Source organism: Callithrix jacchus, chromosome 1 (assembly GCF_049354715.1).
Source record: "Callithrix jacchus isolate 240 chromosome 1, calJac240_pri, whole genome shotgun sequence".
NCBI classification, from domain to species: domain Eukaryota; kingdom Metazoa; phylum Chordata; class Mammalia; order Primates; family Cebidae; genus Callithrix; species Callithrix jacchus.
In genome coordinates, this window is record NC_133502.1 from 193,089,965 (window position 1) to 193,625,736 (window position 535,772).

Consider the following 535,772-nt stretch of genomic DNA (forward strand, 5'->3'; position numbering starts at 1 on the left):
CCTAGATTGTTGTGGTGACATTTCAGGACAAAGGACTTCTGCTCAGGCAACACAGGGATGGGGTAAGGGAGATATCATCCCACAGGAAGTGGGAGCCATCTGAGAAGTTCTTCAAGACAATACCAGCCAAATATTAGGAGATATTGGCATTCTAGCTGAGGCAGAATGTTCCAGGTTGGCACCATCTTGTCTGAGTGTCCACCATCCTGTCTGTCAGCAACCCAACAGGCTGGATAGGCTACAGGTGCTCCTAAGATCCTATTCCACAAACCACAGAAGGCTGAAAACACCTCTAGCATAGAGCGTTCTGGGGAGGCTAGGAGCCATGGTTCATCAATGTAATTACAACCTTTTGGGAGGCCAAGGCAAGAAAAACGCTTGAGTCCAGGAGTTTGAGTTCAGCCTTGGCAACAATGAGACCCAGTCTCTAAAAAGAATAAAATTTAAAAAATAGCCAGGTGTGTTGGTGCATAGCTGCCTGCTTGGGGCCTGAGGCACTGGAATGCAATACTCAGGACACAGTGGCTCCGCTGATTAACACAAGTGGGGATTTGCTACTGAGGTCCTGTAGGGCCCTCCCAGCCTTCCAGAGGCGCCTCGGCTAAGGGACTGCCACTGGCGTCTGAGCCCGAGTCCCCCACGGAAGGGCTGCAGGCTGGCCCCGCCCCGGAAGCTGCTTGCTCCCTTGCAGAACGAGGTAGCTGCAGGCTCAAAACAGCCAGTGTGTGTTCCCCAATTCGCAGAACTCTCTCAAAAGGCTGCAGTCTCTTGCCAACCTGTGAAGGTGGCTAACTGCCACCCATTGTAAGAGACAGGTCGACTGCCCCAGGCCGCTCTGCCAGACCCGTGTCTTTATCTAAAGACCTGAAGCTGCAGCCCCCACATCATGGTGCCGTAGGGCCTGGGTGGGGTTCATGTACTGGGGTGAGGAATCAACAAGGGTGTCTGCTGCAGTGGAAAGAGGGAGGGCTGCAGACTTTCAGGCGTGCCCCTTAGCCTCCCCCAGGCGACCTAGGCTAGTCACTTAGCTGGCCATCTGACCTCGTTCTGTGCAGGAGTCACAGTCACAGGGCTTCCCCAGATCCCGGTGGGCTCCGGTCATTTCCTTGCGAGTTCGGGACAGGGTGGGCAGGGTGAAATATTTGAGTGTGTGGCGGCGGGTGGGGCCGCGCGCCGAAGAGGACGCCTAGGGGTGGGGGCGGGGGCGGGCCCTGCGCTCCGCGCCAGCGAATTGGGCGGGCACAGAGCTCAGAGCTGAGGCAGCGGCGGCGGCAGCAGGTGGGTTGCGGCGGATCCTACCGAGACGGAGATGGGGTCAAGCCCAAGAGCAGGGGAAGGGGCGGGTGTTCGGGGACGGGGGCGCCGCGAAACTGGCTCCGGCAGCAGCGGCGTGTCTGGCATGGGGAGGTGCGCGGGCCCAGGGCTCCCCTGCATTCCACCCGGCGCGCGAATACCCCAGCCTGGCCGTGGCGGGGAGCGGGGGCGGGGGTGTGGGGTGGCCCGCTGTCTGCGGCCAGGTGGCTGCCTGGGCCACGCCCTCCCGGACGCAGAGCGGCAGCTCCTGTTCTGGGTCCGGCTCCACTCTGGGGAAGCCTCGGGATTCATCTGGCTCTGGGACCCCACCACTGATCCCTTCCCAGCTTCTCACTTCCTCGAGCTGCTCCTTCCCCACCCTCAGGACTGCTCATCAGGTGAGCAGGTGGGGCCCCACCAGGCCTCCTCTGCTGCCTGGGATGCAGACAGGGCCTCCAGGCTTCCTATGACTCCCTGCCCACAGGCCCTGTCCTGTCCTATTCCAGCCCTCCAGCAGGCCCCCGGTGCGGGTGTCCAGGTCCCAGGTCCAGGTCCCCAGAGCCGGGATGGAGAGAGGACTGGGGTGGACGGACCAGAAGGGATGGAAGTCTGGCCAGGCCACGGCCGGGCATCCTGTCATTCCCCTCTGGTCCTAGCAGGTTCCAGTAGCTAGCTCGGTGCTCTTCTCAGCCACCTGCCATGGCCCGGGGGCTGCCCAGCATTGCCAGCCTGGCACGCTTATGCCAGAAGCTGAACCGCCTGAAGCCACTGGAAGACTCCACCATGGACACATCACTGCGGCGCTGCCTGTCCACGCTGGACCTGACTCTTCTGGGCGTGGGTGGCATGGTGGGCTCGGGCCTCTACGTGCTCACAGGCACCGTGGCCAAGGACATGGCTGGCCCTGCTGTGCTCTTGTCCTTCGGTGTGGCTGCTGTGGCTTCCCTGCTGGCGGCTCTATGCTATGCAGAATTCGGGGCACGTGTGCCACGCACAGGCTCTGCCTACCTGTTCACCTACGTATCCATGGGCGAGCTATGGGCCTTCCTCATCGGCTGGAATGTGCTCCTTGAATACATCATTGGTGGCGCCGCAGTGGCCCGCGCCTGGAGTGGCTACCTAGATGCTATGTTCAGCCACAGAATCCGAAACTTCACTGAGGCCCACGTGGGTTCCTGGGAGATGCCCCTCCTGGCCCAGTACCCGGACTTCCTGGCTGCTGGCATCATCCTCCTGGCCTCTGCCTTTGTCTCCTGTGGAGCCCGCGTCTCCTCCTGGCTCAACCACACCTTCTCAACCATCAGCCTGCTTGTCATTCTCTTCATTATCATCCTGGGCTTCATCCTGGCCCAGCCCCACAACTGGAGTGCTGAGGAAGGCGGCTTTGCCCCCTTTGGCTTCTCCGGCGTCATGGCCGGCACTGCCTCCTGCTTCTATGCTTTTGTGGGCTTCGATGTCATTGCCGCCTCCAGCGAAGAGGCCCAGAACCCACGGCGGTCTGTGCCGGTGGCCATTGCCATCTCGCTTGCCCTAGCAGCTGGTGCCTACATCCTTGTCTCCACCGTGCTAACCCTCATGGTGCCCTGGCACAGCCTGGACCCTGACTCAGCACTCGCAGATGCCTTCTACCGGCGGGGCTACAGGTGGGCTGGCTTCATTGTGGCAGCTGGCTCCATCTGTGGTAAGGGACCCTTCCTGGGCAGGGTGGCAGGGAAAAGATTAGGGGGCCCCTGTCCTGAGACTCTTGGAGAATCCACCTTCACCTGCAGCTGTTTAACCAGTTGCATAATGGGGCAAGGAAAGTGCTATTTATTAGAAACTCTTCCCTTCAAAAGTTTCTTCAGAAACTTTTTGGAAGAGACCTCCCCACAGATGGTCCATGGTATATTAATTTTGGGCATATCCTTATAGATTATTTCCTGGGCAGAGGGACTCAGCCCTCATTAGATGCTCCAGTGGGCCTTCGACTTAACCCAGACGTCCTGTTTCTGGGCAGAGCGCTGACAATCTATTACCCCTACACACACTCATACTCACTCTGAGAGCCCAGACAAGCTCACGCCCATGTTCCCAAGGAGCTGCCATGCACTGGCCCCCAGCAGAGGCCCCTGGTGGGCTTCTCCACCACGCTGACCCTCCCCACTCTCTGCTACAGCTATGAACACCGTCCTGCTCAGCCTCCTCTTCTCTCTGCCACGCATTGTCTATGCCATGGCCGTCGATGGGCTCTTCTTCCAGGTGTTTGCCCGTGTGCACCCCCGGACACAGGTGCCTGTGGCGGGCACCCTGGTGTTTGGGCTCCTCACAGCCTTCCTGGCACTGCTGCTGGACCTGGAGTCACTGGTTCAGTTCCTGTCCATTGGCACACTCCTGGCCTACACCTTCGTGGCCACCAGCATCATTGTGCTGCGCTACCAGAAGTCTTTCCCGCCCAACTCCCCAGGCCCAGCCAGCCCTGGCCCCCTGACCAAGCAGCACAGCTCCTTCTCAGACCACCTACAGCTGGTGGGCGCTACACAGGACTCCATCCCTGAGCCAGGGGAGCTGCAGCCAGCCCTGAGGCCCTACCTGGGCTTCTTGGATGGGTACAGCCCTGGAGCAGTGGTGACTTGGGCGCTTGGTGTCATGTTGGCCTCAGTCATCACCTTAGGCTGCGTGCTCGTCTTCGGGAACTCAGCCCTGCACCTCCCGCACTGGGGTTATATCCTGCTGCTCCTGGCCACCAGTTTTGTGCTTCTGCTCAGCCTCCTGGTCCTGGGGGCTCACCAGCAACAGTATCGGGAAGACTTGTTTCAGGTACCTCCACCAGCCAACACCTGCTTGAGCTTGGCCCCGGCAGCTCCCTCCCCTTCCCCTACTGCCATCCCAGAATGAAAAAGGCTCACAGGCCTGGGAGGACGGCATACCCATCTCGCTCCCCTTTCTGCATGGTGAGTGAGCACATGTCTCCCAAATCTCCAGAGAGGGAGAAAGGCTCTGTGGATTCCTGGGCAAGTGGGTCCTGGGCTGGCGGATCTTTCCTGCAGCCCGGCCCAGCCCTGCCCTGCCCCTGCCTCCTCAGATCCCCATGGTGCCCCTGGTTCCAGCCCTGAGCATCCTCCTCAACATCTGCCTCATGCTGAAGCTGAGCTATCTGACCTGGGTGCGCTTCTCCATCTGGCTGCTGATGGGTGAGTGGGAGCCAGGCCGGTACTGGGTCAGAAGGAGGGCAAGGAGGACAGGAAGGGCTGGAACCTGCACCTCAGGCTCATTCCCTACCTCCTGCCCTGTGCAGGACTCGCAGTGTATTTTGGCTACGGCATCTGGCACAGCAAGGAGAACCAGCGGGATCCACCTGGGACAAACGCCACAAGCTACATGGTATTCCCCAGGGGCAGCCTGGAGGAGACGGTTCAGGCTGTGCAGCCCCCCAGCCAGGCACCAGCCCAGGAGCTTGGCCATATGGAGTAGCTGGTTGGTCCACGCTTGCCCTGTCCTCCCCCATCTGATCGGGAGGCCATAGGGGCCCAACAAGCCAGGGGACCCCTTCTGTTGTGGGTGACCTGGGTTTGCAGGCTTGCCCAGGCTGGGAAGTTCTCAGGACCTTAGGACCTTCGTCCAGGGACTGAACTTCAGGCCTTCAGAAGTGAGCCTTGGCTGGCACTGCTACCGTGGACTCTGCCCAGAGCCTTCTTGTTTATGATCAACTCCAGCTACCTGAACAGGTGTGGTGGGGTGGATGGGAAGGCCCACAGCCCCAGGGATCCATAATAATAATTGCTTGACCAGCCATGTGGCCTACTGGCATATCTACTGTGGCATTCTTTGTGGCACTGAGTCTTCACCTGCTCCAGGGAACCAGGCGATTGTCTCCAATCCACATCAAAGCTGCCAAGGCTCTGCAAAGAATAGGTGCCAGTCCTGGGAGCACCCTGAGTCAGGGACACAGGTGGGCCTGGATCCAGGTGCCCAGCTAAGAGGGGAGCCATACACACTGGGCAAGAAGGGTTCCATGCCAGGCATGGGGTCAGGCTCCTCACATCTGCTGGGTGGCGGATCTAGGGAGCAGAGCTTGGGCCCCAAGGAGGCTGCCTGAAAAGGGGAGCAGGATTCAGAGCGTGGCATGTGCCTGAGGCCTCTCTGGGGGATGTAGAGGCACACCCACAGGGACACCCTCACCCCTGCAGGCACTACCCTGGGGTGCACACCTGTGTACAGACTGAGGTGACAACTGTTTCTGAGCTTGGCCCCAGGCTGCAGCTCTCCTGCTATCTTTACCCACTCTTCAGGGGCTTTGAGGAGTGTGGCCCTCATGCTCCTACATGGGTGCACAAGTGTCTGGGCCTGCTCCAACTACCTTCTAGCACACCTAGAAGCTGCAGGGCCTCAGTCTTCAGGGGTGTGGTCCCCAGGTCCACCCTGCACTGCCCCTCTTGTCTCCCCATGGCTGTGCCGTGTCTACCATAGATGCCCCCCAACTTCCCAGTCCTGCCTGTAAGGACTGCACAGGAAGAGGGTAGCTTTGCTGGCTTTACTCCGCGACTTTCTCCAGCCATGATGTCAGCTTTCTCTGGGCCCCAAGGAGAATCAGGTACATGTGACCCAACTTGGATAACCAGGCCTCAGGGGCCATCCTCTCCTACCCTAGCCCTTCAGAGCCCACCTCCCCACAGACATGACTTGGATTGAGAGGCAGCAGGGACCTCATGCATTTTACTAAGGCTCCGGGTGGCAGATGATTCCAGATGTCAGCATAGCCCCAGCCCAACCCCAGCCCTCCACAGCATGTCCTGATCACCAGGTACCCACAATTGAAAGCAGCCCCTTGGCTCCCTGGGGCTTGAAATTCCCTGCCCCACCCTGGGACAAGAGGGGAAGACTTGTCTCCTGCAACCCTGCCCTCCCATCAGGATCATTCCAGATGCAAAACCTGGCCAGCCTGAGGGAGACCTGGGTGTACTGTTTGGAACCATTTTTTCCAGTCACTCCACCCAGCCTTGGATCAGAGTCAGGGCCTCCCTCAAGCAGCTATCCAGACAGCTTCCTAGGTATGACTTGGACTGAAGTGAATTTCAGATGTACAGCCTGCCACCTCCAGGGCTCTCAGGAAGCCTGGAGAAAAGCTTCTAAGGGGTTGGGCTTGGGGGTCACTGAGGAGGGATATAGAAGGTCCTGAAGGACACAGTGATCGCCAACTCAGCCCTGCCACCCTCCGTTCCCTGTCCCAGCCTTCCATAGCCAGAGGGCTACCACTGGAAAGCAGCCGCTCCTCCAAGCTGAGCAGGTGTGGGCCAAGACACATGCTACACCATCGCCTGGGGGATAGAGCTGTGGATTATCTGCCTAATCCACCCCATTCCCTAGCTAAGGACCCACCTCTAGCATCACAGCACCAGACAAGCTGAGACAGTCCCCGTACCCCATCACTCGTCTTTCTACCTTGCCCTTTTGGCTCCAGCTGCACAGCCACATGCAGGACAGATGGTAGGGTGGGGGTCTCTACCTATGATGGGGTACAGGTGGGGGAGGAGGGCCAGGGACCAGGCAGCAGGAAGGTCTGTGCCGACAGCTGGTGAGCAAACCTCTGCTAGGAACACTGGGGACAGAGCCTGGAAGAGAGACCTCTAGGCCCAGATGTAGCAAGAGCCCCTGCCATATGCAGTTGGAGCCCTACAGTACGGGTGCCTGCTGGGCTCTCCCAGTCTCCATGGGCCAGGTTCTGTTGTCATCCCTACACAAAGCTGGCTCTGTGACTCCCCGAGGCAGCACCCTGCCAAGGCGGAAGTCAGGGGAGGGACTGTCTGCTGGGGTTCAAGGGTGGACTTCTCCCCCAACCCCCACATGCTGGGGCTTCATCCTTGAGATCCCCAGGCAGGGCCCCACCCTTCCCAAACCCCAACTCTCAACCAGCAGGGAACAGCTATAGGCCTCTGGAATGAGCTGGCAAGTGGGCATCAGAATTTGGACAGGGCCGCCCTGGTGTCTGTGTCTGACTCCTAGCAGCAGTGGCTGTGGGTGCAGATGCCGAGCTCTGGCCAAGGCACTTGGGCAGTTGGGCTCGGGATGCAAGGGTCAGCTCGCTCCACACAGAGTTGGTGGTTGCCTTCGGGGCCTTGGCCTGCAGATGAGGACAGCAGGTCAGGGATCCAGCCACATCTTCCTAAGTGTGGCAGAACCCAGCATCCAAGCAGAGTGACCCCAGCTCACCTCCTCATACTTTGTCCTCCAGTAGAAATGGGCTTCTCTGTCCACGTACAGCAGCAGCAGGTCACAGAAGAAGGTGACCTGGGAGAGGCAGGGTCAACCCGTGTTCTAGCCCCCCAGCCTGCCCTCCTGCCACCTCCCGCCACCTCCCCAGCCTGCACCCTGAGACTCAGTGGAAAGGCACAGGAGGCTCCAGCATGCATCGGGCACACCCTGGTCAGTGGCACTCACTGCAGCCTGCGGGCGCCCAAGGTACTCGCACTCACCACGCCCAGCCAAGCTGCCCCGGTGCCCAGTGTGACGGCCGTGGGGATGAGCCCGAACTTCCCTGCCTGAGAGAAATCTGAGCTGAACCTCTCAGCCCATGACTGTTGGCCTCATGCCTCCTCCAGCCTGTCTGCCAGCCCCTTCCTACCCCAGCCCTGACCCCTACCTGTGCCTACCTGCCCGGTGACGAGAATGTCGAAGCGGATTCCGTAGAGCTTGAGCAGGCTGCGGGCCTCCACACCTGGTTGCTCCCACCAGTGAGTGGCTGTCCTGGGGGCAGGAGAGATGGCTCTGGTGGCCTGCTTTGCCCACCCACAGGTGGAGCTGGCCCTGCCAAGTTTCTGTCTACTTGTCCATTGACTCCATAAACCCCCAGCCCAAGCCTGAGTCCTAGGTCTCAGCCCTTTGTAATTGGTGAGAAAACATAAAAAAAACAAACCAAGACCTGTCCCTCAGAAGTTCTGAGGGGACAGGGAGACAGAAGAGTCCCTAAACAGACCCAGCAGTAGGCAAAGGGAAGGGGTAGGCTCAGGGCCAAGGGATTTCAGAGATGGGAACTCACTCTTCCCTGGGTACCAGGGTAGGCTTCCTGGAGGGGACATGAGGCTGGCCCTGGAGGAACATGCACGCAGGTGGTTTGCCAGCACAGAGGTCAGGGAAACAGATGTGGGTGGGGGCCAGGTCCACATGGTTCCAAGGGCTGGTCAGGGAGGCCAGACCAGACAGGGTGCAGTGAGCTATGTTGAGGGGCATCATTCCAGGCCTGGTGGCCGTGTGTGCCTGCCTGCATGACAAGGTGACGCTGTGGCGGAAGGATCCTGTAGATCTGCTTAGGAGACTCAAAGACATGATAACAAATGCAATTTAAGATCCTTGAGGCCAGGTGGAGTGCCTCACGCCTATAATCCCAGCACTTTGGGAGGCCAAAGCGGGTGGGTCACCTGAGGTCAGGAGTTCAAGACCAGCCTGGCAAACATGGTGAAACCCTATCTCTACTAGAAATATAAAAATTAGCTGGGTATGGTGGCATGTGCCTGTAATCCCAGCTACTCGAGAGGCTAAGGCAGGAAAATCACTTGAACCCAGGAGGCAGAGGTTGCAGTGAGCCGAGATCGAGCCACTGCACTCCAGCCTGGGTGTCAAAAGTGTAACTTCCCCTCAAAAAATAAAAAGGTCAGATGTGATGGCTCATGCCTATAATCCCAGTACTTTGGGAGCCAAGGCCAGTGGGTCACCAGAAGTTCAAGACCAGTGTGGCCAACATGGAGAAACCCCATCTCTACTAAAAATACAAAAATTAGCTGGGCCTGGCGGCATGCACCTATAATCTCAGCTACTCCGGAGGCTGAGGCTGAAGAATAGCTTGAACCCTGGAGGTAGAGGCTGGAGTGAGCTGAGATCGCGCCATTGCACTCCAGACTGGGCAACAAGAGCAAAAACTTCATCTCAAAAACAAAACAAAAAAGACCCTTGAGCGCATCCTAGATTGGGAAGCATAAAGGTTTAGGGTCACTGTTGTCACAGCTGGGGAGTATTAAGTATGAGATTTATTCTGCCAGCCAAGAGCAGTGGGTCATACCTGTAATCTCAGCACTTTGAGAGGCTGAGGTGGGAAGATCGCTTCAGGCCAGGCATTCAAGACCAGCCTGGTCCACATAGTGAGACCTCCATCTCTATATTATTTCTTATGAATTAAAAAAGACTTACTCTACTAAAGGTCAGTTGCCTGCTTGCTTGCTTTCTTTTTTTGTGTCTCACTGTCATCCTGACTGGAGCACAGTGGCATGCTCAGGGCTCACTGTAGCCTCAGTCTTCCTGGCTTAAGCGATCCTCCCACCTCACCCTCCTGAGTAGTTGGGACCATAGGTGTCTGCCATCATGCTCAGCTAATTTTTTTTCTTTTTCTTTTTTTTTGTTTTCAGCTAATTTTTAAAAGTATTTTTTGTAGACATGGGGTCTCCCTGTCTTGCCCAGGTTGGTCTCAAACTCCTGGGCTCAGGTGATCCTCCTCCCTCAGCCTCCCAAAGTGTTGGGATTACAAACATGAGCCACTGCACCCAAAGATCAATTTCTTTAGCAAAACAATAAGACAGTGGTTACATGGGGCAGGTCCCTGTTCTGATGACAATGTTGAAAGGATGAGAGTCTGAATGTCTGCCACCTACTTTCAAAAGTTCTATTTGAAATCTATCTAAATATATCCAGTTCACTCTAGACAGGGAGAGAGAAAGAATGACCAGATGGTAAAATAAAGAACTGGTAAACCCAGATGAAAGTATATGGGTGTTCATGGTACTAATCTTTAAGCTTGTCTAGAGTTTTTTGAAAATTTTTAGGTAAAAGCTGAAGGGAGGCTGGGCACAGTGGCTCACATCTGTAATCCCAGCACTTTGGGAGGCTGAGGTTGGTGGATCACCTGAGGTCAGGGGCTTAAGACAGGCCAACATCATGAAACCCGATCTCTACCAAAATAAAAAATTTAGCTGGGAGTGGTGGCAGGCACCCGTAATTCCAGCTACTCAGGAGGCTGAGGCAGGAGAATCAGTTGAACCCAGGAAGCAGAGGTTGCAATGAGCTGAGATAGGGCCACTGCACTTCAGCCTGGGTGACAGAATGAGATTCTGTCTAAAAACAAAACAAAACAAAACCTGAAGGGGAAAGTAAAAATGAAAGACCCCGTGGAGAGGAGATGCTAGAGGCAGGGAGGGGTGTGGGGTGGAGAAAGAACTGGCAATGAGGAGCCGAGCTGGGCAGGGGCCTGGGACAGATGGGGTGGAGGGCTCAGGACTTGGGGGAGCAGGATGGAGCCTGTGCTGGAGGATGTGGGGTTGAGAATGGCTCTCTCCTGCTCCTGGGACCCCCCTGCACACGCAGTGGAATATCCAAAGGGCTGGGCCTAGGTGTGGTCTGTCCTGGCCACCACAGGGAGAGGGGATGCTGGCCAAGGCACAGCAGCTGCGCACTGGGAGGAGTGGGGCCGCACCTGAAGTTGTAGCTTCTCTCCTGCAGCTGGAAGGAGTAGTGAGGCCGACAGCTGGAGTCGCCGGTGTCCAGGTCACAATCCCAGTGAACCCGGATGCCCACAGAGCCACCCTGCACACAGCACATAGCAGTTCCACCGGTGGGTGGGCCGGGGACCCTCTCCCAGAGCCCTCCAGGAACCTGGTCCCCAACTTGGGACCCACCAGTGATGCCAGGTCCTCGAAGGTCCCTCCAGCCTCGGCCACGAGGTCCCCAATGCGGAACACAGGACAGTAGGGGCTGAATCGTGGTTCGTATCGGCAGCGCTTAAAATAGGTGGGGTCCCAGGTCTCCAAGGCATTGGACCTGGGAGGGGTGGGGGAGGTCAGAAGAGGTAGGGGACAAGGAGGATCTTGGGCCAGATGAGACCCACTCTGCTTACTTGGAGAAGTTGAACTTGCTGAACGTGACGGTGTTTTTGATGAACAGTGTGAAGTTCTGGGCCTGGGCCAGCAGGGGCCTCCTGCAGGTAGAGGGAAGGTGAGGCCCTCCGCCAGGCCTGGGACCCTGCGCAGGTGGGGCTGGGGGATTGTGGGGACACTTACGAGGGCACAGCGGCACTCTCCACTGGGCACCAACTCCAGATTTCACAGGTCCTGTGGGTCCCATTGAAAACCACACACTGGCCTGTTTTTATGCCTTGAAAACACAAGATGAACTCCAGACCCTTAAATCTCCACAGGGATGGGGAGGGTGTCAGCCAGGGGGTTGTTGGCAGAATGAGAGATGCAGGGACAGAGGCAAGCGGGGCCTGCACTCAGGAGCCACCCAGGATCCCAGCCCGGCCCCCACCCTGGCAGGGCACTGGAAGACCGAGCCCACAGTTACCGTGGCTGTGTGTGCCTCTCTCCCCTTCAGGGCAGTCCTCGTCGGCCCAGCAGTTAGCCAGTGGGACGGAAGGGTGCTGAGGTGGGCGAGACAGCAGTCACTGATGGCACAGGGGATGTCTCCCCTCCACAACCCAGTCTCGAAGGCAGGGAAGTTCAAGATGGGAAGGACAGGCCCCCTTCCCACCTTAGACCTCCCCACCACCTGGCTGCCAGAGTACCCTGAGTGTGGGGCCACACAGGAAAGCTGGAGGGTGCAAATAAAAGGAGGTGGTCAGCTGGGCGCGGTGGCTCACACCTGTAATCCCAGCGCTTTGGGAGGCCAAGGCAGGCGGATCACTAGGTCAAGAGTTCAAGAGCAGCCTGACCACTTGGTGAAACCCCATCTCTACTAAAAATACAAAAATTAGCCAGGCGTGGTGGTATGTGCCTATAATCTCAGCTACTCAGAGGCTGAGACAAGAGAATTGCTTGAACTCGGGAGACAGAGGTTGCACTGAGCTGAGATCATGCCATTGCACTCCAGCCTGGGCAACAGAGCCAGACTCTGTCTCAAAAAAGGAGGTGGTCATAGGAGGGAGCAGAGCAACACCCTGGCCAGAGGAGGGTAGAGTGCTGTATTTCAAAGACAAAGGGAGACCCCTTTCCTCCTTTTCAAAAACATTTATTTTTATTTTTTTTGTTTTTGTTTTCTTCTTTTATGTTGGCTTCTTCTTTTTTTTTTTACTTTTTAAAAAAATTTTTTTAAAGACGGGGTTTCACCATGTTGGTCAGGCTGGTCTTGAACTCCCGACCTCAGGTGATCCACCCACCTTGGCCTCCCAAAGTGCTAGGATTACAGGCGTGAGCCACCGCGCCCGGCCCAAAACATTTATTTTTAGTGATAAGGTCTCACTCTGTTGCCCAGGCTGGAGTGCAGTGGTATGATCATAGCTCACTGCAGCCTCATCCTCTTGGGCTTAAGCAATCCTCTCACCTCAGCTTTCCCAGTAGCTGGGACTACAGATGCATACCACTGTGGCTCTGGCTGATTTTTTACAATTTCTTTTGTAGAGATAGAGTCTCTGCTGTGTTGACCAGGCTGGTTTTAAACTCCTGGCCTCAAGCAATCCTTCAGTCTTGGCCTCTCAGAGTGCTGGGATTACAGGCATGAGACAACACACCCTGCCCCTTCCCTCCTGACAGTTCTGTCCTTGATGGACGTGGAAGTGATTCTTCCAGGTCTAGCTCCTCTCATCCAATTTGGACAACTGAGCAGGGAAGGTGAAGATACCTTGGGAGGGCAAGTTCTTGATGGCTGGCATGGGGGCATGGCTGACAAAGATCAAGACCCTAGAGTCACAGGGGCTTGGGTATTGAAGCAGGACCCCACGCCCTTGCTAAGGCGCCACAGGCTACTCCTTCCTGCTTGCTCTTCTGTAACTCAGAGGCACAGAACTCTGTGGGGCTCTGGCAGAAGGGGAGGATGGGTGAGCTTTCTGGGCTCCCAGACTCAGAGAGGAAGGCATCCTTGAGCATTAGGCACTCTCCCAGGCACAGTCCTACCCCAGCTGAGGATGGACACTGCTGCCCAGGGCACTCAGCTCAGGGGCAGCAGAAGGAATACAGCACCAGAGGTTCAAGAAAGGCTGAGGGCCTCTGAGAAGCCAGAATGAAGCGGTGGGACTTTCTGAAAGACAGAACCATTGTGATTGGGTGGAGGGCTGAGTGGAGCCACATACTCTGCTTCTTTGTCCCTACCTACGTCCTGTGTCTGCTCCTTCTCTCCACCCCAGCTGGGCCACCACCTCCTCCAACTGGACCTCACAGTGACCACCAGTGGAGCCCCCTCGTCTCTCCCTGCCCTCATCCACCTCCCCACAGCAGTCCAAATGGTGCACCCCAATGTTCAGGGGATTGAGCACTCCTCCTCTGAGCCCATGCGTGGCTCCCTTCTGCTCCTCTAATCAAGTTTAGCTCCTGCCAGGCATGGTGGCTCACGCCTGTAATCCTGGCACTTTGAGAGGCCAAGGTGGGAGGACTGCCTGAGTCCAGGAGTTTGTCACCAGCCTGGACAACAAAGCAAGACTTCATCACTACAGAAAAAAAAAAAAAGTTTAATAATCAGCCGGGTATTATGGTGCCCACCTGTAATCCCAGCTACTCAGGAAACTGAGGTGGAAAAGTTGCTTGAGCCCAGGATGTCAAGGCTGCAGTGAGCTATGATCACACCACTGCATTCTAGCCTGGGCAACAGAGCAAGACCCTGTCTCAAAAAAAAGTCTAGCTCCTTAGTGGGGCTTACAGGGACCCCTGAGATCCTGAACTACCTTTTCCCCCTCTAGTCCAAATCTCCACTTCAGCTCCACTGTGTGGCAGGTAGTGCTAAAGGTGCCTCACCTCACACAGCTCGGGGCCTTTGCCCACCAAGTTCCCTCTTGCCTGCATGTCCTGCTCCAGCCAAATCTACCGGTTTACCAGCCAAATCCACCTTCTCACCCTTTAAGATTCCGCTCAGCCGGCAATAGTGGCTCACACCTGTAATCCCAGCATTTTGGGAGGCCAAGGTGGGCAGCTCACCTGAGGTCAGGAGTTCAAGGCCATCCTGGCCAACATGGTGAAACCCTATCTCTACTAAAAATACAAAAATTAGCTGGGCGTGGTGACATGCACCTGTAATTCCAGCTACTCCAGAGGCTGAGGCAGGAGAATAGCTTGAACCCAGGAGGTGGAGGTTGCAGTGAGCCAAGATCGGGCCCCTGCACTCCAGCCTGGGTGACAAGAGTGAAATCTCTGTCTCAAACAAACAAAAAGATTCTGCTCAAGTGCAGCCCTGGGTCTCCTAGCTAAAGCCTGTGTCCCATCATAGGACCTGCCACTTTGGCTACGCTGTCCATACACGTGGCCCTTGAGATATGGGAGACGGAGATGGAGTTTTGTGAATTCAGCACAGCTAGCCCCCTGGCCCAGTGGGGAGGCTCAGCGGTGTCTGCTGACAGAGGTGACACTGTAAAGAGCACAGTGCATGTGTGGGAGAGATCAGGTGCCAGGATCCTGAAAGGAGCTGGCAGAACTCTGGTCTTCTGGGGAAGCCAGTTTGTCAGATCTGATTAATGATGGCCCAGCCCTGGTGTTTCAAGGGAAGAGTCAGAAATGTGGTTACAAACAAAGAGGAATTGCACAGGTTCTGAAAAACACAGACCCATGGGTCTAGCCAAATTTCAGAACAGTCTACAAACTGAACACTAAACAGACACCTGAGCATTAAGAAAGGGAAGGACATCATGTGGGTTCACCAAAAGTAAGCACATCCTTTGTGCACATTTCCAACAACGGACATGGGACATCTCCAGCACCTGTGCTAGGACCAACCACCAGGGCTCAGGGGACAGGTGTCTGCACAATGACCCTCCAGCCCAGCAAGCAGGGAACTGTTGGACTTGCTTAAAGATAGATGTCACCATGGAGGTAGATTTTCAGGACTGTGTCCTGAATCCCAACAGTTCAAACAAAATCCACAGATGGAGAGGAGAATGAGTGTGCTTTGTGACAGATGCAGGATTCCAGAAACATTTCCAGGCAAGGGGAAAAGGTGAGATGTCAGGAGGAGAATGAGCATTTCTGGATCAGAAATTAAGAAGAACAAGGTGGGGGACTCTGGCTTGACCATGGTTGATGTAGAAACTATCCAGAGGTCATAAGCAACTCTGAATTCAGCATGAGCAAGAGTGTGTTGTGTTGGCCCACAAAGATGCAAGCTGTCTCAGGACACGTTAATAGAGGCTGGGCACAGAGAAGGGGAGGTGATATTCCACCTTGGCTCTTCCTACTAGAGCCTCCTTGAGCATGCGCCCAGCTCTGGGTGTCACACTAACAACTTGGAGAGTACCCAGAGGCAGGACCAGGATGGGGAAGGCCTGGACACCTTACGGGAACTGCTGCTGCCCAGAGCTCGGAGTCCTGTCACCTACAGGCTGGGAGGCCTTGAGGAAGTGAGTCAAATTCACTAAGCCTCAGTCTCTGAAATGGGGATCACAGGAATTCCTACCAGGCAGGGGATATGTGAAGACTGAACGAAATGATTCACACAAAGATATAGCCCAGCGCCTTGGGGACACCAAGCACATGCTGAGCCTTCAGCTACCTGGGAGGGAGAAACGGGAACACGGGTGGCCACCTGGGGCCGGCGGAGGAACAAGGGCCCACTGGGAGGGTCCTGGGCAAACTCACCTCTGGGCATCTGCCCTGAACTTGGGCTGGCGTCACAAGGAAATTAGTCACCAAGAAGAACATGTTTTCTCCCTAGGAGGCAAGTCTCACGGTTGGCCTGGCCGGGCTCGCATTGACTGGAAAGGCCAGAAGCCAGCAGCCTGGTTTATGAGGGAAGGAATCTTGGCCTTGTCAAGTCATTAACGCTGTCCCCCCACAAGGCAGATTGAAGCAGAGATGGGAGGCTGGCAGGGGTGGCCATTTCTGAGACCAGGAAGCCTCATGCCTGTGTCCATCTCTCAAGACAAGTATCGTTCTCATTTGCTCAACCAAAATTTATGTGTGTGTGTGTATGTGTGTGTGAGAGAGCATGTGTGTGAGTGTGTATGTGTGTCTTTGTGTGAGAGAGCGTGTGTGTGCATGTGTGTGTGAGTGTGTGTGTGTATTTAGAGACAAGGTTTCACTTAGTCACCCAGTCTGGAGTGCAGTGGTATGATCAGTGCTCACTGCAACCTCTAACTCCTGGGCTCAAGGAGGAAGGCACCCTTGATCCTCCTGCCTCAGCCTCCCATGTAGCTTGGACTACAGGCTCCAGCCACCACTCCCGGCTTCAACCAGAATATTCCAACAGCCTCCTGCTTCTAATACTGAAGATCCAGGGGAGAATTGGGCCCAACACCTGCCCAGGATGGAGCGGAGGTGAGTCTCCATCTAACACACAGCAGCAGTGGCATAGCAGGGACCAGGAGAGAAGACAGAAAGCTCTGCCTGTGGTTAATGGGTAGACAAAGACATTGGAAAGAAAGGCTGACTCTCCAGCACTGCTTGGAGAGACTGTGAATTTGGGGAATGCATGCTCAGGAAGGGAAGGCGAGGGCTGGACAGAGGTTGGGGGGAATGGCAGCCATTAGGATTGGGAGGAATGCGTGGATGCTGTCATGGGTGGGTCTAGGGGGGCTCCTTAGGGTAGAAGCAGGGGCTTGCAGACTCTGATGATGCCCAGCATGAAAGCTCAGCCTGGCTGCTGCGTGGTGTGCACCAAGCAGTAGGGAGTGGGCAAGAGGGGCATCTAAGAGTCCTCTAGGAGGCCATAGACTCATGCAGGCATGGCATGGGCAGCAGTGAAATATGTTAGAAGGGACAGGAAGAGGTTGAGGCACTAGTGGATGTCATAGCCCTTGTGACTAGTGGATGTCACAGAGGCCATGCCAGGAGAGGGAAACAATTGGTCTTTGGACATGTGGGTGTGCACCTGGAAGACAGCTGTGCTCTGGGCAGGTGGTCACTGGGGCTACATCCTGGACATCAGAAGAGCAGGGGTGGAAGTTGAGGCTGTGGATGAGCTGGGTGGAAGGAGGAGGGAAACGCAGCCAAGAGGAGCAGAAGAGGAGCACCTGACCAGGGTGCCCCAGGTGAGGGAGCAGGGTTGCAGGAAGTTCCAGGCTCCAGCCCCCACCACACCCCTCCCACACCACTCTCAAGCTCAAGCCATTAGTCCCAGACACTCCTTTCTTTTCTGTTGGCAGCCTTCGGAAATGCAGTTTCTCTGGCCTGGCTTCTTGACCGGATTCTTTTTCCACCCAGAAACCTCCTATACATCCCCAAAAGTCCTGTCCAGGAGCTACTCCTCTGTGAAGCCCTTCCTGAGACCGCCCCCGTACCGCACCCCCCAGCCATCTCTAGCATGGCATCACATGCTTCTCTCTCGCACACACTGGCTGTATGGCAGGGGTCCAAGCTCTCAGTGGGCAAAGGACTTGCACCCCTGTCAGCAGCACCAGGGCCCCCACCTGAGGCGGCTTCACGAAGTCAGCCACATCCCACAGCCGGTTTCCAAGCTCCTTGATCTGAGTCACGGAAACCCCTTTGAGTTTGGTGATGATGGAAACCTGAGGGTCCAGGTCCCGCTCCTGGTAGCCTTTTTTGGTGAGGAGAGCCCACCTGGAGAGAAGAAGATGGGCAGTGTGGTGTGTCCCCATCGTGTAGTGACAGGGGCAGAGCTGGGCCCCACATGCTCAGTTCTCTCCCCACACCCTACAGGCTCCCAGCCCAGCATCGAGGGCCCCACCTCATCTCTGGCCTCACTTCCCACCGCAGACCCCCTGAATAAGACAGAAGCTCCAGCCATGCACCAGAGAGCCAGTGCCCTCAATCACCTTCACCAGCCAGCACCATCCCCAGCCTCAGCCTCACTAGATCCAGCTCCTCTGACCCGAGCTACAGCTGGTGGTCTCTCTGGGGGCCAAGTACTCCAGCTCTCACAGATGCTAAGGACGATGTCCTGTGCCCCCTGGGTGGGGTTCTGGGGAGGGACTGGGAAGGAGACAGGTGGGCACACAGGACAAACTCACAGCTTGTTCTTGTTCTCCTGTCTTGTATCACCTACCTCCCACCCCATCCCAATCTGGCCCCCTCCACTCCAGCCCCTAAAGAGCCCAACCCTCAACTTCAACCCAGCAGGACCAAGCCTCACCCCTATCTCTTCCCCTGCCCCTTCAGCCTGGCCAAAGCTCTTCTCTCTTACCCCACCACATAGATCACGATCCCAAGCTGCAGCAGCCTCTGCAAGGTGCCCACTCGCCAGTTCCTGGTCATCACATACTTCTCCGTCTTATAATCCAGAAGCCCCCAGCCTACCGTGGCCCCTGGGGAGCCCATGCTGCCAGCTCCTGCTAGCTGCAGGCACATGAGTCAGCATGGCAGCTGCAGAGACAGCTGAACAGGAGGCAAAGCAGGGCCCGAGCCAGGCCAAGCAGCTGCTGTTAAAGGGACACTTCCACTAGAGCAGGATCCCAGCCCTCAGCCCTCAGCCCCTAACTCCGGCTGCCCTGCACCTCCCGCCCTCCCTACATTCCTTTTACTGGGCCCTGGCACACCGAAAACAGCAGCTCTGTCCCTGTCTTCTGTCCTCTAGCAAGGACAGCTGTTATCAGTGCTGTGAGAGGGCCACTTGAGGGGCAGCAGCAGAGGGGCTGGGAGAGTGTTGCAGAAAGCTTCAGGAAGAAGTGACCTCTGAGCTGACACTTGCAGATTTCTGAAGTTCAAAAGCAGACAAAGATGGGGGTGAAGGTTCTTGGTGCAGGGAGCTGCATATGCAAAGACCAGAGCATGCAAGAGAACTGAGAGCCACAGAATCAGAGGGTGACTCGGCTCTGAGCAGTTCTTCAGGCCCTACTGAAGAGCTGTCCCCACCACCTTCCCCAGTGCAGTGAGGAAAACACAAGTCCTGGAGTTAGATGTGTTTCCCAGTCGGTGAAAGTGGGGCGATGCTGGAACCCCCTAGGGAAGCAGGGAGGATAAACGCCCACAAGGCGCCCAACCCAGTGCATGGCCCATGGCGCGTGCAGTTCATCCGCTCAGGCAAGAAGCCTCAGCACAGTCCGGCCGCTGTTTCTAGGGCAACCAACAACACGGGGTTGCCCGGGCGACCGCCGCGGAGGGAGGGCGTCGCTATTGGCCGTGGTGGACGCCAGTCGATGGACGCCACATTCGATTGGTCATCGGAGCTTTAGACTCCGCCCACATCCCTGGCCGCGCTCTGAGTGTAACGCCCAGCGGTCCCCTCAGTGTTTTCGACTGAGAAAGGGGCGTAACCATGAAGGGTTCCTGCGAGAGATCTGGGGAGAATGAAGAGCAGGAGGAAGAATCGACGGCGCCCTGTGGAGTCTTGCAGGGGGTCCCCGAGGCCGAGCAGGGTCTCGAGGCCGATTCAGACTCCAACCTGGAGACAGAAGGTGCTAGGGGCAAGGATTAGGCCCGTCTCCTCCCCTTGGGGTCTTCTCCCTCAGGGATTAGGGGAGGCGGGCTGGGGCTGAGGAGGCAGGAGACGCGGTCCAGCAGGACACGTACCCCTCTGCGGAGCGCCTCCAGCCCCCTGCCCTCCCCTCAGCGCTTCTGGCAGTATCAGGAACTTTACCATGAGAAGGAGGTTAAAATGCAAACCCTCCCAAAAAAATAAATAAAACAAAAGAAAGAAAAGAAAAATAAATAAATAAAATAAAATAAAAAAGAAAATGCAAAATCCTGCCAGACTGTGCACCAAGGGCTGTCCCGCCCTGAAATGCAATCAGAGCAGAGTTTTCCCAGACTGCAGGAAAAACTAAGCCAATGGATGTATAGAAATTAGAATTATTTCCAGTTTTTCCCGGGGAAAATGTTCACAAAACATATTTGGCATCAGACAGGCAGAGGCCTGACTCTGGCAGGTTTAGCTACCACTAGCTGTGGGACTTTATGTATTTATTTATTAGAGCCATGGTCTTGCTCTGTCACCCAGGCTTCAGTGCAGTGGCAGGATCATAGCTCGCAGCAGTCTTGAACTCTGCACTCTAATGAGCCTCCTTCCTCAGCCTCCTGAATCACCGAGACTACAGGAGGCCACCACATCTGACTAATTTAAATAATTTTTTATCTGGCTATGTTGCCTAGGTCATCCAGCTTTCTTTCGTTTTGTTTTGTTTTCTTTTCTTTTTTTTTTTTTTTTTTGAGACAGTGCTTGGTGCTTGTTGCCCAGGCTGCAGTGCAATGGCACCATCTCGGCTCACCACAACATCTGCCTCCTGGGTTTAAGTGATCCTCCTGCCTCAGCCTCCCAAGCAGTGGGATTACAGGCATATGCCACCAGGCTTGGCTAATTTTGTATTTTTTAGTAGAGACGGGGGTTTATCCATGTTAGTCAGGCTGATCTCAAACTCCCAACCTCAAGTGATCCCCCTGCCTCAGCCTCCCAAAGTGCTGTGATTACAGACGTGAGCCACCGCACCCTGTCAGCTTTCTTTCATAGCTGTATGACTTTAAGGAAAAGATTTGTGTTGCTTGAGCCTTGATGTCCTCATCTGTCATAGGGGGGCAGTGGTCCAAAGGAGCACAGAAAGCAGTGCCATTAGAGGCCAGGTAGTGACACAGGGCAGAGGAGGAGGCAGGTGGCTGTACCCATGCAGGAGTTCACATTTGTCCCCCTGACTCCTACCAGGCACCCATGGGCTTGGAGAACTGGTCGGGGACACCCTCTGCCTGAGGTCTTAACAGGTCCATAGGGTTGTGCTCATCTCCTGCTCTCTGTGCCAAGGGAGCACTTGAGAGCTGAGCCTCCAGCACCATGGCCTGGGCTCCAGGTACCAGTGGAGGGACACTAGGTCCAGGCTTCCAGGGAGAGGCCCCAGGAGACAGCAGCCATGGGAGTGCTCCTGAGTCTGTCCCACACTCCCCAGCTTCTGCCTGTGCCAGAAATGTCCCATCCCCCACATCTGGGAGACAGATGGTATTGAGGCTGTGACAGGTGGCGTTAAGGGTTGGAAAGCCTGCAGGCTCCTAACCTGCTGGGGGCTCAGGGAGAACTGGGGGTGGGGAGGAGACCTGGGTGGAGCCTAAAAGGAGAAGCAAGTGTTCCTTAAGCAGGTGGGAAGGGGAGGGCTTTCCAGGTGGAGGATGCAGAATGAGCTGAGCCCTGGAGCATGAGCCAGGATAGTGGCCAGTGTGTTTGCTCTGTCTGTCCGAGGGCGCCTGGGCTCTGGCTTCCTCACTGAGCTTCAATCTATCAGTCAAGTGGCTGGACCTTCGAGACAATGGGCTCTGTGGGGCGGGTGCAGAGGCCCTGGCAGGTGCCCTGAACAAAAGCAGCAGCATCCGTGGTAGGTGCTGGGCCTGGGGCAGGTGGGCAAGTGTGAGTGCTTCGTTTCCTCAGGGATGAGCCTCTACCCCTGAAAGTTGGGCCCTGTCACCTGGGGCCTGCTGGTGTTGCTGGTGGATAGAGGAGGGGTCTCATCACAGGAGGGGCATGAAGGGTGGAGCTAGACCCTCTGCTGTGCAGACAATGCCGGATACAAATCCATTCCTCACTCACCCCACCCCACCCCACCACTCTCCTTTGAGGGCTGGTACCCATTCCCCTGACCTGCCATGCACATGGTAGACTCCCAGTGCTTGAATGCAGGGTGGAGAGTCCTGCAACAGAAAGAGTTGGGGGCTGGGAAGTTCAAGAAAGGGGTGGGCAAGGTGAGAGTTCAGTGGAGTTCCTGCTCCCCACACAGCCACCTTGGCCCACTCCCCTTCCACTCCAGCCACACAGAACTCTTCATCCCTTCCACAAATACCTCATTGCCCACTGCTGTATGTGCTGGGCACTGACTTAGCCACCGGGGATCCACCTTGAACAAAACCAAGTTCCTGACCTCAAGGAGCACATGCCAACAACAACATTCTCAGTCATTATTGGTGCTGCAAAAGAAACAAGCAGTGCATGCTTCTAGAGAAGAACAGCGACCCCCTGCTTTAAAGAGGTGGCTGGGGAGGTCTCTGTGAGGTGACATTTAAGCTGAAATGTGCAGAGTGGGAAACAGACAGCCATGGCAAGATCAGAGGGAGAGCATTTCAAGCAGAGGAATAGTGAGCACGTGGGCCTGTTTCCCAGACTGGCAGACAGCAGTGTGACTAGGCTAGGGAGTCAGGAAAGCATGGCCAGGCTGCGGGTGGAGAGGGCAAAGGGGTCTGCAGGACTGTAGGTCATGGCAAAAAGGGGGTAGGTTTTATTCTAAGTGAGATAGCAGACATGGTTGGGATTCCTTCATCTCATCACTCTCTCTCATGCCCCTGAGCGTTTGCTTTGCCAGGAATATGCACTTCTACCTGCCTCTCCTCAAATGGTTCAATAATAGTAACAATCGCCTGGGACCCTGGGTTAGGCATGCAGATCCTGGCCCTGGACCTGCTGGTAGGGGAATGCCCGTGAATCTGCATTTTGTTGGATGTCCCTGGAGAACTGTCTTTTCTGCAATGCTTCAGAAGCACTGCTCTGTCTCAAGCAACTTATAGGGAGTGGGGTGGCACCAGCCTTGACCTTTAAGAATTGACTGGCCCTACAGTGTAACTGCCAGAGAACCAGTTTGCCTTCTAAAAAAAAAATTACTACTGGGGCTGGGTGCAGTGGCTCACACTTACAATCCTAGCACTTTGGGAGGCCTAAGGTCAGGAGTTCAAGACCAGCTTGGCCAACATGGTAAAACCTGTCTCTACTAAAAATACAAAAATTAGCTGGGTGAGGTGGCACACACCTGTAATCCCAGCTAGTTGGGAGGCTGAGGCAGGGGAATTGTTTGGACCTGGGAGGCGGAGGTTGCAGTGAGCTGAGATCGGGCCATTGCACTCCAGCCCGGGCAACAGAGCAAGATTCCGTCTCAAAAATAAATAAATAAATAATAAAAATAAAATTACTACTGAGAGTCAACAAAATTAAAAGACAGGCTTATTTCAGACTTTGACAAACAGTATAGATATCTATCTGGACCTGCAGAGTCAAATGGCAAGTGCCAGAGAAGCAGCCAGGATGGAGAGCCTGGAAGCTAAGGTGCTGTGAAGGCTTCACAGACACATGTACATGAGGAAGGTAGGTGGGGTCTGGAAATAGACAGGCCCAGCAAGGCCATTTTTTTTCTCCAAATGGAGGTCTGTGGATGGGTCCAGCTCCCTTGAGAGGTGAAGGAGCTTGGGTCTCTGCCTCCCCACTTGATTCATGGCAATGGTAGCACCTACGGCACAGGATGGCTGCAAGCGTCACACAGAACAAGCATTGGCAGTTGCAGGGGTATGTAGAAGAAAGAATCTTCCCACCCTCGAGCTGTCCAGCAAAAATAGGGCCTCCGCACAAAGTGGGGGATTACTGACGACGCTCCCAGCCCTAGAAGTATTTGAGGAAAGAGAAAAGAGCATGTAATTTAGTACCTATATTATCAAATACAGTGCTGGGCAGAGTCTAGTTCTCAGGTAGAGAGGGGGCAATGTCCTGGAGTCCTTGCTTCTGTGCAGGGAGCTCTCCATGGTGCTACACAAGTGTCTGTAGCCACGGGTGCCAGTCCAGCAGTCTAGAGGAGCCTCTGGTTAGTCCATCCATTTTTCTTCTGTGCATTTCCTCAAACCAGCCTTCCTAGACCTATGCTACGTGCTGGGATCATGGAGAGAGGTCAACTTCAGATCTTCAAGGAACTCTCAGACTGGTAGGAAAGACTGACTAGGCAAAGAGAGTTCTAATGGCCGAGCCTTGGAAGGACATGGGCTCGAGGACATCCAGTAAGCTCAGCCAGGCAGGCAAGGCTTCCTGATGCTATGAACCCAGATTAGAAGGATAAGGAGGCTCACGCTTGTAATCTCAGCACTTAGGGAGGCCAAGGCACGAGGATCACTTGAGCTATGGAGTTTGAGACCAGCCTGGGTAATGTAGTAAGATGACCTTGTCTCTACTAAAAATAAAAACAACCACAACAACAAAACAATTGCTGGGCACAGTGGCACATACCTATAGTCCTAGCTACTCAGGAGGCTGAAGCAGGTGGATCACTTGAGCCCAGGAGGTCAAGGCTGCAGTGAGCTATGATTACACCACTGCACTCCAGCCTGGGTGACACAATGAGATCCTGTCTCAAAAAAAAGGGAGGATGAGGAGATGTGAGCCAGGTGGAGAAGGGGCTTTCAATTGGAAGACAGCCTGAGGACATGCCAGTGCTGGTTCTTTTGCAAACTGGAAAAAGGTCAGGACCAGGCACGGTGGCTCATGCCTGTAATCCCAGCACTTTGGGAGGCCAAGGCAAGTGGATCTCCTGAGGTCAGGAGTTTGAGACCAGCCTGGCCAAGCTGGTGAAACCTGTCTCTACTAAAAATACAAAAATTAACTAGGTGTGGTGGTGGGCACCTGTAATCCTAGCTACTCAGGAGGCTGAGGCAGGAGATTCACTTGAACCCAGGAGACAGAGGCTTCAGTGAGCCAAGATCATGTCACTGCACTCCAGTGTGGGCAACCGAGCAAGACTGTCTCAAAAAAAAAAAGTCAGACTGGCTAAGTGCTGACAGAGAACGGAGAGTGGGATGGGTGGGTGTTGTTATGCTCGTTTTACTTTCTCAATATCCCTCAGGGTTTCTTCTCCACACTGCCTACCTTCCTTTCTCTATTTTGTTTATTTTTTTGAGACAGGGTCTCACTATTTCCTTTTAATTTTTTGTTTGTTTGTTTGCAATGCCCATACTATCAACTATGCAACTGGATCAGAATTTTTAATTTTTATGAGTACATAATAGGTATATATACTTACGGAGTACATAAGATTTTTTTTTTTTTTTTTTTTTGAGACAGAGTTTGACTTGTTACCCAGGCTGGAGTGCAATGGTGCGATCTAGGCTCACCGCAATCTCCGCCTCCTGTGTTCAAGCAATTCTCCTGCCTCAGCCTCCCGAGTAGCTGGGACTAGAGGCATGTGCCACCATGCCCAGCTAATTTTTGTATTTTTAGTAGAGACGGGGTTTCACCATGTTGACCATGATGGTCTCAATCTCTTGACCTTGTGATCCACCCGCCTCGGCCTCCCAAAGTGCTGGGATTATAGGCGTGAGCCACCGCGCCCGGCGAGGATATTCTGATACAAGAATATAGGGTGTAATAATCACATCGGGGTAAATAGGGTAACCATCACCTCAAGCATTCATCACTTGTGTTATGAATATTCCATTTGTACTCCCTCAGTTATTCTAAAATGTACAATAGGCCGGGTGCGGTGGCTCATGCCTGTAATCCCAGCACTTTGGGAAGCCGAAGCAGGCGGGTCACCTGAGGTCAGGAGTTTAGACCAGCCTGGCCAACATGGTGAAACCCTGTTCTCTATTAAAAAGGCAAAAATTAGCCTGGTGTGGTGGCAGCCCCAGAGGCTGAAAATGGAGGTGCAGCTGGGGCTGGGGTCTGAGAAGTGAAAGAGAAATGGGACTGACTCTGGAGACAAAGTGGCCCAGGGCGGTGCTGAGTCCTGGAGTTTGGGAACAACAGGAGGTGGAGAGGCCTTGGACAGAAGCTAGGTGATTTTTTGAAATAGACATTGTCATGGTGATAGGCATGAGGTGTCAGCTGGGGAAGAACACATGGGAGCCCCTGCAGAGCTCAGAGGGCCAGGGAGCGGCAGCTGGTGTCCACCAGGACAGGGACGCTGTAGGCGTGTTTGCTGCATGATCCCTCTGAACTGTGTCATCTCCACCTTTTACACGTTGACCTGCCCGGGATTCCTGGGGTGTGAGTGGAGGGCTGGAACGAGAGACCCAACCTGGTGGCTGCAGTGGCAGCTCCAGTGGGCTGTGGCCTCTGCACAGCTGCTAGGAAGCTTGCATAACGCAGGTGTCTGTTGTCTTTGTTGCAGCAACAACCGCATCTCTGCGATGGGAGCCCTGAGCCTGGGCCTGGGCCTCCAGGTCAACCAGACGCTGAGGGTTCTGGTAGTGAGTGCTAGCCTGATGGCTGAGACCCCAGCATAGACCTGCCCTGTACCAACCCACACAGATGCCTGCAGCATGACCCCCACCCAGGGGCAGCCAGCAGGTGCACACAGGCTCCCTCTCTTGCCACTCACCCTGCATCTGAGGCCTGGCCCTCCTCCTCTCCCCTTCCTTCCCTCCCAGCCTCTCCCCTACACCTTCTTGCTGCCATTCCTCCTCTGCAGGCTGGGGTGCTGCTCTGCTGAAGGTGGCTGGGCACCCATTTTGTCTCCCTCATCTTCTTCCCTGCCTTTCCCTGGCCTTGCTGGGACCCTGGCCCCACCCAGTGTTTTGCTGGTCACTGCTTAGGCTGAACTGAGGCCTGGTGCACCCAGCTGGGGTTCCTTACCCCGGGTTTGCAGATGGGGAGGGAGTGCTGAGCAGAACAGGGAGCAGAAGATAGACAGGGAAGGGAGCCAGGCGAGGCGGGAGCAGGTCCCCAGGGGACCACTGTGCCCACATCAGGTACATGCTAAGGGACAGTATCGCCAGCTGGGTATAGACATCCAGCTCTGCCATCCCTCAGCTCCCCACACCAGCCTTCCCTGGGCTTCTTCTATAGCTCTCCTACTCTGCTCCCTGCCCCACAGAAACCCGGACCTCACTGAAACAGACCTGTGTTTCCAGCCGCCTGGTAGACATTCCCCTAAATGTCCCAAAGTCACGTGGGAATGTGAGAGTCCAACCTGAATGCATCACCCCCCTCTAAGGGCTGGCTCCTGGTTTTGGGGACCCTTTTCCCCAAGTCACTAGCTGGGGCCCGGAGCTTGCCCAACCCTCCCTTTCCCACACCCTCACTCCCATCTGCTGCAGGAGCTCACCCTGCTGGCTCCTCCCTCTTCTCACTTCCCCTCAGCTTCTGTGAACTTGCAGGATTCCTGGCTGCAGTCCTTCCTTCCCACCTGCTACCCAGTGACCTTTCTAAACCAGAAACATGCCCTGCCTTAAAACTGTCAGAGTTTTATCCCCTCTGGATACACTCAAGCTTTGAGTGCATCACCCACAGCATGTCATGGGGTATCTGGGCTCTGCCAGCTCCTCTCTTCCCAAATTCAGTGCTCTCACCCCAAGCTTGGAGTGTACACACACACACACACACACACACACACACAGTACTGTTTTTCACCCCCTCCTTTGCTCCTCTGCTGTTCTTGCTGAAGTGTCCAGCTCCGCCCACCTCACTTGGGGAGCTCAGCTTCGGGATTTCCTCCCCTCCCAGCCTTTCCCTCCCAGGGGAGCTGGAGCACACTCCTCACTGCGATGATCATACTGCATTTCATGCTTCCCTTTTCTTCCCTCTCCCCAGCAGGTAAGCTCTTGAAGGTATGGTGTCTTGTGTGTCTGTATCTGTCAGCAGCCTCTCCCTTCTTCCGCTCTCCCCTGGCCCAGCAGCCTCACCAGGACATTCATTCTGTCTGACAGAGACACCTTCTGACCTGAAACAGTGGGGCCATAGTAGCTGTGTCCTCAGAGATGAGGAGCCCTTCCTTCCCTTTCACGTTGCTCTCCAGCTTCCCCGGATTCGGCTTCTCACAGCTTTGTGTGTGTTTCTCAGGTGTCTGGAATTTCATGCTAAGTGAAGGCTGCTTTGGTCTCCTCAGTTCTGTCCTGGACAATCAGCCTCTACGCTGGAACTGCTGGATTTCTCTGTAAAAGCATTTTATAAACCTCATTTCTGATCCTCCCAACAGCCCTGTGAGGTACTGTAATCTCCATTTTACTTTTCTTTTTTTTTTTTGAGACGGAGTCTTACTCTGTCGTTTAGGCTGGAGTGCAATGGCCCGACGATCTCCACTCACTGCAACCTCCATCTCCCAGGTTCAAGCGATTCTCCTGCTTGAGTAGCTCCTGATTGGTTGAAATTACAGGTGCCTGCTAGTATGCCCAGATAATTTTCACATTTTTAGTAGAAACGGGGTTTCTCCATGTTGGTCAGGCTGGTCTCAAACTCCCGACCTCAGGTGATCCACCCGCCTCAGCCTCCCAAAGTGCCAGGATTACAAGCATAAGCCACCGTGCCCAGCAAACTTTGGTTTGAGTTGGGGTCTCACTATTTTTTTTTTTAAAAGATGGGGTTTCACCATGATGGCCAGGCTGGTCTTGAACTCCAGGTGATCCACTCACTTTGGCCTTCCAAAGTGCTAGGATTACAGGCGTGAGCCACCGCGCCCGGCAGGGTCTCACTCTTGCACCCAGCTGCAGTGCAGTGGTGTGATCATAGCTCAGTGCAGTCTCAAATGCCTTGGCTCAAGTGGTCCTCCTGCCTAAGCTCCTGAAGTAGCTGGAAGTACAGGTACCAGTCACCATACCTGGCTACATTTTTTTTTTAGAGATGGGGTCTTGCTACATTGCTTAGACTGGTACGTTGGGGAGGGCATGGCAGAAGGCGGAAGGGGAGTTCTTTGAGGCCATCGATGATATGGCAGCTCTGGATAAGGATTATGAAGGCGGGGGCGTGGATTCCGTAGAAGCTGAGGCTGAATAAGGCAAACAGTGAGGGGAGAGTGCGACAGGCAACCATCCCTTTGTATTCCCCATCAGAAGGAGAGCTAATTACCTATTAAAATGTCTGCATTGCGATATTGTTTTTCTCCTGTGTTGCACTTTGACGGATTCCTCCTCCAAATAACCTTCCTTTTCCAAGTGCATTTCTACGGGAATAATTAAAGATCTGCTTTCTTGCACAAATTATTAAGCATGTCGGTATGTTTACTCCCCTAATGGAGTCTTCAAACCACCTGACTGAGGGAATTAGGAAAAAACGCTTAATTTTACCTTTTTGTCTTTTCAGACGGAGTCTCACTCTGTCGCCCAGGCTGGAGTGCAGTGACGTGATCTAGGCTCACTGCAGACTCTGCCTCCCGGGTCCAAGCGATTCTCCTGCCTCAGCCTCCGGAGTGGCTGGAACTACAGGCGCATGCCACCACACCCAATTATTACTATTATTATTATTATTATTGTATTTTTAGCAGAGACGGGGTTTCACCATGTTGGCCAGGATGGTCTCGATTTCCTGACCTCGTGATGCGCCTGCCTCAGCATCCCAAAAGTCTGAGATTAACAAGCGTAAGGCACAGCGCCTGGCCTATTATTTTACATTTAAACCTTCTGAAGTCCTTAAATGGAGTGGCTATTTTCACTGAGTCTTAGGGGAAGAGGTGAGGGCTCAGGTTAGGCAGCCCGCCGGATCATGTGTCCAAGGACTCCGCAGGCTGAGCACTGCAGTTCCTGACGCTACCTTTCCACCCGCATCCTCAGCTTCTTCCCGACTCCGTCACGCCCCCAAAGTGGCTACAATGAAACCTCCTGCCCAGCGCACGTCCCCAGTGTAGTCTGGGGCATTCCTCGCCCTCCCTCAAGTCCCCCGGTACTCGGCAGTGAGTGCAGGCTCTGGTTTCTGTCAGGTTCTCTTGGGCAAGCGTCCCAGGCCCCGTTTTCTTTCTTCAGTCAAGTCTTTCCGAGGCGAGCTGTCGCCCCCGCGGCTTTCGAGGTTCCCAGGGCACCGCCGCCATCCGCTCCCAGGCCGACCCGTACACTGGGGTCGCTCCATCGTGCCGGGGTGTTTACAGAGAAGAGTGAGCCCTGAACGGACGAAAGAGGAGCCCACGTGTGTGACAACACTGGTAGTCTGGGAACGGAGACGACGCAGGCGCGACTAGAACTCGCACGCTCGCACCGCTTCCGAATCCAACTCAATAGGACTTCGCCCCGCCCCGCCCCGCCCTAAGGGCGGAGCACCGCCGACTTTCCAGTCTCTATGGTACCAACTTCCGGCGCGCGCCACCCCTCGCGAGACTTCGGCGGCGCAGCAATGGACAGATCGTGAGTGCTGCTGACGGGAGTCTAGAGAACCGGCTGGGACTGGGTGGGGCGAGAACAAGCCGGGAGCCGGGGTAGACTCCACGGGCCAGAACCCCCCTGGGGAGGAGCGGCGGCTGAAGGCGCGAGGCTCCTCTGGATCCCCAGACAGCCACTCGCGACTTAACTCCCGCCTCTTCCCTAGATGCCGCGTCACTGCTCCGCCGCCGGCTGCTGCACACGGGACACGCGCGAGACGCGCAGCCGCGGCATCTCCTTCCACAGGTCGGCGCGCGTGCGCGGGCTGACGTGCGCATGCGCTGGTTGCTGCGCGCCTCGTTGGGCCGCAACTGTGTAGACGCTTCGCGCCTTTCTCGGGTCCTGAGGAACCTTGAACCTGTGGGTGGGAAGTGAAGCGGGATGGTCCCAGTGGGACCAAGTGCTGTCGGGAAGGGGAGAACGGGAAGTCTAGCCTCGGACCTGCCCCGCTCTGACTCTTACCTGCCAGATGACGCTGAGCAAACTGCTTTTCTTCTCTAGGCCTCCATTGCTTCGTCTGTGCCCGGGCGGGTGGTGCTTACCCGGCGGGGTCGCAGGGAGGTCTCGTGGCGGTGCGTGTTGGGTCTGCTTTTCCCCAGCGGGGAGCTTGGGCAGCATGAGCCCAGGGCTGCGGACAGTCTACTGCTCATGGGTTTGTGGCTCCACAGACTTCCCAAGAAGGACAACCCGAGGCGAGGCTTGTGGCTGGCCAACTGCCAGCGGCTGGACCCCAGCGGCCAGGGCCTGTGGGACCCAGCATCCGAGTACATCTACTTCTGCTCCAAACACTTTGAGGAGAACTGCTTTGAGCTGGTGGGAATCAGGTGGGCCTCCCTGCCAGCCAACATTGGGGTAGGATGTGGAGCTTCAGGCGGATTGGGGCAGCTGCAGGTCCTGGAAGTCCCTTGAGCAGCCTGCCAGGCAGGCCGACCTGCTTCCAAGGGGTCTGTATCCTCTTCCGAGCTCTGTACAATGAAACCCTCCCCCAGGATCACTGCCAGTGACACAAGGGAAAAACATGAGCCTTTCCAGAGAGTGTTCTTCAGAGCCCCAGTCCTGCCAGCGAGTCCACAAATCAAAGAATTCTTTTTGGCAGGTCAGCCCAGCTCTGCTTGTGCAGGCTTTCCACACACCTCGACTTTGAGGAGTACTGCAGGGAAGCGATTGGTGTAGCTCTAACTTGGCATCCCTGAGACTTACTGTTTGCACGATGCTTTCCAGCCTCCCACGGCGCTAGTGCTGGGGAAGCTGTTCCAGGGTGCCGGGGGTACATTGGCTCGGGGAGGCAGCACTTGCTCTCCAGCTCATCTGGGCTGCTTTTCCCCACAGCGGGTATCACAGGCTAAAGGAGGGAGCAGTCCCCACCATATTCGAGTCTTTCTCCAAGTTGCGCCGGACATCCAAGACCAAGGGGCACAGTTACCCATCTGGTCCCACTGAAGTCACCCGGCTCAGGCGATGCAGGAAGCGGTATGTGGTACTGGTGGGGAAAGCCCCACTCCCACCCCTAGGCCAAGGGACTGGGCTCTGGGTCATCTGCCAGCAGTCTAGCCGGACAGGGTTCTTGCTGCACAGAACCTGTGGATCAGGTTTGGGTGTTGGGGGGTTAGGTGGGCTGGTGGAGTGGGGTCTGGCAGGCCCTCAGCCTAGCCCATCAGCCTCTCTCTTCCCCCTTACCAGCTGCTCCGAGGGCCGAGGGCCCACAACTCCATTTTCTCCACCTCCACCTGCTGATGTCACCTGCTTTCCTGTGGAAGAGGCCTCAGCACCTGCCACTTTGCCAGCCTCCCCAGCTGGGAGGCTGGAGCCTGGCCTTAGCAGCCCCTTTTCAGACCTTCTGGGCCCCCTGGGTGCCCAGGCAGATGAAGCAGGCTGCAGTGCCCAGCCTTCACCAGAGCCACAGCCCTCCCCTCTCGAGCCACGGCCAGTCTCCCCCTCAGCCTACATGCTGCGCCTGCCGCCACCCGCCGGAGCCTACATCCAGAATGAACACAGCTACCAGGTGGGCAGCGCCTTGCTCTGGAAGCGGCGAGCTGAGGCAGCTCTTGATGCCCTCGACAAGGCCCAGCGCCAGCTGCAGGCCTGCAAGCGACGGGAGCAGCGGCTGCGGCTGAGACTGACCAAGCTGCAGCAGGAGCGGGCACGGGAGAAGCGGGCACAGGCAGATGCCCGCCAGACTCTGAAGGAGCATGTACAGGACTTTGCCATGCAGCTGAGCAACAGCATAGCCTGAGGGAGGGGCCACTGGACTGACCGAGGGGCTGCCTAGCAAGGGTGCAGCCTCCTTCTCCCTCAGAATCCACCATAACCACCAGGTGCCATAATAAAGTGGATTCTAGAAGGAGGCCCTGCTGTCTGGCTCAGCTGGGGGCTGGAGCCCCTCTGGGTACTAAGCTTGCTGCCCCCAGACAGTGGCTGCAGCTCCCAGAGGGCTCACTCTCAGCTCTGCTCTCAGAAGAGCTCAGTCCAAGCTCTTCGCCAGGGAGAGCAGAAAGCCTGGCTTTCACCCCTCAGAGCTTCTGGTAGACCGGTAGCAGCCAGCCATTGCAGCTCCATGCCCCACAGTTTTCTGAAGGGGCAGGATGTTGTGAGTAGGGGGCAGGATGTTGTGAGTAGGGGCCAGGAAAGCAGTTCAAGGCACCCCTTCCACAGGATCTGAAACAGCCCCAATTTAAGTCAGCCAGCCCCTTTGAGAACACTCCTAAAACCCAGTCTGGATTCAGTTCTCAAACAGGTGCATGACAGGCTTGTCCACAGACTTCATCTGCCTGGTGGGTAAACAGGGCAACCCCCTCGCTGCTCCCTTCACTGCTGTCTCTATTTGAAAAACGGGGCCGGGCGCGGTGGCTCACGCCTATAATCCAGCACTTTGGGAGGCCGAGGCGGGTGGATCACGAGGTCAAGAGATCGAGACCATCCTGGTCAACATGGTGAAACCCCGTCTCTACTAAAAATATAAAAGTTAGCTGGGCATGGTGGTGCGCACCTGTAGTCCCAGCTACTTGGGAAGCTGAGGCAGGAGAATTGCTTGAACCCAGAAGGCGGAGGTTGCAGTGAGCCGAGATTGTGCCATTGCACTCCAGTCTGGGTAACAACAGGGAAACTCCATCTCAAAAAAAAAAAGAAAAAAAAAACGGACAATGACAATGATCAGCCTCCTGGGGCACGCCAGCAAGTAGTGAAGACCCAAGTGACATTTCTAGTCCCTGGAAGTCTGGGAAGAGGTGGCTAGAACTTGTAGACAAGCACTTGGGTCCTGGCCTCAGCATCCTTTTCCTTCAACTCCCAGAAACCTGGAAGGCCTTGTCACAGCTGATTCTCAAACAGCTCCATGCGTGGGATGATTCTCACTGCAAGTTTGGCCTTTCCCTGCCAAGGAACACAACTGAATTCATTTTAGTCCCAGAAACTGCCAAAAAATTTTTGTAAAATTTGCTTTTTAGGACCCTTCACATGTAATTTCATTTATTCACATCATGTCTAGAAAAGACAATTGAGGGTTCAGTGACAAGGTCAGCGTAGAGCAGGGTTTGCAGACTAGTTCAAGGAGGCTTCTGGGCTGGCCCCTCCAGAAGGGGTTTGGAGGAAGCTGCCCTGTAGGAGTGGCAAGAGACATCTTGTGGAAATGGTAGGTGGTTCTGTGACCCCACTGAGTGACTCACACCTGGCCCCCTTGGCTGGCTGCCCTGGTCTGCACTCTACTTCCATGTGTTGACATAATCCCCCCCACCACCAGCCATAGCCCTGGGCTTCTGTGTCCTCACAACAGGGCCTTTTGGCTCAGCCTCTGCCCCTGCCCCTGCTCCTGCTCTCCCTTGTTTCCCAGCTCATCTTGGACCAGGCCACTTCCTAGCCTGTGGGCTGCCTATGGATTTCTCCTGTTAGCTAAGCAACTTGCCACTCAGGGCCCCCCATACATGTGCACACAGCCACAGGCAAAGGAGGAAAATGAACTCTAAAGCCAGAAAAGAGCAGGTCACTTCCCCAAGGTGAGCTATGGCTTCATGGCAGCCATGACCAAAAAAGGGGTCCTGGAATCCTGTTCCCAGTAAGGGAACACTGGTTCCCCAGCATCAGAGTGGATTCACATGTGGTCCTCACTAGGGCAAGAGGGCAGCCCACCTACCACAGCAGCCAAGAGCACAGTACAGAGGCAAGACAGGGCAGGAGCCCACTCCAGGATTCCCCCGGGAGGGGCCAGCTTGGAGGCCTCCACAGCTCTTCTCTCCAGTGTGACCGGGTCACCCCAGGTTGAGAAAGGAGTTGACAGCATAGCTAGAAACAGGTAAGACCAACTAACCTACATCTGGAGGTCTGCCAAGCCATGGGCCACAGAGCCAGTCCTTGGCTGCAGGCAGGCTGAGGGGCTGAGGCCAGCAATGGTGGCCAGGCCAGCAAAGTGTATGTGGTGGGTAGCACTGCTGTGGCTTTAATCAAGGCTTATCTATGACAGAATACTCAGTGAGGGACACAGGGGACTTTGCTGGCTTCTTCCTGGCCCAGCCCTGAGCCCTGACATGCACACAGTGGGGCTGGGATCCTTCAGTCCCTGTGAAAATCAGGCCCAGCCAACCTGGGAGCTGACCTCAGAGCCCTTCACTCCAAGATTCACCTCAAGTCATGTGAGACCTACATATAATCCCCACTCAAGTTCCAATGGGAGGAAGAGCCCCTTACATGGATCTCAGTGAGGGTGGACAGGGCAGGAGTAGCCCAGACAGATTCCCTGGTGTAGGGGCAATTCTGCCAGGCCTCCTTCTGCATGTTGGAAGGGCCTTAGTGACAGGCCCCAGTGCTTGGGTCTACAATACACCCAAGCTTCGGACGCCAGGCCGAGCTCCACAGGGTGGGAAGCCCATCCCTCCCCACTTCTGGTTGGTGTCCCCATCACTGAGCCGTGACCGTGCACCCACACTACACCAGGAGAGGGTGCCAGCAGGGGACGGGGTCTGCTTCATCATCCGCTCCCTGTGGAACCTGTGTCCTCGGTAAATTGAGGCATCTGGGGCCACACATCCCCTCAGCTCTCTTTGGAGGCTCTGGGTGCCCTTGGCCTGGCAGGTGCACCCACTCTGCCATAGGCACGTGTGTGGCCAGTACAGTCTTCTTAGTGGGCAGGGCAGGCAGGCATGGCAATTCGTCACACTGGGTAGGCGCCACAGGGTCTCAGATGTCGGCGCCCAGCTCCGCACACTGCTTGTCAGAGATGTGGGAGGCCAAGGAGTCTATGATATCCAGCAGCAGCTGCTGGCTCAGCAACCGCAGCGTGGGCAGCTTGGAGACCTGCAAGGCAACCAGGCCAGAAGGAGATGGTACCAGATCCACATAAGGGCCAGGGTGGGCAGCAGAGCCTTCTATGGCCCACCCTGCTCAGGGCTCAGGCTGGTCCCGAGGATGGGGCTAAGTGCAGCCAGTTGGGAGCTACTCGTATTTCGCTCACTCCCAGGGCCCACAACTGCAGGAGACCACAGAGCCTGGGCACGCCTCCCTGCCCAGGCATGGTCACTACCAAGAGGAAGCAAGTCCTGAAGGGGAGGCCAGAGCCCCGACCTTGGTGAACTGGTGCACGATGATGTGCAGGCAATGCCGCTTCATGTCCAGTGCCTGGGTTTTGTCAGCCGCCTCCAGGATCTGCAACGACAGGGACCTTGAGGTGCTGCCCCTTTCACCCCCGCTCACTAGCAGCTGCAGCCATGGGCACAGGGCTGGGAGGCTACCTGCAGCACATTCTGCACTGTCACGTTCATCTCTAGGTTTTGCTTGCAGTACGCTTGCAGCCGGTTGTTGTAGAAGCCGTAATAGTAGGGGGCCGCAAACAGGTAGCTGGGGCCTGGTTAAGGAGCTGACCAAAGGAAGCTGGTCCACCCACACCCTCCCAGGGAAGGACAGGGAGGCGCACAGCTGGAGTCCCAAGCTCACTAGAGGCCACGCTCCAATCCAGCCCAGACGACAGCAGGCTCTCTAAATGGATTCTGAATTACTTAGTGGATCAAAGGTCTCATTCAAGATCCAAAGAAAACCGCAAATCCCCTCCCTAGAAAGATACTGTCTGCACATCTGCAGCACTGTTCCATGACCTTGAAGGCCTAACAGGCATCCTGACCCCCCATGTTCAGACCCCTACTGAAGTGACATAAGACTAGTAGCACCACATCTGTGCTCAACTGTCACACAAAGCAATAACCCACCCCATCCTCTGGGCAATTGTGAGGGTCAGGAACCCACTGGTTCCTCCTGGCTGCAAACCCCTCCCTGCCAGCTGCCACCTGCTTCAGAGAGCACCAGGCCCCGCCCCAGGCACCAGCAAATCCTCTGGAGGGAGGTGCTGAGGCACCCAGGGGGCCTCAAAGCTGCCCAAGGCAGGTGCTGGGACCTGTCAGTGGGGATCTGGGAGTTCCCTGGGGCATGAGGATGCAGCGAGTCCTCAGGTGGCATGTTGACCTCTCCATAGTAGATGTAGCGCAGCATGGACTCGAAGGCCTGCCTGCTGGGCACCATCTCCCCGATGGAGATGTTCACCTGCCCATCCTCGGGCATGAAGGACCGGAACATGGCTTCAAAGTAGCTGCAGACAGCAAGTGGAAGACATCCGGCTCTCAGCGAAATGAAGACACCATTCAGGCCCACCCTCCCCTCCTATCCAGCCCTACCCACCTGGAGCGGGCGGCCAGGATGGCCTTATGGGCCGGCCGTGGGTGCCCATCCAGCAACAATGTGATGTCACAGAACTCTGCACCTGCCCCCTCTAGGTATGCCTTCATGTCCTGGATGAGAGACGTGCCTGGGGGTGGGAGGGACCCTGAGCAGGTACAGCCTGGGATTCTGGTCTTGAGGCCCCACAGCACTACCTTCCTGCACATCTGCCCATGTTGCTTCCCTAAACAAAACTTCATGCAGGCAGGAGGCTTCACTCTGGCCCTGAGGCACCATCAGCCACATTCTGTCCTCCCTTGGCACCCTGGCCGACTCGAGCACCCCACACACAGTCCTCCTCCCAGCATCTCATCTTCCACCCAGCCTGCTGTGCCCCCTTGCTGCCCTCATGATCAATCCCCCTCCAGGCCCACCGCATGGCTTCTGTTGTCTGCAGATGTCACCAAGAGCCAGCAACTGGGGTCAGCACAGGCCCCAGGGAGAGCTGGGGGAATGAAGGGGCCTGTGACATTACAAGCAAAAAGTCCAGAGATTGATCATTGTGACTGGGCCATCAGACCTGACATCCCGAAAGAGGTGCCCCATATCCACCCCCAGAAATCAGCTCAGGAAATTCCAGCTCACCAGGACACAGCCCACTGTGGCAAGCCCCATGGGTCAGGGGCTTCTGCCTCTATCTGTTTCTGCCCTATACCCAGGAGAGCACTCTGGGGTCCCATGGCACCCACCCCAAGGGCCTGGCAGGTGCTACGGCTCCCAAGTCTCCTGCCACAGATGAACACCATCACTCCCAGCCCCCAGGGAAGGGGAATGGGGCTTCCTACCAATGTCCACCGGCTGGTCCGAGGGAGTACGAGGAGGCGGCTGCTGCTTCCGCCGCACAATCTCCACAATCAGTGGGGAGGAGAGGCGCTCGAACTCCTTCATCATGATCACCTGGTTGAAGTGGGACTCCTTCACCACGAAGTTCAGACAGTGCTCCTGGGCAGACAGGCACAGGCAGGCAGGTGGGGTCAAGCCAGGGCTTCAGGCAGGGTGAGGGACTCACAGTGGTAGGCAGGGAGGGGGCCTAGACCTGAGCACACCCCACCCAGCCCTGGTCGCGCTGACCTCACCCCACACCTTGAGTTGGCTCAGCTGCAGCCGGGCGGCACTCTCGCACACGACCAGCACGTTCTGCAGGTCCACGGAGGCCTCGATGTACTGGCGGCACAGCTGCTCCAGGCGGCACAGCTGGAAGCTCAGCGCCAATTTGTACACATCCATGATGAGCAGCACATCCTCCACGTGGCCTGCGCTCCAGAGCCCCCAAGTCTCAGGGAGCCAGGAAGGGGAGGGTGGGGCCCAGGGCCCAGGGCTCCCCCCATGAAAGAATGTGGGTTGGGGCCACCAGGTGGGAACAAGGTCTCAGGGGCCTCAGATGGCAACCAGCTGCAGTGATCATGAGTGATGAGGGTGCCACTCATCACCGCAGCCTCCGAGCTTCAGGCCCCATCAGTAAGGCAGGGTTAGCAGCACCCACCTCCTGGCTCTGCTGCCCACACCCCAACCCATACCAATCCTGCTCCACCCCCACCCAGACGGACCTTTCCGTGGGTATTTGATCTTGTCGGTGTAGAGGAATTGCATGAGCACCTCAAAGGGCCGGGCCTCGGCCTCCCGGATGGCCACGTGCAGCAGGGGCGGCCGGGCCCCACCCGAAGCCATGTTGGGGGCCTCCCTGGGAACTGGGGTGGCCTCCTGCTCCAGCTTCTGTGGGGAGAAGGGAGCTCAAGGGCACCCCAGTGGACAACAGGCATGGCTGTCAGGTGAAGACAGGGCAGGTGAGCACCTCACCTGGGCCAACCACTCCCGTGCCTGCGTGATCTTCCTGCGAAGCCAGCGGCTCCGCGCTGTGACAATGGCTACATGGCCCTGCACGCACTCCTCCTTCTGCACAAAGAATGATGCATGGGCAGAAGGCAGGGGACCCTCACCCCAGAGAACAGAGACCCAGCTGACCAGGGTCGGCACCACTGGGCCAGCAGCTGTTTTTCTGAGGGCTGAAGTTCCCACTGCCTGGGCACAGCAGGCGGAGCAGGGCACGAGGACAGGCACCCACCTCACCCAGCACGAACTCCACGTCGCAGAACTGACGGCTCTCCCACAGCCGCCCATAGTCCTCGTGCAGCGTGCATTTAGGATAACAGGAGAACTGCAGGAGGGGCCCAGTGAGGCCAGATGTTGAGGTCGGCAGAGTGGCCTCAGTATAGCCACGCAGGCTGACCCTGAGGTCCCTACCTGGCCCATGCTGACCCTCAGGGCACAGGAGGCAGATGCACCTTAAGGAGAGAAAGCAGCCGCCACCCCACCCTGAAGCGATGGCCTGGGTTCAGCCTGGGCACCTGCAACTGTCCATGGCCCCATAGCAGGTAAGGGGCTCCCCCACCAGTCCCACCTTCTGTTAGGCCCCAGTAGAGTTCTGCTGCCTCCACTCTGCCTGGACCCGTGTCCGCATGCTGGCCCCCACCAGCACACCCCAGTCTCCTCCAGGAAGCCGCCCTGACCTCACTGTGGCTGTGAGTCCCTGCCCTGACCACTTGCTCCTCCAGGCCTGGGAAGGGACTGTCAACACAAGCCACTGTCAGCCCTGGGCCAGGCTGTGATGCCTGTGAGGCTCCAGTGCTGAGCCCAGCTTGGCCCAGCTCCCTCCACTGCCTCTGCCATGAGCCCCAGCACCACTCACCTGCCCCACTCTGCACAGAGGCTGCCCACTTTAGTGCCACCTCAGCCTGCCCTCAGCCCAGACGGCTCCTCCCAAGGCTTCCATCCTGCCAGGTATGGCTCTGGCAACAGTCTGGGTAAGTCCCGCCCGCCCCCCGCCACTTGGCCTGTTTTCCATCATGGGGACCTGTCCACCCAGCTGGCCCTGCAGGCCCACAGGCCCCACACCTGGAACCTGTACATCTCCCCGCTGCGGATATTGTTGTCCACCGTGCCCCCGAAGATGTACATGGCATCCGAGATGACAGCAGCTGCATGGAAGAGCCTCCCACTGGGTAGCTGGGGGACAACAAGACAAGGTAGGATGGGGGGCGGAGCCTCCACAGTGGAGTTGGTGCAGCCAGGTAAGGGCAAGGATATGGTACTTCATGGCCATGAAGGGCCAGGCGGCAGGATTCCCAAGGGAGGAGGGCCCTGGGTACAGCTACAGACACAGGTGGGAGCTGGTGCCCATGCAGGCGAGTGGGGTATTATGGGCCATGAAGACCCTCAGAGTGGGCAGGGCACTCAGGCCAGTGTGTGTCACTGACCCCAGAAAGCTGCAACCTGGACAGCTGGGCGAGGGCTCCCAGCCCTGCACCTCCTTTGTGGCGTGACCCCAAGCAAGTATTTCTCTGGGCCTCAGTCTCCCCATGTGTGAGACGGGCTGATCACAGGACCTGCTTCAGCGGGTGATGAAGGCTTAATGAAGGTCCCGGCCTGTACCTCCGAGGCGGGCTGGGTGGTCTGCTTGGCTGAGGTGGTGCCAAAGTCCAGGCCGAACACGTCTCGGGACTTCTTGAAGCCACTCCGCTCCTCAGAGGTCAGGGTGGGCACCTCCTCGGAAGCACAGGCTCGCTCGGGCACTTCAGCCCCACCAACCTGAAGAGGAAAGGCACTCGGGCATGAGACTAGTCGGCAAGAGTCAGGTAGGTGCCCAGAGACCCCCACCATCCTGGCCTCGATGGCGCAGACCTTTCCTGGCCAGGGTGGGCTTCCCGGGAAAGGTCTGCAGCACAGCAGCCCCATGCAGCTATGGTGGGGTGTGGGCGTTAACCCCCTGCAGACTGTGGGGCGAAGCCGTGGCTAGAGGCTGGGGCAGGTGTCCAGGGCTGAGACCCAGGTGTCCTGGCCTGGCTCCTCGTAGCTGTCTGGAACCCCGGGGGGCCCCAAGGCTGTGAGGAGCTGGGGAGAGGGTGGGAGCAGGGTAGGAGCCACTGGTGTCCAGCCAGCAGTCAGGACCCCCTTGGGAACCGTCACCTCGCTGTCAGAGCTGGGCTGGACAACCTCCCAGGTCTGGAAGTCCACATCATAGCAGTGCAGCTCGTTGGGCAGGGTGTTGTCGGCTGCACCCCCAAACACATAGAGGTGGCGGTCAAAGGCCACCATGGTATGCCCGTAGCGCCGCTGAGGGGGTGGTGGGGAGCCCCGGAGCAGGTGTTCAGTTGGAATGCGTGTCCACCTGGGAGTACACAACAATGAACCAGTGCTGGGCCAGGAGCTCTGATTCACCCTCTGAGTCTCCCCACCACCCTTACTGGGAGGTCCCCCTGCAGCCCCTACAGTGACTAGCCCAGGTCCAGAGGGAGGGCCTAGATACCTGAGCTGAGCACCCCTCACCCCATCCAGCACTGGCACCAGCCCTGCCTGGCTCCATGTAGCCCACCTTGGGGTCCTGCCAGAGTTCCCCCTCCCCCCATGAGCAGGCAGCAGTGACGGGCAGGAGGGTGGCATCTGACCCGCCAGACAGTCCTGCTCTCTGGGGAGTGAAGTTGTGCAGAGACCATCGCAGGTCACTGCCTTCACGCTGCCCCGTCAGACCATCCCCGAAGCTGAGTCCCTATCCTGGGAACTGCCTGCACCCCATATCCTGATGCTGCTACAGCACCTTTTACCTTCCAGGATTCCCAGCACCTCCCACAAGTCCTTTCTTTTGCTATGTTAGCTGAAGACTTCAAAACAGGTCCTGGCCTGGCAAGGCCATCAGGCTTCATGCTGAACCCCAGGCCCCTGATAGGCTCCCTCATCCTGGGGTGCCCTGCCCTTCCTCCCACACACCCCTGGCCTCCAGGGAAGCTCCAAGTCCCTTCCCAAGCCCCCTGCACCTGCAATTCACACTCCTTGCGTCCTCTCCTCCAGCCCCATTGCAGGGGTCAAGGGCTGGCCGGCAACCAGGGGCAGCACGGGCCACAGCTCTCAGGGCTTGCAGGCCCCTCTGGGCTTCTGTCATCATTTGAGATCTATGCGGGCCGCTTTGTTACTGGTGGCACTGACTAAGACATTCACAGGGAAAGGGACGTCCTTCACATTCAGAGGAAAGCCTAGCCAGGGGCCTCCTCACCAGGCCCTATCTTGCTAAGCTGTAGCCATATCCTGGGGGCCTGCCAGGAGCCCCACATATCCCTGCTCTGGGCTGTAACCTCCTGTTGTTTGCAGAGCTCAAAAGGACAGTTACTGTGGCCACCAGGTGCCAGGGGCATCCTTCATATTCAGAAGGATCCGGGGACACTGACCATCCTCCCCCAGCCCCACTGGCCAGAGGACTCACGTCTTGTCCTTGAATTCAAACTGGAAGAGGTTGTTGGTTATCTTGGCTCCGCTTTGCCCAGAGAACACAAACATCTTGTCCCGGCACACGGCCACAGGGAAGTTGCAGCAAGACGGGGGAATCTCACCACTCTGGGCCACCTGCAGCGGGAGAGGACAGCTCAGCCCAGGCCTCACAGGTCCCGCTCACATCTCACCACACACAAGACTGCCGAGAGGGCACTGCTTTTATTCTTGAAACTTCCGCAGATGAAGGTTCACAGATTCATTTGTTTTGGAACAGCTCATAGCCACCTCAAGGGGCCCAGCTGTGAACAACTGAGGCTACAGTCATCAGGGTTAAATCATCAGGGGCTAAACTCATGTTTTTCATGCCCAGAAGACTGAAAAAAAAAATTATGAATAAATAAATAAATTCCATGTTTCTAAAGGGGAAAGCAAGCTCAGGGGGAGCTCCAGGGTGCAGGACACTGGATAGCAGGCTGCCCTTGCTGCACTGAAATAAAGGGTGGATTAAAGCAAAATCACATCCTTTACATGTGGCACTCTGCCCATCCAAAGCCTTGAGTCACTGTGCAGCCACAGTGAGGAACTGGCCGTGAAGGCCTGCAGGTCGCCAGTAAGGAGAGTGAGGCTCAGGTCAAGGTTGGGCTTTGCAAGGGGAAGAAAGCAGCCTCAACCCCCAGCCTGACTCCCGATGCCCCCTACCTCCCTCCACCTGCACCCTCGCTCCCCAGGTCCCTCACCTCCTCCCAGCAGGTGAGCTCTCGGTCCTGGAGGCCAATTGTCCACATGTCATTCAACCTGCATTAGGACAGACGAGTGAGGACCCCTTGGGTTTAGCTGTCAGGGTGGGTCCAGCCCTGCCTGGAAGGGATGGCTACAGGGAGGAGCCCTACCCCCATACAGGATAGGACACTTGTGTGGCCATGAGGCAGGAACTCCTGTGTGGGGTGGCAAACACTGCCTCAAATCCCTGCCATGCCGGGCCCCTGCCCAGGCCAGACAGAGCAAGTACTCTCATGCCTGACATAGGGGCAGTGTGGCAGGGCCAGCTCCTCACTCGATGTCCCTCCTGGGTGGGAGAGGACACAGATATCGCAGACACCGCCACCACTGCCACTGTACCGTTAGGAGTTTCTGTGATGCTGAAGCTTTGGGAAACAACCACATGCTACTTTTGTAATCAGAAAAAGAGAGCAAAGCCAACTTTCTAAAATAAGGAGGAAAAGGCCTTTAGCCTGGGCAAGTACCAGGGCTGGGCCTGAGCCTGGGCACCACCCACCCACCCACTGACTTAGCCCCCAAGGGCAATTCCTGGCTGAGGACCCTCACCTGACAAACTCAGGTAGCCACAGGGATCCACCCAGTGGCCCTCACCTCCATCTGCCCATCCTCCTCTTCCCCCATCCCCCTCCCGAGAAATCCCCAGACAGAATGGCACTCAAAACCCACCAGGCAGAGCTCTCCCAGCCTTAGCCCTCAAATGCCAGGACGGCCTACTACGGGTCTCCAAGCAGGTGGAGGTGGGGTGCACAGGCTGGACCACCACTCACCTGGCGTTGCCATCATAACCAGCAAATATCCACAGCTTGTCACTATACACCGTGGCCCCATGGGCTGACCTAGCAACTGGCAACCTGAAACGCAAGGGAAGAGGGGAGGGAGTGAGACTGCCCAGCACAGATCTGAGCCTCCCAGCACGAGGCCAGCGCAGGGGCCACAGCATGGCCACATCTGCCCGACACTGGGGCTTCAGGGCCTCCACAAAGCACCGGGAATAAGCAACAGCAGCAGGCAGCTACAGAGGCACAGAACCTTCTCCTCCGTGCCACCAAAATACAAAGGAGGTGCTTGAAGAGCCGGACCCCAGAAATGCTATCAGCAGTACATTGAGTCTTTTTTTTTTTTAATTTTTTTGTGACAGGGTCTTGCTCCATCTCCCAGGTTGGAGTGCAGTGGGGCATTCATAGTTCACTGCAGCCTTGAACTCCTGGGCTCAAGTGATCCTCCCACCTCGGCTTCCCAAAGTGCTAGGACTACAACCGTGCACCACCACACAACCCATTTGGGTCTCTTCTGAAAGGAGGGAATCTAAGGGCTGGGAGCAGACCGTGTATAGCTGCCCCCAGGGGATCCCACCAACCCCCAAGCTCCCTGCTACTGCATGCCTTCAGGGCCCTCATCTGGGAGGCAAAATGGGGCAGATCCCAGGTCTACTGCCACCCAGGACCCAGCCTGTCCCAAATGTTTCTGCAGTTTCTCACCGTCCTTCAATTTTCCACTCAGTCCACTGGCCAGTTGCAAACTTGTATTCAAAGAGGTCATTTTTATTCTTCAAGTTAGAATTGGAATAAATGTCCCCAGTGTAGCCCCCTGGGTAAAGAAAGTAAGGAACCATCAAACCCAAAGGCAGGATTTAAGGTCTCAAACACTGGGAGATGGAGCAGAATCTGGCCCCACTGAAAATTCATAAGACAGGATTCCCTCCACAAGCTCCAGAAACACCTACTGCCTGCCTGCCTCTGTGCTGGGCTCTGGGGACACAGAGATGAGCAGGACACTATTTCCAGCCATAGCCCCGTCACACAGAAAGACACCCAGCCCTGTGAGCTCAGGGCCGTTAGGGCAAGGGGCCCCAGATCCAGCACAGAATTCAGAAGACTGGCAGACAAAGCCAAGGGTGGACAGAGTCCCTGCTGTGCACAGCATGAGCACAAAAGGTCCAGGCTTGCAGAAGGGGAGGGTATCGGTGGGCCTCGGGGCGACACAGCCGCTGGGAGGCAAGAGGGTACTTACCAAAGACAAACATGCTGCTCCCGTATACGACAGCCGAGTGGTGGTAACGGGGGGCCGGTGGGGTCCCAGTGGTAAATGCCCTGAAGTGGGCACAGGGATGGTGAGGGTCGGGGGGGTCACCCATGAGGCATGAGGTCCACACCCTGTGCTGCCTTTCTTTCTTTCTTTTTTTTATTTTTTTGAGACAGTCTCGCTCTCTTGCCCAGGCTGGAGTGCAGTCACATGATCTCAGCGACCTCCGCCTCCCAAGTTCAATTGACTGTCCCAACTCAGCCTCCTGAGTAGCTGGGATTACAGGCACCCACCACCTTGCCTGGCTACTTTTTTTGTATTTCTGTAGAGGTGGGGTTTCACTATGTTGGCCAGGCTGATCTTGAACTTCTGACCTCAGGTGATCCACCCATCTCAGCCTCCCAAGGTGCTGGGATTACAGGTGTGAACTACCTCGCCTGGCTACCTTTCATTTTCGTATTTTTAAGGTGATACCTGCCTCATTATAGAAACTTTTTTTAAAAAAATCACCAATAAGGAAAAAACAAAATAGGCAATAAAACTCATGCAAATTCCCATTATAAGAAAACCTCTGGCATCACCCTGAGGTCTTCCCTGAACACCTCCGGTGCATATTTATGTTTCCATGGAATTTTTTTTTTTTTTTTTTTTTTTTTAATAAAGACGGGGTTTCACCATGCTGGTCAGGCTGGTCTTGAATTCCCGACCTCAGGTGATCCGCCTGCCTTGGCCTCCAAAGTGCTTGGATTACAGGTGTGAGCCACCATGCCTGGCCTCCATGGAATTTTTTAAAATGGAATCAAGTGGTAGATATTTTGTGAACTGCTTATTCAACTCACAGAATGTGACCAGGTCCTTACGCTACTCTAGGACCATCCACATTCCTGCTCTCAGCAGCAGCGTGGCATCCGACAGCACAGGGTCCATCAATTTCATTTAATACCTATCTAACCATCGTCTATCTACCTATCTACCTACCTATCATTTCACCTATCACCTATCTATCTATATGATCTATCTACCTATCCATCATCTACCTACCTATCATCTATCAATCTATCTATCAACTACTGTCTATCATCTACCTATCTATCTATCATCTATTTTTCTTTCTTTCTTTCACCTATCTATCTATCTTTGTTACCTGGGCTGGCCTTGAACTCCTAGCCTCAAGGGAGCTTCCCTCCTCAGCTTCTCAAAGCACTGGGATTACAGGCATGAGCCACTGCGCCTTGCCTTTACATATTATGTACTGAATCCATTTACACTACTTACCTGTGGCTACTCCTTTTCTGAGTTTTATACTTAAGCAATTTTTGACAAATAATTGTGAAGCCTTCAGAATGATTTTTAAAATTAATTTGTAACTATTAGCCATGTTACAAAATCAAGTGTGAGAGAAATGACATAGCAATTTCTGTACCCATACTAGCGCCAGCCTTGGGGCAGAGGTGGGCAGCCCAGAAGGGTGCCACCCTGTGTGCCCAGCTTGGCAGCTGAAGGTGATAGGCAGTCACTTGATCTCCTCAGCCCTGACGGGGTGGCTCTGGGTGTGGCATCCCTGAGGCTGTTGCTTATCTCCTCCTGGAAGCTTCTTTCTAGATTCCCAAGATGAGTGAGACTCTGCTAGCAACTGGGACCCAGCACCGTGCCACTGTGTTCTAGGAGGAAAGGCCCTAGAGTACGGGGCCACCTACCTGCACCAGGAGCAGTCTTTCACATCGAACCGCAGGAGGTCATTGAGCATGGTCTTCCTGAAAGGCAGCCAGAAAGAGGGTGGCATTAGTCAGGTCTGCTCTGCAGGGACCCCCGAGATGGGAACTGCATGTAGCCAGAGTGGAGTAAGGGGCTGTTTTGGGCTGTATCACTAACCCAGCCAGGCAACCAGCTGATGCCCAAGAACAAGAGTGCTGACCACAAAGGAGGCTCCCCAACTGATGTGGGCACCAGGGCTGCCACACAGGCAACCACCAGCTTTGGTCAGAACCAAAGCGTGAACGTGGCCACCTGGAGCCCAAACAGCAGCTGATGTGAGGGCATGAAATGGCCGAAAGGCCAGAGTCACCCTCACCCCAGCTTCCAGAACCCCTATTCACACATCCCAATCCCCTTCCTCTGCGGCTGCACCCCACAATGCAAGTGCTTGCCCATGCCTCAGGGGAGGCCCTTTGCATCTCTCTGATCTTCCTGTCACTTCTTTAAAAAAAATTTTTTTAAAGGCTGGGCATGGTGGCTCATGCCTATAATCCCAGCACTTTGGGAGGCCAAAGTAGGCAGATTACCTGAGGTCAGGAGTTCAAGACCAGCCTGACCAACATGGTGAAACCCCGTCTCTACTAAAAATACAAAAATTAGCTGGGTGTGATGGCACACGCCTGTAATCCCAGCTACTCAGGAGGCTGAGGCAGAAGAATTGCTTGAGCCCGGGAGAGAGAGGTTGCAGTGAGCCAAGATCATGCCACTGCACTCCAGCCTGGCAGACAGAGTGAGACTCTGTCTCAAAAAAAAAAAAAAAAAAGAGGGAGAGAGAGAGAGACAATGGGCTGGGCTAGGTGGCTGACACCTGTAATCCCAGCACTACTTTGGGAGGCCAAGGAGGGTGGATTTCTTGAGGTCAGGAGGCCTGGCCAACATGGTGAAACCCCATCTCTACCAAAAATACAAAAATTAGCTGGGCATGGTGACAGGCACCTATAATCCCAGCAACTCAGGAGGCTGAAGCAGGAGAATTGCTTGGGCCTGCGAGATGAAGTTTTGCTTTACTGCCCAGGCTGGTTTTGAATGCCTGACCTCAAGCAATCTTCCCACTTCAGCCTCCCAAAGTGCTGGGATTACAGGTTTGAGCCACCGAACCTGGCCCCTGCCACTCTTTATCGCAAAAGCCAATGTAATAATCATGTTAAAGATTACCATGTAATAATCATGGTAAAGATACAATTAAATAGAAAAACAAATCCACTGGTCATTGCACCACCTAACATGACCAGCTGGCATGTTACTACCCAGCTCTTGGGAAGAAGGGCAAACTGACAGGAGCCCAGGGCCCCTCACGCCCAGCCTATGCTGGGTGCCCCTTCACCGTCTCAGTCTGCACCAGTGGGTGTGCTCCCACCTCCATTTCACAGATGGCGACAAAGCCTAGTAGTTCAAAGGCTGTGTCGGAGGCAATGCAGCCAGGAAGCCAGGAGCCCCTGACTATGATATTTCCCCTCCCTCCCTCACTTGCCCCACGTGCCACAGCAGGCCATCTTTCTTTGTACTAAGACAGTCTTTACAAAGTGAGACAAATTTGTATCCTATTTCTTTGTCACATTCCAGCAAAAATGTTTCTGCTTATTGCTACACAGTTGTCACAGAAACTACCTGCTCAGGACACTCTTGAGGATGAAGGTCCCCCATTTCCCACTTACTGCCATGCACTGGACACTAAAGCCTTTTCTGGTTTGGAAGGTTCTCATTAAGGCTCCAGTAAACGCCTGTGGTTAGATGCCTCTTCTTTATTTCATTTCTTCATTTGACAAACATTTATTAAGTTTTCTAGATGCCAGGATACAGTGGTAAAAGGAGCACAGGCCCTGCCTTGACTGAAGAGATGGATAATAACCAACATCTGTATGCCTCAGGAACAAATGAAGATGGTAAGAGGCATGAAGGGGAGGCAACAGTCTCCAGTGGTCCAGATGGCCAAGGAAGGCCTCAGTCACAAGAAGCATCAGAGGAGAGGCAGGAAGGTGAGGGAAGAGAACGGGTAGTGCATAGGCCTGAGCAGGGGGGCACTTCGTACAAACCAAACATAACAAGGCAGCCTGTGCAGCCCCAGTGCAGTGAGAGACTGAGGGCAGAGGAGCAGCAGACTCTCATGAGGTTGGGCTTTTACTCAGAGAGGCAGGGAGGCATCACAGGAGGATGAGCCAAGGAGGGACATGCTCTGACTTGCACTTGTAAATGGGTCCCACTGGCTACAACTGGGGAAAGAGAGTGGGAGGAGGACAGGTTTGAAGCCAGGGCCATGCCCAGGGAGGCTCTTCTGCGCAGTGTGTGGACCCTGGTGGGGTCCTGACTACCCCACCATCTTCAAGCCAGCCCCCCAGGGAGGCCTACAGAGGACCAAGGCTGCAGAACCAGTAAGAGGCCAGCCCTTCCAGGGCTTCACTGCAGGTCCTGAGAAGCAGGGCTAGGACACATGGGCACAACTGGTCATGTGCAAATACCCCACCCTCTGCATAAGGAAACCAGCCACAACTTAACTGGAGACAGTTCATGTGAAACGAGGTGTGCCCACCAATAAAACATCAGGTTGTTGCCTGATGTTTGCAGCAATGTGGGAAAACCTTCACAAAAAAATGAAAACTTCATGAAATAGATAAAACTGCGTCCTCCTTACCAGATGAGGCCCAGGGAAAGAAAAGTGCCTCGCAGGGCTGGCCACAAAGAGGGTTGTGTTTCTTTCAAGGCTGCATCTACTCAGAACAAGAGGGACATTTCCACATATTGAGCATGTGCCACCCACTGGAAGCTGTGCTGAGGACCATGAGGGCAGGATCTCATTTAATCCTCACCACCAGGGAGGTGAGTGCAAGGAACCTCACAGATGGGGAAACTGAGGCTTAGAGGCACTAGCTAACATCTGAAAGGACAGTAATGGAGCTGGACAGGCCCAGTCCCTGACCACAGTACTTATCCCTACCTGGTCCAAACACTGATGCTCAGACTCACTCACCCATTGTCTCCACCAAATACATAAATGGCATCTTTATAGGCCACCACTGTGTGCTTGCTGCGCCTGGAAAGAAAGGAGTGCAGGGAGGTGAGGACAGGACCCTCCTGTTGGGGCACCCAAGGAATGGGACTAAGCAGGAAAGCTGCCACCGAAGTTAGATATCATCTCTCAACGGCTAAGATCCATAACTGCTAAGATAACACCAATCATCCTGCAAGTGAGGACCCCTGACACGGCTCCAGGACTCTCTGGACTCCTCACCCCAGCTCAGAGCACCTGGCACCCCAGCCCAATGTCCACAAACACAACTTAGTTCTAGTACCCTGCCCCGGGTCATCCATCGGGCTCTGGAACTCCCCCAGAACCCTCTCCCCTGCCCTGAACAGAGTCCTATACAACACCACCCCCCGTTACCAGAAACCACCCCAGAACACTACGCCCCGGCCCCACCCATGGACCACGCCCTAGGACCCTTGCAGGTCGCCCCTCCTGCCCTCAGGACCCACTGAAGCCCACCGTACCGAGCACCCACGAATTCGTCGCAGGGCGGGAGGCGCCGCCAGCGATGCACTGTTTCGAAGGGCCCGAAGTTGAGCGTCAGGTACTCCACACTGTCCGAGCAGCTGTGGTCGAAGTCCACGCTCGGGGCTACCTTAGACCGCGCACCGCCTGCCAGGCCCCCAGCCCCGATCTGGCCCCCAGTGCTGCCCGGTCCAGCCATCCCGGGTCCACGCCGGATCCGCCGCGCTGTCTGCAGAACTCGCGGCCACCGCCCCGGGCCGCCTAGAGGAACCACATTTCCCGGCGAGCCCTGCGCTGTCGGCGCGGCACTTCCGACCAGCGCTGCACTTGCGGCCTTTCGCTCTTCCCGGCAACCCTAGAGCTGGCCAAGAGACCGCCGGCGAGTGCAGGGTTGGGTTGCTGCGTGGCAAGCGTGGGACTTTCTGGGGACTGGCGCTGGGCTGCCCCTTCTAGTGAATGTGGTGTCCCGTCCCCAACGCCTCGTAACTGCTCTTCCCCGGTGCCTCCCAGGCCCACACCAAACGAAGACCCGCGGTGGGCTCGCAGTTCCCGGCATGCCCTGTGTCTGGGCGTGACTCTGGCCTGGATTGTTCGCCGCTGTTAGGATCTCACATGCAGGGTTCCGGGCTCGCAGCGGCCTCTGCAGGCGGCTCAATGCTCCCTTTCCTGCTAGCGCCCCCAGCCCTGACCCCCCGCATTTCCCCTCATTCCTTGGCGTTCTTATTGACTAGGAGGCAACGCGGCGAGGAGCCTCTGGATTCTCATTCCTACTTAGCAGGGCCTCAGCTGCTTCACCTCCAACATGGGAATTGAGAATGCTCCAGCTATGAAAGGCATGGGGTCTGTCTCAGGACACAGCTCCCAGAGCCGTAAGTGGTTAAATGCCCCAAAGTGTCAAGAATGAGCCACCTCTGAAGGAGCATTTACTATCTCAAGACTTTTGGGCGTGTTGTCCCTTCTACCTGTAGTACCCTTCCTTCAAAATTCAGAGCCAAAAGCAAAAAAACCTTCCCTGATCGCAGAGGGGGAGAGAGATGTGGGAGGGCAGGGGGCACAGAATCAGTTGCTACCTTCTCTGGGTGTTCACAGGCCAAATTTCCTTGGTGTGGCACCTAGTAGTGTGTGATTGTGCCTGTTTCCCTGTGGTCTGGCCCTATACCTGTTGGCCCAATTACGCTGGGAGTCATACACATCTGCAAATGTGTGCGTTTTAATTTTACAGTAATGTCTAACATGTTGTCGGGTCCTTCAGGGGACCAGTCCCAAAAGAAGGAGAAGAGACAGGGCCTGTCCTGCCTCTGGGGCCCGCTGTCAGTGGCAGCAGAGGCCTTGAGGGTTGAACATCTTCTGGAGGCTGCAGAGGCCTCCCTGGAGGGGAGTCAGGTGGCTGGAGGCAAGCACTGGGAGGGCTCAGGTTCTGACCTGGGGGATCCTGGGACTGGAGATTGGCACCTGCCCCCAAGGCTTGGCCTCTGCCCCTGGTGCCCCCGCCCCTGTGCCTGCCCAAGTCTACTGCATGTAAGCTCAGGATCCTTTCCCTGTAAGCCAAGACATGTCACCAGTCCTGCAAGAATGAGGGGAAGAGAGGTCAGGACAGAAGAAAGCCTCTCCACTCTGGGCACCCAGAGCAGCTGGCCCTTGAGGACAGCAGGGGGTCTGTTCTGTGCCAGACCCTGGTGCCCAGCAGGGAGATGTACTTGGATAGATGGAGATAGACCATTGGGTGGAGGGTCTGGGCTGAGATGGGAAAGGCTCAGAATGGTCAACATGAAGGACACGTACTTGCTGTGCAGCACAAACAGCCTTCACGAAGGCAAGAGAGAGAAACAGAAGGCCACGGAGAGAGCATGTCATTTATCATGTCCCCTTCTGGTCCTCCATTGTTTCCAGCTTGAAGCCTGCCCCTGTCTCGTAGCCCCCCCAGTGGCCTCCAGGCTGTCCCCAGTCCCTCCCAGAGGGTGAATCTCATTGGCACCACACCAGGATGAGGGAACTGGCTGGTGCTGAGTGACCCCTAGAACCACCCCAACATCTCTATGAAGGGTATATCCAGGGCATCACTAGCTGTGTTTCCCATCTAGTTTCTATTGGGCTCAGCACAACCACGTCCAGTTAGATGTCCCAGGCCTGGTGATCACCCATGCATTGGGCCCTGACCCCTCCCCACACCACTGGCCCTGCCGGGGGATACACACCCCATCCCTTCCATCCACTGTAAGCACATAACCAGCCTACTCCCAAACCATAATCCTCCCTATAGTCCTGGAAGCCTCAGGTGATGCAAACCAACAGTGAGGGGAAAAGCCCTGGAAGGCTGTGGGGGTAGCTGGCAGTCATGGGCAGCTTAGCCAGTCCTCCAGGGAACTACTCCCCGGTCCAGGCCTCCCACACCCACACTCACTCCACTTCCCGCTTCCGGATGGCACGGCCTGAAGCCAGCACCTCAGCAACCTTGGACACGATAGGATCGTAGTTCATGCTGGCCACGGCAATCACCTCGTCGCCTCTGCAGGGAGAGGATGGCCAAGCCTGAGGACTGCCAGGCAGTAGCCCCTTTTTGAAAACCCTGATGCACTGCTGTCCATCTGGGGCCCAGGGAAGGACCTAGCCCAGGGCAACAGGAAATGCACCCAGCCCTCCCTGCTTTGCACGTTGCGGCTTGACCATGCACAAGCTTCAGGCTTTCCTAGGGAAGCTCCAGCAGTCTTCAGCGGGGCTCAGGGCTGGGCTGTTTTTCTGGGATTTTGCCTGGGATGAATTCCCCTTCCCGACTGAGCTCCCGCTGCTTCGCGCCCACACTGCATCCTGATGCTCTCACTTAGTGTAAAAAGCCACAAACTTCAGCTCCTCCAGATCCCCCTGGATGATGACGTCGTCGAAGCTTTCTCCATAGCCTGTGGGCCGGGCAGGTGGGTGGCACCCGCGTGAGCCGGGGAAGGGAAGGAGACTTCACAGGATCCCCTCCTAACCCCACCCAGGCCCTGCTCCATACATCCTTTTAGGTAGTTCCTAGCCTCACCCCTAGCGAATTCTTATTGGCCTCTCCTTAGTGCGGTCATAGCTCTGCCCCTAGGTTTCCAGCCCCGCCCCATATCCAAGCTCCGCCCCTAATACACTCGGTCCCGACCCCATCCGAGGCCACGGGGTTACCCGTGTAGCGCAGACTCTTGCCAAACATGGCGGTCCAGAGGTAGGGCACGGTGCTGATCTCCGCCTCCTGCGCCAGCATGTTCTGAGCTGCCACGCGCCCTGCGGGACCCAGGGCTGTGAAAACCCCGACTCTCGCCCTTACCACTCCCACAATACCTGCTCCTGATGCTGTGAGGACCCCTGAAACGTGTGGCTCCTCCTCCTGGTCTCCCCAGAGGTCAAGAGACATCATTGCTCAGCCCGCTGCCCACTTGCACCTGCAGCTGACTGGTGCAGGGGAACACCTGACTGAAAGCTAGGCACTTGATTGATTCCCTAGAGAATCTGAATAAAGTGCCCTGCCTCTGGAAGGTCTGTTTCTTGGGGTTGGGGGACTACTCCACCATTTCAGCTGTGCACTTGGCTGATAAGTAGCCTTGGTTACTTACAGCCTAGCAACAACTTTAGACTTTGTACTTGGACAGAAATTGGTACCAGGAGTGGGGTTTCAAGCTGCAAACCCTCAGGTGTACAGGCAGAGGGAAGGGGAGGTGGGCATAGAGAAGTCCCTTGTCCCAGGCTGCAAGTCTGGCAGTCCTCTCTCTGAGGACGTGGGGCAGCTAATGTCATGGCATCTGCAGCTTAGGGTCCCAGACCAGGTGTGCACCATGGGCAAGGCTTGGGGGACTTAGTGGACAGCAAACATGAGGAGGGGAAAGCTATTCTTCAGAAAGCACAGTGTCTCCACTGAGCCCAGGTTTCTGGGCTTAGATGCCACTTTGGGGACCTACATGAAGCAACTGAGTTCACGGAGACAGTTGAGTGGCCCAAGGGAAACAGAGGCATGAGGTATGAAGATGACCCATTCAACCCCTCCCTCCCTCCCCAGGTTGATTAGGAATTCGGCAGAATATATGTCCTTGAGGACAAAAAGGGAGAGACTAGCAGAAGGAAAACTGAAGTTGAGAAGCTGTGGCTGGCTCAATGGGGTGCCATTCTGTGTGCTGACTGGATCGCCAGGATGAGGTTGGCCAGAGAACCCACATCAGAGCTTTGTTGCCTAACACAGTGTCCAGGACCCAAGGTCAGCAACTGAGGCATGGGCATGGGGACACTGAGATCCTGAGACTCCCCCACACCCCTCCACGTACTTCGGGACTGGCCATACCCTGAGCATGAGCCATCTGCCAGTGTGGAATGTTCACTTTCCGGTTGTTCCTCCAGGCAAGGGGGAAGGTGACGGCATCACCAGCTGCGAACACGCCTGGGACATTGGTCTGCATCATCTGTAGAGAGAGGGCCCAGGGCTCCAAGGGTGCAACAGGGGCCCTGACCTGAACCTCCTGACACACCCAGCCAAGACCAGGCCCTCCCCACCCAGCGCCATCTGCCCCACCTTGTTGACAGGGATGAAGCCTCGGGAATCCAGACTGATGCCGCTCTGCTTCAGGAAGCCCGTGGCAGGCACCGCACCTGACCAGACAGAGGCCTGTGTCCGCTCCCCAGTCCTTCCCTTCTGCATAGTCACTCTCCACACCCCACACCCTGCATGTGGTGTGCCAGCCCCAGACTGATCATCCAGGGGCCGCCCACCTGTGGCCTTCATGCACCCCGGCCCACTACCTGGGCTTCCACAGACCCCAGTGCCTCCCACAAGACCTCAGGTATTGCATCCTCCCAGAAGTGTTCCACGATGCCCTTAAGTGGGGGGTGGGGCAGCATGCCATACCTCCTCAGCCCCTGCTGGTGTTACCTCCCAGCTCAGCCCCTCCCCAGATTGGCACCTCAGCTGGAGCAGGAGCCAATTCAAGGCTTGTCTGTCAACTCTCGAAGGGCATGGAGAGGAGTGTTACTGGGCTGCAGGCACTGGGAGCATCCTCTATGCAAGGCCTGGGCTGAGCCCAGAACACACCTTCCCCAACAGCTCCGTGAAGTGGGGGCGGTTGGGGTCCCCATTTGACAGATGTGGTGGAAACTGAGGTTCTGGGAGGGGAAGGGACTAATGCAAGGTCACATGTGAGCATGTGCAGACGACTGTGCTGGTTCATGCCTGCCTGCCCACACAGCCACTCACCAATGCCCACCACGCAAACATCAGCCCGCACGACCTTGCTGCTCTTCAACACAACCTCCTTCAGCTGTGGGGAGTTGGTGGGTGAACAGGTGGGCCCAGCTCCCAGGCTAGGAGACAGAGGACAGAAAGCGGCAGGGAGAAGGGAGAAGGGCCCACCTTTCCCTCCTGGGCCCGCAACTCCGACACCTCCGTCTGCATGTAGAATTTCACCCGGTTGTTCTCAAACATCTGTCAGGCAAATGGGCAGGTGGGCGGTGAATGAGAGCCCAGCTAGAGGCCAGGCTGGGCCCCAGGGCTCTGAGGCGCTGGGTACTGGGGTGGACTCACCTTCATGAGGGCACGACCTACGCGCTCCCCCAGGAACCTCCTGAAGGGCGTCTCCTCCAGCTCCACCACAGATACAGAGTGGGCCTTCTCCGTCAGGTAAGCGGCCACCTCCATCCCTGGTGGTGGGCAGGGGGTGGCAGGCTGGTACCCTGCACCTCCCTGGGCCAGAACTTCCCTGGAACTGTCCATGATGACCTGACCACCACCATCCACACCGCCCACTACCTCTCACCCAGAAAGCCAGCTCCTACGACGACCACATTGCGGCCTCGGGCCAGCCTCACCACGCGATTGGCATCCTCTGGCGTCCGGATGGTAAACACATTCTCCACCTCTTTGCCTTTGCAGCTCAGAGTCTTGGGGCTGAGACATGGCAGCATCAGCGAAGGCCTCCTGGCAGCCCCAGCCCCATCCAGGCCAGTGGCCTGCCCAGTATCCAGTGAAGGGGAAGAGGGAGACCCTCCTACCTGCTCCCTGGTGCCAGCAGTAGCTTGCTATACTCCAGCTTGAAGCCATCCTTGAACACCACCTTCTTGTTTCTCACGTCCACTGTGACCACCTGCAACCCCCGCCAGGCAGAGCATAAGCTTGGGCATGGGCCTGGACCTTGCTGCCCGCTCCCGGGTCCTGTCGTACACCCAGAGCCCAGCCACAGCTTCTGAGAAGCCCCCACTGGAGCAGATCCTGCCACCTGGGCTTTGTTCTTTAAGCTCCAGCCACCACCTTCTCTTCAAACCCTCCTTGCCCTCCCAAGTCCCACCAGGCTCTCCTATCCAGCCTTGATCGTTCATTTCCACACACCCTGGGGCTCTGTGTGTGCCCACGACCCACTGAGAAGCAGCACATTGCTGTTTCCCAAGGCTGGGGCACCTCCCAGGTGCCTGGGCAGTAAGGCCAGGAAGAGCACCGAGCCTCCACCCAAGGGGCCCACACAACCTCAGGGTTCCTGCCTTCCCTCCCTGGGGCCTGTTTCCTAACCCCATACCTGAGCCTCGGTGAGCACCTCGATGCCATAGGCTCGGAAAAACTCCTTGGGCCTCAGGGCCAGCTGCTCAGGCTGTGTGTCCAGGGACTGCAGGAGACAGACAACTTGAGAGGAGCCAGTTTACAGCAGAAGACCCTGGTGCCCAGGGAAGGTGGGGCCAGCCCCAGCCACAGGGGCTGCAGGACAGAACTCAGCAAACCCAGATCTGGCCAGGCACAATGACTCATGCCTGTAATCCCAACACTTTGGGAGTCCCTGGCAGGAGGATCGCTTGAGCCCAGGAGTTCAAGGCCAGCCTGGGCAATGTGACAAAACCTCCTCTCTGCAAAGCATACGAAATATTAGCCAGGCATGGTGGTGCACACCTGTAGTCTCAGCTACCCGGGTGGCTGAGGTGGGAGGATCGTTTGAGCCTGGGAGGTGGAGGGTGACGCTGCAGTGAGCTGTGAGACAGGCACTGTACTGCAGCCTGGGTGACAGAGCAAGATCCTGTCTCAAAAAAAGAAAAGCCAGGACCGGTGGCTCACACCTATAATTCTAGCACTTTGGGAGGCTGAGGCAGGTGGATTGCCTGAACTCAGGAGTTCAAGACCAGTCTGGGCAACATGGCAAAACCCCATCTCTACTAAAAATACAAAACATTAGCCAGGTGTGGTGGTGCACACCTGTAATCCCAGCTACTCTAGAGGCTGAAGCATGAAAATCGTTTGAACCCAGAAGGTGGAAGTTGCAGTGAGCTGAGATAGAGCCACTGCACTCTAGCCCGTGACAGAGCAAGACCCTGTCTCAAAAAACAACAATGAAAAAAAAACTTAGATTTTTGGGGGGCACCATGCACAGGCCTAGCATAAGCAGAGAGGGAAGCTGGCCAGGCCCCCATGGGGTGACGAGCAAGGCTCAAAGTGGGCTTGACTGAGAGGGATAGGGTCCCTACATACCCCACCCCCTACCTTGCTGAGCTTGGGACGGTCATAGGGAAGATGCCGGTCTAGCGTGCACAGGACGATCCGGTCGGAGAATCCCTCCTGCCGCAGTGTCTCTGCACACACCAGGCCAGCTGCACCTGAGGGGAGGGGCCCATGGGTCAGGGACCATGTCTCTCCAGCCCCATCTCCCACCCTGCTCCTCATAACTCCACTACCAACCTGCACCCACAATGAGCACGTTGGTGCTACCACTGTACCCAGCACTTGGAGAGATACACTTGGCCATCACCTTGGTCCTTCGCTGCAGCTGCAGGGCCTGTGGGTGGCAGGAGGGTGGAGAGTCATTGCCATCCTCCACAGGCTGTCATCCTGGCAGCAAGTCCTGGAGTCCAGCCCAGCCTCATCCCCTCACTTTGCTCCACTGATACGTGCCAAGCTCCTCCCACCACAGGGCCTTTGCATGTGGTATTCTCTGGGCCAAGATGCCCTCCCCGCTCCCTCCTTCTACCTGAGGCCCGAGCCACCCCCTCACCTGCTTGCTGGCCCGGACGTACACCTTCTCCTTCTCAATCTTCACCTGCAAGGGCTGCATTGCTCAGGACCAGCCCTGAACTCTACACCCCAGATTCCCACCCCACCGCACTCCTGGCCCCACCTGGAACTTGTGCAGACTGTCCAGGCCGGGGAAGTCCTCCAGGTCCCCAGTGCTGATGTTGAAGCAGGCGCCATGCCAAGGGCAGCGCACCCGACCACGGGACAGAACTCCTGGGAAGAGGAGGTGCTAGGCTGGGGCCACCAGCAGGGGTTGCTTCCCAAGGACTCTAGTGCCCCGGCAACTCCCCGCAGCCCAGGAGGCTTCTCTGATAGAGGAAAATCCTGGGGCCTGGAAGGTCCCCTTCATGCCTCCCACCTGACAGCTCACCTTTCACCAGGGGTGCTCCGTAGTGTGGACACTTGTGGCCCAGGGCGTGGAACTCCCCATTGTCCTTCACCAGCAACACCTTCCCCCAGCCCAGCTCCACTTCCCGCATCCTGGGAAACCGCAGCACTGAGGACAGGTCAGACCCCAGGCACAACCTCCCAGTGTTGAGCCTTCTGGGGAGCAGCCCCAGACTGGTAGAGGCCGCAGAGGCAGTGACCAGGAGCCTTCAGGCCAGCCCCTGCCCCCGGGCTATGGCCTATACCTCACCCTCCCACTTTCGGATCCCCGATCCCATGCCCAGGCAGGCCCGGAACCCACTGGCCATTCTCGAGGTCCTTGACGTGGCAGACAGCAGCCTCCACGCAGTCCTGAGGGCTGGGGTAGGGGTGAGGGGTGGGCAGGCGCTCCTCCGTGTGGAAGTGTCGGGCCGTGCCGTTGCCCTGGTAGGCCCGGGGGCTGCCCTTCCCACTGGCCGACAGCTCCTCCTTGCCTCGCTCCTTCTCAGGCAGCACCACCTCAATCTTGAGCTCCACTGTGGGCAGGGCAGCGCCTTGAGTCCCCCAGTTCAGCCTACTTCCTCCCCCATCCCACAAGCCGGATGCAGAGTCCAGTTCCTCAGGGTACCGTGAGGCTCAGCTCTGCCTGGCAACCTCCCCAGAATGCGCTCTGCACCACCAGCAAAGAGCATTAAACCTGGCATAAAGCAGAGGAGGGGCATGGACGGGTGGGGGTGCACCCGGTTCTGCATGAATTCTTTTCTGCATGTCTCTTTTTTATTTATTTATTTATCATTATTATTTTGAGACGGAGTTTCGCTCTTGTTACCCAGGCTGGAGTGCAATGGCGCGATCTCGATTCACCGCAACCTCCACCTCCTGGGTTCAGGCAATTCTCCTGCCTCAGCCTCCCAAGTAGCTGAGATTACAGGCACGCGCCACCATGCCCAGCTAATTTTTTGTATTTTAGTAGAGACGGGGTTTCACCATGTTGACCAGGATGGTCTTGATCTCTTGACCTCGTGATCCACCCGCCTTGGCCTCCCAAAGTGCTGGGATTACAGGCTTGAGCCACTGCGCCTGGCCTGTTTATTTATGTTTTATTTTTTACTTTTTTCTTTTGCTGTTGCCCAACTCCTGTTGATTTGCATATTTTTATTTTTTTTTTTTTGAGACAGGGTCTTGGTCTGTCACCCAGCTGTAGTGCAGTCAAGCAATCTCAGCTCACTGCAGCCTCTGCCTCCTGAGTTCAAGCGCTTCTCCCACCTCAGCCTCCCCAGTAGCTGGGACTACAGGTGAATGCCACCACACCAGGCTAATTTTTGTATTTTTTGGTAGAGATGGGGTTTCAACATTTTGGCCGGGCAGCTCTCAAACTCCTGACCTCAAGTGATCTGCCCACCTTAGTTTCCCAAAGTGCTGGGATTACAGGCATGAGCCACCACACCTGGCTTCCTTTTTCAGTTACAGTATTAGTGAAGGGGGGCACAGAGCTAAATTCCTCCAACCCTGCGACTCTCCTGGCTGCAGAAATCTCTGCAGCAGAAAGAACCCTGAGGCCCGAAAGTCCTGTGTCTTCCAGTGGACAATGACGATGTCCCTGACAGCTCAGAGACATATTTAGGGTATGACTCATGTGCATACAGGGATTCAAAAGTAGCAGCAGCTCATTTCCCAGCTAGTAAATCTGGATGACAGGAAGTCAAGGGTTCATTGTCTATTCTTACAACTTTCTCATAAATTTAAATATTTTTTCAAAAATTAAAAAAACTGTACACAGCATAATAATTTCAACTTCTTCTTTTTTTTTTTTTTTTGGACAGAGTTTCACTCTTGTTGCCCAGGCTGAAGTCCAATGGCACCATCTCAGCTCAGTGCAACCTGTGCCTCCCGGGTTCAAGCTATTCTCCTGCCTCAGCCTCCCAGGTAGCTGGGATTACAGGCGTGTGCCACCATGCCCAGCTTATTTTGCATTGTTAGTAGAAATGGGGTTTCTCCATGTTGGTCAGCCTGGTCTTGAACTTCCAACCTCAGGTAATCTATCCACCTCAGCCTCCCAAAGTGCTGGGATTACAAGCGTGAGCCACCACACCCTGCCCAATTTCAACTTAAAATAGCTCTTCTCACCAATTTGAGAATCCTTCATCACTGACCAGGTGCTGGGTTTTCAGTGTCCTCGTGTGCCCTGGGGGTGAACCCACATGGGAATGCATGTGGATGGCACAGAGGGGGCACAAACCCCCTACAGTCTCCATACAGAGGCCCCCACCCCAGCATATCCTCGGGGCCAGCTGTAGCAGGGAGTGAGCCAGAGATTGCCATTTTCTTTGTACTTTTCTACATTCTCCAAATTCCCTATGATGTGCCTGGGATATTTTTCTAATTAGAAGAGAACAATAAACAGAATTTTTAGCAGCAATAATCTGGCCCCCCCAGGCTGCTGCTGTAGGGAGGATGCTGAGTGGTGGACGCTAAGCCCCTGGCACAGCATGGGCCCAACGCCGGAGCAGGAGGTACCTCTCTCACCTCCCAAGGCATCAGCGCCTCCGAGCTTCACCTCTCATCCCCACCACCTCATTCAGACCTGACACTCCAGAAACCAAGAACCCAGAGAGGCTGCTGAGCTGCACCTCCAGCCCTTTACCTGAGCTGTCCCCTGGGCTGGGACGCCATCCTTCCCATCTACCCAGACAAAGCTTAGGAGTTGCCTCTCCTGGCTGCCCGGCCCCTGCATATCCCTCATCTCATGTTCTGCTAATCCCCACCCTGGCCAGGCCCCCTCCCCAACCCCAAGTCCCAGCCCCCACCTCAGGCCCAGGCATAGCAGGGGACAGGGGCAAAGGTCAGTTCCTTAACTCCAGCCCAGCAAGGAGGGGGCAGAGCACATAACCACACTGAGCCAGTCACATCGGGTCGGGGGTTATGGGTGGGGTTTTTCATTCCATTTGCTATACTTTATGTAATGGTGTTAGAATGTTTTTGGAAGAATTAAAAAGAGAAATACTGTGGACTTAGCTGACACCAGCCCTGGAAGCTGTGGGAGCTCGTGAATAGCCTGGCAGGGGGGCCAGATAATGCCAAGCCAGGCCACTCTCATCCTCCACCTCCTCCCAGAAGGCTCTAAGCCTGCTCACTGATACAGTCTAATGGAAGCCATTAAGTCAGGGGCCCTTTGGAAAGGTGGATGGGAGGGGCATCTCTGCTCACCCACAAAATGGGATCAGCCCCAGCTCCATGACTTCCGGCTGCCTATAGACCTGCCTGAGCCCCTTTGGACCTCAAGATGCCTTTATTATAAAATGGAGAGAAGGCCAGGTGCGGTGGTTCATGCCTGTAACCCCAACACTTTGGGAGGCCAAGGCAGAAGGATCACTTGAGCCCAGGAGTTCAAGACCAGTCTGGGCAACATGGCAAAACCCCATCTCTACTAAAAATACAAAAATTAGCTGGTCATGGTGGCATGGGCTTGTAATCCCAACTACTTAGGAGGCTGAGGCAGGAGAATCGCTTGAATCCGGGAGGCAGAGGTTGCAGTGAGCTGAGATCGTGCCACTGCACTCCAGCCTGAGTGAAAGAGTGACTCTGCCTCAAAAAAAAAAAAAAAAAAAAAAAAAAAAAAAAAAAAAAAACATTGCCAGTCATGGTAGTGCAGGCCTGTAGTCCCTGTTACCCAGGAGGCTGCGGTGGGAGCATCACTTGAGCCCAAGAGTTCCAGGCTGCTGTGAGCTATGATTGGGCAACTTAACTCTAGCCTGGGCAACAGAATGAGACCTCATCTCAAAAAACAAAAATAAACAGAGAGAAGAGCAAATGCCTACCTCGTTGGTGATAGTGAATGCTGAAGGAAATCATGTATGTAACCCAGAGTAGAAGCTCAATAGATGGAGTTGGGCGGCGGTGTTTTACCAGCTAGCTCTGAGCCTAGCAGCCATGATGAGGGTAGAAAGCCTTTAGGGGGCAGCTGTGGCCTAATAAAAGCCTGCTTAGGCCGGGCGCGGTGGCTCAAGCCTATAATCCCAGCACTTTGGGAGGCCGAGGTAGGTGGATCACGAGGTCAAGAGATGGAGACCATCCTGGTCAATGAGGTGAAACCCCGTCTCTACTAAAAATACAAAAATTCGCTGGGCATGGTGGTGTGTGCCTGTAATCCCAGCTACTCAGGAAGCTGAGGCAGGATAATTGCTTGAACTCAGGAGGCGGAGGTTGCAGTGAGCCGAGATCGCTCCATTGCATTCCAGTCTGGGTAACAACAGCGAAACTCCATCTCAAAAAAAAAAAAAAAAGGCCACTTAACAGATGCTAAGAGAGCTGTACTTCCTCCTAGCTCTGAGCTAGGTGAAGGACTGGCCTGATACCTTCCTATCCTTGTGTTTTTTTGTTTTTGTTTTTGTTTTTGGAGATGCAGTCTCGCTCTCTTGCCTAGGCTGGAGTGCAGTGGTGCAATCTCAGCTCACTGCAACCTCTGCCTCCTGGGTTCAAGCGATTCTCCCACCTCAGTCTCCTGAGTAGCTGGGATTACAGGCATCAGCCACCATGCCCAGCTAATTTTTTGTATTTTAGTAGAGACAAGGTTTCACTGTGTTGCCCACGCTGGTCTCGAACTCCTGACCTCACGATCCACCTGCCTTGGCCTCCCAAAGTTCTGGGATTACAGGCGTGAGCCACTGTGCCCAGACGATATCTTCTCATCAAGAACTCAGACAGAACATGTAGGAGCACAGAGGGAGCCCAGGAAGCAGGTACTGATCCACACAGAGCCACAGAACTGAGTGGAGCAAGATAGAAAGTGAAGGATTTGCACAGAGGTCTTCTGCTTGCTCTGGTCTCTCTGGCTCCTTATGACCTCAGCTGAACCCTCACTCCCCAAACACTGTTACTCCCGCATCTGGAAATTTCCTGAGTCTCACACCTGACCTGCCCAGCATGGGCACCTGAGCCCTGAGCCTCTGGTTCCAGCCCCGAAGGGAGTCCTGGCGGCACAGAGCCCAGCTCAGGGAACAAGGAATAAATATTCCACAAGTGCTTCTCGTGTGCAGGCCCCATGCTAGGCACAACAGCTCCACTTTACAATGAGGACGCAGAGGCTCAGAGAGGTGAGATTACCTGCCCAAGGCCACACAGCCGGGAAACAACAAGGCTGGATTTGCCTAAGGTCTTAGCATTACCTTTGGTGAGAGTGGCCACCCCCTACACTGGCAGCCCTGGGGCCATGGGTCCCAGGCAGGCCAGCCCTTTGGGGTCCTTTAAAAGAACCTGCAGGTGGCATCTTCTGCCAGAGCCTCCTGCCAGCCCAGCAGTGCCACAGATGCCTGGTATGAGGCCAGCTGGCATCATCATCCCACCCACTTCTAAGGGGAGACAATGGACGTCATCTGTCCAAGGCACATTTTGAGGCAGGGAGGGATCCATCCCAGGCCTGGGTGTCCACAGCACAGGAGCCAGGGGAGGAAAAGTGGCTTCCTAGAGCAGGGGCAGGTGGGTCCCTCTGCCTGGTGGGTCATCACAGCTCTCCTCCCTCCCCCAAGTTCTTCCTTAGACCCAGGAAAAGGAGAAAAGGCTCACAAGTTCCAAGGTAACGGAGCCAATGGGTATCAGGTAAGGGGAGCTGGGGTGAGCTGGCCAGGGCGGCCTGGTGGGGTGAGTGGAGCACTGGCTGGGCTCTTGAGGTCTCGCTAAACCTCAGTTTCTCCATCTGTGACAAAGCTGCACACTCCTGCCTCCCTGGGTGTTGTGAGGAGAGAAGAGGGAAAGTCGGGGGCCAGAGGGAGAGCTCCACAGACACAAGTCTTCAGTGGGGAACAGACCCAGGCCTCCCCGACGCCCCAGGACACTCCCACTTCTGGCTGGAGCTGCACAGGCTAGGTTGGGTGGCAATTTCCTGTACAAATGGGGAAGTGTGCGCAGAAAGGCCAAGAAAGCAGCCTGAGAACGCACGGTGGGGTCAGAGGAGAGGGAGCGGGCCGGTATCTGTCCACTACACTCTCACAGTAACTCTGAGAGGGCAGGGTGGCCAGCCCTTCTCTTTTGCAGAGAGAAAAACTGAGGCTCAGAGAGGTAAACTGCATGCCCCAGGTCACAGAGTGTCTGAGGGTGTCCGCAGATCCCCCCTTCCCTGGCCCTGAGGGCATATCCCCTTCCCCAACCCTGCAACAGGAGGAACCCTGCCTTTCCTTTTCCAAGAAGGGTCCTGCTGTTATTTCCACCACCACCACTCAAAGCCCAAGGAAAAAGGGGCACCCACTGGAGCGGGGGCCAGCCGGGGGAACTGCTCCAGGCCCCCTACCCCCTCCTGGCCACAGCGTATTAACATTCCGAGCAGGCTCCTGCCTAGCCTGACCTACTTCAGAGGCCTGCCGAGCACAGGGGGGCGGGGGGGGGGGGAGGAGGGAGGAGAAGGCAGGGAGGGAGGAGGAAGGACAGAGGTAAGAAGACAGGAGGTACCTGGTTTGGGCTTGGAGAAGCAGCCGCCCATGGCGAGTGGCCTGAGGATGGCTGGCAGGCAGGAGCACAGATGGGGAGTTGTCGGAGGCCTAGGGCGCCCCCCATGGGGCTGGACCCCCTGCAGGCCTTAGAGACGCTGGAGCCGCCATCCTGCTGGAGCTGCTCTAGGACCTGCAGGGGAAACTGGGGCCGTCAGGACTGGGGTGTGCGTGCGGGCAGAGGTAGATGGAGAGAGACTGTGGGAGCTTCGGAAACAGTCTTACATTTGAGCTGGGAACCGTGGCGTGTAGGGGAGTCTGGTCCCAGAGCAGGGGGCCCTGAAGGGCACCTCCCCTTTGGAGCCATCCAAGCTCAGCTCCCTCACTCCCCCAGTGGAGTTCCTCTGCCCCAACCTCGGCCACCCTCAGTCAAGCCCCAAAGCTGCCTTGCCCAGGAAATCCTCCCTGATTCCTGCTACCTCCTCATGCCCTCCCTTCCCCTTTCCAAATCCCACAGCCTGGGAGTTCTGGGATCCTCCGTTCTCCCGGGAGAGTGAACGTGCCTAGGCTCCAGTAGTGGGTCACCTTGGGCAAGCTGAAGCCCTCCTCGTCCTTGGTCTTCTCCCTCCTACAATGGGGGTGACATCAGACTCCCCCTGGTCCGGCCCCACCTTGGCTAGCACTCTGGACACCCACCTCCTCACAGGGCAGCCACTGCTCCGTGTTCCAGGCACAGCAGTGGACTGAGGCTGCCAAGCCTTGGAAGGCAGGGCAGGGAGGGCAGGGGTCCAGGAGGTGGCCCAGCCTCCATCCTCCTCCCAGCTCAAGCTGTGGCCAGGAGGGGCTGGGGGGCGGTGTGGGGCTGGGCTAGTCCACTGGTCCCCAGGGAAACCCAGCTTGGTGGTGAACAGAAGTGGGCGGCCAGCCCAGGCCTGATGGGGTTAGAGGAAAGGGAAGCCAGGCACACAGCCCTGCCATGCCGGTGCCCAGCAGCCAAACCTCCCCCTACCCCTGACTCCAGCCCAGGTCTGTTGTGCTGAGGTCATGCCCAACAGCAGATGGGGAAAAGCAAGGGGCCAAGGTCTCATCAAGGTCAAGCAGCACGTAGGGGTATCCATGTGGCCTCCTACCCTCCCCACTTTAGTCAGTTTTAAGATGGGCAGGGGCCCAGAAAGCCCCCCATATCACCCTAAGGCCCGGTAAGGTGCCCTGGGGGAGGAAGCACCTGCACAGCAGGGAGATCACTATAGTCCAGGTGCCTTCCAGGCCACAGGGTGGGCCTTCCAGAAGATGCAGCCTACAGGTGGACTTTGGAAGGCCCAGGGCACAGGCATAACTCCCTTGTTTACAAATGACCTCCCCACAGTCCATCCCACTGCCATCCTCCTGTTTCCCCTGGAAGTTCTTCCTGAAGTCTCACTTGAGGTGGGACTGAGGCCCCCTGGTCTGGCCCAGATCCCAGGAAAGGCCATGGGTGGGTGCCTGAGAGCGAGGGGTGGAAACAAAAGGACAGGTTGGAGAGGGACCATTGTTCCTGTCGGCCCTAAAGGTGCCCATTACAGGGGAGGAGGCGGTGGCTCCATAATCACTGGGGTGTGCCCTGGCTCTTTCCCCCACTTGTCAGGAAGGTCTATAAAACTCAGTTGCCACCAGCCCCACCTGCCCCCTCTCTGGGCACTAGGTGGCCCCTCCCCAGGTCCTGGATTCACCCCTGGTTCAGCCCTGCCCACTCCCTTCCTGCCTGACCTCAGTCCTCAGCTGCTAAGCCACAGATCCCAGTAAAGGTCAGACCTGGTCGTGCCACTGGGGACCTGCCCAGGCTGTGAATCCCCCAGGGCCTAGACCAGGAAGGAGACTAGGTGGGGCCCCTGTGCTTTCAGCCTACTGTGTGCTAGATCAGCTTGAAGCCTGGTCACCGCACTCAAAGGCAAAGGTCCTTGCCGGGGCAGGGCAGGAGGGCCCTCGGGTTTGTGCCAAGTGTCAGAGTGCATGCTGTTCCTTGCCCACGAGCTGCCCACTGCAGAAAAGTTCCAGCAGAGTGCAGTGCTAATCACCCAGTAGGAGTCTGTGTCTGTCCTAGGGACCCTGGGACCTCTGAATCGGGACTGGATTACCCCCACCTCACAGAGTGGCCTCTGCTCTCCTCCACCCTACCAGGGCTCCTGGTGCCCTGGGGCCAAGGCTGGGAAGGGTCCTCTTCCGACTCCTCCACCTCTTGCCCACCCACCCCCACTGCTTCATCCCAAGGGCTTCTGCCCAGATCGGGCTCCCAGTAGTTTCCAGGCGTCCTAGGGATGGCATCTGATCCCAGTCCCGCCTTAGAGTGTGGGGGCTCCGCGCTCTCCCCTCCCCCCAGAGCTCAGGCGCAAGCCTCTGTCCACTCTCCCCGCCTTTGCACGTGCAGTTTCCTCTCTCTGGGAAGCCGGTCCCAGCAGCCAGCTCTGTCCCAGTGCCCCCGCCAGACCTTGCAGCTGGGGAAGGAGGATTGGCACACAGTGGGGCCCCGCGGCAAGCCGGGAAGGGGCCGTTGTGGGACGAGAGAAGGACACGGGGCGCTCTGGCCCCCAGCCAGTGTCTCTGGCCCCAGTTGCCGACCCCAGCCTCTAACGCGCCGGCCCCGGGTCCGAGACCCGCGAGCGCAAGCGCTGGCCCGCGGCGCCCGCCGGGGCGAAGGAGCAGGGGCGGTGGGCGGGGACCGGGGTCCCGGGGGCCAGGGTCCCCGGGGCGGGCGCTCACCTGGGCTCGGCGTGGGCCTGGGCTCGGGAAACGCTCGGGACCGCGGGCGCGGGGGGGTGGCGGGGAGGCGCGGGCGGGGCGGGGCTGGCGCTGCGGCTGCACTGCGGCCGGGGAGCCCGCGGAGCCCAGCACCGCCCCGCGGGGCCGGAGCAGGTGTCGGGCGTCTGGGGAACAGGGGGCAGGCCAGGGCCCTTGACGTCCGGACGGGAGTCACCGGGCGTGGGGAGGCAGCCGGGGGCCGCTCTAGCCTGGGGAGCCCGGGGCCCGGGTCTGGGTCTCCGGGGATCCTCGCGACCTCCTAGTGATGCCCAGCTGGAGCGAGCGCAGGGTACGGTTCTTTTTTCCTTTCCTTTCTTTCCTGAGTCTCGGAACCATCTGTGAGCGGAGTGAGGAACTTGAATCAGTCGGAGTAACCTCCGCAAGAAGGAAAACCCCAATCAAACCTTGCTGCCCATAGCTCCCTTCACTGGTTGGGGGGTTCAGGTTCCCCAGTCTCCTAGGTTCCTCCTGGCGCTCTCTCCACACATACCGGGGTCTGTTTTCAATTATATTTTATTACATTTTCTTTTTCTCACCTGTCATTTACCAGGAGAACTCCTGGGATCTCCAGAAATCACAGTGCACCCTGGTGTTGTGCCTCCTCCTTCAGGAAGCCCTCCCTGACCAGTCTCCCTGTATTAGAGCTGATTATTCTGGCTGCTAACACTGGGGTGTTTCATTGTCCTTAATGTGTTGATCTCTGCGTTGCAGACCTTGTCCCTCCAGCAGGCTGGAGCACAGAGGCTATGTAGGTCCCTCCCCTGTCTGGGACTTGCTCTCCCCTCCGGTAAGGAGGACAATAATGACAGCAGTAATAGTTCCCTATGCCAGGCCCAGCCGGCCTTCTCAGGCCATCCTCTGGGACTATTTGTGCCCCACTGCACACAGGGGGCAAATTCAAGCCCCCCCTCCCACCACCCTCCTCCAATTTTACAGATAGGAAAGGCAGCCCAGGGAGTCCTAGTCTTGCTTAGGGTCAGGAGCAGGCCCTGCATGGGCCACACTGGGGGCAGGTGGTGTGGTACCCAGGCCCGGAGGGCACAAGTGGCTCAATTCAGGTTAAGTCCTCTTAGCTCATGTGTCGTTTCCACAGCAGGACCGTTGCCACCACCACAGGAGGGTCCCATCGCAGGGCAGATGGCAGTGTTTGGGCCTGGTGCCCTCTGTCTCCAACCAGCCTGCCTGGAGATTTCATACACGTGGTGATCTTACTGCCCCAGCCCCCACCCCACCCTCAGAATCTCCTCCAGCCAGGAAGACCGTGTGTTCCATAATAACTATGGCTGTGATTTTACATGCATTTACTTCCTTATTCATCACAATAGCCGAGGAGGAAGGTTCTCTTTGTACCATCTCCATTTCACAAATAGAGAAACTGAGGTTCAGTGAGGTTAGGGACTCTCCAGGCCCACACAACTGCTAAGTGGCAGAGCAGCCCTGGGCAGGCTGTTCTACCGGGTGGAGGGGTGGAAGCAGGAGGGGAGAGGGGCCTTCCAGGCTCATGCAAAGCCACAGGACCTTCAGTGCACAATTCAATTCAAGTCTGTGACTGCGCCAATCAATGAGTGGACCCCTCTGCTCCAGCCTCCCCAGGACACAGTGGGTAACTGAAGTGCTCGCCCAGACTGCTGCCAGGACAGCACCACAGGCACAGAGCCAGGCACAGGGGTGCTTGCAAATGGGGTCAGGGCTACTAAGTTTGGGGTGTCAGAGATAAAGCTGGGGAAACAGGTCAGTGTGGGGGCCGTGAGGAGGCCAGCAACCTGGGGAGATACCCTGACACAAGGTAAGTGCAGGCCTGACCTGGGGCAAGTCCCTCCTTAGTCCCAGGCTCTGTGCTTGAGGTTCCTGCTGCCCCATGTTGGGGCAGAAATCAGAAGATCTTCATGGAACAAAAGCTAAAACCAAGGGCAGCCTAGAAGTGCTGCCTCTCAAAGGGCCCTCAGGCTTAGGGGATACTCATGTGGACCAGGGGCCCCAGGAAGACCCAGGAGGTCTCTGAGCCCTGGGCAACCTGAGGTCCTGATCTTGCCCCAAGGATGGTCCTGGAAAGACAATAATATTCCAGCAACCTTAACAATACCAAATAGAGCACATGGCTGTGGTGAGATGACCTAGAGCAGTTGGGAGGTCCTCCAAGCCCATCGGACACTCCAAAGGCAGGAGAAGATAGCCAAGGTTAGAGAAGCAGTGAGTGTGGGGAGGATAATTCCACAGCCTGGGAGAGAGGTGGATCCCTAGGCACCCCCAGCCCTGGAACACCCCATCACCCAGCAAGCTTGTGCCTCTTCTCCTTACGTCCACCCTCTACTGTCAGGTTCTCCCTGTTCCCCACTCCCCTCACCCTAGGGTCTCCAAGCAGGGGGTGCAGGTATTCAGGTAAGAAAGTGGCCAGGCATGGCGGCTCACGTCTTAATTCTTAACACTCTGGGGGCTGAAGCAGGAGGATCTCTGCCTGGGCAACATGGCAAAACTGTCTCTACAAAAAACAAACAAAACAACACATTGGCTTGGTGTGGTGGTGCAAGCCTGCAGTCCCAGCCACTTGGGAGGCTGAGGTGGGATGATGCCTTGGCCCCGGCAATCAAGGCTGCAGTGAGCCATGATTCTGCCACTACATACCTGTAATCTCAGCATTTTGGGAGACCAAGGTGGGCAGATTACTTGAGGTCAGGGGTTTGAGACCAGCCTGGCCAACATGGTGAAACCCCATCTCGACTAAAAATACAAAAATTAGCTGGGTGTGGTGGCGCGCACCTGTAATCACAGCTGCTCAGGAGGCTGAGGCAGGAGACTCGCTTGAACCTGGGAGGCAGAGATTGCAGTGAGCAGAGATTGCGCCCCTTCACTCCAGTCTGGATGGCAGAGCGAGACTCTTTCTCCAAAAATAAAAATAAAATAAGAACTGAGCCAGCTTCAGTATCTAACATTGTGATTGACACTGTCGCCCCCTGGAGGCCCATCTGAGAATCAGCAGGATTCTCCTTGAGTCTCCAGGTTCGGAAGACAGAGACCAAGACTAGGGGCCTTTTCCCTGAAGGCTGAGGTGGATTTTCAGATGCAGAGACCTCGACTCAATTAACTGATCCCCAGGAAATGCTGAAGGACTGATACAGCATAGCCAACCTGAGCCAAGGGCAGCTGTGTGGAGGGGCAAGCTGATGCAGTGGTGCCCGCAGCTGCACAGTGATTCTTTCACATGGAAGCATAGGTTGGGGAATTCCCCAGGTTGAAGAACCAGGGCCCAAACCCATCCCCACTCCTGTCCCTGCCTCTCTGCCTTGCCCTGGCCACTGCAGCCCAGCCTCTCCTCAGCCTAAGTCTGTCTATGCAGGCCTGATTACTGTATGCCCAGCACCCACTGGATTCTCTAGGGTTCTCTAGATTCTTAAGTCTATGTCTAAATCCAGCTCCAGCCCATTGACCTATTCAGTTCAGACTAGACCCACCTCAAGTGGCTGGCTCTGCAGCCCACACTGTACTGTCCCCAGCCGCTGGGATAGCCAGTCCTAATCCCTGTTCTCATGGAGGGAGGTGGCAGGAGCTGAGGGCAGATGCCCGTAGGAGTTCATAGGAGAGGAAAAGGGCATTCACCCAGAGGAAACAGTGGGCAAGCAGGTAAGAGGTAAATTCTGGAGAACTCAGAATATGTTAGTCCAGTACAGTGTGGCACAAAGTTCTGGGCAGGGGCCTGGCATGGAGATTGGCTGGTTTGGAGGAACCAGGGGAGCTGGGTAAGGAGTCTTCATCACATGTGTCTTGTTTTGTTTTGCTTTTGAGATGGGGTTTCTCTCTGTCACCCAGGCTAGAGTTCAGAAGTTTACAGCTTACTGCAGCCTTGAACTCCTAGGCTCAAAAGATTCTCCTGCCTCCTCCTCCCACACAGATGAGACATCAGGCATACACCACTGTGCCAGTTCCATGCGTCTTCAGAAAAGAAACCTAGGAATGGCTTTGGACTGGAAGGAGGCAAGAGGTCGGGGGAAGATGTCAGAGGACTCCTAGGTGAGGGCTGGGCAAGAGCAAGCCCACAGGGCTGCAGGGTGGCTCTGTCCCTGCGGCCCCTAATTAGATCCCTGAGGAATTCCTATCATCAATTTGGCAACAAGCCAGGAGCATGGCTCGCACCTGTACTTTGGGAGGCCAAGGAAGGAGGATCACTGGAGCCTGGGAGTTTGAGACCAGCCAGGGCAACACGGCAAAACCCCATCTCTAAACACACACACACACACAATTGGCAATAATCTTCACACTCCCAGTGACTAATGGGCTAGTATAAGCTGACTCAGGCTGGCCGTGGTGGCTCATGCCTGTAATCCCAGCACTTTGGGAGGCCAACCCGGCTCATCACCTAAGGTCAGGAGTTCGAGACTAGGCTGGCCAATGTGGTGAAACCCAGCCTGTAATCCCAGCTACTTGGGAGGCTGAGGCAGGAGAATTGCTTGAACCTAGAAGGTGGACGCTGCAGTGAGCTGAGATCACACCACTGCACTGCAGTCTGGGTGACAGAGCAAGACTCTGTCTCAAAAAAAGAAAAAAAAAAAGCTGTCTCAGCCAGAGTGGAATATTGTTCTGTCATGAAAAGGTTTTTTATTACAAATGTCCTATTGTTTTTAATTATAAACAGTGTTTTGTAATTGTGTTAAAATACATTGTTTTTTTTTAATATAGGGTCCTGCCCTGTGGCCCAGGCTGGAGTATGGTGGCATGATGACAACTGATCATGGCAGCCTCCACCTCTTGGGTTCAGGTGATCCTCCCACCTTGGCCTCCTGAATAGCTGGGACTACAGGCATTCGCCACCATGCCCAGCTAATTTTTGTATTTTCTTGATAGAGACAGGGTTTCAACCATGTTGCCCAGGCTGGTTTTGAACTCCTGAGCTCAAGCAATCCATCTGCCTCAGCCTCCCAAAGTGCTGGGATTACAACCATAAGCCACCGTGCTGGGCCTAAATATTTTAAATATTTTCTTTTTTTTTTTTCTTTTGAGACAGGATCTCACTCTGTCGCCCAGGCTGGAGTGCAGTGGTGTGATTATGGCTCACTGCAACCTTCACCTCCTGCTCCCATCTTATCCTCTCAAGTACCTGGGACTACAGGAGTGTGCCACCATGGCCAGCTAATTTTTAAAAATTTTTTTATAGAGAAAGGGTTTCATCATGTTGCCCAGCTTGGTCTTGAACTCCTGGACTCAAGCAATCCGCCCATCTCAGCCTCCCAAATTGCTGGGATTACAGGAGTGAGGCACCATGCTCAGTCCTAACTATTTTCTTATACATCACTAGTGAAAGTATGAACTGAGAAAATCCCCACAGAGAATAATTTGACACCAGCTCTCAAAATTGCAAATGCCCAGAGTTTTTGACCTAGAAATCACTTGGGAACACGTTTTAACATATCTGACCAGCTGAGATTGGAAAGGACCTAAATGTCCATCAATAGGAGACTAAATGAGTGACAGTACATCTGTCTCATGGAATACTATACAGTGGTGAAAAGGAACAAAGACACTCAATATGCTGATTCATAACAATCTCCAAAATGGTCTGGGGGGACAAGGCAAGGCATAAGACAGTAAGTAATCTATGCTACCTTTGTGTAAAGAAAAAAATTGAAAAAAAGTTTACAGATGTATCTGCTTGTATGTTATGGAATAACTCTGGAAAGATAAATAACAAACTGGAAACAGGGCAACTTGGGAACGTTAATGTACAGAGTGGAGATAAATCTTTCATTATATAACTGTCTTTTCGAGACAGGATCTTATTCTGTCTCCCAGGCTGGAGTTCAATAGTGCCATCTTGGCGCACTGCAGCCTCAACTCCCAGGTTCTTTTTTTTTTCCAAGACATAGTCTCAGTCTGTCGCCCAGGCTGGAATGCAGTGGCATGATCTTGGCTCACTGCAAGCAACCTCTGCCTCCTGGGTTCAAGTAATTCTCTGCCTCAGCATCCCAAGTAGCTAACAGACACCTACCACCACACCTGGCTAATTTTATTTTTTATTTTTAGTAGAGATGGGGTTTCACCATCTTGGCCAGGTTGGTCTTGAACTCCTGACCTCATGATCCACCTGCTTTGGCCTCTCAAAGTGTTGAGATTACAGGCGTGAGCCACGGTGCCAAGGCTTTTTTCCTTTTTGAGACAGTTCCACTCTTGTCGCCCAGGCTGGAGTGCAATGGTGCAATCCTGGCTTACTACAACTTCCACCTCCCAGGTTCAAGCGATTCTCCTGCCTCAGCCTCCCAAGTAGCTGGGGTTACAGGCACCCACCACCACACACAGCTAATTTTTGTAATTTTAGTAGAGACAGGGTCACACCATGTTGGGCAAGCTGGTCTCGAACTCCTAACCTCAGGTGATTTGCCCACCTCGGCCTCCCAAAGTGCTGGGATTACAGGCATGAGCCACTGCACCTGGCCAAGTCTTGCTTTGTTGCCCAGGCTGGAGAGCAATGGCAGGATCTCGGCTCACTGCAACCTCTGTCTCCTGGTTCAAGTGATTATCCTGCCTTAGCCTCCTGAGTAGCTGGGATTACAGGCATGTGCCACCAGGCCCAGCTAATTTTTGTATTTTTAGTAGAGATGGGTTTCACCATGATTAGCCAGGCTGGTCTCAAACTCCTGACCTAATGTAATTCTGGCCTCCCAAGTGCTAGATTTACAGGTGTGAGCCACTGCAGCCAGCCGCCAACCCCCAGGTTCAAGCCATCCTCCCACTTCAGCATGTGGTACTACATGTACATGGTGGCATACAGGTATACCACCACACCCGGCTAATTATTATTATTTTTTTTTTGTAGAGGTTTTGAGACTGGTTTTGAACCCCTGGCTGGGCTCAAGTGATTCTCCAGTCTCAGCCTCTCCAATTGCTGAGGGTTACAGGTGTGAGCCACCCCTGCCTACAGCTCTTTTGAATGCTGTATCCTATAGATGTTTTTTTCCTTCAACCTAGAAGACAAAGCATAATTCCCTAAATTCTTAGAGTTGTCTTGGTGAGCTCAGGTGGTCTGCAAACCGCTATTTCCAGAGGGTTGGCATGGGGCCCTGCGTCGTCCTCCTCACAGTCCTGTCCAGGCCCCTCCTCCTCTCGGCTCCCACCGTCTAGGGAGTTACTGGTTACCTGCTTTCTCCCTCCCGAACTTGAGTGTTGGGCATCTCGCTGCGCATCTCAAGGGCTCTCCCCTTGCTAGTCTTCTCTTCCTCAGACCCCTGAGCCTGAAAGTGCGTTCCCCAGAGCTTTCCTTGGCGGGTGGGCGGGGCTGTCCTCACGGGGCCCCTACCCCGGCCACCCCATAGAGGAGTCCCTCCTCCACCCGACCGTTTCCATTTTAACGAGGGCAGAGCTCAGTGATCCTGCGCCTCCCTCTGGGGACTCAGGGACACAGGTTACTTAGGGCCGAAGCCCAGGAAGCCCTGAGAGGGCAAATGCGACGGCCCGGAGGAGCCATCCGGAGAAGGGCGGTGCTGCCGGCCGTTCGGCCCCATGCCCCGCCTTCCGCACCAGGCCACCCAACTCCACCACACGCCACCCTCCGCCCCGCAGCTGCCCCGGCCCACAGCCCCCAGTCTCTGCAGCCGCTGAATGCGCCCCCGCCATCCGTGGACGCCAGAAGCCATGGGCATTGGAGAAAGTCGGGGAAAGGTCAAGCTCTTCCTTGGGATCCGAGAGCGAGGACAGAGCTCTCGGAAGCACCGGGGGACCCCAGAGTTCGGCCGCCCCTCATACCTACCCTGCGCGAGGTTCGCCACCCTCTACCCCGACCCATCCCAAGCCGGGGTCCTCCCTGCCCTTCACCCCCTCCCATCTTCCTGGATTGGGCGCTGGAGATCCCCCACCTCGGCTGCCGTGGATGGGGAACGAAGGTGCAGCTCGATCTGGGGACGCAGGGCCAAGATTAAGGGTCTGGAGGACGCGGAGCTGGCCAGGATCCGGGGTGCAGGCCATGCGGCCACGCCGGAGTCAGCGCTGCAGCGGAGGTCCGAGCCCACCTTCAGGGTACAGGAGCGTGGCGGTCTGCGCGCGGTGCCCCCGATGGCGCCCGGTTCTGTCCCCCCACCAGTAAGGGCGCGCGAGGAAGGATGGGGAGAGCGCCGGACAGGAAGCCCAGACTGAGCGCGGAGGGCTGGGATCCACACGCGGTGGCCGCTGGCCCGCTCCGGGGCAGACTCCAGCTCTGCTCTCACATCATGAGGTAGATTGGCTACACAGCTCCTTGTCGGAGGGCTTCCGGGAGCCAGAGCCGCACAGAATGAAGGGGTTCAACTGGTAGTGGTTCCCACACTTCGTTGCATATTAAGCCCCCTGAAGACCTTAAACTCCAGTGCCCAGTCCTATGAAATCAGACCCCGGGTCTCCACTGTGAAGCGCCCGTGGAGAGCCAGTGATGCCTAGGGTCAGGGTCTCTCAGTTCTTTTTTTAGGGACAGGGTCTCACTGTCACCCAGGCTGGAGTCCAGTGGTGTGATCACGGCTCATTGCAGTCTCGACCTTCAGGGTTCAAGTGATCCTCCAGCCTCAGCCTTCCAAGTAGCTGGGAGCACAGATGGGTACCACTACACGTGGCTTTTTTTGAGAGGAGGTCTTGCCATGTTTCCCAGGCTGGTCTCGAACATCTGGGCTCAAGTGACCCTCCAGCTTCAGGCCTTCCAAAGTGCTGAGATTACAGGCGGGAACCACTATCCCTGGCCCCATCCAGCTCCTTCTGCCTCGATTACCAGTATTTTCCCTCCTCCAGGAAGCTAGGGAGGCTTCCTAAACTGGCCTGGGCTCCACAGCACCCCTCATCCTCAGAGCTCTGGTCAGGACATATGCTGCCTGAGCTTACCAGTGCAGGGAAGGGACCTCACTGCACTTCCACTCTGCTTGCTACCAGTCCTGCTTGCTGCCCTTGAAGAACCAGTGTGTCCACTAGGACTGCAAGAACAAGGTCCAGCCATAATAGTGCGCTGGGAAGTCATCAATTTGGCCAGAGAAGACACCCCCAGAATGACCAGCCTGGAGGTGTCAAGTTTTCGTTGCAGGGTAAGGTTTCAAAACTGGCTGGGACAGCTGTACTGTTAACCCAAGCAGGGAAGCAGGCGGAGGGGTAGCCCTGACTGGGTCCCATGTTGAAATTTCCCTCACCTCAAAGGAAGCCAGTCCAGCATTGCTGGCCAAGATATACCTTTTCAAACTGAAGTTATTTTTTAGTTATCTATTAAAAATTGAAATGCTGGCTCGGCACCGTGGCTCACACCCGTAATCCCAGCACTCTGGGAGGCCGAGGCCAGGAGTTCAAGAGCAGCCTGGTCAACATGGTGAAATCCCCATCTACTAAAAAATACAAAAAGTAGCTAGGCGTGGTGGCATACACTTGTCCCAGCTACTGGGGAGGCTGAGGCAGGATAATCATTTGAGCTTGGGAGGCAGAGGTTGCAGTGAGCTGAGAATATGCCACTTAACTCCAGCTTGGGCAACAACCCCTCTCCAAAAGAAAAATTGAGATGCTGTCTCAATAGGGGTCACTATGTTGACCAGGCTGGAGTGCAGTGGCTATTCACAGGCACAATCATAACTCACTGCAGTTTGGAACTCTTAGGCTCAAGCGATCCTCCAGCCTCAGCTCCCGAGTAGCTGGGACTACAGGAATGCACCACTACACCAGGCTCTAAAGGTATTTTTCAAAGATGTCTCTGGAGTATTGTTTCTTCCAGAACGATGTGACAGTTTTGGTATTTCAAGACAGACTTCTCTCAAATTCAGGAGAAACCTGAAAGTAGGAGCCAGGGACATTTTAGTATCATAGTTCTATATAAATATATATCCTGGGCCAGGCACAGAGGCTCATGCCTGTAATCCCAGCTACTGGGAGGCCAAGGTGGGAGGATCACTTGAGCCCAGGAGTTGGAAGCTGCAGTGAGCTATCATCTTAGATTTTCAAAATTTGTATTTATTTATTTAGAGATGGAGTCTCACTCACTGTCACCCAGGCTGCAGTGCAGTGGCACAATCTCAGCTCACTTCAACCTCTGCCTCCCAGGTTCAAGTAATTCTCCTGCCTCAGCCTCCTAAGTGATTATAAGCGCCCACCACCATGCAGGTTAATTTTTGTATTTTTAGTAGAGACAGGATTTCACCATCTTGGCCAGGCTGGTCTTGAACTACTGACTTCATGATCCACCTGCTTTGACCTCCCAAAGTGCTGGTAGAGTCTTCTGAGATGGAGTCTCACTCTTGATACCCAGGTTGGAGTGCAATGGTGTGATCTCTGTTCACTGCGACCTCTGCTTCCCAAGTTTGAGATCTTCCCACCTTGCCCCAACCCCCACCCACAGTAGCTGGGACTACAGGCATGCACCACCACACTTGGCTAATTTTTACCTTTTTTTGTAGAGACAAGATTTCACCATGTTGGCCAGGCTGGTCCTGAACTCCAGACCTGCCCACCTTGTCCTCCCCCAAAGTGCTGTGATTACAGGCATAAGCTACCATGCCTGGCCATAATTCTTAAAAATGGCTTCCTGAGGTTTTACAAGAAAATATGCATCTCTCAATACACAAATAAGCGTGGGAATAGAGTACAGGTGAAGTCAACAATAAAATGTGCTGAGCTGGGAGGAGAGACAGGGCCCTGGCTGAGGGGGTGTCAGTGGGTCTCCCGACACCTCAAGCCAGTCCATTTGGAGGTCTCCCAAAGGTGATCAGGAAGACCACGTACAAACAAGAGGAGTTAAGAAAGCTGCAAAGACATCATGCCCTGACCTGTGATGAGGCTGCTCACTTCCCATGACTGCTCCTTGAAACCATTCAACCCTGGATAGCTCATGCTGAAGAAGTATTTAATAGAAGCCTCAGATATGGGTGTCTAGAAGAAAAAACATCCAAGTTCTCTGTGGTGGTGCAACCCGTGACAACTATTGCTTCATGCTCAGACCACCAAGCACTAGGCTCCCATACAGCGCCTACTCTGCACACCCTCTGAGAGTTGGATTCTTTCTCTTTTGGAGGGAGACCCGAAGTGCTCCCCTTTGGGGGCCGAAGTGTTAGAATGGGCAGATGCCAAGACTTCATTTGAGCTCTTGGTCACCAGCAGCACAAAGGGGTCTCTGAGGAGCATCAGATTTCACCACTGCTGAACTGCTGAGGAGGTTGGTGGGGGCTGACTGAGGAGACACTGAAACACCAAAGCTGCCGCCACCACCGGCTGATGCAAGTTTTATTGAGACAATATACAAACAGGCCATGGAAACAAGGGTTTTGATGCTGGGACCAGTAACGTAAAACGGAATACAAAAATAAAAAGGCACTAATCTGTTAAGAAAAGACACTCAATGTATTCTAAGAATATAAGTCATTTAATACTGTTAATTTTATAGCACAAAATAAAACAAGCTATGATCCCCAAAAATAATTTTAAAAGCTTACACAGAAAATATTATTGCCTGAAGTTTATGATCTTTAAGTTACAGGTCAAAAGAGTTTTATGTTGTTGATGTTGTTTTAAAACACACAGTGAAGACTGTCTAAGAAGCAAGGCCACTGTTTCTCCTGCAGGGACAACGATCCTCTCAGAGACCTGTCCTTCTACTCCTTTAGAAAATAAAACCAGCCCAGTGTCCACACCGACAGCAGTTACAAGGGGCATAGTTCTCCAGTCCCAAAGGGTGGAGTTGAGGCAGAGCTCAGTGGTGTCCACAGAAAGCATTAGTCTTAGGTACTGTGTTAAAACAATTGAGATTTCATTCATGTTTAAGAGGTTAATAACCATAATATTAAATGATTAAATTATAAACACCTGGCACAAAACCACATCATCCCTTTTCAGAAATAAAATGTTCATATTCCTCTGAGCAAACATAACAAGAGCAGTGGCCATCGCCTCAGGCCCGCCTTGTCTGTAAACAGCTGTAAAGGAAAGCTAGCACAGTGCCAAGGACATGTAAGCTCCCAGGGGGGCACAGCTGTCCTTCCCTTTCAGTTTGCCAAACACAAGCACAGAAGGTGTCTAGTCTGGGTGACCAAAGTCCTCAAATGGCAGCCGGTCAACGCATCCTCTTCCTTGTTAACCATGTCGTTAGGTGGTTCCGCACAGCATAGACACGGCTAACTCCTGCACTGCAGGTCCTTCCCAGGATACCCAAGTTTTTAACCAGTCAATGCCCTCTAGTATGTAATTTGTTTCCTTCCCAGGTGAAAAACCATAGTGAGTTAATTTAACATCCAAATATTTCTTTAAACATGGTAGAGCAGAGCAAGTAGCCATTATAAACACCTACCTTCTGGGTCAGATTTGCACTGCTCTATGGAGTACAACAGTCATCCCAGACCAGTGGGGAACCCAGGTGTGAAGCTGAGGCAGGGGTGCTGCTTTCATATGTTTAGTGTGAAAAAGAGAATATCCCTGTCTGATTAAAAAAACTGGTAAGGTTGTAAGTCAAAAAGTTTACTACTTTTGGCACATATCTGGAGTTCAGAACTCAAGGCGCATCTTATTTTGAGCTCTGAATCTCCTGGTAGCCCTGGATGCCATTTTCATGGGCCGAAGTAATGAGCTGATTAATTCGAAAACCACAGGTATACCCTAGGTATATTTGATTCTGAAGTGTGCCACACAAGGTGGGTAGGGGTACTGGTCAGTAGACAGGGCTGAAAGGAAACCTTCTTTTCCAAAATGGCCAGACGTCTTGTGCTCGGAGTCATCTGCTGTCATTCAAAGGTGTCAAGCCCTTCAGGTAAATCTGGTTGAAAAGGCCTAAGGATCTGTGCCCTCCTTGAACAGGGCACACATTCCTCCTTCTGCTAAACTTCACTCAGGGTTCAACATGGGCAAAGATGAACCAGGTCACTGCCAAAAGGCAAACACTGTTTCTAGGCAGAGCTTGGGGACTCTGTGATGTCTGCCATTTGTGAGTGCTATGTCAGGCCCGAATCCAAAATAAGCCAACCTGACACACCCGATCAGAAGCAGCAACTGCTGCAGAACATGCAGAAAAGGAGGTGGCCACCGTTCTCACTGGCTAGGAAGAGCTGATTTCCAAGTCTTTTCGAGGAAAACCACAGACGGGAAGCCATGGTGATAGTTTTCCCAACTGACCATTAATTCTCTTAACACTCTCAAGATTCATTAATATGGCAGTTATCTGCCTGACAGAATAATTATTTAAAGAAAAATTGAGAAATGGTTGTTTTGCTGGTTCTGTCTCCAGAATGCACTGCTTTAAATCTCAAAACCTAGGAACCTCCACAGACAGGGCCACAGTCACAGCAGATACTCAGTAAGTGACAGTCATTAAGCTGTTGCTACATTTCTAGGTCTGCTGTGTTTACTATGAACTGAGGTTTGTCTTTACCAGGGTGCAGAAGGGAGAGCAAACTGAACTGCACAGGGGTCCCAGAATTCTAGTCTGTTATGTGCAGCACATGACAGATGAACCACACATGTATACCAACTGACTTGTATGAACAGGCCTCTTTTAGCTGACAGGGAAATGCTTTAACATCAATACACTGATACGTAGTTAATAGTAAACTGGTTAATGGTCTCCCTGGTCACTAAAACATTCAGACATCAAACAGATTAACCATTTCCAGAGCTTGCATTTCCTTTGCTTGGGAGCACCACAGACACTTGGACTATGAGACCAGTATCAGCAGCACCAACTTTCTCTGGAAGCCTGGAGAGACTGGGCCTGGTCACGGAGGTCTGGGCTTCAGTGAGTGGAAATTAATGATTCATTAGTGAGTCCAATGATTCTATGAACAACTCCATTTTTTAAAGAAATTTAAGTCTTAACCTTAAAGGGGTACATTCACTGAAAAGCTGGAGAGAAAACTGGCCAAGTGCCCTTCAACCTACTGCTCTTACCACTGGCAAACAAGGTAAGCAAAGGTTTCACTAAAGTACTCCCCAACTCTGATGCTTTTGAGAACAAAGTAAACTAAGGGCTGTGCACACAGCCTGCACACCACAAATGCATTATTTTGTGTGTTGTCTGCTGCATGGCAAAACAAGGTGCTACTGGCAACCAAGACAATAAAGGCCTCTGCTTCAAGGTTGTTCTTTTCAGATTCCTTTAGTTACAGCAGCTTCAGTTTAGAAGCTCAGAGGCATGTGTCATTCCTTGCACCATCATAAAAACGCAACCTGCTACTTAACCTGTTTAGAACACACAAGTCTAGGCTGGGCATGGTGGCTCAGGCCTATAATCTCAGCACTTTGGGAGGCTGAGGTCGGGGGGATCACCTGAGGTCAGGAGTTTGAGTTCGAGACCAGTCTGGCCAACATGATGACACCCCATCTCTACTAAAAACACAAAAATTAGCTGGGCATGGTGTGCACACCTGTAATCCCAGCTATTTGGGAGGCTGAGGCAGAAGAATTACTTGAATCTGAGTGGCAGAGGTTGCAGTGAGCTGAGATCGCACCACTGCACTCTAACCAGGGCAACAGAGCAAGACTCTGTCTCAAAAAAAACACACAAACAAAAAAACCACACACACACAAGTCTAATTAATTAGTCTTCCAAAACCAAACCAAACCAAAATGAAATAAAAAGCCAAATTTTGGAGTTTTAGGACAGAATTCTCTCTTCCTTACTAAGGTACACTTCCTGTTGTCCAAAGAAAAGCAAGATGGCAGCAGAGCCACTGCTTTGTGAAACAGCAAACATGCAGTATCTCGCCACGGCCTCAAGCTTTCTCTGATGAATATGACAGAATCAGTCCCATGTACAAACAGGCAGCGATGAGAAGGAAGACCCTTTCCTCGTCAACTTCTCTCCACTTGTGTGCTTCCATCAGTATTTCCAGTTTATGATCCAAAAGAACCCTAAAATCAGCTACTCTTTGACAATACAACTATGATACAAACGTCAGGAGGCAGCCGCTGTGTGCATTGCAAATTTGTGTGCGACTGTCAGTCTGCAGAAAGCTGGACTTCAGCAATGCAGTGTGACTTGCCTATGAGAGAGAATGCTTTCCCACTTCAAAGGAGACTAGGACAGGCAGAACAACAAAGCAGCAGGAAACAGGGCAATGGCAATCACTCATTTTCATCTGGGTTTTGAGGGTCAAAGATTTTGACGTGCGTAAAGGGGAAAAGACCTTTGCGCCCATTCACCTCGCCTTCCCACTGGCCATTTATATTCATCCTTGTGACTTTCACAATGTCACCAACCTGTATGGATGAAGAAAACAAAGTTAGCATTTCTCTGCAACAAGAAAAAGACAGTTTACATTAAATCACAAACACTACCCTATCCAAAGGTCCCATATATTATCTAGACATAGGATCTCACTCTGTTAACCATGCTGGAGCGTAGTGGTGAGATCACTGTTCAATGTAACCTCTAACTCCTGGGCTCAAGTGATCCTTCCACCTCCACCTCTTTGAGTAGCTGTGACTACAGGCATGCACTACCATGCACATTCATTTTTAATTTTTTTTTTTATAGATGGGATCTGTTGCCCAGGCTGGAGTGCAGTGGCACGATCACAGCTCATTGTAACCTCCAACTCCTGGGCTCAAGTGATCCTCCCGCTTCAGCCTCCTAAAGTGCTGGGATTACAGGTGTGAGCCACCATGCCAAGTCTATTTTTTTGTTTTGAGACAAAGTCTTATTCTGTTGCCCAGGCTGGAGTGCAGTGGTACAAAATTGGCTCACTGTAACCTCTGCCTGCTGGGTTCAAGTGATTCTCCTGCCTCAGCCCACCGAGTAGCTGGGTCATAAGCACGAGCCACCACATCCGGCTAATTTTTGTATTTTTAGTTGAGATGGGGTTTCACCATGTTGGTCCGGCTGGTCTTGAACTCCTCACCGGAGGACATCTGTCTGCCTCAGCTTCCCAAAGTGCTGAGATTACAGGCGTGAGCCACCGCACGCAGGCCCGGTCTATTTTTAAGGATCAATCTCTTTTTTCTTCAACACGTAGGGTTAAAAATCAGAAAGTCCCAAAAACTAAAAGTGTTACCAGTGAGCCCAATGCACTTCTCAGCTGGTAAGAATGCAAGTTAAGAGAAAAAGCTTTTGGGCTAGGCATGGTGACTCATGCCTGTAATCACAGCACTGCACTGTGGGAGGCTGAGGCAGGAGGATCACTTGAGGCTAGGAGTTTGAGACCAGCCTGGGCAACATGGTGAAACCTCATCTCTTCTAAAAAATAGAAAAATTAGCCAAGTGTGGTGGTACATGACTAGTCTCAGCTACTCAGGAGGCTGAAATGAAAGGATGGCTTGAGTCCAGGAGGCTGAGGCTACAGTGAGCCGAGATCGTGCCACTGCACTCCAGCCTGGGCAACCGAGCCAGACTCTGTCTCCAAAACACACACACACACACACACACAGACATACAGAAAAGCTTTTGAGCACAAAGGAGATCACACACACACACACACACACACACACACACACACAGAGAAAAGCTTTTGAGCACAAAGGAGCCCCTCCCCAACCAACACTCTATTTTGACCACTAACCCCAACAGGATAGAAATGAGCACATGATTCTGAGAATAGTTAAAGTCAAACCACACAAAAATATGTATTTTAAAAAAGACCTTCAGGTGGTAGCCCTTGTAGACAGGGTGTTACTCTGTTCAGAGCACTAATCTGGGGTTCTGTATTGTGTACTTAGGTCCATAAAAACACAACTTGAATATCAGACTCACTTAAAATCTAAGCCACAAGGAAATAAGCTTTTGTCTGCTTAAACACATATAGAGCCAGGCATAGTGGTACGTGCCTATAGTTCCAGGTACTTGGCAGGCTGAGGTGGGGGAACTGCTTGAGCCCAGGAGTTTGAGACCAGCCTGCACAACACAGCAAGACTGCATCTCAAATAAAATAAAAACAGGCACAAGGTGGCACAAGCCAGTGGTCCATATATGAACTTTGGAGCATGGCAGGACTGAAGCAATGTCCTGGTTCTACCACTTTTAGAAACTGCATGACTGTAGCAAACTCCTCAAGTTCTCCAAGTCTCAGTTTCCTTCCAACTCTGAAAGGTTCTTGCAGTAATTAAATGATTGTTACTGAGTAGAGATTCCTAAGTAGAACCCATCCCCCAACCCCATGCCCCCTCTATTGGTCATACCCTTTGGATGCACAAAGGGAAGAGTTGGAACTAGCGCTGAGAAGCACAGCACTGTACATATCAGTGGGTTTTTAACCTCGTTACCAACAAGGATCCTCCCCAAACCAATGAGGAACGGGCTGAAAATGGGGTCTAATAAATTCCCGTAAGGATACTAAGCAACCGAGGAAGATGGAGATGAGCTAGGGATTGAAAGCTGCCAAGAACACTCACACTTCATGCCTTCCAATTAACTTGTGAGTCTGGGGGTCTTTAACAGGATACTTTCCACATGATCCTACCTAATTAAATAAAATTTACTGAACATCTATGACATGCAAAATGGGCAGGTCAGTTCCTATTTTCAAAAATTTCTGGCTTTTGGCCGGGCGCAGTGGCTCATGCCTGCAATTCCACCATTTTGGGAGGCCAAGGTGGGCAAATCATGAGGTCAAAGATTGAGACCAGCCTGGCCAACATGGTGAAACCCTGTCTCTACTAAAAATAGAAATATTAGCTGGGTATGGTGACGCACGCTTACAGTCCCAGCTACTCAGGAGGTTGAGGTAGGCGAAATCACCTGAACCCGGGAGGCAAAGATTGCAATGAGCTGAGATCATGCCATTGCAGTCCAGTCTGGCAACAGAGCAAGACCTCGTCTCAAAAAATGACTGGGCTCAGTGGCTCACACCTGTAATCCCGCACTTTGGAAGGCTGAGGCACATGGATCACCTGAGGTCAGGAGTTCAAGAGCAGCATGAGCAGCATGGCCAACATGGGGAAACCCCATCTCTATTAAAAAATTCAAAAATCAGCCATGTATGGCAGCAGATGCCTGTAATTCCAGATACTCAGGAGGCTGAGGCAGGAGAATCGCTTGAACCCAGGAGGTAGAGATTGCAGTGAGCCCAGATCATGCCACTGCACTTGGTGTAGCTGGGCACAGTGGCTCACACCTGTAATCCCAGCACTTTGAGAGGCCAAGGTGGGAGGAAAACTTGGGGCCAGATGTTCAAGACGAGCCTGAGTGACACAGTGAGACCCCCAGTTCTATTTAAAAAAACTAAAGAAAACGGCCAGGTGCAGTGGCTGACGCCTATAATCCCAGCACTTTGGGAGGCAGAGGCAAGTGGATCACCTGAGATTGGAAGTTCAAGACCAGCCTGACCAACATGGAGAAACCCTGTGTCTACTAAAAATACAAAAGCAGCTAGGCGTGGTGGCACATGCCTGTAATCCCAGCTACTTGAGAGGCTGAGGCAGGAGAACTGCTTGAACCCAGGAGGCAGAGGTTGCAGTGAGCCAAGATTGTGCCATTGTACTCCAGCCTGGGCAACAAGAGTGAAACACCATCTCAAAAGAGAGAGAGAAAAAACATAAAAGCAGCAAGTGGCAGAAAAACACTATTAAATCAATGCTGCAGAGCACAGGATCAAGGAACTACTGCTTAGACAGAGGGAACCTGGACCAGCAGAAGTGGGTCAACGAGCAGCCTAGGAAGAGAGGATGGCTGAGAGACTGCTGGTGGCCCCTTGATTGTTAGTGCCTCATTGTGGCCTTGCAGGAGTTTCTACACACTAAAACACCATCATCATTCCTCATGCTGTTTTCTCTTTCAACACAGAAGAGACATCCTGGCTGTTATGCGGCCTGCTGCCCAGTTACAGGCCTGGCTGTGGACCAGCTTCTTCCATGGCTCTACTCAACAGTGCTTGTGCTGAGATCCTAAAATGGTTGGTAGCCTGGCAGCCACCTTGCTGTTCCTCTCATCACTCCCTACTCTGGTGTGGTGCTTTCCTCTGGGTTCATGGTACATGGATCCAGCTCAAAGAAGTACTCACTTTGGAGAGCAGATCGCCCCCCACCCCGCCCCGGCCACCCCATGCTCTACACATTCAGGAATGAACTATAGAAATTATCTATTTCAGAGAAATTAGCTCTCTGAAAGTATAGTCCTAGAAGGCAGATCAATCCTGATGTGGGTAGCCATTAACTTGGTTCAAGAAGCAAACTACACCTAGACGATGTGGTTGACCTTATCAACAGATCAAGAGGAGGTACATACCTAATATATCATCTTTATTAATTTTCACCCTATGCAACAGGGCAATCCTAATCATTATTAACTGTCAAAATACTATCTTTGTGCCTGGCCGCACTTAGCACCTGGGGAGTGGACATATTAACTCTAAAACACATATGCCAGGGATACTAGTCAGCCCTTTTATGTCTACCAAGAGTTAAATGGCAAGAGGGTACCTCCTGCTGCTGGCAATAGTTTTCTACAGCCCTACTTGTCCAGAATGTTGTCCAGGAAATGACTCTACTGTCTGACATCTGGCCCTTGGTTCAAAGATCAGGCAAGGCACTGGAAAGCCCAAGCACTGGTCTTCACAGCAGTTTTTTGGTTCCATTATCAGGCTCCACTTCCTGAACTGATATTCTGAGATTGTATGTTTTTAGGTTACATAAAAGTAAGATCAGGAGTACACCTGGTAACACTGGAATCAGAAGTTCTAACTGGAGTGACATGAATGGGTCTCAGTGATCAAAGAACATCCTGCAGAGTTGTATGCAAATGCATGAATATATGCTGTTTTTCTGAAGACTGTACAGCTTTCACTGGATTTTCAAAGGAGCTTATAGCCCTCAAAAGATCTAAAACAAAATAAAGCCCATGTCCTATAATCACCAGACAGGTTTCATCCTGCTCTCTGTGGCTTTTATTCCTCTAGTCATTCAATGAATATTGAACATCTATGTGTAGGCCCTGGAGGGATACAACAGAGGGCACAAAGCAGACAAACACCCCTGGCCCGCATGGAGCTGCATGGGTCCATCGCCTGTTTCACCGCCTGCCCCTGTGCTCTGTGGGCCTGCACCTGAATCAAAGCAGCCAGAGAGGTAGAGGCTTTAGAGGGCTAGGCTCCCTGTCTGTGTGCGCTGGGTAGCAGTCAAGTAATCTCATGCACTCAAACCCACAACTGAATGCTATCCAATAGGGTTTTAATACTGAAGATTTAGTCTCTTCCTTAAAATTACCACTATCCTTCAGAGTAATAACTTAACTCAAGAGGACTGTTTACTGGTTAACACTTCTGGTTAAAATAGGGATTTTATTTGGGAAAGGTAGGGGGACAGAGCTAAAGGTATCACAGGCCAGTATGGTGTGATGCAAGAGTATGTGGACTTTTAGAAAAGTCATGATCCAATCATATATATAGAAAACTCCACAGATTCCACAAGAAAAGATACAAACAAATTCAGCAAAGTCGCAGGGTACAAGATGGTACCAGTTGTGTCTTATATATTGATAATGAATAATTAAGAAAGCAATTCCAGGTGGGGCACGGTGGCTCATACCTGTAATCCTAGCACTTTAAGAGGCCAAGAGTTCAAGACCACCCTGGGCAACATCATAAAACCCCAATCCTACTAAAATACAAAACAAAGTTAGCTGGGCATGGTAGTGGACACCTGCAGTCCCAGTTACTCGGGTGGCTGAGGCACAAGTATTGTATCACTGCACTCCAGCCTGGACAACAGAACAGGACTCTGTCTCCCCCCCATCCCCCAAATAAGTGATTCAATTTACAATAGCATCTAAAATAAAAATACCAGATAATAAATTATCCATAGTGAAAGGCCTGCATACCAAAAATTAAAGAGCTAAATAAATGCAAAAACATTTGTGTTAATGGACAGAAAGAGACTTACTATCATTAAGACATTAATACTGGCTAGGTGCGGTGGCTAACACCTGTAATTCCAGCACTTTGGGAGGCCAAGACAGGAGGATCACCTAACCCCAGGAGTTTGAGACCAGTCTGGGCAACACAGTGAGACCCTACCCCATTAAAAAAAAAAAAAAAAAAAAAAAGCTAATACTAACCAAAGTGATCTACAAATTCAACACAATCCCTACCAAATTCTCAAATTCTTTTTTTTTTTTTTTGGAGATGGAGTCTTGCTCTGGCCTAGGTTGGAATGCAGTGGCGCAATCTCAGCTCACCTCAACCTCCAGCTTTCAAGTTCAAGTGATTCTCCTGCCTCAGCCTCCCAAGCAGCTGGGACTACAGGCGCCCGCCACCATGCCTGGCTATTTTTTTTTCTTTTAATTTTTAGTAGAGACAGGATTTCACTATGTTGGCCAGGCTACTGTCAAACTCCTGACCTCGTGATCTGCCCTCCATGGCCTCCTTAAGTGCTGGGATTACAGGCATGAGCCACCATACCCAACCTATCCCTATCAAGACTTTTTTTTTTTTTTTGAGATGGAGTCTCGCACTGTAGCCCAGGCTGGAGTGTAGTGGCGTGATCTCGGTTCACTGCAACCTCCACCTCCAGGGTCCCAGTTCAAGCAGTTCTCTTACCTCAGCCTCCCAAGTAGCTGGGATTACAGGCATGAGCCACCATGTCCAGCTAATTTTTGTATTTTTTAGTAGAGACAGAGTTTCACTATGTTGACCAGTCTGGTCTTGAACTCCTGACCTTGTGATCCGCCAGCCTCAGCCTCCCAAAGTGCTGGGATTACAGGCGGGAGCCACCTCACTCAGCCTCCCTATCAAAATTCTAATAGTCTTTTTTGCAGAAATGGGAAAATCAATCCTCAAATTCACATAAAACTGCAAGAAACCTGGAACAGCCAAAACAATCTTGAAAAGCAACAAACTTGGAGGACTTATACTTCCTTGACTTCACAATTACTACACAAAGCTACAGTAATCAACAGTGTGGTACTGGCATATGGAGAGACATACAGAACAATGGGAAGAGAACTGAGAGTTCGAAAATAAACCCACACATTTATGATCAAGTGGTGTTTTTTTTTTTTTTTTTTTTGGTGGGAGTCTCACTATGTAGCCCAGGCTGATCTTGAACTCTCGGACTCAAACAATCTTCCATCTCAGTCTCCAGAGTATCTGGGATTACAGGTGTGCTCCACCACAACCAGCTTGGCCAACTGATTTTTGACCAAGGGGCTAAGTCCATTCACTGGGGAAGAATAACCTTGCTAATAAACAGTGCTGGAATAACTGCACCGATTTTCTTTTTTCTTTTTGAGACTGAGTTTCGCTCTTGTTTACCCAGGCTGGAGTGCAATGGCGCGATCTCGGCTCACCGCAACCTCTGCCTCCTGGGTTCAGGCAATTCTCCTGCCTCAGCCTCCTGAGTAGCTGGGATTACAGGCACACGCCACAGTGCCCAGCTAATTTTTTGTATTTTTAGTAGAGATGGGGTTTCACCATGCTGACCAGGATGGTCTCAATCTCTTGACCTGATGATCCACCCGCCTCGGCCTCCCAAAGTGCTGGGATTACAGGCGTGAGCCACCGCGCCCCCGGCCCAACAGACTCTGAACCCTTACCTCACACTATAAACAAACATTCATTTGAAATGGATCAACAACGTAAATATAATAACAGGCCAGGCACAGTGGCTCACGCCTATAATCCCAGCACTTTGGAAGGCCAAGGCATGTGGATCGCCTGAGCGTAGGAGTTCAAGACCAGCCTAGCCAACATGGTGAAACCCTGTCTCTACTAAAAATACAAAAAATTAGCTGGGCGTGATGGTGGGTACCTGTAATCCCAGCTACTTGGGAGGCTGAGGCAGAAGAATTGCTTGAACCCGAGAGGCAGAGGTTGCAGTGAGTCGAGATCATGCATGCCACTGTACTCCAGCCTGGGCACCAGTGAGACTCCATCTCAAAAATAAAAAAATTAGCCAGGCATGGTGGAGGCGCCTTTAATCCCAACTACTTGGGAGGCTGAGGCAGAAAAATCGCTTGAACCCAAGAGGCAGAGGTTGCGGTGAGCCAAGATCGTGCCACTGCACTCCAGCCTAGACAACAGAGTGAGACTCTATCTCAAAATAAATAAATAAATAAAAAATAAAAAATAAAATACAAACAAAAATGCCCAAACAACCCAATTAAAAATTGGACAAAGGACTTGAAAACACATTTCTCCAAAGATGTGCCAACAGCCAATATGAAAAGATGCTCAACATCAGTCACTAGGAACATGCAAATCAAAACCACAATGAGATACGACTTCACACCTACTAGGATGGCTATACACACACACAAAAAAAAGGAAAACAACAGGTGATGGTGAGGAGGTGGAGAAATGCTTTTTTGTTGGGGAAGAAGAGAACCCTTATACACTGCTGGTTGGAATGGAATATGGTACAGCTGCTATGGAAAACAGTTTGACACTTCCTCAAAAAGCTAAACACAGGCCAAGCGCTGTGGCTCAGGCCTGTAATCCCAGCACTTTGGGAGGCCAAGGTGGGTGGATCAGTTGAGGTCAGGAGTTCTAGATTAGCCTGGCTAACACGGTAAAACCCCATATCCACTAAAAAAAATACAAAAAATTAGGTGTGGTGGCACATGCCTGTAATCCCAGCTATTCTGGAGGCTGACGCAGGAGAATTGCTCGAACCCAGGAGGTGGAGGTTGCAGTGAGCCGAGATTGTGCCACTGCATTGCAGCCTGGGAAACAGAGCAAGAATCTGTCTCAAAAAAACAGGCCGGGCGCGGTGGCTCACGCCTATAATCCCAGCACTTTGAGAGGCCGAGGCAGGTGGATCACGAGGTCAAGAGATCGAGACCATCCTGGTCAACAAGGTGAAACCCCATCTTTACTAAAAATACAAAAAATTAGCTGGGCATGGTGGTGCACGCCTGTAGTCCCAGCTACTCGGGAGGCTGAGGCAGGAGAATTGCTTGAACGCAGAAGGCGGAGGTTGCGGTGAGCCGAGATTGTGCCATTGCACTCCAGTCTGGGTAACAACATCGAAATTCCGTCTCAAAAAAAAAAGAACAACAACCCCAGAATTACCCATGTGACACAGAAATCCACTCCAAGATATATACCCAACATAAATGAAAGCAGGGACTCAAACACTTGTGTGTCAGTGTCCACTGCAGCATTATTCATGATAGCCAAAAGAAAAAAACGAAAACAACTTGAGTATCCACCAAGAGATAAATAAATAGATTACCAAAATGTGATATATACACAAAAATGGAATATTATTCAATCCAAAAGGAATGAAGTCTTTAATTTCCTATAAAATGGGGTTCTATGTTGCCCAGGCTGTCTCAAATGCCTTGCATCAATTGATCTTCCCACCTGGGCCTCTCAAAGCACAGGGCAATTACAGGTGTGAGCCACCCATGCTGGGACAAGGAATGAAGTTTTGATACATGCTACAACCTTGATGAATTCTAAAAACATTGTACCAAATGAAATAATTCAGACCCAAAGGACAAATATTGCATGACTTTACTTTTATCAGGTACCTAGTAGTAAATTCATAGACTGAAGTAGATTGTTGGCAAATTACATAAACCTCAAGCTCTTACTGTGGGAGCAGTCATGAGAACAAACTCCTCTCTCTGTGAATCCTTAGCTGACGGTTCTTCTCACTCAACAGCTATCACAAAAAACTAAGGTCAGCATAATGACCAGGATGGGGCAGGCCCTGCCTGAATCACACCAGGACCCCAATTCCATGGCATTCTCACCTAATTTACATTAGGAAAGAGGAAAATAAACGTTTTAACAATATTTTTTTCTGGGCCGGCACGGTGGCTCACACCTGTAATGCCAGCACTCTGAGAGGCAGAGGGAGGTGAATCACAAGGTCAGGAGTTTAAGACTGGCCTGGCCAATATGGTGAACCCCCATCCCCACGCTGGGACATTTTAGTCTCTACTAAAAAAACAAAAATTAGCCAGGCATGGTAGCAGGTGCCTGCAATCCCAGCTACTCAAGAGGCTGAGGTAGAGAACTGCTTGAACCCAGGAGGCAGAGGCTGCTGCAGTGAGCCAAGATCACACCACTGCACCCTAGCCTGGGTGAGAGCAAGACTCCATCTCAAAAAAAAAAAAAAAAAAAAAAAAAAGAACTATATATTCTGATTAGCAACCCAATGAGAATACGATATATTAAATAAATATTTAAAAATACAAGAATCTTCTCAAATTCTAAAGGACTTTCTGAAGATTCATACTTTTGCAAGGTAGTGTAATCAAGGAAAAAAAACTTTTGGTACTTAAGAAACAGAGTAAAGCTGAGATGCTGAGAAGGACAACCGAAACAATGTCAAAAACAGAAGGATGGAGGAGGATCCCAGTAAGTCCTGATGAAAGGCCCAAGAAGGTGACTGGAAATGATTGCTCGGGCACCAGACATCCACAAACCACCATGGCATGGGGTAGAACACACCTGAGATTCTTGCTTAAGGTGAATGCTAGCTTAGCTTGTGGGCATCTCCGAGAAGCCTTGGTAAGAAGGCTTCACATTGCTAGCATGTGACGTGAGGTGAGGGACAGCAGCCCCCATTACACTGGGAGGCTATAAGCTTGCATGGACCCCCCAGGGCTGAGTCAGATGCTTCATGATGAACACATACAGGACCAACAGCACTGCAGACCACCCAGTCAGAGGAATTCATGATGATCCCTGAGAGATTACAAAGTACAATCAGTATTACTGAAATGTAAATTTACCTTGCAGACTACTTCATCTCAGTAAGTAGAAGCAGCAATTAAGAAAATGCTAATACAGCCAGGCACAGTGGCTCACACCTCTAATCCCAGCACTTTGGGAGGCTGAGGTCGAGGTGGGCGTATCACAAGGTCAGGAGTTAAAGACCAGCCTTACCAACATGGTGAAACCCAGTCTCTACTAAAAATACAAAAAAATTAGCTGGGCATGGTGGCGATTCTCCTGCCTCTGCCTCCTGAGTAGCTGGGATTATAGGCCAATTCAAAAGACAAAGAGACCAAATATAATCCAACGACTACAGGTTTCGAAATGGGGCAAACACAACCCAAGAAGAAATTCTAACAACGCAATCACAGATGATGCAGAGCAAGCACAGGAACAAAGAGCGAGGATGTTGAGGATGCTGGTGAGCTCAAAGAACTCTGAGCATCACCAAGAAAAAAATGCCAAAAAAAAAGCACCAAAGATGAAAGGGTGCTCTTATGCAGAAAATGACAGGTTTGTAAGAGTTGACCAAACACACTGGCAAGCAGGAATAAGAGTCCAAGACTATCTCCACTGCCCTTATGTGTTTAAAAAAGAAAAAGAAAAGAAAAGAAAAAGAGTCTAAGACTAGTCTCCTGTCATAGAGAAATACAAAATAGGACACTGGAAGACTTAGGAAGGGTCAAGCCTCTCAGTTTTTCTCAAAACAAAGACGGCAAATTCCATAAAATGTAAAACATTGAGCTTGAAATGAAACCCAGACAAAATTCTGGATGCAATTAGCTAACAGATGGTTTGTGAGAATTTAGAATGGGATGTAGAGCATCTGGAAGCAGCATGAGCCCACCAAGAACAAGTCACGCCAGATCAATCTCACTGTCTTTTTATAGATATGAGAGGCAGACCTGGAGAGACCACATAGAAGGACTTTAGTACAAAGATCTGGTTGGTGCTTTTACAAAGCCTGCACTTAGGAAACTGAAGAGGATAATGAATATGCTAGATGACATAATCAGGATTTTAAAAGATTCAGAGGCTAGGCGCAGTGGCTCATGCCTATAATCTCAGCACTTTGGGAGGCCGAGGCAGGCGGATCGCCTGAGGTCAGGAGTTCGAGAGCAGCCTGTCCAATATGGTGAAACCCTGTCTCTACTAAAAATACTAAAATTAGCCAGGTGTAGTGGCAGGTGCCTGTAATCCCAGTTACTCGGGAGGCTGAGACAGTGGAATCCCTTGAACCCAGGAGGCAGAGGCTGCAGTGAACCGAGATCACATCATTGCACTCCAGCTTGGGCAACAAGAGTGAGACTTTGTCTCCAAAAAAAAAAAAAAGATTCAGAGATGCACACAGATGGTATGACAAGACCAATAAAACCGATTTTAAAGCAACAAAGATATAGTGGTAAAAGGATCAATGCAACAACAAGAGCTAACGATCCTAATACCCAGATACATAGAGACTTAGACTCAATGAGACAGAAAATTAATAAGGATATCAAGGACTTGAACTCAGATCCAGAACAAGTAAACTTAATAAATATTTATAGAGCTCTCCACTTTAAATACACAAAATATACATTCTTGTCAATACCACATCCCACCTACTCATAGGTTTAAATGAAACACTGATTGGCCATTATTAATACCCATCTTTTTTAGAATAAAGCATTTCCATTCTCTCTCCTTCCTCTCCTTCACTCCTTTTTTTTCTTTCCTTCTCTCAAAAAAAGAAAAAAAAAGAAATCAACTTGTAGACTTCTAGATCCAGGTCAGCAATGTCTCTCGTTGCTTGATTTCCTTCCTTCCCTTCTCTCCCTCCCTCCCTCCTTCCCTCCCTTCCTGCCTTCCTCCCTTCCAAAAAAAAAAAAAAAACCAAACCAACAACAACAAAACTCAACAGGGACAACTGTGGGGCCACGCACTTAAGTTCACATGCTGGGGCTAGGCAAACACAGGAAGAGGACAGGCTGTGGCTTATTTCTCCCTAGTGGAGAGCCAGAACACAAGACTTGTCACCTACCAAAGCCATACAACATGACACACCACCTCGTGAAACTGTTACGTTCTAGACGTTACACAAGGAAAGACATCTTTGTTTTGTTCACTACTCTCTCCTAAGTTCCTAGCCCGTCACATAATAGGCACTCAATAAACTTCTGTTGAAGTGAATTTTTTGGAGGCATCCAAGTCGAGACTGGAGGGCTATGGAATTAGACTTCAAAGAGGGCTAAAAGCATTGGGAAGATAAGATTAGACTAAATGACCTAAGGTATCAATACAACCTGTCTTTCTGCTCGATGTATATCAATTCTATTCCAATCACTTTAAGTCTCACTTGTAGCCTGACAAACTTTTTCTTCCACACAATCTGTTCCACTGAATTCAATTCCCACAGATCCCCAGCTCATGTCACCACTTGCTTTCTTATAACATAACATGGGGGAAATGCACGGAAGAGGCTGCAGTTAGACACTTAAATACAAATTTTCATACACCAAATATTCATAGGTGTGTATACCCAGGGTTAAGCACAATTCTAAAGATGCTAAGATAATTCTTCCCTTTCTTTTTAGTCAGAAAAGCATAGTGGAATGCAAATGAATGAGAATATTAAACCAGAGTCAAGCACTTATTCTAAATTTAAAAAACTAATAAATAAAAAGAAATTGCCTGCAAATCTGACCTTCTGTTAGCTGTGAGAAACTGGCCGTTTCATGTCTCAAATGAAGGCAATGCAAGAAAATTGTTAATCTCCTCAGCATAGCCCGTTGTGACAGGGCAACAGTCCACTGCCCTGTCTTCTGCCACTTTTGCCCTTTGCCCAGCATGCTCACCATCTACAGCTACTCAATGACTTAGTCTCATCACACAAGCTGAATTCACCTTACAGATACAAGTGTTCCCCTTCAAATCAAATCTCAGGATCAATTCTCTTCTTGCAGAAAAGTTAGCAAGAGAAGAAAATGGCTAAACACATACCGGTTTTAAAACATCTCTTTACTTGCAGGAATACTCTTTTGAAAATCATGTTTTTTTTAAAAAACTTGTAAAATAATTTAAGGAATAAAGTCACCTAAGCCATCATCGTTATCTGTAATACTATCTAGGGGAATAACGAAGCTTCAATTATTGGCACATTTTGTCCTACTTGTCTCACTGTTTCTCATTTTAATTTTAATACTTTTCTTAGTAACCTAATTGCAAAATTCCCAAGGGTTATTTTTAACAAGATCAGACAGGCACCACTGTCCTAATAATAGTTTTAGAGGATAACAATCATAAAAATATTTACCCCAGCTACTCAGGAGGCTGAGCCACAAGAATCACTTGAACCCATGAAGCAGAGGTTGCAGTGAGCAGAGATTGTGCCACTGCACTCCAGCCTGAGCAACAGACTCAGTTTCAAAAACAAAACAAAAAATTTACTTATGCTATAGCCTAAAGTCTTATTTAAATATACAGAAAACGAAATACCATTCAATGGAATTTGGTAAAGGTCTATTTCTCAGGTCCTATTTATAGTCTCTCAGTCAAGCACCAAACAAAGCCTTTGCTGAAGCTCAGCAAGCTAGGTTAGTGTCGTGAGGCTCAAGTGTGGAAAACCCCCTGCGGGGGAGGGGGCTCTGAGAGATTAGAACCTGTGTAATGGCCAAGTATGTAGGTTACCTTAAAATACATAATCATTAACCAGGCTTCCTTCCTCCTACTCCTGGCCTCTCTTAGGCACCTACCTACCCACCCACTCACCAAGCTCTAAGTGATCCCTCTACAATACCCGGTGTTCCTCCCTACAACCTCCCAGTACTCGCTCCAATGAAACATACACACCCACACAAGATACAGCTTCCTAAAACACACATCTAGAGCCAGAGATAAACAGGTGGGTACCTGAAATTCTGACTGGGAACCTTGACCTTCAAGGTTCTCAACAATCAGCAGCCAAACACACACGAGTCACACCCACTCTGACTCCTAGCTCCCCAATCCTATGCTATGACAGATGTGAAAATGCCTCAAAAAGCTGAAAACACAATGCATGCTACAGCGTATTAACAGCCTGGAGCACCCTGTGTCATTCTAAAGTCCTGGAGTGCAGACCAGGCCACAGGCATGCATCTGTGCTTAGGCAGGTCTGTGTGGGAGTGAGAAAGCTAAAAGGCTTGGCCAGGCACTGTGGCTCACTAATCCCATCACTTTGGGAAGCTGAGGCGGGCAGATCACTGGAGGCGAGAAGTTTGAGACCAGCCTGGCCAACACAGTGAAACCACCCTGTCTCTACTAAAAGTACAAAAATTAGCTGGGTGTGGTGGTGGACACCTGTAATCCCAACTACTCGGGAGGCTAAGGCAAGAGAATCACTTGAGCCCAGGAGGTGGAGGTTGCAGTGGGCCGAGATCATGCCAACCGCACTCCAGCTTGGGCAACAGAATGAGACTCCATCTGAAGGAAAGAAAAGACAGAAAGGAAGAAAATACAGAAAAAAGGCTGGAAGGCCTGCTCAGCCAGCATTTCTATCTGTGGAGGTGTCCTCCTCAGACCCAGGGCCTCAGTCCCTGACCCCAACCACAGCCTCAGATGCTCCTTTTCTTACAGCCAAGATGAGAGGGAGACAAAAATCAAACACTAAAACAAACCTTCAGGTGTAGTTCATTAAGATACTAGTCTGGTCCAAAGAAAAATTGAAGGCTGGGCACAGTGGCTCACAGCTGTAATCCCAGCACTTTAAGAGCCCGAGGCGGGTAGTCCACCTGAGGTTGGGAGTTCAAATTACCAGCCTGACCAACATGAAGAAACCCTGTCTCTACTAAAAATACAAAAAATTATCTGGGCACAGGAGCGCATGCCTGTAATCCCAGCTACTCCAGAGGCTAAGGCAGGAGAATCACTTGAACCCAAGAGGTGGAGGTTGCGGTGAGCCAAGATGACACTATTGCACTCCAGCAAAACTCCATCTCAAAACTTGGAAAAAAAAAAAGGAATAATTGAGGACAACCTATGAAAAAATACTCATGAGCCAATTCTTTTATCTGTGGGCAGGCTATTTGGTCATCAGGTTTTTGTGTTTTTTTTTTTTTTTTTGAGATGGGAGTTTCGCTCTTGTTACCCAGGCTCGAGTGCAGTGGCGTGATCTTGGCTCACCGCACCCTCCGCTTCCTGGGTTCAGGCAATTCTCCTGCCTCAGCCTCCTGAGTAGCTGGGATTACAGGCACGCGCCACCATGCCCAGCTAGTTTTTTGTATTTTTAGTAGAGACGGGGTTTCACCTGTTGACCAGGATGGTCTCGATCTCTAGACCTCGTGATCCACCAGCCTCAGCCTCCCAAAGTGCTGGGATTATAGGCATGAGCCACTGCACCCGGCCAGTTGTTTTTTTCTTTTTAAGCAACTGGCTCCCTTACTTGATCCTTCTGAAATGCACTGAGGGTTTCTCTCAACATTCCTCTCCACTTTTTTTTGAGATAGGGTCTCACTTTGTTGCTCACACAATCTTGGCTAACTGAAACCTGACTCCCGGGTTCAAGCGATTATCCCACCTCGGTCTCCTGATTAGCTGGGGCTACAGGTGCATGCCACCACATCTAGCTAATTTTTATATTTTTTGGTAAAGATGGGAGTTTCATCATGTTGGCCAGGCTTGTCTTGAACTCCTGACCTCCAGTCATCCACTGGCCTCGGCCTCCCTAAGGGATGGAACTACCGGCATGAGCCACCAGTCCCGGCTAAGAAAGAGTTTTTTTAAAAAGTTGGTTAATGTTTAGTTAGAAGAAAATGACTTGGCTGGGTGTGGTGGCTCACGCCTGTAATACCAGCGCTTTGGGAGGCCGAGGCAGGTGGATCACTTGAGGTCAGGAGATCAAGACCAGACTGACCAACACGGTGAAACCCCATCTCTACTAAAAATACAAAATAAAATTAGCCGGGTGTGGTAGTGCACACCTGTAATCCCAGCTACTCAGGAAGCTGAGGCAGGAGAGCTGATTGAACCCAGGAGGCAGAGGGTACAGTGAGCTGAGATCACATCACTGCACTCCCGCCTGGGCAACAGAGTGAGACTCCGTCTCAAAAAAAAAAAGAAAAGGAGGCCGAGGTGGGTGGATCATGAGGTCAAGAGATCGAGACCATCCTGGTCAACAAGGTGAAACCCCGTCTCTACTAAAAATACAAAAATTAGCTGGGCATGGTGGTGCGCACCTGTTATCCCAGCTACTCGGGAGGCTGAGGAAGGAGAATTGCTTGAACCCAGGAGGTGGAGGTTGCGGTGAACTGAGATCATGCCATTGCACTCCAGTCTGGGTAACAAGAGCGAAACTCCGTCTCAAAAAGAAAGAAAGAAAGAAAAGAAAAGGAAGAAAATGACTTGGTTGGCCAAGTGCAGTGGCCGGCCCCTGAAATCCCAGCACTCTGGGAAGCTGAGGTGGGTGGATTACCTGAGATCAGGAGTTTGAGACCAGCCTGGCCAACATGATGAAATCCTGTCTCTACTCAGAATAGAAAAATTCACCAGGCATGGTGGCAGGTGCCTGTAATCACAGCTACTCGGGATGCTGAAGCAGGAATATCACTTGAACCCAGGAGACAGAGGTTGCAGTGAGCGCTTCATCTAGCCTTGGTGACAGAGTAAGACTCCATCACAAAAAAAAAAAAGTCAGTCCTCTACCTAGCTCAAGAGAAATTCTAAGACATTTACTCATATTTCCCAACTGATTCCAATGTTAGAAATACAGAACTGGCCAGGCATGGTAGCTCACCTGTAATCCCAGCACTTTGGGAGGCCGAGGCAGGTAAATCACAAAGTCAGGAGTTCGAGACCAACCTGTCCAACATAGTGAAACCCTATCTCTACTAAAAGTATAAAACTTAACCAGGCATGGTGGCACGAACCTGTTGTCCCAGCTACTTGGAAGGCTAAGGGAGAAAAACTGCTTGAACCTGGGAGGCAGAGGTTGCAGTGAGTCGAGATCACGCCACTGCACTCCAGCCTGGGTGACAAAGCGAGACTCTGTCTCAGAAAAAAAAAGAAAGAAATACAGAACCATACAAGTGACTATCTGTGTATCATGGGTCTTCCTTAATTATTATCTTTCCTTACTGGAAAAAAACCCAACTATTATGAAAACTAAATCTATTAGGCTTTGGGAACAAAAACACAGCAAGCAGCCTGAATTTGGGAGAAACAAGGAAGAGGAAAGAACAAAACAGGCTTTGAAACACTAACAGTGGGCCAGGCATGGTGGCTCACATCTGTAATCCCAGCACTTTGGGAGGCTGAGGTAGGAGGATTACTTGAGGCCAGGACCTCCAGATCAGCCTGGACGACATAGCAAGACCTCATCTCTATAAAAAAAATTTAGGCTGGATGCAGTGGCTCATTCCTATAATTAAGGTCAAGAGATGGAGACCATCCTGGCCAACATGGTGAAACCCTGTCTCTACTAAAAATAGAAAAATTAGCCAGGTGTGGTGGCAGATGCCTATAATCCCAGCTACTTGGGAAGCTGAGGCAGAAGAATTGCTTGAACCCAGGAGGCAGAGATTGCGGTGAGCCAAGATTGCACCACTGCACTCCAACCTGGGCAACAGAGTGAGACTCCATGTCCAAAACAAAACAAAACAAAAAATTTAAAAATGAAATGCTAGTTGGGTGCAGTGGCTCACGCCTGTAATCCCAGCACTTTGGGAGGCTGAGGTGGGTGGATCACCTGAGGTCAGGAGTTCGAGACCAGCCTGACCAATACGGTGAAACCCCATCTTAAAATAAATAGATAGATAAATAAATATGAAATTCTGACAGTGTACATCTTCCAAAATCATACAGTGCTCTAATTCCATGAATATAAGCTTAAATGAGCAGACACTAAAACTAAAAATGAAAACCAAGTGTCAAAGGAAACAAAAAGCTAGTCCGAACAGACTTTACCTCTAATGCCAAGGCAGTCTTGTCATAAGCACAGGGTACTCTTTTCTGGATTGCTTTCGCAAAGACAGGTCCATTCTGAGTGGATGGCAAAGGGGTGATTGCTGCCCCAGGAGAACCGGAAACTGCAGGTAGAGGAGTTGTGGTCTGAGGTTGGGCGTACGCATGAGCAGGTTCTGGGATCCCATAACTGTTGGAATTCCTATTTCCATGCTTTCCGTGTGGTGAGGATCTCACAAGCTTTTCGACATAAGGGACAGGAATCATCCCAACCCGGCCATCCTTGTTCCGGGCACTCCACCATTGTTCTTCAGGCTTCTCTATTATCACTAAGATCTCACCCTTTTTAAAGGGCAAGTCTTCTGCATCATTTCCAGGAAAATCATACAGAGTCCGTACATATTCCAGGTTTTCCTCTGCTGTAGGCAGGCTGGGTGCTGAGACAGATCCCATTGGTGGGCTTGGATACCTTGAGAGAGAAAGAAAATTAAGTTAAGCCAGTGGCTGTCAAACTTAATAAACCACTGTCCTCTACAATTTTTTTTTTTTTTGAGACGGATTTTTGCTCTTGTTGCCCAGGCTGGAGTGCAATGGTGCAATCGTAGCTCACTACAACCCCGCCTCCTATGTTCAAGTGATTCTCCTGCCTCAGCCTCCCGAGTAGATGCAATTACAGGTACCCGCCACCACGCCCAGCTAATTTTTTTTTTGTATTTTTAGTAGTGATACCATGTTGGCCAGGCTGGTCTCAAACTCCAGACCTCAAGTGATCCACCCACCTTAGCCTCCCAAAGTGCTGGGATTACAGGTGTGAGCCACTATGCTCAGTCTCTCTTTTCTTTTTAGACAGAATCTTGCTCTGTCACCCAGTCTGGAGTACAGTGGTGCAATCTCAGCTCACTGCCTCTGCCTCCTGGGTTGAAGTGATTCTTCTGCCCCATCCTCCCAAGTAGCTGAGATTACAGATGTGCAACACTATACCCAGATAAATTTTGTATTTTTAGTAGAGATAGGTTTTTGCCATGTTGGCCAAGTTGGTCTCAAATTCCTGGCCTGATCTGATCCACCAGCCTTAGCTTCCCATAATGCTGGGATTACAGGTGTGAGCCACCACTTCTGGCCTTATTTTCCTTTCTATATTCTTAGTAGTTAAGAAAGTTGTCATGTTGTAATTTTTGTAGCCTGCACTGTCCCAAAAGTTATTATCCTGAGTATGTCTTTTCAAATTACAAGTACACAAACATACACACACTTCATCTCTGTTTTACAGAAACCTTTTGTTTATATAGATACCTTGTTTAAATTTTTAAAATCTTGAGCAAGTTCAGAAGCTGCCTTCCTTTGGACCCTTGTTACAACCCACCACACACTCTTCCTCCCACTCTTAATCTATGCCTTACATCCTGCACACTTCCCTGGACACCCAGAAAATGACAAAGGCCTCCGTCTCTGACCCCTTGAAAAAAAAGGAACAAAAAAGGGCTTGCCACACTAAAAACAGTAATGAAACCACCAGATGTGGTGGCTCAGACTTTAATTCCAGCACTTTTGGAGGCCATGGAAGGCCAGATCACTTGGAGACCCACCTGTCCAAAGTAGCAAAACTCTGTCTCTACTAAAGACAAAAAATTAGTGGAGCATGGTGGTGCACACCTGTGGTCCCAGATACTCAAGAGGCTGAGCAAGAGCATTACTTGAGCCCAGGAGTTAGAAGCTGCAGTGAGCTATGACTGCACTGGGCAACAGAGCAAGACTGTCTCAAAAATAAATAATAAATAATATTAATAATAATAATAAATGAATAGAAAGAGTAGTAGGAGCAGGAATAACAATAAAGAGCTCATACTGGGCCGGGCACAGTGGCTCACACCAATAATCCCAGCACTTTAGGAGGCTGAGGAGTGCAGATCATGAGGTCAAGAGATTGAGACCATCTTGGCCAATATGGTGAAACCCCATCTCTATTACAAATACAAAAATTAGCCAGGCATGGTGGCGTGAGCCTGTAATCCCAGCTAGCAGGGAGGCTGGGGCAGGAGAATCACTTGAACCCAGGAGGTGGAAGCTACGACAAGCCAAGATTGTGCCACTGTACTCCAGCCTGGCAACAGAGCAAGACTCCATCCCAAAAATAAGTAAGTAAGTAAATAAACAAACTAATAAATCAGAGCTCATACTCATTATCTACAGTAGGCAAGGTTTACAGTCTTTGAAGAGATTATTTAATACGTCTACCCTGTGAGATAGTGGTTTTGTTTTGTTGAGACCCCGTTTTGCAAATGAGACCAAAGAGAGCGAGACTCCGTTTATATTTTTTAAAAGTAGCCGAGCCCGTTCATTTATGTATTGTCTATGACTGTTTTTCGCTACAAGGACATAGTTGATAGTTGGACAGAGACCCTGTGGCAAAGCTGAAAATATTTACAATTTGACCCTTCATTCAACAGTTTGCTGATCCCTGGTCTAAATTCCTGAGTTAGGGAGGCAAAGTGTGCTTTTCAACTTCTTTGCTTCTCTGGTGAGGGGTATGCGTCTGTACAAATTTGATAAAGACAGTTTCTACTTCCCTCTACTACTATACTGCTATAGTGACCTTGGGGCTCATTTTCTGTGTTAGTATCTGCAGAAATAATTCATAAATTTGATACCAAATCAAGCTCACCAGTCATACCCTGACATAAATTCCAAGTCCTCTGTCCATATTCTCAAACTAATTTATTCATCAAATGCCCCTGAAAATTAAACATCAGTTCCACTGAAGAGACAAATACATGTTGCTGCATGTCCAATATCTTAGCCTTTCCATTAGAACCCACTGTCTAAAGAAATATGAAGCATAGTCATCAGAAAAATTTATTGCTTCTCAATTATTTCAGTTTGTTCTTTGAGCAAGATTGAAAATAGCACACTCCCCACAACTTCCCTTTAAAACAGAAAGGGTTTTGTCCGGGCGTGGTGGCTCACGCCTGTAATCCAAGCACTTTGGAGGCCAAGGCAGGCGGATCACCTGAGGTCGGAAGTTCAAGACCAGCCTGACCAACACGGTGAAACCCTGTCTTTAAAAATAAATAAATAAATAAATAATAAAAATAAAACAGAAAGGGTTTTTCAAGCCCATCCAAACACTCTTGACCCATGCTTCTCACTTTTTGCCTACTGTCCACTGCACACTTTGAGCAGCAAAGCCCCCGACAACTAATTGATAACTGACTTTTCTTATCTGATGATAATGAAAATCTCTCTGCTCTTTTGGTTAAAAGCATTCTCAGTTTCATATATAAACCATATACAAAACATCTTTAAATCAAGTTTTAATATGTTCTAAGCTTAAAATCTTCTTATGTACACTGAAGAAACCAATAATCAACTTCTGGAAAAAGAAAGTTTCAAAGGTGCTGGTAACACATGTATTTTTGTTTTGGAGATGGGATCTCGCTCTGTTGCCCAGGCTGGAGTGCAAAGGCACAATCACGGCTCATCGCAGCTTCAACCTCCCAGGGTCAAGCAATCCTTCCACTTCAACTTCCTGCAAAGCTGGGACTACAGGTGCATGCCGCCACATCCAGTTAATTTTTGTAGAAACAGGGGCTTGCCATGTTGTCCAGGCTAGTCTTGAACTCCTGAGCTCAAGTGATCTTCTCACCTCGGCCTCCCAAACTCCTGGGATTATAGGCTAGGCCAATGTGCCTGGCCAATTTTTTTTTTTTTTTTTTAAAGGAATAATAGTTTTGTTTTGTTTTTGAGACAGCATCTTGCTCTGTGGCCCAGGCTGGAGTACAGTGGTATAGTCATGGATCACTACAGCCTTGACCTCCCAGGCTCAAATTATCCTCCCACCTTAGCCTCCTATGTAGCTGGGACTACAGGCGCAAGCCACCATGCCCAGCTACTCTTTAATTTTTTGTAGAGATGGGGGTTTATGTTGCCCAAGCTTGTCGAACTCCTGGGCTCAAGCAATCCTCCTACCTCAGTCCCCCCAGTAAATGGGACTATAGGTGCATGCCACCACGCCCAGCTTACATATACTTTTCTTTTCTTTTTGAGAAAGAGTCTCACTCTATCACACAGGCTGGAGTGCAGTGACATGATTTCGACTCACTGCAATCTCCACCACCCAGGTTCAAGCAATTCTTGTGCCTAAGCCTCCCCAGTAACTGGGATTGCAGGGGCCCGCCACCACCTGGCTAATTTTGTATATTTTAATAGAGATGGGATTTCTCATGTTGGCCAGATTGGTCTCAAACTCCTGACCTCCAGTGATCCACCTGCCTCAGCCTCCCAAAGGATTGGGATTACAGGCACAAGGAACCATGCCCAGCCTTATTCTTTTTTTGAGATGGTGTCTCACTTTATCACCCAGATTGGAGTGCAGTGGCCCAATATCAGCTCACTGCAATCTTCACCTCCCAGGTCCAAACAATTCTACCTCAGCCTCCCAAGCAGCTGAGATTACAGAAGCCCACCACCACACCCGGCTTTTTTTTTTTTTTTTTTTGTATTTTTAGTAGAAAGAAACTGGGTTTTAGGATGTTGGCCAGGCTGGTCTTGTACTCCTGACCTCGAGTGATCCACTGTGCCCAGCCACCTTACTCTTTTCTTTCTTTTTGAGAGAAGTCTCGCTCTGTAGCATAGGCCGGAGTGCAGTGGTGCAATCTCAGCTCACTGCAACCGTCTCCTTCCAGGTTCGAGCAATTCCCCTGCCTCATTCTCCTGAGGAGGTGGGATTACAGGCACACACCATCATGCCCAGCTAATTTTTTTTTGTATTTTTAGTAGAGACAGGGTTTCACCATGTTGAGATAGGCTAGTCTTGAACTCCTGACCTCGTGATCCACCCACCTTGGCCTCCCAAAGTGCTACAATTACAGGTGTGAGCCACTGTGTCCAGCCCACCTTACTCTTTTCTATGTAGGAAATAATTTGCAGTTAAAAAAAAAAAAAAAAAACACCAGTAGAAAAATCAATTCCAACTGGGCGTAGTGGCTCATGCCTGTAATCCCAGCACTTTGGGAGGCAGAGGCAGGCGGATCACCTGAGGTCAGGAGTTCGAGACCAGCCTGATCCAATGTGGTGAAACCCCATCTCTACTAAAAATACAAAAATTAAGCCAGGGGTGGTGGTAGGGGCCTATAATCTCAGCTACTAGGGAGGCTGAAGAAGGAGAACTGCTTGAACCCAGGAGGCAGAGGTTGCAGTGAGCCAAGATTGTGCCACTGCACTCCAGCCTGGGCAACAGAGCAAGACTCTGTTTAAAAAAAAAAAAAAAAAAATCTGTCTCTCCTTTCACAGCTTCCCTTCCTCTACTTATTCCTGTTCTGTCTGTTCATTCTGGGTGATCCTGTCTAAGCTAAGATTCCCAAATCTATGTGTATTCAGCCCTAACCTCTCTTCACAATAACAAACCCATCAGATTGGTAAATATACCTGGCTTCCAGCAGGTACCTCAAAGAAAGATTCTTACTGTGGAAAAGAATCACCCCTCCACCCTAATCTCTTTTTCTTCTCTCAAAGGCATCACTCAATCCTCTCTGAAGTCATGATACCTCTTCCCTCACCTACTATGTGCCACTTTACATTTCTATGGCATTTGATCTTGGCTCAGCTTCTCAGGGTCCCTCTCTAGTTAACAGCCCTTAATTAGTCCTTCAGATCTCTCCCCACCCAGAGCAGTTTCTCAAAAGTAAAACTAATCAGTTCTCCTTTAAAATTTGACAGTTCTCTTTTTAAAAACTTTAGATGGCTCCTACTGTTCAACTCATTACAAGGCACAGGGGGGTCCTTTATAAATTAGCTTTATCTTTCCTTCCTAGCTTCCTGCCCATCATTCAAATTATAACTATGTCTTTACCAGCAGGCACTGCCACCACCTCTTCTACCTCGTATACTTGTTCTTATCCTTCAAGAATCAGTTGAAGAGCATCTCCTCTTTCAAGCCTTTCCCACCCCTTAGTTGATCACTCTTGGTTGTAAGCTGTCATGGCCTTCTATTTTAATTTTTTCAACAGACCAAGTTTCTCAAAGACAAAAAAAAACAAAAACATGGTTTACTTCCATTAGGTACCTAGAGTTTAACAGTGAGCTTTGGTATACAGCAGGCCTCCATGTATCAAAGAACTTTCCCTTTCCTATTTCCCTCATTTTTTGTTTAGGAAAGCACAAAAGCTCAAGCATTTGAATTGCCTAACTCTGGTTTAATTCTGTCACACTGTTGGTGTGTGTGACACCAACTGTGTGCCTTTGAAGCCTCTTCTCACCCTCTTCCACTGCTCTTCCCACATTCATTCCAGGTGAGTTATGTGCCCAGTGGCCCCACCTAACTTGTTATGATTTTAGCTCAGACTCAGTCAGCACAGGTTAATCTGAACTCCCAACTAATAGGCTGTGCTCCCTTTTACTTATTTGAAAGAATTAAAATGTTTTTGGGTTTTTTTTTCCTGAGACGAGAGCTCTGTTGCCCAGACTAGAGTGCAGGAGAGTGATCTCAACTCACGGCACATCTGCCTCCCAGGTTCAAGTGATTCTCCTGCCGCAACCTCCCAAGTAGCTAGGACTACAGGCACCACACCTGGTTAATTTTTGCATTTTTAGACATGGGGTTTCGCCACGTTGTCCAGGCTGGTCTCCTAACCATGCTCAGCCCAGAATTAAAATATTTTAGTCTTAAAGACCCTTAGAAATAATCTAGTCTAGGCCGGTGGCTCAAGCCTCTAATCACAGCACTCTGGGAGGCTGAGGCGGGTGGATCACGAGGTCAAGAGATTGAGACCATCCTGGTCAACAGGCTGAAACCCCGTCTCTACTAAAAATACAAAAAAGTAGCTGGGCATGGTGGCAGGTGCCTGTAATCCCAGCTACTCAGGAGGCTGAGGTAGAATTGCCTGAACCCAGGAGGCGGAGGTTGAGGTGAGCCTAGATCGCGCCACTGCACTCCAGCCTGGGTAACAAGAGCGAAACTCCGTCTCAAAAAAAAAAAAAAAAAAAAGAAATAATATAGTCTACCCAGGCGTGATTGTAATCCTAGCACTTTGGAAGGCCAAGGCAGGCGGATTACGACATCAGAAGTTTGAGATCAACCTAGCCAACATGGTGAAACCCCATCTCTACTAAAAATACAAAATTAGCTGGGTGTGGTGGCAGACGCCCATAATCCCAGCTACTAGGGAGGATGAGGCAGGGCAATTGCTTGAACCTGGGAGGCGGAGGTTGCAGTAAGCAGAGATCATGCCACTGTACTCCAGCCTGGGTGGCAAAGCAAGACTCAGTCTTGAGAGGAAAAAAAAAAAGATATAATCTAGTCTAATCATTCAGATCAAAAGGAAAAATTTAGGTCACAATTCTGTGGATTTGAGTCTTAAGAAAAAAGCCACAAATCGAATGGCTACAGTACTTTCCATGAGAACACAACTCTTAACTGGATAAGATTCCATTTTCAGCATAATGACAATGTTCCTATTTTTTTTTTTTTTTTTAAAAGAGATGGAGTCTCGCTCCCCGTATTCCGAATTATTTTGCTGCCTTAGCCTCCCAAGTAGCTGGGACTACAGGTGCATGCTGCCATGCCTGGCTAATTTTTTGTATTTTAGTAGAGATGGGGTTTCACGGTATTGCCCAGGCTGGTCTCAAACTTCTGAGCTCAGGCAATCTGTCCACCTCCGTCTCCCAAGGTCCTAGGATTACAGGCATGAGCCACCATGCCTGGCTGTGTTCCTGTATTTTATCTCAATCAAATTCACATGACTTTAACTACTGGTCAGGAGAAATGCAAAGGGGTTTATTCACAGTTCTCAATTCTATGCTGATTAAAATTATTGACAATCCTTCCCCCGTATTCCGAATTACAAAAGTCTGGATTTGAGTTCCTAAATATTTAGAACAGGGGATGTAAGGAGGAGACACAACTATGCGACTGGTTTCCTCCTGTCCCTTCAGGACTTGGCTTCCACTTCACAGGTGTGTGAGGCTCCTCTTCTGGGCTCTCAGGTTAGACTAAGCATGTTTTCTTGGTTCTTCCACAGCTACTTTATCAAGCATGGAAATTAAATATATACATACATACATACATTCATTCATTCATTCATTTTTTGAGACAAGGTCTGCCTCTCTCACTTAGGCTGGAGTGCAATGGCAAGATCACAGTTCACTGCAGCCTCACCCTCCTATACTCAAGCAATCCTTCCACTTTAGCCTCCCAAGTAGCTCGGACTTAAAGGTGCACAACACCATGCTTGGCTAACTTTTTAATTCTTTGTAAGGAGAGGGTCTCACTATGTTGCCAGGGCTGGTCTCGAGCTCCTGGGCTCTAGCGATCCTCATACCTTAACCTCCCATAGTGCCAGGATTACAGGCATGAGCCACTGAGCACAGCTGACCTTTAAAATGTTTTTTTAGTAACCAGTAAGCGCCTCAGAAGGATGACAGGGCTGTCTGATTCAATGTTGGTTCCATAATACCAGGTACATTCGATGCTTAAAGTCTGTTGAGCAAAACACATAATTTTCTTGAAGGGCCAACTTCCCTTAGTTTTTATTGGTAAAATTTTATTTCTTTTCTTTTTTTTTTTTGAGACAGAATCTTGCTCTGTTGCCCAAGCTAGAGTGCAGGGGTACAACAGCTCACCACAACCTCCGCCTCCCGGGTTCAAATGATTCTCCTGTCTCCATGGTGTGAACCACCATGCCCAGGTAATTTTTGTATTTTGAGTAGAGATGCAGCCTCACTATGTTTGCCAGGCTGGTCTCGAACTCCTGATCTTGTGAACTGCCCACCTCGGCCTCCCAAATTGCTGGGATTACAGACATGTGCCACCACACCTGGCCAATTTTATTTCTTCTAATTTTTCTTCGTAGCCTGAATTCATCTACATAAGCTAGAAATAGAAAATGTCAAACAAAGCAAGCTATCTTCTGAAGCATTGTTATTAAAGTGAAAATGGCCCCTATTAAATAAAAAACACTAGAGCTAGGCTAGTGTTACATGGTTCACACCTGTAATCCCAGCACTTTGGGAAGCCCAGGCATGTGGATCACCAGAGGTCAGGAGTTCAAAACCAGCCTGTAATCCCAGCACTTTGGGAGGCTGAGGCTGAGGTCAAGAGATCGAGACCATCCTGGTCAACATGGTGAAACCCCGTCTCTACTAAAAATACAAAAAATTAGCTGGGCATGGTGGCGCGTGTGTGTAATCCCAGCTACTCAGGAGGCTGAGGCAGGAGAATTGCCTGAATCCAGGAGGCGGGGGTTGCAGTGAGCCGAGATCGTGCCATTGCACTCCAGCCTGGGTAAGAAGAGCGAAACTCCATCTCAAAAAAAAAATAATGAATTAAAATTAAAATTAAAAAAAAGAGAGAAAAAAGAAATACTACAAATATAAAAAGCAGTTAAAGATAAAAACACAAAAGACAAATAGTTAGAAATATATCAAATCATCCCTTATTCCCCTTCCCATCATCCCCACCCATCAGCAAATCAATTTTATCTCCAAAACAGGCATCTCCAAGTCACAGCTCCACTGTCACTATTAGTCACCATCATTTTGTACCTAGATTACAGTAATAGCCCCAGGTCACTTCCCTGTCTCAAATTCCTTCCATGGAGCCCACAGCACTTCAAATAAAAATCAAATTCCTGACCACGATCTTTATCTCCAACTCATTTTATATGTTCCCCTTTCTCCTTTAAGAAACACACTCCCAAGACAATGGTCTTTCTCACCTCAGAACTAGCTCATAAGCTTTTCCCTAAATAAGGAAGGCTCTTCCCCTCCTCTCAGGTCAAGTCTTGCCTAGGCTGGGTTCTTCTCTACCCTCTTACTTTCATGCTTTCTCTGAACACACCACCCCAGGTAGGTCCCTCCTGTTATATTCCTTCAGTCTTGGTTTATTTCCTGCACAGCATTCATTAATCTTACTCTATTTTTCTACTTTTCAGTCTATCTCCTCCACTAAAGTATGAGCTCCATAGGGAGAAAATGTCTGTCACACATCTTTCCCCGTACCTTCACTGGGGTTATAATTCTCTTATAAGCACTCGAATAAAAATATAAAATTAAATGCCCTTTTCAGCCTTAGCCCACCTGCACCCAGGTTAAAAAAAAAAAAAATTCCCATAAAAAGGATCAGACTAATAATGCAAGCCACCAGTCCTTAAATTTCGAGGACAATATTGTTACAAACTTTAACTATGCAAGATAAACCAAAATATTAGCCAAGAGGCATGAAACTCTGGCTTTAAAAGCTCAGTTTTGATGCCTAAAAAGCCACTAAATTTATCTTGCCTGAGATGTGAAGAAGCATTATACTGAGTTTTCTGTTTGGCCAAGGCGCTAGTAGCCACTAGCTTTCTATAAAAGACTAATGACATGTCAAATCTAAGCCATGAAAACCAGGCTTGGGAGTGGCAATTCAAAGATTCATTTTAACAAAGTAAATCCATTAAGGTTCTAACTCAACCAGCATGGTGATCTCCTTCATAGATACATAGGAAAATGAAAAACTAAATTAAAGCAATAGACCTGAGGCAGAGAGCACAGGAAGAAGAAACAAAGCTGAACGTGAGGAGGAGGGTCAGGATAAGGCCCTATTATCTGTGAGGGGACTGGAACAACAGGAAGGATTTCAACAGATGGAGAGGGAGGTGTAGTTAAGGCAGTCAATGAAGAACCAACAGCTGGAGCAAAGGTACAAAGGTACGAGAAAGGAAGGATCACTACCAGGGAATAGTGAGCAGGCCAGTAGTAAAAGAAGGAGAAGGGTAGACAAAGAATTACATGCTTGTTATCTAAGAAGACACACTCATGAATGGAAAATCTAGAGGTGATTCTGCGGATAGAGAGAAGCAGCATACTCCTTTTCCTCCCTCTAGAAGGAGATTCAAGCCATTAACTCACGTTTTTTTGGGGTTTGCTTTTTTTTTTTGAGACAGAGTCTCACTCTGTTCTCCCCGCCACGGGGCTGGAGTGCAGTGGCAATCTCGGCTTACTGCAGCACCCCAGGTTCAAGCAATTCTCCTGCCTCAGCCTCCAGAGTAGCTCAGATTACACCACGATGCTCAGCTCATTTTTTGTATTTTTAGTAAAGACAGGTTTTCACCATGTTAGACAGGCTGGTCTTGAACTCCTGACCTTGTTATCCGCCTGTCTCGGCCTCCCAAAGTGCTGGGATTGCAGGTGAGAGCCACGGCACCCGACTATTCACTCATTTTTTTCCAAACAGCCATACTAGTACTCATCACCTCAATGTAAGCACATGCATGGCTTAATGAATGTCTGGTATTAATTATATAATTCACTCTCACAAATGAGAGAAATAATTTATTCCATATTACAAATCTCACTACAGTGGGTTCTAAGATTCTCTTCAACTCCTTACATTGGAATATTGTGCTCAAAGTTGACTGCAACTACCAGCATCTGCCAGGAACTGCAGGTTTCACCAATCAGATTCTTGGTGTCCTGGTCTTTGTTACAGTATTTGATTTATAATCACTTTCTACCAAAGTCAATTTAGTTCAGTAGTAAATCTTATAGTCATTATACTGTCATAGCTTTCTTTTTTCTCTCTACCCCCTATGCAAACAGTTGGTGTCCTTAATTACAATAGCTTTTAATGTTTAAAGGTTAGAGTAATACCCTGTCGACAAATCCATAAAGCCATAAACATCTAACCCTAGAAAAACTGTATCAACACCCCTTCCTTTTAAAATAGATGTTTAAGAAATGAACTGGCCAGTTTGTTACTTTAAAAATTCTAGGCAACTTTTCAACTCAAATTTGGCATAATTTAAATAAAAGAAACATCTGATAATTAAAGTGTTACAGAGTAAAAACAATAAAAACAAATCTCTCCTAAAATACTTAAGGCAAATTAAAGCAACTAATCAATTAAAATGATGCATTTCACTTGAAAAAGAGAATGCTTGGTCACTTTGCGTTAATTTAAAATACACTAAGTCATTAGACTTAACACAAAAAGCCTGTCTAAAATTGAACTAGGATACAACTAAGTGTCATTCAAAAATTTTCCTTAATAACATTCTAGCCTAATTCCACCTTGGAAATTAACTAGACTGATCTCTGGCCTACTAATGGTCATTGGGGAGAAAATATGAAATAAATTTTCCAAAAAAGTATCTTCGCTGAAGCCAATGCACCTTCTCTCATCTTTGTAACTAACGTACTATAAAAGTGGTGGTGTCTGGCCTGCTTCAAATTTGACACCACAGCAACAATATACAGTTGATATTTCGGTTAGAGGTTTTTTTGTTTCTAAATACTAAAGTATTTTCATTTTGTCGACTGTTCCAAAGACTGCAGTCCTGGAGTTCTTGACCTGGAGTTCAGGGATCTGGGGGGAGTACAAGAACCTGGGATGGTGTGCACACTTGTGTGTATGTGCATTTGGCGGGGGTGGGGGGTAGGGGGTTGAGTGCTGGGCTATCTTCAGATTCGCAAAGAAGTCTATGGCTTAAAAACGGTTTTATGGCCGGGCGCGGTGGCTCACGCCTGTAATCCTGGCTTTCGGAGACCAAGGCGGGCGGATCACGAGGTGCGGAGATCGAGACCATTCTGGCTAACACGGTGAAACCCCGTCTCTACCAAAAACACAAAAAAATGAGCCGGGCGTGGTGGCAAGTGCCTGTAGTCCCAGCTACTCCGGAGGCCGAGGCAGGAGAATCGCTTGAACCCGGGAGGCGGAGGCTGCAGTGAGCTGAGATCGTGCCACTACACTGCAGCCTTGGCGACGGAGCGGGACTCCGTCTCAAAAAAAAAAACTGAGTTTTTAGAAAGACCAACAAATCACCGCATCAGTATTACAGCCAGAGAAAGTAACGAAAGGCAAAAAGCGTGCATTTTACCTATGCAACCATGTTAAACATTTAAAATGCATCCTCTTCACACTGAAAAACAGCCTTGTGAGGAGAAAAAAAAACAAAAAACGCATCCTCCTACCCAGTGACCCAGATCCTGATACTAGCCTTCCGTTCGGAAGGCCTTCTGAAAAATAATCTGGTTCAGAATAGGGGAATAGGGGTTCAAGCGCGCCCCAACCCCCTACACAAACACTCTTCGACCGACTCGGTTCTCGACCTTCCTCCGTGGTCGGGGCGGGCGCTCGCGTACCTGGGCGCGGGCTCGATGAGCGTGGTGGTGTCCAGGTAGTGGATCTTGTAAAACTCCAGCAGGGCCGGCAAATGGTCAAACTCCTGGTCCCCGATCTTAAAACGGCGGTTGGGCAGCGAGTTGATGATGTAGTGGGAGACCCGCGAGTTCTCGGACACCGACAACACATAGTCCCCAGGGCAGGTGGAAGAGTCGCGGACGAGGAACATACCGTGACGCTGGCCCTGGAGCCGGGTCTGCGCCTCCTGGCGAGACACCGGCCCCATGTACCAGGCAGAGCGGTCCGAGGAGTCGAACCTGGCGGAGGACATAGTGCCGGGCCAGGGGCTCTGCGGCGGTCCGGGCGGCGGCTGTTCTCGCCTGCTCTGCACGCCTTAGCCCGGCAGACGGCTTTGGGGCCGAGGAAGGGCGGCCTCTCGCACACCTGGAGGCTCGCTCAGAGGGCTGGGCCAGCACTTTCCTCTCGGCTCCGGGCCCGCAACATCCTCCGCCGCCGCCCGCCTGCTCCAAGGCCGCCTCACGGAGAGAGCCGCCAGGGAATGCAGGGCAGAGCCGGGGATTTGGGCTAGGCAAAGCCGAGCCGCAGCGGAGGCCACCGCGGGGTTCTAAGGCTGCTCGGGGTCCCAAGGGTGCCTCCACTGACTCCCGGCCCTGGAAAGCGCTGGCGCCGGAGCTCCACGGGTCTTCACCGACCCCCGCCGTTACACGAGGCACCGAACTAGAAAGAGCGTCGCGCCTCGGGGATGGTTTTGCCCAACTCGTTCCCTATAGCCACAGCAACAAAATGGCGGACGCGGGAGAAGCGACAGCCACCTCCCCCTACGCTCAGTGCTCTCCGTCTGCGCACGCGCGGGGCCTCGGCTCCCGGCAGCCGCCGGGGCCCTCCCAGTGACGTTACGTGGCGCAGCCAATCAGGAGCACGGTCGCGAAGATCTGGGTGGGCGCTGCTCCCGCCCGCTCCCGCGTTCCGGGAGGAGGCTAAAGAGGCGGCGGCGGTAGGCACTCCCTTCCTGGGCCGCGGCGCGCCGCCGGGGGCGCTGGTGCTGCCGGGTCTCCCCGCGCTGGCAGGAAAACAGCTGGAGCCGAGAGGGAGCGGCGTTTCGAAAACCTGCTTCTGGGAACAAAGCGTAACGTGCAGGCCGAATCGCGGGTCAGGGAGGCGTGGCACTGAGGCGACCTGGCGAGCCAAGGGGCCTGCGGGAGCTCAAGAACTGACAGGTCCAGATGGGCCGAGGTGGCCCAGGAAGGGGATGACCCCAGGGGCAGATGTGACGACCAGATAGGTGACTGATTGAATGACGCAGGCCCCAGGTGTCCTGATAGGCTAAGGGAACCCTACTGGCTACGTGACCCGCTAAATGGAGAGAGAAAGGAGAGAGAGAAGATGAGGGTTACATTTACTCAATTAAGTGGTCAAGGAAGTCCACAATTGGGAAACCTGGCCATCATGGGCTCTGAACTACTGAAAGTAATCTCGGGCGTGGCCCCAAGGCTTCGCCTGCTCCGAATTATGCCTGCTTCTCTCTATTAATCCCTATTTCGTTTTTTGTTGTTGTTTGAGACGGAGTCTTTCTGTTGCTAGGCTGGAGTGCAGTGGCTTAATCTCGGCTCACTGCAACCGCCGCCTCCCGGGTTCAAGCGATTCTCCTGCCTCAGCCTCCGGAGTAGCTGGGACTACAGGCGCATGCCACCACACCCAGCTAATTTTTGTATTTTTAATAGAGACGGGGTTTCACCATGTTGGCCAGGCTGGTCTCAAGCTAATGACCTCAAGTGATTCGCCTACCTCGGCCTCCCAAAGTGCCGGGATTACAGGCGTGAGCCACCCTGCCTGGCCATCCCTATTTGTTAATCCCTATTTCCCTCTTGCTTACCCACTTCCAGCCGTCCTCTCCTAGCCTATTTTCCCTCACTGGAGCCTCATTCCCCGGTAGAATGTAAATTTTTTTGTTTTTTGGTGTTTTTTTTTTTTTTTTGAAACGGAGTCTCACTCTGTCGCCCAGAGTGGAGTGCAGTGGCAGGATCTTAGCTCACTGCAACCTCTGCTTCCCGAGTGGCTGGGATTACAGGCACACCCCATCACACCCTGCTAATTTTTTGTATTTTTAGTAGAGACGGAGTCTTACCATGTTGGCCAGGCTGGTCTCGAACTCCTGACTTCTAGTGATCTGCCCACCTTGGCCTCCCAAAGTGCTGGGATTACAGGCACGAGCCACCATACCCAGCTTTTTTTTTTCTTTCTTTCTTTTTTTAAGTTCTGGGATACATGTGTAGAACATGCAGGTTTGTTGCATAGGTATACATGTGCCATGGTGGTTTGTAAATTTTAAGAGGGCAGCGATTTTGTATGTCTTGTTCACCTTTGTCTTGTCTGCCTTGCACGATGTCTGGCCCTGAGTTGATGGTCAAATGTTTCTTGAATGAATGACTATTGAGAAAAATCACCAGGCTACTGCTTTTAAATTACTGGCAAGCATGGCCAAAAAGGGAGAAGCAGACAAGCAGCAAAACATACTTATACTTAGTTCCCTCTGCCAGTGGAATTTCATTTTTGCCGTCTGCACCACCCAGGCTGAACAGATGGGAAATTGCAGGGTGAAAGATGATGTCCATCCTAGGGTAAGCTAAAGGGGAAATGCCAAGGTCTGGTGCCTTTTTCCACCCAGCATAAGCAGGTTTTCATCCTCCCCAAAGATGCTTTCATGGCATATTAGGCTCAAGTGCAATTTGAATAGCATAGAATTTGAAGCTGACTGCTTCAGTTTGAATCCTGGCTCAGTAAGTTCACTGGGTGACACTGGGCCAATTACTTCATCATTTATCTGCCTCACCTCCTCTATAAAATGGTGATAATAATAGCTTTTTTTTTTAGTCTCTGTCACCCAGGCTGAAGTGCAATGGCATGATCTCAACTCACTGCAACCTCCACCTCCTGGGTTGAAGCAATTCTTCTGCCTCAACCTCCTGAGTAGCTGGAATTACAGGCGTCCGCCACCACACCCAGCTAATTTCTGTATTTTTAGTAGAGATGGGGTTTCACCATATTGGTCAGGCTGATCTTGAACTCCCGACCTCAGGTAATCCGCTCGCCTAGACCTCCCAAAGTGTCATTTTTTTTTTATTAGTAGAGATGAGGTCTTGGGATGTTGCCTAGGCTTTACCCAGCCTTCTTACTTTTTCTTTGTCTTTTGTTTTTGTTTTGAGACAGGGTCTCATTCTGTCAAACAGACTAGAGTGCAGTGGTGGAATCTTGGCTTACTGCAACCTCTGCCTCCTGGGCTCAAGCAGTCCTCCCACCTCAGCCTCGCAAGTAGCTGTAACTACAAGTGTGTACCATGCCTGGCTAATTTTTTTTTTTTTTTTTTTTTTTGAGACAAAGTCTCAGCCAGACTGGAGTACAGTGGCGCCATCTCGGCTCACTGCAACTTCCACCTCCCAGGCTCAAGCAATTCTCTTGCCTCAGCCTCCAGAGTAGCTGGGAATACAAGGCATGTGCCACCACATGTATTTTGTATTTTTAGTAGAGACGGGGTTTCACCATGTTGGCTAGGATGGTCTCCATCTCTTGACCTTGTGATCTGCCCACCTTGGCCTCCCAAAGAGCTGGGATTACAGGCATGAGCCACCGTGCCTGGCCCTAATTTTTAAATTTTTTGTAGAGTCGAGGTCTCACTGTATTTCCCAGGCTGGTCTGGAACTCCTGGGCTTGAGCGACCCTTCCGCCTTGGCCTCCCATAGTGCTGGGATTACAGGTGTGAGCCACCTACCCAGCTGCTCAGCCTTCTTGATCTAGCTTCTACCCTTGCTTTGACTGAATTAGGCTTTTTGGGTTTTGTTTTTAGAGACAGTTCTCTGTGTTGCTGAGTCTGATCTCAAATTCCTAGGCTCAAGCATTCTTCCTGCCACAACCTCCAACATAGCTGGGATTACAGATGTGAGCCACAGCAATCCACTCTCTGCACTCTAAGTGTAGAAGCTCCTTCACCTCTCTATAGCTTTTCCTTTAGTAGACTAATAATCATTGTGAAGCATTTAGGGGTCACATCTCTGGTGACTCCAAACACATACTCTAAAAGCAGAACAAAAACTGACTATATTCTCTGATTACTATGTGTACACTGTGGTCAAAGCCTAAGTTAATTTTTATCACATTCTATTGTAATTGCTTATAAATATCTTTCTCATCCCAATCTGAGCATCTTGCGAGCAGGCTGTATATTATTTTTTCTTTTTTTTTTTTTTTGAGACGGAGTTTCGCTATTGTTACCCAGGCTGGAGTGCAATGGCACGATCTCAGCTCACCGCAACCTCCGCCTCCTAGGTTCGGGCAATTCTCCTGCCTCAGCCTCCCGAGTAGCTGGGATTACAGGCGCGTGCCACCATGCCCAGCTAATTTTTTGTATTTTTAGTAGAGACGGGGTTTCACCATGTTGACCAGGATGGTCTCGATCTCTTGACCTCGTGATCCACCCGCCTCGGCCTCCCAAAGTGCTGGGATTACAGGCTTGAGCCACCGCGCCCGGCCCTGTATATTATTTTTTCTATTCCCAGTACCTAGCACAGTGCCCAGCACATAATACATACTTAATATATGGTTTTTGAATGTTGATGGATAAAGATGGGAGGAAGCCAGAGAAAAATGAAAATTCAACATTGGCTTCTGGCTCACTTCCTTTTCAGCAGCCCGCTCTGCCTCTTCAGGGTGTGCTGTCTCTGTATATAAACTATCTGCTCTTGGCCAGGTACAGTGGCTCACACCTGTAATCCCAGCACTTTGGGAGGCTGAAGCAGGGGGATCCTTTGAGGCCAGGAGTTAGAAATCAGCCTGGCCAACATGGGAAAACCCCATCTCTATAAAAAAAATGTAAAAACATTTTAAAGTTAACCTCTGGCCAGGTGCAATGTCTCACACCTGTAATCCCAGCACTTTGGGAGGCTGAGGCAGGCAGATCACGAGGTCAGGAAATTTGAGACCGTCCCGACCAACATAGTGAAACTCCGTCTCTACTAAAAATACAAAAATTAGCTGGGCATGGTGGTGCGTGCCTGTAATCCCAGCTATTCATGAGGCTGAGGCAGGGGAATTGCCTGAACCTGGGAGGCGGAGGTTGCAGTAAGCCAAGATTGCACCACTGCACTCCAGCCTGGTGACAGAGTGAGACTCCGTCTCACAAAAATAAAATAAAATAATAAATAAATAAACTCTCTGCACTGTATTTTCCTTCAATAAATTCTCTTTTTAGAAAAAGAAAAAGGAGGCCAGGCACAGTGGCTCACATCTGTAATCCCAGCACTTTGCAAGGCTGAGGTGGGCAGATCACTTGAAATTATAGGAGTTGGGGCCAGGCTCAGTGGCTCAAGCCTGTAATCCCAGCACTTTGGGAGGCCGAGGCAGGTGGATCACAAGGTCAAGAGATCGAGACCATCCTGATCAACATGGTGAAACCCCGTCTCTACTAATACAAAAAATTAGCTGGGCATGGTGGCGCGTGCCTGTAATCCCAGCTACTCAGGAGGCTGAGGCAAGAGAATTGCCTTGCGGTGAGCCGAGATCGCGCCGTTGCACTCCAGCCTGGGTAACAAGAGCAAAACTCTGTCTCAAAAAAACAAAAAAAAGAAATTAGGAGTTGGAAACCAGCTTGGCCAACATGGTGAAACCCCATCTCTACTAAAAATAGAAAACTTAGCTGGGTGTGGTAGTGGGAGTCTGTAATCCCAGCTGCTTGGGAGGCGGAGACAGGAGAATCACTTGAGCCTGGGAGGTGGAGGTTGCAGTGAGCAGAGATCACACCATTGCACTCCAGCCTGGGTTAACAGAGTGAGACTCTATCTCAAAGAAAAAAAAAAAAAAAATTGAAAATTTAGTTTAGTGAAAGTAAGGAGATTGTGTAATTGTTTTCTAGTATTAACGTAATAAATGTATGTATTTTGAGAGAGAGTTTTGCTTTGTCACCCTGGTTGGAGTACAGTGGTACAAAATCAGCTCACTATAATTTCTGCCTCCTAGGCTCAAGTGGTCTTCCCACCTGAGCCTCCCAAGTAGCTGGAATGGGACTGCAGGGGCACGCCACCACACCCAGCCAATTTTTTTCTATTTTTTGTAGCATAGGATTTTGCCGTGTTGCCCAGGCTGGTCTTGAACTCCTGGGCTCAAACCATCTGCCTGCCTCAGCCTCCCAAAGTGATAGGATTATAGATGTGAGCCACTGCACCACGCCATAAATGTATTTAAAAGGGGGGAGTATTTTGTTTTGTTTTCTGAGACAGAGTCTCATTCTGTCACCCAGGCTGGAGTGCAGTGGCACAATCTCAGCTCACTGCAACCTCTGCCTCCTGGGTTCAATCGATTCTTGTCCCTCAGCCTCCCAAGTAGCTGGGACTACAGGTGCTCACCACCACAACTGGCCAATTTTTTTTTTTTTTTTTTTTGTATTTTTAGTAAAGGCAGAGTTTCACCAGTTGGCCAGGCTGATCTTGAACTCCTGACCTCAAATGATCGGTCGACGTTGGCCTCCCAAAGTGCTGGGATTACAGGCATGAGCCACTGCACCTGGCCTGTTTTTTTCTGTTTTTTTTTTTTTTTTTTTGAGACAGAGTCTTGCTCTGTCACCCAGGCTGGGGTGCAGTGGTGCTATCTCAGCTCACTGCAACCTCTACCTCCCGGGTTCAAGCAATTCTCCTGCCTTAGCCTCCTGAGTAGCTGAGACTACAGGTGCACACTACCATGCCCAGCTAATTTTTGTTATTTTAGTAGAGATGGAATTTTGCCATGTTGACAAGGCTGATCTCAAACTCCAGAGCTCAGGTGATCCACCTGCCTCAGCCTCCCAAAGTGCTGGGATTACAGGTATGAGTCACTGCACCTGGCCTAAAATATATATTTTGGTTTTTTTTCTTTTTTCCTTGATTCTTTTTTTTTTTTGAGACGGAGTTTCGCTGTTGTTACCCAGACTGGAGTGCAATGGCATGATCTCGGCTCACCGCAACCTCCGCCTCCTGGGTTCAAGCAATTCTCTTGCCTCAGCCTCCAGAGTAGCTGGGACTACAGGCGCGCACCACCATGCCCAGCTAATTTTTGTATTTTTAGTAGAGATGGGATTTCACCTTGTTGACCAGGATGGTCTCGATCTCTTGACCTCATGTCCACCCGCCTCAGCCTCCCAACGTGCTGGGATTACAGGCGTGAGCCACAGTGCCTTGCTTTTTTTTTTTTTTTTTTTTTTCATTGAGACGGAGTTCCACTCTTGTTACCCAGGCTGGAGTGCAATGGCGCGATCTCGGCTCACCGCAACCTCCGCCTCCTGGGTTCAGGCAATTCTCCTACCTCAGCCTCCTGAGTAGCTGGGATTACAGGCACGCGCCACCATGCCCAGCTAATTTTTTGTATTTTTAGTAGAGACGGGTTTCACCATGTTGACCAGGATGATCTCGATCTCTTGACCTGGTGATCCACCTGCCTCGGCCTCCCAAAGTGCTGGGATTACAGGCGTGAGCCATCGTGCCTGGCCTTTTTTTCCTTGATTCTGTATCACAGAACTAAAATATATATATTTCAAACTAAGGTTTATTAGCTCCATATCTCCCTCTCATACTCTTCCATTTGAATTAAACTTTGCCTTTCAATTTCCTCTTTTCTATCAATAGCAACACTTGTCCTAATTTACAGGCTCAAAATCTGAGTTGTCTTTTGCTTAACTGAGGAACTCAATAATGCCTAGTTTATATAGTACTTTCCAGTTCACCAAAGTAATAATTCATTGTTTTACTTAAATTCAAACAAAGTCTAATGAAGTTCCTCTTTTGATCCAGAGACTAAATGACTTGCTTCAAGTTTTATAATTTGCAAGAGGCCGTTCTGGAACTCTTAGGCCAATTCTGTTGATAGGAAGTCAGAATCCCCTATTTCACTTGAGAGGGCTACCTGTTATTTAGTCCATTTTCTTTGTTTTGCAAATAGGAAAACTGAGGCCCTCCAAAGTATATTATAGTGCCAGAAAGGAGTATCAATTCAAAGATAAAGTGGTTGGCTTCATCCCCCAACTTGGATTTCAGATACCAGCATCATTCTGCTAACAAAGTTCCAGGCTCCCATATTCCTTTTAAGGGGCTGGGCGTGGTGGCTCACGCCTATAATCCCAGCACTTTGGGAGGCTGAGGCAGGTGGATCACCTGAGGTTGGGAGTTCAAGACCAGCCTGACCAACATGGAGAAACCCCATCTCTACTAAAAATACAAAATTAATTGGAGGTGGTGGCACATGCCTGTAATCCCAGCTACTCGGGAGGCTGAGGCAGGAGAATCGCGTGAACCAGGGAGGCGGAGGTTGTGGTAAGCCAAGATGGCGCCATTGCACTCCAGCCTGAGCAACAAGAGCGAAACTTCATTTCAAAATAGGCCAGGCACAGTGTCTCACGCCTGTAATCCCAGCACTTGGGAGGGCAAGGCAGGCGGATCATGAGGTCAGGAGTTCGAGACCAGCCTGGCCAATATAGTGAAACCCCATCTCTACTAAAAATACAAAAAATTAGTCGGGCATGGTGGCATGTGTCTGTAGTCCCAGTTACTCAGGAGGCTGAGGCAGAAGAATCGCTTGAACCCAAGAGGTGGAGGTTGCAGTTAGCCGGGATCATGCCACTGCATTCCGGCCTGGGCAACAGAGCAAGACTCCCTCTCAGAAAAAAAATTTCTTTGAAGGATGGACCAAAAATTAGCCAGGCATGGTGGCATGCACTTATAGTCCTAACTAAGCTAAGAGAATCACTTGAGACCATTAGTTGAAGGCCACTATGAGCTATGATTGCACCACTGCACTACAGCCTGTTTGAGAGAGTCAGGCCCTATCTTTTTTTTTTTAAAGATGGGGTTTCACCATGATGGCCAGGCTGGTCTTGAACTCATGACCTTAGGTGATCCACCCACCTCGGCCTCCCAAAGTGCTAGGATTACAGGCATGAACCACCTAGGATTACAGGCGTGATCGCCCTACCGGGCCCTATCTTTTAAAAATAAATAAATGAATTTTTAAAAAATAACCAAAATGGGCCTGGCACGGTGGCTCACACCTGTAATCCCAGACTTTGGGAGGCCAAGGCGGGCGGATCACTTGAGGTCAGGAGTTAAAGACCAGCCTGGCCAACATAGTGAAACCCCATCTCTACTAAAAATACTAAAATTAGCCAGGCATGGTGGCACTTGCCTGTAGTACCAGTTACTCAGGAGGCTGAGATAGGAGAATTGCTTGAACCTGGGAGTGGAGGTTGCAGTGAGCCCAGATTGTGCCGCTGCACTCCAGCCTGGGCGACAGAGCAAGACTTTGTCTCAAAAAAAAAAAAAAAAAAGAACCAAAATATCTCTCATTTTGCTTCTAAATACTCCAGAGGGGAATAAGGTGTGGGTTAGGTAAAAGTAAAACAAGAATGGCCATGTGTTGTTAATTGTTTAAACCAGGTGACGTAATGTGAAGGTAGGGTTAATTATATTATTCTATAATACTTTTTTTTTTTTGAGATGGAGTCTCACTCTTGTTGCCCAGACTGGAGTGTAGTGGTGCAGTCTCGGCTCACTGCAACCTCCTCCTCCCAGGTTCAAATGATTCTCCTGCCTCAGCCTCCCAAGTAGCTGAGATTACAGGCATGCACCACCATGCCCAGCTGATTTTTGTATTTTTAGTAGAAATGGTGTTTCACCATGTTGGCCAAGATGCCCATCTTGGCCTCCCAAAGTGCTGGGATTACAGGCATGAGCCACTGCTCCTGGCCTATTCTATTGTTCATATATATAGATTTGGAATTTGTCATAATAAAATTTTTGTAAAAAATCCTTTCCTTTATTTTTCCTTAGCACAGTTGAGACGAGCATAAAAGAAACCTTTCAGGCTGGGCATGGTGGCTCACGCCTGTAATCCTAGCACTTTGGGAAGCCAAGGTAGGTGAATCACTTGACCCCAGGTGTTCACGTTCCAGTTACCCAGAAGGCTGAGGTGGGAGGATCACATGAGCCCAAGAGTTTGAGGCTGCAGTAAGCCTTGATCATGCCACTGCACCTCAGCCTAGGCAATGAAACGAGACCCTGTCAAAAAAACATTTCAAAAAAAGTTCCTAAATGCTGAGATAACAAAACGGAAATGAGTAGAGAAACAAGGAAAACATTAAAAAAGCTGTAACATACATTTTTGTGATTCTTCCTTAGCTTGCATACTCCCAGGGTTTCTAGGTGGTATTATACTTAAACTGTTATCTTCTAAAATAATTGCAATCGCCAGGCCAGATGCTGTGGCTCATGCCTGTAATCCCAGCACTTTGGGAGGCCAAGGCAGGCAGATCAGCTGAGGTCAGGAGTTCATCACCAGCCTAGCCAACATGGTGAAACCTTGTCTGTACTAAAGACCAGGCATGGTGACACATGCCTGTAGTCCCAGCTACTGGGGAATCTAAGGCAGGAGAATTGCTTGAGCCTAGGAGGTGGAGGTTGCAGTGAACTGAGATCACACCATTGCACTCCAACCTGGGTAACAGAGTAAGACTCCATATCAAAAAATAATAATAATAATTACAGTTGTCAGGTATGGTGGTTCATGTCTGTAAACACAACACTTTGGAAGTCTGAGACAGGAGTGCTTGAGCCTAGGAGGTTGAAGCTGCAGTGGGCCCGGATCACACCACTGTATTCCAGCCTGGGTGACACAGCAAGACTGTGTCTCTTAAAAAAGAAAAGATAGACCGGGCGCAGTGGCTCACGCCTATAATCCCAGCACTTTGGGAAGCCAGGGCGGTCAGATCACAAGGTCAGGAGATCAGGATCATCCTGGCTAACACGGTAAAACCTCGTCTCTACTAAAAATACAAAAAATTAGCCAGGTGTGATGGCATGCACCTGTAGTCCCAGATACTCGGGAGGCTAACACAGAAGAATCGCTTGAACCCAGGAGGCAGAAGTTGTGAGCTGAGATCGTGCCATTGCACTCCAGCCTGTGCAACAAGAGCAAAATGCCATCTCAGAAAAAAAAAAAGAAAAGATAATTGACAGAGTGCAGTGGCTTATGCCTATAATCCTAGCACTTTGCGAGGCTGAGGCGGATCGACTGCCTGAGCTAAGGAATTCGAGACCAGCCTGGGCCACATAGTGAAACCCCATCTCTACCAAAGTACAAAAACTTAACTAGGCATAATGGCTGTGCCTCTAGTCTCAGCTAGTCAGGAGGCTGAAGCAGGGAATTGCTAGAACCCAGGATGTGGAGGTTGCAGTAAGCCGAGATTGCGCCACTGCACTCCAGCCTGGGTAACAGAACGAGACTCCATCTCTTTAAAAAAAAAAAAAAGATAATTACAATTTAGACTCAAAATGACAAATCTTTTTGAGCAATTTGTCTGGATCCTTTACTTCCTAGCCCTGAAACTGCACAGAGCCCACAACTTTGGGACCTGCTATTGGCTCTTTGTTCTTCCTGTCTGGGCAGCTCAACCCCTTGGGTGATGGTCAGGGCCTGGCAGTCTCCCTAGATTGCTGCCTTACTGAAGGCACCAGAACAAGCTTTTGTCCCATCTTCCTGCCCTCCTCGTTTCCAGCAATGATGCTAAGGGTAGAAGAGGTGTGAAAATATAGATACCCAATTACATGATGTATTTACTGCAGTGACTTGATAAGATCAGCAGTCCTCAGATGCTCTCTATGTAAGGATTGGTTAATCTCTTCCATTTGTACAGCATTTACTAAGCTAATTAATTGAGTTCTTTGCCTCCTATCCAAGAAATTTTCTCTTGTTAGTTCTCAGCCACTATTCCATGTTTTACATATATTTCTAAATTTATTTCCCTAAAAGAAAAAAGCTCATTGATGATTTTCTTTTTTTTTCTTCTACTACTTTGCTACTCTAATACTTAGAAAATAATGTTCATGGTCAGGCACAGTGGCTCACGCCTGTAATCCTGTCACTTTGGGAGGCCAAGGTAGGTGGATCACCTGAGGTCAGGAGTTTGAGACCAGCCTGGCCAACGTGGCGAGAGACTCCATCTCTACTGAAAATAACAAAAATTATCTGGGCATGGTAGCACACACCTGTAATCCCAGTTACTCAGGAGGCTGAGACCAAAGAATCACTTGAACCTTGGAGGCAGAAGTTGCAGTGAGCTGAGATCATACCACCGCACTCCCACCTGGGAGACAGGGCAAGATGCCATCCCAAGAAAAAAAAGAAAAGAAAATAATGTTCATGGCCAGGTGCAGTCACTCAGTCCTATAATCCAAGCACCTTGAGAGGGCAAGGAGGGTAAATTGCTTGAGCTCAGGAGTTCAAGACTAGTCTGGGCAACATGGTAAAACCCTGTGTCCACCAAAAATACAAAGATTATCTGGGTATGGTGGCATGGCTGTTGTACCAGCTACTCAGGAGGCTGAGGTGGGAGGATGGCTTGAGTCTGGAAGGTGAAGGTTGCTGTGAGCCAAGATGGCACCACTACACTCCCGCCTGGGTGACAGAGCCAGACCCTGTCTCAAGAAGCAGAATGTTGGGCTGGGTGCAGTGGCTCACACCTGTAATCTCAGCACTTTGGGGGGCCAAAGTGGGTGGATCACCTCAGGTCAGAAGTTCAAGACCAGCCTGGCCAGTACGGTGAAACCCCGTCTTTATTAAAAATATGAAAATTTTCTTGGCATGGTGGTGGATGCCTGTATTCCGAGCTACTTGGGAGGCTGAGGCAGGAGAATCACTTGAACCTGGGAGGCAGAGGTTGCAACGAGCCGAGATTGTGCCAGTGTGCTCCAGCCTGGACAACAAAAATGAAACTCCATCTCTATTTTCTTTTTTTTTTTTTAATTAAAAAATTTTTTTTAAGGACGGGGTTTCACCATGTTGGTCAGGCTGTTCTCGAACTCCCGACCTCAGGTGATACACCCGCCTTGGCCTCCAAAGTGCTTGGATTACAGGTGTGAGCCACCATGCCCGGCCCCGTCTCAAAAAATAATAAGAATAATGTTCATGTTCTTGTTATAATATCAGTTTAATATTCACTTCCTTCATAGGGTGATATCCCTGAACTAGGCTAAGCTGGCATACCTGGAAACTGTTGACTCCCATAGAAAGCACCAGCCTACTTCTTTGTCCAAGTGTTTTAAAGTGTGGTCATACACTCCTCTTGCCATTTTCTCATGTACTTTTGTTTTGTTATCTCTTTGATATGTCCACTTTCTTGTCACTTAGCTACTTCTGAGCTGAAAGGCAAATTCTTTTCTTGTCCCTGGATTTCAGAACCCTTTGGAGTGTCATTTGTAAAGATCTGAGCAGGATGATAGGATGATCCTTTCACTAGGGGACACTGATTCCCTCTCACCTTATCTCAGAGAAACTAGTTCTATTTTTGTTTGTTGGTTTGTTTGTTTTGTTTTTGAGACAGAGTCTTGCTCTGTCACCAGGCTGGAGTGCAGTGGCGCCATCTCAGCTCACTGCAACTTTCAGCTCACTGCAACCTCCGACTCCTGGGTTCAAGCAATTCTCCTGCCTCAGCCTCCTGAGTAGCTGGGATTACAGGCATGCACCACCATGCCCAGCTAATTTTTGTATTTTTAGTAAAGACAGGGTTTCACCATGTTGGCCAGGATAGTCTCAATCTCCTGACCTCGTGATCCACCCGCCTTGGCCTCCCAAAGTGCTTGGATTACAGGCAGGAGCCACCATATCCAGCTCAGGAAACCAGTTCTATGGAACTTTTTGTGCCAATGGTTAGCAAACTTTTACTATAAAGGGCCAGATAGTAAACATGTTAAGTTTTGTGGACCAAGAAGCAAATCAAAGAAATTTATGCAAGTCCATGTATAACAAGAAAAATGTTTTGCTGCAAAGTTTTTATCAATTAAAGTACAAGAGCATTTGAGTATAGATTTTTTTGTAAGAGAAAAATGAGAAGAATGAGATTCATTTGTTTGCAGTAACATTCTGCTTAATTGGGGTTCAAAGTTAGTTTGCATTATTTAATGCTGAACTTTTTTTATTTTTTTGAGACAGGGTCTGTCTCTGGTTGCCCTGGAGTGCAGTAGTAAGATCTTGGCTCACTGTAGCCATGCCCTTCTGGGCTCAGGTGTTTCTCATTCAACAGTGTGAGGGGAGAGCATAAGAAAAATGGTTGTTTTTGTTTTGTTTGTTTTTGAGACAGGATTTGGCTCTGTCACCCAGGCTGGTGTGAAATGGCAATGGCACAATCTCAGCTCACTGCAGCCTCAATCTCCTGTGCTCAAGCGATTGTCCCACCTCAGTCTCCCAAGTTAACTGGGGACCACAAACGTGCGCCACCATGCCAGGCTAATTTTTAATTTTTTTGTAGAGACAAGGTCTTACTATGTTACCCAGGCTGTCTCAAACTCCTGGACTCAAGCAGTCTGCCCACCTCGGCCTTCCAGAATGCTGGGATTACAGGCATGAGACACTGTGTCTGCCCCTAAATGCTGAGCTATTAATATTGATCTATAATGAAATTTTACATACTTCATCTTTGAAAATGTCTTTTCCTTCTCTCTTTTTTTTAATTGTAAAATATATATTTTTTTTCTTTTTTTGAGATGGGGTTTTATCATGTTGGCCAGGCTGGTCTCAAACTCCTGACCTCAGGTGATCCAGCCACCTCGGCCTCCCAGAGTGCTGGGATTACAGGCCTGAGCCACCATGCACAGCTGAAAATGTCTTTTCTTTATTTGTATAGTGATGAGTAAAAAAACAAACTTAAAAAAAAGGAAAATGTCTCTCACCTAGATGAAACTGGTAACTGGCAATACTGATTCCATATAAAATCATGAACATATGATTTTAGTTGAGTATATTCATTGTTGGAAGGCATTTATAGAATTCTATTAGATTCTTCTCTTGCCTGTTATTGCAGAGTAATCACCTTCAATTGAAGGTTAGGTAGAAGCTACTCAATCATGCAATCAAATGGGTTTTGAAATATGGGAACTTCCATTGCATTTGGCATCAAGATCTAAAAATTGCTTCTGCAAGTGTAGTTTGAGCTGAGAGTATGTCTCTGCTGCAAATTTGTGTAGGAATGGAGATCGTGTGTCCTGTTTTACCTTTTGACAGCAGGAGAAGTATTTAAAGCAGTTAAGACTGGGTACAATGGCTCATGCTTGTACTCCGAGTACTTTCAGAGTCCAAGGCAGGAGGATTATTTGAGCCAGGGGTTCAAGACCAACTTGGGCAACATAGCAAGATCCTGTCTTAACAAAAAAAATTAAAAATTGTTCGGGCATGATAGCTAATGCCTGTAATCCCAGCACATTGAGAGGCCAAGGGAGGTGGATCACTTGAGATCAGGAGTTCAATAACAGCCTGACCAACATGGTGAAACCCTGTCTCTACTAAAAGTACAAAAATTATCCAGCCATGGTGGCACATGCCTGTGATCCCAGCTACTCAAGAGGCTGAGGCACAAGAATCACTTGAACCTGGGAGGCAGAGGTTGCGATGAGCCAAGATCGTGCCACTGTACTCCAGTCTGGGTGACAGAGTGAGACTTGGTCTCAACAACAAAAAAAAACCCACAAATTTAAAAATTAGTCTAGCATGATTCTATGTGCCTGTGATCATAGCTACTTGGGAGAATGAGGTTGGAGGATTGCTTGAGCCCAGGAGTTCAATGCTGCAGTGAACTATGATTCTGCCAGCGCACTCTGGCCTGGGTGGCAGAATGACACCTATCTCAAAACAAAACAAAGCAGCTTAACGTTACTTGTATTCTTTTTTTCGTGTGTGTGTGTGTGTGTGCGCGCGCGTGTGTGTGTGTGTTTTGAGACGGAGTCGCTCTTGTTACCCAGGCTGAAGTGCAATGGCGCGATCTTGGCTCACTGCAACCTCCGCCTCCTGGGTTCAGGCAATTCTCCTGCCTCAGCCTCCTGAGTAGCTGGGATTACAGGCATGCGCCACTATGCCCAGCTAATTTTTTGTATTTTTAGTAGAGACGGGGTTTCATCATGTTGACCAGGATGGTCTTGAACTCTTGACCTCGTGATCCACCTGCCTCGGCCTCCCAGCAGGCAGGTCTTAAAATCCTGGCTTCAAGTGATCCGCCTACCTCAGCCTCTCAAAGTGCTGGGAATACAGGCGTGAGCCACCACGCCTGACCTTAACATTACTTGTGATTTAAAACAATGTTAATTATCAGTGACTTTGCTACAGTATATATTTAGTGTATAAGCACTTTTTTTGTCATATAGTTTTAGGTTCAATTCATTAAGAAACATTATCAAGTCTGTAGCAAAAGCTAATCTCCAAAGCTGTTAATTATTCAGTAATAATGGTTTTAAATGATTTTTCTTTTTGAGACTGAGTTTTTCTTTTTTTTTTTTTTTTTGCCCAAGCTGGAGTACAGTGGCATGCATGATCTCAGCTCACTGCAACCTCTGCCTCCCAGGTTCAAGTGATTCCCTGCCTCAACCTCCCAAGTAGCTGGGATTACTGGCATGTACCATCACGCCTGGCTAATTTTGTATTTTTGCTAGAGATGGGTTTCACCATGTTGGCCAGGCTGGTCTCGAACTCCTAACTTCAAGTCATCCGCCCACCTTTGCCTCCCAAAGTGCTGGGATTATAGGCATGAGCCACTTCACCCAGCCTAGAATGACTTTTATCTGTTTTGAAAAATTTCAGTGTTGGCCCAGAGCTTAAAAAAAATTAATAAAACCTAATCATTGTTAAGTCATTGAAATAATGTATGGTAGGACAAGTCAGGATATTTAGCTTCTATTTCTGACAAAAATTTATGTTTTGTGATGGTTAAAGATTAGAGCAAATGAGGTTCACTGTTAACACTTCTAGTTCAATACCACATGGTAGATTGAAATATTTTGGGGGGCCAGGCTTGGTGGCTCACACCTGTAATACCAGCATTTTGGGAGGCCAAGGCAGGCAGATCACCTGAGGTCAGGAGTTTGAGACCAGCATGGTGAAACCCCAGTCTCTACTAAAAATACAAAAATTAGCTGGGCATGGGGTGGCCAGAGCCTATAATCCCAGCTACTCGGGAGGCTGAGGCAGGAGAATCACTTGAACCTAGGAGACACAGGTTACAGTGAACTGAGATTACGCCACTGCATGCCAGCCTGGGCAACAGAGTGAGACTCTATCTCAAAAAGTATATGTATGTATATATATATATTTTTTTTCATGGATTAGTTTCAGATGAATAATGTAATAAATAACTACAGGCTGTAAACACCTTATATTTTCTAGAGCTTTATAAATTTGCTCAACTAAGCCTTTTTCTGCTTCATACATTATTATCACCATCACTTGTTATACATCTTAGCAGATTTCACTTTGGGTTGTACTGAATTATTGTTTTCTCAACTTAAAAAGAATACATATGGCCAGGTGTGGTGGCTCATGCCTGTAATAACAGCACTTTGGGAGGATGAGGCAGGTGGATAATTTGAGGTCGAGTTCAAGACCAGCGTGGCCAACATGGTGAAACCTGTCTCTAATAAGAATATAAAAATTAGCTGGACATGGTGATGCATGCCTGTATTCCCAGCTACTCAGGAGGCTGAGGCAGGAGAATCACAGGAGAATCGCAACTCCGTGACGTGGAGGTTGCAGTGAGCCAAGATTGCACCATTGCACTCAATCCTGGCGACAGTGCGAGACTCCGTCTCTAAAAATAAGTGAGTAAATAAATAAAAGTAAATTATGTGGTATAGAAACAACATGTGACTTTGGAAATACTGTTGAGTTATAATTCCAACTTGCAGTGCACTGAGCAGCAGCACAAAGGGATGAAAGTGCCAGGTACGTCTCTGCCATAACTACTAAACTCTGCCATTGTAGTGGGAAAGCCAGCACACACTATGTGACTTTGTCCCAATAGATTTAGGTATAGCTTTATTCCAGTAAATATTTATGGGCCCTGAAATTTGAATTTCACCTAATCTTCATGTGATTTTTTTCCCCAGCCATTTTAAGGTGTAAAACCCACTCTTGGCCGGGCACGGTGGCTCACGCTTGTAATCCTAACACTTTGGGAGGCCAAGGTGGGTGGATCATCTGAGATCGGGAGTTTAATACCAGCCTGACCAACATGGAGAAACCCTATCTCTACTAAAAATATAAAATTAGCTGGGTGTGAGTGGCACATGCCTGTAAATTCCAGCTACTCAGGAGACTGAGGCAGGAGAATCACTTGTACCCAGGAGATGAGATATGGTGAGCTGAGATTGTGCTATTGCACTCCAGCCTGGGCAATAAAGAGTGAAACTCCATCTCTCTCACACACGCATGCATGCATGCATGCACACACAAACACTCTTTGCCCACAAGCCGTACAGATAGAGTTGATGGGAAAGATTTGGCCCATGGGCCATTGTTTGCCAACTTTAGGTAAAAAATCTGTACTGAATGTGTGCCTTTTGTGTTGCTCCCAGTGTGACCCAGGACTTTTTTAGGATCATTACCACAACTTCTAATAGATGTCTTCTAATAGATGTCTTCCCCCAAAAAAGGCCCCTTATTATAACCACACAACCCTATAAATTCAGTATTGGTTTATATCTTACTTCATCTCTGTGTCTGGCCCAATTCTCTAGTTCATAGTATTCATTTCCAGATAGCCTGGTACGTTATCCCAGGCACATCCCACAGCACTGTCAACATCTGTGCCAGATGGAGCTCCCTCATCTAGTTACAGTATTGCAACCAGAAGGGTGACTTGAGCCATCAGAGTTAGGTTCTAGAACACAAAGCAAAGGCCAAATACTACCTGCACCCACAACACAAAAACTGCCTCTCTGATCTGTTTCATCTGAGACTGAAGCTTAAAATACTGATTCTCATTGTTGGCTGAATATTTGATCACCTGCATAGCATTAAAAACAACAAAAAGCCCAGTCCTGATCCCGGAAGACTCATTTATTTATTTGACCTAGAAAGAGACCTGAGTACTATGTATTTTTTAAAAAGTAATGCATTAATATGGTTCAAATATAAAATGATACAAATGGTATTTATTGAGAAGTCCTGCTCCCATCCCATCCAACTCAGAGGACCCTGTAGTTAACCACTTTCATTCATCTCTTGCATATCACACAAATGTTTATGTAAGTAAGAATATTTTTATTTTCCCCCTTTCTGACACATACCCACTTTTCTGCTTCTTGTTTTTTCAAAATCTAACAATATATCCTGGAATGATTTCCACATCAGCATTTAGATAGTGTCCTTATTGTTTGTTTTTATATTTGCATACTATTCCATTGTAAAGATATGCAATGGTTTATTTAACCAGTCTCCATACTTAGATATTTATTTCCAAACTCTTTTTACAAACAATGCCATAATGTATAACTTTGTACATATATTGTTCAATACAGGTATTTCTGTAGGATGAGCTCCCCAAAGTAGAATTAAATGATAGATTAAATGATAAATGTGCATCTATAGCTGTGATCAAATTGCCCTCCATAAAGCTTACAGAATTTTGTACTATTACAGCAATATAGGAGAATATCTGTTTACTTAAACCTTCAACAATGTGTGTCAGAATGGGCTGAGCTTATGCAGCAGTGGCTTAACACAACAAAGGTTTATTTCTGACACAGGGCAGAGCCTCTATGCAGAGGCTCAGATCCAGGTTGGTGGAGGTCCACCATCCTGAGGCTACACCAAATGGAACACTTTACCTTCTCCCTCAGTAGTCGAATTGGGAAACAGAACTGGGGCGTCCCCATAGTTTAATAGCACCAGCTATTAAATCCTTCAGCCCAGAGGAAAACATGTTAATATCTCTCACATCTTATGGGCCAGAATGAGTCATATGCTAAGCCTAAATTCCAGGGGAGCAAGAAACTGTATAGTCCATATTCTCAGAAGGAGAGGAGAACTGGATATTAATAAAATTAAATGTCCAACTTTTAGATTCTTGCCAATCTGTTAGGTAAAAAAATGTTCAAAGTTTTATTTTCCATTTATCTTATTGGGAGTGAGGTCAAGCATCTTTTCATATGTTCAAGGGCTATCAGCATTTTTTAAAACTTCTAGCCAGCGGCCAGGCGCGGTGGCTCAAGCCTGTAATCCCAGCACTTTGGGAGGCCGAGGCGGGTGGATCACGAGGTCAAGAGGTTGAGACCATCCTGGTCAACATGGTGAAACCTCGTCTCTACTAAAAACACAAAAAATTAACTGGGCATGGTGACGCATGCCTGTAATCCCAGCTGCTCAGGAGGCTGAGGCAGGAGAATTGCCTGAACCCAGGAGGCAGAGGTTGCGGTGAGCCAAGATCGTGCCATTGCACTCCAGCCTGCGTAACAAGAGCGAAACTCCATCTCAAAAAAAAAAACAAAAAAAACTTCTAGCCAATTCTAATGTGCAACCAGGATTGCACCTCCTAGGGCTTTCCTACTCAGTTTAGATTTTCTGAGAGAAACATCTTTTCTCTCCATGATCAGTAGGACCACAGTGACTGACCAAGTGAGAATTCATCCTATAGCTGAGACTACCTTTTATGTAATAGCAACAGTGTGTCTCATTCTAAAATGCCTTTCAGTCAATAACCATAGCATTCATGTTATATAACCTATGTACCATAATGGATGGCCAGATGGTCATTCAGTAATAGAGCCAGAACTAGAAGTTTTTCACTAAAACAACCAAGAGTCCGTGCTTACTAACAGTATAACATCAATGCCTGTCATCATCATCTCTATTTGAAGGAGGAGTATTTCATAATTGATCTTCACTTAACTATTTCTTTTGTTAATTGAAATGGGGGTCTCACTCCATCACCCAGGCTGGAGTGCAATCACTGCAACCTCCAGCTCCCAGGCTCAAGAGATCCACCTCAGTCTCCCAAGTAGCTGTGATCACAGTCAATCTGATAGGGTAAAATCTTGTAAGGCTGTAAGCAGTGTATGGACTGAAGACCTTAATCCTAAATCCACTTCTCCTAACACAAGACTTTAACCTCAAGAACTAGTATAAAATCATAAACATAATTTTTCCCACTCAGGTCTCTGTTTCCACATTTTTATCTCCTACCTATCATGGAGCAGTTTCTTGGGACATATTTTCTTCTAAAATTGAAGATTTTGTTTTTGTTTAAACTCCTAGGTCACCTAAGTTATTCCCACTAAATTCTGGTGCTAATCCTATTCAGAAAGTAGTCATGACTGAAGTCAGGGCCTAACCCTCCTGGAATGAGGCAATCAGATCAGTCTATACTTGCAACTCAAGAGTGACTCAATGGTCTTACAAGAGTTTACTCACCATGGATTCATGATGTGATCATCTTTTTTTTTTGACGTAGTCTCACTCTGTTGCCCAGGCTGGAGTACAGTGGCGAGATCCTGGGTCACTGCAACCTCCACCCCCTGAGTTCAAGTGATTTTCCTGCCTCAGTCTCCTGAGTAGCTGTGATTACAGGTGCCTGTTATCACGCCTAATTTTTGTATTTTTTTTAGTAGAAATGGGGGTTTCACCATGTTGGCCAGACTGGTTTTGAACTCCTCACAGGTGATTCACCTGCTTTGACCTCCCAAAATGCTGGATTCAGGCGTGAGCCACGGCACCTGGCCCGATGTAATCATCTTAATCATCTTTTTTTTTTTGAGACGGAGCCTTGTTCTGTCACCCAATCTGGAGTGCAGTGGTGCAATCCCAGCTCCCTGCAACCTCCACCTCCCGGGTTCAAGCGATTCTCTTGCCTCAGCCTCCCAAGTAGCCGGGATTACAGGCATGTGCCACCACACCTGGCTAATTTTGTATCTTTAGTAGAGACAGGGTTTCTCCATGTTGGTCAGGCTGGTCTCGAACTCCCAACCTCAGGTGATCCACCCACCTTGGACTCCCAGAGTGCTGGGATTACAGGCTCATCTTAACTAACAAGCTGTATTAGCATGCTCTGGCTGCAATATCAGAAATCCCTATTCAAAATAATTTGAGCCAGGTGTAAGGGCATTTATTATTTTTCATAACATGAACTCTGTAGCAGGCAGCTCAAGATGCAGGATGTCGAGGCCCTGCATCTGCTTCTGTGTGAGTTTCTTGGTTCTAATTTCTTTCAGGTTTTGGCTTTATCCCTGGCTGGTTATTCCATGCCTCACATCCAGTTACGCCAGTGCCAAGTGGGAGAAGGACAGTCATTTCCCTGTGTCCATATTTCAGAGACAGGCTCTCACTATGTTGCCCAGATTGGAGTGCAGTGGCATGATCGTTCACTGCAGTCTCAACCTCCTGGGTCCAGTAATCATCCTGCCTCAACCACCCAAGTAGCTGAGACCACAGTTATGTACCACCACGCCTGGCCTTGTGTCCTCTTTTATTTTTTCTTTTTTGCAGAGATGAGGTCTCTCACTATGTTGCTCAGGTTGGCCTCAAATTCCTGGCCTCAAATGATATTCCCACCTTGGCCTCTCAAAGTGCTGGGGTCACAGATATAAGCCATTAAAGTCAATCCTTGTTTCCCCTTATTTCCCTTTTTTTTCTTTTGAGACAGAGTCTTGCTCTGTCGCCAGGCTGGAGTGCAGTGTCGTGACCATGGCCCACTGCAACCTCCGCCTCCCAAGTTGAAGCAATTCTCCTGCCTCAGCCTCCCGAGTAGCTGGGATTACAGGTGCCTGCCACCATGCTCAGCTAATTTTTTGTAGTTTTAGTAGAGTGGAGTTTCACCATGTTTGTCAGGATGGTCTCGATCTCTTGGCCTTGTGATCTGCCCGCCTTGGCCTCCCAAATTGCTGGGATTACAGGTGTGAGCCACCACGCCTGGCCCCTTCTGTCCCTCTTTAAGAGCAAAGAGCATTTCCTCCAGAAATCTGAGAGCTCTCCCTTCACATCTCATCCCATCAGGGCACACACCCATTCCTAAAGCAAAGACCAACAAGAATGGGACCACCTGTGCTTGACTCAAGAGCATACAAGACTATGGCTTTCAGCTGGGTGCACTGGCTCATGCCTGTAATCCCAGCACTTTGGTAGGCAGAGGCAGGTGGATCACCTCAGGTCAGGAGTTTGAGACCAGCCTGACTAATATGATGAAACCCAATCTCTACTAAAAATACAAAAATTAGCCTGGCGCGGTGGCTCAAGCCTGTAATCCCAGCACTTTGGGAGGCTGAGGCGGGTGGATCATGAGGTCAAGAAATCGAGACCATCCTGGTCAACATGGTGAAACCCCGTCTCTACTAAAAATACAAAAAATTAGCTGGGCATGGTGGCACAAGCCTGTAATCCTAGCTACTCGGGAGGCTGAGGCAGGAGAATTGCCTGAACCCAGGAGGCGGAGATTGCGGTGAGCCGAGATCGCGCCATTGCCCTCCAGCCTGGGTAACAAGAGTGAAACTCCATCTCAAAAAAAAAAAATAATAATACGAAAATTAGCCAGGCATGGTGGTGTGCACCTGTAGTCCCAGGTACTCTGGAGGCTAAGACAGGAGAATTGTTTGGACCCGGGAGGCAAAGGTTGCAGGGACCCAATCATGTCACTGCACTCCAGTCTAGGTGACAGAGCAAGAGAAGGTCTCAAAGAAAAAAAATGATTGTGGTTTTGCCTTCAAACAGAAGGAAACATTTCTTTGTTTAATCAGACACATGGGGACTAAAAGTCCTCCTTGCTGGATTTCTGGAAAAGAAGACTTTGGTAAGATCCTGAGATAATGAACATTTAAGTGACAAATAAGCTGAACACACCTGTCTTAAGCATCTCCCGGGAGCTAGACTTGGGGATGCAAAGGTGAATATGATATAGTCCTGTCTGGCGGTACTTAGTCTAGTGGAGGAATAAGCACTATTTGATCTGGTTTTAACTTGGCTCCTCAAATAGCCTTCCTACAGAAGGAGAATGAGTTTTTTTCCCCCTCTCACTTGCTCCCTCCCCACCCCCTCTTCTCTCTCTTACCATCCATTCAACAAAAGCTTCTTAAATACCTACTCTGTGCCAAGCACGATACTCTGGGCTCCCATCAGAAAATTTGCATTCCAGTCAGTTATCTTTCTTATTGTAAGTGAGTAATAATGGTCTTCTGATTTTAAGATTTATTGTGATTTTGGTTAGTATCTACAAGACACTAACCACCTCTGGTCCTGTGAACCCAGGGCCACACTCAGGGTCATCAATGGAGACTGTGTTACGTGCTGCCTAAGCTGGCCATCTGGCTTCCCTAAATAACACCATAATAGGGGCCAACAGAAGTGGGGTTTTGTTTGTTTGTTTTTGGGACAGGGTCTTACTCTGTCACCCATGCTGGAGTGCAGTGGTATGATCTTGGCTCACTGCAACCTACAGCTCCCAGGCTCAAGCAATCCTCCTGCCTCAGCCTCCTGAGTAGCTGGGATTACAGATGCCTGCTACCATGTCCAGCTAATTTTTGTATTTTTGGTACAGAAGGGGTCTGACCATGTTGGCCAGGCTGGTCTCAAACTCCTGACCTCAAGTGATTCACCTACCTTGGCTTCCCAAAGTGCTGGGTTATAGGCATGAGCCACTGCACCTGGCCCCAACAGAAGTTTTTTGTTTGTTTGAGACAGAGTCTTGCTCTGTCACCCAGGCTGGAGTACAGTGGTGTGATCTTGGCTCACTGCAACCTCCACTTCCTGGGTTCAAGCAATTCTCCTGCCTCAGCCTCCTGAGTAGCTGGGACTACAGGTGTGCGCCACCATGCCCAGCTAATTTTTGTATTTTTAGTAGAGATGGGGTTTAACCATGTCAGCCAGGATGGTCTCCATCTCTTGACCTCATGATCTGCCTGCCTTGGCCTTCCAAAGTGCTGGGATTACAGGCGTGAGCCAGCCACTATGACTGGCATTTTTTTTTTCTTTTTTTTGAGGCTGTAGTGTAGTGACACAGTATCGGCTCACTGCAACCTTTGCCTCCTGGGTTCAAGCAATTCTCTGCCTCAGCCTCCCAAGTAGCTGGGATTACAGGTGCCTGCCATCATGCCCCACTGATTTTTGTATTTTTAGTAGAGATGGGATTTTACTATATTGGCCAAGCTGGTCTCCAACTCCTGACCTCAAATGATCCACCCACCTCGGCCTCCCAAAGTGCTGGGATTACAGATATGAGCCACCTTATTCGGCCACCAACAGAAATTTTAAGTGGTGGAATGACATGATCAGTATTAGCCTATCTTGGAGAAGGGAAACTTGAAACAAACCATATTTAAAAAAAGAAAAAAGCCAGGCGCAGTGGCTCACGCCTGTAATCCCAGCACTTTGGGAGGCCGAGGCGGGTCGATCACGAGGTCAAGAGATCGAGACCATCCTGGTCAACATGGTGAAACCCCATCTCTACTAAAAATACAAAAAATTAGCTGGGCATCATGGCGCGTACCTGTAATCCCAGCTACTTAGGAGGCTGAGGCAGGAGAATTGCCTGTTCCCAGGAGGCGGAGGTTGTGGTGAGCCGAGATCATGCCATTGCACTCCAGCCTGGGTAACAAGTGGGAAACTATGTCTCAAAAAAAGAAAAAAAGAAGCCAATCACCCACAATAGAACTTGGTCTCTCAGTGTTGCCCAAGCTAGTCTTGAACTCCTGGGCTCAAGTGATCCTCCTACCTCGGCCTCCCAAAGTGCTAGAATTACAGCCATGAGCTACCATGCTGGGTTTTTTGTTTGTTTGTTTTGGTTTTTTTTGGAATGAGGTCTCACTCTGTCACCCAGGCATGTAGTGGCATGATTATAAAAGCTCACTGCAACCGCAACCTCCTGGGTTCAAGCAGTCCTCCTGCCTCAGCCTCCCAAGTAGCTGAGACTACAGGTGCAGACCACACGCCCAGCTAATTATTTTTATTCTTGTTTTTTGTGTGTGTATGTGGAGACACTGAAGCTGTATTGCTCAGGCTAATTTCAAACTCCTGGGCTCAAGTGATCTTCCTGCCTTGGCCTCCCAAGGTACTGGGATTTATAGACATGAGCCACTGCACCCATCTATTTTGATTTAATTTTTTTTTTTTTTTTGAGACGGCGTCTTGCTCTGTCACCAAGGCTGGAGTACAGTGGTGTTATCTCGGCTCACTGCAACCTCCACCTCTTGGGTTCAAGCAATTCTTCTGTCTCAGCTGCCCGAGTAGCTGGGATTATAGGCGTGTACCCCCATGCCCTGCTAAATTTTGTATTTTTATTAGAGACACGGTTTCACCACATTGGCCAGGCTGGGTGTCCCAAAGTGCTGGGATTATAGGTGTGAGCCACTGCACTCGGCCTTGATTTAATTTCTTTTTTTTTCTTTTTTGTTTTTTTTTTGACACAGAGTCTCACTCTGTTGCCAGGCTGGAGTGCAGTGGTGAGATCTCAGCTCACTGCAGCCTCTGCCTCCCAGGTTCAAGCAATTCTCCTGCCTCAGCCTCCCCAGCAGCTAGGGCTACAGTCACGCCCAGCTAATTTTTAAAAAAAGAAAAGAAAAAACGACTGTGGTTTTGCCTTCAAGCAGAAGGAAAATTTTTTTGGGTAATCAGACACATGTGGACTAAAACTCCACCTTGCTGGATTTCAGAAAAAGAAGCCCTTTCACTATGTTGGCCAGGGGTTTCATTGGTCAGGATGGTTTTAATCTCCTCACCTTGTGATCCACCGGTCTCGGCCTCCCAAAGTGCTGGGATTACAAGCATGAGCCATGGCGCCTGACCTTCAATTTAATTTCTAAATGACCTAGAGGTGCTCTTGGTCTCCAAGGTTTGTATCTTACCTTAGTGCATGCTGTGCTTCCTTCAGCGATTTCAGGGGCGGGGCAAACAGTTTCTTTTCCTGTTTATAAATGGCTTGCCTCACTCTCTTGTTTTTAGTCTGTGGTCAAGTCCTGGCTGGGTGCAGTGGCTCGCACCTGTAATCCCAGCACTTTGAAAGGTGGAGGTGGGGCTGGGCACAGTAGCTCATGTCTGTAATCCCAGCACTTTGGGAGGCCGAGGTGGGAGGATCACAGGACAGGAGTTCAAGACTAGCCTAGCCAACATGGTAAAACTCCGTCTCTACTAAAAATGCAAAAATTTGCCTGGCATGGTTGGTGGGCACCTATAGTCCCAGCTACTCGGGAGGCTAAGGCAGGAGAATTGCTTGAACCCAGAAGGTGGAGGTTGTAGTGTGAGATTGCACCACTGCACTCCAACCTGGGTGACAGAGTGAGTTTCTGTCTCAAAAATAATAATAATAATAATAAGCTGGAGGTGGGAGGATGGTTTGAGCCTAAGAGTTCAAGATCAGCTTGCACAACATAGCAAGACCTTGTCTCCAAAAAAAAAAAAATTGAGTAGGGCATAGTGGCATGTGCTTGTGGTCCCAGCTACTCGGGAGACTGAGGTGGGAGGATCGCTTATGCCTGGGAAGTCAAGGATGCAGTGAGCTTTGATTACACCACTGCAATCCAGCATAGAAAACTAAGCAAGTATCAGTCTCACCAAAAAACAAACAAAAAAGTCAAGTCCTATCTAGATTTGGGGACATTCTTTTGGGAATATTCAAAGCACTTAAATGCAAAGATAAATGTCAAGTCAGCTTTACTTTTTCTCTGATTTGAGCCCTGGATCTGGTACCTAGACTTCTGCCTTGTGACCATAGTGAAGGAACCAGACCTTTGCCCTACGCCTTAGGCCAGAGCTCTGACTTCTAACTTGCCTTTCTTGGCTTTACTGGCCAGCCCAGGGACAGAAGTCTTGATCTTTTTAAATTTAGTTTTGGCTGGGCACAGTAGTTCATGCCTGTAATCCCAGCACTTTGGGAGGCTGAGGTGGGTGGATCACCTGAGGTCAGGAGTTCGAGACCAGCTTGGCCAACATGGTGAAAACCTGTCTCTACTAATAATACAAAAATTAGTTGGGCATGGTGGTGTATCCCTGTATTCCCAGCTACTCGGGAGGCTGAGGCAGGAGAATCACTTAAAGCTACCAGGGAGGCAGAAATTGCACTGAGGCGCTATCGTGCCATTGCACTCCAGCAGGGATGACAAAAATGAAACTCCATTAATTTTTTTTTTTTTAATTAATTTTCTAGGAGGTGTTGTGGGGCAGGTCTTGCTATGTTACCATGCTGGCCTCAGACTCCTGGCCTCAAGTGATCTCGCTTTAGCTTCCCAAGTTGCTGGGATTATAGGTGCAAGACATAGTGCCTGGTTCCATAGGCCTGCTCTTGAACTTCGGCTGTATGGTGGGGTCCTCTACTACCTACTGCCAAGCAGGTGCAAAGCTGAATGGTGACTCCAGGCCTAGAAACTCTACTACTCTCTTTCTTTCTCTTTTTGAGATGGAGTCTCGCTCTGTCGCCCAGGCTAGAATACAGTGGCACGATCTTGACTCACTGCAACATCCAGTTCTCGGGTTCAAGGGATTCTTCCTGCCTCAGTCTCCTGCATAGCTGGGACTACAGGTGCGCGCCACCACCCCGGCTAATTTTTGTATTTTTAGTAGAGACGGGGTTTCACCATATTCACCATTTCACCTCCACCATATTGGTCAGGCTGGTCTTGAACTCCTGACCTCATGATCCACTTGCCTCAGCCTCCCAAAGTGCTGTGATTACAGATTTGAGCCACCACACCCGGCCTAGAGATTGGGTCTTAACAGAGGTAATCACTGAAAATAAGGTCTTTGGGGTGGGCCTTATTTCAGTATAACTGGTGTTCTTAAAATGATGTGAAGATATAGGGAGAAGACTGCCCTTTACAAGCTAGGGAGAGACCCAGAACAGATCTTTCCCTCACCACTCTCAGAAGGAACCAACACTTGGTTTCTCTAGAACTGTGAGAAAATAAATTTCTAGACTGGGCGCAGTGGTTCATACCTGTAATCCCAGCAGTTTGGGAGGCCCAGATGGGCTGATCACTTGAGCTCAGGAATTTCAGAGCAGCCTGGCCAACCCCATCTCTACAAAAAATAGAAAAATCAGTTGGGATGGAGAAATCCCATCTCTACTCAAAATATAAAAAATTAGCCAGGCATGGTGGTGCATGCCTGTAATCCCATCTACTTGGGAGGCTGAAGGAGAAGGGCTTGAACTTGGGAGGTCGAGGTTGCAGTGAGCCAAGATCACACCACTACACTCCAGCCTGGGTGACTGAGTGAGACTCTGTTTCAAAAAAAAAAAAAGAAAAATCAGCTGGGTGTGGTGGCACATACTTATAACCTCAGTTACTTAGGGGTCTGAGGCGGATATATATATACCCAAGTGCAGTGGCTCATGCCTGTAATCCCAGTAATTTGTGAGGCTGAGACAGGCGTATCACCTGAAATTAGGAGTTCGAGACCAGCCTGGCCAACATGGTGAAACTCCATCTCTACTACAAATACAAAAAGCTAGGCGTGGTGGTGCCTACCCCTAGTTCCAGTGGCTCTGGAGGCTCAGGCACAAAAATCGCTTGAACCCGGGAGGCAGAGGTGGCAGTGAGCTGAGATTGAGCCACTGCACTCCAGCCTGGGTGACAGATCAAGACTCTGGCTCAAAAATAAAACAAAACAAACAACAAAAAGTATACAGGAGGATGTACATAGGTTATATGCAAGTACTTCACCATGGTTACATTTAATATTAATTTTCTTTTCTTTTTTTTTTTTTTTGAGACAGAGTTTTGCTCTTGTCACCCAGGCTGGAGTGCAATGGTACAATCCCGGCTCACTTCAACCTCCACCTCCTGGGTTCAAGTGATTCTCCTGCTTCAGCCTCCCAACTAGCTAGAATTATAGGTGCCCACTACCATGGCCAGATAATTTTTGTATTTCATTTTTTATTTTTTTTGAGATGGAGTCTTGCTCTGTTGCCCAGGCTGGAATGCAGTGGCACAACCTCGGGTCACTGCAACCTCCTCCTTCGGGGTTCAAGCAATTCTCCTGCCTCACCCTCCCGAGTAGCTGGGATTACAGGTGCCTGCTACAACGCCCGGCTAATTTTTGTATTTTTAGTAGAGACAGAGTTTCACCATGTTGGCCAGACTGGTCTTGAACACCTGACCTCTGGTGAACCACCTGCCTCGGCCTTCCAAAATGCTGGGAGCCACCATGCCCAGCCCATATTTTTATTTTCATTTTTAATTTATATTTGTATTTTTATTTATTTATTTTTAAGACGGGGTTTCACCATGTTGGTCAGCCTGGTCTTGAACTCCCGACCTCAGGTGATCCACCCTCATTGGCCTCCAAAGTGTTTGGATTACAGGCGTGAGCTACCATGCCAGGCCATTTTGATTTTGATTTTATTTATTTTTTTGAGATGGAGTTTTACTCTTTCGCCCAGGTTGGAGTGAAGTGGGGCGATCTCGGCTCACTGCAGTCTCTGCCACTGAGTTCAAGCCATTCTCCTGCCTCAGCCCCTGGAGTAGCTGGGATTACAGGCACCCACCACCATGCCCAGCTAATTTTTGTATTTTTACTAGAGACAGGGTTTTGCCATGTTTACTAAGTTGGTCTCAAACTTCTGACCGTAGGTGATCCATGATCCCCCGACCTAGGCCTCCCCACTAGCATTACAGGCATGAGTCACTGCACCCAGGTTCACTTTTGTATTTTTTTGTGTGTGTAATTTTTGTATTTTTTAATAGAGATGGGGTTTTACCATGTTGGCCAGGCTGGTCTTGAACTCCTGAACTCAGATGATCTGCCCGCCTCGGCCTCCCAAAGTGCTGGGATTACAGGAGGCCACTGTGCCTGGCCTGTTTTCTTTTTTTTTTTTTGAGATGGAGTTTCACTCTTGTTGTCCAGGCTGGAGTGCAATGGCATGATCCTGGCTCAGTACAACCTCCACCTCCTGGGTTCAGAGATTCTCCAGCCTCAGCCTCCCAAGTAGCTGGGATTACAGGCATGCACAACCATGCCCGGCTAAGTTTTGTATTTTTAAGACAAAAATTTCACCATGTTGGTCAGACTGGTCTTGAACTCCTGACCTCAGGTGATCCACCTGCCTCAGCCTCCCAACGTACTGGGATTACAGGCGTGAGCCACCATGCTCAGACCCTGGCTGCTTTTATGCAACAATGGCAGAGCTGAGCAGTAGCAACAGACATGGTTTGGCCTGTAAGCCTAAAACACTAACTCTGGCCCTTGATAGAAATTTGCTGAGCCCTGGTCTAGACAGTGCTGCAGAGCAGGTGGGGAGCTAGGAGACAGACTGGAAAACTGATGAGAGGGTTTCAGAATGGAAGGTGGTTCATAAAATTTGAAGGAATATGGTTATTTGTTGAGTTGAAGGCCTGGAGGAAAAGTGCTTTCTGAAACAGACTTCTAACTAAAGACCTCATCCCATCCCCACATAATGAGCACTTTTTTTTTTTTGAGATGGAGTTTCGCTCTTGTTACCCAGGCTGGAGTGCAATGGCACAATCTCGGCTCACCGAAACCTCTGCCTCCTGGGTTCAGGCAATTCTCCTGCCTCAGCCTCCCGAGTAGCTGGGACTACAGGCTGCGCCACCACGCCCAGCTGATTTTTGTAATTTTAGTAGAGACGGGGTCTCACCATGTTGACCAGGATGGTCTCGATCTCTTGACCTTGTGATCCACTTGCCTCGGCCTCCCAAAGTGCTGGGATTATAGGTGTGAGCCACTGCACCCGGCCAATGAGCACTTTTAATGGCTAGCTCAATTTTTTTTTTGAGATGGAATTTTGCTCTGTTGCCCAGGCTGGAGTACATGGTGCAATCTCGGCTCACTGCAACCTCCACCTCCGGGGTTCAAGTTATTCTCGTGCCTCAGTCTCCTGAATAGCTGGGACTACAGGTGCATGCCACTATTCCCGGCTAATTTTTATATTTTTAATAGAGAGGGGGTTTCACCATGTTGGCCAGGCTGGTCTTGAACTTAGCTCATCATTTTATTATTTTTTAGAGACAGGGTCACACTCTGTTGCCCAGGCTGGAGTGCAGTGGCATGATCATAACTCACTGCAGCCTCGAATTCCTGAGCTTAAGCAATTCTCCCACCTTAGCCTCCAAAGTACCTGTGACTAGAGGCCCAAGTATTTTTTTTTTTTTTTTTTTTTGAGACGGAGTTTCGCTCTTGTTACCCAGGCTGGAGTGCAATGGCACGATCTCGGCTCACTGCAACCTCCGCCTCCTGGGCTCAGGCAATTCTCCTGCCTCAGCCTCCTGAGTAGCTGGGATTATAGGCACGCGCCACCATGCCCAGCTAATTTTTTGTATTTTTAGTAGAGACGGGGTTTCACCATGTTGACCAGGTTGGTCTCGATCTCTTGACCTCGTGATCCACCCGCCTTGGCCTCCCAAAGTGCTGGGATCATAGGCGTGAGCCACCGCGCCCGGCCGAGGCCCAAGTATTTAAAAAAAATTTCTGGCCGGGCGCAATGGCTCACGCCTGTAATCCCATCACTTTGGGAGGCCGAGGCAGGTGGATCACGAGGTCAAGAGATTGAGACCATCCCGGTCAACATGGTGAAACCCCATCTCTACTAAAAATACAAAAAATTAGCTGGGCATGGTGGTGTGTGCCTGTAATCCCAGCTACTCAGGAGGCTGAGGCAGGAGAATTGCCTGAATCCAGGAGGTGGAGATTGCAGTGAGCTGAGATCGTGCCATTGCACTCCAGCCTGGGTAACAAGAGCGAAACTCCGTCTCAAAAAAAAAAAAAAAAAAAAAAAATTTTGTAGAGATGAAGTCTCACTATGTTGTTCAGACTGGTCTTAAACTCCTGGCCTCAAGTGATTCTCCCGCCTCGGCTTCCCAAAGCACTGATATTATTGGCGTGAGCCACCATGCCCTGACCCCAGCTCATCATTTTGTACACAAGACATCAGATTCATCAGAGCTAAAGATGCTCAATAGCATTTTAACTTTAAATATTCTGTAGAAAAGGCCTATGTGGGCAAAGTATAAGATTATTAAATTGATGTAGTGTACAATTAAAATTACATATTCACAAAAAGAGGATAGAGAAATTTAAATGCACTGACATTTTTATTTCTTGCAACCTGAGTTAAATCCAGATTTTCTTTCCTACAGAATGCAAAAAAGATATCCACAAGGCAATTCCACTAAGTTACAAATTAGATGTTAGAAAACTTCCTTGAAGGAGAGTGCACTATTTTTTGTTAGTAGCACACTTAACACATAATCAACCTTAAGTTAGAAATACTTTTTTTTTTTTTTTTTGAAGGCACAGTTTGTTTCCAGCTCAACTGTGGAAATCAAAATCTGTCTTACAGACCCGATCTGGCAAGAAGGATGAATTAACTGGTTTCGTCTGCAGTACCAAATTCCATCCAGTCATCCCAGCCCTAGCACCTTTGCTTGTCTCCATATGTATCTAGTCTAGAGCGTAGCATTTTTTTGTTGATCCCAATCATCATGTGAAAAGATTCTGGAGCTGTCTTATGTCTTCATTCTCTATGAAAATGCAAGTAACTCATTTATAACGTAGCATCAGCAACCAGGCCTTCCTGGGCATGGCAGTGGGGAAGAGGTGGCAGAAAGGACCAGGTGGCAGTCCTGTAGCTTAGGGGCAGTCCCTCAGCACAGGCCATAGAACAAGAGGGTCTGAATAAGAACAGGACAAAATGCCCCTAAAATGTCAGAGGAAGACAAATTTCCAAAAAAGTGAAGGCAGTTCTCCTTCCATATACTTGGGGTGAAAAAAAAAAAAAACAGAGAACGGGGGGTGACTGGCTTCATCAGTCCAGCAAGATAGGGAAGGTGCATAAAATAAGATGTTATTATGCTTCAAGTCAGTTGAATCACTCATTTCATTATGCAAGTGGAAGACTGCTGAGAATGTCTGGCAGTGGCCTTTACGTGTATCTATTTTAAATAATTAGCTTAGGTCTGAGGTATAATGACTAATCTCCACGAGTCTGCCTGATGGTGATAAAGAGAAACAGTTACGACATACATGGAAGGTGTTGGAGGAAAGAACCGGAAACAATTACAATAAGTGGAACTGCACAAAAGCCTTTTGCTCTGCTTCCTGGATTCATGCTTTTGAGCAGCCTTTTTGCTGAAAGCCTCATGAAATAGTTTTGAGTTAAGTATTATGTTTAAAATTTCCCTCTTACCAGTTATTGAGAGAATAATAATGCCGAGCTCATCTAGTAAACAAACGTCTAGTTTGATAAGCACCAAGCCTTCACACCCTGGGAGGGTTAATGACATGGATCAGAATCCCTGAGGTGGCTGGAATGTGACCGGTTTGTAGCACATAAAGCTCTGCTTGCCTATAGAGGTTGTGGATATTTTTAGGAAGGTCATGCATTATGGAATGGAAACTTTATTTATTTACTTATTTGAGATGGAGTCTCACTCCATCGCCCAGGCTGGAGTACAGTGGCATGATCTTGGCTCACAGATTCAAGCAGTTCTCCTGCCACCATGCCTGGCTAATTTTTGTATTTTTAGTAGAGACAGGGTTTCACCATCTTGGCCAGGCTGGTCCTGAACTCCTGATCCACCCACTTTGGCCTCCCAAAGTGCTGGGATTACAGGTGTGAGCCAGCACACCTGGCCTGGGATGAAAACTTTTATAAACACATTGCTACGTAGAAATGAATGTGCTGTTGCAGCACTTACAGAGCTCTCCTTTGCTTTGAGGCACCACTGTTTACAGGCTGCAGACTGTAAAGTACTGGGAAATGGCACAGGTCACATGGGCCAGTACCATGTTTTAAGGTCAAAGGCACTGTTATTTTTAACAGTGACCTATCTCATTATTAAAATCAGTCGCTTTCACCATCTTCAAAGTATTTTGTTTTTTAAAAAGACAAGGGCCTGTGGCTCCAACTATTTTGTTAGATGTACTAACAAAGAAATTAATTTTAATTGATGTTTCTAAATGATTCCTTTTGTAAAACGATAGGAGAAAATGAACTGGGCCAGTTAAAATGGTATCTGGGCCTTTTCCCCCCTTAGCCAAATCCTTCTATACAAAGTCAGCATCATTTGTAGAGTTCCAGTCCTAAAACTGGGTGGCAGAGAAATAAGTGATGATTCAAGTTACCTTGCAAAAAGTGCAGAAGAGTGGGTGGGAGTGCTGGAGACCCCAGGTACTAAATAAACATTTTGTCCTACTGAGGCCTGCCTAATGGTGATTCTCAGAGGGGTGGAGGAAGACTACTGCACAGCCACATCTGTGTGACACTCCATTCCCACATACTCTTTTGGGTGCCCCTGCCGGTCACAGCCTGGCAGCCTCGAGCCAGTGGAAGACCTGTTCCCAATCACAGGAGAGTTCCAGATGAGAGCACATGGGGAAGAGGGGCTCAGCCAATTCCCTGCACATTTCTAGGAGTCACAGTGAGTAGCACTGGTCTCTACTAACACGCATGCCAAGGATTGGAGGCTGGAGGGAAGTGGGGACATCTGCCAACGAGAGCAAAGAACATAACACACTCCATTTCCCATTCTAATACTGATCCTTTCCAGGAGATGAAAGAATAAGACGTGTTTGGACAGAGTGTGTGTGTGTGTGTATGACTGTATGTGTACATGTGTGTGAATGACGACTCCTAAACAAAGGTGTGGGAAGGACCTTCCTCTACCAAATGACTGGCTCACGTGCCCCCTTAACACTCTGACTCATAGTAAGGCTTAGGAATAAGAAATAGAGGCTCGTGGCTGTAAGACTGAAATTCCATCTGCATCTTTCCATACGCTCATTAAAGTGAGAAATGCAACTCTTCTTATTCCCATCTGGTAATCAAATACCCAAGATATGCAGGGCCAGGCTATTGTGCTCAGACTGAAACTCTAAGCATTTTGCTGGAAGAAATTGTCGAGGTGTTAACCCTAGGAAAATGTGGAACAAACACTTCCTTATAACCGCAAAATGTCTTAAGATCTACTCTAACATTTGCAAACACACATTAATTTACATACTAAAACAGTAAATGAAATTTCTTGGAAGTTCAAAAAAAGATCTTTCAAATCTTTTTCATCACAACAGTGGAAATCCATCTGTCTTCAGAGTTGTCGAACTTTTCTTTCTGTACTTTTTATGTTGACATCTAACTTGTCCACTTTGGTTGTCAGCCGGTCAAGAATGTCATCTTGCTCCTCAATTTCCGTCTGGATCCCCAGGGCTATGTCCTTCAGACGGCCCAATCCCATGGACAGCTCATCTGTTGGGGAAGGAAATGATACGCAGGCCTGAGCAAACACAGTCTCAGCACATGCAAATGCTTCCTGATGGTGTGGGTAAGGAGGAGAGACATGCCGAGGAATCTGTCGCCTGGTGGGACTGCACTTACTGCAGAGATGAGTCTTGACTTAACTGATTATATCAGGGTAAATAGAAAAGCCTTTTTCCCAGGTTTGTGACTGTGTGTTTGTGCACGCTGGGGTAGGGAGACATGCCCAGGGCTGCTTTCTGCCTTTTTTCTAAGAACAGCAGCCAGGAAAGAGCCAGAGGGGAGGGAGAAGTGGTGGTGCTTTGTAAGCCTTCTTATTTGCAAGATGAAATATAAAACACTAAGCGAAAAAAGGTCAGGATAAACAAATGCCTAGCATTGGCACCACACATCTAAGTGAAATGAGTTTTTTTTAAAAAGGTAGTCTTCAGGCTGTATGCGGTAGCTCACACCTGTAATCCTCACACTTTCGGAGGCCCCAGTGGGTGGACTACTTGACATCGAGAGTTCAAGACCAGCCTGGCCAACAATGGTGAAACCTTGTCTTTATTAAAAAATACAAAAATTAGCTGTGTGTGGTAGTACATGCCTGTATTCCCAGCTACCCAGGAGGCTGAGGCAGGAGAATCACTTGAACTTGGGAGGAGAAAGTTGCAAGTGAGCTGAAATCAACGCACTGCTCTCCAGCCTAGACAACAGAGCAAGAGTCCATTTAAAAAATAAAATAAAAAGATAGGCCAGGTGCGGTGGCTCACGCCTGTAATTCCAGCACTTTGGAAGGCCGAGGCAGGCAGATCACTTGAGATCAGGAGTTTGAGACCAGCCTGGCCAACATGGTGAAACCTCATCTCTACTAAAAATACAAAAATTATCTGGGTATGATGGTGCATGCCAGTAATCCCAGCTACTTGGGAGGGTGAGGCATGAGAATTGCTTGAACCTGGGAGGTAGAGCCTTCAGTGAGCTGAGATTGGGCCACTGCACTCCAGCCTGGGCAACAGAGTGAAACTCTATCTCAAAAAGAAATAAAAAAATAAAAAGATAATCTTCAGGTCAGGCACAGTGGCTCATGCCTGTAATCCCAGTATTCTGGGAGGCTGAGGTGGGAGGATTGCTTGAGCCCAGGAGTTGGAGACTGGCCTAAGCAACAATAAAAAAGAAAAGAAAGAGAAAAACAGTATAATTTAAAAATTGAAAGAAAAAAAAAAAAAGATAGTCTTCAGCTCTTTGCTTCTGGAGCTTACTGAAACTCATGGCCTCATGCTCCATGGAGTAGAGCCTGTGGTTGCCTCAGACCTCAGGAGGAAGCTCACTGGCAGCCAGGGCAGCAAAGGATAAGCAAACAGTGAGGCTAAGATAAAATGTGTGATAATGTAAAGCAACCAGGCAAGGGCACTGGAGTCAAGAGCCTGCCTGAGTTCCAGAAATAGCAGGGAGGGTGTGTTAAGATGGGAAGAGTGTGAGCAAAAGCAACACCCCCTGCCCCACCAGAGTGGCTGGCCTGACCTGTGTCAGCAGGGCTGGAGGGCCAAGCTCTGAACCAGCCACCCGCCCTTCTGCCCTGGCCTACCTCCTACTCTAGACTTCGTCCTGCCAGGACCTGCCCAGCTGCAAGTCCATAGTGCCAATTGTGCACCCTTAGACCCCTAGTGGCGGGCAGTACTTAGCTTTTTGTCCTGTCTCCTGGAATTCAGTATCCTTCATCAATGTCCCTTCTCCCACTTCCTGCCAGCAGGCACCAACCATACCACCTGCTCTAACCACTCCCTTTCTCCTGGTGAAGGACAAAGGGCTTTCAAGCCTCTCTGGGTTTCTCTGGAGTAGTCAGATCTGGGTAGACACACCTTCTACCTCGGAGAAGTCTTTGGCTCTGGAGAACAGAGTCCAGGAAACAGAAGGAGGCGGCGGCTGTCTGGGGCTTCCCAGAGAGTGAGCAGGAGCAAGCCTGTGCGTAGACACTCCATGTGCATCTTCATGAGTTTCAGTTTTGCCTCCCACTAGATATCTTTACAGCAGTGGGCGGGGGGTGGGGGTGGGGGTGGGAATCTTATTATTTCTCCTCTTCACTTTGCCAGCTCCAAACAGGGGCTGGGAGACTAACAGGGTGACCCAGGTAACCATGGGGGAGATTTCTGTTAATGGAGCAGCGGTAAGAGGAGGCAGCAAGTCTGAGACACTACCTAGAACAAAGACACGGAACTGCCCACAAGCCAGTACCTACTTAAATTACTGACTTCTCCAATAAATAATCACTGGCCAGGTCCGATGGCTCATGCCTACAGTCCCAGCACTTTGGGAGGCCGAGGCGGGACTGAGGTCGGGATTTTGAGACCAGCCTGACCAACCCGGAGAAACCCTGTCTCTACTAAAAATACAAAATGAGCTGGGCGTGGTGGCATATGCCTGTAATCCCAGCTACTCGGGAGGCTGAGGCAGGAAAATCACTTGAACCCAGGAGGTAGAGGTTGCTGTGAGCTAGATTCTGCCATTGCACTCCAGCCTGGGCAACAAGAGCAAAACTCCATCTCAAAAAACGAAACAAAACACCAGCAACAACAAAACAAAAAATAATCACTAAGTGCTTGCCTGCTGGGCCCCAGGTACAAAGTAGTGACAAAATGGAAACACTCCCATGCTGCCTGGAATCTGCAGTCTGGTTGGGAAGACAGCAGGCAAACCAGCAGATACACAATCACAAATGACCAGGGCAGCCCCCTAGAAACACAAGGGCCCCAAGAGATGGGGAGAGGACGCCACACTAATGCAAGACTGACAGGAGAAGGAGCCAGCCTGCAGAGTCGGAGGAGGCCACTCCAGGCAGATAAGGGTCACGAGGCAGAAAGAACTCATATCAGAAATCTCACATGAGCTTGCAGGTGATGAGGGCAGAAGGTACTAGGGCAGGCAGAGAGAGCCTGGACTGCATGGTGAGTGTGTGTGGGTTCCATGAGAGAGTTCTGGAAGAATATACCCCCTCACTCCCTTTTAATTTTTTTTTTGAGACCAAGTTTCACTCTTGTTGTCCAGGCCAGAGTGCAATGGTGCAATCTCAGCTCACTGCAACCTCCACCTCCCAGGCTCTAGCGATTCTCCCGCCTCAGCCTCCCGAGTAGCTGGGATTACAGGCACCTGTCACCACATCCGGCTAATGTCTATCTTTTTAGTAGAGATGGGGTTTCACATGTTGATCAGGCTGATCTTGAACTCCTGACCTCAGGCAATCCACTCGCCTAGGCCTCCCAAAGTGCTGGGATTACAAGCATGAGCTACCGCGCCCAGCCCCCTGCACTCGCTTCTGTTTTGAAACATCATGCTGGAGGCTGTGTCACCAAAGTGCCAATTGCAACACTAGTGCTAACTTTTACCATGCCAGGCACTTTCTGGCTCAGGTAATTGTCCCATTGTTCTCAGAGGCATCCCGTTTCACAGAAGAGGAAAACAGGGCTCTGAGTGGCCAATGGGAAAAATGGAGTGAGCGGTCATGTCCAGGCTACACTCGATGGCCTCTCAGGGACTCCTGGGTCCCTGGGTGCTATCATGAAAGAGAGGTAAGGACGGCTCAGTTGGGCTGGAAGTAGGAAATGGTGAGAAGTGGACAGATTCCAGAGACAGTGAAGTGGCAAAATGGACCTGGCTTAGTGTGGGATGTGATGTGTGGTGAGGGAGCTGAAGCTATAGGCTCCTGATGCAGGGGCTGTGCTTGGTGAGAGCTGCCTGAAGGACAGTGGCTTACAGAAGCTGGTGTGGTGCTCAGTCTTACCTAGGTTGCTGTCGATCTTCTGGTGATAGGCTCGAAGGTGTGGGTTCTTCGGGTAAGCATCAGTATTCACAGCAGAACCAGCCCCTCTAGGGATAGGGTCTAAGTTTAGAAGCAAACACCATGAGAGCAGTTACTTGACATTTCTTCAAATGCTGTTTCATATACCCAAAACAATTTCATCTGAAAAATGGGTGGAAGGAACGAGGGGGTTGGTTCTGAGGCCATCCAGACGGATGACGGAGGAGCACGGGGCAGGCTCATGGGTCAGAAGGAGAGACGCTTCCACAGGGCAAGGGAGGGTTACTGCTTTCCCTTAGTCCTTGGGAGATCAAAGACCCTCAACCTAAGGGTCACCTACTCAGACACTGGTGCACAAGCTCAGGAAAGAGAGTCACACAAGTGATGATATACCAGTGGAACTGCAATAACACAAAACTACATAGGCTGTGGACAAGGTCTAAAAATACTAATTGTTACGTTATAGAAATGGAAGTATGGGTAATTTTGTTTTTTTCTAAATTTCTACGCTATCTTTTCACTTGAAACAAGCAAAAAAGAAATGTTAACCCACACTTGCCCCGAGAAATCTTCCTTGAACTTCATTTTCTTCTTTACTAAAATTATCTTTCTCAGCTTGAATGAACTTTAGTTTCTAAATGCACACAGAAAAGCCCTATCATCCCAGTTATCTCTTTTGGGGAAATGTCACTTTCTAGACTTTGCATATTTCCTCCAGCATCAACCAACTGAAACCATTCTGCAAACTGTGTCAATTTTTTTTTTCAGTCTTTCAGGTTAATATATACCACACAAATGAAAACTCTCTTTAATTCCTTAAAATTGTGTCTTGGGTGAAGTGTCCTACAGCACTTCTCCAGGGTATGATGAGGCGGGTTTTCCCAGCCCTTGCCTTTCAATTTACACTCACTTCCTCCACTTGCATTTCCAGACTGAACTGTGCTGATGATGTCAGTCTCTCCTGCTCCCAGCTCTTCCTCCATCTGATCTCTCCTCAGCTGCATCAACCACAACCATGGTAGGTTCCAGAGTTTTCAAGGTGTGTTGTTTTCTTGAAGGCAGCAAAGTAAACCTTTGGTTTCCAACACCAATTTCAATGTACCTGGCTTTTGGGGGGCCTTTGGAGGAGGCCCCAGGAGTCTTAAATTCCTTTTCAGATAAGGAATGTTTCTGGGCTTATCACTTGATACAAGTGGGATAATTCAATCAACACTCACTGTCTTGCACATCTTGTTCATGTGGCTGCTGCTCCTCCTGCCTGGGCTGAAGGCTGTATTAGTCCCTCACTGATGTTGTGACAAATGACCACAAACTTGTCTTTCGGTTCTGGAGGTTGGAAGTCCAACATGGGTCACACTGGGCTGAGTCAGGGTGTCCTCAGGGTTGCACTCCTTCTGGGGCTCTTGGGAAGAATCTAATTCCTTGCCTTTTGCAGTTTCACTTACCTTCGTACCTTGGTAAGTGGCCCCTGTCTCCATCTTTAAGACCAGCAGCATCTTCAGATCTCTGACTCGGCCTCTCTCTCTTCTGTTTCCCTTTTCACTTAAAAATGACCTTTGTGATGACAATGGACCCAACTGGACAAAACAGGATAATCTTCCCATCTTGTTGATTAGCAGTTATAACTCCATCTGCAACTGTAATTCCCCCTTTGCCATATAATCTAACACACTCATGAGATTGGGGATTAGGACGTGGACAACTTTTGGGGCGACCATTATTCTATTTACCAAAGGGGTTTTTCTGTAGTCGGCTTTTTACTGCTGGAACAGCTGGAACAACTCAGAGCAACACAAGGCAGGAACCGATGGTGGGCAGGCTCATTTTCTTTTTTATTTTTTGAGATGGAGTTTCACTCTTGTTGCCCAGGCTGGAGTCCAATGGCGCAATCTTGGCTCACTGCAACCTCCGCCTCCCAGGTACAAGTGATTCTCCTGTCTCAGCCTCCCAGGTAGCTTGGATTACATGCATGTGCCATCATGCCCAGTTAATTTTTTTTGTATTTAGTAGAGATGGGATTTTATCATGTTAGTCAGGCTAGTTGTGAACTCCTGACCTCAGGTGATCCATCTGCCTCGGCCTCCCAAAGTGCTGGGATTACAGGCATGTGCTACCTCCCAAGGCTGGGCAGGCTCATTTTCAATCAAATGCAGGCCCCCACTTCCTTATTTTCCCCTCTATGGAGGGAGTGAAGGAGGGAGGTGCCCCACCATAACGCACACCCCCAGGTCCCCGAGAGCATGCTGGGTCCCTAAGGCCGTTCGGCTAGCATGGGTGATGCCAGCAGCTGGGGCCCCAGCCCACCTCCCCAGAGAGGTTGCCACTGCCTCCCAAGGACCAACACCAAACCTAGAGGTCTCCCCCAAGAATTCAAAAGTGGGTGTGCACACAGATCTCCACTCACCTGTATCATCCAGCTTTCTAAGGTTTGGGTGACTGGCCTGGTACTTTGCCTCCTGTTCTTTACTTGCACTTATGGCTTCTTTCAATCTTTGGATAAAAGTTTACAAAGAAAACTTTTAAAAAAGGAAAAGCCCCTATGACAGTGTTACCAATCTTTTCACATAATGCCTATGTGCTACAAATCAAATGCTTCCTCTGTGCCACACTCCTTCTGACCAAAGTAAGGATTTCAACAGCTTCTCCCAGGAGCACAGTTGGTTGTGCAGTAAGCTTATGAATATCCCTGACTTAGATAACACCTGCCTCAGAAGTGTGGCAACTAAGGTATGTGTGGTGTCTCATGCCTGTAATCCCAGCCCTTTGGGAAACTGAGGTGGGAGAATTACCTGAGCTCATGAGTGTGAGACCTGGGCAACACAGTGAGACATTGCAGCATCAAGTAGCACTGAGTTAGGTGGCCCCCCCTCTCAGAGAAACCAGGATTCCTAGGACCAGGCAGATGAAAAGCACATGAAACAACCAAACGGGTACTTTAGACCATGGTCAGCAAACAGTGAATGACCTGCCGACCTCTGTTTTTTATTATTTCCCAGTTCTTTTTTTTTTTCCTGGCCCACCTCTTGTTTTTGTATTATTTCCCAGTTTTTTTTTTCCTTTTTTGAGATGGAGTCTTGCTTTGTTGCCCAGGCTGGAGTGCAGTGGCATGATCTTGGCTCACTGCAACCTCTGCCTCTCGTTCAAGTGATTCTCCTGCCTTAGCCTCCCAAATAGCTGGGATTACAGGTGCGTACCACCATGTCCGGCTAATTTCTGTATTTTTAGTAGAGACAGGGTTTCACCATCGTGGCCAGGCTGGTCTTGAACTCCTGATCTCAAGTGATCCACCCAACTTGGACTCTCAAAGTGTTGGGATTACAGGCATGAGCCACTGCACCCAGTCTCAAGTTATTTTTATTGTGGTAAAATACACATAACAAAATTTCACCTGTTTTTATATAACCATGAGCAAATAAGGGCCTTACAGATGACCATCTGAACCTCAGATGATGAATTTTGAATTTTAAGGGTTTCATTCTTCTCAAGAGTGCACTTATATTACCAAAACACTGTACTCAACTATTACTGTTTTTGTTGTTGTTTGAGATAGGGAGTACAGCAGCGCAAAAACTGAAGTCTCTAACTCCTAGGCTCAAGTGATCCTCCCATCTCAGCCTCCCAGGTAGCTGAGACCAAGCACTTACCACCCTGCCTGGTGAATTTTTTTTTTTTGAGACAGTCCCGCTCTGTTACCTAGGCTGGAGTGCAGTGGCGTGATCTTGGCTTACTGCAGCCTCCACTTCCCATGTTCAAGCAATTCTCCTGCCTCAGCCTCCCAGGTAGCTGGAATTACAGGTACCCGCCACCATGCCCAGCTAATTTTTGTATTTTTAGTAGAGACGAGGTTTCACCATGTTGGCCAGGCTGGTCTCAAACTCCTGACCTCAGGTGATCCGCCCACCTCAGCCTCCCAAAGTGCTGGGATTACAGGTTTGTGTCACCACACCAGGGCAATTAAAAAATTTTTTTATTTTTGAGACAGTCTTGCTCTGTCACCCAGGGTGGAGTGCAGTGGCATGATCTCGACTTACTACAACCCTCCACCTCCTGGGTTCAAGCTATTCTTCTGCCTCAGCCTCCTGAGTAGCTGGGATTACAGATGCATGCCACCATGCCCAGCGAATGTTTTATATTTTTAGCACAGATGGCGTTTTACCATATTGGTCAAGCTAATCTTGAACTCCTGACCTCAAGTGAGCCACCTGACTTGGCCTTCCAAAGTGCTGGGATTACAGGTGTGAGCCACTGTGCCGGGTCTAATTTTTAAAAACTTTTTGTAGAAATGGGTCTTGGCCGGGCGTGGTGGCTCAAGCCTGTAATCCCAGCACTTTGGGAGGCCGAGGCAGGTGGATCACGAGGTCAAGAGATCGAGACCATCCTGGTCAACATGGTGAAACCCCGTCTCCACTAAAAATACAAAAAATTAGCTGGGCATGGTGGCGTGTGCCTGTAATCCCAGCTACTCAGGAGGCTGAGGCAGGAGAATTGCCTGAACCCAGGAGGCAGAGGGTGCGGTGAGCCGAGATCGCGCCATTGCACTCCAGCCTGGGTAACAAGAGCGAAACTCCGTCTTAAAAAAAAAAAAAAAAAAAAAAAAAAGTAATGGGTCTCACCAGGTTGCCCAGGCTGGACTTAAACTCCTTGAAATGAAGTGATCCTCCTGCCTCAGCCTCAAAAAGTGCTGGGATTACAGACATGAGCCACTGTGTCCAGCCTATTATTGTTTTTATATTTTGAATTTGTCACCAAAAAGTTGTGAAAATATGTTTTTTTCTCATCATGTAAGTCCCTATAAAATATCTTTGATTTTGCTCCATGGCCTAGTTTCCTAACACTGGCTATAGAAAGGGACACCTCTTGCAACTCAAAGTCATTTAGACTGTGCCTGATGCCCTAATTTTTCTATTTTTAGTAAAGATGGGGTTTCACCATGTTGGCAGGATGGTTTCGATCTCATCCTGCTGAGCCCTCCAAGGTGTGGCAGGTGCCTCCAGCTAGGAGCTGTGCCTCTCCAATAGCCTGCTCTTCTCCATCTCAACAGCAGCCTGACCACTTCACCAGCCAAGCTGGGAACCATGGTTACTTGCAATTTTAGCCCTCGCACAGTGCTACTCCCAGCAATCCAGGCAAAACAAACAGCCCCCCTCCTTTTTTTTTTTTTAAAGATGGAGTTTTGCTCTTGTTGCCCAGGCTGGAGGGCAGTGGCATGATCTCGGCTGACTGCAACCTCCACCTCCCAGGTTCAAGCGATTCTCCTACTTCAGCCTCCTGAGTAGTTGGGATTACAGGTATGCACCACCACACCCAGCTAATTTTGTATTTTTAGTAGAGATGGGGTTTCTCCATGTTGGTCAGGCTGGTCTTGAACTCCTGACCTCAAGTGATCTGCCTGCCTCAGCCTCCCAAAGTGCTGTGATTACAGGCGTGAGCCACCATGCCTGGCAACAAATACCCTCTTGATATCCCACCCTCCAGGTATCCCAGAAACCCAGTTTCTCCTTCTGCGTTTTTTTTTTGAGACAGAGTCTTATTCTGTCATCAGGCTGGAGTGCAGTGGCGCGATCTCAGCTCACCGAAACCTCCACCTCTCGAGTTCAAGTGACTCTCCTGCCTCAGCCTCACAAGTAGCTGGGAATACAGGCACACGCCACTACACCCAGCTAATTTTTTGTATTTTTAGTAGAGATGGGGTTTCACCACGTTGGCCAGGATGGTTTCCATCACTTGACCTCGTGATCTGCCCGCCCTGGCCTCTCAAAGTGCTGGTATTACAGGAGTGAGCCACTGCACCCGGCCAAGAAAGCCAATTTCTAGGGACAGCGAGAGAAATGATAAGAAAGTAGAGAAGGGTGGAGTGGCTCATGCCTGTAATTCCAGCACTTTGGGAGGCTGAGGCAGGTGGATTATCTGAGGTCAGGAGTTTGAGACCAGCCTGACAAACATGGCGAAGGCCTGTCTCCACTGAAAATACAAAATTAGCCAGGCCTGGTGGCACACACCTGTAATCCCAGCTACCTGGAAGGCTGAGGCAGGAGAATCGCTTGAACCCGGGAGGCGGAGGTTGCAGTGAGCTGAGATCGTGCCACTGCATTCCAGCCTGGGCAACAAGAGTAAAGCTCCATCTCCAAAAAAAAAAAGACAGAAGTTTAAGAAGGTGGTTCCTGGTCAGAAACCAAGTCTTACATAAGTTAGAGAATTTCAAATTAGGGGTAGTTAAATCTGTGACAGGAACACATGAGCTTTAAGTGGAAATGAGAACAAGCAGCGTGGAAAGCTGTCAGCAAGGACAAATAGGGCTTCCCAAGAGATAAAACTTCAGAGAAGGCCAGACAGTTTGTGTGATAATGGTGTACACAGGAAATGCATGACTAAATACAAGTTTGATTAGGAGAAACTTACTTTAAAAGCTTTTAAGTGGGCCAGGCACAACGGCTCACACCTGCAATCCCAGCACTTTGGGAGGCTGAGGTGGGAGGATCAGTTGAGCCCAGGAGTTCAAGACCAGCCTGGGCGACATAATGAGACCTTGTTTCCACAAAATATATGAAAATTAGCTGTGCCCGGTAGCGACGCCTATAGGCCCAGCTACTTGGGAGGCAGAGGTGGGAGGATTGCTTGAGCCTGGGAGATGGAGGATAATGAGGAGAGATTGCACCACTGCACTCTAGCTTGGATGACAGAGCGAGACTCCATCTCCAAACAAAATAAAACAAAACACTTCTATGTTTGTAGAGACAGGATCTTACTATGTTGCCCAGGCTGGTCTTGAACTCCTGGCCCCAAGTAATAATCTCACCTTGGCCTTCTAAAATATAGGGATAACAGGTGTGGGCCACCACGCCTGGCCCTGCTAGGCCCTTGAAATGGCCAACAACTTCCTTCATCCCAGCTTCCCCTGTACTTTAACTGACTTGTCTGCACCAACCCCCTCCTTCAACTGGCGGTTTCCCTCAAAATCTTCACCCTCTGCAAAAGGTCAGGTCCTCTGTGCTGCCTTCCTCTGTTCCCAGGACCAATCTCCCTTTCCTCTGGGCCCTAACTGCAACCCTGTGGACTGTCTGCCTCCCCCACATCTTCTAACAGACAGACTGCATTCCTGCAGCTACTACCCCCATAGAACCGCAGAATGTGGGTGAAAGTTTTGCTTTCTTGAATTTACTGAGATGGCAAGAATGCTACAAGTGATTGGGGCTTATCTAGGGGCAGAAGGCCAGGCAGGGTAGATGACTTTGGGGGACCTTGAAGCCCACCTCACTGAAATAACTATGGCTGCCTCACTGATGGGAAGTCTCTGTTGGGAAGTCCTTGAGTTTCCAAGAAGCTTTAAAAAAACAAAACTGCCCTTGGAGCCACAGGACTTGCATGGCTTTTATAGCTATGTTCAGAGATGCAGGGGCCTCCAAGAGCCCCAGAAGCAGCCTTTGTGAAGAGGCATGCAAGATGTGAAAGGGTGCTAGACACAAACTTGCCAGCTTCCCACTTCTCCAAGGGCTTACTTCTGAGTCTGTACGTGGAGGATATGTAAGTCCAAAACAAATGAACATCCTACCTTCTCTTACAGCAATTAAATGTGGCCAAAGATTAGGATATAAAATACTTTCTGATGTGAATATTGAAAAAAACAAACTACTACAATTGGAGGGAAATGACAAATATTTAAAATTATGGTTGAATTGGAAAACCCAGAATGGTGATTGTGGCTGAGCCAAAAAAACAAACCAACTCTTATAACCTTAGCTAGTGCCTCCCAAGGGCACTCGCTGAGGCCTGCAGGTTCCCAGCCAACTCTGCAGGTACTTCCTGCAGGTTCCTCTCCCTAAGTCTTTTTGTTTGTTTGTTTGTTTGTTTTGAGACAGGATCTCACTCTGTCACTCAAGCTGGAGTACACTGGTGTAATCATGGCTCACTGCAGCTTCAATCTCCCTGGGTTCAGGTGATGCTCCCACCTATGCAAAAGGTCAGGTCCACCTCAGCCTCCTGAGTAGCTGGGACCACAGGCATGTACCACCATGTTTGGCTAATTTTTGTGTGTGATTTTTTTTTTTTTTTTGAGACAGAGTCTCACTGTTACCCATGCTGAGGTGCAGTGGTGCAATCTCTGCTCACTCCAACCTCTGCCTCCCAGGCTTAAGGGATTCTCCTGCCTCAGCCTCCTAAGTAGCTGAGACTACAGGCAAGTGCCATAGCGCCTGGCTAATTTTTGCATTTTTAGTAGAGAGGGGGTTTTACCATGTTGGCCAGGCTGATCTCAAATGCCTGACCTCAAATGATCCACCCGCCTTGGCCTTCCAAAGTGCTGGGATTATAGGCATGAGCCACCATGCCCAGCCTTACTTTTGTGTTTTTTGTAGAGATGGGGTTTTGTCATGTTGCTCAGCTGGGCTCAAGTGATCCTCCTGCCTCAATCTCCCAAACTGCTGGGATTACAGGCATGAGCCACCATGCCTGACCCTCTCCCTAAGTCTTGATGGCTTCACCTGCCTGTTCTTCCTGCTATCACCACCAGCTTTGTTACCTACACTGGTTTCTCCCAAGCCCCACTCTGAGCTTGAAGTAATTATCTAATTTCCTCCCTACCACACCCTACATCTTGATCTGGGCGGTGGCCACACTAGTGTACACAGGTTCACATTCACTGGCTCTCCACTTAACATGCATGCATTTTTACTGTACCTTAGTGATGCATTAAAAAAAAAAATGCTCTGCAGTTAGGTGTGGTGGCTCATCCCTGTAATCCTAGCACTTTGAGAGGTCAAGGTGGGAGGACTGCTTGAGGCCAGGAGTTCAAGACCAACATTGCAAGACCTCATCTCTTAAAAAAGAAATAAAATTATAGAATTCAAACAGAGAGGCTGGGCACGGTGCCTCATGCCCATAATCCCAGCACTTTGGGAGGCTGATTATCTGAGGTCAGAAGTTCGAGACCAGCCTGGCCAACATGGAGAAACCCCGTCTCTACTAAAAATGCAAAAATTAGCCAGGCATGGTGGTGCATGCCTGTAATCCCAGCTACTTGGGAGGCTGAGGCAGGAGAGTTGCTTGAACACAGGAAGCGAAGATTTCAGTGAACCAAGACGGTGCCACTATACTCTAGCATGGGCAACAGAGTCAGACTCTGTCTCAAAAAAAAAAAAAAAAAAAAAAGTCTGGGCCTGGTGCCTCATGCCTGTAATCCCAGCAGTTTAGGAGGCCAAGGCGGGTAGATCACCTGAAGTCAGGAGTTCGAGACCAGCCTGGCCAACATGGTGAAACCCCATCTCTACTAAAAATACAAAAACTAGCTGGGCATGGTAGTGGGCACCTGTAATCCCAGCTACCTGCAAGGCTGAGGCAGGAGAAAAGGTTAAACCTGAGAGGCAGAATTTGCAGTAGGTGGAGACTGCAGTGAGCCGAGATCGCGCCATTGCACCCTAGCCTGGCAAGAGGAGTGAAACTCCATCTCAAAAATAAATAAATAAATCAAATGTGGGGGTGGGGTTAGGGAACCTCAGTAATCACATAATAGCAAACATTTTTTTCTGGGTTAAATGGAAGAAAAAGGCTACCAAACCAAAAGATTACAACTATGAAAATACTGAATAAGGAGAAAAATTAAATTTTCTGTTTTTGTGTTGTGGTAGGTATAGTATAGACTATAATATGGTCATATTGTTTTTATAATAAAAAGTCACAATCATCTGAAATACCAATGGTAGTAATCTATTTTAGCAGCAACTCCATTTCTTTATCCATGAACAAGTAACACTTAAGTCTGCCAAAATTTCATGTATGTTTTTATTACATTTTGAGCCAAAACTTGAGGAAAGCAATTTCTAACTTTTTTAATTATTTAGTTTTAAATTTTTTTTTTTTTTTAAGACAGAGTTTCGCTGTTGTTACCCAGACAATGCAGCCTCCACCTCGTGGGTTCAAGCAATTCTCCTGCCTCAGCCTCCCGAGTAGCTGGGACTACAGGCGCACACCACCATGCCCAGCTAATTTTTGTATTTTTAGTAGAGACGGGGTTTCACCATGTTGACCAGGATGGTCTCGATCTCTTGACCTCATGATCCACCCGCCTCGGCCTCCCAAAGTGCTGGGATTATAGGCGTGAGCCACTGTGCCCGGCCTAATTTTTTTTTTTTTAAGACGGAGTCTTGCTCTGTTGCCCAGGCTGGAGTGCAGTGGCATGATCTTGGCTTACTGCAACCTCTGCCTCCTGGGTTCAAGCAATTCTCCTGCCTCAGCCTCCCAAGCAGCTGGGACTACAGGCGCACGCCACCACAACCAGCTAATTTTTTGTATTTTTAGTATAGACAGGGTTTCCCCATATTGGCCAGACTGGTCTCAAACTCCTGACCTCATGATCCACCCACTTTGGCTCCCAAAGTGCTGGGATTACAGGCGTAAGCCATCACATCTGGCCTTTTTTTTTTTTTTGACAGGGAGACTATCACTGAGGCTGTAGTGCGATGGCACCATTGTAGCTCACTCCAGTCTCTAACACCTGGGCTAAAGCGATCCTTCTACCTCAGTCTCCCCTGTAGCTAGGACTATGGGCCCGTGACTTTTTTTTTTTTTTGAGACAGGGTCTCCGTCTGTAGCCCAGGTTGGAGTGCAGTGGCACCATCACGGCCCACTGCAGCCTTGACCCCCAGTCCTCAAGAGAGCCTCTTACCTTAGCCTCCTAAGTAGCTGGGATTACTGGTGTCCACCACAATGCTTGGATACTTTTTGTAAAGACAGGGGTCCCACTATATTGCCCAGGCTGGTCTTGAACTCCTAGGCTTAAGTGATACACCCACCTTGGCTTCCCAAAGTGCTGGAGTGACAGGCATGAGCCACTGGACTTCTTTTTTTTTTTTTTTTTGGGACAGAGTCTCACTTTGTCACCCAGGCTGGAGTGCAGTGGCACAATCTTGGCTTACTGCAACCTCTGCCTCCTGGGTTCAAGCAATTCTCCTCTCTCAGCCTGCTTAGTAGCTGTGATTGCAGGCGTGCACCACCATGCCCACCTAATTTTTTCTATTTTAGTAGAGATGGCGTTTCACCATGTTGGTCAACTCCTGACCTTGCGATCCGCCCCACTTGTCCTCCCAAAGTGCTGGGATTATAGATGTGAGCCACCGCACCCAGCCCCTAAAGACTTTTTAAAGCAAAAATTATGTAAAGTGAGTCACTTTGTACTGATTATGCTCTCTGAGGTGAACACCCTCTCTTTCAGAGTAGTGGGGTCACAATTATTGGAGAAGCAACTGACAGACTAGATGTCAAACAAATGAATATAGGAACAGGGAAGAATAGCTCCTGGTTTCACAATGTTTGAGGACAAATCCCCCGATGAGTAACTTAAAGGGCTGCTAAATCTGTTTATGGCACGGATGTGTGAAAGTCTTGGTCATTTACACTACACCCCACTTCTGCTCCCTTATACCCAGATGGTAGAAGACACACTCACCTGCTGTTGGGCTGGGAAATGAGGGTGCCATTATGTTCAACTGAGGTCTCTGCTGGTTTGGATTTGAAGTAATTGACAAATCCCCCAAACACACTCTTAATGTTATTGATGTGTTTCTGGCTGATCTTCAAATCTTGGTCCATCTTGTCCACCATCTTCTCTGTGCGCTCCAGGACTCCTCGCTGACGGGCAAGCTCCTGAGGAAACCGAGAGGCAGTGGCATTATAGCTTTGTGACCTCTCCCCCAGGGCAGTCAAGGAATACATGCAGCAGCCACTTCATAAACTCTCAGTGGGCACATCTGGAGGTGGGTGATCTCGTCTGTGAGGGGACACGACCGTTTCCAACAAGTTCCTCTGCCTCTCCCTCCCTGCCCTACCTCTGCTTGCTTTCCTCATTTGTTCGTGACACCCTTTTCCTGAGAGGTTGGCTCATGGTGCCATGTTAAGATGGATGGCAGAAGCCAGGTGTAGTGGCTTACATCTGTAATTCCAGCACTTTGGGAGGCCGAGGCAGGCATATAACAAGGTCAGGAGTTCAAGACCAGCCCGGCCAACATGGTGAAACCCCGTCTCTACTAAAAATACAAAAATTAGCAGGGCATGGTGGTAGGTTCCTGTAATCCCAGCTACTCAGGAGGCTGAGGCAGGAGAATTGCTTCAACCCGAGAGGTGAAGGTTGCAGTGAGCCGGGATCACACCATTGCACTTCAGCCTGGGTGTCAGAGCAAGACTCTCAGAAGCAAAACAAAACAAAACATGGAAGGCAGTGTACCTGTGAGGGTCAGAGTCCAGGGCCTGAACTGCAACCAGACTCTCTCTAGCCCCTAAACTCGGGGAACCCTCATAGGCTTGGGCCTGGCACTGACCCCTGGACTCTGGTTCTTACATTCTTTAGAAAGTTCCCACTTTAGGAGTTCCCACTGGGCCACCTGAACCTCCTGGCCATGGTCAAATCCTCAAATTCGATTTCAGGTACCAGTGTCTTCTCTGGGCCCTATTAGTGTCTGACTCCAGTCCACCCACAGTTCCAGCTTTAAAACCTGTTATCATGGGTGACCCTGTCCCAAGGCCTTTGCACGTACCACTGTCTCTGCCTGTAATCTCTGCCAGATAACTTGTATAGCTCAGCCTCTCATCCCTCATCCAACTAGGGTCTCCACTCAAAGGCCACTCTCTCAGAGAAGCCTTCCCAGACATCTTCCCTAAAGGAGAACTCCTTCCAACCACCACCCCTCCTCTCCACCTTTTTTTTTTTTTGAGATGGAGTCTTGCTCTGTCACCCAAGCTCAGAGGTTCTCACTGCAACCTCCACATCCTGTGTTCAAGAGATTCTCCTACCTCAGTCTCCTAAGTAGCTGAGATTCCAGGCGCCTGCTACCACACCCAGCTAGTTTTTTATATTTTTAGTAGAGATGGGGTTTCATCATGTTGGCCAGGCTAGTTTCGAACTCCTGACCTCAGGCAATCCACCCAACTCAGCCTCCCAAAGTGCTGGGATTCCAGGTGTGAGCCACCGCACCCAGCCTCTCTTTTCTTTATGGCATATGAGCTTCATGAGGCAGGGACTTGCTCTGTTCACTGCTGAGTCTCTGCAAATCTGCCCAGTGGTTCTCGTTGTGAAAATATACTCACCACAACATCAACACTACCACTTTCCTTTATTCATGACAAACTTGCTTCAGTCCCTAGTTCAGGACTGATCTACAGCTGTGGCCCATCTGTGAGCTGTCTTTCCAGCCAGAAGGCTCTCGAGCTTCATTTCTCCTGCTCTCCCCTCAGCTGCCTTCCTCTAAATCTGCTATCCATGCATCACCCTGTGGCTTAGCAATTACACTATGCAATTGTTTTTTAGAGATATTCTCTCTTGATACCTAAAAACAAAGTCAAAAAAATTTTAAAGATACATCCTGGAAATCCGAAGAGCAAAATGCAACTATAAATAAATGGTCGTGGCTTCCTTAGAGTCCTTAAGGAATCGATGTGTAACCCGAGTCCTTTGTTTAGTGGGTGAAATTTAAAAACATAATGTATAGGCAAAAAGCTAAAACACTGGTTGAATTTACTATTAAACTCTGTTTAACTTTTGCTGGAAATAAACTTCGAACTGCCAAATTTTATAGTTTCCAACATTTGTTTTTCACTAGTTGACAAGACATATCTAAACAAACCATGAGGCTTTTTTAAGTAAAAAGAAAAATGTTTTCTGGACTGTGTCACTCAATATGTCAAGCAAATCTTGCAAGGGCTAGTTTTCAAAAGAAAAAAGAGCGGCTGGACGCGGTGGCTCACGCCTGTAATCCCAGCACTTTGGGAGGCCGAGGCGGGTGGATCACTAGGTCAGGAGATCGAGACCATCCTGGTCAACATGGTGAAACCCCATCTCTACTAAAAATACAAAAAATTAGCTGGGCATGGTGGCGCGTGCCTGTAATCCTAGCTACTCAGGAGGCTGAGGCAGGAGAATTGCCTGTTCCCAGGAGGAAGAGTTTGCGGTGAGCCAAGATCATGCCATTGCACTCCAGCCTGGGTAAAAAGAGTGAAATTCTGTCTCAAAAAAAAAAAAAAAAAAAAAGGGCTGATAATGTATCTGGCGTTTCTGCTTCTTCCATCACCTCGTTTATCATCTTCATGTCCATACTGTGGTCTTTTCTGGAATAAGGCAGGGCTATACATTAGGATTAAAGGGATTTTCTTCAGCATCTATATGTTTTTCTGACAGTCCAGTTCCAGCTTGCTTTGCAGGCTGCAGAAGATGGAAGAATCTGTAGCTGGAAAGACATTCAGAGCAGCCAAGCTGGGGACTGGGGGCTGAAGGCATGGCCAAGGCTCTGCAGCAGTCACATTAGGAGGGGGTCATCAGTTTCCCTGATGGCAGGACCAACCCATGACCACTCACCCTCCCACCCTGACCTTCTCATCTCAATTCGGAGAGCTACCTTCCCCAGTATGGACTTATTTTCTCCTATTCACAAGTGACATGTTCTCTCAAACTCTCAGAGTCTGTGCTACCGTTAGGGAAACCAGACAGCTGATTCAGATGCTTAGCTAGAAGCAGAGAAATATGTGAGGGTGGCTTGTCTTACATGTGAGGCTGAAAGGCCAGGGGAGTGCTGCTCTGGCCTCTGGAAGTTTCTGTTTGCTGGAAGCTAGTGTTCACTGGAGGTCATGAGGCCAGCAAGGGAGGAGCTGTTTCTTCTGCTAAAATCCACCCCCAGAAGGCAGAGGAAATGACCAGACTCAATGTACTTGTGACCTAGTTCCAACCAATGAGGAAGAAGAGCTGGACAGAGCAAACACCAAAATACTAGGGAAGAGAACACTGACAGTCTGTAAGCACAAGCCAGGCAGGCGCTTGTGCCCCAGCTATCACCAAGACAGGCCTCAACTGCTCTGAGTCCTGAGGCATGCTCATACCTGCCCTCTGTGGAGCCATGGTGCATCCTCTCCATCTGCCTCTAGTCCCTGAAGGGACTTGAGTGCTATGAGGGGAGTGAGCTCCGCAGGTACCCTTGGCGTAGTAAAGGACGCACATGGAAAGTGCTTCCTTGTTTCAGTGATTACTAAGCATTACAGGTAATGCCCTTCTTACTTCTTACTCCCCTTAGCCCCAACAAGAGTTCTCTAAAGTTAAACTGGAAAAAAAAGATGGTGGGAGAAAGGGTCTGGTTGGGCTGGTGGTACATGCCAAGAGATGAGAGAGACAGTGAGCTTCTCAACTCTTTGGCGTGTGGCTTTTTGTCAAGTACAGGGATCTCCAATAGAGCAGGGGGAAGACAGACAAAGACCCTGTGAGGGCATCTACTGCCTGAAGTATGGGTCATGTCATGGGCACTGTGAGGGCCTGAAGGCGTCAGGGCTTCCTTGCTGGCAGAGTGCTTCTTGAAAACACACACACACAGTGACAGGTGTTGCGAGATCTCTGCCCCCAGGTGCTGAGCACCTGCTCTCTGCCTAGCATCCTTCCAGGTGCTAGGGATTCAAGGGTCCACAATCCTGTTGGTGTTTACAGTCTGACAAGAGGGCAAGATGAGTGAGGTTCAAACTGAGTTTTTCATTTGTTGACAACATTGCGGTGCTGGGAGTTCAAGAAAGGCAGATGGGTCCTTGCTTCACTGAGCTTACAGTCTTGTGGAGGAGGCAGAAAATAAGGCGATTGTGCACGCACGTGCACGCGCGCGCACACACACACACACACAGTCATCCGCTCCCAGAATACTCTTTGCCCAGCTTAAGGTGGGGGTCAGGGAGGTTCCCTGCTGAGGTTGGAGAAGAGACTGAGAAGTTAGGCAGTCAAAAACTTGGGGGTCCTGTCCATTTGGACTTAAATTTTCTTTTATTTTCTTTTCTTTTAGCAGCTTGAAGGAAGGATGGACTTAGTTTTCTTAAAAACAAACCACAACAAAGAGTTGGGATGGGGCAAGGGCACCAGGCAGAGGATGCAGCTTGTGTAGGGGCAGAGGAACTGTGTGGGGAGTGGGCAGGGCTATCCACAGGACTCGGCAGGGAACACCCACAGGATGTCACTAAGGCCTTCAAAAGGCAGCAGTGACTACCAGATCCCAACTGCAATTCTCAGCCAACACATCTAGAAATTTGAAATTTATATCTGTTCTGTCTCTCCCTTCCCAAAGGAGTGTGCACAGGCACAAGCCCTGGCAGGGACACATGAACACCCAAGACACATGCTCAAACTCTGGGCTCTGTCTGACTGTGGCAGCCAGAGTATGGGGTCAGAGGCAACGGGGTCTTAGGGTGCAGAAAAAACCACCAAGGGCAAAGGCAGTAGAGCTGGTGCCCCTCACTGCCTGTGTGCAGGCTGACCTGGGGCTGAGTAAAAGGCCAGCTCAGCAGGTCTGGGATGTCCATACACTCCACATTCCAAAGAAAGCTCTGGTCCTAGCCCGGTTCCTTGTTTTTGGAATATCCTGCCTGATAAGACTGTCCTTGTTTACGTGAGACTAAGCTTAGGCCCGGCTAACAAAGTGATATATGATGGTGGCCTTAGGCTTCACATTATTAGCTTGACCTCTAGAGAGGGTTGGAGACTATACTCAGTCATGCCTATGTGACAGACTCCAATAAAAACTCTGGACACCCAAGGTTAAGTGAGGGTTGGCAATACTCTGTATGTGTTGTCACACACTGCTTGGAGAAATAAGTGTCCACATGACTCCATGGGGAGAGGACAACTGGAAGCTTGTGCCTGGATTCCCCTGGATGCTGCCCTATGCACTTTTTTCATTTGATGGTTTTAATTTGCATCCTTTCATTGTAAGGAACCATCACCATTAAGTATAACAGTTCTACACGGGCAGGCGCAGTGGCTCACGCCTGTAATCCCAGCACTTTGGGAGGGTGAGGCAGGTGGATCACGAGATCAAGAGATTGAGACCATCCTGGTCAACATGGTGAAACCCCGTCGCTACTAAAAATACAAAAAATTAGCTGCGCATGGTGGCGTGTGCCTGTAATCCCAGCTACTCAGGAGGCTGAGGCAGGAGAAGTGCCTGTTCCCAGGAGGTGGAGGTTGCGGTGAGCCGAGATTGCGCCGTTGCACTCCAGCCTGGGTAACAAGAACGAAACTCTGTCTCAAAAAAAAACAAAAAAAAAAAAACCAGTTCTATGCATCCTTCCAGTGAATCGCTGAAGTTAAGAGTGGTCTTGGGAATCCCAAACACCTCCCTACAACACTTCCCACTCTGAGAACAACACCTCAGAGGCAGAAAGCCATATAGCAGACAGCTGCTCAGCTTCTCACACTGTGTTTCCTGGTCAGCAAAGCAAGGCCCCTTGGGACAATGTGGCGGCCATGAGTGGATGTGCCCAGGAAGGAGTAGCAGACAAAGCCACACGCTCAAACAACCAGCCCATCCTCAGAAGGTGCTCTATTACAACCAACAAGCCAGAAAGTTGGCCTGGGATCAATGGTCTAATTCTTTTTTTTTTTTTGAGACAAGGTCTCACTTTGTTACCCAGGCTGGAATACAGTGGCACGATCTCAGCTTACTGCAGCCTTGACCTCCCGGTTCAAGAGATCCTCCCACCTCAGCCTCCTGAGTAGCTGGAACTACAGGCGTGCACCACCATGCCCAGCTAATTTTTGTATTTTTTGTAGAGCCAGGGTTTTACCACATTGCCCAGGCTGATCTCAAACTTCTGGGTTCAAGGGATACACCTGCCTTGGCCTCCCCAAGTGCTAGGATTACAAGCATGAGCTACTGTGCCTGGCCATCAGTGGTCTAATTCAATCATTGATAGTATACTAAAAATTAATTAAAAATAAATCCAGAACAGACTTAGTGGTAAAGATGTGGTTCAATGCCATTTCTCTACCAGACTCCCACCTGCAAGACACAGCCTGACACGCACAGGGATGCATTTCCTGGTCACAGGACAGGCACTGCAATCGAGGCACACAGCTCAACGCATTCTTTCCATCCCACTCTCTCCTCCCATTTCAGGCAATCTTCTGTTCCCTCCCTCCTCCCTTTCCTTCCCTAGGTCACTTATTCATTTGGTAACTATTTTAGGAGCTCCAATTATGCTTAAGGACATTGTGCTGAGAAGCGTGGGGGTAGAAAATTGAGCAGGAGATGGGCAAGAGACTGCTCCTCTTCCACTGCTGACATTTACAAATTTGAGAAATTACTTAATCTAGCAGCTGCCTGTCCCCATCCGTCAGCTTTTGCTAAGAACTCCAGCTGCACCAGCATCACCACAGACTGCCTTAGAGGAGTGGCTCTGGTCCATAGGGCCCCTCATTTGGAGTGGGCTGCTCCAAGACCAGCATCCCTGAGAATGAGGATACCACATTGTGGCAATGTGTTTACTTTCAGTTCCCGGGACCTTGATGGCCTCTGCTCCTGGGATAGGAGGGGTGTCCTCCTCTCTCCCACCTCTGAACTGAATGCCCAGTGTGGGTGTGTTGTAAGCTGGAAGGACAGAGATGGGTGGGCCCCTGCATGAGATGGTGTAGAGGATGTGCTGGCGGTGGCTGCTGAGTGCATCATGTTTGAGCGCTGCCAAATTCTGCCCCTTTCCATTGACGTTACTGTGCCAGCCATTCAACCCGAGTCTACTGTTTCTTGCTGGACTCCCCGGAATTGAGCTCTCAGGCCCCAGAAAACTTCAATGGAGTAAATTCAGCTATAAGAGGGGAAGTGGAGGGTCCAGGGCAGGTGGGTCTCCTCCACTGGAGTGGTGAAAGAATGTAAGAATGTACAAAAACCGTATCCAAGTAGGATGCAAATAGACTCAACAAAAGATGTAAACAACCTCAATGCCTCCGTTCAACGAAGTGAGTTGAACCTGTGTTTTGATTCAGCAGTTTAGAAACACATTTCGTATAGGAACTAGATTTGGACATTCCAGACCTCTTTCCAGCATATACCCACATTCTCTTATAAATAGAAGTGAGCATATACTCACTTCTATTTATGCAGCCAGTCCCCTAGTTCCTATCATTAGGGGACTGGCTGCATAAATAGAAGTCATTTGTTCAAAGGAATACAACACAGCCATTAAGAAAGCCAGCTCATTACATATTAGTGTGGAACAACCTCCATCCAATTAAGCACATGCAGACCAGAATGTATAGAACACTTAAAAAAAAAAAAACCCTGACTTTATCCACAACGTTATCTGCCGAAGACACTGAAGGAGGGAAGGTGACTGGCTGCCTTAGGGGTAGAGGGAAGACAGTGAGGAAAGTGGGGAAAGACTACCCCATTTTGTATTTTTTGAAGTTTAAACCATGTGATTAGAACATCTCTTCATAACAATCAAACCTTAGGAAAATAAAAGGAGAAATCATGCTCACCAAATAGAGAAAGAGATGAGTGGCTTACAGGTCTCCCTGTAGTTCTATAAAGCACCTACCAGGTCAGCCTGGTGGGACCTGCCCTGCTCAGACTACTTCTCCTCTGTTCTTTTGTGGTCATAGCCTGTGGCCTGAGCCTTTGTTAGAAACAAACCTTGCCAGGTTTCACAGTAGGAGAAGGGCAGTTCTCTTCGCTAGAGGTGACTTAACTAAGTCATTTTCCTGCCAAGCTGGGACCGAATTATGATCTTCCAAACCTAATACTATTTGTAAAGTCCTCATCTTTGACATAAATCTGTCCTGTGTTGGCATGTTTCACAGTGCTGGGTACCCAGGAGGCCCCCGTCTAAGTGGGGTGGTTAGCAGAGTACACTGGAATCTGCTGCAAACCACTTTGTGCACTGAGGGCTGGAAGAGCTCATACTCTCCTGTCCGCATCCCAACACCAAAGAGAATGAAAGAGTGATTAGAGAGATTCAAAGACAGCCTGGAGGCCAGACAGCTTGGAGGCCTGTAATCCAGCACTGGGAGGCGGAGGTACACAGATTATTTGAGTTTAAGAGTTCGAGACTAGCCTGGGCAACATGGCAAACCTCCTCTCAATCAAAAATACCAAAAATTAGTTAAGTATGGTGGCGTGCACCTGTGGTCCCAGCTACTTGGGAGGCTGAGGCAGGAGGATCACTTGAACTTGGAGACAGAGGCTGCAGTGAAACAATATCGCACCACTGCACTCTACCCTGGGTAACAGAGTGGGACCCCATCTCAAAAAACCTCCCCCAAATCAAAAGACAAAAAACCACCAGGTGGGGTGGGGATGCAGGTCATTCCTGACTCCCAGGGCCTCTCATAACTGAGAACTGATCCAATCCTGGAGAATTCCAACGGGTCGTCTCAATGACAAGCACCTGTCACCTGCCCAGTCACGACCACACTGTACCTCTCACAGCAATGCCTGGCTTGGCCAAGCCTGATATGCCTGAGGTGCCATTCTGCCTCTGCTCTCACAGTCCTCACTGCATAGAAAGACCTTTAGGGGTAGCATGGGGCATGGCACCACAATCTATATCAAACAACTCTCACCTATTATGTTTTTGCCTCTCCTGAGTTATGTGACCAGAAATTTCCCTCTGAACTCCAAGGGCTTCTAAGCTACCTCCTCTACCACCTATCCTTTAACACACCCAGTTCATCACTTGCCTCCTCTGCACCCAGGAGCTCTGCTGCTGGGTCAGTGTGTTTGTATATTCACCCATATTCCCTAAGAACATCCCTCATTCTCACTCCTCTTGTGTAAACCTTAGCCATAAAAGCTAGATTCAAGTTCATCCTCCGCCACGATGCCCTACTTTGAATCATTCTGATTTCCTAGTTCATTCGTTCTTGGTTTACAAAGATGTCTCCTCAAATAGTTCTTAGTTGACTTGCTTGGGCTTGTGATCCTTAGTCATATGACCCATTCACCAAGACCCTAAAATCTCAGGCAACCCTCCAAAATCTAAGTCAGGACTTCCCATTTAAAATGGAACATAGAAATCCAGTAGGTATAAGATTTAAGAACTCCAAGCAAAATCTCCTCAACAAGGTTAGGACCAGGTGCGGTGGCTCACGTCTGTAATCCCAGCACTTTGGGAAGCTGAGATGGGTGAATGGATCACCTGAGGTCAGGAGTTTGAAACCAGCCTGGCTAACATGGCGAAACCCCATCTCTACTAAAAATACAAAAATTAGCCAGGCATGGTGGCAGGTACCTGTCATCCCAGCTACTCGGGAGGTTGAGGCAGGAGAATAGCTTGAACCAGGGAGGTGGAGGTTGCAGCGAGCCAAGATCATGACACTGCACTTCAGCCTGGGCAACAGAGTGAGACTTTGTCTTAAAAAAAAAAAAAAAAAAGGGCCAGGCACAGTGGCTCATGCCTGTAATCCCAACACTTTGGGAGGCCAAGGCGGATGAATCACCTGAGGTCAGGAGTTCAAGACCAGCCTGGCCAACATGGTTAAACCCCATCTCTACTAAAAATACAAAAAATTAGCTGGGTATCGTGGCAGACCCCAGCTACTCGGGAGGCTGAGGCAGGAGAATCACTTGAACCTGGCAGGCAGAGGTTGCAGCGCACTGAGATCATGCCACTGCACTCCAACCTGGGCAACAAGAGTGAAACTCCATCTCAAAAAAAAAAAAAAACAAACAAACCAAAAAACCAACAATGGTTAAACAGTAAACACAGGGCGGTGAATCAATGAGGGATACATTAACAGAGAGAGGTGGGAAAGGGAAGTAACCCAAGAAAAGAGCAAGGGAAAATGATAGGGTCTCGCTCGGTCACCCAAGCTGGAGTGCAGTGGCATGAACATGGCTCACTGCAGGCCTGACATCCTGTGCTCAAGCAATCCTATGCTTCAGCCTCCTGAGTAGCTGCAACCACAGACGGGTACCTTCATGCCTGGCCAATTTTTAAATTTTGTAGAGATGGAGTTTCGTTTGCTGGTCTTGAACCCCTGGACTCGAATGATCTGCCTACCTCAGCCTCACAAATTGTTGGGATTGCAGAAGTGCAACCGTGCCTGGCTTACTACATATTTTTAAACCTTTTTTTTTCCTTTGCCCAAACAAAACTGTTTCATTAGTAGGCTGAAGAGAGAATGTGGTGTGTAAATAAAGAATAATTTTCGGCTCACGCCTATAATCTCAGCATTTTGGGAGGCTGAGGCAGGCGGATCACATGAGGTCAGGAGTTCGAGGCCAGCCTGTTCAACATGGAGAAACCCCACTTCCACCAAATATACAAAAAAATTTAGCCAGGTGTGGTGATGCCTGCCTGTAGTCCCAGCTACTTGGGAGGCTGAGGTAGAAGAATTGTTTGAATCCGAGAGGCGGAGGTTGCAGTGAGCTGACATCGCACCACTGCACTCCAGCCTGGGTGATAGACGGAGACACTATCTCAAAAGGAAAAAAAAAAAAAAAAAAGAATAATTGTCATTGAAGGTACTACTCTCTGAAATCTAAAGCTGAAAAGAACTGATTAAGATGAGTTGCAGCAATAGACTCTTAACCCACACACCATGTGACTAGTATTTGGGACGTAAAGGTAAGGCCATGGACTCAACCAAATTCAGGTTTTGGCCAACTCCACAGCTGTCTGGGTAAACGGGACTTCAATACCTCTACTGGTTAGGTGAAGATGTGGTCAGTGATGCGCGAAGAACTTGTGGACCACTTGCCTCGATTCTTCAAGGTATCACCTGACACTTGCAGGCATAGAGTCCTCTCTTACTGGCTCACTCCCGGAGGAACGGCCACAAACCTCGTACAGGACTTTTGCCCAGGAAATAATGTCGAAGAAATGGACTCTCCATTTCCATTACCGAGGCCCTGCTGTTCAGAATTTTTACTCACCTGGGCAGAAAATAATCTGGAGTTTACCTGTGAACTAGGCGTAAGAAAAAAAATCAACCGAGTAGATTAATAGCTAAGGAAGATTTCTGGGGTAAACTGCCCTCTTCAATTACTCCAGATGCACATTCCTTTACATAGTTAACAGATTGTTACACGCCGTTGAGTCACTAAGGTGCAAGAATCTATGCCAGGCAACTCGAGAATTCTCAAAAGATCGTGAGCAAAACATTTCTCATCTCCGTCTGACAACGCAGAGACCAGAGTGTCCACACCAGCCCTGCCCCAGGCTCACCTCGGAAGAGGCGACCCCAACCTTCTCGGACTCGTACATGAGGGTCAGGGACCTGCTGGTGCTGGCGGCCGTGGCCTCAGCCCTGCGCAGCACCTCCTGCCTCAGGTACTGTTGCCTGTCCGCGGACTCGTCGGGCTCGTCGGGGAGGTCCCGGGCGTCCCTCCACGGGGCTGGCCGGGCGCCTTCGTCCTCCCCGTCATCATCGAACGGATTGTAGCTTTTAGGGTAGGCCGACATGGTGCCGACGCGGCTCACCGTCTGGGAAGGAGAAGGAGCAGCGTCGCCACCGTCGTCCAGGGCGTAGCCCCGCCCGCCGACCCGCAGTCGCCGCGCGAACTCCTTCCGCGCTTAGCGCGCAGATGGCCCCGCCCTCGGAGCCGACCATCTCGCAGGTCGGCTGGGGGGACCCACGTCCGGCGCGTGCAACCGCAGCCTACTGCCCATCCCCTCTCTCCCCTGCAGCGGTGGGCCCGCCCCGCAGCCACGCCCTACATAGTGTCGGCAACTGAGAGGTCACGTGGCGGGAAAGCCGGATGCCGCTGCGCCTGCGCCCTGAGGTCGGGTGCTCGCGGGCCGGGAGCTGGGAGCCGGCGGGCAGCGCCGCGGCGCGTGAGGTGATGGCGGCGGCCGCGGCCCGGGGAGGCGGCGGCGGCGGCGGCTCCGGCTCCAGCGCCTCGCGAGGTTTCTATTTCAACACGGTCCTGTCCCTGGCCCGCTCCTTGGCGGTGCAGAGACCAGCATCGTTGGAGAAGGTAACGTCGGCGGGCTCGGCCGCGGACTGACAGGAGGGGCCGCGGCGGCGAAGCGGGGAGGCGGGATGAGGGTCTACGGGAGGCCGAGACGGGAATCGCGGGCAGTGTGTGCGGGAGGGGGCGCCTGAGGGTTTGGATCTGGCAGCGGAAGGAGACTCCAGAGGGAGGGGCTGGTAAAAAGGTAAGGGTCGTGGGGGAGGGGTCGGCGGGGCCTTCGCCGCCGCTGCGGGTGGGTGGTCGTGGGCGAGCGGGGGACGTGAGCTGCTGGCCCACCGAGCATCTTGTGACATCGCGGGGGTGGAGGCTGGGTCGCAGACATCAGTGAGGAGCAGTGGGATGAGCAGAGGACCAGGGGTCAAGACGTGGGGCTCCGCCCCGGATTTCACCTGTTTTTTATTACGCGAGCTTGGGAAGATGCCTTTCTTGTAAAATGGGGATGCTTTTACTTGCTTTACCGGCTTCACCTGATTGTGGTGGCCAGGAGACGAAACACTGCTGAAAGTTATTTCTGACTGTAAACCAATTGCGTAGTGTTATTCTACGAGGCTGGGGGCGTTAGATTGGGTAAAAGATTGTGGGTTGGCAGAAGGGACAGTGGCAGGGAAGGGAGAGTGAACTGTCAGTGGGCAGAGAAGTGAACTCGGGATTGCTTCAGAAGAGAAAGGTGAAGTCGTGACAGAGCAAACCTCATCTTGGGAGAAAGGTGAAAGGCAACTCAATGGTGTGCCTTGAGATCTGGAAAGAGCACAGATTTTAGTCAGATTTAAATTTGTTCTCTGCACTGGCACTTACCGTATCCTCTTAGGCAAATTACTTTTTACTCTTAGAGCCTCTGTATCCTTTCCTGTAAAAAGAGGTTGCTCTTGAGAATTAAATGAGTTCTAGCATAAAGCGTCTTGCATAGGGCTAGGCACACAGTGGGTGAGCAGTAAATGTCAGCTTTCTTCACTCACCAGTGTGCGGTGAGATTCAGCACAGTGTTTAGCCCTGAAGGGATGGAATTACTTTCCCACTCAACTTTTTGGCAGAAAGAAGGAGGATGTTTTCCGAAAAGATACAAAGACAGTGGTGACTGGAGACCAGCCTGCTGCATTTGGGAATAGTTTTGTGGCTCTCTGCTGATGCGTGAAGCTGAAAGGCTGTTTTAGGCACTTTTGGCAGAGTGACCTGGTCCTTGGCTTTGTTGGTTCTCAAACCTGATTTTATCACACACTTTCAGGGTAAGCGGGTCCTGGCAGATTGGTGCTAACCTGACTTCTAGCTTAAGAGGGAGTACAATGCAATGGAAAGGACAGGGATTTGGAAAATAGGACCTCTTAATTTAAATCCTGTATCACTTGCTTGCACTAGGGTGACTCTAGACAGGTCAGTTCCCTTCTCTGATACTTTGCTATCATCTCCTGTCAAAAACAGGATAGTACTTCATAGTATTGTGAAGATCAACAAAAAGGCACATGGGTACCTAAAGTATGATCACCATTATCATTAGATAGCCTGACTAATGGAGCATAGTGCTGTTTATTAACTCAAACTCATGCTAGCTAGTCAGCACATTCTCTTCTTCGGAGAGCCAACAAGTATATCTTAGGTCTGATAGTTGGATTCTGGGAGAAGAGAATGTAGAGAATTGGATGGTCTTTAAGAAGCTGGTCCTGCAGCTCCAGCAGTGGTAGCACCCTTTCCACTCAGTTACTCTGAAAAGGGCACCTTGAGCTTAATTTGCCTTCTTTAGCCATGATCACTAGTCATGAGAACATTCTGTAATTGCAACATTCTTAGCTTTGTATCTTGTAATACCTGCTTCAGTTTTGAAGATTATATATATATATTTATATATTTTTTTCTTTGATGGAGTCTCGTTCTGTCTCCCTAGCTGGAGTGCAGTGGTGTGATCTCAGCTCACTGCAGCCTCCGCCTCCTGGGTTCAAGCGATTCTCCTGCCTCAGCCTCCCAAGTAGCAGGGACTACAGGTATGCGTCACCATGCCCGGCTAATTTTTTTTGTACTTTTAGTAGAGACCAGGTTTCAGCATGTTGGTCAGGCTGCTCTCGAACTCCTGACCTCATGATTCACCTGCCTCGGCCTCCCAAAGTGCTGGGATTACAGGCACGAGCCACCAAAAAATTATATTTTATGGCCAAGTGCGGTGGCTCGTGCCTGTAATCCCAGCACTTTGGGAGGCCGAGGCAGGTGAATCATGAGGTCAGGAGTTCGAGAGCAGCCTGACCAACATGCTGAAACCTGGTCTCTACTAAAAGTACAAAAAAAATTAGCCGGGCATGGTGACGCATACCTGTAGTCCCTGCTACTTGGGAGGCTGAGGCAGGAGAATCGCTTGAACCCAGGAGGCGGAGGCTGCAGTGAGCTGAGAGAGCGAGACTGTGTCTCAAACAAAACAAAACAAAAATTAACCAGGTGTGGTGGCGCTTGCCTGTAATCTCAGCTGCTTGGGAGGCTGAGGCAGGAGAATTGCTCTAACCAGAGAGGCAGAGGTTGCAGTGAGCTGAGATTGTGCCATTGCACTCCAGCCTGGGCAATAAGAGTGAAACTCCATCTAAAAAAAAAAAAATTGTATTTTACAGGGAACACAGCCACAGCTGCAGGTTGGCAGCTCCCTAATGCCACTTACTTTGGGAAATACTTCAGTCTCATGGACAACATTTATCAGTCACTTTTTTTTTTTTTTTTTTTTTTTTTTGAGACAGAGTCTCACTCTGTTGCCCAGGCTGGAGTGCAGTGGCCAGATCTCAGCTCACTGCAATGTCTGCCTCCCGGGTTCAAGCTATTCTTCTGCCTTAGCCTCCCAAGTAGCTGGGACTACAGGCACATGCCACCACATCTGGCTAATTTTTTAGTATTTTTAGTAAAGACAGGGTTTCACTATATTGGCCAGGCTAGTCTTGAACTCCTGACCTCAAGTGATCCGCCCATATTGGTCTCCCAAAGTTCTGGGATTACAGGCATGAGTTGCTGTACCTGGTCATTACCAATTACTTCTGTGGAGAAGAGGGAATAGAGCAGCTCTGGGTCTACTAGAGCCTCTTTATGTTGGGCACTTGAATGCTTCCCTCAATTCTGTAACTATGATAAAGATGGTTCACTATGCCTAGATCCTTTTTACAAACCGTATGATTTATGTCGAATACTTGATTTCCTTCTGGGAATCTGATTACTAGACTAATGTAGGGTACTGAGTCTCTAATGGACTTTCCTGGTCACAAACTTTGCATACATGCATTGCATTTTTGCTGCTGTAGCAAGGAGCAAACTTGATGTATATCCTCACAGGAGGGTGAGGACATAAGGAAACCTGTGCGTGGGTTCCTACAGGCAGCCCTGACATGATTTTAGTGATGCTTGAGGTCTTTTCCCATTGCTGATATCCATTCACTGTAAAAAAACTTTGCCATGAGTACAAAATATATGTGAGTAGTCTGGGGGACCCCTGAAACAACTTATTTCATAGAGGAGGCTTCTGTAAGTGGCTGACCCCATTAAATATATGTGAAATCCTCTTGTCCTCATCTAAGATCTTGAGACTTGATTATGCTAGGGATCGTTGTTAATATGTAGTCCTATATTATGTGTCTTACTACATTCCTCTATTTTAAAGCAATTAACAAAAAGCCTTTAGCATTCCCAAGGAAAAGTTTCTTGTTCTTAGGAGTAAAGGAATTTTAGAGTATGCACCTGAGATAATAAAGATGGAGACTTATGTGGGGAGGTAAGTGTTTAAAATTCAATCCCTCCCCCTTCTCTTTTCCCCCTTGCCCTTCTTTTCTTTGCTTCTATTCTATTTTTTTTCTCTTCTTTCTTCCTGAGAAGTCAGAGGACTGCTCGGAACTTGATCTAGTTGGGGTCGATCTGGGGAAGGCTAAGTTTGCAGAACCAGACCTCACATCTCAGCTCAGACATTGTTAACTCAGGCAGCCCTGACATATTTTTAGTGACACTTGAAGTACATTAATGACACAACCTTCCCTACCTTTGTCTCTCTACATGCCACAGTTACTTCCTCAAGTCACTCACTCTAATCCCAGTCTGTGAAACCAAGCCTATTACTGTGGACTTTACTTTTAAAAAAAATTACCTTTGGCCGGGCATGGTGGCTCACACCTGTAATCCCAGAACTTTGGGAGGCTGAGGCGGGCTGATTGCTTGAGGTCAGGAGTTCGAGACCAGCCTGGCCAACATGATGAAACCCCGTCTCTTCTAAAAATACAAAAACTAGCCAGGCATGATAGCGGGCACCTGTAATGCCAGTTACTTGGGAGGCTGAGGCCAGATAATCGTTTGAACCTAGGAGGCAGAGGTTGCAGTGGGCTGAGATCTCACCAGTGCACTCTGGCTTGGGCGACGAAGCAAGACTTTGTCTCAAAAAAAAAAAAAAAAAATTTTACTTTTAGAAAACATTTATTGAGATTCTACTGTTTATTGGCACGCGCTAGGCCCGGTAAATCAGAAGTAGTGCTGATTTGGTGGTTCAGTTAAACAGCAGCAATTCAGCCTTGCTATGAGTCTCTCATCTACTCTTTTTTTTTTTCTCTCTTTCCTTTAATAATCCAATGAAATCCCATCTACTTTCTTTTCTTTTTTTTTTAATAGAGTGGGAGTCTCACCATCTTGCCCAAGCTGGTCTTAAACTCCAGGGCTTAAGGTGTCCTCTTGTCTTGGCCTCCCAAAGTGCTGGGATTATAGGTGTGAACTACCTCAGCTGACCAAGATTCCATCTACTCTCATATTTCAGGTCTGGTGGCTAGATTCCTGCTATGTTCATGTAGCCAAAGCCAAGACCCTTGAGCATATGTTCTCTGATCCCTGTCTGAGCTTTAAGGTTTACCTGCTAGGCTGTGCTTTGGACTGGGGCACCACCCCCAGGATTGAAGCCCACCTCAGAGGACACTCTCTCTGTGAAGCCCTTTGAACCAAGTCCTACCCAATCCTCAGCCCTCTCCCTTTGGGAGGAAGATAAGAAGAAAAAAATAGGCAAGAAAGAAAGTGAGCCTTTTCAACATTGGGATCTCCATATACAGTTGGCTTCCATACTCCTCCTTCCTGATTTCTATCTGCCCGCTAATCTTGTTCTGCTTTCGTGCTTCTCACCTGTTTTCAGAATGTTGCTGAGCCACCCCTACCAAGCTTCTTCCTGGCTCTGCCTGGTTAATCTTTCTCTGTGTCAGGGAAATTCAGTGGCCTATTTCTGTCTCTTCTCTACAGGCCTTTGTTAAACCAGTGGATCCTCGGTCCTGGGATACCGAGAGTCATGGGCAGAACTGCAAAGTAGACAGCATTCCTTGTCCTCCTAGTCCTCTCCCTACCCTCAGGAGGCTTTGATTAGAGCCCTTCTTCCATGTCCTAAATGTTCTCTTTGCTTTCTTCAGTTAGAATGCCAGAGTCCTGAGGTGTCTTAGCTAGCAATTGATCTGATTTTTTAAAGAAAATAGAGACGGGGTCTCACCATTTTGCCCAGGCTTGTCTCAAATTTCCAGGCTTGGCCTCCCAAAGTGCTGCGATTATATGTGTGAGCTACTGCGCCCAGCCTGATCTGATGTTTAAATGGCACTGTGGCATTAGGGACAGGCTGAACCCTCTCAGGTGGACATATGTGCTCCGTAGGATGAGTGAATTCTAATCTGTAGTTGGAAGAATATGTGGCTTGATGCTTAGGGTAGTGGGCTTTCTGGAGTTCATCATTATACAGTCTGTCCTTTACAGTGGTCCGCCATGGAATAAACATCATAGTGTTGGCATTTTTCAGCATCAGGAAGCCGAGAATTTCCCATCCTCTTTTTCTTTCCTTTGTGAGGCTATGTTAAGAGCCATCCGTAGAGTGAGAGGAGAGGGCATGAGGGTCGGCGGAGGGTATACATGTTGCCAGAATCGTTATTTTTAAGTCAACTCCAAAATATTTTAAGAAGAAATTGGAAGAAGAAAAAATCTTTACCTGTAACCATGCCATGTTAACTGTTACTTTGCTAGGCTGCCATAGCAAAGTATCACAGACTGGCTTAAACAACACAGATTTATTTCCTCCTAATTCTGGAAGCTAGAAATTCAAGATGGATGTGTCAGTAATGTTGATTTCTTCCGAGGCCACTTTCTCCCTCTGTCTTCATGTAGCCTTCCCTCAGCCCTCCTGCGTCACCAGCTGTTTGCCTCCCCTGGGGGCAGAAGTGTTCTATTTCTCTCTCCTTACTGCAGATTCTCTTTTCTGCTGTCTGCGTTTGCAGTTTGGACTCATTGGAGATGTGGTTGCGTCTCATCTTTGTCACCAGCAGCTATTCCCATCACTGACATCAGTTGCTGAAATTTTTGTATTTTTTTCTTCCTGATTGTTTATTTATGTTTTTATTTTTTATTTTGCTTCTGTCGTATATGCTGGCATGCTGGAAAAAAGCTTGGCCTTTCATGAACGTGCCAAGTCAGCCAGAACACTACTTTCATTTGTGTGGTAAACTGACAAATAGATATAGGGTTGAGGCAGAAATCCTCAGGTCTCACTTGCATTTGTTTATTGAGTCCTGAAAGGCTCTGTCTCTGCTGCAGAAGCCGTTCTCTTTTCCTGAATGTTTTTCTGTGTTTAGAGCTGGTTTGGAAGGCTGGATTCAGGATAACCAAGGTGGCTGGGCACAGTGGCTCATGCCTGTAATCCCAGTACTTTGAAAGGCCGAGGCAGGCAGATCACCTGACATCAGGAGTTCGAGACCAGCCTGGGCAACATGGAACAATACTATTTCTACTAAAAATACAAATATTAGTGGGGCATGGTGACGTGCACCATGGGATTACAAATCCTTGCTACTCAGGAGGCTAAGGTAGGAGAATCGCTTGAACCTAGGAGGTGGAGGTTGCAGTGAGCTGAGATTGCACCACTGTACTCCAGCCTGGATGACAAAGAAAGATTCCATCTCAAAGACAAAAAAAAAAAAAGATAACTAAGGCTACTATTACGAAAGCAAAAGATGGCACCATCCATTCATATGATAAATCTTTGGGGGTTTGCTGTGTTGCAGGCACTGTGCTAGGCCATGACATTAAAGATGGATAAATAGACATTTAAAAAAAAATGGAGGTAGGGTCTCACTGTGTTTCCCAAGCTGATCTCTAACTCTAGGGCTCAAGCCATCTGCCCACTTCGGCCTCCGAAAGTGCTGGGATTATAGGCATGAGCCACCATGCTGGCCTACACATTTTTAAAAATTAAAATTACATTTTTTTGGAGACAGTTTCACTTTGTCACTCAGGCTGGAGAGCAGTGTCATGATTATAACTTACTACCGCCTTGAATTCCTGGTTCTGGGGATCCTCCTGCCTCAGCCTTCCAAGTAGTTGGGACTACAGGCGTGCACATTGTACCTGGCTAATGAAAATTTTTTTTTTCTTTTTTTGGAGATAGGGTCTTTACCTAGACTTATCTCAAACTGTGGGCTAAAGTGATCCACTCACCCCAGCCTCTCATAGTGCTGAGATTATAGGCATGAATTACTGTACCCAGCCAAAATTTAAGAAACTTTTAATGAGTATTTACAGTCTCAGGGACCTATGGGGACTGCTTCAGTGTGTGCCACCACACTCTGCTGATTTTTTGTATTTTAGTAGAGATGGGGTTTTACCATATTGCCCAGTCTGGTCTTGAACTCCTGGCCTCAAGTGATCCGCCCGCCTCAGCTTCCCAAAGTGCTGGTGTTAAAAGGTAAGCCAACGTGCCTGGCCTGAATGTTTAGATTTTTGTTGTCTTCCTTTAGGGAACGTTGGCCTTTGTTCTGGTAGGCAGTTGCTTGTGGTTTAATTTGATCCTTCTGAGGCTAGGTTTTTCAAAAGTGCTTTGTTGAGATATAATTCACCTACCATAAAATTTACTTATTTAAAATGTACCATTCATTATTTTTAGTGTATTCACAGAGTTGCCAATCCATCACCATGATCAATTTTAGATCATTTTCATTGCCATCAAAAGAAACCTTGCTGTTACCCTCCAGCCCTACCAGCCCCATCCTTAGGCAACCACTAATTTACTTTCTGTCTTGATAGATTTGCTTATTCTGAACATTTTATAGAAATAGAATTATATAAGATGTGGTTCTTTGTGACTGGATTCTTTTACTTAGCATATTTTTAAGTTTCATCCATGTTGTAGCATGTATCATTACTTCATTTCTATTACTGAATAATATTTGATTGTATGCATATAGCACATTTTATGCATTCATTTGTAGGTGGATGTTTTGATTGTTTCTACGTTTTGACTATTATGAATAATGCTGCTATGGAAATTCATGTACAAGTGTTTCTGTAGACATATTTTTATTTCTCTTGGGTCTTTAACTGGATGTGGAATTGCTGGACCATACAATAATTCTAGGTTTAATCTTTAAAGGAACTCCAGACTGTTTTCCAAAGTTACTACATCATTTACGTTCCCACCAACAGTGTACAGAGGGTCGGTTTTCTTTTACATTGTCACCAACACTCTGTATTGTCTGTCTTTTCAATTACAGCTTTCCTAGTGGGTATGAAGTGGGTCTTATTGTTCTGTTGATTTGCATTTCCCTGATGGTTAATGATGTTAATTAAAGCCAGCCTATTCTATCCTAGAATAACCACTCTTTTTGGCTATTTGTAGATCTCCTTTGTAGATACATCTATTCAGATCCTTTGCCCATTTTTAAATTGTAGTATTTGTCTTTTTATTAAGTTGTAATAGTTCTTTACATATTTTAGATACAAGTTTCTTCATAGGATATATATGATTTGCAAATATTTTCTCCCATTCTGTGGGCTTTTTCACTTTATTCATGGTGTTCTTTGAAACACAAATGTTTTAAATTTTGATGATGTCCATTTTGTCATTTTTGTTTTCTTTTGTCCCTTGTGCTTTTGGTGTTGTATCTAAGAAACCATTGTCTAATTCCAAGGTCACAAAGACACTTACGTTTTTTTATTAGCAGTTTTATAGTTTAGCTCTTACATTTGAGTTTTTGATCCATTGTAAGTTTTTATGTGATATGAGATGGGGGTCCAGTTTCATTCTTTTGCATGTGAATATCCAGTTGTCTTAGCACTATTTCTTGGAAAGACTATTCTTTTTTCCATTGAGTGGTCCTGGAACCCTTGTCAAAAATCAGTTGACCATAAATGTGAGGGTTTATTTGAGGTATATGTCTTTCCTGATGCTGGCTACTATACTTTCTTGATTACTTTAGCTTTGTGGCAAGTTTTGAAATTGGGAAGAATGTGTCCTCCAACTTTGTTCTTCCTTTTCAAGATCGTTTTTACTATTCTGGGTCCCTTGAATTTCCATGGGAATTTTAGGGTCAGCTTGTTATTTTCTGCAAAGCACTCGTCTAGGATTGTTATAAGGATGGTGTTGAAACCGGAGGTCAGTTTAGGCTGTATTGCTGTATTGTCCTCTTTTTTTTTTTTTTTTTTTTTTGACGTGGAGTCTTGCTCTGTCACCCAGGCTGGAGTGCAGGGGCATAATCTCAGCCTACTACAACCTCCTGGGTTCAAGCAATTCTGCCTCAGCCTCCCAGTTAGGCGCGACTACAGGCGTGCACAGCCATGCCCAGCTAATTTTTGTATTTTTAGTAGAGACATGGTTTTGCCACGCTGGCCAGGCTGGTCTCGAACTCCTGACTTCAAGTGATCCACTCACCTTTGCCCCTGGCAAAGTGCAGGGATTACAGGCATGAGCCACTGTGCTTGGTCTGTATGGCCATCTAAACAATAGTAACTGTTTTGATCTATGAACATGGGATGTCTTTCCATTTATTTAGATTTTCTTTATTTTCAGCAATATTGTAATGTTTCTTAGTTTTGCACTTCTTTTGTTTTTATTCCTAAGTATTTTGTTCTTTTTGATGCTATTTTAAATGAAATGGTTCTCCTTCTTTTTTTTTTTGAGACAGGGTCTCACTATCACTCAGGCTGGAGAGCAATGGTATGCAGTGGTATTATCATAGCTCACTATAGTCTGGACCTTCCAGGCTTAAGCAATCCTCCCACCTTAGTCTCTGAAGTAGCTGGGACTGTAGGCACAAACCACCATGCCTGATTAATTTTTGTAGTTTTTTTTTTTTTTTTTTTTTTTTTTTTTAGAAACTGGGTTTCACTGTGTACCCCAGGCTGGTCTTGGGTTTCACCATGTACCCTAGGCTGGTCTTGAACTCCTGAGCTCAAGTGATCCACCTGCCTTAGCCTCCCAAAGTGTTGAGATTACAGGCATGAGCCACTGCACCAGCCTCCTGGCTAATTTCTGAAATTTTTCATAGAGACAAGAGTCTCCCTATGTTACCCAGGCTGATGTCAAACTCCTGGGCTCAAGCAATCCTCCTTCCTTGGCCTCCCAAAGTACTGGGATTACAGTTGTTTTTCTTTTTAAATTTTTATTTATTCATTTTTCTTCAACTTTTAGGTTTAGGGGGTACATGTGCAGGATGTGCAGGTTTGTTATACATGTGCCATGGTGTTTTGCTGCACAGGTCATCTCATCACCTGTCTATTAAGCCCAGCATCCATTAGCTATTCCTGTTTTTCCTGTTTTTTTTTTTTTTTTGAGATGGAGTTTCGCTCTTGTTACCCAGGCTGGAGTGCAATGGCGTGATCTTGGCTCACTGCAACCTCCGCCTCCTGGGTTCAGGCAATTCTCCTGCCTCAGCCTCCTGAGTAGCTGGGATTACAGGCACGCGCCACCATGCCCAGCTAATTTTTTGTATTTTTGGTAGAGACGGGGTTTCACCATGTTGACCAGGGTGGTCTCGATCTCTTGACCTCGTGATCCACCCGCCTCGGCCTCCCAAAGTGCAGGGATTACAGGCGTGAGCCACCGCGCCTGGCCCCGTTTTTTTGGTTTTTTTTAATGGAGTCTTGCTCTGTTGCCCAGGCTGGAGTGCAGTGGTGTGATCATAGTTCACTGCAACCCCTGCCTCCTGGGTTCAAGCGATTTTCCTGCCTCAGCCTCCTGAGAGGCTGGGACTATGGGCGCCTGCCATCACTCCCAGCTATTTTTTTTTGTATTTTTAGTAGCAATGGGGTTTCAGCATGTTGGTCAGGCTGGTCTCAAACTCCTGACCTTGTGATCCACCCACCTTGACCTCTCAAAGTGCTAAGATTACAGGCATGAACCACCACACCTGGCCCCCCTGCCTTTTTTTTTTTTTTTTTGAGCCTGCACTGTTGTCCATTGCAGTGGGGCAGTCTCAATTCACTGCAGCTTCTGCCTCCCAAGTTCAAGGAATTCTCCTGCCTCAGCCTCCTGAGTAGTTGGGACTATATAGACACAGACCATCACGCCTGGCTAATTTTTGTATTTTCAATAGAGATGGGGTTTCACCATATTGACCAGGCTCATCTTGAACTCCTGACCTCAAGTGATCTGCCCGCTTTGGCATCCCAAAGTGCTGGGATTACAGGCATGAGCCACCACCTGACCAGCTATTCTTCCTGATACTCCCCCTCCCTAACCTCACAGTCCCTAGTAGGTGTTTTTCCCCCACCACATGTTCATGTGTTCTCATCATTCAGCTCCCACTTATAAGTGAGAATGTGCAGTATTTGGTTTTCTGTTCCTGTGTTTTTGTTTTTTTTATAATTGAGATAACGTTTATATAACATAAAATTAACTGTGGAATAGTTTTCTTAATTTGTTCATTGATGCTTTATAGAAATACAATTGATAGTCATAACTTAATCTTGTATCCTGTAACCTTGTTGAAATTGTTTATTAGAAGGTCATGAATCCATCTGCAAATGACCAAAGAGCATCTTTTTAATTTTTTATTAAGACAGGATCCTGCTCTGTTGCCCAGGCTGGAGTGCAGTGGCACTTTCATAGCTTACTGCACCCTCTAACTCCTAGGCTCAAGCAGTCCTCCCACCTCAGGTACCCAAGCAGCTGGGATTACAGGCAGTCACCACTGCACCCAGCTCAAAAGAGCATCTCTAATGAAACTCTAACCCAGGGTGCTTGTAGGAGCAGATGCTGTTCCACTTATATCTGTAGGTCCATGTGTGTCATGTCACAATCACCTTTGTTCATCATGATAGCTCTGAGTCACTTTGTAAGTATCATCTTAATTTCAGTATTTTTTTGTCTGAGCAGACAGTACATTTGAAAAAGATAATTAAAAATGATTTTAACAGAAAAATATACCATTAATACTTAAATCTTAGCCTTTAGTTCTCAGGGAATTTTGTTTCTCTGGAAAGACTGTTCCCAGAGGTTTTAAATAACAAAAAGTAGTACTGTTTTAAATTATTTAATTATCCAACTTTTATAATGCTATTATTGTAGCTTTATTTTGACCTAAATAACTTACAAATACCTTCTGTTATGGTTCTCATCTGTAATTTTCTGCCCAGTCATCCAGACTTACAAAGAATCTTATTTTCTCCTTGGTTTAGTATTTCCTTACCTTGGCAGTCAAAATTTATATCTTCTAGATATGTTTCTTTTAATAGCCTTGGGTAACAGTATTGCCAAGAGTTCTTACCAAAGTCTAAGTCAGTCATATCTGTTGTTTCCCTGTGATCCACTGATTTATTGACCTTTTGAAAGTGGTGGGTAGAGCCCCTCTGGATCCTTTTTGTGAATGGGAATAACCCTGGCCATCGGGGTCAGATTTTGAGTTTAATAACTTTTCCCTACCCCCGAGACGAAGTCTTGCTTTGTCGCCCAGGCTGGAGTGCAGTGGTGCGATCTCAGCTCACTGCAACCTCTACCTCCCGGGTTCAAGTGATTCTTCTGTCTAAGCCTCCTGTGTAGCTGGGATTGCAGGCGCATGTCACTACGCCTGGCTAATTTTTGTATTTTTAGTTGAGACGGGGTTCACCATGTTTGCCAGGCTAGTCTCAAACTCCTGACTTCATGATTTGCCTGCCTTGGCCTCCCAAAGTGCTGGGATTACAGGTGTGAACCACCATGCCTGGCCTTAATAACTTTTTATAATGACCCACTCCCCCCAAGACCCCTGAAAACAAAAAACTTGCTAGTTCATTGTAAAATTCTGATTCTGAAAAGCCATTTGATGGTTTTTTCATTTTTTTCAAAGACTATAGGATTAATGCTTTATCCTGCATTAGGACTTTGACCTCTCTGTGTCTGTTTCATCATATGTAGAATGTGGATGATTAATAATAGCTACCTAATGAGCTTCTGGCACATGATAAATAACATGTGTTAGTGGTCATTATTTAGGGAATGGCACCCACCAGAACTCGGTGTGGTGATTTCTGTAGGGCCCAGGTTCAAGTCTTCAGATGTCTTTCTCATAAGAGTCCCAGTTTCTGAGAGCATTTTGTACCAGGCTTTCAGGGCCCTCGGTCATTTAGTTTCTGACTTGTGTTATTTGCTAGTTGTGTCAGTTTTATAATTCCTGCTGGATTGTAACACTCGTGAGGGAGTGGCTGTACATTATATATTTCTTCATTTGAGAGTTCTCCATCCCTCCATTCATTCAGTGAGGCAGCAGATATTTGTTCAGTGCCCAGCTCTGTGCCTGGTACTGACTATATGACAAGTATCACAGTGTAGTTAAACCCTGCGTTCTAGTACCCCTGTACCTCTTTTCTTTCCTCCTCACCTCATCAAATGTCTGTGACCTTGGCTGTTTTAGTTCCACTAAGTAGTTGTTAAAGTTCTGAAATGTGTAGGGTGCAGTGGAGTGATGAGGAAGTCATAGTACTCTCTGCAGTGTGAAGATAAGTATACAAGTGACTCTTAAGATGTCAGGAAGGTAATCATCTTGGGAAATACAGAGTTCTATGTGAGCTATTGAGAGGTATGATGTTAGTTATTACATCAAGTTGCCGGGGTCTGGAAAATGTTTGAGAGGCTTGAGACAGTTGAGATAGATCTTGGAAGGATGGGTTGAATTTTTATAGGGGAGACAGGACAGGTTAAACAAAATGTTTCAAATGGGTCAAAACCATGGAAAAGGCAAGATAGGAAGAAATGAGAGTTGATACATAGGGGCTTGGGTTTATGAAAGAAGTTGTGGGGCTGAGAGTGTGCGCTGAGTGTTTGCTGGGCAATGGAGAGCCATTGAAGGTATATGAACCGAAAGTGGAAATATTGTAGGAAGAGACAAACTGAGAAGGAAGCTCTAGTTAGGAGCCTGTCGCCTCAGTTGCACTTAACTTATCTGGACCTAGCTGCCTAACCTGTAAAACAGGAATAGGATAACACATGGCCTGCCTGAAAGTGGACATTTGGTGGTTGCATCTGAAAGTGGTGGGTAGAGCCCCTCTGGATCCTTTTTGTAAATGGGAATAACCCTGGCCATCATGGTCAGATTTTGAGCTTAATGAGCTTCTTCCGGCCCTACACCTACACTTCTTTATGTTTGGGAGTTGTCAGTGGTCCTCAGGGCTGCAGTTCAGATAAGCATATCAGTGGAGCATTTGAACTTGTATATATTCTGTATTTCTTTTCTTTTTTTTCCTTTTTGTTTTGAGACAGCGTCTTGCTTTGTCACCCAAGCTGGAATGCAGTAGCGTGATCACAGCTCACTGCAGCGTCAACCTCCTGGGCTCAGGCAATCCTCCAGCGATCTTCCCTCCTTAGCCTCCCGAGCTTCTGGGACTATAGGTGCATGCCACCATGCCTGGCTAATTTTTTGTAGACAGAGTCTCACCATGTTGCCCAGCCTGGTCTTGAACTCCAGGACTCAAGCAACCCTCCTGCCTCAGCCTCCCAAATTGCTGGAATTATAGGCATAAACCACCATGCCTGGCCATATTTTTTTCTGATTCTAAAGTTATCAAATTTTTTTATAGAAAATATGGGAAATACAGAAAATAATAAAGAAGGAAATAAATATTGCTTGTGATCTTCATTTTTTTCTTTTGTTTTGAGATAACGTCTTGCTCTATGGCCCAGGCTGGAGAATAGTGGCACAATCTAGGCTCAATGCAATCTCTGCCTCCCAGGTTCAAGCAATTCTTGTGCCTCAGCCTCCGGAGTAGCTGGGATTACAGGCTCAAGCCACCACACCTGGCTAATTTTTGTATTTTTAGTAGAGACGGAGTTTTGCCATGTGATCCTCCCTCCTTGGCCTCCCAAAGTGCTGGGATTACAGGTGTAAACCACTGTGCCCGGCCTATTGCCTGTAATCTGGTTTCTCAGTTTGGTACTTTTCTTGATAGGCAGTTCAGTAGGCTCTGAGTTTTGTTTAATTACTGGTGACGATTTACATTAGTTTCCTATTACTGTAAATAAATTGCCACATACTTGTTAGAATAACACACTTATAATTTTATAGTTCTATAGATTAGAAACCCAACCCATGTTTCACTGGACTAAAATCAAGGTGATGGCAGGGCTGCATACTATTCTAGAGACCCTAGGGGAGAACTCATTTCCAAGCCTTTTTCCTTTTAAAAAAATATTTTAATATTTTTAATATTTTGAGATGGAGTATTTCTTTGTTGCACAGGCTGGAGTGCAGTGGCTCAGTCTCAGCTCACTGCAACCTCCACCTCCTGGGTTCAAGCAATTCTGCTGCCTCAGCCACGGGGCTTGCCACCACGCCTGGCTAATTTTTGTATTTTTAGTAGAGATGGGGTTTCACGTGTGGCCAGGCTGGTCTTGAACTCCTGACCTCAGGTGATCCTCCTGCCTTGGTCTCCCAAAGTGCTGGAATTACAAGTGTGAGCCACCATACCCAGCCATCATTTCCAAGCCTTTTACAGCTCCTAGAGCTGCCCACATTCCTTGGTTCCTGGCCCCTTCCTTCATCTTCAAAGGGAGTAGTGGTTGGCCAAACCCTTACTTCACATCACTCTGACTCCCTCTTCTGCCTCTCTTGGCTCCTTTTAATGACCTTTGTGATTGCCCTGGGCCTATCTAAATAATCCGGGATAATTTCTCTACTTCAAGGTTCTTAATTATATCTGGATGGTCCCTTTTGCCATGTAAAATAACATATTCACAGGCTCGGGGAATTGGGGGTGTGGACATCTTTGAGGTACGGTTATTCTGCCTACCATGTCAGTGTAGTTCATAAATTGTGGAATCATTACACGAATCTCTGAGTTGTTTATTCTTTTTGGTATTTTTGCTTCACATTTAAAGCTGTGTGCCTAGCTTCTAGAGTAATTTCTGAATGGTTACAGATGATTTCTATTTAAATGTTTTTAGTTGAGTGGGGATAGGGGAGGAAGGTCTAAAGTCAGAGTACGGCAGAGCCCCCCTGGGCATTTGAAGGAGAGGAGGCCCTAGCAGTCAAAAGGAACTGAAGGTAAAAAACTCTGCCTTCAGTTCTCTCTACTGGGTGGGGTGACAGCTGCATTGGCTGTATGGCTAAGCTGTGTTGATGATCCTGAATTCTGATCCTGGAATATTGTTAGAGCCCAACCCAGAGCACCTGGCCTGAGAGAGGAACTCCATTCTTAAACTTTATGTAAAAAAAAGCCTTAGCAGCCAGGTGCGGTGGCTCATGCCTGTAATCGCAGAACTCTGGGAGGCCAAGGTGAGTGGATCACCTAAGGTCAGGAGTTCAAGACCAGACATCTTGGTTTTGGTGGGTTTTAACTGGCTTCTTTACTGCAGTCTGTTTTTTTTTTTTTTTTTGAGACGGAGTTTCGCTGTTGTTACCCAGACTGGAGTGCAATGGCACGATCTCGGCTCACCGCAACCTCTGCCTCCTGGGTTCAAGCAATTCTCCTGCCTCAGCCTCCCGAGTAGCTGAACTACAGGCACACGCCACCATGCCCAGCTAATTTTTGTATTTTTAGTAGAGACGAGGTTTCACCTTGTTGACCAGGATGGTCTTGATCTCTTGACCTCGTGATCCACCAGCCTCGGCCTCCCAAAGTGCTGGGATTACAGGCGTGAGCCACCGCGCCCGGCTTGTAGCCTGTTTTATCAGCAAGGTTTTTATAACCTGTATCTTGTGCCAACCTTGCATCTCATCCTGTGACTTAGAATGCCTTAACCATCTGGGAATGCAACCTGGTAGGTCTCAGCCTCATTTTACCCAGACTTTATTCAGGATGGAGTTTGTTTGGTTCACATGTCGCTGACAATACCTGACTAGTTTTGTTTATTTTTTTGTAGAGACAGGGTCTTAATATGTTGCCCAGTCTGGTCTCAAGCGATCCTCCTGCCTTGGCTTTCCAAAGTGCCTGGATTACAGGCATGAGCTATGCACCTGGTCTGGCAAAGTGTGGCAAAGAGGCAACTAAAGTAATCTATTCCTTGCTTCCATATCCTGTCCATCATCAAGTCCTGTTAACTCTTCCTCCAAAACATATCCTGAACTGGTCTGTTTGTGTTTCTGTCTCATTGATTGCTACCATCTTTGCCTTGGGTACAGCAAGGGTCTCCTCACCCATCTCTCTGTTTTCACTTTTGTCCTCTAAAATCCATTTCCTGTGCATCAGCCAGAGGGATTCTTGTAGACTTCAGTTCTAAACTTGATGCCCTAAGGCCTCCATGTTTGTTATTAGGGTACAATTCAAGCTTCTGACCTGGCCTCTGGGGCCTGTGGGGACCTTCTCTGCCTGGGCCTGAACTCCTGGGCCTCCTTGCTTCCTCTTTTCCACTGTGCTGCAGCAGCAGCAGCCTTTCCTGGCTTCTTCTTGATCCCAATTTAAGGAACCATCTTAGAGAGGCCCTCCCTCTCCAACAGTAGTGCCAAGGACTACTTTCAATAAGGTGATCCCTCTCCAACAGTAGTGCCAAGGACTACTTTCAGTAAGGTGATCCCTCCCTGATCGCCTTATTGAAAGTTGTCTTTGGCACTATTGTTGGAGAAATATAATTTAAAAAAATCTCGGCCAGGCACAGTGGCTCACGCCTATAATCCCAGCACTTTGGGAGGCTGAGGCGGGTGGATCACTAGGTCAGGAGATCGAGACCATCCTGGTCAACATGGTGAAACCCCATCTCTACTAAAAATACAAAAAATTAGCTGGGCATGGTGGCACATGCCTATAGTCCCAACTACTCAGGAGGCTGAGGCAGGAGAATTGCCTGAACCCAGGAGGCATAGGTTGCAGTGAGCTGAGATCGCGCCATTGCCCTCCAGCCTGGGTAACAAGAGCAAAACTCCGTCTCAAAAAAAAAAAAAAAAAAATCACAACCCAAAAATACTCTGCACAGAGGTAGAGGGAAAGAAAACACTTTGTTGTTGTTGTTTGAGATGGAGTGTAGTGGCGTGATCCTGGCTCACTACAACCTCCACCACACAGGTTCAACTGATTCTCCTGCTTCAGCCTCCCAAGTAGCTGGGATTACAGGCATCCACCACCACACCTGGCTAATTTTTGTATTTTTAGCAGAGACGGGGTTTTACCATGTTGGCCTAGCTGGTCTTAAACTCCTGACCTCAAGTGTTCTGCCCTCCTTGACCTCCCAAAATGCTGGGGTTAATTACAGTGTGCCTGTACTCCCAACTACTTTAGAGGTTGAGGCAGGGCAATTACTTGAACCTGGGAGGTGGAGGGTGCAGTAAGCTGAGATGGTGCTACTCCAGGCTGGGCACCACTGTGGAGTGAGGCACCTATGGGAATTAGACTCCTATTCTCCCACGGAAACTGGGAGATTGGATGCTATCTCCCTTGATGTTTACCTTCCAAAGAGATGGCTCCTAGGTCCTTGAGAACATTCCTAGGTCATACAGCTGGCAAAGGGCCTATCTGGTCTTCCAGAGGACCATATTCATTTCAAACAATGGAGAGAGTACTTGCAATTTTAAATTTCCTAAAGAAAAAGGAGGGGAGGGAAATCTCTTGCCTTATTTTCAAAAAGGAGAATCAGATCTCTTATTTTAAATTTGTATTTATCCTTGCACTAGCACCTCTCTGACACTTGGTTTATCTGTCCCTAACTAGAAAAAGAGTGTAGGGGTCCTCTTTGAGCTACCTGGTTTGCTCTGAATCCACAATACCCGGGGCAGTGCCTCTCATGGAATAGGTGCCTAGTAAATGGTGACTGAATGAATGAATGAAAGGCACATTGACATGAGTTACTCAAAGATGCTGTTTGATGCAGTTGTTGGAGAGTAGTAGCACAAAAAATACTTAGGTGAAGTTAAGTGAGTACTCGCTCCAGATAATGACTGTGCCAGCTACTCAGGCGCACGACCTTCTGTAGCCCCACAAAGCTGCTGTAGAAGGGGAAGCTGAGATTCAGCGTGTCAGCCACCTAACTGTACCAGAGCCAGGATGTGACTTCAGGTCTAACTCCAAAGTCCATGTGGCATTTCACTCAAGTAAAAGCTGTAAACATTAGATTTATTTATATGCAACAGAGTAACAAGGCATGATCTTTACCCTGTTCCCAAAGAACTCTCTAGGAACACCAAAAAGTACTGACAGCAAAAATATTTAAAATGTCAACTGTATATGTGTTTGGTGTGTGGGAATATTAATGAGTTATCTTTCCTGTACCATTATGTCCTTTCCATATTTAATAATGATGTTATGACAATTTTGGTGAGTTTTAAAGTCTCCTTGCTGTCTTCTAGCACATTAGTTTCACCTGCCAGGTTTGTGGTGGAATATATCTTCTGTGTTTTAGTGCAGGGTACTGATAAAGTATTGCACGGGTCAGAGCAAAGTGCATAGGCTTTGATGGGGCCACCAACTCTTCCCTCTGCTTCGGTGTTCACTCATTAATTAGCATTCTTTGAATCTCATGGACTCGTGCTGTTGTGATTCCACCTTCCTTCGATTTAGTTTTTGTTTGTTTGTTTTTTTGAGTCTTTACCCTTTCTATCAAGATTCGAGTGTGACTCACTGGTGAACATTTTGAAAGTGGCTAGAATCTCTGAAGTTATCACTCTGTTGTGGTTGGTCTGCAGATCTTTGTATTTTGTTTTTCCTTCTGATTGTGGAGCACATTCTCCTTATGGATGAACACTGAAAAGTGGGAATTTAGCATTTCTGTTCTTATCTTGTCTGTTACTTTATGCTCTTTTGTCTAAGCATTTAATCATAATAGAATGGATTTCCCCCAATATGTAAATATTCTTATTTTAACTTACTGATTTTTTTCTAATTACTTAAATAATGTTTTCTCAGGGAACATATTTTGGAAAATATAAAAGCATTTACAAGTAAAACCACAGGTAATCCTACATCTCAAAACTATTAACATTTTGAGATTTTTTTCTATTTTTTAAATCTATTTTTGTATTATATATATAGAGAGACAGAGTCTTGTTCTGTCTCCAGGTTGGAGTGCAGTGGTGTGATCTCGGCTCACTGCAATCTGCCTCCTGGGTTCAAGCAATTCTCCTGCCTCAGCCTCCCGAGTAGTTGGGACTACAGGCGTGCGCCACCACCCCCGCTAATTTTTTTTTTTTTAGTAGACACAGGATTTCACCATGTTGTCCAGGATGGTCTCGATTTCCTGACCTCGTGATCTGCCTGCTTCAGCTTCCCAAAGTGCTGGGATTACAGGTGTGAGCCACTGAGCCTGGCCTTTTTATTTTTATTTTTTTTTATTCAGCTGTATTCTTCTAGCATCTTTCAGTGTTTTTTCTATATACAGTAATTAAGATCTTTCCTCTTACGGGTTTATAGAAATTTAGGACATTGTGTTTCATGTCATTGCATAGTCCTAGAAAAGCACCATTTTTAATGTCTGTAATATTAGGTTGAATTTTCTGAAAGCATCGTTTCTGTGTCCAAAAAGTGGTTGAATATCAGCAGTTTCATATGGTTTAACCTACTGTTTTACCAAGTGGCTGAATCATCATTTATTCTCCTAATATTGGTTATTTAGATTGTTCCAGTTTTTAATTTATATATGCAACATGGTGATGAATGTACTTCTGTGCAATATTTGCCTGAGTTATAATTATATGTTTACAGTCAGTTGTGTAAGGAAAATCACCAGGACAAATAATGTTACCCCTCTTCAGATTAGAAGGTGCTTTTCTGTCAGATCTGTGCTATCCCTTTATATTTACCTTTTAAAATCCAAGTAAACAAAAATGATTTGCTTTCTTTTTTTCTTCTTTTTTTTTTTTTTTTTGAGACGGAGTTTCGCTCTTGTTACCCAGGCTGGAGTGCAATGGCGCGATCTCGGCTCACCGCAACCTCCGCCTCCTGGGTTCAGGCAATTCTCCTGCCTCAGCCTCCTGAGTAGCTGGGATTACAGGCACGTGCCACCATGCCCAGCTAATTTTTTGTATTTTTAGTAGAGACGGGGTTTCACCATGTTGACCAGGATGGTCTCGATCTCTTGACCTGGTGATCCACCCGCCTCGGCCTCCCAAAGTGCTGGTATTACAGGCTTGAGACACCGCGCCCGGCCAGATTTGCTTTCTTTTAAAAAAATTAAAGTGGTAATTCATTAACACATTTTCAGGGCAAATGCCAAGCAATACATTTGATTTTCTTAGCTGTTAAGACATCCCACCACAGCTGTATCAATGTTGGTGAATTGTCATTGGTCTTCAGCAGACTACAAGGTAAAGGATCTCCAGGTGTTTCTCATTGATTTGCTTAGTACTTCTTGTGGCATAGATTTTCAAGATTGACATCACCTGTTTTCTTATTTGCAGTAAGTTTAGATTTTCAGTTACTTTAAGATATATATTTGCTGTTGGTTTCTTCTGAAGATAATCCTAATTCTTCGATGTATTCAGTAAATTGCTAACTTATTGCCGGCTTTTGCCTGCCATTAGCCGCTATTATAGCAGATCCAGTAACAATAGATAATGTTTATTGATCATTGACTATGTGCAATGCTCAGTACCAACTGCTTCACACATTTGATTTTTTTTTTTTTTTTTTTTTTTTTTTTGGTAACAGAGTCTCGTTCTATCGCCCAGGCTGCATTTCGGTGGCATGATCTTGGCTCACTTCAACCTCTGCCTTCCAGGTTCAAGTGATTCTCCCACCTCAGCTGCCCAAGCTGGGACTACAGGCATGCACCACCATGCCCAGCTACTTTTTGTATTATTATTATTATTTTTTTTTTGAGACAGTCTCATTCTGTTGCCAGGCTGGAGTGCAGTGGTGTGATCTCAGTACACTGCAACCTCCGCCACCTGGGTTCATATGATTCTTCTGCCTCAGCCTCCCCAGTAGCTGGAACTACAGGCATGTGCCACCACACCCAGCTAATTATTTTTGGTAGAGATGGGGTTTCACCATGTTGGCTAGGATGATCTTGATCTCTTGACCTTGAGATTTGCCCACCTCGGCCTCCCAAAGTGCCGGGATTATAGGCATGAGCCACCGTGCCTGGCCTACTTTTTGTATTTTTAGTAGAAATGTGGTTTCACCATATTAGCCAGGCTGATCTTGAACTCCAGACCTCATGATCCGCCTGCCTTGGTTTCCCAAAGCACTGTAATTACAGGCACGAGCCACTGTGCCAGCCACACATTTAATTTTTAAAGGAGCCGGGGAGGCATTGTTACTGCAGGTTGGTTTGGGTGACGTGTTCATAGTCAGGGGGTGGGGACCCTCACTTAGACTGTCCTAACACCAAAATGCAAACTTCAGCCATTGCGTCTTACTCTTTCTGAGTATACACAGTTTTAACTCTCAGCTCATACTCCTCAGATTCTTCGTGTTTTTGGGGGGCATGTGTACAATCATTTCAGCAGCTGGAGATGTCCTGTGATCTTTTAACTGGAAAAGAATTATGACTTACTGGTTACATGGACTCTTGGGCTTTTATGCTATTTTGTGTTTTGTTTTTTTTTTTTTTTGAGACAGAGTCTTGCCCTGTTACCTGGGCTGGAATGCAGTGGCATGATCTTGGCTCACTGCAACCTCCATCTCCTGGGTTCAGGTGATTCACGGGGAAAACAGGTACATGCCACCACACCTGACTAATATTTGTATTTTTAGTAGAGACAGGGTTTCAACATGTTGGCTAGGCTGATCTCGAACTCCTGACCTCAGGTGATCCACCTGTCTTGACCTCCCAGAGTGTTGGGATTATAGACATGAGCCACTGAGCCTGGCCTATTTATTTTATTTATTTTTATTTATTTATTTTTTCCAAGACAGAGTCTCGCTCTGTCACCCAGGCTGGAGTGCAATGGCACGATCTTGGCTCACTGCAACCTCCGCCTCCAGGGTTCAAGCAATTCTGCCTCAGACTCCTGAGTAGCTGGGATTACAGGCATGTACTACCATGCTTGGCTAATTTTTGTATTTTTAGTAGAGACAGAGTTTCACCACGTTGGCCAGGACGGTCTTGATCTCCTGACCTCGTGATACGCCCACCTCAGCCTCTCAAAGTGCTGGGATTACAGGTGTGAGCCACCGTGCCCGACCCTTTTTATTTTTATTTATTTAAGAGATAGAAACTTACTGTGTTGGCCAGGCTAGTCTCAAACTCCCAAGCTCAAGTTATCTTCCCACTTCAGCCTCCTGAATAGCTGGGACTGGCAGGCATGTGTCACTGTATTCAGCTTGGTTTATTTTGAATGTTGTTTTCTATTTTGTGGAGTTGTTTTTTTTGGGGGGGGGTCTCATTTTCTAGGTCCAAAAGCTTCTTTGCATGTGTCCAGTGGATTTCCATGGGATCTTCCAGTTAGATGAAAGACGGAGAGATGCAGTGATTGCATTGGGCATTTTTCTGATTGAATCTGATCTTCAGGTAAGTCTTCATGAAATTAAAGGTTTCTTCATTGTAAAAGGGGATGTAGTGAGCATTTAGATTTGTTATCTGCTTATATTTATCTAGAGCATTACTTGAAGAATACATATGAACCTAATCAAAGTGGTTAGTGGGGAGAGTAGGACAAGGTGGGAATGAGGCTTCCTAATGTAAATCTTAGAAAATTTGAGTTTTTTGGAATTGTGTGAATATATCATGTTATTAAAAAAATGTGTTTTGTTTGTTTGTTATTATGTGCCACAGAGTAAGTTAAAATGCTTTGAAAAGTAACTGTGTGCCTTCCAGGGTAGATTTGGTTTTCAAACTCAGGTAAAATGCTCATAAGTCAGACTCAAGGGTACTGTATTTCTCCTTCCAAAAGGACAGAATCATTTTAGGTAATTTTGATATAATATCTTTTTCAAAATTGTGATATACATACGTATGTGTGTGTGTGTGTGTAAACTTTAAGAGTATGTATCAGTGTACTTTTTTTTTTTTTTTTTGAGATGGAGTCTTGCTCTGTCGCCCAGGCTGGAGTACAGTGGTGCAATCTTGGCTTACTGTAACCTCCACCTCCAGGGTTCAAGTGAGTGTCCTGCCTCAGCTTCCCGAGTAGCTGGGATTACTGGTGCCAGCTGCCATGCCCAGCTAATTTTTTTGTATTTTTCATGGAGATGGGGTTTTGCCATCTTGGCCAAGCTGGTCTCGAACTCCTGACCTCAGGTGATTCGCCCTCCTCAGCCTTCCAAAGTGCTGGGATTATAGATGTGAGCCACACATGAGCCACCATGCCCTGCCTCAATGTACCTTTTAATAGAAACTTAAAAACTAGCCCTGTAGCTCCAACAAAAAAAATAGTGTGACTGTTTTGTGTGTGTATTTTTATATTTCCCAAAGCTAACTAAAACAAATGATTGATCATTGTCTATTGAATATTTATTTGTCTATCTACTTTTATCATTACCAGATACCAGTTCTAAATTCCAGGTTTAATCATGCTATGTTAGGTAAATAAATATGTTAGATGTTTGAATATTTAGGGTCCAGAAAAGATTGCTTCCATCTCCTGGAAATTTTGCTCCAGTAAGCATTAATATTTTGACAGAGTATTTATACATTTGATAAAATAAGAATTTTAATTATAGAGTAGTATTTTAACAATTAAATAGATGACCTAATCAAGGTTAATTAAAAAAACGAAATTAGATGCATAAGCTGCATTTTGGCTTTTCTTCTGCTATCTACCTATTTATTTATTTATTTATTCTTGGAGACAGAGTCTCACTTTATTGCCTAGGCTGGAATGCAGTGGCACAGACATTATTTAATGCAGCCTTGAACTCCTGGGCTCAAGGGATCCTCCCATCTCAGCCTCCTGAGCAGCTGGGATTAGAGGCATGGGCATGATTTTTGAATTTTCTGTAGAAATGAGGGTCTTGCTGTGTTACCCAGGTTGATCTCAAACCCTGGTCTCAAGTGATCCTCCTGCTTAGGCCTCCCAAAGTGCTGGGATTACAGGCATGTGCTACATAACCAGCCTGCCTATTTATAAATGTGAAAAAGAAAAAAAAACATTTTTACTTTTTCTGTTTACCATATCCTACATTAATATAAAATGAATTATAAAGGGCAAAACATTTAAAACTTTTTTGTCTAAGAAACTATTGTTCAAATGTGGATTACTTGATAATATCTTTGACAAACACATTCCTTGATAGATTTACTTGTATGTCCTGAAAGTGTTGTATTAAGATGACAACGAGTAGATGAGCACAAATTACTTTTGGTGTCATTCAGATTCTGAGTGAGGCCTAGCAGGATCCCAGGTGGCATGTGACATTGTCCCTTGGACCCTAGAGTCCACCTGTATGTCCAGGATAGCCCATTGGCCTCCTGTATACAAGAGAGGAACCTAGCATGCTTTGCCAGCCCCCTAAGAAAACCCTAGGGACCACCTTTCTTGGTTTACCTGGTGCTTATATTCCTTGCTCCTCTCCAGGATGGGCCATGCATTGACCTCCTCCTGGTTCCAGCAGTGGGCTTCCATGGCAGCAGAGCTGTGGCCAGAGGAACTGAGGTGGTTTTACTCACCCTGTGCTGCTAATGTCATCACAGTTTATATAGGAAAGAGCCACCTGGAGCCACTTCCTCTGCAGGATGCCATGTGGTTCAGGCCTTAAGGAGTTTTGTTCCTATCAGTGCACTGGGATCCTGGACAGATGTCTTAGCCAGTTCCTTTTTAAAATTCTCTGTCTTTTGTTATCTATTATGGTATGACAAACTGCCCCTAAACTTAGTGCTTAATACATCGTTTTGTTTACTTGATTCATGCATCTGCAGTTTAGACAGGGCTCAACTGACTCTATTTAGTGTAGGGTAGGGGGTTGGAATCACCTGAAGTCTGTCATTCCTGGGTCTTATCACAGCATAGCATCTAGATTCCAGGGCAGGTGTCCTGAGGAAGAGCCAGGTGGAAGCTGTGTGCCTTCTGCCATGTTTTTATGTTTTCATTTTTTTGAGATAGGATCTCACTCTGTCGCCCAGGCTGGAGTGCAGGGGCATGATCTCGATTTACTGCAGGCTTTACCTCTCAGGCTCAAGCGATTCTCCCACCTCAGCCTCCCGAGTAGCTGGGACTACAGTCACATGCCACCGCACCCAGCTAACATTTATATTTTTAGTAGAGACAGGGTTTTGCCACATTGACCAGCCTGGTCTCTAATTATTGAGCTCAAATGATCTACCTGCCTGGGTCTCCCAAAGTGCTGGGATTACAGGTGGGAGCCACTGTGCTTGGCTGCAGCCATGTTTTTGAAACTGCCATGTGGTTTGTCAGCATTTCAAAACATAAGATAGTGCTCTTTTCCTCTGGAGCACACTTCTCTGGAGCACATCTATCCTTAACTGCAACAGTTGTAAATAGGGAAATAGCTCCAAATCCAATGATGGAAAGTTATGAAGCTGTATGTTAGTGTTGATTGGCTAGTTCAGAAACTAGAGGAAAGTAATTTTTCACTGGGCTAATGTTAGCTATAAAGTCTGATGCTCAACTTGAGAAAAGCAAGAGGAAACATGAAGTAAAACATTAAAAAAAAATCAAGGAAAGAGGACAAGGGACGTGAACAGAGAAAAGCATCACCAGGTTGAGCTTCTCTCCATCCTTAGGATCTTATTCTGGGGCTCATGGATGGGTTTTGGGACTCTAAACCATTCTCACTGAAGACAGCTTTGAGTGCTTACATATGCGTACCTTCTGGAGAGTCCCAGCCCCCAGAATAGGCCTGAGAAGGCTGGACCCTCAGCTCCAGAGGGCAGGTGTAAACCCTTCCCTTAGGCTTCTTTGGTATGGGTTGATGGGACAGCCTCTGGACTCTGCAATGTGAAAACAGGAATGTAGTGATGCCATTTGAACTTACATGCACTTTACATTGTTCCTGGAATCTCTGAGATGATTAGGATGTGGATATGCTTTGGGCTTAATCTGGGCTGAAAAGCTACCAATCATTTATTTTATTAAATGTAATTTATTATTATTATTTTTAGCACAAAGATTGTGTGGTTCCTTACCTTCTTCGACTTCTCAAAGGTCTTCCAAAAGTGTATTGGGTAGAAGAAAGCACAGCTCGGAAAGGCAGAGGTAATTGTATGTCATGTTTTCCCTGAATATAAGAAAAATTATGCATGTTCAGTGTCTGTAGGATCAAGTGTTTATTCATACTGAGACATCAGATGCGTCTTATCCCACTCTTGGTTATGAAGCAACTAACTGCTGGTAGCATTGTGGGCTGAGATTACATCCATGTGTTGTCCACAGCCTTTGAATGAGTTGAGGAGAAGGTGGGCCTGGGCAGGCCAGCTTTCCATTGCATTCTTCTAAGAGGGAGCAAGAACATTGAGACCTTTAAGAACCTTTTCTCATGTCTCTCATTGGCTGGAATTGGGTCACCTACCCATCCCCAAATCAGTCACTATTGCCCTTAGAATTTATAGGCTCACTGTGGAGTGAGGTCAGTTCTCCAGATTATATTGCTGCTGCTCAAAAAGGGTGAGATATGGAGGTTGGGTACTCAACAGCAATGTTCACTGTAAATAGTTTCATCACTTTGTTGCCAAGTGTCAGTTAAACTTTGCACCTTTAGAAATGGACTAAATTGGCCAAGCATGGTGGCTCACACCTGTAATCCTAGCACTTTGGGAGGCCAAGGTGGGCAGATGGCTTCAGCTCAGGAGTTTAAGACTAGTCTGGGCAATGTGGCCCAGTCTGCTAAAGATAGGTTTTGCCATTCTCATTAACATTCTGGGCCCTGCAACACCACCACGGCTGGTGTGAACACATGTACAGAGGTTACCATCTCCATCCCCGTGCTACCACTGCCATTAGTGCAAATATACACACAGACCCCAGTGGCCCTGCACCGCTGCTGCTGCCAATGCCCACACAGAGGCTGGCATCCCCAGGCCTTTCAGCACCCCCCCTCAGCTAATGAGTGTGCACCTCACCACGCTACTGGTGCTGCTGGCACAAGCAAAGAGGCTGCCACTATCTGACAGAATGCTTTGGGTGGCACTGCCTTTCAGAGTGTTGGCCATGGTCCAGGAACACCTCAATTCCTCCACTGTTGCATGTTCTCAACCTCGAAGAGCCAGAGAACAAAGCTGAGGGCCCAATATCAGCCCCCAGGAGTTGGAGGACACAGCCCAGGAGTGCTGAGCTGAACCTTAGCCCCCAAAAAATCTACCAGAAATGAAGCCAGTAGACTGAACCCAGTCAAATCCCCAGAGACATCAAAGACTATGAAAGTACCCCCCACACACACACACACACAAAATCCATTCAAAGAACAGCAACTTCAAAGATTGAAGGAACATTAGCCCACAAAGATGAGAAAGAACCAGCACAGGAACTCTGGCATCGCTAAAAGCCAGTGTCTTCTTGCTGCTAAATGACTGCACTAGTTCCCCAGCAGTGGTTCTTAACCAAGCCAAATAGAAGTAGAAGTAGAATTCAGAATATAGATAGGAACAAAGATCATCAACATTCAGGAGAAAGTTGAAACACAATCCAAGGATTCTAAGGAATACAGTAAAACAGTATAGGAAATGAAAGATGAAATGGCCGTTTTAAGAAAAAGCTGGCTGGGCACAGTGGCTCCCACCTGTGATCCCTGCACTTTGGGAGACCAAGGTGGGTAGATCACTTGAGGTGTCAGGAGTTCAAGACTAGCTTGGCCAACATGGTTGGCCAAGAAACCCCATCTCTACTAAAAATACAAAAAATGAGGTGTGGTCACAGGCACCTGTTACCCCACCTACCTGGGAGGCTGAGGCAGGAGAATCGCTTGAACCCGGGAGGTGGAGGTTGCAGTGAGCTAAGATTACACCACTGCACTCCAGCCTGGGCAACAGAGTGAGACCCCATCTCAAAAAAAGAAAAAACAAACCAACAAACTGAGCTGATATAGATGAAAAACTCCAAGAATTTCAGCTGGGCACCATGACTCATGCCTATAATCTCAGCACTTTGGGAGGCCAAGGCGGATGGATTGCAAGGTCAGGAGTTCAAGACCAGCCTGGCCAACATGGTGAAACTCTGTCTCCACTAAAAATACAAAATTTAGCTGGGTGTGGTGGTGGGCGTCTGTAATCCCAGCTACTTGGGAGACGGAGATAGGAGAATTGCTTGAACCCGGGAGGTGGAGGCAGCAGTGAGCCGAGATCAGGCTAATGTACTCCAGCCTGGGTGACAAAGCAAGACTTTATTTCAAAAAAAAAAAAAAAAAAAAAAAAAAGAGGCCGGGCGCAGTGGCTCAAGCCTGTAATCCCAGCACTTTGGGAGGCTGAGGCGGGTGGATCATGAGGTCAAGAGATTGAGACCATCCTGGTCAACATGGTGAAACCCTGCCTCTACTAAAAATACAAAAAATTAGCTGGGCATAGTGGCGCATGCCTATAATCCCAGCTACTCAGGAGGCTGAGGCAAGAGAATTGCCTGAACCCAGAAGGTGGAGGTTGCAGTGAGCTGAGATTGCGCCATTGCACTCCAGCCTGGGTAACAAGAGCGAAACTCCGTCTCAAGAAAAAAGAATTTCAAAATATAATTGCAAGTATTAACACCAGAATTGACCAAGCTGAGGAAAGAATCCCGGAGCTCACAGACCAGCTCTCCAAAATAACTCAGACAAAAATAAAGAAAATAAAGAATGAATACCTCTGAGAAATATGGGATTATGTAAAGACCAAACCAAATGTATATATAACTCATTGGCATCCCTGAAAGATAGTGAGAGAGAAAGTAAGCAACTTGGAAAATATATTTCAGGATATTATCCATGGATATTTTCCCAGTCTCCCTAGCGAGGCCAAAATTCAAATTGAGGAAATGCAGAGAACCCTATGAAATACTACACAAGAAGATCATGCCCAGGACACATAGTCATCAGATTCTCTATGGTCTAGATGAAAGAAAAAAAAATGTTAAAGGCAGCTAGAAGAAGGGACAGGTCACCTTCAAAGGGAGCCCCACCTGGCTAACAGCAAATCTTTTAGTAGAAACCCTACAAGCCAGAAGGGAATGGAGGCCTAGATTCAACTTTTTTTTTTTGAGACAGAGTCTTACTCTGTCACCAAGGTGGAGTACAGTGGCTTGATATCTTGGCTCACTACAACCTCTGCCTCCTGGGTTCAAGCGATTTTCGTGCCTCAGCCTCCTGAGTAGCTGGGGACTACAGGCACACACCACCATGCCCAGGTAATTTGTGTATTTAATTTAGTAGAGACAGGGTTTTGCCATGTTGACTAGGCTTGTCTCAAGCTCTTGGCCTCAAGTGATCTTGATCTGCCCTCCTCAGCCTCACAAAATGCTGGGATTACAGGCCAGCACTGTAAGCTACTGTGCCTGGCTCATAATTCAGCATTGTTAAATAAAGGAATTTTCAATCAAGAATTTCATGTCCAGTCAAGCTAAGCTTTATGAGTGAAGGAGAAATAAGATCCTTTTCAGCCAAGCACATGCTAATGAGTTTTTTTTACCACCAGTCCTGCCTTAATAGGGTATTGAAGGGAATGCTAAACATGGAAGGGAAAGACCATTACCAACTTCAACACACCAAAGGGCCAGGCACAGCAGCTCACGCCTGTAATCCCAGCAGTTTGGGAGGCCAAGGCAGGTGGATCATCTGAGGTCAGGAGTTTGAGACCAGCCTGGCCAACATGGTGAAATCCTGTCTTCACTAAAAATACAAAAAATTAGCTGGTGTGGTGGTAGATGCCTGTAATCTTAGCTCAGAAGGCTGAGGCAGGAGAATCACTTGAACCTGGGAGGCAGAGGTTTCAGTGAGCTGAGGTGGCACCATTGCACTCCAGCCTGGGAAGTAGGAATCAAACTCTGTCTCAAGAAAAACAACAACAAAACACACCTAAGTACATAGACTAGTGATAGTATAAAGCAACCATACAAACAAGTCTGTGTAATAGTCAGCTAACAACATGGTGACAGGAACAGATCCACACATATCAATACTATGAGTGTAAATATACTAAATGTCTCATTTAAAAGACACAGTGACAAATTGGATAAAGAAGTAAGACCCAACAGTATGCTCTCTTCAAGAGACCAGTCCCACATACAGTGATACCCATTCACTCAAAGTAAAGAGATGAAGAAAAACATACCAAGCAAATGGAAAACAGAAAAAAGAGCAGGGATTGCTATTATGATTTCAGACATAACAGACTTTTAACCAACAAAGATAAAAAAAGACAAAGGCATTACATAATGGTAAAGGGCTCCATTCAGCAAGATGCGACTATCCTAAATTTATATACATCCAACACAGAAGCAACCACATTCATAAAGCAAGTTCTTAGAAACCTATGAAGAAGCTTAGATAACTACATAATAATGGTGGGAGACTTCACCCCACTGACAGTACTAGACAGATGATCAGGGCAGAGAACTAACAAAGTTATTCAGGATTTGAACTCGATACAACCAAATGGACCTAATAGACATCTACAGAACACTCCACTCGAAAACAATGGAATATACATTCTTCTCATCCACACATGGCATATACTCTAAAATTGATCACACAATCAGACAAAACAAGCCTCAGCAAATTCAGAAAAACTGAACTCATACTAACCATGCTTTGGGCCATAGCACAATAAAAATAGAATTCAGTACTAAGAAAATCACTGAGAGCCACATAATTACAGAAAATTAATCAGTCTGCTCCTGAATGACTCATGGGTAGATAATGACATTAAAGCAGAAATCAATAAATTCTTTTGAAATTATTGAGAACAAAGATACAACATACCAGAATCTCTGGTATATAGCTAAGGCAGAGTTAAGAGGGAAGTTTATAGCATGAATGCTCACTTCAAAAAGTTAGAAAGATCTCAAATTCACAACCTAACAACATGACTAGAGGAACTAGAAAAACAAGAGCAGGCTGGGCACGGTGGCTCACGCCTGTAGCCCCAGCACTTTGGGAGGCCTAGGCGGGTGGATCACGAGGTCAAGAGATCGAGACCATCCTGGTCAACATGGTGAAACCCCATCTCTACTAAAAATACAAAAAATTAGCTGGGCATAGTGGCGTGTGCCTATAATCCCAGCTACTCAGGAGGCTGAGGCAGGAGAATTGCCTGAATCCAGGAGGCGGAGGTTGCGGTGAGCCAAGATCGCGCCATTGCACTCCAGCCTGGGTAACAAGAGCGAAACTCCGTCTCAAAAAAAAAAAAAAGAAAAAGAAAAACAAGAGCAAACTCACTCCTTAGCAGAAAATAAGAAATAACTAAAACCAAAGCTGAACTGAGAAATTGAGATATGAAAACCATACAGAAGATCAACAAATCTAGGAGTTGTTTTTTTGAAAATAATAATAGTAAGACTGCTAACTAGACTAATAAAGAAAAAAGGAGCAAAGGTCTAAATAGACACAACCAGAAATTGATTGTGTCTAAAAATAGAATTCAGTACTAAGAAAAGGGGACATTACCAGTGACCCCACAGAAATAATCATTGAAAACCCAACCCTGAGAGACAAACAACTCTGTGCATACAAGCCAGAAAACCTAGTAGAAATGGATAAATCCTGGACATATACAACCTACCAGGGCTGAACCCAGAAGGAATTGAATCCCTGAAAAGACAAATAACAAGTTCTGAAATTGAGTCAGTAATAAAAAGTCTCCCAACTAAAAAAAGCCTGGGACCAGATGGATTCACAGCTGAATTCTACCAGATGTATAAAGAAGAGCTGGTACTACTCCTACTCAAACTATTTCAAAAAATTGAGGAGGAGGGACCCCTCCCTAACTCTATGAGGGCAGCATCATCCTGATGCCAGAACCTGGCAGAAGCACAACAAAAAAAGACTTCAGGCCAATAGATGAACATAGATGTAAAAATCCTCAACAAAATACTAGGAAACTGAATCCAGCAACACATCAAAATGCTAATCCACCATGATCAAGTAGACTTTATCCCTGGGATATGGGATTGATACGACATATACAAACCAATTAATATGATTCATCACAGAAACAGAACTAAAAACAAAAACTGCATGATTGTTTAGTAGATACAGAAGAGGCTTTTCATAAAATTTGATATCCCTTCATGTTAAACTCTAGGCATTGAAGGAACATACTTCAAAGTAATAATAGCCATCTCTGGCTGGGCACAGTGGCTCATGCCTGTAATCCCAGCACTTTGGGAGGCCAAGGCAGGTAGATCACTTGAGGTCAGGAGTTCAGGACCAGCCTGGCTAACATGGTAAAACCCATCTCTACTGAAAATACAAAAATTAGCTGGATGTGGTGGTGCCCACCTGTAGTCCCAACTGCATGGGAGGCTGAAGCAGGAGAATCACTTGAACCTGTGAGGCACAGGTTGCAGTGAGCCAAGATAGTGCCACTGCACTCCAGCCTGGGCAACAGAGTGAGACTCCATCTCAAAAAAAAAAAAAAAAGATAAAATACCTTGCAATACAGCTAATCAGAGAGGTGAAAAATCTCTATAGGAAGAATTACAAAACACTGCTCAAAGAAATCAGATGACACAAGCAAACGGAAAAACATCCCATGCTCATAGATAGGAAGAATCAATATTGGTAAGATGGCCATACTTCCCAAAGCAATTTATGGATTCAGTGCTATTCCTATCAAACTACCAATGACATTCTTCACAGAATTAGAAAAAAATCTATTTAAAAATCTCTGTGGAACCAAAAAGAGCCTAAATAGCCAAGGCAGTATGAAACAAAAAGAGCAAAGCTGGAGACATCACATTACCCAACTTCAAACTATACTACAGGGCTACAGTAACAAAAACAGCATGGTACTGGTACAAAAATAGCACATAGACCAATTGAGCAGAATAGAGAGCCCAGAAATAATGCTGCACACCTGCAACCATCTGATCTTCAACAGAGTCAACAAAACAAGCAATGGGGAAAGGACTCCCTGCTCAATAAATGATGCTATGATAACTGGCTAGCTATGTGCAGAAGATTGAAACTAGACCCCTTCCTTACATCCTTTACAAAAATCAACTGAAGATGGATTAAAGATCTAAATGTAAAACTTTAAACTATAAAAAACCTGGAAGATAACCTAGGAAATATCATTCTGGACATAGACCCTGGCAAAGATTTAATGACAAAGATGCCAAAAACAATTGCAGAAAAAAAATTTGACAAATGGGACTTAATTAAACTAAAATAGTAAAATAGAGTGTTAACAGAGTCAACAGCCATCCTGTAGAATAGAAGAAAATATTAGCAAACTATGCATCTGGCAGAGGTCTAATGTCTAGAATCTAGGAGAAAGATAGATTTACAAGCAAAAATTCACAAGCAAAAAACAACCGCATTAAAAGGTGAGCAAAGGACATTAACAGACATTTTTCAAAAGGAGACATACAAGTGGCCAATAAATATACGAAAAATGTGCTCATCATCTGATGCTAATAATCAGAGAAATTCGATTCAAAACCACAGTGAGATACCATCTCACCAGACAGAATGGCTATTATTAAACATTCAAGAAATAACAAATGCTGGTGAGGTTGCAGAGAAAAGGGAACACTTATATACTGCTGGTGTGAATATAAAGTACTTCAGCCATTGTGGAAAGTAGTTTGGCCATTTCTGAAAGAACTTAAAACAGAATTAGCATTTGACCCAGCAATCCCATTATTGGATGCATACCCAAAGGAATATAAATTATCCTACTGTAAAGATACATGCATAAGTATGTTTATCACAGCAATATTCACAACAATAATGGATCAACTAAATGCCCATCAATGAAAGACTGGATAAAGAACATGTGGTATGTATACCATGGAGTACTATATAGCCATAAAAAAGAATGAGATGGTGTCCTTTTATTTTTTATTTTATTTTTTCTTATTTTGAGACAGAGTCTCACTCTTTCACCCAGACTTGAGTGCAGTGGTGTTATCTCTGCTCACTACAACCTCCACCTCCCAGGTTCAAGTGATTCTCATGTCTAAGTCTCCTAGGTAGCTGGGACTATAGGCTTGTGCCACTATGCCTGACTAATTTTTACATTTATAGTAGAGATGGAGTTTTGCCATGTTGGCAAGGCTGGTCTTGAATTCCTGGCCTCAAGTGATTCGCCTCCCTCAGCCTCCCAAAGTGCTGGGATTACAAGTGTGAGGTTACTGTACCTAGCCAAGATGGCATCTTTTGCAGCAACATGGATGGAGCTGGAGACCATTATGGGAGAATTAGCACAGGAATAGAAAACCAAACACTGCATGTTCTCACTTATAAGTGGGAGCTAAACATCGAGTACATATGGACACAGAAGGGAGCAGCAAACACTGGGGCCTACTTAAGAATGGAGAGTAGGAGGAGGGTGAGGATAGAAAAACTACTTTTTGAGTACTGTACTTATTATGGGGATGATGAATTCTATACACCAAATTCCCGTAACATGCAATTTACCTGTATAACAAAACTGCACATGTACCCCTGAACCTGAAATAAAACAAAATTTCTGTGCCTGTATTCCTCTTGACCTTTGGGTTTTTATCATTTCTGGTAACATGCCTAAAACTGACAGATCCCAAATTATGTGTGTATCCTGCAATTTGTTAGAATTTTTTTTTTTTTAAAAGACAGAGTCTCGCTCTGTCACCCAAGCTGGAATGCAGTGACGTCATCTTGGTTCACTGCAACTGCTGCCTCCTGGGTTCAAGTGATTCTCCTGCCTCAAGCTCCGAAGTAGCTGGGATTACAGGCATGCACCACCATACCTGGCTAATTTTTGTATTTTCGATTAGAGACAGAATTTTGCCATCTTGGCCGGGCTAGTCTTGAACTCCTGGCCTCAAGTGATCTGCCTGCCTTGGCCTCTCGAACTGCTAGGATTATAGGTGTGAGCCGCTATGCCCAGTCTATCCTGCAGTTTGAAGGACTACAAATTAAATAGAGCATCATTACTAAAAAGTCAGATTTTAGGCTGGGTGCGGTGGCTCACACCTGTAATCCCCGCACTTTGGGAGCCAAGGCAGACGGATCACAAGGGTCAGGAGTTCGATACCAGCCTGGCCAACATGGTGAAACCCTGTCTCTATTAAAGAGAGAAAAAATTATCTGGGCCTGGTGGTGCACACCTGTAATCTCAGCTACTTGGGAGGCTGAGGCAGGAGAATCACTTGAACCCAGGAGGCAGAGGTTGCAGTGAACTGAGATTGTGCCATTGCACTCCAGCCAGGGCGACTCCATCTCAAAAAAAAAAAGGCTTAATTTTATGTTCACCATTGGGTTTTGGGGAGAAACACTAGTCGACACTAATGCTATTTTCCTTTTTTATCAAATTTCAAAACAAAGATCACTCCTGTACACATGGATTTACACTAGAATGAAAGTTTCAGTATTATTTGAAACAGTATGTTAGAGATACAGAAATTTTCAATTATTGGGTAACATTTTACTTTTCTTGTTTTTTTTTTGTTGTTGTTGTTCTTGTTTTTTGAGACAGTCCTGCTCTTTCACCCAGGCTGGAGTGTGATGGATTAAACACAACTCATTGCAGCTTCAAGTGATCCTCCTGCCTCAGCCTCCTCAGTAGCCGAAACAATAGGCACACTTCACTACACTGGCTAATTTTTTAAAAAGTATTTTTGAAGAGACAGGGGTCTCACTGTGTTTTTCCAGGCTGGTCTCAAACTCCTGGGATCAAGCGATCTTCCTACAAAGTATTGGGATTACAGGCGTGAGCCACTGCACACGGCCAACATTTCACCTTTTTTTTTTTTAAGGCAATATCGCTTATGCTTTTAAACTCTTAAGTTCTAGATCAGTAGGTCTCACAGTGTCATTCCTGGACTAGCAGCATCAGTGTAACCTGGGAACTTGTCAGAAATGCAGATTCTCAGTTCCCACGTCAGAGCTACTGTATTAGAACGCTGGGGCTGGTTAACAGGTAGCCTGTGCTCCACCAAGCCTCCAGGTGATTCTGATGCACATTCAAGTTAACAACAGCCTAGAGCTGCACTTTAAAATTATAAATATTGGAGTAGAAAGGTAAGTCTTCTGTCATGTACTATGAATATGTCCATTAAATAGTGGATACTCTTTTGTCCTTGATTCAATATTCAGTATTCAAAATTGATTAATTTTTTTTTTCTTTTTTTGAGACTCATTCTGTCACCCAGGCTGGAGTACAGTGACACAATCTCGGCTCACTGCAACCTCTGCCTCCTGGGTTCAAGTGATTCTCCTGCCTCAGCCTCCTGAGTTGCTGGGATTACAGATGTGTGCCATCATACCCAGATAATTGTACTTTTAGTAGAGATTGGGTTTCACCATGTTGGCCAGGGTGGCCTTGAAATCCTGACCTCAAATGATCCACCTGCCTTGGCTTCCCAAAGTGCTGGGATTACAGGCCAAAATTGATTAAATATTTTATTTATATTTTGAGACGGAGTTTTGCTCTTGTTACCCAGACTGGAGTGCAATGGCATGATCTCGGCTCACCGCAACCTCCGCCTTCTGGGTTCAGGCAATTCTCCTGCCTCAGCCTCCCGAGTATCTGGGACTACAGGCGCACACCACCATGCCCAGCTAATTTTTGTATTTTTAGTAGAGACGGGGTTTCACCTTGTTGACCAGGATGGTCTCGATCGCTTGACCTCGTGATCCACCCGCCTTGGCCTCCCAAAGTGCTGGGATTATAGGCGTGAGCCACCGCGCCCGGCCTAATTAAATATTTAATTGTGATTGAACAGACAGCATTGGTTCTAACATTTGAAAGCCTGATAGAAGTGCTGGATAGCAGACCGGGTGTGGTGGCTCCTGCCTGTAATCCCAACACTTTTGGAGGTGGAGGCAGAAGCAGATGGATCACCCGAGATCAGGAGTTTGAGACCAGCCTGACCGACACGATAAAACCCTGTCTCTACTAAAAATAAAAAAATTAGCCTGCATGGTGGTACATGCCAGTGATCCCAGCTACTCTGGAGGCTGAGGTGGCAGAAATGCTTGAATCTGGGAGGTGGAGGTTGCAGTGAGCCAAGATTGTGTCAGTGCACTCCAGCCTGGACAGGGAAAGAGACCGTCTTAAAAAAAAAAAATAAAAGAGTGTTGGGTAGCAGTTGGCCTTTTAAAGTTTAGCACTCTCTTCCAGCCTTAAGGTCCAGGTTCCTAAGAACCTCCCTGCTAAGAAGCTTAGCAGTGGAAAAACTTAAAAGGTTACAGGGAATATACTTGAGAGACTGAGGCAGGAGAATTACTTGAAACCAGGAGGCAGAGGTTGTAGTGAGCCAAGATCACACCACCGCACAATCTTGCACTGTCTGGATGACAGAGCAAGACTCTGTCTCAAAACAAAAGGTTATGAGGAATAGAGCAAAATTTTGGAAGCTCTTATTAGGACTTTTCCCATTTGCCTAACAAAGCAGAAAATAATTTAAATGTTTTAATAAAATGTTTTTTATTCAATTTAAAATACATGTAGTAAGTGTCCATTAGCATTCATGTGTCATCTCTTATGCACTATCAAGATTAATTTCTTTGGAGCTAGAGGCCATTTATCCTAAATGAAGTAACACAGAAACAGAAAACCAAATACCACATGTTCTCGCTTGTAAGTAGGAGCTAAACATCGAGACACACGGGCACAAAGAAGGAAACAATAGACACCAGGGTCTACTTAAGGGTAGAGGCTGGGAGGACGGTGAGGATAGAAAAAGTACCTATCAGGTACTGTGTTTATTACCTGGGTGATTAGATAATTTGTACACAAAACCCCTATGTCACACTATTTATCTATATAAGAAACCTGCATGTGTACCTCTAAACCTAAAATAAAAGTGGTTTTTTTTTTTAAATGGGAGACAGTCTTCCTCTGTAGCCCAGGCTCGAATGATCTCAGCTCACTGCAACCTCTGCCTCCTGAGTTCAAACGATTCTCCTGCCTCAGCCTCCTGAGCAGCTGGGACTACAGGTGTGTGCCACCATGCCCGGTTAATTTTTGTATTTTTGGTAGAGACAGGGTTTCACCATGTTAGCCAGGCTGGTCTCAATCTCCTGACCTCAAGTGATCCATCCGCCTGCCTCAGCCTCCCAAAGTGCTGGGATTATAGGTGTGAGCCACTGTGCCTGACAAAGTTTTTTTGTTTGTTTGTTTTTAAAGTGATTTCTCACATTTACTTAGGGAATAAAATATTGAATCTGTCATGTTGAGAGGCTTTGTAATCTCAGACTAGCTATGGCTCAGGAAACATTTAAGTTTATTGAACCAAAACATTTACTTAAAGGAAAGGTAGGGGTGTTTCTCAGCAAACTCATTGGGCCCGTAGCTGTTCTTTTGAGACTCATATCAGTGAGGCCAGCTGCTATAAACTGGTCCCTTGGCAGGTCGTGTGAGAGGGAACAACTGGATTGGATGGCCAGAGGTGTGACCCAGTGTCTGGTTCCTGGTTATCTGATTTCTGTTTTTACATCTTCCAGGTGCCCTTCCAGTTTCAGAGAGCTTCAGTTTCTGCTTGATAACGTTGCTATCTGATGTTGCCTATAGGGACCCTTCACTTAGGGATGAGGTAAGCATATGTTGTTTTGGTGTGCATTTCTATTAGATTGAATAGAGTCCCAGAGTGATGAAAAGATTTTAAAAGTGTGAAATGTGATTGGATTGTTTGTTCATATTTATCTATTTCATACTGTTCATAGCAGACTTAAGACATGTTTAGGTCTTTCAGTCCTCTTTTTTTTTTGACATGGAGTCTCGCTCCCGTTGCGCAGACTGGAGTGCAGTAGCACGATCTCTGCTCACTGCAACCTCCACATCCCGGGTTGAAGTGATTCTCCTTCCTCAGCCTCCTGAGTAGTTGGGATTACAGGCGAGCACCACCACACCTGGCTAATTTTTGTATTTTTAGTAGAGACAGGGTTTTTCCATGTTGGCCAGGTTGGTCTCAAACTCCTGACCTCAAGTGATCCACCTGCCTGGGCCTCCCAAAGTGCTGGGATTACAGGCACAAGCCACTGCTCCTGGCCTGTCTCTCAGTACTCTTTAGGATCTCATGAGTCTTATCTCATTCAACTTTTCTTTTTTCTAATGAAAGGCAGGCGCTGCAGAGATGGGAGCAGCACTGCCCCTTTCAGCTTTTCCAAAAGTCCTCTAAGGTAGGAGGCAGAAAAAGGCAGAGGCAGCTCATTTTTCTGTCTCTGTTTTAGGGATTTAAGTCATTCGTAGAAGATAATTTTATTTTCTTTTTTGAGACAGTCTCGCTCCGTCATCTAGGCTGAAGTGCAGTGGTGTGATCTCAGGTTACTGCAGCCTCCACCTCCTGGGTTCAATCCAGACTCCCAAGTAGCTGAGACTACAGACATTCACCAGCACACCATCTAATTTGTTGAGATGAGGTTTCGCCATGTTGTCCAGACTGGTCTTGAACTACTGGCCTCAAGTGATCCTCCTGCCTTGACCTCCCAGAGTGCTGGGATTACAGGCATGAACCATTGGTGCCTGGCCAGAAGAGAATCTTCTAGGTAGCTGAAGCTTGTATCTTTAAGGGCACAGACTTTCTTTAGATTTTGCTAATTTTGATGGAAATGCTACTAATATATATTCCATACTTTCCTCTTCTTTAAATAAAGAATATAATCATACAACTTTTTCTTAGATTTATCACTTAGAAATTCAGTTTTTGTATGCTGCTATTCTCACGTCCTTCCAAGCAGTGCCTACTTGCTTGTCTGCATGCTGTTTGCAGTTAGTGATGCATTTTGAATAATTTAGATTCTTCATTTATGTGTAGGTTGACTAAAGAGATAATTAAATATGTTAGAACGGTATGTTTTTATTAAAAAGTTGGGCATTAAATTAAGGACTTTTCTGTGAATAAAATTTATCAGAATAAAGAGGTCAACATGACTATTCGTGGTGGTAACATTCACTCTAAAGTCATGGTGATAACACGACTTTATCATATAAAATGGAAAAAGTGGCCGGGCACAGTTGCTCATGCCTATAATCCTAGCATTTTGGGAAGTCAAGGCATCTGGATCATTTGAGGTCAGGAGTTTGAGGCCAGCCTTAATTTGGGCTAATTTTTGTATTTTTAGTAGAGACGGTTTCACCATGTTGGCCGGGATGGTCTTAGTCTCTTGACCTCGTGATCTGCCCACCTCAGCTTCCCAAAAGTGCTGAGATTACAGGCATGAGCCACTGCCCCTGGGCCAATAAACTCATTGGTTGTGCATGGTGGCTGACACCTGTAATCCCAATACTGGGAGACTGAGGCAGGAGGATCACTTGAGACCAGCTTGGGCAACATAGTGAGACCCCCATCCCTACAAAAATAAAAATTAGCTGGGCATAGTGACACATGCCTGTAGTCCTAGCTATTCAGGAGGCCAAAGGAGGAGGATTGCTTGATTCTAGGAATTTGAGACTGCAGTGAGCTATGATTGAACCCTGCACTGATCTTGGCTCACTACAACCTCAGCCTCTCGGGCTCAAGTGATTCTCCCACCTCAGCCTCCTGAGTATTTGGGACCACAGGCATGCACCACCACACCTGGCTAGTTTTTGTATGTTTTGTAGAGACAGGGTTTCAGTACGTTGCCCAGGCTGCTCTTAAACTCCTGAGCTCAACTGATCCACCTGCCTCAGCCTCCCAAAGTGCTAGGATTACAGGCATGAGCCTCCCTGCCAGGACAAAAAAAATTTCTTGACTTAAAAAATTATGGCTGGGCACAGTGGCTCACACCTGTAATCCCAGCACTTTGGGAGGCCGAAGCAGATGGATCACCTGAAGGTCAGGAGTTCTAGACCAGCCTGGCCAACATGGTGAAACCCCATCTCTACTAAAAATACAAAAAACTAGCCGGGCGTGGTGGCACACACCTGTAATCCCAGCTACTTAGGAGGCTGAGACAGGAGAACTGCTTGAACCCAGGAGGCGGAGGTTGCAGTGAGCTGAGATCATGCCATTGCACTCTAGCCTGGGCAACAAGAGTGAAACTTCATCTCAAAAAAATATAAGCTCATTGAGATAGCTGTGTGAAGTGGCTGCAGAGAAGCTGTTGTCACATACATAGACGTCTAGAATCTGTGATGAGTTTGGTGAGTTCCGGCATCCCAAATGTTAATGTATTTTATTCTGACCACACTTCAAGACAGAAAACTGGACTGCGGTAAAATCAGAAGCCGGCAATTAGCATTTAAAGGATTTGTGATCTTGAAGATAAGGTTGAAAAGCCCTAGGGCATTTGCTCATGAAAAGAGAAGATTTGGGGATTCATCACTTGTTTGCAGAATATACTAATAGAGGAAAAGGTAGCCCCAGGGGCCGGTAGATACAAGCCCCAGGAGAACAGCATTGGCCCAGTGTTGGGAGGAACTCTGAACCAGGCCAGAGAACGAGCATTTTTGTCCCTGGAAGGTCAGCTGGTTGGCCACTTGGCACAGCCGTTGTGGAGGGATGTATCAGATATGGGGTTAGTTAAGATAATGTCTGAAGTGCCTTCTAGTTCTGACTTAGTTTTGTGATATTTACCTAATTTCGTTTATTAATGTGCCTGTTTGTTTTCTTGTCTGTTAACAGATTTTAGAGGCGCTTTTGCAGGTGTTGCATGTCCTCTTGGGCATGTGCCAGGCCTTGGAGATTCAAGACAAAGGTACTAGTATCCTTGAGGTTTTTCTTAAAATGGTTTTGTGATTATTCTTTCCCTTTCTTTTCTCCAGTCTTTTCTGTTTGGTACCTAATGTATATCTGATGGCAGAAAACCTTCCTATTTTAGGTTGATTTGTTGTGTGTTAGTATCCTCAGAGGCCACATGGGTTCATGTGCATTGCTCTATTACATAGATGCTGGGTCACCTTGAACAAGTAACTTTACCCTTCTGGGCCTCAGTTTCTTCACCTATAACATCTGTGGATAGGTTAGTTGACTTCCAAAGCTCATTTTTTTCTGTATTGTAAGGCTACCAGTATGATCCTAAGAGGAATAAATGTATTAACTAGTGTCAAGATACTTGATAATGTGACCTAGCTATATTATTGATTTGGATGTACCATGAATAGATGAAGACTATTGACCCAGACTGAAGAATAGACCCAGACTTTTGCCCAAGGAGGGCAGCTGGGTTTGATGAAGACATAGTCTGAAGTTTTTAATGACAGGTTGAAGATATCACTGGTCAGTCCTTGGGGTTGACCCCATTATTGTGGCTTATGCTGAACCTTTTTTTTTTTTTTTTTTTTTTTGAGGTATCCACTGCAATTTATTTTCATTATTTTTACATCTTCTTCAGGAAGACAATACTCAAACATTTAAAAGACATTATTGGGCATTATCACTTTAAGTAACTGACACTGAATATTGGCAAACTTATTAGTATCAACATCACTGAAATTCTTTCCTTTTACTTTTTTTTAAATAACGCTGATGAACTAGTGGAAGCAATTTTCCTTCTTTATGAAGCCTATGAGTGTCAGTTGCACCTCCAATAAAGGTACCATTGACAAATATTCTTGGAACAGTTCTTTCACCAGTCATTTTGTAAAGAGCATCTTGAAACTGGTTTCCATATTCAAGCAGGTCCAATTCCACCACTTTATAGTTAACATTCATGTCATGGAAAAGCTTTTTTGCCATTGTACAGTAAGAACAGGATGTTTTTGAGAAAATCACCACACAATTATTGGAAATTGTTTTTTGGATCTGGTTCACAGGTGCCGTTGCTAAATTCTCCAAAGATGAGGATGTGTTGCTCTCCATCCCAGAGAGAGCTCTAGTGGGTGGGTTGTGAAACCTTGGTCAGTGTTACAAGTTAGTACTGTATGACTCTCTCAGGATACTTTCTCATATTGTAATGTTTTCACTTGATCTTCTAGAATACCTTTGCAAGTATGCCATCCCATGCCTGATAGGAATCTCGCGAGCATTTGGGCGTTACAGCAACATGGAAGAGTCTCTCCTCTCAAAGCTCTTTCCCAAAGTCCCTCCTCATTCCCTCCGTGTCCCTGAAGAGCTTGAAGGTGTTCGAAGGCGTTCCTTTAATGACTTCCGCTCCATCCTCCCCAGCAATCTGCTGACTGTCTGTCAGGAGGGTACCCTGAAGAGGAAGACCAGCAGTGTGTCCAGCATCTCTCAGGTGGGCCTGGGCTCCGGGGGAAAGAGCAGAGGAGAAAGAGCCTGTTAAGCTCCCTTGCAAAGAAAATCCCTCTTCTTTGTAGCTGGAGTAAACTTAAGAAACATGAAATATTTCACTAGAATTCTCTTTAGTACAAAGACTTGTCCCTCATAAGTGATACCATAGTCATAAAGTATACGTTTCATAGCAGATGGGTGCCAAATTCTATTTTGCCTGGGAGACAGTTGGTGCCCTTAAGAAGTATGTAATTGACTCATGGAGAACAGACAAAAATGCCAAACACTGAGGACAATTCAGCTCAGTAATCATGTGTCAAATACACAGCTAAACACGAAAAATTTAGTGATACAGTATTTAGTGTAGCATGCTGTAGCTGTGATGAGCTTCAGGAAGGAAATGAGGCTTGAACCAGGACTTGAAGTTACAGACATTGGGCTGGCAGAGAGGACCTTGCCTGAGAAAATCTGACAGAGGTCTCATTGGTCTTTTCTGATCTGTAACTGTGCTTATGTGTTTCAGGTCAGCCCTGAACGTGGCATGCCCCCTCCCAGTTCCCCTGGAGGATCTGCCTTTCACTACTTTGAAGGTGGGCTTCACCTCTCCCAAGAATATTGACCTGGTACTTGGAGAACAGGCTCACAGTGACTTCTTGTGATATTAAGGATGCTGATACTAACTCTGTTGTCATGGATGGACCTAGAATAGCAAGCTTTTAGAAAGCATTTATTTTCTGTTTTCATTTAAGTTTTTTAAAATTTAATTTTCAAATATTTTATGTAGAGAGAAAAGTGCAGAAAATAACTTACAGACTCCAATATACCTGCCATCGGAATTTTTGCACATTAACCTGTAAAAGTTCCTTTTCAGGTGGAAGTGCTAATGGTTGATATTTCTTTCTTTTTTTCTGAGTTGGAGTCTGGCTCTGTTGCCCAGGCTAGAGTGCAGTGGTGCATTCTAGGCTCACTGCAGGATCTGCCTCCTGAGTTCAAATAATGCTGTTGCCTCAGCCTCCTGAGTAGCTGGGACTACAGGCACACACTGCCATGCTCAGCTAATTTTTGTATTTTTAGTAGAGACAGGTTTTTACCATGTTGGCCAGGCTGGCCTCAAACTCCTAAACTCAAGTGATCCACCCATCTTGGCTTTCCAGAGTGCTGGAATTACAGGTGTGAGCCACCACACCCCTCTGGATATTTCTTTCTTTCTTTCTTTCTTTTTTTAATGACATTAAGTATATAGTACTACTGTTACTACTTGTTTTGTTTTGGTTTTTTGAAACAATCTCACTCTGCCACCCAGGCTGCAGTGCAGTAGCACAATCACAGCTCAACGCAGCCTCAACCTCCTGGGCTCAAGTGATCCTTCCACCTCAGCCTCCTGAGGACTATAGGTGCTTACCACCATGCCTGGCTAATTTATGTATTTTTTGTAGAGACAGGGTTTCACCATGTTGCCCAGGCTGGTCTGGAACTCCTAGGCTCAAAGGATTTTTGGGCTCAAGGGAATGCCTGCCTTGATATTTCAAAGTGCTAGGATTACAGGCGTGAGCCACTGCATCTATTACTACTTTTTATAGTGCTCTGTATGTACTGTTCACAAGTACTTTTACATAATTTACTGAATTTGATTCATGTGACTACCCTGTGCCATGTCAGACATGTTAGAATTACTTCCACCATATCCTTGTTGGAAGTAAGACCCAGATTAAGGGATAGGACATGAGGAAGGCAGAATTCCATGCCTCAGTATAGTCTCTCATTTTTGAATAATGCTGTTTGCTAAAACAGCATGTCTCAAGACAATTTTGAGAGATATGAGGGGAATTTTGAAGGAAAAAGGGAATAGTTGAGCTCAGCTAGACGTAGGAAGCTTTCTCTCTGTGAGAATGTAACAGGTTGCGTTCTATATATATGTTAGAATCTAAGGGCTAAGTTCAGCCACTCAGAATCATAATTCTCAAGAGACAACTCCTTGTTTAAGTGTAGAATGTATTCCTCCAGGCTCTGAAAGTCTCACTGCCACCTGCCTGCCTTTGGGGCATCTGAGGATGGCCATGATGTGTCCTTGGAGGTTTCCCTTTCCCTGTAAACAGCTCATTGTCCACCTTCTGTGGCAAGGGCTTCACTCCATGACAGCTGTCCCTCTTTGAGCACATCCAGTAATGGCAGATAGGAGTACCCTAGTGTGGCTGACTGCTAGATACCCATGTGCCTCCCTGTCAGACCCGGCTGCCGCCCACTTTGCCGGTGGTGGTAAGCAGACAAACGAGCCCTGCTCTCTGAAGCTCCTTCACTGTAGGACAGACCAGCAGACCCTGTTCCTTCCGACTTTGCTCTCATACTTCTGTCTTACTTAGACTTTTTTGGGGGGAGGGGATGTTGGAGGTCTCGCTCTGTCACCTAGGCTGGAGTGCAGGGGCACAGTCATAGTGATCCTCTGGCTCAGTCTATCAAGTAGCTGGAACTTCAGGTATGCACCACCATATACCCAGACTTTTCTTACAGTCGGTCCCATCTCCCTTCCCAGACCCTTTTCCAAAGTGCTGTAAAAATTTAGTTTTTAAGAATTATTTTTAGGTCAGGAGAGGTGTCTCACACCTGTAATCCCAGCACTGTGGGAGGCCCAGGTGGGAGGATTGCTTGAGCCTAGGAGAATGAGACCAGCCTGGACAACATAGTGAGACCCTTAACAAAATAAATTAAATTAAAAATAAATAAGAATTATTTTTAATAGCACAAACTTGATCACTTATTTTTCTGCATAAGAACTTTCAGGCCGGGCACAGTGGCTAATTCCTGTAATCCCAGCACTTTGGGAGGCCAAGACAGGCAGATCACTTGAGGTCAGGAGTTCGAGACCAGCCTGGCCAACATGGCAAAACCCCATCTCTCCTAAAAAGACAAAAATTAGCCAGGTGTGGTAGCACACGCCTATAATTCCATCTACTCAGGAGACTGAGGCATGAGAATCTCTTGAACCTAGGAGACGCAGGTTGCAGTTAGCCAACATCATGACACTGTACTCTAGCCTGGGCAACAGAGTGTGACTCTTGTCTCACAGAGAAAAACACACACACACACAAAGCAAGTTTCAGTGACACCCCCTGCATAAATCCCAAATCTTAGGTCCCTAGTTCCTGTTACCCCTGCCTTTTGCCTCCATCTGTGCCCACTGTGGGGTTCAGCCACACAGGACTTAGCCCTTATTTCATGGTGTCCTTCTGAGAAGTGCTCTCTAATCACAACCTCTTTCTTTCTTCCTTATCTAACTGTTTTAATCCAGCTGTTCCCTCCTTCCCTTCTTTCCTCACTCGTTTCCTCTTTTAGTGACCATTTCTTATGTTGGCCTCCGGCATCTCAGCTCCCAGTGGTATTGTTACCCATCCTTTCTGCTGTAAATTGCTGGTTTGCATCTGTCTTTAGACAGATCGGCACTGTGCTGTCAACTCTTAGACACCAGCTTTGACACAGCTGGAGCTAAACTCAACTGTTTGAGTCTGTTCTCTAGTGCTTTAAAAAGTCATAAAATTTAGTATTCACTTCTTTATGAATTGATATTGTCTGTCTTATGAAAATACTATAGATTCATCTACTTTTCAATCATAGTTTTATAGTTTTTAAATAATGGATTTTCAAACAATTATATGCTTTTTGGTTCCTATTTATTATATTTTTATTTTAATTAAAAAATTTTTATTTAAAAAAAAAAGAAAACAAAATTAAAAAGAAAAAAATTTTTTTATTTATATAGAGACAGGGTCTTGCCCTGTTGCCCGGGCTGGTCTCAAACTCCTATGCTGAGGCAGTCTTCCCACCTCAGCCTCCCACAGTACTGGGATTGCATGTATTAGCTACCACATTGGGCCTGGGATCATATTTATTAAACGTCAAATGACTGAATGACTTTACTTTTGTTGATTTTTTTTTCCTTCAGTTTTTTTTATTGTGGTAAAATACATAAAACATAAAATTTGCTAGCTCAACCAATTTTTTTTTTTCTTGAGGCAGGATTTTACTCTGTTACCCAGATTGGAGTGCAGTAACAAATTCATAGCTCCACTGTGGCCTCAACCTCCCAGGCTCAAGCAGTCCTCCTGCCCCAGCTTCCTGAGTAGCTGGGAATTTAGGTGTATGCTACCATATCTGACTAATTTTTATTTTTATTTTTGGAGAGACAGGGTCTCCCTGTTTTGCCCAGGCTGGTCTTGAATTCCTGGACCCAAGCAGTCCTCCCATCTCGGCCTTCCAAAGTGCTGGGATTATAGGCATGAGCCACTATGCTTGCCCTTAATTTTTTTTTCTTTCTCCTTTTTTTTTTTTCCGAGTCAGAGTTCACTCTTGTCGCCCAGGCTAGAGTGCAGTGGCATGATCTCAATTTACCGCAACCTCCACCTCCTGGGTTGAAGTGATTCTCCTGCCTCAGCCTCCGGGGTAGCTGGGATTACAGGCATGTACCACCACGCCTCGCTAATTTTGTTGGTTAGGTTCATCTCGAACTCCCGACCTCAGGTGATCTGCCTGTCTTGGCCTCCCAAAGTGCTGGGATTACAGGTGTGAGCCACCACACCCAGCCTGGCCTTAAATATTTTTAAGTGTACAGTTCAGTTTTTTTTTTTTTTTTCTTTTTTTTTGAGACAGAGTCTCACTCTGTCACCAGGCGCCAGGCTGGAGTGCAGTGGTGTGACATTGGCTCACTGCAACCTCTGCCTCCTGGGTTCAAGCAATTCTCCTGCCTCAGCCTCCCGAGTAGCTGGGACTACAGGCATGCGCCACCATGCCCAGCTAATTTTTTTGTATTTTTAGTAGAGATGGGGTTTCACCATGTTGGCTAGGATGGTCTTGATCTCTTGATGTCGTGATCCCCCCGCCTCAGCCTCCCAAAGTGCTGGGATTAAAGGCGTGAGCCACTGCGCCCGGCCTACAGTTCGGTATTAATATTGTGCAACTATCACCACAATTCAGTTCAAAAACTCTTCATCTTGTGAAACTGAAACTATACATTAAACAATAATTCCCCATTTCCCCTCTCTCTAGCCCCTGGCAGCTACCATTCTACCTCTGTGTATGATTTAAATTCCTCAAATAAGTGGGATCATACAGTATTTGTCTTTTAGTGACTGGTATATTTCACTTACTTGCTCTGATTTTGAGACTTCTAGTAATGTACCCTTTTCTTCTAATTTTGGTGGTAAAATATCTCTGAGGCCCTGTAGACCTTAAGCTTTTATATCTCTTCACCTTTAAAAAGGTATAATATGGCTGGGCATATTATGGGCTAATGCCCGTAATCCCAGCACTTTGGGAGGCCAAGATGGGCAGATCACTTGAAGTCGGGAGTTCCAAGACCAGCCTGGCCAACATAGTGAAACGTCATCTCTACTAAAAATATAAAAATTAGCTGGGCGTGGTGACAGGCATCTGTTATTCCAGCTACTCGGGAGGCTGAGGCAGGAGAATCGCTTGAACTCGGGAGGCAGAGGTTGTAGTGGGCTGAGATCACACCACTGCAGTTCAGCCTGGGTGACAGAGCAGGACTGCATCTCAAAACAAATAAAAGGTATAATTTTTTTTTTTTTTTTTGCTTCCCACATGTTAAGCTATATTGTCTAACATGGAAATATTAGGACCGTTATATCTGAGTGTTTGACCTGAAAGACACAGGTGAGAGGCATCAGTCCCCAAGGATTTGCAATATGCCCTTTAGTTTTTAATTTGCAAACATGCAAGGAATTGGGATATAAACAAAAGCAAAATCTCTGCCTTTGTTGGTCATTGGAAGAGTCAGCTTGAGGAAGTGCCCTAGTTGCCTGTAACCATGACTGAGTTTCCAGCTTTATTTCGCACCAGCCTCCTGCTTGCCCGATGGGACTGCCCTAGAGCCTGAGTATTACTTTTCAACTATCAGCTCCAGTTTCTCCGTCTCTCCCCTTTTCAACGGCGTCACGTATAAGGAGTTTAACATTCCATTGGAAATGCTTCGGGAACTCTTAAACTTGGTAAGCAAGGAACTGATGGATGAACAGACCATGGATATGTTAGTAAAATTGCTAGTGGTGAAAGCTTGTATTTTTAAAAGAAAAACTCAGAGTACCAGTATTTCAAAGTACAATTTAATAGTCATAAACTCGCAGATTAAAGAAGGAAGTAGAGTAGCATTCATGGAATCATTATGCACTAGTTTCTTTTTTAATCCTTGCAGCAACCATGTTGGGGTGGCACCCCTGCATCCCTATTTGGAGGTCAAGAAATCAATGTCAAACACATCATGGATATGTAGGCCAGCAGCTGGGTTGCATTCAGTCCAGGGATTCTGACTCCAAGCCCAGTGCTTTTCCATTGTGCCTGATTCCCTCTAAGGGGTGGCTCTATTTGGGTTAATTCAAAACCTGACTTTTTCATATTTGGGTACCTTTGGATGACCTTTAGGGTGATACCAGAGAAAACATCAGTGCCATTGTTTGCTTCCTGAAATAGACTTTTCTTCAGATTCGGGGAACACTTTTTTGGGTGCTGTGGCTTATGCCAGTAATCCCAACATTTTGGGAAGCCAGATCGGGCGGATCACTTGAGGTCAGGAGTTCGAGACTAGCCTCGCCAACATGGTGAAATCCTGTCTGTACTAAAAAATACAAATTTTAGCTTCACATGTTGGCATTTCCCTGTAATCACAGCTACCTGGGAGGTGGAGGCAGGAGGATCGCTTGAACCTGGGAGGTGGAGGCTGCAGTGAGCTGAGATGGCACCACCGCACTCCAGCCTGAGCAACAGAGTGAGATGCCATCTCAAAAAAAAAAATAAAGTTTCAGGGGCCCTGAAGTTGTTACTGTCGAGCTAGAATGGCTCAGGACAGATTTGAATGGGTAAGGGTGATGATGTCATCAAGGCCAGACTCTCAAGATTGGGCTTGCTGTCTTGGAAATGAGAACAGTTTGGATAGCATGGAGCATGTGCTGAGGAGTGTCCACCTTCCTGCTGTGTGGAGTGTGAATAGAAATCCCTCAGAGAATGACTTTAGGCTGAAGATGTAAGAAGACATTACAACATAAGTAATAGTTAATGAGGATGGAGCAATTAAGTAGGTCAGGATGTTTTTGAAGTTGCTGTCAAGAAGGAAAACTTAACCCTAAACTGCTTATCAGTGTCAATGCCCCAGACAAAATGGTGGCCTGATAGAGCCATGACCTTCACAGATGGCTGGCTCTTCCTAATACCATGTCAGAAATACTGACTGAAGACTGAATGTTTCACTTCCTTTCTTGGGGGTATTTTTTGCAGTATATTTCAACTTTTCAAGTTTAGGTTTTCTTTTAGGCAGTTTTTTGTTTCATCTCCTAGCATGTTTATCATTATCTGTACCTTTTGGAAACAGCCTTCATCAAACACTACAATTGTGAATGTGGGCATAGCTAAACTGAGGCTCAGCTAAGGAATTTTGTTTCGTTTTTTTGTTTTTTTTTGATGGTTCTGCAATTGACAGAACAGTTCTTTCCTATATTAAATGCTGTACAGGTGAAAATAATAGCTTCTACTGAAAATTTTAAATGTGAGCTCTAGTTTGAATACTTGAGCAGTTGTAGAAGAGCCAGCACATCTGGCCCAGGGAGGAGGGAGGTACCATCAGCTCCGCAGACTGGCTGTGAGGGTGTCTTTGACATCTGGGAGGGAATTGCAGGAGGATGTTGCACAACTGTGCTTGTTAACCATGAGTGGGTGAAATGGCAGCAAGGCCTGAGGTCTGCATATCTTGGATATGAAAATCTCATGTCAGCATATTTGAGGGAGTTTGGTTTTTTCCCTTTGTTTTTGTGTTATTGTTATCTAAGGTAGAGAAAGCACTCCCAAGTGACTTCAGAATTAAAAACATTTTGTGCATATAGTTTGATACATAGCCATAATTTGTATTTGTTGGTCTTTATCTGCATCTCTTTTTTATCATGTGAGTTTGTCATGGGTTTTTGGCAGAAGGAGCTAGCATTCCTATCACTGTGTATGTCAGTTGCTTCATGAGGTTCTGTTTCCTTGGTAGGTGAAGAAGATCGTTGAGGAGCCTGTTCTAAAATCCTTGGATGCCATTGTAGCCAGTGTGATGGAGGTACGTCACTTCTGAGGGCATTACCATGAGATCAGCATGACTTAAACGTGCGTAGAGAAAGCAGGAAGAGTTTGAGTGGGCACTGGAGTGGGAGGGGTTTTGCAGTGTTTTCACTTCCCTTGTTCATGTGTAAACAATCTACCTGCCGCTGAGAGCTTGGTCTGTGCTGGGTACTGTTGCATGCTCTTTTAAATACATCACCTCATGGTGCCTCTGACTGGCAGCCAGCATCTCCATTTCACAGACAGAGGATAGAGTTTGAGGGGAACTCACTAACATGCCAATATCACATAGTTAATGTGGGAGCTGGGAGTCTGGCCTGGGTCTCTCCGACTCTTTTATCTTCCTCGCGCCTATGGTGCTTCCAAAGCTGCTCCTCTGGGCTCAGAGCTGCACTTCCTAGGCACATGCAAGCCTTGGCTTTTAAGTGTAAGGGATGTGTAACTAGGGAACTTTTGTTTTTAATGTATTTGGAACCAAGGCCTACAGCATTGTTTATGAAATCATTACATTGGTGCTGGGAGGTCTCAAAATCTCAGGGAACATTTGGGTCAGGCCCTCCCTTGAGGGTTAGGATGCAGAGAAGTTGTCATTTGCCAGGCTAATTATTACCATGGTGTGTCCTGGACCCAGATTCCTTATTTAAGCCTGTTGTTCTTTCTCTCATGTGATTATAAGACATAAAGTGCCTGATACCACTGTGCCTGGGGCTCAGGTATGAAGCAGGGAGGGAACTTCCAGGGCCCTTCATGTGCTGTAGACCATGTCCCTTCCTGGTTCACACCCCTGCCAGAGAGCTGTTGCAGATGTGAGATGATATGCTGCTTGTGGTTTGGTCTGGGTTGGTTCTTGGTTAAGGAACAGAGTTCTTATAATTCCCCAAGTTGCATTTGGGCACTTCCCACCTTGTCTTCAACTCTTTTGCAGGCTGTTCTTCTGAACATTGGCCTGAGCTTTAGCTCTCTCACTCACTCACTCTAGACTGAGCTTGTGGACTCACAGGCCTTTTGTTTTCCATTATCAGTGTGTGATCATTTGTGACTGAGGGCGGACCAGAAGGACCAGGCTGAGGGCTGGACTAGGCAGTTAGACAACTGGAGACTTATTGGGCTTCTACTCTACCTCTGGGACCCTCCTCCTCCTTGAACCAGGGCAATTTCTGGTATTTTTTGTTTTGTAATTTTGTACTTTAGCATAAACATCCATTTGAAGAAATGGTTTCATAGTTAAAAAGAAAAAAAAAGATTCTTGTAATCTTTACCTAGGATCTGAAATATATTAATCATTATCCATAATCAGTGTAATAATCATTATCAATTATTATGTGCTTATTATGAGCCAGAACTTTACTCACTCACTCCTTGATTCTCACAATCCCCAATTTACACATGGGGAAACGGAGGCTTAGCTAAGGAACTTTATTTACATAGCTCATGAGTGACGGAACCGGTCTATGGGCTTGGGACAGCTGGTCTCAGAGGCTCCAAAGCTTAACACTTGTGTTAGCTGGGCTCCCACAGTCAAAGCCCTGAACTGTTTTAACCTGTCCCAGTCTCATTTCTCCATCTTTGCCCTGTGAGGACCACCAGACATTGTCTGTAAAGTCATCATTACAGACAGTGCCATCAACCACAGCTCTTCCTATCAGTGCCCTCCTGAGAACTGGCATGACTTTCACACTCTCCACATGATTCCTGTTTTCTCCACCTGCTCACTCACTTTCTGCCAACCTCACACTACATGCCCCATCCCACCTGACCAACTTCTGGCCCCTTAAAGATTGCTATATTTGCAGAGCACTTTTACACTTGTCAAGAATTATAATATTAGCTGGGCATGGTGGTGCCTGCCTATAGTCCTTGCTACTCAGAAGGCTGAGGCAGGAGGATCACTTGAGCCCAGGAGTTCATAGCTACAGTGAGCTGTGATCGTACCGCTGCATTACAGCCTAGGATACAGAGTGTGACCCTGTCTGTAAAACAAACAAACAAACAAAAAAAACCACAAGAATTATAATAAACCATAATTTTCCATCCTACTCAACTGGGAATGTATAGAAGTTAAGGACTTGTTATCTTTCTTTTTTCTTTATATATTTTTTGAGACAGAGTCTCACTCTGTTGCCCAGGCTGGAGTGCAGTGGTGAGATCTTGGCTCACTGTAACCTCCATCTCCTGGTTTAAGCAAATTCTCCTGCCCCAGCCTCCTGAGTAGCTGGGATTACAAATGTGCACCACCATGCCTGGCTAATCTTTATATTTTAAGTAGGGACAGCGTTTCACTATGTTGGTCAGGTTGGTCTCAAATTCCTGACCTCAGGTGATCTGATCTACCCGCCTCGGCCTCCCAAAGTGCTGGGATTACAGGCGTGAGCCACCATGCCCAGCCTCTTCTTTCTTTCTTCCTTCCTTGCTTGCTCGCTTTTTCTTTTTCTTTTTCTTTTTTTTTTTTCTTTTTTTTTTTTTTTGAGATGGAGTCTTGCTCTGTCATCCAGGCTGGAGGGCGGAGGCGCAATCTTGCCTCACCACAACCTTTGCCTCCCAAGTTCAAGCAATTCTCCTGTTTCAGCCTCCTGAGTAGCTGGGATTATAGGCATACACTACCATACCCAGCTAATTTTGTATCTTTAGTAGAAATGAGATTTCTCCATGTTTGTCAGGCTGGTCTTGAACTCCTGACCTCAGGTGATCTGCCCTGCCTCAGCGTCTCAAAGTTCTGGGATTACAGGTGTGAGGCACCATACCCAGTTTGGACTGTTACCTTTCTTAACTCATTAGACCTTGTATGAATTTTTTTTCCAGAAGAATAGTGCTGCATTTGAAATAGATTCCTAAAGAATAATTTAAAATGTGTTTTGGTTACAAAACATGAGTTGGATCTGAATGTGTCCTGCTGTAATGTCTATCTTTGGAGTGATAGACAATGTGGATCCTTTACTCTGGTGCCCACTTGTCAGTCTTCCTCTTCCACCCCTTCCCATGTCCCTGTTTGGTCCAATGACGGCCAAAGATGGCAAGCTTCAGCCACAGCAAGGAGGTTCTTCATTCTAGGGTGCAGGTGGCTGCTCCCCAGCAGGCATCTCTGGACTGCATGAGCCTCCTGTTTTCCTTGGTCTGATGTTTAAGAGGATGAAGACAGTAAAGTGTCCAAGTGATGAGTCATGATAAATAGTTGCTTCATTTAGAATGCTCAGTCACGAATCCCGATTCCACTGGGCCTTGCCGTGAAGGCAAAGGGTGGGCAGAAGGGCATTTCTGTTCTATAGTCATGTGTGTCTACTTCCCCGCAGGCCAACCCCAGTGCTGATCTCTACTACACTTCCTTCAGTGATCCCCTCTACCTGACCATGTTCAAGATGCTGCGCGACACCCTGTACTACATGAAGGGTGAGGACAGTTTGCCCATGGATTTGTGAGTACAGTAAGACTGGCTCCCAGGCCACTGTCACAGGCTAGTGGGTGCAGACCGGTACTCACTTTCTTCTGGGGCCACTTAAAAACACATGAGCAATGTGGTCATGTTACTGAAATTTTGGGGAAAAAAACAAATTAAAAAAATATGTCCATGATCCTGCAACCCCGGTACCATCAATGATGGCTCCTTTGCTGAGTTTGTTTCCTAAGGTGTTTTTCTAAAATGTGTATATCATATTGTCCTAACCACCAATACAGTTTTACCTGTCCATTCAGATATTTTAGAAAATAAAAAGAGAGGCTGGGCATGGTGGCTCATGTCTGTAATCCCAGCACTTTTGGAGGTCGAGGTGGGCAGATCACTTGAGGTCAGGAGTTCAAGACCAGCCTTGCCAACATGGTGAAACCCCGTCTTTACTAAAAATAAAAAAATAAAAAAATTAGCCGGGTGCGGTGGCACCCGCTGGTTAATCCCAGCTATGCAGGAGGCTGAGACAGGAGAATCGCTTGAACTCAAGAGGTGGAGGTTGCAGTAAGCCCAGATCATGCCACTGTACTCTAGCCTGGGTGACAGAATGAGACTCCATCTCAAAAAAATTTAAAAAAGAAGAAAATAAAAAAAGGAAATGAAGCACTTGTAATACTTATAATCTGTTAACACAGAGATACTAGGTTTTTTTTAGAGAGTCTTGCTCTGTAACCTAGGCTGGATTGCATTTGCATGATCCGGGCTCACTGCAACCTCTGTCTCCCAGGCTCAAGCGATTCTCTTATGCCTCAGCCTCACAAGTAGCTGGGATTACAGGCACATGCCATCATGCCCGCCTAATTTTTGTATTTTAAGTAAAGACAGGGTTTTACCACGTTGGCCAGGCTGTTCTTGAACTCAAATGATCCACCCACCATGGTCTCCCAAAGTGCTGGGAGTACAGGTGTTAGCCACCGCACCCAACCCAAGACAATAGTTTAATAGTTAACATGCACACACAACAATTTTCATTTTATTCTAGTCCCTCTTTCATGATTTTTTTCCCCAGAAGTAAGGAAACAACAATCTTACGCATTTTACAAAATGTTTTTTCTGGGCTCTCCCCTCACACTGTTGTTATTCTTCGTAAACATCAATTTTGATGAGCACATAATATTCTGTCAGGAAGATGTACCAGAATTTAGTAACTGCTTTCCTAATCTGATTCTGAACATTCCTTGGAAGCCGAGTCATTTGGGATGACAGCAAGGGCTGAGACTCCCTAAAAAGAGGCATCAGGGATTGCCCCTGCCCTTCCCTCCACCCATGCTGTGTGGCGCTTGCTGCCTTGGCTGGGCTGACTTGGGTGCATCCTGGTGGTTTTTCTGAATTTTCCAGGCCCTGAGGATGAGAGTTTGAAAAGTCTCTCAAACTCAGAGTGAGTGTTTTTCAGATAATTCTCTTCTTAGGGCTGCAACCAGTTTTTTCCTTTTAAAAAAAATGACTGAAGTATTTCATATTGTCACTGGAAGTAGTTCCAGTGATGATACTTCCCAATTCATATGTTTATGTATTCAGGTTTTAGTACATTGACTGCTTAAAATAAAGCCATGGCTGTAACGTCCCCGGGAAATGATAATTTCCTCTGATTGCCAGGTTGTGTGCATGTGGAGGACAGCTGTGCACCTCCTATCCAACTTCTTCCCAGTGGCATTCTTGGACCCACAGAGACCAGTAGAAAATGCTACTTTTCTGGGGTTTTTGTTAAAAAGGGAAGACTGTAACTGCTTCCAGCACTGCGTGTGTTCTGCTGTAGTTTTGTTTCCAGTTGTGATGCCACACTCTTTCCTGCAGACCTCCCAACTTCCTTTGTGAAGGAGATCCATGATTTTGTGCTGGAGCAGTTCAACACGAGCCAGGGGGAGCTCCAGAAGATTCTGCATGATGCAGACCGGATCCACAATGAGCTCAGCCCCCTCAAACTGCGCTGCCAGGCGAATGCCGCCTGTGTGGACCTCATGGTGTGGGCTGTGAAGGATGAGCAGGGTGAGATAGACTGCCTTGACTCTCTTGTGAGCTCCAGGCATGCCCTAGAGGGTGTCTTCCTCACAAGTTTACCCAAACAACTTCTAGAACGCTTAGCTCTGTTACTAGCACGGGCAGTTGCAGTAGGTCTCCTAGGCACGTGCAGAGTGGAGCATCAGCCACTGCTGTGCCCTGCACGTCTGCTGTTCTGTCCTGCATGGAGGGCAGTGGACCTTGGATGATGGGGATGCCCATGGCCACAGGGCCTGTGTGTGCTCTCTGCTGCATCTTGCTGGTTCTTCAGACTTTTCGTGGTGACATGGAAACTCAGTGCCTTCGGGTGAAGTGTTTTTCTAAGGGAGGAATAGAATGGGAAGTTTTCCTGTGGAATGAACATGGCAGGGACAAGGGGGCTTGGGGCCAGTGGAAAAGAGAGAGTCACACACCGTGTGACCTCTGAGTATGAATAAGCCCCACCTAAAGTATGTCTCTGGGATTTGATTAAATTATGCGCTTGCTTGGTGGATAAGTGTGTTAGAAAGACTGGCCTGTGCTGATCACTCATCTCTTTTGGTTTTAAATTAAGGTGCAGAAAACCTTTGCATCAAGCTGTCTGAGAAGCTGCAGTCCAAGACGTCCAGCAAAGTCATTATTGCTCACTTGCCCCTGCTGATCTGCTGTTTGCAGGTCAGTCTCCCTGAACCCGGAAAGGCTCACATCCCGTCTATAGGGCCTCCCTCTGCTAATGCTGTTGCTGTTCAGGCTATGGTGGACACCCTAGCAGCAGAGACCATGCCAGTTCTGTCTTTAGGAGCTTCACCAGCGCCTGCTGTGTACAGTTCATCACTGAGTGTGGGCTGCCCCCTACAGGATGCTAGGGCTTTCTGCAAATGGCATCCAGATGCAGCTGGCTTCAGTTCTCTTTTGTTGTGAGGCTGTGGGGCCGTTCCCAAGGCCTGTGGGGGAAAGACTGTGGATATGTGCCACGGGGCCACACAAGGGGAAGTCTCCTGACGTCCACAGTGCTGGGTCTGGTTTGCCGAGATTCTTTATCTTCTCACAGTCCCACTGACTCCACACCTGCCATTATTTTAATATTCTATTTTGGGCTGGGCATGGTGGCTCACGCCTGTAATCCCAGCACTTTGGGAGGCCGAGACAGGCGGATCACCTGAGGTCAGGGGTTTGAACCAGCGTGGGCAACTTGGTGAAACCCCATCTCAAAAAAAAAAAAATTTTTTTTTAAAGAATAATCATAAATTCTATTTTGTCCCTTTCTCCTTCAGTTTGCTTCCAAAAGAGATGAGTACACTTTAACAATCTGTATCCCCTGGCCAGATACAGTGGCTCATGCCTGTAATCCAATACTTTGGGAGGAAGAGTTGGGATCACTTGAGCCAGCAGTTTAAGACCAGCCTGGGCAACATAGTCAGAGTCCATCTCTACAAAAAATTAGAATTAGTTAGGCATGGTGGTGTGTGCCTATAGCCCCAGCTACTCAGAAAGCTGAGGGGGGAAGATTGCTTAAGCCCAGGAAGTCAAGGCTGCAGTGAGCCATAATCGTGCCACTGCACTCTATGGGCAACAGAGTGACACCCTGTCTCAAAAAAAAAAAAAAACAATAGCTGATATCTCCTATAGGTGGAGGAGAGGCAGCACCATCCCTTCTGTCTTTTTATGTCCTGGGCAGGTGGCCTATGGGAGCTTTGACCTTAGAAGTTTTGGGTCAGACTTTGGTACTGAAGGGTTGAGCATCTCCCTGCTCAGGGCCTGCTCAGACGTTCCCACACCACAGGCCATGTGACAGGTTGATGATGTGTTGCAGGGTTTGGGCCGCCTGTGCGAGAGATTCCCAGTGGTGGTGCACTCTGTGACACCATCCTTGCGAGACTTCTTGGTCATCCCATCCCCAGTTCTGGTGAAGCTCTACAAGTACCACAGTCAGTACCACACAGGTAATAACAGATGCATGCCCTTCAGGCCCTGAGAAAGGCACTTTGTGACTGTGTGTGAGCCCCACACAGCTTTCATGACTGCACCTGAGTGCATTCCTTTGCCACGCCTTTCCTTCTGTCTTTCCCCTCTGCGTTCCCTCCAAGCTCCCGGCCTTTCCTCCCCAGCCTTCTCCCATCCTATGTTCCTGTTACCACCAAAGGCCCCTTCAAGTCCTGTTTTCTTTTGACATCTCTTACTGTGGAAGTCTAAAATGCAAATCCTGTGTGCCCCAAACACTTAGCCAGGGACCCAGTCCCTGCTACTCCTGTGAGAATGGATTATGATGTTTCCACATACAATGGAACTATAATTAACGTTAATTAAACACCTACTGTGTGCTGGTGGCTCTGATGTAGTATCACCCGCAGTCATATGAAGATGGCTGTTTTTATCTAACCCTTTAGATGAAGACTTATGGTAGTTTAAAGCTTTAGCTAGGCGTGATGGCGCTCACCTGTAGCTACTCGGGAGGCTGAAGCTGAAGGATGACTTGAGCGCAGGAAGTTGAGGATACAGTGAACTGTGATAGAGCCACTGCACTCTAGTCTGGGTGACAGAGCAAGACCCTATCTCAAATAAAATGAAAACAAAAACAGAAAACAAGGCTTCCCTGGACCTCTTAGCGGTGAGGGTTCTCTCAGGCGTCCCAACCTTTAGCAGGCTTTGTCCATATTAGTGAAATAACTCTGAGCGCAGGGCCATGCCTCAGTCACCCTCAGAGCTGCCTTCGGTAGTTGGTTGTCAGTACTTTTAAACAGTTTATTGAGAAATTGCTGGTTTTCTGTATTTATCACTTTGTAACCTGAATATTCTTCCTTTTGATTTAAACATGTTCTTTCCTTTTGGTCTTAGACTCTTCTGTTTCTGAAATTTTGATCAGATGTTTTTAGAGTGATTATTTTGCTTTTATAAAAGATCAGCATATTATCTTGGTATTTGAATTATAAAGATGATGATGGAAAATTATAGACTTAACCAGGTATGTATTTGAATTTTTACTTTCAGTTGCTGGTAATGATATAAAAATCAGTGTGACCAATGAACATTCCGAGTCAACCCTGAACGTCATGTCCGGTAAGAAGAGCCAGCCCTCTATGTACGAGCAGCTCCGGGACATCGCTATTGACAACATCTGCAGGTGTGAAGCCGGGCATGTGACAAGTAGACAGCAGTGCTCCAGACAGAGGCTCATTACAAAATAAGAGACATTTATACTTTTTTTTTTTTTTTTTTTTAAATGGAGTCTTGCTCTGTCACCTGGGCTGGAGTGCAGTGGCACAATCTTGGCTCACTGCAACTTCCGCCTGCCAGGTTCAAGCAATTCTCCTGCCTCAGCCTCCTGAGTAGCTGGGATGACAGGTGCACACCACCACGCCTGGCTAATTTTTTTGTATTTTCAGTAGAGATGGGATTTCACTATGTTGGCCTGACTGGTCTTGAACTCCTGACCTTGTGATCTGCCCACCTTGGCCTCCCAAGGTGCTAGGATTACAGGCATGAGCCACCATGCCCAGCCACGTTTATACTCTTTTAAAGCTTGTTTCTGATTATTTTAAACCTACACTTGATCTATAAAGAGGAATTACTATATATTTTACTTCTTTTCCTGATCATAAACGTATTAAGAAATTCTTACAAGAGAAAAATTGTAATGTATAGAAAAGTAGAAAAGGATTATTCATTAGCTCACCATGCAGAGTAACATATCATCATATTTTCTTTACCTTGCTTTCTGTGGAATATTTAATATAAATGTGAGATTTTAATATGATCAGGTACCCCTTGCTGCCCAGACTCCTGTACTGTGGACTCTTGTTCTTCCAAGTTGGAAGCCCAATGCAGTCTGATTTCCATGAAAATGCCTCTTTTCCTGGATTCTGGTTTCTTGCTCTTGGAAGCTAGATGAAGATGGCAGCTTGTCTGTCAGACTCAAACTGTTCTCCAAAGTCTGGCCCAGGAGCCAAACAGATGTGGTGAGCTAGGATATCTTACAAGATTTTATGTTTTTAGGTGCTTTATGTTTTTCCCCTTTCTTCTATAATGTAAGTGTTTCTCTTTACCATAAAAACCTTAGTATATAATTGTGATGTTCTCTCTGCTATCTTGGGACCATTTGTCTATGGGATCAGTCACTGTGACCTTAAGGAACAGTACAAGAAATTGAAAATTGGAATTAGGGTGAGCATGATATTCCAGAGGAAACTGTTCTGCACAAAATAATAAAATTATTGTTTCTGACTGAGATATTTATCAAGTGGGCAAAGTCTGGAGTAGTTCTTTGAATTCATTCTGTGTTATGACTTCCAATTTTGGGGGAAGAAAATTCAGAGCAGTTCTTTAAACTTTGTAGGCCTAAGGAAGGAAAAATTTAAGAACAAATCTTGTTTTGATTCCTCAATGCCACATGGGTTTTCTTGCTGTGCAGATGCCTGAAGGCTGGATTGACCGTGGACCCAGTGATTGTGGAGGCGTTCTTGGCCAGCCTGTCCAACCGACTCTACATCTCCCAGGAGAGCGACAAGTACGTCCCTGTTCCTGCCTCTCAGAGGCAGCCCATTGTTCTCAGCAGGCTTGTGTGGGGCACCTGGCATTGTGCATCTGGATGCTTCTGTCCTTACCTCCTTGTCTCAGAGCATAGGTATGCATCAGTGTTGTCACAGGATTTAAGGTGAAGCCCACCTTGGAATTTATTTCATGGACCACTGTTTGGAAGTCAAGGAAGATCTTTGCCATCCAGCCCAGTGCCTGTGGTTTGTGTTTCTGCTCGTGGTTAAAATCCTGGGCTATCAGTTTCAGATGAACACTTCATTAAGACTGTGATGAAATTAAGGTCTAGATTGTAGTCTCTGGTTCTGTTTCACTACAGCCTGCTGGAGGACTGTTGCTAGGGTGCTTCTGTTCTTCTTTCTGTAGGGATGCTCACTTGATTCCAGACCACACAATCCGAGCCTTGGGACACATTGCAGTGGCCTTGAGAGATACCCCGAAAGTCATGGAGCCCATTCTGCAAATCCTGCAGCAGAAATTCTGCCAGCCACCCTCCCCTCTCGATGTGCTGATCATTGACCAGCTGGGCTGCCTGGTTATCACCGGAAATGTAAGGAAGGCCAGAGCTGGAATACCAGCTGGTCTACAAGATACATTAAACTCTTAACTATAAAGATTGTAAAAATACAGATTAAATATACCTTGCAGATGCGTTAAATGCTGACAACTGTTTCAACACTGAGTAGTAAGAATAGTGTAAGGTGCTGTGAGTACTGGGGAAAAAGAGGTTTAATTTCTTGTCAGTGTACTACAACAGAAGATTTGAATCTAAGCCATGTCCCTTTTAGCTTTTAATTTGAGGTTTGATTACAGCTTTAGAAATGGATGATCTTTGGGCTGATGGTCTTTGGGCTGTTGTGCCCCATGATTCCAGAGCTTTTTCTCTGGGTGCTGACAGGAGGGGCCTCATGAGGGCATCCTGCATGGTTACAGTGCCCCTCGCTCTTTCCCAGCAATACATCTACCAGGAAGTGTGGAACCTCTTCCAGCAGATCAGTGTGAAGGCCAGCTCTGTCGTGTACTCAGCCACCAAAGATTACAAGGACCATGGCTACAGGTAACTGGACCATGTCATGTCACTTTGGATCATGACAGTATTTAACTCACTTTGAAAATGTGAGGTTTGTGAATTTGTCTCTTAAATAAACTCTTCTTACAAGAGCACTATATGTTACAGATCAGTGCACACATAAGGGGGGAAATGAAAACCCACTGTGGCCCTCACCTGGAGGTGACCACCGAGCATCTCCATGCACAAGGTCTTAACTCCACCCTCTCCTTCTGATTTCCTTCTGATTGGGCCCATGCCGCACACACAGCTGACCTGCTTTTTTATGGGGCAGCACATCAACCACAGCATGAATGATCCCGTGCAGGTTGTCTTTAGAGGTTGCGGAGCTTCCCATCCTATAGCAGAACCAAGATTTAACCAGCCAGTCTCTAGATTGGATGTTAGGTTGTTTTCCTTTTCCCACTAATAAATGCAGCATTGACAACCTAACAGCTACATATCTGTGAACATCTTTGATGCTTTCTGTGGGTTCAATTCAGAGAAGTAGGATTTTGGATCCAAGGAAGAAGGCATTAAATTTCTTTGAACATTCAATACTTGTATAAAGTCTGGCCAGTTTTCCCTGAAAGACTGAGATATGCTTCTTGGCTATTCATTACCCTCCTCTAGGAATGCCTTGAGGACAGGCACATGTTCATCCATGTTTGGAAGAGAGGGAGGGAGAGAGGTGAAGTCAGATAAGGACAGGAGGCTGGGGAGGGAAGAAGAGAGCCCTTTTGCTGGTATTACTCTTCTCAACCTCTAGACTCCTCCCTTCTGACTGTGAAGTCCAGACTTTCCTCTGAGATTCTCTTCACGTCAGTTTAGGTGGTGGGAGTGCAATTGTGGAACCGTGCCATGTGGCTGCATGACCTCAGAAAATGCTAAACCTCTCTGCCTCAGTGTCCACATCTGCCAAATGAGAACTTATCTCCAGTTGGGAATGAGATCCCGTACCTGAAAGCTCCCAATCAATAGAGCTGTCTCTCACATCAATACTATTTCATTGCCTTCTTGCTGCCACTTGTCATGAACCCAGGCTACTGGAACAGCCTAAGGACTGGATTGGGGATGGGGTCAGGCTTTCCTTTCCTTCCTTCCTCTGTCAAATTCTCTGCTGTGGAACCTGCGCACGGCCAACACGTTGCTTCCTTGTGCCTATGTGACTGCTGGGCCCTTGGTCCGGGCACCTTCCCAGCTGCCTCCTCGGCTGTCTTTGCTCCCATCCCTCTTAGGTGTTCTGCCACACCTTAACTCTGTGTCTGTAGCATCCGCCAGTCTCCGTCCTAATAGTTCTTGAGCTCTGGCTCAACTTGCCTCTCCTTCCATAAAGTCTTTTCTCAAATTGCCACCAAAAACGATTTGTCCTCTTCCTCACTAGTGGAAGCATTTACTGCCCTTTGTTTACCCTTGACCTACCAGTTATTTACCTGACTGCAAAGGGGTTGCCTTTTGCCATGACTGCCATTGCTCTGGGATTTCTTAGTGGGACAGATGACATACTCAGTGTTTCATGTAGTGTTTCACTCCTCCTCTGATCCCACAAAGAATTGTCATCCTGTTTTACTTAGGAAGAAACTGAGGCTCAAAGACTTTAGTGACTTACCCAGGGTCATGCTGCTTGGATGTGACAGAGTCTGGCAGTCTTCAGGGCCACAGAAGCCTGGTCAGCTACAGTGGTTCCTGGTTTCTGGCCAAAAGGGCAATGTCAGCTTCACATCTGAGGTTTACATGGGGCCAGCCAAGATCCTGAGGCAGGAACCTGGAACACTTTCTGAGCATTCGATGTAAATAAATACTGATATCGGCTCCAAGGTGGAGACAGCATTAGGGAAAAGCTGATCATGAGGTGAAAGTTTTGTGGGTGATAAAAGATGCATTAAGGCTCTTTGTGATTTGTCGGGGGAAAAGCAAGATCCAACCTGGAATGCCTGGGCATGGGCCCTTTCATTTTCAGCCCTGCAGAGGGAAGTGTCCTGAGACCCTCACAGGTCCCCAGTGTGTACCTGGAACTTAATCTCCTGGAGGTCCTTACTACATCCCAGGAGAGAGGATTGCAGTCATTTCTACAGCAGTTGGCTTTCTTTTAGGGGCTGTTTTTCATGAAGATGACATGTTCTTCTCCACTTGAGAGTCCTTAGGTTTGTAGACACTGGAGGAGTGTGGTAAGGCAGGCTGGGCCTGACCTGCTCAGCTTGCCTCACCCCTGCAGCCTCATCCCTTGGGCACAGTTGAGGGCCTGGCTGTTATTTCACTCATTCCTCTTCAGGCACTGCTCCCTGGCGGTGATTAATGCTTTGGCCAACATCGCAGCCAACATCCAAGACGAACACCTGGTGGATGAGCTACTCATGAACCTACTGGAGTTGTTTGTGCAGCTGGGTCTGGAGGGGAAGCGAGCCAGCGAGAGGGCAAGCGAGAAGGGCCCCGCCTTGAAGGTAGGAAGGAGGATGGTTGTGCTCTCTCCATTAGTGCCCCATCCCTGCTGGCCAGGGCGTATTCTCCAGGTGCCACCTTGGTTGGAATATGGTACTTTCTTTGTTGAGTGATTTAAATGTGCCTGGTAGAATGCAAGAAAGAAGGAGTGGGGTTCTTTCTCAAGGATGCTGGCAGGGATTTGGGAAGAGGGCAGCTTTCTCACTGGGTTACATCCAGCTCACAGTAGCTGCCTTCCCCATCCCAGGGTGGTGACGTAACAGCAGTCTAGCCTCAGCTTCCCACTGGCCCCTCTGTCTCTTCTTGCCTCCATCATGAAGCCCAGAGATGGTAGCTGGGCCTAGGGGTACTTTAAGGGCCCATCATCAGAGCACAGTGGCAACATGAGAAGGGCAAACCACCCAAGGAAGACAGATCCACAGAGACAAACACTATGTCTTGAATGCCCATATACATTCGTGGTAGGGCTGAGGTAGGTGAGGCCTCTTCCTCCATAACTCCCCAGGAACATGTCACGTGGGCACTAGTTGCTCTACCGTATCTCTACTTCCACCCTGTTTTGTCATTTCATCTCCCTTCCCTTCACTTCTTTCCCTTCCCGCTTTCCCCTTCCCTCAGTTATTGTTCACCTACTCTGTGGCCAGCTACTGTTCTAGGTCAGGGGTCAGCCCACCTTTTCTGTAAAGGGCCAGAGTGTAAATACTTGACTCTTTGCAAGCCATACATCCTCTGTTACAACTGCTCAGCTCAACTCTTCTGTGGTCACCAGTCTATGAACGAACAGACGTGACTGTGCTCCTATAAAATTGTATTTGCAAGAACAGGCTTTGGGTTGGATTTGGTCCATGGGCCATAGTTTACCAACCTTTGCTCTAGATGAGGGTGTTACAGAGGTGAACAAGACAGACAGGATCCTCTATTCCTGTGGGGCTTAGGGAGAGAATGAAACAGGGCAGTGTGGCGAGGGTCACTTTAGATTGTGCTGGTTGAGAAGGCCTCTATGAAGAGTGACATCTGGAGATGACAACTGTATGAAGGATCCTCCCTGTGAAAGTCTCAGTCAAGAGGGAGTGGCTGGTGCAAGCAGGGATCCTAAGACTCTAGTCCCTAATTCAGCCTTGTTATGCTGGGCCCTCTGACAGTGATGTGGCTGATTAACTTCCCAAGTCTCCCAGTGGGGCACACAGCTAGGACCACCTCAATGCACAGGAGAAGGATTTCCCCCATGTCTAGCAGGAACTTAGGCATAGGGATAAGAGGAGGGTGCTGATGATACAAGGTGGTGCTGAATACCTGAGAAAGCAGAGGCTGTAACCTGTCTGACGGGTCTTTTAGGAGCTTGCTCTCCCCTGGAAATTGGACCTCAGTGCCCTACCTTGTGGAGAACAAGGAGCTGTGATTATAGATTAAACTAAGATCTGTGGGTTGTTCCCCATCATCAGGCAGCCTTTAGGCCATCAGTTTCCCAGAGGGGACCAGGCAGGGCCACCCTGTGGCTCCCAGCCCAGGGAAACCAGCGTGGCATTCTTTTTTAAATTTTCAAAAAAATTTATGTGGGTACATAGTAGGTGTATATATTTACAGCTTGGCATTCTGTCCCTGCCACTGAGGTGTTATGTGGCCTTGGCAAGCTACTGAGACCTCCTGTGAATCTCCCCAAAAGTGAGTGCACGTGAAGCACCCAGCACAGTGCGTGGCTGCAGTGGATGTTCAAGGTCTTCAACTCCTGTGGTTACTATAGATACAGAGCATAAATCAAGTTGGCTTAGGCTTGTGCTTCCAGAATTTTTATTAATTAGTGTGTACTGAAGATTAGCTACATTTATGTGTCTAGCCAGGGAATCTATCTTTTATTTATTGTTAAGTAAACCCCCAAATTTACCACCTAATTTGGAAAGACTATATATTTATTTTAGAAAAGATACAGAAAACTATAAATGGTAAAGTAAAAAACACTCATTCCTCGACTCAGATATATAATCATTATTAACACTCTGATAGATTTCTTCCTAGCTTTTGTATGCATATGTATTTATTACATAATTGGGATTGAATCATAGCATAGTCTTAAATATTGATTTTTTTTTTTATTTGACACGTACTGTGGGCTTTTTCCATGGTGACTAAATGCTTTTCAGAAAGTTGTATTTTCAGTAGCTGTGTCATATCTAATTATGCAGAATGTCATGGTTTATATAATCATTTATGTAATCATGGTTTATTTTTCACATTAGTTTTCATTTTTTTTGCTATTAAAATTTTGCTAGATGAGCATCTCTATCCCTCTTTCTGTATCTGTCTCATTTTGCTTAGATTAAAACCTTCCAGGTTTATGTAACACTATATTGTGTCTTGTGTTGTTGTTTTTTAATAAAAGAGACACTTACACTTTAATAACAACAATTCTATCCTTTTCTAGGCTTCTAGCAGTGCAGGGAACTTGGGAGTACTCATTCCTGTGATAGCTGTGGTGAGTATTCATTAATTGACTAAAACTGTAGATACTGTGCTCATGCTTTGAGTGTTGCCAGGTGGTGCACAGTAAATTCCTTAGAAAGATGCAGTATAGAGGTCCTAATGCCTCTAGATGTGACTGTTTCAGCTACCACCAGCTCTTGCATGACAGCACCGTAGGTGTGTCCACCATGGCACACCCTTCACTCCCTTTCTCCATGCCCTCCCTGAACTCCCTCAACCAGTTGACAAGAGCACTCGCTTTGGATCCGTCCTGCATGGCTCCTAGGTCCTAAGTCTGACTCACTTTCATCCTGTGTCTCATGTTCTCATGACTGATGCTGGGCCAGCCTCCTGCTTTGATTCCTTCCTTGGCCCCTTCCTGCAAGAGCAGGCCTGGAAGCCTCTTGCTGGTGCTCAGGCCTTGGAGCTATGGCCCCAGTCTCATTCAGGGGACGTTGTTGTCATGGTGGGCACAGGCCTTGCCTCCTGTGCTGCACCATCTTGCTGGAGAGCCTCTTTCCATCCTATCCTGTCTCAGCCTGTGTCCGCTTCTTCCAAATGACTTGTAGAAGTTGTTTTTCCCTTTCTTGGTCGCTCCTAGCTGCAAGTCCTAAGCCTGGCAACTATGTTCTAGTATTTGTTTTCATTCCATATTCCCTCCCTTCCCTTAAACCCACCATCTAATGCCAACCCTTGTGTCTGCCTTGCAGTGCCTTCCCTACTCCTCAACCCCTTCAAGTAGTTCGAGTCTTGAGCACTTAACATGTGTCCCCTTCACCTTGTACACCAGAGGGTTGGGCCTGGTGGCAGAGCTGCTAGGGCAGCCTAGGTATGTGGAGGTCAGGCAGATAGGTGGCATTGTGGGTATAGAGAGACACCTCTCCTGGTCTCAGTGAAGAGGTTCCCCTGCTCACACTATCTGAATGTTTATCGTTATTCCCAACCTGGGGACTTCTAGGGGGTCTAGTTTTGGCTGGCCAAGGTAGATGAAAAATAACTGGTCTTCCATTATTTATCTTTACTAGTAAAATGTCACATGTTGCATTGTTATTTGTTTATTTTTATGTTTTATTGTATTTTTTATTTTTGAGACATTCTCATTCTGTCATCCAGGCTGGAACACAGTGGCACAATCTTGGCTCACTGCAACCTCTGCCTCCTGGGTTCAAGCAATACTCATCCCTCAGCCTCCTGAGTAGCTGGGATTACAGGCACGTGCCACCATGCATGGCTAATTTTTGTATTTTTAGTAGAGATGGATTTTACCATGTTGGCCAGGCTGGTCTTGAACTCCTGGCCTCAACTGATCCACCTGCCTTGGCCTCCCAAAGTGCTGGGCTTACAGGTGTGAGCTGCTGCGCCTGGCCTGCCATGGTATTCTTTTCATGGACACCCCTATTGGTTGATTTTTTTTTTTTTTTTTTTTTTTTTTTTTGAGACAGTCTCACTCTGGCACCTAGATTGGAGTACAGTAGCATAATATCAGCTCACTGTAGCCTGGACCTCTGGGACTCAAGCAGTCCTCCCACCTCAGCCTTCCAAGTAGCTGGGACTACAGGTGTACACCACCATTCCCAGCTAATTTTTTTGTAGAGACGGGGTTTTGCCATGTTATCCAGGCTGGTCTTGAACTTCTGAGCTCAAGTAATCTGTCTACTTCAGCTTTCCATAGTGCTGAGATTACAGGCATGAACCACCCTGCCTGGCCTCATTGGTTGATTTTTTTTAAAACAGAAATTTTCCTACTGTATAGTTAATGTTGACTAGTGTATGCTTATGTTTTTAAAGTGCTGTTGTTTCTGGGCCTTTTGTGTGGCCTGGAGGTAAAAGTAAGGGGCATGAAGCCCAGGGCACTCTTGTCAGTAGACTCTGCAGGAGAGCAGGTTTTAGGCAGACAGGGAGGATGCTTGTGGCAACACTAAAATCAATGAGTTCTAGGATCTTTGACCATCAGAATTTGATGATCCGTATTCTTGTGAGCTTTCAAACATGTTGAGCAGTTGTCATTTAGAGTTTAATGTATTTGTAGTGGAAATCTGTCGGGCCCTTTAGGGAAGCAGTGAGTGGTGAGGTTGGTTGGAATTTCGCAGATTTGAGGGTTGCTGGTTGGACTCCTGGTCCTGCATGTGGGACCCTGTGTGAGCCTGTGCCTCTCCAGGCCGCTGGGGTGGCTGGTGTAGGCAGAACTGTTGTCTGTGATAGCTTAGCACATGCTCACTTAAATACTCCCCTGCTGTAACCTTTTACATGAGTAGAATAAGTGTATTTTTAGCAAAAGTTAATGGTTATATTATGGGGGAGTAAACAAATATTTGATTTTATTGCTCAACGAAGAGCACAGAGATCATGGGTTCTTGCATTTACTTTATGGTTACCCCTTGGACCATCTGGAAGAAACTAATTTTCAGATGTAATTTTTTTTTTTTTTTTTTTTTGAGACAGAGTCTTGCTCTGTCACCCAGCTGGAGTGCAGCAGTGTGATCTTGGCTCACTGCAACCTCTGCCACCCATGTTCAAGCAATTCCCCTGCCTCAGCCTCCCGAGTAGCTGGGATTACAGATGTGTGCCACCACGCCCAGCTAATTTTTAGTATTTTAGTAGAGACGGGGTTTCACCTTGTTGGCCAGGATGGTCTTGATTTCCTGACCTCGTGATTCACCTGCCTGAGTCTCCCAAAGTGCTGGGGTTACAGGCATGAGCCCCTGCGCTGAGCCCAGGTTTTCTTTTTTTGAGATGGAGTCTCACTCTGTCACCCAGGCTGGAGTGCAGTGGCACAATATCAGCTCACTGCAACCTCTGCCTCCTGGGTTCAAGCATTTCTCCTGCCTCAGCTTCCCGAGTAGTTGGAATTACAGATATGTGCCACCATGTTGTATTTTAGTAGAGATAGGGTTTCACCATATTGGCCAGGATGGTCTTGATCTCCTGACCTCCTGATCTACCCGGCTCAGCCTCCCAAAGTGCTGGGATTACAGGCGTGAGCCCATGCGCTCAGCCCAGATTGTTTTTGTTTTTGTTTTTTTGAGATGGAGTTTCACTCTGTCGCCCAGGCTGGAGTGCAGTAGCTCAATCTTGGCTCACTGCAACCTCTGCCTCCCAGGTTCTAGGAGTTCTCCGCCTCAGCCTCCCGAGTAGCTGGGATTACAGGCACCTGCCACCACACCTGGCTAATTTTTGTATTTTTAGTAGAGACGGGTTTTACTGTCTTAGCCAGGCTGGACTTAAACTCCTGACCTCATGATCCACCTGCCTTGGCCTCCCAAAGTGCTGGGATTACAGGCGTGAGCCACTCCACCCGGCCTATTTTCTTTTTAAAAGAAAGATATATTCAATTTTGGACCTTTGATGACACAGTGTCTCAGATTACTCTGTTGAATGGAAGTACCAGTGGATTTGGGGCAGGAAGCCTGGGTTTTGGCTCTAATGCAGCTATTCTCAGTGACCTTGAAGGAGTTGCTGAGAGGCTGGGTCCTACAATCTCTGTGGTTCCTTTGTGGCTAGGTTTGGTGATCTTTGTCCTGCAACTTTGTGAATAATACTTCTTCAGAAATATCACCGATTAAATTGCTTCGTTTGGTATTTAGCCTCTCAGTTAAAAGTTTTGAAGGGTTTCTAATGCTTAGAAACATAGTTCTACTGTCATAAAATTGTGATTTAATAAGATGCATCTCCTTCTGGAAAAACATTCATGTACTTCACTGAGAGCAAGTTTACCTGTGTCTCTGGTCATTTTTGTGGCCTTGGAAGGGTTACTTATTTTCTCAGTGCTTGGAAAACCAGGTGTGTGGATTAGCATGTTTTAGGTTACAGAGGACCTTTTTGAAAACTGCACACACTCTGTCAATAGAAATCCATATTATTCTCAGGATTTTGCAAATAACTTCCAGAAGTTAAATGGAAGCAGTCTACACAATGCTCTCCAATTAGGAATGCCTGGCTTACATACTCTCTTAGCTTGAGAGTAATGTGACACCCTTTCCTAGTTCTTGCTAAACACCAAACAGTGATCTAAATGCTTTCCAGGCCAGGCACAGTGGTTCATGCCTGTAATCCCAGCACTTTGGGAGGCCAAGGCCAAAGTGGGTCGATCACCTGAGGTCAGGAGTTCGAGACCAGCCTGGGCAACATGGTGAAACCCCGTCTCTGGTAAAAATACAAAAATTAGCCGGGCATGATGGCACGTGCCTGTAGTTCACCTACTTAGGAGGCTGAGGCAGGAGAATCACTTACCTGGGAGGTGGAGGTTGCAGTGAGCCGAGATCGCACTACTGCACTCCAGCCTGGGCAACAGAGCAAGACTCTATCTCAAAAAAATAAAATAAATGAACAAATAAAATAAATGCTTTCCAGACATTAACTTGATTAATCCTCACAGCAATTCCTCAAGGTAAGTGCTACTAGTCTTCCCATTTTACAGATGAGGATTCTGAGGCTGAGAATTTGCCTCAGAGTTTCATAGCTACTGGATGTCAGAGCCAGAATTCAAACCCAGGCAGCCTGACTCAGAGTCTGTGCTCTGAATGAATATACTCCTCCCTTGAGTAACGGATGGGCTAGTTTCTATGTAAGAGAGAATCTGAGAGATTCCGAGTGGGTGTACATGAACAAAAGGGTTTGAGATAGGGGCTTCTGGATGCTCAAGAGTGTAGAGGACTCCACACTGGCTGTAGCAGAGGCAGGGCTGGTGAGCAGAAGGGAGCACTACCTTTCTGGGTGTGGGACAGACATGGCAAAGGACTAAAAGAGTTTTTTGAGATCATTAGGTTTAGAAATGGGAGGAGCTGAGAGGAAGCTGCCGCAAGATGAGAAATGTAGGACAAACACCAGAAAAGAAGAGTGATGAAGCATATCATAGAATGAATTGAAGGAGTGGGCCATTCGAAGCATCAGCGCTCACCAGAGTCCGAGAGGATGGCTCGGGGCAATTCACCTAGGCCCTGTATGCTCTCAGCAGAGTAAGGAGACAGAGCCCAGTGCAGGAAGTCAGGAGGGGATCAGGGGAAAGCAGGGCTGCAGGGTCCCCCTGCCTGGGTGTGGATTCGAGCCTCAGGCAGATGGTTTCCTTTCTGTGAGCTGAAATTGCTTCTGTAACTGTGAAAAGGAAGGGACAACAGTCCCAGCCCCCTAGGGTTTGAGAGTAAGGAGACTCTGAGATAACCCACAGCTACACCTACACAAGGCAGTGGTATTTCCCTTCCATCCCTACTCCCTTTTGCTGCTCTTCTTACTGGTATTGGCCTCATGGGGTCAGAAGGCTGTGACAAGACTCTTTGTGTGACCCTGGAGTCCAGCCAACCTGCACTTGAACCCAGACCCACTACTTCGGCATCTTGGACAGGCTTCAGAATTCTTCCCACCCTTGTCTTCCTCATCTGCCAGGCTGTAGTGCTCACAGTTAGACTACCTGCACACACAGAACCTGTGATTGTCAGTTGTCCCCTACTGAAGGAGCACTGGCACTCTTGCATTCTGAGCAGCCTCTATGGATACAACTTGTCTTACCCAGGGATTGAAGGGTCCAGAAACATATTCCTCAGGTGTTACCTGCTCTGTCAGACCAGACCCACTGTAGGACCAGGTCTGAGGAATGAAAGCTGCAGTGGCCTGGTGTAGACTGTGGGAGCCCTGGGGCTTCGGTGCCACTTAGCACCCTGCATTTCCAGGGTACCCTGCAGACCTTCCCCAGGACTCAGCACACACCCATCCTGTCCTGAGAACATGCCCTACTGTGGCACATGTGCAGTGTTCAAGTGACTTTCAGTCAGCCTTTATCATTTCTGGGGTTATCAGCTCTTTCGGATTTGGCTTTTGATACTTGAGCTTCAAAAATAGAGAATTATAACAGATATGCAGTAAATGTGGCTACATTTATTTATCTCTAGTATGGGAGACAAGGCCATGTGCACACACTGTCCATCAGTCACAGGGAGGCAACAGCAGGAGGGACTGATGGGATTCAGCATCAAACTGAAAGGTCAGGCTTTGAGAGAATTAAGCCCTAACATTAGCCCAGGGTACCCCTTATATGTCTTGATGTGGCTTCTTCCCCGGACATCAAGAATGGTACTAGTGTGTACCCTCCTTGGGAGAGGTAAGGAATTAGTCATACCACTCATTTCTGTGCTTGGTGTTCAGATGAGGGGCCTGGTGGAGAAAGGCCTGAGTGATAGAGCCAGGTGTGCAACGATGGGGTCACTGGAGGGAGCAGGAGGTGCTCAAAGCACACTGCTCAGATTTGCTATAAGGAGGGGGGAAGTGAGACCCTCTAGGTAACAGCTGACATACTAAAATTACAGTGACTTCTGTGAGCTTACAGCATGGGTTATTGTGCAGAGTTAATTAGAGCAAGTCTTTCTTCTTGGTCATTTCTAAGCTCCTTCTCTCATATGGGCCTTGAATTCAGATTGGTCGCATAAACCATGGAAGTTGTGATGCCAGAGCATCTCTGTTCTCATCGTTGGAATGGAAACAAAATGAGAGTGCCCCAAAGACACTTCAGACACCCAGACCTCCACCTCTAGGACCTGCTGGGGTTGACCACTCTCCCCATGAAGAGCAGGCAGCTGGTGCGGTGTTCATAGATTAGGAAAAGAAAGGGGCGGTCGACAGTAAAGCGGACTTGCGTGGACAGCGGCATGAACCCCACCGTGGTCACAGCGGCGGCTTGGGTGCCTTCCTCATTCACCGTGATTGTGCCTTGGTGTTTGAACTGTTTGGAAAGGAAAGTTGTCAGATTCTGGAGTTCAGCACACAGAGGGCCAGCACAATCTCATCTGATTCAGGGAAAGGGTCCAAAGACAACATGTAAGGCAGAAATCACAGCTAGTCAGAGTCACCCTTGAAAATATGTCATGAGCTGTCAGGGGCAGCCGTTGCACTTAGAGGCTGTGTAGTATGATTCTAGGGTCATGTTCCCTCTTGGCAGTGCCTGTGGTCTGAGGGGTTTGTGGGCTGGTGCAGGACAGCCACCCCAGCTCCAGCTCCTCACTCTGCTGCACACTTCCCTGGAATGGGGGACTGGGTCTGCTGCACTGTTTGGACTGGTGTTCTCTCTTTCACTGAGTGCCTGACTGGTTTAAGTTAAGTATGTGTAGTGCAGTGTTTAATGGCTCTTTCATGTTTCAGTTTGGGGGTAGCTATTTCCCAGACCGGAGCATACATCTCCCCCTCTCTGGTGTCAGCGGGAGTGGAGCTCACCCCATGGCTGCTCCTGGGACCTCCCTGCCCTCTCAGTGTCTGCTAGGTGCCGTGCTCTTGAGCCGGCATCCACAAAACCAGGCCCTCTGTGAGCCCCAGACAGACCCAAGAGCAGACTCAGCACCCCAAGCTGGGAAGTCAGATTGGGGGTGGGTAGGAAGGTGGAGGTGGGGTGTGCTGAGGCAGACCCTGGGGACGAGGCAGGGAGTGGACAAGGGAGTGGTTACCAGGTCAATGGCAATCCTTTGGTCTGAGATGCCTGCCATGTTGCCATTTTGGTCAAACAGCGTCGTGATCCCCATCAACTTCAGGGGCTCCACTAGATTGTAGTTCTTCTCCAGCTTGAATTTTGGCAGAAGCACTTCTCGAGTTCTAGACAAAAGAAAGGGGGGGCTCACTTTTATTGAACCACAAGTTATGAAAGAATCATGATTTTCCCTTTAAAGAGCCATGGGTTACATTTATCACAGAATTGATATAGCACTTATTAAACTTTATATTCCGGGACTGTCAGTTGAGGATTTTAGAAAACTCATTCCATTATAATTCCGCTACTGAAAACCGAGGCGTGTTTTTTGTTGCATGGTTATTTCCTTGAGACTGTGTGTTTCGTTTCCTGTCTTCAAGGGTAGCAGCAGAATTTTTACTGGTTTGTGGTTTAAGAAGGCATCTAAAAGAATTCTCTGATATGGTTCCCCAATTTTAGGCATTTCTTTTTTTGTTAATTAGGGAGTTGAATATCTGATAGTTTCCTTTAAAAAAGAACCTTTCCTGTATATGCTAGACAATGCTAAGCATTCTCAGTCGGCCTCAACTTATTCAGTTCCTAAGTGGGTGGATAGCAACAGTAGTGCCTGTGGAGCCAGTCTGGCACTTTGCAGGGGATAAAGAGATGTGAGATGCAGTCACAGCTGGATGGGCAGGAAGGCTTGATCTCGTTCACTCTTGTACCTTGCTCATACCTGGCACCAAGTAGGATCTCAATTAAAAGTCATATGAGGCCCAGCATGGTGGCTTACACCTATTAATCCCAGCATTTTGGAAGACCGAGGCAGGAGGACTACTTGAGGCAAGAATTCAACTTGGGCAACACAGCGAGACCTCATCTCTATAAAAAAAAAAAAAAGTTTTTTTTAATTAGCTGGACATGAAGGTGTGCACGCCTATAGTCTCAACTACTCAGGAGGCTGAGGTGAGAGGATCACTTAGTTCAGGAAGTTAAGGCTGCAGTGAGCCATGATGATGCCACCACAGCCTGGGTGACAAAGCAAGACCCTGTTTCTTTTTCTTTTTTCTTCTTTAATTTTTTTTTTTTTTTTTTTTTTTTAAAGACGGGGTTTCACCATGTTGGTCAAGCTGGTCTTGAACTCCCAACCTCAGGTGATCCATCCGCGTGAGCCACCACACCTGGCCAAGACCCTGTTTCAAAAAAAAAAGAAAAATGCAGTCCCTTTCTCAAGAGCTGCCAGGCTGCAGGGAGATATGGAAGGAGGAGCTACAGAAGAGACATTGTTAAGGGAAAATCCACAGAGCATGATGACTGACTACCCAGGCAAATACCTTCCTCTAAGACCCCACTATTTTCGGTTTGGTGGCATTTGTGTTCTTGTCCTGTAAGGAGACTCAAACCAGAATCACTTCTTTATATGGGCCTAGTCAGTATCCAGTGAAACAGAAATAAGACCTTTCCATTCTTTCTGTTGTGACCCAATAATAATCTCAATAAATATTTAACACCTGCAGTTTTAACTACAGAATAATGAATAATAATAGAGGAAATTGTGAATGATGTATCCTCAGTAGGCTAAGAGGACCTTGGAATTTCCTGGGCAGGGAAGGGTTGAGCCAGTCTTTGTTGAGTGCTTCTTTGGTTCCAAGTACTGGGAGGGGCATTCAGCATCCCTGATTCTGTTATATTCTCACAGCAACCTGGGAAAGTAATGGAATTACCCCCATTTTAGGGACTATGAAGCTGGGACTCAAAGCCACAAAGCAAGTATATAGCAGAGCTGGGACTGTTTCCAAGCTGTCTCTACGTCAACTGGCCCCTGGATAGCAGATGTGTCCCTTATGAATGCTCTCTGTCATCTCTTGTCTCAAGCAATAAATTGGAGCTGAATTAACAGAATGGCCCTGTATGGAAGTTCTTGGGTACTTGTACATAAATCTCCCTTTAAAAAAAAATGATCAATTTTTCAGTATTCACAGACACCCTCAGCATCTGGGAGATCAAAAGAACAAACACACAGCCTGAAGTACCTATTTGTCATGCTTTTTTGCCATCTCTCCACCACCTGGGGTGTCAGCTGTGCTTCGAGAGTCTTCATCCCAGATAGTTTGTGCGGGACCACGATTAGCATGCTGATGCCCCCCACGTATTCCAGCTGGAGGATGTCACAGTCCAGCTCCTGGTCATTTGCTGCAAGGAAGTTCCCCTTGGTCTGCATCATGGGAACCTTGACCACCTCTTGTTCATTCAGCCGGAAGTTGTGGTTGTGTGTCATTTCCACTGGGAATTTATTTACCCAGGATCCTGTAAAGGCCACAGGAAGAGGCTGTTATGCAAAGGTTCCTTTAGGGAAATGGTCTCACTCTTGAGAGTGAATCTGATTCCCCTGCAAGTGTCATTCAGATAGCCTGCAGGGCCCACCCCACAGTCTCTTGATTCCTGAGGTCTGGTTTGGGCTGAAATTTGCATTTCTAACAAGAGAGGTTAGAAATGGAGTGGAATGGTTTCTGGGTTAGGATCTGACGCGAACTAGTTGTGTGACCGTGGTAAGACACCTGACTTGCCTCGCTTCTATTGCTTCATCTGTCACATCTGTCAAGTGAGTAACTTTGGGCTCCTTTCAGCTTTTATTATTATTATTACCTTTTTTTTTTTTTTTTTTGAGACAAAGTCTTGCTGTGTCATGTAGGCTGGAGTGCATTGATGCCATCATAGCTCACTGCAGCCTCACACTCCTGGCTCAAGGGATCCTCCTGTCTCAGCCTCCCTCCCCAGTAGCTTGGACTACAAGCATGTGCCACCCACACATGATTAATTTTTCTTTTTACTTTTTTTTTTTTTTTTTTGAGACAGTGTATCCCTTTTGTTGCCCAGGCTGGAGCACAATGGTGCGATCTTGGCTCACCGCAACCTCCGCCTCCTGGGTTCAAGCGATTCTTCTGTCTCAGCCTTCCAGGTAGCTGGGATTACAGGCATGCGCCACCACACCCAGCTAACTTTGTATTTTTAGTAGAGACAGGGTTTTACCATGTTGGTTAGGCTGGTCTCAAATTCCTGACCTCAAGTGATCCACCTGCCTCAGCCTCCCGAACTGCTGGGATTCCAGGCATGAGCCACCACACCTGGCCTAATTTTTCTTTCCTTTTTTTTTTTTAAATTGTAGATGGGGTATTGCTATGTTACCTAGGCTGATCTCAAACCCTTGGCCTTAAGCAGTCCTCCTGCCTCAGCCTCCCAAAGCACTCAAACTACAGGGATGATTCACCTTGCCAAACTCAGCTCTGTCTTGATGGCCTTCGTCCCTCACACTGTGATTCTGTAGTGACTAACAGGACATGTGGGTGATGCCGTGTTGCCCTTAGGATCACCACTGTAGATATGGGGACAGTGCTGTGTATCCAGCAATAGAGCCCATGTCTATTTTAGCTCTAAGGTGTGAATAACTAATAGTGATGGGTGACCAGTAGTTGAGAACTGGCCGTGTACCTGGCATTCTTCTCAGCACCTTTCCTATATTATCTCATTTCTGCTCCTAGCAACATGCAAGTTTTGTGCTTTTTGTTATTTCCACTGAGGACCTGTCAATGAGGGAGGACCTGTCAATGTAAAAACCCGTCATTGGGTTTTTTTGTAAAAACCTCATTGGGGTTTTTACATTGAGGAAACAGAGGCACAAAGAAGTGAAGTAACTTGTTTGAGGTTTCTAGCTGGTGGGTAGAGCAGCCAGGATGAGATGAATAGGAGGTGTCTTGGAGGTTTAAGTACCAGACAGCTCCTGCCTGCCTGTGAGTGAAGCTCGATTCCCTTCTCTCTGAGTCTGCCTCACCCATTGTTTCTCAACCTCAGCATTTTTGATGTTTGGGCCAGATAAGAGTCGGTGGTGGTATGGGCCGCCCTGTTCATGGTAGGGTGTTTAGCAACATCCCCAGCCTCTCCCTTCTAGATACCAGTAATGCTTACCCCAGCCTCCCAGGTTGTGACAATCACAAGTGTCTTCAGACCTTTGCCCTTGGGGACAAAATTGCCCCGTCAGGAATCACAGGCCTTTCCAATTTGGATGGAGCTGTCCCATGTCTCCTGGAATTCTTTCCTTCCACCTTCCTCCTGAGAGCCTACCTCTGTGGTTTATTGTGCTTTACAAAGTGATTATCACATTCAAAATTAGAACAAAATTAGTAATGGAGATTATTCCATATGAAATTAAGTGAAATTAAAATTACACTTCTAGATACTCTTCCCCTTTGAGAAGCATCCCTGAACGATTGGATGCTCCTAGCATTTGATCCCTTATGATTCCCATCATTGAATGATTGTTCTCATATGATGGGGAAAGGAAGCAGAAGTGTTTGCATTTGTGTTTACACTGTGGTGTGACATGGGTTACTGTATTTAGGAGATTGTCAACTGCCCATGCCTGGTCATCTCTCCACCTCCAGGCAGGCAGGGATGGCTCTCTGCTGTGTATTTCTCTGCCTGTCCCTGAACCCTTGGCCAGGGCTAAGGCAGAGGCTCTTTGGTGTACTTGGGGGCTCCAACAGACCAGTAGGATGGAGGACTTGGGTGCTGCCAAATAGGCTTCCGCCAGCCTGTTCTAAAGTTAGTCCTAAACATAGGTTATTTGCTCATAGAAGTAAAATAAATGTCACTAACAATATCATATATGCTCCGTATCATATTGTACTAGTACTGTAATCTACAGTTTTATTCCCTTGAATTCTCTGAGCTCTTGCCATGGGCCACACTGTTGCATCACCGCTCTCTTACGGTTCTTCCCTCAGCTCTGTCAGAATAGGTGTTATCTCTGTGATAAAGATAAGGAAACTGAGTCATAGAGACGTTGAATGACTTGTCTGAGATCACACAAACGAGAAGTGGTGAAACCAGGGCTTAGACTCGTTTGCTTGATTCCAAAACTTGTACTGATAACCAATAATGAAAAGGATGTGCTTATTCATCATGTACATGTGGTCTCTGTGTGTGTCTGCCACAAGCCTGTTAGAAGTCAGCCATTGATTCCACCCACAGGAGGCCAGCATTGTGCCATGCTTTGAGGTGGAAGCCTGGGTGTCAGAGTGGCCCTGCTTGGCCTATCCAGCAGAATGCCTGCCTTGCAGAGCTGCGGGGGCCTCAGCCAAGGCACAGAGCAGGTGTGTTGACAGGTCTGGAGGGGCTCTGGCTCTCTTTCCCTGAACAGAAGCCAGGAGTGCAGGGGTCTCCTTCCTTCACATCCCTGGGCTGCTGTAAAACCACAGAGGCTAACCTAGCAGAAAGCACTGGCCTCCAAGTCCTCAGGGACTGCCCCTTGTGGGTACCTGGTAGTCCTTGGTGGCAAAGAGAAGTAGTTTTGTGTCACCGCAATTAGTCCCTGAAGCCAAACCATTCCTCATGTCTCCCTTTCCTCACTCTCGCTTAGAGAGTAAAATAGAGGTTTCTTCTGGTCTGGTTTCAGTAAGGGTATTTGAAAAGAGAGGTTTGGCTTTTACAAATTCATGCTCATTTATTCCTAGGATTCTAGGGGTCTTATGTGTGTATGTTGGGTGTGAGGTGACCTCCTTAAAAAGTGCCCTTGTGCCTGCCCAGAACAGTTGCTGGAGAAATAGTTTATTTCTCCATCCCACCTGCCCAATAGTTCAAAAGTATCCTGAAAAGCACTTGTAGGTGTTAATGTCGGCTGCTCAAGCAGGTGCATTTCTTTAGCCTTTTGTCTATATTCCTGCTTATTGATAATTGGGGAGGAAAAGAGAAAATTCAAATCCAGGCTGGCCAGATGCTAAAACAGTTTTGTATGATTTCTTCCAATTTAACAAATTATTAGTGCTGGCCTGCCTGGATTCACCTTTGGCTCTGCCCCTTAATAGCTGAGTGCCTTTGGAGCATTGTTTTACTTCTTTTTTTCCTTTTCTTTTTCTTTTTTTTTTGAGATGGAATCTTACTCCGTTGTCCAGGCTGTAGTGCAGTGGCACAGTCTCAGCTCACTGCAACCTCTGCCTTCAGGTTCAAACAATTCTCCTGCCTCAGCTTCCCAAGTAGCTGGAACTACAGGTGCCCACCACCATGCCCAGATAGTTTTTGTATTTTTAGTAGAGCTGGGAGTCTCACCATGTTGGCCAGGTTGGTCTTGAACTCCTGACCTCAAGTGATCTCCCAGCCTCCCAAAGTGCTGGGATTACAGGTATGAGCCACTGCACCTGGCTGTCCCTTCACTTCTCTGTGCCTTGATGACTTCCTTTGTAAAATGGGGATGCTAATAACAGTAATAACTTCACAAGGCGCTGTGTTAAAGCAGAGTTGGGGCTCAGTAAATGTCAGCTGCTACTGTCACTTCGGCTTGGCCTTACCTGTCCCTGTTCCAGAGTCAATCTTGTGTCTTATTTTCCTGGATAAATTACAGTTACACTGTAGTTCTTGGCATTCAGTCACAAAAAGAGTATGTTGTGGATTTGCTCTGAGAACTAGAAAGGTGCTTCTTACCTTTGAAGTAGATGCAGTTGAGAATCATCATCTGGGTAGCAGGGTCTATATTCTCCAGAGCATCTTTTATGAGGCCCTTGGTGAGCTTCAGGATATGGTTGTTGGTTTTTGATATGAAAGCAGGGTCTGAGAAGTTGGCCACCTGTGCCTCAGCAAAGTAATACTCTCTTACTTTAGTTTTGAAGTCAGCCAGTATTGGAAACTGCTTCTGGATATAAAGGTCATTGACTGACCTCAGTGTGTACCCAAAATTCCTCCTGAAGAGGCGATGAGTCAGCTTACGGAAGAGATTATGAATGGTCATGATTTCATACTTGCTGCTAGCATTAACAAAGTCTTTAAAATGCAAAATCGAGTGCACTTGTTCATGGGTTTCTCCCTTCAGACCTAAGGAAATCATACCCATCGCAGTAGAAATGCCAACAGGTGCTATGATGATGTTATCAAAAGTTTTGACCTGGTCTTTTAGTGCTTGGTAGAGGTTGAAAGCGAACTTGGCGTTGAGGATGTTAAGACGCTGGATCCGGCTCTTGCCATGAAAAAGCTGGAGGATGTTCCCAGCACTCGCTTCGGAGTCTGTAGGGGAAACTGACAGACTGTCAATGATGTCGATGTAGTCGTCGTCTTCACTGAGTATCTTCTCCAGGTCCAGATAGTCATCGTCCTCCTCCCCCTCTGGAATCCAGTCGTTGGTGACGGTGTTTTCCTTGTGGAAGTCAGCAGGGAGAAGAGGGGTGCTCAGGTTTTTCTTATTTAACTGCTTCCACTGGAGATCCGCAGGTTGAGCAGTTTTCTCTTCTTTCTCAAGCTGATTCAGCAGGCCTTTGCTCCCACCCCACACAGATGTTATGATGAGGAAAATGAGAAGTGGGTGGAACGAGTGTTTCATTTTGGCAGAGCTAAAGCTGGGAGGGAAAACAGAACACAGTGAAAGGTGGCGTGGCTGATCCACACCCCACTGCAGCATCTACATGCAGGTTCCCTGTGGCTTTGACCCAGGAAGAGGCCCTCACAGCATCAGTTCTTAACTGTTTTAGGATTATGGACTTTTAAGAGAATCTGATGTAGATGAACAGGCACCCAGCCTTTGATGTGGTACTCATAAACCTCATTGAAGGATCCGCGGGCCCCTAGATGAAAATCCCTTCTTTAAAGGTTTGCAAAACTGACCTTCTAGAATTCTGGGAGCTCAGGCATCCCAGGGAGGAGTTTCTTTTTCTCCAGACACCTTGTCCACCACCTCCAGACAGTATTTAGGTACCAGAGACAAAATTCCCACCAGGGGCTCATGGACCAGTCAGGGTACAGATGGGACAGACGTGCAGCAAAGCGAAGGCTCTCAAAATAATGCTGCCAGAGCATATGGGGGTGCCCAGAGAGTCAAGGAAACTTCACTAAGAGCTGGGCTTGAGTGGGCGCCTGGGGCTGATGACTGGAAAGCACCCAGATAGGATGTGCAGTAGGGGGACTCAGCCATGCCTGTGTGACTCACACTATTACACCTTTGCAATGGAGATGCTGTTGAAAAATCTCCATGGGCCAGGCTTTCTGGAAACAGATATTCTGAAGATACTTGAAATTTGTGTAATCTTTGGGGTTCTTTAATTTGTTGTTTTTTGTTGTTGTTGTAGTTGTTTTGTTGTTATTGTTGTTTGAAATGGAGTCTCGCTCTGTTGCCCAGGCTGGAGTGTAGTGTGGCGTAGTGGTGCAATCTTGGCTTACTGCAACTTTGGCCTCTCGGGCTCAAGCAATTCTCATGCCTCAGCCTCCCGAGTAGCTGGGACTGCAGGGGCACACCTGACTAATTTTTGTATTTTTTTTTTAGTAGAGACAGGGTTTTGCCATGTTGGCCAGGCTGGTCTCAAACTCTTGACCTCAGGTGATCAACCCACCTCAGCCTCCCAAAGTGCTGGGATTACAGGCATGAGCCACCAGGCCTTACCTAGGGTTGTTTAATTTGCGTAAAATTTGGAACCTGTCTAATACTGGGACCCCTTCAGGTCATAGTGAGATGATGTGCTGGCAGCCCCAGAGGTGATAAGATTTGCTGCAGGTATACTTTTTTCTGCTTTGTATCTGTTAGACAGTGGCTCCCACTGCTGTCAGGAGCAACTAAATCTTCTATGTTATAGCTTCTAATATAGGGTTAGAAACAGGAGATAAGGTCTGTGATGGTGATGTCAGCAAGCTCTGATTCTAGACGTGAGGGGCCTTCCCTTTAAATAAACAAGATCAGCTTTTAGCACAGAGGCTTTGTGGTGATCCTGTCTTTATCTGTCCTCCCTGACTCATTCTGAGGAGGATCTGATTTGGCTGCCAAATCCTTTGTCTTTCTCTAGCTTACTTCCTGGTGGTTAACTGCATCCTGGGTAGAAAAGCTTTGATGCTTCCATGTTTTTTACCAGGACAGTGGCCATAGGTGTTTATAATGCTGACTCAGACAGGTAATACATGGTCCCAAACTTCTAATCACCCCAGAAAGAACTGCCAGCCAGGCGCTGTGGTTTCACTTATAATCCCAACACTTTGGGAGGCCAAGGCAGGAAGATCACTTGAGCCCAGGAGCTCAAGACCAATGTGGGCAACATAGGAAGACCTCGTCTTTATGAAAAACTAAATAATTAGCCTGGCGTGACACATGCCTGTGGTCCCGTCTACTTGGGAGGCTGAGGTAAGAGGATCACTTGAGCCTGGGAGGTCAAGCCTGCAATGAGCCATGATCACGACACTGCACTCCAACCTGGGGAATAGAGTGAGTCCTTACCTTGAAACAAAAAAAAACAAAACAAAAACTAACACTGCCTTTTTTAAGCTTGTTTTATATCTGCAGCCATTTCCTATTAGATAGATATTTGAGGGCCAGAATATCTGCTGCCAGTTGAAGCCAGATAAAAGTTACTGGCTGCTCTGATTAAGCAAATACTTGAACTCATTAGGCCTGAAGATGGGGTTAACTGTTAGGACACTGCTTGAAATGCTCTCAGTGTGGTTGATGTTGATAATGGCCTCTGTTGGATGCCTGGCACACTGTATAAGGCACTTAGTGTAACTTAGCTTCATCCTCCCAGGATTTTACATATCAGGAGACTGAGCCTTTCATCATTGTCACTACTAAGTAGCAGTGGCTGGATTTGAACCAAGTTGGTTGAGCCTCTAGCCCCACATCAAGCATTCTGCCTTATTTGCCCTGGGATACCAAGAGGCTCCCAGACTCCCTGGCTGTGCAGAGCAGCTTCCTAGCTGTTTTCTCAACACAAGTCCCTTTCCTTGGGTCTTCCTCTTATGATACTGTTGAAATAGTAAGCTCAAACTTGGTTTTAGTCTCAACTAAGAAAGACTTGAATTGCACATTTCGAAGCTGGAAAGTCACATTCTTTCTGACTGAAAATGCCAGTTGCCTCTTCCAGGGCCCCCTCTCAGCACCTGCCTGAGGCTGCAGTGCCACTAGTTTATACATGGGAAAACGGTTTCTAGAAACGATTTATTTTTATTTTGAGGCGATGGGGTCTCGCTCTGTCACCCAGGCTGAAGTGCAGTGGAACGCTCTGCCTCTCAGGCTCAAGAGACCCTCCCACCTCAGCCTTTCAAGAAGCTGGGACCACAGATGTGTGCCACTACACCCAGCTAATTTTTTGTATTTTTGGTAGAGAGGGGGTTTTACCATGTTGCCCAGACTAGACTCAAAACTCCTGAGCTCAGATGATTATCTGCCTTGGCCTCCCAAAGTGCTGGAATTACAGGCATGAGCCTCTGTGCCCAGCCTCTAGAAATGATTTCTAATGTATGTAGCTGCAAGTAGAACTGGGCCCAGTTTCTGAATAGAATCAGGCATGGATGTCAACAGCAATACAATTTTAAAAGTCAGGAACAAAGAAAGTAAACAGCTGGTAGAAGGCTCCTTGCTCAGCTACACTTAACGAGGCCTCCTCTTATCACTTCTTGGCCTTTTGGCTAAGTTCAAGAAGACCAGGCACAGTGGCTCCTGCCTGTAATCTTAGCGCTTTGGGAGGCCAAGGCAGGAGGATTGCTTCAACCTAGGGGTTTAAGACCAGCTGGGGCAACATAGCAGGACCTCATCTCTATTTAAAAAAAGAAAATAAGGAAGAAATGGGGAAAAGGTGGTCTTTTCAGATAAAAATAAGGTTAAAGAACAAAACAAAAACCGACTTGAATAATTAAGCATTCAGGAAAACGTATCTGAGGCCAGATAGAGTGGCAGAATGAAGACATTCATGTTTTTATCCTGGTGTTCGGAAGGTGTATTTGGAAACTTCTTATGCCATGTTCCCACATTTCTGATGAAAAGCCAAAAATAGTTTTCATTATTCCCTTACCAGAGAAAGCAGAAAATAGCTCCAATATCTCTTACGGATTGAAATTAAAGATCTGAAGGTGAATCTTCCCATTGTTTTGCTATTCAGTATACCAAACATTGTAGAAGACATTTAAAAACTGTCACTAGTTTGTAATTAAATCCTTACTATCTTTAGAGAAACAATATTTTTTAAAGATAAATAATTCAAAAGTTTTTTGGATTTTTTTGTTTGTTTGTTTCTTTGTTTTTCTGGGAACTTCATATTGTGCTTTCTTGTTATTTGCCAGAGGTTGGTTGGCCTTTTCAGTCATACATCAGAGCATATTACCTGATAAACTATTGTCCCTCCTGGTGTTTGGTCTCCAGGGCCAACAGAGCAGGCAGAATGAGAGAGAAGTAACTGCCTAAAGTTTGGAAAACTTTTTATTTTGAAATAACTTCAGACTTTCAAAAAAAGTTGAAAGAATAGTGTAGTAGAACAACTCCTGTATACCTTTACCCAGATTCATTAGGTTTAAAATTTTGGAACCTTTGCCCTGGTGTGTATTTGTGTGTGTGTGAACACGTATGTACTCACAGATATGCATGTACACATTTTTTCTTCTGGACCGTTTGAGAGTAAGTCTCCTATATCTTGTTCCTCTAACCTTTTTTTTTTTTTTTTTGAGACAGAGTCTCAATCTGTTGCCCAAGATGGAGTGAAGTGACGTGATCTCAGCTTACTGCAACCTCTGCCCTCCACCTCCCAGGTTCAAGTGATTCTCCTGCCTCAGCCTCCTGAGTAGCTGGGATTACAGGCATGCTCCACCACACCCAACTAATTTTTTTATTTTTAGTAGAGATGGGGTTTCACCATGTTGGCCACCATGTTGGTATTGAACTACTGACCTTGTGATCTACCCACCTCGGCCTCCCACAAGTGCTGGGATTACAGGCATGAGCCACCACACCTGGCCCCTCTAACCATTAATACTAATACTTCAGGGAAAATACCTAAGAACAAGGAAATTCTCTTAAATAATCACGGACAATTACCCTGTTTGATTAATTTAATATAAGTACAATACTTTCTTCTATTCCACAGTTCCTAGTCTAATTTTGTCAGCTCTCCCAATAATGTAACTGACAGAATTTTAAAATAGGCAGATTGAAAAAGGAAACCATCCCACTTCTAAAACAGTGAGAATGCTTCTGAATTCTCAGTTTGCTAGAAAATGAACCAGTTGTCTATCTCTAAACATCACAAATAATTTATAATCAGCAGAAACATTAGAAACTCGACTTACCTCTGTACTTCTGAGAAGTGGTGCTTCAGAGATGAAGGCAGCCAAGGTCATCAGTGGGGTTTTGATGTGAACTTTGGTGCTGGGCTGCTGCTGCATATTTTCCAAAGTAAATATGTCCCAATCCAAACACCAGGCAACTAGCTTGGTCAGCACAAACCCCCTCAGCTGTGCCTTTGATAACTGCAGAGTGGCTGGCAGCTCCTCATCTCCAGTTCTTACAGAGCTGATATTTTGTGTATGTGATGGTTACTGTTTTAGCACGCACACACAGCCTTGGTGCAGGAGCAGCCCTTGCTGAGGTCACCACATAACCAAGGAGCTTATCAGCCTTCTGGGGACCAGGCTGCATTCAGGGTAGCTGAAAGTAGAGATCATGCATCTGCCTTCAACTGTGTCCTCTCTTCTGGGATGATCACAGCATCTGCCCTTCACCTGCTCTCCAGGGCTGATGTGGCTGGCTCAGCTACTAGGCGGATGTCCCTATCCTTCCAAGAGCTTGTTGCTCATTGGAAAATGGGGGAGGGAGGATAAAGTTAGTGGCTTACAGAATAAGTAATTCATGATATGGACCTTTCTCCAGTCAAAGATTGCTGTGTGTGTTGCCAGTGGGTACAGCCCAGTACTCCTATCTGTTGTAAGACAGATAGGACTATTACTGAGCAGTGCTTCCCATTCCTTGATATCTCTGGGGCTGTGATATATAGATATCTCGATTTTTTTTTTTTGGAGACAGAGTTTTGCTCTGTCACTCACACTGGAGTGCAGTGGCACAATCTTGGCTCACTCCAACCTCTTTCTCCTGAGTTCAAGCGATTCTCCTGCCTCAGCCTCTTGAGTAGCTGGTATTATAGGTGCATGCCACCACACCCAGCTAATTTTTGTATTTTTAATAGAGATGGGGTTTCACCACGTAGGCCAGGCTGGTCTCAAACTCCTGGCCTCAAGTGATCCGCCTACCTTGGCCTTACAAAGTGCTGGGATTACAGGCATGAGCCACCATACCTGGCCCTATGGTTTTTTTTTTTTTTTTTTTTGAGACAGGGTCTCACTCTGTCACCCAGGCTGGAGTGAGTGGTATGATCTTGGCTCATTGCAGCCTCAACCTCCCAAGCTCAAGCAATCCTCCTCACCTCAGCCCCACAAGTAGCTGGGAATACAAGTGCACACCACCATGTCTGGCTAACTGAATTTTTTTGTAGAAACAGGGTCTCACTATGTTGCCTAGTCTGGCTTTGAACTCCTGGAGTCAAGTGATCCTCCTGCCCCAGCCTTGCAAAGTGCTGGGATTACAGGCATGAGCCACTATGTCCGGCCTTTTGATAATTTGTTTTTTAATTTGTGCTTTTAATTTTATGATCTGTAAAGTTTTAAGAATATTCTGGATTGTCTAGAAGATCAGCTTATCACAGAGACTGCTCCTTGAGAGCGTGTTTGGGAGTGTCAGCACCCAGAGTCTATCTAAAGGGAGAATGTGACTAGGAGAATCTGTGGGTGTGCAAGGGCCCCATGGAGGTGTCTGGCATTGCTCCATTTGAGAAATTCTAGCGTGTAAAGAGCCACTGTGTTTAGGACACAGACCGGTGGCTGTGTTTGAGTCCGGTTTTGCACTTCAGCTTTGGTCAGAGCTGTCTTCTCAGAGCCTTCATCTGTCACAGCCATACCAAGTCTTCAGCGTGGCACCCTCTTTCTGGCTTAGAGAGACTGCTGCCTGTGCCTACACTCTTCCTGGGGCCACCTCCCTCATTATCTGTCTTATTCTCACACATGCCAAGCCCAGCCTCAGCACAGCCCTGACACTTGCTATCATTTCTGCTCAGGGCGTCTTCCCTGCAGACCAGCAGGTGACCACTGTTATCACTGTTCACTCTTGGTTTTACTGGGGCGTCCCCGGCTACCCTGGCTGAAATCGCCCCTTGGCCTCCAGCTCTCAGTGTTCTGCTCTCTGAAATGAGGTGACAGTTAACACCTACTGCACGAGGTCATTGTGAAAATTAAATGAGATAATGAATGTGTGGAAAGCACATAGAGTCGTGCCTGGCATTCAGGAAATATTATTCCTCATCATTTCATAGTGTACATATTTATTCACAGAAATGGTCTGGGAGGTGACACAGTGTTCATTTTTCACTCTATATACTTCTTTGACCTTTTTCTATGAATATGTGTTATTTTTGTTATTTTTACAGCCAGTACCGGCCAGGTGTGGTGGCTCACACCTGTAATCCCAGCACTTTGGGAGGCCAAGGCAGGTGGATCACTTGAGGTCAGGAATTCAAGACCAGCCTGACTAACATGGTGAAACTCCATCTCTACTAAAAGTACAAAATTAGCTGAGCGTGGTGGCACATGCCTGTAATCCCAGCTACTCAGGAGGCTGAGGCAGGAGAATCACTTGAACCTGGGAGGCAAAGATTCCAGTGAGCCGAGGTGGTGCTATTGTACTCCAGCCTGGGCAACAGAGCGAGACTGTCTAAATAAATAAATAAAGCCAGTATGTTTCTGCCTATCTAGATTTCTGATCATGTAACCCACTATTGAAAAAAATTGGATTTCAGTACCTCTTGACATTGACATTTTTCAGTCATTTCCCTATTTAGAGGTAACAGCTTGTGTATGGTTTTAGCCCCCACTGTAGAGTAGTATTTCCCATCACACATACTTCATTGTTGTTTTCCAGTTTCAAAGCTTGTCTCACACCTATTTTTTCCAACTTGAAAAAAAATTTTTTTTAGAGAAAAGTGAGGCTTCACTATGTTGGCCAAGTTGGTCTTAAATGCCTGGCCTCAAGTGATCTTCCCATCTCAGCCTCCCAAAGAGCTGGGATGACAGGCATGAACCACTGCATCCAGCCTTTTCCATCTTTTAATATGAGATTTTAAAAATATGCAAAAGGATCAGGCACAGTGGTTCATGCCTGTCTTCCCAGCACTTTGGGAGGCTGAGGCAGGAGGATCACTTGAGCCCAGGGGTATAAGGCCAGCTTGGGCAACATAGCAAAACCCATCTTTTTTTTTTTTTTTTTTTTTTTTGAGACAGAGTTTTTGCTCTCTTGCCCAGGTTGGAGTGCAGTGGCGTGATCTTGGCTCACTGCAACCTCTGCCTCCCAGGTTTAGGCGATTCTCCTGCCTCAGCCTCCCGAACAGCTGGGATTACAGGCGCCTGCCACCATGCCCAGCTAATTTTTGTATTTTTAGTAGAGACATGGTTTCACCATGTTGCCCAGGCTGGTCTCAAACTCCTGACCTCAGGTGATCCACCCACCTCATCCTCCCAAAGTGTTAGGATTACAGGTGTGAGCCACCATGCCCAGCTAGCAAAATCCATCTCTACAAAAAAAAAAAAAAATTAAAAAAAAACTAACTGGGCATGATGCTCTGCACCTGTAGTCCCAGCTGCTCAGCAGCCTGAAGCAGAAAGATCACTTGAGCATATACAGTGAGCTGATTGCACCCCTGTACTTACTCCACTTAATTCCATATGTGGGGGGCTACTTTCCTGGAGTGTTTGAAGGTGAGAGGACATCATGCACTTCTGCCCTGGGCACTAGCACCAGTGTTTCTTCCATGGAAGGGTCTCTGCCCTGTGCTATGCTACCGTCACTCCTGGGAAGATCACAGGCCTCACATATATCACATGTCTAATCTGTCTAGTCCAAGTCAGATTACTCCATGACTTCAAACTTGTATTTTATGGCTTTTTTATTTTTATTTGGTCAGGGTTTGTGCGTTGCATTTGGCTGTTATATCTCTTTAGAATCCTTTATCTATTTCAGTCTTCCTACTTCTCCCCTGATCTTGATATTTTTTAGGAGCAAGCAGGTCCTTGTATCCTTTGCCTTTCTTGTCTTCAGTGACCCTTTGCCTCCTGCAGCCCTTCTCTCGACCCGCTTGCCTCCTTTCTGTCTCTCTTGAAGCACGGGAATATTTCCCTGTACCAGGTCCTGAGCAGCTGCATCTGTGTCACATGTTAATCTCAGGATGCATCTAAGCCCTCCTAGGTTCTTTTCTGATACTGCCCTAGCCTCCCCTTTCTGGAGATTAGAACAGTCTCAGCCAAGACATTGGCCAGCAGGCCCAGAGAAGTCAGAGAACAGGGAGAACCCACAGGGCCACTTTCAAGCCAAAGTCCTCAGGAGGGACCCAAGAAGTTCACAGAGTCAGGAGTAGGATCTCAAATCAAAGATAGAGTCAACTCATTTCCTCTTTCTTTCCTGTGTCAAAACCACTTTGAGCTTCCCAGCCACGTGGAGCCACTGTTCCCATTGAGAGGGAAGTATTCTGGAAACTTGACCGTTTTCCATAGCCACCAAAGTCTAATTCTCTTTTTTTTGAGACGGAGTTTCGCTCTTATTACCCACGCTGGAGTGCAATGGTGCGATCTTGGCTCACCGCAACCTCCGCCTCCTGGGTTCAGGCAATTCTCCTGCCTCAGCCTCCTGAGTAGCTGGGATTACAGGCACGCACCACTATGCTCAGCTAATTTTTTGTATTTTTAGTAGAGACAGGGTTTCACCATGTTGACCAGGATGGTCTCAATCTCTTGACCTCGTGATCTACCCACCTCGGCCTCCCAAAGTGCTGGGATTACAGGCTTGAGCCACCACACCCGGCCCAAGTCTAATTCTCTTTAGAAGATACTACAACCTCTTAGCCACATAGGTCTTGAATTCTACAGTTTGGAAACCCCTTTATGTCTCCACCATCACTTGGGATGTCATCCTGAGAGGCCCATCATTTCAGAGACAGTGAGTCCCACAGTTGCATATTCTTACTCTCATCATCCTTGGCCACTAGCTGAACTGGAAGCCCCTTGTCAACTGTCCTTTTGTGGCTGCATCCTGTGCGGCTCTAGGTTTCCTGCCCTGTGTCGCTTTCATCTGCTGCTGCCCTCCGAACAGCCCTCTCCAAAGCTCCCCACCTCCTCAGCACCTACCCAGAGTCCACCCTGCACCCCCAGGTCTTGGCCCACTCTTCTCAAGGACACAGTGCCCTGGTGGCTCTTAAGCAGAGGTGTGGAGTCTTCTTCCACACAGGTTGCCAAGTCCTAGACCAGCACCTGCACCCTCCCTTTGATTGTAAAAGGAACATGTTCATGGAAGATCTCCAGGAAATACAGACATTAAAGAAGAGCAAAATCCCTAGCAATCCAGAAATTATATGTGGCTGCTTTTTCCCATCTTCGTTCTATGCATATGTATTTAGATTTTTTTAAATCTACATAATTTACACAATTTTTTCACTTGACATATTGTGAGTTCTACATGTGTCACCAAATAGTCTGAGGAAATATATTCTTGGCTGGGCACGGTGGGTCATGGCTGTAATCCCGACACTTGGGGAAGCCAAGGTGGGAGGATCTCTTGAACCTAGGAATTTAATACCAGCCTGGGCAACATAGTGAGAGCCTACCTCTACAAAAAAAAAAAAAAGTAAAAAATCAGTAAGGTGTCTGCTTGCGTGAAAAAGAAAAAAATAATAATATTAAATAATAATTAGGCCGGGCATGGTGGCTCACATCTGTAATCCCAGTACTTTGGGAGGCCATGGCAGGCAGATCACTTGAGGTCGGGAATTTGAGATTAGCCTGGTCAACATTCAAAACCCCATCTCTGCTAAAAATACAAAAAAATTAGCTGAGCATGATGCTGCATGCCTGTAGTCCCAGCTACTCAGGGGGCTGAGGCAGGATAATCACTTGAACTCAGGAAGCAGAGGTTTCAGTGATCCAAGATCCTATCACTGAACTCCAGCCTGAGCAACAGAGCAAGATTCTATCTCAAAAATATGTGTGTGTGTGTGTGTGTGTGTGTAAGTAAAATAATAATTAGCTAGACATGGTAGAGCACACCTGTCCTCCTTGCTCCTGGGAAGGCTGAGGTGGGAGGATCACTTGAGCCTGGGAGATCGATTGAGGTCAATGCTGCAATGATCTGTGATTGTGCCGCTGTACTCCAGCCTGGGTAACAGAGTGAGACCATGTCTCAAAAATAAATAATTAATCTGTTATATTTTTAATCTATTATTACTTATTTAAATGCCCCTTTCAGGTGGACATTTAGCATGTTTCTGCTGTTACAGCATTTTTGTGCCTAAATCAGCTTTTTAAATTTTTATAATAGATTTCTTAGGGATGGGATTTTGAGTGAAATGTGTGTGGGGATATTTAGAATTTCTGATGTATATTACCAAATTGCTTTCAAAGAAGTATTGTGCCAATTTATAGTCCTCCTTGATGTGTGTGATGTGTCACACACAGCCTGTCCCCCTGTGCCCTCCTCGCCTCAAGAGATGATGTTATCATCTATCCCACCTCTGTGCCTCTGGCCCAGTGCCTGGCCCATACTGGGTGCTCATAAGTGTTTGGGAGTAACAAAGCGCCCCACCTTACTACAGGCTCAACATCACTGATGAGAGCTCAACATTCACTGGGGGATTTGTGAGGACCAGTCTCTCCAGCTGGACATCGTACACATATTTAACCCTTTTTTTCCAAACAGAGTTTGACTCTTGTTGCCAAGGCTGGAGTGCAGTGGCACAATCTTGGCTCACTGCAACCTCTGCCTCCCAGGTTCAAGTGATTCTCCTGCCTCAGCCTCCTGAGTAGCTGGGATTATAGGCGCCTGCCACCACACCCAGCTAATTTTTTATATTTTTAGTACAGTTGGGGTTTTACCATGTTGACTGGACTGGTCTTGAACTCTTTTCCTCAGGTGATCTGCCCTCTTCGGCCTCCCAAAGTGCTGGGATTAGAGGTGTGAGCCACTACACCCGGCCAAGTTTAACCATTTATACCACTGATGAGTCTCTCCCTGCTTCCTACCAGCATCTGCAACAGGAACACAGGAACAATAACCCCTCACCTGCACCCAAGCAACTCTGCTTTACCTGTTACACATATGGGGACTCTGCCCAAGGTTACTGTTTGGAAAAGTTGTGCTGCCTGGCCCATGAGAGTTCTCATGCTTTCCCTGCCTCCCAGTGGCATTCCTTTCTCTGAGCTCTGGCTCGCATTCATTGTTTGCCTTTCCCTGGGCATTCATTGCCCTCCACAGCGCCAGGCTTAAGACCTGATGCTCTTGTGGCTGGACAGGCTGCTTTCTCTTCTCTCCTGGCTAAACTTTCCTCAAATGCCAACTCTGAGACCCATGACACCTTCTCCGGGAACTCTACCCCATTGTAACTGTTACTCACCTGCCTCCAAACTAGACAGGACGTCCTTCAAGTTCAGGAACAGGGCTTTCTCCTCCCTGGCACAGCACCTGGTGCACACTAGGGACTCAGTAAGTGAATGAATGGACAATGCTTATTTGCAAAATTATTACTGCTCAGTGTACATTTTCCTACTCAGTCTGACTGAGTTTCTCAGAATGCTTTTGGAGAATGAATCCGCGGTTGATTTTACACCTACAGGTTTAGGGTTTCCTGAGCAAATAACCTCTTTTCTCCTTCTCTTCTTAACACATCAGCTCACCCGACGACTGCCGCCCATCAAAGAAGCTAAGCCTCGGTTACAGAAGCTCTTCCGGGACTTCTGGCTGTATTCCGTTCTGATGGGATTTGCTGTGGAAGGCTCAGGTAGGGGGATGATCTCTCTCCTGGGGAAGACAGTGCAGAATGAAGATAAAGGTGAGGTCAGAGCCCACCTAATTATGAAGGTGAGCATGTTCAAATGAGTCCACATGCAGCTGCTGCTTCCTGTAAGTATTCACAAGTGTTAACTGTCCCCAGATGTAGTTTAGGGTGCTGAGAATGCCACACACCTTAAAAAAAAATCTATCCAAGTTAGGTAACAGACTCATTTCTGTGCTCAGTTTTTGGGATAATTGTCTCGAAGGACCCATGACTGTAGAAATTATCAGTCAACCCACTGCAGTGCTTTCTGACCAAGGTGATTTCCTCATTTATGTTCACTTTATTGCAGGACTCTGGCCAGAAGAATGGTACGAGGGGGTCTGTGAAATAGCCACCAAGTCCCCCCTGCTCACCTTTCCCAGCAAGGAGCCACTGCGGTCCGTCCTCCAGTATAACTCAGCCATGAAGAACGACACAGTCACCCCCGTAAGGATTCACATCTCATTTTGCCATGCTGTCTAGGCCAATCAGGGCAGATCCTTTCATTGTCCTTATTAACATGTGTTGCTAGCCACTGGGACCTGTTTGTCCTGGGAGGTACCCCATGAGCCCTCAAGTGTTTCTCTCCCTCCAGGCTGAGCTGAGTGAGCTCCGCAGCACCATCATCAACCTGTTGGACCCCCCTCCTGAAGTATCCGCACTCATCAACAAGCTGGACTTCGCCATGTCCACCTACCTCCTATCTGTGTACCGGCTGGAGTACATGAGGTACGTGTGCCTTTACCACCATACACACCCAGATTTGAGTAGGGTTTTCATTTTTGTGCCTTGTAAGCATGGGACTTTTTTCAATTCTGCCCAAGACATGCAGACTTTCTGAAAAACAAGCAAAAACACCCTCTACTTTTCTCATATGCCGCTCCTTCATGAGCACCAAACGTCACGTCTAATAACACCTCCCAGTATCTAAGGTCTGCATCATCCCCTCTCTAATAGGAAACAGGATTCTGAGCAGTCGCAGTCAGTGTTGCAAACTCAGCCCATGGACTGGGCGAGGCCCTTCTGAGGAACCAGCCTCACTGAGCAGATTCCCAGGACCACGGTTGAATACAAACAGCAAATGTGACATGGGGTGGGGCCAGCTCCAAAACAATCCTGCATGTGGCCTGATACTCAGGACACACCTGTAGCCACAGCAGTCCTAACAGCAGTAGTGACTGTTAGGATCTACAGCTGTTACTGTGTTCACCTCAGAAGCAAACATGGATTGAGCACCTGAGCTGTGCCAGGTATTGTGCTGCATTACCCATGTTTACGCACTCCCCAACACACCTGTGAGGTAGGCACTGTTAGACAGACCCACTGTGGTGAGGCCTCAGGCAACCTGGGACAGCAGCTGAGCATATTGGCTACAAAATGATGATTCTTGTCGTCAAGAAAAGGTCAAATTACACTCAGCTTAAGTCACAGGAAGGTTGCAAATAAGTTGCAGAATAATTTCTTTCCCAGATGACTTGAAAAAGAAAGTGTTCTTCAAATAAAGCCTATTTGGAAAACACTATTTTAACCTTTCTTTGTTGCCAGCAACCCTCTTGTAAAATAGTCGTTGAAAGCTGAATACATAAAATAAAGGCAGGCTGCTTTGGTTGCATGGGAATGCACCCCACCTTCCTGCTCAGTGTCCTCTTCTCTGCCTTCAGCAGCCCAGGGCTCTATACAGAGCCCAATATGGAAACCAGTGATCCATTCTCCCCAAGTCCCACAGAGCCAAGGGAGTTTTGACTTTGTTCTTTTTTCATTTTAAGTGTCTTTTATTTTGGCCGGGTTTGGTGGCTCACACCTGTAACCCCAGCACCTTGGGAGGCCAACGTGGGTGGATCACCTGAGGTCAGTTAGTTCGAGACCAGCCTGGCCAACATGGTGAAACCCTGTCTCTACTAAAAATAGAAAAATTAACCAGACATGGTGGTGGGCTCCAATAATCCCAACTACTCAGGAGGCTGAGGCAAGAGAATCGCTTGAACCTGGGAAGCTGAGGTTGCAGTGAGCCAAGATCATGTCACTTCACTACAGCCTGGGTAACAGAGCAAGACCTTGTTAAAAAAAAAAAAAATGTCGCCGGGCGCAGTGGCTCACACCTATAATCCCGGCGCTTTGGGAGGCCGAGTCGGGTGGATCACGAGGTCAAGAGATCGAGACCATCCTGGTCAACATGGTGAAACCCTGTCTCTACTAAAAATACAAAAATTAGCTGGGGATGGTGGTGCTGCGCACTTCTAGTCCCAGCTACTCGGGAGGCTGAGGCAGGAGAATTGCTTGAACCCAGAAGGTGGAGGTTGTGGTGAGCCGAGATCGTGCCATTGCACTCCAGTCTGGGTAACAACAGCGAAACTCCATCTCAAAAAAAAAAAAATGTCTTTTATTTTCAGTTATAAAAATAATATAAGAACGTTACACAAAAATGGCTAGGCAGTGGTTCATGCCTGTAATTCCAGCACTTCGGGAGGTGGGAGGATCACTTGAGCCCAGAAGTTTGAAACAAGCTTGTGCAACAGAGTGAGAACTCATCTCTACCAAAAAAAAAAACGCAAAAACACCCTAGCCAGTCACGGTGGCACGTGCCTGTAGTCCCAGCTACTCAGGAGGCTGAGGCATGAGGGTTGCTTTAAGCCTAGGAGGTTGAGGCTGCGATGAGCTATGATCATACCATTGTACTCCAGCCTGGGCAAGACCCTGTCTCAAAAACAAAAACAAACAAAAAAAAAACATTTATACAAAAGCTTGCAAAATAAGTAGAGAGAGAAATAAACCACTGACCTCACCACCATCCCCTATAGCCTGTTAGTCCAGCTCCTTGTAGTCTTTTTTCTAAACAGTATCTTTTCAAAGAAAAAGCAGCCAAAACAAAACAAGCTAGACCCAAACAAAGCAAAAACGTGGCTTTCATCCTAGCATGTATGACTGGAAGAGGTGTCTCCAGACCTTCTCAACCTCAGGTGGTTTGAACGCAGAGCTGCTTCTGCCTTTCCCACTAGTGTGCACCTGAGTAGTTTTCTTAGGTTCTCAGGACAGGCTCATAACTGGCAGAGGAAGACTCTTAAGAGGCAGCCCACAGCAGCTCCTGTGAGCCCAGCTCCCATCTCGGGCAGCCTGCCAGGCCCTTGAGAGCACTCTGTTAAGAGCCAACCTCAAAGCCTTTATTCGGGAACTTGGCTCGGGTTTCCAGCCACTGGTTGTTGAGAGAACTTTAAAACCACAACATGAAAATTTTGGAAATCAAGTTAAAGGTGTGTACACATGCACATTCAAGTGTGTGCGCTGAAAGCCTCCTGGCTTGCCCTCCTGAGGCTTAGCTCTCGACAGGCTGGTGCAGAGGCCAAAAGACGTGGCCTGCCGAGCCTCTGCTGTCTGAGTGGAGCCCTGGGAACCCTGAACAGCCCTTCACAGTACCCATGGGACAAGTACATGCGGTTTTTCCTTTTTCTCCCTTTTCCCCTGAGGGTAAAGATACTTTTTATCATAAATGAAAAATTCACAGGATGCATAAAACAAAAAAGAGAAGAGAAAACACTGGAATGGTACAGAAGATGCTAAAGATGAAAAAATACAGGTGTCACCTTCGTAGACATGAATACCTCATTCCTACTGTCTCACTGTTAATGGCCTCTTAATTTTCCTCTAGAAATTTTCTGTGCATAGGCAAATATGCATAGCCTACGCCTACACATGCACACAGGCCTTTAGGAAACCCGTCAGTGGGATCATGCTGTACATGTGTTCCCTGCGCCTTGCTTTTTTCTGTTAATAGTATGTCTCGGACATTTTTTTGTAGCAGCGCACGTAGAGAGCTACCTCTTCTTTGGTGGCTGCGTTGAATGGTGTCATTGTTTGGTGGTGTCATTGAATGGGTGTACTTTGGCTTATCTGCTGAGTCTCCTATTGATGGGCATTCAGGGTCTTTCCATTTTAGGTACGCAGTCAGTGCTGTTAGAATACTTGCAGATGTAACCCTTAAGATATAGCCTAGTGGTGGGGCTGCTGGAGTGAAAGATTCGGGAATGTATAATAGATGGTGCACATCACCCTCCAGAAAGTCCACCTCATTGTGCACCCTTATGAATGGCAGAGGGCAGATGTTCTTCACAGCCGTACTACTTCTGGGCAGTGTTAAATCTGTGATAGGGAGGGTCTGGCTTTTTCAAAATTTATTTAAAGCTGTTTTCTTGTTAGGGTACTGCGCTCAACAGATCCTGATCGCTTCCAGGTAATGTTCTGCTACTTTGAGGATAAAGCTATTCAGAAAGACAAATCTGGTAAGCTCTTTATTATGGTACTTTCATGATGAATTGAGCTTTAATAGGATAAAAAGGAGTACTACTTCCTCTTTTCTGTCTACATGTAGAAAATAGTTTTATGAAGTTACATACTACATTAGAAGGATTCGTATAAAACACGTAACCTTCAAATATATGCCTTACTGGTTCTGCCACTGGTACAAGGGCCCCAAACAGAAGGAGGGTTGTTCTAACCCACTATCTATGCTCAAATGTGCCCCAGAACTCATCTAGAGGGACCAGGGCTCCTCGATGGTCACTGATGGACCTGCAGCATCTTGCTGTTGCTAGAGAGCAGTCTAGCTCATGCCTGTAGTCCCCAGCTACTCGGGAGGCTGAGTGAAAGGATCGCTTGAGCCCAGGAGTTCAAGGTTACAGTGAGCGATGATCATGCCACTGCATTCAGATGCAAGTTGTCATCAGACCCTGAGTGCATAGAGGGCCTCTATGCAGTTATTAGCCCTAGCTCAGAAGACCAACTCATAGGAAGACGGAGAAATGGTGAAAACTGTAGGAAGGCATGAAAACATTACAATTACCAAAACTCAATTAAGACAAAGCTAAGAGAATTAAAAAAGAGAGATGGAGACTGGGAAGGGCACAAGGAAACTCTCTGGATTGATGGAATTGTCCTCTAGATTGTTTGGATAGTGGTCACATGAGCGTGTACAGTTAAGTCATGGAATTGAGCACATAAGAACCGTGGATTTTATTATATGCAAATTATACCTCAATTTTTTTTAATTACAAAAGGCTAACATTAAATAGAGTTTTACAAAAATGTATTTAGCCAATAAAAAGATATATTAAAATAGAGACAACAAAGGAAAAAGTGAAATACTGAGAATAAGCACTTTTTGGTCAGTTTTAGTATAAGGGCACTAAGAAATCTGATTTATAAAGTGTTTAAAATCTTAAAAATTTTAAAAATGCTGAAATATTAGACCTAAGTTTTAATTAATGCTTAGAATAATTTGATAATTTGTAATTATGTTGAAATCATGTCTAAATATGCAAGGGAATTGAGGAGAATCCACATATTTTGACTAACTGTGTGAATAAATTCTTTGAAATATGCTTATTGATGAATTCTTGAGATTGACAAATTTAGCATTAGTGAAGTACAACTAGCAGGCTACAATTGATAGATACAGTTGGTGTATCTATCAACTCATTCTTGCCTATGGAGAAATTATTTCCAGATAACTTCTTGTACCATTTTTTCTTTTGTTGAAAAATGAGGCCGGGCACAGTGGTTCACACCTGTAATCCCAACACTTTGGGAGGCCGAGGTGGGTAGATCACCTGGGGTCAGGAGTTCAAAACCAGCCTGGCCAACGTGGTGAAACCCTGTATCTGCTAAAAATACAAAACTTAGCCGTGTGTGGTGGTGCATGCCTGTGATCCCAGCTACTCAGGAGTCTGAAGCAGGATAATCGTTTGAATCTGGGAGGCAGAGGTTGCAGTGAGCAAGATTGTGCCTCAGCAGTATAGTCTTCATGATGGAGTGGGACTCTGTCTCAAAAAAAAAAAAAAAATCTATGCTTGAAGAAATATTTTTTAAAAATCACCCCAGGCCGGGCACAGTGGCTTACGCCTGTAATCCCAATACTTTTGGAGGCTGAGACAAGTGGATTACTTGAGGCCAAGAGTTTAAGACCAACCTGGGCTACATAGCAATCCCCCATCTCTACAAAAAATATAATTAGCGGGTGTGGTGGCACATGCCTGTCATCCTAGCTAGTCTGGAGGCTGAGGCAGGGGGATCCCTTGAGCCCAGATCAGGGTTGAAGTGAGCCAGCATCTCACCACTTCACTGGGTGACAGAGCAAGACCCTGTCTATTTAAAAAAACAAACAAGCCAGCATGATGGCTTATGTCTGTAATCTCAGCACTTTGGAAAGCAGAGGTGGGTTGATCACCTGAGGTCAGGAGTTTGAGACCAGACTGGCCAAAATGGTAAGGCCCTGTCTCTAACAAAAATACAAAATTAGCCAGGCCTGATGGTGGGCACCTGTAATCCCAGCCAACCATTCAAGAGGCAAAGCTGGAGAATCACTTGAACCCAGGAGGCGGAGGTTGCAATGAACTGAGATTGCACCATTGCATTCCAGCCTGGAAGACAAGAGAGAAACATCCCCCAAAACAAACAAACAAAAAAAATGCCCCAGAGGCTCTGAGATACTGCTTCAAGTAAAACTCTTCTAGTAAGCCCTTTGCAGAGCACTTCACACTGCTGCACAGCAGTCAGGAAGTTAGGTGCATGAATTTATTTTTGCAGCTGGGAGCCAGTGGAGTTGGCAAGGAAAGACAGTATGAGGGTTCTGGAAGCTCCCCCTGTTGGCAGTGAGGGGAGGATTGGAGTGATCAAGGAGCCCATTTTTTGATCCAGGGATGGAAGGTGCAGGCAGTTTCTACAGAGAAGCCTCTTCCAGAGGGTTTGTCACAGGGCGGGACAGGGGCCACACTCAGAGGGTCTCACACACATACCCCAGGACCACTAGGGGTTATAAGGGACATGCTTTCAAGTTCTGTCTGAGCTGTTCATTGATCTTTTCCCCTCATCCGTCTCCCTGGCATTTGTCCGTGTAGCAGCGGATTTTATGCTAAGTTTTGTGCTAGACCAGCGGTGTCCAATTTTTCAGCTTCCCTGGGTCACATTGGAAAAAAAAGAATTGTCTTGGACCACACATAAAATACACTAACATTAGCGATAGCTGATGAGTAAAAAAAAAAAAAAAGAAAAAGAAAGAAAAGAAAAGAATAAACAAAAATTGTAAAAAAAAACATAATATTTTAAGAAAGTTTATGAATTTGTGTTGGGCCACATTCAAAGCCATCCTGGACTGCATGTGGACTGTGGGTTGGACAGTTGACCCACCCTGCAATTCTTTGGTTCTAGGAGAGTGAGTAAGCAACAAAAAAATTAAAACTGCCAACCTTTAGGAGACTTAAGGATGTAGCACATTTTTTAGACAAGACCACAGGAGACAAAAGGAAGAAAAAGACTGGGCGCAGTGGCTTACGCCTGTAATCCCAGCACTTTGGGAGGTTGAGGTAGGCAGATAACTTGAGGTCAGGAGTTCGAGACCAGCTTGGCCAACATGGCGAAACCCCATCTCTACTAAAAATACAAAAATTAGCCAGGTATCGTGGCGTGTACCTGTAATCCCAACTACTCAGGAGGCTGAGACAGGAGAATCTTTTGAACCCAGGAAGCAGAGGTTGCAGTTAGCCAAGATTACACCAGTGTACTCCCGCCTGGGCAACAGAGTGAGACTCTTATCTCAAAAAAAAAAAAAAAAACCTAGCACATTTTGCCAGCCTCCTAGAGAATATTCATGAACAGAATCAGGTTCCTTTTCTGAAGCTAGATATCTCACTTGCCTTTCTCTCTGAGCTCTGTGTTCTGTTCTTGTGGCATCAAAGGACATTACATTGTACTGGGGACCAATTGCTCTCTTCACATTAATTCATACTGAAGTGATTTTCATTTTTGCAGTACACTGTACTCTTCCACATGGTTTCAAACTGATTATTTTTGTTCTGAGTGTGGCACTTAGCCAGTAAATACGCAGCTATTGAGTTTACATCCCTCTTATTTTTTTCCCCTAAAAACGTGAAAGATGGGAAGGAAATGTCTTTGAAGAAACATATTATTCTTGAATTTTCAGAACCTGCCAGGAGGAGAGGTTATATGAAATGTCTAGCAGCCCCACTAAAGTGGGGACTTCTGTCACCTCACTGCAGGTTTAAGACAAGCCTCTGTATGTTCTCAGATGCACAGGAATGTGAGGGCAGGAGCCTGCTGCTCATCTGTCAACCATCCAGTGAATCAGTTCACTACCAATCCAGTGCTAAACTAAGGAGTTAAGAGGAGAGTGGCCTTTTTAAAGTAAAAATCTTACTTATATTAAGGCCAGGCATGGTAGCTTATGGCTGTAATCCCAGCACTTTGGGAGGCAGGCAGATCACTTGAGATCAGGAGTTTGGGACCGGCTTGGCCAACATTATGAGATCTTGTTTCTACTAAAAATGCAAAATTAGCTGGGTATGGTGGCAGGTGACTATAATCCCAGCTACTCGGGAAGCTGAGGTATGAGAATCACTTAAACCTGGGAGGTGGCCGGGCACAGTGGCTCATGCCTATAATCCCAGCACTTTGGGAGGCCAAGGCGGGTGGATCACGAGGTCAAGAGATCGAGACTATCCTGGTTAACATGGTGAAACCCTGTCCCCACTAAAAATACAAAAATTAACTGGGCATGGTGGCGCATGCTTGTAGTCCCAGCTACTCGGGAGGCTGAGGCAGGAGAATTGCTTGAACCCAGGAGGCGGAGGTTGCGGTGAGCTGAGACCGCACCATTGCACTCCAGCCTGGGTAATGAGCAAAACTCCGTCTCAAAAAAAAAAAAAAAAACCTGGGAGGTAGAGGTTGCAGTGAGCTAAGATCACACCACTGCACTCAAGCCTGGGCAACAGAGCAAGACTCCATCTCAAAATAAAAAAATTTTTTTAAATCGTTTGATGCTACTACATGATATTGATTGGCATCTGACAACTATCTGATTATCGGGAATTTACAGTTTCTGTTTCCAAAGAGCTATATGAAAAAACTATTATGCTAAACAACATAGTCCAAAATAAGATTTCACTCACCCAACCCAGCTTCTTAAGAATGCAACCTCTCACTACCCTTGAGCATCTGTCCAGGTCACACTGATAACTTTTCAAATTGCTGAGGTCCCACTTACCCTCAGATAGCTATGAAAGGCCTCTTTATATCTCAGGCTCCATGCTGGTTGTGAGGTACAAAGCACCTGCCTTATATCTCTGCCTGTTGGCACAGGGCTGACCCATTACGTAGTCATGCAAATTAAAGACACTGGATAGAAAAATAGCATTATGGAGTGTGAATGGCATTTTATTACAGTTTCTTTATCTGTATTGTGATGATCGCTGTGTTCTGTTGCCTTTTTGTATTTGTTTTTGTTTTTTTGAGACAGTGTCTTGCTCTTTCGCCCAGCCTAGAGTGCAGTGGCACAATCTCAGCTCACTGCAGCCTCCACCTCCTAGGCTCAAGTGATTCTCGTGCTTCAGCCTCCCAAGTAGCTGGGATTACCGTTGTGCACCACCACACCCAGCTAATTTTTGTTGTTACTAGAGACAGGGTTTCGCCATGTTGGCCAGGCTGGTCTTGAACACCTGGCCCCAAGTGGTACCCCTGTCTCGGCCTCCCAAAGTTCTGGGATTACAGGCATGAGCCACTGCGCCTGACCCATTCTGTTGCCTTTTACAGCCTGCTTGGCACCACTGTAACAATGAGCATACTCAGCGCTCAGATCTTGGTTTCTAAATAGTATTCTCCAATAAAAGGAACCAGCGTTCCATGGAGAAATGGTTGCTTCTAGGAAGGCCTGTGCACAATGAGCCTGGGCACCTTGTTGCACCAGATAGTAAGGATATGCCAAGAAAGAAGAACAAAAGCAAAGACAAGACATGGGGCCTGTCCAAATAACACAGGAGCCAACCTGAAAGAGCTCCCAGTGGCCAAAGCTGGAATGATTTAAACAGAATAAATAGTATTGGATTGTAACCCAACAAATAAATAAACATCCACGAGTTTGTAATGATTAGACTGTCAAATAAATAAAAAATGGGGAAAGAAGCTGACCCTTCCTTACAGAATTCTAATTAGTATTAATAAAAATGGAAGGTGCTGGGCATGGTGGCTCATGCCTGTAATCTTAGCATTTTGGGAGGCCAAGGCAGGAGGAGCACTTGCCCAGGAGTTTGAGACCAGCCTAGGCAACAAAGTGAGACCCTGTCTCTGAAAAAATAAAAAAAATTTTTTGAGACAAAGTCTCATTCTGTCACTCAGGCTGGAGTGCAGTGGCACAATCCCGGCTCACTGCAATTTCTGCTTCCTGGGGTCAAGTGATTCTCCCGCCTCAGCCTTCTGAGTAGCTGGAATTACAGGTGTGTGCCACCACACCTGGCTAATTTTTGTATTTTTAGTAGAGACAGGGTTTCACCATGCTGGCCAGGCTGGTCTCAAACTCCTGACCTTGTGATCCGCCCACCTCAGCCTTTCAAAGTTACAGGTGTGAGCCACCATGCCTGGTCAAAAATTTTTAAAAAGTAGAAAGAATGAGGGAAATAAAAAATTTCTATGACAACTAAAGTAACTACTGCAGGCACAGTTCACTCATGGATACAAAAGTGAATGGGTAAAATCTTAAAGAGAAACATGATGTCTGCATAACTTCAAAGTATCTTTTCCAAAATGTCAGTTGCTCTGGTGGCTGTAATTTTCATCCACAAATCAGGAGGTAGCACTTAATTCCTCGGCCCTGAATGTGAGCTGTACTTAGTGACTTGCTTCTAAAGGATAGAGAAAGGGGGCCAGGCGTGGTGGCTCACACCTGTAATTCCAGCACTTTGGGAAGCCGAGGCAGAAGGATTGCTTACCCAGGAGTTCAAGACAGCCTGGACTACCATAGGCTCTACAAAAAATAACAAATTAGCTCGCATGGTGTTGTGCCTCTGTAATCCCAGCCACCAGGGAGGCTTAGGTGGGAGGACCCCTTGAGCCCAGGAGTTCAAGGTTGCAGCTGAGCTATGATCTCACCATTGTACTCCAGCCTGGGTACCAAAGTGAGACCCTGTCTCAAAAAAAAAATAGAAAAAGAAAAAAACAGTAACTCAAACCAAGTGGTCAAGGTTAGGCTCACCAGTAATAAGAGATACTGTTACCACCTACCCTTTATGTGATGCAGAAAGAGCACATACACTATAAATTTCTCCCCCAAATCCCGTAATCCTAGTCTGATCATGAGCAAACATCAGACCAACCTACATTAGGAGACATTCAACAAAACAAGTGTTCTTCAAAAGTGTCAAAATTACAAAAGACATTGACAGATTGGAGGGGAGGAGAAGACAGGGATTTTTTTTTTTTTTTTGAGATGGAGTTTCTCTCTTCTTGCCCAGGCTGGAGTACAGTGGCGCCATCTTGACTCACCAAAACCTCCGCCTCCTAGGTTCAAGTGATTCTCCTGCCTCATCCTCCCAAATAGCTGGGATTATAGGCATGTGCCACCACGCCTGGCTAATTTTGTATTTTTAGTAGAGACAGGGTTTCTCCATGTTGGTCAGGCTGGTCTCAAACTCCCAACCTGAGGTTCTGCCCCGCCTCAGGCTCTCAAAGTGCTGGGATTACAGGTTTGAGCCACCATGCCCAACCCAAGACACAGAGATTAAATGCTACCTGGTGTCCTGGGTTGGATGTCCCAGGCTAATAATATCGGGAGGATTTTTCCTGGCATTTGAAATCACAGAAGTTTATACACATACACACAAAACATCAGCAGGAAAATGAGCTTACTTATCCACCAGACCAGAGAGATACTTGTCTGCCACCCTCCTTATTCTCTTGTGGATGTGGTTGAAGTTCACCAACAGGAACTGAGCGTGCTGCTCCAGTTCCTCCTCATTCTCATGGAACAGAAGAGGGGCATGTGTGGGAGACCTGGGGAAATCCAGACAAAGTCTAAAGTTTAGGTAATAGGATTATAGCAGTGTCTGACTCAATTTTGACACATCAGCCTGGTTATTGCAGATGTTAAAATCCAGGGAAGCTGGGTAAAGGGTATATGGGAGCTCTGTGCTTTCTTTGCTACTTTCTGTAAGTCTAAAATCATTTCACAAGAAAATGATTGTAAGTTGCTAGAATTCTCTCTGTGTTGCTGCACCTGATCTGTGGAAACCTTCTCGTTTCAGGGATGATGCAGTGTGTGATTGCAGTCGCGGACAAAGTATTCGATGCCTTCTTGAACATGATGGCAGATAAAGTAAGCCTCTCCAGCATGAATGCTTGTCTGGTGGAGGCACCTGGGGCACTGCTGTACCTGTCTCTTTTACATCTCTAGGCCAAGACAAAGGAGAATGAGGAGGAACTGGAGCGGCACGCTCAGTTCCTGTTGGTGAACTTCAACCACATCCACAAGAGAATAAGGAGGGTGGCAGACAAGTATCTCTCTGGTCTGGTGGATAAGTAAGCTCATTTTCCTGCTGATGTTTTGTGTGTATGTGTATAAACTTCTGTGATTTCAAATGCCAGGAAAAATCCTTCCGATATTATTAGCCTGGGAAAAAAATGGAGTCAGAATGAAAACTCTTTAAGGGCGATGTAGCCACCTTCCAATGTCAGTGAGTTTGCTACAGAGTCTGAATTTTGGTCCAGAACCTTCTGTTCATTCTGAGCTATCGATGTTACTTACAGCATGTTTGCTGGGTGCCACATCCCTGTGTCTCTCAATCCTACCCACCCTAGCAAGACCTGGCATACATCTTCTAGCCCAGGGCCCAGCCAGAGGTCCCCTGGTAGAATCAGCATCTTTAGGCTTCTCAGGAACAAAAGCCCACATAGACCCTTCTCTGCTATACACTCTTCATGCTGGGAGGCAAAACAGACCCTGCTGGGACATGTTCCCACACTGATGAGGACTCTCAGAAGTGAACTGGGCCAGCTTCTCCAAGGTGAGAAGGACAAAGGCAGCAAAACACCCACATGGAGGCTGCCTGCAGCTTCCCAGAGGCATCCAGCTGTTCTGGAGCCTGTCACAGATGCTGTGTGCCTGGTCCAGGCAGCATGACTGTCAAGGGTGGTCAGGAGCCAGCCAGGGGTCACGAGAACGAGTCCAACACACACGTGGCATGTGTCTGAGCTGGGCCTCCTGAGCGATGAGCCACTGGTGGGTCACAGCTGTGCAGAGACACTGCTCCTTCATCCCTGGGGCCATAGAAGCCCATGGCCTGTCTTACCCCAGGTGTCAGGTAGATACTGTTGTTTTCTCCATTATATAAGAAATAATGGAAAGCCCTGGTCAAAAACTAAGAGGATTGCTTTGGGAAGTGAGGGGTGTCCTGGCCAGTGCATAACCAAGGCAGTTGGTGTCAGGTTTATGGCTGGTCGCTTGGGATGTGTCTGGCCCTAGGGAGTGGGGCTGGCAGGAGCCTCGGGAGCCTTTCTGACTGGGCACTGCCCACCTTGCTGCGGTGAGCCTGAGGAGGCCAGGCATCCTGCCGCAAAGGCCTCCCAACCTCCACCTTCAGCTGGCCTGCAGCAGGTGTCGGCTTGGGCTGGTGGCTGAGGGGGCTTCTAGAAGCAGACCTTCCTTGGAGGTTTGGCTCTTAGTCCTGAGAGCTGGTTCCGTGCAGGTTTCCCCACTTGCTCTGGAGCGGGACTGTGCTGAAGACCATGCTGGACATCCTGCAGACCCTTTCACTGTCACTGAGCGCTGTGAGTGTCCCCAGGAGATCCAGGGCCCAAACACCACCACCACTACCACCACCCTGCCAGCCCTGTCTACCCTGTGTTGTGGCATGCTCCTCTGACAATAAGCCTAAGCCTAATTGATACTACACGTGTCAAGTTGGGGGCGAGGGGGCCCAAATCCACCTGGTGTTTTGCAGTAAGTGTGGAGGCCTATCACAGACAGGCAGGTGATGGGAAGGGTGGCCCATGTGCTTGCAGGATATTCACAAGGACCAGCCTTACTATGACATCCCTGACGCTCCCTACCGGATCACGGTTCCTGACACATATGAGGCCCGCGAGGTAGGCCTGACACGATCCCCTGCATTAAAGGCCATCTTTACCATAGTTCCGAGTATGTTCACGAGGTGGTCGACCTGCATGAGCTCACCTAGTCCCCAGCAATTTGAGGTGTGGGTGGTGCTAGCCCCATCCCCCAACGAGGAGACTGAGCCATTGGCAGGCCCCTCTGTGTGCAAGGGGAGCTGGTTGCCCCCAGGCTGCTCTGTCTTCTAAGCCCAGCTCTCCCACCTCAGCCATGTTGACTCTCAGCTGTGTTCTCAGTGTAGCTGCCAAAGAGGTCTTCAGCTACCAGCCAGTTTATTGCCTCTCGAGTCTGCATCACACAAGTGATTTTCAGGTAGCCTTAACTTCTCTGAGGTGCACTCACATTTTGTTATTGTGGTAATAGGGGAACATACCTTTGACTTGTGCTATACTATCAGGAAATGGGCAGAATAAATCACTCCAAAAGAGGAGGATGTACTGGGTCTCTCCTCTCCCCAACTGGGTCTGACTCAGAGCCCTCACTGTCACAAGACTGAAGCTCAGCTCACAGCTCCTTCAGTCTGGAATGGGTCATGTCCAACCTTGGGACCTCCCAGCCAGACCAGCTCTCAATGGGGAATTTCCCACATTGTGGTGTAGCACCAAAGAGGATTTTGCCACCTAGAGCTTACCCTTCTATCCAGTTCCAGACCCAGGACACAAGTTGCACAGCGGCCCTGTGGACATGCTGTTGATGTAGATTCTGCCACAAATCTTGTGCAGGAATTGCAGACCACAGTGTGTGGGGGCTTCCTGGCCCCAGGGGCCTTGAGGTTCAAACTTAGTGACTGTGCTGCTGGGCTGCTGTAGCAAAAGACAACAAACCAGGCGGCTTTTAAAGGACAGACATTCATTATCTTACAGTTCGGAGGGCTGAAGTGTAAGATCATCAGCAGAGCTGGTTTCTGCGGAGACCTCTCTCCTTGGCTTGTGAACGGCAGCCTTCTCCCTGTGTCCTTCCATGGTCTTCCCTCTGTGCACACCCTCCTCCCCTCCACCCCGGTGTTTCTGTGTGTCCAGATTTCCTCTCCATATATGGAGGGAAGGACAGTGGCCAGACTGGATCAGGACCTACCTTATCAGCTTTTTAATTGAATCACCTCTTTAAAGCCCTGTCTCCAAATGAGTTCCACTCTGAGGTACTGGTGCCAGTGAAGGCACAGCATAGGGATTTGTGGGTACACAGTTCAGCCCATGAGAGTCACTATAGCAACTCAGATGAACTGACTTCAGGTTATTAAGAACCAGCTTCACCCTCTTCCAGAGCATTGTGAAGGACTTCGCTGCGCGCTGTGGGATGATCCTGCAGGAGGCCATGAAGTGGGCACCTACTGTCACCAAGTCCCACCTGCAGGTACTTTCTTGAAACCATCAAAAGGCAATCTCTGTAAGCTCCTTCAAGCTCTCCAAAGAGCTTTACGGAGACATGGACAACTCAAAATGCAAACAGCACTAATGTGAATGGGGACTGAAAATGTCAGTCTAGGTCCTGAGAATAATAGATGCCTGAGTCTGCTTGTTAGGAGCGCCTGTGGAGTGAGTGCTGGCCAGGGTACGAGGAGGGCAATCAATGGCTCACACTAGGTGATTTGCTAGGTCTATGGCAGGACTTGGGGGCTGCTCACAAGAGAGCAAGGGCTGTGTGGGGGTGTAGGAGGCTGCCAGATGGCAGCATCTCTAAGGGCCAAGTGCGTTGCTGGCACCTATGCCCAAAGACTGGGGCCTAACCAAGCAGAGGCAGAGTTGGGGATTTGTGCCCCAATAGCTCCACATAAGCTGCACATGTAGATACATGGGAGTCTTTCAGACAAAAACACTGGCTGGCAAACACAGATGGCCATGAGGTAAACCATGTAATGCCACAGGGTGTGAGAGGAAAGAGTTGCCGTAAAAGGAATCAAAGGTGAGAAAAATACCACTAGAAGGAATCTGTGTTAGCAGAGAGTGGGTATGCTGAGAGGAGCTCATGAAGTTGACCTTGGCAGCACTTTAAAGATGAAACAGGTTCAAAAGTATTTCTGGTTGTGGAATCCAGGAAGGATAGAGCAGCCCGCTCCAAGAGCCCTGGGAGCTGTGTGGAAACACAGTGGCAAGAAATGTCTGATTTCCCTTTGTTCATTTACAGCAAAAGGGCCTCAGGTTCCAAGGCTGTCGTCTGAAGAGGGGAGGACCCCTTTAATACCTAGAAAGTTTAAGTGGACAAAAAAGCAGATGACAGCTTTTTACTGTCTCAGGCAGGCCTGGCATAAGAAGGAAATGGGAAATGAAAAGGCTTGAAGTGGTCTTGGTCTTTCTACCAGCTGCCCCCTTGGTGTGCCCCAGGCCTACCCTTTCACTTCCCCTGCAGTGCACTTATTCCCCACCCTCTGTGCCCAGCCTTAGCCTTCCCCTTCCCCGAATCTGCCCTCTCCTCACCCACCAGAGTAGTCTGGTTTTAATAGCATATCTGGTCAGTGTGCTTTACTTTTAAACTTGATCATTAGTCTTCATCACCATGGTGTCCAAGGATGGATTTCTGGGGCTCCAAGAGCCCCCCTAAACCATTGAGATAATTCTGCATGCACATACTCCTATAAATTTTTCTTTGGGGAATTAGTTGGTTCATGCCTGTAAACACCTTTGCATGGCCCTGGAGGCCTTTCCTGCCTGGCCTGCATATGGCCCAGGCTTGTCCCCACCCTCTCACCCCTTGTCCTTGGTACTCCTGCAGTGCTGAGTCCCCTCTGGTCCCCAGAGCAGGAGACCTTCCTCACACCTCTGGGCTCTGCCCAGTATCTCTTTGCCCAGCACCCTTCTCCCACTGGGTGGCCAGGTAGACACAGGTGTTCTTTGTTCCTGCAATCCAGCTCACCCACCTGGGTTGCCGGGATGCTGCATTAGGAGAACGGAGGCTCCACACCATGCTGCCTGCCTGTTGACCACAGGGCCAAGGCTCTGTAGCTTATTTGCTTGGTGGCTACTACAGCAGATGCTCAACAAATATGGGCCCCGTCACCCCCAACTTGACACCTGTAATATAAATGGCCCTCCCCTGTTGACGGTGCAACACTGGAGTGATGCCATGACAGACACTCAGGGAATCAGCCTCATCCTCCATCAAATGAGTAGTAGCTGGTCAGATAGGGACTTTGATTTACTGACAGTCCCACAGCTAGTTAGGGAGGGGCAGACCCAGGACGGAAACCCAGTGTTTGGTCCATTAGCCCACACCTTTATTTATAGTTTTATTTTCCCCTTTAAATAAAAATGTGTTATTACATTTAACTTGTAGCAACATGTGAGAGGGCCACTCTTATGCCCACTTTACAAATGAGCACTTTGAGGTTCAGAGACATTGACTTCCCTGGGTCTCATAGCTGAAATAGCAAGGCCAGGCACAGTGGCTCATGCCTGTAATCCTGACATTTGGGGATGCTGAGGCAGGAAGATTGCTTCAGCCAGGAAATCAAGACCAACCTGAGCAATATAGTGAGATACCATCTCTAAAAAAGTTACAAAATTAGCTGGGCATGGTGGTGTGCACCTGTAGTCCCAGCCACTTGGGAACCTGAGGTGGGAGGATGGTTTGAGCCTAGGAGGTCGAGGATGCAGTGACCCATGATCACGTCACCACACTCCAGCTTAGGTGACAGAGTGAGGCCCTACCTCTAAAAAAATTAGATGAATAAATGAAACCCCATGTGTTTTTCCTATTTCAGGAATATCTGAACAAACATCAGAACTGGGTGTCGGGACTGTCCCAGCACACGGGGCTGGCCATGGCCACTGAGAGCATCCTTCACTTTGCTGGCTACAACAAGCACAACACAACTCTTGGGGTATGTGTGAACCTTCTACAGAGCAGTGACCCCCTTAGACTGTGGGAGCCACAGTGCAGGGGAAGGCCTAAAGCTCAGCTCTCACTTTCATAACACTCAGCGAGTGCGTGCTGGGTGCTCTGGATGTCTGTTGACAATGGTAGTCGTGTAAGCCACACCCTGGCCTAAAAGAAGAGGTGGCTGTTGAAATGAATGTTTCCTTATTGTGCCTTTTTTTTCCACTATATGGATTTATGGGGATCAGTGCTTGATATGTCAATGATTAGATTTTGATTTGAGTGTCCCCATCCAAGAGGATGGAAATAGCTCTGCTGGTGCAATGCCGCAGTTACACTTAACTGGGGTATGCACTGGATGCCTGAACAGTTCTGTTTTCTGCAGGTGCTGAATCGCACATGAATGCCTTCAGCTTCTTGTTCAGCTGGAGATTAATCTAGAGGACAGAGGGTTCACACAGCATTACTTTCTGAGTTAAATTGTTAAATAGGATTCAAGCAGGCAGTTCTACCTGGCCATGTGACTAGGGCTGGTCACAGAGATTCTGTTGGCTAATCTGAATCTAGAGCCTGGCCATATGTGCTTCCCAGCTCTCTCTGAATGGGGTGTGGGATGTGATATGTGGAGGTGCAAAGGCTGAGCACCCAGGAGGAAGGATGACAGGCCTCCCCTGGGACACAGGCAGGAGAGAGGGGCCTGAGGCTGTGCTAGAGAAGGCTAGTGTCTTCTCACCTCATTTTGCTATCAGGGCACTTCGCTCAAGGTCACTGCACTATCTCTGAGAACACTAGCCCAGCAAACATGGTTGAGCTGGGTTCAGCCTGCACCTGCAGGGCCGCCAGCACCGGGTATCAGTACCCTGACCTGGGTGTCTCTGCCACTGAGAGGCCACAGAGGCCAGAGGTGGACTCATAGACTGAAAGCGTCTATGACAGTCATAAGCCTTTTCCTTTTTTGGGGTGGTAGGAGCAATGCTTTATTATATAAAATAGAATACTTTTTCCCATTTTTAGGCCTTTTCTAGGCTCTAGCCAGCTGACTTGTGAGAGATCTGTTTTGCCTGAAAGATTTTATTATTTTTCCCCAGAAAATTTGATCTAAGTTAGGTTTTCTCTAACTTTATTTTTAATTTTTAGAAATTCTTTATTGATACATATTAGGTGTACATATTTTGGGAGGACATATGATACTTTGGTACATTCATATAATTGAATCAGGGAAATTGGGATATCCATCTCCTTAAATACTTAACCTTGCATTACATTGGAAACGCCGGAATTATTTCCCACCAGTTTTTGTTTGTTTTAGACAGAGTCATGCTCTGGTGCCCAGGCTGGAGTGCAGTGGAGCGATCTCACTGCATCCTCCGCCTCCCTGGTTCAAGCTACTCCCCTGCCTCAACCTCCCGAGTAGCTAGGACTACAGGCGTGCACCAATGTGCCTGGCTAATTTTTGTGTTTTTAGTAGAGATGGGGTTTCACCATGTTGGCCAGGCTGGTCTTGAACATCTGACCTCAAGTGATCCACCTGCCTCAGCCTCCCCAGGTACTGGGATTACAGGCGTGAGCCACCACACCCAGCCCATCAGTGAAGGTTAACTAGAGTCACCCTATTGGTCTGTCAGGTTTCCCTTTCTGCTGCTAAACAGGAAAGGGTACTTTTTTCTCATGTTCAGTCGTTGGTTGTGCTAGAGATCCTCAGGTACCCTGCCCTGGAAAGCACAAGGAGAGGGCAGCTCCCACCGCCCCTAACTGACATTGCACCTCGTACAGCATTCCAATGGGAAGAGTGATCTCTGGAGGGCAGTTTCAGAAGCATGATTTCAGGCCAGTAGGACCGAAGAACTGAGTCAGCACTCCTCTGCTGGGCAGGTCACTCTTGCAACAGCTCTCGATGAGAGTACCACCAGGTGTTTGCCATGCCAGGTTGTTGTATGTGTCATTACATTGAACCTGTAACAACATGTGAGTGGGCCACTCTTATGCCCACTTTACAGATGAGCACATTTAGGTTCGGAGACATTGACTTCCCAGGGTCTCACAGCTGATCAGTATCATTCAAGCTCTAATGAAGTCCTGCTTGGTGCCAAAGACCGCTTTGTTTCCCAGAAATTTAAAGATGTTTTACATGATCTATTTTTTAAAATAAACCAGTTTAATAATTTCATGAGAAAAAGTATTTATTTTTGTTCTTTCTTGTATTTTAATGTTCCCAACATCTGTATTTTCTTCTCCTGGTCCTCTTTCTACACACCATGTCCCCAACAACAACAAAAATTCCCTCTAAACTCCATCAGTTGAGAAGCTCACTTTTCCCATTAGTACTAATGCTGAAGGGAAATGTGAAAGGTCCTTTTCAATGCATGCTGTATTCTGCAGTGACCGTGGATGAACAGTAACTTAAAGGTGTGGCACAGCAGCCAGCCTGGGGTAGGAAGCCCGGTCACTTGAGGCCCTGGGACTGGGAGGCTGAGGCTAAAGCCGAGAAGTGGCTGGAAGAGGGGAGGGGCTGGGTGGTAGTTTACAAATATTTTCTCTCCCATTCTGTGGGTTGGTTGCCTTTGTATTCAAGGTGTGCCCTGTTCTGTCTCCTCCCACTAGACAGGAGCAGCCAGCAGATGTTTAAGATCCTGCTGGCCTTGGCTCTCCCCTTCAGCCCCTTTACCTTCTGTAAGTGACGTTTATAAATAAACCACACACCCAACTCTAAAGGAGACAGCTGTGAACGCTTTCATGGCATTTCCATCACAGGTGACAGTTACTCTCATAATCTAGTGATTCTTTCTCTTGCAAAGGCCTATTCACCAGTAGCACAAACTGCCTTCCAGAGACATTTCTTCTATAATTTTTTTTAGTTTCTTATGGGACATATCAAACTGCTGGGTGTCCTAAAATATTTTGCTTTATTAACTTGGCAGCAGTGAAGATTTTTATTACTAGTAACCCCTAGATCCATATGTGACTTCTTAATTGGGTTTAGGCTTAGCCATGGTAAACATGAGAAAAGGATAGTGTTGCCATAGTCTAACATAATGGTTCTTTGTCTGTAGGCAACTCAGCTAACCGAGCGCCCGGCCTGTGTGAAGAAAGACTACTCCAGTTTCATGGCGTCCCTGAATTTGCGCAACCGCTATGCAGGCGAGGTACTTCTCTCTCCTCCCTCCTCCCTCGTCCCTCCTCCCTCCTCCCCCCTCCCTCCTCCCTCCTCCCTCCTCCCTCCTCCCTCCTCCCCCCTCCCCCCTCTCTCCTCTCTCCTCTCTCCTCTCTCCTCTCTCCTCCTCTCCTCTTCTCTTTTGTCCTTGTGTCCTAGGTCCTTTAAAGGGTCCTCTTGTTTGGATGCCTGTTGGCCACCACCTAGTGGAAAATGACAAAGGGTCTGGGTGATGTGGAATTTACATAGTTTAGGAGGATTTAAAGGAGATAGGGGCCTGGAACTCCTTGGCACATTCCAGAGTGTTTATGACAGTTACTTATTTACTCTACAAGAGGGTGACTCTGTACACTCTGGCTGGACTGAATGAAACTTTTTAATTTTTTTGGCTTTTTTTAAAAGCAATGACAAACATTTGCGTGCCACAGACACTTGGACACTTGGTGATATGTAAGTAGTAGTATTCCAGTTTTACAGATAAATGGAGGCTCCCAAGATTAAGTAACCTGCCAAAGTCACACAAGTGGAATGGGGTCTGGAACCACATCTTCCAACTCCACATCGTGGGCTTTTACCCACCACACCACAGTTTATTCCAGCCTGACCAGCGGCATCACATCTCTGGGCCTCTATTTCCTCCTCCGTAAACTCAGAAACTAGTCTACACCTTTTTTTTCTTTTAATATGTATTTTATTGTACTTTAGGGCTTGGGGTACAGATGAACATGCAGGATTGTTGCATAGGTACATACATAGCAATGTGCTTTGGTGTCTCCATCCCCATCACCTGTATCTGGCATTTCTCCCCATGTTATCCCTCCCCAGCTCCCTACCTGCTACTGTCCCTCCCCAGTCTCCCCCAACAGACTTCAGTGTGTGATGCTCCCTTCCCTGTGTCCATGTCTTCTCATTGTTCAACACCTGCCTATGAGTGAGAACATGCGGTGTTTAATTTTCTGTTCTTGTGTCAGTTTGCTGAGAATGATGGTTTCCAGGTTCATCCATGTCCCTCCAAAGGACACGAACTCATCGTTTTTTATGGCTGCCTAGTATTCCATGGTGTATATTAGTCGACACCATTTCTAAGCTCCCTGACAACTTTGAAAGTTCATCAGTGGTCTGGTCTGAGTGGGAGCTCACTCCCTCCAAGCACTCTGTTACTTGTATGTTTCTTTCTCTGGAAAAAAGTTATATTTGACTTTAAAAATAAGTAGGTTGGTCAAGCACAGTGGCTCACAACAGTAATCGCAGCACCTTGCAGGGGGCAGAGGCAGGAGAATCGCCTGAGCTCAGGAGTTCGAGAATGCAGTGAACTGTGATTGCACCACTGCACTCCAGCCTAGGCGACAGAGCAAGACTGTCTCAAAGAAAGAAATTAATAATAATAATAAAGGCTGGCCGTAGTGGCTCATGCCTGTAATCCCAGCACTATGGGAGGCCAAGGTAGTCAGATTACCTGAGTTCAGTAGTTCGAGACCAGCCTGACCAACATGGTGAAACCCCATCTCTACTAAAAAACAAAAATCAGCCAGGAGTGGTGGTGCATGCCGGTAATCCAGCTATTCAGGAGGCTGAGGTGGGAGGATCGCTTGAACCCGGGAGGCGGAGGTTGTGGTAAGCCAAGATCATGCCATTGCACTCCAGCCTGAGTAACAGAGCGAGACTCCCTCTCAAAAAAAAAAAATAATAATAATAAGGCTGATGTTCTTGAGTCATTAATTGAGTCTGAAGGGAGTGTATTTATCCAGCTCACGTTCATGCAGTCCCACAGTAGGTCAGACCCCGGGCTCAGTGCTAGGTACAAAGATGAGGGACAAGGTTCTCACCTTTGGGGAACATCTGCAGTGGTGGCACCACTAACATGCATTTTTAGAGGAGCCGTTCTTTTAGAAAAAAGCTGTGATTAGTAGTAGCATCATTGAAATGAGCCTGCCTCTCTGCATGCATGACCTCTACTTTGGGGCAGCGAGGCACCCACCAGTGCCACTACAAGTGTGGTCAAGTGGCTTCCAGGACCTCACTCACGTTGCCTGGGTTCTATGCTTAGTTGCTGATAAGAATGTTTTTGCAGGTGTATGGAATGATTCGGTTCTCAGGCACCACAGGCCAGATGTCTGACCTGAACAAAATGATGGTCCAGGATCTACATTCAGCTTTAGACCACAGTCACCCTCAGCACTACACTCAGGCCATGTTCAAGCTGACTGCAATGCTCATTAGCAGCAAAGGTAACTCACGGAAGCACCGTGGAATTCTGAGCTCATTTCTAAATGAATGCTGGCCTTGACCCATAGTCAGCTGGAGTCCTGACTGAAGAAGCAGCTAGAGCTCCCCCAAGTAGAGGAGTATCTCTCATGAGCAGAAAGTCAATAAAAGGCCATCGTTGTCCCCAACTGGTGAACTCTTACTGACCTGGGGAAGCTGTTTCGGGGTTCAGCCATTGTTAGAATCCTCTGACTGATGTTTGTTCGGTTCCAGATTGTGACCCGCAGCTCCTTCATCATCTGTGCTGGGCTCCCCTCCAGATGTTCAACGAGCATGGCATGGAGACAGCCCTGGCCTGCTGGGAGTGGCTGCTGGCAGGCAAGGATGGAGTGGAAGTGCCGGTAGGACCCTGACCTCCAGTTGGCATTGAGGATGGGATGGGATAAGAGTTGGGAAGAGGCTTCCCTGGTGCCGTCGCCACCAAGCATGGAGACACTGGGCAAGCCCCTCACCCTCTCAAGCCTCAGTCTTTTTATAGATTCTATTATTGTACCTGACAGTCAGGGAAAACTGGATATATGTTAACAGCATCCCAGTGGTGCCTAGAAACTGTTATCTCCCGAAATCTCCATAGGGGGAGCCATTTCCCTACTGAAATTGGAAGATCCAGCTTTTTGAATACCTATTAACTTGGAATCTGATTGAGAGCAATTGTGTTTTTCTTGACCTAAGCTTGTGATCACCTTCAGTGAGGTGAAAACTATGATTATGATAAAAAAGAAAATAAAAAATACTGGGATCAGCTCCCTTTCCCTACATCTGTATTTCTGAAGTTGCTACTGCAGGGGTCCCACAAGGAAGGTTATACTCACCTTTCAGCTGATTAGATGAACACTTAAGAACAATTAATATTTTTCAAAGATCCTGTTAATTGTCAGGTTAACAGGGAATTTGACATGTTTTCTTTCTGTGTTTCTTAGGGTCGATTAAAATGAGTGGTCAAAAAGAGGGATTTTTATTTTCTTGTTCCCTCAGGAAAGTTGGAATATTTCCAAAGATAGAATTAAAATGCTCCAGGCTGGAGGCAGTGGCATGATGATAATACCTCACATTTGCCTGATATTTTGTAACCTTGTGGGGTTTGTGTCAATCATACTTTTCAGTGTTCTTAGGAAACATTTTGGTCCACTGGGTGCCTGGGAGAGGTTATCTAGTCAGGGGGACACCTGTGGAGTCAGCAGTGTGCTTGGTCCTCTGCCTGGCCATCCTGTTCCCATCACGGATGTGCAGAAGGGCCTGGGAAGCTCAACACTTCAACATGCAGGGCTCCTTTCCTTGTGTGGTGGGAACCATAACAAGAGTACCTGCGTCCTAATGGGCTGTCAGTAAATGACAACTGGAGCGGGCACATCCATTATGGTTCTTGCCAGGGAGAGGATTCTGCAGACAGCTATATACCACTGCCTGCCGTTATGACACCCAGTTTCTCCCTCCAATCCCTTGTGTCTTGTTTTCATATTTTACTGCTATATACATTAGACCTTACAATGTTTTTGTTCAAAAAAAGTAAAAAGTCTCACAAAGAAATTAAGAAGAGGCTTTGTTATAGCATTATAAATTTATCCAAATATTTTTCATCACTCAAAATCATCCAGCCTTCCTGTGATCTCTTCTGCCAAGTAATTTTTTTTAACATTTCCGGTAATGCAGGTCTGCTGGAAATAAATTCTCTCATTTTAGTTCGTTTTAGTTCACCTTCATTTTTGATGCATATGGTTTATTTTTCCTAGGCCAGGATTCTAGGTTGATAGTTTTTTGTTTTATTGTTTTTAGCATTTCAGATATATCTTCTGTTATCTATCAGCTTGCATTATTTCTGGAGAGAAGTCAACAATCTTTTTCTCAGTACAGCCGGCCCTCCTTATCCATGGGTTCCACATCCTGGAACAACTTCCCCTAAGGGGATACCAAGGGATGACTGTATATGTTATTGTTTTGCTTTTGGCTACTCGTAGGATGTTTCTCTTTATCTTTCACTTTCAGTAGTTTGGCTTTGTGCGATTTTCAGTGTATTTATCCTTTTGGAATTCATTGACCTTCTTAATTTTAGGAATTTAGGATTTCCTTCAAACTTGGAAATTTTTAGGCCAATATTTCTTTGTCATTTCTTTTTTTTTTTTTGGTCTCTCTTTTCCTGTTTACTTTCTAGGCCTTTAAGGTCAATATTTCTTTCTTTTTTTTAACCTCATTTTCTGTCTCTTCTTTTGGGATGCTTTTTTTGAGATGACTTGGTATTGAGATGATTTTGAGATTATCAACATTCTCTGTAGTCTTTGTCAGTTTTTCAGGGTTTTTCTCTTTCATTTGGTTAATTTTTTTTTTTTTACCTACATACCCGTTCATTGTTCTTTTCTTCTGTCTTATTCATTCTGCTGTAAAACCATCTTGTGTATGTTTTATTTCAGATACAATTCTCAAATATGGAAAACAAAACATAAATAAATATTAATGTAATTTGAAAATAAGAAAAAGAAACAATTCCAGATCTAGGATTTCTATTTAATTCTTTTTTTTTTTTTTTTTTTTTTTTTTGAGATGGGATCTCACTCTCTTCCCCAGGCTGGAGTGCAATGGCATGATCTCGGCTCACTGCAACTTCCACCTCTGGGGTTCAAGTGATTCTCACACCTCAGCCTCCCAAGTAGCTGAGATTACAGGCATGTGTCATCATGCCCAGCTAATTTTTATATTTTTGTAAAGACAAGGTTTCATCATGTTGGCCAGGCTGGTCTTGGACTCCTGACCTCAGGTGATCCACCTGCCTCAGCCTCCCAAAGTGCTGGGATTACAGGTATGAGTCACCACACCCAGCCATGTAATTCTTTTTTATAGTTTGCATTTTCTGCTGAGATTATCTTACTTTCACCCATTCTTTCTATTATTTCTTATAAATCTTTGAGCATATTTATTGTAATTATTTTAATATCATATGTGGTCTCTTGTATTTGAGTCATCTGTGGGTCCGTTTCTTCTATCTTTTTTCTTCACCGTTTGAAAACTTTTATTTCTGTACTAGACATTGTACCTTTAAATAAAACTAACAGTTGAGGAGGACTGCTATTTATTTTCCCAGAGAGAAGGAGGTCTTTGGTTTTTTTCCTTTTTTTTGAGACACAGTCTCGCTATGTTGCCCAGGCTGACCTCAAATTCCTGAGCTCAAGTGATCTTCCTGCCTCAGCCTCCCGACCCAGCAGCTAGGACTAGAGGTGTGTGCCAATATACCTAGCTGAGATGCCTTTCTTAGGTCTGGTGGCTCCTCCCACCCAGGAGCTGGTCTTGGCAGGAAGTATGGGTTCTTCCTGCTTTTTACCCCACTTCCTTTTTTTTTTTTTTTTTTTTTTTAAAGATGGGGTTTCACCATGTTGGCCAGGCTGGTCTTAAACTCCTGACCTTGGGTGATCCACCCACCTCGGCCTCCCAAAGTGCTAGGATTACAGGTGTGAGCCACCGCGCCCGGCCTTTTTTTATTTTTATTTTTTTAATTTAAACAAAATTGGGAAAGGTGTCTTGAAGGGATTTTTTTTTTTTTGGCTTTTGTTTTTGTTTTTTCTTTAAGACGGGGTTTCACCATGCTGGTCAGGCTGGTCTTGAACTCCGGACCTCAGGTGATCTGCCCGTCTTGGCCTCCAAAATGCTTAGATTACAGGCATGAGCCACTACGCCCGGCCTTGTTTTTGTTTTTTTGAGACAAAAAAAAAGCAAAACAGGGTCTCATTCTGTTGCCCAGGCTGGAGTGCAGTGGCACGATCTTGGCTCACTACAACCTCCGCCTCCTGGATTCAAGCAATTCTCCTGCCTCAGCCTCCCAAGTAGCTGGGATTACAGGCACTCACCACCACACCTGCCTAATTTTTATATTTTTAGTAGAGACGGGATTTCTCCATGTTGGTCAGGCTAGTCTCAGACTCCTAACCTTGTGATCCACCCGCCTTGGCCTCCCAAAGTATTGGGATTACAGGCATGAGCCACCACACCCAGCCTGAAGGGATTTTTATACCAAGCAGATTACTGTTTCATTTGGGTTCTTTTGGAGTCCAGCCTGTACTTCCTGCCCCTGCCATCTCCAGTGGCTCAGCTGGCCTGAGGTCCCTTGGCCTGTGCCAGGCTTCTCCACCCACCCACACTCACACCTGGCACTGGCCCCGGCAGCATGTGGTCATTCAGGTCCTCACTCCCTGTCTCTACTTCCAGAGGGACCTGGCTTGTCCAGGTCCCACAGTGCCCTGGGTGAGGGCTTTTTAAATTTTTTCTACTATAAAAGAAATATATACTTTTATAGTAGAAAAATATATAAGCAATGTATACAGCGTATACTTGATAGAAAAGGTGGAAAGTGTGAGTGTAATTAAATAAGAATCAGCCCAACTTCAGAGGCGATCATTGAATCATTAATGGCTTTTCTTGCATTCCCAAGGGGATGAAGAGCTGTCAGACTTGCTCTTTGCATCTCACCGTGGACACAGTGGGGAGCCTGGCCTCCTTACAGGGGTCTGGGGCCTTCATGTCACTGAGAGGGGAAAGATTCATGATCTTGGTTTGGTACTTAAATTCATGACCCAAAATAAATGCATGTGGGCTGCACTAGTAACTGATAATTTGCTCTGGTCCTGCCATTTGCTGGGCTTGGGCAGGGCTTTGTATATCACTCTCCTGTCCATCTAGGCCTTTGGGTCTAGGCTGACTGTTGCAGTTTCCCCTACACCCTGAGGCCATCTTCCTCTGGGCTCAGGAGGAACCCAATCCTGAGTCTTAACCATACTCACTCCCTGTGTGGACCCAGTGTGCACACTTGCCTGCACACACCTGCTACACACTATCTCTTGGTGGGACTCCACTTCCCAGGAGAGGACAAGTATGCCCTCCTCTCAGGGTCTTCTGGAAGCCCTGGTTTCACCACAAGTTGTGACTATCAGGACACAGTGCTGCTGTGGTCAGGATTCCGTTCCACTTGCTGCTTCAACCTCAGACCTTGGTGGATCTTAAGAGTAGGGGCTGCAGCCGTTCCCGTTTCACAGGGCAGGGAGTTGTTCCTGACCATGTGTCAGCGCTCACATTGTACCTGGGGCTCTGGAGCCCAGATCCATCCTCTCATCTCCACTTCCTTAGTCCAGGAGCCCTTGAACCTCTTATCTCCCTGTCTGATCCTCAGATAGGAGTGGGTTGGATTCACCCCTAGAGACCCCTGGGAGCAGGGCAGATGGAGTATGGACATCACTAGCAGGTCCCAGGTGGTAGGAGGAGAGATCAGCTCAGGGAAAGCTGCTCAGAGCTCTGGGTCTTATAAGCAGCTGTTGTGGGAGCCTAACCGCTCTTCCCAGGGACCTAGGGTCTTTGTAATTTTTGTAGCCCTTTTGTCCTCTGGAATAAAGGGACCTTCTTGAGCTCAAGGCCTTCTCAGCATGGGCATGCCCCAGGGCCCCTCCTCCCTGCATGGGCAATCTGGCCAGCTCCACTGCTTACCCAGCCCATTCACCCTAGTTCAGGTGCATCCCTTCAGTGGCTTGGTCAACAGCCCAGATGGCGAGCTGATTAGCAGCTTCAACTAATGGGTCCAACCGCAGCTCCAGACACCCCCACACTGGTCACCTGTCTACTGTCACCATAGATGCCAGGGCAGTGGCCCTTCCCTTCACTGTAGAGGCCATTGAGGTCCCTCCCTTCACTCTAGATGCCAGCGAAGTCCATCCCTTCACTCTAGATGCCAGCAAGATCCCTCCCTTCACTGTAGATGCCAGCGAGATCTCTCCCTTCACTCTACATGCCAGCGAGTTTCCTCCCTTCACTCTAGATGCCACTGAGGTCCCTTCCTTCACTAGATGCCAGCAAGGTCCTTCCCTTCACTCCAGATGCCAGGAAGGTCCTTCCCTCTGCTCAGACATCTTTGACTCCCTCTTGTGCGTTTCCCACACATGACTCTGAGCATATCCCATCAGCTTCACCTTTGAAGTTCATCCAGGATCTGACAAGTCCCAGCATCCTAGCTGCTGCCCCCTGGCCTGGCCTCTTGCTCCTCACCCCCAGGCATATTCCCCTTCTCCACATGTAGTTGGAGCGAGCCATTGGAGAATCAGAGCCCCACCACAGACTGGAAGGCAGGCTTGTTTCTGTGACCTGCAAGCCCCCTTGCCGCCTAACTTCCATCGCCTCTCCTCCCCTCACTTGCTGTGCTGTAGCCATGCTGGGGTCCTGTGTACATTTCCCACAGATTATTCTCAGCACATCCCTTTAGCTTCACTTTTGAAGCTGCCCTCCTGGGCTGCTCCCACTATAGACTGTGTCATGCATTCCCTCAGGCCTCACGCCTCACTCCTGCATCTCTTCCAGGGCTGTCTTAGATGTCCCCTCCTTGCTGGGGCTCTCCCTGGCTACCTGGTCTAACTGTCACACACATGCCCGCTCTCACTGCTGCATTTCTCAGTGCATGTAGCTTATTTCTTCTTGTCTGTGGTCCCCGCCATAGACTGTCTGGTCATGTTTTTCTTCATTCACGGCGCCATGCCCAGAGCCCACGAGGCCCTGGCACAGAGGAAGCCACCAGGATGTGGTGGTTTAACAAATAGGTGGGAGTGTGGCTCTGCCATGGCTTCTTGTCCCTGGCCGTTCCCTCCCTTTTTTTTTTTTCCCCCTTGTCTGCTTCCATAAGACTGACATCGGTCTGTAGGAAACAGAAAGCAGGCTCTAGTGCCTTGTCCCCCAGGAGTCCTTACGCCATGGGCAGCTTAGAGGGAAGCAGCAGACGGAGCATTGCAGCCCTGCCCCAGGATCCCGTCAGCTCCTGGCCATCCTGGGCTTATGTGGCCTTTATCTGTACCCTCACAATCTCCAGATGGCTTTTGTGCCTCCCAGCAGGAAGGAAGACAAGGGCAGAGTGCAAAAGTCATAGACCAGGTGCCTTGACCTTAAGAAGCTCACCTTGGCACGCGTTCCCAGGGCCTTGCCCAGTTTGCTCTCCTTGGCTTATTAGAGTGGCCAGTAGAACAGTGGCCACCCCAGCCAGCAGGGAACCTGGCTGAGAGCCCTATAACTGATCATGTGGCCACCCTGATCTGCCTGATCAGGAAGAAGGGAGGGGATGGATACTGGGGAGGGAGCTGCAGTGTGTATTCTGCTAGGCCTCACCACCTCTGCAGAGGCATCTGAAGCCCTTGCAGGAGCTGGTATTGCTAGGACAACAGAGGGATAGAAATCATCTATGGCCAGATGCCAGTTGCTTTTTCTTGATCTCCTTGTAAAAACACCCAGAAATTGTGGGGGCTTCCCACATGGGAGCCACACCTCTTACTCTCTCCAGCACCTAGGCTTACCCAGGCACCATGCTGCTCCCTCTGGTTACCCTCATGCCTCCCCATGGAGTGGGGACCTGGCTGAGCATGGCTGGGTCATGGCAGCAGCCTGACCCTGGGCTCCCAGGCCTGGCCATGGTAGCTGCAGACTCCCTCTGGTTCCTTGGGCTGTTCCTCGTCTGGTTAGCAGGATAAAGGCATTGGGTAGGGTCTGTGTGGGGTGGAGAGAAAGAGCCAGGCTCTGAATTCAGAACCCTGTCCTGCCCATGCCAGCTCAGCAGCCCATACAGGGTTCTCCCTGCTCACAGCCACAGAGGGTCCTCAGAGTTGTAGAGAAGTGTCACCTGCCCAGTGCCTATCAGGGCATCAGGCACATCCCAGGTGCTCCCACCTCACACCCTGCAACGTCCACACCGTGAACTGGAAATAATAGAATGCAGCCTCAAGAGGCTGGAGGAAATGCACCAAACACTGACACCTATGACCCCGGGATGGTACTATAGGCGATCTTGATTCTTTCTTCATTCTTTTCTTGGTTTCTAAATCTTACTCAGTGAGCATGTTCCTTTTTTAATTAGAGAAAACATGATAGTAACCCCTTTTTTGTGCTTCACAGAGGAGCTAACATTTCTTCTGTACCTGCAGTTCATGCGGGAGATGGCAGGGGCCTGGCACATGACAGTGGAGCAGAAGTTTGGCCTGTTTTCTGCTGAGATAAAGGAAGCAGACCCCCTGGCCGCCTCGGAAGCAAGTCAGCCCAAACCCTGTCCCCCTGAAGTGACCCCCCACTACATCTGGATCGACGTATGTGCCCCACTAAGGCTCTGTGGTGCTCCACCTGGGGGGACAGGACTGCTCCTGGGGGGATAGCCGAGCCCAGGGCCTGCAGGTTTTCAGATGGGGTGGGGGTGACTGTTCCAGCCTCCAGCAAGCCCAGCCAGTCAGCCCAGAGCCCTTCCTCGGCTGCCTCTGTGGTCCCAGGGTTGGCAGACTCAGCCCCACTACCACAGCATCTTTCTCTTCTTGCTCAGTTCCTGGTGCAGCGGTTTGAGATCGCCAAGTACTGCAGCTCTGACCAGGTGGAGATCTTCTCCAGCCTGCTACAGCGCTCCATGTCCCTGAACATCGGCGGGGCCAAGGGGAGCATGAACCGCCACGTGGCAGCCATCGGGCCCCGCTTCAAGTGAGGGCCCTCTTCCTGGGGATCATACGGCCCCTGGTGTGTGCAGTGTGTCATGGGGTTGTGTGTGTCACAGTACTTCTGTAGATGGGGAACACATTTCCGTGAGCTATTCCTGGAAGGGCAGGGAAGAGAGTCCAGAGTCCTGCTCTGACCAGTCCCGGGCTGCCTCACAGGCTGCTGACCCTGGGGCTGTCCCTCCTGCACGCCGACGTGGTTCCAAATGCAACCATCCGCAACGTGCTTCGGGAGAAGATCTACTCCACTGCCTTTGACTACTTCAGGTACTCCCCCCAGGTGTGCTGTGCGGTGGCCAGAGATGGCCCAGCCCTTCCGAGTGCTCCATCGCCCCCGACCCCCAGGAAGTCACTCACACAAGTACACAGTTGCCCAGTTGTGCTCACCGGCCTCCTCCTTCAGTAGCCCTGGCCCCTCTGAATTTAAACACCCTTCAGCCCTTTGTATGTGTCCCATTACTGAGAGCTAGCCTCCCAACAAGATGTAGGCAAATTCTCCCTCAGTTCAACTGATTTAGGAGATTAAGTGTGTCCATTTAATTTCCCTGTTAATGTGAAGGCCTATTGCATGAAGAATAGCAAACACCCACTGCCTGCGGCTCTGCACACACAGACTGTGCTGCTGTATACGTGCAGCTTCGTTGCCATGGTCTGCCACAGCACAGCTTCAGCGGAAACCTGCCGGGGCTGCTGTGGGCAGTGAGGGAGGAGGGCACAAGAGGGCTCGTCAGCCACCACACCTTCCCATGGGAATGGGCCAGTTCATCCTTGTTAATGACTGGCTTTAGGCTGACCTTTTGTCATTAAGAAACTGTTTACATCACCTCTCACTGCTTTGTTGTGTGACTAGCCTCTGGTCCCTGACTCCAGACACTCAGCCCTTGTCCTCTTATGGTTGTTTGAAGCTGTCCCCCAAAGTTCCCTACTCAAGGAGAGAAGCGGCTGCGTGAAGACATAAGCATCATGATTAAATTTTGGACCGCCATGTTCTCAGATAAGAAGTACTTGACCGCCAGCCAGCTTGTGCCCCCAGGTAACCCTCAGCAGTGCTGCCACTCATGGTGGAGGAGTCAGGACAAGGGTGCAACGTGGGCAGCCCCGAGGGTACCAGAGGTGGGGAGGAAAAGCAATTAGACCCCCTGAGCCCTGGCCTTGGTCATGCTGCAGTCATTGGAGGCCAGTGCATGCCTGGCTCTGCTTCTCTGGCCTGAACTGAGAAGCATGAACACACACCAGAGGCACCTGAGTGGACTCCACTCACCGCACTTTCCCTGCACTGGCACTGTCTGCATTCACATACCACTTTGAGCAGCTGATGACCCTGGATTGGGCTGAGGCTGGTGTGCCCACGTGACTGGGGCATGGTCTGTTGTCTTCTGGCAGGAGGCAGTCACATGGACAGTGGTTTCACTATGAGGGGACTGTGGGAGCCCTCCTTCGGGACAGACACTTGGCCCATCCAGAGGTGGGGAGTCAGAGATGGTTTCCAGAAGAGATGACAGCTGAGCTGAGTCTGAAAGGCTGCACAGACATGCAGGGTGGATGGGGCAAAGCATTCCAGGGAAGGGAATGCCCAAGGAAAATGCCACGCAAACAAGCAGCAAACCTCTGCAAGGAGGCCAGGCTTTCGCTCTCCCAGCACCTGGCTGACTACTAAGCAGACTGAGAGATAAGAGGGGGTTTTCTTTTCTTTTCTTTTCTTTTTTTTTTTTGAGATGGAGTCTCACTCTGTCGCCCAGGCTGGAATGCAGTGGGTACGATCTGGGCTCACTGCAACCTCCACCTCCTGGGTTCAAGCAATTCTCCTGCCTCAGCCTCCCGAGTAAATGGGACTACAGGTGCGTGCCACCACGCCCAGCTAATTTTTGTATTTTTTTTTTACTAGAGATGGGGTTTCACCATATTAGCCAGGCTGGTCTTGAACTCCTGACCTCGTGATCCATCTTCCTTAGCCTCCCAAAGTGCTGGAATTACAAGTGTGAGCCATGACACTCAGCCAAGAGGGTTTTCTTTAGCAGACCCACGCTGACAACCTGACTAGAAGGAAAAGGAAATAAAAAAGCAGATGCAGTATTTTGTAAGGCAGCTTTCTGGCTCCACTTAGACGTGGGTGAGCAGTCCTGACAGTCTGCCCCAACAGGCCCTCAGGTTAGCACCGTACTGAAGGACTGTACATTGCCAGTGATCCAATAACTGCCATCCTTTGTCAAGAAAATTATATTTGTTTTATTCTATTTTATTTTTTTACTTTTTTTTTAGAGATGGAGTCTCATTCTGTCACACAGGCTAGAATGCAATAGTTTAATCGTAGCTCACTGTAGTCCTTAACTCCTTGGTGTAAGCAATCCTCCCACCTCAGCCTCACAAGCAGCTAGGACTACAGACACATGCCAGCCCCGCCAGCTAATTTGTTGTTGTTGTTGAGGTAGGGGTCTTGCCTCATTGCCCAGGCTGGTCTGAAACTCCTGACCTCTAGCAATCCTCCTGCCTTAGCCTCCCAAAGTGCTAAGATTACAGGCATGGGCCACCGTGCCCAGCCTATTCTATTTTAAAAGATAGAAGAAGGCTGGGCACGGTGGCTCATGCCACTGTTAAACTCCATGTGCTATTGCACTCCAGCCTGGGCAACATAGCAAGACTCCCTCTCAAAAATAGGCTGGGCGTGGTGGCTCATGCCTGTTATCTCATCACTTTGGGAGGCTGAGGCAGGTGAATCACAAGGTTGGGAGTTCGAGACCAGTCTGGCCAACATAGTGAAACCCGTCTCTACTTAAAACATAAAAATTAGCTGGACTTGGTGGCAGGCACCTATAATCCTAGCTACTTGGGATGCTGAGGCAGGAGAATTGCTTGAACCTGGGAGGCAGAGGTTGCAGTGAGCCAAGATCGTGTCATTGCACTCTGCCTTGGGCAACAGGAGTGAAACTCTATCTCAATCAATCAACAAGATAGAAGAAATATAATACAAATTTTTATGCAAAAGAACTTATGCTTTTGAAAAACTCACCATCCAGACAGGTTTGTCTCTGCAGTCGGGTCCAGGACTCTAGAAAGTGCCCACCCCACCACTAATTGCCTTATCTGTGGTGAATATTAATTTGTTTTTTGTGATACCTTTTCTTGAGCCACCTCACTCTACAATCAACAATGTGTTTGCCCTCAGATAATCAGGACACCCGGAGCAACCTGGACATAACTGTTGGCTCTCGGCAACAGGCCACGCAAGGCTGGATTAACACCTACCCCCTGTCCAGCGGCATGTCCACCATCTCCAAGAAGTCAGGTTGGTGGCAGGTGTGCTTCTGGGGCCGTCATGTGCAAGTTACCATTTGGGTTGCGAGTTGTTTGATGCACACTCACTCAGACAGGAGAACAGAGCACTGCAAGCTTCCTCTAGGTTTAGAAGCTCAGGGCAAGGCCAGGTCTGGTGATGCATGCCTGTAATCCCAGCACTTTGGGAGGCAAAGGTGGTTGGATTACCTGAGGTCAGGAGTTCAAGACCAGCCTGGCCAACATGGTGAAACCCCATCTCTAAAACAGAAAAAAAGAAACCCAGGGCAGACAGATGGCATCTGAGGGCTACACCTATGCTTTGTCTTTCCTCCTAGGCATGTCTAAGAAAACCAACCGGGGCTCCCAGCTGCACAAATACTACATGAAGCGCAGGACACTGCTGCTGTCCCTGCTGGTAAGGCCTACAGGTGCATCTGTGCCTGCCACTCACCACCTGCCCATACAGCACCTGGTGGCCAGGGCAGTGTGTGAGCACTCACAGAAGGTGTGTGCATCAGGCCTTATATCTGGTCTTGCCAGGCCACTGAGATCGAGCGTCTCATCACATGGTACAACCCACTCTCAGCCCCGGAGCTGGAGCTAGACCAGGCTGGAGAGAACAGCGTGGCCAACTGGAGATCTAAGTACATCAGCCTGAGTGAGAAGCAGTGGAAGGACAATGTGAACCTTGCCTGGAGCATTTCTCCCTATCTGGCTGTGCAGCTGCCTGCAAGGTGGGCCCCCAGGCACCACGGCCTGACGCAGGACTCACCAGAGGTCCAGTGCAGGGCGCCTGACAGCTGGGTCATGAGTGCTGGGGAGCACCCTCAGTCCCTCCCAAGGATGGTCAGGAAGTAGTCTAGCAGGCCTGTTCTCGAGCCCCACGAAACTCCCCCAGCCCTTCTGTACAGAAATAACCCCAACAACCCTTGTGATCTTCTCAGATGCCTGCCTGGAGTGCCACAGTACCTAGAGCCTAGGGAGGTAGCAGCAGGGTGAACTCAGAGCCAAGATCTGATTCATGCCGGAAAGGAGGCATGTGGAGGCTGTCACACCTAGGGCAGCTACCAAAACAGCCTTGGGGAGGGTTTGGGTTTGTTCCTGGATGTCACCTTTCAGCAGCAGGTACTTGGAGGAGGCACATGCTACAGACAGCAGCCACATTCCTGTGAAGTCTTCTGTGGCAGCTCTTATGGGGACAGAACCTCAGACTAATGGTAGCTGAGAGGGACTGCAGAGGCCCTGTTTAGAATCCCACCAGATGGTCCCCAGCCTCCTGTGAATGTGTCCAGGGTGGGTCGTTCTCCACCATGAGCCCAGACCTGCCAGCATACTGCATCCTCCCTCCAGCCCTATTTTGATCCTCTGGAGTAGGACTGCAAGCAACTCTACGTTGTCTCAAAGCACAGTGCTCATGGGACATCCACCTTGCATTAGCGTGAGGTGGGAACACCTGGAAACTAGTAGCTGCCCCATTATGGGCCAGGTGCCTTGTGGCCCCTGGACTGCGGACTGAGACATTGAGTCACTGGATGGGCAGCTGTGGAGGATCAGGGGAGGATATGGTAGGAAAAGGAATAAGAGGCCGGGGGCAGGGGTGGTTAAGACAAGGATGGTGAAAGGAAGCCCTTTGAACAGTAAGTGTAGGAAAATTCCTATTTCTTTAAGAAAGTTCCAGCAATTCATCACAGCAGATTATAACTTTTTTTTTTTTTTTTTAATGTTCTGACCTAACCAGTTAGTGGCATAGTAGAACATTTAGCTGTCACCTGGATAAACATTTTTTTATTTGAACTTTTTAAATTTTTTTATTTTTTTGAGACCAAGTTTCGCTGTTCTTAGACTGGAGTACTATGGCGCGATCTCGGCTCACCACAACCTCCGCATCCTGGGTTCAGGCAATTCTCCTGCCTCAGCCTCCCGAGTAGCTGGGACTACAGGCGCGTACCACCATGCTAATTTTTGTATTTTTAGTAGAGACGGGGTTTCACCTTGTTGACCAGGATGGTCTCGATCTCTTGACCTCGTGATCCACCCGCCTTGGCCTCCCAAAGTGCTGGGATTATAGGCATGAGCCACCGCACCCAGCCAAAAATTTTTATTTTTGTGTATATGTAGTAGATATCTGTATTTATGAGGTATATGAGATGTTTTGATACAGGCACGCAATGTGAAATAAGTACATCATGGAGAATGGGGTATCCATCCCCTCACGCATTTATCCTTGGAGTTACAAACAATCCAGTTAACATTCTTTTAAACTTGTTTTTCCATGTACAATTAAGTTATTACTGGCTGTAGTCCCCCCTATTGTGCTATCAAATAGCAGGTCTTTTTTCTATTTGCAGCCAAGCCGTCACTTGGTATTGATGTGAATCCCTCGAGTTTGGTGTTTCCCTCTGGTTCCCCTCACTCCAGTGTGGTGGGAGAGCATGGGTTCTCTGGCAAGCAGCATCACCCGTACCCTCTGTACACTGTAGGTTTAAGAACACAGAAGCCATCGGGAACGAAGTGACCCGACTCGTTCGGTTGGACCCGGGAGCCGTTAGTGATGTGCCTGAAGCGATCAAGGTACTGTGGCCCACATACCAGCGCCTGAGTTCAGACCGCGCAAAACAGCACACTGCAGCCGGCAATGCCTACAACTAGAAACTAGACAAAAATAGCCACCTGGCAGCTTCAATGCTGTTAATGATTTTTCTGATTTCCTGTGTTTTCTATTCCATGGCTTTAGCATTTATTTTGTTTACAGTGAAAACAAATGTAATGAACTTCACCCTAATTGCAGTTACACTGTTTTCCATAACATATCAGAAGCCTCTTCCACATGGTTACAAATGCTTAGAAACGTCACTTCTCATGGCCATATCCTTGTGGTATGGCCCGTGGGCCAGGTATCTTCAGAGGTCCCGGGACTGCCCAAGTCACAGCGTCTCCTCGCCTTCTCCCCCAGTTCCTGGTCACCTGGCATACCATCGACGCCGACGCTCCAGAGCTCAGCCACGTGCTGTGCTGGGCACCCACTGACCCACCCACAGGCCTCTCCTACTTCTCCAGCATGTACCCGCCGCACCCTCTCACAGCACAGTACGGGGTGAAAGTCCTGCGGTCCTTCCCACCGGTGAGCCCAGGGCCCTGCTGAGCCCGCCTCTGGTGGGACTGTTGGGAGGGGTCTCACGTGGAGAGAGGCACAGGCCCTGCCATCAGCCACGGGGTCGCCTCATTACATACTGATCCTTTCCCTGTTTTTGTTCAAGTAGTTGTCGAAGATGGATTTAGTTCTAATTTAAACGTGTTCTCTAGTTACCTTTGTTTTTTAACTTGAGTGAGGTGTTAAAGACATAAAGCTTACTTGAGTTTGATTACAAGGCAGCACGGTGGCCGTGCACACCCCACACAGCAGTGTAACTGTACCTTAGAACCCCACGGTGACCTTGTCCATGGAGGGTCCCTCACTCCTCCTAGGAGCCCAGGGAGCCCAGAAGACACCCACAATGATGGTGGGGAAGGGCCTCCAGAATGTTCTAGAGTCTGACCCACAGCAGACCATTTCCCTGAGGCAGGCTCCCCATGGGGAGCTTGAGGCCCTCCTGCCCACTGTAGAGCAGAAGCCTTGCTCCTATTTCCTGTTTCCTTCATTCCTGTGTTCTGAGCCATCAGTCATTTTACCTGCCATCCTCTGGGCTTGCCCCGGTTCTCAGCCCCACTGTGGGCAGAGCAGAAGCAGGGACAGGGCCTGGGCTATAGCATTGGGTTGGTAACTCTTCTCAGAAATCATGGCCAACTCTGCTCCTCCTCTGCAGGACGCCATCCTCTTCTACATCCCCCAGATCGTACAGGCCCTCAGGTATGACAAGGTAAGCCTGCAACCCACAGCCACCCTCTTCACTCGCAGAGTGTGCTCCAAACCCAGCCTGTGCCCTGTCTCTTCCCAGCCCTCACAGGCTCCTCACAGCCTTCCCAGGGGCAGGGCTGCCCAGCAGTCCCCTGGTTTCCCCTATCCCAGCTCCTGTGATTGTCCCTGATACCCAGCGCTATGGCGGGGGAAGCCCTGCTCACCCACTGACTGCCTCACCCTGAGGCTCAGGCATGCTCTGCAGAGTGAGCTCGTTCTGGGGCTTATGCCAGCCTGGCTAGGCAGCCTGGCCAGGCTCCCCTGTCATTGGTGGGGTCACCTCAACTCCCTGAATCCTGCTCTCTTCAGCAGGAAGTGGTGAGAAAGATTAACAAGGTGACAAACGCATTCGTCTGTCAGGGCTGCCTAGCGAAGCACCATAGATTGGGCAGCTTAAATGACAGAAATGTCTATTCTCAGAATTGCGGAGGCCAGAAGTCCAAGGTCAAGGTCTGGACAGGGTTGCTTCCTTCTGAGGCCTGTCTCTATGGCTTTTGTTTTTTTGTTTTTAAGAGACAGGGTCTTGCGCTGTCACTCAGGCTAGAGTGCAGTGGCATGATCTCAGCTCAGTGCAGCCTCATCTTCCCAGGCTCAAGCGATCCTCCCGACTCAGCACCTTCCCCTCTACCCTCCCAAGTAACTGGGATGACAGGCATGTGCCACCACCTCCAGCTAATTTTTGTATTTTTTATAGAGACAGTGTTTTGCTATGTTGGCCAGGCTGGTCTCCAACTCCTGAGCTCAGGCAGTCTGCTCACCTCGGCCTCCAAAAGAGCTGGGGTTATAGGCCTGAGCCACCATGCCCATCTCCGTTATTGCTCTTTTCCGAGTTTTTACTGGGTCATCCTTTTGTGTTTGTCTGCGTTCTGATCTCCCCTTCTAAGAACACCTGTCATACTAGATTAGGACCCACCTATTGACCTCATTTTACCTTAGTCACCTCTATAAAGACCCTGTTTCCAAATACAGTACCATTCTGAGGTCCTGTAACATGAATTTGAAGGGACACAATTCAGCCCATAACAGTGTCCGTGGACGTAAAGTGCTCAGCACAGGTCATGGCACAGAAAAAGGACCACAGCCAGGAGCGCAAGCCTCCTGTGCCCTTGTGCCAGCCTGCCCACTGCACCCCTGTGTCTGAGTGTAGCTTGTCTGTCCTCTTCCCCAACCCTGAGCTGGCCTCGTTTCCCTGGCTGAATTGGGCAGCAGCCTCCATGTGTCCTGGCTGAGCCCTCACCCCTCTGGCCCACCTGTGGGCTGGCTGAGTGTCCCAGGGGCTATTCCTAGCGTCTGTAGACCAAAGTGCTTCTAGAACAGCAGCCAGCCTCTGCTGAAAGACTGAGTCCTGTGGAATCATTCACTGCCCTCACTAAGTAGTGCCACGTTCTCTGTACCTCTGAGTGGTGATACGTGTGTAGCCACACACAGCCACACTCACCAACCCGGAGCCTTCACACTGGTGCCAACTTACAGGATGGTCATGAGGCACCGTCTCTTCAGGAACCCATTTCCTTCCCCCAGATCCCCTCCCACATTATTTTCCCTTGACTGCTTGACTCTCTGAGCCAGCGCCCAGGGCCTCCATATGAACTCTTGGTGGCTACCAGAGAATGGCTGCCTGAAATGATTCTTCTGTGGTGGTTGTACCAACTCAAGACTCAGCAAGTCTCACTGGTTTCTTTCTTGCTTTCCATTTTTAGGGAATTTTTTTTTTTTGAAACAAAATCTTGCTCTGTCGCCCAGGCTGGAGTGAAGTGGCACTCTGGGCTCACTGCAACCTCCGCCTCCTGGGTTCAAGCAGTTCTCCTGCCTCAGCCTCCCAAGTAGCTGGGATTACAGGTGCATGCCACCATGCCTGGCTAATTTTTTATATATATATATATTTTTTGGGAGGGATGAAGGAAGGGAGGAATGGGGGAGGGAGGGAGGGAAGGGAAGGAAGGAATTCAAGCAATGAGAGAGACATTGCCAACCTGGATCTAGAGGTTTACAAGTTGATTTCTTTTTTTTGAGAGAAGGAAAGAAAAAAGTGAGTAAAGGAGAGGAAGAAAGAGGAAGAGAAAGAGGGAGGGTGAATGGAAATACTGCTTTATTCTGAAAAAAAAAAAATGGGTATTAATAATGGCCAATCAATGTTTCATTTAAACCTATGAGTAGGTATGATGTGGTATTGACTAGAATGTTTATTTTGTGTATTTGAAATGGAAAGCTCTATAAATATTTATTAAGTTTACTTGTTCCGGATCTGAGTTCGAGTCCTTGATATCCTTATTAATTTTCTGTCTCATTGTGTCTAAGTCTCTATGTATCTGGGTGTTAGGATCGTTAGCTCTTGTTGTTGCATTGATCCTTTTACCACTATATCTTTGTTGCTTTAAAATCTGTTTTATCCGATACGAGAATTGCAACTCCTGCTTTTTTTTTATTTATTTATTTTTGCTCTCCATTTGGTTGGTAAATCTTTCTCCATCCCTTTGTTTTGAGTCTTTGCGTATCCTTGCCTGTGAAACAGGTCTGGATGTAACATGCCATTGGGTTTTGGTTGTGTCTTTTGATTGGAGGATTTAGTCGATTTAAATTTAGGGTTACTGCCATTTGATGTTAACTGGCTGTTTTATCCATTCATTGGTGTAAATTCTTCTTTATGTTGGTGCTCTTTACTTTTTGGTATATTTTTAGAAGGGCTGATACTGGTTGTTTCTTTCTGTGTATAATGCTTCTTTCAGAAGCTCTTATAAAGCAGGCCTGGTGGTAATAAAATCTCTGAGTTCTTGCTTGTTCATAAAATATTTTATTTTTCCTTCAGTTGTGAAGCTTAGTTTGGCTGGATACGAAATTCTGGGCTGAAGGTTCTGTTCTTTGAGGATGTTGAATATTGGCCCCCACTCTCTTCTGGCTTGTAGAGTTTCTGCTGAGAGATCTGCTGTAAGTCTGATAGGCTTGCCTTTGTGGGTAACCTGACCTGTCTCTCTGGCTGCCCTTAGTATTTTCTCCTTCGTTTCAACCCTGGTGAATCTAACGATTATGTGCCTTGGGGTTGCTCTTCTTGAGGAATATCTTTGTGGTGTTCTCTGTATTACCTGGGGTTGAATATTGACCTGCTTTGCTAGTTTAGGAAAATTTTCCTGAATAATATCCTGAAGGGTATTTTCCATCTTGGATTCATTCTCTCCGTCGCATTCAGGTACACCTATCAAACGTAGATTTGGTCTTTTCACATAGTCCCACATTTCTTGGAGACTTTGCTCATTCCTTTTTATCCTTTTTTCTCTAATCTTTTCTTCACATTTTATTTCATTAATTTGAACTTTGACCTCTGATATCCCTTCTTCTGCTTGAACAATTCGAGTGTTTAAACCTGTGCAAACTTCTCGGAGTTCCTGTATCGTATTCTTCAGTTCCATTATTTCACTCATACTCCTCTCTAAGTTGTCTATTCTCAATAGGATTTCATCAAACTTTTTTTCAAAGGTCCTAGTTTCTTTACGTTGGGCTACAACATGTTCTTTTAACTCACTGAAGTTTGTTATTATCCATTCCTTGAAGCGATATTCTAGCATTGGGATGCACTCGTTCTACATCAAGCCTTGTTCCATTGTCAATGTGGAACTGTGATCATCTTTAGAGGGAGAGGCGTTCTGACTTTGAGTATTCTCAGCTTTTTTACGCTGGTTTCTTCCCGTCATTTTAAGTTTATCCTCCTGTGGTCTTTGAATTTACCAACTTTCAGATTAGGTCTCTTGAGTGGACGTCCAGGTTGTTAGTTCCCAGGGCCAGAGCAGCGGCGTTAAAACTGATGGTGCTTTTCTGCCCAGGATTCTCTTGTCTGGCTTCCTTCTTGTGTCCGTAGTGGCGACTCTGCCTTCCCGGGGCTCCAAACCTCGGTCAGAAGGGGAGCCGGTCCCGTTTACTCTGCGCCTCTGTGCCAAGAGCTGCCTTGCCGAGGTACAGTCACAGCCGCTGCGCCGGGCTCTGGTGTCGTGCTGGGGGCACTTGTGGGTCCTCCAAACCTGTTTACTCTGCTCCGAGAGCTGCCACGCCAAGGCGCCGGCGGAACCGCTGAGCCGGCCACAAAAGTTGCGCTGGCGACCCATGTGATTCCTCCACTGGGGATCTTCTGCTCCGTGAGCGACCAGAATTTGTTTGAAAGTGCGGCGTAGTCTAGTTCTCCGCGCCTTCACTGAGAGCTGCAGTTCCGAGATGTTAGTGATCGGCCATCTTGGATCGGACTCCCCTAATTTTTTATATTTTTAGTAAAGATGGGGTTTCGCCATGTTGGCCAGGCTGGTCTCAAACTCCTGACCTCAGGTGATCCACCCACCTTGGCCTCCCAAAGTTCTGAGATTACAGGCATGAGCCACTGTGCCCAGCTGGAATTTTTTTTTTTTAGACAGAGTTTCACTCTTGTTGCCCAGGCTGGAATGCAATGGCATGATCTCGGAGCACTGCAGCATCCACCTCCTGGGTTCAAGCAATTCTTCCTCAGCCTCCTAAGTAGCTAGGATTACAGGCATACACCACCACACCTGGCTAATATTTTGTATTTATTTTATTTTTGTTTTGTTTTAGACAGAGTCTCTTTCTGTTGCCCAGGCTAGAGTGCAGTGGCACAATATTGGCTCACTGCAACCTCCACCTCCTAGGTTCAAGCAATTCTCCTGCCTCAGCCTCCCAAGTAACTGGGATTACAGGTGCCCACCACCACAGCCAGCTAATTTTGTATTTTTAGTAGAGATGAGGTTTCACCATGTTTGCCAGGCCAGTCTTGAACTCCTGACCTAAGGTGATCCACCCGCCTCATGCCTCCCAAAGTTCTGGGATTACAGGTGTGAGCCACTGCATCTGGCCCCTTTTTTGTATTTAATAGAGATGGGGTTTCACCATGTTGGTCAGGCTAGTCTTGAACTCCTGACCTCAGGTGATCCACCTGCCTTGGCCTCCCAAAGCTCTGGGATTACAGGTATGCCCTGGGCATGCCACCATGCCCAGCCTGAAAATTTTTTTTAAGTTTAAAAAAATTTATATCACTTGTGGCAATACAACTGTGTATACATATTTGTTTATACTTTTTTTTAAAAAAAGGAACAGTAGACCAAAAACTAATAAAAAATGGTCAAAGAGGGAAAGATTAAGATGGAAATGACAGATATGTACCATATTTAATAATTTTGACTTTGGAACTCTGTCAGTGTTTACATAATTATAAAGCAGATTTATATTTAAAAACACTACACATTGAACATTCATAGTTTTATCTGTAGATCTATTTGCTGGGTTAGAATTGGGAAACCCAAAGCGAGGACTTCTGCCTGTGTGGAAAGAACACCCCCCACTCACCCAGGTCAAAAGTATCCATCCAAGGGACACTTAACCAGATCGGTGGCCACAGACCACAGGAGGTTGCCCAGAAAGGTCAGGTCACCTTTTTAAACCTGGGGCATGGAATTAAAACTGGAGTTTCAAATCTCATGGCTCTAGGAACAAAACAAAACAAAAATTTTTTTTAATTAAAAAGAAAAACTGGACTTACTAATATGAGTGGCAGAAAATAACCAGAAGGAAGAGGAGGAGAGGTCCTTAGGATGGCGACCATAGATAGGTATATTAGTCCATTTTCACACTGCTATAAAGAACTCCTGGCCAGGCTCAGTGGTCCACACCTGTAATCCCATCACTTTGGGAAGCTGAAGCAGGTGGATCACCTGAGGTCAGGACTTCAAGACCAGGCCAGCCAACGTGGCGGAACCCCATCTCTACTAAATATACAAAAATTAGCTGGGCGTGGTGGCTTGTACCTGTAATCCCAGCTACTTGGGAGGCTGAGGCAAGAGAATCACTTGAACCCAGGAGGTGGAGGTTGCAGTGAGGTGAGATTCCGCTACCGCACACCAGCCTGGGTAACAAAGCGAGACTGTCTCAAAAATAAAAAAGAACTGGCCGGGTGCAGTGGCTCAAGCCTGTAATCCCAGCACTTTGGGAGGCCGAGGCAGGTGGATCACGAGGTCAAGAGATCGAGACCATCCTGGTCAACATGGTGAAACCCCGTCTTTACTAAAATTACAAAAAATTTGGGGTCCGCAGTGGCTCCGGCCAGATGTCGTGACGCTTGCGGAGGCAAGGCCATGAGTTCAAGGCTAACCTGAGCAACCTTACAAGCTCTCATTGATTGGCAAAAAAAAATAAAATAAAATACAAAAAATTAGCTGGGTATGGTGGCGCGTGCCTGTAATCCCAGCTACTCAGGAGGCTGAGGCAGGAGAATTGCTTGAACCCAGGAGGTGGAGGTTACGGTGAGCCGAGATCGCGCCATTGCACTCCAGCCTGGGTAACAAGAGCGAAACTCCGTCTCAAAAAAAAAAAAAAAAAAAAGAACTTCCTGAGACTCCGTAATTTATAAAGAAAGGAGGCTTAATTGACTCACAGTTCCACATGGCTGGGGAGACCTCAGGAACCCTACAATCATGGTGGAAGGGGAAGCAGGCCCGTTTTACCTGGCAGCAAGCGAATGAGAGCAAGTGTGTGTGTAGGAAGAACTGTCAAGCGTTCATAAAACCATCAGATCTGAGAACTAACTCACTCACTGTCATGAGAACAACGTGGGGGAACCACCCCCATAATTTAGTCACCACCCACCTGGTCTCTTCCTCAAAGCCTGAGGATTACAATTCAAGATGAGATTTGGGTGGGGACACAAAGCCTAATCATATCAATGTGTCAACTTGTGAAGGGGGTATCTCTTCATGTTTCTGGAACCTGTCTGTCACTTTGGAACATTCTAAACAACCAGCTCACAAATGAGTTCTTAGTACCCAGCCTGCTTTTTCTCATAGTTGACAACCCCAGAAATTGGTTTGAGAGTTGTGCTTCTTAAACTTATGGGAAGAAACAGAGGAGACAAAGGCTGACTGAAGCCTGTTTTGTACCCCTGCTCCCAGCCACCAGCCAGCTGGAACTTGGCCTGGCCACTGGCTGGACTCACCACCAATCCTGGAGCGCTTGTCCACACTTCTAGAATCACTGGACCTCACTCTTGCCCAGCCTGCCAAATGCTGCAAGTCAGCAGCTGCTGACAGGGCCCTCCTGGTGGACAGGGCCCTCCAAGCCTGGCTGACGGGGACCTTGCGTTCTTGCAGATGGGCTACGTGCGGGAGTATATTTTGTGGGCAGCGTCTAAATCCCAGCTTCTGGCTCACCAGTTCATCTGGAACATGAAGACTAACATCTATCTAGACGAAGAGGGCCACCAGAAAGACCGTGAGTATTTTGTCCTCTCACAGGCCTCACTCCCCATCTTCAGTGCCTTCTCCATCCCCCATGGCCCTCCCCTACCTGCATTTCCCCAGCTCAACCCTTCCACTCCCACCCTTTGCGGGGGCACCTCTCACCTTTCAGAATGCAAGGGAGCGGGACCCCTCCTTCGTGATGCCTTTGCTAACCTGCTATTCGGCACCACCCTGCACTCCCAAGCACATGTGAGACCCTTCTGCTCCAGTGGCTACTTCTCCATAAATCTCCATGCTCAGCACAACTGTGACTCTTTGTGAGGAAGGGAACACCAGCCCAGGGCAATGGTTCGCAAATAGCACATCCTTGGGACCTCTGCACTGTCAGAGATGATTATTGAGGTCCTCAAAGAGTGCTAGTTCATGAGAGCATTAGCTGTCAGTGTTAACAAGGATTAGAACTTAAGATTGAGAATTTCAAAAAAAGTTAACATAAAGAACATCTCTTTTGGAAAATGACTTTACCCAGAAAACTCAAAACTGAGCCAGAATAGTGGCATTGCTTTGTAGAAGACAGCTGGATTCTCATTCTCATTCTGCTTCTGCAGTTGATCTGGGTGGCAAAGCAGCCTAAGGTGATCCACCCACCTCAGCTTCCCATAGTTCTGGGATTACAGGTGTGCACCAGCACGCCCAGCCTGGAATTTTTTTAAGTGTTTTTATAACATTGTTTTAGTTGAAGTGAATGTGGGAAATGTGGCCTCACAAAGACACGTAGTTGAAAAAGGAAGTTGTATGTTAGTAGTCTTTCAGGTCATTATGGATATCCTTTATGATACTGCACCATACTTGACAAGTGGTAGTTTTTGTTTTCTTTTTTTAGAGACAGAGTCTCTCTCTCTCTCTCATCTAGGCGGGAGTGCAGTGGCACAATCACGGCTCACTGCATTCTCAACGACCCAGGCCTAAGCAATCCTCCTATCTCATCCTCTCAAGTAGCTGAGACTATAGGTCCACACCACTGTAACCGGCTAATTTTTAATTTTTTATAGTTCAGCCTGGCTTCCTAAAGGTTAATTGCAGCCAGGCATGGTGGCTCAGGCCTGTAATCCCAGCACTTTGGGAGGCCAAGGCAAGAGGATGGAAAAAAAAAAAAAAAAGATTAATTGCAATGTGGCATCTGAAAGTCAACTTCCCAACCTGGAACCACGAAAGCTTTTATAACATCAACCAATGGGCATTTATAAAATAAAGGCCAGTGAGTTACGCACATCTTTCAAATGTTGATGCATTTCTTTATACTGTGTGGAAAAATCATATTTGTTCACATGCTGATGGTATTATCAGAAAGGCTTTTTAACGGAAGCTGTTGAGCTCACAGCAGCAAGATCCAAGTTTTCAAAAAAAAAAAATGTTTTAGTTATTCCTTTGAGTGGCAGACAGATTCATTTTTTGTTCATTTCCAGGAAAACATTTGCCGCATGCCTACTATATTTTGTTTGTCGGTCATTTTTTCAAGTAAAAACAAAGGTCTGTGAAAAAGATTAGTCCAGGTTCCAGAATCCGACAAGCTCGAGGTGCTTCTCAGGACAGCACCTGCCTCATATGCAGCAAGAGTGCTTCATGCGCATCCCACTTCATCACAAAGGATACTTTAAAAGCCGGGTGTGGGGATGTCCACCTGTAGTCCCACCTACTAGCTGGTGTCCCAGATGGCTGAGACACGAGGATCTCTTGAGCCCAGGAATTCAAATTCAGCCTGGGATTTGAATAGTGAGAGGTACTATTTAATAGAGCCCCGCCCACTTCATGCCTCTATTTTTTTTTAAATGTATTCAGAGTAGAGTTTAATAAAAATTAATTTTGCTGGGCACGGTGGCTCAAGCCTGTAATCCCAGCACTTTGGGAGGCTGAGGTGGGTGGATCATGAGGTCAACAGATCGAGACCATCCTGATCAACATGGTGAAACCCTGTCTCTACTAAAAATACAAAAAATTAGCTGGGCATGGTAGTGCGTGCCTGTAATCCCAGCTACTCAGGAGGCTGAGGCAGGAGAATTGCCTGAACCCAGGAGGCGGAGGTTGCGGTGAGCCGAGATCGCGCCATTGCACTCCAGCCTGGGTAACAAGAGTGAAACTCCGTCTCAAAAAATAATAATAATAATAATTAATTTTCATTGCTTCATCTGTAACATTTATAAGTGACACCGGATTTTTTCTTACTGCATGTGTAGTAGTAAGGATTCCACGCACGCTTGTGCACTCGGCCCGCCTTGAGCTCTGCTCAGGTGCCAGCAGCTTTTCCCACTGGCATCGGCTGTGTCAACACAGCAAAAGGGACACATGGCAGGTGTTGTGGCCTCACCAAGCCTGCAGAGCACATTCTGGGTACTGCCAGTCTAGGGGCTGGGAAACAGCCACAGGTATTCCTTAGGGGCCTCTGCCACAGCCACAGAGACAGCCTTTTTGTTTCCTTGGCAGCTGACATCGGCGACCTCCTGGAGCAGTTAGTAGAGGAGATTACAGGCTCCTTGTCAGGCCCAGCAAAGGACTTTTACCAGCGGGAGTTTGATTTCTTTAACAAGATCACCAACGTTTCAGCTATCATCAAGTAAGTGCAGTGCTTCAGAAACCACCTTCTGGGATATCTTGTTCCAGTCCCTGCAGCTTAACAGAATTGCCTGGGAAGCTTTAAAATGCCCATGCCTGGCTGTGTGCGGTGGCTTACGTCTGTAATCTCAGCACTTTGTGAGGCCGAGGTGGGCAGATCACGAGGTCAGGAGTTCAAGACCAGCCTGGCCAACATGGTGAAACTCCATCTCTACTAAAAATACAAAAATTAGCTGGGCCTGGTGGCGTGCATCTGTAGTCCCAGCTACTCAGGAGGCTGAGGCAGGAGCATCACTTGAATCCAGGAGGTAGAGGTTGTGGTGAGCTGAGATCATACTGCTGCACTCCAGCCTGGGCAACAGAGCAAGCCTCCATCTCAAAAAAAAAAAAAAAAAGAAAGTACCCGCACCTGGTCCCAACCAGATGAATCAGTCTCTAGCAGTGGGGACACTGCTGGTCCGACGGACAGCCAGGGTAGGGGTGGAAGCACTGCTTGGGGTGAGTCAAGGCTCTTGAAGGTATGGCAGAATGCACGGCCACACCAGTTTCAGGAAACACAGCTTTAGTTTCATTCCTAAGGTTTATGGAATTTAGCACATGGCTCCATGATTTGAGGTCACCCTCCCTTCTCCATACGCTGAAGGATCGATCCTCATGGTGTCAGGAAAACCAGACTGCCTTTGCAGCTCTTGTTATTATTTTCCTGGACCTTCCATTCATATGGACCTGACACCATCCTTGGATGTTGATGGCTTTGCCCATCCATAAGGGATGAAACCCTGGAGTCATCAGTGCTGGGCACGCTGGCCAGGCTGTCCTCAGCCATGGGCTGTCTCCAGTGCTTGCGCTGCTTTGGCCTTGGTCACCTTGAGGCCCTTTTCTTGGCTGGGTGCTAAGAATAACAGTGCTAGCAGCTTCTAGCCCACAAGATGAAGGATGGTGGTGGTTCACACCTGTAATTCCAGCACTTTGGGAGGCCAAGGTGGGCAGATCACTTTAGGTGAGAAGTTCAAGACCAGCCTGGCCAACATAGAGAAACCCCGTCTCTACTAAAAAATAAAAAATTAGCTAGGCGTGGTGATGCATGCCTGTAATCCCAGCTACTCAGGAGGCTGAGACAGGAGAATTGCTTGAACCCGGGAGGCAGAGGTTGCAGTGAGCTGAGATTGCGTCATTGCACTCCAGCCTGGGCAACAAGAGCAAAACTCCGTCTCAAAAAAAAAAGATGGGAGTTTCCTGGGTGGCAGCAGGTGGCAGGCAGATATCCCCCCCCACGCCCAGACTGTGCCCATCCTCACCCTAAGGCAGGAAATCTAAGGGGTCCGCCCAGCAAGTAAATAACAGCCAGTGTGGGTGCCTCTGATACCCATACACACCTCCACACAGCAGGGGCAGAGCCCCGCCAGAAAACAGCCCCTCAGGGGATGTTGGGGATTCTCCATGAGGAATGCAGAGCAGGGCAAGAATCACTGCCAGTGGTGTCTGGCTGCACTAGGAGCAGCTAGAGCTGGGAAGAGAGGGCAATCCAGGCAGGTGGTACCCTGGGCTGTTCCCCAGCAGCCAGTTCCTTCAGGAGACAAAGTAAGCATTTCTTTCCTGTTTCTTAGGCCCTACCCTAAAGGCGATGAGAGAAAGAAGGCTTGTCTGTCAGCCCTGTCTGAAGTGAAGGTGCAGCCTGGTAAGCAGGTGGCCTCTGGAGGCTCAGACCAGCTCCTTCCTGCTGGTGGGCAGCGGGGTATGGAGGCTGCTGCCCTTTCCAGGCACTCTGGGATGTAGACACAGCAGCTTGGCTAGCCCCATACCTGCTTGGGACCACGGGTGCCTGGTGCCCCAGGACCCCAGCCCCTCCCTAGGATCTGCCCTCAGTGAGAGGGAGCTACTTATTGGTGAGTGCCCTTCATCTTCCTTGCTGCCTGCTGTTTTTCTGGAGGCTAAGATACTGACCTCGGTAGCTGTTACTCTTGAAGAGGGTTCCTGGGCTCCAGCATTACAGGAGCAGCTCACATAGACGAGGGGATGGCAGGCCCAGTGTGGGACAGCCCAGGTGTGCTGGGACCCATCAGCCCCCCACCTCCCATGGGAAGCTGCTCCTGGGTGCCTGTGGCCGTGGCCACATGGTAATTCAAGCCCAGTGTGGTTAAGCTTTTCAAGAGAAGATGGAAATCCGGACTTACCAGGCAGCCCTCTCTCCATTTCTAACAATTGGCACAAACTTGTCTTCCAAACCCTGGCATCCTGTGTAGATGTCCACAGCAGCTGGTCTCAGCTGTGGAATGTCCTACAGAGCTCCGGTTTAACCATTTCTTCCCAGCACATTGTGTTGAGCTCACACAACAGCTCGGCTTCTCAGAGAGGGCAGGACATGAGTGTGGGGACTCTGTCCCCAAATCAGGAAGGCTGCAACTGCTGAGGAGGGGCAGAAAGAGCTGAAAGCATTATACTGAAAGGAGGATGCACACAAGTCCCCACCTCTGGCTCCAGATTGTGTTAGCCAAGTCTTGCCTCAGAGGTCAGGGAGGCCAGAAGGCCTCTAGCAGAAGAGTACAGAGGGGCCTGAGTGTGAGCCACAACCTGGAGCAGGTAGAAGGGCGGGTGAGGAAGAGGAGGAGATGGCATGCCCCACTCTCACTGCACCTGACAGCAAGGCCAAGCTTGGCTCCCCTCAAAGCCCACCTCTCAGGCTCAAGGAGCACATGTCCCCCTTGGGAACTGGCAGTTCCTTGGCCAGAAACAGGCTTTCCCGTGTCCTATTTCACATGTTTACGGAGCACTCACTGAGAAAGGGAAGTCTGGGAAGGACACAGTGGCTCACACTTGTAATCCCAGCACTTTGGGAGGCCAGGGCAGGTGGATCACTTGAACCCAGGAGATGGAGGTTGCAGTGAGCCAAGATCGCACCACTGCACTCCAACCTGGGTGACAGAGCAAGACTCCATCCCCCACAAAAAAAGAAAGGGGACTCCAAGAACGGAGGACTGTTCAGAGGGCTACTCAGGCAGGTGGAGGCAGGCAGGCCTCGCGTACACCCTCAGGAGCAGTAGGGCTGCATCCGTGAGGGTAGGGCTTAGTGCTCCTCCAGGAAGGGCATTTCCCAGAATGTGCAGGCTCATTTGGTTTATGGCTGGAAGAGTCAAAGAGTCAGGGAGGATGGACCCTTAGCAGCCACAGAATAATAAGTTAGTGGTGCCGTGGACAAGGACCAGAGGCCCCTCCACAGGGGTGGGGTGTGCTTACAGGGTGGACTTGGCAGGTAATATCCATGTTGGAAACTGATACTGCCTCACCTGTGGTCAGATGTGTACACCCTGTGACTGCCTCTGTCCCTGCACAGGCTGCTACCTGCCCAGCAACCCCGAGGCCATCGTGCTGGACATCGACTACAAGTCTGGGACCCCGATGCAGAGGTGGGCACCTCGCCCCGCCCATCCCCCACTTCCATAGCACCCTTATGTGGAGTTTTTCTCAGCTGCATCATGGGTGCCACATTCTTTTTGTTGTTTTCAGTGCTGCAAAAGCCCCATATCTGGCTAAGTTCAAGGTGAAGCGATGTGGAGTTAGTGAACTTGAAAAAGAAGGTCAGTAAAGAACCTTGGTTTTGTTTGGGAGCTCAGTGCTTATCCTTGCTAATGCCAGTTTCTTTTGGCATGTGTTTAATTTAGTACCAGCTCTCCATAAAAAATGATGTCTGTCCATCGTCTGCCCTCTGAGTGCAGTGACAGATGTACCACCCCTAGAGGTCAGTCTATCACAAGTCAGCTGGAATACTCTATAGGGTCCAGCCCTACAGGGTTCTGCAAGCCACTCCCAGCTGGTGCGGAGACAAGAAATTGTAGAAATAAGACACAAAACACAGAGAAAAGAGAGTTTGGGCCCAGGGGTCCACTGCTACCCAAATCTCGGAGACCAGCAGTGGCTCTGAATGCCGGGATGCTCTCATTTTTATTGAGTTACCTTACTACAAGAGCTTGGAGAAGCACAGTTTTCTCCAAACTTCCCCAGGAAGGCGATGTCTTAGCCATTTTGGACATCTCCTTCCCTAGCTGGCTAAACAGCAAGCGCTTTCACAGCACTAGTGCTGCCGCACAGCTGAGGGACCCTCCAGCAGCCCTTATGCGGGCGTGACAGAGGGCTTAGAGCATCTTGCCTTAGTGTCATTCATTTCACATAGTGACCCCAGGTTCACACTTCCGACCTGATAGGCATTAGTAAAGGAATTAAGATCACCTATGATGGCCGGGCGCGGTGGCTCATGCCTGTAATTCCAGTACTTTGGGAGGCTGAGGCGGGTGGATCACGAGGTCAAGAGATCGAGACTATCCTGGTCAACGTGGTGAAACCCCGTCTCTACTAAAAATACAAAAAATTAGCTGGGCATGGTAGCACGTGCCTGTAGTCCCAGCTACTCAGGAGGCTGAGGCAGGAGCCTGAGCCTGAGGTTGCGGTGAGCCGAGATCGTGCCATTGCACTCCAGCCTGGGTAACAAGAGCGAAACTCCATCTAAAAAAAAAAAATCACCTATGAATAACTAAAATCCCATGTGAATAACTGATAACTACTATGGTTATATTTCTAGTTACTTTCTTCTTCATTATTTTTATGGAAATAGGCTGAGGCCTTTTGCTCCTGCCTCAGCGCTTATGGGATCTCCCCACTACAATACTCCAGGAGGCTCCTTCCTGAGCTCAGGGGCCTGGTGCCGTTGTGGGGTGTTAGTTTCCCAGGGCTGCTGTACAGATGATCTCAGTTCTGGAGGCTGGAGTCCACAATCACGGTGTCATCAGGGCTGTGCCCCCTCTGAAGGCTCTGGGCAGGTCCTTCCTCACCTCCTCAGCTTCTGATGGTTTTGCCAGCAGTCCTGGGTGCACCTTGGCATGCAGATGCACCACTCCCATCTCCACCTCCATCTTCACATGGTGATCTCCCTTGAAGGACACCAGTCATCGGATTAGGGCCCGTCCTAACCCACTGTGACCTTGTCATAACTGATTACATCTGTGAGACCCTATTTCCAAATAAGGACACATTCTAGGGTTTTGGGTGAACATGAATTTTAAGGAGACTCTCTTCAAGTACAAACAGTGTGGCCAGCTGTGGAGAGGGGGCTGCCACCCCTTGCAGGGACCTACCTTCCATGGCCATGTCTGCACACTGGTCCCCAGGACCCCATTGTACAGACACATTCCTCCTGCCCCCCTAGCTCATAGTCCCACGCTGACCCAGGCACACCTGGGTCCTCACTGCAGATGAAACGGGGCTGGTTTTAGTTCCATTTAAGCCTAAATGTTCTGACCTCAACCCTGGATTCCACCTGCTGTTCCAGGGCTTTCCTTGGGCCCTACTGGGCCCATTCTTGGCCTCCTTGGGGCTTTGAAGAAGTGATCCCCAAGATTGCTGGGGTACCTTTCAGAAATGTAAGAAAATTTACCCCTGGCCCCCTCAGAGGGCTTCTCACTGCCCACAGGCTAACAGCAGCCCCTCTCCCTGCGGACAGGTCTGCGGTGCCGCTCAGACTCTGAGGATGAGTGCGGTATGCAGGAGACTGACAGTCAGAAGATCTCCTGGCAGGCAGCCATCTTCAAAGTGGGGGATGACTGCCGACAGGTAGTGGGGTCAGGCCTGGGGCAGGCTTAGGGGCTGGGTTTGCTACTTCCCTAAGGCTCCAGGCCCGCCAGAGTCCAATCTCATATGTAGAAATGTGAATTTTTGCCGCCTCTTATTTGGTTCACATCCCATGGGGTAAGTAAGGCTTCTGCAAAACCCAGAGGCCTCTCCTTCCAGCCCTTCTTTCAACTGTCCCTCCAGTGCCCACCTGAGGGAACTGCCCAGGGGTTGGGTGCCCTGTCTCACACACACCACCAGACAGCTCAGCCCAGGGCCTGGTGGTCCCAGCAGCCTGAGTCTGGCCCCCGGTGGCAGGAAGCAAGGCCTTCCAGACTCTTGCTCGGCTGTGGCCTCCCTGCCTCACTCCATGTCTGGGTGCTTGGCTTCTGCCCTGGATGAGCCAGAAGAACTACTGGGGTACAAGGAAGCCAGCTGACCACATCCCGCACTTCCCGGCTTTCCAGGACATGCTGGCCCTGCAGATCATCGACCTCTTCAAGAACATCTTCCAGCTGGTCGGCCTGGACCTCTTTGTTTTTCCCTACCGCGTGGTGGCCACTGCCCCTGGGGTAAGTTTCTTGAGTGGAGCCCATAGGGCACCCCTGGACACCTTGCACCTGGCGGGCCTCAGGACCGGCCTTTCCTCCCTAGTGCGGGGTGATTGAGTGCATCCCTGACTGCACCTCCCGGGACCAGCTGGGCCGCCAGACAGACTTCGGCATGTACGACTACTTCACACGCCAGTACGGGGACGAGTCCACGCTGGCCTTCCAGCAGGTACCCAGGGCAGCCGCAGCCCAGGGATCATGTGCACTCCACCCCACCCCGGCCACCTGCACCCTGCTCTCCTGAATCGTCCTTCATTAGGGATTAAAACCAGGGCATCTGTAAGCCACTTTGGGAGTCAAAAGAATGTAGAGCTAGACTCCCCAGGAGAAAGCTAAGTTCTGGGTGTGGGAGGAAGCACCTGCACCCCCACATCCACAGACAGCCCCTGTCATTCCTGCTGCCTAAGACTGGTTTGCTGATTCAGGCTCTGCCTCCACAGTGGGGGTACAGAGCCAGGGAGAGTGCCCAGAGGCCCGGGGATCCTGGCTGTGGGACCAGGGAGAGTGCCACAGGCCCCAGGGCCTTTTTGAGCCCAGGGTGCTCTCTACACAGGCCCGCTACAACTTCATCCGAAGCATGGCCGCCTACAGCCTCCTGCTGTTCCTGCTGCAGATCAAGGACAGACACAACGGCAACATCATGCTGGACAAGAAGGGCCATATCATCCACATCGGTCAGCCAGCCACAGTGCCACCCTCCTCTCCCTTCACCCCTGGCACCCAGGGGAGGATGGGGATCCCCATCCCACAGAGGGGAGCAGGCATGCCCAGGACCACCCTGCCAGGAGTGTCAGAGTCCAGCTCTGAGATCCAAGCTGGTGCCCACCAAGCTGTTCTGCACTTGTGCCTGGCCCTGGCCCCAAGGAGTTGGGTCAAGAGTAGCCAGAGTTCTTAGTTGGAAGCTGGAGCCAGGCGGAGTGGGGCTTATCCAGGCTTGGTGCCCCAGACTGGCTCCTGACTCCACTTCCCCTCTCTTTCCTCTGCCTCCTGCTCTACCACCCATCCCATCACTGTCCCCAGGAAAACACAACCTGCCTGTTGTGGGTGGGGGGATGCTGTTGTCACAGGGTCCTTTTCCACTCCTGAAAACAGATCACTTGTCTCTGCCCGCCCTGGCTCCTGGCCCAGTCACAGGCAGCTCTTTGGGGTTTTGCAGACTTTGGCTTCATGTTTGAAAGCTCGCCAGGTGGCAATCTTGGCTGGGAACCTGACATCAAGCTGACGGACGAGATGGTGATGATCATGGGGGGCAAGATGGAGGCCACGCCCTTTAAGTGGTTCATGGAGATGTGTGTCCGCGGCTACCTGGCTGTGCGGTGAGCCTGGGTGAGGGCCAGGGTTGGGGAGGAGGGAGTATTGGGAGTGTTCTGAGGCCCCGTTTAGAATCAGGTTCCAGAGAGTGAGGGAGCTGCTAGCAGCCGGCTGCTGACCTAGGCCTGCCCTTCAGTCACCTCTGTCTGCCCACTTGTGCCAGTAAATTCTTGCTCTGGGCATCCAATTCTTGCCACCTTCTCCAGGATCCTGCCCACACCTTCAGCCCTGGGCTCCCTCTTTCTGGGCCTCCCATCCATCCTGTCACCAAAGCCTGAGTACCTGCCACCCCACAGGCTGCATGCCAGAGATGGCCTTTGTCCCAGTTTCATCTACAGGTTACTTGGCCAAGGCCACAATCCAACCAGATTTCATCCCACTGTCCTGCAGGGAAAGGCAGGTCAGGGGGTCTGTATCCCATCTAGGTGCAGAAGCCATGGCCAGCAGCCTTATGTGGGGGCCCAGGGTGGGGCACTCAGCCTGTCCAGAGTGCATGTGGGCAGCCCCTGCCTGGGCCACACAGGTTAGAGAGGGCAGCAGATGGAAAGCTACCTCGGGGGGATGTGGAAGGTGTGGCAGGGGAGGGGCTGGCAGGAGCCCAAACCTGAGGCTGTTGGCATCAGCCATGCCCCCTGCCTAGGCTGGCCTCAGTCCACCACCCCCTCCTCTCTCCCCAGGCCCTACATGGACGCGGTAGTCTCCTTGGTTACTCTCATGTTGGATACGGGCCTGCCCTGTTTTCGTGGCCAGACAATCAAGCTCTTGAAGTAGGTTCCTTGGTGGACACGCAGGCCATCTGGGGGACAGTTGTCCATTAGCTCAGGCTCCATCCAAGATAGGAACCTTTTGTGTAATTGTCACTGGTTGTCATCTCCTTGGAACTTCAGAGCAGACAGGGCTCCTGGGTGAGGCTCTGCCCCTAGACCACACCTGTGAGGGGCCTCCGCTTGTGCTAGCCACACCAAGAACCCACCCAGAGGCCTCTATTATGTCAACGATGCTACACCCACCCGCCCTTGGCCCTAAGGTCCAGGGCTGCAGTAGCTTAGCTCCCCAATGCTTAGTCCCCTAATGCCATGGGGCCACTCAGATGATGCTAGGAAGGGGACAAAGCCCATGATAGGCCAGGTGTGGCCTTCACACCCAGAGGTACATTTCCAGGGCATGGTTCTCAGCTGAAGTCCGTCCCCAGGGAAGACCTTCCTCCCACTGGGCCAGGGAGGAAGCACAGCCTGGCCTGGCCTGTGGCAGTCCTGACGCAGCCTCTCCCCCAGGCACAGGTTTAGCCCCAACATGACCGAGCGTGAGGCTGCAAATTTCATCATGAAGGTCATCCAGAGCTGCTTCCTCAGCAACAGGCAAGTCCCGCACCCTCCTGCCTTCAACCCCCTGGCGGCCACTGTGTACCTGCAGGGCCTGGCGATACGGATGCTGCTGTCCCCAAGCTGCCCCTCTCATGGAGACTCAAGCCTTGACAGGAGTTCTTGAGGAACAGTGAGGTGCTGGTTTAGGGGACCAGAGGTCGAGCCCACCTGGGCAGGTCTTGTGAGGCCGAGGGAGCAGTGGGGGCACAGGCCAGGAGGAGCAGAAATAAGTTTGGTATCAGACCCCACTTTGAGGGCAGTGACTGGGAGGTGCAGGCCAGGCTGCTGGTCACCAGTGTGGCGGGAGGGGATGGGTGCAGGCCAGGCTGCTGGTCACCAGTGTGGCGGGAGGGGATGGCTCAGGGTCCAAAGACAGAGCACCGAGCTGACAGGCTTCATGATGTGGGAGTCAGAGGTGGCTTTAAGGGGTCTGGCCTGAACACAGGGAGGATGTCAATCCCAGCAGGTGGGCATGGGGAAACAGAGCCATCCCTGAAGGGGGCACCTACAGACATGGGGCTGGTGAGGCCACAAGGGGCATGTGGGGCCCCCAGAGTGTGGCCATCTGTATGGGAAACTGCTGGAAGAGCCTAAAGGAAGCTGAGACTGCCCCCAGGTGCGTGTGGGTCCAGTGCCTTAACAAAGGCAGTGTGGAGGCTGGGCACAAAAGGATTTCTTGCTAAGAGGAAGCAGTGAAACCAGGCAGCCAGGACCTCCAGAGGGACCAGGGCAGGGCGAGAAGGGGCTCTCCAGGGATATGAGGAGAGTACACAGACATCTTGGGGGCATCTGGCCAGGACAAGCCAAGGGGTCCGAGGGCATGTGGCGGCTCCACAGATGGAAGCGGTTTGGCTGAGGAGCATGAGGTGGCTTCGGAGGCCTCTGGGTTGGAGCAGATGTGGTCGGTTTCAGGGCCTGATTGGGCAGGAAGGGCTCAGACCTCACTGGCTCCTCATATCTCCCTTAACTCCCTTGGCCTTTCAGGAGCCGGACCTATGACATGATCCAGTACTATCAAAACGACATCCCCTACTGAGGAGGGGACCTCCTAGGCCCTCTGCCCTGTGTACCCTTGAAGCTGCCCCACAATCATGGAGCACCTCCCAACCCTGCCGCCACATGCAGCGGAGGAGAGACCTGTAGCCCGAAGAGCCTGGCAGCACCTCCTAGAGCAGCACATGGGTGGCGCAGCCTTGGTAACCCAGTGGACTGCAGCGACAATCATTGGATGGTGCTGTGTATGCACAGGTGTGAGTCCACTCTTTGCACTGGACATATTCCCTGCCTGTCTTATTTCATAGGTACATGAAGTATTTTCTTGTGTATAAAAAATGATAGAAGATTTAACTAACATCAACAAAATAAAAACCCAAAATAGTGTCATGTTGGAATCTGCAAAATTACATGTCAAATCCTAAGTGCACCTTCAGCCAGTGGGTTTCCTCCCACTCACCTAGGCCCTGCATCTGAAGCAGACAGATCTGAAACAAATGAGAAACTCTGAAAGATCGGCAGGTACGAAGAGAAAATCGGTAACCAGGAAGAACAGTGAAATGACCAAAATGGAGTAGGAAGGAAAGGAAAGCCAAGCGGAGTGGCTCGTAATCCCAGCACTTCAGCAGGATTGCTTTAGCCTGGGAGTTCAAGGCCAGCCTAAGCAGACAAGACCCTGTCTCTACAAAAAATGTTAAAATTAGCCACGTGGTGGTGTATGCCTCTAGTCCCAGCTACTCAGGAGGTTAAGATGGGAGGACCACTTGAGCCCAAGAGCAAGGCTGCAGTAAACTGTGATTGTACCACTGTACTCCAGCCTGAGCAACAGGCTCAAATTTAAAAAAAAAAAAAAAAAAAAAAAAGGTTGAACAAGAAGCTTCAAAACCTTCAATCAGCTTTTTCTTTTTTTTTTTTTTTTAAGATGGCTTCTCTCTGTCGCCCAGGCTGGAGTGCAGTGGCACGATCTTGGCTCACTGCAACCTGTCTCCTGGGTTGAAGCAATTCTCCTGCCTTAGCCTTCCAAGGAGCTGTGATTTTTGTACTTTTGGTAGAGAAGGGGTTTCTCCATGTTCGTGAGGCTGGTCTCAAACTTGAGGAGGCTGAGAGGCAGGAGAATCACTTCATCCACCCACTTTACCTTGGCCTCCCAAAGTACTAGGATTACAGGCATGAGCCACAACACCCAGCCCCAATCAACTTCTAATGGGATTTCCAAAGTTGAAAAACAAATACTTAGCTTTAGGAAGTACCTGAGTACTGAGCAGTACAAATAAAAATAAAGGCCAGGCACAGTGGCTCACCTTTATAATCCCAGCACTTTGGGAGGCCGAGGCGGGTGGATTGCTGAAGTCCAGCAGTTTGAGACCAGCCTGAGCAACATGGTGACACCCCATCTCTACAAAAAATACAAAAATTAGCCAGGCATGCTGGCACAAGTCTGTAATTCCAGGTACTTGGGAAGCTGAGGTGGGAGGATCCCTTGAGCCAGGGAAGTGGAGGTTGCAGTGAGCCCAAGATTATGCCATTGCAGTCCAGCCTGGGTGGTAGAGTGAGGCTGTTTCAATAAAAAATATGAGTCAATGTATACATTAAAAGGAGTTTTAAAAGACGCTAATCCAAAAGAAGGCAGAAGAGAAACATAATAGACTCACCCCCTCAATTTAGAAGTCGGGGATTGTAAACATCAGTTGAAGAAGTGAGACCCAATTATGTGCCGATTATAACCAAAGCACTTTACAAGTGAAGACACAGACCTAGGATCAAAATAAGCAGATGGAATAGTCATCATGTGTATGGGTATTTATGAAGGAGCATTTCACAAGAAGCAGTTGACGGAGTCACCAGCAAGAAAGTAAACACAGCTGTGAGACCTGAACAAGCCTGTTACCCACCCGGACCTGCTGGGTATTTATTAAACACTGTCAACAGCAACAATACACTTTCTTCTCAATGTTCGTTACAAACTATGTGCTGGGCCACAAAAAAAGTCTCTATCTCAGTAAATGAGATAGAATTAAAATCGTGCAGAGGGTGTTCTCTGGCCACAGTGGAAGTTATAAATAACAGTAAGATACCTGAAAAAATGTAAAAATCAGTGAAACTAAAATACTAGACAAAAATAGCACAAAAATAGACACAAACAGCTGTAATCCCAGCACTTTGGGAGGCCAAAGCAGGAGGATCACTTGAGTCCAAGAGTTTGACACCAGGCTGGGCAATATAGTGAGATCCCATCTCTTATTTAAAAAAAAAAAAAAAAGGCCAGGCACCATGACTCACACCTGTAATCCTAGCACTTTGGGAAGCTGAAGCTAGTGGATCACCTGAGGCCAGGAGCTTGAGACCAGCCTGACCAACATGGATAAACCCTGTCTCTATTAAAAATACAAAATTAGCCAGGTGTGTTGGTGCAGGCCTATAATCCCAGCTACTCAGGAGGCTGAAGCAGGACAATCACTTGAACCTGGGTTGTGGTGAGCTGACATCACACCATTGCACTCTGGCCTGGGCAACAAGAATGAAACTTCATCTAAAAAAAAAAAAAAAACAAGGCTGGGCACGACTGCTCACCCCTGTAATCCCAGCACTTTGGGATGCCAAGGTCAGGAGTTTGAGACCAGCCTGGCCAACATGATGAAACCCCATCTCTACCAAAAATAAAAAAATGAGCCAGGTATGATGGCAAGTGGCTGTAATCCCAGCTATTCAGGAGGCTGAGGCAGGAGAATTGCTTGAACCCAGGAAGCAGAGGTTGCAGTGAGCCAAGATTGTGCTGTTGCACTCCAGCCTGGACAACAGAGCTAGACTCCATCTCAAAAAAAAAAGAGAAAAAAGCACATGTGATCAGAGGGAAAGACCAGCATTAAAATGCTTTAAGGGGCTGGGCGCGGTGGCTCACGCCTATAATCCCAGCACTTTGGGAGGCCAAGGCGGGTGGATCACAAGGTAAGGGGTTTGAGACCAGCCTGACCAACATGGTGAAACCTGGTCTCTACTTAAAAATACAAAGATTAGCCTGCCATGGTGGTACACACCTGTAATCCTAGCTACTTGGGAGGCTGAGGCAGGAGAATTGTTGAACCCAGGAGGCGGAGGTTGCGGTGAGCTGAGAGCACGTCATTGCACTCCAGCCTGGGCGACAGAGCGAGACTCCGTCTCAAATAATAAAAATAAAATGCTTTAAGGTGGTGTTTTGGGGAAGATGACAGTGATCAGCTGAGTTCACAGAGTAAGAATACCAGAATACAGAGTGGCTTCCCAAATAAACAGAAGGAAAGAAGATCACTGAAAAATAAGGATCAATGTGTTATAAAATGGTAGAAATAATTTCAAATCACAATACTTGAAAGAGGCAGCTTGTCAAATTGGCAAAGAAAAAGTGTCAAATGCCGTGTACAAGTTTCTGGCAATATGGCAAATTATCCTGAAAAACAAAAAAAAAAATGCTGTTTACAATACTGGGGAGGGGGAATCTTAAATCCATGAGCTGTAAGAAAGGAAGGAATCTTTGGAGGCTAAAAAAAAAAAAAAGATCCTACATGCCATGGAAGAAGATGACATATCTACAAGCCTCATCCCTTTGAGGAGTTTATCAGGCCACCTTGGTCTACACTCTTAGGAGAGGGGCGTACTAGAAATAAAGCCAGGTGTCCCAGAGTCCGCCCGGAGACAGACGCGAGCGGCTGGGGCGCTGCCCTTAGGTGGGCAGCAGTCCGTTCGCGCGCAGCTCCAGCAGTGGGGACAGCGTGTAGCGCAGCCGTCGTAGTGTGGTCTCCGAAGTTAGGCTTTGGAGCCACGCGGAGACGGCGCTGGGGTCCAACAGCGCCTTGTAAAGCAGCGACAGCCCCAGGAAGAAAAGTGGCAGCGTCAGAAGCACCTTCAGCGCTCCCAGCACGCACCGCCTGCGGGGCAACAGATGGGTAGGTGGGCAGCGGCTCGTGCGGGGACGGGAGACCCCGGCCGCGCCTGCTACCGAGCTCACCTGATGGCCTGTGCGCGTGGGCCGCCGAACAGCCGCATCTCCTGCGGGGAGAGGGGGGCAGGTTTCCAGGGGGAGCGGAAGGCGGTCCCAAAGATGGACGGAGAGGGTTGTCCTGCTCCAGCCCGCCCCGCCCGGGCCCGCACAGGCGCTCACTTGGTCCGCCCGGGCCACCTCCTCCATGAGCGACTCGGTGCTATACTGCACTCTGCAAAGCTGCCCGCCACACCTGCGGGGACAGGCATGCAAGTGGGAGCCCAGCCCGCCCCACAGCGCCCCGCTGCACCCACAGGCCCAACTCCCATACGGTTCATGGCCACTCTGCCAGGCGTCAAGCTCCGCCGCCGCCTCCATCACCTTCACCTGCACCTCCTAGAGCGGGTGAGAGTGCGGACTGAAGCCTGGGGGAGGCGTCCTGGCGGCGGGTTGAGAGACCCGCCGCCGCAGGTCTTGGGGAGGAGGCGGAAGGCACCGTGGCATCCGGGCGGAGCCGCACCTGCAAGACTATGGTCTGCTCCTGGAATACGGCCCAGGCCTCCGCTGTCTGCAGCGCGCCCTGCGTGTGGACACCTGCCTTAGACTCGGGGTGACACGCCCCTCCCACCCACACTGGAAAGCCGACCCTCCTCCGACAGAACCCGCTTCTGGCCGCACCTGCTGCAGCTTCTCCTCCTGCAAGGCGTACTTGGTCTCCGCCAGCCCCAGTTGATTCTTGAGAAAAACGAAATGTCAGGAGCCCCGCAGCCTGACACCCCGCTGCACCTCCGGTCCCCGCCCCAAACCCTCAGCGCCCCACCCCCAAGTGATCATGACCCCGCCCACGTCCTCAGGACTGGAGTAAGCAAAGCCCCAGGTTGTCGCGGCCCCGCCCCCAGGCAACTGTGCTCCGCCCACATCACCGCCCGCCCCGCCCACGCCTTCAGCGCCTGCCGTAAGGCACACCCCCAAGGTGGTCGCTGCCGGGCTCACTCTGCTGCTCCGCTCCTACTCAAAACCTCAGGGCCCTGCCCAAGCACCTGCAGAGTCACCAACTGGGCTGCGATTTGCTGCTCCGTGCGCTTCTGGCCTTGCTGTTCCCCTCCGTAGTAGAAGAGCTAGGGGTGGGACTTGTAAACAGGGTTTACCGGGCTTCTGGAGGAGCGGGTGTCGTTGGGGGACAGGGACAGGCAGGCAACAAGGGCGGGGACCAGGGCAGGACTTCCAAGAGGAACCCAGAGACAAGCCATCCCATCTCCTGCACGTACCTGACTCGACAGCTCCTCCCACTGCTCCTGCAACTGCCGGTTGCGCTGCTCCTGCGGGGAAGATCCTGGGGCGGTGCTGGCCTCTCCGCCGATCCCACCTTACCCCTGATCACCCCCGTCCCGCCCACCCTGTCGCACCCCAGCATGGTTCCGGCCCCATTCCTGGGTTCTTCCTCACCAAGTCCTCCTTGTGGCGCTGCGCCTCCTCCAGCCTTCTGCGCACCCGCTCTGCGCGCTCCCGCGCAGCCTCTCGCGCCTTCCCTGGCAGAGCCTGCGCTGCCTGGCTTCGCTTGCGCAGCAGGCTACAGAGGGAAACTGAAATTGGCGCTACACGGCGGACTGGGTCGCTCAGGATCCCGCAGTCGCCTTGAAGGACCAGATGCAGCTCACGACTGGGGACCGGAAAGCCCTAGCGAAATCCTCCACCTGGATCCGCTGGGTGGATCGCCACTTCCCAGGGGCCTAGAGCAGAGATGCGGGCCTGGGCGGATCGGCCTAGTACCCTGCGAAGCCCTTCGCAGCGCTGCCTGCGGGACCGACGCTAGCTAGAGCAGCGTTCCCCGCGCACCTGCGCTCGCACTCGCTCAGGTCCTGCAGGTGCCGGTTGAGGCTCTCGCTCTCGGCCTCGAGCCCGCGCATCAGCTTCTCTAGCTCCTGCTTCCGCAGGCGACCATCTCGGTTATCCTTCTGCAGCTGCAGCAGCAGCTCCTGACTCTCGGCCATGGCTGTGGAGACCGTGCCTAAATGCCAGCCGTCTGAGGAACCCAGCCTGCTGGCAGGCGTCACAATGGGCGGCAGGGGGCGCCAAAAGGGCTACGTCACAATGGACGGCAGGGGGAGCCCGAGCGCAGCCCCATACCTGCCCCTGCTCACACCGGCCGGATCACACTTAGTCGAAAATTGTGTCAAAGAGCCGCAATTGGATCAATGAAAGGTTAATAAAATACTAATACTGGGGCTGGACGCAGTGGCTCACGCCTGTAATCCCAGCACTTTGGGAGGCCTAGGCAGGTGGAACACAATGTCAAGAGATCGAGACCATCCTAACCAACATGGTGAAACCCCATCTCTACTAAAAATACAAAAATTAGTTGGGCATGGTGGCGCGCACCTGTAGTCCCAGCTACTCAAGAGGCTGAGACCGGAGAATCGCTTGAACCCGGGAGGCAGAGGTTGCAGTGGGTTGAGATGGTGCCACTGCACCATCTCAGCAAGACTCTGTCTCAAAAAAAAAAAAACTAATACTGAATGCAGGCAAGTTTGCTTCCCCCACATTGCAAACTGATCGATCTCTTGTGAAAAAGACTTATAAATACCAGAATCTATAAATATGTTTATATCTTTTAATCCAGTTATCCCTCTCCTGGGAACTATCCCAGGAAGGAAAAAAAATAATTTAAACACATTATGCCATTAAATGGTTCACTGAAGTGGTTACAGTAACCACAAAAAAGGAAACAATTGTAATGGTTGAAATGCGTTTGGGGGCCGGCGCGGTGGCTCACGCCTGTAATCCCAGCACTTTGGGAGGCCGAGGCGTGTGGATCACAAGGTCAGATCGAGACCATCCTGGTCAACAAGGTGAAACCCCGTCTTTACTAAAAATACAAAAATTAGCTGGGCACAGTGGTACATGCCTGTAGTCCCAGCTACTCAGGAGGCTGAGGCAGGAGAATTGCCTGAACCCAGGAGGCGGAGGTTGCGGTGAGCCGAGATCCTGCCATTGCACTCCAGCCTGGGTAACAACAGGTGAAACTCCGTCTCAAAAAAAAAAAATCATGATGCGGCTTGCCTGTGCCTAGAGCTATGATGATGTCTAGTGAAAAAGTAGAAATTGATTTGGCATTTATGTTAAGGTAACTAAAATTATAAAAATACATGAGCAAGATCTGTAAAGGAAACAAGAGTGAGGAAAGAAACCCCTCTTCCTGTCTCTTGTCTCAAAGGAGGAAGTAAAAGTTGAGACATAGCAGGCATGAGGTCAGCGATCTGGAGGTTAAAGATTAAACCCCCCTTTAAGGTCCTCAGGCGATCTTAAGGGTGGGGGCTATATGGAGAAACGCCCTCTATTGTTCCCATTCAATCTTGCTCAAACCCCTACGCTTACTTCATCCATCAGACCCCCTCACATGTGCTTTCTAAAACTGTAAACCCAACACCCTGTGTCACATGAATATCTAGAGTTGTGAGCCTATATAAAGGCAGAGATTTCCTTCGTTAGACAAGCTTGGCTATTAGGTGACTATACCACCTTGCTCCCAACGGAATAAATCACCCCTTCCTTCCCAGTTCTGTGTTTGAGAGGTCTTTCTTACAGTCCCTCCTGCTTCAAGAGGAAGATAAGCTCTTTCACTGTTTGGTGAGACTGTAGGTAAACTCAACCTTTTGTTATTTTTTAGAGACAGGGTCTTTGCTCTGTCACCCAGGTTGGAGTGCAGTGGCGAAATCAAGGCTCGCTGAAGCCTCAATCTCAGGCTCTTGTGAACCTTCCACCTCAGCCTCCCAACTTGTCCTTTTAAAATCTGCCTGTATTTGTCTAGTTACAATTATGGACTTGGATGCAAAAATCCAAAATAAATTACAAAATCTAAAGGGAAACAAAAAGAAAACTGATGGAAACCAAGCAGAGTTTATTTCAGGGATTGTTCAACATCAGAAAGTAAGTGTTGGGCCGGGCGCGGTGGCTCAAACCTGTAATCCCAGCACTTTGGGAGGCCGAGGTGGGTGGATCACGAGGTCAAGAGATTGAGACCATCCTGGTCAACATGGTGAAACCCTGTCTCTACTAAAAATACAAAAAATTAGCTGGGCATGGTGGCACACACCTGTAATCCCAGCTACTCAGGAGGCTGAGGCAGAATTGCTCAAATCCAGGAGGCAGAGGTTTTGGTGAGCCGAGATCGTGTCATTGCACTCCAGCCTGGGTAACAAGAGTGAAACTCCATCTCAAAAAAAAAAAGAAAAGAAAGTCAGTGTTGTTCACCATATGGGCAAGCAGGGAAGAACTCCATCAACTCAATGGTGCACTTCAATAGATGCAGAAATTATGATACAATTCACCATCTATTGACAATTCTAAAAGCTCTTACAAAAGGGAGAGACCGGCCGGGCATGGTGACTCATGCCTGTAATCCCGCACTTTGGGAGGCCGAGGTGGGCAAATCACGAAGTCAGGAGTTTGAGACCAGCCTGACCAACATGGTGAAACTCCGTCTCTACTAAAAATACAAAAAAAAAAAAAAATAGCCAGGCATGGTGGCACCCACCTGTAATCCCAGCTACTCAGGAGGCTGTGGCAGGAGAATTGCTTGAACCCGGGAGGTGGAGGTTGTGGTGTGCCCAGATCGAGCCGCTGCACTCCAGCCTGGGCGACAAGAGCGAGACTCCGTTTCAAAAAAAAAAAGGGTAGGGGAGAGATAAAAGGACTCTCTAGCCTGATAAAGGCCAAAGTAAACATTATAGCAAACTGGACTATTAGTAGTGTATGCTGTTTTTCTCTCTTTTCTTTTTTTTTTTAGAGTCAGGGTCTCGCTGTCACCCTGCCTGGAGTGCAGTGGCACTATCAAAACTCACTGCAGCCTCACACTTCAGGACTCAAGCAATCCTACTGCCTCTCAGCCTTTTAAGAAGTAGAAGCCGGGCGCAGTGTCTCGTGCCTGTAATCCTAGTACTTTGGGAGGCCAAGGCGGGCTGATCACAAGGTCAGGAGTTTGAGACCAGCCTGGCCAACATAGTGAAACCCTGTCTTTACTAAAAATCGCTTGAACCCAGGAGGTGGAGGTTACAGTGAGCCAGGATTGTGCCACTGCATGTCAGCCTGGGCATCACAGCAAGACTGTGTCTTAAAAACAACAAAATGTCTTCACGCTGGGGGTTGTTGCCCCATTAGACTCCTTTGCCCCTCCCAAAGTGCTGGCATTACAGGCATGAACCACCACGCCCGGCAACATTTATATAAACTAAATACACAGGATGAGTACAGGGTGTTGGTAGGACGAGGAGGATGGGATCAAAATAGAGGAGGCACGGCCGGGTGTGGTGGCTCACGCCTGTCATCCCAGCACTTCGGGAGGCTGAGGTGGGTGAATCACCTGAGGTCAGGAGTTTGAGATCAGTCTGGCCAACATGGTGAAATCCCATCTCTTTTTATTTTATTTTATTTATTTTTTATTATTATTTTAATAAAAAGACGGGGTTTCACCATGTTGGTCAGGCTGGTCTTGAACTCCCGACCTCAGGTGATCCGCCCACCTTGGCCTCCAAAGTGCTGGGATGACAGGTGTGAGCCACCGTACCCAGCCGGTGAAACCCCACCTCTAACAAAAAAGAAAAAAAATGAAAGGCCGGCCCAGTGGCTCACACCTATAATCCCAGCACTTTGGGAGGCCGAGGAGGGTGGGTCACAAGGTCAAGAGATCAAGACCATCCTGGTCAACAAGGTGAAACCCCGTCTCTACTAAAAATACAAAAATTAGCTGGGCATGGTGGTGCGCGCCTGTAGTCCCATCTACTAGGGAGGCTGAGGCAGGAGAATTGCCTGAACCCAGAAGGCGGAGGTTGCGGTGAGCCGAGATCATGCCATTGCACTCCAGTCTGGGTAATAACAGCGAAACTCCGTCTCAAAAAAAGAAAAAAAAGAGTGGAGGAGACATGAGCACCCACCAGGGATGAGAACAAGGGTTATGCATGCTGTGCACCAGTAGAGAGCGCTCTGCAGACTAAAACTCTGCAGGTCGGAAGGAGAGTTTAGGAAACCTGCTATAACCAAGCACCGGGTCCACTTTCATTAATGTTGAGAAACAAGCAAGACTGAAGGTACTTTGGTGACCTATAATGGACTCAAAACGACCACAAATTGTCCACAGTTCTCGCCACCAGTAGGGGGAGCCTGTTTCCCCAGTTCAGCATCTTGTGCTGACAAACAGGATGATGCAAAAGAGACTTTGTGGGCCTCCAGAACCAGGACCTCGGAGCCCTTGTAGCCCCTCGCACCTTTTTTTTCTTTTTTTTTTGCGAGACAGCGTTAACCTCCTGGGACCAAGCTGTCCCCTCAGCCTCCCGAGTAGCTGGGACTGACAGCAGCACCAACCAGCAGCAATGCCAGCAAACCCACAGCCGCCAGCCAGCCCTGGGACGACTGCAGCTGGGCAAGAGCACGCAGGCAAGGTCTGAAGAACCTTTCCAGCACAAGGCCTGTTACGCAGCAAAGAATTACTGGATGTTCATATTACTAGGAAAGGATGACTAGTGACTGTATTGTACTCCTGTGAATGTGACACTATGCAGCAACCGGGTGACTGGGGTGGGATGGCTTTACATGAGCTATTCTTGACATCTTGTGTTATAATTGGTCCCCTAGAGGTCAAAGATGAGGTGGGGGAGAGGTGGGAGAGGGACAGAACGGGGGAGAGGACCTGCTGCATTTCAGCGTCCACCTTACTGTGCACACAACTTCTGTGAGCATGTTCAATCCTTACAACTCAAAGGAGGTGCCACTGAAGCCTTCTGTTTACATGGAGGAGGGACATGAGGGTGCATGTGTCCTGAAGCTCTACTGCCACCCCTGGATTCACACCCAAGGCTAGAAAGGTGCTATTTGCCAGTGCTGGGCCTGAGGAAAGCCACCTAGGATCTGCTGCTTCTCTACCAGATAAACCTTAGAACTGTCTTGTCAAATTCTCTCAAACATATTGTTGGGATTTGATAGGAGCTGCAAAAAGAGCCTGTATGTGAAGTGTATCTATGAAAAGGGAAAAATGGGCTGGACACAGAGGCTTGCACCTGTAATCCCAGCACTTTGGGAGGCCAAGTTGGGAGGATCATTTGAGCCCAGGAGTTCCAGACCAGCCTGGGCAAAACAGCACGATCCCATCGCCAAAAATAAAATATTAAAATAAAAACTTAGGCCAGGGGCGGTGGCTCACGCCTATAATCCCAGCACTTTGGGAGGCCGAGGCGGGTGGATCATGAGGTCAAGAGATCGAGACCATCCTGGTCAACAAGGTGAAACCCCGTCTCTACTAAAAATAAAAAAATTAGCTGGGCATGGTGGCACGTGCCTGTAGTTCCAGCTACTCGGGAGGCTGAGGCAGGAGAATTACCTGAACCCAGGAGGCGGAGGTTGCGGTGAGCTGAGATCGCGCCATTGCACTCCAGCCTGGGTGACAAGAGCAAAACTCCGTCTCAAAAAAATGATAATAATAAAAATTTAAAATAAATAAATAAAATAAAAACTTAAAAGGGAAGAATAGACACTCTCCATCAGGTATCGGCCCCAGGAACAGAGCATTCCTGTCCTATCCCACAAGTCTTGCCTCAGGCAAACATGTTGTTTTCAAATGGGCTTGGCACATTTATCAAGGCTATGCCTATGTCATTTGTTTCCTATTACCGCTATGAAAAGGTTTTTTTGAAAATTTTATCTGGAGGCTGTGCAGGGTGAGTAATCCCAGCACTTTGGGAGGCCGAGGCAAGTTAATCACTTGAGCTGAAGAGTTCAAGACCAGTCTGGGCAACATGGCAAAATCTCATCTCTACCAAAAATACAAAAATTAGCCAGGCATGGTGGCATGCACCTGTATTCCCAGCTTCTCAGGAGGCTGAGGTGGAGGATTGCTGGAGCCCAGAGGCAGAGGCAGTGAGCCGAGATCTGCACTCCAGCCTGGGTGACAGAGTAGGTCTCAAAGGAAAAAAGAGGAAATTGCATTTGATATGTACATAGTATAGGCTAAACTGAGTCCCCCCAAATTCATATTGGCCTCCTAATTTTCAACACCTCAGAATGTGGCCTTACTTGAAAACATAGAGTCATTGCAGGTGTGATTAAGATGTGGCCTCACTGGAGCAGGGTCCGACCCCCCCATCCAATACAACTGATGTCCTTCCAAACGGGGAACCTGGCCACAGACATGCACACAGGACCTTGAGAAGAGCACCACGTGAAGACTAGAGTTCTGCTCCAGAAGCCAAGGAGTCACCAGGGGCTGCGCAAGGGGCCAGCCTTGGAGCCTCACCCACAGTCTGCAGAGCAGCAGGGCCACCACCGCCTCCACTGTGAGACATGACCACCTGTGCTGCAGTGGCCCTGGGGAGCCAGTCCTCAGGGTCACACCCTGACAGCTGTCTGAAAGGGCCCCAGCTGCATTTACTGGGGCCTTTCCAGTGGGACCTCCTCCCCACATTACACAGAGGATCAGCCTGGGCACATGGCTTTTGGTAGGAGGCCCGAGCACATCACAAACATAGAGCGTGGCTTGTGGTGCTCAGGTTGTCATGGCCATGTGGCCTCAGCCTCGGTATCGAGTCAGAAGCTTTACCCAGGGAGGATCACAGTGAGGTGGGCAGCTCCACAGGACCCCATGTGGCGGTGGCCAGGGAGTGCGGTGTGCTCCGCAGGCCCAAGCTGTCTAGACAGGCAGTTTGCCTCTGGAGTCTACGTGCTCACTCCTTCCATGGCTCTGGCCCATACCCTCTTCTCCATGGCCTTGGAGTGTTCCCACCATATCCCGCTTGGGAAGCATCATGACCGTTTCCTTTTTGAGATAGGATCTGGCTCTGTCACCCAGGCTGCAGTGTAGTCACGCGATCACAGCTCATTGCAGCCTCTACCACCTGGACTCAAGTGATCCTCCCACCTCAGCCTCCCATATAGCTGGGACTACAGGTGAGGTCAACACACCAGCTAATTTTTTTTTTTTGAGACAGAATCTCCCTCTCTTGCCCAGGCTGGAGTGCAGTGGTGCAATCTTGGCTCACTGCAACCTCTGCCTTCCAGGTTCAAGCTATTCTCCTGCCTCAGCCTCCCCAGTAGCTGGGATTACAGGCATATGCCACCATGCCCAGCTAAGCTAATCTTTTTACATATATTATATATATAATACACACACACACATTTTTTTTTCTTTTTTTTTTAGTAGAGGTTTCACCATATTGCCCAGGCTGGTCTCAAACTCCTGAGCTCAGGCAATCCATCTGCCTCCCAAAGTGCTGAAATTACAGGCATGAGCCACCATGCCCAGCCTCAATCACACCCAGCTAATTTTTTTTTTTTTTTTTGAGACGGAGTCTCACTCTGTTGCCCAGTCTGGAGTGCAATGGTGCAATCTTGACTCACTGCAACCTTTGCCTCCAGCTAATTTTTTGTATTTTTAGAAGAGACGGGATTTCACTGCGTTGCCCAGGCTGGTCAAGAACTCTTGAGCTCAGGCAATCCACTCCCCTTGGCCTCCCGAAGTACTGGGATTACAGGCATGAGCCACTGCGCCTGGCCCACACTCAGCTAATTAAAAAAACTTCGTAGGCTGGATGTGGTGGCTCACACCTGTAATTCCAGCACTTTGGGAGGCTGAGGAGTGCAGATCACCTGATGTCAGGAGTTTGAGAACAGTCTGGCCAACATGGTGAAAACCCAAAAGCCCATCTCTACTAAAAATACAAAAATTAGAAAGGCTGGTGGCAGGTACCTGTAAATCCCAGCCACTAGGGAGGATGCGCCAGGAGAATCACCCAGGAGCCAGAGGTTGCAGTGAGCCAAGATTACGTGGTTGTACTCTAGCCTGGGCAACAAGAGTGAAACTCCATATCAAAAAAAAAAAAAAAAAAATCAGTATTCTTTTTGAGCCACTGGGGTGCAGTGGCTCACACCTGTAATCTCAACACTTTGGGAGGCCGAGACAGGCAGATCACTGAGGTCAGGGGTTCAAGACCAGCCTGGCCAACATGGAGAAACCCCATCTCTACTAAAAATACAAAATTAGCCAAGAATGGTGGCGCATGCCTGTAATCCCAGCTACTCAGGAGGCTGAGGCAGGAGAATCGCTTGAATCGGGGAGGTGGAGGTTGCAGTGAGCCGAGATCACATTATAGCACTCCAGCCTGGGCAACAAGAGCAAAACTCCATCTCAAAAATATATTTAGTAAAGAAAGAGCTTCACTGTGTTGCCCAGGCTGGTCTCAGACTCCTGGACTCAAGCAATCTGCCTGTCTCGGCCTACCAAAGTGCTGGGATTATAGGCGTGAGCCACCGCGCCTGGCTGTAAGAAACTATTGGATAAAAAAGATCAGGTAGCTTCAAGCAACAACAAAATATTAAGTAATAAAATCTGGGCCAGGCGTGGTGACTCATGCCTGAAATTTTTGGGAGGCTGAGGCAGCCAGATCTCTTGAGCCCAGGAATGATGACTCATGCCTGAAATCTTTGGAGGCCGAGGCAGCCAGATTGCTTGAGCCCAGGCGTTTGAGACCAGCCTGAGCAACATGGTAAAACCTCATGTCTACCAAAAATACAAAAAAAAAAAAAAATAGCTGGGCATGGTGGTGTGCACCTGTAGTCCAAGCTTCTAGGGAGGCTAAACTGGGAGGATTACTGACCCCAGAAAGTCAAGGCTGCAGTGAGCTGTGATCATGACACAGTACTCCAGCCTGGGTGACAGAGTGAGACCCTGTCCCAAAAATAAAAATAAAATCTGGTTGGGCATCGTTGCTCACAACTGTAATCCCAGCACTTTGGGAGTCTGAGGTAAAAGGATTGCTTGAGCCCAAGAATTCAAGACCAGCCAAGGCAATATAGTGAGATCTCTACAGAATAATTTTTTAATTAGCCAGGTGTGCATGCCAATAGTCCCAGTTACTCAGGATGCCTGGGCAGGAAGACTGCTTGAGCCCAGGAGCGTGAGGCTGCAGTGAGCTGTGATTATGCCACTGCACTCTAGCATGACCCTGTCTTAAAAAGAAATAGGGGCCACACGCAGTGGTTCACGCCTGTAATCCCAGCACTTCAGGAGGCCAAGGAGGGAGGACCACGAGGTCAGGAGTTCAAGACCAGCCTGGCTAACATAGTGAAACCCCATCTCTACCAAAAAATACAAACATTAGCCAGCCGTGGTGTCATGAGCCTGTAGTCCTAGCTACTTGGGAGGCTGAGGCAGGAGAATCGCTTGACCCCGGGAGGCAGAGGTTGCAGTGAGCCAAGCACGATCTCAGTTCACTGCACTCCAACCTAAGCAACACAGTCAGACTCTGTCTCAAAAAAAAAAAAAAAAAAAAAAAAGGAAAGAAAGAGAGAGAGAGAGAAAGGAAGGAAGGAAAAGAAAGAGAAGGAAAGGAAAAGAAAGAGGGCCGGGCGCGTTGGCTCACGCCTGTAATCCCAGCACTTTGGGAGCCTGAGGCAGGTGGATCACAAGGTCAAGAGATCGAGACCATCCTGGTCAACATGGTGAAACTCCGTCTCTACTAAAAACACAAAAAATTAGCTGGGCATGGTGGCACGTGCCTGTAGTCCCAGCTACTCAGGAGGCTGAGAGAGGAGAATTGCCTGAACCCAGGAGATGGAGGTTGCAGTGAGCCGAGATCATACCATTGCACTCCAGCCTGGGTAACAAGAGCGAAACTCCGTCTCAAAAAAAAAGGAAGGAAGGAAGGAAGGAAGGAGGGAGGGAGGGAGAGGAAGGAAAGGAAAGGGAAAGGGAAAGGGGGAAGAAAGGAAGGAAGGAAGAAAAAGAAAGGAAGGAAGGAAGGAAGGAAGGAAGGAAGGAAGGAAGGAAGGAAGGAAGGGGAAAGAAAGAAAGAAAGAAAGAGAGAGAGAGAGAGAGAAAGAAAGAAAGAAAGAGTAACAAAATAATAAAATCCAACATCCTTGCCCAGGACAGTCAAAGTCCTCCAGCCACTGGGCTCTGGTAGCCTCCTGGCCCCCAGCCATTCTCCCACTACAGCCAAAGTGTTTTATTTACACATTTATTGATTTTTGTTTTAGCATTACTGGGGGTCAGCTGTCCCTGACTTGCCCACTGGCCACACTCAGCCGAGTGACCCTGGCCTCCTGGACACCATCCCCTGCAGGCTCGCAGTCCTGTTTCTCTCCAGCTCGGCACCCCCCATGACTCCCGGTGCCAGTCCTGCTCTTCTCCCACTCTTTCACGTAGAAACCTTGACGCTGTCCTTACCTCCCCTCCCACCTCACACCCTTCCTTCAGCCTGTCCCCAAGCCCTTGGAGCTCTTCCATTGCAAACTGTTGGCCCCTTCACACGTTACTTCCTCAGGAGATGCCGTCCACCTCAGCCTGATTGCCACACAGAGCAAACGAGCCGATGTTTACGAATTGTCATTGACTCACAAGTGCTCACTAAACAGCTTTTTTTTTTTAAGACGAAGTTTCGCTTGTCACCTAGGCCAGAGTGCAATGGCGGGATCTCAGCTCACCGCAACCTCCACCTCCCGGTTCAAGAAATTCTCCTGCCTCAGCCTCCCAAATTAGCTGATATTACAGCACCTGCCACCACACCGGGCTAATTTTATATTTTTAGTAGAGATGGGGTTTCTCCATGTTGGCCAGGCTGGTCTCGAACCCCAGACCTCAGGTGATCTGCCTGCTTCAGCCTCCCAAAGTGCTGGGATTACAGGGGTGGGCCACCACGCCCGGCCAACAGCTTTGAATAAAATGTGAACCTCCAAGTTCTGAGCCTTACTTAACACCTCCAACCCCAAGGCTCTAAACTGCACCATTTTGAGAGCTTCTGAGGAGCCTGCCTGTCCCCATCCAGCAGCCAGTGGGGCCTCTCAGACAAAACAAGCCCAAGTTCCCATGTGGCTCCTATCAGGACTGCTCCCCGCCGCTGGGCAGTCTGCTGCCAGAGGGCCTCTGGACCTGCTTATTCCTCTGCCCAGCCCCTTCCTCACTTGCTATGGCCTCACCCTAATGTCAGTTTCTAGGGAAGCCTTCCCAGGCCATCCATCCCCAATTGCAACTGTGTCCCCACAGCACTCAGCACCAAAAAGGATGCACTTTTTTTGGGGGGGGCGGGGGAGATAGGGTCTCACTCTGTCGTCCAGGCCGGAGTGCAGTAATGCAAGCAATCCCAGGCTCAAGCAATCCTCCCACCTCAGCCTGGTAGGTAGCTGGGAGGCTGAGCCTTTTAGCCTGGCCTGTTACTGTTTATTACCATCACTATTTATCTGCCCGTCATTCCCAAGTATTCTAGGATCCAAGAGCTCACACATCTTGTGCACTGTTCCCTCCGCTGACAAGCCCAGAGCTCGTAACACCACACACACACACAAATACTCCCACACCTGAATGAATGGCCAGCCTGTCTCCACATCAGAGACGTGTAGAATTAGCCAGGTGTGGTGGCACACGACTGTAGTCCCAGGTACTTGTCCAGGGCAAAGGCCACTGCTGGTTGGGGCTGGGACTCAAATGCTCTGGGCTCCTGTCAGGTGACCTGGAGGTGCTTTGGCCTGCTGAGTGAGAATCACAGGACGGCCTGAGCGGTGGCCTGATCTCACAGCAGGGACCTTGCAGGAGGTGACTCACTATTGTTACCTCCGCCAGAAACAGAAGCTGAAAGCAAATAGGCAAAATCCAAAATCCCAAAATCTCTGGAGACTTTTTTTTTTTTTTTTTGAGATGGAGTCTCGCTCTGTCACCGAGGCTGGAGTGTAGTGGTGTGATCTCAACTCACTGCAACTTCCACCACCTGGGTTCAAACAATTCTCCTTACTGTCTCCCGAGTAGCTGGGATTACAGGAGCCTACCAGTATGCCCGGCTAATTGTATTTTAAGTGGAGACAGCGTTTCATCATGTTGGCCAGGCTGGTTTTAAACTCCTGACCTGAAGTGATCTCCCAGCTCTGCCTACCAAAGTGTTGGGATTACAGGTGTGAGCCATCATGCCTGGCCACGGGGGCTGATATTTTCTTAAATCCACTGGTCAGAAGCATTAGGAGAGGCCACCCGGCTCAGAAAGTATCTGGGCACACAAACAGGGGTGCTCTCCTCAGCTATTTGCCGAGGGCAGGGCTCTCAGTAGCTCCAGCCACACTGAGAAAGACACCCGGGCCCTGATGGTGGCCCGGCCTCCTGCACTGCCACCTAGGCCCTCCAGCCTTCCTGTCTGGTCTCTGCATCACAGAGGCAAGCCTTTGCATGGGAAAGGGTGCAGCCTGGCCCTGCAGGGAGAGGTCTCAGCTGCTGCACCCCAGCCAGCTCTGGCCTCCTCCTAGGGAGCCTGTAGCACTGCCTGCCTTCCCCCACCCTGGTCCCCATGCAGACCCTTGGTGACTTCTCCCTGAATTCAGCATGGGGTCCGTGCACCTTCCTGGTCTGTGGGGGGCTTCCTGCTACCTCCCAGTTGGCTCTTTCCACCCTAGCCTGGAGCTGTGGAAAGCCCTGCCCTAGGCCAGCCCATGCTCCATGGGTGGACGGAATAAATGGGGCCCAGGCCAGGGGGCTGCAAGACCAAGTCTCAGCCACCCAGGCCTAGGGCTTACACATGTCCACACACTCTGGGAAGGTGATCAGTGTGGATGCTGCACATTACTTCATAGCCCCGTGGAGGTGGGGGCGGCATCCTGCCATTGGCAAAAGTAACATTTTACAGCACAACACCAGGGAGCTTTAATGACTCGCTCTGATTTTAACCAGGTCATTTTGAGAAAAAGCCATTCACAAGTTTCCGTCTACATTTGCTGTGCGACTTAGTGAATTTCCGGTATAAAGTCCTATGGAAGGCCAGGCATGGTGGCTCATGCCTGTAATCTTAGCACTTTGGGAGACCAAATGGGCAGATCACCTGAAGTCAGTTCGAGATCAGCCTGGCTAACATGAGGCGGGAGAATTGCTGGAGTGCAGTGGCACCATCTCAGCTCACTGCAACCTCTGCCTCCCGGGTTCAAGTGAAGTCTCCTGCCTCACTCTTGGGTAGCTGGGACTTGTTTAATACATGCTTCATGGCCAGGTACAGTGTGGTGTGCCACCACACCCAGCTAATTTTTGCATTTTCTTTTCTTTTTTTGAGAGGGAGTCTTGCTCTTATTGCCCAGGCTGGAGTGCAATGGTGCAATCTTGGCTCATCGCAACCTCTGCCTCCTGGGTTCAAGTGATTCTCCTGCCTCAGCCTCCCGAGTAGCTGGGATTACAGGCACCTGCTACCATGCCCCGCTAATTTTTTGTATTTTTAGTAGACACAGGGTTTCACTATGTTGGTCAGGCTAGTCTCAAACTCCTGACCTCAGGTGATACCCCCGACCTCTGCCTCCCAAAGTGCTGGGATTACAGGCATGAGCCACCGCACCCAGCCACGAAGCATGTATGAAACAAGTAAGACACATTACTATTGCCTACAACTCCATAACTGGTGTGAATCTGTAACCCCAGAAGTACCCCCTAACCTAGCCCTGACTTAAGTCCAGGTGCAATATAGTATTTCACCTTGCTTTTTTTCCCTTATGTAGAGGTTTTCTCAAGACTCCAGGGTAAAAAAGCACTGACTTGGCTTAACAAGGTGCCTGTCTTGGCCCCTCTCTGTTAGAAGCACCATGGCCCACTCAGCACGTGATGGTGGAGTATTCACTCCCATCCATCTCACTATGCAAGGATAGGAGTGAGGAAAAGCACACATCTTAGGTACCATCTGGTTGGTTCCAAGCAGTATTTTTGGGTCTCATTCTTAAATATGAACAATCTGTCAACACCACCCAACACTTGGAAAATCCTTTAAAATTATTGAAAAATATAAAATTAGGTCAGGCATGGTGGCTCCTACCTATAATCCCAGCACTTTGGGAGGCCACCACAGGTGGATCACTTGAGGTCAGGAATTCAAGACCAGCCTGACCAATGTGGTGAAACCCCGTCTCTACTAAAAACACAAAAACTTATCTGGGTGTGGTGTCAAGCACCTGTAATCCCAGCGACTCAGGAGGCTGAGGCAGGAGAATCGCTTGAACTTCATAGGCGGAGGTTGCAATGAGCTGAGATCGTGCAACGGCACTCCAGCCTGGGTGACAGAGTGAGACTCTGTCTCAAATGTATATGTAATTATATATAAGAAACAATATGTCAAAAATCAGTACTCCTTAGAAATAGATTATATCTATTGCAAAAAAGAACGAAATGAAAATCAAGAAACAGACAAAAGGATTCTTAGGAATTAAAAGTGATAGCTGAGCTACTTTATTATTGTTATTATTATTACTATTATTGAGATGGAGTCTCACTCTGTTGCCCAGGCTGGAGTGCAGTAGCATGATCTCGGCTCACTGCAACCTTACCTCCCGGATTCAAGTGATTCTCCTGCCTCAGCCTCCTGAGTAGCTGGGACTACAGGCGCATGCTACCATGCCTGGCTAATGTTTCATACTTTTAGTAGAGACGGGGTTTCAACGTGTTAGCCAGGATGGTCTCAATCTCCTGACTTTGTGATCTGCCCACCTCAGCCTCCCAAAGTGCTGGGATTACTGCACCAGGCTTTTTTTTTTTTTTTTTTTTGAGATAGAGTTTTGCTCTTGTTGCCTAGGCTGAAATGCAATGGTGCAACCTCGGCTCAGTGCAACCTCCACCTCCCAGGTTCAAGCAATTCTCTTGCCTCAGCCTCCTGAGTAACTGGGATTACAGGCATGGGCCACCACGCCCAGCTAATTTTGTAATTTTAGTAGAGACAGGGTTTCTCCATGTTGGTCAGGCTGGTCTCAAACTCCTGACCTCAGGCAGTCTGGCCACCTCAGCCTCCCCAAGTGCTGGGATTACAGGCGTGAGCCACCATGCCCAGTATTATTATTTTCTGAGACAGAGTCTAACTCTATCTTGGCCCACAGCAACCTCCACCTCCCAGGCTCAAGTAACCCTCCCACCTCAGCCTCCTGAGCAGCTGGTACTACAAGAATGCACCACCAAGCCCAGCTAATATGTTTTGTATTTTTTTGGGTAGAGACAGGGTTTGCCATGTTGCCCAGACTGGTCCCAAACTCCTGGGCTCAAGTGATCGACCTCCCTCAGCCGCCCAATGTGCTGGGATTTCAGGCGTGAGCTACTGTACACAATTAAGCTACTTTAAAAAGCAGTAGGACTTGACTGAAGGAAATGAGTCTCTGGAGTGAAATCTACCCATCAAGTGCCTAGCCCAGTGAATGGGCAAACCATGTAAAATAAAGGTTCCTCAATACTTCCAGGGAGGAAATCAGGGCACATGCAAAAGGAATTAGACTTCTCATCACATTATAAGTTCTACCTCAGAACACCTTAAGGTGTTGCCATGGGAGCAACACCTTAAAAATTCAGTGGGAAAAGGATATCCAAACTACAATTCTATACCCAGCCAAGTTATCAATTTTGTACAATCTACAAGCATTTTCAAACTTCAAAGTCTTAAAAATCCTACTTCCGGTGTTGCACGTCTAAAGACTGAGCCCCCCGTAGCTAGAATGCCATGTGGAAGCTGAAGCCACACCTCCCACATGGCTCCTCTGGCCAGCTGGGCTCCTCAGATGAGAACTGCACCCAGGCCAGCACCGGCCACTCAGCCACCAGCAGTGGCACCCCCCTTTGCAGTTGGCTCTTCTGCTGCTGCGCCCCGGCAGCCAGGTCTGCAGGCCCAGATGGCAACCACTGAAGCTGGCATGGTTGTGGGCTCTGCTGCAGGGCACACACTGGGCCATGCCATTACTAGGGGCTTCAATGGAGGAAGTAATCCTGAGCCTGCGAGGCCTGACATCACTTACCAAGAGCCTCAGGGAACCCAGCTGGCACAGCAGCGGCAGCCTTGCTTCTGTGAGATCAAACAGTTTTTGGAGTGTGTCCAGAACCAGGGTAACATCACGCTCTGTGAGGGTTTCAGTGAGGCGCTGAAATAGTGCCGACTTGCAAACAGATTGGCAATCAAGAAGTTCAACCTGGAAAAATAGAAAACCAGCTCTCATAACCAAGTTAATTTAACATAAAAATGTAATTACTAGTGAAGGTATAAAGTGTAGCCACCAGTTAAACCGCTCCTGTCATTCCTGGCTTCCTTTCTTCAGAATTGAAATGGAAGGGGGTGTTCCTACTCTGTAGAATTGGGAGCTGGTCAAATGTTTGTGTGGCCTCCTTAAACTAGCTGTTATGATTTTATTCTTTGTGAGTTAATTAGAATAAAGTAATTTTCTTCCAAAAAAAAAAATCCTACTTCCCCACTGGGCATGGTGGCTCACACCTTTATTTTCATTTTTATTTTTTAAATTTTATTTATTTATTTATTTATTTGAGACGGAGTTTCGCTCTTGTTATCCAGGCTGGAGTGCAATGGCGCGATCTCTGCTCACCGCAACCTCTGCCTCCTGGGTTCAGGCAATTCTCCCGCCTCAGCCTCCTGAGTAGCTGGGATTACAGGCGCGCACCACCATGCCCAGCTAATTTTTTGTATTTTTAGTAGAGATGGGGTTTCACCATGTTGACCAGGATGGTCTCGATCTCTTGACTTCGTGATCCACCCGCTTTGGCCTCCCAAAGTGCTGGGATTACAGGCTTGAGCCACCGTGCCCGGCCAGCTCACACCTTTAATCCTAGTACTTTGGGAGGCCAAGGCAGGCAGATCACCTGAGATCAGGAGTTTGAGACCAGCCTGACCAACATGGAGAAACCCCGCCTCTAGTAAAAATACAAAAAATTAGCCGGGCATGGTGGTGCATGCCTGTAATCCCGGCTACTCGGGAGGCTGAGGCAGGAGAATCACTTGAACCCAGGAGGCAGAGGTTGCAGTGAGCTGAGATGAAGCCACTGCACTCCAGCTTGGGCAACAAGAGTGAAACTCTGCCTCGAAAAAAAAAATTCTTGAATTAATTGCTTTAATTTTCCAGGGCAAAAAAAGACAAAAGAAAAAAAAAACAATCCTACTTCCCATGTGCTCTTTCTCAGGATGGCACCAGAGGAACTATGCCACCAAAACAAGCATGTAATTCAAGAAAGAGGATACATGAGCTCCACAGACAGGGCTGTTAATGCAGGACAAAGGCAGGAAGAACCCCAGCCCACATTTGTGCAGACTCCAGGATGTCTCCTGCAATGGTGGGGGGGGCAGCGTGAAATAACAGAACAGATAGTGTCCCATTGCGTAGAAAAATCTACTGGAGCTGTTTCACAGAGTTAAAGGCAGAAGGAAGATAGAGACTCTAATTGGGCAATCAAAAAAATCAAATAATTATTAACTTTAAGAAAAACAAGAGGTCAGCAAAGTAGCTCACACGTGTAATCCCAGCACTTTAGGAGGCCAAGGTGGGCATATAACTTGAGGCCAGGAGTTCAAGACCACCTTGGGCAACATGGTGAAACACCATCTCTGCTAAAAATACAACAACAAAAAAATTAGCTGTGTATGGTGGCGTGTACCTGTAATCCCAGTTACTCAGGAGGCTGAGTTATAAGAATCGTCTGAACCTGGAAAGTGGAGGTTGCAGTGAGCCGAGATGGCACCACTGCACTCCAGCCTAGGTAGGTAAAAGAACAAAACTCTGTCTCAAAAAAAAAAAAAGGGAAAAGGAAAGATATATACAAGAAATTGGCCAGTGGCTCTTGCTGGTAAAGTCATAACTTTGGGAGTCCAAGATGGTTGGATCACATGAGCCCTGGAGTTCAAGGTCAGCCTGGACAATAGAATGAAACCCCATCTGTACAAAAATTTAAAAAATTAGCCAGGTGTGATGGTATACACCTATCATCCCAGCTACTTTCAAAGCTAGGAGAGAAGGATCACTTGAGTCCCAGAGGTCGAAGCTACAGCGAGCTGTGATCACGCCACACGCCACTACACTCTGGTCTGGGTGACAGTGAGATCCTGTCTCGAAAAATAAAAAGGAAAATAAATTGTACAAAAGGCTGGGTGTGGTGGCTCATGCCTGTAATCCCAGCACTTTGGGAGGCTGAGGCAGTGGATCACCTTAGATCAGGAGTTCGAGACCAGGCTGGCCAACATGGTGAAACCCCATCTCTACTAAAAATACAAAAAATTAGCCAGGTGTGGTAGCACATGCCTGTAATCCCAGCTACTTGGGAGGCTGAGACAGGAGAATTGCTTGAACCCACAAGGCGGAGGTTGCAGTGAGCAGAGATAGCACATTGCACTCCAGCCTGGGCAACAAAGCGAGACTCTGTCTCAAGAAAGAGAGAAGAGGCTGGGCGTGGTGCCTCAAGCCTGTAATCCAAGCACTTTGGAAGCCAAGGCGGGTGGATCACCTGAGGTCAGGAGTTCAAGACCAGCCTGACCAACATGGTGAAACCCCGTCTTAAAAAAATAAAAATTAAAAAAAAGGAGAGAAAGAGGGAGAGAGGGAAGGAAGGAAAAGAAAAGTAATTGTATAAGAAACAAAATGAAGACCCATTACCCTATCCAGCTTAGCAGTAAGTAAACAAATTTACATAGTGAGCACAATAGGTACAGATTAGCAAATCACATCCTGCACCTGTTTTTATAAATGAAGTTTCTTTGTTTTGTTTCGTTTTCTGAGACAGAGTTTCTTCTGTTGCCCAAGCTGGAGTGCTGTGCCACAATCACAGCTCACTACAGCCTCAACTTCCCAGGCTCAGGTGATTTTCCCACCTCAGCCTCCCAAGTAGCTGGGACTATAAGTGTGTACCACCACGCCCAGCTAATATTTTGTATTTTTTTTGTGTGTGTGTGGAGATGGGGTTTCACCATCTTGCCCAGGCTGGTCTCAAACTCCTGACCTCAGGCGATCCACTCACCTCGGCCTCTCAAAGTGCAGGGATTGCAGGCCTGAGCCACCATGGCTGGCCGTAAATGAAGTTTTACTGGAATACATCCATGCCTATTGCTTACGTATCATCGATGGCTACTTTTTCTTTCTTTCTTTTTTTTTAAATAGATATAGAGTTTTGCTCGTTGCCCAGGCTGGAATGCAGTTGGCATGATCTCGGCTCACTGCAACCTCCGCCTCCTGGGTTCAAGCCATTCTCCTGCCTAGCTGGGATTACAGGAACCCACAACCATGCCTAGCTAATTTTTGTACTTTAATTTTTTGAGACAAAGTCTCGCTCTGTCGCCCAGGCTGGAGTGCAGTGGCACGATCTTGGCTCACCACAACCTCTGCCTCCCGGGTTCAATTGATTCTCCTGCCTCAGCCTCCCAAGTAGCTGGGATTACAGGTGCCCATCACAACAACCGGTTAATTTTTGTATTTTTAGTAGAGATGAGGTTTCATCATGTTGGCCAGGATGATCTTGATCTCTTGACCTCATGATACACATGCCTTAGCCTCCCAAAGTGCTGGGATTACATTGTGAGCCACTACGCCCAGCAATTTTTGTACTTTTTTTTCCCTCCTCTTTTTTTTGAGGAGTTTCTTTCACTCTCGTCACCCAGCCTGGCATGTGATGGTGCGATCACAGCTCACTGCAACCTCCACCTTCTGTGTTCAAGCAATTCCTCTGTCTCAGCCTTCCGAGTAGCTGGGATTACAGGCGCCTGCCACCACAGCCAGCTAAATTTGTGTTTTGTTTTGTCTTCCTCTGTTGCCAGTCTGGAGTGCAGTGGCATGATCTCCACTCACTGCAACCTCTGCCTCCCAATTCAAGCGATTTTCCTGCCTCAGCCTCCTGAGTAGCTGGAATTACAGGCATGTGCCAGCAAGCCCAGATAATTTTTCTATTTTTCGTAGAGACAGGTTTCAACCATATTGGCCAGGCTGATCTCAAACTCCTGATCTCAAGTGATCTGTCCATCTCAGCCTCCCTAATTTCTGTACTTCTAGTAGATGAGGTTTCACCATGTTGGCCAGTCTGGTCTTGAACTCCTGACCAGAGTTCAAGACCACACATGAGCCACTGCACCCAGCCCCATTGATGGCTACTTTTGCACTATGACAGAAGGCTGAGTAGTCACAACAGAGATAGTATGACCCGCAGAGCCTGAGTATTTACTATCTGGCAGCCAGATGCAGTGGCTCATACCTGCATCTAATCCCAGCACGCTGGGAGGCCAAGTTAAGAGAATCACTCAAAGCCAGGAGTGCAACACTAGCCTGACAAGATAACAAGACCCTGTCTCTATGAAAACAAGAAACAAGCTAATTTTTTAGCTGGCTGTGGTGGCTCACACCTGCAGTACCAGCTATATGGGAGGCTGAGGTGGGAGGATCACTTGAGCCCAGGAGTTTGAGGTTACAGTGAGCTGGATGAAAGCTGGAGTAAGTGTGTGTGTGTGCGCGTGCGCGCGCGCGCACACACACACACACACACACACACACACAAAATCTGACTACTTAATACAGTCTGCCAACCTGAAGATCAAACTACACATTTGATAACTATTTGGGGGATATAAATTAGGGAGAAGAGAATATAAATGAACTAAATAATTCTTATTGATAGTAAGTCCAAAGACTCCAAAAAGGAATAAGACAGCACTATAAGAATACTATTTAGACATGGAGAGATAAATGCAAAAGAAAGTGATAAAATAATTAAAAGTGATTGGCTGTATAGCATGGGATGGAGTTGAGGAGACTATTTTTTAAGCCCTTTTAAGAACCATTTAATTGTTTAAACTATATTCAGCAATTACTTTGATAAAGCCAAAAAATAATTATAAAGCAAGCGAGTAGAACTCACCAAGACCCCAAGGAGCTGTGCTCAAGCTCTTCTGGGCGTCTGGAGTCACTGGGCTCATGTCCTGCTGCCAGGAGCCACCACAGATGCCCGCAGTCTGAACTGGAGGTCCAGTGTGGCCATCGCCCTCCATCCTTGCTCCTCTTCCTGGGTCTTCATACTAGGATCCCATCTCGGGTGGTCCCTCACCCTGGGGATTAATGTTACCCCTTTTCCTTCCCCCGTCTCCTCCCCTCAGGCCAAGCAGCAGTGGACAGAAGGGAGTAGCCCTCACCTTGCCCCAGCCCTTCCTCAATCTCAACTCTGCCACTCCAATGAGGGGTCCTGGGCACTAGACAGTCATCCTCCTCCTCCCAGTCCCCAGGTCCGTGCACCTAACTGTGCACGCATTGCTGCTTCCCAGGCAGCCTCAGCTAACTCAAGCCAACACTGCCCCAAGAGGATGCTGACACCAAAGTGCTACTTCCCTGGCCCAGTGTAGACCCCCAAGGACTCACCAAGCACCACTAAGTGCTGCTGAATGGTGGCAGGCAGATGCCCATCCCAGATTCCACCCTCCTAAGATTTGGAAACCATGTCACTTTGCTAAAGAGAACAGCCAAAGCAGAATATGGAGGTCCCACACCAGATAGTTTTCAATCAAGCTTTTAATGAAAAGATCATAAAATAACAGTTTCTCATCGCTGTACATTAAGACTGCACACTTCTGAATGGAGAGATCAGTCGTTGGTGAATTGCTTTTCTGACACTGGGCGGCTGCACAGCTGCAGCGCTGACCTGAATTTATACAAACTCTCAAGGGATGTGAACTCAATGTGATGAGTGACAGCGGCGGTGGCCAGTACAGGAGTGCGATCCTGGTGTCCCTCCCCCTTTCTGGGAAGGGCATAAAATAGAACGTGATCCCTCTTCCAGTTCCAATTAAACAAAACACTTATAACCCCATCCCTCCCCCCTCCCCATTCGAGGTATTTGCAAGAAATGAGCCAGTGCCCAACCTGGGGCCCCCAGCGTGGGGGCAGAGGGAAAGTAGTGATGGATGGGGTAGAGAGGCTCCCCTCAGCACCTGGCCCCACAGGGCCCGCCAAGTGGAGGGGGGGAGCCCTGGGGATCCTCCCTGCCCCAGTGAGGTCTGTTATGCAGCATTTTTGAGGTCAATAAATTACAGCAATAAATAGCAAGGTGAGGTAGGGGGAGGGGGTCCTGGTAGAAAGTTAAAGTGGGGTGACTGAAGCCGGGGCATCCTAGGAAGGGGGTCCTGGGCAGCCTCAGTTCCCACAGCTCATGCCCACCCCGGCGTGGAATGTCAGACAGGGTCAGGTTAGGTCCCTCCCCAGCCCCTCACCCCTGGCATCTGATTCACAGGTTCAGTAACATCTGTTCCAATGGGGTTCTGGGAAACAGGATGACCTTGGTCCCTTCAGGGGGCATGGCAGGGCTGAGAGCCCTTATCTGCTCTAAGGCCTGGCGCCTTTGGCTTTTGTCCCCCATGCTTGGGGGTGGACGGATGCAGCCTCCTGCTCCCTGAGCCCTGCCCTCCGGCTGCCCAGGCCTCACCCCAACTCAGGATGGCCGGGAGGGAGAGCAGGGGATTGGCCTGCTCAGTGGCCCAGCCCAGATCGCACTCCTGCATGGCGCCTGAGGTCCAGTGAATACTGACGGGTTGGGGGAGTGGGTGGGCGGCCCAGCGCCCCCGAGTGGTGACGAACGGGAAACACACAGGGCTGCGTGGTGGGGAAGGTCGGGGAGGGTCCGGATTGTTCATTTCACAGGCTGAGGTGTATGGCTATGCTGCGAGTCTCTGAGATTCTTATTTGCTTAAAGGTTCATCTTTTCTCTTCCTTTTTTTGCAATCCTGGAGGAGCCCTTGCTGGGGCTCAGTTCGGTGGGAGCGTGCAGTGGCGGAGCCTGACCTGCCACCTGCTCACTCACCCCAAGTCTGAGAAATAAATACATTCATCACTGCACAAACATATTGATACAAAAACAACACTGTTAAGAGTGTTTGCACCGTCTATGTTGGTAAGGACCAGGCCCAGTCAGCCCTTTCCGCTGCTTGGGATGGGGTTAGGGGGTCACCACGAATGGGGACCCACTGGAGTCGACTGGGCTGTGCAAAGGTCCCGGCTTTTTGGCTTGAGTGGGACCCTCACATCAACCCATCCCCGAGGGTCGCGGGCAGAGCAGCAGGGGGCCTCAAGCCCAGACTCGGGTCCTGCAGCCAGAACTGACCGCCACCCCCACGTAGGCCAGCTGGTCAGGACCAGCATGGTCCGGGCCAGAGGGCCTCGGGGGCTGGTCAGCACTGGCCCAAGCTCTTTGGTGCCAGCTGGGCTTGGAGGGGCCCTGGGAATGGGGAGGAGGGCTCAGGTGAATCCAGGGAGGTTTCCAGTCCCTTCCCCAGCCCCAGGGCTGCCCCGCTCTGCCCGTGAACCACTCCAGGGTCAACTCAGAAGGGCTTCCAGCAGCAGGCGAGGGTTCCTTGGACTGGCCTTACAGCTGCTGAGGTCTGAAACTGTAAGAGCTTATGTAAACAATGAGATAAATATATTAGTAACTTTTGTCTGAGCCCATGGAGGTTCCATACTCATTCAAAATGTGCTTTGGTTTAAAAAATAGGCTTTGTGAATTTGGGTATGAGCTTATTATTTTTTTTTCTTTGTTTATCCTCTCTTTCCTACATGGTATCTGCTATTTTCTGTTTCCTGTTTCTCCGAAACATTTAGGAATTAAGTGACAAACGCAGAGAACTGTAAGCCACCTTGGCCTCCAATAACCCAGTTTCTTTGTGAGGCTCTTAACATCACACACACACACTCGCACACACCCAACGTGGAAATCAAAGGAAAAAGAAAACAAAGCCAAATGTGTTAATCCCGCCCCACCCAACAAACCCTTAAAGTCTTAAATAGGAAACTAGTGTTCTGCTTTCTCATTAAAATACAGAAAAGGCTCCATACAATACTAAGGTGGGTACAATACTATGTCGCACAAACGTAGCTGAGTGAGGGGCCTCTGCTCCCAGTCCCTGAAGTTCTGCAAAGGAATCACCTACTTTCATGAGTCACCTCACAGATGCGGCTGCCCACAGCCCCGGAGGCCACGCACACGGCCAGGCGCGTGCAGTTCCCGTGCGGTACAGACTTTGTGTCGTGTGGCTTAAGTGCTGACGGAGGAGAGGGGGGGTCAGAACAAGGGGAGCCCCCTCACTGAGGAGGGGTGGAGTCCAGGGGTCTCCTCCCCCCAAGGTCCCTAGCCTGACTTGCTGGAATCTGAGACCCTGGGTCCACTTCTCTGCTTCCCACCAGGAGGGAAAAGAGGCCTTCTCAGGCTGGGATCGCCACAGGGAGGGCTCAGCCAGGAGCCTCATCCATCCGAGCTCCCTCACCCCCAAAACACACTGCTCACCACTCAGGTCCCTGAACTCAGGCTGTTTTCAGTTGGAGGGTCTCTGGAGGGGTGGGGGTAGGGGATGATTCTGGAATTTTTTTGGTCTAAACTTAAAATAGAATGAAAAGAGAGAGGAAAAAAAGGGGAAGTCGTGAAGTGAGATGAAGCCTGCAGGCCCAGCCCCACTGCTCCAGTTGGCCGAAGACAGTGGGACTGTGCTGTGGCCTTGAGAGCCCACTTTGGGGCTCATGGAAGTGTCTGAGGCTGGTTGAGGAATCCTAGATGGTGTCTGCTGAGAAGTACAATCCCTGTTCTCTGTGGGATCCTATGGTCAGCTCTTACAAGCTCAACTCCTGCAGGAATGGAGGGTGGGGGTGGCAGGACGAGGAGGGCTCACTGCCGCCTCAGCCTGGCCAGGAGCTACAAAGACCTGGCACCCTCCTCATGGTTCCCCTGTCAGCACCCAGTGCCTGGCTCTCCACGCTGGGGCCTCACACCTCACCCACACCAGAAACAGGTTCATGTGCCCGGGGTGCCAGGGTCCCCTGGGGGTGGATGTGGCCCAAGGCCCAAAGAGAAAACACAGGTAAGCTGCAGGTACTGGGCCTCTCAGAGCCCTGTGACTCCTGCACATGACTTCCTGGGCGTTAAGAGGAGAAAGCAGGGATGCCGAGGACTTCCATACCAGTCACCAACATACTGTTGTCATGAATTCAAGAGGTAGCAAAAAGACACAAGTCTCCACCTTGTTCAGTGAGGAAGAAGGGAAAGTGAAACGTCTGCCCACGCGTACGGCACACACCACACACACACACACAGGCACACGCGCACACACAAATGAAAACAAGAGTACCAATGGCCCCGGCATCGAGTCCAGCCTCCCCCCACCCCCCGGAACCCCAGACCTTCCAGTTCAGTCACATAAACGTTACACTGGTTTTTCTCTTAATAAAAAACAAGTACCTTTAAACAAAGAATAATCCTTGGAAACTACAGGAAAAGCACTCTCTCCTGAGGCAGCCGAGGCAGGGCTCAGGGACCAGGGAAGCCTTTGGGCAAGAAGGGCTTCTGAGGCCTGGAGCGGTGGCATGCCAACACCCCTGCAGCGTCTGAGCCAGGGACGAGCAGGAGGGCCGGTGGCCCCTGTTACATTCAGTCTTCAGACCCAGGCTCAGCCCCAGAGGGGCTGGGAAGAAAATAAGCTATTGTTTGTTTTGGTTTAAAAAACAAATAGAAAAAAAAAAAACAAGAGGAACAGATCAGTAGGAATAACAGCAACACAGGCCCAGAGGGCTCTTTAGTTGTAGAGAGGTAGGCGGTGGGGTCACCCTGACTGTCCCAGCGCCAGTGAGCAATGCCACCCCGGCTCAGGAGGGAGGGATCTGCACCCCCAGCACCTGATCCCTGCAGAACCAGGGCCACACACGCCCGCACAGACACAAGCACACGTGCACACACACAGACGCGGCTAGTGGGGTGGGGCCTGCTCCCGACAACACCCTGGCCATCGCCAGCATGGAGGCCCCCACTGCCCCCTTTCTCCAAGCCGCCTGCAGCAAAGGGACCAGGTCCCAGCGAGACCCACGTGACCCAGCCCACAGGCCCTGCGGTGGTCCCCGCGGGGAGCTGGGGACCTGGGTGAGATGGGGAGGTAGACGGGCTGGGACCCCTGGCTTCCCTCCTGTCGGCTCTGCTTGGTACAGACTGTCGATTAAAGCTCTGGGCATGGGCAAGGGGGCCAGAGGGGCCAGCCGGAGCCTCCACTGGACCCAGGGTCTTGCCCCTGCTGCTGCACCACCTCGCTTCTCCTTCCATGGGTTCCCGGGGAGCAAGGTGGCAGAGGGCGCCCACGGGTCTTTGGCTTCTACGAGGGGGAAGTGTGCATTCGCAGGTGGCTGATGAGGTTGCGCTGCTGGGTGAACTTGCCCCCGCACAGCTGGCACTCATAGGGCTTCTCACCTGAGTGCACACGCATGTGCTCGGTGAGGCGGTACTGGCGGGTGAAGCGCATGCCACACTCATCGCAGGCAAATGGCTTCAGGCCCAGGTGGCTCCGCATGTGACGTGTCATGGTGCCGCGCTGCGTGAACATCTTGCCGCAGATGTTGCAGGGGAAGGGCCGCGTCAGCCAGTGTGTCTTCTCGTGCTGCCGCAGAGTGGCTGGGTCCTTGTAGGTCTTCTCGCAGACCGAACATTTGAAGGGCCGGGGCTCAGCCGCGTAAGCCGCGCTGGGTGCCGACAGGTCCTCAGCCTCCTCCTCAGCGCCCCCACTGCCTGTCTCATAGGCCCCCTCTTCCTTGATGAACAGCTCTTCCTCCGTGTGCGTCTCCACGTGTGCGTTGAGCTGCTCGGAGCTGGGGAAGCCCTTGGCACAGGGGATGCACACGTACAGGTTGTCGCCATAGGACACCGTCTCGTAGCCTTCCTGCCGGTACATATAATGGGCACTGGTGTGGCCGCTGCCCCCCTCACTCCCACTCTGCGCGCTATCTTCACTTGCGTCCTTGCCATTCTCCTCTTCCTCCTTGCAGGGGTAGGGGGGCTCTCCATAGGGCCCGCTAGGCCCAGCCCCACCAGCCAGGATGCCATTGGGAACCCTGTCCCCAACCCCCTCGCCCTCCTCTCCCGGGCAGGGACCCTTGGGCCCCACTTCTCTCCGCTCAAAAGGGGAGCTGGCCACAGGTTCCTTCTTGCCCCACTCCTTCTTCCGAGTGGAGTGTCGGAGGCTCTTCCGAGGCTGCCCGCCAGGCACCTCCAGTAGGCTCAGGTGGTTGTCCTCAGCCCCCTCCAGATCCATGGGCTCATCGGGGGTGCCTCCCAGCTCAGAATAAGAGGCACTGTTGGCAACGGGAGGGGCAGAGGCTGAAGGGGGTGAGTCATGTTGGCTGTCGCTCAGCTGGGCTGGGTCATCAGGAGTGAGGTGGGGACCAGGGGTGGCAGGGGGCAGGGGTGGGCTCTTCTTGGACAAGTCCAAGCCTAGCTCCTGCTCACAGCCGCCACTGCTCCCATTGGTGCTACTGCTGCAGCCCCCGAGGCCCGTCTCCCCGCCAGCTGGGCAGATGGCCCGGCCCAAACCTTGCACACCTTCCTGGTTAGAGCCACCAAGAAAGAGCTCATCGTCTGAGCCTTTGGCTTGGGGGAGCTCCTGGGGGGCGTGGGCCCCCTTGCGCCCATCCACAAGCCCCTGATAACGAGCCTGGATGACAGAGGCCGTGGACAGCCGCTGGCTGCGGGGGGGCCGCCCCATGCCGGCGGCCCCTGCCCTCCCAGAGCCAAAGGGCTTGCCAGCTCTCTTGAGTTTGCGACGGCAGAGGGCTGCCAACTCGGGCAGCTGGAGGTAGCTGGCAGCAGTGAGAAGGGTGCTGAAGTTGGGCTCAGCTGGCTGGTCACTGGGCAGCAGCTTGCCTGTGTAGATGAAGTCCAGGATCTGCTGGAACACCGTGGAGCTGACCATGTCTGTGTCCAGGTTGATGAGGTTGTCGTGCAGGACCAGGGACTTGAAGTAGATGCTGCTGGCAGCCAGGACATTCTTGTGAGCCCGGAAGATGGAGTTTTCAACCATGATGATGACATCACACAGGAAGCCCTTGGTCCTCTGCTGGTTCAGCTGCAGCAGGAGCTGCTTCGAGTGGCTGGGCAGCTCCATGTCGGGCCCCATGTCCCCTCGCCCTGCCCACGCGTACCACCTGTGGGCAAGAACAGGCATGCATGCGTCAGATAACTGGAACACTCGAACCAGGGCTCTGGGGCAGGATGGGGCTCAGTGAGGCACTCAAAGGGCCTCAGCACTGACCCCACACAGGGCTGCAGCCCCTGGGGCACAGTACCTGGCACATGAGCCCACACTGCCCACTGCATGCAGGTACATGTGTCACCTCACTGAGGACTCAAACTGCCTGAGAAGGGACAGAGGCTCCTGCCGCATTTGCACCGATGAGAAAATGGAGGTGGAGGCAATGAGGCAACAAATGGAGAAACTGGGATTTGCATTTACTTTCACAGCCTAGGCTACTGTCTCTATACCACAGGAAGTCAATCACACACCCTCAGGGACAGAAAGGGGCCAAAAAATAAAGAGCAAGTGTCTTTACACTTCAGGATGCAGAGGCCTCCCTGAGAGGGGCCCGTCTTGAAAGCTGACAAAACCAGGCCCATGGGGATGCAGAAATCCCCCAAAACTAAATAGTGGTTCCTTTTGAAACACGGCAGGGCCCAAATCAAATCGACAGCGGCCTTTGGTGTGCAGCCTCGACTCTGCGGTTGCACCTCCAGAGCCACACGAGAGGCCACCCAGGCTTCACCAGAAGTCATGTTGCTTGCCTCCCAGATGCTGCAGTCTGCCTGCAGCCCCGCCTCTCCCCAAGGCCCTCGGCCTCACCAGGGCCACCTTGGACTCCCTGGCGGGCGCCGGCACTACCCCAACCTGAGCTTCCAGGTGCCAAGCAGGAAAGGTAGCCTGGCCCAAGCGCCTGGCACCACCTGAACCCTCCGTCCTCTCTAGGAAGGGCAGCGCCACCTGGGCCTAGGAAAGGTGGCCAGCTGGCCTCTGTCACACAGACTGGTACAGGCGCTAACTGAGGTCAGTAAGTAAGAAACATACCGACGCTGCTGGTCTCTGCGGGAACCCTGCCAGCCCAGGTATGTCTCTGCTTGTGCAGCAGCGAGACATGAGTTTCCGAGAGCAGGTGCTCCTAACCATGCTTCCAACCCCACTGAGCACCCTCTGCCAAGGACCAGGCACGCCACAGTGGGGGGTGGCAAGGGCAGGGCACACAGGTGCACAGTGGGCACCAGATGGACCCTAGGGGAGGAGGGAAATGTCCCTCCAAGGAAAGAGACAAGGACATGGCCGGCAGTGGACAGAATGACTCTGGAATGTTTTTAATGACTCAACGCTGTCCTCAGCCCTAAGCCCAACTCCTCAGTGCAAAAAACAGCACCAACAGCCCCATCCTCTCATCCCTACCAGAGACCCTCAGAGAATGGCTCAGCACAGGAGGGTGCTGGGGAAGGCATGCCAGTATCCAGGTGGCCACCTACGCCCCAGACAGGCCCACAGGCTTCCACAGGGCAGGAGGCCAGCAGACACAGGAACTTTCCTCACTGACTCATAGCTGCCGGAAAACTGAGCAGCAGGGCCCACAGGGAGCTCTGAGCCTCACACACTGTTCAGGGTCCAGTCTCTCAGCAGCTGAACTGCTCTGAGCCCACCACCCCCTGGGATCTACTGCCCCTTGCAGAGTGTCCAGCCCTGCCTCCCGGAGCAGAGCCCTGGAAAGGGTCCCATCCTACCCAATCTTCCCATGACAGAAACTCTTCCCAGTCCCATGCCCACCCTTGTTTGCAAAGACAAAGGGAAACCCTAGCATTCACAGGCTCCTAAAGGTGCCAGAGCTCAATGTGAACACACCAGGGTGCAACACTGCCTGAGACGCTGCTGGTACTCAGAGCCTAATGGCAAGAGGCAGCAAGCACCTGCCAGTGGCTGTGTCTAGCAGTCCAGCCCACAGCAGCTAAGGAGGGTGCTAACGGGCTGCTGACTTCATGAACCAATCCTCCTCCACTCCCTGCCCCCTCAACCCACCACACAGGGACAAAGAGTCCAAGGTGTGTCTTCCGCACTGGGCCCCAGTAACCCAGCCCCCTAGCCCGAGACTGGCGAGAGGACTGGCAGAAGGCAGTGGCCCCTAGGCTCCCTCCACACTGCCCGGTGCTGTGTGCACAAAAAGGACCATGGGTCAGACAGAGAGAGAAGCTGAGAACTGTGAGGCTGTGCACCACCTAGAAAGCTCTGGGAAAAGGGGCCAATGGTGGTCCTCCCTCCCCTGCGCCTCACCGGAGTGCCAGGGGCCCAGACACCATGTGAGCAGCAGCCAGCGGGGAGGGGCCTCCTGAGTGCGTGGCCTTCCTGGGGGTGCATCAATGCCTGGTCACCTGGGGAAGAGAAGACGGACACAGTCACCTGGACAGCCATCAGTGAGGAAGGAAGGGAAGGGCAATGAAGGGAAGCACCTGGAGGCCTCTGGCTGGGGCACCAGGGACAGCCCAGCAGGAGACAGTGGCAGGAGAGCCTGCCAGTTGGATCTGACGGCCAGGAAGAGTAAGTACGAGGGAGCAGGTCCAGGGAGTTCAGAGGGGGTGATACCTCCCCCCACCAACACACACAGATTAAGGACACACCCCAGGGGCCACCTAGGCCAGGGGGCCGTGGTGGCAGACACAATTCCTGGCCTGCGGGTGTGGTGGCAGGAGGCCTGGGCAGGGCCCTTCCCAGCCTGGCCACATTTACATAACAAAAGGTCAAAATTGGAGCCACTTGTGCAAGGGCTATTTATAAGAACCAGTCTCAACCGCTTCTGGCTCCCCTGCTCCTTCCCTTCCCGATCTGCTCTCAACTCCTCCCTGCCCAGAGGGCCCAGCCCCCCCAGCAGGCCACATGGCCTTCCCTCTCTGGAGGTTTCGCTGCCTAAGGGCTCGCCCAAGCTGCAGGCCTGGCCTTTCAATACTGGCCCGCCAAAGCCTTGGGCAGCTGCTGCCAGGAGAGGGTGGGCTCCCTCCCTCCCCCCCTCCCCCCCTCCCTCCCCCCCTCCCCCAGTTCTCTAGGTCCTGTGGGAGGGGGGATCCTGAGGTGGTGGGTCCTTGCACCCCACACCTGCCAGCCTGGGCCCCCACGGAATGGAGCCAGGGTTGTGGAGGGGGCGTGCAGCAGCCCATCCCGGCTTGCCCTTCCCCCACTCCACCCCCAGGGCCAGGGAGGCTCAGCAGGTCCCTCAGGAATGTGACCAGACCCGGGGTGCTGGCCCAGAGCTGGGAGGCCTAGGCTGCAGCGGACCAGCTGTCTCTCCAGCTCCTAGGCAGCTCCCCTCTGGGTGGGGGGTATGAGGGGAGGGGTGCATGGCTGGTCCAGGACCCACCAAAGGCCCGGAAGGCAGCAGAATCAGCTCTGTTGGCAGGAAGCCCAAGTACGTCCACAGTTAGCAAGGGTTGGACCCGGTGAGCTAACTGCGCTGAGGCCAGTCTTGGGCAGTGGGGGCAGGGGGAGCAGGAGCCACTGAAACACACTGGTGGGAGCAGTCAAAAAACTGGATAATCTGAGTGGCACACTGGAGACAATCAGACACCACAATTCAGCCCTCTACCACCTCATCTGCTCCCCAACCACTGCCCCTCACGACCTCGGTCAACCAGAGCCCTGCTGGGCAGAGCACCTGCCAAACTTTGCAACAAGGAGTCATCTGACCTTGCCAGAGGTCAGACCAGCTACTGGATGCCACGCAGGGAATGGGTGGAGAACAGGACTGGGGGGCACCTGAATGGGGGTGGGAACACCCTCATCAGTGCCCACTGCCTGGCCCTGACAGCCACTTTACCAGCACAGGCTAGGACCAGGTCTCCCCACCAAGGAAGGATGGCCCGAGGCTGGGTCAGCCATGACACAGCACAGGGCAAGACTCCTCCCTGCACCCTCCACTTGAGGTGGGGGTGTCAGAGCCACCTGCAGAAAGTTCACAGCAAGCACAATGCCACAAGCCTGCCATCCACACCATAGGGGCCAAGTCTGGGCCATGTCCACGCCACCACTGTGTCTGCAAGCAGCAATGCAGCCTCTCCATGACGGGGACCATATGCCACCCTGCTGCAAAACTCCTACTAAGCACTGCTCTTTCCTTCTCAGCCACAGACCTCTGCCCTACCAGCTTACCACTGGGCATGAAACAGCAAGTGCCTACCCTGGAGGGCCCCACCTGGGGAGTGCCAGGTAATTAGAAACATGGCTCTGGGCATTGGCCCGGGTGTTGGTGCCCAGCCCTGGCAGCAGCTGACTGCAGGCTGCGATGAGGATGCCGCCTGGCACCCAGCAGACCCTGGCAGCAGGCCCAGGCAGCGTGCCTATCAGCCCCAAGGCTAGCACGTCCAGCCCTGGCCTACTGCCCACCCAGAACGCTGGCTCCTAGGACACCCAGGATCTGGGGCAGTGGGGCAGCAGGCCTGGGTTATCAGGGCCAGCTTGGCATTCACTTAAGGCTCTGACCCGGCCCCTCCCTGGGACAGAGCTTTCAGGGGTCTGCAGGGAGGGGCAGGAAAGGGAGCACAGAAGTCTCTCCAGTTAGGATCCCTCAGCTCTGAGATTCCCCCTGTAGGTGGACTGGCCCCAGCCGGGAAGGGCAGGAACCCCAGCAGCTGAAGGGAGGGTCAGCTCTCTGGGGAACCCAGAAGGTCTGCAGGAAGGAACACAAAACCTCGAGGTTACCTTCCCAGGCCCTCTGTTAAGAGTAGACACAAGGCCCAGTTTATGGAAGTCAACACCCACCTGCTCTCCTTTCCTTACCCTCCCAGTCCTTGCCACAAAAAAACCAGAAAGTCATGTCCCCAACATGGAGGGTAGGCCCAGGGCCCAGGCAGGTGCTAGGGGGCTGGAACGGCAGAGACGCTCTAGCTTCTCAAGCCACTGGTGGCACATGCCCGAGCCCTGTAGAGGCAGCCACAGGAGCCTCATCCCTCAGTTCACCCTCATAGAAAATTAAGGAAGCCCCGGTCAGAGCCACCCCAATGGTCCATTTTGTGACAAGAAAAACCCTAGGGGCACACACACCCAACTGCTAAATGATGTTATCTCTGGGAGTGGGCTTAAAGAAAAACCGTAGTATCTGTATATAATGTTCATTTCTGTAATACTCAACATTTAAAAAAAAATATTACTTTTAAAACCCTAAAAATACAAAGGGCAGAAATGATGCAGAGACATGGATGAACCTCACAGTTGTGGCACCAAGTGGAAGAAGCCTTTTGCAAGAAGAGTACAGCCTGTATGACTCCAATTACATCGAGTTCTAGAATAGGCAAAATGGACTGAGGATAAAAACCAAATCAGAACAGGCTGTGAGGGACAGGTGAGGACCGTCCAGGACGGGGCATGAGGAACTTTTTGGGGTCAGAGCAACTCTGTCTTGCTGGGAGTCTGGGTTAAGGTAGATGAAAACACAATTTTACGCACTTCACTGCATGTAAACTTCACCTCAGTGAAATGAACCTCCAGACAGGTTTTCACAAGACATTCCCATCTCAGCAGCTCAGCACAATACCCCGCCATTCCCTCCTGGAATCACCACTAACCTTTACTGAGCACTGTCGAATGCCTGATCATGTGCTATGTCACTGAACCCTCAGGGCCACCCAGGAACCTGTGTGTTCTGTCCCTGTGCTGAGGCTGGGTCCCCTCTCATCTTCGCACAGCACACAGCTGAGCCTCAAACCCAGCACTCACCCTGACCTCTCACCTCCCCACGAGGTAGGAAAACCTGGGGCTAAAAGTGGAGGGACATGTCATCTGCAGCCTTGGGCACAGGCACCCTCTTCCCACTGATGATTTCCAAACCACCCAGGGGTGTCAGTTCTGCCTCAATTTTCCAACTGGTACTGAGACCAACGGCGACAGGGAAGCAGCTTGGAAGGGCACAGTGGGAACAGGTCCCCGTCCCTCCCAGCTGTTCCCTAGCTGGGCAGCCCTCACAGTGCATCTCCAGAGGGCAAAGTCCCGGGCCAAAACCACCCTGCAGGTCCCCTCCCCATGCACCCTGGATCCCTCTACTTGCTCCCCAAATGCAGACTGGCCAAATAGCCAATGGGGATGGCAGAGGCCAGGGCTCTGTGCACCCTTCGCTGCCTCCTGACACTTGGAGCAGCCCCCTTCATTGGGGGACCCACTACAGTCCCCTCACGCTTCAGGTGGGGCTCGGACAGATGCAGAGGGTGGGGCTCCCTCTTCCTAGGGGCCCCTAAGCCATGGGAGAGACTGCCTAGAGGGCACAAGGCAGCCAGGCAGGAGGCAACCAGGATCCAGAAGCACCCCAAGGCCCAGGCCCTGGACACAACCAGCCCCACACAGTCATAAGCCCAGGACTTTGTTCATCCTATCCCCATGGCCTGAAGTCCTCCCTAAGGAAGCCTACATAGACAAGAGATAGCTCCATAGGGCCAAGGCTGCACCTCGCCTACCGCCACAGCGCTGTATGAGATGGCAGCCCTCGTGTGGGCAGATCTGATCTCCTCAATCTTCCCACAGGCCCAGTGATGGGGCGTTATCTCTGCAGTTTCAGATAAGAAATTAAAAGGTTCTTGGGGGTTAAGCAACTTGCCCAGGGTCACAAAAGCATGTAGGTAGCAGAGTGAAGACCCAAAGACTGACTCCAGAGCTGTGGTCTAATGACCCCAAGCCAATGCAGGCAGGCAGGGCCAGGGATGCCACTCACACAGGGCTTCCAACTGCCGAGCTGCCTGGGGGTACTGCAGGAGGCACTGCCCTCCACGCACTGGTGTGCCAGGAGAAGGGCCTCAGCCTGCACCTCCACACGCAATCCCCCACCTCCCAGCACTGCCTGCCTGTCCACAACAGGGCCTCACCTGGGCATATTCTCCCAAACTCAGTCTGAGGGCACAGGGACTGCCCAGCTCCTCCACCTGAAGTGACAAGGTGGGGCCCACATCATGCAGCCCGCTTTGGGGGCCCAGGATGTGCTTGCTGCTCCTCTGGGAACACCCCCACCCTCCATGACCTTCTTCCCTGTCCCTCCAGGCATGGGCTGGTGGTGGGTGGGGCTCACTGCTCTGGGCAAGCCCAGCCATGTAATCCAGCTCAGACCTGGATGCCGGCCAGCAGCTCCTGGCTCTTCTCCCAGACCATCCTCCTGGAAAGCAACAGGCTCCACAAATGCCAGGAGCCCAGCTCCCTCCAACGCAGTTTATACAAAATAAACACTCGGGTTCCACTCAACACATTGGTGATGCAGTGACTGTGACCTAAAGCAGGCCTCCTCCTTCTCTGCTCCTCAGGTCAGCCTGGTCCACACCCCTGTGGCCCAGAGTGAGGGAGGTAGCATCCATCCCAGCCCAGTGACTTTCCCAAGCCTGTCCTGAAATGCCATTGGTCCTACTGACAACCTAGTGTTGCCCACAGCAGGGCCAAGCCCTGTGTGGTCCTCCAGCCACCCACACATGTGTACTGTCCCTTCTGAGAGGTGAGGAAGCCCAGACTAACAACCTAGCACAAGGAAGAGGCTGGAATGGGCTGCTGAGAGGAGAGCTGGGCAGAAGAAGGTGCCTCAAACTGTGTTACCCCAGAAGGTACAGCCTTGGTCCCCTCCCTCTTCTCATCACTTCTGGGTTTGGAGCCAGCAAGGAATGAGGTCAGGATGAGACCCTGGAGACCTGCAGCTGGATTTCCCCTGCTAGTGCTGGCACCAGGGAGGGCCCCAGGCCAGGCAATCTGGCTGAGAGTTCTGAGACACGATATTGGAGAGAAGCAGGGGAACACTGCTTAAAGAAGCAGAATAACGGCCAGGCATGGTGGCTCACGCCTGTAATCCCAGCACTTGGAGAAACCGAGGCAGGTGGATCATGAGGTCAGGAGATTGAAACCATCCTGGCTAACACGGTGAAACCCATCTCTACTAAAAATACAAAAAATTAGCCAGGCGTGGTTGTGGGCGCCTGTAGTCCCAGCTACTCAGGAGGCTGAGGCAACAGAATCGCTTGAACTTGGGAGGCAGAGGTTGGAGTGAGCCCAGATCATGCCACTGCACTCCAGCCTGCCTAGGTGACAGAGTGAGACTGTCCCCTGCGTCCCCCCCCCGAAAAAAAGCAGAATAACAATTTAAAACTATGATAGTTACTATAAACACTGCTCACCTCTAAACTCCATCCCAACACCACCCTGCCTCCCAAGAAGGGCCTGAGTGTGGGGTAAAAGGTTCTCTGGCAGCCAAGGAGCAGGAGCCCATGCAAGGACAGCAGAGCAGGTGCAGCTGCTGTTCCTAGTAAGTGAGGAAAAGGCATGAATCTGGCAGCCACATCTGTCAGGAGGCAAAACGGCCCCTGCACTGGTTTCTGCAGTCCCCTCCAGCCCATTTCCCTGCTCTTCTTGTTCACTGGCCACAATCCAAGAAACAGCACAGCACCAGCAGAGATCTTACCAGAAATGCAGACGCTCAGGCTCCATCCAGCCCTAACCACGAGAGCCCTGGAGTCTCAAACACACCCTCAAGTCTCAGAAGGGCTAGGTTAGAAGATTTTTTTCCCCCTTTTGTTTTTATGCCTGGAAAGCTCTCTACTGCCTGAAAGCCAAGCGCTCTGCGAGGAGTAATCACTCAAGGTATGGACGTCAAGTGGAAAGACCCCAAAATGAAGACACATTTCCCATGTACAAAAGCTCACAGGCTGGAGAATGCAAACAGTAGACCTAGAATGTGCCACAGCAAGGCTAGGCCTGTTACCACAGGCATCACAATGGTGACCACACCAGGGGGTTCCACAAACCCTGATCAGAGAAGCAGACGTGAGCGGCAGGCACAGGTCTGCATGTCCGGGAGGGAGGACAAGCAGTGGCAGCACAGCAGACAATAGGTGGAAAGTCTACATGCAAGGCACTAAATAGGCGAGGAAAGCCTGGGCCGCCCAAGTGGAAGGGACTGTCATGATCATCTCTCTCACCCCAGGGACACCTTAAAAGGAGATAACAGCCCCAAAGGGAGGCACCCTGCACAGCTGAGTCACAGAGCTGCAGCAATCAGCCTGAGGCTCCAGGAGAGACTCTCCAACCTCACAATTTCAAAATCAACCCTGGCAGCTAACAATTTCTTAACGCCAAGTAAAGACTAGAATTAGAAATAAACAGAAACCCTATCATCTTCTATCACCATTACTTCATAAAAGAAAACATTTCAATGACCGAAGAGCAGGAAGAACTACTGGCAGCCCTGCACCTATGCAGTTGTCCAGGTCTGGCAAAGGCTTGGAGGCAGCCGGCATTAAGGAGCCGTTGCACTGTCCCTACAGAACACTGCCTGACCCTTGGTTGGGACAAGACTGAGATGACATGCTAAAAGGGAATCAGAAAAAACAAAAACACAAAAATTCACTAAAGATGAGATTTTGATAAGACACTAAAGATGAGATTCTGAGTAGCCAAACAAAGACTAAAAGAGCATCTCCTCAGGCTGGGCGGGGTGGCTCACGCCTGTAATCTCAACACTTTGGAGGGCTGAGATGGGAGGATCATGAGGTCGAGAGATCTGGGTCCTTTTTTTTTTTTTCCCTCAAAAAATAAAAATACAAAAGTATCTTACAGGGATGAAAAGAAAATGGGGATGTTTTTAAACAACAGGACTGTTCCAGAAAGAATAAGAATCTCAAAGCCCATCAGGAAAAAAGACAGGTAACATTAAACGCTGGCCAGGCAGTAGAGCAACCGGAAGTCTCACGTGCTTTATTTTTGTTAATTTTTTTTTTTTTTTTGAGACGGAGTTTTGCTCTTGTTACCCAGGCTGGAGTGCAATGGCGCCATCTCGGCTCACCGCAACCTCTACCTCCTGTGTTCAGGCAATTCTCCTGCTTCAGCCTCCTGAGTAGCTGGGATTACAAGAGTGCAGTGTGCCACCAAGCCCAGCTACTTTTTGTATTTTTAGTAGAGACGGGGTTTCACCGTGTTGGCTAGGCTGGTCTCAAACTCCAGACCTCAGACAATCCATCCACCTTGGCCTCCCAAAGTCCTGAGAGTACAGGCATGATCCACTACCCCCGGCCTTAGGCCCACAGCTTTAGAAAACCCTTGGATGGCATAGAAGATCAAGACCATCCTGGCTAACAGGGTGAAACCCCATCTCTACTAAAAATACAAAAAATTAGCCAGGCATGGTTGCGGGAGCCTGTAGTCCCAGCTACTCGAGAGGCTGAGGCAAGAGAATCACTTGAACTTGGGAGGCAGAGGTTGGAGTGCCATCAAGGTTTCTCTAAAGCATGTGAGTCTTCTGTAATCCGTGCACTTTGGGAGGCTAAGGCAGGTAGATCACTTGAGGCCAGGAGTTTGAAACCAGCCTGGCCAACATGATAAAATCTCATCTCTGCTAAAAATACAAAAATTGCCTGGGCGTGGTGGCGAGCGCCTGTAATCCCAGCTACTTGGGAGGCTGAGGCAAGAGAATCACTTGAACCCAGGAGGCAGAGGTTGCACCACTGCACTCCAGCCTGGGAGATAGGAGCGAGACTTCTTCAAAAACAAAAGAAAAAGGAGAGGGCAGAGGGGCAGGGGTGCAGGGGGGCGGGGGCAGGGGGCAGAGGGGGACAGGGGGCAGAGGGGCACAGGGGGAGGGGGGAGAGGGAAAGAGGGAAGGGGAGAGGGGGGGAGAGGGGGGAGGGAGGGGGGAGAGGGGGGAGGAAGGGGGGAGAGGAGGAAAGGGGAAGAGGGGGAAGAGGGGGAAGACGGGGAAGGAGAAGAGAGAAAGCAAAAGAAAGCTGTGGGGCTGAAAACTCACCCAAGGTATACAACAACAAGAATGCACTTAGGCACATCAAACAGGCAGGCACACTCAGGAAGGCCCAATGCTGGAAAACAACTCCTATGCCCAGCCTGAGAAGGGGCAGCTGCAGGTATAAGAGACTATGATCTGGCAGTGAACAGGACTGAACTTTAAGCTGAACTGTATGAACTTATGTTTTAGGGGTCAAAAAACAGCTGACTGCTGATAATTTCTCATGGTTTGACTTACAACACAGATGAATCTCTCAAATATACTTTTGAGCAAAGATGCCAGAGCAAAGAGACTATTACAGTTCCATTTGTAAACATTCAAAAGCACATAGCACTAATCATATGGGTGGGGGGTTGAAAGTGACTAAGCTTAAGGACACGTGAGGGGCTTCCAGGGTTGTGTTTCTCACTCTGCACGTTAGTTACAGGGCATGATCATTTGTGAATAACTCTTGGAGCTGTGCACACTTCTTACGTAAGATGTCCTTCAGTTCAATACAGTACACTGAAACCTTCAGAAGGGAAGCAGAGATCAACTTTATCCTGATCAGCAAGTAGACTGAGTCCAGGTAGCAAACTCTCCTAGACCCCCAACCAATAACAACACAGGAAGCAGAACATTGGTGGAACAGCTGGCAACGTGGCAATGTCCAGAATGGATTGCCCATCCTAGGGAGTGAGCTCACAAGCCAGACAGGAGCCCACAGGAAACAGAAAGACTACTGTAAATCCTTATTAGAAGCAGTCTAAAAGACTGCTTTTATCTAAAAGATAAAAACCTGATAATGTTTTCTGTGTTTTTTTTGAGATGGAGTTTCGCTGTTGTCACCCAGACTGGAGTGCAAAGACACAATCTTGGCTCACCGCAACCTCCGCCTCCTGGGTTCAAGCAATTCTCCTGCCTCAGCCTCCCGAGTAGCTGGAATTATAGGCATGTGCCACCATGCCCAGCTAATTTTGTATTTTTAGTAGAGATGGGTTTCTCCATGTTGGTCTCGAACTCCCCACCTCAGGTGATCCACCTGCCTCAGCCTCCCAAAGTGCTGGGATTACAGGTGTGAGCCACTGCACCCAGCATCAACTGACACTTCTAAAGGAGAGGGGGTTCTGCAAATCCTGAAAGACAATCCCAGGAGAAATAGGAAATTTGGAGCATGGTAAGTGAGGTTCAAACAGGACACCAAATAATTCCCAGCAACCACCTCCAACAGGTCCTCATAGTGGCAGCCAGCTAGGCTGGGTGCCGGCTGGGCATATCAAAGGGAGGAAGCCAAGAAGAAAATGGGTGAGGCTCTCAGGGATGTGGGGTCAAAGGAAGCAGCTGGGGAGAAGGAAATAGCCCACCTCACCTGCTCCTTCATAGGTAATCAACACACAAATCCCCCAGTGCCTCAAAAAAATGGCCCAGGAGCTAGAGCCAAAGATCAAAGATGAAGTTATTTTACTCCAAATAAGGAAAATACAACAACAAAAAACAAGTTAGAGATACATTCAGCATCCAGTGGAAGTTTTGTGATTTTTTTTTTGGAGATAGGGCCTTGCTCTGCCACCCAGGCTGGAGTGCAGTGGCACGATCATAGCTCATTGCAACCTCTAATTTCTGGGCTCAAAGGATCCTCCCAGCTCAGCCTTTTGAGTAGCTGAAAACTAAAGGCGCATGCCACCATACCCAGACAATTTTTAACATTTTTTGTAGAGGTGAGGTCTCGCTATGCTGTTCAGGCTGGTCCCAAACTTCTGGGCTCAAATGATCCTCCTGCCTCAGCCTTCCAAAATGTTGGGATTATGGGTGTGAGCCACTGTGCCAGGCCTTAAAAAGCGATTTTTAAGGATAAAATTGGGCAACTGCTATAGAAAATATTACAATCTATGGCCCTGTGCCTGAAAAGTCCCCAAGTGTGAAAGAAGGGGTCTCTCCTGTCCAGGAGGTAACTTCAAAGTGTTAGCAGAGGACTTGTCCAAGAACTCAGAGACGGATCCAGACAGACTTGGGGAAAAAAATGCTCACAAGTTTCACTGTGCTTTTAAACTGACTCTCAGTGGTGCATTAAGGAACTGGATTTAGAGACAGAAAACAAAATAAACAGGCACTTCTCTGCCTCAAGAAGCACAGCTTGGGAGTTAAAAGTGGGCTGCTTAGAAGGCCGAAAAAACAAAACCCAGAAAACCACCCAAATGCTCACTGCCGGTAAGACAGGTGATTATGCGTGGATACCACCACCCTGGACACTGAAATGGGAGAATAGGATAGCAGAAACTGCTGTTCCTGGCGTCCCAAGAGTGCAAGGTACCCAGCTTCCTGCAAACTCAGCCAAAATCATCCAGAGTTTAAGGATCCAGACAAATGTGTGAAACCCACAAAAGCCAGCGAATGGCTGACCCACAATTCAGAAGAGTGTTGGCTTCTAGAGCGAAGTGAGCATAAGCCAGGGAGAAGTGCATGGGGTGTTCCAAGGACTTGGGAGGGCGTTTCTTATGTGGTGTCTGTCTCCCTTAGTGGGACACCCATGATTCAACCAATAGTGAGTTTACCACTACTTGTCTCTATATTCTTTAAGATTTGTGCACACATGTATATATGTTTAATTTACACCCTCTGCTATTTACACCTTTGTTTGGTTTATTTTTTTTTTTGAGACAGAGTCTCACTCTGTCACCCAGGCTAGAGTGCAGTGGCGTGATCTTGGCTCACTGCAACCTCCGCCTCCTGGGTTCAAGCAATTCTCCTGACTCAGCCTCCCAAGTAGCTGGGATTACAGGCACCTAACAACACACCTAACTTTTGTATTTTTAGTAGAGACGGGGTTTTGCCAGCTTAGCCAGGCTGGTCTTGAACTCCTGACCTCGTGATCTGCCTGCCTCAGCCTCCCAAAGTGCTGGGATTACAGAGGTAAGCCACTGCATCTGGCCTATTTACATCTTTGTAAATAACTTCACTTCTATCACTAAGTCTACTAAGGAAGCTGAGCCTGCTCTGTGCAGAAGTCTCAAAAGAAGGGAAAGTCGAGTGTAGTGGTTCAAGCTTCTAATTCGAGCACTTTGGGAGGCTGAGGCAGGAGGATCGCTTGACCCCAGGAGTTCAAGACCAGCCTGGGCAACACAGCGAGAACCTGTCTCATAAAAAAAGAAAGAAAGGAAGGGAGGTTGTAGCTGGTTGCAGTGAGCCAAGATTGTGCCACTGCACTCCAGCCTGGGCGACAGAGACTCCATCTCAAAAAAAGAAAAGAAACAGGGAAGAGGAATGAGACCTTCCTGGTGCAGGGAAGAGCTAAAGCCCAATCCCGGGAGGAGCCACGAGGCTAAAGCTGAGGAGCACTCACAGAGCACCTCCCTCCTACTGCCTGAGAGGTCACCCGGTCCACAGCCGTCAAACCCAGCAGAATCACACAGTTGGGCAGCCATGACAACAATGCACAAATGAGGGCTTTGGAGGGCTCAGTTCCCACAAGAGATAACCCAGAAAACATCACCCTGTCTTAATAATCTAAAGCAAAAGAAGCTGGGGCCTCCACACCTGGGGAAGCAGGCATGCTTCACTCAAGAGGAGTTACCCAGGAGGGAGAAATCCCAGGAAACCTACCAAGGTCTAGAGGGGGAAGGGCAGAATTAGAGACACTCTAAGTGAAAATATCAGTGTTTAGAACACAATTACTCCCCTACAACCCCTCGCCTAGTCCCTGTACCCTCCAATTCAGAGTTCAATAACCCTGAATTATCTTTCTCAAACACCCACCTTATCAAGCCACTCCCCTGCTTAAAGCTTTCAATAGGCCAGGCGCAGTGGCTCACACCTATAATCCCAGCACTTTGGGGAGGTCAAGGCGGGCAGATCACCAGGTCAGGAGATCAAGACCATCCTGGCTAACACAGTGAAACCCTGTCTCTACTAAAAATATAAAAACTTAGCTGCGTGTGGTGGCACACGCCTGTAGTCCCAGCTACTTGGGAAGCTGGGGCAGGAGAATCATTTGAACCAGGGAGGCAGAGGTTGCAGTGAGCCAAGATCGCACCCTGCACTCCAGCCTGGGCAACAGGCTCAAAAAAAAAAAAAACACAAAATTAGCCAGCCAAGGTGGAGCATGCCTGTAATCCCAGCTACTCTGGAGGCTGAGGCAGGAGAATGCTTGAACCTGGGAGGCAGAAGTTGCAGTGAGCCACGATCACGCCACTACACTCCAGCCAGGACAAGAGTGAAACTCTCTCTCAAAAAAAAAGCTTTCAAAGGACGCCCAACGCCTGGGATTAAGTCCATCCATGCTCAGGCCTGGCATGCAAAGCACTTCTTACAGGGGCATCAAGCCCACCTCATCCCTTCCACAGACACACCTAAGAGCTTCAACAGGCTGTGCCCTATTCAGGGAGGAGCTTGCCCCACCCGACTCCCTCTTCTGTAAAGCCAGACTTGCCTCTGCTGTTCCCCCCACTCCCAACGTCAGCACCAGCTGCCAAGCCACTTCCCTCCTGCCTGCCCCCACCACAGACCAGTACCCAAAGTTAGAACCTGTGTCCCAACCAGCCACAGCATCAGGCATGCAGCAGGCGCTCATAAACATTCATTACATGAAGAAATGCTAATCAGAGCCAATGCTAAGAAGAGAGAGGGTGAAACAATATGTGAAAGCTAAGGAAGATGGAAATGTCCAGCATCCTCCCTGCCACTGGTTCTAAAATTGTGTTGTTAGGGCCGGGCGCAGTGGCTCACAACTGTAAGCCCAACACTTTGGGAGGCTGAGGCAGGCGGATCACCTGAGGTTTGGAGTTCGAGACCAGCCTGACCAATATGGTGAAACCCTGTCTCTTTAAAAAAAAAAAAAAAAATTGTGTTGTTTATGTTCTTAAAAATTGGGACTCCCAAAGAGCTTTTGCTTATGTGGCTTCTATGTTACTGTTTTGTGGGTTTTTTCTGAGATAGGGTCTTGCTCTGGAACCCAGGCTGAAGTGCAGTGGTACAATCATGGCTCACCGTAAACTCGAACTCCTGGCCTCAAGCCATCCTTCCACCTCGGCTTCCCAAAGTGCTGGGATTACAGGTGTGAGTCACTGTGTGCTAATAATTTGTTTTTTAAATAAAGACAGGGTCTCCCTATTTTTGTAGAGACAGGGTTTCCCTGTGTTTCCCAGGTCTTAGTCTTTAACTCCTGGCTTCAAGTGATTCTCCCTCCACCTGGGAGGTGGAGGTTCAAATATTTCTAACAACCCATTTACAGGCAAGGAGAATGAGGCCTGGAGAGGTTAAGGGACTGGCCCACAGAGGAAGCAGCAATCATTTTTCCACAAAACTACAGTTTCCCAAACTCTGAAATCTTGGACAAGGGGCCTCCCGCCAAACCTGAGAGTAACAAATTTCAGCAAATAAAAGGAAGAACCATTTTCAATGGTCCTCGAATACTGAGGAGGCAGGGCTGGCAGAATCCATCAATGGGCCTCCAGAGTCCTACCACTCAGAGCTGGCAACACTGCTGAGAGTGGCACTGCCTCTGCAGACTGTGACCAGGACTCGGTGGGGCCCTGCATCTGGAAGCAGAGGTGGTAGGTGGGGGAGGGGTGCTACCAGGAAGCAAGATGTGCATGCTGCCTGCTGGGGGCATGAAGTCAAAGTCCCCTCCTGCCCAAAGCGGCTAAGCCAGCCCTACTGCCCTTATCAGCATCAACACATGCCTGGAATGTGGGACTTTGGCAACAACCCTCTCCCCTCAGCCTGCACGGGACTGACGCCTGGTGCTTGGGCTTGGGTTCACCTACCACAGCCAGAGGACAACAGCCTTGCAGCACCAGAACCTGCACCCCCAGCCCATCTAGCAGGAGACAACCTACCACAAGTCGCTGAGAGAAGCTACCCTGCCTGCGTCCCCACACCACCAAGGCTATGGCTGAGCACCTGTTTGTCCACACTCAAAGAATCCCAAGAGTTCAGCTCTGGTCCCTGCAACAGCCAGACCATCCCCCATATGGGTCTCCTGGAGGTGTTCAGCAAAGGCACAGGCTGCCGTGGGGCAGAAGATTCCCACATACCAGAGGGTTAAGGAGTGGCATGTGACTGGAAGGATGAGAACGGCCCAGAGAACGCTCTCTAGCCCCTGGTTGCTGGGACACCTGCAGGGGACTACCATCCCACTCTGGGAGCCAGACTCCCTGGCTTTGTCCAGAGCAGCCATCCCACCACCCCACTCAAAATGAAAATCTCAGCTCCCCTCCAGCCCAAGTACTGCTCAGAGTAAGGAGCCCTCACTCACAAATGTGTCCAAGGCTTTCACACACTTCACCTGGAGCTTCTCCACCCATTCCCTCGCTACATGATTCTCTTTAACTTCTCTGAGTCACATGTACAATGAGGACTGACAAAATGATTAGGAGCACACTGATGTGTTCTGAAGACTGAATCAGGTGTAAAATGCCCACTGCCAGGCTGAGCCCAGGAACAAGCCTGGGGTGAGCTCTCACCCTCTTCGCCATTACCTTCCTGGCCTTCTATCAGAACTCTGTGGGGACCATCCTCCTCCCAGCTTCCAAGCCAGCTTCCCATGGTACCAGCCAGCCAGAAACTATCATATCAGCTGCTGCCACAAAGCGGAAAGGCCATGGAGTCCTGGGTAGGGCTGGGGTGAAGGGGCACAAGACCTAGGGCAGAAATCCACCCCCAGATCACTCACTCAGGACAGGACAGCCTGGGCCCAGCTACCCAAGATGTGCACCACCCCCTTCTTCCTCAGACCCTATTCCCAAGCCCATCTCCTCTACTGTGTGCCCCCCCAACCCCCCTCTCCCGCCAGGTTGCTGTCCCTTCTCTAAAGGACAGGACTTACTACCCAGGATACTGACCAGAACCACACCCAGGGACCTTACCTGTTCCCTCGTTACAATGGGCTGCTCCTAGCAGGCAGGAGCCGTCTTATATCCTCTCTCCCTAAAATACAAACTAAACCCCAGGACAACCCATTGTCTGTTCCAGCAAAAGGGGCCAGGCCTAGCAGGCCCTACCTGAAGCTTTGCCTCCTGTGCCCCTTCAGTCCCCTCCTACTCTTCCTTCTCTGCCCCTATATATCTGACCCAGATAACACAGCCCAGAAAACCAACCTCAGGGACGAATCTCTTCCCTCCTAGGGAGAAGGCAGAGGTCCCAGGAGTTCGAGGGGACCTCCTCGAGCAGAAGGTTGGCCACCTCTGCTCAACCCAAACTTCACTATGTCAGGCCCTGCCAGGCTACATACAGGCCAACAAGAGCCCAAGAATGCAGCCAGGAAACCAGGTGAGGTAGACTGTAAAAGCCCAGGCTACAGCCAAGGGCTGTCGGTGGCTCTCCAGAGAACCTCCCAGAAGGAGCCCCCAGTGCACATGGGCTAGGTTCCTCCTGCCTCTCACCCTCTGTGCCTAGCAACTACCCTAGAATCCACATGAATGATTCTACCAATTCATTCACTGGGTAACTGCTGACCCCACTGGGCCCTCTGGAGTAAAGCAGTTAGCGAGCACTGCAGGTAACAGCTCGGGCTATTCATCCTTATGCCCGTGGATTCTATTATCAACAAAGAGGCTTCACCTGCTAAAGACGCAGCTCTCAAACCTGGCTGCACACCAGATTCACTTCAAAAGCTTCAGGAAAAGCTAGTGCCTTGGGCCCACCCCAGAGACAGGTATAGCCCGAGGTGAGAATCGGGACCAGCAGGCAGGCCTCTGCCAGGCGGCACGGGCAATAGCATGTGCTGGGTGAATGTGCAGCCTCACTCATCACCCAGAAAAGCCCCACTGCGTCCTGTCCACATAAGAACGGGCCACCAAGTTCCCAGGCCCCACTCTCCCTTCTCACTTACTTTGTGAATGAGAGCTCACCTGCAGCTTACCACCTTTTGAGTGCTGCGGCCTCACTATGGCACGAGTGACAGGGCTACAAAGGCTGCGCAACAGATCCTCCCCTTTAAAGGGGCTCAGGCCTCAGTGTGGTAATGGGAGCGGCCCCTTCCCACACTTGCCAGAGAGAACCCACCCAGAGGAATGAAGCCAAAGCCCAAGCCGCAGGGCAACAGCCCAGAACGGGAGGGGACAAGTCTGTACAGCAGCCACACCCCTGCCAGAGCCAGGAGCTCTTCCATCTCCACAGCAGGCCAACTCCCACCTGGAAGCACCCACCTCGCCAAACCCAATCCCTGCCTTCCCTTAGTCAGACTGGGAACTGCCACAGGAAGGCTGGGGACTCCACACACACCCTCCTCACCACACCCAGTGTGTGATCACCCTTAAAAAGAAAACACGCACCTATGATCTTACAATGTGCTGCCCACCTCATAAGAAACAGGTGCCTCTAGATTAGAGGCACCTGGCTGACCCATCCCCGTCCCCTTCACCATCAGAAAGACCTCCAAGTCCCCCTCTTCTAATACCAAGGCTGCATTTCCGATCCCCTCCACCCACTAACATTACGATTAAAAAAAAAAAAAAAACCAGGAAAAATGAATAGTCAGAAGGAGGGACTCCCCCAAGTCTGACCACCTTCTTGAGGGACCCAGGCAGTTTCTTAGGGTCTCTCCCCACTCAGCCCTGCCACACCCCTCCCAGGCAGTCTGGCCCATCCCTCCTGAACTGTGGCGGGCTGGAACCAGCTCCCAGCCTTCCCTCCCTTATCAAGCTCACTGGGGGCCCACACAAAGCTCCCACCCCCACCAGCATTTCTTGCTTTGCCACTCCCAGCTAAAACTGGGCTCAAGGCAAGCAAGCCTGGAGTCCCGGAGTCCCTCAGTCCCTGGGGCCCAGCCCCTCCTGGAAGCCCTCCCCCAGCCCAGGTCCCTAACCCATAGGGCAAGGCCCCTCCCAGCAGGAAGCGAACCCTGGCGGTGCCAGGCAGAGTCAAACTGGAAGGGCTGGTTCAGAAGCCCCTAAATGGGAGCCAGGACTTCTCTTAAGGAGGGGGCTCTCAGCCCCACTCCTCCCAAGTGGGATCTCACAGCTCTCCAGACACCACACTATATGGGCCTCCACAGGCTGTGGAGTCAAAGGCATTTACCCTCCAGCCCCCAACAAGCTACTGAACTTCCAAGAGCAGCTCCTTCACTACTCCAGAGGAGACCGGGCTGAGTGAACTGTAAGCGCCTCTATCACCCCGCCTGAAAGGCAAGTCTGTGAGCGCCAGAAAGCAGGGGCCAATGAGACTTGGTCTAAGCCAAGGGGGCCAGGCACTGAGTCTGTGCTCAGCAAATGTGACAGAATTAATAAAATGCTTGAAAAAGAGGCACATACATGCCTGGCTGGCAGTGGGTCTCCTGAGTTGGCTTCCCGGCTCACACAGTATCTGCAAGTCCAAGTCCTCAGCGCTCTCCAGCTGTCTCCCCAGCCACCCTCTATCCTACCACTGCCTTTTAAAACCCAACAGCACTCACTTCCTGGTTAAAACCCCTCCCCTCCAGGCCAACCTCAACCCACACAGCACGCAGGGCTCTCCGCCAGCCCAAAAGCCGGCTCCTCCCACACCACCGCTATGCCTGCTTCGCTCCGCTAGGTGCCAGTCCCTATCACCCCATCTTATAATCATTTGTTGAATGTCTGCCTTCCCCAGGCTGAGCTCCAGAAAACAGCAATACGTGAATGTAAACTCAAGTTCTGTTCCCACTGTAGAAACAGGGACGCTAAGGCCAGAGGCAGGAGAGTCAATCACTGCCCAAGGTCATGACGAGAGTAAAATGGCAGAGCCAGCACTGCACTACAGACTTTGCGACCAAGTCCAGTTCCTCTCTCACTGCCCTACAGGGGTCCCTCATCAGCTAGGCTCGCAGGAGCCAAGAGGGGAGGAACCTGATTTGTTCTTTCTTCCTGTGGTGAAAGCTGCCTCACAGGCCAGCAAGAGCAGCCCAGGAAGAAGCGCCCCACTCTCTCAGGGATCAGGTACTGGGGGCAGTGGGCAAGACAAGGTATGGGGTGGGGCTGACTGCTCAAGGCCAACAAGCCAAGCAATAAGGTTAGAAACCACAGGTCCCCTGAGTAAACTGAACTTTATTCCTTCCTCACAGCTCTCACTCTCCAGAACTGCCCCCACTCTCCAGAACTGCCCCGCCAGCTCTTCTCCAGGGGCTAGCTGCTGATTAAATGGCACTCCCTCACCCACCCCTTCAGATCTGACCCTGCAAACAATAAGGACTCGAGGAAGGCAGCAGGCTATCAGCTCAATAATGCAAAACCCTGTTGCTCCTTGTCCACAACAGCTGACTTCAAGTAGACGAGAGGCTGCACTTATTAACAAAATGAGAAATCTGATCTTCGGAAAGAAAACACTACGTGAGGATTAATCCAGGACTGCAGCTTGTGGAGAAGGCTGGGCTGCTGGCCAAGACCGAGGACAGAGGATGGGATCGTGCCTACCTGTCCCCAGAGCAGGTATCAGGCAGCACAACAGGACGAATCAGGACTCATCACCCCTGCCCGACCTGCGCCTTCTCTCTTCCTTCCAGCAACTGCAACAATCATTTCGGTTTTACTTTAATTAAAAGCCTGATTCCCTCGGGCTGCTTCTTCCTCTACACAGAGCCAGCAACCGGAGGGAGACTTTTCTTTTCAGGAATCGGTCGTAAAAGCCCAGTGACTAATCTACAAGTTTCAACAACTGGCAGAAAACCACCGCAGGGAGAGGTTGCTGGGCACACAGCAGCACTCAGAGCCAACTGGCCCGAGGGCCATAGGCACTCTACAACCTCCACCCCCCAACCGGACACTGGCCTGCGGACCCACCTGTGAGCTCTGACCTCCCAAGGCAGGCAGCTGGGGAGCCTCTTCCCAGCCTTCCAAGTCTATTGCTTGTCCTGTGGGACCTAGAGACCTTCACAATTTCAAGGGCACGAGATGGAAGGTTCACTTCCAAGCGACAATCCTGGGCCATGGGACTCAGTTCAGCCCCCAAGTATCCATCGGCCTCCCAGCCCCGTTCTTGGTGTTCAGAGCCCACTAAACCAGCAGTCCCACCACACAGCTTTGTCTCCAGAGGCCAGCTCATCTACTTTTTTTTTTTTTTCAGACTACCTACTACTCCAGCAACCCTGCTCCACCGAGCATGCACACTCTCCTTGCCACAGGGATCCAGACCAACCACATGGCCTATGCTCCTGAAAATGTCTGCTTGAAGGCCCAGGAGTCCAGACACTGGCAGATGAGAATGGAGAAAAAGAGGCAAAGCCAGGAGCCAGGAAGCAATAAACGCTAGATCCAGAAAGACATTAGGTTTGGGTGACCCAGCTCCATCCCTCCATCCTGGATCCTTAGACGACGGCCCCAAGTTCAGCCTAGGAGTTCCCAAGGCCCCTCCATTACCTGAGCTCTCCCCACAGCACAAGAAACGCAGCAATCCCCACATCAGTCAACAACCCACCGCCACAGGATTCCTATGGGCAAGGCTGTGCCCCTCCCCCCAGCACATATGTCAGAGGGGTGGCCTCCCAGGGTTACATCCCTCTGGCCTTTGGGGGAGTGGGAGATCGGGAACACAGCTTTCCAGATGTGCTTGGCAATATCTACTAGAAAAGACTAGGGGTGCAGGGGATAGAAGACATGGATAAATAACTTTAACACCACTCCAACCCATCCGGCTCAGCATTGGGCTCCCTTACCCAGGCAGTCCCAGGCCGCTCTGGGTGGGGCCTTTGGGAGCATTATCTGGCCTCATTCCCTCCTCCCCGCAAGTCACTGCCCCCCAGGGAGACGCATTCCCCCCACCACGCACACACCCAGGCCTGTGTGAATATGAACCATCTTGGAAGATAAACAGAGAGTGACAAGCTGGGGCCCCTCAGACCCCTCCCTCAGCCAGCCGGTCCCTTCCCCCTGCCAGCCGACCCCCTCCCCCAAGCCCATCTCTCTTCCTGCCAAGCGGCTGCCTACAGGAGAGGTCTGGGGGCAGGGCAGCGAGCCCACCAGCCGCAGAGCCTGGCCCTCTGGGAGCGGCCCCTCCAGGCCCGCCCCTGCCCCTGCCGTGGCCAGTCTTCCCGCGGGGAGGAGGCAAGAGGAGACCGCAGACGGTGCAGGACCGCAGTTCTGGAAATCGCAAAATGCTCCAGCGAGGGGGCGACCGCGGGCGCAGGGCCGTTTGCATAATGGGAGCCCTCCCGCCTGTCAGGCAGCGCAGCTCGCCCGACGCTGTTCGGATTAGATTGCTAATGAAAAGGCACAAAGAGCCGGCGCCCGCTCGCCCGCCGACCCCCGCTCCGCAGACCAGCGCCCTGGGCCTGGCGCGGCCCCGTGGGCTTTGTGCCCCGGGTGTCCCACCGCCCGCGCCCCTCGGGGCATCTGGCCCACAAAGCCCAGGCCTGCCAAGGGTCCCGCGTGCGCCCCCGCCCAGGCCCGCCAGACGCGCGCGCGCCCCCCACGCGAGCAGTCCCACGTCGCCTGAGTGCGCGCGCGCCCACGCCCCTCTCCCCGAGGACGCGCCCGGCCGGAGGCCCCCAGCCCGCGCCTGCGCCCCCTGCCCCCCGCGGCAGCTCCTCACCTCGTGTGCGTCGCGGCGGCGGCGCTCCGCCCGCCGGCCGGCCGGCGCTACCACCAGCAGCCCCTTGTCCTCCGCGCCCGGCTCGTGCCGCACGCGCCCGCCCCGTCCGCCTGCCGCCGGCCCGGCTCGGCTCCCCGCCCAGCGCGCCCCGAGCGCCGCTTACAGCCGCCCGCCCAGCGCCATCTTGGAAGCTTGTGACGTCGGCGCCGCCCGCTCACCCCTGACCCACATCTGAATGGGCGAGCAGCGGGGCGGGGCCAAGGGACAGTGAGGGGCGTGGTCCTCGAGTGGGGCGGGGCATGTGGGGGCGGGGCCGGGGCCGATGAGCGGTCCGAGAACTGGGCGGGGCGGGCTGCCGGTGTCCGGCGCCGTGGGGGAGGGGTGCGCAAGAGGAGCCGGGGACCCAGACCCCGGAGGCCTAATCGGACCCCGACCTCAAGCCCCAGGGCGGAACCGCGACCTCCCCTCCGAAGTACCGGGACCGCATACCAGCCCCCGGGACAGGGACCCTGGCCCCCCACAAGCTGACGCCCAACCCCTCAAACTCAGGTTGACTGACCCCCTCTTAGCCTGACCCTGACCCCTAGGAGTCCCAAATTAGGGACCTCTATCGGCCTGCGCGTCCCCTCCCTGGTCCCTTTGCGATCCCTGCTCGACGCTCCCTGCGGCGGCCGGAGTCTGAAAGGCGCAGCCCGCAATGAGACTGCAAGCTCGGAAGTCTGGGCTCCTGGGGAGACCTGGGCTGTTTGAGTGCAAAAGAGAAGGGGCGCCCCTCCTCTAACCGCAGCCCCCCTTGGGCCCCCGCGCGCGCACCCCTGCGGGTCCTACCTGCTCCGAGGGCCCGGAGGACCCAGCACGCTGCGCTCAGCCAGCCCCTTCCGGTGGCCGCAGCCCCTCGTAGGCCCCTGGGGTCAAGCGCCTGCCGGAGCCGGCCCTCCAGGACCCTGGCTCCCGGCCGCCAAGCAGATTGCCGTCCCAGGGGCTGGGCTGGCCTCACACGCCACTGCTTCTCTAGGGAGCTACTTAATGGACGTCTCTCTACTTTGAACACCAAACAAAGGAACACACCACTATCGAGGTCGCCCAAGTCCAAGAGAAGCCCAGGTCTGCCTTACAGGGAAGTTCTGCCCCAGCTCCAGTCAATATTAAAAACCAATTCAATAACCCTTCGCCAAGCAGATTATGCAACCTTTCTTTCCTAATCGATGTATAGGTTTAACGTCATCCTTACGTTTCTTGGACTTCACAAAATTCTAAGTTCACCTGGAAAAATAGCCGAAAACAGCTATGGTTTTCCCCCCGTGGGAACAAAAGCAGGAATGAGGGTAGACTTGCCCTAACAGATATCAAAACAAATTGTAAAGCTACCGCAGGCATTTAAGTGTGGTACAGAACAAGAAATAGAATAGAAAGCCTAGAAACATCCTAGAAATGGTAAGAACACAATAGATGAAAAAGGAAATATCAAACATCCATTAAAAAAAAGAGATATCAAGCATCCCTGAAGAAAAAAAGGAGTATTCCACAAATAGAGCACAGCAGAGTACTCACTATTTGAAGGAAGGTCTGAAAAAAAAAAGTCAACTATTCCACTAACCCAAGATATATAAATTAAAACTATAAGAGGCAGGGTTTTTTGTTTCATTTTGAGACGGTGTGTGGCTCTGTCGCCAGGCCTTTCTCTACTAAACCCCATCTCTACTAAAAATACAAAAAATTAGCTGGGCATGGTGGCGCGTGCCTGTAATCCCAGCTACTTAAGAGGCTGAGGCAGGAGAATTGCCTGAACCCAGGAGGCGGAGGTTGCGGTAAGCCAGGATCGCGCCATTGCACTCCAGCCTGGGTAACAAGAGCGAAACTCCGTCTCAAAAAAAAAAAAAAAATCAGTTTAAAATGATAAACGTCAAAAAAGAAAAAAAAAATGACAAACTTCAAACACAGGTAGGGTCTGGTATGGTTATGAGGCAATCACTCTTATATACTGTTGGAAGGATGTAAATCGCCTCAAAATTCATGGACGTGAATTTGGCGGTATGAGTCAAAAGTTTTTTGGTGGTGTTTGTTTTGAGAGTCACAGTCTCACTCTGTTCCCGAGGCTGGAGTGTAGCCTCAAACTCCTGGGTTCAAGCAATCCTCCTGCCTCCCAAAGTGCTGGGATTATAGATGTAAGCCCATGCACCTGGCCCCAAAAATATTTTAAAATAATTATACCCTTCCAGAATTCTGTTCTGGGGAAATTAACCACATTTACAGACCATGTACTTATTATCTGTCTCTCTACCTGTAAGTAAGTTTGTACCTGTAAACTTGTAACCCGTGCCTAGGAGCACACCTCAAACAATAGGCATTCACAGTACCTTGTTCATCTGCATTTGAAACTAAGTGGCTGGGCTCAGTGGCTCATGCCCATAATCACAACACAACACTTTGGGAGGCCAAGGTCAGCGAATTGCCTGAGGTCAGGAGTTCGACAACACCCTGGCCAACATGGTGAAACCCCCGTCTCTACTAAAAATACAAAAAATAGCTGGGTGTGGTGGTGAATGCCTGTAGTCCCAGCTACTTGGGAGGCTGAGAGACAAGAATCTCTTGAACCCAGGAGGCGGAAGTTGCAGTAAGCCAAGGTCATGCCTTCGAATTCCAGCCTGGGCAACAGAGGGAGACTCCATCTCAAAAAACAACAAGTCCGGCGCGGTGGCTCATGCCTGTAATCCTAGCACTTTGGGAGGCCGAGTGCCTGGCCATCATGGTGAAACCCCATCTTTAAAAGAAAAAAAAAAACAGGCCGGGCGCGGTGGCTCACGCCTGTAATCTCAGCACTTTGGGAGGCTGAGGCTGGTGGATTACGAGGTCAAGAGATCGAGACCATCCTGTTCAACATGGTGAAACCCCGTCTCTACTAAAAATACAAAAAATTAGTTGGGCATGGTGGCACATGCCTGTAATCCCAGCTACTCAGGAGGCTGAGGCAGGAGAATTGCCTGAACCCAGGAGGTGGAGGTTGCGGTGAGCCATTGCACTCCAGCCTGGGTAACAAGAGCGAAACTCTGTCTCAAAAAAAAAAAAAAGATAACGAATGTACAATATTGTTAAGTGTCATTTATAATAATGAAAAAAAGCATAAACAAATTGGTTCATGCCTGTAAAGTGTTGACTTTGGGAGGCGGAGACGGGCAGAGCACTTGAGATCAGCAGTTTGAGACCAGCCTGGCCAACATGGCAAAACCCCATTCTGCTTGAACCCAAGAGGCAGAAGTTGCAGTGAGCTGAGGTGGTGGCACTGCACTCCAGCCTGGGCAAGAGTGGGACACCATTAAGAAAAAAAATAGGCAGGGGGCAGTGGCTCACTCCTATAATCCCAGCACTTTGGGAGGCTGAGGATGGTGGATCACCTGAGGTCAGAAGTTTGAGACCAGCCTGGCCAACATGGTAAAACCCAGTTTCTAGTAAAAATACATAATTGGCTGGGCATGTTGGCACATGCCTGTAATTCCAGCTACTTAGAAGGCTGAGGCAGGAGAATTGCTTGAACTCAGGAGGCAGAGGTTCCAGTGAACCGAGATCCTGTCATTCCACTCCAGCCTGGGTGACAAGAGTAAAATTACGTCTCCAAAAATAATAATAATAATAATATATAATAACTTATAGCCACCTCGCCTGCCTAAAGTTATAAAATAGTAGTTCCAGTAAAACAAAAATTATATTTTTCAGATGCATACAAAAATACTGATATATGAAGAAGCAACTGAAGAAAATAGATAAAAAATATGTACAGAAGTTCTCTCTGGATATTGGGAAATTTTTTATACACATGTATATTTTAGCATGTGTGTGTGGTTTTTTTTTTTGAGACAAAGTCTCACACTGTCACACAGTGGCACAAACGGCTCACTGCAAAATCTGCCTCCTGGGTTCAAGTAATTCTCCCTCCTCAGCCTCCTGAGTAGCTGGGACTACACCACACCCAGCTAATTTTTTTTTTTTTTTTTTTTTTTGTATTTTTAGTAGAGAGTTTCACCATGTTGGCCAGGATGGTTTCGATCTCCTGACCTTGTGATCTGCCTGCCTTCGCCTCCGAAAGTGCTGGGATTACAGGCCCTGCCGTGTGTGTTATTTTAATTTTATAAAAGTAACATTTCTTTTTTTTTTTAGACAGAGTTTCACTCTTGTTACCCAGGCTGGAGCGCAATGGTGCGATTTCAGCTCACCACAACCTCCGCCTCCTGGGTTCAGGCAATTCTCCTGCCTCAGCCTCCTGAGTAGCTGGAACTACAGGCGCGCGCCACCATGCTCAGCTAATTTTTTGTATTTTTAGTAGAGACGGGGTTTCACCACGTTGACCAGGATGGTCTCAATCTCTTGACCTCGTGATCCACCCGCCTCGGCCTCCCAAAGTGCTGGGATTACAGGCGTGAGCCACTGCGCCTGGCCCAAAAGTAACATTTCTAATTGAAACAATTCTAGAGATACTGAAGCACATTTTATTTTTATTTTATTTTATTTATTTATTTTTGAGACAGTGCCTAGCTCTGTTGCCCAGGCTGGAGTGCAGTGGCACAATTACGGCTCACTGTAGCCTCTACCTCCTAGGCACAAATGATACTCCCAGCTGTGACTATAGGTATGCACCACCATACCTGGCTATTTTTTATTTTCTGTAGAGACAGGATCTCACTATATTCCCAGGCTGGTCTCAAACTCCCAGACTCAAGCAATTCTCCCACCTCAGCCTCCCAAAGTGCTGGGATTACAGGAATGAGACACCATGCCCATGCAATTTTTTTAAGTTAAACTCTCTCTCCTTCACCCCCCTAATTAGTCCTTTCTAAAGTAACATTAACAGTTTGACTCTCTTCTCTGCATCAATATGTGTCTATTCACCTTACACAAAAGATCCTACTATTTTGAAATCATAGACATTTTTCAAGTTCATTTCCATAATTCATTCTTTTTTTTTTTAATGTCAGACGGGTAATATGCCTATGTTGTAACAAGGTTGGAAGGTGGCACGGCACCTCTTACACAGGAATGGGTGAACACATAATCATCATGCTTAAGAACTGCAAGAGGGGCCAGGCGCGGTGGCTCAAGCCTGTAATCCCAGCACTTTGGGAGGCCGAGGCGGGTGGATCATGAGGTCAAGAGATCGAGACCATCCTGGTCAACATGGTGAAACCCTGTCTCTACTAAAAATACAAAAAAATTAGCTGGTCACGGTGGCTCATGCCTGTAATCCCAACTACTCAGGAGGCTGAGGCAGGAGAATTGCCTGAACCCAGGAGGCGGAGGTTGCGGTGAGCCAAGATCGCGCCATTGCACTCCAGCCTGGGTAACAAGAGCAAAACTCCGTCTCAAAAAAAAAAAAAAATTAAAAATCAGCCAGGCATGGTGGCAGTCATCTATAGTCCTAGCTACTTGAGAGCCTGAGGTGGGAGAATTGCTTGATTCTGAATTGGAAGTTGCAATGAGCTATACTTGCGCCATTGTCTGCGCTATAGCTGCTCAACAGTCAGACTCTGTCTCAAAAAAAAAAATTTTTTTTAAAGCCGTGCATGGTGGAATTCACGTGTAGTCCCAGCTACTCAGGAAGCTGAGGTAGAAGGATCTTTTGAACCCAGTAATTTGATGCTGCAGTAAGCCAAGTTTGCACCACTGCACTCCAGCCTGGGAGACAGAGTGAGACCCTGAGTCTAAATACTACTACTAATAATAATGAAAGTCAAATGAATAAGGCCAGGGGTGGTGGCTCATGCCTGCAACCCAAGCACATTGGAAGGCTGAGGCAGGTGGGTCACTTCAGCCCTGGAGTTAGAGACCAGCCTGGGCAAAATGGCAAAACCTAAAAACACAAAAAAGAAAAAAAATAGGTGTGGTGGTGCTTGCTTGAAGTCCCAGTTACTCAGGAGGCTCAGGTGGGAGGATGGCTTGAGTCCAGGAGGTCAAGGCTGCAGTGAGCTGAGATTACATCACTGCAGCTTAGCCATTGTGACAGGGCAAGACCCAGTCTCCAAAAAGAAAAAAAAAAGTCAGATGAATAAGTGAATGAATTTCCTCCCAACTCTCCGTTCCCTCCCCTTCGGAGCCATATAAATTCATTCATTCTTTGTCACAGGGAATGCCATTCAGGCAGCTTATGCAGATCCCGTAACTGGGAGGTAAAATCTCTCTTGCAAGAGCAATATCCCCACTCTAATTTTGGCTCCCAATGTTGAGTTTTCACTCTATGGGTGGGCAAAGCACTTTCCTCACCTATACTTGCTGTTTCTCATCACCACTTAGGAGAGGGGTGTTGTTACTGCTACCCCATTTTACAGATGAGAAAACCAAGGTTAGAGAGGTTAAGTCATCTGCCCAGCATCCATAGCTAAGCTCAGACTCCAGCCCCTCAGACTAGCATGAGCTCAGTTCACCCTCTTAGGAACAATATCTGAAGAATACATCCCCAGCAAGCATATTCCCTATAGCAAAGGATCAGCCTGTGATGGGTGCCCCCTCCTCACCACACACTTCCAGGTCAAGTCACCACTCCTTTACCCCAAACAGAGCCAGGCACCTTGAACCCAAGGGAGGCCACTCATGGGACTGTCATTCAACCAACAGATGCTGACAGTAATGATGAGGTGGGCACTGGGCTAATGAACAGCACAGATGTGTACCCTGGCCTCAGAAGCCCAGAGACTAAGGGGAAATTGACAGAATACTCACAAGGGGGTTGGGGCCAGGCAAAAAGGTGCAGGTTGTTTTGTCTGATCATAAGAAGGGAACTGATGGCCAGGTGTGGTGACTCACGCCTATAATCCCAGCACTTTGGGAGGCTGAGGTGGGTGGATCATGAGGCCAGGAGTTGAGACCATCCTGACCAATATTGTGAAACCCCATCTCTACTAAAAATACAGAAATTAGCCTAGTGTGGTGGCGGGCACCTGTAGTCCCAGCTACTCAGGAGGCTGAGGCAGGAGAGTCACTTGAACCCGGGAGGCAGAGGTTGCAGTGAGCCAAGATCCTGCCACTGCCCTCCAGCCTGGAAGACAGAGCGAGACTCCACCTCAAAAAAAAAAAAAAAAAAAAGAGGGTAACTAACTTCCCTGAGGAGCCAAGGAAGGGGCTATGCCCTTGCCATTCCCTCTGCTTCCCATGCTGTTCTTCAGTGCCTGCTCTAAGATCACGGCTGGTGTGGTTTTCTCTGACTGCTCTCTCTTTTTAATTTGTACTCTTATCAGATTTTTTACATACAGGGTCTCACTCTGCTGCCCAGGCTGGAGTGCAGTGGCACAATCATAACTCACTGCAGCCTTGAACTCATGGGCTCAAGGGATCCTCCTGTCCCAATCTCCCAAGCAGCTGGGACTACAGGTATGCACCCTATCCCCAGCTATTTTTTTTATTTTTAATTTTTTTGAGATGGAGTCTTGCGTTGTCACCCAGGCTGAAGTGCAGTGGCATGATCTCCACTTACTGCAACCTCCGCCTCCTCGGTTCGAATTATTCTCCTGCCTCAGCCTCCCGAGTAGCGGGGAGAACAGGTGTGTGCCACCATGCCTGGCTAACTTTTGAATTTGTAGTAGAGTCGGGGTTTCACAATGTTGGTCAACATTGTGAACTCCTGATCTCAGGTGATTTGCCTGCCTCAGCCTCCCAAAGTGCTGGGATTACAGGCATGAGATACTGCACCCAGCCAGCTCCACCTTCTTGGGGAGATTTGCCTGCCCTCTGCTTGGGGCAGTTTGCAAACTCACTGCTGTCTCTTCCAGGTCCTGGGTCTCCTGCTCCTGATTAATCTGTCACGTGCTGTTTGATCTTGGAGTTGTTTCTGTCATTAGACTGGCAGGGTCTATTTTGGGCTCTGTGTGTAGGATGCCATGGCCCCAGTGCCTGGCCAGTATCTGCCCTGAGTGAATGCATGGGTGAAGGAGGGGACCCAGTTGTCCTTCTGTGCTGGGTGGAGACAAGGACCAGCAAGCCCGTTTCTGGGTAAAGCCCATGGGGAGACAGTTGAACCAGGAACCATATCTCGGCTGTGCTACTAACCAGCCAGATGCCCTAGAACTGATTTCTATGGATCTCAGTTTTCCTACCTGTGAAATGGGGACTCAGAGCTATATCTGCTTTAAATTGGCTTGTGTGAATGTCAGGTGGTTACAGGATGGAGAAGGCAGAAGCTCAGCAGAGCCTCAGTGGATGGAGGAGTGGGGGACAAGTGGATAGAGAGGGTATCCCAGGGCCAGAGGTAGAGGTAAGGTGAGGCAATGCATTTCCCTAAGGAGGTTTCTCTCTAGCAGTTTGGGGGTGGGACAGGAGTGGAGAAAACACATCCGCTCCTCAATGGGCTGAGGAACGGGGTTCGTGAAGCACCAAGAACCTCCCTGGGGCTCTGGGTTGCCTCCTGTAGTCAAAGGGACAGCCTGTGTGCAGTGGCTCACACCTGTAATCTCAACACTTTGGGAGGCAAAGGCAGGAGGCCCAGACCAGCCTGGATGACATAGGGAGATCCTGTCACTCCAAAAACAAAATTTTTTAAAAATTATTTTATTTTATTATTTTAATATTTATTTATTTATTTTTTTTTTGAGACGGAGTTTTGCTCTTGTTACCCAGGCTGGAGTGCAATGGCGCCATCTCGGCTCACCACAACCTCTGCCTCCTGGGTTCAGGCAATTCTCCTCCCTCAGCCTCCTGAGGCACACGCCACCATGCCCAGCTAATTTTTTGTATTTTCAGTAGAGACGGGGTTTCACCATGTTGACCAGGAGGATGGTCTCGATCTCTTTACTTCGTGATCCACTCGCCTCAGCCTCCCAAAGTGCTGGGATTACAGGTGTAAACTACCGCACCTGGCTTTATTTTTATTTTTTTAAGACGAGGTTTCACCATGTTGGTCAGGCTTGTCTTAAACTCCCGACCTCAGGTGATCCTCCCTCCTTGGCCTCCAAAGTGCTTGGATTACAGGCGTCAGCCACCACCCCCAGCCCCAAAAAAAATTTAAAAAATAAAATTAGCCAGGCATGGTGGTGGCACCTGTAGTCCCAGCTACTTGGGAGACTGAGGTGGAGGGACTGCTTGAGCCTGGAGAGGTTGAGGCTGGAGTGAGCTATGATGGCACCACTGTACTCCAGCCTGGGCAGGAGAGCCAGGCCCTGTGTCTAAAATAAAAAGAGCACCTGGCGTGGTGGCTTGCGCTTGCAATCGAAGCACTTTGGGGGGGCCGAGGCAGGCAGATCACTTGCAGTCAGGAGTTCAAGACCAGACTGGCCAACATGGTGAAACCCTGTCTCTACAAAAATACAAAAGTTAGCCAGGCAGCTGGGCGTGGTGGCTCACGCCTGTAATCCCAGCACTTTGGGAGGCCGAGGTGGGTGGATCACGAGATCAAGAGATCCAGCCCATCCTGGTCAACATGGTGAAACCCCGTCTCTACTAAAAATACAAAAGCTTAGCTGGGCATGGTGGCGCGTGCCTGTAATACCAGCTACTTAGGAGGCTGAGGCAGAAGAATTGCCTGAACCCAGGAGGCGGAGCTTGTGGTGAGCCGAGATCGCACCATTGCACTCCAGCCTGAGTAACGAGCGAAACTCCGTCTCAAAAAATAATAATAATAAAATAAAATAAAGTTAGCCAGGCATGGTGACACGAGCCTGTAATCCTAGCTACCCAGCCAGCTGAGATGGGAGAATTGCTTGAACCTGGGAGGCAGAGGTTGCAGTCAGCCGAGATCGCACCATTGCACTCCAACCTGGGTAACAGTGAGACTCTGTCTCAAAAAATAAAAAAATAATAATAAAAAGAGGATGGCAGTGGACCAAGGCCTAATGGCATGGAATTTCCAAATTCTAGCTTTCTAGTTTTCTTTGGGGAGACTTCCTCCATCACCAGGACCCAGTAGGGCCTCAGATGGTGGGAAGCGGTGGGGCGGGGGCACATATCCCTTCTGGCCAAGACACTAGGAAGCCCCTGAGCTGGGGCAATAGCCTCTGGTCACAGTCACGAGGGAGGCTGGGTGCAGCAGCGCTTATCTTGCCTGACCTTGTGGAGACTGACCACTCCCTCCTTCTGGAAAATGTTGCCCCCTGCCCTCTCTAAGGCCTCTTCTTTCTTACATCCCCTGGTCCCGGTTGGAGCCTCAGCACTCAATTTTACTCCTTGACCTGCAACCCTGGGGTGCTTTTGCCGGGCCCCAGCCCATGGCCATCTGCCAAACACCTCCCCCTTGAGTCCCTGCGGCATCTCTGACTCAGCAGGTCTGTGCCTGCCCCTGCTGTTGCCCCCACCCAGTGGCTCTGCAGAGCACCCTGTTGCCCAAGCCCTGAGTACTGGCCACTCCCAGCACCTTGCCCTCCCCCACCACCAGCACCACCAATTTGAATTCCTATCTCTCCCTCTGGCCTCCTCCCTAGACCCAGGCCCTGCCCCAGGGTGGGGGAAGGAATCCTACAGATAAGGGCATTGGTCAAAGGGATCCACCTGGGTTCAGACCCCCAGCTCTGCCCCCAACCTGCTAAATGACCTTGACAAATGACCTCCCCTTTCCAAATCTGAGTTATTTCCTATGTAAAAGGGGGAAATAATTAAACTATCTGGGTACATTGTGCTGAGCTGAGCAATATGTGAGCATGCAGTGAGGGCTCAGGAAAAGTCAGTTTTCCAGGGGAAGCATGGCCACTGAGAGCTCTAGTCCAGTGCTTCTCATTCACAGGCTGATTGGTGCTTTTTTTTTTGAGATAGGGTTTCACCATATTGGCCAGGCTGGTCTTGAACTCCTGACTTCAGGTGATCCTCCCGCCTCAGCCTCCCAAAGTGCTAGGATTACAGGTGTGAGCCAACACGCCCGGCTGGTTGGTACTTTGAAGTTGGAAATGGGTTGGTCCACAAATCCAGATGCCTGGTCCATGCCAGGTCCACCTACCTGCATTCAGGGTGCAGGGTGGAGTAAGACAGTCTGAGGGGAGAGGTAGCCACATGAATAATTCCTGGGAACGATTTGGGATTATGCCTAAAGCCTGTCCAAGCTCGTGGGAGGGTAGCTAAATCCAGTAAGGGAGGGGAGAATGGGGAAGGCTGCCCACAAGAGGCTGTGGAGGGTGTTTTTGAAGGACACCTGGGAGTAAGCTGGCTGTAGGCACAGGACAGCTGGAAGGCCAATTTTCGGGAAGAGGAAATTGAGGCCGAAAGTCAAAAAACAAAGGAACTGCCTGAGGTCTTTCAACTGAGAAGTGAATGGGCCAGGGTTCAGATTTAGCCTCCCCTCCATTCTTAGGCTGGGCAGGAGGTACCTTGCCCCCAGGAAGTCACCTTCAATCCAAAGCACCCTGACCAAGGGGCTGTGCCTAAGACTGAGGCCCAAATCCTGAAGTTCCACCAAGGTACAGCCAGCCAGCCAGTCAGTGACCGGAGGATTTACTGGGGCTTGTAGGGACCCTGTGAGAGGACAAAAAGAGGGCACCCAAGCCTGTAGATATCAGATGTGGATAGTGAGGACTAGGGCTTTATGGCGGGGGTGGGGGTGGGGGGGTAGATGGACCCTATTCGTGGGGGACATTTAGGAAGTCTTCCAAGCAGAGCATTCCAGCCTGAGGGAACAGACCCATTATAGACCCCACCCACCACCTAAGACAGGGACAGGTGGGGCTGAGCCTAGAGGCTGGCAGGACCTGTGAGGCCGGCTGTGGTGTCAGCAGTGCCACCTTAGCCCAGGAACCCTCTGTGCCTAGGTTTCTGGAGCCGGCTCCACCTGGCAATGTGCTTGGTTTCACAAGACTGGAGTTGGCCCATCATGCTCCACCTCTGATGGAACACCTGACCTCCTGCACACCCCACCCAGCCTCCAAATTCAACCACCCCAGGAGTAACACAGGGAGAGTAGGGTGTGACCAGAAGGTGGAATGAGCTTAAAATAGGCTGTAGAGATATCTGTGAGCTTTTTAAAAAATCATATCTTTCATACCCTGTTCTTGTGAAGTCTCCAGATTTTGTGCAATGACTGAAATTGATCAGTTAGCCTAACGCTTTGAAAATGCACAGCGGCAGTGGGCGAGAGGCAGCAGGTCATCGAGAGGTGGAGGCGGGGATGGGCCAGAGGCGCCTGGGCAGGGGTGGATGGGGCCGGGACAGGCTTAGTGACCCTTGCACCAGAACTCTCTGGACGCCGCCCCTTCGCCCACTCAATAGGCTCCTCTGCCTTCTGGCCAGCTGAGCTGCCCATCCCCCCTCGGTCCCCTCCTGGGCAGGTCTGGACTGGACAGGTTTTGGGCCTCCAGGTCGTGCAGTCAGTGAGGGAAGGGGCCTGGTGCAGGCCACAGACAGACATCCACCTCCTTCCCAACCCGCCCCTATCCCCCAGCAGCCTGCCAACCTTGCTAGACCTGTGTGTGTGGCTTTCCCTTCTGCTGAAAGTCTCCAGATTCTCAGGGCTCTACGGGGGGAGCCAAGCTGGGCTTAGAACCGTGCTCCCCTGCCCCCACCCCCGACCTGTGCCCTCAGCTTTCTTTTAAATGTTTTTGTAGAGACAGAGTCTCGCTATGTGGGATTACAGGCACAAACCATGACGCCCAGCTTCTCATCAGCTGTCTGGGTGTCTCTCTGGGTCCTGACACCAGGCCAAGTGCTCTGCACACCTGACCTGCCCAAAACAAACCCAGTTCTGCCACAGTCTGGGAAACTGAGGCTCAGAGAGGCCTTGCAGCTATCTCTGAGCAGGCTGGCATTTGGATCCAGTGACTGGGTTTTGGAGCCCAATGGCTCTGTGGCCCTGACTCTCCAGCTTTATGCTTCTTTAAAACTGCCCATGCTGGACGCAGTGGCTCATGCCTATAATCCCAGCACTGTGGGAGGCTGAGGTGGGTGGATCACAAGGTCAAGCGATCGAGACCATCCTGGTCAACAAGGTGAAACCCCGTCTCTACTAAAAATACAAAAATTAGCTGGGCATGGTGGTGCGCACCTGTAGTCCCAGCTACTTGGGAGGCTGAGGCAGGAGAATTGCTTGAACCCAGAAGGCAGAGGTTGCAGTGAGCCGAGATAGTGCCATTGCACTCCAGCCTGGGTAACAAGAGCGAAACTCTGTCTCAAAAAAAAAAAAAAAACTGCCCATGGCCTCTGAAGTTGAGGATTTAGGGAGCAGGGCTGCCAGAGTGGTGAAAAAGGAGATTTTCTATGGCCGGGAGTCAGAATGACCAGGCCTGACACTGGTCCCTGCTCCCCTGGAAGGTCAGCCCCTCTTGGTATGTGGGGGGTGGGCTGCCTAAGGTGTTCTGGGGAGAAGGGAGGGAGACGACGGGGCTGGCCAGTGGGGTGTGGATTCCAGGCCTGTTCGGTCAAAAACATACAGTATTTCTGGCTCCCCCTGACACTGGGTAGGCAGGTGGGGCCCAGGCAGCTCTGCCAGGTGTGCAGTCCCTGGGGAAATGACCCTTAGTGCACCCAGGCCGCCCCCTGGCGGCAGCATGACGTCCTCTTCCCAGGACCTGTAAGCCTCCCAAGGGAGGAGGTCCATACCAGTTGATGGATTGGCACCTGTCCCCAGTCCCTTTCTTCTTTCCTGTGCCACTGCTCCCAGAGTTTTCCAAAACACTCCATCGACCGGGCATGGTGGCTTATGCCTGTAATCCTAGCACTTGGGAGGGAGGCCAAGGTGGGCAGATTGCTTGAGCTCAGGAATTCAAGACCAGCCTGGGCAATGTGGCAAAACCCTGTCTCTACAAAAAATGCAAAAATTAGCCAGGCATGGTGGTGCATGCCTACAGTCCCAGCTACGTGGGAGGTTCAGGTGGGAGGATCAACAGCCCAGGAAGTCGAGGCTTCAGTGAGCTGTGGTTTTGCCACTGCACTCCAGCCTGGGCGACAGAGTGAGACCACGTCTGTAAAAAAAAAAAAAAAAAAAGGCCTGGGAAATTTAACTCTCAAATGCCCCTTTTAAAATAAATAAATAGATCTTTGCCCCCTCACCCCTCCCTTTCAAAAAAAATTAAAAAATAAAATAAATAAATGAGAAAAAAAAAAAAGGCCAGGCGCAGTGGACTCAGTCTTAAATAAATAAATAAGGGCCAGGCATGGTGGCTCACGCCTATAATCCCAGCACTTTGCGAGGCCAAAGTGGGCGGATCACGAGGTCAGGAATTTGAGACCAGCCTGGCCAACGTGGCGAAACCCCGTCTCTACTAAAAAATTAGCTGGGTTTGGTGGCACATGCCTGTAGTCCCAGCTACTCGGGGGGTTGAGGCAGGCGAATTGCTTGAACCTGGGAGGCAGAGGTTGCAGTGAGCTGAGATTGCGCCACTGCACTCCAGCCTAAGCGACGGAGTGAGACTCTGTCTCAAAAAAATTAAGTAAAATAAAATAAAACCTAGGCAACATGCCGCGGGGTGATGAGGGTTCTGGAGAAAAATAAAACAGGTGGGGGCTAGAGTGAAGAGTGGGGGTGCCCCTTCATAGCTCTGACAAAGACTACAATGCAGCAGTCAGGAAAAAAAACTGATTTGAGGCAATGATCAGGGTCAGGGAAACTTGTGAAATTAAGTAAAAAGTGATGGAACAGGCTAGGCGGGAAGTGGTGGCTCACACCTATAATCCTGGTGCTTTGAAAGGCCGAGCAGAGTAGGAGGATCACTTGAGGCCAGGAGTTTGAGATCAGCCTGGACAACATAGCAAGACCTTGTCTTTACAAAAAATGTAAAAATTAGCTGGGGGCTAGGCATAGTGGCTCATGCCTGTAGGGAGGCTAAGGTGGGTGGATCACTTGAGCCCAGGAATTTGAGACCAGCTGGGGCAACATGGCAAAATTCCATCTCTGCAGAAAATACAAAAAAATTGCTGGGTGTGGTAGCTTACACCTGTAATCTTAGCACTTTAGGAGGCTAAGGCTGGCAGATTACCTGAGGTCAGGAGTTCGAGACTAGGCTGGCCAACATGGTGAAACCCCATTTCTACTAAAAATACAAAAATTAGCCGGGCATGGTGGCACATGCCTGTAATCCCAGCTACTCAAGAGGCTGAGGCAGGAGGATTGCTTGAGCCCAGGAGATGGAGGTTTCGGTGAGCCAAGATCGTGCACTCCGGCCTGTCCAACAGAGCAAGGCTCTGTCTCAAAAAAAAGATTAGCTAGTCCTGGTGACATGCACCTGTAATCCCAGTTACTCGGGAGGCTGAGGTGGGAGGATCACTTGAGCCCGGGAAGTTGAGGCTATGATCATGCTACTGCATTCCAGACTAGTGAAAGCCATATTCTGTCTCAAAAAACAAAACACACAGGGCACAGTGGCTCACCTCAGCCTTCCAAAGTGCTGGGATTACAGGCATGCACCACCATGCCCAGCCTGAGAGTGCATTAATTAAAGTTTCTATTCTCTGCTGGGCGCAGTGGCTCAGGCCTGTAATCCCAGCACTTTGGGAGGCCAAGGTGGGCGGATTGCCTGAGCTCAGAAGTTCGAGACCAGCCTGGGCAACACGGTGAAACCCTGTCTGTACTAAAATACAAAAATATTAGCCAAGTGTTGTGATGGGTGCTGATAATCCCAGGTACTTGGGAGGCTGAGTCAGGAGACTCACTTGAACCCAGGAAGCAGAGGTTACAGTGAGCCCAGATCACGCCACTGCACTCCAGCCTGGGTAACAGAGCAAGATTCTGTCTCAAATGATAATAATAATAATAATGATAAGAGATGAGGTTTCACCATGTTACCCAGACTGGTCTCCAGCTCCTCGGCTTAAGCCATTTGCCCACCTTGGCCTTCCAAATTGCTGGGAAGAATTACAGGCTTGTGCCACCACCCTGGCCTTAAACAATTCTTTTTGAAAAGAAGAAAATTCTGACACATGCTAGAACATGGATGAACCTCAAGGACATTTTGCTAAGGGAAGGAAGCCAAGGACTTGCCAGCCAAGGTCCCAGGCCATCAAGGGCTCTGGTGAGTGAGCAGGATTGAGCAGGTCCCTGGGCAGAGCAGCAGGGGCTCTGCTTTGCTGGGAGTGTGGCACTGATGGTTGGCAGCCTGTGGAGTGGCAGGCTCTATGGAGCAGCTGCACACTCTGTTGAAGTACAAGGTGGTAGTCTTTCTCAAGGACGCTAGGGCAACTCCACTGCGTCTTCAGCAACACCCTCATGCAGGAGGTCCTGCAGCTGCAGTCTACCCTGCATACAACACGCTCAATGTTCCCTAGCTAGACAAGGCATTCAAGCCTATTCCACAGGCCAGGCAGTGGCTCACACCTGTAATCCCAGCAATTTGGGAGCAAGGCGGGAAAATCACCTGAAGTCAAACATTTGAAACCAGCCTGGCCAACACAGCGAAACACTATCTCTACTAAAATACAAAAAATTGGCCAGGCACGGTGGCTCACGCCTGTAATCCCAGCACTTTGTGAGGCCGAGGCAGGTGGATCACAAGGTCAGGAGATCAAAACCATCCTGGCTACCACGGCAAAACCTCGACTCTACTAAAAATACAAAATAGCTGGGTGTGGTGGCACAGGCTTGTAATCTCAGCTACTCAGGAGGCTGAGGCAGGAGAATCACTTGAACCCGGGAGGCAGAAATTGCAGTGAGCCGAGATTGCACCACCGCTTTCCAGCCTGGGTGACAGAGTGAGACTGTCTCAAAAAAAAGACTATTCCATGGGAGCAGAGGCAGGAGGATGGCTTGAAGCCAGGAGTTGGTTGGAGCCAAGCTAGGCAACCTAGCAAGACTTCCTTGTCTCTAAACACACACACACACACACACACACACACACACACACACACATTAGCTGGGTGTGGTAGCACGTGCCTGTAGCTGAAGTGCCTCTTCAGCTACTCAGGAGGCTGAGGCTGAGTTGGGAAGATCGTTTGAGTCCTGAAGTTTGAAGCTGCAGTGAGCTACAATTGTGCTATAACAGAATAGGGACCAGGTGGAAGAACTGAAAAAGTTGGGGATCCACTCCACCCTTTGAGATAGAAAAAAAATACCAAGACTCAAAATTCGAGTTTCAGGTCCTCACTAAGCTGAGACTCACTGCCAAAAAAAGCCTTACCTGTTTGGGTTTTCACTAGTAAGCTAACGACTGCTAGTAACTGATCTTTCTGCTTTGTAAGCAGTCGATGATTTTAGTTTGTCTGGGTTTCGCCCAAGAACACTCTACTGTAAACTTAATTATGACAACTACACTGTAATAATTCAATGTCCTATTATGATATTGCTATAAACAGAATTTGCCTTTACACCGTCATTTATTTATTTATTTTTGAGAGGAAGTCTTGCTCTGTCACCAAGGCTGGAGTGCACGGCAACCTCCCCCTCCCAGGTTCAAGCGATTGTCTTACCTCAGCCTCCTGAGTAGCTGGGATTACAGGTGCCCACCCCCATGCCCGGCTAATTTTGTATTTTTGGTAGAGGTGGGGTTTCACCCTGTTGGCCAGGCTGGTCTTAAACTCCTGATTGCAGGTGACCCGAATTCTGGGGTCACAGGCCACCACACCCAACCTACATTGTCATTTCTTTTTTTCTTTTTTCTTGCCTCAGGTTTATTTGTACAAATAGCACAGGAGGATCCCAGCCCCATGCAGATGTCAGCCCAGGGGCTGTGGGGAGCTGTCGCACCAGTCCTTCTGTCCTCACATTGGTAGACAGAGATACCTACACTGAAGCCTTTGTAGGGGCCTGGGCACCTTTGGGAGCCTGAGCTGGAACTGTAGCTGGAGCTGCAGCCTGGCCTTGATTTGATCCTTGGCCTTGGCCGGCAGAGCCTGAGCCCCTTGGCAATGTGGGGCACGAGCACACTTCCCAAGCTCGGGGTGGGCAATGTAGGCAAGTCAATCGAGCTTACAGCTGACACCCTTTGGGATCTTGGGCTTAACCTCCTTGGGCTTTACGAGGGCCTCGATGGCCTCGGCATGTGCACTCATGGCCTTGGCTTTAGGCCTTCTTGTGGTGCTTCTTGGCAAGGAGAACTTGTTCCTCAGGAACTTGGGGTCCACCCCCTTAAGAAAGTTGTATCTTTGTGATCGGGGTTTCTTTATACCATTTCTGTGCCATTTTTGGGACTGGTTGTGTGTGGTGTGGTTCTTGAACTTGGCCGTGACTGCACCTAAACTGCGATTCCCTAAGGGTGCCTCTTTTTTTGAGACAGAGTTTCGCTCTTATTGCCCAGGCTGAAGTGCAATGGCACAATCTCAGCTCACCACAACCTCCGCCTCCTGGGTTCAAGCGATTCTCCTATCTCAGCCTCCCTTGTAGCTGGGATTACAGGCGTGCACCACCACACTTGGCTAATTTTGTGTATTTTTAGTGGAGACATGGTTTCTTCATGTTGGTCAGGCTGGTCTCAAACTCCCAACCTCAGGTGATCCACCCCCCTTGGCCTTCCATAGTGCTGGGATTACAGGCATGAGCCACCACATCCAGCCTTTATTTTTCTTTTGAGACAGGGTCTCACTCTGTCACCCAGACTGGAGTGTAGTGGCTCGATCTTGGCTTACTAAAACCACTCCTTCCCAGGCTCAAGCTATTCTCCTCAGCTTCCCGAGTACCTGAGACCACAGGTGTGAACCACTATGCCAGGCCAATTTTATTTTATTTTATTTTTTTGAGACGTTGTCTCTATCGCCAGGCTGGAGTACAGTGGCACAATCTTGGCTCATTGCAACCTCTACCGCTCAGTTTCAAGTGATTCTCCTGCCTCAGCCTCCCAAGTAGCTGGGATTACAGGCACACACCACCATACCCAGCTAATTTTTGTATCTTTAGTAGAGATGGGATTTCACCATTTTGGTTAGGCTGGTCTTGAACTACTGACTTTGTGACCTGCCTGCCTCAGCCTCCCAAAGTGCTGGGATTATAGACGTGAGCCATGGCACCTGGCCTAATTTCTGTATTTTTAGTAGATGCAGGCTTTTGCTATGTTACCCAGGCTGATCTTGAATTCCTGTCCTCAAGTGATCCACTTGCCTCACCTCCCAAAGTGCTGAGATTACAAGGATGAGCCATTGACATTCATTCTTCTAAAAAAAAAAATTCTTTTGAGACAGAGTCTCATTCTGTCACCCAGGCCAGAGTGTAGTGGTGTGGTCTTGGCTCACAGCAACCTCGACCTCCTGGGTTCAAGCAATTCTCATGCCTCAGTCTCCAGAGTAGCTAGAATTACAGGTGTGTACCACCACACCAGGCTAATTTTTGTATTTTTTTTTTTTTGAGACGGAGTTTCGCACGCAATCTCAGCTCACTGCAGCTCACCGCAACCTCCGCCTCCTGGGTTCAGGCAATTCTCCTGCGTCAGCTTCCTGAGTAGCTGGGATTACAGGCACGTGCCACCATGCCCAGCTAATTTTTTGTATTTTTAGTAGAGACGGGGTTTCACCATGCTGACCAGGATGGTCTCGATCTGACCTTGTGATCCACACGCCTCGGCCTCCCAAAGTGCTAGGATTACATTGAGATGGAGTTTTGCTTTTGTCGCCCAGGCTGAAGTGCAATAGTGTGATCTCAGCTCACTGCAACCTCTGCCTTCTGGTTTCAAGTGATTCTCCTGCCTTAGCCTCCCGAATAGATGGTATTACAGGTGCCTGCCACCATGCCTGGCTAAATTTTTGTATTTTTAGTAGAGACGGGGTTTCACCATGTTGGTCAGGCTGATCTTGAACTCCTGACCTCTGGTAATCCACCGACATTGGCCTCCCAAAGTGCTAGGATTACAGGTGTGAGCCTTCACATCTGGCCTCATTTTGTATTTTTAGTAGAGATGGTGTTTCACCATGTTAGCCAGGCTGGTCTCGAATTCCTGACCTCAGGTGACCACTTGCCTCAGCCTTCCAAAGTGCTGGGATTATAGGCATGAGCCACTGTGCCTGGCCTAAGAGCTTATTTATTTATTTATTTATTTGTTTTATTATTATTATTTTTTTTGAGAAGGTGTTTCGCTCTTGTTACCCAGGCTGAAGTACAATGGTGTGATCTCGGCTCACTGCAACCTCTGCCTCCTGGGTTCAGGCAATTCTCCTGCCTCAGCCTCCTGAGTAGCTGGGATTACAGGCACACACCACCTCGCCCAGCTAATTTTTTGTATTTTTAGTAGAGACGGGGTTTCACCATGTTGACCAGGATGGTCTCGATCTCTTGACTTCGTGATCCACCCACCTTGGCCTCCCAAAGTGCTGGGATTACAGGCGTGAGCCACCGCGCCCGGCCTATTTATTTATTTTGAAGATGGAGTTTCCCTCTTGTTGCCCAGGCTGGAGTGCAGTAGAATGATTTCAGCTCCCTGCAACCTCCACCTCCCAGGTTTAAGTAATTCTCCTGCCTCAGCCTCCCTAGTAGCTGGGATTATAGGTGTTTAGCACCATTCCTGGCTAATTTTGTATTTTTATTATTTTTATTTATTTATTTTGAGACAGACACTCGCTCTGTCGCCTAGGCTGGAGTGCAGTAGCACAATCTCAGCTCACTGCAACTTCTGCCTCTTGGGTTCAAGCAATTCTCTTGCCTCCTCCTGAGGATTCTCTTGTAGTCCCTCCTGAGTAGCTGGGACTACAGGCACGTGCCACCACACCCAGACTGGTCTTGAATTCCTGACCACAAGTGATCTGCCTGCCTTGTCCTCCCAAAGTGCTGGGATTACAGGCATGAGCCACCATCCGTGGCCTAATTTTGTATTTTTGGTAGAGACGGGGTTTCCCCATGTTAGCCAAGCTGGTCTTGAACTCCTGACCTCAGGTGATCCAACCACCTTAGCCTCCCAAAGTGCTGGGATTACAGGCATGAGTCACGATGCCCGACCATCTCGTGTGTTCTTTGAGGATAAGGTGGCAGTAAGTGTGTTAGGTTGAGTTGGCCCTCAGGCCTGCGCCTTCCCTGTCCCCATCTTTAGCCCAAGGGACAGCATGGTAGAACCCAGTGGCCCCAGTTCATCAACTTGCCATGGAACCAGTTAGTGGCTCTGGTCCTCCTGCCCCAGGTGCTTCTGGTCATTTCCAGTGACAGTGGGGAAGGCAGTATCCTTTCCTTATTCTCTCTGTCTCTCTTTTTTTTTTTAACCTGGGTATTCTGGAAGTGTCTTTCCTCTGACAGCGTTGTTAGACATGGGGTAACAAAAGGACATCAAAGAGAAGAAGGATAAAGACTACCACTCATTCCCGTCCTTCCAGAGGGGCAGCCTGGGAAGAGGTGACTTTGAGCCATGATGTGACCTTAGATGACGGGGTGCCTCTGAGCCTTAGGAGGCTCTTCTGTAAAATGGGGCAAATAGGCTGGGTACAGTGGCTCACACCTGTAGTCTCCCAGCGCCTTGGGAGGCCGAGGCGGGTGGATCACCTGAGGTCAGGAGTTCGAGACCAGCCTGACCAACATGGAGAAACCCCATCTCTACTAAAAATACAAAATTAGCTGGGCATGGTGGCACATGCCTGTAATTCCAGCTTCTAGGGAGGCTGAGGCAGGAGAATCGCTTGAACCCGGGAGATGAAGGTTGCAGTAAGCTGAAATCACCTCATTGCACTCCAGCCTGAGCAACAAGAACAAAAGCAAAATTTCGTCTCAAAAAAAAATGTGGCAAATAAAGAAATGCCCACTGTGTGCAGTGGCTTATGCCTGTAATCCCAGCACTTCAGAAGACCAAGGCAGGAGAATCACTTGAGCTCAGGAGTTTCAGACCAGCTTGGGCAAGATAGTGGGACCCCAACTCTACAGAAAAATGTAAAAATTAACCAGGCACCAGGTGTGGTGGCTCAGTCCTGTAATCCCAGCACTTTGGGAGGCTAAGGCAGGTGGATTGCTTGAGCCCAGGAGTTTGAGACTAGCCTGGGTAACATAGTGAGATCCTGTCTCTACACACACACAAAATGAGCCAGACATGGTGGTGCACAGCAGTAGTCCCAGCTACTTGGGAGGCTGAGGTGAGAGAATCATTTGAGCCCTGGAGCTCAAGGCTGCAGTGAGCTGTGATTGTGCCACTGCACTCCAGGCTGGGCAACAGAACAAGACTCTGTTTCAAAAAAAGGAAAAGAAATGCCCTCCCAAGGTGTTCCCTCAGGAATTGACTCAGGAAAGTGGTGAGCTGTGAAAGTTATCTGAAGTAAGATCCTCAGCTGACTACCCATCCTTCACAAAGGGCTCAGCAGCACACAGCCTCCCTGCAGGGATGCCCTCGGGGAAGATGTGGACCAGAGGAGTCTTTTGGGCCCTGCTCCTCAGTCCTGGCTCTTAGCAGGATCCTCTGCAGCCAGACTAGCACACCCTGAGCCAGACTGACCTCAAAGAGTAAGCATGCAGGGCTTATGGACCCTGGGCAAAGCAGAGAGGCTGGTATCAGATGAGGTGCAGCAGGTATAGTAGGATAAGGTATTCTCAGGTCCTCAGTGCAGCCCCCAGATGAGCCTGCAGTATTTTTCTTTTTCTTTTTCTTTTTTTTTTTTTTGAGATGGAGTTTCGCTCTTGTTACCCAGGCTGGAGTGCAACGGCGTGATCTCTGCTCACCGCAACCTCCGCCTCCCGGGTTCAGGCAATTCTACTGCCCTAGCCTCCCGATTAGCTGGGATTACAGGCATGCACCACCATGCCCAGGTAATTTTTTGTATTTTTAGTAGAGACGGGGTTTCACCATGTTGACCAGGATAGTCTCGATCTCTTGACCTCGTGATCCACCTGCCTCGGCCTCCCAAAGTGCTGGGATTAAAGGCTTGAGCCACCGCGCCCGGCTGAGCCTGCAGTATTTTTCTTATATAATCAGGTCCTACTGTGGGCAGTGCTGCTTGCCCAGAGCCTGAGAGGATTATGAAATCATGGCAAGGGTAGTGAGGCAAGGGGACCCAGCACGGGGGCATGAGGAGCAGAAGACAGCAGGTGAGGCTAGAGGAGAGGGAGGTTTAGGGAGGCCTCTGCTGCTGTGACTGTGAGCCCCGGCCAATGATGACATGGCCACTGCACAATCTGAGTTCTGGGAACCATGTGATGAATTGTGTTCTGGGAATAGACTGTAGCCGGGAAAATAAAAAAGCAGAAGGGTGTACCCTCCGTTCCCTGGCCAGGAAAACATTTCTCTAGCCTTTGCAGACCCACTGCACAGAAGTGAGAGGTAGGAAAGCCAGGCTCATGCTTTCCTAGGTTGTGCTTCAACTTCTAAAATATGTTTGTTTGTTTGTTTGTTTTTTGAGACAGAGTTTCACTGTTGTTACCCAGGCTGGAGTGCAATGGCACGATCTCGGCTCACTGCAACCTCTGCCTCCTGGGTTCAAGCAATTCTCCTGCCTCAGCCTCCCGAGTAGCTAGGACTACAGGCTTATACCACCATGCCCAGCTAAGTTTTTAAATATTTTTAGTAGAGATGGGTTTCACCTTGTTGACCAGGATGGTCTTGATCTCTTGACCTCGTGACCCACCTGCCTCGGCCTCCCAAAGTGCTGGGATTATAGGCGTGAGCCACCGTGCCCGGCCTAAAATATGTTTTCTCTATGAACGTTTTAATGAGTGGTTGAACATAAGACCGAAAAAAATAACATTCTGAGAGCTTGTTTGGAGGCTCTGGCAGAGAGCCAATACACTTTTTTTCTTTTCTTTTCTTTTTAAAGGCAGGGTTTCACCGTGTTGGTCAGGCTGGTCTTGAACTCCCCACCTCAGGTGATCCTCCCACCTTGGCCTCCAAAGTGCTTGGATTACAGGCGTGAGCCACCACGCCCAGTCTCAAATACCCTGGACTGAAGACCGGTCCTCCTCTACTGGGGATGGTCATTCTCTTCCACCAAGTGCACAGATTCAGGAGGGACACACATGGAGCAGTGAGGGAGGAAGGGGATACCTGCCTAGTCAGCCAGATCAGCCAAATCAACCCTGGTGATCAATGAGGGTGGGTGACAGATGTCGCAGCCAGATCACCCTCACATCTAAAAAATAACATTCTGATTCCTTTTTTTTTTTTAAAGATGTAGACTTTTCTTGAGACTTTCACACAAGACAATGGATGGATAACCTTAACCTCCTAGAGAAAACACACATTGGTCACAGAAAAAGGCACTTATCCAAATACCTGCCATAGTGATCAGCAGCTTTGAAACAGCCTCTCAAACTCTCAGGGGTTGGCTGGTTTTGTTTTCTTTTGAAAATAACTCAGACTTAAGTCTGCTACTTTCAGAGCCTTGGAGACACTTAAGGACTACCATCAGCTTATCATGGTGGCGCTTGGAGCACATGCTACTTATGGTGGCGAGGAGGGGTGCTGGTGTGAGGGTCTGCAAGCTTGCTTCTCCTCTGGCAGGGTGTGAGCAGCCTGAGGCCACTACCTGGGCAAGGATGCTTGCTCAGTGTCCATGGAGGGACATGTGATCCAGCAGGTGGGCTGGGACCAGGCCCCTGTGGCCGCCCGACTCTCCATAATAGAGTCCCTGTTCATCCATAGGCCCGTAAACCATGACTACATCTCCTGCCCTCAGCGCCAGCCTGCCCTTCACCTGGCCCCCTGTTTGCCCATCCCTGGGATCATAGTCCAGAGCTGCTATCATGGTCTTTGGAGTCCACAGTGGGGGTCTCTTGGAGTTCTGTTGGAGCATCGGGGAGGAACCCTGGGGGATGGTGAGCCCCATCCCCCAGTCTTCAAGGTGGGCCATAGAAGGCAGGTGTCCTTGGGCCGGCAAATGCCACCTCCTGTCAGTCTGCTCTGTGCTCACCTCCATCTCAGCCACTAGGTGCGCGGGGATATTGCCCACTTGCCCGTTGCACTCACCAAGGTAGAAGCCATGGGTGTCTTGAGAGCCCCACACTCTTAGCAACTGCCCTTTCTGGAAGTCCAACTCCTCTTCTGCAGCCTTGGGGTTGGCAGACATCACCAGAGGGTTGTAATCAGAGAGGGCTACACAGACCCTGGCTGGAGTGTTGGCCCCTGTCCCCAGTTGTTGGGGGCCACCCCTGGGCATCTTGATGACTTTGCTGGATGGAGCTGGACACAGTGCCAAGCTGGACTCATGCAGCTGGCACTCTCTCTTGCCCCCCAGAGCCTTTCCATGTCTGCTCTGGGGCCTGGGCTCCCTCTTCTTCTCTTGCCTCTCCGTGCCCCACAGATCCAAGCACAGTGCCTCCTGCTCCTCCTCCCAAATGTTATGGAAGTCAGATGTGTACTGTTGGCTGGCGCCCAGCTGGGGAGGTGTGAGCCCTTGGGCATGTTGCTTTTGCCTAAGGACCCTCTCAAAGGCAGGCTTTTCCTGACTTGGTTCCTTCCTGGCCCCACACTCAGTGGGTAGATGGATGAATACTGGCGCAGGGCTTTTGCTGGTGCCCATGTGCCGGCAGCAATTTTCCTTCTCCCCAGGCTGGTCACTGAGCGAAGGTAGCCTATGGTTCTGGGGACTTTTCTGAAAAAGCAGGTCCTTTCTACAGCCCTCCCAGGCCTCTGCAAGCTCCTGAACTTGGCTGCCAGCCCCTGAACTTGAACATTCTTCTTCTGAGCCCAGGTTGGACACTGGGGATTGCCTTCTAGGGGATTCTTCAAGGAATGCTTCTAGGAACTTAGCGTGGGGCTCCCCACAGCTTCCAGGGTTGTGGGGGCTGGCTTTGGCACTCAGAGGAGCCAGTGCCAGCTTCTGGGGGCAGACGGGGAAGGTGACTCTGTAGGTGGATGGGTCTCCACAAATGTAGCTAAAGGGAGGTGTCTCTGGCCATCGATGATACATGAAGCAGTCCTCAGGGATCTGAGCCGGCACTGAATCCAGGGACTCGCCACAGAGTGACATGGTTCTCACTGAGATCTTCTGCCACATTAGGGGCACCTGTAGTTGGGAGAACTTCAACAGGGTGCTCCCAGCAGTGGCATCGGCGACCTCGCAAACCTTGAGCCCATCTGCATACACAGCATAACCGGTGACCTGGACTCCATTGGAGGACCCAGCTGAGTCAATGGTCACAGGGAGCCAGCTGATCACCAGGACACCTGGAGAGGCATGGCGCTCCACCAGCACATCCAGTGGTGGGTGGGGAGGTCCTGCCAAGAGTGTGTCGAAGGTGATGGTGGAGGACATTGTTCCCCAGTACACCTGCAGCAAGTCCCACGGCAGCCGCACCTCCACCCGTGCCTGGTAGTGTGTGCCGGGGCACAGACCCTGGAAGGTGTAGCAGCTCACACCCGCTGGGGTCAGGGCATGCTCTTGGTCATCAAGATACACCATGTGGGGGTGGTGGCAGCTGCTATAGACCCAGGTGATCTTGGCCAATGTGGCTGTGACATTCTGCAGGTGTAGCTGCATGGGGGCCAAACAGAGAACCCCTTTGGTGCCCAGAAGGGGTCTGGAGAGGCCCTGCTTCCCCACCCTCTGCGGCAAGCCCAGCTGGCAGGCTTCCATCTTGGTATCCAGGACATCTGTTGCTGCTTCTGTCTTGGAGCCCACACTTCCCATCTGGCACAGCCCTCCGTCCACCACTCCCTGGGGTTCCCCAGGTAATAAGCTGTCTTCCTCTAGAGCTTCATCCTGCCCAGCTGGAAGTTGATTGGGGCCAAGGTCAGGGGATTTGGCAGGCAGGCAGCTTGGGATGTAGCTGTCTGGAATCTGCTCCACCAAGTTGGAGGGCACCAGCCCCCGTCGGCCATCCTCAAGCTCCCCCTCATAGAAACCATCCTCATCCATGTCTCCAAAGATGTATACATAGTCCCCAGCTGTGAGGGGCAGCTCACCTTCGGGGTGATCATTGGGCCCCTCAAATGGGTTGTAGTTATACTGAGCCATGAAGATCTTGAGCTTGGGGGTAGCAGGAGCCACCAGGCTCCCCACTTCCAGGGCCAGGGACACACTGTCACACTGGAGGTCATCCACCTCAGTGGCTGTGTCCCCATCCAGAGTAGGGCAGGATGGCACGGTGGCCCACATCGACCCCTCAGAGGAGGAGTTTGACTGGGAGCTAGTTTTCTTGGACAGAGGTCGGCTGGCAAGGACTGTCTCTGAAACTTGGGGGACACTGGCTGGCTCCCCAAGGGCAACTGGGCTCTCCTCGAGGGAGGCTTCCCTTTTCTCCTGTATGCCTCTGCTGGGCTGTGACCGTGAGTACTCTTCAGGCCGTGGCTGGAACTTGGGCCTTCTGCTACCCTTAACTTGGGACTCCGGCATTTGACTGGTCTCCTGGGGCTGTTGGGGAGGGTGATCAGGGTGACACTGCAGCGCTTGCATCTCCTTCCGGGAAGCATGGAGGTCACACTGGCCCTTCTGGGGGTCGTGTTGCAGCTGCTGCTGGCTGTCCTGCCCACGCACCGCCTCCTGCAGCAGCTGCTCAGCCATCAAGCCGGCGGCATCGCGCTCTTGACACGCGCGGCCCAGGTGGCCGCGTACTTCGCTGTTCTCAGTCTCCACCTTCCGCACCCAGTCGGCCTTGGCCTGCAGCCGACCATTCTCCTCCGCCAGCCAGGCGTTTTTGAGCAGCGCCGCCTGCAGCTGTGCCTCCGCCTCCTCGCCGCGCCGCCGCGCCGCTGCCGCTTGGGCGCCCAGCTCCTCGCACTCGCGCCGCCGCTCGTCCAGCTGGCGCTCCAACGCCAGCATCTGCTGCCGCATCTCCTCACAGGTTGCGCTCTGGCCGCCCGCCTCGGGCCGGGCGCCACCGTAGCCCTGTGGAAGCGTCAACTGCCTCTGTAGGCGCAGCACTTCCCGCTGGGACTCGCGCTGCAGGCGGTCCAAGTCGCTAATGTTGAGCCACTGTGTACAGGGACTTTCCCTTCCAGGATGCGGGTCTCTGCAGGGGCCGGAGGCCATACGCGCCTGCAGGAGGTGGCACTCCTGCCGCAGCTCTTCGATTTGCTTGTCCTTGGCCAGCAGCGCGCTCGCCTGCTCCGACAGGTCCTGGGCGCGCTGGCTGGCAAAGGCCTGGCATAGCTCCAGGCCGACGCAACTCTCGCTGGGCACAGGAGCGCTCACTGCCCGAAGGTTGGTCTCCTGCAGCTTACGGGCCCCGTCCGCCAGGCGCTGCGCGAGCCCGGTCAGCTCCGCGCGCTTCACCTTGAGCCGCTTCACCTTCTCGTCTGCCTGGTAGAGGAAGCCTGCACGCCGCAGCTGCTTGTTCTCCTCGTGCAGGATAGAACAGCGGCACGCCAGCACCCGCAATGCCTTGGCCAGCAGCCAGTTCAGCCTTATCAGCGCTTGGTGGCCCAGGCCCGGGAATGAGGGAGTCAGGACTTCGCAGGGCTTGCTCTCGGGGCCTTCTCCTCTCCGAGGGTTGCTGAGTTTCCCGTGGACTGATGGTGGTGGTGATGGCGGCAGGAGTGGCAACGGCGGCGGCGGGAGACTCCGGAAGCCAGGGGTGGAGATGTCTGGTGAGGAGGGCCGCTCCTCGGATTTGGAGGCCTTGGGGAGACTCCGGGTGCTGTCAAGAGAGCGGGAACGCGGTGGTGTGAAGGAATCAAGGGAGCTGGCGCGCGTGGACAGCAGACCATCTAGGGAGCTGGAGCATGCAGAGGACACCAGGTCTAGAGAGCCAGAGCAGACACGGACTCTGGCACTCAGGCTATCAAGAGATCCGAGTCGACTGGCGGGGTTGGGGGCATAGCAAGAGCCGCTCGAGGTCTGGGGCAGCAGGTCTTCCAAGGAATGCACAGCCTGGGTGTCTGGGGATCCCGATACAGCGGGATGCCCGCGGAAGTGCTCCAGGATGTACTTGAGGAAGAGCTGGCGCTCCACCTCGAGAGCCGCCTGCAGATAGCGGATGCGCGCCGCCTGCTCGCCGTCAGTCTCCCAGCGAAGCTGCGCCAACACTTCCTGCAGGCGACAGCGGCACTGCGCGGCGGAGACCTCGGACGCCCCCGGGCGGCTGCAGTGGCCGCGGTTCACTAGCTCCTCGGCCAGCTGGCGCTGCAGCTCCCGGGCTTGGCGCACCACGCCATCACGCTCGCGGTGCAGCAGTTGCTGCAGCTGCCGCAATTCGGCCTCCTTCCAGCGCAGCAGCTGCCGGATCTCCGCCTCTCGCTCCTGCTGCATCTCCTCCTGCAGCTGCCGCAGCTCCCGGCAACGCTGTGCCTCCCACTTGGAGCGCAGATGGTCAGCCAGCTGCTGCCGCTCCCGCTCTGCCGCCTCCCGCAGCTGACGCTCCTGCGCAGCGAAGCGCCGCCGTTCTGCCCGCCAGCCCGCTCGCTCCGCCTCCAGCTCCGCCCGTAGCTTCTCCAGCTCCCGCCTCTGGTTCTCCAGCACTGCTGCCGCCGGGCTGGGGCAGCCCGGCTTCTTGGACGATGCGCCCAAGGGGCCCGGCGAGTCCTTGGCCATTGCGGCCGCGGCCCGGCTGGACTCCCGACTTCTCCTGGCAAGCCACAGGTTGCCAACTGCCGCCGCCCCGGCAGCGGCCAACCGCCCGGCACGCTTCTTCCGGCCGCCTCCTTGGGGTCTCCACGTGCCCCTTCCGCCTCTTGGCGTGTTCCCCCGAGTCCTGCCGCGAATGTCTGGCCCACGCGCCTCTACACCTGGCAAGGCCAGGGGTGGACTCCCACATCCCTGCTTAAACTGACCCGTATCCCTTCCGGGATGCACCACAACTTTTCTGGTCCCTACGTTTTTCTTGCTTCTAACACCATGTCCCTTGTGACCCTCCCCAGGCACCCTCCCAGGCACTGTGTAGTCTCCAGCAGACCAAGGTGCCCTGAGGGAAGTCTGGGCAGTTGCTCCTGGGCTTGGAGAAAGGGGCAGGGTATGTGTGTCAAGGCCCCTCCATGCGGTGTGGGCATACCTGGCTGCGAGTTCAGGTGGTGTATTTGGGTCAGGTGGATGGAAAATGCAGCAGGATATGCCTAAACATGGCTAGACCTGGACTCCTCAGGACCCTTCAGCCCCTATAACAGCCCTGATCACACAACTGGTCATCCATCTTTTGGGGAAAGCATGTGCCTGATACACATTTGTGTTTCTGCCCAGAGTCGACTCAGAGGAGGTATAGGTGAAAAGACTCTCCCCAGCAAAGTGGCATAGGGACACAGGGCCAGATAGGCAAAAAGGGCACGAGGGACACTGGCCTGCCTACCTCCCACATTTGGGTGCCAGCTGGTGACAAACGCTGGAGCCCCAGTATCTGGGCTACTCAATGGCATCTTAGGCAGAGGCCCAGCCTGAGGCTTCAGCAGAAATATTTGGGGCATCCTGAGCTTCAGAAGAAACACACACACACACACACACACACACACACACACACACACACACACAGAGTCTCTCTGGCCACCTGTGTGGCTTGCAAGCGAAGGAGCTGAGGGACCTGTGGGGATCGCTCCTGTGTGAGGCCCCTAGGAAATGGGCCTCGCCATACCGTGAGCTTGAGCCCGGACACAGATCCCTGGTTGGGGGAGTCGAGCTGAGGGAAAGCAGGAATCGAGAGAGAGACTATGTTATTCTAATAATTAACAGACATTACTTTATGAATATGAGAACTTGGGAGGCATTGTGTCTACTTTTGGCTCCTTATGGTTTATTCCTTGATTGTGTTCATTTTGGACCCTTGTTACCTTCATTGTAAAATATTAACTTAAGTATTTACACTTGGTAACTTACTGTAACTTACTGGGTGTAACTGTAACTTACCATAACTTACTGGGCGTGACTGTAACTTACTTACCTTGACCTATTGGGCATAACCTACTTACTGGACGTAACCTACTTACTGGGCGTAACTGTAACTTGCTTAGAATTGTTAAGTACTTACTGGGCGTAATTTACTTGCTGGGCTTAACTTACCGTAACTTACTGGGCGTAACTGACTTACTGGGCGTAACATAGTGGGCGTAACTTGCTTACTGTAACTTAAGTATGTTGATCTGGTGTAAACAACATTAACTTCAGAAAAGTATATAATGGAACATATTGCAAAAATAAAATTGCTGCATGGGCATAGCGCATGTAGCCCTCTAGACCTCGCTCCTTTCTATCTCCTTTTTTTTCGGTGCACGCTCTCTTCCAGGTTTGGGACCCTCTTGCTGGACGAGATTCCTGGGCTCGCGTTCAGTTCACAACAAGGAGCCCTGCTTCAATCTGGCTCCTCTTTACCCTTCTTGCCTGCTCCTGGTGCGAAGTGGCTCTTGGGAGAAATTGATGGACGCCTAATACCTGGCCATCTGCATCAAGACTTGATATTGAAGTCACATCAGAGGCCCCTTTGCTTTTTGGTCTGTGGTGTCTCCCTGTCCCCAGGAAGCACCTGGGACTTTTCACAACTGCTGTGTTCACTCAGCTTGTGGCCCTCTGGCTTCACCTTCACAACGCCCAAGTTTTTCAACTCAGGTTCCCCTGAACCCACAGGAAATGCCTTTAGGGGGTGGCAAGTAACAAGAACATCAGGAATTATGACTGCAGATGTTCTTTTTGAGAGGTGAGGCAGATGTAGTGTATGTGTGAGAGGGAGGAAAGGTGAGATGCAGGGATGGCCTTAGCTTTGAACTGGTGCTGGGCTCCTGGACATGGTAGCCACAGGGAATCCTCAGCACAGCTCTGTTTTATGGAAGAAAATATGAGGTTTGGTGGGAGCCACTGGCTTCCCAGGGCATATGGGCAACTGAGTCAGAGCTGGTGTGTGGGGATCCACAGCCTGGATGCCCTGCTGCAGTCTTCAGTAGAGCTTCAGTTGTCAGGTCAGGAGGGCAGGCTGGGCCGGGCGTGATGGCACAGGCCTGTAATCCCAGCCCTTTAGGTGACCAGGGCGGGAGGATCACTTGAGCCCAAGAGCTTAAGACCTGCCTAAGCAACATAGAGAGATCCCATCTCTACAAAAAAAATAATTAGCTGGGTGTGCTGGTGCATGCCTATAGTCCCAGCTACTCAGGAGGCTAAGATGGGAGGATCACCTGAGCCCGGGAGCTTGAGACTAGTCTAGGCAACAGAGTGAGTGAGACCCAGCTCTAGTTCCAGCTGAGGTGGGATGACTGCTTGTGCTCGAGCCAGCAAGGTGAAGTCAAGGCTGCAATGAGCTGTATGGCACCAATGCACTCCAGCCTGGGCAACAGAGCAAGACGCTGTCTCATAATAATAATTTGTAAAAAGGAGAGCAGGCTGCCACCAAGGAAAAGGACATGGGTGGATGGGTCTCTGGGGACCCCACAGTCACCATCCAGCAGCTGCCCTAAGGTATGACGAAGGCATTTAGGAATGTGGTTGAGTGGATAATTGAAGCTGGGCTTCACCAGGGCTGGACTTCTGCCATCCCTGTTCTCATCATGTGTAGTGATTGTCCAGTGGCCTGCCTGTCACCCCCATCAACTCTGAGCTTGTAGAGAGCAGAAGCCATGTTTTCTTTGGTCTGTATTTTATCCCTGCATGTGACTTAGTGCAGCATTGGTGCCTAAGACAGGTGAGAATGAGTTGCAGCCTGGGAGGCAGGAGTCCCAGCATGAGCTCACCATGCTGCTGTCTTCTACAGGTCCAACTTTCTCACCCATTAAATGAAGGTGATGGTTTTTTCTTTTCCTCTTTTTTTTCTTTTGAGATAAAGTCTTGGGCTGGGCGCGGTGGCTCACACCTATAATCCCAGCACTTTGGGAGGCTGAGGCGGGTGGATCATGAGGTCAAGAGATCGAGACCATCCTGGTCAACAAGGTGAAACCCTGTCTCTACTAAAAATACAAAAATTAGCTGGGCATGGTGGTGCGCGCCTGTAGTCCCAGCTACTCGGGAGGCTGAGGCAGGAGAATTGCTTGAACCCAGAAGGCGGAGGTTGCAGTGCGCCAAGATCGTGCCATTGCACTCCAGTCTGGGTAACAACAGCGAAACTCCATCTCAAAAAAAAAAAAAAGAGAGATGAAGTCTTGCTCTGTCACCCAGGCTGAAGTGCAGTGGCATGATCTCAGCTCACTGTCACCTCAGCCTCCTAGGTTCAAGCAATTCTCCTGCCTAAGCCTCTCAAGCAGCTGAGATTACAGACACCTGCCACCACGCCCAGTTAATTTTCCTATTGTTAGTAGAGACAGGGTTTTGCCACGTTGGCCAGGTTGGTCTCAAACTCCTGACCGTAAGTGATTCACCTGCTTCAGCCTCCCAAAAGTGCTGGGATTACAGGAATAAGACACCACACCCAGCCTGCAAGTGATGATTTTAAACTGGATTCTTTTTTAAATTTTATTTATTTTTAAATTTTTTTGAGACAGAGTTTTGCTTTTGTTACCCAGGCTGGAGTGCAATGGCACGATCTCGGCTCACCACAACCTCCGCCCCCTGGGTTCAAGCAATTCTCCTGCCTCAGCCTCCCGAGTAGCTGGGACTACAGGCACGCGCCACAATGCCCAGCTAATTATATTTTTAGTAGAGACGGGTTTCACCATGTTGACCAGGATGGTCTCAATCTCTTGACCTTGTGATCCACCCGCCTCGGCCACCACGCCCAGCCCTTAAACTGGATTCTTTAGGGCTCCAGGGTTCCTTGGAAATATAGGACTGCTGGGCACCCACCTATAGTCCCAGCTACTTGGGAGGCTGAGGCAGGAGGATTGCTTGGATCCAGGACTTCTGGATTGTAGTGTGCAATGCTGATCAGATGTCTGTGCTAAATTTGGCATATATTGGTGATTTCTTGGAAGCAGGAAACCACCAGCTTTTCTAAGGAGGGGTGAACTGGCTCAGGTTAGAGTAGGAGCAGCTTGGCCAGGTATGGTGGCTCATGCCTGTAATCCCAGCACTTTAGGAGGCCGAAGTGGGTAGATCACAAGGTCAGGAGATTGAGACCAGCCTGGCTAACACAGTGAAACACCATCTCTACTAAAAACACAGAAAATTAGCTGGGCATGTTGGCATTTGCCTGCCTGTAGTCCCAGCTACTCGAGAGGCTGAGGCAGGAGAATCGCTTGAACCTGGGAGACGGAGGCTGCAGTGAGCCGAGATTGTGTCACTGCACTCCAGCCTGGGTGAGAGAGCAAGACTCTGTCTCAAAAAAAAAAGAAAAAAGAGCAGGTTTGCCAGGCACAGTGGCTCATGGCTGTAATCCCAATAATTTGGAAAGCCGAGGCAGGCAGGTCACCTGAGATCAGGAGTTCGAGACCAGCCCGGCCAATATGGTGAAACCCCATCTCTACTAAAAATACAAAAATTAGCTAGGCATTATTATCCCAGCTACTGGGGAGGCTGAGGCAAGAGAAATGCCTGAATCTGAGAAACAGAGGTTGCAGCCACTGATATCATGCCACTGCACTCCAGCCTCAGCGACAGAATGAGACTTTGTCTCAAAAAAAAAAAAAAAAAAAAAGCAGCAGCTCAAAACTCCCGTGCTAATCAGTAGTAGGATCTTGCCTGTGAATAGCCACTGCACTACAGCCTGGGAAACAAGTGATCTGTCTGTCTCAGCCTCCCAAAGTGCTGGGCTTACAGGCATGAGCCAGCACACTCGGCCTCAAAGTGCACTTGATGGGACTGTCATGGTAGTGTGCAAGTGAGGGGACCATGGTGGTGCTAACCCAACCACCTAATATATGCAGGCTCAGACCCATAATACCCTGACCCCCTCTTTGGGCCGGAGGGAGTTGATAGGACAGCACAACACCTAGGAAGCCAGCACACGGATAGCACCTCCACAGGAACTTGATTTATTCCTCTAGCTATGGTCTGTAGGAAAGAGGTTATGGGTTCCTTTCATGGGGCACAGACTCTTCATTGCCAGAGTCATTCTCTGAATCAACTTGGGGTCTGGGAACAGGCTGGAACTTGAGTAAGACAGGTGGGGAGAAGATGGAGGCCTTCACAGCAGAGTCTGGTGTCGCATCAGTGTTAGGGGAATCACTACAGGCCGAGGTCTTGCAGAGGAGACATGCATGACCTGCCTGTAAGGTGGGACACCAGCACATAGGTACACATGGAAAAAACCCCAGGCTGTATGCCCCTCCCAATATATTTCTACTTCTAGAAACCTCTCCCACGGATGTGTTTTCAAGGCTGTTTACTGCACCAATGTCTGTAATTGTAATAAACCTGGAAACAAATGTCTATGAGAGCACAGCTATATGACCCCTGGCACAGCCATGCAGTGGACTATTCTGCAGGTGCTTAAAGGAATGAAGTGGATATCCCAACAAGTAAAGACATCCCAGTGGTTTATTTATGGAAACCACAAATTGCTGAGAAGTACATGCAATGTAGCTCTTACTTGTGTCAAAAATGTAACGTATGTGGCCAGGCGTGGTGGCTCACACCTGTAATCCCAGCACTTTGGAAGGCTGAGGTGGACCAATCACGAAGTCAGGGGTTTGAGACCAGCTCAACCAACATAGTGAAACCTCGTCTCTATATGTTTAAAAAAAAAAATTTAATGTGTGTGTGTGTGTGTGAGTGCGTGCACAAACAAATCATTTGGGAGGGTACAAATGAAACTCTTAGCAGGAGTGGACTCACATTTTACATATTCACTTCTGTATTGCGAACTTTTCTTCATGGAACATGGTCTCCATTTGTAGGCTTTTGAAAACCAATTAAGGCAGGGCATGGTGGCATATACTTGTAATCTCAGCACTTTGGAAGGCTGAGACAGGTGGATTACTTGAGGACAGGAGTTCAAGACCATCCTGGCCAACATGGTGAAACCCTGTCTCAACTAAAAATACAAAAATTAGCCAGGTGTGGCAGCATGCACCTGTGATCCCAGCTCCTTAGGAGGCTGAGGCATGAGAATTGTTTGAATTGGGGAGGTGGAGGTTGTAGTGAGCCAAGATTGTGCCACTGTGCTCCAGTGGTGTGATCTTGGCTCACTGCAACACCTGCCTCCTGGGCAAGTGATTCTCGTGCCTCAGCCTCCCGAGTAGCTGGGATTACAGGTGCACCCCACATCGACTGGCTAATTTTTGTATTTTTGGTAGAGACAGGGTTTCACCATGTTGGCCAGACTGGTCTGGAACTTCTGGCCTCAAGTGATCCACCCTCCTTCACCTCCCAAAGTGCTGGATTATAGATGTGAGCCACCACACCCGGCCAATTAAAGGTACTTTTAAATATTTTATTTCTTTGAGACAGAGTCTTGCTCTGTCGCCCAGGCAGGAGTGCAGTGGCACGATGTCAGCTCTCTGCAACCTCTTCCCCCTGGGTTCAGGCGATTCTCCTGCCTCAGCCTCCTGAGTAGCCGGAACTATAGATTGGTGCCAACACACCCAGCTAATTTTTTGTATTTTTAGTTGAGACAGGGTTTCACTGTGTTAGCCAGGATGGTCTCCAACTCCTGACCTCATGATCTGCCCGCCTCCCAAAGTGCTGGGATTACAGGTGTGAGTCACCATGCTGGACCCCTAATTTTTGTATTTTTTGTAGCAATGAGGTTTCACTATGATACCCAGGCTGGTCTTGAACTCCCAGGTCCAAGTGATCCACCTGCCCCAGCCTCCCAAAGTGTTGGGATTACAGGTGTGAGCCATTGTGCTCGACCTCAATTCTGTTTTTTTTTTTTTTGAGACGGAGTTTCAATCGTTACCCAGGCTGCAGTGCAATGGCACAATCTCGGCTCACCGCAACCTCTGCCTGCTGGGTTCAAGCAATTCTGCCTCAGCCTCCTGAGTAGCTGGGACTACAGGCGCGCACCACCATGCCCAGCTAATTTTTGTATTTTTAGTAGAGATGGGGTTTCACCTTGTTAACCAGGATGGTCTTGATCTCTTGACTCGTGATCCACCTGCCTCGTCCTCCCAAAGTGCTGGGATTACAGGTGTAAGCCACCGTGCCCGGCCGACCTCAATTCTTATGGATACACACATAGGAGTGGAATTGCTGGGGCATATGGCAACTCTGTTTAACATTTTGAGAACCCAATAAACTGATTTCTTTTTCTTTAAGACAGGGTTTCACCATGTTGATCAGGCTGGTCTCGAACTCCTGGCCTCAGGTAATCCACCCACCTTGGCCTCCCAAAATGCTGGGATTATAGGCACAAGCCACTGTGCCTGGCCAAATTGATTTTCATAGCAGCTGCACCATTTTACATTCCCATCAGTCCTGCATAAGGATTTCAATTTCTCCACATCCTCATCAATACTAGTCATTCTTCCACCAAAGCCCATGTAAAGAGCAGAAAGAGGGAGTCCTTAGGAACTGCAAAAAACCATCCTTTGGGGAAAAACAGGAAATTATACTAAAAAGAACTTTTCACTGTCCTTTTTTTCTTTTTTGCAATGGAGTTTCACTTGTTGCCCAGGCTGGAGTGCAATGGCACTGTCTTGGCTCACTGCAACTTTCACCTCTCAGGTTCCAGCGATTCTCCAGCCTCAGCCTCCTGACTAGCTGGGATTACAAGTGTGCACCACCAAGCCTGGCTAATTTTGTATTTTTAGTAGAGACGGGATTTCATCATGTTGGTCAGGCTGGTCTTGAACTCCTGACCTCATGATCCACCCTCCTCGGCCTCCCAAGTGCTGGGATTACAGGTGTGAGCCACTGCACCCAGCCTCACTGTCCTTTTTTACTGTGGCCATCAGAGTCAATGAGAAATGGTATCTCACTGTGACATTGACAAGCATCTTCCTAATGACTAATGATCTTGATCATCTTTTCCTGTTATTGGCTATTTGCATATTTTCTTTAAAGAAATAGCTATTCAAGTCTTGTGCCCATTTTTTTTTTTTTTTTTTTTGAGACGGAGTCTCGCTCTGTTGCCCAGGCTGGAGTGCAATGGCTCAATCTTGTCTCACTGCAACCTCTGCCTCCCAGGTTCAAGTGATTCTCTTGCCTCAGCCTCTTGAATAGCTGGTACTACAGACATGTGCCCCCACATCCAGCTAATTTTTTGTATTTTTAATAGAGACAGCGTTTCACCATGTTGCACAGATGGTCTTGAACTCCTGACCTCAAGTGATCTGACTGCCTCAGCCTCCCAAAGTGCTGGGATTGCAGGCATGAGCCACCACACCTGGCCTAATTTTGTATTTTTAATAGAGATGGGATTTCACCATGTTAGCCAAGCTGTTCTTGAACTCCTGACCTCAGATGATCCACCCATCTCAGCCTCCCAAAGTGCTGCGATTACAGGCCTGAGCTACTGCATCTGGCCATGCCCATTTTTTAATTGCGTTGCTTTTTTGTTGAGGTTTTTTTGCAATAATTTTATGCCATTGTAGGTTGCCTTTTTACTATTCCTTTTAGGTAATAATGTTCTAAAATTGAATTGTGGTGATGGTTGTACAACTATGAATATATAAATACCCATTGAATTGGGAACTTTAAATGGCTGGACTATATGCCATGTGAGTTATCTCAGTAAAAGGGCTAAAAAAGTTAGCAGGGCATGGTGGTGCAGACCTGTAATCCCAGCTACTTGGCTACTTGGGAGGCTGAGACAAGAGAATCACATAATCCCAAGAGTTTGAGACTATCGTGTGCTATAATCATGCCACTGCACTATAGCCTGGGTGACAGAGCAAGACCCTATCTTAAAAATTTTTTAAGAAGCCAATATGGGCCAGGCGTGGTGGCTCACGCCTATAATCCCAGCACTTTGGGAGGCCAAGGCGGGTGGATCACGAGGTCAAGAGATCGAGACCATCCTGGTCAACAAGGTGAAACCCTGTCTCTACTAAAAATACAAAAATTAGCTGGGCATGGTGATGTGGGCCTGTAGTCCCAGCTACTTGGGAGGCTGAGGCAGGAGAATTGCTTGAACCCAGAAGGCGGAGGTTGTGGTGAGCTGAGATCGTGCCATTGCACTCCAGTCTGGGTAACAACAGCGAAACTCCATCTCAAAAAAAAAAGAAGCCAATTTGGAAGCCAGGAGCAGTGGCCTCCACCTCCTGGTTCAAGTGATTTTCCTATCTCAGCCTCCCGAGTAGCTGGGATTATAGGCACATGCCACCATGCCTGGCTAATTTTTGCATTTTTAGTAGAGACAGGGTTTCATCATATTAGTCAGGCTGCTCTCGAACTCCTGACTTCAGGTGATCGACTCACCTGGGCCTCCCAAAGTGCTGGGATTACAGGCGTGAGCCACAGTGCCTGGCCTAAGTTTTGTATTTTTAGTAGAGGGGAGTTTTGCCATGTTGGCCAGGCTGGTCTCAAACTCCTGATCTCAAGCAATCCACCTGCCTCGGTCTCCCAAAGTGCTGGGATTACAGGCATGAGCCATTGTGCCCAGCCTGATTTCTCACTGTTCTAAACACTAGGAAGGGGGTCCAGCTTTTCCTGAACCCCTGTTTAGAGTCATTCCTGGAAGTAGAAAGGACGTTATAATGAAAAAGTTTTACAGTACTCTCCCTGAGTACTGCCCCTTCCCTTGGGTTAGAGTCAGGATGGTGTCTGGCCCCGGGCAGGCGCAAAGGTATGCTTACCAGGGGAAGTTGGGGCAATGGAGCTTGAACATACTGATTCCAGCCACATATGAGAAATGGAAGCTTCCGGAGTTGACAACCAAGAGAGTCAGATCAACTATGCGGCTGCAAGACAGGGTAGAGAGGGGACGTCACACCTCATGTGCAGTTCTACAGCATAGACACAGGCACTGCCCACCTGAGCCCAGACCCCTCCCCTGTAAAACAAGAATAAGCACTCAGGATGGTTGGAGAAGAAATTGTGGCCAAACATGGCACACAGGACATTCCCAAAATGCTTTTTCATTTCTTTCAAGTCCAGAGTAAATTCCTTCCATCTCTTTGGGTTTGATGACAGGCCATTCCTGTTTAATTTCACTTCAGATCTTGAAATGTCCAAATTCTCAACCTGGAAGATAGAAAAGAAATCTCAGAACAGGTTTGGGAGCCTGAAGAAAGTACCTTATAGAAGAGCCATGAGAATGACGTGACTTTCATTCACTCAGCAGATACATTGGAACCATCTCTTGGGCCCACCTTGAGCTTGGTTAGGGGTACAGAAGATGGGATGTGGGGGTTGGGAACTAAGGAACTAACCCAGCCTGGGGGATGGAGGACTGCCTGGAGGAGAAGGCCAGACCTGAATGAGTCACCCAGGCTAAGTGGGGAGTCAGGAGGTGCAGGCAGTTAGGAAGTGCACTGCAGGCAGAGGGTAGCATGGGGAGCCATGCCCAAAGGGAGATGCAGGAGTGGGACTGGAGATGTGGGAGGGGCCCCCTGGTTTTCCACCTGTCCTTTGGAAGCCCCAGGATCCTGTCTGGTGCACCAAGTCAAGGCTGCCTTGCTTGCCTAATCCAAGAGGGTGGAGCACTTTGGTGCCTTAAATCCCCTCCTGACGCCTTAACCACAAACCCCATTTATCTCCTTTATCTACCAAGACCCTGTCTGCAGAGAGGGTTCTGCTGCTTAAAAACAGAGAGCTGGCCGGGGTAGTGGCTCACTCCTGTAATCCTAGCACTTTGGAAGGCCAAGGTGGGTGGACTGCCTGAGCTCAGGAGTTAGAGACCAGCCTGGGCAACATGGCAAAACCCCATCTTAAGGAAAAAAAAAAAAGCAGAGAGCTGAGAGCGACAGCTGTAGGCCCACGAGAGCCACTGGATCATTCTGAGCAGGGGGCACCCAGGACTGCCTGGAGTGGGGGAGGCTCTCACTGACTGACGTGCAGGCAGCAGAGGGAGGAGGCCAAAGACTCTCAGCAGAGTGTAGACAGGGGGTGACAGGGTCGCCACGGAGCCCACGGTGGTGGCAGTGGTGGAAGTGGCAGCAGGGTTGGTGGCAGGCACAGGCAGATCAACTGATCCTGTTAGATGGGTTCTGCTTTCTTCTTTGTTGGCTTCCTTCCCCTCTTCTTGGTGTCTGCAACAAAAGGTGCCGGTGAGTGCCTACCTTGAAGCCAGAGCAAAGTAGAGTGAGAGCCAAATATAGTGGTTGTGGGTCTTCACACAGTCCCTCCAACAAGAAAGGAAGGGAGGCCCCAAAGAGCACCATGAACAATACCTAGAGTCACTGTTGACAGGGGCCAACGTGCCCCATCTCACCAACCTCATGGGGGAAGGTTACTCTTGTCTCTGCTTACAAGTGGACCTAGAGGCTCCGGCTGTCCAAGCCACAGGCAGGATCCATGCCAGGCTGTCTGACTTCAACGGGAGAATTTCACAGGAAGTGATGGGATGCCAAGGAGGGGTGGGCTTGGTCCAGGCAGGTCAGTCTTCAGCCCACCCCCGAAGCATGGTGAAAAGCTGTGGAGTTGGCCAACACCGGTGCACAGTATCCAGGACTGGAACAGTGAGCCCACCGACCACACCCCACCACAGGGTCATCCTGGGGGTGTGGAAAAGGGCACCTCCTCCATGAGGACACACACATTGAGGAATCCTACAGAGGTGGGCTCAGGGAGGGGATCTTTGAGGGGCGGGAGCCCGGGAGCAGACCCTGACCTCTATGTCACGTCTTCCTCCTGTATTCAGTCTGGCTATTTCTACCCTTCAAAAGTTGGAGGCTACCAGCAAAGTGCATGTTAACAAGCTCCTAATATGGCCCATCAGAACAGCTCATCTATGATGATAGCCACCACCCTGCCTGGCCTGGAGACCAGAGCAACCTAGACCTGAGTTCAAGTTCAGGCTCAACTACTGTGAGCATGCACAGGTTGGCTAACCTCCTTGTGCCTCTATTTCCTTTTCTGTTATTTACAGGGGTAAATAACATCAAAGCTACCTTAGGGGACTACAGGTGCTGTTGTCCAACCATCAGTGGAGGGAGGGCTCACTCTCAGCACCCCAGAAAGTGGGACACCCAGGCAAGCTGGGCCTCCCCATGTGACGCAGAAGTGAGTAGCCCCACACTAGTGTCGTCATCCACGAACACAAATATACTGAAGGAACTGAGCCTGAATCCAATCGAGCTTTAGAGCAACTGTCCAAGAAATACAGGCAGAGGAGGAAGCACTACCAAATTGTAATAGCCGCAAACTCGGAAAGTGGAGCAGGACAGAGGACGACACCAGACAGGCTATCCCTCCTCAAAGGGGACATCAACAGAAGTCGCCAAGGACCCAGGGCCATCCAGTATATACTTGCTGTCCCTGTGTGGCCATATATATGGCCCCCTTTCATTTCATCCTCACGAGTGGCCCAATTTAGACACCAATTATACGATCATCCTAGCTAAAAGGAACCTGAGGCCTAACAGTGAAACATAATGAATGTGTGGGTCTCACTGGGTCCTGAGGTGACAGACCAAGTCTAGAAACACTTTTGTGGCCCATCTAGGAGAGGTGACTATGACCAGCTGATGTCAGAGAACCGTTGTCAATTATGTCAAGTGTATCAGTGACATTGTGATTATGTCAGCAAATGTTTGTTTTTGTAGTTGCTGTCACTTTACAGAGACAGGGTCTCACTCTGTCGCCCAGGCTGGAGCACACTGGTGTGATCATAGCTCACCATGAATTCAAATTCCTGGGCTCAAGCCATCCTCCTGCCTCAGCCTCCCAAGTAGCCAGGACTACAGGCATGGGCCACCACACCTGGCTAGCTTTAAAAAAATTTTTGTAGAGATGGGGTCTTGCTATGTTGCCCAGGCTGGCCTCCAACTCCTAGGCTCAAGAGATCTCTTACTTCCGCTTCCCCAAGTGCTGGGATTACAGGTGTGAGCCACCGCACCCGGTAAGTGTTGTTGTTGCTTTTTTTTTGAGACGGAGTTTGGCTCTTGTTACCCAAGCTGGAGTGCAATGGTGCGATCTCGGCTCACTGCAACCTCCACCTCCTGGATTCAAAAGATTATCTTGCTTCAGCCTCCTGAGTAGCTGGAATTACAGGCTCCTGCCACCACACCTGGCTAACTTTTGTATTTTTAGTAGAGACAGAGTTTGACTATGTTGGCCAGGCTGGTCTCAAACTCCTGACCTCAACTGATGCACCCGCCTTGGCCTCCCAAAGTGCTGGGTTTACAGGCGTGAGCCACTGCTCCCAGCCACACAAGACACTCTTGGGTCAGACACAAAGGACAGTTTATTACAGCAATAGCAGTAGCTAGAGTACCAGCATTTTCTTTCTTTTTTTTTTTCTTTGTGAGACGGAGTTTCGCTTGTTACCCAGGCTGGAGTGGAATGGCACGATCTCCGCTCACCGCAAACTCCGCCTCCTGGGTTCAGGCAATTCTCCTGCCTCAGCCTCCTGAGTAGCTGGAATTACAGGCATGCGCCACCGTGCCCAGCTAATTTTTTGTATTTTTAGTAGAGACGGGGTTTCACCATGTTGACCAGGATGGTCTCGATCTCTTGACCTCGTGATCCACCTGCCTCGGCCTCCCAAAGTGCTGGGATTACAGGCGTGAGCCACCGTGCCCGGCCCAATGTTGCTTTTTTTTTAAGTGCCAAACATAGGGGCAGAGACAAACCACAGGGCCACACCAAGGACATGGTTGGTCAGTGCCAGGACTGTCTCAGTTTTTTTTTTTGAGTTGCGTTTTCTGGGTTGCTTGAGCCAGGCCCTACCTGCAGGCCTTCATCCACACTCCAAACACTCACCAAGGTGAGCAATGAGGGCTCTCTGTCTCAAAAAGGTGGCCCACCTTGCTCAGGATCACACAGCCAGGAAGTAGCAGAGCTGAAGTCAGTCTCTTAACTAAAGAATCTAGCTAGGGGCAGCGCCTCTCCGTCTCCCAGGTTCAGATTTCCCAGGCCCCTTCCCGCTCTGGATAAAACGTGGTTCAAGGAGGGCAAATCCAACGGGAAGAGTGGAGGTGGTCACCTGGCCCTCCGACTGGCTGCACTGGACTCAGAAACCCACAGGGCCCAGCACCGGCAGAGATTGAGCCTCACTCCAGGAGTAGAGGTGCACGCGGTGGATACTCCGCTTCAGCTGTTCCACCCGCTCTCCAGGGCACCCATGCTGTTGCAATGATTTAGCTCCCCCTGGACAGCACAGAAGAACTTCACCTGCAACAAGATTGGGAGAGGCAGGGCAGCGGGAAGTCCAGTGCGTGAGATGCCTGGCTGCTCCACTCCCCAGCCTGTGCAGCCTCGGTTTGTGGTAGATCCTACCCTACAGCCCTAGTTACGCCAACTACGACCTCCCCACCCCACCCCCAGCCCCAGGCCTCACAGCTCCAACGGTCAGAGCTCTGCCCTTGGGGATGGCGGATCCGGGTAGTGACAGTTTCCGCCCAGCCCGTCCCACGCCCCACCCGGAGTGAAGAGCGGATTCCCTGTTGTTCCAATTCAGCCTGCTTGCCCTTGAGCACCATCCTCTCCGCCAGCGACGGTTGCTGTCGAAGCTGCGGAAGAGGCGGCGCAGCGCCGGCTGGGTGTAGGTGTCCGCCTGCCTCTGGAAGTACCCCCCCGCTCGCCGAAATCTGCCGGCAGAAGGTCACGCTTTGCGAGACCTCGCTGTGAGCTCGTGAGGATGTCCGTGGGTGAGCGCGGCTGGCGGTACGGGAGGCCTGGGGGCGAAGCAGGCGTCGGGGCGGGGCTCTCGGGGGTCTGGGCCTGCCGACCACCTCACCGCCCCAGGGCCGGGGCGCGGGGTCGCTAGTGGGCTGCCGGGACCGTCGAGCGGGGCTGCGAGCGCGTTCCCGCGGCGCAGACGGGACTCCCTAGCCAATTGCAGCTGCCTCGCCGCGGCGCCCCAGCCAATCAGCGCCGAAGCCGGGGGCGGGACTAACCCCTGGGCGCCTCCGGCCCCTGACAAGGTTCGCGACCTGGCGGGGGCGAACGCGGCTGCGCAGGTCCTGGCCCAGTTACGCAGGGGCCGTCGGACCTGCGATCCGGTCGGGCTCTTGGTCAGCAACTTCCTTAAGGCTCACACCTTTCGGCCGGCCTCCAGTCCCCTCCGACGGGCGTACTTCCTCGCGGTCTGTAGCCTCTTGGGCTTCAAGCCGCGCTTCCCCCTCACCCAGGCAATGCCCGGAGAACTTCACTCCTCCCCTTAGCTCTGGACTTCTCGCCTTGCTCCTTTTTTTTTTTTTTGGTAGAAATAGGGTCTCACCATGTTGTCCAGGCTGGTCTTAAACTCCTGAGCTCAACCAATCCACCTGCCTCGGCTTCCCAAAATACGGAGATTACAGGCATGAGCCACCACACCTGGCCAATTAAAATAAATAAATAACAGGCGGGGCGCAGTGACTAACGCCTATAATCCCAGCACTATAGGAGGCCAAGGCGGGCAAAGCACCTGGGGTCAGGAGTTCAAGACCAGCCTGGCCAACATGGAGGAAACCCTGTTTCCACTAAAAAATAAAAATAAAAAATTAGCTGGGCGTGGTGGTGCGCTCCTGTAGTCCCAGCTACTTGGAGGCTGAGGCAGGAGAATCGCTGGAAGCCAGAAGGCAGAGGTTGCAGAGAGCCCAGATTTCTGCACTGCACTACAGCCTGGGCAACATAGCAAAACTTCCTCTCAAAAATAAATAAATAAATAAATAACAGGCTAGGTGTAATGGCTCATGTCTGTAATCCCAGCACTTTGGGAGGCTGAGAATGGCAGATCATTTGAGCTCAGGAGTTCAAGACCAGCCTGGAGAACATGGCAAGGCCACATCGCTATTTAAAAAAAATACAAGGCTGGTCACGGAGGCTCACGCCTGTAATCCCAACACTTTGGGAGGCCGAGGCGAGTGGATCATGAGGTCAGGAGATCAAGACCATACTGGCCATGTGAAACCCCGTCTCTACTAAAATACAAAAAATTGGCTGGGCGTGGTGACGTGCGCCTGTAGTTCCAGCTACTCAGGAGGCTGAGGCAGGGGGAATCGAAGCCGGGAGACAGAGGTTGCAGTGACCTGACATCGTGCCACTGCACTCCGGCCTGGGTAACAGAGCAAGATTCCATCTCAAAAAAAAAAAAAAATACAAAATTTAGCCAGGCGTGGTGGTGCACGCCTGTAGTCCCAGCTATTTGGGAAGCTGAGGTGTAAGGATAGCTTGAGCCTGGAAGACAGAGTTTACAGTGAGCTGAGATTGTGCCACTGCACTCCCACCTGGATGACAGAGCCAGACCCTGTTTGTTTCAAACAACCAACCAAAAAAATAACCTAACCCCCAAAATAAAAATAATAATAAAAAAAAAGAAATAGGGCTGGGCACGGTGGCTCATGCCTGTAATCCCAGCACTTTGGGAGGCCGAGGCGGGTGGATCACGAGGTCAAGAGATTGAGATCATCCTGGACAACATGGTGAAACCCCATCTCTACTAAAAATACAAAAAATTAGCTGGGCATGGTGGGATTACAGCTGAGTGCCTGTAATCCCAGCTACTCAGGAGACTGAGGCAAGAGAATTTCCTGAACCCAGGAGGTTGTGGTGAGCCGAGATCGCGCCATTGCACTCCAGCCTGGGTAACAAGAGCGAAACTCCGTCTCAAAAAAAAAACAAAAAAAAAAAAACCAGAAATAAAGAAATACCATGGGCCTGTTGGGAGGAGATATGCAGGAAGTGGATGGGGAGACACTTCCCTACCTGCTTCAATGGGCAGATCTACTTGTGTCATTTATCAGATTTGAAGAAGGACATTGATTTCATAAAGGGTTGTGCTCCTTAAAACAAGTTTGAGAACCCCTGGGTTGGAGGCCCTCTTGCCCATTATGTGTGCACACACACAAACCCCATCTCATACTTCATGACTTCCCTGGTCTGGAGAGAAGGTGATATGTCCCCCTTACATCTCAGTTGGCCCCACGTTGCCAGCCCTATATCTACTTTGCCTGTCTCTACAGCTCCAGTCTATGACCTTTGGGCCATGGAGTCTGGATTCCTGGGCATCCTGGTTCACATCCCTCTCCTGCCAATCCTGCCAATCTGGCCTGGCTCCACCTCTTTCTGCTCTGCTACCAAAGCCCCAAGCTTTGTAGAGCCTGCCTGTCCTCGAGGAGGGGAATGGACTCCATCCTCAAAGCCTGAGATAGGTTTAGGCTTCCCATCCTCCGTTGCTACAGTAGCTTCGGCTTTTCATTCCATATCCTTCATTTTTATTTATTAAAAACTTTTTTTTTTTTTGGTAGAGACAGGGTCTTTGTATGTTGCCTGGGCTGGTCTTGAACTCCTGATCTCAAGTGATCCTCCCACCTCAGCCTCTCAAAGTGCTGGGATTACAGACATGAGCCACCACACCCAGCTGCATATTTCTTATTTTTGTTTTTATGTGTTTTCTGTCTGTTCTTTGCTGTCTCCTCCATGTTTAGAACAGTGCCTGGCACATGATAGGTGCTTAGTAAATACATGACTGAAGACGACAGGCAAACAGGCCAGATGTGGCTGCTGCCCTCAGGGAACTGACAGTCCGTGAGCAAAGAGAATAAGCTCATCCCAGCATGAGCTCATCCCAGCATGAGCTCACCATGCTGCTGCCTTCTCCTGGTCCACCTTTCTCATCTATCAAATGAAAGTTAAGCTGGATGTGGTGGCTCACACCTGTCATCTCAGCACTTTGGGAGGCCAAGGGGGGTGGATAACTTGATGTCAGATCAAGACCAGCCTGACCAATATGGTGAAACCCCATCTCTACTAAATAATACAAAAATTAGCCAGGCGTGGTGGAGGATGCCTGTAATCCCAGCTACTCAAGAGGCAGAGGCAGGAGAATTGTTTTAACCCAGGAAGCAGAGGTTACAGTGAGCTGAGATTATGTCACTGCACTCCAGCCCGGGTGACAGAACAAGATACCATCTCTAAATAAATAAATAGCAAATGAAAGTGATAGAATACATAAATGGTTTTCAAACTGGGTTCCTCAGGGCTCAGTTTGAGGAGGATGCAAAGGTTAAATACAAATAACAATGGAATGTATAACATTGGTGCTTGGGCAAGTGCTTTGGGTGAGAGAAATGTCGTGCTGATGGGGAGAAGAGCTGCATCAGAGCAGGCTTCCTGGATGAGGCAAGGAGGAAACACAAGAGCTGAGAGCTGAAGGAGAGGGAGTGAGGGCTGTCCAGAGAAGCTGAGAGGCTATTTCAGGCAGTGGGAACTGGAGCTGCAAACCCCTAGGTCCCCGCAGTCTGGCTCTCTGTACCAGCCCTCGCCCATGCCCACCACCCTTAGGGCAGGCACATCCCTTCTGGCACTGATATTGGCCAGTCCCATTATGACCCTCATTTGAAGGCACACGGAGGACTGGAGCTCAGAGAGGGAGGGTCTCCCGGCCTGACTCTAACCAGCTGAGTTCCAGTGGAGTTCCTTCCATCCCCCAGCACTAGATGGGGCTGGATACCTGGAGAGGGACTGTGCTGCTCTTCCTGCAGTCTGCCCTGCTGGTCCATATCTTCCTGGGCCAGGAAGGCAGCCTTGTGCTAGCTTCTAGCTCTCTGGTTGGGGCCCTCTGGCCTGCTGGGCTGGACTCCTGCCCTGGTTGCCCTGGCCCAGCTCCCCAGCTCATACCCCTCTGTCGCAAGTGGTCAGCCCCTTCCCACCTGCCCTTTTTTTTGAGACGGAGTTTCGCTTTTGTTACCCAGGCTGGAGTGCAATGGCACGATCTTGGCTCACCACAACCTCTGCCTCCCGGGTTCAGGCAATTCTCCTGCCTCAGCCTCCTGAGTAGCTAGGATTACAGGCACGTGCCACCATGCCCAGCTAACTTTTTGTATTTTTTTTAGTAGAGACGGGGTTTCACCATGTTGACCAGGATGGTCTCGATCTCTTGACCTCATGATCCACTCACCTCAGCCTCCCAAAATGCTGGGATTACAGGCTTGAGCCACTGCGCCCGGCCCCCACCTGCCCTTTACAAGCCTCATCCTTGAATCCTCCTCACAGCCAGGGAGACTGGTACTATCCTTTCCAGAAGAGGAAACTGCCCAGTCACACAGGGACTTATGTGCAGGTCTGTGTGAGCTGAGTCTGGGCTCTGAATTGGTGCTTGCAGGGTCTCACCCGCTGGCTCTGGAAGCCTGAATGTTATAATCCCGGGGCCTTTGGACAAGCAGGCGCTGCTTCCCGAGGACCTCATTGCTGCTGGCAGCGTCTCTGTTTCCCAACTCCCCACTGCTGCCAGGACAGACCTATCTTCTGTCTTCTGGCACCTCCATTTCTCTTCCTTTTGGATCTATTTCTTTTTTTTTTTTTTTTGAGATGAAGTCTTGTTCTGTCACCCAGGCTGGAGTGCAGTGGCATGATCTCAGCTTATTGCAACCTCTGTCTCCTGGATTCAAGCAATTCTCCTGCCTCAGCCTCTCAAGTAGCTGGAATTACAGGAGCATTCCATCATGCCCTGCTAATTTTTGTATTTTTGGTAGAGATGGGGTTTCACCATGTTGGTTAGGCTGGTCTCAAAATCCTGACTTCAGGAGATCCACCTGTTTGGCCTCCCAAAGTGCTGGGTTTACAGGCATGAGCCACCGTGCCCGGCCTGGATCTGTTTGAATTACCCTCCTTCCTCTGCAGCCTGAAGCTTGAGGCCTCACCCATTTCCCAAAGGCACTAGTAGCAGTGACCATTTGTTCTGTCATTTGGCCATAGATCTAGGTCAGAGGACAGTCGTTCATCAAATGTTTGTTGAGCATCCAATCTGGCCAGGGCATGACAGGAGCCAAGTAGTGTGTTAATTTCTTCATTCACCAAGAACAGAGAAGGGAGTAGAAGGAAGGTGGAAGGGTAAGGAAGGAAGGAAAAGAGAGAGGAGGGAGGATAGAAAAGAAGAAAGAAAGGTGAGCGGGAGAAAGGAGAGAAAGAGGGCTTAGGTTATCTAAGCCCCCTCGGGACTTGGTCTGATCCTCACAGTCCAAGAGCAGCCTTGGGTTTGAGCCTCTGATCGGCCAGATGACTGAAAAGTTGATGAACAGCTTGAGTCCAGCTTTTCCCTCTGTAAATGGGGTTGATAGCAGTTCTGAACTCAGAGGGGCTGTTGGAGGAGTCACAGAGATTCTGTGTGCTGCCTTTGTACTCAAAAGGGACCAGGCTAGGTGTGGTGGCTCTCACCTGTAATCCCAACATTTTGGGAAGCTGAGGTGGGAGAATCTCGAGTCCGTGAGTTAGAGACCAGCCTTGGCAACACAGTGACAACCTGTCTCTGCAAATTTATTTTTTCCAAAAATTAGCCAGGCATGGAGGTGTGCACCTGTAGTTCTAGCTACTTGGGAGTCTGAAGTGGGAGGATCACTTGAGCACAGGAAGTCGAGGCTATACTGAACCGTGATCCACTGTATTCCAGCCTGGGAGACAGAGCCAGACCTTGTCTAAAAAAAAAAAAAAAAAAATCAAAGAGGTTCAGCATACATCTTACTGTCAGCTTACCCAAGGAAGCATAATAAATTGAGTCCCTGCTAATTGTAGGAGGAGGAATGACAAAGGCACCACAGGTCTTCCACCTGGGCACAGTGGGGGGCACCAAGTGGCACAATACTGATTGTGGGAAGTGAGGGATGTGGGAGATGAGGCTTCAAGTTGTTAGAGGGAGGTTGAGGCAGAGCCTCACCTGCATGCTCTAGACAGGGGTCCAACTTCTGGTACCCAGTTTCCTGGCCCAGTGATGGGCCACTTCTCTCGGGGCCACAGTTTTCTCTTCTATCAAATAGAACGTCCTAGCACCGCTCTGTGGTGCCGGTGAAGGGTATAAGCGTCCAGTGCCCAGCTGGCCATTTTCTGTCTCAGCAGAGGCACTTGCTTTTCCTTGTCCTCTTGCCTCCTGGGGAACTCCTTCCATCCCTGGTTCCTCCCCAGCTTCTGTGAGGTCCCTCCTCTGAGCCCCCACACCTCACCAAACCCTCAACACCCTTTGATGTTTTCCTTGGTGCCTCCTCAGGATGCTGTGATCTCCTTGGGGGCAGGTGCTCCCTGTGTATCTCTCTCTCTGGACCTGGGCCCAAGGCCTGATAGGTGAATGCCCAGGACTCCATGCTGACTAGAGGAAGGAACATGTGGTCAGTGTGAGCAGAAGGGCCTGGCAGTGCAGGAGGAGGAAGAAGCCACTTTTTTTTTCTCTTTCTGCAGGTTCACCTACGGAAACCTTGTTAAGACTTTTACTTCCTCTAGATAGTCCGGTTTGACTGTCTTCTCAGCGCTCCGCCAGGGCCATGGGCCGACCCGGCGGGGCCAATCCGAGGGCCTCACTAAGCCATCCAATCAATAGTAGCGACTGAGGCGGTGTTTAAAAAGGGAGGGACTTAATCAACGCGAGCTTATGACCTACCCTTACTGGGAATTCCTCGTTCATGTGGAATAATTGCAATCCCTGATCCCCATCATGAATGGGGTTTAACGGGTTACCCGCGCCTGCTGGCGTAGGGTAGGCACACACTGAGCCAGTCAGTGTAGCGCGCATGCAGCCCCGGACATCTAAGGGTATCACAGACCTGTTATTGCTCACTCTCGGGTGGCTGAACGCCACTTGTCCCTCCAAGAGGGGGAAGCCACTTCTTTAAAATGTATTACTTTTGGCCTGGCACGGTGGCTCACGCCTGTAATCCCAGCACTTTGGGAGGCCGAGGCGGGCTGATCATGAGTTCAGGAGTTCAAGGCCAGCCTGGCCAACATGGTGAAACCCTGTCTCTACTAAAAATACAAAAATTACCCAGGGTGTGGGGGCACGTGCCTGTAGTCCCAGCTACTCAGGAGGCTGAGGCGGGAGAACTGCCTGAACCCGGGAGGCGGAGGTTGCGGTGAGCCGAGATCGCGCAATTGCAACTCCAGCGTGGGTGATAAAGTGAGACTCCGTTACTTTTTGTTTGACTTGAGGCCCTAAGCTCACAGTAGATCCCAGAGTCAGTCCCCAGGCTTCCAAGTCCCCTGTGACCCTAGGGAGCTGATGGGGTTCCTCATACATATGCCAAATGTGTATTGAACAGACAGTGTACTGACCTTCTGGGAGGTAAAAGGCAGAAGTGCTAATCATATGAGGCTTGTCATTTAGTTTCTCCCTTCTTTTCTGTGTCAAGCCTGGGCTCCCAAGATGAGTGTGAGGCCAGCTTTATTCCAGGCTATATTATTTCCAGTTCCCTTTCCTTCTCCCCTTTCAGGAGAAGCCCACTGTTTTTAGAAAGAGAAAAATGTCCAGGCCCAGTGATTCACGCCTGTAATCCTTGCACTTTGGGAGGCCAAGGTGAGCTGATGGCTTGAAGTCAGGAGTTCGAGACCCGTCTGGCCAAAATGCTGAAACGCTGTCTCTACTAAAAATACAAAAATTAGCCCCGCATGGTGGCAAGCGCCTGTAAGCTCAGCTACTCAGGTGGCTGAGGCAGGAGAATCACTTGAACCCAGGAAGCAGAGGTTGCAGTGAGCTGAGATTGTGCTATTGCACTCCAGTCTGGGCGACAGAGTGAAACTGTCTCGAAAAAAGAGAAAACCTCCTCAAGAAGATCTGAGTATATTCTGAAGCTATTCTCTTCTCTCTGCCTGCAGTGGTACCTGTAATGCCAAACCACTGTAACCTTTTTTTTTTTTTTGAGATGGAGTTTCGCTCTTTATGCCCAGGCTGGAGTGCAATGGCGTGATCTTGGCAACCTCTGCCTCCTGGGTTCAAGTGATTCTCCTGCTTCAGCCTCCTGAGTAGCTAAGGTCTGTATGAACAGGGTTTCGCATTACAGGCATGCACCACCATGCTCGGCTATTTTTTGTATTTTTTAGTAGAGACGGGGTTTCTCCATGTTGGTCAGGCTGGTCTCGAACTCTCGACCTCGGGTGATCTGCCCACCTCAGCCTCCTAAAGTGCTAGGATTACAGGCATGAGCCACCATGTCCAGGCCACTGTCACCTCTTTGCCTGAATGATTGCAACAGGTTACCAAGTGGCCCCTGCTCCCCTTCTTCTCTTCTTACCTACCTCCATTTCCCATTCACCAATCAGAGTACTCTTTAAAACATACATCTCAACCCAGGTGCGGTGGCTCATGCCTGTAATCCCAGCACTTTGGGAGGCTGAGGTGGGAGGACTGATTGAGCTCAGGAGTTTGAGACCAGCCTGGGCAAGATAGTGAGACCTCATCAATACAAAAAAATAAAAAAACTTAGCAGGGTGTGGTGGAACGTGCCTGTAGTCCCAGTTAATTGGGAGGCTGAGGCAGGAGGATCCCTTGAGCCTAGGAGGTTGAGGCTGCAGTGAGCTGTGATCATGTCACTGTACTCCAGCCTGGGGACAGATCAAGACTCTGTCTCAAAAAAGAAAAAAAAAATGGAGCCAGCGCAGTGGCTCACATCGGTAATCCCAGCATTTTGGGAGGCCGGGGTGGGCCGATCACAAGGTCAGGAGTTCGAGACCAGCCTGGCCATTATGGTGAAATCCCATCTCTACTAAAAATACAAAAATTAGCTGGTGGGGTGGTGTGTGCCTATAGTCCCAGGTAATCAGGAGGCTGAGGCAGGAGAATGGCTTGAACCTGGGAGGCAGAGGTTGTAGTGAGCTGAGATTGTGCCACTGCAGTCCAGCCTGGGCAACAGATCGAGACTCCATCTCAAAAAAAGAAAAAAATTATCTGACCATGGGGTGGATACTCATATCTATCAAAGGCCTCTCACAGTACACCGGATAGAAACCAACTCCTCCCCTTTGTATAGGACCCTCCATGGTCCATCCCTTGCCTCCCTCCCACCCTATAATTCTTTTACTCTATTTTGGCTACACAGATAGCCTCATGTTGTTTGCCAGTGCTGCTTCCTCAGCTTGAAACGTTCTCCTCCAGCCTTCCCAGCTGTTACTTCCCATCTTCCAGGTCCCAGCATTGGCTTTGGAGCCAGCTGCCCACCTGGGACAGGAGCCTGGCTCTGCTCCTAGCTGGCCATGTGACCTTGGGCAAGTCAATGGCTTCCTCTTTGCTTCTTTTTTTTTTTTTTTTTTTTTTTTTGAGACGGAGTTTTGCTCTTGTTACCCAGGCTGGAGTGCAATGGTGCGACCTTGGCTCACCGCAACCTCTGCCTCCTGGGTTCAGGCAATTCTCCTGCCTCAGCCTCCTGAGTAGCTGGGATTACAGGCACGCGCCACCATACCCAGCTAAGCTTTTGTATTTTTAGTAGAGACGGGGTTTCACCATGTTGACCAGGATGGTCTCCATCTCTAGACCTCGTGATCCACCCGCCTCGGCCTCCCACCTCTTTGCTTCTTTTTCCTGCAAAATGAGGGCATTAATGCTAATGTATCTCAGAAGGTGGTTTCAAGGATCAAAGAAAACAAAGCACTGGAGAGGGGTCTGGCGATTAGTAGGGCCATTTTCTCGATTTAGCTTCCCTGACCTCTCAAAGAAAAGTAGGTCCCCACAGTCACTTTCCTATCACCCAGTTTTCTTCACAGAGCTTAGCACAAATTTTCTTAAGCTTAGCGCCTGCAGTGCCTGAAATAAACTTGGTTACCAACTATTTTATGAAATCAATATTTATTATGCGCCTACTATGTGCCAGGCACTGGTTATAACTGCCATGTGATTGGACGCTCCAAAACAGCGGCGGCCAAGCCTGTGCGGTTCAGTTGCGTTCCTCCACGCTCCCCACAGCACAGTGGGAAGCACACAGTAGGTGCTCGGTTCTGCTCCTGGCCCCGCCCCGCGGCCCTTCCCCCGCTCCAGGAAGTGTTGGGGGTTCTAGCCACCCGGCTGGCCGCGATGCATTCTGGGGAAGGAGCACCACCAAATCCAAGATGGCGGCCAGCAGGAGGCTGATGAAGGTAAAAGCCATTCTCCGGCGGCGGTCCGGCTTGGGGCGGCGTCCTAGGCCCGGACCCCTGAGGCAGGCGGGGGTTTCTCAGAGCGCTGCCCTCTGGCCTCCTGCCCTACGTGGCCTCGTCGGTCCCCCGGGCCGCGCGCCGGCTCAGGGAGCTAACGGGGCTGGTCTAGGCCGCAGCCTGGGCGGGAGTGCCAGGCCGCGTAGGGAGCCACTGCCAGCCCCTTTTCCCGGCCCGGGGCGTTCACGCCAACCGCCGCACGGAGCGTGGCCGTGTCCCCCTGTCGCGGAGGCCGCAGCCTGACCCGAGGGCGTAGTTAATGTAAGAGCGCTTGTGGGAGGCCCCAAACCGGGCTCTTTCGGGGAAGGCCCGAACGTCGGAGCCCTTGCCCGGAGCTCGCGCCGCGGAACCGCCCAGCCCTGGGCCGCAGCGTGCCGGGCTTGCTGCTCCTCTTGGCCCGGCCGCAGTTCGGGAGTCTGGGAGGCTCGGGCTACGAAAGGGAGGAGGAGGCCAGGCGGCCAAAGTTAGGTCAGTTTGTTGGTGGGTCGTTTGAAATTGCGCTGGGTCCTAGCTAAGTGTCGCCTTGTGACTGCAGAGTCACACAGCGGGCAAGTTCCAACTCCTAGAAGGCGTGGGGTCGGCCCCAAACTCGGCGCGGTTTTCCCTCCCTCTCCTCCACTCAGTTATCCTGATCTCCTTTCCCCGATGAAGCTAAGTGCCATTTTTTTTTTGGTGGGGGCGAGGGTAACGGTTGGTTTCTGTCGTTCGAATCAAAACGGGCCAAAGTTTATAATAGTAACTTGGTACTTTGGATCTTGAATGCAGCGGGTTTCCTTCTCGCTAATTGTCTCCTTTTGTGAGGAACACATGCTAAATTGGCTTAGTTCTTTTGCCAGTGGATTTGCCAACGTCCCCTGGAGCCCACCCTGCCAGCATCTCTGAGTCGGGTAGTGCTGCCGGGTAGTGCTGCCGGTCTGCAACAGGCCGGAAATAAAATAAAGGCCCAGGAGCCGGTTTCCTGAGGGGAAGATAAAGAGCTGGGGTTCGCTCTGGGCAGAGCAGTGCTCGGTAAAGCTAGACATTGAACTTGGAGTCACAAGTCTCTGAGCCTTCGCTCCCTCTCTCCCTGGGAACGTTTCCTTTCTTTTGTTCCCTAAGGGCTAGAGACGACATTAACTTTGTAAAACTGGAGTGGAAGTGGGCATAAAAGAACAGTCAGCGGACTTCAGACCTCTCCTCATCTCTTCAGCTAGTGACACCACCGTTCACCAGATAAGGGGTTTGTTAATGGCTTGCTTAACCCTACTCCCAGATGCAGCCGTCCATTAACCCTTGTGGATCTAAATTTAGAAAGATTTCTGGAGTGCCGGCCAGGCGCGGGTAGCCCACGCTGATAATCTCAGCACTCTGGGAGGCCGAGGTGGGTGGATCACTTGAGGTCAGGAGTTCAAGACCACCCTGGCCAACATGGTGAAACCCTGTCTCTACTATATAAAATTTAGCTGGGCGTGGTCGCATGTGCTTGTAATCCCAGCTACCCGGGAGGCTGAAGTGGGAGAATCGCTTGAACCCGGCAAGTGGAGGTTGCAGTGAGCCAAGATCACCCCACTGCACTCCAGCCAGGGGGACAGAGTGAGACGCTGTCTCAAAAAAAAAAAAGGTAGATTTCTGGAGTGCATGCCTTGATTTCTGAACCCGGCAAGTGGAGGTTGCAGCGAGCCAAGATCACCCCACTGCATTCCAGCCAGGGCGACAGAGTGAGACTCCGTCTCAAAAAAAAGGTAGATTTCTGGAGTGCATGCCTTGCTTTCTAATGGTACTGAAATTACTCTGAATCTGTATCCTGTTCTCTCAGGTGCTCTCCTGAGTGCTCTCCTCCCCAGACAACCCCTCATGGACACCAGAGTTCTTTTAAAGCAGAGATATTCAATTCTTTCACTCCAGTTAAAAACCTCTATGGTCTTATTGTCCTCAGCAGTTAATCCTAACTTCTTACTTGGCATGCAGGACCTTTCTGAGACTGGCTGAAAGCAATCTGTTTAGCCTACCGCCTGCCCTTTGGTTTCCCACCATTCTTGCACCTAATCACAGTAGCTGCTGTTTTTCCAGCTTTTACTTCATGCTTCATATGCATGATCTTGTTTAATCCTTCCTGTGGAGTAGACATTGTGATTTCCATTTTGTCAATGAGAAAAGATTCTTTTGCTTGTCTCTAGCTAGGGAGAGTGAGCTATGATCGAACTCAGTTCTTTCTTTAAAGCAAAGTCTTCTGTTCTTACTTGCTATCTGGTGTCCCTTTGCACGTGTCCTTTGCTCTACCCAAGAAAGGCTGCCTTCTCCTCACTTCTCCCTTCCAGAGAAGTCCCCGTTCAACTTCAATGCCAACTACTCTGTGAGCCCCTGCTCCCACATCCCCCTTCAGAATGAGTTGTTTCCTCCTTTGTGTGACCACTGTACTTTCTTTACGTTTCTCTTTGAGCACTTGTCACAATTTGTTTGTGTTACAGACTTGTCTTTCCTACACTGTGTTCTGAGATCCTGAAGAGCAGGGATCTTGACCTAATTCATCCTGGTATCCCCCTAGCCTATCCCATAGTTGGAATCCCCAAGTTCTCAGGGGTCTAAGAGAGGACTTATGATTTAAAAAATATTATTGTGTTTCTAAAAAAAAAAATAGAGGCGGAAAAAATTTGTAACATCAACAGAGTATTTAATAAATATAAGGTTATTTACATAATTTACCTTTTCAACCTTCAAAGTTAGTGTATTGTCATTTTTATTTTTACAAATGGGGACATTGTGAGGTTAAATAGGTTAAGGGAGTTACCTAAGGTAGAGTTGTAGAAAGTGGTAGGGAGAGAGAAGATGCTGACTTGGCTGGGCATGGCCACGCCTGTAATCCCAGCACTTTGGGAGGCCGAGGCAAGTGGATCATGAGGTCAAGAGATCAAGACCATCCGGGTCAACATGGTGAAACCCCGTCTCTACTAAAAATACAAAATATTAGCTGGGCATGGTGGCGTGTGCCGGTAATCCCAGCTATTCAGGAGGCTGAGGCAGGAGAATTGCCTGAACCCAGGAGGTGGAGGTTGTGGTGAGCCGAGATCATGCCATTGCACTCCAGCCTGGGTAACAAGAGCGAAACTCCGCCTCAAAAAAAAAAAAAAAAAAAGATGCTGACTCTTCCTGGCTCCAGGACCCAAATACCATGCCTCCCGTCAGGCTGTCTTCATTTCTTACTCCAAGGCTGCATGGAGCCCTGTGTTTTTTCTTGAGGATGGAAAGCCTTTCAGTTCACTAGGGGAACACCAGTTGTGTGATGCTAATCATTGGCTGTGAGAGTCGATGTTTAAGCCTGGTTAGTTTCTTTTCTTTTTTTTTTTTTTTTTTGAGACAGAGTTTCGCTGTTGTTACCCAGACTGGAGTGCAATGGCACGATCTCGGCTCACCGCAACCTCCGCTGGGTTCAAGCAATTCTCCTGCATCAACCTCCTGAGTAGCTGGGACTACAGGCGCGCACCACCATGTCCAGCTAATTTTTGTATTTTTTTAGTAGAGACAGGGTTTCACCTCATTCACCAGGATGGTCTTGATCTCTTGACCTCGTGATCCACCTGCCTGGCCTCCCAAAGTGCTGGGATTATAGGTGTGAGCCACCTATAAAAAAACCCGGCCAGTTTTTTTTTTTTTTTTATTTAAAGGAAGAAAAATTATTGATCAGGTTGATCAACAGTCTTTCAGTATACTGGATGGCAATAAAGTGATTTTCAGTGGTGAAAAATTGGGACTTAGTGCGTGGAACAGTACCTTAGGCATAGCAAGCAAGCCAATGTTGAATGACCAAATTAATTACATCTTAAAGAACTTTAGATTTCTGTTAAAAATCTTTTCTAGGACATTCCACAGCAAAGATTTTGTAACAATGGACTGTCTGTAGATAGTGTAAAATACATTATTAAAAGTAGAGTGATTTGCATATTATACGCTGAGAAGTTATTTTTGGCAAAGTGAGTATGATAGTCTGATTTTAAAAGCATTTGCCAAGAGTATTAACCTCTTTTAGAACCCTTTATAGGGTTTACAATGTTAATAAAACATTAAGTACATTTTTAATATGCAAGCAGCTAATTTAGCATTGTTGGCAACAATCAGATTGTAACCATTGCTTCAGTCAGGATGGGGAAATTGCTACAAAAGCCAAAAGTGAAACCTTTGGCTTAGGCAACTGATTGCCATCTGATCATTTCTTTGCAGCTGCATGTTGCACACACCTCCTCCAAGGGCCCTGCTGTTGAGTAGCTTCCCAGAAGGGGTTTTCTCAGAGGGGAAATCTGTTCACTTAGAGGTGTGTGTGTAACGTTTTATTACTTATCATGACATAAATGTTGAGTTAAGGAGTTTTTGCTCTTGTTGCCCAGGCTGGAGTGCAGTGGTGCTATTTCTGCTCACTGCAACCTCCACCTCCCAGGTTCAAGTGATTCTCCTGCCTCAGGCTCCCAAGTAGCTGGGACTATAGGTGTGCACCACCACTCCTGGCTAATTTTGTATTTTTAGTAGAGATGGGGCTTTACCATGTTGGCGAGACCGGTCTCAAACTCCTGACCTCAGGTGATCTGCCTGCTAAGGCCTCCCAAAGTGCTGGGATTACAGGTGTGAGCCATGGTGCCTGACCTAATGCTATTTTAAAATGTTCTCTCAGAACTTCATATTGTTATACTTTCTCCCAGTCCATAGTCATAGTAGGAGGAGCCTCTAAAAGTTCATTCTTTGGGTTTCATTGTGTTAAGCGATGAGATAGTTTGCCTTTGAGTATAGGTTTAGATTCTGAGGTTGGATAATTAAGAAAATACTGCAGTGATACTATACTCCATGTGTCACATGTGTCAGGAAGTGAGGGGAGTTTTATATATGATGTTATGCCAGTGTAAATGTCCTGAATCCACTGAGGTTTTGTGAATTGAGAAAAACGTTGCATCTTTTATCCTGAATTTATTGTATTCTAGTAAGTTGGGACTGTTTCTGCTTCCCTGAATGATATTTTTTGTAAATGTTTGGGGCAAATGATAGGAAGGAGTATACTAAATTATTGCAACATTTGGGACCTTTTAAGATATTTACTAGAAAACCCTGAGACAGGCCAGGTACAGTGGCTTACACCTGTAATCCCAGCACTTTGGGAGCCTGAGGCGGGTGGATCACGAGGTCAGGAGTTCCAGACCAGCCTGGCCAATATGGTGAAACCCTGTCTCTACTAAAAAAATATAAAAAATTATCTGGGCATGGTGGCATGTGCCTGTAGTCTCAGATGTTCAGGAAGCTGAGGCAGGAGAGTTACTTGAACCCGGGAGGCAGAGATTGCAGTGAGCCAAGATCGTGCCACTGCACTGCAGCCTGGGCGACAGAGCAAGACTCCGTCTCAAAAAAAAAAAAAAAAAAATTATCTGGGCTTGGTGGCAGTTGCCTGTAATCCCAGCTACTTGGGAGGCTAAGGCAGGAGAATTGCTTGAACCTGGGAGGCAGAGGTTGCAGTGAGCTGAGATTGCGCCGTTGCACTCCAGCCCAGGCAACAGTGTGAGACTCCATTTCGAAAAAACAAAACAAAAACCCGAGACAAAAACTCTTGTTTCAGGGTACTAGGGCCTTTTCTGACCTTGTTAACACTCTAAATTGGGAGACTGTTGCTTTAACTTTTATTATGAGGACACTTGAAAGTATTCTCATTTTATTGAAACATTTATTATTATTTAAGGTATTTCTATATTCTGTGCTACAACAGTAAGTTAGGAATTAAAGCTTAGAGAGCCATAGAGATATTCCTCCTGAGCCCAGACTCCAACCAGTTCCAGAGTTTTCCTGGGAATTGATCTGTACACATAGATCTGTAGGCATCTAAGTCTTAACTCCTCCTGTGACTGACTCTCTCTGTCCTCATGCTTCTCCTCCTGTCCTACTTTACTTAGTTAATGATTCACTTGTCTACTCAGTTGCTCGAGGAAAAAACGCCAGCGGCGCCCATCTAGACTCTTCCTCCCTTGTCTAGTCACGTGGTGGATTCTGCTGAACTACGCGTTCAGTCTCTGTTTTCTGTCTGTCTTCTCTCCCTCCCCACTCCCACTCCCACACCCTCAGTTCAGGCCATCTCTGTTTGTGGTGGACACCTGCATCGAGTTCCTTAGTGGTTTGCCTAAACTCCTTACTGGTCAGTGCGCCCTCTGTCCCACACCATTCCTAACTAGCAATGCATCAGAGTAGTGTGTGGTGTGGTGTACGTTAGAGAAACACACATCCCCAGGCCCTGCTCTCAGAGATTAGAACTGAATTTAGTAGGGTAGGGTGAGGATGAGACTGGGACTCTGGATTACAGGTGCACATTCCTTAGCTTGTTCCTTCAAGACTTGGTTTCACCAGGCTTGTCTCTCCCTACTTGCCCGTTCAGTCCCCTAAACACGGCATGCTTTGCACACTGTGGGTCTCATGATTGGCATCCCTGTCTCTTCTCTGTACCAGGGTAACTTCTTGACTTTTGAAACTCAGCTTAAGGGGCACTTCCTCTGCCGTTGAGGAGATCAGCGAAGGAGAAAAATGGCATGTACCTGGAACAAATAAATCCTGGGCTGGCCACTATGTTCTGGATATCTGTCACCTGAATAATGGCTTGCAGGGGAGGCAGAGACCCCTCTGACATTGAAGAAGAGGTTGAACTTGGTCTGGCTCTTTAAGCATGAGTAGAGTTTCAGCAGTTGAAGAAGTGAGGGACTGGGTGGCCAGTGAGGTTGAGTCTCTCTCATCCCTCAGGATGGCTGTGGGCAGTCCCTATGGGAAATGCCTTGAGGAGACCCAGAGACCATCTGCCTACTCCCCAGTGCTGGTTGCATCTGACCTTGTTCTGTCCCGCTTTGGGTTTTAGTTAGGCCAGCCTCTGAGATGCCTTCCAGAAGCACTGAGGCATTGGCCTGATTTTATCCTAGATTGGCATGTCTAGTGCATCTGGTTTCTCCAGAGCTAGGAGCCCTCCCTCTGCCAGGCCAGCCTTGGAGGCTTAGCTACCTCTTTGTGGAGGGGTGTCACCGAGGGCAGTGCTGATGGATTTAAGGACAGGTGGCAGAGATACCATAGCCTTTAGGTTGAGGGATCAGATATACATATCTCCTGGATAGCCGTAATATCCAGGAGAAGTGACATGCCACTCACTCAAGAAGGGCTTTGCATGCGTTTGCTGTTGCCAGCTTCATCTGCCCTGTTCTAGGGGTACATAGATAATTCTAACTCCCCAGGCCCCCACCCATATAAGAAAGGGAGGAAGGGGCTTTTTTTTTTTTTTTTTTTTAAAGACGAGGTTTCACCATGTTGGTCAGGCTGGTCTTGAACTCCCGACCTCAGGTGATCCACCCACCTCCGCCTCCAAAGGGAATGGGCTTTTGCTCAGAGCAAAGCTATGTAGAGGGAAACTACAGCATAGCAGTTAAAAGCTCAGATTCTAGGGTTTCAATCCTGGGCCTGCCACATCTTAGCTGAGTGACCCTGGGCAAATTACTTAACCTCTCTGTGCCTTAGTTAACTTGTCTGTGTATGAAGGTTAAATGAGTTAATATATACCAACTGCTTAGAAGAATGTGTGGCATATACTTAGTGTGAGCTACTTGTAGATATTATTATTGGGAATAACCAATACATGTTCCAAGGCAGTGAGGTGACCAGCCTGACAGGAGGGGAGGATTTGGAGGAGTGATAGGAGATGGTACCGTGAAGGTGGTTTCAGGCTAGGTCCGGGCCAGCTTGCCTGGACATACCTTCATCACTAGGAGCCCATTCTCTTACCTGTGGTACTCTGTTATTCTGTATGTTGGTGAAAGAGTTACTGAGGCAGCTGTGTGAATGTTTGTTTAAAAGTGTTGGCTGGGGGCCAGGTGTGGTGGCTCACGCTTGGAATCCCAGCACTTTGGGAGGCCAAGGTGGGTGGATCACGAAGTCAGGACATTGAGACCATGCTGGCCAACATGGTGAAACCCCATCTGTACTAAAAATACAAAAATTAGCCAGGCATGGTGGCATGTGCCTGTAGTCCCAGCTACTGAGGAGGCTGAGGCAGGAGAATCACTTGAACCTGGGAGGTGGAGGTAGTGGTGAGCCGAGATGGTGCCACTGCACTCCAGCCTGGGTGAAAGAGCGAGACTCTATCTTTAAAAAAGAAAGAAAGAAAAAGAAAAGTTGGCCGGGCGTGGTGGCTCAACGCCTGTAATCCCAGCACTTTGGGAGGCCGAGGCAGGTGGATCACCAGGTCAAGAGATTTAGACCATCCTGGTCAACATGGTGAAACCCCGTCTCTACTAAAAATACAAAAAATTAGCTGGGCATGGTGGTGCATGCCTGTAATCCCAGCTACTCAGGAGGCTGAGGCAGGAGAATTGCCTGAACCTAGGAGGCGGAGGTTGTGGTGAGCAGAGATCGCGCCATTGCACTCCAGCCTGGGTAACAAGAGAGAAACTCAGTCTCAAAAAAAAAAAAAAAAGAAAAGAAAAGAAAAAGAGAAAAGTTTATTTTTCTCAACAAAATTGAATAGCTAGGCCAGGTGCAGTGGCTCACACCTATAACACCAGCATTTTGGGAGCCCAAGGTGGGCGGATCAGGAGGTCAGGAGATTGAGACCATCCTGGCTAACACTGAAAACTAGTCTCTACTAAAAATACAAAAAAATTAGCTGAGCGTGGTGGCACATGCCTGTAATCCCAGCTACTCAGGAGGCTGAGGCAGGAGAATCACTTGAACCCAGGAGGTGGAGGTTGCACTCCAACCTGGGCAACGAGAACGAAACTCCATCTCAAAAAAAGAAAAGAAAAATAGTTTACTTTTTCCAACAAAATTGCATAGCTAAGCCAGGTGGGGTGGCTCACACCTGTAATCCCAGCACTTTTGGGAGGCTGAGGCGGGCAGATCACTAGGTCAGGAGATTGAGACCATCCTGGCTAACACAGTGAAACCCCATCTCTACTAAAAATACAAAAATTAGTCAGGAGTGGTGGCATATGCCTGTAGTCCCAGCTACCGGGGAGGCAGGAGAATTGCTTGAACCTGGTGGGGGTTATGGTGAACTGAGATGGTGCCACTGCACTCCAGCCTGAGTGGTAGAGCGAGACTCTGTCTTAAAAAAAAAAAAAGTAACAAAGAAAAGAAAAACAAAAGTTTACTTTCCCCAACAAAATTGAATAGCTAGGCCAGGCGCGGTGGCTCCCACCTGTAATCCTAGCACTTTGGGAAGCTGAGGTGGGCACATGCCACCACGCCCAGCTAATTTTTGTAGTTTTAGTAAAGATGGGGTTTCACTGTGTTGGCCAGGCTGGTCTCAAACTCCTGCCTTCAGGTGATCCACCCGCCTCAGCCTCCCAAAGTGCTAGGATTACAGGTGTGAGCCACTATGCCTGGCCTAAAATTGAATAGCTCTTGAACTCAAAATTTGTTTTCTTAATATCTCAGAAACTTACCTTGTGTATTTTCCCTTCCTGTCCTGCATATACATCCAGTGTAGGGTGACAATCACTGTCCAAAGATGGGCATAGGTGCTGAGCCGGGTTAGGGATGGTGGTTTCAAAGCAAATCTTGACTGAGAAGTTGAGGTCTCAGATGTAATATTGTTGCTTCTCCCAGGTTCGAGCAATTCTCCTGCCTCACCTTCCCAAGTAGCTGGGATTACAGGTGCCAGACACTATGCCCAGCTAATTTTTTTTTTTGAGATGAGGGTTTCGCTCTTGTTACCCAGGCTGGAGTGCAATGGCACGAACTCGGCTCACTGCAACCTCTGCCTCCTGGGTTCAAGCAATTCTCCTGCCTCAGCCTCCCGAGTAGCTGGGATTACAGGCGTGCACCACCATGCCCAGCTAATTTTTGTATTTTTAGTAGAGACGGGGTTTCACCATGTTGACCAGGATGGTCTCGAGCTCTTGACCTCGTGATCCACCTGCCTCAGCCTCCCAAAGTGCTGGATTATAGGTGTGAGCCACCGCGCCCGGCCTTTTTTTTCTTTCTTTTTTTTTTTTTTTTTAGAGAAGGAAAGAAAAAAAAATGAGTAAAGGAGAGAAAGAAAGAGGAAGAGAGAGAGGGAGGGTGAACTGAAATATTGCTTTATTCTGAAAAAAAAAAAAGGGTATTAATAATGGCCAATGAATGTTTCATTTAAACCTATGAGTAGGTGTGATGTGGTATTGACAATAATGTATATTTTATGTATTTGAAGTGGAGAGCTCTATAAATATTTATTAAGTTTACTTGTTCCAGATCTGAGTTCGAGTCCTTGATATCCTTATTAATTTTCTGTCTCATTGAATCTAAGTCTCTATGTATCTGGGTGTTAGGATCGTTAGCTCTTGTTGTTGCATTGATCCTTTTACCACTATATTTTTGTCGCTTTAAAATCTATTTTATCCGCTACGAGAATTGCAACTCCTGCTTTTTATTTATTTATGTATTTATTTTTGCTGTCCATTTGGTTGGTAAATCTTTCTCCATTCCTTTGTTTTGAGTCTTTGTGTATCCTTGCATGTGAAACAGGTCTGGATGTAACATGCCGTTGGGTTTTGGCTGTGTCTTTTGATTGGGGGATTTAGTCGATTTAAATTTAGGGTTACTGCCATTGGATGTTAACTGGCTGTTTGAGCCATTCATTGATGTAAATTCTTCTTTATGTTGGTGCTCTTTACTTTTTGGTATATTTTTAGTAAGGCTAATACTGGTTGTTTCTTTCTGTGTGTAATGCCTCTTTCAGAAGCTCTTGTAAAGCAGGCCTGGTGGTAATAAAATCTCTGAGTTCTTGCTTGTTCATAAAAGATTTTATTTTTCCTTCAGTTGTGAAGCTTAGTTTGGCTGGATATGAAATTCTGGGCTGAAGGTTCTGTTCTTTGAGGATGTTGAATATTGGCCCCCACTCTCTTCTGGCTTGTAGAGTTTCTACTGAGAGATCTGCTGTAAGTCTGATAGGCTTCCCTTTGTGGGTAACCTGACCTTTCTCTCTGGCTGCCCTTAGTATTTTCTCCTTCGTTTCAACCCTGGTGAATCTAACTATTATGTGCCTTGGGGTTCTTGAGGAATATCTCTGTGGTGTTCTCTGTATTACCTGGGGTTGACTATTGACCTGCTTTGCTAGTTCAGGAAAATTTTCCTGAAGGGTATTTTCCAGCTTGGATTCATTCTCTCCGTCGCATTCAGGTACACCTATCAAACGTAAATTTGGTCTTTTCACATAGTCCCACATTTCTTGGAGACTTTGCTCATTCCTTTTTATCCTTTTATCTCTAATCTTGTCTTCTTGTTTTCTTTTGTTAAGTTGGACTTTGACCTCTGTTATCCTTTCTTCTGCTTGAACAATTCGAGTGTTTAAACCTGTGCATACTTCTCCGAGTTCCTGTATTGTATTCTTTAGTTCCATTAATTCACTTATATTCCTCTCTAAGTTGTCTATTCTCAATAGGATTTCATCAAACCTTTTTTCAAAGTTCTTAGTTTCTTTACATTGGGCTACAACATGTTCTTTTAACTCACAGAAGTTTCTTATTATCCATTCCTTGAAGAGTGATTCTGTCATTGGGATGCGCTCGTTCTCCATCAAGCCTTGTTCCATTGCTGATGTGGAACTGTGATCATCTTTAGAGGGAGAGGCGTTCTGATTTTGAGTATTCTCAGCCTTTTTACGCTGGTTTCTTCCCATCATTGTAAATTTATCCTCCTGTCGTCTTTGAAATTACCAACTTTCAGATTAGGTCTCTTGATTGGACGTCTAAGTTGTTAGTTCCCAGGGCCAGAACGGCGGCGTTAAGACTGATGGTGCTTTTCTGCCCAGGATTCTCCTGTCTGGCTTCCTTCTTGTGTCCGTAATGGGTGACTCTGCCTTCCCCGGGCTCCAAACCTCAGTCAGAAGGGGAACCAGTCTCGTTTACTCTGCCTTTTCTTTTTTGAAATGGAGTTTCACTCTGTCTCCAGGCTAGAGTGCAGTGACCCAGCTTCTGCCTCCTGGGTTCAAGCGATGCTCCTGCCTCAGCCTCCCGAGTAGCTGGGACTACAGGCATGTGCTGCCAAGCTCAGCTAATTTCCTTTTTTTTTTTTTTAATATAAAGATGGGGTTTCACCATATTGGTTAGGCTGGTCTTGAACTCCAGACCTCAGGTCATCCGCCCGCCTTGGCCTCCACAGTGCTTGGATTATAGGTGTGAGCCACCACTCCTGGCCTAATTTTTGTATTTTTAGTAGAGATGGGGTTTCGCTGAGTTGGCCAGGATGGTCTTGATTTTGACTTCATGATCTGCCCACCTCAGCCTCCAAAGTGCTGGTATTACAGGTGTGAGCCACTTTGCCTGGCCAATTTTTTTGTATTTTTGGTAGAGACAGGGTTTCACCATTTTGGCCAGGCTCACAAGGTCTCAAATGCCTGACGTTGTGACCTTGTGATTCACCCGCCTCAGCCTTTTTTTTGGGGGGGTGACGGACAGAATTTCACTCTGTCTTCCACGTTGGAGTGCAGTGGCACTGTCTTGGCTCACTGCAACCTCCTGAGTAGCTGGAATTACAGGAACCTGCCACCACTCCTGGCTAATTTTTGTAATTTTTAGTAAAATTTTGTAATTTTCAGTATGTTGGCCAGGCTGGTCTTGAACTTCTGATCCGCCTGCCTCGGCCTCCCAAAGAGGTAGGATTACACAGGTGAGCCTCTGTACCCAGCTGTTGTCTTCTCTTTCAACCTTGAAGCAGAAAGTTAAGAAAGTTGCTTCTGGTCGTTGTGTAGTTTCTTCTTCTGACCCTTGGCACACACACAGTCTAGAATTCCAGAGCTTCGAGAGGGACTTTGGAAGGCAGACACCAGTGGTCTCAGTTTATAGATGGGGAAGCTGAAGTCATTGGTGGAGCTGGGCCCACCGTTAAGGTCCTGTGCTTTCACGGCCCTGCTCCTTCTTTTTATATGGTTGCTTTTGGTTTTGAGGAAGGGACACGATGGAGAGGAAGAGGGTTCATTTCAGATTAGGTGGCTGTCTGGATTTTGTTTGTTTTGTTTTTTAACAGTTCCAGGGCTGTGTTGATTATAGTTTTCTGTATTTCATTTTCTTTAAAATTATTTTTTGCCCTTCTCCTGATTGTAATTTATTTCATCTTCTTGTCAGATTTTGCCCCCACTTTCCTAGCATAGCTCAGCAGAGAGGGGAACATTCTCTTTTGACACCCCCAGCCCAGCAGGCACATCTGCAACCAAAGCAGATGTTAATGTCAAAGTCAGGACTCCTGTGGTTCCATCTTTCTGAGAGGGGACCCACCGGACTCATGGTGTGGAAGAAGGCGTAACAGAGGTCGAATAGCCTCTGAACCCATCTAAGATGGCTTGTTAAAAAAGTCTGTTTCACACCATCGTGCCTCTTGTTAAGAACAGTCAGCACACAAAAACCTAAGCTTCCTGAAGGGATTCTCTATGCGTTTTACACAGGCAGTTCCCATTGTGCCCATTTGTCCTGTGTCAGGTTTTGTGTCATTGGGTCTGTTGTGGATAGACTTGAAGAGGTCGGTGTCCCAGCCTTCAGGGAGCTGTCAGTCTGGTAGGAGGGTGCTGGACTTTGGAGTATGTACTGGAGGTCAGGAATGCCAGGCACACCCACGTACAGCTGGACACCGAAGCACCTTCCAGGAACGAGGCCTGGCAGCCAGAAGCTGGTGTCAAGGCTTGCTGAGTTGGAGCCTTGACCACGCTTCCCCCATGCTTACTGTGGAGGTTGTGTGCAGTACGTTCCTCTAAGCCTGTGTTGAGTGTTCTCTTTTGTCATGTCCTCTTAGATGACCACCTGAGAAGGAGTGTGCTGTGATAGAGTGATAGAGTTCAGATGTAGATTTCTGCCTTTGACTCCTTGGTGTCCTGATTTCTACAGAGGATGATGAGATGACTTTGTAAAGTTATGATCATAACCAAGTGTATTATTTATTTATTTATTTGAGATGGAGTTTCACTAGGTTGGAGTACAATGGTGCGATCTCAGTTCACTGCATCCTCCATCTCCCAGGTTCAAGCAATTCTCCTGCCTCAGCCTCCCAAGTAGCTGGGATTACACAAGTGTGCCACCACACCTGGCTAATTTTTGTATTTGTAGCAGAGACAGGGTTTCACCATGTTGTCCAGGCTGGTCTTGAACTCCTGACCTCAGGTGATCCACCTGCCTCAGCCTCCCAAAGTGCTGGGATTACAGGCGTGAGCCACCATGGCCGGCCCCAGGTGTATTAGCTATGATGATAACTAAATGTAAGATAGTTAGGATACTGCTGACCTCGGGAAGGGATGATGTCTTGCCATGGGTCCTGCCCCCTTAGCTGAATATTAGTTGAAATGAGAGAATTGCATTAGAAGATCATGAGGCTTACGTTTACATTTTCAGTTTATTGAATTATATTTAAATCATGATTTAGTGGCCACAGTGGCTTATGCCTATAATCCCAGCACTTAGGAAGGCTGAGACAGGAGGATCACTTGAGCCTAGGAATTTGAGACGAGTCTGCCCAACATAGTGAGACCCCGTCTCTACAAAAAAGTGAAAAGATTAGCTGGGCACAGTGGCACATGCTTATAGTCGCAGCTGCTCAGAAGGCTGAGGTGGGAGGATCACTTGAACTCTGGAGGTTGAGACTGCAGTGAGCTGTGATTGTGCCACTGCACTCCAGCCTCGGCAACAGAGCAAGACCCAGTCTCGGAAAAAAATAAAAAGTCATTGCCAAGAGTTGCCTTATGAAAACTTGGAAAGTTTGCATTTCTGTTACAATTATTCACTTTGATAGACCAGTTATACTGGAATTTGGTAGATTTAAGGCAATTTTATGTAACTTTCCTCAGATGTCCAGTTCCATCTGCCAGGTTTTGTTTTGCCTGGGCAGGAGGAGCCTAGAAATAATCCTTGTATAACACAGGGACATCATGACTAGCTATGCTGGGCTAGGGGAAATACTGAATATGTTCATGTTTTTGTTGATGGAAATGTTGGGCAGTACTATTCCAGAGCAAGCTAAGCCCTCCTGGGATCCCACAGAGTAAAGAAGAGCACCTGCTCTGTCCATTTCCGATGGGAGCATTAACCCACCACTTTGGGTGGCTGAGATAGTCAAAGAAGAGAAATTTCAGTAATGTTTCTAGTCCTGGGTCTGCTCTGTACAGTTTCTTTCACTTGAACCTCTCTGAACCTTGGCTTTACCATCTGTAAAATGGGGCTTATATGCCCCATTTGCCCATCTCAAGGCTATGGTGGGGCTCCAGTCATATCCCATGTGCTGTGAATTGTAAACAGTGCAGAATGATTTCATAATTGACCACTTCCTCTCATACCATGGCTGCCCCTTTCCTAGCATCTCTCTGTTTCTGTCGTTTGTTGGAATCTGCTTCCCCCCCCCCTTCTTCCCTCCTTTCCCTTCCTTTCAGTGATCTCAGTTCACTGTAGCCTGTGCCTCCCTGGTTCAAGTGATTCTCGTGCCTCAGTCTCCTGAGTACTGGGACTACAGGCATTTACCAGCACTCCTGGCTTGCTTATTTATTTATTTATTTGACCAAGTCTCACTCTGTTGCCTAGACTAGAGTACAGTGGCACAACCTTGGCTCATTGCAACCCAGATTCAAGCAAGTCTTCTTTCTCAGCCTCTTGAGAAGCTGGATTATAGGCATGTACCACCATGCCAAGCTAAGTTTTTGTATTTTTAGTAGAGATGGGGTTTCACCATGTTGTTCAGGCTCATCTCGAATTCCTGACCTTGTGATCTGCCTGCCTTAGCCTACCAAAGTGCAGGGATTATAGGTATGAGCCACCGTGCCCTGCCTTTTGTATTTTTAGTAGAGATGGGGTTTTACCGTGTTGGCCCGGCTAGTCTCAAACTCCTGATCCACCTGCCTTACCCTCCCAAAGTGCTGGGATTACAGATATGAGCCACCATGCCAGGCCTCATTTCTTCAAGAGACAAGGTCTTGCTCTTTTGCCCCGGCTGGAGTGCAGTGGCATGATTATATCTCATTATAACCTCAAGTTCCTGGGCTCAAAGGACCCTCTTGCCTCATCCTCTTGAGTAGCTGGGACTAGAGGTATATGCCACCATGGCACGGCGAATTTTTTGTGGTTTTGTTTTGTTTTTTGAGACGGAGTTTCGCTCTTGTTACTCAGGCTGGAGTGCAATGGCGTGACCTCGGCTCACTGCAACTTCCGCCTCCTGGGTTCAGGCAATTCTCCTGCCTCAGCCTCCCGAGTAGCTGGGATTACAGGCATGTGCCACCATGCCCAGCTAATTTTTTGTATTCTTAGTAGAGACTGGGTTTCACCCTGTTGACCAGGATGGTCTCGATCTCCTGACCTCGTGATCCCCGTGTAATCCCCAAACTGGGATTACAGGCGTGAGCCACCGTGCCCGGCCCAATTTTTTTTTTTTTTTTTTTTTTAAGAGATGGAGTCTCATTCTGTCCCAGGCTGGAGTACGGTGGCATGATCTCAGCTCACTGCAACCTCTGCCTTCTGGGTTCAGGCAATTCTCCCACCTGAGCCTCCTGAGTAGCTGGGACTACAGGCGCACGCTCACACACCTGGCTACATTTTGTTTTTGTTTTTTTTTGAGACAGAGTTTCGCTGTTGTTAACCAGACTGGAGTGCAATGGCACGATCTCGGCTCACCGCAACCTCCGCCTTCTGGGTTCAAGCAATTCTCCTGCCTCAGCCTCCCGAGTAGCTGGGACTACAGGCACGCACCACCATGCCCAGCTAATTTTTTAATTTTTTTAGTAGAGATGGAGTTTCACCTTGTTGACCAAGATGATCTCGATCTCTTGACCTCATGATCCACCTGCCTCGGCCTCCCAAAGTGCTGGGATTATAGGCGTGAGCTACCGCGCCCGGCCACTTTTTTGTATTTCAGTAGAGATGGAGTTTTACCTTATTGCCCAGGCTGGTCTTGAACTCATGAGCTCAGGCAATCTGCCTGCCTCGGCCTCCCAAAATGCTAGGATTACGGGTGTGAGCCTCTGCACCAGCTTGCCCAGCTAATTTTTATTTTATTTTATTTTGTTTTTAGACAGAGTCTCAATCTATCCCCCAGACTGGAGTGCAGTGGTACAACCTCGGCTCACTGCAACCTTCACCTCCCAGGCTCAAGTGATCCTCCCACCTCAGCCCCACAAATAGCTGAAGACTATAGGTGAAACTATGCCCAGCTAATTTTTGTGTTTTTTGGTAGAGATGGGGTTTTGCCATGTTTTCCAGGCTAGTCTTTTTTTTTTTTTTGAGACGGAGTTTCGCTCTTGTTACCCAGGCTGGAGTGTAATGGCATGATCTTGGCTTACTGCAACCTCCGCCTCCTGAGTTCAGGCAATTCTCCAGTAGCTGGGATTACAGGCCTGCACCACCATGCCCAGCTAATTTTTTGTATTTTTAGTAGAGACGGGGTTTCACCATGTTGACCAGGATGGTCTCGATCTCTTGACCTCATGATCCACCCGCCTCGGCCTCCCAAAGTGCTGGGATTACAGGCTTGAGCCACCGCGCCCGGCTTTTTTTTTTTTAAAGATGGGGTTTCATCATGATGGCCAGGCTGGTCTTGAACTCCTGACCTCAGGTGATCCACCCACCTCGGCCTCCCAAAGTGCTAGGGTTACAGGCATGAGCCACCCCGCCCGGCCCAGGCTAGTCTTGAACCCCTGGGCTCAAGTAGTTCACCCCCTTGGCCTCCAGAAGTTCTGGGATTATAGTCGTGAACCACCACACCTGGCCATTTTTTTTTTTCCCATGCCAGGCTTCTTGGCACATGATATTATTATTATTTTTTGTAGAGATGGGATCTTGCTGTGTTTCCTAGGCTGGTCTTGAACGCCTGGCCTTGAGCAATCCCCCTACCTTTATTTCCCAAAATGCTGGGATTATAGGTGTGAGCCACTGTGCTGGCTGGTGTTCACTTAAAAAAAAAATTCAGAACAGTTCGGGTGGGGTGGCTCATGCCTGTAATTCCAGCACTTTGTGAGGCAGAGACGGGTGCATCACCTGAGGTCAGGAGTTCGAGACCAGCCTGGCTAACATGGTGAAACTTATTTCTATTAAAAATACAAAAGATTAGCCAGAAATGGTAGTGTGCACCTGTAATCCCAACTACTCAAGGGGCTGAGAAAGGAGAATTGCTTGAACCTGGGAGGCTTTGGTGAGGTTGTGGTGAGCACTCCAACTTGGGCAAAAAGAGTGAAACTCCGTCTCAAAAATAAAAAATTCAGAACAGTATCTGGGGTTTGGTGACTATAAACTTGTTGCAGTCAGAGGGGATTTTTTTTTCCATTTCTTCTATGTGCCTAGCTCAGTGGGAGGTTTTGGTCCTTTTAAGAGCTTGTTTCTAGATGTAGAAATGACACTGCATTCATCAAGGCTCCAGTTTTTTCCTTGCCAAGAGACTGGGTCATATGAATGTGGTGTTCTTTTTTTTTTCTTTTTTTTTTTTTTTTTTTGTGACAGACTCTCACTGTATCACCCAGGCTAGAGTGCAGTAGTGTGATCTCAGTTCACTGTAACTTCTGCCTCCAGGGTTCAAGCAATTCTCCTGCCTCAGCATGCTGAGTAGCTGGGATTACAGTCATGTGCCACCATACCCAGCTAATTTTTGTATTTTTAGTAGAGACGGGCTTTCACCATGTTGGCCAGGCTGCTCTTGAGCTCCTGACTTCAGGTGATCCACCCACCTCAGCCTCCCAACGTGCTGGGATTACAGATGTGAGCCACTATAACTGGCCCTGAATGTGATGATTCTTAAGCAGGGCATGGAGTGCACATCACAGACATCTGGGAGCACTCCCCACTCAAAGGTAGCCCTCCTGCCTTTGGGGCTGATGCAGTAAGCAGGTCCTAGATGACGTCTAGGCACAGTCAGCTCTCCTTCCTTCTCCCTTGTGCCCCTCTTCTGCCCCTCCCCTGCCTCTCTGCATGTTAGTATTAAACATCTCCCAGGGGCTTGGCCATGCACCCTGGCTGAAAGTTCTGACCCTGATGATGACTTACCTGAATTGGTAAACACTTAAGCTAAACTGGCTTCCTTGCTGCTTCCCTAATATTCCTGCTGATATCTGCCCTCCATGCCTCTGCATACACATTTCCCACATACGGACTCCTTTTCTCTTGCAGTTCTGTCTTCCCCCATCTTTCGAGGCCCATCTCGGCGCCTCTCTTACGCAAAGCTGTTCCCTCCATGAGTGTCTGCTGGACTTTCCTTGCTCTGATCTAAAGGTTCCTAGAGCAGGCCTGACGTGTGGCTCACGCCTGTAATCCTATCACTTTGGGAGGTTGAGGTGGGTAGATCACGTGGTCAGGGGTTCAAGACCAGCCTGGCCAAGATGATGAAACCCCGTCTCTACTATAAATACAAAAATTAGCTGGGCATGGTGGTGGGCACCTGTAATCCCAGCTACTCAGGAGGCTGAGACAGAGAATTGCTTGAACCTGGGAGGTGGAGGTTGCAGTGAGCTGATACCGCACCACTGCACTCCAGCCTGGGTGACAGAGTGAGACTTCATCTAAAAATAAAAGAGTTCTAGAGCAGCATTTCTCTGTTCTTTTAACCCACCCTCAACAGCCAAGAAAAGTGACATTAAGCTTAGCTTTCCTTTAGGGATACGACAGGCCTTTTGCCATTTAACAGATATAAAAATGACATAGTGACATGGAATATGCTTGTTTACTGTCTTTGCATTGAGACATGCTGTCCATACCACTGCTGTGACATCTGAAGCATCCCGGACTGGCCCCACTGGTTATTCCTCTGCATGTCTGTTCACCTGCTCCTGTGGCACTGACTTCAGAGGAGACTCAAGAGGGTGTGTGGCACAGTTCTGCCCAGTGCAGGTGGCTTCTTGCTGACAGCCCTGGCCAATGGCTGCCCAGTCTGCTCCATCCATTTGAGTATCTGTAGTGACATGATGCCTACTGCCCCAAGTCAGGGGGCTTAGACCACATGGAGGTGGCATTAAAGAGTTTGGCACTGAGTCAAAAGCTGCCTGGGAACACTTACTAGCCCCAATTCTTTCTTTACTCATATAGAAGGTTGAATCTTTTGCAGATAAACTATTTAAATTAAAAATTTTAAGTTTAATTCCTTTTTTTTTGGCGGCAAGGTCTTGCTCTGTCACCCAGGCTGGAGTGCAGTGGCATGATCATGGCTCACTGCAGCTTGGACCTTCTGGGCTCAGACAATCCTTCTGCTTCATTTTTTGTTTTTTTTTCCATAGAGATAAGGTCTTAAGTTGCCTTGGCTGGTCTCCAACTCCTGGCCTCAAGTGATTTTCCCACCTCGGCATCCCAAAGTGCTGGGATTACAGGAGCACTTTTGGAGGCTGAGGTGGGTGGATCACTTGAGGTTAGGAGTTGGAGACCAGCCTGGCCAACATGGTAAAACCCCGTCTCTACTAAAAATACAAAAATCACCCAGGCGTGGTAGTGCGCACCTGTAGTCCCAGCTACTCAGGAGGCTGAGGCACAAGAATCACTTGAGCCTGGGTGGCGGAGGTTGCAGTGAGCTGACATTGCACCACTACACTCCAGCTTGGGCGACAGAGCTACACTCAAACAAAAAACAACAAAGTGTGGAATTACAGGCATGAGCCACTTTGCCCAGCCAGCAGGTGAGCTTTTTAACGTTTGAACAAGATGTGTGTCATCTTCACATCTCTTTAGGCCGTAGGTCCCTGATCCTTTTGATTGTTCCTAGAAGGACATGGTCATTGCTGTTCTTTTCTTGAGCAGCCCTTATTTGATGTGGTCTTCTAAAGTATGGTGCCCAGAACCAGACAGCACCTAGCTCTGAATAGCTGAGGGTAGCCTGGATGTTAAACACAGTACAAACGGTTGGTCAGCTAAACCAGTCAGTTTTTCACACTGCTGCTAAGGTTCATGTCTTGTACTAGGCAGAAAATTAAGTGTTTGGAACCAAGACCTGATCTTTACTGGATCTCTAAAATATTTTATTCTGTGACTTGGGGTGTCATTTTGCTATCAAGGACTCTTGGAGGCTTTTGGTCTTTAAGCCTGTATTTGTTCCTTCCCTGATAGGTGGTACCTGGCTGCATCTCTCTGAGCCCATTTTCTGTCAGGGTGACTTCAGGCCACCAGTTCTAAAGTCATTTGATTCTCCTCAGCTCTTCTTGATCCAGCCTCTGTTTATCTGTTTTGTAAAGAAACATCATAGTGGCTGTTGAGAGAAAGGCGCATCACTTTTAGCCAGAACTTGGGGAGCTCCTTAGAGGAATGGGCATTTGAGAGAGGCTTTCAATGATAAACATGTTGGGGATGTGGGGTTGGTGGTAGCAGGACAGTTGGGGACATCCTTCCAGGAGATAGAGGGAGGAAATCACCAGGCTGACCTGGTGGGATTCTGCACACTGCTCATTTGGGTTGCACCAAAGAGTTTTAGTTGGAATTGTTGGGTTGTATCAAAGAATTTTAGTTGGAATTACTGGACGGGAGGATTCCTACATATTTTGCTGGGGGAAGAGTCATTTAGTGCTTTTGGATTTCTTTTCTTTTCTGTTTTTTTGAGACGAAGTCTCACTCTGTTGCCCAGGCTGGAGTGCAGTGGTGTGATCTCAGCTCATTGCAACCTCCGCATCCTGGGTTCAAGCGATTCTTCTGCTTCAGCCTCCTGAGTAGCTGGGACTACAGGTGCGTGCCACCATGCTCAGCTAATTTTTGTATTTTTATTAGAGATGGGGTTTCACTGTGTTAACCAGGCTGGTCTTGAAGTCCCGACCTTGTGATTAGCCGGCTTCTCAAAGTGCCAGGTTTACAGGCGTGAGTTATCAGGCCTGGCCTGGATTTCTTTTCTTTTTTCTTTTTCTTTTTTGAGACAGGGTCTCACTCTGTTAACCAGGTTGGAGTGCAGTGGCACCACCATGGCTCACTCGACCTTTTGGGCTCAACTGGTTGTCCCAAGTCAACCCACGCGTAGCTGGGACAACAGACACATATCACCACACCTGGCTAATTTTTTTTTTTTTTTTTTTTTTTTTTTTTAGCAGTAAGGACTTGCTATATTGCCCAGGCTGGTCTTGAACTGCTGAGCTTAAGCAGTCCTCCTGCCTTGACCTCCCAGGGTTGGAATTATAGGTGTGAGCCACTATTCTTGGCCTAGATTTGTTTTTTCTTTTTTTAAAGACAGGATCTCACTCTGTTGCTCAGGCTGGAGTACAGTGGTGCGATCTTGACTCACTGCAACCTCTGCCTCCTGGGTTCAAGTGATTCTCATGCCTCAGCCTCCTGAATAGCTGTAATTACAGGCGTGCACCCCCATGCCCAGCTAATTTTTGTATTTTTAGTAGAGACAGGGTTTCACCATGTCAGCCAGGCTGGTCTCAAACTCCTGGCCTCAAGTGATCCACCTGCCTTGGCCTCCCAAAATGCTGGGATTACAGGCATGAACTACCACACCCTACACCTGGCCCTGGCATAGATTTCTTAAAGAGGACTATGACCACAAATTAGTGGCTCCTAAGGGGTTCTCAAACCTGACCTTGTATGAGGATTACCTGGTGAGATTTTAAGTAGTTTTCTTTCTTTTTTTTTTCTTTTCCAAGACAGTTTTGCTCTTGTTGCCCAGGTTGGAGTGCAATGGCATGACCTCAGCTCACTGCAATCTCTGCCTCCTAGGTTCAAGTTATTCTTCTGCTTTAGCCTCCCAAATAGCTGGGATTACAGGTGCTCACCAACATGCCCAGCTAAATTTTTTTGTATTTATAGTAGAGATCGGGTTTCATCATGTTGGCCAGGCTGGTCTCGGACTCCTAACCTCAGGTAATATACCCGCCTCAGCCTCCCAAAGTGCTAGGATTACAGGCATGAGCCACTGCGCCTGGCCAAACAGTTAGTTTTCTAGGCCTTATTGTAGACCCCAAAAAGAAGCAAAAGAGAAACTGTTAACTACTTTGCCAAGACTAGGTGTGTACATCTGAGCTGTGTAACAGAGCACTGGCTATATACAGCAGTATCCTGTTCTGTCTCCTCTCAGAACTTGGGTCAGTGACCTTCTGCTGGGGCCCAGGGTCCATCTCTCCTGTTAGTGCTTGTAAAGCTGTTAAGTAACCATCCCTGTCTGCCATGTTCCATACTTTGCCCTGGAGTGGGCATCAAGCTCTCTGGGCTTGAGTTTAGGGCATGGATGTTTTCCTTTTTCAAGGGCTGAGTGGCATCCTGGGCTCTTTCAGTTTCCTTCTATACATTGAAATCTACTTCCGGACTCTGAAGTGGACCTCATTCTGAGAAGCATTGCTCTGTCTCTGGCACCACCTGCCCTGGTTGGGAAGCCTGCTGTCTTTATCAAGAGAAGGAACGTGCGAGCTGCCTGGTTCTGCTTTCCCTTGAACTCTTCTCTCTGTTTGTCAGCATTGCACCATCAGCCCTGAGCAGCTGACTTGGGCTGCTTCTTGCTCTGAGCAGAACTGAAACCTTTGTGGGAGTGTTATTTGTAAGCGTCTGTCATTCTTGGCTTTGGTCTTCCTGAGTGTTCTAGAGCTGGGCTGCTCTTGCGGTTTTTATCACGGCCTTTCTTCTGTCATTTATAACATCCTTTTGAATTCCACTTCTTGGAATTTGCATTGATGTCCTTCAATTCCTTCCCTAATTTTTCATTATCAGGACCATTCTCAGTTACTGGGACACAGTTTTGCTTGAGGGTTTACAACCGTCTTGAGGGTTTCAGTCATCTGGCCTTTTGAGTGTCAGGTATTCAGATGGAACTGATCTCTTCTGAATTATTTGAATTTTTTTCTTCTTCCTCTTCTTCTTCTTCTTCTTCTTCTTTTTTTTGAGACAGGGTTTTACTCCAGTGCCCTGGCTGGAGTGTAGTAGTTGGAATCTTGGCTCACTGCAGCCTTGACCACCAGGGCTCAGATGATTCTCCCACTCTTAACTCTCAGCCTCTCGAGTAGCTGAGACCATAGGCACACACCACCATATCTGGCTAATTTTTTTTTTTTTTTTTTTTTTTTTTTTTAGTAGAGACAGGGTTTTGCCATTTTGGCCAGGCTGGTCTCGAATTCCTGGGCTCAAGCAATCCACCCACCTTGGCCTCCCAAAATAGTGGGATTACAGGCACGAACCACCATCACTGGCCTGAATTTATCTTCTTGAAGTTGTTTTCCTCAGTGGATGCATGATTAACATTTTGGGCTAAATAGTTTCTGTCCACAGGGCCATCTGTCCACAGTACCTGCCATGCAGGTCTTTTAGTATCCTGGCCACTCATAGTGCCGATGGTTCTCAATGGGGGCTCTAGAGGACGTTGGGAAATTGGGGTGGGTTGGTCACAACGCCTTGCATCTGTCTCAGGGTAAGGGCTTGGGAGGCTCAAGTGCAGAGTCATGTCTGAATGCTGGCAACACCTTGTTGAGAAACTTTACTACAGGATGCTCATCATTCTTTGAAGATGACAGGGCCTGTTTGTTTGTCTCAGTTTCTCTCACTTCTGCATTATAATCAGTTCTTCCTTGTTGGTTAGAATTATGCAAAGGAGTTGCCTCTTCTGTCTTTGGAGAGCTTAACTTGACAGCAAGGTAAGTTGGGAGTTTATCTGATAACCCTGCTTTGGATTCTCTGTGCTTCCCAACCCTGCTGTCATTAGCATCCTCAGGGTTGCCCATTCTTCTCTCTGGCCAGGTGTGTGGCTCACTCCCATGGCAGTATTGCTTTTATCTTTGTCTGTGGATCCCCTGGATCTCCTTGATACCAAAGCACCAGTAAGTGTCCTTTCTACACCCCTGCCCATAGTGCTCCTCACTGCTTCCTCTCCTTTTTCTTGAGCAAGATACCGTTTTTCACTCTCATGTTACAGTTGAGTTTTGTCTTGCCATATTTTTTGTAATTCCTGTGAGATTTACCTTGTGTTTATCACCCATACTTTACACTGTTGGAATGTGGGTTTCTGAAACCATAAAATATATTTACAGATGATTTTAAAATGTGTTTTCTCCTGTAAATGTTAGATATTGTCACTGTTGTTTTTTCTTTTTTTAGTTGTCTAGTTTCAGAGTTCTATCTGGCCTGTTTTTTTTCTATCTGTATTTGGTTTAAAACATTTTGTTTGCTAGGACTCTATCCTCAAGGGACATGCATGCTATATTCTGTACTTAGCCAAGAATCTTACTCTAGTATCGAGCCAAGGTCAAAAAAGCCAAACACAGCATTGGAACTGTATTTATAGAGAATCCTTTCCACCCCAGGTTCTTTTTTTCTCCTAAAGCCCCAGCTTCCCATCCATCCACCAACCTGGTCATTAAGCACATGTTTGAACACCACTGTGAGCTAGGCCCTGGCAGGTCCTGGGCTTCCTAATCTCTGCCCTCGTTGAGCTTACATTCTGTTTGGTGAGTGGAAGGAGGTGGCAGTGTGGGTATGAGACTTCTTCCTCTTCCTGAGTCGGTCCAGGCTTCATAATCCCCAGGGGAACATTTCTGTTGAGTCCTGTGAGCAGGAGGACCAGGTGACAGTTGGCAGGTTGGAGTGGTCCCTCAAGTTCCATACCTCCTCATGCAGGTAGAGGGCCCTCGTGCAGGTGAAGAGGGCCAGGCTACCCCATTCCTCACTGTAGGAGGTCACAGCCCATGCTGCCAATGCCTCCTCAGGGAGAAATGGATTCGTCATTGCTCCCAGCAGCGCCTCTTCCCTCACTTTGGGCACAGCCTGTGAGAAATCTGTGTTCAGGCTCCACCCACACTTGCTGGACCAGAATTTCTGGGGCTGGGCCCAAGTCCGGGTGATTGTGGTGGGCAGATGAAGGTGACAAGCAGGAGCACCCTGTGGGGAGCAACTCGTGTCTATTGCCTGCTATGAAGCACCAGTGTGTTCTGCCTCTTTTGTGTGTTCATTCAGTGCACTCTCCCTCTCGGCTGCTCTGGGCTGGGCGCCCAGCACATCCTCCTACTCAGAACCAGTAACTGGGCTCCTGTTCCCCCTTCCTTGGAAATTGTTTCGTTCCCTGCCTGTGTAGCCTCGGTGCCTTTTAAACTACCACTATGTGATGGAAGTATGAGGTGCAGAGGAGCTTTTGGGCTCGATGTTGGGGCTGATAGGGATTCCCCATACTGCTCTGAGCTGCAGCACCATATAAGGAGGTTCTGGAGGGTGCTGGAGCTGGGCCAGAGGAAGCAGCCTGGCAAAGGAGGCAGGGCTCTACTGGGTGGTGCTAGGGCTGCCGAAGAGAAGGTGCCTGAGAGGTGTGGAGGTGGCTGTTGTGCCACCGCATGGCAGGCCGGGCTGAGGCGTGTGGAGCAGCAGCACTCCGTGTGTCAGAGTGGAGGAATGTTGGTGAGGCTGGTGTGCTGGTGGGAGGGCATGCCGGGTGGCTTGGGTTATTGTGTCTGCCAGGTGTTCACGGAGGTGTCAGAGGCAATGGGAAATGTCATGTTGGTGCACAGTTGAAAAACAGGTGACAGACAATTCTGAAGACATCTCAGGCCAGATCCTGAAGTTGTAAAGTTGTGCTTTCTGGGTGAAATGGTACTTGTTGAACTGACTGTTTATACAATAATCCCATATATTTGCAAGGAGTCCTGTTGCCCGCAATATGGCCTCCCCTTCATTTTCTGTACTCTGGGTCTGTTTTGCAGTTGAGGAAACTGAGGCTCAGTGAAGGTGTCCCATCCCCGCGCCCCCTACTCCCACCCCAGTTCCAGACTGGATGGTTCTCTTTGCTGTGTGCCCATGGAGTCCTTCTGAAATGTACAGCATTGGGTGGAAAACCGGATATGCGTTTGTGTCTGATGTGTTCCCGGTCCCTAGTTTTATTCATCTTTAGGTTCTCAGCGTCTGATGCATAATCAGTGGTTAATGAATTTTGATTGGAAGGCAACAGGTGTACAATACCTCAGTATAGTTCCTGCCGTGTATGAGATCCCACACTGAGGGATTGAAATAGGCATGGTGACCAACTCAGAGAGGAGGTGGTATGACTGCAGAAACACAGTTCCCCCTGTCATGTTTAGGGGGATTCACTGAGGTGGGGGCTTGTGTTGGTCTGGGACATGGGTAGAGGGGCAGTGACCTTGCAGTGGGGACTGCCATGGCAAGCTCCATGCCTCCTTAACCACTCCAAGCACAGTTTAGTCCTCACTCTCCAATTTTGTCATTGGCATTTTTGGCACTTGGTTTAATTTGAGGGCATCAGGAGGGATCTTAATATGTGGTGCTTTCCCCTGTTTGACACCCCTTTGTGCTTTGTCAATCAACAGGAGCTTGAAGAAATCCGCAAATGTGGAATGAAAAACTTCCGTAACATCCAGGTTGATGAAGCTAATTTATTGACTTGGCAAGGGCTTATTGTTCCTGTGAGTATTGAACACTTCCACTTCCTACCAGATTTAAGGTGATGTGTGTGCTGTTGGGCTTCTTTTCTGCTCCTTAGTAGGCTCTTAGTCTGGGTAGCCAGCAGATGCACAGAAGTGACTTGTCACTCTAGGGTAATAAGGTAGGGAGTGTAGCCTTGGGTCCTGAATAGAGTCACATCTTGGCACTGGTTTTGTAAAACTCAGGGGGTCCTAAGCTTTGTAGATCTGTGGACACAGAGAAAAGGAGTGTGTCTGTGCTCTTGCTCTTTCCTGGCTTCCCTGGCTTCTATGTGCTTGGCCTGATTGATCAGCGGGACCTTCTTCTCTGAGCTCCCTTGGGAGGGGGGCAAGCATTCCCCTCTAGTTGTTTTGCTTTCTCTCTTGGTTTTGCATTTGTGTGTCTAACCCTTTGGATACCTGTATTTTGGACTTTATTCCTGTTCCCTTCCAACCTGTGCCTTCTGTTTCTCAACTTCCTTTTCCTAATTGCCCACATGTTCCCCTCACCCCATGTCTTTTCTGGGGCTTACGCCTCCAGTGTCAGCCCCCCAGCCCAGCTGCCCCATCTCAAAGAGTTTTGCTTTCTAATGGGCTCAAGCCCCTCCTAACAGTGGCTTTCTCTGGACCTTAGCATCCTCTTAGTGTCTACTCTTTTCTGCATTTTTTGATCCCTTCACCCTTCAAGAGCCTTGTCTTATAATTAATTCCAGTTTGCAATCCCCCTTCCTCTCACTCTCCTGAAACCACATCACACCCAGCCCACGGGCTGCCCCGACTGTTGTCATGCCTCTGGCTTGGCAGCCCTGACATCATGGCCCTTGCTTGCCTCCTGAGCTTTGGGAGGACGGGCAGCTTTCCAGCCTCCAGTCCTGTGACCAGCCTGCCACTGACTCCTGTCCTGCCACTCCTTCCTCCTCACTCTTAAACTTGGATCTTTTTGGTCTCCTGCTGTTCTCCAGTTCTCTCTTGTCTCTGGGGACTGTACTTCTTTCAGGATCATAGATTATGCAGGACGTGAAGGATTCCCACACCCATCTCCATTCCTGCCTTCTCCCTGGAACCTCCACCATCTGTCCACCAGGCAGCCTCACTTGGTCGTTGTGTAGCCTTCCAGCTACCCCAGCTCACAGCCTTGCCCTGCGTGAGTGCCCTCCTTTCCTGTTCTTCCTCATCCACTCACCTTCTCTCTTCCTTTTCATTTCCACTTTGCACATCTGAGCCTTAGGCCCTTTCCCTGTGCCTGACCTGGTCCTGTATGTATTTTTTTCTCATGGATGGATTGCTACTTTGCCAAAGCAGAACATAGAATGTGCTTCTTTCCTATAGATGTTTAATTGTTTGGATAACTAAGGAAAGATATACTTTGTAATGATTAGTATATGCTCACAATGTTTAAATCTGGGAGCTGCCAGTCTGATTTTGAGGATGTATCCTTTAGATTTCTTTCTTTGCCTTTTTTTTTTTTTTTTTTTTTTTTTTTTTTTTTTGACAGAGTCTTGCTCTGTCGCCCAGGCTGGAGTATAGTGGCGCGATCTTGGCTCACTGCAACCTCTGCCTCCTAGGTTTAAGCGATTCTCCTGACTCAGCCTCCTGAGTAGCTGGGATTACAGGTGTGTGCCACCATGCCTGGCTAATTTTTGTATTTTTAGTTGAGACAGGGTTTCACCATGTTGGCCAGGCTGGTCTCAAACTCTTGACCTCGTGATCCGTCTGCCTCAGCCTCCCAAAGTGCTGGAATTACACACGTTGAGCCACCACACCCGACCTCCTTTAGATTTCTTTAGGCTTGATGGTATTAAGGCTCAGGGCAAAGGGTGTGGATGGCAGAGACATCTCTGTGTGGGAGAGGTTTGTCTGTGAGTGCAGCCTTTGCCTACTCTAGGGATCTGAGAATGGCTAGGACTGTCAGACCACTCGTGCCTTTTCTATTTGAGATTGTGTATACTACTGATCGAAGAAGTGAACAGTTAATCTGTGGCTCTATGGAAAATGATAGAAATAAATGGAATGGTTTTAAGTGGTAAGACTTGGGCAGTCTGGCCCTGAGAGTTCAGTGGCCTGAGAGTCTGCCACCTAGCTCCAAGGGTAGATTGCTGCTGGGTATGCTCTTCTGCAGCTCATGCAAAGGCCTCTCTCTGGTTTCACGCTGGCAGGGGTGATGGAGCAGTGAGTTAAAGTCTCACTAGGCCAAAGGTGGAGGCTGGCTGGTAGAATCCCTATGTCCTTGGGGTGAGGCTCTGAGGAGTCTCCAGGCCGAAGTTTTGCCTTGGAGACAGTAAGCCACAGCCAGGGCTGCTCTTATCCCTGTGTATACCACCTTCTTGTCGGTCCTCTCCCTTGCTTCCTTCCAGGGCTCTGGGTTTGTATGAGGAGTGTTTCAACAAAGTCTTTCTTCAGAGCAGTTAAGGCATTCTTGACATCTGGTATCCCCAGGGTTCACACTTGTACCCCAACTTGGGCCTTAGGTCTTCCTGCATTGGACAGCCAGGCCAGCATGGGAATCTACTATACAAACTCACCTGAGGTCTGCCCGATTGGGGTGAAAACAGAGCCAGGCCAGTGAAGGCATGGCAGCACAGCCCTGGGCCTTTGTGGAGGGTGCTGTCCTTAGGTAGCCACCTAGTGATTGTCCTGGTTGTGTGTACAGAGGAGGGCAGGTGGGAGGGGAGGCTAGGGAGGTGCTTCCTAGAGACTTCATTGTTGCCAATGCAACTCAGTCTATTCTCTTTAAATTTGTTTTTCTGTAATTTTTTAGATCTAAGATTCTAAGGTAACATCTAAGGAAGAAAGTATTACCCATAATCATATCATCAAGAAATTCAGTTACTTTTTGGGCACTGCCCTTTAGGAACTAGAGGTGTGGTGAACCTTCTTGAAGCTTCTAACCCAGTGAATGTGTCCACTCTTAACCTTCAGCATACTTCCTCTCAGCCTTTTTTCATGCAGTTTTTAATAAGCCATTTCATAAATTCATAATGTAATGTTTTGTTTTTTGAGGCAGGGTTTTGCTCTATCACCCAGGCTAGAGTGCAGTGGTGTGATCATGACCTGTTGCAGCCTTGAACTTCTGGGCTCAAGTGATCCTCCTGAGTAGCCAGGACTATAGGTGTGTGCCACCACACCCAGCAAATTTCTTTTTATTTTATTTCATTTTATTTTTGAGACAGTCTTACTCTGTCAACCAGGTTGGAGTACAGTGATGTTGATTTCGGCTCACTGCAACTTCAGCCTCCTGGATTCAAGTGATTCTTATACCTCAGCCTCCTTAGCTGGGATTACGCGTGTGCACTGCCATGCCCAGCTAATTCTTGTTTTTGTTTTTGAAACAGAGTCTTGCTCTGTTGCCCAGGCTGGAGTGCAGTGGTGCGATCTTGGTTCTCAGCAACCTCCGTCTACTGGGTTCAAACAATTTTGGCTAATTTTTATACTTTTAGTAGAGATGGGGTTTCACTATACAGCCAGGCTGTTGTTGAACTCCTGATCTCAGAAGATCTGCCCGCCTTGGTCTCCCAAAGTGCTGGGATTACAGGCATAAGCCACTACGTCCAGCCTTTTTTTTTTTTTTTAATAGTAGAGTTGGGCCGAGCAGTGGCTCAGACCTGTAATCCCAGCACTTTGGGAGGCCAAGGCAGGCAGATCACTTAAGGTCAGGAGTTTGAGACCAGCCTGGCCATCATGGTAAAACCCCATATCCACTAAAAGTCCAAAAATTAGCTGGGTGTGCTGGCAGGCAGCGTAATCCCAGCTACTTGGGAGACTGAGACAGGAGAATTGCTTGAACTCAGGAGGCGGAGCTTATAGTGAGCCGAGATCACGCCATTGCACTCCAGTCTGGGCAACAGAGCAAGACTCTGTCTCGGGAAAAAAAAAAACAAGTAGAGATGGGGTCTGTCTCCCCGTGTTGCCCAGGCTGGTCTCAGACTCCTGGGCTGAAGTGATCTTCCTGCCTTGGTCTCCCAGAGTGCTAGGATTATAGATGTGAGCTGCTGCACCCAGTAATTATTTTATCTTTTTATAATTATTTAGTCTCTGCCTGGAAACTTTGTGAACATGATGTTTGATAACTATACTATATCCCATAATATTTGTATGATTATATATCTAATCATTTATTTTAATCTTTGTTCTATATTTTAGATTCCGATTTTGAAACATAGTTTTCTGACCGTTAGGATCAGAGCTATATTTTATATGTATATATGGAACAGACCATCTGTAGGACTATAGGTATATATTATTTTCCAGAAAAGTTGTGCCAATTTATACTTCTATAGACTCTGTCTGCACAAGTGCCCATACATGTCCTTGGCTGTCATTGAGGTTGCTCTGCATTTTTATTTTTATTATTTATTTATTTATGTTTGAGATGGAGTTTCACTCTTTTTGCCCAGGCTGGAGTGCAATGGTGTGATCTCGGCTCACTGCAACCTCCGCCTCCCAGGTTCGAGCTATTCTCCTACCTCAGCCTCCTGACTAGCTGGGATTACAGGCGCCTGCCACCACACCCAGCTAAATTTTTTTGTATTTTTAGTATAGACGGGGTTTCACCATGTTGCCCAGGTGACCTCAGATGGTCCACCCACCTCAGCCTCCCAAAGTCCTGGGATCATGCCTGGCCTTTTATTTATTATTATCATTATTATTATGTTTTAGAGATGAGGTTCTCACTATGTTGCCCAGGCTGGTTTTGAACTCCTAAGCTCAAGTGATCCTCTGGCCTCGGCTTCCTAAAGTGCTGGGATTACTGGTGTGAGCCATCATGCCTGGCCTGCTAGGCATTTTTTTTTTTGAGACGGAGTTTCGCTCTCGTTACTCAGGCTGGAGTGCAATGGTACCATCTTGGCTCACTGCAACCTCCACCTCCTGGGTTCAATCAATTCTCCCGCCTTAGCCTCCTGAGTAGCTGGGATTACAGGCACGCGCCACCATGCCCAGCTAATTTTTTGTATTTTTAGTAGAGACGGGGTTTCACCTTGTTGACCAGGATGGTCTCAATCTCCTGACCTCGTGATCCACCCGCCTCGGCCTCCCAAAGTGCTGGGATTACAGGCTTGAACCACCGCGCCCGGCCTCCTACTAGGTGTTTTTAAAGGGAATACTGAGTACTGGTACTTTAGAGCTCAGGCTGTGGAATCTGACCAAAGTGAGAACCTCAGCCCTATTCTGGACTGGCTTGGGGATCTTGGGTGAGGGATGCACTTGGGCCTGGTAACCTCACCTCTGTAATGGGAGTGATACTTAACCTCTTTGGATGTTGGAAAAGTTAAATAAATGCATGTGTGTGAAGTTCTTAGCCTCGTTGGCATGCTGCTGTTGTTAGCAAAGGCAATAATTAAGGCTTTCATAGGGCCCTCTTGGAAAACTGTTAGTATATGACAAAGCCTATGAAGCAAACATACAGAAGTAAATCACTGTTGCCAATTTGATTTGCATTTTTAATTTTATTGTGGTTGACTTGCTTTCTTTTTTTTACTTATTGATTATATATTTCTGCAGTCTGTCACCTATTAGGGTTTTAGTATGTTTCTTTGCAGAATTGTAGGAATTCTGTGTATTAAACCTTTGTGTCTGGGAAAAATATTTTTTAGGCATACTGTTGTTTTGTTTTGTTTTGTGACAGAGTTTTGCTCTTCTTGCCCAGGCTGGAGTGCAATGGCACAATCTTGGCTCACTGCAACCTCAGCCTCCCAGGTTTAAGCAATTCTCCTGCCTAAAAATACAAAAAAATTAGCCGGTGTGGTGGCACATGCCTGTAGCTGGGATTACAGGCATGTGCCACCACACCGGCTAATTTTTTTTGTATTTTTAGTGGAGATGGGGTTTCTCCATTTTGGTCAGGCTGGTCTGAAACTCCTGAGCTCAGGTGATCAGCCAGCCTTTGCCTCCCAAAGTGTTGGAATTACAGGCATGAGCCACTGTGCTTGGCCTGTTTTTTTTTTTTTTTTTTTTTAAAGAGAGGGTATTGCTCCATTGCCAAGCTGGAGTGCAATCGTGTAGTCACGGCTCACTGCAGCCTCAAACTACCAGGCTTAAGCGATCCTCCTGCCTCAGCTTTCTGACTAGCTGGACTGCAGGCGCATGCCACCACACCTGGCTAATTTGTTAACATTTTTGGCAGTCTCTCTGTGTTGTCAAGACTGGCCTTAACCTCCTGGGCTCAAGCAATCCTCCTGCCTCAGCCTCTTGAAGTGTTGGGATTACAGGTGTGAGCCACCGATCAATAGGCACCCAGACAGTCTGTTGTTTTCTTTTAACTTTTGTTTATTCAAACATTTCTAATTTGAAAGTTTCTTCTTCTTATTCTTTTTTTTTTTTGTTCGAGACAGAGTGTCGGCTCTGTCTCCCAGGCTGGAGTGCAGTGGTGCAATCTCAGCTCACTGCAACCTCTGTCTTCCAGGTTCAAGCAGTCCTCTGCCTCAGCCTCCCAAATAGCTGGGATTACAGGCGCCTGCCACCATACCCTCCTAATTTTTGTATTTTTAGTGGAGATGGAATTTCACCATCTTGGCTAGGCTGGTCTTGAACTCCTGACCTTGTGATCCACCCACACCCACCTCAGCCTCCCAAAGTCCTGGGATTACAGGTGTGAGCCACCATGCCCAACTCCTCCCCACTTTTGGCAGTTTTTACAATTTTATTTAAACACAAAACATGCACATGAGCTGTCTACTCATTTTCTTCACTGTGCAGCCTGGCATTGGGGTTGGTGACTCTGATGGCCAGCTGAGCAGCTCTTTCCACGATGGCTTTGTGGTTCTTAGAGGAAACATTGTGAGTGATTTCAGCACAGTAAGATTCATTGCATATCAGCAGCACTTCCAGCTCCTTCATGTTGTGGACCAGGAACTTCCAGAAGCCACTGGGCAGCATGTGCTTTTTTTGTTGCTCCCATAACCAATGTTGGGCATCAAGATCTGGCCCTTGAACCTTCTATGAACCCTGTTGTCCGTACCTCTGAGTTTCCTCCAGTTATGCTTAATTTTGACATTATTGGTCTGACTGGTGCCAGATGAACTTCTTGGTTCTCTTTTTGATGATCTTGGGCTTCATAAGGGGTCTAAGGGCAGCCATGATGCCGAGGAGATGGTTGCCAACTCCATAGGCAGCGCTGAGGAAAAGAGAAAAGCCCTTTTTTTTTTTTTTTTTTAAGACAGAGTCTCGTTCTGTCACTCAGGCTGTTGTCCAGTGGCATGATCTTGGTTCACTGCAACCTCTGCCTTCTGGATTCATGCAATTCTTATGTCTCAGCCTCCTGAGTAGCTGGGATTATAGGCGTGTGCCACCATACCAGGCTAATTTTTATTTTTAGTAGAGATGGGGTTTTGCCATGTTGCCCAGACTGGTCTCGAACTCCTGGCCTCAAGTGATCCACCTGCTATGGCCTCCCAAAGTGCTGGGATTACAGGTGTGAGCCACTATGCCTGGCCAGTTTCTCCTTTTTTAAAGAGACAGGGTCTTGCTCTGTTGCCCAGGCTGAAGTGCAGTGGTGGCAATTGTGACTCACTACAGCCTTGACCTCCTGGCCCCAAGCAATCCTCCCAGCTCAGCCTCCCAAGTAGCTGGGACTACAGGTGCACATCACCATACCTGTCTATTTTTTAATTTTTGTTTTTGGAGAGATGGGTTCTCACTGTTAAACAGGCTGGACTTGAACGCCTAGGCTCAAGCAATACTCCTGCCTTGGCTTCCCAAAGTGTTGGGATTATAGGTGTGAGCCAGCATGCCTAGCCAGTTTCTTCTGTTTAAAATAATTTGTTTTGCTTTATTTTATCATGGTAAAATATATATAGCATTAAATCTGCCATTCATTTATTTTTATTTTAAAAATTTTTTGTAGAAATGAGAGCTGACTCCATTGCCCAGGCTGGTCTCACTCCTGGCCCCAAGTGATCCTCCCACCTCAGCCTCCTGGGTAGCTGGGAATACAGGCATGCACCACCACACCTGGCTAATTTTTTGTATTTTTTGTAGAGATGGGTTTCACCATGTTGCTCAGGCTGGTCTCCAACTCCTGGTCTCAAGTGACCTACCTGCCTTGGCTTCTCAAAGTGCTGGAATTGCAGGCGTGAGCCACTGCATCTGGCCCTTATCCTTCTTTTGGATGACTAATATTCCTTTGTATATATACGCCACATTTTGTTTATCCATTCATCTGCTGATGGCCACTTGGGTTGTTTCCTCCTTTTGGCTATTGTAAATACCGCTGCTGTGAACATTGGCATACAGGTATCTGCTTGAGTCCCTGTCTCAATTCTTCAGAACATATGTAGGAGTGGAATTGCTGGTTTGTATGATAATCCTCTGTTTAACATTGTGAGGAACTGCAAACTGATTTTCCAGGAGCTATAGTACCGTTTTTTTTTTTTTTTTTTTTACTTTTTTTGAAATGGAGTTTCGCTTTTGCCCAAGCTGGAATACAATGGGGCAATCTCAGCTCACCGCAGTCTCTGTCTCCTGGGTTCAAGCAGTTCTCCTGCCTCAGCCTCCTAAATAGCTGGAATTACAGGCATGCGCCACCATGTCCGACTAATTTTTTTTTGTATTTTTGGTAGAGACAGGGTTTCCCCATGTTGGTCAGGCTGGTCACAAACTCCTGACCTCAGGTGATCCACCTGCCTTAGCATCCCAAAGTGCTGGGATATTACAGGCGTGAACCACCAGGCCTGGCCTACCTCAGCTCTTGAAAAGATTATAGAGTGGATCACGAAGGCTTGAGGCCATAGAAACCAGCCTGGCACACTTGGAGCAGGGCAGGCCACCTCCTCTTGTTTTTTCTTTACAGTGGACTGGACTGTGTGGGGATAGGCAGTCCACAGGTCTGGTCTGAGTAGACATCCTATGGCAGGGAAAGCTTGGGCTTTGTTAGCTCACTGGGTGAAAAAGGTTAGCCACAGGGAAAGGACACTGCTGTGGAGTCATCGCCAACCTAGACAGAAGTGACAACAGTGCATAGGAGCCTTCAGTTCATCTGAAGCCTGGCATGAAGAGGGAGTAGCATGCTACTTAAACTGAAACCAGGACCAGGATCCAACTCTTCAAGTCAAATCAGCCATGAGTTCTGCCTGTCGTGTCCAACAGCCAGTTAGAAACACATAACAGGGACACGCCATGTAACAGTAGTCTGAGGCAGGCAGCCAGAAAATGCCCTGACTTCCTCTGTGGCTGCCAGAGAGCTGTGTGGTAGTCTTAACTGCTTCACAGCAGTGACACAAAACTATGGCTTCTGTGGGTGAAGGACCCTGGGTATTTACTTAGGAGAGGGAAAAACATGAAGTGGAATGGGATACTGGAAGGGTTGCCATAGGAAAGGAAGATTAGATTTGACCACAGGGTTAGAGGTAGGGTGAGTGGGTAAAAGACCCCACATGGTTTGGTGCCATATGGCAAAGAGCTTCCTCTTGGTCTTCGCTACCACAGAATGGCTTTGTGCCTTGGGAGGTTGATGTCAAGAGCTGTGAAGGATCTGAGATTTTTGCCCTACTTGAAGCCTAACAAGGTAGCCTGCCAGTTTATTAGATGTCAGTAGAAGACTCGAGAAAAAGGCCAGTACCCCTTGTCCCCGTGTCCCACAAAGGTGATGAGGATGAGTCCAGATGGATGCCTGTAGATGTAGGGGGTTGTGTTCCAGGACAGGAAACCTGAGTTTAGTGGGGGGTTTCAGGCCAATCACTCAACCGCACTTCACTTGCTCCATTTCCAAATGTGGGTGATGGCAGCATCACGGCTTTCCAGGGCTGGTGTTGGAGGACGCTGAGGGTTGGGATATGGGTTGGAGATGGGACAGAAAAACACCTGGCATTTAAATGATTGAGAAACTTTGGTCAGATGTTTTTTTTTTTTTTGAAATGGAATTTAACTCTTGTTGCCCAGACTAGAGTGCAATGGTGCAATCTCAGCTCAGTGCAACCTCTGCCTCCCAGGTTCAAGTGATTCTGCTGCCTCAGCCTCCAGAGTAGCTGGGATTACAGGTACCCGCCACCACACCCAGCTAATTTTTTGTGTCTTTAGTAAATGGGTTTCTAATCTGAGGCAATCCACCCACTTCAGCCTCCCAAAGTTCTGGGATTACATTTTTTTAAATTGGCTTTCCCAGCTTAAAATGGTCAAATCTTATTTACATGCATGCATATAATGACTAGAAGCAAATATAGGAAAATGTAGATTCTTAGGATTTCTTAGCCATACTATGTATAAAAGAAAATCCACTTTAAAACTAATATATTTCTTTCTTTATAAATGGCAAGTGGGCTGGGTGCAGTGGCTCATACCTGTAATTCTAGCACTTTGAGAGGCCGAGGCGGGCGGATTGCTTGAGTTCAGGAGTTCGAGACCAGCTTGTCAAACATGGTGAAACCCCATCTCTACTAAAAATACAAAATTACCTGGGTGTGGTGGCGCATGCCTGTAGTCACAGCTACTTGGAAGACTGAGGCAGGAGAATTGCTTGAACTCGGGAGGCAGAGGCTGCAGTGAGCCGAGATTGTGCCACTGCATCCAGTCTGGACGACAGAGCAAGACTCCATCTCAAAAAAAAAAAGGCGGGGGGCAAGAGGATAAAAAGTCTTTCCTAGCTGGGTGCAGTGGCTCTCGCCTGTAATCCCAGCACTTTGGGAGGCTGAGGTGGGTAGATCACCTCAGGTCAGGAGTTTGAGAACAGTCAGGCCAATATAATGAAACCCTGTCTCTACTAAAAATACAAAAATTAGCTGGGTATGGTGGTGGTGCCTGTGATCTCAGCTACTCAGGAGGCTGAGGCAGGAGAATCGCTTGAACCTGGGAGGCAGAGGTTGCAGTGAGCCACGATCGTGCCATTGCACTCCAGCTTGGGCAACAAGGAAACAAAGTCTGTCCTAGAATTTTAAACATGGATTGAAAAAGGTGTTTTTTGATTGATTGATTTTTGAGACAGGGTCTCACTCTGTGTGCCCAGGTTGGAATACAGTGGTGCAGTCATAGCTCACTGCAGCCTGAAACTCCTGGGATCACGCAATCCTCCCACCTCGGCCTTCCAAAGTGCCAGAGTTTACGTTTGCGAACTGATTTAGAGCCTGTAAAATTATCGTAAGAAATTAATTTTACATCTCAGATGATTTTCTCAATACAATAATGTGAGCTTAGGGAGTATAACACATTCAAATAAAGGCAGGCATAACAGAAAAACACTAGTCATGTTCATGTGAAGATAATGCTGAAATTGGCCTGGTGCAGTGGCTCATGCCTGTAATCCCAGCACTTTGGGAGGTCAAGGCGGGTGGATTGTCTGAGCTCAGGAGTTGGAGACCAGCCTGGGCAAACATGGTGAAACCTAGTCTCTACTAAAATACAAGAAATTAGCTAGGCATGGCAGCATGCACCTGTAGTCCCAGCTACTTGGGAAGCTGAGAAAGGAGAGTCATTTGAACCCAGGAGGCGGAGGTTGCGGTGAACTGAGGTCCTGCTGTTGCACTCCAGCCTGGGCGACAGAGCAAGACTCCATCTCAAAGATAGATAGATAGCTAGATAGATAGACAGACAGACAATGCTGAAATTTTTGGTTTGACATTGAAATGTTGCAGCTCAAGTTGGAGGTGAATTTTCTGAAATATTGTATTTTTTTTAAACAACAAAACCACGTTTTTTTCATTAACATCCCTTATTATTTCTGAGCTGCCTTCCCAAAGGGCAAGTTTAGCTCTAATGTTGAAATTCACTTGTAGAGCTTTGGGCCTTTACCTGGAAGGTATATCTTATGTTTTAATTTTTACACCCCTCTTTCACCAAAAATCACTGGGATGGGCACATGGTCTGTGTGATTTGTGCACACTTAAGCCACTGCTTTGATCTTCCTCAGAGCCCCAGACTAGGAAAGATCCCCAGAGAAATTCAGATGAGTTTGGCCGAGTTCCCTGGATGGTGAGAGGTGTGTCCTGCCTCATGTAGCAACAGAACTGCTTCTCTTTTTGCTTCCTCTTTTTGAGGCAGAATCTCATTCTGTCACCCAGGCTGGAAGGCAGTGGCGTGATCATGGTTCATTACAGCCTTAACCTCCCAGCCTCAAGCGATCCTCCTACCTTAGCCTCCTGAGTAGCTGGGACTACAGGCGCGTGCCAGCATGCACACGCCTTAGCAACAAAATGAGATCCTGTCTCTACAAAAGGATTTGTTTTTGTTTTGTTTTTTGAGACAGTGTCTTGCTTTGTCATCTAGGCAGGCGTGCAGTGGTGCCATCTTGGCTCGCTACAGCCTGTGCATCCTGGGTTCAAGCAATTCTCATGCCTTAGCTGGAATTACAGGCATGTACCACCATACCCAACTAATTTTTGTATTTTTCTTTTTAATATTTTTTTAGTAGAGATGGTTTTTTTTTTTTTTTTTTTTCGTTTTCTTTTGAGACAGTGTTTCACTTTTGTTTCCCAGGCTGGAGTGCAGTGACTCAATCTTGGCTCACCACAACCTCCACCTCCCAGGCTCAAGCAATTCTCCTGCCTCAGCCTCCCAAAGTGCTGGGATTACAGGCGTGACCCATCACACTCAGTCTGTTTTGGCTTTTTTGTCACCCAGGCTAGAGTGTAGAGAGGTGCCATCATGGCTCACTGCAGCCTCCACATCCTGGGCTCATGTGATCCTCCTGCCTCAGCCTCCCTAAGTGTCATGATTACAGGCATGAGCCACTGTGCCTGACCAGATCTGCTTCTCTTGAGCTTTGTCCATGTGCCAGGCATGTACGACTTTATAGCCCTTATCTCTCATCATGAACTCGGGGTGCAGGCTACTGCTACTCCCAGTTTACAGATATACAGGAACATTCTCAGATTCTCCATGCTAGGAAGAGGCAGAACCTGAGGCTAGAACTGCTAACTTCGGGCCAGATGGCCTCGTTCATGCTTGACTGCAGCTCCTTGGACAGGAACTGGCCCACAGTGGGAAACAGGGGTGGTTGGTCAGTCCTGGACAGTGAGTAAAGACATTTAGCAGATTTCACCAGCCAAAGTCATGCAAGAAAGCACGTGTGCATGTGTGTGTGTGTGTGTGTCTGTCTGTCTGTCTGACTCACTCTTGCCCAAGCTGGAATACAGTGACACAGTCTTGACTTCCTGCAAACTCTGCCTCCTGGGTTCAAGCAGGACTCCTGCCTCAGCCTCCCAACTAGTTAGTACTACAGGTGTGTCACCACACACGGCTAGGGAAAGCTATTTTTACATGGTTCAAGCAGTATAAATGACAATGATGTTTGCTTATTCCCCCCTACCACCACCACAACTAATTAATCCTCCTATTGAAAACTAAAAGCTGGCTGGGCATGGTACATCACTCCTATAATTCCAGCACTCCAGCACTTTGGGAGGCTGAGGCGGGAGGATCACTTGGGCTCAGAAGTTTGAGACCAGCCTTGACAACATAGTGAGACCCCATCCTACAAGAAATAAAAAAATTAGCTGAGCATGGTGGCATTTGCCTGTAGTCCCAGCTACTTATTAGGAGACTGAGGTGGGAGGATTGCTAAAGCCCAGATGTCAAGGCTGCAATGAACCATGATTGCACCTCTGTACTCCAGCCTGGGTGACAGAATGAGACCCTGTCTCAAAAAAAAAAACAAAGAAAGAAAAACTAAAAGCAGTGTTTTCTCAGTTCCCCCATTAACTCATTGGTAACAATACAGCCTAGTTTTTCTGAGTGGAGAGGCTTGAGAGGGGTCTGCTATCACTTTGACTTCTGTATAGTGTTGTAGACAGCTCTTGGGTTTCCTGAAGGAGGCATTAGGGAAGGTGTTTTTTTGTTTTGTTTTGTTTTGCTTTTTGAGAACGGAGTCTTGCTCTGTCACCCAGCCTGGAGTGCAGTGGTGTAATCTTGGCTCACTGCAACCTCCGCCTCCTAGGCTCAAGCAATTCTCCTGCCTCAGCCTCCCGAGTAGCTGGGCCAGCATGCCTGGCCAATTTTTGGGTTTTTAGTAGAGACGGGGTTTCACCATATTGGCCAGGCTGGTCTCAAATTCCTGACCTCAAGTGATTCACCTGCCTCAGCCTCCCAAAGTGCTGGGGTTACAGGCGGGAGCTACCATGCCCAGCCATTAGGGAAGGTTTTGTCTTATCCTAACCTTGCCTGGGTGCATGCATCTTCTCCTCCACACACAGGCATACTAGGCCTGGACTGTTCATAAGTATCTTCCCTCTCTAACCGGCCCAGAGTTCCTCCACCTTTCTAATAGGTCTCCCCACAGATGAATATGCCAACAGTGCTTTCACCTGCTTAGGGGGTTGGTTTAGACTTGGACATGTGGCCTCAGTATCCCTGGGGCCACGCTGCCTGCCTGCAACCTCCTGTCTTGCTCTGTGCCATTCCTTCCAAGTCCCTGCCATCTAGGCTTTAGTCCTCTCTGCTTGGGACGCCTCTCCCACTCCTCAGCCTTACTTCATCTTATCCATCCTTTGAGGCCCTTGCTCCTTGCCTTCCCTCCCAGGGCAGGGCTCAAATGTAGGAGAATGTGGAGAACTGGTGTATGTCAGCTTTGCTCCCCAACAGAGGAGCTCTGTTTACTGGAGTACTTACTTAGGCCAGGGCTTGAAGACATTGGGCTGGGGTGTAGGGCTGTCAAGATTGTTCCTGGGGCCAGGGGCGGTGGCTCATGCCTGTAATCCCACCACTTTGGGAGGCTGAAGCAGGCAAATCACCCCAGGAGTTCAAGACCAGCCTAGTCAACATAGTGAAACTCTGTCTCTACTAAAAAAAAAAGTCCGGGCATGATGGTGGGTTCCTGTAATCCCAGCTACTTGGGAGGCTCAGACAGGAGAATTGTGTGAATCCAGGAAGCGGAGGTTGCAGTGAGCTCAGATTTCACCACTGCACTCCAGCCTAGTCGACAGAGTGAGACTCCGTGTCAAAAACAAAAACAAAAAAATATTGTTCCTAGGCCCTCTGCGAAACTTCGCTTTCTTTGGGTTGGCTGTGCCATGGCAGACCTGGGTGGGGCTTTTGAGAACAGAGTGCAAGGAAGAGGCAGTACAATGGGAAGGGCTTTCCCAGCTCTGGAGATAGTATAGGAGAAAGGTTAAAAGGCTCTTTGCTGGGTCATCTCTCAGGTTCCTGGGTCCATCAGAGTGTCTAGGCCTCAAAGGTGGCTTTTGGATGGTTCTAGGGGGAAGGGGCTAAGGCATGACGCTGGCTGTGCCTGATCATCACCTGTTGAGTGACCAGCTCAGCTTCTCAGTGTCCAGCCATTGAGCTGACTACTGCCTCCACCCTGGGAAGTCTGAGCTGGCCAGGACTTGGCATCCAGGCCATTATTTGGCCTTCTAGTACTCACAGTGTATTCTGGTTGGGTTGTAACTTACCTTTGGTATGCCTTTTCTCATATCTTCAGAGAAGATCAAGAGGTATTTGTAAAAACATAATCTGAAAAAGGACAAAGAACTCTTAAAACTCTGTAATAAAAAACAAACAAGAAATAACACCGTGCACCTCTTAGAATGGCCGAAATTCAGAACACTGCCAAATGCTCCTGAGGATGTAGGTCAACAGGAACTCTCACTCTTTACTGGTGGGAATGCTAAATGGTTTATCCATTTTGGAAGACAGGCAGTTTCTTTTATTTATTTATGCATAAAAACTTTTTAACAAAGAAAATGAGTCTCACTCTTGCCCAAAATTGAGTGCATAAGTGTGATCATAGATCACTACATCCTCAAATTCCTGGGCCCAAGAATTCCACCCTTCTTACCCTCTCAAGTAGCTGAGATTACAGGCGCACGCCACTATGCCAGGCTAATATTATGTTATTATTATTATTATTATTATTATTATTTTTTTTTTGAGTTGGAGTCTTGCTCTGTTGCCTAGGCTGGAGTTTAGTGTCGCAATCTCAGTTCACTGCAACCTCCTCCTCCCAGATGTGATTCTCCTGCCTCAGCCTCCCAAGTAGTTGGGAATACAGGCGTGTACCACTACGCTCAGCTAAATTTTTTGTATTTTTGGTAGAGACGGGGTTTCACCATGTTGGCCAGGCTGGTCTTGAACTTCTGGCCTCAAGTTATCCACCCATTTTATCCACCCAAAGTGCTGGGATTACAGATGTGCGCCACTGCGCCTGGCCCAGACTAATATATTTAAACTTTTTTTTTTTTTTTTTTGTAGAGATGGAGTCTTGTTACGTTGCAGAAACTGGTCTTGAACTCCCGGCCTCAAGTGATTCTCCCTCCCTGGCCTCCCAAAGTGCTCGGATTACAGATATGAGTCACTGCACTGGGTCCAGTTTGGCAGGTTCTTACAAAACTAAACATACTTTTTACCATTTGATCCAGCAATTACATTCTTTGGTATTTACCCAAATTAGTTGAAAACTTGTATCCACACAGAACTGGCACTCAGATATTTTATAACAGTTTTACTTATTAATTGCCAAGGTTTGAAAGCAACCAAGATGTCCTTCAGTGGGTTAATGGTTAAATAAATTGTAGTACATCTAGACAAATAGTATTCAACACTAAGAAGAAATGAGGCTGGGTACAGTGGCTCACACCTGTAATCCTAGGACTTTAGGAGGAGGCCAAAACAGGCAGATCTCTTGAGCCCAGGAGTTTGAGACCAGCCTGGACAACATAGTGAAACCCAGTCTCTACAAAAATACAAAAAATTAGCTGGGCGTGGTGGTGCCAGTCTGTAATCTCAGCTACTTGGGAGGCTGAAGTGGGAGGACTGCTTGAGCCTGGGAAATCAAGGTTGCAGTGAGCCAAGATCGTGCCACTGTACTCCAGTGGGCAACAGAGCAAGACCCTGTCAAAAATAAATAAGAAACAAAGAAGAGGGGAAGGCCAGGCGCGGTGGCTCACGCCTATAATCCCAGCACTTTGGGAGGCCGAGGTGGGTGGCCTCGAGGTCAAGAGATCGAGACCATCCTGGTCAACATGGTAAAACCCTGTCTCTACTAAAAATACAAAAATTAGCTGGGCATGGTGGCGAGTGCCTGTAGTCCCAGCTACTCAGGAGGCCGAGGCAGGAGAATTGCTTGAACCCAGGGGGCAGAAGTTGTGGTGAGCCGAGATCGTGCCATTGCACTCCAGCCTAGGTGACAAGAGCAAAACTCGGTCTCAAAAAAAGAAGGAAAGAAAGAAGAGGGGAATAAAATAAGTAGTGCCGAGCACAGTGGCTCACCCCTATAAATCCTGAACTTTGGGAGGCTGAGGAAAGCAGATCTACTTGAGGTCAGGAATTCGAGACCAGCCTGGCCAACATGGTGAAACCCTGTCTCTACTATATATACAAAAATTAGCCGGGCCTTGTGGTGAGTACCTGTAATCTCAGCTACCCAGGAGGCTGAGGCAGGAGAATTGCTTGAACCCAGAAGGTGGAGGTTGCAGTGAGCTGAGATAGTGCCACTGCACTCCAGCCTGGGCAATAGAGCAAGACTCCATTTCAAAAAACAAAACAAAACAAAAAAGATATAGCTTGTAACAACAAATTTATTTCCAGTTATTGAGGCTGGAAGTCCAGAGATCAAGGCACCAACAGATTCAGTGTCAACTGAGAGCCTGCTTTGTGGCTTATAGATGCTGCCTTCTCACTGTGTGTTGTTTTTTTTTTTTTAATTTTTTGTTTTCTTTTCACTTTTTTTTTTTTTCTTTTTTTCCTCACTGTGTTTTTATGTGATGGAAAGGGCAAGGCAGTTCTCGGGGGCCTCTTTGATAAAGACACCAATCCCATCATGACCTAATCACTTCGCAATAGCCTTCACTCCTAATGCCATCACGTTGGTAATTAGGTTTCAACGTGAGAATTTTCAGGAGATACAATCAGACATAGCAGCTACATATTGTATGAGTCCAACTATCACATCTTATAACCACGCAAAACCTATAGAATATGCAACACCAAGTGTGAACTCTAGGGACTTTGGTAATGATGTGTTAAGGTAAAAGTTTCATTGGTGGTAACAAATTTGTCCCTCTGGTGAGGGATGCTGATACTGGGAAAGGCTGTGTGTATATAGGGGTAGGCAGTATGTAGGAACTCTCTGTCCTTCCCTCTCACTTTTGCTATAAAGGTATCCTAAAAAGTAAAGTATATATTTTTAAAAAGCATAAAGAGACCAGGGCATCAATCTCAAGCCCTTTCTCAGTTTAGCAGATATCTTGCTTTAGAAATACTGATGGGTTGCTGGATTGTCCTGAAGGCGGCCGGGCTTCAGATGATACATCCCTTGAAATAAATTGATTTTTTAGATAAACAGTTGAAACATTCCTATCTTGGCTATAGGTTTATGAACCATGGTTTGTTCATTTTGATCTCCTCTCTTTCCTTCCAGGACAACCCTCCGTATGATAAGGGGGCCTTCAGAATCGAAATCAACTTTCCAGCAGAGTACCCATTCAAACCACCGAAGATCACATTTAAAACAAAGATCTATCACCCGAACATCGATGAAAAGGGGCAGGTCTGTCTCCCAGTAATTAGTGCTGAAAACTGGAAGCCAGCAACCAAAACCGACCAAGGTAAGACATGAGCCTGTGTCTTCCTCAGAGTGGGTCTTTGGGGATGCTGCTCTGGGGTGGGGCTCATGGGTCCCTTCTGATGTCACATCAGACAAGAGTCCAGAGAATTGTTCCTACCTTACCAGGTGCACTCAAAATATAGCTGAGGTCCTGTCAGACCTTGTGGGAATGGCTCATCTCAGCTGAACTTTTAACCTGTACAGGGATTGAGGAAGCCCTTCCAGTGCTCAGCCCTGGGCTGCTGTCCCCAGTGGGAATGCATGTGGACAGACAAGCCCAGTGGCTTGCTACTGGTGCAGAGGGGTGCAGGCACTGATTCCTGGAAGAAATGAAGGACTCTGGGGCTGTCTACAAGGGGAAGGGAGAATGGGATTTAAGGTGGCCTCACACAGTAGTTAGTGCCTGGACTCAGACATGAAGGAAGAAGGGAGGTTGGAGAAGGCCTTCCAGGCTATAGGAAAGGCATGAGCCAGAGCCTAGTGGCTCAGTGGGTGATGTGAGGGGAGGGAAAGAGACAGATGCAAGGGCAGTATTCCCAGATGAAGGCACATGGTTGGCCTTAGTGGGCCTGAGATTCCCTGGAGTTGAAAGTGGCTGTGTGTGATGCACGTGTCTGTGTGTGGCTGTGTGAAAATGCACATGCTCATTCTTCTGGGAAGAGTATTTGAGTCAGGATTGTGGTTGTCCTCCCTTTTGTCCCCTAGAAGTCACTAGAGTTTGTTACGGACTGTGTCTAGTTTTCATTTAATTCCAGACTTTCTTTTGAAGTCCTAATCTCGTATTTTTGGTGGCTTTCTTATAAGTGCCTAAACCAGTATAAGTTCTGTTTAGATTAGAGTGGATGAAGCTGGCACTTGAGAGGCTGCAAGTGGAGGGTTTCTTTTGGGGGTGCTGCTCTGGGCTAGGGGCTCATGGGTTCCTTCTGATGCTAGATCAGACAGAGTCCAGAGAACTTCTACCTTACCAGGTGCATGGAGAGTATGGCTGAGGTCCCACCAGTCCCTATGGGAACTCATCTCAGCTGAACTTTTGACCTGCACAGGGATTGAGGAGGTCCTGTGTTTCAGTGACTGAGAAAAGCCTTGGAAGGTGAAGTTGAAAGCCTTTCACAAGAAAAATTGAGCCTCACGTGTTATAAATAATCACCATTTGACTCCCACACTGAGTAGAAGAAAGCAGTGGGTGCTAAACGTTCAGTCAGGGCAGAATAGTCTTCAGTGGGCTTCATACTTGTTTGTGTATAAGCTGATGTTTATAAAAGCTTGACACAGTTCTCAGTGCACATGGCCTGGTTTTCTTTCTATACAGATTCCTAGCACTGTCGAAAACCTATAGCTGCATTTGATCAAGAGTGTTCATTAATTCCTGGAGTCCTTGCTGAGTCGTGTCTGTTAAACCATGCCTGGGAGTGGCAGTCCTTCCAGGCCAGGCTGTCCAGGAAAGCCCTGCACCTCAGGCTCTGGCCAAGAAGAATTCTGGGACTCCTCCCTTACCTATAGACTGAGAGGGTGGGGCCAGGGCCAGGGAGGCTCTCAGGAGATGGATGCAAGTGCCTTGCATTTCTCATGGGGCTGCTGTGCAGAAGGTTGTGGCAGGATTATTCACTTTTTTACCTTCCTATCTAGGTGCATTGCCAAAATGCTCTACTTTTTCAGGCTGTCTGCTTCCCCCCCCCCCCAAAGAGCCAAATAACTTAGGGGCAACTTTTTATTTTTTTGTAAAAGATACTATTGACTTGGGATTTTTAAGGTAAAATTTTTGGTATAGGAGCTATTCTGTGTGCCATGATGGGCAGAACCAGAATTGCTATTCTGTGATTTGGGACAGTTGAGGATTCCTTCCTAGAACATTATTATATAGATTGTTTGTGGCATGGCCTTGATTCCATCCTCACATACATCAAGAATGTTGTTCCTGGCACTTGACAGTCACATTCCCATGTTTGTTATCTTGTTACCGCATTACAACCCTGTCAAAACTTTGTGGCTTTAAGTAACGCCAGTTTATTATTTTTTACCCTGGAGGTTGGCTGGGCTCAGCTGCGTGATTCTATAGCTCACCGTTTGTTCCTGGAGTCACTCATGTAGCTGTATTGAGGTGGGAGCTCAGCTTGGCTGGGACATGCTGGCAGGCATCATGCACATGTGTAGGAACGGTATTAGCTAAGGTACCTTGGTTCTCTTTGTGTTCTTTTATTCTCCACAAAGCTAGATTGGACTGCTTCATAGCAAGGTGGTCTCAGGGTTCCAGGATGAAGACACAGAACTGGTACAGTGTCACTTCTTCTGGATTCTTTTGGTCAGGAAAGTCCAGATTTAATGAGAGAGAAAATAGACTTCAGCTCTTGATATGGGAGGAGTGGAACTCTGCAGAGGGCATGCAGGATGGGAGACATGATGGCAGAGGCGAGACAGGCAGGCAAGGACGCTGAGTTCCCTTGCTGGCTCCTCAGGACCATTTGGGCCTGCTTTTCTCAAATGGCAGCTCTTCTGGACATGCCACTCCTCCCACCTGCCCAATTCTTCATATGTTGGGCATCCGTGTTTCTCTGGTGCTATTTCCTGACTGCTGTTTGAACCGCCACTGCCCTGCAAAGCTGCCTTTTTAAATGCCTCACTATTCCTTCATTTGTTTCCTAAATATGGGAAGTGAAAGTGCCACTTGAGGCCGGGCATAGTGGCCCATGCCTGTAATCCCAACATTATGGGAGGCCAAGGCAGGTAGATTACTTGAGACCAGCCTGGGCAACATGGTGAAACCCCTTCTATACAAAAAAAAAAAAGAAGAAGGAAGTCAGGCACAGTGGCTTACACCTATAATCCCAGCACTTTTGGGAGGCTGAGGCGGGCGGATCACCTGAGGTCGGGCGTTCAAGACCAGCCTGACCAACATGGAGAAATCCTGTCTCTACTAAAAATACAAAATTAGCTGGGTGTGATAGTGCATGCTACTCGGGAGGCTGAGGCAGGAGAATCACTTGAACCCGGGAGGCAGAGGTTGCAGTGAGCCAAGATCACATCATTGTACTCCAGCCTAGACAACGAGTGAAACTTTGTCTAAAAAATAAAAGGAAGAAGAAGCCACTTGTGCCACCCTCCTGCTGTAATCTTCCAGTGCTCTTTCTCTGTCCCCAGAGCACTTGCTTATGATTTTCGTCTCCTACTCTTGTCCTTAGAAATGTCAACATTCCCAGTTATGACTTCTCTCAGATCCAGCCTTGAAGTTCTTTGACTTCCTCAATTCACAATCTCTAGCTCACTTTAGCCATCCACAAGTACAGAAAATTAAGTGTAATGAAATAAATAGTAATGTGAAAAGATGCTCGTATGACCCAGCAATTCCACTCCTAGCTATATCTACCCAAGAGAAATGAAAACATGCCCAGTAAAAACTTGCACGCAGATGTTCATAGCACTGTTATTCACAATGGACAAAAAGTGGAAAGAGCCCAAATGTCCATCCATTGGTGAGTGAATAAACAAAATGTGGTATATCTCTACAATGAAATATTATTTAGCCATAAAAAGCAATGAAGTACTGTCTCACAGTACATAAACCCTGAAAATATGCTAAATGAAAGAACCATCCACAGAAGGCCACATATCATTTGATTCCACTTGTTGAGCCTCATTGTTTACAGAGTCTATGTTTACGAATTTGCCTACTCGCTAAAGTTTTTTTGTAGCCCCAGAATCAGTACTCTCTGGACTTGTGGTCAGTCACAGACATGTGCATCTGCAGAGCAGCAAAAAAATTGAAGTACCCCATGCACGTGTTCCAGCTGAGTGAGGTTGTGTGGTTCAGCAGTGCGATGCCCTCCCTTCTTGTTTCAGCTTTCTACTGAAGCAAGTTATCTCTCTAATGCCACACTTCTTGCATTTTGTGCTTTTTGTTGATGATTTTGCTTTGGTTCCCAAATGTGGTGCTGAAGTGCTGTCTAGTATTCCTGAGCACAGGAAGGTCACGATATGTCTTCTGGAGAAAATACATGTGTTAGATAAGCTTCATTTGGGCATGAATTACAGTGCTATTGAATCAGTGTTACCTATTAAATAAGATGTTTTTAAATACACATAAAACAAAGTTATATATATTAATCACTTGGCAAAAATGTGAGCGAGGCTTGTTTGAACCTAAACCTTTGTTTCCCTTAGGAGCAGTAATTCAGTATCATTAATTCAATGTTCATGGCAAGTTTATAGAACATAAGTACTACAGATAAAGTTCAGCTATATATGGGATGCTCAGACTAGGGTGGATCCACTGAGAGAGAGAGAGGTGATTGTCAGGGTCTAGGAGGAGGAGAATAGGAAGTGACTACTGAAAGTGGGTTTTCTTTTGGGGCTGATGAAACTGTTTCAGGCTGGGCACGGTGGCTCACACCTGTAATCCCAGCACTTTGGGAGACCAAAGCGGGTGGATCACCTGAGGTCAGGAGTTCGAGACCAGCCTGGCCAACATGGTGAAGCCCTATACATGCTAAAAAAATACAAAAATTAGTCAAGCACAGTGACAGGTACCTGTAATAACAAAAACATATTTTTTAGCACATTCCATGGAAGGCTACAGCATTGCATACCTTCTTGGGTAGGGAAGGTACCATTGACATTTTATTCTGTGAGAATGAAGCTCTCTGGATTTTTATGAAAAGGAAGAGGGAAATTACAGATACTGCTTACATCCACTGTTGCAGAGAAACTGTCATTAAGAACAAAAGGGGCTGGGCGCAGTGGCTCAAACCTATAATCCCAGCACTTTGGGAGGCCCAGGCAGGCAGATCACGAAGTCGGGAGATGGAGACCATCCTGGCCAACATGGTGAAACCCCATCTCTACTAAAACTACAAAAAAATTAGCTGGGCATGGTGGCATGTGCCTGTAGTCCCAGCTACTCGGGAGGCTGAGCCAGGAGAATTGCTTGAACCCAGGAGGTGGAGACTGCAGTGAGCTGAGATCTCGCCACACTGCACTATGGCCTTGGTGGCAGTGCGAGACTCTGTCTCAAAAAAAATAATAAAAGAACAAAAGGAAGGAAATATTATAAGCTTTCTTCTCTAATGATAATATAGTGAGAGTAGAAGGTAAAATTATTTTGTTGTGTGGGTTTTTTTGTTTTTGTTTTTGTGTAGGGGGTTGGTAACCAGGTCTAGTTTGTCATCCAGGCTGGAGTACAGTGGCATAATCTTGGCTTACTGCAGCCTCCACCTCCTGGATTCAAGTGATTCATCTGCCTCAGCCTCCTGAGTAGCTGGGACTACAGGCGTACACCACCACGTGTGGCTAATTTTTTTGTATTTTAGTAAAGATAGGGTTTCACCTTGTTGCCCAGGTTGGTCTTAAACTCCTAAACTCAGGCAGTCTGCCCACCTCAGCCTCCCAAAGTGCTAGGATTACAAGTGTGAGCTGCTGCACCTGGCCTGTTGTATGTTTTTAAGTGCCTACATTTTGCAGAAAAAAAAAAACTTCTGAGGAGCATTTGGGTCAAGAAAGAGACCAAGAACCTAGGGCTGGACAGCTTATAAAATATAATGTAATGTGCCGTCCTGTTTATGAAAACTGTCAAGATAGGGCCACAGTTGTAGTTTGTAAAGCAGACATAACTGTTGATGTTCTCACTAGCGAAACAAGTTCATCTCAGCTGAAGTTTATTATTGTTTAGCTAAGGAGCCAGAAATGCACCCAAAGGAAAGGGGAAAGAATGAAATACACTGGGCGCAGTAGCTTACACCTGTAGTCCCAGTGCTTTGGGAGGCCAAGGTGGGCAGATCACCTGAGGTCGGGAGTTCAAGACCAGTCTGACCAACATGGAGAAACCCTGTCTACTAAAAATACAAAACTATCCCAGCCAATGAACTGGGCGTGGTGGCGCATGCCTGTAATCTCAGCTACTCGGGGAGGCTGAGGCAGGAGAATTGCTTGAGCCCTGGAGGCAGAGGTTGCAGTGAGCTGAGGTCACACCATTGCACTCCAGCTTGGTCAACAAGAGTGAAACTCCATCTCAAAAACAAACAAAAAAATGAATGAAATACTTATCAGAACTACTAAGTAAATTTAAAAATATTCAGACTTGCATGTCTGTAATCCCAGCTACTCAGAGACTGAGGCAGGAGAATCGCTTGAACCCGGGAGGTGGAGGTTGTGGTGCGCCGAGATCGCACCATTGCATTCCAGCCTGGGCAGCAAGAGTGAAACTTTGTCTCAAAAAAAAAAACAGACTTGATCAAATTAGTGAAAGTGAAACTTTAGAAAATAATGAAATAGACAAATACCATCTTTTGAGAAATGGGTCTCTTTTTTTTTTTGAGATGGAGTTTTGCTCTTGTTGCCCAGGCTGGAGTGCCATGGCACAATCTTGGCTCATCGCAACCTCCATTTCTGGGTTTAAGCGATTCTCATTCCTCAGCCTCCCAAGTAGCTAGGATTACAGGCATGCGCCACCACACTTGGCTAATTTTTGTATATTTAATAGAGATGGGGTTTCTCCATGTTGATCAGGCTGGTCTTGAACTCTCAACCTCAGGTGATCCACCTGCCTCAGCCTCCCAGAGTGCTGGGATTACAGGCATGAGCCACTGTGCCCGGCCTAGGCCTTTTATTTTTAATTTTAATTTTATTATTGTTTTTTTGAGACAGGATCTCGCTCTGTTGCTCAAGCTGAATATAGTAGCACAATCACAGCTCACTGCAGCCTCAGTATTGGGGTCTCAAGCAATCATCCTGCCTCAGCCTCCCAAGTAGTTGGGACTATCCCAAGTAGCTGGGACTACAGGCATGTGCCACCATGCCCGGCTAATTTTATCTTTTACTTTTATTTTTTGTAGAGGCCGGGTCTCGCTATGTTGCCCACGCTGGTCTCAAACTCCTGGCCTCAAGTGATCCTTCCTCCTTGGCCTCCCAAAGTGCTGAGAATACAGGTGTGAGTCACCAACCCCTGTGTTAGTTACCAAGGTGATAATAATGAGAAGTAGAGAGCCTAAAAAATTCATATCAGAGAGTGAGGTGAAAACTCCTGAACGTACCCCTAACAAAGCCTGTCCTTAGCCCAGTGAGGTTTGTAAAATGCTAATGTGGTAGTAATTCTCCTATTACAGGGCCATTTCTAATCATGGGAAAAGAAGGGGAGCCACCTATTTGTGCTCTCAGGCAATTTCCAACCCTGAAGTCAAGAACAGCCAGGAAAAGGGAGCAGTCTCACACTGGGGGTGGTGTGCACTGAAGTACACTGTGGCCAATGAGCCAAGGGCAGATTTTTAGAGAGGTTGTGGCGGTGTCCTTTGGAAGAGTATCCCTAATGTGGTTGCTTTTCTGCTTGGATGGACAGGAGAGAGTCTTGGGTGCTTATTTTAATGTTTATTAAGTAAATGAACATTTAAGTATTTATTAAACATTAAATGTTTATTAAATAAATGGATTAAATAAAAATATGCCTCCAGGGCCTGCTGCCTCTAGAGGTACAGGTGGCTTGTACAGGGAGGTGATAACATCTACCCCTGAGGAGGCTGCCCTGGCCTGCAGAGAGCTTTCCAGGCCCCTTGTCCCTGCTTGCTGTTCACAGTCCACCCTCCTTGCCCAACCACCCCCACCCGCAACAAACGTGGAACCTCCCAGCCTTGCATGTGCCATGCCCTCCTTGCATCTGCCCCACTGCCTCACCTCTACCCGCTGTGGTCACAGGAACCCTCTCCCTTTCTTACCAGGCACTGTAAGAAGCAGAGGTGAGACAGGTGGGCTTTGGATGCCTGGCCAGGAGTACTTTGTGCTGTGGCTCTCACTTAGTATGTGCTGTTGAATGATTATGCCTTTGAGCATGACTAAAACAACATCAGCATTTTGTTTTATTTATTATAAATATATTTATTTGTGTAAATTATATATATATATATTTATAAATATTTGTAGTCTTGCTCTGTCCCCCAAGCTAGAGTGCAGTGGTTCAGTCTAGGCTCACTGCAACCTCTGTCTCCCGGGTTCAAGCAGTTCTGCCTCAGTCTCCTGAGTAGCTGGGACTACAGGCATGAGCCACCATGCCTGGCTAATTTTTGTTCTTTTCTTTTAAAATGGGGTTTCACCATGATGGCCAGACTGGTCTTGAACTCCTGACCTCAGGTGATCCACCCACCTCAGCCTCCCAAAGTGCTAGGATTACAGGCGTGAGCCACCACGCCCGGCTAATTTTTGCATTTTTAGTAGAGATGGAGTTTCACCATGTTGGACAGGCTGGTCTTGAACTCTTGACCTCAAGTGATCTGCCCGGCCAGCATCAGCATTTTAATCCATTTCTTGTAATGCTGGGTGAACAATATGAGCCCTCAGTAAGGCCAAGATGGGAGAATTGCTTGAGCCCAGGAGATCAAGACTGCAGTGAGCTGTGATTGCACCACTGTGCCTAGGTGACAGAGTGAGACTCTCTCAAAAAAAAAAAAAAAAAAAAAAAATTAGCTGGGTGTGATGGCATGTGCTTGTGAGTCTTAGCTACTCAGGAAGCTGAGGCAGGATAATCGCTTATACCTAGGAGTTTGAGGGTACGGTGAAGAAAAATATATGAGCCACTGTGCTCCAACCTGAGTGACAGCAAGACTGTCTAGAAAAAAAGAGGAAGGAATTTGTGGCATCAGCAGTTTGGAGAAGAGGGGCACTGTTCTACAGTGAGAAGAAACATTCTGGGGTTGCCAGTCCTGATGGGGTCAGGGAGCAACTGTGGCAAGTATGTGAGGAGGCAAGTATGCAAGAAGCAGCAGCTGCTTCTGATTCCCCACTATCCTTCCATCCCAGGGCACGTCTGGGCTGTGGCACCACCCGTCAGAGCCATCGGTGTTATGTCTGCCTGTGGTCTTGACAGTGTGATATGATGGCGGTTGTCAGCTTCCCATTGGCTGGCCCCAGTTACTCTTTCTGGAGGGTTCAGAAACTCCTAAGGGTCTTCCAGTTGGTCGTTGCACACTGACAAGTGAAACACCGCCACATACCCTTCTTTCTGGTGCCTACTCAGTCACCTTTATGGAAACTTCCCTGAGGTGAGCATGGTGCTGGACTGATGCAGGGAAGTTCTACCTAGTCCTGCCCTGAAGAAAGTGACCCTGCGTGCATGTGTGAGAGTGAGCGGTTCAATACTAGGCCTCCTATCTCCAGAGCAGACAAGAGGGCTGGATTAGCCAGGCATGGTGGTGCGCACCTGTAGTCCCAGCCACTCAGAGGGCTGAGGCCAGAGGATTGCTTGAGGTCAACCCAGGAGGTCAGGGCTGCAGTGAGCCAAGATTGTGCCACTGCACTCCAGCCTGGGTGACAGAGTGACACCCTGTCTCTCCCCGCTCCTTCCTTTCCTCTTCCCCCCTCCCCTACCCCAGCCAAAAAAAGGGCTGGGAGTGACTGAGGGCTAAGAGCTCCCCAGGTATTAGGTCAAGAAAGCTTCCTGGAGGTGGAAACACATCACTGTGAACAGTTATACACTGTAGTGTTAGCTGTTTGTTGTCCATCAGTTTCTCCTAATCACAGAGGAAAGATAAGTTGAGTTCTGGTGGTCAGAATTCTGGATGAATAGAGGGTGCTTTGGCTGAAAAAGCAAATTAGCCGTAAACCAGTGGTGAAGCCAGTTTTGTTCCTGGGATGAGCTGCCTCTTGCCTGTGCCATTTCTGAGACTGTGTTAACCCCCCATGCCTTGTCCTTCTCTTGGCAGTAATCCAGTCCCTCATAGCACTGGTGAATGACCCCCAGCCCGAGCACCCACTTCGGGCTGACCTAGCTGAAGAATACTCTAAGGACCGTAAAAAATTCTGTAAGAATGCTGAAGAGTTTACAAAGAAATATGGGGAAAAGCGACCTGTGGACTAAAATCTGCCACGATTGGTTCCAGCAGGTGTGAGCAGAGACCCCGTGCAGTGCATTCAGACACCCCGCAAAGCAGGACTCTGTGGAAATTGACACGTGCCACCGCCTGGCGTTCGCTTGTGGCAGTTACTAACTTTCTACAGTTTTCTTAATCAAAAGTGGTCTAGGTAACCTGTAAAGAAAGGATTAAAAATTTAAGATGTTCTAGTTCTGCTCTCTTTGTTTTAAAAATCACTGCTTCAATCTACTTCAAAACAATGGTGTTTCTTTTCTTGTCCAATTTTATCCAAAATCTTCAAGTTACATTTAGCCCATAAGGTTTATAAAAAAAAAATTGTATACCCCTTCTTCCCTACCTTTGCCACTCCCACTTTCTGGCAGTTTATTTTTCACTTACTTACTTCCCCAGACCCGGGCTCCACCGCCTCCACAAAGGAGAAGAGACAGCCCTGGCGGTCCTGGTGGCTTTTTCTCACATGTGTGGGACTGTTGCCCAGTGTGGGAGCTGGTTTAAATTCTGATTCCAGTTTATAATATCCTTTTTAAAAATTTAAAAATAAGCAAACAGCTACACCCCTCATCCAGTCCTTCTCCCCAGTTCTTGTGTGAAACTCCAGCTGATGTTACCACAGTAACATCAGTTAATCGGGCAAGCCCTTGTGTCAGTGTGTGACTGACTTCTGGCCTGGCCTGCACAGAGAAACCGTATAATCACAGGTCTGTGGTGGCCCTAAAAGGGGGGGCCTGCTAGTCAGGAGGATGCTGTGCACACTGTGTGTGATGAATCTTGCCAGAGGGCTCCTGCGGTCCCAGGTTGGCACTCCTCTGGTCCCAGGTTGGCACTCCTCTCTGCAGCCATTTTAGAAGATCTGCTGGTCCTTGCAGGCAAAGCTACAGCCAGAATGTCCGTTTGAAATTCCCAGCTCATCTGTCACCGAGCTCCATCTGAATGTGCCACGGAGCTTGCTCTCCACTTCCTCTGTGCAGCGGCCCCGCCACAGCCCTCCCTTGGCACACTTTGACCCTTTGCAAGATTGGAATTGGCAGGACTCAGCTAGTTAAAGCACCAGTCTGGGGTTGCCGGGGCCCCTTCTGGCCCCTTCCTCCAGAGCAGCCGGCCCAGCCCAGGAACAAGATGGACTTCCCTCTCCCTTTGGACTCACAGCCTTTGCAGAGTCAAGCTCCACGTGAAGCTCACTCAGTAATATCCTTTCAATGTGTTTTATATTGTTTTGACTGCCTTTTTTTGTAGAAATAAAAATGACCTTAGAATTTATCATCAGATAAACTTGTAAAGATTTGAATATTAATGTCTTTTCAAGGCATACGGGACTGTCACCAAACTAGTAGAGAATCTGTGTTGTTCTGACACCCCAAGGAAGCCGACGATCCAAATGCCGTGTCTCACCAACCCCACTTCTGCTACTGACGGCTTCCCTTTGTGGCTTTTGGGGGGGACTAGATCCTGTGAATAAGATGACTTAATCTTTGCTTTTTGTTTTAATTTTAATTCTATAATTTGAGATCTTTCCAGGGCCTACAGGCCTGTAAGACAGCTTAGTCTGGCCTGTGCAGAAGTGGGGAGTGATGGGCAGGTTAGGCGGCCTAACATTGTTCAGTTGTCCAGGCGCATGGCCCCTGCGGTGTGTACGTGATCTCAGCTTCTTTTGTCCTAGGTACGCCAAGGGCAGGTTTCTGGAGACTCCGGTGTGCCCAGGATGGCAAGGGCACCGGACTGGGTTTTTCCACATCTGTCTCTTCATTAGCAGAAAAGTGATGATGGATTTTATTTCACTCACACTCCAATTTGTAATAAAATGCCAAATTCTGTCAGAAGCTATCCAAACAAGCCACCATTTGTTCTTGTTGCTTCTCTTGATCCAGAAATGTTGCCATTCTTGGAAACTGTCCCATTGCTTCATATTTCTGCCAATGTAGCTCTGCCTGCCTGTCAGCCCCTCACTTCACTCTGCTCACCACGGGTGGATACCTGCGTGCCGGCAGCCCCTCAGGGACTCTTCAGCCCTGGCACTGGCACCCCAGGGTTGGCCCCATTAGCAGAGGCCTGGCTTTTGAGCCAGTGGGTGTCTCTTCCTCGGGCCTGGGGGGCTTCCTCCTGCCAGCTGTGCCCTCAGGGTAGGCTCTGAGCAAGCTGGTGAACAGCCCTGGCTGCTCCAAAACCAAAAAGCTGGGTCCTCTGGAGGGGCGAGCTGTGGAGCAGCCACCCACCGCTGCCCCGAGCTCACTCAGGAATTCACACCCGCCTGGTTCCTTGAAGTGTGCCGGGTCCTTCCCTCTGCTCCCTACTCCCCACCACGGCAGAGAATAGGCTGTCTAAGATGCTGTGATCCCGTTCTGCTGCCCTTAATAAAAATGCTCTCAGACACTGGTTAGTCGTGTGGGTTTCTTCCTTCCTGGGAGTGGGCAGTGGCAGGGGCCTATGCTCTTGGAGATGGGAGATGGGAGGGCTGGCTAGGGCCAGGTCCTGGGACTGTTGATCTCTCTACCCATTCCCAGCCTCTCCAGAAGAGGTACCTAGAGGTGTTCCTGCCTCCCTAAAGGGAAGGAGATGAGGTATAATCAATGAGAAAAGCCAGGGAGTCTGGACAGTTGGGGTCTGCAGAGGGTGCTCTTGGGTGTCTTGTGAGGGGAGAGGGACTGCCATCCATGGGTGCAGCATTTCCATTCGTGGGTCATCCTGAAGCCCCCTGGGAGTGTTATAATCCATGTTGAGAAGAAGCAAACCTGGGATCCCAAGAGGTCACAGAATTAATAAGGGTGTGCCTGAGGGTAGGGCTGGGCCATTTCCATGAATGGTGCCAGCCAGAAACACTATGAGTCTCCAGTACAGCCCACTGCCAGGGCGCTGCAACAGTGGTGCTGACTCAGCACAGGGCTCAGCCAGGCCCAGGAGTTTTTTTGGCCAGGCCTTCCCTGCCTGAAATTTGACACCAGCTGAGACCAGGCTTGCTCTGTCAGCTGGATCTGCAGGTCTTGGGGAAGAAAGCTTCCTGGGGTATCATTTTATCAGCCTTTAACATACCTAGCATCCTCTTGAGTTTCAGGAGAGCCCTGTGGCATCCTTAACCCTGCTTTTACAGAAAATACCAAGACCTCTGGCCTGTTTTTGTTCGCATTCTGACTGCAGAGCCTGTTGCATTCCACCACTTAGCACATTTCTTTCCACAGAGTCCCTCTGAGCCCCGAAACAACCACACTTAACCTTCCTCCCCAAAGCCAGAGACCTTCTAAGTCCCCTGTCAACTTCCTGTTCTCTGCAGCTTCCAGCCACCATTTTCTGGCCTTCTGCACTATTAATTGTTCAGCTTGAAATAAGCATCCATATTTCATCACTCCTGTACCCACTGCAGCCTGACTAATGTTACCTGCTGCCCCTTGCTGCTGCTTTCATTTGGTGCCATCTAACCCAGCCCTGAAAGAAGCCAGAGCTGCTCTCAGCAATCTCCATCCTGTCCTGCCTGGCTCTTCCTCCTCTCCCTGCTTCCCAGGTGTGGTGTCAGGGAAGGGCACCAGCCGGAACAGAGGGGAGATGAGGGTACCATTGCTCCCAGTGCAGTGTAGTGCCTGGCCCAGGCCATGCCTGGTTAAGCCACGTTCCAACAACTCACTCATTTCCCAGTTTATTGGAACGTGTTCTTGTTTACAGAGGGCTCCTGGGGAACCCCGGAGGCCTCAGAGGATCAGAGTAGAAAGGGCCACTATGCAGAGGCCATAACTGAGGCCCTGGGAAGGAAGTCACTGTGCTGGCCAGGTTCAAAAATGTGGATCCACATGTTGCTGCAGGTTTCTCCACATCTCCCTCTGGATGTCATCAGATGACACTGACTGTCCCTGTGTGTACCAGACTGGGAGCTCCTGGCAGGCTAGGCCCTGTTTCAGCCCCAGCCCTGGCCTGGCACAGAGCGGACCTTCCAGACATGAATGCTGAGTGGGTGGGTAGCAGTGAAGCACTTGGTTAAGATGCACCCCTGCTGCTGCACCCTCCAGCCCTTGTGGGCCACCAGTTACCACCCCAGTAGGTCCTTAGATGCTTACCACTTTCCTCATGAGGTGGGCCTCAGTTATCTGATTCTCCTATCAGTCTATACCCCATCACTTCACTTTTTTTTTTTTCGAGACAGGCTCACTCACACAGGCTGGAGTGCAGTGGCACAATCACTGTTCCATGCAGTCTCTACTTCCCAGGGTCAATTGATCCTCCCACCTCTGCCTCCTGAGTAGATGGAACTACAGGCTTGTCACTATGTCCAGCTAATTTTTGTATTTTTTATAGAGACAGGGTTTTGCCATGTTACACAGTCTGATCTTGATCTGCTAGCCTCATGCCTTCCTCCAGACTCAGCCTCCCAAAGTGCTGGGATTACAGGCATGAGCCACCATGCCCAGCCAGCTCTCTTTTTTAAATAATAGAAATGGCATCTTACTATATTGCCCAGGCTGGTCTTGAACTCCTGACCTCAAGTGATCCTCCCACTTCAGCCTCCCAAAGTGCTGGGATGATAGGTTTGAGGCACTATGCCTGGTTCCTCAAGGATGCTCATGGTCAGCCAGGCACTGTGGCTCACACCTGTAATTCCAACACTTTGGGAGGCCAAGGTGACCAGATCTCTTGAGCCCAGGAGTTTGAGACCAGCATGGGCAACATGCTAAAACCCTGTCTCTACAAAAAAATACAAAAATTAACCAGGCACGGTAATGCATACCTGTGTTCCTAGCTCCTTGGGTGGCCAATGTGGGATATCACCTGAGTCTGGGGAAGTCGAGGACTGCAGTGAGACATGATTGTGCCACTGTACTCCAGCCTGGGTGACAGAATGACATCCTGTCTCAAAAAAAAAAAAAAAAGGCTCATGGGTCCCCAGAGTTGCTGTCAACTCTTTGCTCATCCCTCTTTCCCTCCCTGGGTGGACAGTAGCCACTCATCTAGCATCTGTACAGACCCCCAGGTCTCCTGCCCACCCACACCTCTCTTATGAGCCTTGAAGCTGCACAACTAGCTGCCTCCTCCTCTCAGAACACTTCTGTAATAGAAGCCCCTCAAGGGAGCTGCATCTGTGCTCCCAGCTAACTTCAGGCCACCCCTCTCCCAAGCCCCAGCTGCAGGAGTGTAGGCAGATCTCAGTGGGCTGAGGCGAGGAGATACAGGCTAGGCAGCAGGAGGAGAAACCGTACAGTGATTCTAGCTCACAAGCATGGATGCAAGAAAGCAGGAAAAGTGCTGTGGATGGGAGAGTCCAAGTCTAACGAAGGTCAACGTGAAAGATGAGTGTGGAGCCAGAAAAGGGGACTGAAGCCACAGTTAAGGGGATGGGGCATGGGTGGGTGTAGGCAGGAAGGAGTGACATCCCACACTCACCCTTCAGAAAGCCACACGTCCCTCTGAGCTGCCTAGGCTGAGTGAGAACTCTCTTGGCCCCTGATTCCCTGCTTGACCCAGGCTAGGGCCGTGCTCTGCCACTCCTGCCTCTACCCCTGTAAAATGGGAACACTAGTGCCTGCCTCGTAGATCCTATTTCATGAAATGAAACAAGGACCACATGTTGTTCCATCTGCCTTTCCATCCTCCAGAGTGGGCCAGAAGGGCTCTGTGCGCCAGAGGACTCCCACTGCCTTTCCCATCTGCTCCTTCACCTCAGGAGCCTTCACCTAAGCCACATAGGGCCCTGTTGCATCACCTGGTCAAGTTAGGAACTGCAGTATCCCATTTCCTGGGAAAACTGCTCCTCCTAGAAAAATTCATTATTATTTCTTTATTTTGAGACAGAGTCTCAAAGTCTGTCACCCAGGTTGGAGTGCAGTGGCTCCATCTCAGCTCACTGCAACCTCCACCTCCTGGGTTCAAGCAATTCTCCTGCCTCAGCAGGTGGTGTGTACCTGTAATCCCAGGATCACAGACCACCGCACCCAGCTAATTTTTGTATTTTTAGCAGATATGGGGTTTCACCATGTTAGCCAGGCTCATCAGGTGATCCACCTGCCTTGGCCTCCCAAAGTGCCGGGATTACAGGAATTTAAATGTATTCCCACGGGGTTTCAGGGTCTCCTTGTGCCTATTCCCTGGAATGGCTTACGTCTGAACTGGTGACTTCTTAACATTGTGATTATAGTATTATGCCTCTTCAAAGGCAGCCTAGTGAGATAATCTTTTCCCACTCCCACCCTTAAAAAGGAATACAATCTCAGCACGAACAAAACCAGAATGGAGAATGGGCCATTTCCTGGAATGGTTTGAGCCAAGAAAGAGCTGTTCTTTGTCAGTGCTTGTTTCTGTGAGGGTCTCCTGGGCACAGCTGATAAACCACGCAAGTTTGAAAGACACATTTTATTAATATAGGCATCTCTCCCCACTGCCTCAGTAGGGAAGGTGTTTGCTTTGCAACATGTAGGGGCTCCAAATGCCCTGCAGGCCCTAACCCACTGCTAGAGGCCGGCCAGCCTGCAGCCAGGAAGGCTGCTCAAAACTCTGGATGCCATTTGGAGCCATAAAGACGTGGGCCCATAGGTGGCAGTGTCCTACCCAGGGAAATCACACCCTGCTCCTGGTTCTGGGCTGGGCCAGGACTAAACCTGGGCTCCCTTGTTTGGTACTAAGGGGATTAGTGTGTGTAGGGGTCAGGGTAAGGAGGGCTCCAGGAAGGGTTCCAGAGTGGCCTCACAGGGGACCTCCTCCCCTGGCCTCTTGGAGTCCAGGTCGTCGAGGGCGCAGAGCTGCACGCCATCCTGGGCAAGCCGGGCCCGCAGCATGGGCGCAGTGAGGACACGTAGCTCATGCAGCCGTTCCCAAGAACAAGAGAAAGCATCGGGGCCTTCACCGCAGCCCCCGGTGGGAGGCACACTGGGGTAGCCAGGATGCACCATCAGCTCGGCTGTCAGAGTGTGGCCCGCTAGGGTACCTTCAAGGGCCCGTGCCAGTGCCCCGGACACGCGGTTAGCGGACATGTGCCGTCCGCAAGTGCTCAGGCCCACGAAAGCGTCTGTCCACCTGTGGGGGCCGGGGGCATCAGCAGCGGGGTCGGGCTATGGCCAGAGCTATATTAGGGACGGCGCGGGGAGTCGGGGGCGGGATTACTGGGGTGGCGGCAGCGGTCGACACCAGACTCGCTTTTGGGTTGAGAAATGGACACGGCTAGCCAGGTGAACAGCCAGTGCAGAGGGACGGGGCAGCGACGGTAGGAGACGGGGTGGGGAGCCTCACCGCAGGCCGTGGCGGGAGAAGGGGCCCACGGCGGCCCAGGCGTCGCGCTCCACAGCGCAGGCGAAAGCGCGTGCTGGGGCCTCCAGCCAAGTGCAGCAGCCCACACCGCGCTCCAGCGGCAGCCGCGTAAAGCGCACCCCATAGGCCTGCAGCGCCTCGGCGAACACCTGGCACACGCCTGCGGGCGGAGTGGGCTCAGGGAGGGGTAGGTCCCTTCATCTGAGAGCATCGACCTTCCCCTACTCCCCAGCCCCGCATGGAAGTAACGCCTTCCAAACTGGGATCACTAACCACGCACCTGGGAGCACATGCACGTGCTGGTGACCGTCCACGTGCGTGGGGGCCCTGCCCAGCAGCTCCCGGAAGCAGCTTAGTTGGGCCTCCAGCTCTTCCCGCACCTAGAGGGAGAGCGAGAGGCACCTTTAGCGACCCGGAGCACCTGCCGAGGATCCCCTCGTGCTTCCGTGTGACTGCTCCAGTGTTTGAATGAGGAAATCAACCACCGCCAGCTCCGGCCCCCTAATGGCTTCACAGTACCCTCCGGGCGGAACTCTGGGGGTCTTCGCGAACATCCTCCTGCAGCTGCGGCTCCGCACCTGGGGCAAAGCCACGTCACCGGCCGCCACCGCCTCTCGGAATCCCATCTTGCCAAGGAAGAAGCCTTCCGGGCCTATCAGCGACGAGGCGCCACGGCGAGCTGGGCCCACGGGGCGGCCCTCGGACAGGTTGGCGTGGAGGCCGGTGGGGATGCTGTGCCTGCAGGCGGAGCGCGAGCTGGAGCACAGGCGGCCGCGAGGCCGCGCGCCCCAAGCCAGCCGCCGCCCGGCTAGGGGCCTTCCCCTTACCTGCGGGCCAGCTCCGCCGCGCTCTCCGTGGCCGCGCCGTTGACCAGCAAGGACACACTGGTCACCGCCCCGGCCAGAAAGGCCTCCACGATGCCATCATCGCGTCGCGGGCAGTAACCAAAGTCGTCCGCGGTGACCACCAGGCGCACGCGAGGGCGGGCCATGGCTGCCTGAATCCACCGCTCGCGCCCTCCGGGGAGTGGGCTGGACAGTCCAGGCCCCGCCCCTGGACGCTGCCCAGGCCCCGCCCCGACGCACATGCTCAGGTGCGGCTGCCCTTCGCCTTTGTTCTCGCCACCTAGCGGTTCGGCGTGGCTCTGCAAGGACTCGGCGGCTGCTCCGGACCTAACCAGACCAGTACTGGATTTACTGCAACGCGGAACTTTCCTTGACTGCAAACGTGGTATTTAATATGGAAAAAAAAAAACAAAAAACGAAAGGAAGCCGGGTGCAGTGGCTCACGCCTGTAATCCCAGCACTGTGGAAGGCCGAGGTGGGTGGTTCACGAAGTCAGGAGTTCAAGACCAGCCTAACTCTACTCAAAATACAAAAATTAGCCGGGCGTGGTGGCATGCGCCTGTAATCCCAGCGAATGGCTTGAACCCGGGAGGCGGAGGTTGTGAGCCGAGATTGCGCCACTGAACTCCAGCCTAGGCGATAGAGCAAGACTCTGTTCCCCCACCCCCCCAAAAAAGAATCTCCTACCCTTCCCAGAGATTGCCATTGTAAAGTTTCTGGGTTGTGTCCTTCCAGTGTTTTCTCTAAGCAAATAAACACACCAAATTCCCTTTCTCCCCAACCAAAGTTTATTTTTGTGTTTTTTGAGAACAGAAAGTGATCACATTCTAGTAGATTCTAAGGTAGCAGTGCAAATAAAAATTTTCATATTATTCGCTATTTTTATTCTTTTTCATATTGCCTATTGGTCTTTTGCTGATTTTTCTAGGAACAGACATTTTCTTTATTTTTTTTTTTCTTGAGCTCTAGAAACTAAGAAAATAGAAAACATACACTAATGGCTTGCTTCATTTGAGAAAACATTGTCTCCTGTTTCCATCTTGAGCTTTCTGCCAGGCTACAGCTTTTACATTCATAACTTCACTGTTTTCTCTTTGGTCCAGAAAAGCTTTCCTTACCCGTGAGTATATCAATAGTCATTATTGTTGGCTGCCATAGTTTTCACCGCAACGTGGCAGTCTTGGTTTTTCCCATGGAAAGTGTGGTATTTGTGTCCAGCCTATGAAATTGGTAATGTCATTCCTGTTTTGTTTTGTTTTGTTTTGAGACAGTTTCGCTGTTGTTACCCAGACTGGAGTGCAATAGCACGATCTCGGCTCACCGCAACCTCTGCCTCCCGGGTTCAAGCAATTCTGCTGCCTCAGCCTCCTGAGTAGCTGGGACTACAGGCGCGCACCACCATGCCCAGCTAATTTTTGTATTTTTAGTAGAGATGGGGTTTCACCTTGTTGACCAGGATGGTCTCAATCTCTTGACCTTGTGATCCACCCGCCTCGGCCTCCCAAAGTGCTGGGATTATAGGCATGAGCCACCGCACCCAGCCTGTCATTCCTGTTTTACAGACGAGGAAACTGGGGCTCAGAGAGGGGAAGTGTGGTCCTGCTAGGAGTAGTGGAGCTAGGACTGAACCTCACAGCTCCAGGCCTGCACCCAGGCCAGCTCTGTTCTCTCTGCCCCTGATCTAGCAGGTAGCCAGAGCTGAGAGGACAGAGCAACAGAGCTTGAGAGTAACAATATTTCATGAAGCATGTGAGGATTGAAAGCCTCGTAGAGTTATTCAGCCATGCTCTTGGCATAAGGACTGCTGTGTTCATAGTGACTAGTGAATTGTCAGACCTCAACCAACCACCATTCTCCATTGGAAGCTGATCTTGGAAAGGTCAGAGGTCTTGAGGGTCTGAAGATGGAAAGGAGACATATTTATTGAGCACCTACTTGGTGCCAGACACTGAAAGTGTTAGAGATTAAGAGCGACTTCCCTCAGTTCTGGCCCCAAAGGAGCACCAGCTGGTAGACAACTCAGCAACATGGTGTGGCAGAGTCTGCAATGGGGTTTACCGTGAATTGAGTCAGGAGTGGCAGAATTCGCCGTAAAAGCTTCTTGAAAGAAGTGACACCATGGTGGGGTATTACTGAGGGGAAAAGGAGGGAGGGAGAGGAGTTGAGAATATACAAGTCTCCATTGGGGTGTCAGGTGTGTTGTAGGGAGATTTTATTGAATCCCCATACTCCCACATTGGAAGAACACTCAAGTGCATTTACAGCGTGGAACCCATGCTAAGAGAGGTTGAGTCACATTGGCAGGAAAGAGCAGAGCCAGGAACTAAAGCTAGGTTGTGGCTTAGAGCCGGCACTCTTTCCACTGCAGAGGGCAGAGGTCTCAAGACAGAACCTGGGGCTGTGCACGCCGCGGGAGGGGCGGAGGCCCCTGGAAACCAACAGGAGCAGGAGGCCCAGGGCTGCGCAGCGACCAGGGAGGACACGAGGAAGGTTGCTTGTGTCACCAGTGGAAGACGTGGTTTGGCTTTTAGACTCTCGCAGGGTCAGGAGCGGATCCCAGAGCCTAACCTCGGTGGTGGGTGGGTCCACCCAGCAGCAGGGAGCGTGGGCACCCTCAGCCTCCGGCTCCCGGGCGAGTGTGGGAGGGGGAAGAGCCCAGAGAATTGGAGGTGGGGCTAATGTGGGCCCTGCCCCCAATCATTGTGTCGGAGTAGAAGGTGGTGGACGAGCTCCTCGGTAAGAACCAATGAGGATGTGGTATGCAAATAAGCAAGCGGAGGGGCCGCGGGGCTACTTCCCCGCCCTGTGCTGCTGCCCCAATGAGGGCGCAGACTGTACTGGCCTGAGCGGAGCAAGGAAGTGTTTCTGGTGAGTCGGTTGATTCTGGGCCGGGGCGAACGCCAGGTGGCCCAGGGTTTGGGAAGAGGGAGAGTCCAGAACACTCAGATCCAAAGATGATCGGAGACAGGATCGCCCTCGGCGATTCCACCCAGACGACTCTGGAATCTGACTGCCCGCAGACGCATGAGGGCCTTGGAGCAGAGGAAGGGCTGGATGCATGCAGGACGCGGGGTGCGGAGAGTGAGGGACTCGCAGACTCCAGGGCCACTGATGCGTGAACCTATCAGAGACCCTCACCTCGTCTCCCCACCCCGCGCAGAGAGGAGTGCGAGGCTGAAGAGAGAGGTGGGCAGCAGGCCCAGCCACCTGCATCATGGTGAGGTGCCGCCACCACTCGGGCTACATGGCCGACGACGAGGCCCGCCACTCCATGTACAGTGCACAAGTAAGTGTGCCCAGCAGGGCCCCGACCCTTGCAGTCCCCAACATGTTCCCCGCCAATTCTGGCGCCCTTGACCACAGCCCCCATTTCTCATTATCTATTGACCTCCTCTCTGGGCCCCTTAGTGAAGTCCTTATTGCCCTTGACTCCTCCTGTGACCCCCTCCCCGCTTACACATCACACTCAATTTTATTCCTTTTTTCCTCCTGACTTCCAGAGACTCAGGAGGTGCTTGGGTAGAGTGGGACCCTGGAGTGGGAGCATGGAGTTGACTAGGTGCCTAGGGCTCAAGCTACAGTAACAGCCCTGGGTAGGACAGGGCTTAAGACCTCAGGTATTGTCTTCAACCCTGCCACGGAGATGGGGCTAGCCTGCTGCATGGACAGATGAAGAGCTGGAGAGAGACTCTGAGAGGTTTATGATCATTCATCCTGCCACGTGTCAGGGCAGTAGCAGGCTTGCAGACTCTTTAGCCAACACCTGTGTGTGTGAAATGCAGGCGTTAGGAAAGCTTCAGGGTGACCCTGAATAGACCTCCACTTTGCAGATGAGGAAATTGGACCTCAAGAGGGGCCATCTTGCACCCTGTCATGAGTCTGTAGGTGGCAGAACCACAGTTCGAACCCAGGGCTTCCAGACTCCAAAATGCAGCTTCTTCTACCACCTACTCCCACCTAGCTCCTAGTGTTACCCTAGGAGGACCCCAGGGAACCTTCATCTGTAGGGCACTCCTGCCCACTGTGACATGCCTGTCTGCTCAGGTGCAGCCACCCAAGAAGCCACTGGTCCCAGAAACGGGGCCAGCCTCCAAGCTGGGCCATGTGCTACACCCACCATCCACATGTGGCAGCCCAGCGCTCCAGGGCCAATGCCGAAACAAGAGGCACCCTCAGCCCTTTGGCCACTTTCTGGATTTCCTGACTGAGAACCAGGTCCTGGACAGCTTGGAGACAGTGGTGGAGGAGGCAACTGAGCGCATGGCTGCCATGAAGACGGAGACTGGGGTGCCACTGGTGGAGGTGCAGGACCCAGTGGAGGTACCAAGTGGTAGGCGGCGGGCCCGTGCCCGGCCCAGCCTCAGCACCGTGCAGCGGCACCGTGCACAACCAAGCCTCTGCACTGGACACCCTAACAACTACCCATTCAGCTCCAGCTCCATGTCCGACTCCCATAGCAGCCTCATGGCTGGCTGGCTGGGCCCCTACGACAGGGACAGTGACCTGGGGGCCCAAGGCTTAGGCTCATTGCCACCTGTAAGGGACAAACTCCTGCTGGAGAAGAACCTCAAGCGGCTGCTACAGCTGGAGAGAAAAGGGGTAAGAGCTGGGGCCTTGGCTGGGTGGTGTGGACTCCCATGGAGAGCCCAGGACCAGGGTCAGCCCTGGCTTGGCTGCTCCTGAACACTTCTCAGAGTCATTATCTTTCTGTAGAAAGGCCTCGGTCAGTCCTGCTCCCAGAGAGACTCCCTGTTGTGGGATTCTCTGGGCAGCCAGACCAGCTGCCAGTGGACCCAGGAGCAGTCCCCATCCTGGTTCACAGGGCTGCTGGACTCAAGCTCTGGCATGCCTGAAGCATCAGAGCTGAGGCATGGAGAACGGGAGCGAATCTTCCACAAGCAAGAGTTCAATAAGGAGCTGAAGTCGTTACTGAGCCAGCTGGAGTCCCTCGACCTGCCTGGCTACTGTCCACTCCGTGAGCCCCACCGCACGCTGAACTTCCTGGCTGAGCACCGCCTCTTCCCCGCCCTGCAGAGCGTGGTCAGTCGGGCTACGGACAAGCTCCGTGGTGCCTGCTGCTGTGACGGCCACCCTCTGTTCCCCACCAGCTTGGAGCCCACCTCAGAGCTGCCCGGACAGGGCAATCTGCAGCCTCCAGGCTCTGAGCCGGCCAATCCCAGCAACACGGGACAGCCCCATGCTTCCCCCCATCCCACAGCCTCCAGCCCCAAGCTGCGTCACAGAAAACACAAGGACAGAGGAGGCTATCCCTCCATGTCTAGCGCCCAGGTGGCCACCAGATTCAAGCTCAAGATGACACCCATGGAGAAGCCCAGTGTCCCCAGTTCCTCACTCCACTCCAGGAAAGAGGTGCCTGACTCAGATCCCAAATTACAAAACCCACCTGTTTCCCTGAGCTCCAGCCGGAGGGCCAAGCCCTGGCAGGGCCTGCACCTCACTCTGCCTGCCCCCGGAATTGTGGTGGAGGTGGATTGCAGCCAGGGCCACCTCAGGGGCCCTGTCACACCTCCGCTTGCCTTCCCCATCCCCACTCTTCCTGCTCCTTTCCCCCCAAGCTCTCCTCAGTTGCCTCCTCATCTCCCGCCTCAGTGTCTGGAGGTGACCTCCTCGAAAGTAGGACCAGGCATGAGTTTGCAGAAGGGTTCCCTGGCCCACCACTCCTAGCAGCCACTGTCACTGGCACTGGCAGGTATTCAAGATCTCTTGCCCGGCACTGTGGAAATCTCCCGGGCAGGGACCAAGCTGATGGGAGCCCAGGAATCCTGGCCTAGCTGCTACCAGGTGTTATCACAGATGAATAAAGGCCATTTTTTATGCTGGGTATTTTTCTAATGTTTGTTTATGAATCTCAGAGACCCTCCTACTTGGAGGTGAAGGGCCCTGTCTCTTCTGGACAGCTGCCCTAGCCGGGCCAGGGCCTTGCCTCCGAGGTCTAGCTCCCTCGAATCCAGCTGCCTTGAGCAGGACTCTCCAGTCGCTGTAGTTTGCCGAGGGGAAGTTGCCCACGGAGGATGTGTACAAGACGTGGGTGGCCTCACCCTGGTGGGTCTCTAGCATAGTCCCTCAACTCTTTCCTAAGCCATCAAGGCCCCTGCAGGCTTCTCTCTGAGCACAGGCCTGGGCGGGAGCCTGCTGGAACCCGGTTGTCAAGGCTCAGATTAGGCTCACCCTGTGACAGGTCCCTGCCCTTGCCCCAGGCCCAACAGGTGTAGGAGGTGTGATAGTGAGGTGAGCAGAGTGGGCAGCTGAGTGCGACGGCATAGCAGATGTGGCAAGGCTGTACCCTTCGTGTAACAAGTTTGTTTGTCACACCAAGTATGCCCAATCATGTTTGTGATGGGTAGGGTTGGCAGGGCTCAGAGGAGGGCACGTGGTTGGGAGGGATGTCACTGGATGGCAGGAGGGATGGGGCCCCCAGGTGTGACATGTGTCCTTTTCCCTCCCCGGCTGCTATGCAGAGCCCCAGCAGCAGCAGGTTCACAAAGAAGAAGCTACTGCCCTCCATCTCGTCAAAGTCCAGCATGTCCCACTTCTCCAACTGCTCTTACGAGGAGCTCGTTGACTTCCTCACCCAGCAGGCAGCCTCCCTGATCATCCGAAAGTATGAGTTTGAAAAGGACCTCAATAAGCAGCTGGGCTTCTTCTCCTTCCCCGTCACCCAAGTGCTCAGGGACCTTTCCCTGGGCTTAAAGAAGGTGAAAGGCTCCCATAACCACCAGTCCTCGGAGATCCATCTGAGCTGCCTGCTGCGTAAGCTGGAGGAGGCCAAAAGGGCCCAGCAGGACTTCTTGCTCAGCACCTTCCACCGCAGCCCAGAGACGCCCTCTGTGCTGCAGGAGCTGGCCACCCACACCGTCCAGGACCAGACCACAGAGCCCTGCCACTCTCTTTACACCGACTTGCCAGCCAGCCAACAGCTCAGCCCATTGGAGCCCAGGCTCTCAGTGTCTGCCCACACCGGCATGGGTTCCAGTCCCCCCAGGTCCAAGGACATGGACAGTGAGGGCCATGATAAGGTCGAGCTTGAAGATGAAAATGAGGATGAGGATGAGGAGCAGGATGAGGACAGGGATGAGAGTGGAGTCCAGAGCCTCCCAGAGCCTGGAGAGGAGGCCTCGGTCAGCCACCCTGTGGACCTGGGCCACAGTGACCCATCTTGAGGTCCCCACTGGCCACTTGATTCCTTGCTCTGTCAGAGTTGCTGCTCATCACACCAGCCCCTGGGCTGAATGCCCACAAGGAGCTCTGCTGAGACTCTCAGGGGAGCCAGTGAAAGATATAGCAATATAGCCTGTGTTGCTGAGACACAGGTTTCTTGTCCTGAGATTTCAGCCTCCATTTCATTTATTTGTTTGTTTACCTATTTTTTTTTTTTTTTTTGAGACGGAGTTTCGCTGTTGTTACCCAGGCTGGAGTACAACGGTGAGATCTCCGCTCACCGCAACCTCTGCCTCCTGGGTTCAAGCAATTCTCCTGCCTCAGCCTCCTGAGTAGCTGGGACTATAGGCACGCGCCACCATGCCCAGCTAATTTTTGTATTTTTAGTAGAGATGGGGTTTCACCTTGTTGACCAGGATGGTCTCGATCTCTTGACCTTGTGATCCACCCACCTCGGCCTCCCAAAGTGCTGGGATTATAGGCATGAGCCACTGTGCCCGGCTTGTTTACCTATTTTTAAGAGGAAGTGTTGGCCAGGCTCATGCCTGTAATCCCAACACTTTGAGAGGCTGATGTGGGCAGATCACTCGAGGCCAGGAGTTGGAGACCAGCCTGGGCAATATGATGAAACCCCGTCTCTACTAAATACAAAAATTAGCCAGGTATGGTGGTAGGTGCCTGTAATGCCAGCTACTCGGGAGGCTGAGGCAGGAGAATGGCTTTAACCTGGGAAGCAGAGGTTTCAGTGAGCCGAGATCCCACCACTTCACTCCAGCCTGGGCAACAGAGTGACACTGTGACTCAAAAAAAAAAAAAGAAAAGATGCAGTCTTGCTCTGTTGCCCAGGCTGAAGTACAGTGGCATGATCTCAGCTCACTGTAACCTCCACTTCCTGGCTTCAAACGAGTCTGCCGCCTCAGCCTCCTGAGTTGCTGGGACTACAGGCAACTGCCACCCTGCCTGGCTAATTTTTGTATTTTTAGTAGAGACAGGGTTTCACTATGCTGGCCAGGCTGGTCTTGAACTCCTGACCTCAAGTGATCCACCAACCTCAGCATGCCAAAGTGCAGGGATTACAGACATGAGCCACCACACACGTCCACTAATTTTTTTTTTTTTTTGTATTTTTAGTAGAGACAGGGTTTTGCAATGTTGGACAGGCTGGTCTTGAAATCCTGACCTCAGATGATCTGCTCACCGCAGCCTCCCAAAGTGCTGGGATTACAGGTGTGAACTACTGCACCTGGATTTTTTTTTTTTTTTTTTTTAAGATGGAGTCTCATACTCTGTTGCCCAGGCTGGAGTGCAGTGGCATGATCTCAACTCAACACAACCTCCACCTCCCGGGTTCAAGCGATTCTCCTGCCTCTGTCTCCTGAGTAGCTGGGACTACAGGCACACACCACCACGCCCAGCTAATTTTTACATTTTTAGTAGAGACAGGGTTTCACTATATTGACCAGGATGGTCTCGAACTCTCGACCTTGTGATCCAGCTGCCTCGGCCTCCCAAAGTGCTGGAATTAACAGACATGAGTCACAGACCCCAGCCCACTTTTTTTTTTTTTTTTTTGAGACGGAGTTCAGCTCTTGTTACCCAGGCTGGAGTGCAATGGCATGATCTCAGCTCACCACAACCTCCGCCTCCTGGGTTCAGGCAATTCTCCTGCCTCAGCCTCCTGAGTAGCTGGGATTACAGGCACGTGCCACCGTGCCCCGCTAATTTTTTGTATTTTTAGTAGAGACAGGGTTTCACCATTTTGACCAGGATGGTCTCGATCTCTTGACCTTGTGATCCACCCGCCTTGGCCTCCCAAAGTGCTGGGATTATAGGCGTGAACCACCGCGCCCGGCCTTTTTTTTTTTTTTTTTTTTTTAAAGACAGGGTTTCACTCCTGTTGCCCAGGCTGGAACGCAATGGCACAATATTGGCCCATTGCAACCTCCACCTCCTTGGCTCAAGCAGTTCTCCTGCCTCAGCCTCCTGAGTAGCTGACACTTCAGGTGCGTGCCACCACACTCAGCTAATTTTTGTATTTTGTACTAAAGTAGAGATGGGATTTCACTATGTTAGGCTGGTCTTGAGGTCCTAACCTCAGGTGATCTGCCCACCTGAGGTCACAATTCAAGACCAGCCAGGCCAACATGGTGAAACCCGTCTCGATTAAAAATACAAACTTCAGCCCTGTGAGGTGGCACATGCCTGTAATCCCAGCTATTCACAGGACTGAGGCAGAAGAATCGCTTGAACCCAGGAAGCAGAGGTTTCAGTGAGCCGAATGACTTGGGTTTCATTAATTTCGGGGTCCGGGGACTCAAGGACCAGGCGATTCAGTGACTCTTACTTTGTAACCACAAAGTTTAGTGATCTAACAACCTCAAGACCCTGCCCGTGCGGGCCCAGGTTCTGAAGGGAGAGACTCAATACTGAGGACCCAAGAGTCCAGGGCCAAGGGAGTCGTGAACACGTGCCTGCAGAGCCCTAGGATCCTGAGCCGGTGTACAGGGACTGAGCGGCCGCTGGAGTCGGCGTCCTCACTAACTGCTCTCTCTCACTTGCCGCCGCTTGGCTTCTTAGCCGCCCTTTCCTGGACACTCATTGGTAAGACATTGGAAGCGTGGACCAATCAAAGCCCTCCTCGTGTCTCTAGTCCCCGCCCAGCTACTCCTCTCGAGAGCTGGAGGCGGCCCTTCTGCGCGCCGACCCAATGGCATTGCAAGCCGAGCACCGCGCGGGCCGACCATTGGCTGCCGCGAGCGGCCGCTGTCAGAACCGGATTGGGCCGCGGTGGGGACGGAAGCGGCCCAAAGGCCGGAGCGGCTGGAGCCTGGCCGGGGAGATGTGGATCGCGGGCTGCGGCGGGGCTACCGGGCCGGTGCTGCTGGGGCTGCTACTGGAGCTCTTAGTGCCGGGCGGTGGTGCCGCCAAGACCGGCGCGGGGCTCGTGACCTGCGGGTCGGTGCTGAAGCTGCTCAATACGCACCATCGGGTGCGGCTGCACTCGCACGACATCAAATACGGATCCGGTGCGTGGGGCCCGCGACTGGGAGAGCGCCAGGGACGGGGGCTCGGGGTCGGGAGTGTGGAGACAGGGTGGTCGTGGGGGGTCTGTGGCCCGTCTCAGAGCCGGGAGGCGAGGGCTCTAGAGCCGTTGGGGGATCGAGGGGTGCAAGGCTTTGAGGGTGTCGACGATATTGAGGGCGGGGACAGCTGTCGGGGAACTGCGGGCCCAAAGACTGAGGGGGGTGTCAGACGGGGGCCGGGGCTGGGGCGAGATGTTGGGGTCCCCCGGGAAATGTTACGGTCCCAGGGCGAGGATCCGGGGGTTCCGGGATTGACAGAGACCCTGGGTGGGGTGGGGTGGGGTGTCACCCCTCAGGCAGCGGCCAGCAATCCGTGACCGGCGTGGAGTCATCCGACGACGCCAATAGCTACTGGCGGATCCGCGGCGGCTCGGAGGGCGGGTGCCCGCGCGGGTCCCCGGTGCGCTGCGGGCAGGCCGTGCGGCTCACGCACGTGCTCACCGGCAAGAACCTGCACACGCACCACTTTCCGTCGCCGCTGTCCAACAACCAGGTGAGCCCCTCCCGGAGCCCCCAGAGAGACTCCTGGCCTGTGGGAGGCGCCGGAGACAGCGCCGTGGGCTCCAATGCGAGCCTCAGCTTCTTCGTGAAATGGAAATTTCACTTCAGAGATGGTTACTGAGCGCCCTCTCGGGGGACACAGAGTAACTCTGCCAGGGTCCCGCCCCCAGGTGCTCCCGGCCTGGCAAGGAGACCCACGGGAATAAAGATCCGGAGAGATCCGCCTAAATCACTCCTCTGGGGGCAAGTGGGACCCAGGAGGGGAATCCACACAGCCCTTGAAGGTGGGGAATAGGAAACTCCACAGGGGAGGAGAAACTCAGGCTGGGTCTGAAAAGATGTCCTCCAAGCCACAGAGGGAAAAGAGGGACTGCCCAAGCCAGCAGAAGAGATTGTGCCAATGCATGGAGGTCATTGGAATTCAGGGGGTTGAGATTGAACAGTGGGTGTCCTTGGGGAGTTGGTGGAAGAAAATGTTGAGATAGAGAGCTTGACTGTTAGCCTGAAGGGCTGAATTTTAGGCTGATCCCAAGGTGCATCAGAGAAGTTAGGACTGGGAGAACATGGAGGAGGAGGCAGCTCCGTGGGGGCCAGTGGTCTCTGCACAGACAGATGCAATGGTGTGTGTATGTGTCTGAAGAGCCCGTGTGGGGAGGGAGTGCTCGAGGTTGGGGGACTGGGGTCATGGTGTCACCGTTTGCAGCTGTGGGAGCTGAGGCTCTGGGAAGGGCAGGGAAGGACCTGAGGCTCAGTGCACTAGGTACGAATGCTGCCTTCTGTGGTGACCGCTGTCCCCTCACCTTCTGCACCTGTAGGAGGTGAGTGCCTTTGGGGAAGACGGCGAGGGTGATGACCTCGACCTATGGACAGTCCGCTGCTCTGGACAGCACTGGGAGCGTGAGGCCGCTGTGCGCTTCCAGCACGTGGGCACCTCTGTGTTCCTGTCGGTCACGGGTGAGCAGTACGGAAGCCCCATCCGTGGGCAGCATGAGGTCCACGGCATGCCCAGTGCCAACACGTACAATACGTGGAAGGCCATGGAAGGCATCTTCATCAAGCCTAGTGTGGAGCCCTCTGCAGGTCACGACGAACTCTGAGTGTGGGGATGGGTGGATGGAGGGTGGCAGGTGGGACATCTGTAGGGCCACTTTTGGCAGAGACTTTGGGTTTGTAGGGGTCCTCAAGTGCCTTTGTGATTAAAGAATGTTGGTCTATAATTCTGTTTCACTGTGAACCTGAGGATGACCAGGAGGTGCCAGTCCAGGACTAGCTGATCATCTCTCCCTCAGTGTAAAACCTGTCTCCAGCCCAGCCTAACTGCTGAACCTGTCCAAACCCTTTATTGTTGTTGTTGGGGTTTTTTGGGGGGGTTTTGCTTTTTTAGAGATGGTCTCACTCTGTTGCCCAATCTGGAGTGCAGTGGCATGATCATGGCTTACTGTAAACTTGAACTCCTGGGCTCAAGTGATCTTTCCAATTCAGCCTCCTGAGTAGCTGGGACTGCAGGCACATACCACCATGCCCAAATAATTATTATTTCTGATGAGACAGGGTCTTGGTGTATCATCCAGGCTGGAGTGCAGTGGCAATGATTGTAGCTCACTGCAGCCTGGGCTCAAGTGATTTTCCCACCTCAGCCTCCCAAGTAGCTGGGACTACAAGCTTGTGCCACCATGCCTGGCTAATTTTAAAAATTGTGCTAGTGGAGACAAGGTCTCACTGTGTTGCCCTGGCTGGTCTCAAACTTCTGAGCTCAAGTGATCCACCTCTGTCCTCATAAAGTGCTGGGATTACAGTTGTGTTATTTTTATTTTGAGACTCACTATTTTGCCCTATTTTATTTTGAGTCTCACTATTTTGCCCTGGCTGGACTCAAACTTCATGGCTTAAGCCTCTTCCTGCCTCATTCTCTCAAGTGGCTGGGATTACAGGCAGGTGCCACTGTGCAATCTAAAGCTTTTTAGTGGTTTTCCATGCGCTCCAGTGCTGCCTTGGGCCTCCCCCTGTCCACCCTGAGGCATCTGATGGCAAGTGACCCCACTTCCCCAGCCCCTAAGCTTTATGAACGTCCCTATTAAGGGCCATGGCCAGACCTCAGAGCAGGATGAATGGGAACCCCCTTCTCTGTCAGCTGGGATGGGGCACAAGCTCTCCAGCTCCCTCATACCTAGATGTGAGGAGCTCATTCTCCTGTTAGTTGTGGCAGTCTTGACACCTGTCTTTGAGCAAGGGATAAGTGAGGATTCTGCCCATATGCTGAAATTTAGCATCACAGTTTCTCTTACTTGGTGCAAATAGCACCCTACCCCACCCCAGCCTGCCTAGGCACATAGCATCTCAGGCTCCCACCACAACCTTTGAACGACTCAATGAGATCACAGAACTACAGAAAATATTGCAAGGGAAGGCAGCCACATAAAACTGCTACCTGCAGAGATCTGAGAAGGCTTCCTGGAAGAGGAGGCACAATTTGGGCAGGCAGAGTATTCTACCTTAAAGTCAGGAGCAGACGAAATAGGAGAGCCCTAATAAAGATAACTGTTAGCTTTGCTGGTGTGTGGGTGGCCTCTAGCGGTGATGGCAGAGATTACAGGCTTCCTGGACTTGCTAACTCAGCTGGGCTGCTGAAGGGCTGGCTGCCTGGGACCTGGGAGCTGCTGAGTATAATGATTTGCTTCCCTGAAGGAGAACAAAAGAGCTCAAGGAGAGGCTGGGGGTGGCAACTGGCTGGAAAAGGCTTGGAGTCGTGTGGACAGAGCACCTTGCATTGGAGAAATCAATTAACCTTTCTTTCTTTTTTTTTTGAGGCAAAGTCTCTGTCACCCAGGCTGGAGTGGAGTAGTGCGATCTTGGTTCACTGCAGCCTCCACCTCACAGATTCAAATGATCTTCCCACCTCAGCCTCCAGAGTATCTGGGACTACAGGAATGCACCACCACGCCCAGCTAATTGTTGTATTTTTTTCTCGAGACAGGGTTTTGCCGTGTTGCCCACACTGGTTCTCAAACTCCTGGACTCAAGTGACCCACCCACTCGGCCTGTCAATTTGCTGGGATTACACGCTTGCACCATGGCGCCTGGCCTCAGTTGACCTTATTAAAGGATGGAGCAGCTGGACATGGTGGCACACACCTGTAATTTCAGTGCTTTGGAAAGCTGAGATGGAAGGATCACTTGAGTCCAAGAGTTGGAGGCTGCAGTGAGCTATGATGGTGCCACTGAATTCCAGCTGGGCAACAGAGACTCTGTCTCCTAAAAAAAAAAAGCCTCAGGGTGGGATGAGGAGATTCGAGAAAAGCTCTAGCCAATTGTAAATTTAGACTCCTGGGCCCAATTCTCCCATCTCAGCCTTTTTTGGGGAGGTGGGATCTTGCCCTGTCACCCAGGCTGGAGTATAGTGGCACAATCACAGCTCACTGCAGTCTCTACCTCCTGGGCTTAAGAGGTCCTCCCACCTCAGCCTCCTGAGTAGCTTGGACCACAGGCATTCCATACCACACCTGGCTAATTGTTAAATTTGTTGTAGAGATAGGGTTTTAGTGCCCAGGCTGGTCTCAAAGTCCTGGGCTCAAGTGATCCTTGGGCTTTTTTTTTTTTTTTTTGACAGAGTCTCATTCTGTCGCCCAAACTAGAGTGCAGTGGCTCAATGCAGCCTCCGCCTCCTGGGTTCAAGTAATTTTCCTGCCTAGCCTCCTGAATAGCTGGGATTACAGGTATGTGCCACCACACCTGGCTAATTTTTGTATTTTTAGTAGAGACAGGCTTTTGCCATGTTGGCCAGGCTGGTCTTGAACTCCTGACCTCAGCTGATCTGCCCACCTCAGCCTTCCAAAGTGGCTAGGATTATAGGCTTGAACTATTGTGCCTGGCCCCACCTTGGCTTCTTAAAGTGCTGGAATTACAGATCTGAGCCACTGCACCCGGCTTCAGTGTTAAACTTCTTAAATATCATCTACAAGTCTGTCCACCTCTCCCATCACTCATCTGACCTGAGAGGATTTGAATGGAAGTATATTATTGGGAGGTGATTCCAGAAAATGGTGGCACAGAGGAATGGGGCTGTGGGAGGGGAAGGGAAAGAAGCCAGTGAAGGGTGCATTATTAAGCAGGTTACCCCTGTGGGCAACTGAAGCTCAATCCCATTGGGGATCTCTGGGACCCAATGCAGAATGTGCATCAAAGTTATCCCACCCGGCTGGGTGCAGTGGCTCTCACCTGTAATCCCAGGACATTCAGAGACCAAGGCAGGTGGATCACTTGAAGGTACGAGTTCAACACCAATCTGGCCAACAAGGTGAAACCCCAGCTCTACTAAAAACATACGAAAAATAGGGCCAGGCGTGGTGGCTCACACCTGTAATCCCAGCACTTTGGGAGGCCGAGGCGGGTGGATCACGAAGTCAAGAGATCAAGACCATCCTCGTCAACATGGTGAAACCCCGTCTCTACTAAAAATACAAAAAAATTAGCTGGGCACGGTGGTGCGTGCCTGTAACCCCAGCTAGTCAGGAGGCTGAGGCAGGAGAATTGCCTGAACACAGGAGGTGGGGGTTGCGGTGAACCGAGATCACGCCATTGCACTCCAGACTGGGTAACAAGAGCGAAACTCCATCTCCAAAAAAAAATACAAAAAATAGCCGGGTATAGTGGTGCACGCCAGTAATCCCAGCTACTTGGGTGGCTGAGGCATGAGGATTGCCTGAACCTAGGAGGTGGAGGCTGCAGTGAGTCAAAACTGTGCCACTGCACTCCAGCCTGGGTAACAAAGTGAGAGTCTGTCTCAATAAATAAATAAATTAATTAAAGCTATCCCACCTAAGGGGCAAGGAAGCGAGGTACTTACCACCCAAAGTAGTTTCCCTCACAGGCTGGGTCTGCTGAGTGGGTAGGGGGATCCACTTTGTAGCTCTGCACTTGCCCTGTACATTGGATAAGGGACTTCTGAAGCCAAAATAAGGTCCCCAGGCTGAGCCTCAGGTGCTGACCATGAGCATCCTTTCTGTAGAGGTGAGTGCCAATGGGCTGTGGGTGGGGCACCAACAGGGTGGATTACACCCTATGTATCAATCTTTTCTCACACTGCTATAAAGATACTACCTGGCTGGGTGAGGTGGCTCATGTCTGTCATCTCAGTACTTTGGGAGGCCAAGGCAGGCAGATCATGAGGTCAGGAGATCGAGACCATCCTGGCCAACATGGTGAAACCCCGTCTCTACTTAAGTACAAAAAAATTAGCTGCCGTGGTGGTGCATACCTGTAGTCCCAGCTACTCGGGAGGCTGAGGCAGGAGCATTGCTTGAACCCAGGGGGCAGCGATTTCAGTGAGGTGAGATCAAGCCGAGTGTGAGACTCTGTCTCAAAAATAAATAAATAAGGTTGGGCGCGGTGGCTCATGCCTATAATCCCAACACTTTGGGAGGCCGAGGCGGGTGGATCATGAGGTGAAGAGATCAAGACCGTCCTGGTCAACATGGTGAAACCCCATCTCTACTGAAAATACAGAAAAATCAGCTGGGCATGGTGGTGCACGCCTCTACTCCCAGCTACTCAGGAGGCTGAGGCAGGAGAATTGCTTGAACCGAGGAGGCGGAGGTTGCGGTGAGCCAAGATCGTGCCACTGCACTCCAGCCTGGGTAACAGGAGCGAAACTCTGTCTCAAATAAATAAATAAATAAATCTCACGGTGGCCCATGCCTTTGGGAGGCAGAGGCAGGTGGATCATCTGAGGGCAGGAGTTTGAGACCAGCCTGGCCAACATGATGAAACCTTGTCTCTATTAAAAATTCAAAAATTAGCTGGGAGTAGTGGTGGGCATCTGTAATCCCAGCTACTTAGGAGGCTGAGACAGAAGAATTGCTTGAACCTGGGAAGGGGAGGTTGAAGTAAGCCAAGATGGCGACATTGAACTCCAGCCTGGGTGACCAGAGAGAAACTGTCTCAGTTAAAACAAAAAAAAAAATACTACTTTAGACTGGGTGATTTATAAACAAAAGAGATTTAATTGACTCACAGAGAGGCCTCAGGGAATTTACAGTCATGGCAGAAGGCAAAGGGGAAGTAACTCATGTCTTACAGGGTGACAGGAGAGAGAGTGAGCAGGGAAAACTGCCACTTTATTTTTGAGACAGTCTCGCTGTGTCACCCAGGCTGGTGTGATATCGGCTCACTGCAACCTCCACTTCCCAAATTAAAGTGATTCTTCTGCCTCAGCCTCACGAGTAGCTAGTACCATAGGCGTGCACCACCACATCTGGCTAGTATTTGTGTTGCTAGTAGAGCTGGGGTTTCACCATGTTGGCCAGGCTGGGAAACTGTCACTTTTTTGTTTTGTTTTGTTTTTTTTGAGACAGAGTTTCGCTCTTATTGCCCAGCCTGGAGTACAATGGCGAGATTTTGGCTCACCACAACCTCCCTCTCCCGGGTTCAAGCTATTCTCCTGCCTCAGCCTCCCGAGTAGCTGGGATTACAAGCATGCGCCACCACGCCTGGCTAATTTTGTATTTTTGGTAGAGACAGGGTTTCTTCATGTTGGGTTCTCCATGTTGGTCAGGGTGATCTCGAACTCCCGACCTCAGGTGATCTGCTTCAGCCTCCCAAAGTGCTGGGATTACAGGCGAGAGCTACCATGCCCGGCCGGAAACTGACACGTTTAAAACTATCAGATATCGCGAGAACTTCACTATTAAGAGAACAGCATGGGGGAAGTGCCCCATGACAATCACCTCCAATCCCTCGACACTTGGGGATTAAAATTCTAGATGAGATTAGGCTGGGGACACAGAGCCAAACCATATCACCTTGCAAATCTATGTGGGCATTGCTCCGGTCCAGCTCCAGCTCCTGTGGGCTGTCAAAACCCACTCCTCCCTCTGTGTCTTCCCCTCCTACCACCACACATGGGTAAGCAGTGAGGTGACGGGAGTTGACCAAGAAGAACCCAACAGTGCACAAGTGGGAATCCCTGGGCAGCCAGAGCCCAAGCTGTGGGAGCAGATAAGACTGTTCCAGGCAGAATGCAGGTAGTGGCAGCAGAACTCACTTTTTTTTTTGAGAGAGAGTTTCGCTCTTGTTACCCAGACTGGAGTGCAATGGCTGGATCTCGGCTCACTGCAACCTCGGCCTCCTGGGTTCAAACAATTCTGCCTCAGCCTCCCGAGTAGCTGGGACTACAGGCGTGCACCACCATGCCCAGCTAATTTTTTGTATTTCTAGTAGAGACGGGGTTTCACCATGTTGACCAGGATGGTCTCGATCTATTGACCTCGTGATCCACCCGCCTCAGCCTCCCAAGGTGCTGGAATTATAGGCATGAGCCACCGCGCCCGGCCTCAGAACTCACTTTTAGTGAACAACACTTACTAAATGCCAGATGCTGGGCCAACAATTTACACAGCATCTCATTTGTTCCTGGCAACAGGTCTATGGAGTAGGTTTGATTGTCGTCTCAGTTTTGCAAGAAGGCAACAGGGGTTCATAAAGATTCAAAACCAGCTCTGCCTGCCTCGAGAACATTTGCTCTCAGACATTGGACTAATAATAAAACAAGAGGGTTTGCAGGGGCACAGTTGTCTAAGCACAGCTGCCGCCTTTCCCCTAGGAGTCCTTCAAGGGTCCGGTGACCTGTATACTTCCTAGTCATCATCTGAGGGTAGGCGCTTACTGAATGCATATCCACAAAGTAGATCATAATCACAAAGAAACCAACATTCCCCCATATCCCCAAGACCACGGGGCCCAGCACCGGGTCTTCATAGCTCAGCCATACCCGGGGATTTTCAGGAAAGCCCCATTCGCGTCCTGGTGGGCGATGCGGTGGAGTTGTGTTGGGAGGGGGTTACCCCCAGTTCAGAAGTGCATCAAGTCCGAATATCCCATCCAGGAGGCGCAGGAAGCAACCTTAGCACGCAAAACAAAGCAGCCCGCGGCCGCGTTCACCGCAGGCTTGGCTGGCTGGGGGTTCGGGAATTTCCGAGGGTCTCGGCCTCCCTCACGGTGGGCTCAGCCGCGTGCCTGGCGCCCCTCACCGGGCTTTCAAGCGCTCTCGTTGGTGCAGCTAGAAAACTCGCAGAGATTGGAGCCTAGAAAAGGCGGGCAAAGTTCCTTTTGATAAGTTATGAATGGGGAGAAAGTGTTTGTAGAACTCATTGTTAAAAGCACGGAGCCGGAGATTCGGCCGGCGCCCAGCCAATCGGAGCCCGGAGGCTATTTTGAAATCGCTCCGGTCTCAGCCAATAGGCGTGCAGGAGGCGAATCCCCGCGCCAGCACCGACCAATGAACACAGCGCTATGCTAAGTAGTCGGGGGCCCGGCCCCTCCGACTGTCAGCGGGTTAAAGATGGAGCCGGCAGGCTAGGGGCCGCCACGAGGTGCCGGGTCGTCTGGATGGGGACTTTGGGGGCAGACGATGGCCGGGATTCTCCTCCATCTAACCTTCCGCTTCCTGACCGGGCCCTGGGCGGAAGGGGTGTCTGCGTGAGTAGCCAGGTCTAAGGAGGGGATCCTGGGTTGGGCGGCCCTACCCGGCGGGTCGGGCGGAGGGGCGCGGCCGGGATTCCGGGCGCCCTCTTTGGGGCAGGGAACTCTAGAAGGCCGGGGAGCCCCCATCCTCTGCTCCGCTCTGGGCCTCCGGGCAGAAGAATGTGTTAGAACAGAACCCGGAGCTTATCTCGTGCGGGGCAAGGGACCAGGGATGGGGTTGTCAGCTAGAAGGGGCGCGTCGTCCCGGGTTGGGGCCGCCCTTTTTCTTCCGGAGCCAAGGCAAGCGTCTGGGCGCAGGGTCGTCGGACTGTACCCATCCCGCTCTGGGCGCTAGCAGGCTTCGGACTGCGGCTAAGCGCGGGTCCTTCTTTGTGTGTGCGCTCTCTCCCCTGCGTAGCCCCGTAGCTCCTGCTGCGGGATTGGAACTACCCCGTAGTCTGGGGTTTCTCTTCCACCTCAATCGGGAGCGTTCTGTGATAGGCCTGGGTGTCCTGGGTTCTGAAGACCTCAAGGACGCACCCCGCTGCGGTCTCCTTCCCTGCCCGGATGGACTGGACAGGGGCTCTGGCCCCACCCACCTATCCATGGTTGAGCTTCCCGCCCTGAATGTATTGGGGGTGGTGGGATCCCCCCTGCTGGCCGCAGGTGCTCTGACTAGGTTGCACTACTGTGCTCTGAGAAGCAGTGCAATGATATTGTCAAAGCATCTGGGACCAGCCTTGGGGACTTCCCTCCCCACCACCCTCACCTCCCACTCCCCAGGCAGGGCCCCTTGGGCTTGCAGGCTCTCCCCTCCCCCTGCCCAGTTCCCTCTCTTCTCCATGGAAACCTGAGATTCTAGCCAGGCCTGGGCCTCTAGGGTCAGAGGGCACCCTTCCCCCAGGCAGAGGCCCCGCCCCAGCCAGCCTGCATTCCAGGTCTTAGATCCCCACAGACCACCATGGGGGAGGTACTGGCAGGCCTGCCTGATACTCTTTCCCTGTTGCACTACTGTGGGCCACTGGAAAGCAGTGCAATGATGAAAGGGCATCGGTCAGGTACCGCCTGCTACCCTGGGAGGGGGAAAGGGGGCTTGCTGCCTCACTCTACTTTCCAGTTGAGAAAGTTGAGGTGCCTAGAGGGTAAGTGTTTCCACTGGTTAGGCACAGATGTGAAGCTGGACTGGATCCTTCATCAGAGGATCAGGTGGGTGCAGAGCTGGAGGATCATCTCTAAGCTCTCCATCCTGGTCATGGCTGGACAGGTACATGGGCAGACCCCCCATATTCTGAAAAACTCTTGTTTGAAGGTCTTTCCACATTGGGTCCCTGAGTAAGACTGGGAACTCCAGGCCTGGTCAAGGTCTTAGGGGAAATACAGGCCCACTCCTTTGCATGGAAGATCTTTCTGGGCCTGGCTTGGACCCAGTCCTTGCTGGAAACTTGAATAGGGCCAGGCTCTGGAGAGAATGTTGTTCTAGTTGGCAGCTGGGGAGGGGGTTAAGGCAGGCCTTCCAGGAGGCAGCCTTCACCCCAGGGCATCAGTAATATTTAGACTCAGCTGGAGCAGTACTATGTGAGATGGATGGGTGGACCAGGGATACAAAGTCTGCAGATGATGCCCACCAACCATGCCAGTTTGTTTTCTTACAGAGTGGTGTGCACTGAGCCTGCAGGAGGGATTGAGAGGTGTCTAGCATGCCAACCCTCCCCGCTGGAATGGAGGGTTGGAGCTGAACTTCCAAGGAGCCTAACCCCAGGCATGCTTGCGTGACCACCTCTGCCATCAAGACCTGACACAGTGCAAAAGGTTTCTATGTGTCCAGTGACAGTCATTCAAATCTTCTTTAGAGGAAGCCTAGGTTTCCAGATGAGCTTTTGGGAGGTCCCCTCACCCCTAGCTAGACACAGTGGGACACTGCTTCACCCCACCCTGGGAAGAGAAGCCCTGGCACCCATGGGAGGAACAGGGGCAATGACACATGCTCCTTGGCTTCCTAGTCCTGATCCCTTGGGGATCCTTGATCCCAGGGTCATCTGACAGATCCATCCTCCCTTCCTCTGAGCTCCAGGGCCACCCCTCAGTCCTATGCAGATTCCATACCCATTAGCTGGGGACCCCCATGCAGCTGTCTCCTGCTTTTGCTGCAGGGAGACTGAACTCAGAGCACTCCTCCCCGTGGAAGCCTTCCCTGGGCTCCACGGCATTCAGTGTTCCTCCAGCAGAGACTGTTAAATCAAATTTTTCTCCCTGTGGTAGAAGTCTTTATTAGGCTGGGAGCCCCTGAGGACAGAGACAACTGTCATTTTAAAAATCTCTTTTGGCAGTACCTGACAGAGAGGAGGGGTCCAGTACACTTTTTTTTTTTTTTTGAGATGGAGTTTCACTCTTGTTGCCCAGGCTGGAGTGCAATGGTGCGATCCTGGCTCACTGCAATCTCTGCCTCCCGAGTTCAAGTGATTCTCCTGCCTCAGCCTCCCCAGTAGCTGGGATTACAGGCATGCGCCACCACACCCAGCTAATTTTTGTATTTTTAGTAGAGATGGGGTTTCACCATGTTGGTCAGGCTGATCTCAAACTCCTGACCTCAGGTTATCCACCCACCTCGGCCTCCCAAAGTGCTGGGAGGCATGAGCCACGGTGCCTGGCCTACACTTATTAAAAATACAAATAAAGGTATAAAGTGTGAAGCATTGGTTACTAGAATGACTTGATGGGAGGGTGATTAGCGATTCTGCTCCATCCTCAAGAGGGTGCTTGTCCTGTATGGAAAAAGGCACAGCTGGGTGTGGTGGCTCACGCTAGAGCGAGACTCCATGTCAAAAATAAAAATAAAATGAGAAAAGGCACATACTGACCAGGCACGGTGTCACAAAGGGAGGCTGAGGCGGGCCGAGAGGTGGGGGCCTTAAAGAAGTTGCTGACCAACCACGTCCTCAGCGGGGCCAAAAGCTGGGCCCAGATGAAAGGCCCAATGGCCCCTGTGGAACTGGGCCACCACCCGCACAGCCGCATTTGCCCTGTACAGCCAGGCGGGCAACCACCTCCACTCTTCCCATTGGATTTGCCCTCCTTAAAAACTGGACCAGGTTTTATCCAGAGCAGGAAGGGGCCTGGGCAATCTGGACCTGGAAGAAGACCAGGCGTTACCCCTAACTAGATTGGTAAGAGACTTGACTTCAGTTCTGCTACTTCTGGCTGTGTGATCCTGAGCAAGTTGGGCCACCTTTCCAAGACGGAGAGCACTCACTCATTGCTCACCTTGGTGAGTGTTTTCAAGTGGTGCATGAAGGCCCTGCAGGTAAGGCCTGACTCAAAAAAAAAAGTTGAGACAGTCCTGGCACTGATTAACCATGTCCTTGGTGTGGCCCTGTGGCTGGTCTCTGGCCATGTTTGGCACTTAAAAAACAAAACAGGCCGGGTACGGTGGCTCACGCCTGTAATCCCAGCACTTTGGGAGGCTGAGGTGGGTGGTCACAAGGTCAGGAGTTTGAGACCAGCCTGACCAACATGGTGAAACCCAGTCTCTATTAAAAAAAAAAAAAGTGGGGGGGCCAGGCGCGGTGGCTCACGCCTATAATCCCAGCACTTTGGGAGGCTGAGGTGGGTAGATCACAAGGTCAAGAGATTGACACCATCCTGGTCAATGTGGTGAAACCCCATCTCCACTAAAAATGCAAAAAATTAGCTAGGCATGGTGGCATGTGCCTGTAATCCCAGCTACTCAGGAGGCTGAGGCAGGAGAATTGCTTGAACCCAGGATGCAGAGGTTGCGGTGAGCCATCACGCCATTGCACTCCAGCCTGGGTAACAAGTGCGAAACTCTGTCTTAAAAAAAAAAGGAAATTAAAAATAAAAATAAGAAAAAAAAGAAAAAGAAGGCCGGGCGCGGTGGCTCACACCTGTAATCCTAGGACTTTGGGAGGCTGAGGCGGGCGGATCACGAGGTCAAGAGACCGAGACCATCCTGGTCAACATGGTGAAACCCCATTTCTACTAAAAATACAAACAATTAGCTGGGCATGGTGGCGCATGCCTGTAGTCCCAGCTACTCAGGAGGCTGAGGCAGGAAAATTGCCTGAACCCAGGAGGCAGAGGTTGCGGTGAGCCGAGATCGTGCCATTGCACTCCAGCCTGGGTAATGAGCAAAACTCCGTCTCAAAATAAAATAAAATAAAATAAAGAAATAAAAATTAAAATAAAAACAAAAAATCACTTGCTGGGTGTTGTGGCTCACGCCTGTAATCCCAGCGCTTTGGGAAGCCAAGGCAGGCAGATCATGAGATCAAGAGATCTAGACCATCTTGGCCAACATGGTGAAACCCCATCTCTATAAAAAGAAAAAAATTAGGTGGGTGTGGTGGCACATGCCTGTAGTCCCAACTACTCTGGAGGCTGAGGCAGGAGAATCACTTTAATTTGGGAGGTGGAGGTTGCAGTGAGCTGAAATGGTGCCACTGCACTCCAGCCTGGTGACAGAGCAAGACTCAGTCTCAAAAAAACACACGTTTATTATGAAAATAAACACGTACAAAACCAGAGATGACAAGGCCTGGCACAGTGGATCAAGCCTATGTAATTCCAGCACTTTGAGAGGCCAAGGTGGGTGGATCAACTGAGGTTAGGAGTTCAAGACCAGCCTGGTCAACTTGGTGAAACCCAGGCTCTACTAAAAAATACAAACACTTAGTGGTGGTGGGTACCTGTAATCCCAGTGACTTGGGAGGCTGAGGCATGAGAATCACTTGAACCCAGGAATCAGAGGTTGCAGTGAGCCGAGATGGCGCTATTGTACTCCATCCTGGGCAAAAGACAGAGTCTCTGTCAAAAAAACAAAAACTAGAGAAGACAGCAAACACCCAAGAATCTGTCATCAGCCTCAGCAACTGTCCCCATCTTACCAAATGTGTGTCACTCTCCATAACCCTGGGCTTTGTTCTGAAGTACTTGAAGGATATCTCAGACATCATGTACCTTCGACCACTTTAAAGCGCATCTTAATGAAAAAAAAAAAAAAAAGGGAGGTTGGGAGCAAGGGCAGGGGGAGCATGAGGAGAAACACCTAATGTAGATGACAGGTTGATGGGTGCAGCAAACCACCATGGCACATGTACACCTATGTAACAATTCTGCACATTCTGCACATGTATCCCAGGACTTAAAGTATAATTAAAAAAGAAAAAAAGACATTTGGCTGGGCATGGTGGCTCATGCCTATAATCCCAGCACTTTGGGAAACTGAGGTAAGAATCTCTTGAGCCTAGAAGTTGGAGACCAGCATGGGCAACATAGCAAGACCTTATCTCTACTATATATATATATATATATATATACACATTTTTTTTAACACGGACACACAGATACTCTACAAAGTATTTTTAAAATTAGCCAGGTGTGGTGGCACATGCCTGTAGTCCTGGCTACTTGGGAGGCTGAGGCAGGAGGATGGCTTGAGCCCAGGAATTTGAGTTCATGGTGAGCTATGATCACACCAGTGTGCTCCAGCCTGGGCGACAGAGTGAGACCCTGTCTCTGTAAAGTGACAGCAACTACAAAAACAAACATTTGCTGACATAATCACAATGTCACTGATACACTTGACATAATTGACAACGGTTCTCTGACATCAGCTGGTCATAGTCACCTCTCCTAGATGGGCCACAAAAGTGTTTCTAGACTTGGTCTGTCACCTCAGGACCCAGTGAGACCCACACATTCATTATGTTTCACTGTTAGGCCTCAGGTTCCTTTTAGCTAGGATGATCGTATAATTGGTGTCTAAATTGGGCCACTCGTGAGGATGAAATGAAAGGGGGCCATATATATGGCCACACAGGGACAGCAAGTATATACTGGATGGCCCTGGGTCCTTGGCGACTTCTGTTGATGTCCCCTTTGAGGAGGGATAGCCTGTCTGGTGTCGTCCTCTGTCCTGCTCCACTTTCCGAGTTTGCGGCTATTACAATTTGGTAGTGCTTCCTCCTCTGCCTGTATTTCTTGGACAGTTGCTCTAAAGCTCGATTGGATTCAGGCTCAGTTCCTTCAGTATATTTGTGTTCGTGGATGACGACACTAGTGTGGGGCTACTCACTTCTGCGTCACATGGGGAGGCCCAGCTTGCCTGGGTGTCCCACTTTCTGGGATGCTGAGAGTGAGCCCTCCCTCCACTGATGGTTGGACAACAGCACCTGTAGTCCCCTAAGGTAGCTTTGATGTTATTTACCCCTATAAATAACAGAAAAGGAAATAGAGGCACAAGGAGGTTAGCCAACCTGTGCATGCTCACAGTAGTTGAGCCTGAACTTGAACTCAGGTCTGGGTTGCTCTGGTCTCCAGGCCAGGCAGGGTGGTGGCTATCATCATAGATGAGCTGTTCTGATGGGCCATATTAGGAGCTTGTTAACATGCACTTTGCTGGTAGCCTCCAACTTTGAAGGGTAGAAATAGCCAGACTGAATATAGGAGGAAGATGTGACATAGAGGTCAGGGTCTGCTCCCGGGCTCCCGCCCCTCAAAGATCCCCTCCCTGAGCCCACCTCTGTAGGATTCCTCAATGTGTGTGTCCTCATGGAGGAGGTGCCCTTTTCCACACCCCCAGGATGACTCTGCGGCGGGGTGTGGTCGGTGGGCTCACTGTTCCGGTCCTGGATACTGTGCACCGGTGTTGGCCAACTCCACAGCTTTTCACCATGCTTTGAGGGTGGGCCGCAGACTGACCTGCCTGGGCCAAGCCCACCCCTCCTTGGCCATGACATCTTGTCACTTCCTGTGAAATTCTGCCCTTTAAGTCAGACAGCCTGGCACGGATCCTGCCTGTGGCTTGGACAGCCGGAGCCTCTAGGTCCACTTGTAAGCAGAGACAAGAGTAACCTTCCCCCATGAGGTTGGCGAGATGGGGCACGTTGGCCCCTGTCAGCAGTGGCTCTAGGTATTGTTCTTTGTTGGAAACGGGTTTATGACATCAGGTAAAATCCACACTGAGACAAGGATGACTCAGCAAGGGTAGTTCACTTCCTGCAGGAAGGGTGCAACTCGCCAGCTGTCTTGCCAGGAGAGCACACCTGAACAAGGGAGACAGGAGCATTTATAACTTTCATAACCTGACACAATCGGGGATGTTGAGACTGCAGTGAGCCGTGGTCATGCCACTGCACTCTGGCATTTTGAGACCCCGTCTCAAAAAAATTAAACAAAAGAGTTGGCAACAGAGACTCCAAATCGGTTCTTGTATGCAAATGTTCATACGTCATTATTCGCAATATCCTAAAGTTGGAAACAACCAAGTATATCCAAGATGAATAAACAAAATGTGACATATTCATATTCATTCCTATTCAACCATAAAAAGGAATGAGGTTTGGACACGTACTACAATACATGGACAAACCTTGAAAGTATGATGTTAAGTGAAATAAGCAGACACATAAGGACAATACTGTATTATTCCACATGCGTTAAATATCTAGAAGAGGCAAATTTGCAGAGACAGAGTAGATTAGTGGTTACCGGGGGTTGGAGGGAGATAGGGAATTGTTGCCTAATGAGTACAGAGTTTTGATTTTGGTTGAAAACAAATATTATGGGGGCCGGGCACGGTGGCTCACGCCTGTAATCCCAGCACTTTGGGAGGCGGAGGCGGGTGGATCACGAGGTCGAGAGATCGAGACCATCCTGGTCAACATGGTGAAACCCCGTCTCTACTAAAAATACAAAAAATTAGCTGGGCACGGTGGCACGTGCCTGTAATCCCAGCTCCTCAGGAGGCTGAGGCAGGAGCCTGAACCCAGGAGGCGGAGGTTGCGGTGAGCCGAGATCACGCCATTGCACTCTAGCCTGGGTAACAAGAGCGAAACTCTGTCTCAAAAAAAAAAAAAATATATATATATATATATATATATATATATATATATATATATATTTTGGAAATAGGCACATAAACCATTTTGGATGTACCTAATGCCACTGATCACACAGTTAAATGGTTAAAGGGTAAATTTTATTATTAGTTTTTGAGACAGAGTCTCACTCTGTTGCCCAAGCTGGAGTGCAGTGGCATGATCTCAGCTTACTTGCCACCTCTGCCTCCTGGGTTCAAGCAATTCTCCTGTCTCAGCCTCCTGAGTAGCTGGGATTACAGGGGCACACCACCATGCCTGGCTAATTTTTTGTATTTTTAGTAGAGAGGGGGTTTTGCCATATTGGCCAGCCTTATCTCAAACTCCTGACCTCAGGTGTTCTGCCCACTTCAGGCCTGCCAAAGTGCTAGGATTACATGGGTGAGGCACTGCCCTGGCCTAAAGGGTAAATTTTATGTGTATTTTACCATTGTAAGAGAAACCCCAGCACTTTTTGTTATTGTTGTTTGTTTGTAGAAAGTGATTTATTTAAAGAGAGAGAAACAGGAGAAGGAGAGAGAAAGAAAGAGCTAACTCTCACACTGAGTGAGAGAATCCAGAAAGATGGAATCCAGGAGAGGAAAGCAGCTTCCACAGTGAGTGGAAGGGAATAGAGAGAGAGGAGTTTAGGAGGCGAAGACAGGCTTCCATGACAGTGTGTGGAAGGGGACTCCAGAGGGGAAATCCAAGGGAGAGAAAGATGGCTTCCACAAAGGGAAGCTGTCACCTCCAGTTCCTCCATCCCTAGCCCCTGACAACCACTAATGACTGCTCTCTCTCTAGATTTGCCTAGTCTGAACATTTCGTATAAATGCAGTCATACAGTCTTTTTTTTTTTTGACACGGAGTTTCGCTCTTGTTACCCAGGCTGGAGTGCAATGGCACGATCTCGGCTCACCGCAACCTCCGCCTCCTGGGTTCAGGCAATTCTCCTGCCTCAGCCTCCTGAGTAGCTGGGATTACAGGCACGCGCCACCATGCCCAGCTAATTTTTTTTTTTTTTTTTTTTGTATTTTTAGTAGAGACGGGGTTTCACCATGTTGACCAGGATGGTCTTGATCTCTTGACCTCGTGATCCACCCGCCTCGCCTCCCAAAGTGCTGGGATTACAGTTGTGAGCCACTGCACCCGGCCAGTCATACAGTCTTTAGTGTCTAACTGCTTTCACTTATCAAGAGGTTTTCAAGGTTCATCCATGTTGTAGCTAAATAATATTCCATTGTATTCCATGTAAGGAAAGATACTCCATTGTATTATTTTTAATTTTTCTAATTTTTTATTATTTTTTGAGATGGAGTCTTGCTCCGTCCTTCAGGCTGGAGTTCAGTGGTGCGATCTTGGCTCATTGCAACCTCCTCCTCCCGGGTTCAAGTGATTCTCCTGCCTCAGCCTCTTGAGTAGATGGAACTACAGGCGCATGCCACCACACCTGGATAATTTTTGGTGCGTTTAGTAGAGATGGGTTTCACTGTGTTAGCCAGGATGGTCTTGATCTCCTGACCTCATGATCCATTCCATAGCCTTGGCTTCCCAAAGTGCTGGGATTGCAGGTGTGAATCACCGCACCTGGCCCATTTGTATTATTATCATTTTGAGACAGGGACTCCCTCTTTCACCCAGGCTGGAGTGCAGTGGCACGATCATGGCTCACTCCAGCCTCAAGCTGCCGGCTCAAGAAATCCTCCTGTGTCAGCCTCTCAAGCAGCTGGGACTACAGGCATGCACCATCACATTCAGCTAATTTTTGTGTTTTTTGTAGAGACAGGGTTTCCACTATATTGCCTAAGCTGGTCTCAAAATTCAATTTTTGTAGAAACAGGGTTTTACTATGTTGGCCAGGCTGGTCTCAAAACTCCTAGACTCAAGTGATCTGCCCGCCTCGGCCTCCCAAAATGCTGGGATTACAGGTGTGTGCCACTTTGCCCGGGCCATTGTATTATTATTTTTATTATTTTTTTATTGTGTTTTTTGAGACAGAGTTTCACTCTTGTTGCCCAGGCTGGAGTGCAATGGCGTGATCTCAGCTCACTGCAACCTCCGCCTCCCAGGTTCAAGCCATTCTCCTGCCTCAGCCTCCCAAGTAGCTGGGATTACAGGCATGTGCCACCATGCTCAGCTAATTTTTTATAATTTTAATAGAGATGGGGTTTCTCCATGTTGGTCAGGCTGGTCTCGAACTCCCGACCTCAGGTGATCTGCCGACCTCGGCCTCCCAAAGTGCTGGGATTACAGGCATGAGCCACCGCACCTGGCCTGTATTATTATTATTATTGTTATTATTATTATTTGAGATGGAGTTTCACTCTTATTGCCCAGCCACTATCTCAGCTCACTGCAACCTCCGCATCCTAGGTGTAAGCAATTCTCCTACCTCAGCCTCTTTAACAGCTGGGATTACAGGCATGTGCCACCATGCCCAGCTAATTTTTATATTTTTAGTAGAGATGGGGTTTCTCCATGTTGGTCAGGCTGGTCTTGAACTCTAGACCTCAGGTGATCTGCCCATCTCAGCCTCCCAAAGTGCTGGGATTACAGGCATGAGCCACCATGCCCAGCCTGTATTATTATTTATCCATTCATCAGATGACAGGCAGTAGTTAGGTTGT

At 49.3% G+C, this 535,772-nt stretch overlaps 16 protein-coding genes, 2 long non-coding RNA genes, 2 other non-coding genes and 4 pseudogenes across 88 annotated transcripts; 10 read left to right on the top strand and 14 right to left on the bottom strand.

Moving 5' to 3' along the window:
• Window positions 1-1,250: 1,250 nt before the first annotated feature.
• Window positions 1,251-5,079, top strand: SLC7A4 (solute carrier family 7 member 4). 2 transcript variants are annotated; one of them, XM_078335258.1, is made up of 5 exons: window positions 1,251-1,691; window positions 1,953-2,974; window positions 3,449-4,089; window positions 4,355-4,463; window positions 4,568-5,079. In XM_078335258.1, exons 2-5 carry the CDS (start codon window positions 1,993-1,995, stop codon window positions 4,741-4,743), a joined length of 1,908 nt encoding a protein of 635 aa, XP_078191384.1. In that variant the 5' UTR covers window positions 1,251-1,691; window positions 1,953-1,992; the 3' UTR covers window positions 4,744-5,079. The 2 variants fall into 2 exon arrangements, with proteins under 2 accessions (XP_078191384.1, XP_035157245.1); XM_035301354.3 differs by having other exon boundaries at window positions 1,251-1,278.
• Window positions 5,080-5,957: 878 nt separating this feature from the next.
• Window positions 5,958-29,759, bottom strand: P2RX6 (purinergic receptor P2X 6). 3 transcript variants are annotated; one of them, XM_035302493.3, is made up of 12 exons: window positions 18,304-29,759; window positions 17,570-17,720; window positions 15,801-15,872; window positions 11,593-11,668; window positions 11,310-11,403; window positions 11,147-11,227; window positions 10,929-11,070; window positions 10,727-10,836; window positions 7,920-8,013; window positions 7,743-7,808; window positions 7,480-7,557; window positions 5,958-7,390 (listed from the first exon to the last, which is right to left on the bottom strand). In XM_035302493.3, exons 1-12 carry the CDS (start codon window positions 18,465-18,467, stop codon window positions 7,193-7,195), a joined length of 1,326 nt encoding a protein of 441 aa, XP_035158384.2. In that variant the 5' UTR covers window positions 18,468-29,759; the 3' UTR covers window positions 5,958-7,192. The 3 variants fall into 3 exon arrangements, with proteins under 3 accessions (XP_035158384.2, XP_035158428.2, XP_054101137.1); XM_035302537.3 differs by lacking the exon at window positions 15,801-15,872; XM_054245162.2 differs by lacking the exons at window positions 10,727-10,836; window positions 10,929-11,070.
• A 51-nt stretch (window positions 29,760-29,810) lies between these two features.
• On the top strand, window positions 29,811-32,242 carry THAP7 (THAP domain containing 7). Of its 9 annotated transcripts, none has more exons than XM_078335437.1 (5): window positions 29,843-29,953; window positions 30,064-30,143; window positions 30,399-30,721; window positions 31,227-31,367; window positions 31,578-32,242. In XM_078335437.1, the coding sequence occupies exons 3-5, from the start codon at window positions 30,546-30,548 to the stop codon at window positions 32,128-32,130; spliced, it is 870 nt and encodes a 289-aa protein (XP_078191563.1). In that variant the 5' UTR covers window positions 29,843-29,953; window positions 30,064-30,143; window positions 30,399-30,545; the 3' UTR covers window positions 32,131-32,242. The 9 variants fall into 9 exon arrangements, with proteins under 9 accessions (XP_078191548.1, XP_078191563.1, XP_054101170.1 ...); XM_054245195.2 differs by having other exon boundaries at window positions 30,566-30,721; XM_002743561.6 differs by having other exon boundaries at window positions 29,843-29,882; window positions 30,566-30,721.
• A 1,091-nt stretch (window positions 32,243-33,333) lies between these two features.
• LZTR1 (leucine zipper like post translational regulator 1) lies at window positions 33,334-50,167 on the bottom strand. 6 transcript variants are annotated; one of them, XR_013521279.1, is made up of 22 exons: window positions 49,893-50,167; window positions 49,372-49,434; window positions 46,349-46,405; window positions 44,640-44,719; window positions 44,108-44,216; window positions 43,397-43,480; window positions 42,587-42,644; window positions 41,842-41,981; window positions 40,554-40,755; window positions 40,020-40,175; window positions 39,483-39,593; window positions 38,653-38,745; window positions 38,388-38,483; window positions 38,138-38,303; window positions 37,674-37,843; window positions 37,376-37,532; window positions 36,965-37,053; window positions 36,552-36,678; window positions 36,313-36,462; window positions 35,615-35,720; window positions 35,448-35,528; window positions 33,334-35,180 (listed from the first exon to the last, which is right to left on the bottom strand). XR_013521279.1 is itself a non-coding variant. In XM_054245064.2 (21 exons), the coding sequence occupies exons 1-21, from the start codon at window positions 50,090-50,092 to the stop codon at window positions 35,064-35,066; spliced, it is 2,520 nt and encodes an 839-aa protein (XP_054101039.1). In that variant the 5' UTR covers window positions 50,093-50,167; the 3' UTR covers window positions 33,334-35,063. The 6 variants fall into 6 exon arrangements, 5 of the variants coding, with proteins under 5 accessions (XP_054101039.1, XP_035122750.1, XP_035122758.1 ...); XM_054245064.2 differs by lacking the exon at window positions 36,965-37,053 and having other exon boundaries at window positions 38,138-38,300; XM_035266859.2 differs by lacking the exon at window positions 36,965-37,053.
• A 918-nt stretch (window positions 50,168-51,085) lies between these two features.
• On the bottom strand, window positions 51,086-67,443 carry AIFM3 (AIF family member 3). 16 transcript variants are annotated; one of them, XM_078335240.1, is made up of 21 exons: window positions 67,408-67,443; window positions 64,694-64,864; window positions 58,575-58,788; window positions 58,257-58,366; window positions 57,990-58,099; window positions 57,867-57,911; window positions 57,554-57,650; window positions 57,359-57,471; window positions 56,409-56,495; window positions 55,891-55,982; window positions 55,656-55,786; window positions 55,424-55,539; window positions 55,253-55,324; window positions 55,097-55,160; window positions 54,419-54,495; window positions 54,191-54,308; window positions 53,044-53,142; window positions 52,712-52,787; window positions 52,295-52,399; window positions 51,676-51,696; window positions 51,086-51,457 (listed from the first exon to the last, which is right to left on the bottom strand). In XM_078335240.1, the coding sequence occupies exons 2-21, from the start codon at window positions 64,722-64,724 to the stop codon at window positions 51,418-51,420; spliced, it is 1,818 nt and encodes a 605-aa protein (XP_078191366.1). In that variant the 5' UTR covers window positions 64,725-64,864; window positions 67,408-67,443; the 3' UTR covers window positions 51,086-51,417. The 16 variants fall into 16 exon arrangements, with proteins under 16 accessions (XP_078191366.1, XP_035122766.1, XP_054101057.1 ...); XM_035266875.3 differs by having other exon boundaries at window positions 65,368-67,443; XM_054245082.2 differs by having other exon boundaries at window positions 58,257-58,382; window positions 65,368-67,443.
• Window positions 67,444-78,615: 11,172 nt separating this feature from the next.
• Window positions 78,616-114,872, bottom strand: CRKL (CRK like proto-oncogene, adaptor protein). Its single transcript, XM_017978178.3, has 3 exons — window positions 114,030-114,872; window positions 100,917-101,382; window positions 78,616-82,602 (listed from the first exon to the last, which is right to left on the bottom strand). Exons 1-3 carry the CDS (start codon window positions 114,338-114,340, stop codon window positions 82,468-82,470), a joined length of 912 nt encoding a protein of 303 aa, XP_017833667.1. The 5' UTR covers window positions 114,341-114,872; the 3' UTR covers window positions 78,616-82,467.
• Window positions 114,873-146,857: 31,985 nt separating this feature from the next.
• Window positions 146,858-177,074, bottom strand: SNAP29 (synaptosome associated protein 29). Its single transcript, XM_002743567.7, has 5 exons — window positions 176,763-177,074; window positions 165,253-165,449; window positions 156,220-156,305; window positions 153,798-153,896; window positions 146,858-150,028 (listed from the first exon to the last, which is right to left on the bottom strand). Exons 1-5 carry the CDS (start codon window positions 176,997-176,999, stop codon window positions 149,871-149,873), a joined length of 777 nt encoding a protein of 258 aa, XP_002743613.1. The 5' UTR covers window positions 177,000-177,074; the 3' UTR covers window positions 146,858-149,870.
• Window positions 177,075-177,322: 248 nt separating this feature from the next.
• Window positions 177,323-331,747, top strand: PI4KA (phosphatidylinositol 4-kinase alpha). 2 transcript variants are annotated; one of them, XM_078335799.1, is made up of 56 exons: window positions 177,323-177,514; window positions 200,970-201,086; window positions 204,633-204,726; window positions 217,085-217,173; window positions 220,186-220,258; window positions 221,478-221,737; window positions 222,257-222,323; window positions 227,167-227,293; window positions 227,584-227,732; window positions 229,763-229,828; window positions 233,118-233,214; window positions 235,064-235,255; window positions 235,821-235,921; window positions 237,060-237,189; window positions 238,235-238,367; window positions 239,655-239,750; window positions 240,143-240,326; window positions 240,730-240,833; window positions 243,097-243,265; window positions 245,683-245,733; window positions 272,684-272,792; window positions 273,139-273,275; window positions 273,424-273,557; window positions 277,020-277,102; window positions 284,906-284,976; window positions 285,055-285,179; window positions 286,346-286,427; window positions 286,662-286,745; window positions 288,034-288,123; window positions 290,468-290,587; window positions 293,634-293,726; window positions 295,806-295,962; window positions 296,213-296,340; window positions 303,928-304,086; window positions 304,314-304,465; window positions 304,639-304,746; window positions 305,385-305,512; window positions 307,643-307,762; window positions 308,088-308,167; window positions 308,293-308,486; window positions 310,233-310,323; window positions 310,706-310,873; window positions 311,556-311,609; window positions 318,781-318,901; window positions 321,352-321,481; window positions 323,088-323,158; window positions 324,812-324,884; window positions 324,985-325,055; window positions 326,972-327,081; window positions 327,546-327,650; window positions 327,733-327,858; window positions 328,243-328,363; window positions 328,846-329,005; window positions 329,678-329,767; window positions 330,275-330,358; window positions 331,349-331,747. In XM_078335799.1, the coding sequence occupies exons 9-56, from the start codon at window positions 227,709-227,711 to the stop codon at window positions 331,398-331,400; spliced, it is 5,328 nt and encodes a 1,775-aa protein (XP_078191925.1). In that variant the 5' UTR covers window positions 177,323-177,514; window positions 200,970-201,086; window positions 204,633-204,726; window positions 217,085-217,173; window positions 220,186-220,258; window positions 221,478-221,737; window positions 222,257-222,323; window positions 227,167-227,293; window positions 227,584-227,708; the 3' UTR covers window positions 331,401-331,747. The 2 variants fall into 2 exon arrangements, with proteins under 2 accessions (XP_078191925.1, XP_035122786.2); XM_035266895.3 differs by lacking the exon at window positions 227,167-227,293.
• On the bottom strand, window positions 220,831-221,368 carry LOC103796100 (glutaredoxin-2, mitochondrial pseudogene; annotated as a pseudogene). The gene has a single exon (XR_013521622.1). The product of XR_013521622.1 is annotated as a glutaredoxin-2, mitochondrial pseudogene (transcript).
• On the bottom strand, window positions 251,569-265,251 carry SERPIND1 (serpin family D member 1). Its single transcript, XM_002806550.6, has 5 exons — window positions 265,219-265,251; window positions 259,618-260,522; window positions 255,177-255,450; window positions 253,145-253,289; window positions 251,569-252,429 (listed from the first exon to the last, which is right to left on the bottom strand). Exons 2-5 carry the CDS (start codon window positions 260,504-260,506, stop codon window positions 252,238-252,240), a joined length of 1,500 nt encoding a protein of 499 aa, XP_002806596.2. The 5' UTR covers window positions 260,507-260,522; window positions 265,219-265,251; the 3' UTR covers window positions 251,569-252,237.
• LOC144577488 (uncharacterized) lies at window positions 326,047-334,520 on the bottom strand. Of its 2 annotated transcripts, XR_013521624.1 has the most exons (4): window positions 334,393-334,520; window positions 333,010-333,111; window positions 332,659-332,753; window positions 326,299-326,402 (listed from the first exon to the last, which is right to left on the bottom strand). It is a non-coding gene; the product is annotated as an uncharacterized LOC144577488 (long non-coding RNA). The 2 variants fall into 2 exon arrangements; XR_013521623.1 differs by lacking the exon at window positions 332,659-332,753 and having other exon boundaries at window positions 326,047-326,402.
• Window positions 334,521-334,643: 123 nt separating this feature from the next.
• Window positions 334,644-337,337, bottom strand: TMEM191C (transmembrane protein 191C). Of its 7 annotated transcripts, none has more exons than XR_008474149.2 (10): window positions 337,149-337,337; window positions 336,759-336,882; window positions 336,581-336,631; window positions 336,353-336,430; window positions 335,991-336,047; window positions 335,833-335,892; window positions 335,493-335,708; window positions 335,340-335,380; window positions 334,990-335,259; window positions 334,644-334,781 (listed from the first exon to the last, which is right to left on the bottom strand). XR_008474149.2 is itself a non-coding variant. In XM_009007201.5 (10 exons), the coding sequence occupies exons 1-10, from the start codon at window positions 337,301-337,303 to the stop codon at window positions 335,055-335,057; spliced, it is 909 nt and encodes a 302-aa protein (XP_009005449.1). In that variant the 5' UTR covers window positions 337,304-337,337; the 3' UTR covers window positions 334,918-335,054. The 7 variants fall into 7 exon arrangements, 6 of the variants coding, with proteins under 6 accessions (XP_054095286.1, XP_035122883.1, XP_035122877.1 ...); XM_009007201.5 differs by lacking the exon at window positions 334,644-334,781 and having other exon boundaries at window positions 334,918-335,259; window positions 335,493-335,565; window positions 335,644-335,708; XM_054239311.2 differs by having other exon boundaries at window positions 335,340-335,708.
• A 758-nt stretch (window positions 337,338-338,095) lies between these two features.
• Window positions 338,096-344,103, bottom strand: LOC144578735 (transmembrane protein 191A-like; annotated as a pseudogene).
• Window positions 344,104-352,734: 8,631 nt separating this feature from the next.
• LOC108593869 (coiled-coil-helix-coiled-coil-helix domain-containing protein 2 pseudogene) lies at window positions 352,735-353,207 on the top strand (annotated as a pseudogene).
• On the bottom strand, window positions 353,109-389,166 carry HIC2 (HIC ZBTB transcriptional repressor 2). Of its 6 annotated transcripts, none has more exons than XM_078335822.1 (4): window positions 388,101-388,296; window positions 367,178-367,275; window positions 363,301-365,027; window positions 353,109-353,246 (listed from the first exon to the last, which is right to left on the bottom strand). In XM_078335822.1, the coding sequence occupies exons 2-4, from the start codon at window positions 367,201-367,203 to the stop codon at window positions 353,242-353,244; spliced, it is 1,758 nt and encodes a 585-aa protein (XP_078191948.1). In that variant the 5' UTR covers window positions 367,204-367,275; window positions 388,101-388,296; the 3' UTR covers window positions 353,109-353,241. The 6 variants fall into 6 exon arrangements, with proteins under 6 accessions (XP_078191948.1, XP_078191941.1, XP_078191934.1 ...); XM_078335815.1 differs by lacking the exon at window positions 353,109-353,246 and adding an exon at window positions 362,358-362,543; XM_078335808.1 differs by lacking the exons at window positions 353,109-353,246; window positions 388,101-388,296 and adding an exon at window positions 388,929-389,166 and having other exon boundaries at window positions 363,062-365,027.
• A 3,895-nt stretch (window positions 389,167-393,061) lies between these two features.
• Window positions 393,062-393,172, bottom strand: LOC118148494 (small nucleolar RNA U13; annotated as a pseudogene).
• Window positions 393,173-410,729: 17,557 nt separating this feature from the next.
• Window positions 410,730-410,867, top strand: LOC118148423 (small Cajal body-specific RNA 17). The gene has a single exon (XR_004735226.1).
• Window positions 410,868-410,952: 85 nt separating this feature from the next.
• LOC118148387 (small Cajal body-specific RNA 18) lies at window positions 410,953-411,035 on the top strand. The gene has a single exon (XR_004735199.1).
• A 456-nt stretch (window positions 411,036-411,491) lies between these two features.
• Window positions 411,492-432,369, bottom strand: LOC108593870 (RIMS-binding protein 3A). Of its 10 annotated transcripts, none has more exons than XM_078335914.1 (7): window positions 431,987-432,369; window positions 431,551-431,738; window positions 428,874-429,036; window positions 428,449-428,653; window positions 427,477-427,646; window positions 427,259-427,363; window positions 411,492-422,785 (listed from the first exon to the last, which is right to left on the bottom strand). In XM_078335914.1, exon 7 carries the CDS (start codon window positions 417,270-417,272, stop codon window positions 412,347-412,349), a length of 4,926 nt encoding a protein of 1,641 aa, XP_078192040.1. In that variant the 5' UTR covers window positions 417,273-422,785; window positions 427,259-427,363; window positions 427,477-427,646; window positions 428,449-428,653; window positions 428,874-429,036; window positions 431,551-431,738; window positions 431,987-432,369; the 3' UTR covers window positions 411,492-412,346. The 10 variants fall into 10 exon arrangements, with proteins under 10 accessions (XP_078192040.1, XP_078192041.1, XP_078192028.1 ...); XM_078335915.1 differs by having other exon boundaries at window positions 428,874-429,118; XM_078335902.1 differs by having other exon boundaries at window positions 428,874-430,564.
• Window positions 431,985-500,361, top strand: UBE2L3 (ubiquitin conjugating enzyme E2 L3). 13 transcript variants are annotated; one of them, XM_078335921.1, is made up of 7 exons: window positions 442,313-442,370; window positions 466,863-466,917; window positions 467,021-467,100; window positions 469,591-469,686; window positions 487,961-488,147; window positions 494,968-495,060; window positions 497,821-500,361. In XM_078335921.1, the coding sequence occupies exons 3-7, from the start codon at window positions 467,038-467,040 to the stop codon at window positions 497,973-497,975; spliced, it is 594 nt and encodes a 197-aa protein (XP_078192047.1). In that variant the 5' UTR covers window positions 442,313-442,370; window positions 466,863-466,917; window positions 467,021-467,037; the 3' UTR covers window positions 497,976-500,361. The 13 variants fall into 13 exon arrangements, with proteins under 13 accessions (XP_078192046.1, XP_078192048.1, XP_078192047.1 ...); XM_078335920.1 differs by lacking the exons at window positions 442,313-442,370; window positions 466,863-466,917 and adding an exon at window positions 431,985-432,214; XM_078335924.1 differs by lacking the exons at window positions 466,863-466,917; window positions 467,021-467,100 and adding an exon at window positions 463,935-464,032.
• CCDC116 (coiled-coil domain containing 116) lies at window positions 497,910-513,396 on the top strand. Of its 2 annotated transcripts, XM_078335919.1 has the most exons (6): window positions 497,910-506,526; window positions 508,420-508,593; window positions 509,212-509,337; window positions 510,096-510,650; window positions 510,765-511,421; window positions 512,531-513,396. In XM_078335919.1, exons 3-6 carry the CDS (start codon window positions 509,266-509,268, stop codon window positions 513,230-513,232), a joined length of 1,986 nt encoding a protein of 661 aa, XP_078192045.1. In that variant the 5' UTR covers window positions 497,910-506,526; window positions 508,420-508,593; window positions 509,212-509,265; the 3' UTR covers window positions 513,233-513,396. The 2 variants fall into 2 exon arrangements, with proteins under 2 accessions (XP_078192045.1, XP_035123033.1); XM_035267142.3 differs by lacking the exons at window positions 497,910-506,526; window positions 508,420-508,593 and adding an exon at window positions 508,879-508,919.
• On the bottom strand, window positions 504,301-506,234 carry YDJC (YdjC chitooligosaccharide deacetylase homolog). Of its 2 annotated transcripts, XM_035267156.3 has the most exons (5): window positions 506,034-506,234; window positions 505,785-505,944; window positions 505,487-505,586; window positions 505,189-505,366; window positions 504,301-504,975 (listed from the first exon to the last, which is right to left on the bottom strand). In XM_035267156.3, exons 1-5 carry the CDS (start codon window positions 506,195-506,197, stop codon window positions 504,606-504,608), a joined length of 972 nt encoding a protein of 323 aa, XP_035123047.1. In that variant the 5' UTR covers window positions 506,198-506,234; the 3' UTR covers window positions 504,301-504,605. The 2 variants fall into 2 exon arrangements, with proteins under 2 accessions (XP_035123047.1, XP_017833708.2); XM_017978219.4 differs by lacking the exon at window positions 505,189-505,366.
• Window positions 513,397-516,063: 2,667 nt separating the features above from the next.
• Window positions 516,064-518,031, top strand: SDF2L1 (stromal cell derived factor 2 like 1). Its single transcript, XM_002743568.6, has 3 exons — window positions 516,064-516,256; window positions 516,610-516,806; window positions 517,630-518,031. The coding sequence occupies exons 1-3, from the start codon at window positions 516,070-516,072 to the stop codon at window positions 517,909-517,911; spliced, it is 666 nt and encodes a 221-aa protein (XP_002743614.3). The 5' UTR covers window positions 516,064-516,069; the 3' UTR covers window positions 517,912-518,031.
• A 7,106-nt stretch (window positions 518,032-525,137) lies between these two features.
• LOC144577519 (uncharacterized) lies at window positions 525,138-527,961 on the top strand. The gene is made up of 2 exons (XR_013521660.1): window positions 525,138-525,286; window positions 526,924-527,961. It is a non-coding gene; the product is annotated as an uncharacterized LOC144577519 (long non-coding RNA).
• Window positions 527,962-535,772: the final 7,811 nt, after the last annotated feature.

Coding starts and splice junctions, on each gene's coding strand:
- SLC7A4 (XM_078335258.1), top strand. CDS start 1,993: ATGGCCCGGGGGCTGCCCAGCATTGCCAGCCTGGCACGCTTATGCCAG. Junction 2,975..3,448: donor GGCAGCTGGCTCCATCTGTG/GTAAGGGACCCT, acceptor TCTCTGCTACAG/CTATGAACACCGTCCTGCTC. Junction 4,090..4,354: donor ATCGGGAAGACTTGTTTCAG/GTACCTCCACCA, acceptor CTGCCTCCTCAG/ATCCCCATGGTGCCCCTGGT.
- P2RX6 (XM_035302493.3), bottom strand. CDS start 18,467: ATGTGCCTGCAGCTAGCAGGAGCTGGCAGCATGGGCTCCCCAGGGGCC. Junction 11,669..15,800: donor TTCAGGGCAGATGCCCAGAG/GTGAGTTTGCCC, acceptor CGCCCACCTCAG/CACCCTTCCGTCCCACTGGC. Junction 11,404..11,592: donor GAGAGGCACACACAGCCACG/GTAACTGTGGGC, acceptor TGTGTTTTCAAG/GCATAAAAACAGGCCAGTGT.
- THAP7 (XM_017978151.4), top strand. CDS start 30,174: ATGCGCTGGTTGCTGCGCGCCTCGTTGGGCCGCAACTGTGTAGACGCT. Junction 30,258..30,398: donor TCCTGAGGAACCTTGAACCT/GTGGGTGGGAAG, acceptor TTTCTTCTCTAG/GCCTCCATTGCTTCGTCTGT. Junction 31,368..31,577: donor CTCAGGCGATGCAGGAAGCG/GTATGTGGTACT, acceptor CCCCCTTACCAG/CTGCTCCGAGGGCCGAGGGC.
- LZTR1 (XM_035266859.2), bottom strand. CDS start 50,092: ATGGCTGGACCGGGCAGCACTGGGGGCCAGATCGGGGCTGGGGGCCTG. Junction 39,594..40,019: donor CCACCCAGCCCGCCTCGGAG/GTACAGGCCGGG, acceptor GTTGTCCCCCAG/CTACCCAGTGGGAGGCTCTT. Junction 35,181..35,447: donor TCGTGCACCAGTTCACCAAG/GTCGGGGCTCTG, acceptor GTTGCCTTGCAG/GTCTCCAAGCTGCCCACGCT.
- AIFM3 (XM_078335211.1), bottom strand. CDS start 64,798: ATGGGGGGCGCCCTAGGCCTCCGACAACTCCCCATCTGTGCTCCTGCC. Junction 57,912..57,989: donor ACAGTCTGCACAAGTTCCAG/GTGGGGCCAGGA, acceptor CAGCCCTTGCAG/GTGAAGATTGAGAAGGAGAA. Junction 55,540..55,655: donor CGTAGGAGCTGGCTTTCTGG/GTGAGAGGTAGT, acceptor GCCCACCACCAG/GGATGGAGGTGGCCGCTTAC.
- CRKL (XM_017978178.3), bottom strand. CDS start 114,340: ATGTCCTCCGCCAGGTTCGACTCCTCGGACCGCTCTGCCTGGTACATG. Junction 101,383..114,029: donor CTCATCGAGCCCGCGCCCAG/GTACGCGAGCGC, acceptor TTCTCTCTCAAG/GTATCCAAGCCCACCAATGG. Junction 82,603..100,916: donor AGACTGCCTTGGCATTAGAG/GTAAAGTCTGTT, acceptor TCATCCATACAG/GTTGGTGACATTGTGAAAGT.
- SNAP29 (XM_002743567.7), bottom strand. CDS start 176,999: ATGTCGGCCTACCCTAAAAGCTACAATCCGTTCGATGATGACGGGGAG. Junction 165,450..176,762: donor TTGGGGTCGCCTCTTCCGAG/GTGAGCCTGGGG, acceptor CGGTTTCCTCAG/GAGCTTGCCCGTCAGCGAGG. Junction 150,029..153,797: donor GAAGATCGACAGCAACCTAG/GTAAGACTGAGC, acceptor CTTCCCCAACAG/ATGAGCTGTCCATGGGATTG.
- PI4KA (XM_035266895.3), top strand. CDS start 177,380: ATGGCGGCGGCCGCGGCCCGGGGAGGCGGCGGCGGCGGCGGCTCCGGC. Junction 286,428..286,661: donor TTTCACTGTCACTGAGCGCT/GTGAGTGTCCCC, acceptor ATGTGCTTGCAG/GATATTCACAAGGACCAGCC. Junction 307,763..308,087: donor CACCATCTCCAAGAAGTCAG/GTTGGTGGCAGG, acceptor CTTTCCTCCTAG/GCATGTCTAAGAAAACCAAC.
- SERPIND1 (XM_002806550.6), bottom strand. CDS start 260,506: ATGAAACACTCGTTCCACCCACTTCTCATTTTCCTCATCATAACATCT. Junction 255,451..259,617: donor CAACTGCATCTACTTCAAAG/GTAAGAAGCACC, acceptor TGGCCTTTACAG/GATCCTGGGTAAATAAATTC. Junction 253,290..255,176: donor CAAAAAAGCATGACAAATAG/GTACTTCAGGCT, acceptor TCTTTTGTCTAG/AACTCGAGAAGTGCTTCTGC.
- TMEM191C (XM_035266986.3), bottom strand. CDS start 337,303: ATGGCCGAGAGTCAGGAGCTGCTGCTGCAGCTGCAGAAGGATAACCGA. Junction 335,709..335,832: donor AGCAGACCATAGTCTTGCAG/GTGCGGCTCCGC, acceptor CACCCGCTCTAG/GAGGTGCAGGTGAAGGTGAT. Junction 335,260..335,339: donor CCACGCGCACAGGCCATCAG/GTGAGCTCGGTA, acceptor GTTGCCCCGCAG/GCGGTGCGTGCTGGGAGCGC.
- HIC2 (XM_078335808.1), bottom strand. CDS start 367,203: ATGGTGTCTGGGCCCCTGGCACTCCG. Junction 365,028..367,177: donor TCTGGGCCCCTGGCACTCCG/GTGAGGCGCAGG, acceptor TCTTGCCCACAG/GTGGTACGCGTGGGCAGGGC.
- LOC108593870 (XM_078335908.1), bottom strand. CDS start 417,272: ATGGCCAAGGACTCGCCGGGCCCCTTGGGCGCATCGTCCAAGAAGCCG.
- UBE2L3 (XM_054239340.2), top strand. CDS start 468,389: ATGAGGTGCAGAGGAGCTTTTGGGCTCGATGTTGGGGCTGATAGGGAT. Junction 468,668..469,590: donor GTCAGAGTGGAGGAATGTTG/GTGAGGCTGGTG, acceptor GTCAATCAACAG/GAGCTTGAAGAAATCCGCAA. Junction 469,687..487,960: donor GGCAAGGGCTTATTGTTCCT/GTGAGTATTGAA, acceptor CTTTCCTTCCAG/GACAACCCTCCGTATGATAA.
- YDJC (XM_035267156.3), bottom strand. CDS start 506,197: ATGGCCCGCCCTCGCGTGCGCCTGGTGGTCACCGCGGACGACTTTGGT. Junction 505,945..506,033: donor GCGGCGGAGCTGGCCCGCAG/GTAAGGGGAAGG, acceptor CTCCGCCTGCAG/GCACAGCATCCCCACCGGCC. Junction 504,976..505,188: donor TTCTCCCGCCACGGCCTGCG/GTGAGGCTCCCC, acceptor CGGCCCCCACAG/GTGGACAGACGCTTTCGTGG.
- CCDC116 (XM_078335919.1), top strand. CDS start 509,266: ATGGTGAGGTGCCGCCACCACTCGGGCTACATGGCCGACGACGAGGCC. Junction 509,338..510,095: donor ACTCCATGTACAGTGCACAA/GTAAGTGTGCCC, acceptor CTGTCTGCTCAG/GTGCAGCCACCCAAGAAGCC. Junction 510,651..510,764: donor TACAGCTGGAGAGAAAAGGG/GTAAGAGCTGGG, acceptor ATCTTTCTGTAG/AAAGGCCTCGGTCAGTCCTG.
- SDF2L1 (XM_002743568.6), top strand. CDS start 516,070: ATGTGGATCGCGGGCTGCGGCGGGGCTACCGGGCCGGTGCTGCTGGGG. Junction 516,257..516,609: donor CGACATCAAATACGGATCCG/GTGCGTGGGGCC, acceptor GTCACCCCTCAG/GCAGCGGCCAGCAATCCGTG. Junction 516,807..517,629: donor CGCCGCTGTCCAACAACCAG/GTGAGCCCCTCC, acceptor CTGCACCTGTAG/GAGGTGAGTGCCTTTGGGGA.